The sequence below is a fragment of the Cervus elaphus genome, chromosome 28 (assembly GCF_910594005.1).
Source record: "Cervus elaphus chromosome 28, mCerEla1.1, whole genome shotgun sequence".
Taxonomy (NCBI): domain Eukaryota; kingdom Metazoa; phylum Chordata; class Mammalia; order Artiodactyla; family Cervidae; genus Cervus; species Cervus elaphus.
This window is the reverse complement of record NC_057842.1, coordinates 38,163,380-38,740,095: the sequence shown is the minus strand read 5'-3', so window position 1 is coordinate 38,740,095 and position 576,716 is coordinate 38,163,380. Positions and strand designations below refer to the sequence as shown.

Genomic DNA, 576,716 nt, shown 5'->3' with positions numbered 1-576,716 from the left:
CCCTATGCCTTGGAAACTGCGTTTTAAATTACACTGTTTCAAAGTAGGCACCATAAGTGTAAGAAAGTGGGACTAAAAGGGTAAATGTAAAGGCAAAAGAGAAAAACAAAAGCTTGATGACCTGATTAATCCAATTTTGGTGCCCATTATACAGTAGACATCTATAGTTCACACTACAGTTTTAAATAAAATCATAGTTTATAAAATATTAAGTACAGTATGATCCAATTTTAGTTTTACAAATCTATACTTACATGTACAGGAAAATATCTGAAAGAATTATACACTAAATAGATATTTTTGGTTATGGGATTATGTACATAATATCTTTTTTCAATTTTCAGAAGTATATAAATATATATATGTAAATATATACATAAATTATATACACATGGTGGTGGTGGTTTAGTTGCTAATTTGCGTCTGACTCTTTGCAACCCCATGGACGGTAGCCTACCAGGCTCCACTGTCCATGGGATTTCCCAGGCAAGAATACTGGAGCAGGTAGTCATTTACTTCTCCTGGGGATCTTCCTGACTCAGGGATCAAACTTGGGATTCCTGCATTGCAGGCTGATTCTTTACAGACTCAGCCACCAGGGAAGCCCTATATATATAGTTTTATAATATATATACTTAATCACATATACTACATTTTGTATGTATGCATATTATATATATATATATATAATGTCTATATTATATATACTATTATTACTAATAATAAAAATTATTTTTAGCTTAAAAATGTATTATTTCATTGTGACCCAAGAGGTTCCTAAGTTGAATCTGGAGAAATCTGACAATTCACTTCATTCATTCATTTATTTGAATATTTAAAACAATATATTTTGAGCATTTACCATACATTAGACCCTCTTACAGGGGCAACTTGGCAACTAAACCACCATCACCATACGTGTATAATTTATGTATATATTTACATATATATATTTACATACTTTTGAAAATTGAAGAAAAGATTAAATGTACACAATATGTCATATTACATATGACACTGACATATGACTGTTCCATTCTCAGACAACTAAAAGTCAAGTTCCAAATCTAAGGAATTCAGCTGTCTCCCAACACTGTCTAGATTATTTCAACAAATATTTGTTGAGTCACTCTGATGTACAGAATCTTGTGTTTGATCCTCAGAGGATGAAAACAAAATGGATTAGGGAGACATATGCAACCTTAGACTATAAAGTGCAATGAAACACTGAATGCGGGTGAATGATAAGACTGAACACATAAACAGTGCTCACCCTATTAAGACCCATTTTAAGCACTTCATGTGCGTAAACTCCTCACCTTATTAAGTAGTAAGCCTTATTAAGTAGGCCTGTTGTTATTACTCCCATGTTATGTATGAAGAAACAGGAGCTGAAAGAGATTAAGTGTCCTCTACAACATGGATCAGCTAGTAAATGGCGGAGCTTGATTGGAACCCAGGCAATCTGGCCCCAGCACCCACGCTCTAAGCCACTACCCAGCCAAGGTGCCGGTTTGGCAAAGACAAGGAAGGAGTACATTCCGGAACAGAGGAAAAGATGTTTAACACATCTGCAAGTAAACCTGTGGAAGGAATGTATCCAACAGTAGGCAAGGCTTTATAGAAAAGATACAAGCAGCACAATGAAGATACTTAAGTAGTGGGAATCTGGGAGCTTTGCCCTAAAAATTATGTATGGCTAAATCAAAGATCAAGGTAAAGATGAGAAACATCTGATGAAAGATTTTGAAGCAAGGTGGGCTGCAAATATAACAGAGAGAAAAGAAGTTTTTGCTCTGAAACATTTTTGCAGTGATCAAAGTTGAGAAAGCTCAGACCAGGAGACCAAGAAAAGATATCTAGGTGTGAGAGAACTAAGAATGGGAGGGTGCTGTCAGGGACACAAAAAGGCCAGAGTTCTGGATCCACTAAGTGAGAACAGCCAAGCATTTTAAGGGGGGCAGCCAACTATAGTAACTGAGTAAAGTGAAGAACTTTCTGTGGAAAACAACTTGGACTGTGTAGACTGACCTGTCAGGCAGCTGTTATGCAGCAGAGGCAGGAAGTCTGACGGAGGAGGAACTGGAGAGATGGACAGATGTTTGGATGGTGCTGCAGTCACCAAACCAGGAGAATGACACTGCGCAGTAAAGAAACGGTGCAAGGAAGAGAATGTGGACTCACACTGGAACCTCATTCCATAAATGGGGGAATGTCTCCAAAAGAGGAGTCAGGGAGTCAAGAAGGGAAAAACAAATAGAAGGAGAAAAAAATCAATGTCATGACAGTCCACATACAAAGAAAGACTATAGAGAGCTTTTAAAAAATCAATGCTTCATATTTGTTTTCACACATCTTCCATAAAATCTGAAATATGTCATTTCATTTTATTGTGATCTCAAACTACATGCATTGCCTATGTTAAAAGTGAGAAAAAGTTGAATTTTGACATAAATTGATTTTTTGAAAAAACTGTCACTGCAGTTATGTTAATCACAAAACAAAAGTATGACAGTAAATTATTCTTGGAGGTTTCTGAAGTCAAAATATGCAAATAACATGACTGATTTTTAGACTCATATGCTGATCTATTTATGAAACTGAACCCCACAGTCCAAAGGTATTAAACATTGAGCTCCAAGATAATTTCTGCTCTGTGGAAATACCAAGCAGTAGAATTATTCTGATGCTTAACACACTCCAGTTCTCACCTGTACAAGTGGCTTCTTAGGAATAAATGTGACTGGGGAGCAAATACCTAATGCGAAGCATCCCCTGTACTCTTTGGGAACACAAAGAGCCATCACATTCAGGATAAGATAAAACAGAATCCTTTGGGGATAGTGATCTCATGGTCAAGCATCAGAAAAATTAGTTACTTCTTAAGAAACTTTTTATTTTTTAAAAAGCCTTACCCAACAAGAAAAGGCAGCAGGGAAGAAATCGTTTCACAGGTACAAACTTCTGCTACATGTAATAGTCTGTAGTCTTTTCCTATCTTTAGGATTATCACAGATAAACAAAAACGGTATCAAACTTTTAGTTGTTCCAAAGAGGGATCTTTCCTCCCTGCAGCAGTCTACTTACTGATCATCTATAAACAAGTCTGTAAAAGTGTTTATAAAAGGAAAGGAAGGTGTATTGACTCTCCTCTGGCACAGTTTCATTTCAAAAGATGCTGGTGACCCAGCAAACATCATCAACTATCCCTTTAACATCCCCCAACAGACACCACAACCCTTTCACTCCTGAGAGACCATATACTCTGTAGCCTCTGTTCTGTAGGATTTTGGATGTCTGCTAAGTTGTTGTTTGTTACAAAGCATGCTTTTGCTATGACAGATGCCCCCGACTCCTCTCGGCTGAGCTCACAGAATCACAGCTGTGTTGTACCACAAGTACAGTGTTGTCAAATCTTCACTTTGTTTAATTATTCAAGTTCGTTCTACCACAGAATTAAACTGCCTGGGGATATTATGGAATTTCAGCACAAACAACACACATGACCCTATAGATGCTATCCCTTGCCAAGTATCTACACAGACCCCACTGCTCCCTGGCAGCACACCCCCTAACAACCAGAAGCAAAGCTAGATGGAGCAGTTTAATCCAAAGACAGTTTACCTCCTTGCTGTATCACAGTCCTTCATGCTGGGAGCCCTTGCTTGTTCAAGGCCAGTATAAATCAGAAACTCAGCCTGGAAGTGGTTACCTCCCCAGAACTCAAGTTCTGGCCAGTTTATGAATACTACTTCAAGGCTGTAGTTCCCTGAATTTAATAGAATCGTCAGGATCAATTTCACCCTCTGAACTTTACTTTTGCTTTACTTACTTCTGCCCAAAGTACTTTAAAAAGCATAAAGAAGTGTTTATCTGCAGAACAGGCATTGCCCAGTACTCCAGTGGGATTATGACAAGGCTAACTTGGAATGCTTATTTTCTTTCATCCCATAAAATTTTTAAAAACTAGAATATTAGGAGAGGAAATAGGCTTTAGAGATTATCTAGTTAGAGCTGCTCATTTTGTGAAGAGGAAGTGGTAGAGTGACTTGTCAAGTATCTCAGAGCCAGAAGGAGTAGACCTCCTGTTGTGTCCCAATCCAGGGCTCTGCCACCAAAAGAAGGCCCTTCTCTACTCTGCTATCCTCCTTCCTTTCTCTGCACTTCAGCGGGGGTGAGTGTCTCTCTCTTGAAGACAGAAAGGACAGCTGCTGTCTCTTTGCTGTGTTATGGTGTAAACTGGAGGCTGGTCAAGCACAAGGAGGAGGGGCAACTCTGAGGACGTATTTATAGGGAAGAGGGCCTCCCAATCCCCACAACATCCTGGTGCCTCGGTGTCTACGGGCTAAGAAATCAGTGCATAGAAAGGGACTCTTCTTGGTCACCATGTAACTAGGAACGCAGCTGCACTGGCGGCCGCACAAGTCTCCAGGGGCGACCAGGCATCAGTCCAGCACCTCTGAGAACTGGGGGAGCCGGGGGAGCTGACTTCTTCCCTCCACGCTTGGAAGATGCATGGCTTGAGCTCTCCTAGGCTGGGAGGGGAGAAGCAGATTAAGAAGCTACAAAAGCTGAAACCAAAAGTGCCCCTTCTCGAGGCTCAGTAATCATTTCTCAGCGCTGGATGAATTATTGAGGAAACATGGGGGCGGGGGGTGGGCAGATGTTTGCTATAATGGACTTTTGACATTTCAAGGATTAGTAGATTTATCTAAGTGGGGTTTTTTTTCCCGTCTTACTTAGAGAAACATAGATTTCTGATAATTTTAAGGAACCTGAGAAGTCAGCAAGTACAAAATACTAATTAACTGAGGGATCCAAACTGTAACTGGCTGAAAGCCTTTCAAGTTATTTTATATTTAAATCAAATAAAAATTTTACCTTGGTAACTTGCACTAATAAAACATTTCCTAAGAGACAGAAAGCTGGAGACTGTTTCCTGAGAATTTCACTGCTCTGGGCCTTTCACATTTACATGCTTTCTTTGTACCTCAATTGCAGGCACTGGGAGCACAGAGTTCCCTATGACCACATGGATTTTAAGAAAATTCTAAAATTAATAAAATTAAGTAGGATTCACAAAATGCCTACTACGTGCCAGGTAGACAACAAAAGCAAGTAGGACTTGGTCCTGCCATCAAGGAGCTTATAACAAAGACAAGTAGCTAGACAACTATCTCATCTACATTTACTTCCTAACCCTTGACCTCCCTCCTAAGCTCCAGTCCTGAGCTTCGAACAAGCTGCTTAACTCCCATGATCTCTGCATCCACACAGTCTAATCGTTTCTCAAGCTGAAATGTCTAGAGCTGAATGCATTATTTTCCCTCTAAAATTATTTTCTGATTTTTATAAATTTTTATAAATGGTATGACTGTTTTCAAACACAAGACTTTGTAGTTAGCTTTTATTCCAGCCTTGTCCTTATCCTCGATCACAGTTGTCCTGTTGATCCCTGCTTCACACTCTGTGGAGCCCACTCTCCTTCTCTAATCTCACTGCCTCATGCCTTTACATCTGTGCCCAGGCGCTCACATACTCTCACGCACTCCTGCACTCATAACTAACTCGTCTAATTCCCCTGGTTCCAGGTGGTCTCACTACCTTGGATACCACTACCTGAGGAATCTTTCTAAAACACCTCTCTGATCTTTTCAAAAGGAAAAGATCACTTGCTTAAAAATATCTGAGTAGTAGCCTTTGCTCTCAGAAGAATCTGATTGCCTAAGCTTGGCAACTGCAACATCCTATCCCCTATGGGCTACTGTCTATCACGTCCCCCGACTCCCCAAAGATGTATGGTTTCCATACATGGGTCAGTTGTTAATGCCCTTCCTCTACTTGGACTGCCTTCACCCCATCTCTGACTGTTTCCACCTTAACTTCTTCCAACTATCTTTCTCTGCTCATCAATTTACCTTCTCTTAATTCCCTGAGCATTTATTAATATTGCATGTAGCACCATATCCCCATATAACATCATATATTGTTTTATACTATTTCTGTTTTTCTATGTTTCCCATTACGTATTTATCTGTGAAGCACAAGGGGATGTAGCAGGCAGTTTAGGTGTTTAATTATACATAAGAATTATGTATTGGAAAGAAACGTGTATGCAAATAACATTAATATGTATCATTACATGGTAAGTACTATATTAAAGTTAGAAAGCAGAAAACCAGAGCAAAGAAAGATTATCTGCAACTGAGAGTATCAGAAAAAAAACTCATGGAGCATTAGACCTGAACCCCCAAAATAGGATTGCATTCTATGGTGTCTCAGACATACTGGGTTCTCCAAGAATATGTGCTGACTGAGTAACTATGAATTAACTAACTAATGAATAATGAAAATGAACACAAAAAACAAGGTAATTTATCAAACTGTTGTTGTTGTTTAGTCACTAAGCTGTGTCCAACTCTTTGCAACTCCATGGACGTGTAGGCCGCCAAGCTCCTCTGTCCATGGGATTTCCCAGGCAAGAATACTAGAGTGGGTTGCCATTTCCTTCTCCACAGAGATCTTCCCAGCCTAGGGATCAAGCCCGCGTCTCCTACATTAGCAGGTGGGTGGCTCAGAGGGTAAAGTGTCTGCCTGCAGGGCAGGAGACCTGGGTTCGATCCTTGGGTCAGGAAGATCCCCTGGAGAAGGAAATGGCAACGCACTCCGGCACTCTTGCCTATCTCACGGATGGAGAAACCTGGTGCAGGCTACAGTTCACGGGGTCACAAAGAATAAGACACGGCTGAGGGACTTCACTTTCGCTTACTTTCTTTACCACTGAGTCACCTGGGAATATCACCCGCTATGTCAATGACAAAGATTAGAAAAGTTTACATAAACGACTCATGAGCAGTTATCTATCCAACAGACACTCCATCCCCTTGTGTTTCCTTAATCTTTAAGTTTGCCCAGATCTTGCATCATGATCTACTAGAGGTGTGTGACATAGTTGTGTCATTCCAGAAATGGGCAGTATCTGAGAGCCCATGGAGTGATAGATACAGACATGCCTTTCCAGTGCCTGTAATTCTACACTGCTCCAGGAAATCGCTTCACTCCAGGGGGAGGAAAACACTCTAGCCTTAGCCTTTATGAGAGCAGGAGGCCTTGAGAGCGGCTACGCAGACACACCATTTGTTCTATTGATAATAAGCCCCATCTAGATACTTTTCATGTTACAGTTGGAGAAATAAAGGTTTCAAACATAAGGGAATTGCCCAAAGTCACAGAGAACACCAGCAGCAAGCAAACATAGCAGCAAAGGGCTGGGATCTCCTGCCCCGAGTCCGGTGGGTCATGGCACCTCCAATTAGGAATACTTACAGCAGCCAGAACTAGTCCCAGGGCTTCCTTTGATAGTGGGACCTTTTGACGACCCCAGTCTCTTTAACTATTAACTGTATCAACTCTTCCACCCGCTATGTACTAAGCTTCCCACCCCCACAGGCACTGACATTACAGGTGCCTAAAGAGGAGGTTATAAATATTAATCAAGAGAGTGAAGTTCATGCCTGAGAATGTTATGACAGTCAAAGTAACACATAAGACAGAAATTACTTCCACTGAATAGGGAGACATCTTTCCACTGCGTGAAGCCTCTGCCTGCAAGGTAATTTCCTGTAGAGGCTGCAGTGTGAAGGAAGAGAGTAGAAAAGCAAACCTATATGGTTCTTTATAATGAATACCTTGATGAAGTCTTCTGAAAGTAAATAAAGTCCCTGTAAAACACTACGAAATTTCTTTGAAAATAGCCCATAAATTGGCTATAAAGTTTACTTCAGCCTGAAAGCCAGGCCATGAATATAATTAGGACTCACTAAAAGAATCCAGACCAAGGGTGAGGACGGGTCTAAGTACCGCGCAGTGTGAAGGGAAGAGTGGTCAGGTAGGAATGTTAATTGCCTCTCAAACAGACCCCTAAGGAGATTCTGCAGGCCCTCTCCATTCTTTCGGGGGGTGAGGCCCAGCGATGGGGAAGAGAAGTTAACCATAAAATTTCACTGCTAGACTAAGTCCCTGGCTCTGTACAGTCGCAAGCAGTTATGATTATTCCCAGACCTGGGATATTTCTTGTCAGTGAGCCTAAAGAAATAGGAAAGGTACAGAGAGCAGTTCCAAAAATCCTTGAATTTGTGTAAATCCAGTAGTTAAGAATTTAAAATAATTATGTTGGCTCCTCTTAATGGTATTTCCTTAAGGCAAGTTCATATTAATAGCTCATGTTTCTATAGCTTTTAAGCATTTACAAATGATTTTTACCTATATTACCTCATCTGAACCTCCCATCAAGTAAGTAAGGTATTATACTGTGTGAAAGTACAGGCTTAAGGAATGTTGATCTCTCACTTAAAAATCTTTGGGAACAGGCTTGTCTCTGGGGCTATACACTGAATGCGTGGAAAGTCTCTAAGTTCTGTTGGAAAACCATGTCTGTGCAGAGTGAAATAAAAGACATAAGGTGATATTTATTTACACATACGGACATATATGCATACATACATATATATGCATAATTTCATTATATGTGTGTATATAAAAGTTTCTTACAGTAAAATGGATATAGAAACTGTTAATATTTAGGATCCAGAAAAATTTGTGAAATTCAGTAAACATGTAAGTGTAATATGGAAATAACTGAATATATATTAACAGTCTGCAGAAATGAAACAGACAGAAAATGAATTCACTAAGTTGTTAATGAGAGTATCATTTATATACATATTTTTCCTTAAAAAAAAATCTTCAGACTTTTCATTGAATGAGAGCATGAGATATATATATATATGTGTGTGTATATATATATGTGGTATGGCTTAAACTTATAGAGATGACTACTAACTACTTTTATTTGTACTTTGTTGCATTAAATGATCAATGGGGCACCCCCAGGGACTCCTGGGTACAGCTTGGAGACAAGGCTACCAAAAGAACTAAGTGCAAAACCCACCTTTCTTACTAGTTAACTGATTCTCAGTTATATTCTTAACATGTATAGGCATCAGTCTACACCTATGAAATGAGGATAATGATCTAATACTTCTCCAAGAGGCTTGAAATATTTTTTTAAAAGCAATATATGTGAATGTACTTTGTAAAATGAAAAGCAATATAGAAATGTTAGTGGATTTTATTTTCCTTCTTAAATTCAGAAGAATTTAAAACTGGTATAAATTTTATATGCCTTATAAATTGATAACTGTTTTGTTTCTTTTTTAAGTTTTGCAGACTTAGCTTGCGGCAAATACTGCATGCGAATGTAGTAATTTTTGAAGCCAAAGACAGCTGTGCTCACTGTTACAACCTCTTAACAAACACGTAGAATAATTTCTACGGTAACTGGCTGAGATCAATTTCAAAATGATCACAAACTTCTCTAAGCCCTCTATGCAAGCCCCTTTTGCCGTCTCTGCCATCAAGAAGGGAGAATCTGGGCTTCGCTGTGTGATCTGCTTTGGCCAATGGGATATTAGAAAACATGACACAACGGACACTTGAAAAAGGCTCACCGGGGTGTTTGTTCTTTTCCTGCTAGGATCTTATGAACAAGTCCAGAACGGATAGCCTGCTGGATGATGCCACGTGGAGAAAGGCCTCAGGCATTTCAATCATCCCACATCATCCAGCCAAGTCTCTGCCATGTGAGTGAGGCCATCCTAAACCTTCCAACCTTCATCAGGCCAGCCCACCAAAACAGGGGAAGGAATAAATGTTGTTTTCTTAAACAAGTAGACTTTAGAATGGTTTTTTATGTAGCAAAAGATAACTGATGCCTTTGCCTAAAATGGTTGCCATAGCTACAGAAATTTCTAGAAACTTCTCTTCAGTGACTTGTTCAAGGAATAATTATTCCTATGCTCAAAATACCTCCAAGACTTTAAAACACTGTATTTGCGAGCAGTTATCATTTTAATTGAAAAAAATCACTCAACTAATGGAACCAAGTGTGTCAGTGTTCGTTGCTCAGTCGTGTTCAACTCTGCGACCCACAGACTGTAGATCACCAGGCTCCTCTGTCCATGGAGTTCTCCATGCAAGAACACTGCAGTGGGTTGCCATTCCCTTCTCTAGGGGATCTTCCTGACCCAGGGAGCCAACCCAGGTCTTCTGCAAAGCAGGCAGATTCTTTACTGACTGAGCCATTGGGACCAAGCAAATCCTTTAAAGGATTTAAATCCTTCAGAATCCCTAAAGACTACCCAGGAAGTAAACAATAATTTGATTAAGTTTTTTAAAACCAACTGCAATACAGGGGAACAAAGTCTTAAGGAAAGGAGTGCTTGGTGTGCTTCCACCTTCAGCTTCTGTGCCTTTCACAGAAATTCCAACAGGCTATTTTGGGACAGAGCATCTAGAGGTTCACAACCTCTGTGGTCTGTAGGAGGCACAATGAGGAGGCTCCAGGGAAGAATATACCATTTTCAGTGGAAAACAAGTGGAGGTTACCAGCTATGATGACTTTATACTTTGGGTCTGGATTTGCTGCACCTTTCTTTATGTTAATAGTAAGACACCAACTGCTTAAAAAATAATCCACAAGGCAGATATGAAGAGCATTTTAAGAGGTGCAATCTCTTTGAAAAAAGGATCAATCTCTTGAACTCAGCATCCTAGACGTTTATAAATAAACTTACAGCATAAATCCTTAAAAAAATAAAACCAATTGCAAAAATGTTATCAGAGACCCCCTGACATTTCTTTGACTATACCCTGACACTGACATTTTACATCACCCTCTTTGCCCACTCCTCACCTCCCTGTGCCCCTCGAACAGCAAAGTTCTGAGGAGCTCCCTCTAGCCTGTCTAGATATTCTTATTCTTGAATTGTGGGTGATCTTGACTAATATACATTAGTGAATGTAAGTAAGAAATCCTTTTCAACAAAACAAAGCCTAAAGTATCTATAATCAGATCATATTCAGAATTATACCACAAAGTTGTAAGATTTTCTGAATAAATAAACATGCCCGGCAACACAATAAACATGCCCCAGTGAAAACTCCGTGAAAAACCAAGAAGAAATATAACAAATCATGGAATCAACAAAATAAAAAGGAATGTGGAAATATGGTTATGTTAGGATATCAAGTCTAGAGCAGTAGACTGAAAACGAACTGTTTTCTAAAGATGGTATAATTTAGATTACACTGAAAAGAGACACATGGTGGGACTTTTTAATCACACACATAACCCCCCAAAAAAAGTCTGTAAGTCACCTCCACAAAATAAAAAACAGGGAATAGATAAAGGTAGTAAAAGACTGAGGGAAAGAAAAAAGCATTAGTCACTCAGTTGTGTCCGACTCTGCAATCCCATGGACTAAAGCTCACCAGACTCCTCTGTTCATGGAATTCTCCAGGCATTCTACTGGATTGGGTAGACATTCCTTTCTCCAGGGGATCTTCCCAACCCAGAGATCGAACCCAGGTCTCCCACAATGCAGGCAGATTCTTTATATGTCTAAGCTACCAGGGAAACCACATGATACATAATTTCAACTGGACATGGAGATATAATGTAATGAAATAATGATACATAGTTATAACAGTACAGACTATTCCCCTTACCCAAATTAGTAACCATCAAAAATCAAATTTATTTTGATTAAGTCTCAAGAAAATGAGCTGAATAACATTAATCAGATTGTAATGGTAATTAATAACCAAAGACCCATAATTGTAATATATGTCAATATTGTCAATGCAGTTTTATTGTACTCTATGAAACTGTATACATTATTACATTATCCTAAAGCTTCATATCAAAAGTAACTCTATAATAACTGGACTACTGTATATTTAGCCAGTATTTATTCAGCACCTACTATGTGTAAATCAACCATTATAAGGAGTTTCTTTGTACAATTTGGGTTCCAAACATTTATTTCCATCCAATTATTTTGAAGTTGGACCAGTGCTATAAACGGTAAGCAGTTTCTCAAACCAGTTCACAGATGTTCATTTATCCCCTTACATACACTTAATTCTTGTTAGTACACAAGCTACCAGACAATGCATGACAGCATTTCAGTAGAATAAGAAATGCTGTGTTACATACTCAGGTCTCACCTCTTCCCACAACTCAAACCACATCAAGCTATCAAAGCTGTCATGAATATGCCACAATATAACACCTCCATCACTTTTGCACAGGCTATTTCTTTTACCTAAAATGCCACTTCCAACCACCAATCCTCTCTTAAACACACACATATACACACACATAACTGCCTTGCAATCTTCAAAACATACTTCAAGGCTAAACTCAAATATCATGCTGCCACTATGAAGCCTTAATGGTTCCCCAAAGCTTAGTTAGACCACTATCTTAACCATTTTTTATAAACATGTATAAAATCATTCCATTATAGCCTCTAAAAAACTTACCAATAATTTATATGTTTATGCATTTGTTTTCCACTAGACTGTAAGCTTTCCAACACATTCTATATGTTATTCTCCTTTATATTCTCAAGGTTCAGCACAATACCTGGAAGTTAAGGGGTACATAATAAATGGTGACTAAAGAATAAACAGATGAATAATGGAAAGAAAACTGAAAAAGGATCAGTATGTCAAAATTATCTTTTTTTGTTCTGCCACCAACTACCTAAGCAACCTAAGAGCAATAAGCCCTCTGAATCCAGTTTCTTCTTCTGTTAAATAAGAGGGTTGGATTCAATCATCTAAAGATGTCTCAAATAGCAGCAATAAAAAAGAAATTATTTGTGCTCCTCCTAAATGTGAGACACTGGCTCAGTGTTTTACTCACAATAGCACTAATCTTTACAACACTCCTACAAAGTGGGTACTATTTATACCCATTTTGTAGATAAGAAAACCAAAACTCAGTTTAAGTAACTTACGGCTCCCCGCAGATAAAAACAATACTGTTAGGATTCATGCCCAGGTCTGTCTGGTCCCAAAGCCCATATGACACTAGTAATAAGAGTATGTTGGTATCTTGTAGGCATGCTGTTAAGTGTTAAGATTATCTACCCACTTTTGTGTACAAGTGGAGAATTAGCTATCTACTTGTGTATACAAGATTTCCACGTAGAAATGATGGTAAGTCAGCCATTCTGTTCCGGGCTGCTAGTGCATAAACCACACCAGTTATCACTGAAATCCACTTGAGATCCTGGCAATCAACTCTTCCCTACACCAAATTGAAGCTCACAGGATTTTCTCAATTCCCAGCCAGATAAAATGTTTGCTAATATGCTTTATGGATGGGAAAACCTCATTAAAATGTTGATGTCATCAAATAAGTTGGGTATCTGTTTATTCTCTCTGTAGTAGAGAGAAAATATCCACCACTGAACTCCAGACAGAATAAATGTCCAGATAACAGGACTTCCTCATGTACATGTATATGAAAGTTATTAGTTACACTGGGTCATTCTTTACTTTTCGGGAACAAAACAAAGCCAAAGATATATGTCTTAAGATCAGGAAATAGGACTTTTTCATATCTTATTATCAGCATACAATGAGTTTAATGTGTAATTAGGTATTTACATCTAAGAATACTTTGACTTTATGTTCATAAAATTTGTCCCCAATTCTCTTTAAAACATACAAAATATCTATTCAGTGTATTTTTTCATTTGCTTTCCATAATAACATGGGGTGGAAATTTTTGGAAAAATAACTACCAACATCTCTTCAAAAATCCTGTCTGGTAATGGGGATTATGGGAAACTTTCACTTTATATAGTATTAATTTCAGGCATTAATTTAATTTCTACAAAGATCAGGTATTGGTTTTGTAATTAGAAAAAGCAGATAGATAATCACAACCTTTAATAACAGCCTAAACACATTTTTACTACATAAATCTTACTAGAAAAAATATGCATGATAAACCCAAATGTTTAGATTATTTTTGCCCCCAAATGACTTAACAACTCTTAGCATTAGAAGATAAAGTCTGTTCAGATGTGCAGAGTATTATCTAATATCTGGCCTTGAATGAGTATCTAGGGACTGACAACATCTCACCAGAATGCCATGTAGTATTGAATCACAAAATGCCTTCAATTTAAAATCACCTCAAAAGCATACTCAAACATTTGGCATTAACAGTATTATGAGTCCATGAGGGAAATGCTCTAATCCTTCAATGTAAAGACTCCAGGTCATGTTCTTCATTTAAGCCTGCATCACCTCTTAATCTTGACAGCAAAATCCTCACCAAAATTTTGGCAAGCACACAGGGAATGATGCTGCCAAACAGGCATCATTGTTGATCAGTCTGGTTTCCTCTCTGCTGAAACATGAAGCTATCTAACAAAAATTGCTTGATGTAAATCACAAACAGATTTTCTCAGAATTTGGTTCTTTTGTTTAATAGCAGAAGGGAGAAAAATTACCCTATTGTTACCTCTGTCTGCTAGCCAATACTGTATATCAGATGTTGGCGAACTATGGCATGTGGGTCAAATTTGGCTATCCCCACCCCCCGCCTGTTTTTATATAGCCAACAAAATGTCTTTTGAATTGTTGCATTAAAAATCAAAAGAACAATGTTTCAGGACATATGAAAATTATATAGAATTCAAATTTCAGTGTCTATAAAGTAAATGTTATTGGGACACAGCCCACTCATTTGTTTAAGTATTATCTATGGCTGCTCTTGTGTGACAACAAAGTTGGTCCTCGATAATGGGTTCAACAGAAACAGAATCTCTCATAAATTCATATCAACCTGAACCCTCACAATGCATCTAATGAGGAAATAGGGTCTTAGTAGACGAAATTAAGATGAAGTCATATTAGAATAGCTCGCTCGTGCAGAGACCCTAAATCAGCGACTTGTGTCCTTATTAGAAGAAAAGACACAGAGATACACGGAAGGAATCTTGTGGAGACAGAAGCTGAGACTGGAGTGAGGCATTTACTAGCCCAGGAACACCAACGATCGCCAGCAATCACCAGAAACTCGAAAAGAGGCACAGTTTCTTCCTCAGGGCTTCCAAAACCATGAGAGAATTAATTTCTGTTGTTTTCAAACACGAACAGAAATGAATTTCTGTTGTTTAGTTGTATGTTCAGTGGCAGCTTAGGAAACTAATATATCAGAACCTTTTCATAAAAAAGTTGCTGACTCTTGGTATAGAAGATTGTGCTCTGGAAGAAAACTCCCACAGGGTAAGTTACCACAGGCCAACCAGCGAGGGCAATACTAGGCTTAGAAAGAGCACAAGAGCACTTAGAGACAGCAGGGCAATCAGGAGAGAGGCAGTTCTCACCACACATGCTCATATTTAACTTACAGTTTTTCTTAACCTCACAGAAGTCATCTCAATTTCATCTATAGATCACACACTATCATATCACATTGCATGAATTTCAATAATGGTACTTCAACTTAAAAGTTCATGAGCACCTCATGGGTTCTATTTTCTGTGAATATAACAAGAAGTCAATGCTTTAGTGAGTGCGGTTAGTGATCAATGATAGAGGGGAGGGGTTGGTTAGCTAATTCTCACTAAAGAATGATCCACTATCTGGTGCAGTGAGAATGCCATCACTTCCAGGTTCTAGGAGGCTCCATTGTCATCACAGAAAAGTCTCATAGCAGCACTTTAAAATCTTTAAACTCAGAAGCACTAAATAAATATGTATTGACTGATTTATTGAATATCCATCTTTATTTTTTCCAGGATACCTTAACTAATTTATTTTACTATATTTTCTTTTCAATGCATAACAAATGATGTGTAATAAGAAACTATGTCTATATAAGTAAGAAAGCTGTTTTGATATACACAGTTCAATCAAATGCTAAGGAATAAGAGAATATTGTGTCAAAATTTAACTGGTAATATTCTTTCAATCTTAATGGTACATAAAATAATGGTTTGGTTTATAATGAGTAGCATCTTAGATTCAATGAATGAAGGTAAAAACAATTCCCTAGCTTGTTACAAGACATAAATGAGACAGTGTATGGAAGAACACCTGGCATGCAGCAATCATCCAACATATACTAACTGAACCTCATTCAGAATTAAATCTCATTAGAATTAGTCAGAGACTCTTAGAGATAGAAGTGACCTCAAAGGTCATTCTCCTGGAATGATTATTTTCTTCTGCCAGTTGCACTGGTGCCAAATGTGTCCACACAACACATTGAGAAGTTTCTCAAATGGAGACATCACATGACAGCAATCCCTTGGTCACATCTGCTTGGGGCAGAGTCCGGAACAACTACTAAACAGGACAACCATCAATCTCCATGCTGGTGCGAACCTGGTGCTAGAGCTTGGTCCAACAGACATACTCTACGGGTAGTGACTGACCTGCCAGAAGGTTCCCTGACTTGGGGCATTTGAGATGCACAAACTTAACCAACAGTAGAGTGGAAAGAAATCCTGGGGACCCACCAGACAATAAAAGCTATGAGCAAGAAGAACTGCAAGAAAGCAGTACCTGACAGAAAACCTGAATAAATATTTTTCCAAAGAAGATATGTAAACAGCCAATGGGCATCTGAAAAGATGCTGAATACCACCAACCATTAGAGAAATGCAAATCAAAAACCACAGCGAGATATCACCCCATGCTTGTCAGAATGGACACCATAAAATGACCACAAACAACAAGTGCTCACAAGGATGTGGAGAAAGGGAATCCCTGTATACTGTTAGTGAGAAGGCAAATTGGTACAGCCCCACGGAAAAGAGCATGAAGGCTCCTCAAAAAATTGAAAATAGGCAACCATACAACCAGCAGTCCCAACCCTGGGCATATATCTGAAGAAAAAGAAAGTGCTAATTCAAAAAGATACATGCACCCCATGCCCACAGCAGCATTATCCACAACAGCAAAGACATGGAGCAACCCAAGAATGCATCAACAGGTGAATGGGTAACGAAGATGCGGTATACAAACACACACACACACACACACACACACACACACACATGCATGCCTAATGGAATATCACTCAGCCATAAAAAAGAATGAATTCTGCATCTGCAACAACATAGATGGACCTGGAGGGTACCACACCCAGTGAAATGTATCAGACAGAGTAAGAATAATACACTATTACCTATATGTGGAATCCAAAGAAATAAAACAAATGAATGAATATAATAAAACAGAAACAGTCTGACAGATACACAGAACAAACTGGTCACCAGTGGGGAGAGAGAAGCAAGATGGGGAAGATACAGGATTAAGAAGCACAAACTACTATTATAAACCAAATAAGCTACAAGAATATATTATACAGCACAGAGAATATAGCCAATATTTTATAGTAACTTTCAATGGAATATCCATTTCCATTAATTGGTAATGTCTATTTTTCCAGTGGTCATGTATGGATGTGAGAGTTGGACTATAAAGAAAGCTGAGTGCTGAAGAATTGATGCTTTTGAACTGTGGTGTTGGAGAAGACCCTTGAGAGTCCCTTGGGACTGCAAGGAGATCCAACCAGTCCATCCTAAAGGAGATCACTCCTGAGTGTTCATTGGAAGGACTGATGTTGAAGCTGAAACTCCAATCCTTTGGCCACCTCATGCGAAGAGCTGACTCATCTGAAAAAACCCTGATGTTGGAAAAAATTGAGGGCAGGAGGGGAAAGGGATGACAGAGGATGAGATGGTTGGATGGCATCACCGACTCAATGGACATGGGTTTGGGTGAACTCCGTGAGTTGGTGATGGACAGGGAGGACTGGCGTGCTGCGGTTCATGGGGTCGCAAAGAGTCGGACACGACTGAGCGACTGAACTGAACTGAATAGAAGATTCATGTTTCTAGTGAACTTCTATCATATTTGATTACATTAAACTCCATTGCTGGTGCTCTACTGGGTATAAAAATACAGCATGAGGATAATAAAACGCTTCTGCAGTAGAATAATAAAACGCTTCTTTCTCAATAATCTCAATTTTTGTGTAACTTTAATTTCTTCAACTCAAGACTAAATTTGTATTCTCTGGGCCTAATTATTCAAATAAAGGATGAAACATAACTAGTGAGAGAAAGAAGAAACATAGTGTATAATTTTAATATAAAAATATCCATGATGATGGTTATACAAGTCTGGGAACTCTGTGCTAAGGATACGAAACAACTCACAAGGAAACTTACATTTCAGCTAAGAAGCAAATTATAATTTGTCTTGCATGCTAGAGAACTTCAAAGACTTTGCTGATTCTTACACCAACCACCATGATTTTTCAAGTGGAGCTGAAGGTTCAAATTTGGTTTGATGAACCCCTTGCTTCTTGGCTAGGAAAGAAACAAAATTGCCAACCAGGCAAGTTACATAGGCAAAGCTCCCTTCCAAATGTTCTTCAGGAGAGAAAACATGGGTCAGCCAACAAAGCATCAATTCTTTAGTGAAAAGCTGGGACACTGGTATCCTGAGAGAGCTATCTGCAACTGCTGTCTATCAGGTATCAGGTAATAAGTGTTCTCATTCCATGTGTGGTTGCCTCATGAAAGAGTGGAGGTTTGCCTGATTGAGCTTGAGGGTTTCATATGAACAGCAATGAGAACAAAGAACACATAGGAGAGATATTGAAGCTGACACACAATTATTGTAAACATTTTCACTTTCAAAATGAAATACTTCATTTTTAAAAATAATAAATTTCCTGCCAAGAGTACCTAGATTAAAGATACCAAAACAGCATAAATGGCATTTAATGTACTGGATCACCTTCTGCACCATGACTTCCCATTATCAATTTCACCAGAGAAGACCCACAGAACCAAAAGCAGGAGTCATAATATTTTGTGAGACCCCTGTATAGTGATATAAGGATTTCACTAAAATGCAATACTTATTTAAGTCCCATAATTTACTCGTAGGACACTCCCTTGGCTTCTGTACAACAGGTATTATGGAAGGTTCGTAACTGGCTCATTATTAAGGTAAGAGTAACCCCGTTGCAAAACAAGCATGTCAGAATCCTTCTCACAGATGGCTTCAAGAAGATACCCAAATCTTCTCCAGTATGTGATGACTGTCTCCAAAAGGACTAGAAATTCAGGTACTTCTAAGTCAAGACAAACCATATTTTTTCTATTTTGTGATCTTCACTTCTTCAACTGGCCTCCAATCTGGGCAACCTGGTTCCTCTCATCTTTGATTCTTTCAGACAAGGTCTTTCTAACCTTTCTGTATTTAGAACAACTCATATTTATATTATCTACTAAATCTGTTTTTGGGCTTCCCTGGTGGCTCGATCGGTAAAAAATCTGCTTACAATGCAGGAGACCCGCCTAAATGCCGGAGACCTAGGTTCAACCTCTGGATCAGGAAGATTCTTTGGAGAAGGATATGGCAACCCACTCCAATCCTTGCCTGAAGAATTCCATGGACAGAGGAGCCTGGTGGGCTACAGTCCATGGGTTCGCAAGAATCAGACACAATTAAGCGACTAAGCCACCACCAAATCTGTTTTTGACTGGATCAACATTTAAATGTTCTGACTACACTACACCCTTCAAATTTTTACTGTTATATTTGTTCTAATATAACAGGCATAACTGCATTTTACTTGCAGTCCTGTGTTTAAAAATAGGGAAAAATGATACAAAGATAGTTAAATCTTTCAGAGTTCTTCTTTTTATGATATGGAATTAGTATACACATCTGCTTATTCTAGAGAAAGTGCTGGAGATCTTTGTATAATGAAGGGACACAAACAATGCCTCAGGCTTGCTTCTTGACTAGCCACCTGTAGAAACTGTTAGGATGCAACATTAAGTCAGAATCTACTTCCATATAAGTTTTTGATAAGAGATCCCTAGTATCATATTTATTTATTGAAATTTGCAGATTTATTCTAGTGTCAAAGCACTTGATGATAGAGTCACACTGTACCAATAATTGCTAAAACTCCACCTTTTTGTCAAGTGTTGATGGTGATCAAACAATTCTGTGTTGCAACAACACTAAATGCAAGACAAATGCTAAGCTTAATTATAGTGTCTCTCAATTTTATGAATGTGATGACATTTTATAGTTTTATTCTGTATGTGAAGTTTGAGACAAATATTTAAGAAGTTTTGCTGAGGTTTCACTTATGTGAGGCCTTTAAAGCAATATTAGGTTAAAAATAAATTCCAAACTTCTCTCAACCTAAGTATTACTTGAATTTGAGAAATTTTAAACTTATAAGAGTCTACTGTTCCAATTTCTTAAGATTCAGAGATTTATGAGCTTATGCTGTATTTCCTTCAATTAGATGCATTATTCAACATGAAGGTAGGTTTAAAAACAAAGAAAGATAGCACCAAGAATGGGCATGAAGAAGAAGCTGCCTTATGGTGGGGTAACACCAGTCAGAAGACTTGGATTCTAATCTTTATTCTGTTATTAACTAGTTGAACTTAGGCAAATATTCTGTTACTAACTAGCTGAACTTAGGCAAATATTAACTAGTTGAATTTAAGCAAATTGGAAGGAAATACAGGAGAATACATGTGTATTTTTAAGGCAACAAAGTCCTTTCTAAACAAGACAGAAAACCCAGAAGACATAAGGGAGAAAAACAACATAAAAAGTTATAAGAGAAGACAGACGGTAAGAAAATATTTGCTATGTAGAGAACAAAAGTCTCCTTCAAATCAATAACAAACAATCCACTATAATAAGGTAAAAGAATAATGAGCAAAAGAAAAAGTGATCAAAGAATATGAAAAGTGACTAATCTTATGAGCAATTTCTCATTATATAAGAAAAAAATCAAACAACTGGTCTTAAGCAGTTTTGACAATGGAATGGGGAAACAGGCATTTTTATCACTATACTTCTGAAAACAAACAACTGAAACATTTTCATAGGTCAATTTGGCAACATCTACTAATATGTTCCTGGAGAAGGAAATGGCAACCCACTCCAGTATTCTTGCCTGGAAAATCCCATGGACTGAGGACCCTGGTAGGCTACAGTCCATGGGGTCACAAAGAGTCGGACACGACTGAGCGACTTCACTTCACTTCACTAATATGTTAAAGATTATGACAACTAATCATAACCTTTGATAAACAATATTAATTCTATTAATTAATTAATACAGAAATACTTACAGATGTGGACAAATCTATATATATATATTTTAATGTTGCTCAGTCATGTCCAACTCTTTGCGACCCCAAGGACTGTAGCCTGCCAGGCATCTCTGTCCATGGAATTCTCCAGGCAAGAATACTGGAATGGGTAGCCATTCCCTTCTCCAGGGGATCTTCCTGACCCGGGAATCGAACCTGGGTCTTCTGCATTGCAGGCAGATTCTTTACCATCTGATCCACCAGGGAAGCCAATGATATTATAGAGACAAATTTAAAACAACTTAAATATTCACAAATAGAATGACTAAATACATTTTAATACTTCCATATGAACTATGAAACACAATGCCTCTTGAAAAGAATGAGGTTTTTCTATATGGACTCTTAAGGGCATTCTTGAAGATATGAAGTTTTAAAAAGTCACATAATAGAACAGATTATAGAAAATAATTTCATTCATTCCATTTGTAAAACTCATGTAAATATTGGTCTGTGTGCATGAAAATGAATAGGAAAAAACTCAAAAAGAAATATTACAAGCAACTAACAGAGAGTAAAGGAATTCCTAAGAGAAGGAAAAGTGAAAGGGAATTTTTTTCAGTTACTTTATATTCTCCTATCCCATTTTAAAAATTGCAATATGAACGTATACCTTTTCTCATTAAAAATTTTTATGGAAAAAAACAGAATTAGCAATGTGTAATATTTTTATTAACATAGCTCCCACCTTATACAGAACTATTTGGTCAGGTAATAGACTGGCAGAGTTACAAAGTCTTAAGTCTAGAGCTATGTTTTGTTACTGACTCATTTCTTTTCCTTATTTTTCATATTTATCTAAATAGCTCTAGTTTTTATAAAGGTCAGGCTAATACAAAAGCACTGAAAATTTTATAAGAGTAAAATGTTGAACTGTGAGTCTGCTTATACCCGTTCTTTTCAATGAATATATTAATACAGTTGGCTCTCAAGTATTCTGCTTCATTGACTATGCTAAAGCCTTTGACTGTGTGAATCACAACAAACTGGAAAATTCTTAAAGAGATGGGAATACTAAACCACCTTGCCTGACTTCTGAAAAACCTGTATGCAGATCTAGAAACAACAGTTAGAACTGGACATGGAACAACTGACTGGTTCCAAGTTGGGAAAGGAGTACATTAAGGCTGTATATTGCCACCCTGCTTTCTTAACTTATATGCAGAGTACATCATATGAAATGCTAGGTTGAATGAATCACAAGCTGGAATCAAGACTGCCAAGAAAAATATCAACAACCTCAGATATGCAGATGATATCACTCTTAACAGCAGAAAGAAAAGAGGAACTAAAGAGTCTTGATGAAGATGAAAGACAGAGTCGAAAGAATGGCTTAAAACACAACATTCAAAAAACTAAGATTATGGCATCCAGTCCCATCAATTCATGGCAAATAGATGAGGAAAACTGGAAACAGTGGCAGATTTTATTTTCTTGGGCTCCAAAATCTCTGTAGATAATAACTGCAGCCATGAAATTAAAAGAGGCTTGCTCCTTGGAAGAAAAGCTATGACCAACCTAGACAAATATTAAAAAGCAGAGACATCACCTTGCTGACAAATGTCCGTATATTCAAAGCTATGGTTTTTACAGTAGTCATGTTCAAATGTGAGAGCTGAACTTCATAAAGGTTGAGTGCTGAAGAACTGATGCTTTCGAACTACAGGGCTGGAGAAGACTCGAGAGTCCCTTGGACTGCAAGGAGATCAAACCAATCAATCCTAAAGGAAATCAACACTGAATATTCATTGGAAGGGCTGATGCTGAAGCAGAAGCTGAAGCTCCAATACTTTGGCTACCTGATGGGAAAAACCAACACACTGGAAAAGATCCTAATGATGGGAAAGACTGAGGGCAGGAGGAGAAGGGGATGACAGAGGATGAGATGGTTGGATGATATCATCGACTCGACGGACGTAAGTCTGAGCAAACTCTAGAAGATAGTGATGGACAGGGAAGCCTGGCGTGCTGCAGTCCATGGGGTTGCAACACAACTTAGCAACTGAACAACAATGACAGTTGGCTCTCAGGTATTCATGTGCATTCCCCATCCATGAATTTAACCAACCAGGGATCACATATGAAGTTGAAGATCTGCAGTTGGCTGAGTCCACAGATGAGGAATCCTCAGATACAGGAGGGCAGACTGTGGAACTTCAGCTTCAAGGGATTTTGATATCCAAGGCTGGTCCTGGATACAAACCCAGGCATGTACTAAGGGAGGACTATATACACAAATCCAACCTTTAAAGCTGTCCTTGGATATAGGCATGATCTATTAATAAAAGCCTGTAATTTTCCCATGAGGATGCAATAACTCCGGAGAGCTACCACTGCCACATGATGCTCTGGGGCAGTGATGCTCTGGGGCAGACATCAACTCTGAATCACATGACACTGGGGGCTCTGCATAGCAAGAACACAATTTGAACCTGATGTCCAATCTTCCATGAAGTTCTAAAGTTCTTGCTCTGTAAGGGAAAGAGCATTTTTAAACTCAGTTTGTAGGCCCCTGGAGCACTTTTGCTGCTTATTTTGGGAGTGATCTAAGCAAAATCACATTAAGCTTTCCATGCCTCGGTATCTATCCTATTGTTGAAATGATACCAGTGCTTGTCTCACAGAGCCTGGACCCAAAGCTAATTTTATGTGATTGTAAAATTCTTAACTGCTACACCAGAGAGAATGTATGATGCTTCCTACCTCCTGGTATACATGTTTCAGATTTTGAAATCATGATGATGATGATAATCATAGCAAAGACCATAGTTTCTTATAAATTATCTCTTTTTAATATTTTCTCAAAAATGGAGGAAAAAGCAAAAACTGCAGAAATTAAATTTGCATATGGATAACAACATACTGCCAAGAAAATCCCAGGACATAAACAAATTATTAAGATATTGCTGATAACAAGATATTTAATTAGCACTAAGGGAAAAAAGAGAGAGAGAGAACCTGAAGAAACCCATTACTGTACCTGTACTTTCTATGAGAAGGGTGGGATTTAAAAAAATCTAATGCAAATTTTTCAAATTGCTGTTTATTCTGGCATCTCTCTGCTGTCTCTCCCAGCTAAGTCTCAGATAAAGAGATGTCCCAGAGAACAGGGCAAAAAGCTGACTTACATTAAACAGCGCTGGTTTGCAGGTTATTTCAGGAAAAGTTCAGATTAAGATAGTTATAAAAAAAAAAGAAAAATGTGGAGATACAGTATTTGCCTAATCATGTAAAAGTATAAATGCTAGTTAAAATTAATATTAATTGAGAAATAAATCTCACCTCCCTCATGAGAGCAGCCGAACTGCTGGAAGAAAAAGACAACTACCAATTCTATTGCCTTCCAGAACCTTCTCTATTCTCTGAAGTCAGCTTCTCTCAGAATTCCTTCAGGAATTCTGCACAAGGGAAAAGTGAAGATATGGGTTCACTGCAAGTCCTTACTTAAAAAAGTTCTTACTGACAGCTCTGTGATTCCCCCTTATTTCAAGATGAAAAAGAATCCCCACATTTACCATGTATCTCGTACTAAGTCCCAGACTATTACATGTACTATCTCAGTAAATTCCTCTTATCTCCTGCCTATTTTCATTCCCATGCAAACAGAAAACCTCTTACACAGTACAACTTAAAACAACAATAATACATAAACAACTCTTTCAGTTCAGTCGCTCAGTTGTGTCTGACTCTTTGCGACCCCATGAATCCCAGCACACCAGGCCTCCCTGTCCATCACCAGCTCCCGGAGTCTACCCAAACCCATGTCCATTGAGTCGGTGATGCCATCCAACCATCTCATCCTCTGTCATCCCCTTCCCTTCCTGCCCTCAATTTTTTCCAGCATCAGGGTCTTTTCAAATGAGTCAGCTCTTTGCATGAGGTGGCCAAAGGATTGGAATTTCAGCTTCAACATCAGTTCTTCCAGTGAACACCCAGGACTGATCTCCTTTACGATGGACTGGTTGGATCTCCTTGCAGTCCAAGGGACTCTCAAGAGTCTTCTCCAAAACCACAGTGCAAAAGCATCAATTCTTCAGCACTCAGCTTTCTTTATAGTCCAACTCTCACATCCATACATGACCACTGGAAAAACCACAGCATTGACTAGACAGACCTTTGTTGGCAAAGTAATGTCTCTGCTTTTTAATATGCTGTCTAGGTTGGTCATAACTTTTCTTCCAAGGAGTAAGCGTCTTTTAATTCCATGGTTGCAGTCTCCATCTGCAGTGATTTTGGAGCCCAAAAAAATAAAGTCAGCCACTGTTTCCACAGTTTCTCCATCTATTTGCTATGAAGTGATGAGACCAGATACCATGATCTTTGTTTTCTGAATGTTGGGCTTTAAGCCAACTTTTTCACTCTCCTCTTTCACTTTCATCAAGAGGCTCTTTAGTTCTTCTTCACTTTCTGCCATGATGGTGGTGTCCTTTGCATATCTGAGGTTATTGATATTTCTCCCAGAAATCTTGATTCCAGCTTGTGCTTCATCCAGCCAAGTGTTTCTCGTGATGTACTCTGCATATAAGTTAAATAAGCAGGGTGACAATATACAGCCTTGATGTAGTCCATTTCCTATCTGGAACCAGTCTGTTGTTCCAACCAGTCTGTTGTTCCAACAACTCTTTAAGTTACAAATTTTTATCCCTATCTTGCAAAGGGCTCAGAGAACCTGTCAACTGTTGAAGGTCATTACATAGCTACCAATTGATTGCACCTGAAACTGAACCCATGTCCTGAAATACAGCATTTCCATTATACCACAGCGAGTTCACCCCAAGAGTGGCATACTGTCTGAAGACAAGTATTAATTTTAGAGACAACCAAAATATATTAAGAAAAGGTGGCAAGAATACACAGACGAACTGTACAAAAAAGATCTATACAACCCAGTCACAATAGTGTGATCACTCACACTCACCGAGAGCCAGACATCCTGGAATGTGAAGTCAAGTGGGCCTCAGGAATCTCACTACAAACAAAGCTAGTGGAGATGATGGAATTCCACTTGAGCTATTTCAAATCCTAAAAGATGATGCTGTGAAAGTGCTGCACTCAATATGTCAGCAAATTTGGAAAACTCAGCAGTGGCCACAGGACTGGAAAAGGCCAGTTTTCATTCCAATCCCAAAGAAAGGCAATGCCAAAGAATGCTCAAACTACCGCACAATTGCACTCATCTCACACGCTAGTATAGTAATGCTCAAAATTCTCCAAGCCAGATTTCAGCAATATGTGAACCGTGAACTTCCAGATGTTCAACCTGGTTTTAGAAAAGGCAGAGGAATCAGAGATTAAATTGCCAACATCCGCTGGATCATCAAAAAAGCAAAAGAGTTCCAAAAAGACATCTATTTCTGCTTTATTGACTATGCCAAAGCCTTTGACTGTGTGGATCACAATAAACTATGGAAAATTCTTAAAGAGATGGGAATAACAGACCACCAGACCTGCCTCTTGAGAAATCTGTATGCAGGTAAGGAAGCAACAGTTAGAAGTGGACATGGAACAACAGAGTGGTTCCAAATAGGAAAAGGAGTAAGTCAAGGCTGTGTATTGTCACCCTGCTGATTTAATTTATATGCAGAGTAAGTACATCATGAAAAACGCTGGGCTGGATGAAGCACAAGCTGGAATCAAGATTTCTGGGAGAAATATCAGTAACCTCAGATATGCAAAGGACACCACCCTTATGGCAGAAAGTGAAGAAGAACTAAAGAGCCTCTTGATGAAAGTGAAAGAGGAGAGTGAAAAAGTTGGCTTTAAGCTCAACATTTAGAAAACTAAGATCATGGCATCTGGTCCCATCACTTCATGGCAATTAGATGGGGAAACAGTGGAAAAAGTGGCTGACTTTATTTTTTTGGGCTCCAAAATCACTGCAGATGGTGAATGCAGCCAAGAAATTAAAAGACACTTACTCCTTGGAAGGAAAGTTATGACCAACCTAGACAGCATATTAAAAAGCAGAGACATTACTTTGTCAACAAAGGTCCATCTAGTCAAGGTTATGGTTTTTCCAGTGGTCATGTATGGATGTGAGAGTTGGACTATAAAGAAAGCTGAGTGCTGAAGAATGGATCTTTTGAACTGTGGTTTTGGAGAAGACTCTTGAGAGTCCCTTGGACTGCAAGGAGATCCAACCAGTCCATCCTAAAGGAGATCAGTCCTGGGTGTTCACTGGAAGAACTGATGTTGAAGCTGAAATTCCAATCCTTTGGCCACCTCATGCAAAGAGCTGACTCATTTGAAAAAACCCTGATGCTGGAAAAAATTGAGGGCAGGAAGGGAAGGGGATGACAGAGGATGAGATGGTTGGATGGCATCACCGACTCAATGGACATGGGTTTGGGTAGACTCCGGGAGCTGGTGATGGACAGGGAGGCCTGGTGTGCTGGGATTCATGGGGTTGCAAAGAGTCGGACATGACTGAGCGACTGAACCGAATTGAACTAAAGAAAGCACAATGAATAAAATTATACTTTAAAAGTTAATTGAACACATTTTCATGTACCTAGAATGTGTTTGTATTATTAAAGTGAGTGATCAAAGTGGGTAATACAATTTATAATAATATTAACTATCATCATAAAACACAATTATAAAGTATTGAAGCAGTTTCTTGTGTGGTTCATTAGGCCCAACCAAAGAGGAGTGTTCCCCAAATTGATCTGAAGATTGGCATTTGTCTGATGGGTGTTCTGATAAAGTGATCATTTCAAAGGATAGTTGCTTGTTTCTATAAGTGTGGATAGAGTGGCAATGGAAATCAATGTTCTCGACTTCCTATTTTACCCCATGCATTGTCACACACTATAATAGTTACATGTGATATATAATTCAAATATAAATCTGTGATGTAACATATATATTTATACAGTGGCATGATCTACATCTTAATGTATTTCATGGAGTCATTCTAAAGACTCATTAAGGACTTAAAAAAAGAATTAAGTTGAAAAATACAGACATAATAATATGTTTACCTATCTGGTGTCAAATAATTTTTCACTGTTTTCTCCCATTAAATTGAATGAATCAAATTATTATCAAAAAACAGATGTCTAAAATATAATCATTGTTTTTTGTTTATTATAAGATACTCTCAAGACACCACATTATAACAACATGAATTTTGTCAACTCAAAATTGCACATATTTTTTTTGCCATCTAAAAAATGAAAAGAATACAAATAGAATATAGGGAGAGAAAAGACAGCTTTTAGAATGGGAGAAAATAATAGTAAATGAAGCAATTGACAGAGAATTAATCTCAAAAATATATACGCAGCTCCTGCAGCTCAATTCCAGAAAAATAAACGACCTAATCAAAAAATGGGCCAAAGAACTAAACAGACATTTCTCCAAAGAAGACACACTGATGATAACAAACATGAAAAGATGCTCAACATCACTCATTATCAGAGAAATGCAAATCAAAACCACAGTGAGGTACCATCTCACACCAGTCAGAATGGCTACTATCAAAAAGCTTACAAACAATAAATGCTGGAGAGGGTAGAAAAAAAGGAACCCTCTTACACTGCTGGTGGGAATGCAAACTAGTACAGCCACTATGGAGAAGTGTGGAGATTCCTTAAAAAACTGGAAATAGAATTGCCATACGACCCAGCAACCCCACTGCTGGGCATACACACCAAGGAAACCAGATCTGAAAGAGACATGTGTACCCCGATGTTCATTGCAGCACTGTTTACAAAAGCCAGGACATAGAAGCAACCTAGATGTCCATTGGCAGATGAATGGATAAGAAAGCTCTGGTATGTATACACAATGGAATATTACTCAGCCACTAAAAAGACTGCATTTGAATCAGTTCTAATGAGGTGGATGAAACTGGAGCCTATTATACAGAGTGAAATAAGTCAGAAAGAAAAACATTAATACAGTATACTAACACATATATATGGAATTTAGAAAGATGGTAACGATGACCCTATATGCAAGACAGCAAAAGAGACACAGATGTAAAGAACAGTCTTTTGGACTCTGTGGGAGAAGGCGAGGGTGGGATGATTTGAGAGAATAGCATTGAAACATGTATATTATCATATGTGAAACAGATCGCCACTCCAGGTTGGATGCATGAGGCAGGGTGCTCAGGGCCGGTGCACTGGGATGACCCCGAGGGATGGGATGGGGAGAGAGGTGAGAGGGGGTTCAGGATGGGGAACACATGTACACCCATGGCTGATTCATGTCAATGTATGGCAAAAACCACTACAATATTGTAAAGTAATTAGCCTCCAATGAAAATAAATTAATTAATTTTAAAAAAAGAATACAGGGAGAATTATTACCTGTTTTAGTCAATTAATGGACATTGTGTAGTTTAAATTCACTAAAAGTACTTAGGACATTTAAAAAACAATGCATTAAAAAAAAAAAAAAAAGATCCAGCCAAGGAAATTAAGTGTCAGTGTGAGAAAAAGAAATGTTACAGATGTAAAAAATTTTTTCATGAAGAAGGAAAAACTGTTGTTGTCCACAAAATCAGAAGGCAAAGTCTATGATTTTTTTTAGCTGCTGTTTTCTCTTCTCTCTCTCTTAGAGGGACATTTTGCCCCTTCTGGTGTAACTGTTCTTGTGGTTGGGTCAAATGTATGAGACTAGAAAAGGGCATGAGAAGTTCAAAGTCAGGACTCTCTTCATCAAAAAGAGAGATCAGTCTACCATTCCCTTGAATTCTGCTCCTTTTTCACCCCTAAAAAGAGAAGCCAATGGAGAACTGCTTCCTAAATTGATTTAAATTATGAGATACCTTAAAGAAGTTCTTCAACCTTCTCTCCACAAAGAATATTTAATGGGGCTCTGCTAAAAACTCATAATTACTAGTTCTTTGCCAGAAGGCAGATGAAACAATTACAGAGAAGAGTTTAATAAATTGGCTCTCAAACTATCCTCTGCCTAGAGATTTGCAGCAGATTATAAAGTATTTTGGAAGTCATGCAGGGAGGCTTAGATCCTGGGTAACTGAAAGTTTTTGATCAATGGAGGTAGAAGGAGTTTTTAATTCTAATTGGTAGTAGACTACTTTGGTCATACTGAATCTTGAAGAAGGTCTTACATATGGTTCTATTCTTAGCCTGGAAAGTGAAGGAGAGGAATGAGTCAAAAATGTCTTTGTGGAATAGACTGCCCTACAAAGGGGAGAAACCAGCAATGAGGAAATTTAGGCAGATGCATTAAAAATCTTGGCTTCAGTTTTATCACGTATTGAGAAAATATGAAAGATGTTTGAAAGGAAAAGAAAATCAACATAACTGAGAAAGATGATCTATGGAGTATTCTGAGTTTCAATAAATTAGACAATGAAAATCCCAGTACTTTCCTTGTTACTGAATTATTTTTATATCTTAAAGTCTAATGAATAGTAATTTTAAAGCGAGAATAGTCACCATAGGAAAACTGTGTCCAAAATGTGAAAGAAAGATAGTAGAGATGGAGAGAGAAGTTTATGGGCTGACCAAAAACGTAATAGCTTCAGGTTTTGTTTTAGATGGTTAGTTTGTTTCAGGTTTTTTTTTAACTTTTTATTTTGTATTGTGGTATAGCCAGTTACAATGTTGTGATAACTTCAGGTGAACAGGAAAGGGACTCAGCCATACATACATACATACATAACATACATACATAACATGGAACCAGTAGTTTTAGTTTTTAATTCTAATTGGTAGTATACTACTTTGGTCATACTGAATCTTGAAGAAGGTCTTACATATGGTTCTATTCTTATCCTGGAAAGTGAAGGAGAGGAATGAGTCAAAAATGTCTTCAAGAAAACTACAGAAATCCTTTCATAATGTGATGCTGGTTTAGGTGGGAACATGATAACCTGAGTTTTAGGGAGTGGTGAGAAATACCCACAGCAATGCCCAGATCAATAATGATATAGCAGAAAATACAGATCTGGAATGTGGGGTAGCAGTTAGGACAGGAATTTCTGATTTTAACATCACTAGCATAGAAGTAATATTTGAAGCGATAAGAATAAAACTCAAAATCAATTGAAATGTGGCATGACTCTATTTTTATTAAGTTATTAAGGTGGAATGGGAGTAGAAAAATGCTACCCAAGGGCAGAGACAGCAAGAAGGGCCATTGAGACAGTCCCTGCCTGTCCCAGCCGACCACAAGATACTGGCTGCTGTGAGCAGCCATTAAGTAGGACTTCAGGCAAATTATACAGCTCTCTTATAACTGGAAATTAACTGATGCCTGAATTTACTGTGAGTATTAAATGAAATATATGTAATACTGCTTTACATTTTAAAACCTACTGTACAACCAAAGAGGCTTCCCAGGTGACACAATGGTAAAGAATCTGCCTGCCAATGCAGGAGACACAGGACACATAGGATCCCTGGGTCAGGAAGATTCCCTGGAGGAGGAAATGGCAACCCATTCCAGTATTCTCGCCTGGAAAATTCCATGGACAGAGGAGCCTGGTGGGGGGCCACAGTCCATGGGATCGCAAACAGTCAGACATGACTGAGAGACGCAGCACATACAACCAAAATGTACATCAAATTTCAACTGCAGACTTAATGGAAGAATACCCCATTCTTATCACCCCTACATTCTCTGTTGCAATTTTCTTCCTTCCCAGAAATGCTCACAGTCTTCCCACAGTGGTGCTGTGAAGGTCTGCACCTTCTCATCTTTGGTCTCAGCTCCCAGACACATCTCATATCTTGATTTCCTTCCCAACAGTAACTTCCTCTCTTAAGTTCTACACTCTATTTTACCTACACTCCAATGGCTTCACTCTGCCCTCAGCCAGACTCACATTTTTGTCTCCAGAAAAGATAAAGGTAAGTTCTGAGTGCAACTTAACCATGTTTTAATTTAATTATACCAATATCTACTCTGCAATAACTATATTATGGATAAAGTTTCTCAGGATGGTGCCAGGTTCAAGAATCTGATCTGTCAGATTCGGAGTGTGTGTGTTTGTGTGTGTGTGTGTGATTTTTTGAATACTAACTCTCATTTTATACCCAGCCCTAAGTATTTCTCTCACAATGCATAAATGAACTTGAATGCCTTTTGGTTAATTTTTAGTGTCTCTTGGGCATTTTTATAACTTCCAGGAGAACTGGAAACATCCCATAAAATTCTAACTCTAAGACAGCACAGTATCCAGGGAAACAGTGCCAGAAGCTTTGGAACCACCAAGAGCTGGATTCACAACCCAATCCAGCCCAGAACACTTATAAGCAGCAAAAATTTGAGCATATTACATAACCTCTGAGGATTTAGTGAGCTATCATAGGCAAAGTACTATTATCCAGCGCCTGGTGTCAAGTAGAAGCTGAATAAATACCAGTTGAGCAAATGAACGTCAGCATCCCTCCCAACCATTCCATCACAAAGTCCAACAGAGCACTGAAGACACGGACATGTCCATTACATGGAAGGGGTCTTACAGGGTCTGGTTTAGCGGTAGCTTAACAAAACTTGTCAATTTATTGATTGCAACAAGTGATTTCTAAAGGTTAACATATCATTTTTTAAAGATGTCATTATTATTTGTAATAAAAATATTTAATATAATTTTATAATTTAATTTCTTGAGCCATAGAATAGTTTAAGTATCTCATTCTAGCCAGGGGTTTAATCTACTTTTTAATATCGGAAAGTATTTATGTCTTTAAAATAACAATGAAAAACTAACCTCTACATGGTTCCTATGCTATCACACTGAAGAGTCAACTTTTTTCCATGTGAATTTTCTACTGTCCCTTCTGGCTAACTAGTTAATTAGATAACTCTGTAAGACTAGGAACCTGATCCTTTTAATGTTAACTTTGATTACTTTTCTTTATTTACTTGCCTGTTTATCTCTCCCTTCTAACTCAGGTCTTTCAAAAGCTGACATGGAAAGTTTTCAGCCTGTCCCTTGGAGGATAAATACTGCAACTTCTAGGAAATGCTACTGGAGATAAGCTTTGATTCAAAATTTCTAGCAAAAACTTCTTTCTTTAATATTTTGTTTTCTTCCCCTTTTTTTGTTTTAAATCTTTCTATCACCTAGAATGTATCTTATCCTTTGGTAAGTTTTTCAAATATAAAAAATCTTGCTAAGTTAATCAACATGCCTGAAGAGCAGTAATCAGAAACACACGCAAGCTTCCAGGGGTTTTGTAGTAATCATCTTAGTATCTGGAGGGGATCTAACATTCCAGAAACTTCATTCCTTTTGTAGGTGTGTTAATCCTTGAGTCTTCAGATCAGATAACCAGTAACGCTGATATTTCCCAACCATGAAAGAATTTATTTGAGTGTTATTGGATAGTTAATAAAGAACACTAAAGCAAAGTTTAAAGTTTCAGTACATGGTACCTATTAAAAAATTAATGAAGCCCCTACTGTGAGATTCTACTGTGCTATTACTATCATTTGAAATTTTGTTAGATTCCTAAAATCAGATCGCCCACAACAGACAATGGTAAACACAGTACTTGAATTTCACTTTCCAAATCTTACTGAACATCAATTTCCAAATCTGTAAAACGGGGATAATTATTCAAGTCCATAGGTCTGCTGTAAGGGTGAGATAGAAGCCTAGCACAAGCTCACACAGTACAGTACCTGGCGCCTAGTAGGTTCTCTTCCCTACTCCATTCTGTTTATACATATCTGTACAAAACCATGCATGATTAACTGAAACAGAGCTGTATAAAAGCAGTCAGTTTAACCTAGATTTTTGTGCAGATACAGATGGTATAGGCATACAATCAGTAGCAGCACTAGTCACAATGGCCAAGACATGGAAACAACATAAATGTCCATCAACAGATGAATGGATAATGATGTGGTACATATATACAATGGAATACTATTCAACCATAAAAAGAATGAAATAATGTCATTTGCAGCAACATGGATGCGTCTAGAAAATATCATACTAAGTCAGTCAGAAAGACAAATACCACATGATATCACTTACATGCGTAATCTAAAATATGACACAAATGAACCTATCTATGAAACAGAAACAGAATCAGGGACACAGAGAATAGACTTGTGTTTTCCCAGGGGGTGGCTAGGTTGGACAGGGTTGCATTGTGAATTTGACATTAGCAGATGCAAACGGGTATATATAGAATGGATAAACAACAAGGTGCTACACTATACAGCACAGGAAACTATATTCAATATCCTGTGATAAACCATACAAAAAAGAATATGAAAAAGACTGTGTGTGTGTGCGTGTATGTGTGTGTGTGTGTGTATAACAGACTCACTTTGCTGTACAGCAGTTAAGTGACACAAAATTGTAAATCAACTACACTTTTAAAAAATTGGGTATAAGCTAGGAAAGTGAATAGCTGGTAATCTTAAAGAGGATTGTAATAAATATGACTATTCAGTTAAGAGTTTATATGAGGGCTTCCCTGGTGGCTCAGTGGTAAAGAATGCCAATGCAGGAGACAGAGGTTTGATCCCTGATCTAGGAAGATCCCACATGCCGCAGAGCAGCTAAGCCTGTGTGCCACAATTATTGAGACTGCGCTCTCGAGTGCAGGAGTGTCGACTACTGAAACCCACACGCCCTAGAGCCTATGCTCTGCAATAAAAGAAGCCACCACAATGAGAAGCCCACTCACCACAACTAGAGTAGCCTCTGCTCGTTGCAACTAGGGAAAGTCTGCATGCAGCAACAAAGACCGAGCACAGCCAAAATTAAATAATTTTTTTTTAAAGAGTTTATACCAAGAGAGAAACTCTGGTATACTGAGTAATCATCATCGGGATTTATCAACATCAAATGGGCACTCATTATTGCTTTAAAATCTTACTATACCCAAAAGTCTCAATCCTGTGCTTCCCAGTTACTATTTCCTACCTTCTGTAATATAATCAAACTCAAAACTTCTCTTCTTCACCCTTAGCTGATGCATTTCAAAGGCAAGTAGAAACCATCAGAAGGAAACTCTCTCATCTTCCTGGGAGTCAGTCTTGACCATCCTCTTCTTTCCCTGTCACAGGAAAGGAGCAGAGTCTTTCAAAATTCAGTCTCAGCATGTGCCCTACATCTCCATCCCCTCCTGCATTCTTAGGGGCCTCATTCCATTCATTATTCCTTTTCAATGTTATATCGGTTACATTTCCCTTTTACTGGATTAATTTTCAGAGCAGTCAACTTTGCTCTATTATCTTCCATCCAAGACAACCCAAATCCAAACAAAAAATATTCTATCATCCCTTTTCAGCTCCTGCCCTGTCTATCTACACCCTCTACCCAGTCAAACTTCATAAAAAAGGGACTATTTATATTGTCATCTTCTTTACCTCCCATTGACTCTTCAACATACTAAATCTGGATTCCACTTTCAACATAAGATAAAAACTGCTCTGCAGCCCGTAACTAGTAACTTCTATATTCTGCATACAGAATACTGTTCTGTAACCAGCAAAAACCAATGGAAACTTTTCAGTCTTTATTTGACTTCTCAACAGCATGTGACAAAACTAACCACTCCCTGAGACACTGTCTTCACTGATTTTCAAGACCCCACACTCTTCTGGTTTTCTGTCTCCTCCTTAGAGGTTCCTTCTCAGTCTTCTTTGCCAGCTAGCCGCCTTTTCTACCCAGCCTCACTCTTTTTTTGTTTTTACTGCTCAATGATTTTTTTTTAATTACTTTGTTATTGTTATATTATGCTATGCTTTATTAAGGTATAATTGACAAATATCTACCCAGCCTCTTAAGGCAGAAGGTATTTGGGGTGTGCTTCTGCACTCTCTTGGTGTACTTTCTTGACTTGGCTTCAGAAAGTATTTACATATGGAATGATCACATATCTCTATTTACATTCCAAACCAAACTCTGAGCTCCAGACTCTTACATCTGCACATTTAATTCTTCCACTAGGATATTTTACAGGCATCCAAAAACATGTCCAAACCAATCTCTTGACCTTCCCCCCAAATCCATTTGAACTCTTCCCTCCTCAGGGGCTTTCCTTCATGTGAACACAACCGTCCACCTCTTTACCAGGCTAAAACCTACTTATACTTTAGGCTTCCTCTTTAGGTTTCCTACTTTAAAGTGGCCTTCTTAAAACCTCTTAACTAAACTAAACTATCTTATAGAACCCAAATTTCCCTTCAGGGCACATGTGATTATTTATAATTACTTACCTATTTGTGATCTTTTTATTCAATTTTTACTTCTCTTGTTAGGTTAAAAGCACCTTATCAATTCCCTCACTTCTTCAAATCTGCTCAAAGTTTATCTTCTCAGTGAGCAAGGCCTTTCCTGCCCTCCTATATAGAATTTCAACCCTGCACTCACATCTCCCTTACTTTGTTCCAGACCCACCCCCTTCCCAGTACTTAATGTACTGCTAGTACTCCATATAATCTGCTTGTTATTGTTCAGTTGCTAAGTCATGTCCAACTCTTTGCAACATCATGGACTGCGGCACATCAGGCTCCCCTGTCCTTCACTACCTCCCAGTTTGCTCACTGATGCCACCCAACAATGTTGGTGATGACATCCAACAATCTCATCCTGTCTCCCTCGTCTCTTCCTGCCCTCAGTCTTTCCCAGCATTAGGGTCTTTTCCAATGAGTCAGCTCTTCCCATCAGGTGACCAGAGAATTGGAGCTTCAGCCTCAGTCCTTCCAATGAATATTCAAGTTGATTTCTTTTAGGATTGACTGGTTTGATCTCCTTGCTGTCCAAGGGACTCTCAAGAGTACTTTATAGCATCACAGTTCGAAGGTATCAATTCTTCAGTGCCCAGCCTTATGATCCAACTGTCACATCTGTACACGACTACTGTAAAAAAAAACCTAGCTTTGACTGTGTAGACTTTTGTTGGCAAAGTGATGTCTCTGCTTTTTAGTAACACTGTCTAGGGTTGTCATAGCTTTTCTTCCAAGGAGCAAGTGTCTTTTAATTTCATGACTGCAGTCACCATCTGCAGTGATTTTGAAGTCCAAGAAAATCAAATGTGTCACTGTTTCCACTTTTCCCCCCATCTATTTGCCATGAAGTGATAGGACAGGCTGCCATGATCTTAGTTTTTTGAATGCTGAGTATCAACCTAGCTTTTTCACTCTTCTCTTTCACTGGAGAAGGGAATGGCAAACCATTCCAGTATTCTTGCTTCAAGAACCCAATGAACAGTATGAAAAGGTAAAAAAGATAAACTGCTTACTTATATTTGTTAAATTTTGTTTTTCTCCCTAGTCTAAAATGTAAGCTCCATAAAGATTTCTTGTCTCTTTTGTTCACTGATATGTTTCACATGCCTAGCACGTGATAGGAACTCAAAAAATACCTATTGAATGAATGAGAGGCTGTGTCTGCTTTGCTCCATGCTATACTCCAAACTAATCAACTTATGTGGAATTAAAGTTCAGATAATATAAAATCTAAGATGAAAAACAGAGCATAACACTATAAATACAGTGGGATCTTGTATTTTCTGAATGAATGAATGTTGAATGAATGCTGAATGAATGTCAAATGAAAAAGGTATAATTTGTAATCTAGAAAGTGGCCCTCATCTATTTTATTTTTTTTTAACCACACATAATCCCATCCTTTGTTCTCTTTCTTCATATTCTAAGAAGTTTTAAGAGATAATAATGTGAAGTGGAAGTTACAAGTGAGGACAGACATGTTCATCCTCTTCCCTGGTGTCGGGTGTCAGCTGATGTCTAGCACCTACCAGGTACTCAGCAGGAGCTGAATTAAGTAATTTGGGAATGAAGCAGCAGCCTACCAATAAATCTGTGCCATCAAAAGAAGGTAAGCACCAGAAGTAGTGGAAGAAGCTGGAGACTTGTAATCATCAAGATGGTGAGCTCTATTCCTGGTTCTACCAACTGACAATATCTGGGACTGTTTCTTCATCTGCTAAGAGAAGAGATGAAACTAGATAATCCACTTCCTCTAAGGCAGACTATCTACTAAAATGCAAGCTCCTTGGGAATTCCTTGGCTGGCGGTACAGAGTCAGACTATAAAGAAGGCTGAGTGCCAAAGGATTAATGCTTTCGGACTGTGGTGCTGGGGAAGACTCTTCAAAGTCTCCTGGACAGCAAGAAGATCAAACCAGTCAATCCTAAAGGAAATAAACCCTGAATATTCATTGGAAGGACTGATGCTGAAGCTGAAGCTCTGATACTTTGGCCACCTGATGTGAAGAACTGACTCACTGGAAAAGACCCTGATGCTGGGAAAGATTGAGGGCAGGAGGAGAAGTGGCCTACAGAGGATGAGATGCTTGGATGGCATCACCAGACACAATGGACATGAGTCTGAGCAAACTCAGGGAAATAGTGAAGGACAGGGAAGCCTGGCATTCCGCAGTCCATAGGCTCCCAAAGAGTCGGAAATGATTTAGCAACTTAACAACAACAAAACCAGTGGTTAGGGCTCTGCCCTTCCACTATGGGGACCAAGGAAGCAAGGGTTCAATACGTTGTGAGGAACTAAGAACCTGCAAGCAGCGGAGGGTGAGGGGTAGGTGGTGGGGGGACGGCGTGGGAAGTGAGCACCTTGAGGCCAGGAACTCCGTCTCTCTTGTTCACTGATGGGAAAACAAGGCCTACAATCAGTATGTGCAGCATACAGTAGTCCCTCAAGAATCTGTGGAACCATCTTTAAAAATTCCTTCTACTGATAACATAAGGGAAAAAAATAACTTTCAGATATCTTAAATAAAGCATTCTTCTAGAGAAAACTATATACAGATCGTTAACATCTTAGAAATCCTAGTGTGTGGTTTAAAAATGCAAATAAGAATTTGTACTCCTGGTGAGTTGGTTACCAGTTTTACATTTTCACTCTGACCACTTGGGTTCCTTAGTCTTATTTATATAAATTATCTTTTTTTTTTTTTTACTTAGAGGTGGATTTGAAACATTTAGCTCTGGGTGTGTGAACACCGAACTCCTGAGGAACTGTGTACTTACATTGTACAACTTCCTACCGGTTTCAGTCTTGTTTGGCAGTCCTTCCCAGCCATTATGTAGTTTCCGAGACAGAGCGACCTCTTCCCATTTCCCAGCCCTTCCTTCCTCACCAGTCCTCCGCCTTCACCCCCTCGAGCATTCCGGGCTTCCCCCCACCCCCACCCCCCGTCTGGCCCGACGCCGGGGGAGTCTGAGGAGACCCTGGCGCAGCCCTCAGCAACCGCCACCTCCGGCAGCGTCCCGCAAACTGCCTCCCCCTGCCAGTTACAAGGGTCTGCGGCTTTCCAACCTGCGCTAAAAATGCGCTTTCCTATTTAAAGAAAACGTTTTTCTACACTAAACTACCCGACTGCTCTCGGCGAGGGAATCTACGTGTTTACACTTGTTTTCTAGCCCCGATGCAGCTGAGGGAATTGATTGGCTCCGTCGCGCTCGCGACGCTCGGGGTCCCCCCACGCCCCGCCCGGGCCCCGCCCCCTCGCGCGGCCATCTGCTTCGCTGTCTGTCTCCCTGTCTCTCGCTCTGCATCTCTTTCCCTTCTACCACCTCCCTGCCCACCCTCTCGCTGGCTCCGCCCCTTCCCCCTCCCCCCGCCCTGGGCTCCGAATCTTCCCCGGCCGTTGTCAAGGAGACAGGCTGATACTAGGCAAATAGGCATTCGAGAAAGAAAAGGGGGGAAAGCTACAAGGCAGCCTGGTAACAAAGGAGCAATAAAAGCAGCCCCCAAATGGAGGGCTAAGAACACGTCTGGAAAAAATCCGACAGCTAGCTAGCAATCACCCCAAGTTTAACCAGGAGGGGGATGCAGAAGAAAGGGGCATGATTCACGTTGGGGGTGGGTGGATATCAACGGTTTAAAAGAGCTATTGAGAATCGCCTGGATGGTGGTTTTTGAATCAACCAGTTTGCTTTTCGAGTTGGAACTCCGCTATTACAAGGGATTCGTATCCATCGCGGCGGCTGGGGTCCTGGGCCAGGCCAGCGGGCTCCCTTAAGGGTGATAACATGTTTGGCAAGATACACCTCGACGGAAACGCCTTAACGTCGGCTCTAGGGAGTATGACTTCGTGATGGAATAATGATGCATCTGAAGAAGTGGACAGAAGACTAAGCTTGTAAAGATCTGCAACTTGGTGACTTTCAAAGCAATACTTGAACAAAGAGTTATTGGCTTGAACCAACCGTCTTTTTCACTCTAGAGTGTGACCCATTTCCCTACAATGAGCAGAAAAATAAAACTGTTTGAGAATTCAGAGCCAGCACCAGGAGAAATGAACCATTCTTTCGACTGCTTCTCACCTCCATAAACGAAAGATCATTCTTTTCAGGATCACTAAATGTAAACGAAAAAAGGTAGTCTGATTTGGACACGAGTGAAAACTTTGGGAGCAAAAATGTAGGTGGTAGGAGAATGCTTTAAGAATATGTATAAGTGTATGTATCCTTGATTTTTGCCCCTACCTTCTCCCCCTCCATTATTTAAATTAGCGCGCTGTCTTTCACGCACAAGTAGCGTCTGGTATTTCTGCGACAAGAGGTGCAGTTGGAGATACCCTGGGTTTCCTTATAGAAGCTTTTTCTCTAACCCAAGTTAGGCTTGGAGCGTTCAGGGATCTTCTTGCTATTTCTCAATATGTAATTTCTCCTTAGAAATTGTAATAATCAATCCAGTTGTTCAGAATTTCATTGCTGCTGCCTCCCTTCCTTCTAGGAGCCCACTCGCTTGCTTGCACATTCACACACGTTCAGAAAGAGTCCATCTGATCCTGGCAGTAGACTGAAAAAGATTCATAGCGACGCGAATCTCATCCCAACTGTAAATATGGATTCGCACACTCTAGACTGTGTCTCATTTCACCGTAGAGGAAAACCGTCATTTCATACAGTGATAAAATGCAAGCCTTTTCGACCTTTTGTTCATGATTCTCACTTTATATTGGTGTGTGTGTGTGTTGGGGGGGGGGGATCACTAATAGGGGTTGGGGGAGGGGCGAGGGTTGTTGAGCGCAGAGGCCAATCTCGAAATATTTTATTTCATGTCAGTGTGGGATAGAGAAGGGAGTGTGGCTTCGTCTGCTTGCTGGTTTTGCATTTTCCACATCTGGCCTACAGACCTAATTCTAACTCGCGATCTCTTTTGATGAAATTCGATCTTCTTGGTTTAAATACCTTTCGATTTGGGGCGATTTCACATTTGCAACAGTTGGAAGAACAAACCCTGTGCAAGATCTGTGAAACCTATATAGAATAGACACAGAAAACATGCTGCACCCAAATCTCAACCATTGTCTTAAAAACTTGCGTACATACACACACATACACATAAACACACGGAAAGATGGGGGAGGGGAGGGAGTGGAAGGAGACAGACAGGGTTATAGACCGACTACAGCCAAAGCGAGTCAAGTTAACGCTTTCTCCGCCCTCATCCACAAGTACCCTCCCCCCGCGTTAATTAATTACAAACAAAGCAAGCCAATCCAGTACTGCATTATTATTTTCAAGCAGAGGGAGGCGAAAGGCATGTATTTTTTAATTGATTTATTTATTTGGAGGACATTAATTCTCGGTCTGAGGCGATTTTCAAACCGTTTGCAAAGCGCGGCTCCATTGTTCGCCGGGCGCGCAGGCCCCGCCCCCTGCTTTGTGTGCGGCGCGCGGATTGGCCGGCGAGCGCGGGGGCCGCGTCAGCGCCCGCGAGCCCATTCATCTGTGCACTTGGGCGTTGGACCCCGCATCTTATTAGCAACCAGGGAGATTTCTCCATTTTCCTCTTGTCTACAGTGCGGCTACAAATCTGGGATTTTTTTATTACTTCTTTTTTTTAAAAAACTACACTTGGGCTCCTTTTTTTGTGCTCGACTTTTCCACCCTTTTCCCCTCCCTCCTGCGCTGCTGCTTTTTGATCTCTACGACTAAAATTTTTTTATCCGGCGTGTATTTAATCGGTTCTGTTCTGTCCTCTTCACCACCCCCACTCCCCCCTCCCTCCGGTGTGTGTGCTGCTGCTGCCGCCGCTGCTGCTGCCGCTGCTGCTGCCGCTTGCCCCGTCGTTACACCAACCCGAAGCTCTTTGTTCCCCCCTTGGATCTGTTGAGTTTCTTTGTTGAAGAAGCCAGCATGGGTGCCCAGTTCTCCAAGACCGCGGCGAAGGGAGAAGCCACCACGGAGAGGCCCGGGGAGGCGGCTGTGGCCTCGTCGCCTTCTAAAGCGAATGGGCAGGTAAATTCTACCTGTGGTTCTGGTCGTTTATTTGGTGTCTTTCTCTAGTCCCGGCGCTTCCCCTTCCCTCCTTGGTCATGCCCGAGGCGCATTCGGCGGAGAGAAGCGTGGCCAGATTCCAGCCCGAAAGTTGAATGGAAAGCGATAGCCAAATTGTCAATTTCTCATAGGTGGGGTCTCCCCTGACTCCCAAAGTAATGGTTCCCAGAGAATCCTGGCGAATTCTTGTGTAGACGGGAGGAAAGAAGTGATAAATCGTTTAAAATGGCGTGTTTGGAGCTTGGCAGAACCTTACTAGCTAGGTGCTACCCCACACCCCCACCCCCAACCAGGTTGCATTTGTGCTTGGTGGGCACAAAGGTGTTTGGGTGGCTCTCGTGTTTGTTGTCGAGACTGGGTCGCCTTCAGGATTTCTGAACTGGTGTGATTGTGTTGCGGGGGTGGGGGGGAGCGCAGTAGGGATGGCGGTGAAGAAAGGCTGAGGAGGGAAGGAGAGCTGTCTTATTGTATACCGAGGTGGCGTGACCTGGGTTCTTGGAAAGGTTGCTGGCTGGCTGGAGGTGGGCAGGTTTCACTACCTTTCGATGGGCTTTTCTCACTGTTCTAAGTCTTTATTCGTAGTTGTCTGTGGAATTACACACCCATCTGACTTTTAAATGGTCTCCCTAGGGTGGGAAGACTGTGGGTCCTTGAAGAACCTGTCCAGATGGTCAACAGGAGGCAGTTCGTGTGTTTCAGTCGAGATTGTTGGTGTGCGTGGCGCCTGGACCACTGCGGGGGCTGCCCCGGCGCTGCCCGAACCCAGGCAGATGGCCACAGTTGGGTGGGCGCGAGAGGTCGGCCAAGGGTGGCTGCTTCACAAACACCGGGCAACCACCACGCCTCTTTTCCTAGAGCAGAGGCCGTGTTGCTTCGCCTGCCCTAACCTAATAGGAAAGGCAGGCTCTGCCAAGAGGCTTTGAACCCGTTAAAAATGCAAAATAAGCCGCCGGGGCGCGCCCGGGCTTCGCAGAATCATAGGCAAAGGTGGGCGTGGAAGCAGAGACAAGACCTCTGAAATAATGGTTTTCCCCCTGTCTCGTTGGTTTTATGCCGACCAGGATGCCACCTGAGCTTTGTTTGCGGACTCTGGGCTGCGCTATCCGGGCTCGGGGGCGCCTCGGCCAGCGGGCAGGGCCCGTCCGGGCAGGGCGGGGTGGCCCGGCGGCCCCGCCCCTCCGCGCCTGCCTGCGCCAAGCTCGGCTGGTGGAGGCGCAGCGCCCCCTGCCGACCCAGGTCTTTGGGCGTAGAGCCTTTGCGCGCGCAGTCCAGGCGCTTCGGGCTGGAACGCTGGGATCCCCCCTGGGAGTTCTTGGTGTTTTCAAGAGGCCTTTATTAGGGAGAAAGGGGAACGTGTAACCTAGGCACAGATCACTGGCTCTGGTTCTGTGTCTCCTTCCAACGGGCGTTTGGTGTATCATTTATTACATGACTCTTATCCTAAAGCCCGTGAGGCGAAGGTTGGAATGGGTTACCCTTTGCTTTCCACGTTCAGACTCGGCCCTCTTAAGGCCTCGGAATTTGTTGCTTGGTCGAGGCCCCCGCAGTGCCTTTAGGCACCCCAAACACCACTGCCCTCAGGTCTTCGAGGAACTCTCGTCTGGGCATCCAACCCCGCCTCCCCACAAGGGAGAGGATCCGCAAAACCTGAGGGGCCCGGAGGGACGGTGGACCCTCCCGGTCCAGAAGTGGGGGCGGGGATGACAGGCTCGGGCCCCCTCAGTGACCTCCCGCTTTCTCTGCCCCACAGGAAAATGGCCACGTGAAGGTAAACGGCGACGCTTCTCCCGCGGCCGCCGAGCCAGGCGCCAAGGAGGAGCTGCAGGCCAACGGCAGCGCCCCGGCTGCCGACAAGGAGGAGCCCGCGGCCGCCGGGAGCGGGGCGGCGTCGCCCGCCGCGGCCGAGAAGGATGAGCCGGCCGCTGCTGCCCCCGACGCCGGGGCCAGCCCCGCGGAGAAGGAAGCCCCCGTGGAGGGCGAGGCCGCCGAGCCCGGCTCACCCACGGCCGCCGAGGGGGAGGCCGCCTCTGCCGCCTCCTCGACGTCTTCGCCGAAGGCTGAGGACGGGGCCACGCCCTCGCCCAGCAACGAGACCCCGAAAAAAAAAAAGAAGCGCTTTTCCTTCAAAAAGTCTTTCAAGCTGAGCGGCTTCTCCTTCAAGAAGAACAAGAAGGAGGCAGGAGAGGGCGGTGAGGCCGAAGGGGCCGCCGGCGCCTCCGCCGAAGGCGGCAAGGACGAGGCCTCTGGGGGCGCCGCTGCGGCCGCCGGCGAGGCGGGTGCGGCCCCCGGGGAGCCGGCAGCGGCGCCGGGCGAGGAGGCGGCCGCGGGCGAGGAGGGGGCGGCGGGGGGCGACCCGCAGGAGGCCAAGCCCGAGGAGGCTGCCGTCGCGCCCGAGAAGCCGCCCGCCAGCGAGGAGGCGAAGGCAGTCGAGGAGCCCAGCAAGGCCGAGGAGAAGGCAGAAGAGGCCGGGGCCAGCGCGGCCGGCTGCGAGGCGCCCTCGGCCGCCGGGCCCGGCGTGCCCCCAGAGCAGGAGGCGGCCCCCGCGGAGGAGGCGGCGGCCGCCCCGGCGTCGTCAGCCTGCGCAGCCCCCTCACAGGAGGCCCAGCCCGAGTGCAGTCCAGAAGCGCCCCCAGCGGAGGCAGCCGAGTAAAAGGGCAAGATTTTTTGAGATAATCGAAGAACTTTTCTCCCCCCGGTTTGTTTGTTGGAGTGGTGCCAGGTACTGGTTTTGGAGAACTTGTCTACAACCAGGGATTGATTTTAAAGATGTCTTTTTTTATTTTACTTTTTTTTAAACAACAAATTTTGTTTTTAACCCACTCCCCACAGATCCCATCTCAGATCATTCTGTTACCACCATTCCAACAGGTCGAGGAGAGCTTAAATACCTTCCTCTGCCTTGTCTCTTTTATTTTTATTTTTTGCATCAGTATTAATGTTTTTTGCATACTTTGCATCTTTATTCAAAATTGTAAACTTTCTTTGTCAATCTATGGACATGCCCATATATGAAGGAGATGGGTGGGTCAAAAAGGGATATCAGATGAAGTGATAGGGTCCACCATGGAGAAATTTAAGTGGTGCATAGCATTGCCAAGATAATGTACCACTAGAAATGATAGTGTAAAGGCTTAGTCTTTTTTTTTTTTTTAAGAAAAGTTATTACGATGTATTTTGTGAGGCAGGTTTACAACACTACAAGTCTTGACTAAGAAGGAAAGAAAAAAAAAAAACACCGATACCCAGATTTTTAAAAAGATCATAGTCTTAGGAGTTCATTTAAACCATAGGAACTTTTCACTTATCTCATGTTAGCTGTACCAGTCAGTGATTAAGTAGAACTACAAGTTGTATAGGCTTTATTGTTTATTGCTGGTTTATGACCTTAATAAAGTGTAATTATGTATTACCAGCAGGGTGTTTTTAACTGTGACTATTGTATAAAAACAAATCTTGATATCCAGAAGCACATGAAGTTTGCAACTTTCCACCCTGCCCATTTTTGTAAAACTGCAGTCATCTTGGACCTTTTAAACACAAATTTTAAACTCAACCAAGCTGTGATAAGTGGAATGGTTACTGTTTATACTGTGGTATGTTTTTGATTACAGCAGACAATGCTTTCTTTTCCAGTCGTCTTTGAGAATAAGGAAAAAATCTTCAGATGCAATGGTTTTGTGTAGCATCTTGTCTATCATGTTTTGTAAATACTGGAGAAGCTTTGACCAATTTGACTTAGAGATGGAATGTAACTTTGCTTACAAAAATTGCTATTAAACTCCTGCTTAAGGTGTTCTAATTTTCTGTGAGCACACTAAAAGCGAAAAATAAATGTGAATAAAATGTACAAATTTGTTGTGTTTCTTTATGTTCTGATAAAATACTGAGACTTTGAGGTCCTGGTTTCATTTTGAAAAAGATCTTGCATGCCATCAAGAGTAAATTTTCTTGTGGTTTTTAATCTGAAGTTTTTCAAACTTGGAAATTTATAATCATTAGTATCAGATTCCGTACAGGAATATCTTACAACATTCCATGTTAAATCTGTTAACATTTATCTGCATTTAGTTTTCTTTAAAAATTGAAGTTATTTTTATTGTAGTTATATATAACATGTCAGGATGAATCATTTAAAACAAAAGTGGTATGAACTGAAGACTATTTAAATGTCTTATGTGAAAATGTCATAAAACTACATTTTTTTTGTCATGCAGATCCCAAAACAAATTTATACTGAGAATATATTCAATTCAAACTGGAGGTGGGTCATGAGAAGTGACTGGAAGTGTTTTAAAAACTGATGGTGTATTACCTGCCAATGTAATTGCTTAGTGCTTGGCTAATTTCCAAGTTATAGCTTAGAGTATGCATTATACTTTAGGAGAACAAGCTTAATGTAAAGAAGTAATGGTGATGAATGGACGATACTGTTGGTTTATGGGCCTTTGTACTTGCCTCAGTTCAATAGTTGCAAGCATTTTTTTTTTTTTTAATGAAAATAGTGTGTTAGTATCTTGTTATTCAAAGGAAAAGATAGAGAATAAAATTTCTTTGTATAGTAATAATTTACTAGTTAACCTTCTTTGCTCTTTACCACCCCATAACTGGATTTATTTTCTTCACTGTACCTTAAACAACTGAATTTTAAGATAAATATGGGTATCAAATATTACTTCACTAAATGCAAAGAAAAGCATTTATGCATACCTGCTTTGCTGTTTTTGAGCAGTGTGCCTTGTAGGGTGAACCACATTGGTAATAACTGAATGCCAAATCTTAAACTTATTAGAAAAATAACAAATTAGTTTCTGATATGTGCTTTTAATTGGCATAGGGGATTATAAGTAATAGTTCATGACCTCTTTACCAACACCCTCCCCACTAATAAAATCAAATAACACTTGGAAGAGTGTGTACTTTCAGTTGGGGTTCCTTGATCTTGGAGGATGTTTAAAAGTTAAAAGTCAAATATGGTAACCAAAGGACTGCTTTATGGGGTCTTCTACCTTACCAACTTTTCCTCAAATACCTACTTGGACAAGTACAGCACTTGGTATGCGGTAGGACTCAGAAAAAAATGGATTTTAAAAAGTAACCCTGAGTAGTCAAAAATATGTAGCCAACTATATTGCTAGGTCTGTTTTTTTTTAACAGCTGGAGTTTAATAAGATGCTTACTTTGATTTTAATCATTGCCTAAAACACTTTGGGTGGTATCAATGGAGTGGTGGATTTTCCACCAAATGATTAAGTGAAATTTGACATATATCTTTTCATCCAAAGTTTTGTACATCACATTGTTTTCTAATGGAGAAATGTTAATATGGCTTTTTGTATTACTAAAATAGCTTTGAGATTAAGGAAAAATAAATAACTCTTGTACAGTTCAGTATTGTCTATTAAATCTGTATTGGCAGTGTGTATAATGGCATTTGCTATGGTTATAAAATAATTCCTCTGGATTATAATAATTATTTGATCCAATTCCTATTGCTTGTAAAATAAAGTTTTAACAGTTGATATAATCAAGCTTGCTAAAATAGGATTTTTTACAGACTTAACTATAAAATGCAAGTTTTAGAGAAAAATTTTACATCTTAAGTGTTGATGGTAAGTATAACTTATTCAGTTTAAGGAATTTAGAAGGTATGCTTGACATCATACTTAGGATATAAAATTATATCCATTGAAAGTGAGTTATAATGCTCACAAGTCAAAAAATGATAGAACTTAATGTAGTTGAGAAACAATTTATTTACATTTCCCCTTATATGAATATAAACAATAAAATTTGCAATTAAGGTTAAGGATTTGGAGGAAGGGTTCCTTTTTGCTTTTCTATATATCAGGTAGATCCAACTAGGAGGGGCACGTAGTTTAACATAGACCAATTAGCTTTGAAAATTAAAAAGTTGGTTAAGTAACAGGGCTATTAGTTTTATCTTTCCTTTAATCATTCATTGTGCAAATTGAGCATTTTTTCCCCCTGTCCACTTTCCAGCTATATGAAAGTGCTTAAACCAAGGTATAGCAAATAGGAATTTTAAAATGCTTTCAGTCTGTAAATGTGCCAGTCCCTGTTGGGGATTCAAGTTCTAGCACTCCTTTAAATTACACCCAACAATGCTATTTTAAAAATGGAAAATAAATACTTCTAAAAGGTGTGAATGTTAACCATATTTTATGTTCCTGAAAAAGTGATAAATTCTTGATCTTCAAATACTATCTATAGTTTTTCCTCTCAACTCATCAACATTTTAAAAACAAACCAAAACACATTCCACCATAGGATCTAGCAGCTGTATGTACATAAAATAATCACTTTAAAATTTTTAGAAACCCTGATAATCTCGGTTCTAGTGTTTTGGTGAAATTAGAATATAAGTCTTTAGTAGTGAGAAATGAGAGTATATTTGTCAACTACTTTTTTTCTCTCAGGGGAAAGATGAAAGGCAATAGTATTACTCATCACTTGGAATTTCAATAAATACATTTCAGTTGAATTTGTTAAGTTAGCATTACAGATTGTCTTCCCAACAAATGGCAAGTGTCTCTTAGGTTTGAAATATGTGTTAAGGACTGGATAAAATGCTAGAATTCTGTCCCTGGTTAAATTAGTGGGGATGCGAGAAGAGAAGGGATTTTTGATGAATTATAAATTGGAAGTCTAAGACTCAAAGCAAGTCTTAATTCAGATGATACATACCTGCATTTTGGAAAGCCCTAACCAATAAAATATAATTCTAGCCACAATGTCATTTTAAACTTTTTTAGTAACCATAATTATAAAAAATAAGAAACATTAAATTAATAATCTACATATCCAAAATATTTGCACATGTAATCAATACAAAAATTACTTAGTTGACTTGTTTTTCCGTTAATAACACTTTGAAATTCAGTAATTTAGACATGTCTCAATTTGGACCAGTCATTCCAAGTGTTCACTAGCCACATGTGGCTGCCATATTGGAGGGCACATGTCTGGAGAATCAGGGTGCGAGAGTCAATGATTAGAAATGTTTGGCTACAGACTATTTGCAAAGTGTAGCTTTGTAATTAATTGCATGAACTTCAAGGGCTTAGCTTTTGCATCAACACTGAAGTTTTTTCTAGATTTCAAACCATTTTAAGCAGTTAATATGGCTTCCCAGATGGTACTCGTGATAAAGAACCTGCATGCCAATGCACAATGCCACATAAGAAAAGTGGGTTTGATCCCTGGGTCAGGAAGATCCCCTGGAGGAGGAAATGGCAACCCACTCCAGTACTCTTGCCTGGAGAATCCTATGGACAGAGGAGCCTGGCAGGCTGCAGTCCATAGCATTGCAGAGCCAGACACAACTGATGTGACTTAGCAAACGCGCACATGGCATTGATATTACAAACGAACATGGTGAGATTTTTGAAAGGCCTTGTTATCAGCTGAATCATCCCTGCAAAATTCATGTTGAATATGACTTAGAATGTGACTTACTAGAGACAGAATCTTAAAGAGGTGATTAAGTTCAAATAAGGGTGTTAGGGTCAGCCCTAATTTAATGTGACTGATGTGCTTACAGGAAGAAAAAAATTGGACATGCAGAGAGATACCCAGAACACGTGTGTTTAGAGAAAAAGATCATGTGAGGACACAAGAAAAAGGTGACCATGAGCAAAACAAGGAGATTTGCAGATCTCCTTCAGAAGACTCCAGACCTGTCAGCACCTTGATTTTGGACTTCTAGTCTCCCGAACTGTGAGAAAATAAATGTCTACTGTTAAAGCCAACCCAGTCTACTATTTGTTATTGCAGCCCTAGCAAACTAATACAGGACTCCAGAGTAAGAATGGAAAGGCTGTCTGTCCTTAGGTCAGGATGTAAAGAATTCTACATGATTACTTTTTCTCTTCCTTCAAGAAAGAGAGACTAGTTTCTAGCTTGAGGTTTTTACTATTAATGTTGCCCTAGAAAAGAGAAACAACAGTTTAAAAATTAGAAAAATAGGTTATATCTCTATCTTAAATCTTCATTAATGAGTTAATAGGAAATATCTTGACATTCTGGAGTGCAAATTCAAGTGGGCCTTAAGAAGCACTGCTGTTAATAAAGCTAGTACATGTGATGAAATTCCAGCAGAATTATTCAAATCTCTAAAGGATGCTGCCATCAAGGTTTTACATTCATTATGTTAGCAAATCTGGAAGACCCAGCAGTGGTCACAGGACTGAAAAAGGCCAATCTTCACCCCAATTCCCAAGAAGGGTAGTACCAAAGAACGTGCTAGCCATTGGACAATTGTACTCATCTCCATGCTAGAAAGGTCATGCTTAAAATTTTCCATGCTAGGCTTCAGCATTACATGAATCAAGAACTTCCAGATGTCCAACCTGGGTTTAGAAAAGGAAAAGGAACTAGAGATCAAATTGCCAACATTCGCTGGATTATAGAGAAAGGAAGGGAATTTCTGAAAAACATCTATCTGTTTTATCGACTATGCTAAAGCCTTTGACTATGTGAATCATGACAGACTGTGAAAAGCTCTTAGAGTGACAGGAATACCAGACCATCTTATCTGTCTCCTGAGAAACCTGTATGCAGGTCAAGGAGCAACAGTTAGAACCCTGTATGGAACAACTGATTGGTTCAAGATCGAGAAAAGAGTATGACAGGGCTGTCTGCTGTCACCCTGTTTGTTTAACCTATACGCTGAGCACATCACAAGACATGCCAGGCTGGACAAGTTACAAGCTGGAATCAAGATAGGCAGGAAAAACATCAACAACCTTAGATATGCAGATGATCCCACTCTAATGGCAGAAAGCAAAGAGGGACTAAACAGCCTCTTGATGAGGGTGAAGGAGAAGAGTGAAAGAGCCAGCTTAAAACTAAATATTAAAAAAACTAAGATCACGACATCCGGCCCCATTACTGCATGGCAAATAGAAGGGTAAAAGGTGGAAGCAGTGACGGATTTCCTCTTCTTGGGCTCTAAAATTACTATGGATAGTGACTGCAGCCATGAAATCGGAAGATGATTGCTTCTTGGCAGGAAAGTGATGACAAACCTAGACAGTGTGTTGAAAAACAGAGATGTTACTTTGCCGACAAAGGTCTGTATATTCAAGGCTATGGTCTTCCCAACGGCCACATACAGTTTTGAAAGCTGGACCATAAAGAAGGCAGAATGTCAAAGAATTGATGCCATCAAACTGTGGTGCTGGAGAGGATTCTTGAGGGTTCCTTGGACAGCAGGGAGGTAAAACCAGTTAATCTTAAGGGATATCAATCCTGAATGTTCACTGGAAGAACTGATGCTGAAGTTGAAGCTCCAGTATTTTGGTCATCTGATGTGAATGGACGACTCATTGGAAAAGTCCCTGATTATGGGAAAGATTGAGGGCAGAAGGATAAGAGGGCATCACAGGATGTGCTGGCTGGACAGCATCACCAATGCAATGAACATGAATTTGGGCAAACTCCAGGAGATGGCAAGGGACAGGGAGGCCTGGCGTGCTGCAGTCCATGGGGTCACAAAGAGTCAGACACAACTGATCGACTGAATAAAAGCAACAGGAAGAATCTCTAAAACACAAATAGTTAAAAAAAAAAAAGATATCATCTAAGGACTACCCTGGTGGTTCAGTTGTTGGGAATCCTGCCAATGCAGGGGACATGGATTCAGTCTCCAGTCTAGAAATATTTCACATGCCAGAACTAAGCCCATGGGCTACTGATACTGAACCCGTGCTTTAGAGCCTGTGAGCCACAACTACTGAGCCTGTACTCCGCAACAAGAGAAGCCAACACAAGGAGAAGCCTGTGCAGAGCAACAAGAGAACAGCCCCCATTCTCCACAACTAGGGAAAGCCTGTACACAGCAGCAAAGACCCAGTGCAGCCATAAATAAATAACTAAAAGTTTAAAATATTGTCACCCATAAATAAATAAAATTAAAAATATTGTCAGCCATAAATAAAAAATGTCTAAAAATACCATGTAATGTTATGTCCGAATTTATCCATCTCTGTTTATTTTCCTTATAATTTATTTGTGCAAGAAACTGAGTTGTTTGTTCCATAATTTCCACAGTGTGAGTTTTGCCAACTGCACCTCTTATTGTCATTTAATATATTCCTTCATCTTTTCTGTATTTCTTGTATTTTCTGTAAATTGATCAATAGATCAAGAGGCTTGATCAGATTCAGGTTCAAAGGACCACGTCATAGGCAACGGTGTGTATGTCTATCAGAAGGCAACCTGCCTCATTGTTTCTCTTTTTGTGATTTTTGAAGTAATTTATCTTTGCTTAAATCCATTAATTAATTTAGAGTGATAAAATGGCATTATTCTTATTGTCTTTCCCTTTTCTACTATTTGAGCAGCTAATTATATAAAAGAAACTTTCCTTCATCAACCATTTGGTTGTCCTGAGGCACATTTCTTTATGGAAAGGCAGAATAAATGTTTGAAATTTTCCCTCTAATTACTGATTTTTCGAATAATGCTTTGGTTCCCTAATATCCTCCAAAGATGACCAATGATAGTATTTATTGTTTAGTATCATTATACGTTCATAGATTTAAACTTATTTGATATAAACAATGTAAATGATGCTCCAATGGACCATGGTAGATTATCTTTTAAAGTTATAGAACCAATAAATGAAATCAGTTTAAATTTTATTAAGATACTGGGGATTGTGCTTAAAAAATAAACGTAACTTGATATTTACTTTACTCAGACTAAATGGATTTACATATTTAAGTGTTGGAACATCCCTTACTAAATTTTAGTTGAGGTGTCATGTCAAGAAGGCTTCTGTTTATACAATTTCAAAGAAACAGGAGACATTGCAGTTTTTATCTTTTACCCAATAATTATTGCTGAGTAATCATTTTAAATGTCATCAAAATCTATCAACTTAACACCTTACTCCACGTAGTAAGAAAAATGTCTGGCATGAGGAGACTCAGCAGTCACTAGTCATAGAGACATACATGTTAGCACTTGATGAAGTGGTACACTAAATAGAACATATTGGTCAGTAGGCATTACTAATTTCCCTGGCAAAATACTAAAACTTCTGTGATGGAGTATGGGTCAATGAAATTGGCAATTTTTAAAGAAAAACTATACTCACTGTAGAGCCCAGAGGCTCTTATGGCAAGATTAATTGGTTGCTTTTATAAAGAAGTTTGAGAAAGTTGAATTTAAGTGACCATAAGGTAACATTCTCTTTTAAACAAACTACTACCTAGAGTTACTTATTTTAGTGCTTTTTAAAAATTGGCAAGCACTGGATGAGTCTATAGATAATTTAAAATATATAACATTTTTATAGATTAGAGAACACAGTGAAATTATAAAGAAAGAAAGCATATGGACTTGGTTAGGTCATGTTATAAAATATTGATTTTTAACTAGAAAAATTAATTATCTTAACAATGTTATTTTCCTTCCACCTCTGGGGCAATATATAGTTCAAGTATTGAAATACACTAGTACAAATAAATGTCTGATTTTCTTTGTATCATACATGTCTCGATATTTTAAAATCATAAACTATTGCTAGATATTTTGGAATGAGAATAAAAAAATTTTAATTATAATTTTAAAAACTATATTGGTACATACCTTCTAAATTTAAAATTCCATTTGATCCAAAAATGAAATGTATGAGCACTCCTATGATGTATTTATTTAAAACAAACACAGGACTCCCCTGGTGATCCAGTGGTTAAGGCTCAGCACTTTCTATACAGGGGGTGTGGGTTTGAGCCCTGATTGGGGAACTTAAGATCCCACATACTATACTCTGTGGCCAAAAAATAAAAGATATTAAAATAAACAAAAAATATACAAATACTAGCATTTGTTTTATTTTCAAGACTATAGTGAAAGTTGTCATTCATCTCTCTTAAGAAAATCTACATTTTTCAACATTCTTATATAAAGCATAATGATTCTTCATGCTTATTAATGTTTAGTGGATGAAGAACCAGTACAATTAATAAAAAAAAATACAGTCACAATAATAGAAAGTGAATAGTTCTTATGAAACATTTCTGCCATAACTTAAAACACAGAATAACATATTTATTGAGAAAATGAAGAGTTTTGATACTTTTTTGTTTAGATCAAGAGGACTCATTAAAACTAGCTGTTTGTAAAGCATGTGCTCAGTTATTTGGTCATGTCCAACTCTTTGCGGCCCCACAGACTATAGCCCACCAAGGTCCTCTGTCCAGGCAAGAATATTGGAGTGGGTTGCCACATCCTACTCCAAAAAGCATGCTTCCTCCCTAATTTCTTATTGACCTGTATACCAATTTTGTTATCAAAACTATATTTACAAGTTAGATATATATAATTCATACAGAAATTTATATATGTATACTAAATAATAAATAGCAAGCATACAAATATTTTATAAATCATAAATCTGAATGTGCTCACTACTATTAATATTAAACATTTTAAACAAAATTTCCCCTCTAGTTTTAATTTTTCACCCCCTTCATTTGCTACCTGGAGTCTTTGGAATATACTATTGTATCTTCTGAATCCTTCTTAAGATTATAGAGAACAATGATAGAATGAGGTTTAAGATTTGGTTAAAGGAAGATTTTTTTTTTGATCAGAAGTTGATTTCTCTGAAAATTCTTCGTATGATAATCTTTAATTTGGTTTTAACCATTGATTAGTCTTTCATAACAGGCAGTTATAATAACCATCATACAAATCTGGCCTACAATAAAGAAGAAATGGGCAGAATAAAGATTACTGACTTTCCTAGCTTTTGAGTTCTTTAGGTCCTATTCTTTGTGATCAATGTGGTCAAATTGTGTTATTTTATTTAGAAAATAATTTATTGATATTTTGTGTTAATTTATTTAGTAAATAATGTTATTGTGTAAAAAAGTTTAAGAATGAAGCATTATTAGGCACTTAGGTGCTGAAGTCATATGAAAACTTTTTGCAATATTAGGTATATTAATTTTCTGAGCCTCACTGTTCTTGTGTGTAAAATTGAGAATAAAAAGAATGCCAATTAGTAGGAAGGAATGCACCAACTCTAATGTCTGGCATTTAGGAGGTATTCATCAGTGTTCACTGTTCTCATGTATCTGAATTTTTGGTTTAATGTTGAATACCTCAGATATACTCTGCTGGCGCATGGCAGCTCTTTGCAACATGTTTTAGGATGTCCAAGATAAAGATATTAAAACAAAAGGAGAGTTTTCTACTTAAGTATTTATCTCATACTTCATTTCTTATTTTAGTAAACAACTGTTAAATACCTACTGTGGTCTAGTGAAAGGACTGGGATCTGGAAACATACAAGGGAATATACTGCATGCCTCAAATCTGTTCTGGTGGGAAAGTCACTCATCTTAAAACCAATACCAACACTACTACAAATCCATAATATGATTTCTTCTAAGTCAAAAATTCAATGATCTTACAGTCTTAATCACATAGACATTGAAACAAATTGAATATTATTTTAAAAAACTATTTAATATACCTTTTAAGTTTATATGTTGTTTATGTTTATATTTTTAATTTTACTAAATAAAAGTGTTAGTCACTCACTCATGTCTGACTCTTTGTGACCCCATGAACTGTAGCCCACCAGGCTCCTCTGTCTGGGGAATTCTCCAGACAAGGATGCTGGAGTGGGTTGCCATTTCCTTCTCCAGGGGATCTTCCTGACCCAGTGATTGAAGCCAGGTCTCCCGCACTGCAGGCAGACTCTACCAACTGAGCCACCAGGGAAACCCCAAATATAAAATATAGAAGATGCATATTCATTTTATCTATTATCAGATCACAAACCACCTGAAAACTCAGTGGTATATAACAACAATAATCTAAATTTTTTCTTTTCCAATAGCTTTTTTTGGTATATAACTGATAAATAATAAACCATCTATTTTTAAAGAGCAAAATTTGATATACACAAATATATACACACCTGTGAAACTCTTACCATATCCATGATGCCTATGATTCTGTGGGTCAGGGATGACAGCCAGCACAGCGGGGACAGCTTGTGAGTCTGATACATGATGTTTGTGGCCACAGCTGGGGTTTCTTGAATAGCTGGGAGCTGCTGGGATGGCTAGACTGAGGCCATATGTCTGGGATCTTCATTTTTCTTCTTGGCGTGTTTGCTGGGATTAGGAGGCCTAACACAGCTCCTTGACTACCAGTCTTGGTGCCCAGGCTGGGATGGCTGGACCAGCAAAGACTTAGCAGGTACTCTTCACCCATGGCTGGGTCAGTATCGTCAGGCTTCTTGCACAGCAACTGACTCCTCCCTGAGGTGAAGATCCAAGATACTCTCCAAGAGGCATGGCGTGGAAGCGGCCAGTCTTTTACAGCCTCGTCTCAGAAACTGGCACAACTCACTCCTGCTATTCTGTTTCAGATAAAACAGTCACAGAGTGTATCCAGACTCTAGGAAAGAAGGACATGGACACAACTTCTTGGTGGGAGAAGTGTCAAAGCAATTTTCTCCATCTTAAAGCACTAAATACCTGCTATAGACACAATATTCCTGAGTAAAAGATGACTCCAAACTGAGGTCATGAACAATGTCTTGTGGATGGTAAGAGCAGTGGTAGAGGAAGGAGGTGGAAGTCAAGTCAGAATTTCCATCAGCTCCTCAGTTCTCATTGCTCTTTGTTAAGCAGAGTTCTTCAAGGAACCTGGAGTTATGCCTTGATATATTATAAATGGGTATAAACACAAAAGTCATATAGTAAGCACCATTATTGTATATTATAGAAAATTATATCATTTAATGCTATATTTTAGCCACATTAATTAATGATATAATTAGCCTCATTAATTAGTTATAACCCAGGTCCAGTCATTGGGTGGGGACGATCCTCTGGAGAAGGGAATGTCAATCCACTTCAGTATTCTTGCCTGGAGAATTCCACAGACAGAGAAGCCTGGTGGGCTACAGTCCATGGGGTCGCAGAGTCAGACACAACTGAGCGACTAACATTTTCCCCCCTTTTATTGATATATTAGCCACATCAATGATCAAAATTCCAAAATCACCAGGACATAATTCAGTAAAACCATTTGAGATAGATATATCAGACTCTATTAGGTTGGTGCAAACGTAATTGTGATTTCAGAACATGAATTTTAAATCATTATAACTAGGCTCAAACATGTCCTTATTAATCAAAAGAGGAACCATTATAATCAACACATTTTTTGCCCATGAGAAATGGATTAGTTTATTTTTGTGGTGTAAAAATCTGTACTTTGGGATTCGACAAACTCTAAACATTTTCTGTCTCCTGCTGGTTATGGAAGCATTTTCCTTGCAAAAATTTGTCGAGATGCTTGAAGAAGTGGTAGAACTTTTTTTTGGTGCAAGTTTGGTTTTGGGAAGTGCTTTGAGGCTTCTTCTCTGTCTAACCACTGAGCTGGTTGTTGCTGGTTGCATATAAAATCCACTTTTTATTGTATGTCATAAAACAATCAAGAAATGGTTCATTGCTATTGCGTAGAATAAGAGAAAATGACACTTCGAAATGATGATTTTTTTTATTTTCTGTCAGCTCATGAGGCACCCACTTGTCGAGCTTTCTCATCTTTCCAATTTGCTTCAAATGCTGAATAACCATAGAATGGTTGAGGTTGAGTTCTTTGGCAATTTCTCATGTAGTTCTAAGAGGATCAGCTTCAATGATCCTCTCAGTTGATCTTGTCAGCTTCCTATGGCCAGCTACTATGCTTCTCATCTTCAAGGGTCTCATCTCCTTTGCAAAACTTCTTAAACCACCACTGTGTTGTACATTCATTAGCAGTTCCTGGGCCAAATGTGTTGTTGATGTTGCGAGTTGTCTCCGCTGCTTTATGACCCATTTTTAACTCAAATAAGAAAATTGTTTGAATTTGCTTTTTGTCTAACCTCATTTCCCTAGTCTAAAATAAATATAAAATACACAGCAAGTAATGTCATTAGCAAAAAAAAAAAAAAAAAAAAGAGAGAGAGAAATGCACATTAAAATATATTTAAGAATGTATTCCAATATCAAACGTCAAAGTTCAACAAAACCACAATTATTTTTGCAACCTAACATTTGTTATTTTCCTAGGGCATTACCCTATTGGGAATCTACTGAACTTCATAAGAATTCCACTTTTTTTTTCACTTGGCTGAGGCAGAGGTGGAGGGTGAGGGGTGGGGAGTATCACAGCTTGACAAATGGATCTGTTGTATTTTAAAAAATCTTACTAGAGGTAATTTCAAATAGACAACTTCATAATTTCTGAATAAATTATTGTTGTTTAGTTGCTAAATCATGTCTGACTCTTCGGGACCCCATGGATTGCAGCCCACCACCCAGGCTCCTCTGTCCATGGGATTTCTCAGGCAAGAATACTGCACTGGGTTGTCACTTCCTTCTCCAGGTTGATCTTCCAGACCCAGGAATCGAATCCAAGTCGCCTGCACTCAGGGGGTTTCCTGCATTGCAGGCAGATTCTTTATCACTGAGCCACCTGGGAAGCCCTTCTGAATAAATACAGTCTGCTATAGCGATAGCCATGTCATCAAGTCATCAAAGATAAAGATATATCTTTCTTACATGTTCAACCACTATGTGAAGTGTGTACAACTAACACAAAAAGCAGCAAAAAAAAAAAAGTTAAACCAATTAAACCTCTAAGGAGAATGTTTTTATTGTAGTCTTTTGAGAAACACAAGGAAAAGACAGTATATAATACAGTTTATCCATGGAAGAGAGGTACTTGATTCATTTAAGGGGAATTAAGTAAATGCATTAATCATTATTTGGCCATACTTAGAAAGAAAGAACTACTCTTGTCATCCTTCTGGGTTCCCCTCAACCACAGCTCATCACAAGTGATATCAGTGGTTTCTCAAATTTCTCATTATATCTTCATTCCTAAAACATTTCCTCTGCTGACCAAAACACACAGGAATGAAAAGAAGGAAGAAAGAATATTTTTGAATGCACATGTGCTTGCATACATTATATCAGAGCAATTACAAGGAACCATTAAAAATGTTAATCACTTGGAAGTCTAGAGTGGAGACCAGGTGGTAAAAAGTTTTGATAATTAGGTAAATTTGAAGGTGATTTGCAGGTGCAGAAGTGTCTGCTGAGGTAGAGAATTTAAGACCATGACATTCCTTGCAAGAATAGATGCAGCACCCAAAACAAGCAATAGAAGCATCACATTTCCCTTGTTTGAATATCTTACATATTGTTTATAGAATGTTTAAAACATATTTCACATCTTTTTTTAAGAGGTTTATATCAGGGTGTTTTTTTTCCTTACTTTTCTTAATTTCTCTATAAAGTTATACCGCTACCAAGGAGTTGGGAGATTATGTAACCAGGGTGAAGAACCATTAAAATTATTGTGATAAAGTACCTTCCTACCCACCATCATTCCAGACTTCTATTAGAGGTCTGTATCTGGACTTCACTGGTAGTACAGTGGATAAGAATCCACCTGCCAATGCATGGGACACAGGTTCAATACGTGGTCTGGGAAGATCCCACATACTACCGAGCAACTAAGCCCGTGTACCACAATTACTGAGCCCTTGCTTGAGAGCCTATGAGCCGCAACTATTGAAGCCCATGTGCCTAGAGCCTATGCTCTGCAACAAAAGAAGCCTTGACAATGAGCAGCCCATGCACCACAACTAGAGAGTAGCCCCTGCTTGCCACGACTAGAGATAACCCATGCAAAGCAATGAAGGCCTGGTGCAGCCAAAAATAAATAAATTTAAATAAATAAATATTTTTTTAAAAAAGAGGTCTGTGTGCAAGGTAATAAATAAGACTTTGGCATTTGAGGTATTAAGTTAATAATTAGCATCAAGAGAAAGAGCAGTTATACCTAATAGATAGGAAATACAGTCAGCCGTCCTGTATCTGTGGGTTTCACATCCTTAGATTCAACCAACCACAGATAGAAAATACTCAGAAAAAAATTCCAGGAAGTTACAAAAAGCAAAACTCGAATTGGCCTTATAGTCAACTATTTATGTAGCATTTACATTATATAAGTAACATAGAGATAAGTATATGGGAGGATGTGAGTAAGTTATAAGCCAATATTGTGACCCTTTATATAAGGGACTTAAGGATCTCAGGGATTTTGGTATCTTCAGTGGTCCTGGAACCTATCACCAAGGACATGGAGCAATACTGTATATCCAGATAAAAACGAGACTGAAGTATGCCTACATCACTGAGACTTGAGTCCTACAATATCCAATGTGCTTGTTCAAAATATAGCATCCAAGGACATCCTTGGCAGACCAGTGGTTAAGACTTAACTTTTCAATGCAGGGGGTGCAGGTGCAATCCTTGGTTGAGGAGCTAAGATGCCACATGCCTCAGGGCCATAAACAACAGAAGGAATATTATAATGAATTCAGTAAAGACTTTTAAAAAATGCATTATTTAAAATAATTTTTTTTTAAGTAGCATATTTGTTCTTTCTCAACAAACTCTGCCCAGATAATGTCAAAAAGAGTGGTTTTATCTGTGGAACTAGGGCTGGATGAAAATTTCTTTCATATGGTTATCAGTACTTACCAAGAGTCTCTTACAGATGAGCCATTGTGCTAGGCTTTTAGGACATATCCATAAAGAGTCAAGGTTCCTGCCCTTGAGGAGATCAAGAGCTACAAGGAAGACTTGTACATAGATTAGGAAATACAACAGAAAGCCATCTGGAAAACAAATTTAGATTCATGCTTTAGAGAAGATTTAAATGAAAGAAACAATTAAAATCAAAATATGAAGAAGAATCCAAGGAACAATTTCAAACTCTTAGAATGGGAAAGACCCCATTCTGATGATTTGACCCATTAAAAAAAAAGCTATACATAACAAGAGCTACTCTAAGCAAAGTCAAAAGAAAGAGGACAAATTGGGGAGAAAATATTTACAGCTTCTATTATAAATAAAGTATTAAATTCCCTGAAGAGTTTTTATAAATTAAAAAAAAATCCTAATAGAATCTGAGCAAAGGACATGGACCTTTCACTTAACATAAAATATAAATGGCTCTGAAATATATTAAAATATATTCAACTTCACTTAGAACTACAAATTAAAATTATACCATTTCCTATCTATTAGATTAGAAAAAATCAAAAAGTCTGATAACACAGTGTTATTGAGAGTTATGGGAGAATTTTCAAGTATTATTGCTACTGAGTCCAAGCTTGTACTACTTGCTGCATGACAGGCTAATCAATCGAGAGACAGGTTGTTGGAGCAAGGAATAGCGAGTCAGCCAGCAGACTGAGAAGATGGTAGACGAGAATTCCAAAGAACTTTTTTTCCCAGAGTTAGAGTTCAGGCTTCTTTTATATGAAAACTGAAAGTTTTAGTTTCTCAGTTGTGTCCGACTGCTTGCCACCCCATGGACTGTAGCCCACCAGTCTGCTCTGTCCACAGAATTCTCCAGGCAAGAATACTGGAGTGGTTTGCCATTCCCTTCTCCAGGGGATCTTCCCAACCCAGAAATCGATCCTGGGTCTCTCACACTGTGGACAGATTCTTTACCATCTGATCCAAAGGGAGTAGGCAAAGTCCTGGTTCTGGTCAGACTCTGGAGGGGATGTGCTAGTTTCGTCTTTACTACAGCCATTCCCAGGTGAGGCTGTCAGGATATTTGTTGTGAGCTACACAAAGGCATTTTAGCTTAATGTTCATTATCAGAGGGGCAGGTTTCCCAAAGAAGGGCCATCATGCATGTATAATTTGAGCTTAAAGGCAGCATCCCATTAGTGATTAACTTGTACCAGAATACAAAGTTTCTTTGCTATTACATTTTTGATAGAAGTGTAAGTCAGCAAAATCTCTGATCATAACAATTTATAATATCTATCAAAACTATAGACACATACTTCCTTGTATCCAGCAATTCTACTTTTAGGAATTCATCCCACAATTATATCCATACATATAAAATGACATATATACATTATTGTTAATTGTAGCATTGTTTGTAGTAGCAAAAAGGTAGAAGAGTAGAAACAATCTGAACGTCCATCAATAAATGTTGAGTAAAGTGGGGGTGTATATACATGATGGGATACTACGGCTTGTGGGTTATTTATTGCTATTCACAAACCACCCTAAAACATAGTGGCTTAAAACAATAACAATTATTGATTTCTTCTCAAAATTCGATGGGTGACCATGCTTAGCTGGGGAAGTTCTGTTCTATGTGATATGAGCTGGGGTTGCAGACATCTGGAGACTCAATGAGGCTGTACTGTCCAAAATGGCTCACTCAGATGGCTGGCAGTTGGTGCTGGTTGTTGGACTGAAAGTCAGCTTAGACTGTTGATCATAGTGTATTAGCATTAGCTTTTCTCCATGTGTCCTCTCCTTATGGCTTGGGCTTCTTCCAGCAAGACGGCTAGCTTCCAAGAGGGAGTGTGGCCAGGGCATAAAGCTGTAGCTCTCTTTAAAGGTCAGCCTTAGAAATTATCACTTCTACCTCATTCTATTGACAAAATGAGTGATAAGGCCAGGCCAGATTCAAAGCAAAGGAAATAGCCTCTTTCTCTTAAGTAAAAGTATGGCAAAGAACTTGTGGCCATCTTTAATCTACCAAAAAGAGAGAAAGCAATACTTTATATACTGATCCGGAATAATTTCTGGTATGCACTGTTAATTAATGGGTATATAACTGTGTATATAATATGATACTACTGTCAATATAAAAAGTGTGGATGAAGGAGAATACATAATTGTTTACATGCACCCAGGAACATCTTTAGAGAATACACAAGAAACTGGATAGCTAGACCCAGAGGAAGAATGTTCAGTGATTTCTCTTTTTACCTTTTGAATGTTTTATAATATGAAGGTATTATTTATTTTAAAATGTTAAACTATAAAAATGATAACATAATAATTATTACAGGCTACATTTCCTAAAGATATGTGATGAAACAATCAATAGTCAATTCAGAAAGAAATGGAAAATTTTATTTAAGCCAATCTGAGGATTATAACCCAGGAAACAGTCTTTCTGATAGCTCAAAGGACTATTCCAAAAAGGTAAGGGGAGAGGCCAGTATGTTCATGATTTTAGAGAAGGGGCAAATGCATGTAATCAATCACACATCTTGCTCCTTGTGAGGAATAGAGATCTTAGTTAATGACTTTAGAGCTTTTCTACATACAGGAAGATGCAAGAAACTGAGTTCACAAAGTTTTCTCCTGAAAATCTCTGACTATCTGAGGGCCAGTTTTGTCAGTTTTCCCAGAGCACAAAGTGCTCAGATCTTCACCCTGAATTCATTTCAGGGTGTATTGTAGGTCAGCATCTGCAGTGAATTCTTATAGAACTTGATAGTGGGCAACATTCTTATAATCCCCCCTTTTCAGCCTTAACTTAAATGAGGATTTGGGAGGCATTTCATGACCAACTTGTCCCACATTGCTCATTCCCAGGTCAGCTGAGGGATTCATTGACAGGTAATGTGCTATTACTGAACTAGGTTTTGGTAACAGTAGCCAAAAGCCTCTGGAATATTTGTCTTAACTTACTATGTCTGTTATGGTTCAGGAAATGTTTCTCTTTTGTTGCTTCTTCCCATATCTCAAGTTTCATTAACACGGTCATTGATCTCATAAAACTATATGCTTTGTCAATCATTTCAAGTTATCTAATCATCATTCATTTTATCAGCAGCTCAGTCACACATCTGGTAGTACAAGAAAACAATAATTTCATAAATAAGCAGAATACAAGTAATATAGGAAGTAATATTAATAAGGACATAAGTAAGAATTTAAGCTAAGAACTTCTGTTAGGTAAGGCCTAATATCTCCCCAGGTCATCTGACCTAGTCTGCTCTCTAGCAGTTGCTATCTTTAAGGGAAATAATATTTTGGCATTGTACATAAAATTCACCAAAAGTATATACATGCACGGGCTTCCCAGGTGGCACTAGTGGTAAAGAACCCACCTGCCAACGCAGGAGATATGAGACGTGGGGCTGATCCCTGTGTCAGGAAGATCTCTTGGAGGAGGACATGGCAACCCATTCCAGTATTCTTGCCTGGAGAATCCCATGGACAGAGGAGCCTGGTGGGCTGCAGTCTATAGGGTGGCAAAGAGTCAGACACGACTGAAGTGACTTAGCATACACGCATGCATCTGCATACACAAGGCAAGTAGTAGGTCATCATGACCCTTTACAGGATTGAGAAAAGAAGGTCACCTTTTAAGGAGTGGCAGGGCTGGCACCAGGAGGAGAAAATTTGATCTTCATGGTTGAGCAGGCATCTCTGCCATTGGACAGATCCAGTTTATGCATAATACAGATGCCCGATGGCAACCCACTCCAGTATTTTTGCCTGAAGAATCCCATGGACAGAGGAGCCTGGCCGGATACAGTCCATGGGGTCACAAAGAGTCAGACATGACTGAGTGACTGAGATGATGCATCCTAGAAGGGAGGAAGAAGGTCCAAAGGGCCAGATGTTTAAACTTTTCCTGTCTTGCCTTAAAATATGAATTGTTATCTTATTAGGTATATTTAATAGACAGCAGGAAATTTAAGATATATTCCTAAAAATCCATCATTTTCATAGTATTTATATTCATAACATTATTGGAGCTCAGAAAACAGAACTGACAGTTTGTACTGAGAAAGAATGATTCAGAGTAGCTTTTATGCTAGGGCTTGAAGGGTGAAAAGAGGCCTGAAAATATTCATAAATTATAGTGAGAAGAAATCGAGATGGGTCAATCCTAATGGTTTCTGTTTTTTATGTGAAAGAGGAGGCAAGGTCGTCCCTTGAATATGAGTTTTTCAGAACAAGAGGGAAGGCTTAGAGAGAATGAAAAAGTTCGGCAGCATTTCTGTAGGAAATGAGTAAGAGAAGCAAGAACAAGAAGATGAGCCAAGCCAAAAAATATCTGCGCTTGCAATCCTGCCATCAACAGCAATGAGATTTTTCTCCACTGACTCAGACACAGAGAAAACAAATAATGAACTGATCCACAGTTGACAATGGACGGGACAGGTATGGGAGAAAGACAAAAGAATATGGAAGAACCCTGGTGTGAGAGGTATAAAAGTGATGGGCCCTGCCATCCTAGACAGGAATTCAGTAGAAACGGGAGACAATGAGAAATGAGCAGATGGAAAGGACCCAGAATGGGAATAAGGGCAGTGAAGTTAGACAAGGAGAAGACAACTTGATTCTTGGTTTGAAGTCAAAGATTGCAAACACAGGATTATTCTGGGTGCAGGTACAATCCAAGGAATGACTGACTGGGGCTCAGCTTCTAGTGTTGGTTATTAGAAATGTATTGCCAAGGTTTTATTTGACTGATAAGCGTAAATTGGGTAAGTCCATTTACAACACTGAGGCATGGGTCAAATGACCGCATTTTTTATATTCAACTCTAAACACATGGTTTAACAACAGCTCCTACTTTTTGGTGACTTGCTAATATATTTACATGAAAAGACAGCACAATATACTACCTACACAGTATTCTGGCACCATGTTAGAAAACTTGGGAATCATAATTTACGGAGACACTACAGATATAACTTTTAAAGTGACAAATGATGATGGAAGAAAGTTAAACACATTCAAAAATGTTTAAAATGCAAAATTTTGAGTTAAACTGTAAAAACTTCTTAAGAGACGAGACCCTTTATTAACTCAGTATACTCTGACACCCCTTTTGAAACCTTGTTCCCCTCAAACTCTACCAATGTGTAGAACTATGCGGGTCAGTAGTAAGAGATAAATAGTACTTCTTGTTTAAGATACTGGTTGATAATTTTATTTGTATCTTTTGGGGAAATGGATCCCAGCTACAATAATAACCTCTACTCTCCCCACACCCCAGAAAGATGGGTGTATTCTTTCTTGTTCTATGTCTAAAGAACAAGGCTACTTCCCTGCTCAAATTCCAAATTTCTTAGGAAAACAGAAGCTGCAACTAAACCACACCAGTAACTTCCACTCACATGTCAGTTTAAAAACAACTTGGGAAAGGTCAGCCTATTCAACTTCCTTCTATTGTTGAGTTCACCCAGTTCCTGATTATATTACAGTGTGGTGGTGATTTTTAGAGGCGATTCCTTTATCTGTTTCAGCTTTCTAAGCAACCTAAATTAGCCAGGAGCGTTCTTTTCATCCTGAATACTACACGTCTTGGGAAAAGATTCTCTGTGATAAAAGCCATGATCTCCAGTGGCCTTTGCGAGAAGGTCTGTGGCACTTGAGTGGAAACACGTTCAAGAGATGAGGTAGAATGGGGTCTCGGAAAGCTCACCAGTGACACAAAGAGGCCACTAGCGTGCAGTGACTCTCAATTCAAAGGGCAAAGACACCCCTGGGCAGTTTAAACACTAACATTTTGACTTACTGAAAATATGGTTTTAGCCTTCAAACTATGGCTCCAGTTTGTTTAGGCTTTTATCATTTTGAAGTCCTTAGCTTTGCCCCAATTATCTGAAAATATACATTTGTGCCATGTAATGGTTGAATAAGAATGACGTATAGAAGATTGTTTCTGAAGAAGTTTTTTAGCCTATCTTATGGAAAATTCAGAACACTATATTTTGTTTATGTTGTAATTTTATCGATTTTCTTTTTTACTTTTCGCCTACCAATTCTAGTCTCTTTTCTATGCAATCTCTATATTTTAGTTCCCTTAAAAATGCTGCACAGACAATATTTCAGAGTTAAAATGAAATTCAATGTATTCAACACAAAAAAGGAATATCAAAGGCACCGTCTGCAAAACAGACAATCAAACAAAAAAACCAGGGTGGGAGCAGTCTGGGAGGAGCCAGCGCCAGGCTAGGCACACTTAGAACATCATTTCTTTTTTCACTGATGATGAGTGTGTTCTGTTAGCAAGCTTGTAATAACACTATAATAAACTTGTAAGAACACTGCTTACCAGAAGAGTGTTCTGAAGGCAATAAGTTACATGCATCGTCAGTGTTTAGAAATTTGGCTACCAAATAAGTAAGCTCAAAGTGGGGATGGGGAGTGGGGATCAGTGGTTAAGAGCAGGTTCTGCTCTGCTGAATTCTAATGACATGATCTGGGGTAACCTACTTAGCCTCTTCAGGTTTCTCACCTATAAAATAACAATAATGGAATTACCTCTTAGGGTTGTTGTGAGGATTAAATGAGGTAATAACATATGTAATAGTACAAAATTACAAACAGTGCCTGGTACGGAGCAAGCACTGAGATATCATGGGGAATTCTCTACTCAGTTTTTAAGTTAGGTTTGGTTTCCAGGCGAGTCCTTAAAATGGTGAAAGTTTTTTGTTTTTTTTTAAATATCCTTTTCTAGAGGTGAAAAAAATAAGACCAAAGAGTCTTGAATGCTGTGAAAGGATAGTGAAAGAGGAGAGTGATCATTAAGTATTTTGCTTATACCTATAAGGAAACAGGTTTAATTTATAGCGGGAAAGGCTAGGCTTCAAATTTGTAGACTTCCTGTACATTTCACTGTAAGATCTTGCTGAATTGGAAATTACAAAGCAAAGCTGCCTGACGTCATTTCACTTCATTTCAGTTCAGTTGCTCAGTCGTGTCCGACTCTTTGCAACCCCGTGAATCGCAGCACACCAGGCCTCCCTGTCCATCACCAACTCCCAGAGTCAACCCAAACCCACGCCCATTGAGTCGGTGATGCCATTCAGCCATCTCATCCTCTGTCGTCCCCTTCTCCTTCTGCCCTCAATCCCTACCAGCATCAAGGTCTTTTCCAATGAGTCAACTCTTCGCATGAGGTGGCCAAAGGATTGGAATTTCAGCTTCAGAATCAGTCCTTCCAATAAACACCCAGGACTGATCTCCTTCAGGATGGACTGGTTGGATCTCCTTGCAGTCCAAGGGATTCTCAAGAGTCTTCTCCAACACCACAGTTCAAAAGCATCAATTTTTCGGCACTCAGCTTTCTTCACAGTCCAACTCTCACATCCATACATGACCACTGGAAAAACCATAGCCTTGATCAGACGGACCTTTGTTGGCAAAGTAATGTCTCTGCTTTTTAATATGCTATCTAGGTTGGTCATAACTTTCCTTCCAAGGAGTAAGCGTCTTTGAATTTCATGGCTGCAATCACCATCTGCAGTGATTTTGGAGCCCCCAAAAATAAAGTCTGACACTGTTTCCACTGTCTCCCCATCTATTTCCCATGAAGTGATGGGACCAGATGCCATGATCTTAGTTTTCTGAATGTTGAGCTTTAAGCCAACTTTTTCACTCTCCTCTTTCACTTTCATCAAGAGGCTTTTTAGTTCCTCTTCACTATCTGCCATAAAGGTTGTGTCATCTGCATATCTGAGGTTATTGATATTTCTCCTGGCAATTTTGATTCCAGCTTGTGCTTCCTCCAGCCCAGTGTTTCTCGTGATGTACTCTGCATAGAAGTTAAATAAGCAGGGTGACAATATACAGCCTTGATGTACTCCTTTTCCTATTTGGAACCAGTCTGTTGTTCTATGCCCAGTTCTAACTGTTGCTTCCTGACCTGCATACAGGTTTCTCAAGAGGCAGGTCAGGTGGTCTGGTATTCCCATCTCTTTCAGAATATTCCACTGTTTATTGTGATCCACACAGTCAAAGGCTTTGGTGTAGTCAATAAAGCAGAAATTGATGTCATTTAACAAGGTATTAATAAACTTTGAAGCTTTTCTGGGTCCTTCTAATTGGATATGGAGTGTAGCAATTTGACATAAACATATTACTACCTATAGGAAAAGAACTGGATTCTGACACTATTAGGGCTGCTTAACAGGGTGAATCAGTACATCAAGGGAGTTCTATCAGCAATTCAGTATCTAAGCTCCCTCCAATGATATAGATAGGGAGGTTTGCTTTAGAGCAAAGTGTCTATGGTGATGTTTTAGGCCCAGTTATATTCCATTCAAATTATACTGGAAAGCAACAGTGTTAAACACCTAATAATCCATTTAATTTATTAACAATCTCACCTGAAATCTTTGTGTAGAAGATCTCCATGGCAAGCTATTTTTATTACATGTTTTTGGGTTTTGTGGAATCTGGAAAGCTTTAAAACATTAAAATTTTTAATATTTACTATTTCATTCTTTTACAGAAAATAGTACAAAACTTAAAACTATTTTCTAAACCAAATTTAGTCCAGAATATATGTTTGAAAGCATTGGTAAAAAAAAAAAAAATGATATTTTAAAAAGTAAATGTGAAGAAAATCTAGAAAAAAGTTGGAATACCACCTTGTCACAATGATTAAATTTTAGCTCAAAGGGGATTGAAAGATCATTTAATTTGCTCACCTATCTTCCTGTTACAGACAGACCGCCTTGTCGTTCAGTCACGATGTGAACAGTCTCCTTGAACTTGTATGACGCAGACCTGCATGGCCAAAGGAGTGCCCTGGTGACACATAAGAAAACAGAGGTGAAAGTACCTGCCCACAGTTCCGCAGAAGCTTGGTTTCTTACTGGCTTCTAGGACACTTTCCAAACTCTATAGTGTTGAGATGAAATGAGATCTACTAACTCTAAACTCGTATAATATATCAGGATACACCATTTGGTTAAAATCAACAGAGATAACAAAACTAATCTAAATCTTGACAAATTCATGCTTCACAAGGGACTGAACTTCTTGTAACAGTTGAAAAGTGCACCCACAGGAAGGAGATAGTACAGAGTACATTAGAGGGTACAACTGGGTTAAACCTATTTTTAAAAATGAGCAGTCCCCTCTGGGTAGAAGGCGGGCAGGGAATCACGTGGCAGAAGCCCAGGCCTGGGCCGCTTTGGCAGCGCAAAGCTCCCCTCAGCTGACAGGTGTGTGGTGCTTTCTGCGGTTTTCCATCTCATCATTTTAATTTTATGGGATCATAGTTTAGGTGGCCTCACAGAAGCAGAGATTCTTTGGAGATCCTGTAAAGTATAGACAAGAGAAGTCATTGAGGGAGAGTTGCAGGAGGCATTGGGGGAAATTGGATGAGTATGTAACCCAAGTAAGAATAAGACAAAGACATTCACTTCTGTACTGGAGGAAATGCATCGAACAGATGTTATGTCACTCGCATCCTTTGGACGTCAAAAGAGATAGAATCACATGTGAATAGACACTTTCAGTTTAATATATTTATATCCTGGTAAATGATTCAAACCACAGTCATTTGTGATTCAACCTTCTTATATTTACCCTTGGAGGATAGGAAGTATAACTTACTTCTTTGGTATTCCTTACAACATATAGCATATGAAGACAGAGGGGGAAAGACAGAGTTTTATTACATTTGTCCTAGGTTATTAAGGGAAAGGAAGGGAGAAAAAGATCTCTAGTTTTCTAGGTTGTTGTTCATTCTTGCAAATAAACTATGTATGAAACTTCTGATTCGTCAAAGCTAGTTAATTGGGTGTGAGCCTATATTTTCATTTACGGGCCACAAACACTCATTCTAAATCACAACCTACTCCAGCAGAAAAAAACAAAAAAACAAACAAAACAAAACAAGTCCCAAGGCTGGCTGGCACTGAAAGTGCTGGCAGACAGAAGTGGTAGTCTGTTGGCAATTTTGTAAGGTTTCCATGCTGATCACCATTTGGGCAGTGTCCGCAATCACTGATGAGGCATTCACACACTCACAGCTGCCCTGGGTGCAAGACAACATCTGCACAAAAACAGACAAGGATTATTTTGACAATTAAAAGAGCTGGTTACTGCTAATGCTATTGTCGTGGTTTACTACAAGAATTTCAATTAAATGAAAATCAAATGCGGTGCTCAGAGGCCATATGGTGCAGTGAGGGAAGGGGCCTCACTCCCACAGTCAAGGAGCCCCCCGTTCCTGCCCTGGCACTGCCAACGCCTCGCTGTGAAAGACAATGCTCGGCTGACACGTGCCCAGGCCTAAGCCAGGGTCTTTAGACTTGGAAAGAAAGGACCTGCTGCTTCAGGAACATGCAAAGAAACTGAGAAAAATAAAGCCCCTCTTAGAGAAGAACAGACATACCACAAAGAACAGAAAGGAAGGACCAGGCTCAAAGACAAAACTACTGAGGATGGTGCCAAGTAAGGTAATAATAATTCTTATTATTTAGTGCCTAGACTATGCCAGGCCCTTAAAAATGTTCTTCATATATTTACTGGAATTTGAAATGAGTAGATCACAATCCTTCTAAGCTTCATTCATGTACATCACTCAGCAGTTGCATTGCAATGCCAAGGGACCAAGTACCTTTCAAATATTATTTCTAACTTGTAAATCAAGCTTTAACCAGAAAGTATAGTTGTGTTAGCTGAAGAAGCTGAGATTGGAGAGGTTGAGTTCCCTGGGACCACACAGCTGGTGCATGGCGCTATTTCTTCTTCCCTGTGATGAGAGATTTGGGCAAAGCCTGCAGATGACTCAAACTGCCCGGGGTAACAGGGGCCTGGGAACTGGGGAGATTCCTGTCCTGCATTCGAGTCTAAGGTGTTCTCACTCCATGGCAAGCTGCTCTCTAGACTTTAAATGGCTCACAATGAGAAGAGGGCTAAAACAGGAAAGAAGAGAGGATGAAAAGCAGGACTCTGAGAGAAGAAAGGTAGTGAAGAAGGGAAAAGGTAGAAAGAGAAGTATAAGAAAGTGAGAAACAACAGGGAAAAGCTAAGTGGGATCAGCATAATAAAAGGGATCTGGATAAGGATTCTATTTTTTTCTGCAAATTAATAGAACACCTATTCCCTATGTTTTGACCTCAGATGCTGACCCTTGTTTGCTCCAGATGGGACAGCTGCTTCAAAGAGAGGCTTAGACTGGGAGCAAGTGACTTTGCCAAGTTGAGGAAAATAAAAATGGACAGACCACATGGCAGAAAGCACTTTTTTTTTAAAAAGAGACAGATCTACTCTACATTTATTTTGACAAGTTCATATCATATATCATATCAAGTTTATATCATAACATTATTATAACCTTGACACCAGATGTATTATAAAATTGCATGTAAAACAGGTGTTTAATCACAAGGGGGCCACAGAACAATTCTAGGACATTAAATTATTTGCAGAGAAGTGGGACGAGTGTGGTTGCGGTGACGGTGTGTGTCTGATTAACTTCTGTTTGCCACCAACAGTGTCAAATTCATCCATCTGCTCACAAAGACTTGCAAATGGGATAAGTGAATGTAGAATAATGATAATGTAGATAATGATTATGATAATAATAATAACAACTAATATTTAGGAAAGCCATTCTTTCTTAGCATAGTCTTCCCTAGTCACTGTACTTAAAATTGTACCCCTGACATTCTCTCCTCTCTCTCTATTTCTTCTTTTCAGCGGCACTTACCTTGTTATTTCCTGTCTCCCTTCAGAGAAGGTAAACTCTCTGGGGCTGAGGTTGCTGTTCTGGTCACTGCTGTCTCTCCAGGGCTGGGTTCGAGGCCTGCACATAACAGGACCTGGTAAGTATTAGTTGAATGTACGTGTGAACAAATCAGTGCAGTGTTTCAAGAAGTATACTTTTGCTTTAAATTATCATCTTACTTGATTGTCATATAATTCTAAGATAGGAAGTGAGTCTTCAGAGAGCTTGAGTGAGTTGCCCAAAGTCTCCCAGGTAGGAAGTATCAGGACAGAGCTTGAGCAAGGCGTCCTGATTCCAAAATCCTTAAACAACTACACTGTGGAATGATAGCACATGTACGCGTGTGTGTTTAATCCCTGCAGTTAGTTGTTAAGACTTTCTCATTTAAAACTCAGTTGTATTCAACCAAAAGATGATGACAAGACAAAATGGAACAGTTAAATGATATAAATAAATGTTTAGTTTTCTCCAGTTTCTGCTAAAATGGTAATTGCTTGTGGGAGTGAAAAAAAACCCATAAATTTCAACATCAGTGAAATTCTCCTTTCTTCACATTTTTTCATAATATGTTACACACATAAAAATCCAACTTAACCATTTTCCCTTAAACTAAATATGTAGGCATCATATTTTTTCAGAGTGCTATATAGCATGTCTTGCATCTTACATTATTAATCCTTGTTCATAGCACCCTTTAGAATAAGAGAATATTTGATTTTCATTTCCCATTCAGACCAACTACTTTCAGCTCTCTGCTCTTAACTTCTTTCAAAATCAGGAGACACTATAAATATGCCCACTTCGGATTCTGAGATGGTGTAGAGCATTCCTGGGCAACACACTGGAGACCTAGGAGTAGAGAAATGGAAACAGTGAAGTGCAAAATACAGCGTGGTTGAGTTATGATGGTGGTGTCAATAGGGTAGTTATTTAAGTTTTTCATTTTCCTTTCTTGTCTTTCAAGCTGAATTTAAATTTTCCATGTATGAATTTTGCCCTGAAATTAGAGGAAACATTAAGGCACCATTCAGAGCCAGGAGAACTGGATTCAAATCCTAGTTCTGCCACTGGCTTGCTCTGTGGCCTTGAACAAGTCAGGACTCATTTCCTCAGCTGCAAAGTAAAGAATTGTGCCAGACTGCTTCTGTGAATGTCGTAATTAGACAGAGCATGTGAAGGACTCTGCGAACTTGAAAGCACTTTACAAACGTTAACATTTCACTCGAGAAACTTTGATTACACACTGGATGGAGTAAGAAAGGAAAGTTAAAGTGACATTTTAAAAAATTTATTGCCTTATTCTATAATGCAGATACAGTACAATTCATATTTATGGCCATTTCAGTAAAAAGAAAAACTTATTTGTCAAAACTAATATACATAAAACAAAATAGACCTATTATATTATTTTCTCTATGGAAAAGTGAGATCTGAGTAGCAAGAAGTAATTTTTTTCTAGATATATTTCTTACTTATTTTTGTATTATACTTTCGTTGACTAGATAATGTATATCGCTCAAAAACTAGAAGTTCAAAAGTATATGCAACAAAAAGTATCCTTCCAGAATAGCATTGAAACAAGTATACTATCAAGGGTGAAACAGATCACCAGCCCAGGTTGGATGCATGAGACAAGTGCTCAGGGCTGGTGCACTGAGAAGACCCAGAGGGATGGGATGGAGAGGGAGATGGGATGGAGAGGGAGACGGGAGGGGGGTTCAGGATGGGGAATACATGTAAATCCATGGCTGATTCATGTCACTGTATGGCAAAAACCACTACAATATTATAAAGTAATTAGCCTCCAACTAATAAAAATAAATGGAAAAAAAAAGTATCCTTCCCATCTTTGTCCCCAAATTGTCCAGTTTCTACACCCATCCAATAGGTAACCTCTGCTTAAGTGTCTCATATGTCATTTTAGACTGTCTCTATGACTATGCAAGCTTTAGATTTTTTTTTTTTTTTTTTTTTTTGCAACAGCATGAGCTTCTTTTGGTTTAGGATGGGAGGAAAGATGATAGGAACTAACCCTTCTAGCAATGACATAACATTCCTTGGGAGGCATGTGCCTTAGTGTATCAGACAGGAGAGGGCTAGAGTTAGAGATCACAGAAAAACAAAGTGAAAGAAGAAAATGAAAAGGATAACAGGAAGAAGGCAGGAATATATTTTGTTTCTATCCAGGGAAAGGGTCCCAGTCCAGGGGTGCCAGGAAGTGACTGAGGGAAGTGCTCACCTGCAAAGAGGCTCCCATCTTAGCCCAAGCTGAGGCATTACACATCTTAGGCACCCTAAGCATGTGTCACATGGCTCACAGTGAAGGCCCAAGGTTAGGAGGGTGGTGTGAGCCTACTGGACCATGTTCATTCACCTGAGGGCCAGGAGAGCAAGTGCTGCTTCCGGCAGAAATTTTTCTTCTGGGTGGAACTCAGCAGTCCATCTGTGGCCTGAGACTGGAGAAAGGTTTATCAGTCAGTTCAGTTCAGTTCAGTCGCTCAGTCGTGTCCGACTCTTTGTGACCCCATGAGTCGCAGCACGCCAGGCCTCCCTGTCCATCACTAACTCCTGGAGTTTACTCAAACTCATGCCCATCGAGTCAGTGATGCCATCCAGCCATCTTATCCTCTGTCGTCCCCTTCTCCTCCTGCCCTCAACCCCTCACAGCATCAGGGTCTTTTCCAATGAGTCAACTCTTCACATAACGACCCCTAAATGAGAGGTTATATCTGCTACAGTTGCATTTTTGAGGAGCCTGCTGAGGGTGAACATGGAGGAGTGCAGAACAAGGGTGTTCAGGCTTCCATTTCCATCACTTTGCAGTGTGCAGTTGGAAACACTTGGCCTAATGAGTATCCTCTGAGGTCAGCCTTCAGCTAATTAACTTGGTCTTTGACATTCTGAGTTGACATACTTTGTCAGAAAATTCTTGGAATTTAGGAAGATTTGTTTATAAATGGTTGGCCTGATTTTTTTTTTTTTTTAACATTGTATTTTGTAAACACACACAAACTATCTCTTACAAAACAGCAGTGAATTGGAAGGCAGAATTGTGTCTGAGATGTGTGGTTCTTCCCATCAGCCCTCAGCTATTCCAAAATAACTCAAGAAATCTAGTTTGAATTTCAAAGACGTTTCTAAACCTATGTTTTTGCTTCATTTTGTTATTCTAAAAATTCTCTTAACTTTCCTTGATTTTTTCCTGTGTAATTGTTTTCATGTGCTTCTATTTCCTTAAATCTGCAAAGTAATACTCAGAAAGCTCTATGTAGTTGATCAGTCCCAGAAGAGCCACTCAACAGTAAATGCCTTAGAGTCGTGGCTTTGTGTTTTCTCTTCTTTTCTTTCTTCGTTAATTTTACGCTGAGCTTCACTGTGTGTCCTCACCAAAAAAAAAAACTGGATGAAGGGACAGATGCCATTGACATTCAACTTGTTTGTATCTATCAAAGCTATTTAAGGATTTAAATAATTAGTTCTATGAGTCAGACATATGCAGAAGAAGAAAGAAAAATACTAAAGGGTGTGCTACATAGTGAGAATTTAAAAGTTTATGATGTTTCAGCAAAACATAAAACTTGAACAAAACCTCAAATGTGATTCTTCCTTGTCTCTGAATTGTTGATCAAATACTCTATTCATGTGCAAAGTGATGTCAACATACAAAAGTCATTGCGGCATGATTTTTCTAGCAAAAGATTAGAAAAACTTAAACACCTCTAGGAGACTGTTTAACAAACTATGTATGGTACATCAGTAAAACAAAAGAGATTAGACGGTTGTAAAAAAACATAACAATGTCCAAATACATTGTTGAGAGAAAATTCCAGGTATCTACTATGCTCCAGATATTCTGCAGGGTCTTGAAGAAGTGAAGGAAAGGTTTTTGTGATCCAGAGGATGTCATGGTTTACTGAAGAGATGCAAAATCAGGGTGAGTGAGATATGAGAGTGATGCAATGGAAGGATTAATAACTTCTGAGGAAGGGGAAAAGGCTGGGTCACTGTCTTAGTCAGTGCAAGCTGCAATAACAAAAATACCATAGACTGCATGACTTAAAACAACAGAAATTGATATTTTCTTGGTTCTGCAGGCTGGGAAGTCAGAGCACCAGTGGATTGGGTTCTGGTGAGAGGCTTCTTAATGGTTTCCTCACTTGGTGGAGGGGAAAAAGAAAGCTTGCTGGCATCTCTTCTTATAGAAGTGCTAATCTCATTCGTGAGGGCTCTGCTCTCATGACCTAACTGCCTGTCAAAGATTCCACCTTCTCAGGAGCTAGAATTTCAACACAGGAATTTTGGAGGGACACAAACACTTGTCTACAAGGTTTCATGAAGCAGAGGACCCTTGAGTTGGATCTGGAAGAGTGAGAGGCACACCAGGTTGGCAAGGTGAGGAAGGACTTGGTCACAGAGGTGCTGAATGGCAGGTCTGGTAGATTTGTGGGCTGCAGGCGCACACATGGGTAGAGAGCATGGTGTTCATCTCTGCTGCCTCAAGGGTTCAAAGCTGCAGAGCAACGCCACAGGTGCCTGTAACCCCTGTCCTAGACCAGCTATGAAGGGTGGGATAGCTCATTCGTCTTAGGTTTTTTGCATTAATTTCTATTTTTTATAGAATTCCACTAAGATATTATTTTTACCCTGATTACTGCACTTTGGGGGTGCCTCATTAAATTTCGTGCAGAGGGGAGTGCCTCCTTCTCCTCACCCATCTTGCTCCAGGGTGTGTTTTACCTTAAGCTCTATACTTATGATTATGTAACAACAGGACTTGCTTCTCCTTAACAGGAGCCTTCTGACCAACCTTGTTATCTTAAGACTCAAGTTGTGGGAGTGGGTCTGGTAAGACCTTTCTATTGTTAGTAACCAATTGAAAAAGTATACAAAGCCCCACCCAAACTAGTGAGTGGGGCACTCTCTGCCCCCTTCTGGTGTCTATGTCAGAAGTTTTCTCTGTCCCTTTTTCACTGGAGTAAAACTCTGCTACACAAAAACTCTGAGTGATCAAGCCTTGTCTCTGGCCCTGGATTTAAATTCTCTCCTCCAAGGCCAGGAATCTGACACCATTGACTCTAAGCTATCAGCCCCTATCAGCCCCGCCTCTGAGACAGTCACTGGGCTGGGAGGCCCCCACTCCACACTGGCTGGGAACTTCCTCCTTCTAACCCCTTTTCCGTTCAGGCTACACTCAGTAATTGAGAGAGGGGTGCTATGGAGAGAAAAGCCAGCTAGGCTTGCCCACCTCATTCCCTGGAGGCTTCTAAGCTTACAGCAGGGCTTAGCCAAAGGAGGGGTAAAACCCTAAGTGTAAACTGTCATTGTTGTTCAGTCACTAAGCCTGTGATCCCAGGGACTGTACCATGCCTGGCTGTCCTGTCCTTCATCATCTCCCGTAGTTTGCTCAAACTCATGTCTATTGAATCAATGATGCCATCCAACCATCTCATCTTCTGTCATCCCCTTCTCCTCCTACCTTCAATCTTTCCCAGCATCAGGGTCTTTTCCAATGAGTTGACTCTTCGCATGAGGTGGCCAAAGTACTGGAGCTTCAGCATCAGTCCTTCCAATGAATAAATAAAAAGAAAAAGTCTGGATTTGTTTTTTCTTCTTTTCCTCTTTCTTTCTCTTCCCATGACCATGAGAAACCTGAACATTTTATTTATTGAAAGGAGGTTCTGCTTGTGTCTGAACGTATGTGAACTTCCAGAAAGACCTCAAGCTCAGCTGTGGGGAGTAGGCTGCCTGGACAGCTTCTCACTGCTGAGCTGACAGGCTCCACCTCAGCCTTCTAGCCTCTTCTCAGTGGTCCCATCAGGGACTAAGGCGGTGGCCAGGGACTTGATCATTTTCCACTCACCCCGACCACTTTAACAAGCAGTCTTTGCTGCTGCCGAGGTCTCAATGGCGGTGGAGAGACCTTTCAGACCTCTTTCCTGGTCTGACCACCTCGTTTCCATCTCCTCCCCCTGCTCACTCCGCTCCTGACCCACGGCCCCCTTGGTGTCCTCTAGCACCTCAGGGATGCTGTTATCTCCGTGCCTGGGACTCACTGTCCTCTGTGTGGCATTCTGTCCCCGGAGGTCTGCGTGTTGACAGAATCATAAGTCTCCTTAGCCAAGCCCTTTTCCAAGCTCTCTTTGTAAAAATGACTAATGTTCCCCCCTCCACCTGCCCACTCCTGCACTTCCTGCTCAGTCCTGTTTATTTTGTTCCTCAACACATACATCTCTAACTTCTATTATGTTGATCATCTTTGTCCGTTAGAATATAAGCTTTATGAAGGCAAGAACTTGCTCATTTTGCTTCTGGGCTTTCTGGTTCCCAGAGTGGGGCCTGGGGCAGTATAGGTATCCAGTGAACACCAGAACAGAAGTACTGCAAAGTACCTGAAGTTCAGATGTTCAGAAACACCAAAATTGATTATAAGTTAAACTTTCCATCAGGTATTTGTTATTATGTAAACACTCTTATAAGCCCCAGTTCTTCATAAACTCCGTGTTTATGGAATCACTCAACATAAATACTTGTATTAAACACACGGCTTGAGCACACAGCGTTTTGAGCCGCTTACGACACCGCCGCGTGGTAAGCCTTGGCTCCCCAGTCGGTAAGTAGCATTGTTTGCCTTGTATCTACAATCTCAGTTCAGAGGGTTTTCATTTCTCCATGGACACCAAATGTTCAAGTTGGCTCTAAAAACACTTTTGTTTATTTTCCTTCCAAATTAGTTAAACAACTGAGATGTTACAAGTTTTTCTTTCCTTCTCTCAGTTATCTAATGCTTTTCAAGAACATGACCCTCAAGGCAAGTACACATAAAATATTGTTATAAAGACTGCTGATTTGACTCATGAAATCTCATTGGCATTTCACTCAGAGGGTTGAAAACACTGTTGAAGGACTGTTGTGGCAGAATTCTTATTCTGTGGGTTGAATTCATCTGTCATTCACATTCTGATTCTAAGCACTCAAGAAAGTCATATAATAGTTTATATATTTTATATTAGATATATTATGTATTACATGCCATATGTGCATATATATTTAGATATATTATTCTGTATATCATATGATAGTTTAAAAAGTGTTTTATTATGGAAACTTTCAAATATATATAGAGTAGACAAAATAGTATAAGGAATGCCACAGAGGATGATGATGGTTGGATGGCATCATTGACTCAATGGACATGAGTTTGAGCAAACTCGGGAGATAGTGAAGGACAGGGAAGCCTGGCGTGCTGCAGTCCATGGGGTTGCAAAGAGTGAAACACAACTGAGCAACTGAACATCTACAACAATGTACTTGTCACCTAGCTTTCATAATTATCAACTCCTATTCCTATTTCAACATAATTGTCAACTCCATAATCCTATTTCATCTATACATTCATGTACTTTCTCTTCTCCAGATTATTTTCAAGAAAATTCCAAGTATCACATTATTTCATATGTAAATACTTTAAAAGACAAGGACTCTTATAAGATAATTATAAACCTTTAAACAAATTCCTGAAGACCAAAGGGAAATTATTGATGATTAAATTTTAACATTGGGAAAATCACAGCTTTACTGGATATTTTTGTTTGTTATCTATATTAAGTTTTTAAAAAATTGGACAAGCATCACTTTGGACAAACCATGTAATGTCTGACTGGAAGTGTCTAAACGGGTAATAATCATAACTTCCTTCTATGAAAATAAAAACATAGAAGCATCAGAGAAATATTTAAGCATCAGATTAAAATTTCTTTAATCTGATTTTATCTTAGGATGAAAATATATCTTACATTCCATGTATATATTCCTACTTCATTATGCACAGGCTTGAGAAGAGACATGGTAAAAGAAACAGCCACAACAAGTCTTCCTTGGCTCACTGCTATTTCCCTAGTTCTTACATATGCCATACGTCTGGCATATAGTAGACGCTCAATAGATACCTATTGAAAGAATAAATTACTTTAGCAATGTAAGTTAAGGATTGCATGTCATAGTTGAAACTCTTTAATAAAAAGTCCAAACCACTGGAGGGTGGCAGTATTGCTAAGTCTAACTGGATGTCTACTCCAGCAAACGCCAGCCTAGATGCTTTCCTCGCCTTTTTCCTCCTTTCTCTTTGTTCTCTCCTCTTTTTCCTTCCAGCAATTTCATATCATATAGCTCCTCATTTACATTGTCTTGGTCTTTGAAATCTTTAATATGTTGCCTGACTTGGTATTTCACAGTCATTTTCTTTTTAAAAAAATTTTTATGTATTTATTTTTGGCTGTGCCAGGTCTGTGTTGCTGATGAGAACTTTCCCTAGTTGTGGAGAGTGGGGGCTGCCCTCTGGCTGCAGCATGCAGGCTTCTCATTGCGGTGGCTTCTCTCGATGCAGAGCACAGGCTCACCAATTGTAGGGCATGGGCTTAGCTGCTTTGCGGCGTGTGGGATCCTTCCGGACCAGGGATAGAATCCGTGCCTCTTGCATTGGCAGGCAGACTTCTCACCACTGAGCCACCAGGGAAGGCCTTACATTCATTTTCTTATTTAAAAACAGTTGACAATAAAAAAAAGTTGAGAATAATAAGAAATTGTCACCGGTTTCTTCCTATCAAAAATGGAGGCAACAGTTTGATATAATTTTCTCTCAGAATAATGAATTGGGAATCCATGAACTTGAGCTGGCTAGTTACTATCCCTTCCTAACTGCTTATCCCGTGGACCCTGGGCTTGTTTAGTTAGCCCCCCCACAGCTGAGTAAATCAATTCTCTTTCTATATACATACCTATCCTAAGAATATTCTTAGTTCCTGCACTTGGGATATTTGTCGTGTCATGTGATTTCTTTCCTTGTGTTGCACAGACTCTAGTTGTGGCTCACGGGGCTTCAGTAGTTGCTCCATGGCATGTGGCAGCTTAGTTTCCCAACCAGGGATCAAACCCACATCCCCTGCATTGCAAGGCAGATTCTTAACCACTGGACCACCAGGAAAGTCTCCTCTTCTCCTTTTCAACCTCTAGCTATCCAATGACCCTCTGTAGTATAGCTTGGATACCAAAATACTGTTAAGTCTAAAAATAATGGAAATTCAGCCCAAGTCATTTAGTTGTCCCAATATCAGCATCTTCATAACTAATATTTTCTAGCAAATAGGATTTCTATTCATTCTTTAAATAATTCCCTTCCAGGCAGTGGTCTCACTTGTAAGATCTCCTCTTCTTTAATCTCCAGTCCTAACTGCTGCCAGTTGGTTTTTCTAACATGCACTTGACCATATCACCCTTTGGCTTAAAAAACCATCAGTGATTTTCCAGAACCCATTAAGCACAACCAAGATCTCCTGACATGGTACATACATTCACTTTCTTTTTGTTTTAATCTCCCCTTGTCACTGTTCATCTACTCTGCTTCTTGTGCCCTCATATCCCAGCTCTTGCACTTCTTAAAGTGTGCCTTCCCAGAGCCAAGGAAGTGATTCTTTGGAAGAAATCACCAGCTGCTAAAAGACACATTTGTGAGCCAAACTGCTGTCAGTAAGGTGAAGATCAAAATAAACATCTTTCTGAGAAGTCTTTTACATTATCAAAGTAATCTTAATGAATCGAATAACTACGATGGTGTGGTCAGTCACCCAGAGCTAGGTATTCTGGAGTGTGAAGTCAAGTGGGCCTTAAAAAGCACTGCTGTTAATAAAACAAGTGGATGTGATGGAATTCCAGTAGAGCTATTCAAAACCCTAAAGGATGATGATATCAAAGTGTTGCACTCAATATGTCCACAAATCTGAAAGACTCAGCAGTGGCCACAGGACTAGCAGAGGTCAATCCTCATCCCAGTTCCCAAGAAAGGTAGTACCAAAGAATGTGCTAACCATCAGACAATTGCATTCATTGCCCATGCTAGTAAGGTCATACTTAAAATCTTGTATACTAGGCTTCAGAATTATGTGAAGCAAGAACTTGCAGACATCAACTGGTAGAAAAGGCAAAGGAACCAGAGATCAAATTGCCAACATTTGCTGGATCATAGAGAAGGCAAGGGAATTCCAAAAAAACACCTATGTCTGTTTCATTGACTAAGCTAAGGCCTTTGTGTGGATCATGACAAACTTTGGAAAGCTCTTAAGGAGATAGGAATACCAGACCATCTTACCTGTCTCCTGAGAAACCTGTATGTGGGTCAAGAAGCAACAGTTAAAACCCTGCATGGAACAATGATTGGTTCAGGACTAAGAAGGCAGTACATCGGGGCTGTCTGCTGTCACCCTGTTTGTTTAACCTATATGCTGAGCACATCATGAGAAATGCCCAGCTGGACAAGTTACAAGCTGGAATCAAGATAGGCGGAGAAACATCAACAATCTCACATATGCAGATGATACCACTCTAATGGCAGAAAGTGAAGAGGAACTAAAGAGCCTCTTGATAAGGGTGAAGGAGGACAGTGAAAGAGCCAGCTTAAAAGTAAATATTAAAAAAATCTAAGATCATGACATCCAGCCCCATTACTGCATGGCAAATAGAAGGAGAAAAGGTGGAAGTAGTGACAGATTTCCTCTTCTTGGGCTCTAAAACTACTGTGGACAGTGACTGCAGCCACAAAATCAGAAGATGATTGCTTCTTGGCAGAAAAGTGATGACAAACCTAGACAGTGTGTGTTGAAAAAAGAGACATCACTTTGCCGACAAAGGTCTGTATAGTCAAGGCTATGGTCTTCCCAATGGTCACATACGGTTGTGAGAGATGGACTGTAAAGAAGGCAGAACGCCAAAGAATTGATGCCTTCAAGCTGTGGTGCTGGAGAAGACTCCTGAAAGTCCCTGGATAGCAAGGAAATCAAACCAATCAATCTTAAGAACTGATGCTGAAACTGAAACTCTAGTATTTTGGTCACCTGATGTGAACAGCCGACTCATTGGAAAAGTCCCTGATGCTGGGAAAGATTGAGGGCAGAAGGAGAAGAAGGCTGAGGATGAGATGGCTGGATGGCATCACCAATGCAATGAACATGAACTTGGGCAAAGTTAGGGAGATGGGTAGGGTCAGGGAGGCCTGGTGTGCTGCAGTCAATGGGGTCTCAAAGATTCAGACACGATTGGCTAACTTAACAACAATAATAACAACATAACATTTAAACACGCCATTTAGACATCAACAAAATGTTTTATGTATGACAACTTTCTGCTAACTTAACCTCTCAAGAAGTTGTTACATGCCATACTGTACACCCAGTGATCATTCTTTTTACTGCAGCAATTCCTCTTTCTTTCCACTTCCTCCATTGTCATTGGTGGTGTTACTTTACCTTGGGTTTCCCTTCAACCACAATGTTTCTTAGCCTCATCTCTAATCCTGGAGTCACTCTCTCACAGTAATTCTTTCCTTCACATACAATACTTTGATCTGTTCTCTTGCTACACACCTGACTCAAGTAATGGCCCTTTAGGCCCCACTGTAGATTAGTCAACCTTTTCTACATTGCATTCCTCCAGATTCTCCCATAGGGATTAAGAATAATCTTTCTCATGCCTATTTTTCATGACATCATCCCTCACTTAGAATTTATTTTTTATTTTTTAATTTTGTATTAGGGTATAGCCAATTAACAAAAAATATGATAGTTTTAGACAGACAGTCAAGGGACTAAAACATACATATACATGTATCTATTCTCCTCCAAACTCCCCTCCCATCCAGACTGCCACATAACTTCAAGCTGAGTTCCATGTGCCATACAGTAGGTCCTCGGTTATCCATTTTAAATATAGCACCTCACTGAGAAGTTTACCAACAGCTAACATTTAATCATTTCATGAATCCAAGTTGCTAACCTACTTCTTTAAATCAGAGCTCATAACCATTAGTTTAAGGTTCATACCAAACGCCACTTCCATTGCAACCCTTTGCTTAACTTGACAGAGGTCTCAGTTCTAGCCAGTTGGTTCCACTCATCCCTGCCCGTCACTCAACACCCAATCCTGCAATACCAAGCTCTCTGCTCCCTTCCAAACTCCCCCTGGCCTCTCTTCTCCACCTGTCTGTCCTTTTCTTTCATCAAACATTTCTCATACACCATCTTTCTTATAAAGTTTTCCCAAGGTACAACCATTTCAACAATCTCCTCAGCCCTGTGTCAATGCAGACATCAGAAATTGGCTCTGCTCAGTTTCAGAAAATCACGCATGACCACTATGAGTTTAGTGGGGAAATAAGACAGAATTTCAATTCCCAAACACTTTTGACAGAATCAAACATGCAGACTAGAATAGCACTCCAGAAGCTTGTTCTTGAGACTTCAGTTCCAGTATAATAATAATGCACAGCACTAAACATAGGTCAAATTGTATATTTATATTAAATAATAAAAATGTTTATTTTTCTGTTCTTTCTCTCTCCCTGTAGAGGACAAGGAATCTATATACTTTCCTTAAGTCTGTGTTCAGCTCCCTTCTGCTTTTGTCTAGGATGAGGTCTGCTGTTGAAGAGTTTATTTTCATTAGGGAGTTGAGTAGGTATATATACCTGGAGAGAGGAAAAGAGGGATTGATGGTGAGGTTCAGATTTACCAATAAATGAGACCAGGTAGCAAAAAGGAAATTCTACCATAATGCTTTTCTCAGCTCCCAAGTCTCCAGGATTAAAACCCTGTGATTCACTGCCTTTTCCCAAGCATGCAACATCAAGAATACCACAAGGGTTAGGATGAAGCTGACCAGAATGCTGGCTCCCAAAAAGATCTTCACTTTTTGCATTTCAGTCCTTTGTTGTTAACCAAAGTTGGCTAGAAGTTTCGGAGTCATGGTTACCCCTCTGCACAGCTGTTCTTTATTTTACTTTTTTTTATTACCACCATAGATTCAATCACAAGAGAAAAAGGAAGTTTATTATTTCAAATAGTTTCTTTAAATCTGAAAAACCAGGAAATAAGCCTGCAGTCATAAAAACATATAAATTCAATCATAGCACCTCAGTCAGGAAAAACATCAGGCCTCATGAGCCAAGCAGGCTTAGTCCCAGTCCCTGCTCAAACACCCCCATCAAACACTCCATCGTAACTATGATTTAAAACGAAACCAAGCTCAGTCACTTTTTTGTCCTGAGCACAGGAGTGGTGTTGGGCTGTGATGGGTTTCAACTGAGAGCAAAAATCCCTTCTCACATCTGAATCCCAGCAAGATGGCTGCAGAAGATCTCAGTTTTCAGACAGATGTTCTACCTGAAATAAAAAAAAGCAGGAAAATATTTTTGTTTCTAATAATATTGCTTGATTTTAATAATAAAGCTCTATGCTTAGATTTTTCTCCAGTAATATGAGAATGTCAGGGTAACTGACTTCCATTTCCCTGATATTAATGCTCCTAATTCTAATTTTCAGGTCAAAGCATTAAGAGTGAGAGCACATGGAGAGGACTGTCTCGTGGTTGCCAGTCTCCATCAGTCCTCACGGGAACACCATCATGTATCCAGGTGGAAACACATCATACATGTGTATGATAGAAACAGTGAAAAGTTAAAACGGGTCTCAAAATCTCCTTCCACCATACAAGCTCTAAGTATGTCACATGAAGTGACCTTTTCCTACAACATTAGAACACAACACTGCTGGTTGAGCCCAGATGAAGAGTCAGTCTTCTGTTGAAAGCTCAGTCCAAATAATCTGCTACTGAGACGACCAGAAGGCAGTTATCATCCCTTATTACTAATGGTTGAATTTGGGTAACTTAAATGGACATTTTACGAGATTCTAATGCAGTCAAATATAGGCATTTTTATTGTTGCAGCTGTTATACTTAAATAACCACAACAGTGAACTCTTCATTTCTCAGCTTCTTGTAAGCCAATCACAGGGCAATAGTTACAACTTCTTTAGACTATCTGCTTTAAGCACACAAACAAAAATAGAAAAGTTGCAGGGGAGAAAGAGGAATGTTTTATTATTACATTGGAGAGGGAAAAGCAGTCACATTTGACACGTTAAAACTGCATCTTTCTTATGCAGCTGTGTTAGATATGAATATATATGTAGAGATATATATATATATATTTCCATTTTATAAATAGATCTTAAATTGTCTTAAATTTCAGTTGTAACTTCTACCACTTTGAAAAAGCACTGCCTGGACCAACATCTATGCACCAAAGGCCTGTACCACAAATAGTTCACTGGATTCCCCATGAATCATTTCAGGGCATTCCATTTAAGACACATTCCTGGGACTTCCCTGGTGGTTCAGGCCTTAGGGCTCCCCACTTGCACTGCAGAGAATGCAGGTTCAATCCCTGGTGCGGGAATTAAGATCCTTCGAGCTGCATGATGCTGTAAAATAAAATAAAATACACGTTTCTACTGGTGTGAGAATCCAGTTGTGTCTAGTGACTCCTCACTGACCTCTAGGATGAATCTTCACCCGCTGATTGTTTCCAGACAAAAAGTTCAAGTGAGAGTATCAAGTGGGAAAAAAAAAAAATGTAAAGGAAAATGTTAAGACCAGCCAGCCCAGGTCAGGGCCCTCTCTGTGGCATGTGCCAGGAGCCTGCAGAGAAATGTCCTGTTGCATCTTAGACCCAGAAGCAGCCTGTACATTTCCCCAGGATATAAAATCATCTGATTATCTTTCAATTTGTTAATGTGGTGTATTACATTGATTGATTTGCAGATATTAAAGAATCCTTGCATTCTGGGATAAAGCCCACTTGGTCATGGTGTATGATTTTTTTAATATGTTGTTGGATTCTGTTTGCTAGAATTTTGTTAAGGATTTTTGCATCTATGTTCATCAGTGATATTGGCCTGTAGTTTTCTTTTTTTGTGGCATCTTTGTCAGGTTTTGGAATTAGGGTGATGGTGGCCTCATAGAATGAGTTTGGAAGTTTACCTTCCTCTGCAATTTTCTGGAAGAGTTTGAGTAAGATAGGTGTTAGCTCTTCTCTAAATTTTTGGTAGAATTCAGCTGTGAAGCCATCTGGTCCTGGGCTTTTGTTTGCTGGAAGATTTTTGATTACAGTTTCGATTTCCTTGCCTGTGATGGGTCTGTTAAGATCTTCTATTTCTTCCTGGTTCAGTTTTGGAAAGTTATACTTTTCTAAGAATTTGTCCATTTCATCCAAGTTGTCCATTTTATTGGCATAGAGCTGCTGGTAGTAGTCTCTTATGATCCTTTGTATTTCAGTGTTGTCTGTTGTGATCTCTCCATTTTCATTTCTAATTTTGTTAATTTGGTTCTTCTCTCTTTGTTTCTTAATGAGTCTTGCTAATGGTTTGTCAATTTTGTTTATTTTTTCAAAAAACCAGCTTTTAGCTTTGTTGATTTTTGCTATGGTCTCTTTAGTTTCTATTGCATTTATTTCTGCCCTAATTTTTAAGATTTCTTTCCTTCTGCTAACCCTGGGGTTCTTCATTTCTTCCTTCTCTAATTGCTTTAGGTGTAGAGTTAGGTTATTTATTTGGCTTTTTTCTTGTTTCTTGATGTAAGCCTGTAATGCTATGAACCTTCCCCTTAGCACTGCTTTTACAGTGTCCCATAGGTTTTGGGTTGTTGTGTTTTCATTTTCATTCATTTCTATACATATTTTGATTTCTTTTTTGATTTCTTCTATGATTTGTTGGTTATTCAGAAGCGTGTTATTTAGCCTCCATATGTTTGAATTTTTAACAATTTTCTTCCTGTAATTGAGATCTAATCTTACTGCACTGTGGTCAGAAAAGATGACTGGAATGATTTCAATTTTTTTGAATTTTCCTAGACCAGATTTATGGCCCAGGATGTGATCTATTCTGGAGAAGGTTCTGTGTGCACTTGAGAAAAAGGTGAAGTTGATTGTTTTGGGGTGAAATGTCCTATAGATATCAATTAGGTCTAGTTGGTCCATTGTGTCATTTAAGGTTTGTGTTTCCTTGTTAATTTTCTGTTTAGTTGATCTATCCATAGTTGTGAGTGGGGTATTAAAGTCTCCCACTATTATTGTGGCCACATCAATCAGAGCAGAAAAAGAAGTAAAAGGAATCCAGATAGGAAAAGAAGAAGTGAAACTCTCGCTGTTTGCAGATGACATGATCCTCTACATAGAAAACCCTAAAGACTCTTCCAGAAAATTACTAGAGCTAATCAATGAATATAGTAAAGTTGCAGGATATAAAATTAACACACAGAAATCCCTTGCATTCCTATATACTAACAATGAAAACACAGAAAGAGAAATTAAGGAAACAATACCATTCACCATTGCAACAAAAAGAATAAAATACTTAGGAGTATATCTACCTAAAGAATCAAAAGACCTATACATAGAAAACTATAAAACACTGATGAAAGAAATCAAAGAGGACACAAACAGATGGAGAAACATACCATGTTCATGGATTGGAAGAATCAATATTGTCAAAATGGCTATTCTACCCAAAGCAATCTATAGATTCAATGCAATCCCTATCAAGCTACCAACGGTATTTTTCACAGAACTAGAACAAATAATTTCACAATTTGTATGGAAATACAAAAAACCTCGAATAGCCAAAGTAATCTTGAGAAAGAAGAATGGAACTGGAGGAATCAACCTGCCTGACTTCAGACTCTACTACAAAGCCACAGTCATCAAGACAGTATGGTACTGGCACAAAGACAGAAATATAGATCAATGGAACAGAATAGAAAGCCCAGAGATAAATCCACGAACCTATGGACACCTTATCTTTGACAAAGGAGGCAAGGATATACAATGGAAAAAAGACAACCTCTTTAACAAGTGGTGCTGGGAAAACTGGTCAACCACTTGTAAAAGAATGAAACTAGAACACTTTCTAACACCATACACAAAAATAAACTCAAAATGGATTAAAGATCTAAATGTAAGAGCAGAAACTATAAAACTCCTAGAGGAGAACATAGGCAAAACACTCTCCGACATAAATCACAGCAAGATCCTCTACGACCCACCTCCCAGAATACTGGAAATAAAAGCAAAACTAAACAAATGGGACCTAATGAAACTTAAAAGCTTTTGCACTACAAAGGAAACTGTAAGTCAGGTGAAAAGACAGCCCTCAGATTGGGAGAAAATAATAGCAAATGAAGAAACAGACAAAGGATTAATCTCAAAAATATACAAGCAACTCCTAAAGCTCAATTCCAGAAAAATAAATGACCCAATCAAAAAATGGGCCAAAGAACTAAACAGACATTTCTCCAAAGAAGACATACAGATGGCTAACAAACACATGAAAAGATGCTCAACATCACTCATTATTAGAGAAATGCAAATCAAAACCACAATGAGGTACCATTACACGCCAGTCAGGATGGCTGCTATCCAAAAGTCTACAAGCAATAAATGCTGGAGAGGGTGTGGAGAAAAGGGAACCCTCTTACACTGTTGGTGGGAATGCAAACTAGTACAGCCACTATGGAAAACAGTGTGGAGATTTCTTAAAAAACTGGAAATAGAACTGCCATATGACCCAGCAATCCCACTTCTGGGCATACACACTGAGGAAACCAGATCTGAAAGAGACACGTGCACCCCAATGTTCATCACAGCACTGTTTATAATAGCCAGGACATGGAAGCAACCTAGATGCCCATCAGCAGATGAATGGATAAGGAAGCTCTGGTACATATACACCATGGAATATTACTCAGCCGTTAAAAAGAATTCATTTGAATCAGTCCTAATGAGATGGATGAAACTGGAGCCCATTATACAGAGTGAAGTAAGCCAGAAAGATAAAGAACATTACAGGATACTAACACATATATATGGAATTTAGAAAGATGGTAACGATAACCCTATATGCAAAACAGAAAAAGAGACACAGAAATACAGAACAGACTTTTGAACTCTGTGGGAGAAGGTGAGGGTGGGATGTTTCAAAAGAACAGCATGTATACTATCTATGGTGAAACAGATCACCAGCCCAGGTGGGATGCCTGAGACAAGTGCTCGGGCCTGGTGCACTGGGAAGACCCAGAGGAATCGGGTGGAGAGGGAGGTGGGAGGGGGGATCGGGATGGGGAGTACGTGTAAATCTATGGCTGATTCATATCAATGTATGACAAAACCCACTGAAATGTTGTGAAGTAATTAGCCTCCAACTAATAAAAAAAAATAAATAAATAAATAAAATCATCTGATTAATGTGGCCAGCTGCCCACGCCCTTTGCTTTGCCATCCAGGGTCCATTGTTGCACCAAGGTGTCCCCACGTTTCCCTCTACGTGACATGTGAGCTCACAGGGCTGGTGTGACTTGTCATAACCCAGAGTAGAGAGTGTCAGAAAAGATGGCACTTATCAGGTGAGAGCAGCTGGATCCACCGAAAAAGTCCTTAGGAGAGATTTTTTTTTTTTTTTTTAAATCTGAGCATTTGCTCTCCCCACCCCAACTTTTAAGTTAATGAATTCTGCCTACTTGGAGTTCTGGAAAACATGAACAGAACAAGTTAAGTCAAAAGAAAGGTACCACCTTTTGTAAAAGAGTGGGAAATACCACCCAAGAGTGAAGGAATCTCTAATTTGTTGAAAGACTGTGAGCCACTGACCTTTCTGGATTCTTGATCTATGCCCTCTTTTCTTTGCAATACCTAAACTCATTCTTTTTTTTTTTGGTACAGAATGCTGTGTGATGGGCCATGCTGATATTCTTTCATACACCAAAGCTCCTCAAGCTGTCTCCAGAAACACATGTTGAGCAAGACAGTCCATGAGAAAGTTCTTATTATCTATTGTTCACCCCAAAGTAACATCACTCAGGGAGTTGACGATCAAAGGCCGTAAAGGAAAAGTGCATACTGAAGAAGTGACTCCAAAACGTCAGTACGATCTATTGAGTGAAAGGCATTTTCCTGAAAAGGTAACTCATTGAATGCATCTAGGAATTTGCAAACGTATTCTGAGTGGATCACAAAAGTCCTCCTAGGAACTCTCATTACCTTCCAGTGTCCCCACCCCTCCTTCCTGGGGCAACTTCCCAGAAAAGTAACTCTTGGTGATGATCTTGTGTTAGTTTCGTAATGACCCTAAGGGACTTGGCCACTGCTCTGCAGGCAGGCTGGTTGCCCTACTATCCGTGAGGGCAGGCCACTCCTCCCCTACCCAAATCTGGAGCTCTGACTTAATTGCAGGTTTACACTATTGCCCCTCCCCCTCCTCCAAAACAAATGACCTCGCTCGGATCTTCTTATTTCCTGCACCGAAGGGGGTTGCCCATGAGCTTAGCTGCTGATTCCTTTGGAGTTGCCTAGCTGGCTTTTCATCCTTTTCTCTTGTGCATTTGTTTTCTCAGAATGAACACTTGTAGGGGCCCCGACTCCACTGATTGAATGACAGCAAACCGGCCAAGGCATTCTCTCTTCTGTTCCTAGAGAGTTAGGAAGTCTGGGAATGGGTTTGGCAAGAAGGTCCCTCATACACTCAACCCTATTGCTTCTAGTGCTGCCCACTTCTTTCCAGTCACAAGCGCAAAAACCTGCGTTTATTGCTCTCTGGGCAGCTTCAGAGTCTCCCACATCTCCCAGGCCAGAGGGTGTCCCCAGGAGCCTTGTTTCTGCAAGAGGGACCCAAAAGTTGTTGAAGAAGAGACCCAGGGATTCTGGGCCTAGGCTTCTCTTCCGATTGTCCCTGCTAGTTGAGTGGGCCTGCCAGCCCCCTCCTCTGAGCTTCAGCTTCCTTCCTGCCAATGCCTTTGTTTATCTGAAGTACCAAGTTTCCACTGGGAAGCCTGAAAGCGTGACCAGGGGTTCGAGACTTTTTCTTTTTTTTTTCTAACTATCTCATCTTCTTGACCAGAAGTCTTCCCAACTTCTTTTCTCTAACAATGTCATCTTCTTTCCTTCTCAAAGATAGCTGGATGCTTGTCTGTAACTACTTTTCTGGGAATGTTCGACTGTGCTGCAGAGACACAGGTAGCAGAGCAGAAGGACTAAAGGAGTCCGTGTGGGACCTGGGTGCTACTGTCCCTCCAGCCACAACTCCCCCAAACATGCCCAAACGGCTTCCTTTCAGGCTTTGCACACTTACGGCGCCCATGGCAAGTCTTTAACTTGTAAGTGAAATGATCTTTAAAGAAAGAAAGAGTTTCACAAAATAGATTAAAGACCTAAATGTGAGACTGGACACTACAAATCTCCTAGAGGAAAACATAGGCAGAACACTCTGACATAAATCATGGCAACATCTTTTTAGACCCATCTCCCAGGAAATTGGAAATAAAAACAAAAAGAAACAAATAGGACCTACTCAAACTCAAAAGTTTTTGCTCAGCAACGGAAACAATAAACAGAACAAAAGCACAACCCACAGATTGGGAGGAAATATTTGCAAATGATGTGACCCATAAGCGATTAGCTTGCAAAATATACAAACAGCTCATGATGCTTAACATCATCAAAACAAATAACCCACTCAAAAAATGGGCAGCAGACCTAAATAGACATTTCTCCAAAGAAGACACACAGATGGCCAATGGGCACATAAAAAGATGTTCAACTCCACTAATTAATCAAGAAATGCAAATAAAAACTACAAAGAGATATCACCTTACACCAGCCAGAATAAGTCATCAAAAAAACCCACAAACAATAAATTCTGGAGAGGGTGTGGAGAGAAGGGAACCTTCCTACACTATTGGTGGGAATGTAAATTCTTACAGCCACTATGGAGAGCAGTATGGAGGTTCCTTAAAAAGCTAAGAGCAGAGCTACCATATGACCCTGCAATCCCACTCCTGGATATATATCTAGAGAATAACCAAAAGGATAGGTGCACCCCAATGTTTGGGCAGCACTGTTTACAATAGCCAAGACATGGAAGCAACTTAATGTCCATCAACAGAGGAATGGATAAAGAAGATGTGGTTCATATATACAACGGAATATTATTCAGCCATTAAAAAGAATGAGATAACGCCATCAGAAGTAACATAGATGGACCTAGAGAATGTCATACTGAGAGAAGTAAGTCAGACAGAGAAGAATAAATAACTCATGAATTCACTTATATGTAAAATATAAAAAGAAATGATACAAATAAACTTACAAAATGGAAAGAGACTCACAGACTTAGAAAATAAACTTATGGTTGCCAGAGGGAAGGGATAATGAGGGCATTTGGGATGATCATGTACACACTGCTACATTTAAAATGGATAATCAACAAGGACATTTTGTATAGCACAGGGAACTCTGCTCAATGTTATGTAGCAGCCTGGATAGGAGTGGGGTTTGGGGGGAGAATGGATACATGTATATGTGTGGCTGAGTCCCTTTGCTGTTCAACTGAAAATATCACAGCATTGTTAATCAGCTATACCTCAATACAAAAGTTCAAAAACAAACAGAAAAGAAAAAAAAAGAGTTTCAAAGGGTGAACTAAAGGAAAGAACAGTACACTAAACACTTAGCCTAAAATAGGAGGGAAAAAGCAGCCGGTCCAAAGTTATTTGATGGATATTCTGTATCCTACCTGCTGTAACTTTATTTTTGCCCATGCCAAGTCTTAATTCAGCTTTCAGTTTTGTCTTAAGAAGGTCTTTAGGATTACAAAATCATTTCTCTATCCAACTCCTGTGACCCTCTCTTAAGCATCTGAGAATTTAAACATCCCTCCAGAGAGAGGATATCAGGAATTCCCAGCGTGCACTTTATATGACATCTAAATAATGACAGTAAATGAATGACAATATCTACAATATCCCATGTGAACTAGATTGGGCTTCCTCACAACATGGCAGCCTCAGGAAGGGAGGTTGCTTATATAGAAGTTGAAGGTAACAAGAGCATGTATTCCAACAGGCAAGTTAGAAATATCGTGACTGCCTTTTTTGAACTTGCCTTGGAACTTACATAGCATCACAGTCAGAAAAGCCAGTCCAGTCAGAAAAGCCAGTCCAGTCAGAAAAGCCAGTCCAGTTTTGGAGGGAGGAAACAATCCCCACCTCAAGATGGGATGAATGTAAAAGGATTTATGGATGTACTAAACAATATTGACTGACCCTCACTTTTGTCTTGCAATTAAGTTTTCATCACTCTGATCTTCTCCAGTTCTTCTGACTGGCCTATCTTCAGGCGATTTCCATATTGAAAATGTTGGCAGGTGAGGTAGCTGGTCTCCACAGATGGCCCCTTAACAACCACTCCTGCCAGTACAGTGCTCCTGCGCAGTCCCCTCCCACAGAGTCTGGACTGGCGCTGTGGAGGAAGTGATCCCATGTGACGTCCAAGAAGCCTTGCTGCTTCTACTAGGGTCTTTTGAAACGCCCATTCAGGGGAAAGTCAGCCACCATGCAAGAAATCTAATCTGAGACCACCATGCTGTGAGGAATCCTATGTGGTTCACATGGAGGAACTACATGAAGAGAACAAAATGCTTGGTGAGCCCCCTAGAGATTTCAGTCCTCTCAGCCTGGATGGCAGACACGTAAGTGAGGAAGTCATCTTGGATGTCCAGCCTGGTTGAGCATTCAAATGACTCCAGCCCAGCCACTATCTGACTGCAAACACACTTGAGACATCAAGCAAGAATTATCCAGCTGGGTTTAGACAATCCCCAGAATCTTGAGAGATAATAACAAATTGTTACTTAAAACCAATAATTGCGTGATGGCTTGATAGCAATAGAACACCAGGTTCTATCCATGCTGCCTCTGAATGTCTCCCCAGTCTGGTCCTCTTAGGCAGAACTTTGGCTTCAATATTTGCTAAGGCAAATCTTGCGGTCTGGTCAGAGCAAGGACTCTTACCTTTAGAGAAGTTGCTCTTGGATGTTACACTAGACATGCTCACAAGGAACCATAAAATAAAGGTCAATACTTCCCTGGTGGCACAGACAGTAAAGAATCTGCCTATAATGCAGGAGACCCGGGCTTGATCCCAGCGTTGGGAAGATCCCCTGGAGAAGAGAATGGATACCCACTCCAGTATTCTTGCCTGGAGAATTCTATAGACAGAGTAGCTTGGCAGCCTACAATCCATGGGGTTGCAAAGAGTTGGACATGACTAATCGACTGACACTTCCACTTTCACAGAGAAAAAGTGCCATGAGAACTTGGGAAAAAGAAAGGGTTAATCCAGCCTGAAACTGGTGGGTCTGAAGAGGAGGTGATATTGAATTGGATCTTGAATGCCAAGAAGGAATTGTGGCTTTGTTTTATAGAAATAGGGAATTACTATGGGTTTCTGAGCAGAAAGGTGTGTGATAAAAACCTAATTTCAGGAAAATTAGTCTGAGAGCAGTGTATACATACAATCAGTTGCATTTGGGAGATACTAGGCAGGAATGGTCTGTGATGGTGAGGAGGCCAATAAAAAAGTATTATGACCATCTGCGGAGAATAAGCTTGCACTTGGTGTGGTAGTAGGAAGAGGGTAAAACTAGTTTTAGGAGACATTCCAGAGGTTCATATGACCCTGAAACACTATATATTTCACACATGTATTAAATGTGAAATAGTAAAATTATGATACCAATTCTCCCATCCATGAAAAAAATGAAAACAAATAATTCTAAAACTTTCACTTTTGAATAAATGTCATATTTAAAAGAAACTACCTTTCAAAAAACAGTTTATGTTCTGGAAAAAAAGAGAAAGTAATTTATATCTGTAACTTTATGTGCCATCAGAGATTACCCTTTTGAACATTGCTAGAAAACATTTCTAATATATTCATATTGATTTACAATTTTTGTCACTTATCCATCCCTTTGGAATGTTAGCAATGAAAGAAGCTGCAAAAAAAGGAAAAAAAGAAAGAAAAATTCAGGGCAGCATCATTACTAATTTTAAAACCCACATTGGCAGCTGGTGGCACAATGTGGCTGCTCCAAACATTTTTTAAAGTATGAGCTCCCTCTAGTGGCCAAAATAGTCCTTATCACCTGATCAAATCTGTGCCACCCATTGATACGTAACTAATTTTAATGGTAAAAAAGTTTAACTTCTAGAACTGAATTTGTACTTTAAAATATTTCTTTGCCATGTTCTGAATAGGCTTAATAATATTCACAGTAAATTTAAACATCTACTATTATCGTTATGATTTGCAATTATCAGTTTTCAATAACGTGTTTATTGACTTTCAGATCCCACCAAAATGCAATTATCACCTAATTAATGTACAAGCTAATTTCCTATATATATTCCCAGGAAGTGGGGTCATCATTTGTCACTCTCGTAAACGTCCTCATTGATGAACCTATATCCTCTTAAAACTAGTTCAGTTTGAAACGATTCCAGAAATATACATTTCCCAACCAAATCCCATCATTCCTTGCAGGGAGGGATCACTCTGTTGGATTCCATTGAATCACTTCTCCCACTGAGGGACAGAGTCAGACAAAAGCGGGATTTGGAGGAGTTAGGGGAGTGAAATGAAAGACGAATACTGTCTACTGTGTCTGCTGTGTGTCAGGTGTTCGGTTTTATGCTTTACATCCACCATCTCATTTGAAGCCCTAGAGGGATGATATTTGGTTCCTCTACTATTTAACACAAATTTTCCAGACTCTTACAAGTCATAATAAGGCTTAGAAGAAAAGTAGCCGTCATCTCTGCATCTCTGAGTTAAGGGTATACAGAGCCAGGTGGGGAGACCAATAAGGATGCAGATGAGTGTCCTCACTGCGCAGGCAGAAACCCAGGCACTGGGGAACCTCAGGAGGGGCTCTTCAGCCCAACTGCAGAAGAGGAGGGTGGCAAGCAGCAGGGAGAGCTGCCTCCCTGCCCCTGTGGAGCAGGGGATATGAGTGGAGTCTTGAAGGATGCTGAGGAGTTGGGCCGGCAGAGGGACAGTACATGCAAAGGCCTGGAGTCAGAAGAGAACGTTAATACGGGTTGGCTGACACTTAGGGAAGCGGTGAATGGTTAACATTCCATTTTCAAGAGACCAAGTCGACACTCAGAGAAGTTAACAAAGAATCCTGCCAAGATAAAAGTGAGGCCTCGGTGATCACATAGCTGCGAGCTGTTCACCTCCACCTTATGTGTTGGGGGAACGTGACAGCCCTGATCAAGGTGATGCCAGGAGAAGCTGACGCCAACATAAGTAATTATGAGGCCAGCTCTGCAAACACCTCCCTCTTGGAAGCTAACAATGGCTGGAGTTGTGTGTCTGAAGCAACAGTGTGAACATCAGAAGTGATGTGGTAGCCAGTTATGATGAACGCAATACAGCTCGCTTTGGGAGGGAGCCTTGGGAATGGGTGGAGAGGGCTGCTTTCCCTTTTGAAAGCTGTCTGTCCAGCCTTAGATCCTGACCTTAAAATCCATCCCAGCTGCCCCATCCCAGCACTATGACTGTGGAACTGCGTCTTCTAGCCCGCTGAGACCTGAAGTGAACAGGAAACGCACATGTTGTGTGTAGTCAAAGGTACTCTTGAAAATACCTTAAATTATCCAAAAAGTGATCCACAGAAACATGGTTTTTAAATACAACCCAATGCAGTGAATTTTATAAACTCTGCAGTGGGAGATCCACAGAACTAAACTAGAAGCCTCTATGACATGTCTGGGTGTTCAAACCAATCTTCCTTTAAAGACATCTGAACAGACCCCTTGCTCTTGATTTTCATAATGCTTATTCCTCTCACATTGTCTTTAAAGCTACTTTGTTTTCTCCACTTGTATTGAGGTATAATTTACACATAATAAAATTAACCCATGTTATATGTATAGTTGATGAATGTTGAAATTGTACAGTCTTATAGTCACCACCATAAGATACTAATATAAAAACATGTCTGTCATCCTGGAAATTTTCCTTGTGTCCTTCCTTTGAAGTCAGCCCCCTCCTCCAAACTCTGGCCAGAGACAACCTCTGGTCTTTTTATTGCTATAGTTTTGCCATTTCTAGAATTCCATATAAGTAGAATCATAGAATATGTAGTTGTTTTATATACCTTCTTTCAGTTAGAATAAAGGTGTTGAGGTTTATCCACGTTGTCTGTGTGTATCAGCAGTTTGTTCCTCTTTTGTACTTAGTGTTGATTGCTGCCCAGATTCACAGGACAAATTAAAATTTCAAAGACTTCTCTGCAGTCGCTGAAAACACAAGGTATAATAGACCTCAATGGCCTTAACGAGGAGGCCTGAGATGAATTTATTTACTGGGCCGTGCAACGCCTACCCCAAATGCTGTTAGATTCACAGCTTGTAAGAGTCAGTGTGGATATAGATAACTGTTGGACATGACATCAGTAAGACATGTCAAAGTTATTCACCACTCTGAAGTTTTGTTAAATCTGTAAAGAAACGACACCTGTCTCACGACTGGTCGGGTATCTTGCTGTGCTCCCGAGAAGGCAGCTTCTGTTGACCTGAAAGAGCAGGTGAGAGAGGGGCAGTGCATCATTTTTCCTCTTTCCCTTAGCAGCTTGGCTGCCAGGATCACCGCCTGGGTCATCTGAGGGCTGACAGTGACATTGCTCTCCAGGAGGCGGGAGCACAGATGGATGAGGCCACCTCCAGGACTGGGGACTTCCTTGGAATGAAGTGGGTGGAGGTGAGCTAAGGAGGAACAGAGACTGAGGAGTGGGCCTAGGAGGAAGGGTAGGGTTTATTTGTGTAGAAATCATGGATGGTAAAGTCATTATTAATGATTCTAAGAGACAGCCAGAGAGAAACTACTGCAAGCAGACCACTCAGGACAACCCAGGACCTACGTTGTGGAGGGTGCCCTCCGCACGAACAGTGCATTTGTCAGTGGGAAACTTCATGCAAAGGTGCCAAAGCAATTCCTGAAAAGTACTATTTTATTTTGTGTTTAGAAAGATCTAGACAAGGATATTTGGCAATGACTATAGTAGGTATAATGCAGCCCATTGCGAGGCCTGGGTCTTAGCTCCCTGCAATAGTGTTTCTCAAGAAGACGTGAGCAATTTTCTCTCTGCTTCAGTGTTTATAGTTATTACAGAAGTATGGATAATAATAACTCGCACAGTACAGAACAGTGAAAGATGATCGCAAATTGTATACTGCTGTAATTCAAAGCCCAAGATTGGTAAAAATCCCAGTTCTGTAGCTTCTTACCTTTAAGGTGATGATCAAGTCACTTAATCACTTTGTGCCTCAATCTCCTGATCTGAAAAATGGAAATAATAATGATAATAATAATATTGATCTCTATAATGCTGTGGAGAAGAAACAATGTAAGCATATGACATGCTTAGGTTGATGCTTGGCAATAGGAACCTTTCAATAAACTATAGTTGCTGTGATTATCATTAATGTTGCTATTATTATTATTGTTGTTATAATGAGTCTAGCCTTATCTTCTACTTCTCATATTTTCTGTGTTAACAAATCCTTTAGTATAAAATCTAATCTCCTCCTTGACCTAGACCTTTTCATCTTGATTGAATACATGTACACCTGTTGGTCCCCAGTCTCATCATTATGCAATCCCAGACTTTTGACCAAGTGTATCCAAAGCAAGTAAGTTTACAGTAAATACATTTGTCATTTACATTATCAGATGGCATATTTTTCCCCGAGAATCCTGATATTAAAAACATAAAGCATTGCTAAAAGCATTAAATGAAATAAAGCTCAATATAGCTACACTAATCTGTGCTTTCTAAATTTACTGACAGAAGTGAAGAAAGTAGGCTGGCACGGCTTTTGTGCCATTTCTGTATCACACTAACCTAAATTCAAACAGTGTGTTTAGATAAAAATAATGTTCCCTCCAAGGGAGCTCCTGACTTTGCAGAGAAAAACACTTCTGTGAGGAACATTACTTACACAATGAGCACCTTGCTTCCTGGAGGAGAAACGCTGCAAGCACATCACCACCACATTCTCCAGAAGTAGATTCTCTGCTGTCCAGTCACCACCAAGGAGGGACAAATGGCACCAACAGCTTAGCACCACCAGGCACCTTTGTGGGGTCAGAAGTGGAAGGGTGCTTGTCCGATCAGGGCTGACCTCCTCTTGTGGCCAGGCTGATGAGATGGAGCGGCAGGAGGCAGGCGAGAAACCAGAACCACAGCTAACAGGTGGCTGGCCAGAGCTCCAGGGACAAAGGAACTGCCCTAGAACTTCGAAGAAAATAACCACCTGGGAGGATCTTCCCTAGATAGATAGAGGCTTGTTAAATTTATCCAGATGTTCAGTTCAGTTCAGTTGCTAAGTCGTGTCCGACTCTTTGCGACCCCATGAATCGCAGCACGCCAGGCCTCCCTGTCCACCACCAACTCCCGGAGTTTGCTCAAACTCATGCCCATCGAGTCGGTGATGCCATCCAGCCATCTCATCCTCTGTCGTCCCCTTCTCCTCCTGCCCCCAATCCCTCCCAGCATCAGAGTCTTTTCCAATGAGTCAACTCTTCACATGAGGTGGCCAAAGTATTGGAGTTTCAGCTTCAGCATCAGTCCTTCCAATGAACACCCAGGACTGATCTCCTTCAGGATGGACTGGTTGGATCTCCTTGCAGTCCAAGGGACTCTCAAGAGTCTTCTCCAACACCACAGTGCAAAAGCATCAATTTTTCGGCGCTCAGCTTTCTTCACATCCATATATGACCACTGGAAAAACCATAGCCTTGACCAGATGGACCTTTGTTGGCAAAGTAATGTCTCTACTTTTTAATATGCTATCTAGGTTGGTCACCACTTTCCTTCCAAGATGTTAGGGAAACTATAATTTTATTTTTCTCTTATTCAGAAACAACAACCAAGAAGAAAAGCAGGGACTTCCCTGGTGGTCCAGTGGCTAAGCCTGCACTCCCAATGCAGGGGGCCCAGGTTGGATCCCTGGTCAGGGAACTAGATCCCACATGCCATAACTAAGAGTTCAAACGCCGCAATAAAGATCAAAGATCTTGAGTGCTGCACCTAAGACCTGGCACAGCCAAATACCTAAAAAAAAATTTTTTTTAAAGAAAGAAAAGAAGTGTTCTTAAGAAGTATATTTTATCAATTATAACATTAGAAAACATACTTCTTTCCTAAATTTACATTTACTTTCTTCCTAACTTACTTCCTCATTCCATATGCAACCTTGTGGACTTAAGGTGGTGATTCCTCAGGGTCAACTGTACACCTCCCTGTCAGTTCCCCCTGCTAGGTAGGAAGATATTTGAAGCCACATTTGTGTCTGCTTGATTTCTGGAGTGCATAGGCCAGCATCACACACTTTGTAGGTAACTGAGGAGATTCTGATTGGATTAATGCTTCATAAAATGAAACCATCAGCTCTGGTTTAAAAAACCATCATTCTTTTTTAAAGTTAATTTTTATTGGAGTATAGTTGGAGGAGGAAATGGCAACCCACTCTAGTATTCTTGCCTGGGAAATCCCATGGACAGAGAAGCCTGGCGGGCTGCAGTCCATTGGATCGCAAAGAGCTGGACATGGCTGAGTGACTGAACGGCAGCCGCAAGGGTGTGGCTGCTTTATAATGTTCTCACTTTCTGCGGCACAGCCAAGGGAGCCAGTCATGTGTCTCCGTATATCCCCTCCTTTTTTGTTATCATAACTCTCATTTCAATCCACTTACCTTTACACCAAGGTAAAGTTGGCAGAAATCTACGTAAAACTGGCAGAAACTAAATCTTACAATAAGCTAGAGTTGGCAATAATAGTCTCTACATGTATCCTGTGTTTTCAATCCCAGAGGATTTTAGAAAGAAATGTTACATTTTTTTCTTTTTAGTGGAAAAATGAAAATCATGAAAAATGAGTATAATTTATGTGGTGGTTTAGTCGCTAAGTTGTGCCTGAATCTTGCGACTCCATGGACTGTAGCCTGCCAGGCTCCTCTGTCCATGGGATTCTCCAGGCAAGAATAGTGGAGTGGGTCATTGTTTCCTTCTCCAAGTACAATTTATATAACAGTCAACAAGAAGTTAGTAAATAAATTATGGAAATTGATAAAATGGTATATACTATGTAGTCATTAAAATTATGATAGGGCTCTATATTTATTAACAATGCTATCCTTGGAAAAAAATTTTTATTAAAAAAAGCAGTTTAAAGTATGTATGATAGAATACCTGTTTTGATAAAAATACGTATGACTGTTAGTGGAAAAATATGTAAGAATGTATGTTTATAAGTAGGAAAATAATTTCCTCTCAGGTTGGCAGAGGGGAGGGACACCTTTTAAGTGATATGTATATATATATTTGGCTGATCTGCATAGCTTGCAGGATCTCAGTTCCCCAACCAGGATCCAACCTGTGCCTCCTGCATTGGGAGCGTAGAGTCTTGACCACTGGACCACCATGGAAGTCCCTAGATATTTGTTTCTATATTTTATATATTACTACATTTTCTGTTTTTAAAATAATGGAAAAGTATTACTTTATAGTCAAAACACTAGTTTAAAAGAATATGTAGTGTCGCTCTTAAAGAAAATATTTTTAAATGACTCAAAATCTCATCACCTATAACTATGTAAATACTTTTTTTATAGAATTTGTATTGGTTAGTTAATGTTTTGTTACAAACTACTTCAAAACTTAGTGCCTTAAAATGCTAATCTATTATTATAGCACCTGAGTCTGTTGGGCTGCTTGATCTAGACTAAGTTTGGCCAACGTTATGGACTGAATCGTGTCCTCCAAAACTTCATAGTTTGAAACGCTAACCCCTAGTACCTCAGAATGTGACTGTATTTGGAGTCAGTGCCGTTAAAGAATAAATCAAGTTAAAATTAGGTCATTATGGCAGGCCCTATTCCAATTCCATTGGTGGCCTAACAAGAAGAGGAGATTTGGACATAGACATACATAGAGATCACCATGTCACCTTGAAGACTCATCTAAAAGGCCAGAAGAGAGGCCGGAAGAAACCAACCCTACCAGCCCCTGATTGCAGACTTCCAGCCCCTAGAACTGTGGGAAAATAAGTTTACATTGTTCACACAGCCTGGTCTGTGGTACTTTGTTGTCACAGTCCTGAAAAGTAACATAGCAGATATGAGCTGGGCTCCAGGTACTAGGGAACTGGGAGCTCTGCTCTGGGCTGTTTGACAAATTGCCTGGGGCAACTCACTCTCTAAATTCCTACTTCTGGGACCTGTTGCTAGCCCTGGGCATGTCCTGCCCAGGGATAGGAGGAACACAAGAGATAAAACGGAAAAATCTTTTGAGGCCTAGTCTTGGAGCTAGCAAACTACTGACTGCTTCTATTAACCAAAGCAATTCAAATGACTAAGTCCAGGGTAGAGAATGAACTCAATCTAAATAATTAGAGGCATGCCTACTGTGCGACAGAATGGAAAAGAGATCCAGCAAAGTGTGAACAGGGAGGAGAGAAAGTAGGGGAGGAGCCACTAGGGCCAATGATGTTACTATCTTAGATGTCCACACAAGTTTATATTGCAAGTCTTACACCATATGTGCTTAGTCGCTCAGTCGTGTCCGACTCTTTGCTACCCCATGGACTGTAGCCCTCCAGGCTCCTCTGTTCATGGGGATTCTCCAGGCAAGAATACTGGAGTGGGTTGCCATGCCCTCTTCCAGGGGATCTTCCCAACCCAGGGATTGAACTGAAGTCTCCCGCATTGCAGGCTGGTTCTTTACCGTCTGAGCCACCACGGAAGCCCTGACACCATATGCTTACTATATGCTATATATATCTAATTTTACTTATATTTAATCTTCTTCCACCTTTTTAATAGGATTAATAATTTAAAATTTCACTGAATGCAAAATATATCACATTAAATTTTTTTTAATTTATAAAATTAAAAAAATTAAGAGTCAATAAAATTAACACATAAATGAACCAATATAAAAGTCAAATCCAAATGGAAAGCTAACAGCACAGTATAATTTTTCATGCATTGGGAGTACTCAATATACATTTGTTGAATAGAGTCTATATAAATTTATTTTGAATGTGAGAACTGTTGCTGAAACCACACTTTCAAAATGTGAGAACTGTCATTTGTTGAAACAAAAATAACAAAACAAAAAAATACATGCAAAGTACTGAGACAGTATTGACTGTAAAAGGTTACAATTTGGTATCCACCATCATCTTTCTAGTTAGAAACATGTGGGAGTATTTTATGGATTTAAAACTTTTTGATTCACTTGGATGGAAGGTTGGCTAAAAGTTAGCCATCTAAAAAAAAACTATGATTCTGTTTTTGCACTTCAAAAACACTTCTATGTTTATGTAAAAGGAATGCAAGAAAACATCAAGAATTTTGTTTTCTGAAGAGTGATAAACCTCATTTTCCTAAGAGGATCAAAAGATGAAAAATCTGTATTGAAGTTTCCTTCCTAAGAGAAAGTAAATCTTGGCTGCAAGTTCATTTTCCAAATCAGGAAGAATTTTTTCTTAGGATAGCATTGAACTTGAGAAGTAGAAAAAAAAATTTTTTCCAACAGTTAATTATTCTTATAATTTGGTTCTAAAAACATTACCATTATACATATTTTTAAAAAGATTTCAGTGTCTTATGTAATCAGTAATGCAGTCATTTAGAAAACATGTGGAAATTGCAGAGCTAAATAGCGGACATATATTTATTACATTTGGTACATGCCCATACTCCAGGGATAGCTAAATGTGTGTATAGTACTCCTTTGTCTCCTCTTAGAAACCCTTCCAGAGCTCTGTTATGAATTATATTGTGTAAATACGTCCACATTCAGTTTTGGGAGAGTTATTCCCAAGTCGGTTTCAAACTGAACACATGTTGCATCTGTTTTCTGTTTGTGAATACTCAATGCTTGGCACTTTAATTGGGATATTTTTCTTTGGAATGAAATAATTTCAAATATTTGCTTAATCAAAACATCAGTTTCCTTTTGCAGTTTCCATCCTGGATTGTTGGTAGGTTTCCCAGACCAGGTCTCCTGTGCGATGGAGAGGGACCCACCTCCCCTTGGTGGGGAGGGGAACAGAGGAGACAGCAGGCGACACCCAGACCACAGCTCGTCCCCCCAGCACGTCCATGCCTCTCCAGATCCCACCGGACCTGAGGGCTTGTCTTCAAGTACTCTGGAAGGGTTTAACTGTCTCATTTTCTTCTAATAATTTATCATCTTTTTTTCTCTGAAAATTTTAATGGGTGCAGAAAAATTTTCCCTTCCGCTAAAGTTCTATGAAGCCAATGGAACCTCAGCTCTCTCCTCTGCCAGATTCAATCAAAAGTTTTCTGGGACCTTGATTTTGGGGGCATATGTGTTTAAGAGAAATTAACCTGGTGGCAGGGTAGAGGGTGGGTTGAAGCAGAAAGAGGATGGAGGGCAGTAAGGCAAACCAGGAGGCTGTTGCTGCTTGTTCATAGGGAAGATGAAGTTAGGGCAGTAGGATGAAAGAAAACAGCCCGTGCTCCTGGGAAAACCACGGCCTTCAGAGTTAAAGAGGACTGGCTTTGAATCAGAGCCCAATCACTTACGAGCTCTGTGACCCCAAGCAAGATACCCAACCTCTCTAAACCTCAGTTTCTCTACTTAGAAAATGAATGTGAAATAACATATATAATTCTTGTGAGGACTAAATTATAGTTTTTAAAATGCCTAGTATATAATGTTAATGTATGATTTTTAAATAGACACAAGTGAAAGCTATTATGAAGGAAGAAACAAAGGCCAATGGATTGAATATAGGAAATGGAAAGAGGAATATATAGTCAAAGATCAGAAAGTGTCCAGCCAGTTGACACACATTTCTCTAATTTACTGACCACAGGACATCTTTTTCCCCCCACAAAATAATTAATTAGCCAATGAATTGATTAATTATGGAATAACAACAGTAAATAACTTACCTTAAATTAGGTACTAATAGTGGCAGAGACAAGACTCCAATTTTGATCTTTTGTGTCTCTTCTTCCTTTTCTTTACCTTCTCTTTCTGAAAAAAGATTGATTTGAAAAATTATTAGACAGGGCAGAGTCAAGGAAATTACCCACACCTCCAGGAGCCTTGAAGTGGATTGTCGGAGTCTGAGCAGACTGAATGGCACTGAGCAACTCTTGTGCTCCTCAAGGGGCTGACTGAGGCCACTCGGCACTCACCGGCCTGAGCTGGGCCGCTCTTTCCATTTCTCACATGTACGAGCTCTTTTCTGCCGCAGGACACCAGGCATGCTGGCCTTCTCTGTCGGGAGTCTGTAATACCCAACTCCTCACTAGGACACTTCCTATTCATTCTTTATTTATTTTTAAATTCAATTTAATTTTCATTTTATACGGAAGTATAGTTGATTTACAAAGTTGTTTCTTCCTTTTTTCTTTTTTTTGGCTGCTCTTCCTTGCCACATGCAGGCTCCTCTAGTTGTGGTACGAGGGCTTGGTTGCCCTGCAGCATGTGGCATCTTAGTTCCGTGGCTAGTGATCGAGCCTGCTTCCCCTGCCTTCGGAGGCAGGTTCTTCACCACTGGACCCCCAGGTAAGTCCCTCCCAATCATTCTTTAGCTCCCAACTGAAAAGTTACTGTCTTAGATAGATGTTCCTGAGAACCTCTATCCCTCACTTTCCAATCTAAATCAATTTCCTCATATTCTTTTTATGCCACACCTTTTTCTGTTGTATATAGCACTGACCACAATCATAACCACATAACTGTTTACTTGTTGGCTTATCTAATACTGCCTCTTTCATGAAACTAGAAGGTAGATTAGATTAGATTTAGGGCCAGTACTGTGAACGCTACAAGAAATATTTAGAAGAGAGACTAACAGAAACATGTACTTTTTTTTTTTTGGAGGCAAAATTCACCTAACATAGAATTGAGCATTTTAAAGCAAACAATTTAGCGGCATTTAGTGCATTTGCAATGTTGTACAACCATCACTTCTATCTAGTTCTAGAACATTTTCATCACCTCCAAAGGAAATTTCATACCCATTAAGCACTATACACATAATACAGACTAATATATAATTATATAATATATAACACACACACACACACACACACACATATATATATAAATTTGTCTGTAGTTTTTTCTTTGGTATCAGGGAAATACTAGTTTCAAAGAATGAGATAATGTGCTCCTTCCTCTTCTATTTTTCGGGAAGAGTTTGAGAAGTATTGGCATTAATTCTTCTTTAAATGTTTGGTGGAATTTGCCAGTGAAGTCATCTGGTCCTGGATTTTTCTTTGTAGGGAGGTTGGGTTGTTGTTGTTGAACCGATTCAATCCCCTTTATTTGCTATATCTATTGAGACTTTCTAAGTCAGATTTGATAATTTGTGTATTTCTAGGAATTTCTCTATACCTTCTAGTTTACTAAATTGTTGGCATATGATTCTTCATAGTATTCTCTTATAATCCTCTTTATTTCTGTAAGTTTGTTACCAATGTCTGCACTAACATTGTTGATTTTAGTTATTTATGCATTCTCTTTCTCTTAGTCAGCCGAGCTGCAACTGTCAGTTTTGTTGGCCTTTTCAAATTTGCTGAAATACATGAATCTACAAATACAAATCTAACAAGCTCAATGCTCTCCAAGGATTATGAGCATGAGGAGATCTATACCGAGACACAGTGTGTCTCACAGTTCAGCATTAAGGCTTTTACTTTCTCAGGGTGTCACTTCAGGTCTTCTGTTTCTGAGCCCAGAGCCAGTCTGGTCCAGCTTTTGTAGAGGGCAAACCTCTTCTGTTGGGGTGGAGGGCAGGGGTGCCTGTTGGGCTTCTCAGGCTAGGGATATCAAGCTGATCCTCTTGAAGACATCACAATCTTCCCATTTTCACTCTCATTCAGCTTTCAGTGATACTTCCCATTCTAAGCCTTTCTGGAGTTCACTGCTTCCTGACTTTTATCCTTGTAGGAGCTGGTTCCAGTCACCACTTTCCCTAACTTTTCAAAATGATCATTTTTCTTTTTCTGCTGTGGTATCCACTTCCATTCTCCTTTTGGACTTAGTTTTTGCTCCTTTTTATATATTATTGGGCTTTCCAGGTGGCACTAGTGATAAAGAATCCACATGCCAATGCAGGAGATATAAGAGATGTGGGTTCAATCCATAAGGCAAGAAATCCCTTGGAGGAGGACATGGCACCCTACTCCAGTATTCTTACTTGCTGAATCCCAAGGACAGAGGAGCCAGGCAGGCGACAGTCCATGGGGTTGCAGAGTGGGACATGATTGAGAATCTGAGAAGCAAAAAAATATATTAGTGGTTTTAAGAAGGACCAGAGACAATCTCCTATATATTTTACCTTTATATCTATCTGAAATTAATATTATTTCTATTTTATAAATGAGGAAACGGAGCCTCAGAGCTTGGGAAACTTGTCCAAGCCCACAAAAATAGTAAGTATTCATCTTTATACTACCTTATACAGCTTTACTAAGCATTAAGTAGTTACAGCTACTCCAATGTTACCTGGCTTCAGCAAGTGTTCTAAAACAAGTTTTGTTACTACTCCATTACAAAGAATAGCTTGTGCCAGGGTCCTTTGGGAAGAAGATCAAGCCAGTTATGAGTTTATCTCCCCTCAGTTCCAAATAGATTCTTTATTGCCTGCACCACAATACTAGAGTTGATTTTTAAATACTTCTCCTTTGCCAGCTGGCACAATGCCAAGCTGTCAATGAAAGGTCCTGGAGGAGAGCTTCTCTGGCCCCATCGTGTCCTTCCCCACAGGTTCTTGCTGCATGAATGGCTTCTCTGGGAAGTGGCTCCTGCATCACCAGTCAACTCTCTGGCACTTAGACCCATCACACAATGGACAGCAGCATCTCCCCACCACCTTAGAAGGAGAATTTCTAGCAACTGTTGGAGGGTGGATTTCCAGCAAGTTCCATCCATGCAATCCCCAGTGACTTCTCTGTGAGCCAGAGAGCCATAGATGTGTCCTCTCCAGAATCTGGGTCTCTGTCTTGGGTCAGGTGGTGGGCTCATCTTGGAACACTCTCAGGGACAATGGCCTCTCCTTATACCTGTTTTTACCTTTTTTCCCCTTCTTTAACAGTCTCCTTATTTTTCACTAGAGAATCCTTCATTACTCCAATCTTGTTATAATTAATAACTATATAAAACTTTTCATGTTCAAATTACATTGTGGCTTTTCTCTCATGGTTAGACTCTGGCACAAGCAATCTTTGGTCTCTGTAACATTTTTTTGGGGGGGAGAGGGGCATAAATTGTGACTTTTTAAAAAAAATTAGTTTGTCTGTGCTGGGTCTTCATTGCTGCACAGGCTTTTCTCTAGCTGAGGCAAGTGGGGGTTGCTCTCTAGCTGCGGAGCATGGGCTTCTGATCGAGGTGGCCTCTTCTGTCACGGAGCACAGGCTTAAGGGCACGCAGGTCTCAGTAACCGGCGCGTTGCATCTCCTGGGCTCTAGGTCACAGGCTCAATAGTTGAGGCGCACAGGCTTGCACTCCGCAGCACACGGGATCTCCCCAGGTCAGGGATCGAACCCACGTCTCCCGCATTGGCAGGCGGATTCTCTACCACCGAGCCACCAGGGAAGCCCTTGTTTTTGTGACTTTTATATTTTTCCAATAGTGATTTTTGGTTTAGTAAACTGATGTAAAATTTTAAAAAGTTAACCTCGATGGGTAAATGTTTAGGTATGAGGGAAAGACTGCTGTTAAAAAGAATTGCTAGTAAGTATATTATATTCAATAACCAATAAATACATTGCCTACCTATTATTTAAAAAGACATACTGTTAATTTTGGACTTGAAAGATCTTTCAGCCAGAGATGGCAAAAAGCATTTCATAGTTAATGCCCTCTCTGATTAACTGTAGTGGCTATCTGGGTTGAGGATTTTAAGGCCAGAAAACAAAGATCAACTTGTAATATCTACCCAAGTAAAAGAAGAGACATGATGGAAAAGCATGGTATTTGTCAGCTGTTACCTGACCAGTTTCACAGATTAGTAAACTGAGGCATAGCGATTTAAATGTCAAGGCTAAAGCAAAGCTCTTCAATAAATAACGTAAAGCTGGGGCTAACTCCACATTTGTGATTTCCAGTGCACTGCTCTCTACCTGCTGCTGCTCTAAGTGGTGACGGTGCTTTTAACAGGCCAAGTGAGAAGCACAAAAAAAGCTAGAGATGAGGCTGTTCACCGTTAAATAACTTTAGGATCTGTGATGCATATCTGAGAGTTCAGATTTATTGCCCATCATATTTAGAAACAGATCGGAGATAAAATGAACTTAAGATGTTTTCTAACTCTAGAAATGCGATGGCATTGAGTCATTAAGAAACCCCAATGCTTTACCATTTACTTAAAGATATCTCAGATGTTAATTTGAGATTTCCAAACAGATTTCCAAAATGTACTCACCATCTAAAAGGAATAGCACAGAAATTGCACCTAAGCCTAGTACATGTAAACATTATACAACTAAATATGTCTAAAAATAATATATTTTTTCAAATTCACCAAAAAGAGATTTGCAACTGATTCATGGGGAAGAGGATAGCTAGTAATAATTTGAACTTCAGATTGTAGAGAAAAGTCTTTTCCTGGAAGATCAGGTGGACCCTACGAAAATTAGAATTCAGCCCATTTCAGACCACTTCTGAAGGGCTGATGAGATGTAGGTCTTGCTTTCTTGTACCTGGAAGGCTGTTACCTACCAAAGCAACACACTAGGGTACCCTTAACACCTCAGTCCCACCTAGAAGTCAACCAGAGGTGACCCATGTTTGAACTTTCTGGCTAGAATACAGAATAAGGAGATTTTTGAAGTGATTCTCACCTAGGGACACAGTAAAAATGCAATTAAAAAAGGCAAAAGAAACACTTGTCTCTTAAGTCAAACAGTTTACTAGTTGCCAGAACACAGTGACCTTTTGTTGGTATTTATTTACTGAAAAACTTTACCTGCATATCAGACCGTATAGGAAGGTCACCCTTGAAATACTGATTTCTGAAGAAGCAAAAAAGATAACTAAGTTAAAGAATACATGAGAGAAGCCAGAAGCTTCTGATTTACCAATAGAATCAAAATTCATAACTTGAGAGATCAGTCTTAGATTTCGATCATTACTTTGTTGAACTCACTCTCAAACACATACCATTGGTTACAAGGTGGGCCTGGAAAAAAAAATTTACCAATCCAGGATTTTACTATTCATGTTATTTTAGAAATAAATGTACATGTACATATTTTATCAACATTTGGAGTAAACATTCTTAAGTAAAGAGCAAATAACAACTTAATCAAGTATTCAGTTCTCCTTTATAATTTATTCCACCAGGATTAACTAACATCCTAATCGTAACACTTCCAAGTTTCCTAATTTCAAAGATCAAAGAGGTTAGGTACTCAGTTTAGTAACAAATGCTGTGGAACTACTTCATATGCAGTCCAATGGCCCTGCATATGAACTTCACTATACTGAACTACAATTCTTAGAATCAAATTTCAATTCTCCTTTTCCATTGTGTATCTTGATGATTCCATTCCCAACCAAAATAGAAAACTACTCTGGCTCTGATATTCATTTGCATTCTACTTTTGACTAGAAAAGCCACAAATAACATTTACTACCAGATACACTCTACTGTTTTATGGACGTAAAGCTCAGGAATTAGTATTATAATTGTTCTACCTAAAGAAAAATCCCAATCAGTAAACTACACTGTAGCTTAATTCAAATGGTATTGAGTCCAACACTGCATTCAAAAGAATTTGTTAACGAGTGTTACTCAGCTTGTTCAATGGACCACCAAGCCACTACAGGAGAAAATGCACAAAAAAAATAGAAAAAATAAAAATTAAACAATGGAACATCTGCCATCTTGTGGCAAGTTGGAGAAAATGCAGCAACTGTTGAGAAGCTCCTTTATATTGTAACCCTTCTGAGGATTATTTCTTCATATTAACATTGCTACTCATGTAAACAGACAATAACAATTTAATAGTTTCATTTTTTCTGTAATCCATTCACAACCATTTGGCTTGACAGATTACCATCCAGTGAATTGCTTCTGATTTAGGGGGACACTAAGATCCCCCTAAATTTACCAAATGTTAATAGATTCCTTGCTCAAACTAGTTCTCAAAAGATTGTTTCCCTATCCACCATGGCCTACTATTTTACTAGTAGGCATCAAACCCAAACTCAAACACAAGGCTTACAGCAATTCGTTTGATGTCTAAATAACACTTGAAGATTTAAGACTTCCCTCACAATTCTGGTCCCATCTAACTCCATTTACCTGACATAACAACAGTAGTAGTTAACAGCATTAACTGTATCAACTCAATCTTCAACAACCTTAATGAGCTGAGGACTACTATTATTTTCCTCATTTTAAGTTAAGAAGCAATTAAGACACAGAGGTTAGTAACTTGCACAAGATTGTGAAGAAAAAAGGATCTTACACTATCAAAAGTTATTACTTGTGATAGCATACAAATTGAAGTTTTCACTTAAAACCTGGAAAATCCATGTCGTTTATATTATAATACAGTAAGAAATGTTATGAATCCTAGTATCAGGGAAGCTTCAGTAGTAATTTTACTGAAGCCACATCAATCAGAAGATGAAGGTAAATTACTCCACTCTAAGACCTTCAAATCATCTCCTATTGACAGAATGCTAGTAGCATTGTTATTATATTAACTACCTTATAGTACCCGTGGAATTTGGAAGCTTTCATCCATGCCAAAAGGAAATGAGAAAAATTGAAAATACAGCAGCATCTTCCCTCAGTAAAGAGCTTCTCCACCTCCCCACCTCCCTGCCGAGTTGAGGTCTGTTTTAAAGTGCCATTTTAAAAACTGAAATGATAGTGATTACCCCTATCAGGACCATGGTTCTCCCAGAAGACTTTGTTAGGACTTTTAGCCACAAGGCAAATCTTCCATTTCCAGGGAAGAAATGAAACCAAGATAGTCACTATTGTCCCAGAAACACTGAACTGCATGAATCTGCAAGTCATCACAAAAGATAATTTGAAAAAAAGGAAATGAAAGCTGTAAGGATGTGTAAAATTTCCACCCCTTTGACCAGATTGTTTACATTTTTAATTAAAAATTAAAGAAATACACATTAAAAAAATTGAATAAAAATTGATTACCTCAATAGATGCAGAAAATGCTTTTGATAAAATTAATCATCCAGCTAATCTGACTCTTCTTGTGGAAAGCATACAACTTCTTTTTATCCATTTGATTGCCCATTATCCCAATACCACTCAAGGAATAATCTCTTGCCTTCATCAATCTGAATTATTTTTTTAATTCAATATTGTTCCAAATGTATTAGGGTATTTATCTTGACATTTTATGATCTTTTTCACCATATGCCAGAACCATAGCTTCTTTATATTAATACTTTTATTTATAAGAATTTTTGTTACTGCTCGTGTAAATGGGACCTTACTTTTTCTGACAAATCTGGCTGTGTTTTTGTATATTACTAGTTGCTATTTTCTCTGTGTTAATGTTGTACCAAGTCACCTTGCTGAACTTTCATGTTTCATATTATTCTCTCGAGGCTTTAGCTTTATATAGACGCTTCTATTTGTAAATAGTAAAACAAAACCTAAGTGTAACCAAGGAGGCTCACTACACTACTGAAACAAATTTTTGGCATGACCTTAATACAGAGCAGTTAAAATGAGTTGTACTTGTTCAACAGGGTTAATCAAAATGTAAAGAAGCAAGTTACATAAGTACATGTGCAATACCATTGTGTGTTTCATGAACACTGTTATGTAACTATCTCATAAGTGAAGAACTGAATTTCATAATTCCTAAAATCACAAGGGTTTGAACGCTGACAGATATGCAGCAAGAATGAAAACAGGCATAAGGTATGGTTACTTCTGAAGAGTCGTAAGGGAATCAAATGACAAACTGGATAAAGAGGGCTTCGACCTCTTCTGTATAAATTTATTCAAAGAAAAACAGAGTTGAAACCAACATGGCAAAAGTGAAATATCTGTTAAAATACAGGTGAGAGAATGGCTGCTCATTACAAAAGTCCAGGTGCTTTTGTAAATGCTGAAGTTATTTATTAACAGGAGCTTTTAGAGAAATATTTTTGATTGATCTACTGTCCAAATTTTTACCTCAAAATAATCAATTTGGCCCAGCAAAAAGATTTCATTGATTTTGGCAAGTTTCTACAAGTTTTAGCTTTCTCCTTTGCATATCTTAGTAGCAGAAATTACCCCGTTTGTCTGCTTCCTACCATTAAAGTGTAAGCTGGGGAGCAGACATTTTCCCATTATGTTCAGTTGCATGCTCAAAGCCTTCAAGTGGGGAGACACTCAATAAATTAATGATAAATGACTTTTAAGTGTTTGTTTCCTTCGTTTGGAAGCCTGGGTGTAATAGTGGAACCTGGGTACCATGTATATGCAGTACAAGAACCAGGTTTTGTCTAAACAGCAGGTTTTATTTTAGCCTTGACATAAACACAGGAAAGTTTTGTTCAAACACACCATACAATTCTTTGTCTACTTGGTATATAGTAGGGGTTGGCAACAGAGTCCCACAGAGCTCAGTATGGAAACTACAGTTTCCTTTTCTGATTATAGATTTCTTCTTTCAACTCAGAATCTCGATTACCAGTTTTTGGGAATCTTTGGTTCAGCTCAAAGCTAATTCCTATATCTCAAATGCATAGCTTGTATCATTAATCTAAGAGATAAATTATGATTATGAGATATTAATCTTCACCAATATTGGCTGGTTAACCTATAGAGGACAAGATGGTAGAACTCCTATTAGAGTAAGAAATAATAATTACTGTAAACACAGTAATTTTCTGAAGAAACAGTTTATGGATGTCTTTGAAGTTGTAATCAGTATCTTTCACCTTTTGGGTATTCTATTTTTCTACAGAAACGGTCACGTTACTAGCCTATGAAATGAGACTCCATGTTGTAATAAACAGACAAAAGACAATCGAAGTACAATTTTTTAATAAAGATAATTACAAAAGATGGAAAAATCAGCTCAGAAAGGCCAATTACTTCTTTAATAGATCAGTTTTTTGACATAATAACACATCAATTTTAAATACTATCACGTAAAGCATGGTGGAGAAAAGAAATTTTGCTTCATAATTAGAAAACTCACAATAAAACTTGCCAAGAAAAACAAAAACAAAACAAAAAAAGCCATTTTGAAAATAAATACAGTCCATGCCAAAGTAGTATAAAATGAAGCCAGAAGTCTTCAAAAAGAAAAAACATTTTTCTTCCCAATACTTGCTCACTTTTTTATGGTTTCTCAAAGTGGTGAGACTCAAATTCAAGGATTGCTGAGCTGTTCTGATTTGGCTCTGTTAAAAGAGGCAATATGAAATATTAAAAACTGTACAATCTCAGTTTAAATGCAATGACCGATAGATCAGTCCTATGGTTCCCGTCAAGAAACATGTAAGCTGGTAGTGCCTTGAGTTTTTGGAGCACTCACCGCCGTGACCTTTTGAGTGATTTTACAACCTATTCCAAGTCATTCTATGAAGGCTAACACAAAATTACGTGTGGCCAAGCATCTACATGCTTTCTGACAATACAAAGCTCAATTATGGTCTTTTAAAAAATTATGTTATACTAGTCCAGTGATTCTTAAAATTTACCTGTCTTACAACACCAAAAAATCATGTATATAGAAATAAGAGCACCATGAAAGATGATGAGTGTCTATATAAAAGTTAATAGCAAAACAAGGCTTAGATAAAATATGTTCAAGAATATAAACTGATCTATTTTAATACATTCAGTTACAACACTATTACTAGCTTTTGTAATTTTTTAAGGCATGCTACATAAATGAAAACTGAGCAAGTAAATGAAATATAAGCTAATGGTTAAGATACATATATATTGCCTTACATACCATACAAAAATTCAGAGCATCTCATAACAACCTACTGATGATATTCCAGGTTCAGTTCAGTACTTCTCAAAGAATATATGTATACTCACCCCAACCCCAGTAAACATGCTCATTATTTTTATAGCATATAAAAATTACTAGAAAAAGAATACAGCTTACCCTTTGGTATCTGTTTTTTCACCACTATTATCCTTGGATTTATCTTCCTCCTTAACATCTAAAAACAAAAATTGGGAAGAGATTAATACCTATTTTGAAATATAAAATGTATATATTTTATTTTAAAATATATCTTACTTAAAATATAAAAAACTGCCATATACAATATTATGGTTCATGAAATCAACAACTAACTAAGCTTCTGAAGATGTAGTAAACAGAGGTTCAAGGTATCAATGCAACATCACAGTCCTGCCTTTGGGGACTCTCCCCTGTGGGATCACAGCATTACAGGCAGGATATGCACCATGAAGTTCAGCCAACAGACATGCGCGTAACACCACGGTAGATCAGGAAAGGCTATGACAAGTGACCTTTGAAAGGCATTCTGAAAAACACATCTCTTTTGAGTGGGAAAAGGGAAGTACCTTAACAGATGGAAAACTCAAAAAGGATTTGAGGCAAAAAGGAATTAGGTTGGAAGGAAAAACTGCAAGACCAACTTGGCTGGAGTTTTGTGACAAGAGGACAGAATCAGAGGAGGTCAGAGACCAAACAGAAGCTAAATTCTACTGCTTATATAACCAATAGGTTTTTTCCTTTTTTAATAATGGTTAGGCTAGTACCCTACTTTTCTAAACTTTTTATTTTGTATTGGGGCATAGCTGATTAACAATGTTGTGACAGTTTCAGATGAACTGTGAAGGGACTCGCCATAGATATACACGGCCATTCGATTTTAAACCCTCACTATGTAAGTATCAGAACTTTACCATTTTAATAAAAATTAAGAAAATAGTAAGAGTAACACTATCCACACAGGATCATTGAAACAAATTAGCCAAAATGTGCTAAATTTTTTCTTTAGATAAGCCAATGAACCAAAGTTGTAAGGCACTGATTATAATACAAACATATAGCAACATGTTTATTATGACATTTGTTTTGGCTTCTGGCTTAATTTTAGATATGTAAACAAAAGTGCCAAGTGGGGTTTGGGGAGGGATGAAGAGCAAAAAAATATTCCTAACTTCAGGTTCTGAACTATAGACTTTTAAGAATGCAAGATACTATAAGAAGAATTTCGTTATTAAACTAAAAAATTTAAGTATCAATTATTATCAGCAACAGAAGTATTTAGGAACTAAATACTGTGAGATTAATCCACCACCAGGCCATTAAAGCCAGATCAAAAGGCACTCTCATTTTCAGCTAAAACAGCAATGAAAGATAAGCACTCCAGTGCACCCACTTTCCCATTTGGAAGAAAAAGCATAGAAAGATAAAAATTTAAAAAGCAAGGATAAATGCCAGAAAGGAAGACAAACAAACAAACAAACAAAAAATCCAGAAAAGACAAACTGACAGAGAAAAGAAAGGTACTAGAAAAATCCTACAGCTAAGTTAAGTCCTTCTTACCTCAATCATAGCTGGAATTTCTGGATGTCAATCAGTACACAAGAGCAGACTGGAGCCATCATTGTAATACATCGGGAAGTTAAAATTATAAAATGACAGTATATATAGTGGAGTCAATCCACAAACAAAACAGAACTAGATGTGCAGACATGCTACAGATTCCTAACTCTCTAGTAAGTAAAAAAAGAACATGAGGGCCAGCTTACCCATGTAACTTCAATATGATAGAAGAAGGATGTTGTCCCAGTACCTCTGAATCTGTTTTCCACATAGCTACAGTGTCAAAATTAACAAGTCAACTAAAACCTGTGCTCATCACCATTACCTGCATATAGGTAGCAGGTATCCAGCAGGAAATGCACCAAGTACAAGAATTCAAGTATTTAAGATACTGCATTCTCTAGCCAAGAGCAGCTCAATCTAGCAGGGAGATATGTAAAGTTCCTAATGAGGTACTATAATATAATGTGTAAATAAAATGACTGAGGTATGTGTAAGTGCTCTGGAAAGTCAGATAAAAGAAAACACATTCTGAAAGCAAATTCAATGCCCTAAATCATCTATTTCTCAACAGAAAAACTGACACATTTGTCTCAACAGACAAGACACATTTTTAAAGTTAAGACATCAGAAAGTATTATCTCCTCCTAATCCAGCTCTCAAATCCCTTCCCATCTTTCCACAGCTTTTATGTTTCTTTCAAATAATAACAAAGTCTGTTCTCTGAGCCTTTTCAAAATGGTGAAACTGGTCTAAGGTTATATAATGTTAGTCTTCTTTTATGTTTTATTCTCATCACATAAACTTACAGGCAGTTACAAATTAACTTAGAATTTCAGCTCTGCTCATGGGCTACATATGGGTCTATAACCACTTTGTTCGCTCTCTTACTCAATCTAGATCACAGTAGAGTCGTTCAATATTTTAAGCCTATTTTGCCAAGAAGAGATAGTTTCCTGTATTATAAAAGCAAATGTGACTAACATTTAGAGAGCTTTAATTAAAAGTTTACTTACATGGGGGAAAAAAAAGTCACCTATTTATTTATTTAGCACACTCACCTATTTCTGATACTTGTGTATTTCAGGATCTCATAAAAATTACCTTGTTGCTCACTTTCAAAAACTTACAATTAAAACATCAAAAAATAAATCTGACCTGCTTTTTTGTCCTCTGTTTCCTTCTTGTCTTCTTCGATTCTAGCTTTTTTTGCTCCTTTCTTATGATCAGCCACATTTCTACGACCACCTTCTCCTTCATCCTCAGAATCTGAGAACTCTTCATCACAAGCTATTCGTTTGTCTGATGCTCGAACTGACACATTAAAAGATTTTTAATAAAATTTTGACAAAGGCAGTCATAGGTTTTACAAATGTTAAGTGCACTGCTCTATAGAAGAACTAGCCAGTCATATTTAAAAGTAAGGATAACAGATTTTAAGATTATAACTAAATGCATGGCTTGCTAAACATTAAAAATTTAGCTTTAATCTAGGAAGAAATAATTCAAAGGAATATGAAGAACATTAGTGGTTCTCATTAAAAAAAAAAAACAACTTTGGAGGAAAAAATATTGCTTTCGTGATAGGAAGTAGGAGTGGTATCTTTAAATAAAAAGTAACCTTTTATTACAGAGCTGAGAGGGGAAGAAGAGAAAATAAGAAATATCATTTACGTCAATTATGTTAGAATGTCTATACCATAATAGCATACTATTAGGCTAAAAGCCTATAAATCATATTAAGTGGAATTAGATTGTAGAATCAAACAGAAGGTGCTTAATGTTATTCAACTCACTCTACACATAAGTGGGTAATTTGCAGAAACTGAAATTGCTGACACTCAAATCAGGCTCTGAGACAAAGCAAATTAAATCTGCATAAGATTAAAAAAATGATGAAAACAAAGACAGTAATAACAGTGTACTCATGACAACAGGTGAGGTTCTTGGGCAACCAAAACCTCCAGTCTGTAGTGTTCTTTTAATAAAGCAGAAAAATGTAACAGAATACACATCAAAGGACTATCTTACTAGAAATTCTCTTGTCTGGATCTTCTCCATCTTCATCTCCACTATCTTCATGAACTGCATCTTCTGGAATAGCTTGCATCTGGACACCAGGTGCATGAGGCAACATGCGTAAATTTTCAAATAAACGCTGTCTAAATTACAACATGCATAGTTATTAGAAAAAAATGTTTTCTTTCAAGTTCTTAAAAGTTGCATCTTTTATCTAGCTTAACCTAAGAATTAAAATAGTAACATTTACTGGGTACTGATACTTTACCTATTATTAACCCGTAATTCTCAAAATTTACAAGGTAGATACTAAATTTCATCCCCCATTTCAAGGATGAGGAAATAAAAGCACAAAGGCAAATTAACTTGCCAAATGTCATGGAGCTAGTGTGTGGTAAGAGAGGGCACAAACCCAGGCCTGTGTACTAACAATGTCTCTCCAAACTCTATTTCTTAGAGAAAGGTCTATCAAATGTTTCAATGAAAATAAATTTCACTTTCATGTAAAGCAAGAAAATATATAACTTATAGTGTCTTTTTCAACAAAAAAATCCATTTTAATAGAAAATGGAAATATTTTTGAGCTATGAATCCTATTATACATTTTCCATTATTTTATAAAATTAAAGAAACCAAGTCTTAAGGTTTCAAATACTTTTGACAAAAGGGAATACCTTATGTATAAAGTTAAACTGACCTACTGCACATGACCTTCTAAAAGCTTCAAAAGTTACATTAATAATGTTAATCAAATCAAGTTGATGATGTCTTACTTTATCTTTTCCATATATTCTGGAGTGTTCTGGTTTGTCATGTTTGAAGGACTAATATGCAGTTTGAAGTCCGGTCCAAAATACTCAAAATAATCATTATATGGCAATTCTATTAAAAATAATGAAATAAAGTTACATATTAAAAGCTCAATCCATACATAAAATCCAGACTCAAGTTGTAAAACATTTCCAGAGAAAATATTTAAAAGTGAATACAAAATGAATTTAGTGACTGCTCTCCTATTTACATAGTTTTGGAATCAACTCTAATGACCTAACCATCTTTTTCTACATACAGACAGTTCATCCAATAAAGACATCATAATAAGAACACTTACCATTGGGAATCTCACAATCAAGGGCAACTGCAGTCTCATATGTCCAACACCGAGCAACGTTGCGGATTGTGTATCCACCTCCCCCAAGCATCAGTAATGGTAAATTGAAAGTTTTTACAACTTCTACACATTTAGCATGACCTAAGACAAAGAAGATTTGGGTAACAATATATTTACACACTGTAACAGCTGGAAAAGAAAAATTCAAAAAGAAAACAAAATTTTACTCAACCAAAATGGCTTTCCTAAATATTTAAAAAACAAATAATATATGAAAGTTTTAAGAAAATTTCTAGTCTAAAACTTTCATCAAACACCTTTTACACAATATACAAAACTTATTAAGACATAACTGGCTATGTTAACAAGCATCCTTGATGGAAAAGTCAAATATACAACTATATTAAGATTAAAATATAACACATTTTTATTAATGTGATATGAAGATACTATGTTCTTATAAGGTTACCTGGGGGGAAAAATAAGTGAGGTTACAATGAAACATTAAGTACAAGCTAATAGAAACTGATGTTTTGTTACCACTTGCCTCCACAGACATGAACAAAAAAATTATGTAAGAATACACAGGTTTAGTTATAGGTTATTTTAGATAGTGGTATTATGGACACTTTTCTTTTTTTTTAATAATATCTGGCAGTTTATTAAAAAATGGAGCATACTGAATAACAAACTATCTTACATCTTTAAGGAAGGAAAAACACTAAATTTGAAAAGACATCACCCACTGAATTTGGACACAACACCTCTATACTCAATTAACAGAAACACTTGTACAGTCCAGGTCTTTATTTTTACACCCTTCAGGCCATGAATTCATAGGGAATGGGCTCCAACAGTTCAGGTTCCTTCCCACTGGTCCTCACAAAGTGTGCTTCCCTGGGTAGGGCAGGCTGGCGCTTCAGCTGAACCCAAGTCCCTTTCTCTTTGGCTTCCTTCTTTTTCTGATCATTTTCCTTCACACATTTTAGGAAGCTATCTCGGCTCTTAAGAGTGCTTAATATGCTCGATACGCACATTAATTCTCTAAGAATCTTGACCTTGTTTGTTTACAATGATGCCAACAGCATGCTGGGTAACACTGTAGACTCTCCCAGTTTTGCCATGGTAACATTTGTGGGGCATTCCTTTTTGAACCGTACCCATTCCCTTGATATCTACAATATCACCCTTCTTGTAGATTCGCATGTATGTGGCCAAAGGAACAACTCCATGCTTTCTGAAAGGCCTAGAGAACATGTAGCGGGTGCCCCTCCTCTTTCCCTTTGTGTTGGTCATTTTGGCGAATTACTGGAAGATGGCAGTTCCGGCCGAAAAAAAGCCACTTTTTTTATATAAAATTATTACTATTAAAAACAACTTTAACAAATTTCTTTGTATAGAAATTTAAATATAAAGTAAACCTAACATAAAAACAAAATATTTCCTTTAGATGTCATAATTCAGTAATCATTATGAGTCACTAGTAATTTCTTATATTATCATCATTCAGGAACATAACTCAACCTTTAAAGCAAGAACAAAATCTTTCAATTACAGAAGAAACTGATACATGCTGAATATTTGGAAAAATCAAAATAAGTACAAAGAAAAAAACTACCTAAAATTCTATCATCTGAAGATGCTGCTGTTGTATTCAGTTGCTAAGTCATGTCCTATTCTTTGCAACTTCATGGACTGTAGCTCACCAGGCTCCCTGTCCATGGGATTTCCACGGCAAGAATACTGGAGTGGGTTGCCCTTTCCTACTCCAGGGAATCTTCCCAGTTTAAGGATCGAACCCATGAGTCTCCTGCATTGACAGGCAGATTCTTTACCACTGAACTACCAGTGAAGTCTCATCATCCAAAGACAGTTTTTTTAATATTCCCTTCCAATTCTTTCCAATTTTTAAAAGCTTAATGTTTTCTTCATGTAACTATACTGTGGGCATTTTCATGAAGTATTCTTCAACAGTCACATTATATGATCCACAATCCAATTTTTATTACTGCAATTACAAAAATGCATGCTTCTTATAATAGGGGAAAGCCATTTGGGTATTTTTAAAGATGAAACAAAAAATTAACTTAAAGACTTCTAAGTAAAGAAAGCTGGCTAAAAGAGGACACTGCCTTTTCTTTCATCTCAAAGCCTGACAAAAATGATTATAAAGGGATTTTTTTAAAGGCTAAAACTTATAAAAATGAAGAATGGAGAACATACAATGGTAATAATATAAATGAAGATAGAAAGGAGACTGACAAGAGGTAAACTGACTTTAGCAGACCTGAGAAATCTGAATTGAAGCTGGCACTGGAAAAAGCTTGGAATCAAGTTTAAGCTTTGGGATTGCAAATACCTTTATATGCTTTATACAACTTACATTCTATCAGTCAGTTGAAATATAATGTAGATTTATAGTAAGAGTAAATGTTGTACCTTGTAGTTATGAAAGCTATTACTTTTACATACAAAGGCATTAAGAACTTTCAAAAAGTTAAGACAAGAAAATTGACAGATTAATGCACATTTTGAGTACATTAGATAGATTTTAAGAAGATCATATCCATTTTTGAGGAAACAGATAATTTCAAATCATTCAACCTAACATAAGCAGAATAGATTGATTATATCATAATTCTAATGCTGCCTGGCACAGGAGCTATCCTAATATTAAATAAAATAGTCTCTAAAATCTAAATTTAGTTATTAATTTCCATTTAAGCCAATAGTAGTACTGGAAAAAGTTCTACCTGAGAATTCTTCACCTTTTATGAGAGAATTCAAGCAGAACATGAACTTGTTACCTAAAAGTTCACAAGGAAAACAACTCCAAAATCCTGTACAATATCCATGATTAATCACTACTAACCTACATACCATAAATTTTAAGAACTTAGAAAATAAATTTTCAGATTTACTCTTACACCCTAGCAGCTCATTCCATAATGGTGATCTTTACTTTGGTCTGGACCTCTATCACATTGATTTTAACACTTAAAAGCAAAGAATAGCTCACCATTCTAACAGATCTACAGAGGAAATTCACCCAAACAGGAACAGGTCAGAAGGCTGTTCTTCAAGAAGGTAAAACTGATAGAACACCTGATCCACCTTCATTTATTAATGAGTAAGGAGAAAACTAAGGAAATGACAAAATTGCACAGAAAAATAAGTTATGCAAAAGGAAAATTGAGTAAGCTGAACCATGCTTTAATGTTTTTGATGATGCCATAAACAATGACTACCATGACTAAAATTGTGGTCTAGACTTAAACTGCAAAAATGGGATACTCCAAGGGTAAATGCATGTGTTAGGGACAAAGTGGTGACTCCCTTCTCTTTCACAATGGAAACTGAATATACAAGGTTAAAATTAAGTTAAAAACAAGAACACAGCTTGCAGAATTCCCTGCTGGTCCAGTGGTTAGAACTCTTGGGCTTGCACTGCTGAGGGCCTGAGTTCAATCCCTGGTTGGGGAACTACGATCCCACAAGCTGCATGGCATGGCCAAAAAAAATTTAAGAAGCTTGCATATTGTCTTAAGAAAGGTAAGCACCAAAAGAATCAACCAAAAATGTTGAAAATTATGCTAAGTGTAATATGTGGAATCTAAAAATCAAATGAACAAATATAAATAAACAGAAATAGTTATAGAAAACAAGTAAGATAGTTGCCAGAGGGAGAGAAACAGATGAAGGAGATTAAAAGGTACAATATAAATGAGACACAGGTGTGAAATGTATAGTGTTGGGAATACAGTCAATAGCAAAATAATCTTTGCATGATGATTGATGACAACTAGACTTATCATGGTTATCATTTGGAAATGTACAGATTGTCAAATTACAATGCTGTGGACCAGAAACTAACTACTATAATGGTGCAGGTCAATTATACTTCAAAAACAAACAACAAACAAACTGACAGAAAAAGAGATCAGATTTGTGATTACCAGAGGTGGGGAGGGGATTAGATGAAGATAATCAAAAGATACAAACTTCTAAGTAAAAGATAAATAAGTATTAGGAATAAAATGTACAACATGATGCAGATAATTAACACCGTTGTATGGTATAAATGAAAGCTGTTAAAGACAGTAATTCTAAGAGTTCTCATCACACAGAAAAATATATACATTTTCAATCTATTTCTTTAATGTTTTAACTACAGGAGATGATGAATGTTCATTAAACCTTCTGTGTTAATTAATCATTTCAGGATGCTGAAATCATGCTGTTGAAGTCAAATTATAATGTGCACCTCAAGCTTACACACAGCTGCATGTCAACTACATCTTAATAAAACCAGAATAAATAAATAAACAAATACAAGTTTAAAAAAAAGAAGAAAATCACTGCCTTGGTTGGGACAACAACAAGTCTTATAAAACTGCTCACATAAAGAAATGTATATATAAATTTGACAAAATAAAAGACCTAATTTACTGAAACTAGATTAACTGTAATTATATAAATGAATTCGAAATACACACATACATATACCAAAAACCCACGAAAAATATAAAACACACATGGTTCCGTGTTAAGTAGCAGGTAAAAAAGTGACAATTTTTATGGGAAGTTCTTAGGAAGAGAAAAATTTTTTTTCTGGAGTATCACCCTTCAAATTGCTTACCTTTAACTGTCAGATTGAAGCAACCGAGCCTATCACCAGACAGCGAGTCTGCACCACACTGCAGAACCACAGCGCTAGGCTGATACATCTCCATCACTTTTGAAATAATCTACGTGCAAGGTAACAAATGTTAGTATCGCTAAAAAACATTTTAGAATGCCTTTTCATTTTTAAAAATAATAATACTTACAGGCTTAAATATCTGGCCATATGATTCATCATCTATACCATCTCTCATTGGAAAATTGACAGCATAGTATTTGCCTTTTCCTGCACCAATATCCTAAAATACATAGTGTAAGTAGATCTTAGAGAATGTATCATAATAAAAAGTTTGACATGTTTAATTATTAAAATATTTTTAAAAGATGAAAAGAGTAGGTAACAAACCCAATTCTGAATTCATCTTATAGGCTGAGAGAGGAAATAATACAGAATAAGTACATATTTCAACATTTATGGATATTTATAAAGCTGAAAAGAACCAATTCCAGTTAATCTGTAATGATTATTTTGGGGAGGAAAGAAATTTAACATAGTTAAGGGCAGTTTGAAATTAAATATTACATTAACTCAAGAAATTTGTTACAAACAAAATACACAAGACAAATTTACCAAACTGTAGGAAACACAACCTCTGAGCCAAGAACCCTACAGGACAGGCTTATCCTGCGTTGTCTCTAATGCAAAACCCTTCCTGGGGCTCACAGTCTGGCACGAGTTGATTAAGACTTGGAAGGCTTTCTTGAAGTTTTAACAGCTACAGACTAAAACACTGAAATCTGTCTTATTTAATGGGGCTTGAAATAAATTTTGTTTCTACTTGTTAAAAAAGTATCACTCAAGGCATTAATACTTCCCAAAAGCAGCAAAGGAGAAAAACTGAGTTCCAGTCACACACACACAAAACATATATACTTATTAACTACAATTTATGCACGTGTAAATCTATGTTTATGTACATGTGTACGTATGTACACACACCCACTATGAACAGCTGATCTTTGAACAACACTGGGGTATAGACACCAGCATAGTTGAAAACCTGAGTTTAACATTACAGTCTGTCCTCCATATTCACAGTTCTGCCTCTGTGGATTCAATTAACTGCGAGTTGTGTGGCCCTGAAGTCCTTACTTAGTGAAAAAAGTCCCACAGAAGTTCAAAACCTGTGCTGCTCAAGAGTCAACTGTATATTTTTAAAAGAGATGGTAGAGACATTTCTCATGTGTTTTAAATTACAATTGACCTGTTTTACACAACAAGGGTTTGAATGGTGGGTCCACTTTTATGCAGATTTTTTTTCCAATAAATGTATTAGAAAATTTTTCTGGAGATTTGAAACAGCATGAAAAACTTGCACATGAACTGCAGTATAGAAATATTTTTGAAAATAAAGAAAAAGGTATGTCATGAATGCATAAAATATATGTAGATATACATATACAAAATATGTTAATTGGCCATTTATGTTATCATGAAGGCTATTAGTATTTATGCTTTGGGGAGTCAGTCATATGCAGATTTTCAATTGCAGGAGAGTCAGCATCCCTGATCCCCTTGTTTTTCAAGGGTCAATTGTATGCCTCAATATATATGAACCTTTAGGATTACTAATACAAATACATGTTATTCCCTTTTTTCTCATGGAAGAATCTCAGCTTGAATCCATTTTTTAAAGAGCATAGTTTACCCTTCAATATTAGTTATTATGATCCAACTTTCAATGAAAAAGCATGAAATTACACACCCACTCCCACAATTTTTCTTAAGAGAATGTAAATTTTTATGTAACTAAATACAAACTAAACACATATGCACAAACTAAAATGCTGTAAATCCTGAGACTTCTACAGTAAAAAAACACAGTTGGAATATACACTGACACTAAGATTTCAGAATATAGCAAGGTGGTGAGCACTTCTCACTCGAGTTAAAGGCGAATTAAAAGCACTTCTCACTCACAGTACAGAACTGCGGCCCTTACTTGACCAAGTTTTATACCCTCCATAACTGCTACTTTATCACACCCTTGTTTTTTTTCTTCCATCTAGACTACTGATCTAATATGCAAGCATAGTTTTAACAATGATCTAAGCTCACAGTAGACTTCTTTTCTGATTTAGAATGAATTCTCAGGTAGAAAAGGTAATGTTTATTAAATTATACAATACTTGAGCTTCATGAAAGTCCAAATACAACAACACATACAATGTAGGAAACTGATTTTAGTTTCTGAAACTTGGGGATATCTTTTAATATCTAAAGGGAAAAGAAATGTGACATTTCATAGGAGTATAAAATCTTGAGAGGGAAAGAGATGTTGAAAGTCATTTTCAGTTTCTAAAACACACATTTTCCAGTATCTTCCAACAACTTCAAACAATTCTAAGTATACTGTCAGAAATTAAACAGAGTGAGTCTGCCATTTCTGAGATTAATTAAAATTATACTGCAAGACACTTATTACTTTAAGCTTTAATTAAAGCTGGGAAAGTTTTTGCTTAACATCGAAAAGCAATGGTTATACACAAACAAATTCTACTGGTTTAGAACGGTGGTTCTTGAATTTTAGTGTGCAGAATAGAATCATTCAGTTTCTGGAGCCTGAGAATATGTGCTACTAAGTTCTTAGGTATAACTGACTCTGCTAGTTTAAGGATCACTGGGAATCACTGGTCTGTAAGATAAAGCCAAGTGGGGAAAGGCACTGAAGAAGCTAACATGGCAAGAAAGAACTGAAAATAGAAATTATTTTAAAAGCCACATAATTTAAACTGAAATAAATGAAATAAATGACCCTCCTACCCACTTACAGGAAAAGAAAAGTTTCACCATCTGAACTCCTACTGAAAGAACACAACTTTATGATCAAATAATTAAATCATATATTTGAAGATTACTTTAAGCCCACAACTTTTGGTTGTTAAACTCTAACATAACAACATACCACACACTTAAAACTTACCTTAACAGAATAGTTTAGGACTAATGTTGAATGCCACGTTAAAAGAAATCTCCCATATAATACAGCTAAATTAAAAGCAGCTGTATAAATTTTTGAATAAACTTCAACGTGCTTATCGTTTGGTTCAAAAAACAAAACCTCTAGTGAAGCAAAAAGAAAAAAAAGGTGGGGCGGGGGGGACTTCAAAGCACTAAATGAAAGAAGATAACAGAAATATAATAGAAATAAATGTGCTTAATATAAACAGGCAGGCAGGATAAGCTATGATATTCTTTTTCTCCCTAAACTGCGAGGGAGTTGGCGGATAGAGATGAGGGGGGAGGGAGGGAAGCCTAAGGAAAAACAGAGATTAAAGTCTGAGTAGTTAAAGACCAATCATAAAAGGAGGGCAATACAAAAACCTGAAAAAGACTCAAGTCAATTATTTTATCCCACCAAGCTTTATATTCAATAGCAATATAGGCTACAATCAAGTAGGTTTTGAAGATTCAAACTTAACATCAAGAAAACTGCTTCATGCTTTGTGGATGTTCAAAAGTATTCATTCAACCAAAGAAAAAGCTCAGCAAAAGAAAGCCCTTAAAGTTATTGAATTTTTGCTGATAATCAGCAAAAAAGTGAATTACAACAACGTTAAGCACATAAAAATGACTTAATCCTTCATATAAGCTTCAAATTAATGATCCAGAGAAATATGAGTTCAGGTGTAAGATTACTAACCTCCTCTAGGTTCATCTCATAACATTTATTCAGACAGAATTCAATCTTACCCGTAAGTCTCCTGTTCCAGGAAAGTATTCCCCATATTTATGGAACGATACAGTCATTACACGATCTGTTGTATAAAAAGCCTCCTCAACACCATCACCATGATGGATATCAATATCAATATATAAGACTCTCTGATGATACCTGAAAACAAAGCCGTAAGTTTTCAAAAAGGTTTTAAGACAGGAAGACCTACCATGGATTCAGGAAACCTATTTTTGAGCTCCCGCATTCCAGAATGTTTAAGCCCCTTTCTTTTCTTTACTTATAGCCTAAGAGACCATTCAAAAAGACCATCCTCAAGTCAGAGTTTGAACCTCAGAGCTTATAAATTTCTTTACACCCTTTACATCTAGGTAAGAAAATGTATTTACTTTCTGAAATCTCTTATTCTGCTTTGAAAACATAGTGTATGTTTCTAAATATTTATAATTGAAGATTGCACCTTAGTTACAATTGCTACTGTAAAGCATCTCGCATCTCTCTGGTAAATCTTTAGTATTATAAAATAGGGTTTGACACAGTTCAAATGTGGACAATGGCTTCTGTACAATCTTTGAGAACATTTTTTTACATTTTTAAATGACTGAAAAATATAATCAAAACATTAATTTCATGATGTGACAATTATATGAAATTTAAATGTCAATGTCTATAAGTAAAGCGGTAATGAAACATGGCCACGCTTGTTTGTTCACTATTGTCTATGGCTTCTTTCTCGTTTCAGCTGAATGTCTGTGACAGAAACCACAAGCTTCCCATTATTTGACAGCGCTGCTTGGAGAACGACCAATCACAGCAGAATCCGAATGCCTTTTAAGAGTCACACGTATCATCATACTGGACATCTTATATTAGTGATGACTCATGTCAAAACAAGAAATGAAGAAAGTGAATGCCTCATATCATCCTTTCAAGGCACAAGGAAGTGATGATATTTATGGAATTAGATGGCATGGTACTATTATTCATTTTACAGTACTACCACAGCCATGTTAGAAGAATGTGATACATACAGGCTGACAAAACAAGACCAAGCCTTCACAAGAATATCCTCAACTCACAGGAAAGCAACATTCAGAAACTTAGAAAATAACATCTCATCATAGACTTTCTTTAAATAATAAAATAAAAATAGCGTGAATGGGCTTCCCTCATAGCCCAGTTTGTAAAGAATCCGCCTGCAATGTGAGAGACCTGGGTTCGATCCCGGGTTGGGAAGATCCCCTGGAGACGGAAACAGCTACCCACTCTGGTATTCTGGCCTGGAGAATTCCATGGACTATAGTCCATGGGGTTGCAAAGAGTTGAACATGACTGAGTGACTTTCATTTCACTTTCACATAGCGTGAACAAAGTGTCTGAATGGCTCAAAAGCTGTTTGCTGTTAATTAAATCAAGTTTGTACCAGTTGAAGAAATGTGTCCAGAGAAACCAAACTAAGCTTGTGAAGACTACCAGCATGTGGGCAAGAACTACTGCTCTGAGATGAAGACACAGGAACCAACACCAACAGTGAGTTAAAACAAGGCAAATGATTTCAAGTGGCTTTCCTTGGCTCTCTACTAGTCAAGTAACACAGCTCAGCTGTTTATTGAGTCAATACCAAATTTTAAGTGACTGAAAAATCAGCCTTTATAAATAGTATGCATGGAATAACTTCAGGCAAGAACATTTTCAATTTGAGAAAAATACCAATTTGTTACAATCTGAAGTAGAATTGGCTAAGACGTGTTATCTAATGAGAGTTTTAAAAAAAAAATCTAACTCTGTAAATCTCCCAAATCACAAATACCTCTATAGATCTTTCTCGCCAACTGGCAGTCAAGGAAAACTTTAAAACTGATTCCTTTAGCAATTTAGAGATAATTATATCCATTAATAGAGAACAAAACCCCACTCTAAGAGGGAGCGAGGCAGTGAACTGGGCACATTCAAAAGGTAAACAAATTTCAACACAGGTTTCAAATTTTTTTCTTGAAAAGTTAAAACTTACAAAATGTTAAAACACAAACTTCTAGGGTCACGTCATTTTTTCCAATAGTTTTTAAAACTACATCTCCAATCTAAACTGTCAAGCTACTTCTAATACTTTTAGAAAGGTACTTAATAAACTCTCAGACATTTATATGCACTTCTCATTCTTAATAATCCAAGAACTAGCCAAATTTTCTACATTTTTACAATGGTTTAGAATGAATCTGTACATGATTTATTAACTATTTTCAACCCATTGTTCATGTTTTAAAAAAGGCACAGGTTTTTATTATGAATTAAAACAGGAAAATTTTTACAGGAATTTTTACAAGAATTTTTTTGTAATGAATTTTTACAGGAAAAATGTCAAACACAATGATCTTACTTTAGTAATTCAAGGATGGCAAGCACAATATCATTAACATAACAGAATCCTGATGCTTCTGATTTCTTAGCATGATGCAATCCTCCAGCCCAGTTAACAGCCATGTCAGTTTGTTGTCGGTTTAACTTCACAGCACCAGCTAACAAATAAAGATAGGAGAAACTTTTAAATGTTCAAAATTAAAAGTTAGTGTAACTAGACAAAAGCCCTAGAGGAAAGAGGATGTCACGCATAAGCAAATGAGTATAAAATTGTAAAACGATCACTGTCAAGGGCACTAACAGCTTCTCTTCAGATAACTATTTTCCTGTAGCTGTGATCTGGTTAAGTAAGAGCACATAGTTGGAAAGCGGTAGCGACAATAGTAGCTAGAAGAAAGGGAGGAAAAAGAAGTCTCTTAAGTGAAAATGCAACTGAAGTAAAAAGCTGCAAATAAAGAAAGTTTGCGACATCATGATAACAAAACTGGGTGGGGGGGGGGGGGCGCCATTGAAAACAACAGTAACTAAACAGCTATAAACATACTATACACATACTACTTTTGTTATTAAAATCAGCCACTATTAAAGCTTGTTTCAAACAAATATCTCAAAAAATACACACAAGTTTAAATCAACTTTTAAATTTGACGAAATCAAGACACTTACCAACTGAGCCACCAGTTGAAAGCTGACAAAACTCAAAAAGTCCATCAAACACTGGACAGTCCTCTCCAACATTAACTGTGGAAGACGGATTTCATTAATTTCAATCCATTCTGTGAATTAATGAAAGCCTTTTCTTACAAAAACTATATCCTAAAAATAATGTTCGTTTGATGCAATCATAAGACATACATATTATAGTGGTAAAGTTTGCAATTTTATCCAAGGCAGTTAAAGTGCCTGAAATACCACCACCAATTCTTAACATGATTATTTGTGGAAAATATCTGCTTTTTAAACAAATAGCTATCAAAATAGAAGAGGTATTTGGTGTTATTTAGTTAAAATATGAGGTTAAGTTTCCTAGGCATTTCTCCTTAAATATACAACAGTAAATTAATCAAAATTCTAAAAAGTTTAAATTTAACTTCAATTGCTTTATGATTTACATTCTTTAAAACTCCTTTAAGTACATAGAACATCCATAACTTTAGAAATGTACTGATTACCAAAAAAATATAACAGTTGGTTGCCCACGTCCATGGTTAGTGTTAATCTTGAAAGATGTTAAGAATTAATTAAACTCATGACAGCCAAGATACAGATGAAAGAGATACTTAACGCACAAGGAGACAACACATGCGTATAGATATACAGCACATCACAACATATTTAGCTTCTTAGTATTGAGAGGATGAAATGGACATAGATCGAACAACCCATTCTCAGTTCTCCTCACCCCTCAATTTATATCCTCTTCAAGAAAAAGGGTCATTACTTTGTATAGCTTTGCACATCCTTAATTTATTTTAATGTATACATTTTAGCTTCCTGCTATTCAGATATGACCATTATCTTAATACAATTCAGTATTATGTAAATTTAAAACCAATCCTGTTAATTCATTTTACCTTAGGGCTAACTATGACTTAATCTAAGCCTAAATCCCCACTGAAAAAACAAGGGCAAATAATATTTATTAACATTTGTAATACAACATTTTATTGAATCAAATGAGATAATCAAAACGTACATCAAATTCTATGAATTTATAAGATGTCTAGCAACTATATTTAATTTAGTATTACTGAACAAACAATACTGTTTTCTTTTAACAAAATCATTACTGAAGTCTATCAATAAAAACATCAGAATGAACTCCAGTATCAAGCTTTAAAAGACATTGTTCTAGTCATTTTAGAAAGATATCTTGCACTCAATCTTCTTGCATTCAATCTCTAATAATAAAATATGTACAAAAGAGAACATTGTATAGAAGAGAATCGAAAGCTTCATTGATACAACAAAGGGAAATACAGATATACATACAATTGTTCCTTGGTATTAACAAGGTATTGTTTTTAGGACCCTGATGACACCAAACTCTGGGGATGCTCAAATCCCTTATACGGTATTTTCGTACAACCAATGGAACATCCTCCCATATATTTAAATCATCTCTGATTACTCATAATACTTAATACAATGATAGCTATATTAAGTTGAATTAAGTTGTATTAAGTTGAAAGTAGATAGTTGTAACGGAGAAGGCAATGGCAACCCACTCCAGTACTCTTGCCTGGAGAATCCCAGGGATGGGGGAGCCTGGTGGGCCGCCATCTATGGGGTTGCACAGAGTTGGACAAGACTGAAGTGACTTAGCAGCACCAGCAGATAGTTGTAAATGCAATGTAAACAGCTGCCTACAAGAGGCAAATTCAAGTTTTGCGTTTTGGAACTTTCTGGAATAGTCTGGATTAAAGCACACAAATAGAAGACAAGAAATATACACACCAGACTAAGGCCAAAGTACAGTCATGTTTTTAAAAGCAGGGGAGTGAGGTTTCCCTACCAACATCCACTATCTCAAAGTTAACACGGAACCAAAACAAAGAGCAAAGAACATCCAAATAGCTCTTTGGCAATTTGGCAGACCAATAAGCTTCAGGTAGGCTGTTTTTGTTTTTTTTTTAAAGCAGCTTTAATATTGTCATGTGGAGTTTTTAAAATCAATAAATAATTAAAATAATTAGATCAGGAAAATATCTAGATTTAGATAATTCTAATTACAAGTTCTTAAAGTACTTATTTATACTTATCACTACTAATATATACTTTTAACATAGAAACGTACATCTCTGCATCTGCTTGCTATACTCAGACATGTTATCTGGTCTTATTGAACGTAGAAATTTGATGTACTCATCACTGTGGTATTTTGTCATTTCTTCAGCAGTGGCTTTATGGGGCCTCTGTGAAGAAAAATAAATGTCAGAATTGTGGAATTACAACTGGTTAGATCAGGGTTACCAAACACAAAGTATACAATGTCCCCTACCACTACTCTCAAAAGAACTAGGTCTGCCGGAATAAAACAGATAAATTTTAAAGCAAATCCAAATTTATATATGTGTGTTTTAGAAAGCAGTAATCAATTTCAAAAACAATATTCCTTTAAAAAGGATTACACAGGTCTAACACCAACTATGAATTAATCATTCCTTTTCTTTTAGTCACTTCAGTCGTGGAAATGGGTCAATCTTTCTAAAGACAAACACATGTGCATAAACTCTACTTCCTAACATTTTCTACCATAAACCTTCTGCTCTATAGCCAGTAATTTCATCACTGACCATTAATTTTCAGGAAGGTTGAGACTCATCCAGGTAAAATGAGACTCATTCTCTATTAGTTCAAGATTTCTCTCCCTTTTCCTTTGACTATCCTAATCATCCTTGTTTCTAGGAAGTTCACTTCATTTATGACACCCTTCTTCCACAAGGCTTCCTGAATGCAAGTCCTATTCAACTCCTCTTCTCTAAATGTCTATAATCTCAAAGAAAGAAGCTTACATATATTGCCCAACAATGTTCACTGCTCCAAGCTGTCCTATTCTCCCCCAATAGACAGGAACTATTGCATCTTATATCTGTTTATCTACATTCTTTTCTTTTCTGCACAACAGACACTTTGCATGCTTACTAATACAGTGTTTCTTATGCCAACAAATATTTGTATGATTAATTTTCTACCTAATTCTTTTGTAATAGTCCCAGATCAACTCTTCAGCAGCATAGACAGGTCAGTAATTATCTTAACAAAAATATTTAGTATGCTAAATTGAGTTGGTCTCTAGTTATGGGATAACCTGGGGGAGGGAGATTGTTTTTTTTAAATGGTCGAAGGAAGAAGGGAAAAAGGAGGCCACAGCTCCCACACTGTCAAGTTCTCTCCGAAAATTGAAACAAAAAAGAGGACTTTCTGTTTCCTCCAGTCCTTCTCATCTGCTAAATGCCCTCCAAATTTGAAAACAAAGTTTCAAAGCAATGGTAAAAAACAAAGAAAACTGAATATTTACCAAAAGGTATACTCACATATATTTCCATTTTTCTATATAAGCCATAATTTAGCAGCAAGTTATGGGTCATGCGGATCCTATGAGGTTTCATGGGATGACCCTGTCCATAATAATAATTTCCAATATCACCTAAAAAAGGAAAGACAAAATGAACAATACAGACAAGAGAATCTTCATGAACTATTTATTGTTCACCATCAGATGTCATCTAAATAAGATAAGCTTTATTTAAAATATTAAATAATGATATTAAATTTTGCAACTCTCAAACTATTAGAAAACCAAGATACTATGCATGCTTCTACACACTGAGGACTCCATCAATACATTATGCTTGTTCAAACATTAAGGCAAGCAAGCTTTTCTGATTTTTAGTTTACCAGAAGTTTGGGATTAGCATAAATAAAATACTCTTTACTCAAGTTACAAAAAGGAGTTACTGTTCCTTAAAGTGACACCTGCTTTCAGTATTCCATGGCAAATTCAGATGTGTAAGGTAAATAAGGAGTTACACGAGTATGACTTAGAAGTTTTATAGCAAGTATTGCTTCTTAGATGATTCACTGGTGTCCTCAAATCCTGTATAGTTGGTATTACCACGGCTGGAATGTTTTATACATCCATATTGGTCAATAAGGAATTTTGGTAACTGAACCTGGGATCCTAAATGAAGTTTTGTTATGCCATACTTACTACATTTTTCAGGCTAATGAGAGTATTTTGCCTCATTCTTCATGATTAAAAAGTTATAATTCTTATCTTTTTATGCTATCTCATATTCCAGGTCTTAACGATTTACATATAAGATTTACTTTAAATAACACCAAAATCCCAGATTTTTGCATACCAAATTCCAATAAAATTAATACTTTTAGGTAGGTAAAGAGCCAGTGTTTCTATAATAAAAAGTGTTAAGGATGTCACTTAAATATACACGATTATTCTAATGCAATGGGCAATTTTTACAACAATGTTTATTAGACATTACTTTCAGTACTAATTCTAGTTTTTAAATAACCAAGTCTAAAATTTGAGCCAATCTGATTGCAATGGTTTGAACTCATCCTAAATATGGGTTCATATAATAAAAACTAGAGATAAAGAATGATCTTTACTCCCCTTCTAGATCAAAAATATCTTTCAAAATCTTGCCTAAATACACTTTTTCTGGTTTGTTTAATGAAAACTGGAATTCAAAAACTTCTGCTTCTCTCTTCCATATTTTTTAATAGTAGTCCAGGATGAACATTCACTTTTATAACATTATAACATACTTGTTTCTAATACTATTACTAACTGATTTTGTTGGTGCTGCATCTTTACTTAACTCTTCATCTTCAAAACAAGCTTTCCTCTGAAAACAATTCATATATACACATGGTCAACCTTTCTTAATCTGTGCCAACAATAAAGCTAAGATAATACAGACAAGTAGCAAAGCAGAGCTATGGGGACACGGTTCTGCATTTATCACAGTTCAGAGGCTATGAGAGTACAGGAAACTAACTTCCTAGCTGTAAAGCTCTGCTTTACATCATGACAATACACGTAAAGTTCCTTGAAAGCAGCCTGGTCTCAATGAATTCTTAGATATGGAAAGCCCACTAGATTTACAAAGTATCACGGGCCTAAGTTAATGCAAGGAAGGTTATTTCTAAGTTATCATCCCTACCAAAGGAGATAACAAGAATAAGAATAAAGATTCTTCAGCTTCCCAGGTGGTACAGTGGTAAAGAATCCACCTGTCAATGCAGGAGACGCAAGGGATGCAGGTTTGATCCCTGGGTCAGGAAGATCCCTTGGAGTAGGAAACGGCAACCCACTCCAGTATTCTTGCCTGAAAAATCCCATGGACAAAGGAGCCTGGTGGGTTACAGTCCATGGGATCACAAAGAGTTGGACACAATCGAGCAACTGAGCACACACAGTCTTCACATAACTTCCATCTTCTCTGTGTAAAACTTATCAAGATGAAATGTCTCTAGTATCTTAATATCAAATACTCTAGTTATGTACATACTGAGAATTCAATAAAAAGCTATCAACTAATCTAATAATTAAAAGATGCTTGCTCCTTGGAAGAAAAGTTATGACCAATCTAGACAGCCTATTAAAAAGCAGAGACATTACTTTGCCAACAAAGGTCTGTCGCGTCAAAGCTATGGTTTTTCTAATAGTCATATATGGATGTGAGAGCTGGACTATAAAGAAAGCTGAGTGCCAAAGAATTGATGCTTTTGAACTGCGGTGTTGGAAAAGACTCTTGAGAGTCCCTTGGACTGCAAGGAGATCTAACCAGTCCATCCAATAGAAAATCAGTCCCGAATATTCATTGGAAGGACTGATGTTGAAGCTGAAACTCCAACACTTGGGCCACCTGATGCGAAGAACTGACTCATTTGAAAAGATCCTGATGCTGGAAAAGATTGAAGGCGGGAGAAGGGGACGACAAGGATGAGATGGTCGGATGGCATCACCGACTCAACGGACATGAGTCTGAGTAAACTCCGGGAGTTGGTGATGAACAGGGAGGCCTGATATGCTGCAGTCCATGGGGTCGCAAAGAGTAGGACATGACTGAGCGACTGAACTAAACTGAACTAATAATGAGAAAGACAACAATAATCTACAGAAGGAAAGTATAGCTGCAATTTCTCAGCAAGAGTGCTTGAAAAAAAGATGTTAGCAGCAATTAGCATTTATTCAGAGCATCTGAGAAGGCACTGTTCTAAGCACTTCACGTGCATTATCTGTTAATCTTTTCAGCAACCCTATGATGTAGGTATTACTAATATTACTACTGTTCCTATTTTATTAAAGTGAAGATGGAGAGATGTAAACAAGTCAGGTGATATTGTGAAAGTCACATAGCTAGCAAGTAGAAGAGCTAGATTCAAACTTGGGCAGAGCAACTCTGCCAATCTTCTTAAGTAGTAGCTACTGGGAAAGTAATGGCATTTACAGTTACTGGAAAGAAATGGTAGGGGGAAGGCTGACAAGAAAAGGACATAAAATGGAATACAAACATTTAAAGAAAATGAACATAAAAAAAACTACCTATCTACCAACAGGGTCCTCAAATTTTATATGAATATACACAGCTTTCAACAAGTTTCTTGGCTATACTTTGGGGGCCCAGTTCTACCAAGAATATGCATCCTACGTAAATGACACAGGTCCACAAAGGCAGCCAAGCTACAGACAACTGCTGTTTAGTTTATGAAGAATTCTTCCAAAATGTAAGGGAGTACTAGAAGAACTGCTTAATCCCCTATCACAAAATTCTCTACATGGCTGCTTCGCAGACATCCACTTTTCCATAAAGATAAAATAGCTTTCCTTAGTTGCAAAAACCTATGGATTTCATTCACCTCATTTAAATGGTCAGTCACGTAATTTGGGGGCTTCCCAGGTGGTGCAGTAGCAACGCAGGAAACATGTGTTCAATCCCTGAGTCGGGACGATCTCCTAGACTAGGAAATGGCAACCGATCCCAATATTTTTGTCTGAAAAATTCCAAGGAAAGACGAGCCTGGCAGGTTACAGACCATGTGGTCACAAAGAGTCAGACACAACTGAGCAAGGACGCAATGTAATTTGGGCATTTAAAATGTTACCCTGATTTTCATTTTGCTTTACCAGTGAAATAAGTATTCAGAAAAATTAGCTTGAAGTGGTTCCTTGAATACAACAAACTTTGTCAATGTGAAGTAATTACCAAAAAGATTTAGATATTACCTGCAAAATTTTCAAAACTGCTCACTTTTCAAGAAGCTCCCAGAATAGGGCTTCCCTGGTGGCTCAGATGGTAAAGCGTCTGCCTACAATGCCGGAGACCCGGGTTCGATCCCTGGGTCGGAAGATCCCCTGGAGAAGGAAACTGCAACCCACTCCAGTATTCACACCTGGAAAATCCCATGGACCGAGGAGCCTGGTCAGCTACAGTTCCATGGGGTCACAAAGAGTCGGACACAACTGAGCGACTTCATTTCACTTCTACTAAGGTCTACAATCTCTTTTCTTTAAAGTTCTCCAGACTAGATATACTTGATTTTATAAATGTAATATGATGTATCTGCCATATATTATGTGACAACCTTAAGTCTGGGCCATATTCTGTAAGCAAACATTAATATTTCTGCAGCAAATGTGTAAATATCCAAAATAAGTGGATGATAAATAAGACGGCAAATATTAATTCAAGTTAAGCTTTTGATTCCAAATGAGTTGTAAGACTTTTTTTTCACTTTTCGGATAATTTTGGATTTCAAGACTATGAAATTAACCTTTATGCCTAAAGAAAAGTTGACTAAAACATGATTCAAGAAAAAACTATTTTTGTCTTCCACAGACTAGAGAGACCACTGGTGACTTTAACACACGGGCTACTTCTTGAAATACTCAGTCTCGGTTTCCATGATACCCCTTTCCTGGATTTCATACCACCCCACAGCCACTCCTACACCAACCTTGATTTATCAAGTCTCTTAAGTTCACTCATTCATCCAACACATCAACAGCCTACTGTGTGCCAGGCGGGTGCTTGAGTAAGTGAATCAACAGTGCTGCTCTAAACCCTCTTCTCTCAGGAATAAGGCACCTACCTGCTCAAAATTCAGAAATTTAGGAGCCATCTTTTATTTAGTGATCACCAAGTCCCAACTCCATTTCCAACCCAATCAACAGATTCTATCAGTTTTACTCCTAAAATCTCTCTTAAAAATGTCCATGTCTATCAGTTGCATTCATTACCTTGTATGTGGACCAATATATACTCAATTCTTATTTTCAGTCTTACATTCTATCACTCTTTCCCACCCTTTCTCCACTTTCCAGACACTTAAGAAAACTTCAGTGGCTTTCTGCTTCCTGAATAAAGTCCACATCTCTAACCACAAAGTCTTGGGTGGTCTGGCCCTTTACTACCTGGCCTAACCCTGTAGTTTCCTCATGTCTTCCCCTCAGCTGCCTCTCTGTTAACTGCACCAGGTCTTTCCTAACTATGCAGCCTTTGAAGTCTGCAGTGCCTTATGAAAGAAAACTCTTTTAAGGAGGCTGGCCCATTCTATGTCTTCAGGGGCTTCCCTTGTCTAAATTTACCCTACCAAGGTCCCCTCACTTACTATCTAACACAGTCCTACTTTTCCTTCTTAAAAACATTTTTAATTAAAAATATTTTTTTATATTGGAGTATAGTTGATTTACAATGTCGTGTTAGTTTCAAGTGTACGGAAAAGTGATTCAAGTATACTTATACATATATCCTTTTTCACACTCTTTTCCCATATAGGTTACTACAGGATATTGAGCAGAGTTCCCTGTGCCATATAGTACTACACAGATTATCTATTTTATATACAATAGTTTGTATATGTTAATCACAAACTCCTAATTTATCCCTCCCTCCCACCTTTCCCTTCTGGTAGCCATACATTTGTTTCCTAAGTCTGAATCTGTTTTTTGTACATAAATTCATTTATATTATCTTTTTAGGTTCCACATACAAACGGTATCATATTTGTCTTTCTCTGACTTACCTTTCACTTAGTATGATTATCTCTAAGTCCATCCATGTTGCTGCAAATGGCATTATTTCATTCTTTTTATGACTGAGTAATATTCCATTATTACTGTGTGTGTGTGTGTGCGCGCGCGCATCTTCTTTAACCACTCCTTTGTTGATGGACAGTTAGGCTGCTTCCATGTCTTGACGACAGTAAACAGTGCTGCAATAAACACTGGGGTACATGTATCTTTTCAAGTTAGTTTTCTCCAGATATATGCCTCTCTGCTCAATCATGTCTGACTTTTTGGGACCCTATTGACTATAGCCTGCCAGGCTCCTCTGTCCATGGGATTCTCCTGGCAAGAATACTGGACTGGGGTGTCATTTCCTCCTCTAGGGAATCTTCTTGAGATATATGCCTAGGAGTGGGGTTGCTGGATCATACGGTAGCTCCATTTTTAGATTTTTAAGGAAAACCTCGATACAGTTCTCCATAGTGGCTGTATCAATTTACATTTCAATCAACAGTGTAGGAGGGTTCCCTTTTTTCCACACCCTCTCCAGTATCTATTTCTAACATAGTCTTATATTTTCTTCTTAGGATTTCAATCTTTTGTCTACACAACACAGACTAAGGACCTTAACTCCATTTAATATGTCTGAACTCAAAATTGACATCACCCCAACACCTGAACTTTAAATCTGATCTCATCCACCTTTCAATGCTATTATCATTTCCAAAGAGATAATTAACCTTTCTCCCCAATTGCAACAGTTTCTTTAAGGATTTGTCAACACAAGCATTTAAAGTTTTTGTTAAGGGAAAGAAACAACTACTAATACTTTTTTTTTGGTAGCAGAGAAACCTTTTCTTTTTTTACACCAGCAGTGGCAATAAAAAATCTTTTTAGGTACCAGGTATTGCTCTCTCCTTGGCCATTAAAACTAGACTATGTAGAAAAGGATAGATGGTGAGCTGAGTCAGATACACAAACCTATTTTCATGGAGAAAATAAACAAAATGCCACTCACCCTGCCTGTCTGTAACTTGAGTGGCTGTGAGAATTAGAATATATAAAAGGGTTCCAGCTGTAAACGTATAAGGTATTTATCGTTTACTCACCAATAATGCAAAAAGCCCTGTATCTTTATCAAGGCTGGCAGAAGTATAGACAGCGGCAAAACAGATTTTATCCTCATGAAGTTTATATTACAGTAGGAAGAAAGAGAAAAATTAGGTGTAATTGATAGGGAGAAAAACAGTAACAGGGATTAAGGTAAAAGAGAAAAGCTTCTCTGTTAAGGTGAAAGCTGAAGGAAGTAAATGGGAAAACAAAAATCTTGGGGAAGAGAATTTAAGTATAAGAAAATCTCAGTCTTATGTTCTGCTATGTTTAAATAAATGATGTGCAATAAAACCACTGGTATTTATGAACTGCTGCTATAATTCAGTATCCAGATTTGCCTCCAAAGAAGAGATTACCTATTTTATGGATAATAATGTTTATACTATATCTAAGAACCCATGCAGATATAGTAAAGACTACCTAGCAAAGGCTTGGCCTTCCCTGGTGGCTCAGCGGTAAAGAATCTGCCTGCAATACAGGAGACCTGGGTTTGATCCCTGGGTGGGGAAGATCCCTTGGAGGAGGGCATGGCAACCCACTCCAATACTCCTGCCTAGAGAATCCCATGAACAGAGGAGTCTGGCAGGCTGCAGTCCATACGGTTGCACAGAGTCGGACATGGCTGAGCGGCTGGCTAAGCAACAGCAGCAAAAGGCTCTGGCATCACTGTTATAAATAAAATCTAAGGAAATCTGCCAATAGTTGACTGCCAAGCAGACTTCTTATAATGTGCTGCAGGAGACTCGGTGTATACCGGGAGACCTGATATTGGTAACTTTCATAGTCTATCTTTGTGCAGTGTTGAGTGCTTTTCTCTGAATCACTTTTCTCCAAATAGTATGATGAACCCTCTCAGAGAAGGGAAAAATACAACACAGAGCAATGCATATAATCATATAAACTGTGATATACAACCTTATTATTAATATATTCTATATACAATAAAACAGACACTAAAGGTAATTGGCCTTAAGCTAATTTAAAACAAACTACAGTTAACATTTCTTGACACAGTATTACTGATGTATGTATTTAATCAGAGCCTAACACAGCTTGGCTTGCTAATTAAAGTACAGAAATCACATCATTTTATTTTTTTCTCTTTTGCCATGAGGCATGTGGGATCTTAGTTCCCTGACCAGGGATTGAACCCATGCCCCTTGCAGGGAAAGCTCAAAACCGTGACCACTTGACAACCAGGGAATTCCTAGAAATCACATTATTTTAAAGCCAGAAGGGATATAACTAGATCGTCTTATAGATTATCAACAATCTTGCAGTATATACTAGATGATCAAGATTTAGGAAACGAGTCGTGAGTCAAAAGCTGCAAAAGTAAAAATTTCTCTTGTGCGTGTGGTTGCTTCAGTCATGCCCGACTCTTGGCGACTCTACGGACTGTGGCTTGCCAGCCTCCTCTGTCCATGGGGTTCTCCAGGCAAGAATACTAGAGTGGGCTGCTTTTGCTTTCTCCAGGGGATCTTCCCCACCCAGGGATCAAACCTGCATCTCCTGCGGCTCCTGCATTGCAGGCGGATTTTTTACCCATGAGCCAGTGGGGAAGCCCCAAACTTCTCTTACTTTCCCTCAAAGGTCTAAGGATATTCCATCCATCAATGCCTTGAAACTCTCATTCCAGTGATCTAAACGGTATGATACTGAGGACTGTAATGTGAACAGAGAAAAGAACGTATGTCTTTACAAGTCCCTTTCATTTGCTAGACATTCTGTGTCTAGCAACAGTAGGCCTAATGGTCCCAGTAAGCCTAAAGGTAGGATCCCTATGGTTCTACAGAATTTGCTATACCTCACTGCTTCCCTCTTGATCTTTCTTACTTCTACTTCCTTTACAACAAGTTAAAAACAGCTATTCTAGTTTCATAGATTATTGACACTGATACTATTATTTTTGACACTGATGTTGTTTAGTTGCCAAGTGGTGTCTGAGGGACCCCATGAACTGTAGCCTGCCAGGCTCCTCTGTCCACGGGACATCCCCCGGCAAGGAATACTGGATGTTTGTCTATCTTAGACTCAGTTCTCTGACACACAAACTCTTTCCTCACAATTAAAAAAAGAAAAAAACAAAACTACTATCACTGTCTTTATAAGCTGACAAAATAGGGTTTTTCTGGTGATGAAAATCTAAGCTTTTGGAATTAACTATGCACAGCTTAACATACTATCACCTACAAAGAATCAGCATGATACCTATTCAATTTAATAACCTGTGCAAAATATTTTATTAGCCCACCCCCACAAAAAGAACCCAAAGCATATTCCCAATGTAAGCAATTACATATTCCATTCTAAAAATTAGTCAAGGAACAGCCATAGACAAAAGACAGATAACCTAACCAGAGACATCTAAACACTCAATTATACACCTGCTGCTGGCCATCGGATGAAGCAGCTGAATGGTCCACTATAAAGTACTGACTAAGTCACAAAGATTACTCTTCCTATCAAGTCTGCATCCTGCCCTTGGGATCAATACTTGCTCCCATTCCCTCAATGAAGGCTCATTGTAAATGGGCCCAAGAAAAGAACAGCTGTTGATAAACTGCTATTTGAGTGTACCCTCTGGTTCTGCAGTTCAAGCCTGGTGGCAAGAAGTTTCAAGCAGCTCACTTCATCGGAGCCTATTACTGTCAAGAGCAACTAACAGCTGCAGGCAGAGTCTTAGCACCAGTTACCCTAACCTTTTAAAACCTTTCTTCTCTACCCCAACCAAGCCCTGCTAACACATCTCTAAACCTTAGAAACAATATCATTTAAAAAATTAACTTACACACATGGGTATTTACTTTTCAATTTGGTCATGGAACCCAAGTCAAGGCCAGTGACCCAAAATATGCACGAACTCTTAAAAAATTAACTCTAAGAAACTTCAGTAATTTACATTAAAATTAAAATCTACTCCCATCTCCACCCCTCCATGATGGCATAATTTCAAATCAATTTGTATCACATATACAGGCAGTCTTCTCAAAGAATACTTTAAAAACATGGCTATTGATATTTAATACTTAGATTTCTTCTGTAAGATTTTAGATTTTTCCACAAATGACACAGGTGGTTATTTTATATAAACAGGCATGAAAATTATTCATGCTTGCTAACTGAAGAGACATGATATGTCCATTTTAAAATTAAAGTCTAGATTTATTCTGACCTAGTCCTCTTAAGACCTTTCCATCAGTCTAAGATTTTATGGTTTATGATACACTGAATGTAGGAAACAGCTTCCAAAATTTTTATTACTTCACACAAATCAGATGGACTTTCAGGTCCCTGAACCTAGCTTCTTTGTTAAATTTTAGAATTTCTTCTCTGGAGAGTAACCTAACTAAACTATTTACCAAGTTAACGTCTTCGTGCAAACTATAAAAAAGGTAACCACTTCTTTTAGTGTAATTTAGACTAGCACAGGAAACGGGATTCAAAAAGACTTACTGCTCAAACTGCAAATGAGGTCAGAACCTCTAAAACGAAATTATTTGATTTTTATAATTTACTGCTCCATGAGCTCAAGCTTATCTGATTACTTAGTACTTTCTGCCCTACTCCTCAAAGTTTTCCAACACCAGGACTCCCACCACCTAGAAACAGTTTTCACAAGCCAGATGCCAAAGCTATCGGTCCTACACCTCCAAAGCAGGGTGTATTTCCTGATCGAACAAAGAGCAACAAAGAAGTGGGTGGTAACCGCCTCTCAGAGAGGCAAGCCAGCACCCATCGAGGCTGATCTACAACACAAGCAGCAACAGCGACAGCACGTTGCCCCACCACCGTCGCATTTCCCGTGAAGACTGACTACCTCAAACTCGAAAACCCTCATTTTTATTGAGGAAGTGAAGCCCTTTCATTTGAATGCTGAGAAAGTGGCGCTCAGAGAACCCGGCAAACAAAGGAGACGGATGGAGCCCACGCAAAAGAGGGGTGCGAACAAGCCTCGAGGCGGACGTGGGCCCCCACCCCCAGGGGCCACTCTCCAGCACCCAACCCGGTCGAGGGGTCCGGGGTGAGGCCGGCGGCAGAGAAAAGGAGACGCTCGGGCCAGCCGGGGACACAGAGAAGGGGAGAGGCGGGGAGGGGAGGGATGGGGGCTGGAGGGGCGGAGCTCTCGGGGCCGTGGGGCTTTGTGTGCAGTCTGGGCCGGGGTAGCTGTTTGGGCCCGCGGGGAGAAATCGGGTGCAGGCGGCCGGAGCAGGGGACCCCCAAAACCTCCCTCCCACGAGCGGCGGGACAGGCGCGAGGGAGGGCCGTCCCCTTCGCACCAGCACCAAGTCAGGGTAGGCCGGCGGCGGACCGCATTGCCGGAGCGAGAGAGGCCGGAGGGAAAAGTGGGGCGTCCGCTTAGCTCCCCGCGGAGGCTGCCGGACGGCGTCGGGTCGGGAATGGGTTAAGATGCTGCCAAACGTTGGTCCCTCCTCCTGACCCCTCAGCACCCGGCGCGACCACTCGCAACGGCGGCCGCAGAGCCGACGGGGCTCCGGGCCCGGCGCCACAGCCCTGGGCCGCCCACCCTCTCGTCTGCCCGGCGTCTCACCATCATAGTAGTAGCAGACTTTCTTCTTGCCGCCTCCTTGACTGTACGCCATGGGCTCCCGGGCCACCGCCGCCTCCGGCTCCTCCTCTTGCTGCTGCTGCTACTGCTGCCTCCGCGGCTCCGGCGGGGAGAGAAGAGGGCTGGGGCGAAGGTGGAGGGTGGCAGTCCCGTGGGGAAGGGCAGGCCGGAGGGAGGAGAGGAGGGGGGTGCCGGGAGGGCTGGGTACCGCCCGGCCGAAGGGCCGAGAGCGCGGACCAGGGGGCGGCAGCGGCGCCAACTCGCGACACTGGGGAGGGGGAGGGGGCCGCCAAACCACCTCCGGAGGCCGAGGGGAGGTGGGGCGCGTCCACTACAACTCCACGGGGGAGGAGGGGGCTAGAGGCTTCTTCAGTTTGGGAAAAGAGGCTTTCTTATGGTGAGCAACTTGCACAGGACGGCTACCCAACACAGTCGTAAAAGGATTTGTTTTAAAAAAGAGCAGGCTTTCGCTTTACGGAGCGATTAGGTAGGTAAAGGGAGCGTGGAGCCGGGTGAACGCTCCCCCCCTCGGATCTTCGCGCAGTGGTTGCGCCTATCCTGAGCCTGCGCAGTCGGCGCCTTCCCAACCGTAGCCCGGGCCGCCTGGACCCCCTCCGCGAAGTCCCACGCCGCTCCCCTCCCCCTCTGTCGCGAAGCTCTCGCCGGGCCGGACCACGTGCTCCTAGCCGGGCGCAGAGAGACCACTATCCCACCCCTTCGACCTTCTCGAACCCGCCCAGCTGCAACCCACGATCCCTGTACTGGGTCGTCGTACATTTCATTTATTTTTTTCATTTTCTGCTGATAATAGCTCGGAGGAGGTCCCCCCTGTTAAGGGGACCTATTGCAGACTTTAAAGAGCAAAGAGTACTGCCTGACTTTAAATAGGCAGTTATGGCATGCATTTATATGTTAGGGTTCTAAGTATTTGCATTTATGATGTATTTCATTGGTGTCTATAATAGATATGTGTTAACTCGATTGAGACTCCCAACAACTGGGAGTAAGCTGTGGTGTAAGTATTGTTTCTAGTTCTTCTTTATAAATGGAGAGATAAACGCACTTGGTTCTCTCCAAGGTTGATGGTCTGGGGTTTGATTTCAGCCTTTCTCCAAAGTCCACACATCCTAGCTACTCCCTTATGACTGCTTCTGCTGGCTGAGCACTGGAGGATTGCAGCATAAAGTTCAGAGAAAGGACTTTCAGAACTTTGGGAAGTTATAAATACCTTTGCCCCTGTATTCAACAAGTCATCAAACATGGAACCTTTACCTACTCTAAGCCACCCACCTTGTAGGTGACTGGGGTGGGGGTGGGGGGTGCTGACAGTTCATAGGTAAAATTCTTATTCCCAAAACTCATATTCCCTATAAACCATTAACCGTTTATAGGTGCAGACTCCGTCGCTCAGCCCAGTCTGACTATTTCCAATCCCGTGGACTGTGCTCCACCCACCCCCCCCCCCCCCCCGCCCCCCCCCCCCCCCAACTCCTCTGTCCATGGGATTTTCTGGGCAAGAAGATTGGAGCAGGTTGCCATTTCCTTTTCAAGGAGAATCTTCCTGATCCAGGGTTGGAACTCTGGTCTCCTACATTGGCAGGCGAATTCTTTACCATTGAGCCATCTGGGAAGCCCATTTACCATTTGTAGGTTTTCCCAAATACGCATTCTCTCCCATCGCTATCAAAAACAAACAAAAAAAGTCCTTAATGAAGCAGGAATCATTGGGAACCAGTACCAAAATTATCCTTTTTATTTTGCTATTAAATATTTGACTTCAAAATCTCCAGGTAGTTCATACTTAAAGCAGCAATTTTCCTGGACCTCACCCCCAAGAAATTTAGAAAAAATTAATCCAAGGTAGCCTCAATCCCCCTCTACCTAAGTCCATGTTTTTAGCAAGCACCCAGGTAAGGGAAACAGTTGGTACAAGAATCAGAGTGAGAAACTTTGACTTTAGAGGTTAAAAATTACACGATACTATTTTACAGCTTTTACGCTATCAAGCCCCAAATCAATTTGGTATATTCTGAAAACAAAATAAGTTAATTTAGTACAAACTAATATTTAACTTATGTGCAGAGTACATCATGAGAAACGCTGGGCTGGAAGAAGCATAAGCTGGACTCAAGATTGCCAGGAGAAATATCAATAACCTCAGATATGCAGATGACACCACCCTATGGCAGAAAGTGAAGAGGAACTAAAAAGCCTCTTGATGAGAGTGAAAGAGGAGAGTGAAAAAGTTGGTTTAAAGCTCAATATTCAGAAAACTAAGATCATGGCATCTGGTCCCATCACTTCATAGGAAATAGATGGGGAAACGGTGGAAACAGTGGCTGACTTTATTTTTTGGGGCTCCAAAGTCACTGCAGATGTTGATTGCAGCCATGAAATTAAAAGACGCTTACTCTTTAGAAGGAAAGTTATGACCAACCTAGACAACATATTAAAAAGCAAAGACATTACTTTGCCAACAAAGGTCCATCTAGTCAAGGCTATGGTTTTTCCAGTGGTCATGTATGGATGTTAGAGTTGGACTATAAAGAAAGCTGAGCACCGAAGAATTGATGCTTTTGCACTGTGGTGTTGGAGAAGACTCTTGACAGTCCCTTGGACTGCAAGGAGATCCAAGCAGTTCATCCTACAGGAGATCAGTCCTGGTTGTTCATTGGAAGGACTGATGCTGAAGCTGAAACTCCAGTACTTTGGCCACCTCATGTGAAGAGTTGACTCATTGGAAAAGACCCTGATGCTGGGAGGGATTGGGGACAGGAGGAGAAGGGGATGACAGAGGATGAGATGGCTGGCTGGCATTGCTGACTCAATGGACATGAGTTTGAGTAATCTCCGGGGGTTGGTGATGGACAGGGAGGCCTGGCGTGCTGCAATTCATGGGGTCGCAGAGTCTGACACGACTGAGCGACTGAACTAAACTGAACTGAATATTCTCAGAGCCAGGAGAGTGGAAACTGAAATGAGACTTTGTTTACTTCTGGAAGACTTCCTTGACTTGACTTCTTCCCGAACCTCCAGTCTGTTTTTTCTGCCCCTCACTTGGTGGTTGTGACTTGTACCCTTTTAGCTCAACACTCACCATATTACAGTTGTTTACAACTTCTCTGAACTTCTTATTAGAACAGTGTCATGAGAGGAGAGACTATGTTTGTCTTGCAGGTAAGTATATTTGTATGCATAAGTCATTCGATTGTCTGAATTGCCTCATCTGTAAGATGGGGCAGTATTACTTGGAGGGTAATTCCTCATATGAATATAGAGTACCTCAAATAAGAAATACAGAATAGATTTTTAAAAAATATTTGTTTATTTGGCTGCCTTGGGTCTTAGTTGTAACACACAGACTCAGTAGTTGTGGTGCTTGGGCTCAGTAGTCATGGTGCTCAGGCTCAGTAGTCGTGGTGTTTGGGCTTAGTTGCTCCATGGCATGTGGGATCTTCATTTCCCGACCAGAGATTGAACCTGTGTCCCCTGCACTTGCCCTGCACACAAGGCAGATTCTTAATCACTGGACCCCTAGGTAAGTCCCCAGAATAGTTTTTAAACAATGAAGAACTATGTGAATACGAGGGAGTATTAGGATTATTGTCATAATACTAGTAATAATTATTATCGTTGGCATCCATGGAACCTACCTTTGAACATGTGAAAAGAGCCTGGACATATATTTACACATTTTGATTGGCCTAGGAACTTGTTATATTAACTATTTTTTAATAATTTTATCTATTTTTAATTTTTAATTGATGTATAGTTGATTTACAATGTGTTAGTTTCTGGTGTACAGCAAAGTGTATACACATATATATGTATATACTTTTAAAGCTTATATATGTATACTTTTTAATTTTCCTTTTCATTTAGGCTGTTTAAGATATTAAATATAGTTCCCTGTGCTATACAGTAGGACTTTGTTGTTTATCTATTTTATATATAGTAATTTGTATCTGCTAATTCCAAACTCCCAATTTATCCCTGTCCCATCTTCTTTCCCCTTTAGTAACTGTAAGTTTGTATTCTATGTCTGTGAATCTGTTTCTGTTTTGTAAATAAGTTCATTGGTATCATATTTTAGATTCCACATATAAGTGATATATATAGTATTTGTCCTCTTTCAGTTTATTTCAGTTAGTATGATCATCTCTACATTCATCCATGTTGCTGCAAGTAGCATTATTTCACTTTCTTATGTCTCAGAAATACTCCATTGTGTGTGTGTGTGTGTGTGTGTGTGTGTGTGTGTGTATGTAGCACATCTCTTTATCCATTCATCTGCTGATGGGCATTTAGGTTGTTTCCATGTCTTGGCTATTGTAAATATTGCTGCAATGAATATTGGGGTACATGTATCTTTTCAAATTATGGTATTTCCAGATATATGCCCAGGAGTGGGCTTGCTGAATCATATGGCAAGTCTATTTTTAGTTTTTTTAAGGAATTCATACTGTTTTCCACAGTGGCTGCACCAATTTACATTCCCACCAACAGTGTGGGAGGATTCTGCTTTCTCCACACTCTCTCCAGCATTTGTTATTTGTAGACTTTTTAATGATGGCCATTCTGACCAGTGTGAGGTGATACCTCATTTTAGTTTTCATTTGCAATTCTCTAGTAGTTAACAATGTTGAGCATCTTTCCATGTGCCTATTGGCCATCTGTATGTCTTCAGAGAAATGTTTATTTAGGTCTTCTGCCTATTTTTTGATTGTTTGTTTTTTTTTTGTTATTGAGTTGTATGAGCTGTTTGTATATCTTGGAAATTAAGCCCTTGTTGGTTGCAGCCTTTGCAAATATTTTCTCCCAGTCTGTGTGTTGTCTTTTCACTTCATTTCCTTTGCTGTGCAAAAGCATATAAGTTTAATTAGGTCACATTTGTTTATTTTTGCTTTTATTTCTATTACCTTGGGAGACTGACCTAAGAAAATATTGCTACAGTTCATATCAGAGAATATTTTGCCTGTGTACTCTTCTAGGAGTTTTATATTGTTATGTCTTATATTTAAATATTTAAGCCATTTTGAGTTTACTTTTGTGTGTGGTTTGAGGAAGTGTTCTAACTTCATTAATTTATGTGTGGCTGTCCAGCTTTCCCAACACCACTTGCTGAAGAGAGTCTTTTCTCTGTTGTGTATATTCTTGCCACCTTTGTTGGAGATTACTTGACCACAGGTGTGTGGGTTTATTTTGGGCTCTCTATTCTGTTCCATTGATAACATATGTCTGTTTTTGTGCCAATACCATGCTGTTTTGATACTGTAGCTTTGTAGTATGTCTGAAGTTTGGGAAGGTTATTCCTCCAGCTTTATTCTTTTTCTTCAGGATTGCTTTGGCAATTCTGTTTATTTGTTTTTGTATTTTTTAAATGGTTCCATATAAATTTTAGGGTTTTTTTTCTAGCTCTGTGAAAAATGTCATTGGTAAGTTGATAGAGATCTCATTAAATCTGTAGATTGCTTTGGGTAGTATGGCCATTTTTTCAATATTAATTCTTCCAATTAATGGGGCTCCTACAGCAGACCTGGGCTGGGTCCTGCTTACATCCCCCAGTTGCAGCTTGGACCACGCTCCAGCCCCTTCAGTCTGTCTCCACACAGCCAACCCCAGTCTTTTCCTGGGTCTGTCCACTGAAGCCTGAGTTTTAGCATCCAGCTCCCATGGACACTAGCAGACATGCTCTTGGGCTGAGGAGTGTAGGAAGTGGCCAGGACCCTGTGTGCTGGTGTCTGTCTGTTTTGCCTGCTACAGTCTAGCTGCAGTGCTCTCCTCTAAGCCTCTGAGGCTCCTTTTCAGTCTGGTGACGGGGGTTTCAGGGTGAGAGAACCTTGCATCTTTCATAGCTCCCTTCCAGGGGTGCAGGCCCATCCTGATTGTTTGGTTTTTTTTTTCCCTTTCATCCTTCCTGGTTATGTAATGATCTAATGATCTTTCTTGCATTGGGTTGGATCTCTCAACCCAGTGATTTTGGTTGTATGAGATTTGCCAGAATTTAGTAGGTATTGCTGTTGTTCAGTCTCTGACTCTTTGTGACCACGTGGACTGTAGCCCACAAGGCTCCTCTGTCCTTCCCTATCTTCTAGAGTTTGCTCAAATTCATGTCCATTTAGTCAGTGATGCTCTCTAACCGTCTCATCCTCTGCCACCCCCTTCTCCTTTGGCCTTCAATCTTTCCCTGCATCAGGGTCTTTTCTAAAGAGAAAGTGTCTGCTCTTCACATCAGGTGGCCAAAGTATTGGAGCTTCAGCTTCAGTATCAGTTCTTCCAGTGAATATTCAGGGTTGATTTCCTTTAGGATTGACTGGTTTGATCTCATTGCAGTCCAGGAGACTTCCCCAATAGCTCAGCGGGTAAAGAATTCACTTGCAGTGCAGGAGACACAAGAGCCAAAGCTTGATTTCTGGGTCAGGAAAGATGCCCTGGAGGAAGAGATGGCAAACTGCTCCAGTATACCTGCCTGGAAAATTCCATGGACAGAGTCACAAAGGGTTGGACACAACTGAGCATATGGCACACATCCAGTAGGTATTATGTGAGAATTATTCCACAGAATTTTGATGTATTCATGGGAGGAGGTGAGCTCCATGTCTTTCTATTCTGCCATCTTGACCTCCACCCTATTATTTAATAATTTTAAATCAACAGAGCAAATTATTTTGCCCCTAGAAACTGGTATTAGAGAAGGAGTTTGGTCTACCAATAATTATGGCCATGACAATTATGTGCCTAAACATCCATAGTGAACTTTAGTTTGTTAAAGCTAAATCTGGAATCAGGTCATTGAAACCTATTGACAAGTTCATTTCCATATTCCAACTCCTTTCTCTCAAACCTTTTTACCATTAGAAAAAGGGGAGTTTTAGACAATAATCAGTAGAAGGAAACAAATTGAGTGCAGGGATAATTCACAGCATGCATTAATGAGGATTTTCCTTTTTTAAAACTGTTTTTCTTTATTTCCTGCTCTGTCTACATGGTCTTATGTTTTTTTTTCAGTCTTGAAGATGTTCGGTACTTTGAGATTCTTCAGTTGAATGATCTGTTAAACATAAATGGATTATTTAGAAACATGACTGTCTAGAAACTGATTGCCTCAACTTACACTGAAAATTAAACTCTGCTGTTAACTGCAGCAGATAGTTTAATTTTCGGTTACTATAAAATTATTCATATAAGCTTGTTTCTACCCTAAGGAAATTTAGATTGCTTAGTCTTGAATTCTATGTAGCAATTCCATAAGGTAATACAGAAGGTAATGTATGGTGACTTAAGAGTAGGATGTTGTCACAAACTGAAACAGCCTCAAGCTGTATTCTGATCTCCTTGTAATCTTGGCGCCTATTTTTACATAGTAGTATAAACTATAACTCATAAATCTAAATATTAGTACCAAATCAATGGATGCTATTTGAACTGTGTATTTGTGTAATAAAATTTAAAATCACTCATATTCATTAAAAATATGTTTTTGAGTTATAGCTTATCTACTAAATGATTCAGTTACATGAAACCTTTTGAGTCAGCTCTGTTAGCTTGTTGAGTATGACTTTGCCCATAACCCTCAAAACATAGTATTACTTTGATGCACTCCATCTACTTGTGCAAATTTTCTAGTAAAATTCTATACTCACAGTTTCTAAGGAAATCTGCCTGCTAGTATCACCTAATCACTCTGTATTTGTATCTTAATTCTTCCTCTCTCATATCTCAGTATGTTGAACTGATTGATATGTTTGGTACTAATTTCCTGGGAATTAAATGGCCCTCTGTTGTATTGCCTGCTAATGAGGAGCAATCGAGGAGGGGGTTTCAGGATGAAAAGTGGATGTAAAGACAGATGCCTGAGCAGTGTCCGGATTGTTGCAACTTTCCTCCAGGTGTGGGAACTTTCTCACCATGCTGGAGGCGCTGTCCATCTGTGCTCCTAGACTTCTGTTGGTTCCGCTGGGGAGCCCCAACAATTGTAAGCCACACTTCCTTTCAGGGGACACCCTGTTCACCCCCCGAACTGTCCTTCTTCTATGGAAGCCACACATTAATTTTTCCACTTCCAAGATCACAATAATGTGTACCCAGGGGTAGTCATAAGAGACTCAGATGATGATGGAGATCTCTCTGAAACACGGCCATCCTTAGTTACTTGGAAGGACTTCTCAGAGGGATAACTGACTCATTTAGTGCACTCTGTGATTGGTAATCCCAATGATGTGAGTCAATTACTTAGAAAAGGTGGTTAGAAATGTATCCCTAAATTTAGCTAAAGTGATCAGCAATGCTGCCCGAGCCTTAGAAAGTAGTCTTAACTCACTGGCCAGAGTTGTTAGAGAATTGCCATAGATGGCAGATTCTGAACTGTCCCTTAATTAACTAAGGGATTAATCCAGAAGCACCTGGATTAATGCCTCAGACCAAGTAGGGAGGTCAAATCGGAGCCGTGAGGAGAAAGCTGCTGGCTTTCTAAGGTTGACTTCAATGGTTTATGGGATTTCAGAAACCTGGGGGCATGATTGAGGTCAGCACTACAGATTGGCCTCACTCTGCTACCAGGCTGTTGGTGACAGTGCCTTAATTAAATGCTGTATGAGACAAATTGAATGACACCTTTGTCAGATTAATCAGAGTGGTCAACAGAATGTATCCAGATGAAAATTGCAGTTCTGCCAAGAACATGTAGGGTGGGTTGTGGAAAGAGGCAGGTCTGCCATGACCCTGAGTGTCCTTGCATGTCCTTGCTGAGCATACCAGATTGCGAGGCTTTTCCATCTCCCGAGACTGCTGAGCAGTTTCTGTAGCTGGTCACACAGACAACTGTAGGTCAAGGTCACCATAACATGACTATTGTGTGACTGCCTGCTCTCAGGGTAGGGGAGACTGGCTTGCCACTGCTTCTTTAAGAAGCCTGGACTCGGTCTTGAATTCCTCTTTTGCAGCAACCCACTCTTATGTACAGATGTCATCTGGGTCCATTACATATTCCCCTGTGGGGCTTGGGAGCAAGAGGAATGATGCAAGTATGTTGATGCTCATGCTGCTCGCTGTTCTGTGAGCAATAAAGTACTGTGTCTCTGATTCAGGAGTCTCTTGACTTCAGTTAGAGTCCATGAAACTGTGACAGCTTCATTTGTAAGCTTGAAAGAAGGGATAAAATCTCATGCTTCCCAATTCATAACCATATAACACCAAAACATTGTTAACAATGAGAAATATTCTCTTATACTGTGAACCTATAGATATTTTACATCCAACTGAAGATCAATATCTACATGGTATTTCCAAGTACAGGTGTACCTCATTTTACTGTGCTTTGCAGATACTGTTTTTTCTTTCTTTTTTTTTTTACAAATTGAAAGTTTGTGGCAACCCTGCATGAAGCAAGGTTGTTGTCATTATTTTTTTTTTCCCCGGATACCATTTGCTCACTTCATGTTTCTTTGACACATTTTGGTACTTCTTGCACTATTTTAAGCTCATTATTTATTGTTATATTTATTATTATGGTCTATGATCAGTGGTCTTTAATATTACTACTATGACTTGCAGAAGGCTCAGATAATGGTTAGCACCTTTTAGCAATAAGGTATTTTTAAGTCAAGGTATTTACATTGTTTCTTTAGAAATAATCCTATTTAATAGGTTACATCCTATTTAATCATGGCTGTCTAGAATCAAGCCAGCAGTGTCTCTGTTATCCCTATACTTCAGAACTACTTATAGCAGCCAATAAAGATTTCTGCTACTTCCAGTGGAAAATTATTAAGTCTATTCATAATAAACATTTATCAGAATTTAGCTTAACTCATCTTATTCAGTGAAACAAAGCTTTTCCATTATTTCCTTTATTATTCACTGCTTTCCACTCCGCTACTGTGTCCACTCATTGACTAGGTAGGGTTGAAACGGTTAATTGTTTACCTTTTATTTCTTCATTTAATTGTCATTCTACTAACGTTTTTTTTTAATATATATATATATTTTTAATTTTTTATTAGTTGGAGGCTAATTACTTCACAACATTTCAGTGGGTTTTGTCATACATTGATATGAATCAGCCATAGAGTTACACGCATTCCCCATCCCGATCCCCCCTCCCACCTCCCTCTCCATCCAATTCCTCTGGGTCTTCCCAGTGCACCAGGCCCGAGCACTTGTCTCATGCATCCCACCTGGGCTGGTGATCTGTTTCACCATAGATAATATACATGCTGTTCTTTCGAAACATCCCACCCTCACCTTCTCCCACAGAGTTCAAAAGTCTGTTCTGTATTTCTGTGTCTCTTTTTCTGTTTTGCATATAGGGTTATCGTTACCATCTTTCTAAATTCCATATATATGTGTTAGTATGCTGTAAAGTTCTTTATCTTTCTGGCTTACTTCACTCTGTATAATGGGCTCCAGTTTCATCCATCTCATTAGAACTGATTCAAATGAATTCTTTTTAACAGCTGAGTAATATTCCATGGTGTATATGTACCAGAGCTTCCTTATCCATTCATCTGCTGATGGGCATCTAGGTTGCTTCCATGTCCTGGCTATTATAAACAGTGCTGCGATGAACATTGGGGTGCACGTGTCTCTTTCAGATCTGGTTTCCTCAGTGTGTATGCCCAGAGGTGGGATTGCTGGGTCATATGGCAGTTCTATTTCCAGTTTTTTAAGAAATCTCCACACTGTTTTCCATAGTGGCTGTACTAGTTTGCATTCCCACCAACAGTGTAAGAGGGTTCCCTTTTCTCCACACCCTCTCCAGCATTTATTGACTTTTGGATAGCAGCCATCCTGACTGGCGTGTAATGGTACCTCATTGTGGTTTTGATTTGCATTTCTCTAATAATGAGTGATGTTGAGCATCTTTTCATGTGTTTGTTAGCCATCTGTATGTCTTCTTTGGAGAAATGTCTGTTTAGTTCTTTGGCCCATTTTTTGATTGGGTCATTTATTTTTCTGGAATTGAGCTTCAGGAGTTGCTTGTATATTTTTGAGATTAATCCTTTGTCTGTTTCTTCATTTGCTATTATTTTCTCCCAATCTGAGGGCTGTCTTTTCACCTTACTTATAGTTTCCTTTGTAGTGCAAAAGCTTTTAAGTTTCATTAGGTCCCATTTGTTTAGTTTTGCTTTTATTTCCAGTATTCTGGGAGGTGGGTCATAGAGGATCCTGCTGTGATTTATGTCGGAGAGTGTTTTGCCTACGTTCTCCTCTAGGAGTTTTATAGTTTCTGGTCTTACATTTAGATCTTTAATCCATTTTGAGTTTATTTTTGTGTATGGTGTTAGAAAGTGTTCTAGTTTCATTCTTTTACAAGTGGTTGACCAGTTTTCCCAGCACCACTTGTTAAAGAGGTTGTCTTTTTTCCATTGTATATCCTTGCCTCCTTTGTCAAAGATAAGGTGTCCATAGGTTCGTGGATTTATCTCTGGGCTTTCTATTCTGTTCCATTGATCTATATTTCTGTCTTTGTGCCAGTACCATACTGTCTTGATGACTGTGGCTTTGTAGTAGAGTCTGAAGTCAGGCAGGTTGATTCCTCCAGTTCCATTCTTCTTTCTCAAGATTACTTTGACTATTTGAGGTTTTTTGTATTTCCATACAAATTGTGAAATTATTTGTTCTAGTTCTGTGAAAAATACCGTTGGTAGCTTGATAGGGATTGCATTGAATCTATAGATTGCTTTGGGTAGAATAGCCATTTTGACAATATTGATTCTTCCAATCCATGAACACGGTATGTTTCTCCATCTGTTTGTGTCCTCTTTGATTTCTTTCATCAGTGTTTTATAGTTTTCTATGTATAGGTCTTTTGTTTCTTTAGGTAGATATACTCCTAAGTATTTTATTCTTTTTGTTGCAATGGTGAATGGTATTGTTTCCTTAATTTCTCTTTCTGTTTTTTCATTGTTAGTATATAGGAATGCAAGGGATTTCTGTGTGTTAATTTTATATCCTGCAACTTTACTATATTCATTGATTAGCTCTAGTAATTTTCTGGAAGAGTCTTTAGGGTTTTCTATGTAGAGGATCATGTCATCTGCAAACAGCGAGAGTTTCACTTCTTCTCTTCCTATCTGGATTCCTTTTACTTCTTTTTCTGCTCTGATTGCTGTGGCCAAAACTTCCAACACTATGTTGAATAGTAGTGGTGAGAGTGGGCACCCTTGTCTTGTTCCTGATTTCAGGGGAAATGCTTTCAATTTTTCACCATTGAGGGTGATGCTTGCTGTGGGTTTGTCATATATAGCTTTTATTATATTGAGGTATGTTCCTTCTATTCCTGCTTTCTGGAGAGTTTTAATCATAAATGAATGTTGAATTTTGTCAAAGGCTTTCTCTGCATCTATTGAGATAATCATATGGATTTTATCTTTCAATTTGTTACTGTGGTGTATTACATTGATTGATTTGCGGATATTAAAGAATCCTTGCATTCCTGGGATAAAGCCCACTTGGTCATGGTGTATGATTTTTTTAATATGTTGTTGGATTCTGTTTGCTAGAATTTTGTTAAGGATTTTTGCATCTATGTTCATCAGTGATATTGGCCTGTAGTTTTCTTTTTTTGTGGCATCTTTGTCTGGTTTTGGAATTAGGGTGATGGTGGCCTCATAGAATGAGTTTGGAAGCTTACCTTCCTCTGCAATTTTCTGGAAGAGTTTGAGTAAGATAGGTGTTAGCTCTTCTCTAAATTTTTGGTAGAATTCAGCTGTGAAGCCATCTGGTCCTGGGCTTTTGTTTGCTGGAAGATTTTTGATTACAGTTTTGATTTCCTTGCTTGTGATGGGTCTGTTAAGATCTTCTATTTCTTCCTGGTTCAGTTTTGGAAAGTTATACTTTTCTAAGAATTTGTCCATTTCATCCAAGTTGTCCATTTTATTGGCATAGAGCTGCTGGTAGTAGTCTCTTATGATCCTTTGTATTTCAGTGTTGTCTGTTGTGATCTCCCCATTTTCATTTCTAATTTTGTTAATTTGGTTCTTCTCTCTTTGTTTCTTAATGAGTCTTGCTAATGGTTTGTCAATTTTGTTTATTTTTTCAAAAAACCAGCTTTTAGCTTTGTTGATTTTTGCTATGGTCTCTTTAGTTTCTTTTGCATTTGTTTCTGCCCTAATTTTTAAGATTTCTTTCCTTCTGCTAACCCTGGGGTTCTTCATTTCTTCCTTCTCTAATTGCTTTAGGTGTAGAGTTAGGTTATTTATTTGACTTTTTTCTTGTTTCTTGATGTAAGCCTGTAATGCTATGAACCTTCCTCTTAGCACTGCTTTTACAGTGTCCCATAGGTTTTGGGTTGTTGTGTTTTCATTTTCATTCATTTCTATACATATTTTGATTTCTTTTTTGATTTCTTCTATGATTTGTTGGTTATTCAGAAGCGTGTTATTTAGCCTCCATATGTTTGAATTTTTAACAATTTTTTTCCTGTAATTGAGATCTAATCTTACTGCACTGTGGTCAGAAAAGATGACTGGAATGATTTCTACTAACGTTTTAAGGTGATAAGAAACACCTAAAATTGTCGATCCCCTAAAAGTTAATCTGCAAATTCAACTTTGGTATAATAAAATCATATTTTAAATCATTTAGAAAACAAATATTTTTTGGCCTCGTGGCAGCGGGGTCTTAGTTCCCCAACAAGGGATGGAACCTGTGAACCTTGAACTGGACGCATGGACTCTTAACCGGTGGACCGCCAAGGAAGTCCCTGGAAAACAATCCTGATGGAGTTTTCTGATTATAAAAGTGCTTGCCTTGGTATTTAGTTAGTGCCTAGCAAAATTCTAGTGAATTTTCTTTCCTTCCCTTTTCCTTCTTCCTCCCTCTTTCCTTTCCTTTTCCACTTCTTTCAGTACTATCTATACTCTCAATACTACCTTGCTAACAACATAGATATGATGCTGGAATGGTTTCTATAATGTGAATTTTTGTAGATTTTATGAATTTTGATTCCTAAAAATTTGGAATATATCCTACTGGGAAGAAAATGTTGAGCCTTATATGTAGTAAAATTATTCTATTTTTCAAATCAAAGAATGTTTTGATTGAAACTTTTCAATTTTCTGATTAATGTTCCCAGTTGAAATATTAGACAAAAGAACTGTGCTATTGATAACAGCGAGAACATAAAGGCCATGGGATGCACCGCGGTCCCCTCTTGGCAGTGCGGTCATCACTTGCCTCGTACACTGTTCATTATGATCTCTGAACAGGTGTTCTCATGCCCCGGTGTGCATAAAAATCCCCCGAGGAACTTACTGAAAATGCCAGTTCTTTGGCCCACTGCCTAAACTTCTGAATCAGAAACTCTGGAACAAGACCAGCGAATCTGCATTTTAGCAAACTCCTCAAAAACGATTCTGATATAGGTGACCCAAAATCCACACATTGGGAAACATCACCAATACTTGGTATCTCTTTTCCTGCTTGGATTATACAGTCCATGGAATTCTCCAGGACAGAATCCTGGAGTGTGTAGCCTTTCTGTTCTCCAGGGGATCTTCCCAACCCAAGGATTGAACTCAAGCCTCCCGCATAGCAGGCAGATTCCTTACCAGCTGAGCCACAAGGGAAGCCCTATTTTCCAGCAGCTCTTTGCAAGCCACTGAGACTTTTGGCCAAAGTTTTCTTATTGCAAATCGTTAAGTCTAAGTTAACTAGGTAAGGTAGTGGGGCTGACACCTTCCTGTTGCCACCATTATGAAACTAACGGGGTTACTTGCAAGTCACAGTTTATGTGTAAAATTTTATATAGAATTTGAGTTTTATAAGATAAAAATATACATAGACTGAATTTTAAAAAAATCACCTATCATCCATCTCTTTCCAGTTGAGATGTCCCTTGCTTACATTCTGTCATATATACTCCTCTACTTTTATTTATTTATTTTTTATTTATTTTTTTTATTAGTTGGAGGCTAATTACTTCACAACATTTCAGTGGGTTTTGTCATACATTGATATGAATCAGCCATAGATTTACACTCATTCCCCATCCCGATCCCCCCTCCCACCTCCCTCTCCACCTGCTCCCTCTGGGTCTTCCCAGTGCACCAGGCCCGAGCACTTGTCTCATGCATCCCACCTGGGCTGGTGATCTGTTTCACCATAGATAGTATACATGATGTTCTTTTGAAACTCTACTTTTAAATGCATCTGTATCTCTGTAAGCAAGTAAGAACATACCCTATAAAATAAAAAGAGAAGCTGAGTGTTTATATACTGCTTTATAATGCATACAGTTTTAAATTTGTCTTTATTTTCCTAATAATACAATAAGTTTCTGTATAAATAAATGCAAAACCATTTCATGAATAATATTTGTTTATGCAAACCTCTATTTAGATTTTTTAAAAACGTTTTCTTCAAATCTATAATGGATTTTTATGTTTTTGTCCAACATTTACCTTAAAAATCTTTTGATATATAGTTGTCTATGATTAGGGTCATTAGAATTAAATTATAAAACTATGGCTTTATGAAGGATAGGGGAAACTATAGCTCTGGTTTTTGTCTGCCTACCACCTTTTTCTTTCTTTCTTCTGGTTCTTACAGGAGAACTGCACCTTATAACATCCTACTCTGCCCTCCGACCCCCGCCTTGGATCACGATCCTGGAAGGGTTGTTAATCACCTTGCCTCCCTTCTCCCGTCCCAGGCATGTGCTTATGATCCCAGTTGGACCAGAGCATTCCTCCAGACATTGCTGATAAAGCAAATTGAGAGACTTATTTTATCTACTCTTGGATGTCTTCCCTGGCCTTAAGGAGAAGGCTGTTTGTACAAAGAGCAACTGAGAGAAATACAGAGGGAATTAGAAAATGATAGATGATTGATAGACAGGTAGATAGCTAGAGAGATGGATGGATAGATATCAGTAGATAGGAAAGATTTGAACCTCTGTATCTAGCCATGCCTAAAAGTTACAACTACCTCTGGACTCCCTAGTATTGTAGACCAATAAATTCTCATTTTTTTGCTTAAACTAAGTTGATTTGGATCTCTGTCACTTAAAACCATAACAGCCTTGATAATGCATGAAGAAAATTATTTAAATATCTATATATACATTTATTTCCTATCATCTGGCCCATTATTTTAAAACATAAAATTTCTGCTCTCAAGCTTGCATGATTTGTCACTAGCCTCTGCCCTGGTGCCTCAGATGGTAAAGAGTCTGCCTGCAGTGCGGGACACCTGGGTTCGATACCTGGGTCAGGAAGATCCCCTGAAGAAGGAAATGGCAACCCACTCCAATTCTTGCCTGGGAAATCCCATGGATGGAAGAGCCTGGTAGACTACAGTTCATGGGTTCACAAAAGAATCGGACACAACTGAGCTACTTCACTCTCTGTCTCCATCTGCCTATCTAAGCATCCAACTTTGCAGGAATACTGCACTTTAAGGAATGATGAATGTTTTAGAAGACTGAAAATTTGTATTGAACTAAAAAGTTTGCATGTTCTCACATATCAAAGTATTATTCTATGATATTCTTTTAAATGCTTCAGTGCAATGAAAATATGGTTTCAATTATCAAACTATAAATTACTCATAGCTTTTTAAGAACATATATTCTGTAAAAGACTGTTACATAACTCTGTTTGGCAGTTGCACTTTCTCCTTTTGTGCAGACTCATCTGGTTGTATTTTCACCATCTTCTCATAACATGTGTATCATTTTTGACACAATTGTTGTGCAGGAATGTATCAAGCTAAGGAAGAATGCTTGGCATCACTCTGTAAGCTCAGGATACAAATGCTGTTACATCTCTTATTCTTACACTTTGTAGTTTGAAAACTCACATTACCGTATTTAACAGGAAGCATAGTTTCCCCTCAATGTTTTTCCTCCCAGATTGTCCAAGAACTCGGAGAGATGACCAAGTTCAAAGATGATTCCTGGCAAATAGACAGCAGTGACGTCTGCAGTAGCTCTTTATTGCCACAAGGTGTCACAGAAGAGTTTGCCTGGCCTGACCACCCTCTGCTACAAAGCAGCACTTGCTGGTCCAAGCCCCTGTCTAGAATCCATGACATCCCTCTGTACTGTATTCCCATTTTCCAAAGATCAGCCAAAGTGCAACCATCCCATGAGCATCGCTGGATTCAGAGGATCTTTAGGAGCAAGTGTTGCTGGTGCCCAAGTCAGCCCTATCCCATGAAAACTTACCTCCTTTACTTTTAGGGGCTTAGGGAGAGCTATTTACTTTGACATAATTTTTAACTTTCAGAGTAAGTTGCAAGGATAGGACTAGAGAGTTCTGTACACTGCTTGCCATGTTTGCCAGTTATTCACATACACTTTTCCTTCCTGAAACATTTAAAAGTAGGTTAAAAACATTTCAGTATGATTTCCTGAGAACTAAGATATTCCCTAATATGGTCAGAGTAGATTTATAAGAATTAGGAGATTTAATATTTGTATAATACCATTATCTAACCCAGAGTCTATGTTAATATTTCCACAACTTTCCCAATAATATCTTTATAGCTATTTCCCCCTCCCCACCCAGTTTAAGAGCTAATCCAAGATCGTGTGTTGAGTGTAGCTGTGATGTCTCTTCAGTCCCCTCTAATCTGTAAGAGTTCCTCAGCCTTTCGTTGTGTTTCTTGATTTTCCCATTTTTTGAGGCGTACAGACCAACTAATTTGTAGAATGCCTTTCTCCTTGTGTTTATCTGATATTTCTCACTATTAGATTGAATTTTTTACAGAAATGCCACTGCAGTGATGTGTCCTTAGTACATTGCATTAGGAGACACATGATACCCATTTTCCTCATCATTGGTCATGTTAACTTTGATCACTAGGTTAAGATGGTGTCCACAGGTTTCTTCATTGTATAGTTTTTTTATTTTTCCTCTTGTAAATAGTAAGTTAGTTGAGGGGAGATACTTTGAGACTCTCCATGTGGTTGCTTAGTGTTTCTTAGAGCATAGTGGCTGAGTTCTATGAATGAACATGCTAGGATAACAAAATCAAAGAACATGACATTTTTGGTGATTGTGCATCACAAGTCATATAACTTCACTTCTACAGCACTTTCGTGGATGAAGTGGTTACAAAAGTGTACCCCAATTCAAGGCAAGGGGGTATAGAGCTCACTGCTTGATGGGTGGAATGTCAGGGCCACATTAGAGGAAACACTAGGGATTGAAAGTGTTGGCAGCCATTTTTGGAAAATGCTGTCTGCCGCACTGGGCCACACCTCTATGCCTACTCAGTCGAAGCCCTTTTCTCCCCCAGCTGTGACATCCCTTCCACTTTTTGTGCCCTGTCTGTTTAGTTGTCAGCCCCTGGAGACGCTCTTAAGATGGGAATTCTCGGGAGCTCTGTTCTTAGCATCCAGTGGGTTTGCTGGCGGCCCTGTCTTTTCTCGTGACTCTTGCTGCCATCCAACACAGATATCCAGGTGAAAGGTGGTACATCCCTGTAAGCCCGTCAGGCAACGAGGAGAATGCAGCCCCCCAAAAAAGATCCCCACCTTGCCCTCAGTCCCAGAACCACTTACAAGCAGTGGTTGACTGTAATCTCCTTAGTCTTCAGTTCCTCTTGGATGCCATTTTTATACTCTGGTCCTAGGATTTAGGCATTCTAACAATTGACTACTTCCACTCCTCTGCTCCAAGACTATCTAAGTTTCATGCTATGAGATTTCTAAGGCAGTGGAAACCTTTGGAGTCAGACTCTAGTCTCTATGTTCTACTCTTCAAATGGACTAAGACTTTTCAAATATCCTATTTGTAAGGCATTTAGTAGTTGTCAAGATGAGGAGCTGAAGGAAGTAATAATCTGCCTCAGTGACTTAGTCAAAACGTCTATTTTTAATTAGAGAGTATCATATGTATATGTATATTACAAATGGGCAAAATATCTAAACAGGCATTTCACCTATAAAGATATACAGATGTCAAGAACATAAAAAAATGTTCAATCTCATTAACCATTAAGGAAATGTACATCAAAATCACAATGAGCTACCACTGCACACCCATTAGAATGGCTAAAATGAAAAAGACTGTCTCTACCATGTTGCAAAGGTGTGGTGAGAATATAAAATGATAAGGTCACTTTGGAAAACAGTTTGGCAGTTTCTTTTAAAAGTTAAACTTTTTAACTTATTAAATTATCTATCATATTATCCAGCTATTCCACACCTAAATGTTTATCAAAGACCAGGCTTCCCCGGTGGCTCAGACAGTAAAGAATCCACTTGCAATGTGGGAGACCTGGGTTTGATCCCTGGGTTGGGATGATCCCCTGGAGGAGGGTGTGGCAACCGACTCCAGGATTCTTGCTTGGAGAATCCCCATGGACAGAAGAGCCTGCTGGGCCACAGTCTGTGGGGTTGCAAAGAGCGACTAAGCACACATTTATCAAAAAGAAATGAAAGAATATGCTCATACCAAGATTTGTGCATGAATGTTTATAACAGCTTCATTTTCGATAGCCCCAAACTTGAAACAACGTAAGTGTCCATTAACAAGTAAATGGATAAACAAATTGTAGGGCATCTATGCAAAGGAATACTATTCAATGTTAAAAAAGTAATGAACTATTGATATATTTGCGACCGCATGGACTGTAGCCTACCAGGCTCCTCTGTCCATGGGATTTTCCAGGCAAGAATACTGGAGTGGGTTGCCATTTCCTTCTCCAATCCATCACTATGAAACACCATGAATGGATTGCAAAATCATTACAATGAGTGAAAGAAGCCAGACAAAAATAAATGCATAGTGTATAATTCCAAGTATATAAAATTCTAGAAAATGCAAACTGATCTATAGTAACAGAAAGCAGATCAGTGGTTGCCTGGAGATGAAAGAAGCATTGGGGAGGAGCAGAAGACAGGGGAGGATTACAAAAGGGCAAAAGGAGACTTTTGGAAGTGATGGATAGGTTTCTCATTTTGATTATGATGATTTTGACTGGTTGAAATTCATCAGATTGTGTACTTCAAACATATGCAGTTTGTTGTTCGCCAGTTATATCTTTTAAGTGGAAAAGAAGCACGTACTCAAACGTATATACCTGTTACACTTGCTTGTAATAGGAACATGTTTCAATTCATGGCTGTGGGAGAAGAATGATGCTTTTAAGGGACTCCTATTCCCCTTATCGTTTGATCTTTCCAGGATGCCCATTGTGATGAATTTAAGAATACTGAGGGTGCTTCTTCCAGAAGGGCCGAAGCTACCATAGGAAATGAAGAAGTCTGATAGCTGGTGAAGCAGCCCCTTTGCTGCTGTTTCTACTATTCCTGCAATTGGGCCTGAAACTGAGTGGGGCTCTGTGGGTTCCCAGGCATGGAGGCTGTTCTGGCCCCATTTCTAGTAGGCAAGACCCCAGCCATGATGGCCTTCCAGAGTTCTAAGAGGTAGATTTAAACAGTTGCTAATCAAGGGAGGAGCAGCCAAGAAACTACCTGAGACAAGGTTAAATGGAGCAAAGAAGCTCATCGAGATCTGGAGACTGCTGGTACAGATTAAGGGCGGGCAAGCCCTGCCCACACCCTAATCTTGCCAGAGACCCCACCTTTGGCCCACTGTTATAAAAACCCTCATTAAATTTTGGGACACATAGTCCTTCAAGGCAGAAGAAGCCTGATGTGTCTCCCTTTAACTCCAGGCCAATAAAACTATCCTTTTCTGCTTCACTCAAAACTCCCGTCTCCAGGATTTGACTCGGCACCGGTGTACAGAGGCCGAGCTTTCAGCAACAGGTCCTTGAGTGCCCAGTGAGAAGAGGCTCTAGCATCAGCCACATACTGTACCCAGAACACTATACCAGTGAATAGATTCAAGGGATTAGATCTGGTAGACAGCGTGTCTGAAGAACTATGGACGGAGGTTTGTCACGTACAGGAGGCAGTGACCAAAACCATCCCCAAGAAAAAGAAATCCAAGAATGCAAAGTGGTTGTCTGAGGAGGGCTTACAAATAGCTGAGAAAAGAAGAGAAGTGAAAGGCAAGAGAGAAAGGGAAGGATATACCCAGCTGAATGTAGAGTTCCAGAGAATAGCAAGGAGAGATAAGAAAGCCTTATGTGGACAATGCAAAGAAATAGAGCAGACAGTAGAATGGGAAAGACTAGAGATCTCTTCAAGAAAATCAGAGATACCAAGGGAACATTTCATGCAATGATGGGCACAATAAAGGAGAGAAATGGCAAGGACCTAACAGAAACAGAAGAGATTAAGAAGAAGAGGTAGTAAGAATACACAGAAGAACTATACAAAAAAGATCTTAATGACCTGGATAACCATGATGGTGTGGTCACTCACCTAGAGTCAGACATCCTGGAGTGGGAAATGAAGTGGGCCTTATGAAGTATTACTACAAACAAAGCTAGTGGAGGTGATGGAGTTCCAGCTATTTCAAATCCTAAAAAATGATGCTATTAAAGTGCTGCACTCAATATACCAGCAAATTTGGAAAACTCATCAGTGCCCACAGGACTGGAAAAGTTAAGCTTTCATTCCAATCCCAAAGAAGGGCAATGCCAAAGAATGTTCAAACTACCACACAATTGCACTCATTTCACAATTGCTAGCAAGGTCATGCTCAAAATCCTTCAAGCTAGGCTTTGACAGTCCATGAATCGAGAACTTCCAGATGTACAAGCTGGATTTAGGCAAGGCAGAAAAACCAGAGATCAAATTGCCAACATACTCTGGATGATAGAGAAAGCAAGAGAATTCCAGAAAAAACATCTACTTCTGCTTTATTGACTATGCTAAAGCTTTTGACTGTGTGGCTCACAACAAACTATGGAAAATTCTTAAAGGGATGGGAATACCAGACCACCTTGCCTGTCTCCTGAGACATCAATACACATGTCAAGAAGCAACAATTAGAACCAGACATGGAACAACAGACTGGTTCAAAATTGAGAAAGGAGTTTGTCAAGGCTTTATGTTGTCACCCTGCTTATTTAACTTATACGCAGAGTACATAATGCAAAATGCCAGACTAGATGACTTACAAGCTGGAATCAAGATTTCCAGCAGAAATGTAAACAACCTCAGATATACCACTCTAATGGCAGAAAGTGAAGAGGAACCAAAGAGCCTCTTGATGAGATTGAAAGAGGAGAGTGGAAAAGCTGGCTTAAAACTCATCATTCAAAAAATGAAGATCATGACATCCAGTCCTATCACTTCATGGCAAATAGAGGGGGAAAACGTGGAAGCAGTGACAGATTTTACTTTCTTGGGCTCCAAAAGCACTGCGGACAGTGACTGCAGCCATGCAATTAAAACATGCTTGCTCCTTGGGAAGAAAGCTATGCCCAACCTAGAAAGCATATTAAAAAGCAGACATAACTTTGATGATAAAGGTCTGTTTAGTCAAAGCTTTGGTTTTTCCAGTAGTCATGTAATGATATGAGAGTTGGAGCATAAAGAAGATCGAGTGCCGAAGAATTGATGCTTTTGAACTGTGGTGCTGGAGAAGACTCTTGAGAGTCCTTTGGACTCCAAGGAGATCCAACCAGTCCATCCTAAAGAAAATCAACCCTGAACATTCATTGGAAGGACTGATACGGAAGCTCCAATACTTTGGCCACCTGATGTGAAGACTTACTGGAAATGATGCTTTTCCCTGATGCTGGGAAAGATTGAGGGCAGGAGGAGAAGGGGGAGACAGAGGATGAGATGGTTGGATGGCATCATTGACACAATGGACATGAGTTTGAGCAAACGCTGGGAGATAGTGAAGGACAGGTAAGCCTGGTGTGCTGCAGTCCATGGGTTGCAAAGAGTTGGACATGACTTAGTGTCTGAACAACAACAAATACCTGGGTCAGCTTACTCCCAACTGTGCATACAGTCTATTTCCTTTAACTCTATACAGATGATTTGCTCCATACAAATAGCTACAAATGCTGTGGCCTAAAAAAGCACTGCTGGTAATTGGTTCTTCCATATTAAATCATCCCATAAGAGAGCCCCAACCTAGATTTCCTTTCTCCTTCTAATGAAAACTGTCCATCTCTCTCCTTTTTTTGTTTGTTTTGTTCTGTTTTGAGGGAAGGATCTGACTATACAGTGTTTATTATTTTCTACAATCCTTAAATCCTATGTTTAGCATCTGTCACAGATTTCAGGTGACCTCAAACTATTCTGAAAACAATGGATGGTTTTACGCTTTGTCTCCCATTAAGCAATCCCATTAAGTCTCCTAAAATGAAGGCAATAAACTCAAATATAATGATGGCTTCATATGTAGGGACTGAAACTGTTATTAACTGTGCCCAAAGCCATTGGTCTGCTATAACATAACAGTTTTTCCTGCAAGAAGCATCACACATAGGAATTTGGAACTAGCCTTTGGGACTGGTAGGGAATCAGACCCTGTGGACCTTGAAGTGATGGGAATTCAGAGGTGCTCTTGAGGGAATCCCAGAACCCATCCTGTCCTGGTCACTCTTCTCCAAGGGAAGTTACTCTGTGGATGCTAAATTCAAAGCAATGAGTCAGGAGTGGAGTATAATGGATTAATAATTAATGGGTAAGTAGAGTCCAGTGGTCAGCAGCCAAAACTCTTCAGCTCCTTCTAATAGCAAAACCAAAAACAAACCAACAAACACAACAGGAGGAATTTGTAAGAAGGAGTTTGTCATTCTAGTGAGTCTGCTTGTGCTTTGGTGGACTGTTTCCGGATGGGCTGCTTCGAGTGACAGACAAGGAGAGGAATTGCAGGGCTGCAGATGGGTATTTGCTACTACTTGTCATCCAGACTTCCCTACCAGTGTAGAGACAGTGTGACCTCTGCTTCAAAAACTGCTTCGTTACTGTTCCAACCACTCTTCCCCTCTGGTACACACTCACCTGCAGCGGCAGGTGCAGGCGCTGAAACCTGTCTCCCATCCTCTGTCACGTGTGAAAGGCTTTGACATGGTGGCAGTTAAGGGGGTTTCAGGCGTTCCCAGGCTGCTCACTCCTTGGATGCATCTTCCATTTCTGCCGGTGCATTTAGAGGATGATGTCAGGCAGCAGCCTGAAGAAAAGTTGGGAGAGCAATGAACAGCTTAGGAAGATGCTCCACGTGCCTGTCCTGGCCTTTTGCTATCTGCAGTAGCTGTAAGCTTTTGACACTTTCAAGATGGTCAGAGGAAGTACAATATGGTCAGGGGCCATCAAGAGGGCAGAAGGTCCTTATGTCCTCACAGGCATTAAGTTCCATGAACTTAAGTTTTTCTACAGTGGATATGGAATTTCCATGACAGAGTTTCCCACAGGCACCCAAAGAAGCAGTTACACGGAAGGGTGGCACGTGGCTTACAGCAGTTTAAATTCTGAAATTATCCAGACTTTTGAAAGTGCATCAAATCCACCGAAAAACAGAAAAATCTAAATGAGGTGCAATGAATTAAACAGTCTGTTAGTTAGTAGTAACTTTTGTCATGGAAGGGTTAATGAAAATCTCAAAAGAACTCAAAACTCCAAATGTTAGCACTTGTGATTGTTTGTATTCTGTGGCCCATCATACTGATTGCTGAAGTTGTGTGTAATACTTTGCATTTCATGGTACAGTATTATTCTATAAATTATAGTGTTGAAAAATCTACAAAATAGAACCAGACACTGAATCAGTTAGATACTTGGGCTGAATATAATTGAAATCATCACTCAAAATGGCTTAAACAGTAAAAACATTTATTATCCCCCTAACAGAGAGTCTAGAATAGGACAGCTGCGGGTTGATTCAGCACCTCAGCCACTTTGTCAGAGACTAGGTTCCTTAGATCACTTTTTCTGTCATCACAGAGATGCCCCTTCCTGCAGCTGGCATCAACTTGGGTAATGGGCTTCCTTTTTCTCATTGAGTAGATGATAGAAAAGCACCTTGGGGTGTAAATCCCTCTTGCCAGTCTCCTTGGCCAACCTTGATTACAAGCCCACCCAGAACTGGTAACTGACCTTGGGAAAGATATGAATCTTGGTTTACAGTCTAGAATTTCTCATCTTGTGCTGAGAATGGATCAAGTGTAGAGATACTGATCCCTTTAGGCCTTAAAATTGTCATTTGTCCCTGTTCAGAAGCCACCATCACATCTGGCCAGTCCTCTCCAGCCAGACTGGCTTGTTCCCTTTAGCTGTGGTTCCAGACAGCACTCTCATTTTCCATGCTCATCACCTCATAAAAAAGGTGAAACAATCTAATACGTTTGTCCATTTCTGCATTGCAGATAGTATGCCTCTATGTGGATATCCTCATTTACTTCCACAATTTGGTATCTTAATAGAATATTTAGATATTTCATTGTTTAAGAATAGTTAATACGTGGAAAGTACTCACCCATGTCCAGCAATAGCTGTATTAATTCATTTAATCTTCACAATAGGTCCATGAGGAGGTACTGTTTTTATACTCATTTTACAGACAAGAAAATTTCGAAGTAGAGAAATTGTCCCATAAAACACAGCTAATAAGCATGGGAGCTTGTGATTGAACTCAAATAGCTGAATTCCTGATCCTTCTTCTTAGAGTTTGGGGGTGCTCTGGAAGAAACAGTGGTATAATCCAGTAGGTATTTGATTATGTCAATAACTTATGCTAAATAAATAAATAAAATTTTTTTATGACCCAGTGCACTAACACCAAAACAAAAGTTTCTTTCTAATAATTTTTTTATTTTTTTGGCTGCACTACACAGCATGTGAGAAACTTAGTTCCCAGACCAGAGATTGAACCCATACCCACTGTATTGGAAGCATGGAGTCTTAACCACTGGACAACCAGAGAAGTCCCAAAACAAAAAATCTTAAAGCAATACTTACTATTATTTTTTGGGGAGGGGGGAAGCCTTTGGCTAGTTCTGTTCCATTCTATTCCATGTTTCATTCTTGAAAAACTAGTTGTAACTTCCCAAATTAATTCTAGTCCCAATAATGGGTCATGACCCACAGCTTTAAAAACCCTGGTAATAAAATGAAATTGATTATAGTGATGACTTTAGATGCTCAGAAATCATTTTTGATCCATGGCTCTAGTTCTTCAGGAAAAGCAGGGAGCTGCAGGCAAAAGGGTAAACAGATAACTGTAGTTACAGTGCACATTAATCCCAAGGTTATGAGAGTCTTGAAGGGTTTTGAGTTGTGAGTGAATAGCTGGAGGTGAAGATCTGGGAGTTAGCAGCAAGTAGCTGAAAATCAATCAGAGCCATGATGATATCGCTGGGGAAGAATGTGCAGAGAAGAGATGAGGCCTGGAACAGAATTGTGAGAAGCACCCATAGTTGTAAGAAGAGACGAAGAGGTTCCTGCAGCAGCGGTGGGAGAAACGAGGACAGCTGCTCCCCAACTTTAGGGCAGAGAAGTCACTGGGAGGCCACTGCTGGCAGGAGCGGCATCCTCTAGCCCTTCCTACGTCCAGAGGTGGGTACTTGACTAGTTCTCACCAGTGGGATGAGGAAGCGTTTTATGGCACCTCCCAGATGGGCTTTTAAAAAGAATCCATGCTTCCCCTGCTCTCTTAGTCCTTCTCAGATAGGAAAGATTCTGCAGCTGTAGAGGTTGGCAGAGTCACAAGATGGAAGGAGCTTAGGTCTCTGAGCTACTCCACAGGGAAAGTTGTAGCCAACACAGAATGTCTGCATTAGACTGTTAACCTGGATGCGAGAAAACTAGCCACTGAAAATTTGGGGGTTATTTGTCTAAGCATTTGTCTCGTGTTACCATAATAGGTACGTAACTAGCTTTCTTACACTCTCAACGACCTTGCCTTAAATTCCATCTTTCACTATTCCCTCCAGGTCTATTTTTCATGTAATCTCTGGAAGACGTTGCTATTTCTCCCACAGTCCAAAAACATGGGGCTTAAACTCCTCGTTGTCTCTTTCGGACCACTTCACCTTTGGAATCAATGCCATTCAACTTTTCCTGGCCAGTGCTCAGTACACAGGGTTACTGTTGTCGTTGTTAAATAGTCTGCATGTGCTTAGGGAGAGGATTTGAAGATAAAAGAGAATATCAGCCCCGGGTCAGCATCTGTGGCAACCATAAGAAATATACGAAGGTATGTGCACATCAAATTCTCTGATTACCAAGAGGAAAACACTAATTTCCTCCCAGTCTGATTCCTCATATTAGATTCACTACTTCCCTCCCTATCCACTGATTGTCTAGCTCTGCCATTGCTACTGAGGGTGTGGGCAGCAGAGGGAGATGCAACATAAGACAACAGTGTTGAAATGCCTACCAGAAAGACAGAAAGCGTGAAGAGACGCTGTAGTTGACTTTTTAATGCTTACATAGCCAGGGTATAAGGCTCCAGTTTGCTTAGACCTCTCAATGACGTGTTAATTTAGTGATAATTCAGTTTAGAGCTTTGAAGAAAAAAAGAAAAAAACTGTATTTATATTTCTGAAAAATAGTCTTAGAATTCAATAGTCTTCTTGCATATCTCGAGTATTACCCTGTAACTGGTGATTTAAGGTCAGCACATTTTTGCAGTCTGTCTAAAAGAAATCACTTTTCCATTAAAAAAAAAACCATCTGTTTCTCTGCCACTTATTAGATTTATAGCTGATTCTTTCAAAGCTAACTTTCACCTTGACCTGCAGACAATAGCAGAATATGAATTTTGGAGGAAGGCAGTAGCACTGTCTTCTTTAGGCAAAGTCTGAGAATCCTACCAAGAAGAACTAAGAAATGTTGCCAATCTAATGCATATGGTTAAATTTACTCCTCCACAACCCTTTTCTTTTGATTTATTTCTCTAGGTTTACTGCTCTTGCCTTCAGTAGTTACTGTATCTTGTGCCACTCAAATCCTCCATCTGACTGCAAAAATGTGCATCGTAAAATGGTGCTTTTGTGCTGTGGTGAAGCCCATCTTCACAATGACACCCTGTGGCCCACTATGAAGCGATGGTTAGAATGGACGCCAATGAAGAACCACCAGGGCACAGCATTCCTGAGCGTCAGAACCCGTGTGGGAAATGGCAATGGATACAGCTGGCCTCTGGGAGAACAATTATTCCTTCCAGGTCAGGTTCAGGCCTTCTGACCAGTGGCTCCCAGGCAGGCTTGCCATAGCTTAGGCTCAATGATGGTCAGGATTATTTTATTTCTGAGAGAAGTAGGAATTGGATATTTGTCGTTACGTGAGCTTTTCTTTATTTCAAGAACAAAATAGCAACAAATATAAATAACTGTTGCAACAGCAAAGATGATAGTTCTTTCTAAGATGAGGATCATATCTATTTATTTTTATTTATTATTTATTTATTTATTTTTTTTTTCCAGTGGGTTTGTCATACATTGATATGAATCAGCCATGGATTTACATGTATTCCCAATCCCGATCCCCCCTCCCACCTCCCTCTCCACCCGATTCCTCTGGGTCTTCCCAGTGCACCAGGCCCGAGCACTTGTCTCATGCATCCCACCTGGGCTGGTGATCTGTTTCACCATAGATAGTATACATGCTGTTCTTTTGAAATATCCCACCCTCACATTCTCCCACAAAGTTCAAAAGTCTGTTCTGTATTTCTGTGTCTCTTTTTCTGTTTTGCATATAGGGTTATCGTTATCACCTTTCTAAATTCCATATATATGTGTTAGTATGCTGTAATGTTCTTTATCTTTCTGGCTTACTTCACTCTGTATAAGGGGCTCCAGCTTCATCCATCTCATTAGGACTGGTTCAAATGAATTCTTTTTAATGGCTGAGTAATATTCCATGGTGTATATGTACCACAGCTTCCTTATCCATTCGTCTGCTGATGGGCATCTAGGTTGCTTCCATGTCCTGGCTATTATAAACAGTGCTGCGATGAACATTGGGGTGCACGTGTCTCTTTCAGATCTGGTTTCCTCAGTGTGTATGCCCAGGAGTGGGATTGCTGGGTCATATGGCAGTTCTATTTCCAGTTTTTTAAGAAATCTCCACACTGTTTTCCATAGTGGCTGTACTAGTTTGCATTCCCACCAACAGTGTAAGAGGGTTCCCTTTTCTCCACACCCTCTCCAGCATTTATTGCTTGTAGACTTTTGGATAGTATTATTTATTTTTATATTTTTATAGTATGTAAGTTACAGGTTATAATTTAGTGATTCACAATATTTTGGAAAAATAGATATTTTTATATTTTTATATAAGTTACAGGTTATAATGGGCTTCCCTGGTAGCTCAGTTGGTAAAGAATCCACCTGTAGTACAGGAGACCCTGGTTCGATTCCTGGGTTGGGAAGATCCGATACCGGTCAGTCAAGAAGGGATAGGCTACCCACTCCAGTATTCTGGCCTGGAGAATTCCATGGACTATACAGTCCATGGAGTCTCTAAGAATCGGACACGACTGGGCAACTTTCACTCACTCACAGGTTATAATATAGTGATTCACAATATTTCGGGAAAAATTTGTGAAAATGAGAGTATAAGAAAAGAGCAAGAGGAAAGAAGCCCAAAAAGAGTCCACATAAGGACACAGAGACTTCTGGTCTGTAAGATTTTATTCCACTTACAGTTCTTAACAAAATACTGGCTATATTCTCTGTATTGTACAATTTATGAGGATCATATTTAGAATGCCCCAAATTAGGACACATTGCCTGATGAGATGTTAGAATATCAGAGCATGGAAGTGTCTTAGTTAAATAGTTCCTAAATAATTTAATTTCATGGGTAAATTTTTTAAAGGCTCAAAAGAAAGTCCAATCTCTAAGAGAAATAGTCCTACCACTCGCATAATTGTCATACTCTTTCTATTTTAAAGTCAGCGGTGCTGCACCCCAGCCAGGGATTTTTAAAGTGTGGTTCCTGGCACAGCTGGGGCTTCCCAGATGGCACAGTGGTAAGGAATCTGCCTGCCAATGCAGGAGACACAGGAGATGCAAGTTCGATTTCTGGGCTGGGAAGATTCCCTGATCTAGGAAATGGCAGCACACTCCAGCATTTTTGCCTGGAGAGTCCCATGGACAGAGCAGCTTGGCAGGCTGCAGTCCATCCGGCCACAAAGAGTTGAGTGAAGCTGAGCTCACACTCACTTGCACGTGGTAGAACAGCGTCAGAATCACCGTCAATGATGATTAAAAAAAAAAAAAAATCCCAGGCCCTGAGACTTTGGAGGTGGCACTGGGGATCTGAATTTGTTAGCAGTTGACCTGATTTTCCTACTCACCAGTGTCTGGGAAACCCTGCCCTCTGCTCTTTCAGTAAAGGCAACACTGGTTTTAAGAGTCCTGCTCCTCAGCTGTTGGCTGGAGAGACCCTCCTCCTTCCTTCTGGGAAGGAAGTGGGCTGAGGCCATTCTCAGCCCACTGCTGCTGATTGCTGGCTTCCTGCCTGCCAGGCTTTGCTCTCTGGTTACAGGTGGAGAAGAGGAGCTGTGGGCTCCTGTGGGCTCCACCCTTTCCCTCTCCAAGCACAGACCTGAAAAATAAGGGCACTGGTTTTTGCATCCTGCCCCTATCATATGTGGTTCATGACAAATGGACACAATCTATTAGGATTCCTGGACCAGCTTCCACTTTTCACCCTTTGATATGTATAGAACTGGTCATCATTTTTCATATATTTCAGCTCCACTTTTCCAGTATCTAGATAGAAAAAAGAAAATAGCAATAACAGTGATAGAATCTCATCCCCTCCAGAGAATTAGCGAGGAAATAAAAGAGGGAAGAAAGCAAATAGAAATGTTAGAATAGGGAGTATGTATGAAAAGTCAAACATGAGACAGGATAGCAGTTGGCAAGAGGGGAAAAGGTGGAGTAGAGGGCACATCCATTATCAGAGAAGCTGTTAAACTGAATCACATGCAAACTTTTCATCAGTGGGTTTGATAGTAGAAAAGACAAGAGTATTGGCAGATTCCAAAAAGGGACATGCCAAGACTATGGATAAATTTTAATGCAAATAGAAACGGATCACTTTCTATTGTCATGTCAGAGGTCACAAAGCTATAGGAAGTAGATGCTTCACTAGAAGAATATTCTTCATAGCATGTTTCAAAGATGACACAAATGTACTTCATTCTACATTACATGTTATATACAAAAATAAAATTAGAATGGAATCAGTTCTATACTCACAGCCTGACACCCTTAGAAACTTGAATCTTATGCCAACTTAGAGCAGAAAGCAAGATTGGAACATGAGAGTGTAAGAAAAGGGCATGAGGAAAGAAGCTCAGAGTCCACGTAAGGACACAGAGACTTCTGGTCTGTATGCATCCACACAGCTTAGTCCATAGTCTATGTTAATCACCATCTGTAAGTGGAGACCCCAGTCTGCGTGACTTGGTAGTAAAAATTCTTTTCGTTGGCAGCAGTTTTCATATTTTCTTTTTCTAGGAGTTGCATCTCTTTTCCTTCCTGTTACAGAGTGGAATGGAAGCCTACTAGCAGAGCATATCCATCCACACTCTTCTGACATAGCCTGAATTTCTCAGTTTATACTACCTTCCTTTCTGAGACTTACTTTTCATTGCATTCCAAAGACAAAAGACCCCTGGGGATGATCAGCAAAGACCCTAACAGGGTGGTAGGCAGTCTTCCAGGAAGCTTGCAGTTCAATCTCCACCAGCCACAAGGTGGTTCAAACAAAACACTTGGCCACCGTTGGACGTAGTTGGGGGCATATCTTTCTCCTCCTTTGTGTTTCATTGCCTGTTGTCACTCGAAGCACGTGAGCATGGCAGGATGACGACACTGTTGCCGGCTGTTCCTGCCAGCAGACAAGTTGGGTTTTGAGCCTAGATCCCCAATTTATGTCACTATCCATCCCTCTACCATTATCTCAGTTTTGCTGCCTGGAAGGGCAAGCAGTGTTTGCTAAGAAGGAGGTGGTTGTTACAACCCTGTGACTGTCACCTGGGGCCATTAGGAATTCATCCATCTGTCAAGCTCGCGGAAGGAAGGAACGTGAGTGCAAGCAGCATCAGAAGTGTGCCTTCTAACAGATGTTTGGATTGCCGAGTCTGTGAGGTGGTGTAGCATGGACCAGGGCGGTGTCAGTGCCACGTGAGGGTGGGGCTTTGTGTTTGCAGCTGTTTCAGCTGCAGGTTTGTTGCAACAGCTCCAGTAGCGTGGACTTTATTTTTTTAAAGGGAACTTAGCAATTTGTGGAATATTTCCAAAATTGAGCCCTTGGATAGTAGCTCAACTACAAAAGGGAAGTTTCACTGTGAGTTTTGTTTTGTAAGAAAGCACAGCAGCATCCATTTATTATTCCGCTCTATTTTAGGACTATTCTCTCTTTAGAGATTCATTTTTAGGTGTTGTGCTTTCTCTCTCTTCCTCGGGTGTGAGGGAAGATTTGCAGTACGCCCCCGTGAGACTTCTCAAAAATGATATATGAGATGTTCAGTCTTCTCATTCAAACAGTAACTGCCTGTAAAGCCAAGAAGTGGAGTGAGGGGGTGGGGCTGATGGTGACAGATTGATGAAGAGAAGGAGAAATGAATTTGGAAAGGGAGGGAGGAGCAAGCCGATGAAGAGTTGTAAAAACCAGAAAAGCAATTCTAAATTAGATTTAGAGATGGCAGAGTGACAAGGTGGAGTTTTCTATAGGGGGAAAGCTGCTAGGCTGCTGCATCTGAGACAGCCTGGCATTTCTGAAAAGTGAGATTTCAAGAAAAACTAGAAAAGAGTGATCATTTCATATGAGGCAGGGACTGATCAGAGAATCTGCAGAGGCAGGCTTAGGGCAGCTCCCATGGAGACAGTGGCTTGATTCTGGGTTGTGATTCTATCAAAACAGTTTGTTTGTTTATAGAGAGTTAATAGCACATTAGACATGTGAGTCACAGAGGCCTGACTACAGGAGCCTTTGCATGAATTTTGGATTTTGAAAGACTCTTCACTTGTACCTTACTATCTCTTAGGGCTTGTGTTACTTAGTCCCCGATGGCTCCTAAAAATTGCTTAGGAAGGAATAATTTCAATGAGACACCTCCTTCAAATCTCACTGCATCCCAATGTGTCCTTCCCCTTACTCAAACCTAGATGTATGTGTGTGTGTGTGTGTGTGTGTGTCTGTGTGTGTGTCCACAGTTGCTCAGTCATGCCCAACTCTTTTGCGACCCCAAGGACTGTGGCCCGCCAGGCTCCTCTGTGCATGGGATTCTCCAGGCAAGAATACTGGAGTGGGTTGCCATTTCCTCCTCCAGGGATCTTCCTGACCCAGGGATCGAACCCCCGTCTCCTGTGTCTCCTGCATTGGCAGGTGGTTTCCTTACCACCAGGGAAGCCCTAACCTAGATGTTTAAAGGAAAAGCAATTGGAAATCTCCTTTGGGACCTGACAGGGAACGCTGCTTCAGGTTCAGTGGCTTTCTGGCTTTCGTGGGGTCTGTCCTTTTGTCTCCGGGAGGAAACTGTTGGTGCACCTGACATCCCACCCACCAAACTCTGTTGTCCTCTGAAAAGTCTGACTGCCTTTGAATCTTATAGTGCCCAGGGCCAGAGAGCTAGACAAGCCTCATCTTCTCACCCAGCTCCAAGGTTTCTAGTGAGAACCAAAGGAAATAGGTATTCAAAGGTGATTTGTAAAGCAATATGAGCACAACCCACATACAGGTATGATCATAGCATTAGTCTTAAAAGTCTTACTCCATAGCTCCTTTTCTTGTTTTGTCTCTCTCTCATATATATGTATATATAATTGCATGAGCACATGAATGCTAGGTGAGCACATTTGCAAAGTTTGTGATACCTTATTCTAAAAATGTTCCTCCTATGTCACTGTAATATTTTTATAAGGTGCAGATTCCAATTATTACCATTATACTTTCACAAATGATGCTCAACTCTTCAATATAAACCAAAGTAAAGAGCAACACATATTGAACAGAACAGGAACTGGAGAGAGTGCTTTTATAATGAGCATCTTTTTTCATCAGGCTTGGCATTCTCAGAACAAATTGAATTCAGTGTCCCCATAAGGCTTAAAGATGAACTGTCTTATTTTTTAAGACAAAGATGAACTCAGTGTCAGGGTTCTTCAAGAATATGATTTCTATTTCTTTTATTATCATATATAGTACCTATCCATTGAAAAGCCAAAGGCATTTTACAAAATCTGACAGTGATCCTCACAATGTCCCTCTGGTTCCAGGAGGCTTCATTTTAAACAATAAATAATAAACTGCCCTTTATTTTGAAATGTCTTTACAGAATTTATTAACAAGAGTGGATAGTCATGATTTATGGATATCTAAGGGAGTTTATTTCATGGGAGTTAGCAAAGAGCCGACTCATTAGAAAAGACCCTGACGCTGGGAAAGACTGAAGGCAGGAGGAGAAGGGGACAACAGAGGATGAGATGGTTGAATGGCATCATCAGTTTGATGGACATGAGTTTGAGCAAGCTCTGGGAATTGGTGATGGACAGGGAAGCCTGGTGTGCTGCAGTCCCTGGGGTCGCAAAGAGTGGGACACAACTGATCTACTGAACAACAAGAACAACAATGACAATAAAGATGATAGATACCCATGGATCTAAATCTTTTAGAATTGAGTTGATACAAGAAACCAGTTGCATCAAGAACAACTCCAGGGACTTCCCTCATGGCCTGGTGGTTAAGAATCTGTCAATGCAGGGGACACAGGTTTGGTTTCTGGTCCAGGAAGATCCCATGTGCCAGGGGGAAACCAAGCCCATGTGCCACAACTACTGAACCCATGCTCTAGAGCTCGGGAGCCACAACTACTGAAGTTGGCACCCTTTTGAGCCCATGCTCTACAACAAGAGAAGCCCCAGCAATGAGAAGCCCCCTGCTCACCGGAACTAGAGGAAACCCAGATGCATCAATGAAGAGCCCTGTGTGCCACAACAAAGCATAATACAACCAAAAATAAATATAGAATAAAGTGAAATAGTGAAAAAAAGAACAACTTCAGTACATTTGAGAAGTATCTCTCATAATTGCTAACATTTACTTTTAAACTGAAAGAAGTGTAGAGTATGATTACATCACATAAAATAGATACGGAATTATTGTCCAATTTACTGAATCACTGAAGATCCGCAAACCTGATAGCAGCAGCTACCTACAGGAGTGTCTTCTGACTGAGTTCTCCTGATTTAGTCGTTCTACTAAAGATGCCAATCAGCGTATGAACTAGTTAGTGACTGGGCCTCCAAGCCAATCAGATGGTCTCTCTTGGGCATTTCAAGCAGGATGTTCCCAGAGAATAAAGTGTTAACAATGGAGAGAGAAAGTGAAAGGGAATGAGGTAGATCAAGGGTGAGATAAAACCATACATGAGCCATGGTTAGGAATGAGCACACACTCAAGACGGAGAAGAGAATTACAGACTAGAGAGTAAAGACGCCAGTTCATAGGAAAAGAAAGTAGAGAAGGCGTACGGGGAAATGTTGGTGCTCTGTAAGCTGTGGAGCACTGCAGCAAGGGTAGGACTAATCCCTAGGACTCCCAAGCTATCTCGGATTGAGACCGGCTCTTCAGTTTATTCTTCCTGCCACTTGAGCCTTGACGCTCTTCTGGCTCCTCTTTTGTTTTTTCCATTTATTTTTATTAGCTGGAGGCTAATTACTTTACAATACTCTAGTGGTTTTTGCCATATATTGACATGAATCAGCCATGGATTTACATGTGTTCCCCATCCCGATCCCCCCTCCCGCCTCCCTCCCCATCCCATCCCTCTGGGTCTTCCCAGTGCACCAGCCCTGAGCACTTGTCTCATGCATCCAACCTGGGCTGGTGATCTGTTTCACCCTTGATAGTATACTTGTTTCAATGCTGTTCTCTCAGAACATCCCACCCTCGGCTTCTCCTGCAGAGTCCAAAAGTCTGTTCTGTACATCTGTATCTCTTTTTCTGTTTTGCATATAGGGTTATTGTTACCATCTTTTTAAATTACATATATATGCGTTAGTATACTGTATTGGTCTTTATCTTTCTGGCTTACTTCACTCTGTATAATGGGCTCCAGTTTCATCCATCTTATTAGAACTGATTCAAATGAATTCTTTTTAACAGCTGAGTAATATTCCATGGTGTATATGTACCACAGCTTCCTTATCCATTCGTCTGCTGATGGGCATCTAGGTTGCTTCCATGTCCTGGCTATTATAAACAGTGCTGCGATGAACACTGAGGTACACGTGTCTCTTTCAGATCTGGTTTCCTCAGTGTGTATGCCCAGGAGTGGGATTGCTGGGTCATATGGCAGTTCTATTTCCAGTTTTTTAAGGAATCTCCACACTGTTCTCCATAGCGGCTGTACTAGTTTGCATTCCCACCAACAGTGTAAGAGGGTTCCCTTAAAATCCCATTTAGATATTCCTAATAACCAGACTCATTTTACTTAGCTTGAGTCTTTGTACCAAAAGGTTGCTTTGGACAGTGCTCCTCCTGTCTGATGTGGAGTATCAGATATATTCCTTACTCATTGTCCACTTTACCAGGGTATGAATGCAAGTCATGGTCATTCACTTAAATATATATATATATATATATTTGATTTATTATATATTTATATATATCAGATACTTAAATATATATATAAATCTTATATATTTACATTTAAATCTCTGAGGTCAAGTAAATTTTGTTGATAGAATTTAATTTATATACTCCTTGTTGACTGGTCTTTTTCTAGTAAGAAAAATAACAGGGTACCTATTATTACAACCCACTTAGATTAAGATATATATATATATAAAATTCTTCCCAGGATGTCTTCCAACAATCTGAGATCAATGTCTTCCCTGTAGATGATTCTTAAGGAGGCTAATTGTACCTTTAAGCTGCCAAGCAGGATAAGGTATCAGTCTAATAAAAAGGCACAAGGCTGGTTGTTGATGACATCTCAGTGCATTCTCTTTCTAGCCAACTGCTTTTGTCCCACCCAGTCATATTACCATCAGAACACTCAAAACACCTGACAGTTTATGCTCTGCTTTATTCTTCTTCTCAGACAGTACTTCTAGAATCACTGATTCCTTTGACCATCTAATGTTCAAGAGTCATGTAATCATCTTTCATCATCACTCTCTGACTTTGCTTAATATTCTTTTTAAAATTATTAAATATAGTTCTCACTATTGAAAAGTAAAAATGGATGGACTCAAAATGTTCATAATTTTCATTGTTTATTCTCCTTGGTACATGCTTAGTTGCTTCAGTTGTGTCTGACTCTTTGCGACCCTCGGGACTGTAGCCCGCCATAGGATTCTCCAGGCAAGAATATTGGAGTGGGCTGCCATTTCTTCCTCAAGGAGATCTTCCTGACCCAGGGATCAAACCCAGGTCTCTTATGTCTCCTGCGTTGGCAGGCCGGTTCTTTACCACTAGCCCTATTTAATAAATTACTACTAGCAGACGGTAATTATATCGGCTAGTAGTAATGTCTCTGATATCAAATAAGTCTCTGATATCACATAAGTATATTTTGTTGATATAATTTAATTTAAATACTCCTTGTTGGTTGGTCTTTTTCTTACAAGAAAAATAATAACAGGGTGCCTACTATTACATCCCACTTAGATTGAGTAATGCAAATATTTTACATATTCAAGAAATCCTGGTGGTGTCATGAGTTAATGATATGGAAAGAGAGTAATTTTTGAGCATATGGTCAGTGTAAAAGATAACTCTCAGACATAGCATAGACTAAGATCGAATGGCTTAATGTCTGTAAACAATTCTTTAGAGAGGACAGCATTCCTGAGTCATGAAGAGCTGACATCCTTTACCTTTCCTTGAGGAAGGGAATGGTTTAAGCATCAAAGATTTCTCATGTTCTATTCCACCAATGACTTTTAAAATTATTCTTAAAATTTCTTTAAAAATTACTTTAAAATAATTATTTAAATATCTAAAAGTTATTTTTCCTCCATGGATTCCTTTTTATAAGAGTCTTTCAAATATGTATATTTAGTTATTAATTTACTGAAAAGTTTTATTACTTCACTATATATTTAACGTTCAACATGAGCTTCTGATTTGCATGAGAGAACAATCCTTAATGTACTGACCTTATAGAATTTCAGTCAGTTTCAAAAAATTTAAAATTTTTAGCTAGTTTGTGCAAACTTTTCTCCTAGGATTTTTGAGGTACTGAATATAGCTAAGAATTTCCATCAGTACCTTCTGATATTTCTAGGTAACTGCAGGGGGAACACCTGTAGTCACCATTTCTGGTCTTTCAGGTTTCCCAGGGCAATCTCAATATCAAATATTCATGTCCACAATCAGGCCTGATTCGGGATTTTAATAATGTGGTTGTTCTATCTGTAAACAACTGATGTCCCCATCCTTCATCCTTGCTAAAGGAACCTTGGTTTGGTCAACTCTTTTCCAAGAAGCAAATGCTTCAGAGAAAGCCGACCCCAAGGAAGACTCATAATTCGTTTAGACCTATCTCTCATTTGTCTTTGTACTTACCGATTATAGTAATGTCATGTACATACCAATTATGGTTAGTACATGACAAAAGTCTGACCAATGAGAAGCTTAATAAGGAAGTTTTATGAAATGAGTTCTTTATTCCTTAAAAAAAAAAAAAAGGAAGGAAGCAAAGATGTTTCCCTTTTCCTTGTCCTATCTGTGGGGGTGCTGTGTGGTGATGTGATACCAGGGACTGCTGCAGTCATTTCATGACCATGGGGGAAGTGCTGAAACATTTGACAACTGACAGGTTGGAATGATGAAAAAAATCTTGGCCCTGTTAATTTATTAATCATCTTTTTAAACTTAACTCTAGAACTTCTCTATTTCTAGATTTCTCTTCATGTGATGTGACTTAAATCATTTTCAGCTACATTTTTTAAAAAGATATTTGTGTTCCTCGAGGCTGAAAGTAATTCAAGTTGTATTTCATATAAATAATTACAATTTAAAAATATTAACAATAAACAAATGTACTCATAGAATTTCAGAGTTGGGAGGACCTTTAAAGTTTATCTAGTTTGACCATCTGCATATATTATGCAAACTGAAAATCTGATGGCTAACCTATAATCACTGTTAGAGGATGTTGTAAGAAGTGGTTTGCACTGACATTCTGAAATTTGTACAATCACCTAAAAAGATAGTAGATTATCTATAAGAGGAGATCTGTTATAAACAGTTACAGTGATATGTGGCTATATGAATCACATATGAATTTGGAGATAGAACCTTTAAAGAGGTAATTAAAGCTAACTAAGGTCATAAGGATAAAGCCTTAATCCAATATGGCCTTTATTTTTATTAGAAGAGGAAGAGATTCCAGGTATGCACTCACAGAGGAAGGACTACATAAGGACACAGCAAAAAGGTGATCAAATACAAGCTAAGGAGAGAGGCCTCGAGAGACACCAAATCTGTCAACATCTTGATCTTGGTTTTCTAGCTTCCAGAACTGTGAGAAAATAAATTTCAATTGTTTAAGCACCTAGTCTGTGGTATATTATTATTGTAACCCTACAAACTGATACAAGATACAAAAAAAATTGCTTTAAACATGAGCAAATTTACCACTTCATATAATACAGAGAGTTTCAGATAAAAACATTTCCAGGTTGATTAATTAGAAACTCAGTAATGTGAACAAATTGTTGCTTCCTGACCTGCATACAGATTTCTCAAGAGGCAGGTCAGGTGGTCTGGTATTCCCATCTCTTTCAGAATTTTCCACAGTTTATTGTGTTCCATACAGTCAAAGGCTTTGGCATAGTCAATAAAGCAGAAATAGATGTTTTGGAACTCTCTTGCTTTTTCAATGATCCAGCAGATGTTCGCAATTTGATCTCTGGTTCCTCTGCCTTTTCTAAAGCCAACTTGAACATCTGGAAGTTCACGGTTCACGTATTGTAGAAGTCTGGCTTGGAGAATTTTGAGCATTACTTTACTAGCGTGTGAGATGAGTGCAATTGTGTGGTAGTCTGAGCATTATTTGGCCTTGCCTTTCTTTGGGTTGGAATGAAAACTGACCTTTTCCAGTCCTGTGGCCACTGCTGAGTTTTCCAAATTTGCTGGCATATTGAGTGCAGCACTTTCACAGCATTATCTTTTAGGATGTGAAATAGCTCAACTGGAATTCCATCACCTCCACTAGCTTTGTTCATGGTGATGCTTCCTAAGGTCCACTTGACTTCACGTTCCAGGATGTCCAGCTCTAAGTGAGTGATCACACCATCGTGATTATCTGGGTTGTGAAGATCCTTTTTGTATAGTTCTTCTGTGTATTCTTGCCACCTCTTCTTAATATCTTCTGCTTCTGTTAGGTCCCTACCATTTCTGTCCTTTATTGAGCCCATCTTTGCATGAAATGTTCCCTTGGTATCTCTGATTTTCTTGAAGAGATCTCTAGTCTTTCCCATTCTATTGTTTTCCTCTATCTCTTTGCACTGACCACTGAGGAAGGCTTTCTTATCTCTCCTTGCTAGGCTTTGGAACTCTGTGTTCAAATGGGTATATCTTTCCTTTTCTCCTTTGCTTTTTGCTTCTCTTCTTTTCACAGCTATTTGTAGGGCTTCCTCAGACAGCCATTTTGCTTCTTTGCATATCTTTTTCTTGGGGATGGTCTTGATCTCTGTCTCCTGTACAATGTCATGAACCTCCATCCATAGTTCATCAGGCACTCTGTGTATCAGATCTAGTCCCTTGAATCTATTTCTCACTTCCACTATGTAATCATAAGGGATTTCATTTAGTTCATACCTGAATGGTCTAGTGGTTTTCCTTACTTTCTTCAATTTAAGTCTGAATTTGGCAATAAGGAGTTCATGATCTGAGCCACAGTCAGCTCCCGGTCAGGAAGCAACAGTTAGAACTGGACATGGAACAACAGACTGGTTCCAAATAGGAAAAGGAGTGCATCAAGGCTGTATATTTTCATCCTGCTTATTTAACTCATATGCAGAGTACATCATGAGAAACGCTGGGCTGGATGAAGCACAAGCTGGAGTCAAGATTTCTGGGAGAAATATCAATAACCTCAGATATGCAGATGACACCACACTTATGGCAGAAAGTGAAGAAGAACTAAAGAGCCTCTTAATGAAAGTGAAAGAAGAGAGTGAAAAAGTTGGCTTAAAGCCCAACATTCAGAAAACTAAGATCATGGCATCTGGTCCCATCACCTTATGGCAAATAGATGGGGAAACAGTGGAAACTTTAATTTTTGGGCTCCAAAATCACTGCAGATGGTGACTGTAGCCATGAAATTAAAAGACACTTACTCCTTGGAAGGAAAGTTATGACCAACCTAGACAGCATGTTAAAAAGCAGAGACATTACTTTGTCAGCAAAGGTCCGTCTAGTCAAGGCAATGGTTTTTCCAGTGGTCGTGTATGGATGTGAGAGTTGGACTATAAAGAAAGCTGAGTGCAGAAGAATTGATGCTTTTGAACTGTGGTGTTGGAGAAGACTCTTGAGAGTCCCTTGGACTGCAAGGAGATCCAACCAGTCCATCCTAAAGAAGACCAGTCCTGAATGTTCATTGGAAGGACTGATGCTGAAGCTGAAACTCCAATCCTTTGGCCACCTGATGCAAAGAGCTGACTCATTTGAAAAAATCCTGATGCTGGGAATGATTGAAGGCAGGAGGAGAAGGGGACAACAGAGGATGAGATGGTTGGATGGCGTCACTGACTCAATGGAGATGGGTTGAGTGGACTCTGGGAGTTGGTGATGGACAGGGAGGCCTCGGGTGCTGTGGTTCATGGGGTCGCAAAGAGTCGGACACGACTGAGTGACTGAACTGAACTGAATGTGAAGAAGGACCCAGGCTCTTTTCATTTTCTTGTCCTGCCATCCTCGGCATATTGACTTTTAACCCCTAGATTTGTCGGCACACACAGATACAAGGGAGCTAACGCCCTGAGTGTTACCTCTGTACACAGCTGTATTAGAAGCAGATAAGCAGGCTTCTTCTCATGCAAACCTGTTTAAGAGTGAAAAAAACCTTTCCAGAAGCTCCACTCCACCCCACCCCTCAAAATCCTCTCCTCCTATCTTAGTCAAAATGGTATCATATGCTTTTACCTAAATCCCTTCAAGGGGATTGGGATTACTGTGATTGGTTTAGATCAATTGTTAGTCACTTTTGGGGACTGGAATGGGGCCTAGAACCCCTTGAATCAGTTACCCTCTGGCTATTGGTTAGCCAGGATCTGTGGGGTGGGGAGAAGGGATGAGTCTTGGATAGATCCCTCTCATGTGCTTATTCCTGTTTCTGCCCTGATCCAATTTACTAGCCTGGCATATCTTCTGATAAGTAAAACTGCCAGAGCAGGGAAGACAGGATTGCAAGTAACATCCCTGAAGGCTCCCCAGCTTTCTTTGACCTTATTCCACGCTTATTAAGCAGTATTCTCTTGATTAATTATGCTACCTAACTACCTTGATATCTGGTAGGAAGTGCCCTAGATAGCCAACTAACATAATTAGTACATTAGAGAGGTGTACCACATGTTATAAATTAATAACTTCATGTTCTGACCTCACATAGCAGTCCCGTGTGTGTAATTAGAGTAAATAATTTGTTCATCATTCATTCGGCACTTTCCTTATGCTGGGCACTACTCTAGGTGCTAGAGACTCAGAGTGAATAGGATGCAATTCCTACTCTGAGGGCTTGTCTCATTTTTAGGAGCTCACTCCCAAGGGAGTGACTATAACTATTATAGTCACCATTTAGGGAGTGTGTGTCAGGCATGGATTAAGTGCTTCCATGTTTTCACAGTCTTACTCCATATTGCCTTTCTGATCTTGTTTCCTGGAGTTTCTTATTTCTCACTCACTCTACTCCAGCCAATCTGATCCGTGAAATTTTTTTTAAAGACTTTTCTCTTTGGATGTGGATCATTTTTAAAGTCTTTACTGAATTTGTTACATTATTGTTTCTGTTTTATGTTTTGGTTTTTTGACTGTGAGGCACATGGGATCTTATTTCTTGACCAGGGATCAATCCTGCACCCCCTGCATTGGAAGGCATTGTCTTAACCACTCGACCACCAGGGAAGTCCTTCATAAAGCCTTGAAGCAACACTTGAACAATCCTTAACCTAGAATACTTACCCCCAGTTATTCTCTCATCCCCTTCAGATATTGACTCAAATGTTAAATTCACAGAGAAGTTTTCCTTCCAATCATTCTAAACTTTCAACTTCCCAATGCTTCCTGTCCCCTTCCCTTTCCCATATCCATGCATGTTGGACTTTCCTGATGGCTTAGAGTGTAAAAAAAATCTGCCAGCAATGCAGGAGACACAGGAGATTTGGGTTCAATCTCTGGGTTGGGAAGGTCCCCTGTTGGAGGAAAATGGCAATCCATTCCAGTATTCTTGATTGAAAAATCCCATGGACGGAGGAGCCTGGCAGGCTACAATCCAAAGGGTTGCAAAGAGTTGGACATGACTGAGTGACATAGTGCACCCAACACTATGAAATGTATTTCATATATTGCTTTTATCTATTGCCAGTCTTCCCCTACCAAACATAAGCTCCTTGAGGGCAGGGGATTTTGTCAGTATCCTTAATGACTACAGTAGTACCCAATACATGGTAGGATTCTCCATAAACATATATATTGCAGGAATGAATCATTGCCTGAAGTAGAGTTGTTATTTATACAAGTTGCTCTTGATTACAAAACTAGGAAGTGGTAGAACCAGGATTGAAATGCAAGTAGGGGATTGAAATGTGAGTAGGGGATTGAAATTAAAGTACACTTCTAAATTCCCCATATTCTTTGAGTTTCCAGATCTGCAAAGACAAGTACCAGACCCTGGACCATGGTAACCCTTGGAGACTTTATCTCCATGGAGATCTCATGGAGGTAGAAATCACATCAATAATTTGAAAAGGGAAAATTTAACATGAAGAACTGTTAATGTACAACAGGTAGTTAACTAAAAGGAGTGAAGAAGGACTCCAAGGGGTAAAGCAGCATCTATCTGTAGGCAGAAATAGAGTGGAAAAGAAAGAACTAAAAACTTAGAGGAAGCTCCTCTCTCAACCCCAGGCTGAACTTCAGAACCTCTGAGGAGAGGGTACATGTGGCCCATTGATGCTGGAGAACCTTGCTGGAAGGTGTAGGTTGACCACAGTGAGCCAAATCCACCAATTGCTGAGTGGAAAAGTCCCACCTGAAAAAGGAAAGTCCCGGCCTCTGGGTCTGGCGGAGAAGATTCTCTCTAGTGCCCTCTATTGGCAAAGCCTTAAGTAATCCGGCCAGCAGTGCAGATAATGTTCACAGGGACCCACCCCAGTATCACAAGGCAGGGCGAAGAAGAGTGGATCTGGAGCTGTGAGACAATCTGTTAATAACTGGCCCACCAAGTGTTTGATGCATATCTGCCCCTCCCGTTTCTCATCTCCACAGCACAAAAAGTCCACTGGCTTGTAGCCTACCTTAGGTATTCTTATATTTTCTTTCCACATGTGATTTGAGAAGTTTCTGTACTTTTTTTTGTCTGTCTGCTCAGGACTTTCATATATAACCAGATGGGGTGGCAGATGATTCAGCTGAAGAAAGCAATATTTTGGTTAATTTGGTCTATCGCTATTTTTTTCAAAGCTAATTCCTTCCCAGTGTTACTGTGTACAGACAGACAGTCCCCAACTGACTTATGGTCTGGTTTATGATTTTTCAACTTTACTTGGTTTGAAAGTGATATGCATTCAGTAGAAATCACACTTGGAACTGTGAATATTGACCTTTTACTGGGCTACTGATATGCATTATGATACTCTCTCTTGATGCTGGGCGGTGGCAATGAGCGGTGGCAATGGGAAGTGGCTCCTCGTGGTCCATGAGATCCTGAAGGTGAAGAGCCAATACACTTAAGGCCATTCTGTTCCCATAAAGCCATTCTGTTTTTCACTTTCTGTATGGTATTCAATAAATGACACGAGTTAGTCAACATTTTATCATAAAATAGATTTTGTGTTAGATGATTTAGCCCAAACTATAGGTTAATGTAAGTGTTCTGAGCACATTTAAGGTAGACTAGGCTAGGCTATAATGTTAGGTAGGTTAGATGTATTAACGTGTTCTTCTGGCTTACAATATTTTCTTTTTATTTTTTGACCACACCTCATGACCTTCAGAACTTTCCTAGCTAGGGATCAAAACTGCAGTGCAAGTGTGGACTCTTAACCATTGGATCACCAGGGAGCCCCTTAAAGTATTTTCAACTTATGATGGGTTTGATGGAGCTTAACCCCACTGTAGGTTGAGGAAGATCTGTAAGATCACAGAGTTACTGTCCCTGCTGTGTGCACACAATCTACCTTCAGTTTGATTTTCTAGGCTCTGGAATTTATGGCCAGTCCCTTGATATCCATGCGTCTCCTCCTGGGACATGCAGACTGCTTCCTTCTGTGCATGGACATAAGGGGATTTGTGCTGTCCTCCTGAATAAGTCTATGAAAAGCACCTGAAACTCTTATTATTATTTTAATAAGTATAAATTTATTAAAGATTCTCTTTTCCTATGTCTGCAGATCTTTTGCTTGAAAATTAGCAGCCACGTTTCTCCAATGTTCTGTGGTTTCAATCTTGCCAAGGGTAAGGATTCAAGATATCATTTTGAAGTCTGCTCCTTTAAAGGCAAAGCCATTTATAGTTTTGCTGCCTGAGCATAATTTTAACCTTTTTGAAAGCACCAGGGCTTATTTCAGGGGAGAGGTGAAGCACATTAAAGACAGTGGCTTCTCTCGTAGTCTGAACTGAACTATGGTTTGGGTCAGTTTTCTAATTGGTTTGGATTTTCAGTCCATTAAAGGAAAGCTCTGGTTACATTTTACAGCAGGTCACCAGGCAAAAATCTGCTTCATCTGCACAATGACTGTGGTTTTCTTTCATTTGCCTATGTCACTGGAAGGCACTTACTCCATGCTGGGCAGCAGAAGCATCCCAGGGAGTGCCCCATTCTCGTGACCACATCAAAGCACTTTATACACCATAGCGCCCTGAGGGAGGACACTCAGGTGCACTGGCTGAAGTTCACTTATCCATTTCATTTCAGCATAAGCCTTGGATCTTGCAAACAGCAGGGTGGTTTCTGCATTAAGAAATCTGCAGCTCTGGACCCCAGACCCCAGTGTGATGTGAATCTCCCAGAAATCTCTGGCCCATGCAGGGAAGTTCAGACCTCTCAACTTTAATAGCTAGCTGAAGAATAAGGAGGAAAATCATAGGAACACTGCAGTGCCCATTAGATGGAAAGCATGCTTGCTTGTGCCTGTGATTTGTTATCCAAAACAGTCTTAGAATGACCAAAAAGTGTGAGGGAGGGGAGAAAAATAATGAGGATTTTTAAAGTTAAATAATTCAAGACACTTGCTCCTTGGAAGAAAAGCTGTGACAAGCCTAGACAGTGTATTAAGAAGCAGAGACATCATTATGCTGACAAAGGTCTGTCTAGGCAAAGCTACAGTTTTTCTAGTAGTCACGTATGGATGTGAGAGTTAGACCATAAAGAAGGCTGAGTGCCAAAGAATTGATTCTTTCAAATTGTAATGCTGGAGAAGACCCTTGAGAGGCCCTTGGACCACAAGGAGATCAAATCAGTCAATCCTAAACGAAATTAACCCTGAATATTCATTGGAAGTACTGACACTGAAGCTGAAGCTCCAATACTTTGGCCACCTGATACAAAGAGCTGACTCACTGGAAAAGACCCTGATGCTGGGAAAGATTGAGGGTAAAAGGAGAAAGGGGTGGCAGATGATGAGATGGTTAGATAGCATGAGTTTGAGCAAACTCTGGGAGATGGTGAAGGACAGGGAAGCCTGGTGTGCTGCACCAAGGGGTCACCAAGAGTTGGACATGACTGACTGAACAACAACGGCAACCTCTGAGTCTGGGGTGTTAGTATGGCACCCTGAAAAATTTATTGTGTGCAGCAGTATCACAAAAAATAGCTATATTAAAAATCACTCCCAGCCTTCAAAATACATCATCCATAGCTAGAGCAAACTTCACTTGCCTTTCAGCCCTTTGTGAAGGGGATTTACCTAAATCCCTAAAAGAACAGTCAAGAAGCCAGTCTATCAGTGTTTTAAGATTTCAAAGCAAAAATACTGGTAATTTCTTGATCAAACTAAAGAGTACTAATGCTTTATGGACAAAAACATATAAAATTCATATATTTCCTTGACTAAAGTTCCTTACTAAACTGTGATCTTCTTGTGGGCAGGAACCATGCCCTATTTATGTTGGTGTCCTTAATGCCAGCACTGTACCCACCTGTGGTCAGCAATCAGTGAATGACTATGGAGAAAACAAAGAAGGAAGTGAAGGAAAGGAAAAAACAGGAAGGGAAATGTTAATCAGTTGTAGAGAATGCATGTAATTCAAAGAAAATACTTCAGAAAGAGGGAGAGATGATGGTGGAGCATTATCCTTTCAAGGCTGGAGCTACTTTTCTCTTTCTGCCACCCATAGGCTCCTTGCTTCTTTGGGGATATTTTTCTTGTCCTCCAACACATTTTAGGGGCTCCCATAGCCTTTTGTAGCTTTGTAGAATAATTTTTTACTGGAGTAAAGGGAGCAACGTGGGGCACTATTAAGTCTAGCCTGGGCTTCCTTGGTGGCTCAGCAGTAGAGAATCCACCTCCCATGCAGAAGACGCAGGAGAATGATCACTGGGTTGGGAAGATCCCCCGGAGAAGGAAGTGGCAATCCACTCCAGTATTCTTGCCAGGAGCATCTCATGGACAGAGGAGCCTGGCGGGCTACAGTCCGTGGGGTCGCAAAGAGTCGGACATGCCTGAAACGCCTGAGCGTGGGTTGCTCCTTACTGCCCATGCCCCTCAGTCGATTACAGTATGACCTGAGGAAAAGGCAGGCATCATTTTGTGGTTTAATCTCTCAGAGAATTAGCCTCATGAGGCACATGGGATAAATGTTTGCAAAGAAATGAAAGCCTTTCAGATTAAAAAAAAAAGCTTAGTAAGGGCAAAGTCTTATTAGAGACAATGCACTTGATGCACATTACTGGGAATGGGGTCTTTTGTGGGCAATGCAAATGATTTTATCTTAATAACATTTTCATGATGCTAATTTATAACATATTCTTAAAGCCTCAATTAAACATGAATGCGTTTCTTTGACTTTTATGTTTTAAAAGAAGCCCAGTTTTAAGAATGTAATTGATAATTAATTACACTGCCCTCTTCTTAGACCTGATAATAAAATACTCTGTACTTTTCCCCACACATATAAAATACAGCACTTGATTTCAGAATAATTTTTCTTAGACCATCTTTCAAAAGCAAATGATATTTATAGTGTAACCTTAAGTGTATAACATTAATTAGTTAAGATTTCCCATTAGGTGTGACTCTTCTTTGTGTGGCTTCAGAAAATAATAATAAATGAATTTTTAGGTGCTAAATGTCTGCATATTCTCCACAGCTGTTGTCTTCCTGGGTTATCTCTTGGTAAAGGACATTATCAGCCTTTCAGAGCCCACTCTGAAACCTGGGAGCCACTAATGACTCTTCTTTCCTTTTCTCATCCCTAATACTACTGATAATTCATATCCCCATCAATAAACTCCTCACTATGCATATTCTTATATTTGATTAAATTAAATCATGCACTATTTATCTAATATTTTATACCTTGTAAATAAAATTTCAGATGAGGTAAAATTGAGCAAAACAATAATTTTTCAAAATTGTTTTTAATAGTACAAAAGCAGTTTTATTACAAATTACAGAAATTTGTCCATGTACTTTTTGAGCCCTTATTATCAAACATCTTACTTTTAAAAAAGTCATTGCCACTGAACTTTTTAATTTAAAGATAACATGCAGGGAGAAAAGGCAGATCATGAGTGTCCAGCTTGATGAATTTTCACAAAGTGAACACAGGTGTGTACTGTGTAACTTGAATTAGGAGCAGAAAATAGAACATGACCAATGCCTCCAAAGCTCCCTTTATACCTTCTCCTGGTCACTATACCACCCCCACCATTGCCAAGAATAGCCACTAGCCTGACCTCTGACACCATAGTTGAGTTTTACTTGTTTTGAACTTTATATGACTGAAGTCAAATAGCATATCCTCCTTATGCCTGGCCTTTTGTGCTCAATAGGAAGTTGCTGAGATTGTAACAATATTGTTACTTAAACATCTTTCTACTTTTATAATGATTTATTTTTATAAATCATGTATTCACTCATGATATTCACTCATGAGGGTGAGTTTGGCTTAAATTAGATAACATAATCCATGAACCCACTTACTTAACTGGGTACATGTCCGCTACAATATAGACTTTAAAAGTACCTGAGGTGCGTGCTCTCACAGTGTTACTAAATTAAGTCGTTTAGAATTTAGTTGTGCCCTAGGCCTTGCCGAGGCGCTCTGCCTTGGCAGCAGAAAGTTCTTTTTTCATTCATCGGGGAGCAGGCAATAATAGCACAAATTTTATTCAGTGGCCATCTTGTTCACAGATATCTCTTCAAACTTTCTAAATCATCAACAATCCTTTTATCTACAGACTGAGTTCAAAAACTGGGCATTCAAGAAACTATATCATTTTGCTTTTAATTATATTTCCAGATTTATTTTTCATTATGTCTAGTACATGGATAAAAAACTGGGCATTCAAGAAACTATATCATTTTGCTTTTAATTATCTTTCCAGATTTATTTTTCATTATGTCTAGTACATGGATAATGCACTGTAGTCAAATAACACAGACCAGATGAATTCCAACTTCTATATCCCTGGATGCCTGCGTTCTTCTTCCTTATTCATCCAATTCTTCGAGTACTTTCAAGCTCACTTCATTTTCTGTGAAACTTCTCTTGACCTTTTCAGACCACTCTTACCTCTTCTTGTGGCATTTATTGTCCTGAGCACTCATTTGGTGCATAATTTACGCCCCTTTGTTATTTAAATACATGCTTTTGGGTTTTGTCTCCTCAGTAAATGTTTGATGATGTTGCAAATCTAGAGTAGTGAAAGCTGCTTCAAACTCTAGGAAATAAAAGAGTTACCACATCCATCAAAGAACCTACTTTCTTAAGAAGTCATTTATGCCCTTGAATAAAATCCTGACACCTAAATGGAGAGTCAGTACATTAAAAGGTCACTAACTCAGTTGCCTAGGAGCATTCCTATGACTGATAGAACTTTGGACCAAATTGGCCAGATCTTTTGTTCAGAGCCAAATGTATTTTTCTGTTTGTTTGTTTGTTTTTGGAGTTAAAAGTCTATGACAAGAAATACAGTGCATTTATTTTTATTCAGAAGTTCCTAGATATATACTTTTGTCTGCTCATCCCTTCTCCAGAGGGAGGTGTGGATGAGACATAGGCCCTGAATTACCAAGTTTCATATTGGATAGAATTTTCATTTCTCAGTCATGGTTCTTAATATCATATTGGAACATGTTTTAAGGCAAGTTGTAATCTATTATTTATATTTAATAAAAACGACTCCTTAGTTCATCACAATTTCACATGTAGGTTTCTGCCCCCGAACCTTCTAAGAATCTGAGGTGATAGAATCAGTGCTGGCAGGCCATTGCTAGCATTTCTCTGACTTTGCCCTTTATAGCTTTTACTGTGAGCGTGAAATGCTCTCACACCCTTTGAGGCAATCTAATTATGATGTTGACTTTTCCTTTTCTCCTCCTCAGCTCTTATATCTTCAAACGATAGCTCTTATTACTTCTGTTAGAGAGGGTGGCCATATTTTCCTGCAACCAGGTTCATTCTTCTTAATGAAGAGAAGCTTTGTCCATGAGTATTCCCAATTGGCTTCTAAAATTAAGCCTGGACTCTTATTTCAGGACAGAAGTTAAACTAGCCAGTCCACAGTTTTCTGAATCCAGAGCATCCCCAGGCCTTTTTCAGTTCAGTTCAGTCACTCAGTCGTGTCTGACTCTTTGCGACCCCATGAATCACAGCACGCCAGGCCTCCCTGTTCATCACCAACTCCCAGAGTCCACTCAAACTAATGTCCATTGAGTCGGTGATGCCATCCAGCCATCTCATCCTCTGTCGTCCCCTTCTCCTACTGCCCTCAATCTTTCCCAGCATCAGGGTCTTTTCAAATGAGTCAGCTCTTTGCATCAGGTGACCAAAGGATTGGAGTTTCAGCTTCAGCATCAGTCCTTCCAATGAACACCCAGGACTGATCTTCTTTAGGAAGGACTTGTTGGATCTCTTTGCAGTCCAAGGGACTCTCAAGAGTCTTCTCCAACACCACAGTGCAAAAGCATCAATTCTTTGGTGCTCAGCTTTCTTTATAGTCCCAACTCTCACATCCATACATGACTACTGGAAAAACCATAGCCTTGACTAGACGGACCTTTGTTGTAAAGTAATGTCTTTGCTTTTTAATATGCTGTCTAGGTTGGCCATAACTTTCCTTCCAAAGACTAAGCGTCTTTTAATTTCATGGCTGCAATCACCATCTGCAGTGATTTTGGAGCCCCCCAAAATAAAGTCAGCCACTGTTTCCACTGTTGCCCCATCTATTTGCCATGGAGTGATGGGACTGGATGCCATGATCTTAGTTTTCTGAATGTTGAGCTTTAAGCCAGCTTTTTCAGTCTCCTCTTTCACATTCATCAAGAGGCTGTTTAGTTCTTCTTCACTTTCTGCCATAAGTGTGGTGTCATCTGCATATCTGAGGTTATTGATATTTCTCCCAGAAATCTTGATTCCAGCTTGTGCTTCCTCCAGCCCAGCGTTTCTCATGATGTATTCTGTGTATAAGTTAAATGAGCAGGGTGACAATATACAGGCTTGACGTACTCCTTTCCTATTTGGAATCAGTCTGTTGTTCTGCATACAGTTCTAGCTGTTGCTTCCTGACCTGCTTACAGGTTTCTCAAGAGGCAGGTCAGGTGGTCTGGTATTCCTATCTCTTTCAGAATTTTCCACAGTTTATTGTGATCCACACAGTCAAAGGCTTTGGCATAGTCAATAAAGCAGAAATAGATGTTTTTCTGGAACTCTCTTGCTTTTTCAATGATCCAATGGATGTTGGCAATTTGATCTCTGGTTCCTCTGCCTTTTCTAAAATCAACTTGAACATCTGGAAGTTTATGGTTCAGGTATTGCAGAAGCCTAGCTTGGAGAATTTTGAGCATTACTTTACTAGCGTGTGAGATGAGTGCAATTGTGCAGTAGTCTGAGCATTATTTGGCCTTGCCTTTCTTTGGGATTGGAATGAAAACTGACCTTTTGCAGTCCTGTGGCCATTGCTGAGTTTTCCAAATTTGCTGGCATATTGAGTGCAGCACTTTCACAGCATCATCTTTTAGGATTTGAAATAGCTCAACTGGAATTTCATCACCTCCACTAGCTTTGTTTGTAGTGATGCTTCCTAAGGCCCACTTGACTTCACATTCCAGGATGTCTGGCTCTAGGTGAGTGATCACACTATCGTGATTATCTGGGTCATGAAGATCTTTTTTGTACAGTTCTTTTGCGTATTCTTGCCACCTCTTCTTAATATCTTCTGCTTTTGTTAGGTCCCTACCATTTCTGTCCTTTATTGAGCCCATCTTTACATGAAATGTTTGCTTTTTATTGTTACCTAATTTCACGTCCTCAAGAATTTCTCCTGAATTCTTGTCTTATATCATTCCAATTAAATCACCTTGGTGTTTAAGCGCTGTGCTAAGAATTTGGCCAATCAGCGCTTCTAAAAATAAGTTAGCACTAATTCTGACAACATTACTAGCAAATGTTGATGCTGCAATCTAGTTAATTCTTTTGTTTTATGAGCAAACGAGCCTTGGAAGGGACACAGAGATGGTTTACACTACCTGCTTGCAGGAGTTGATGCATTTCCGATCCTCTAAAGAGCACTTTGCAATAAAATCAGGCAGAGTGTGTTAAAAGTAGCTAGCTTGTTTACTTCTTTTGAGTTAAACTCTTTTTCTTTCTCATCTTTAGTGTAATGGTCCATCACCAAACTGGAGTTAAGTAGCATGCAGTGTGTTCACTGGCATTATCCTTCCATCTGCTTTTTGTCTGCTTTGGGCAAGTTTTCTCAAACAATTCAGCTTTGTCAGTTTCCACCTCATTTAAATACACTTAAAAAGCTGTGAATGACTGTCCTGAAAAGTTTTCCAAACTTCCAAATTCACCTGCCATTTAAAGATTCTTTTTTTCCCCTCATTTTACCTTTTGTAACCCTTCTTTCTACAAGGCCCTCTGAAAGTGTTAGCGGCTCAGTTGTGTCCGACTCTTTGTGACCCCAAGGGTTGTAGCCCAGGCTCCTCTGTCCATGGGATTCTCCAGGCAAGAATAGTGGAGTGGGTTGCCACTTCCTTCTGTAGGGGATCTTCCCAACCTAGGGATTCAGCCTGGGTCTCCTGCATTGCAGGTGGATTCCTTACTGTCTGAGCCACCAGGAGGGTTACCAGGGTCTATGCAATTATTTAAAAAAGAACTCCAGTAGCGCATGGCCCTCTACTTCTTTTAGATCTGCCTCATCTTCGGTCTTGTACATGACTAAAAGAAAAATCATTTACTTTCAAACATTTGTTTTTTGCCTAAGTTGTGAGTTTTCTTGATGTTATTTTCCACTATTTGTTTATGTGGGAAATATTTTTCTAACATTCTATTTTCTTGTAGCATATGAAAATAGAGTAAAAAAAGTATGAGTTTGGGGTAGCAAATATCCTGATTAACAGATAAATCTTGTCAGTTCTTTTCACCAGAATGGATGCAATCTTTAGACCTATAAACATTTTTCATGCTGAAAATATGTGAGGTGTGGGTCCAGGAAAGAAGTGTGTTTCTGATGAAAGAAAGAACCTCTGCATAAGCTATAGGATGGGCTTCCCTGGTGGCTCAGATGGTAAAGAATATGCCTGCAATGTTGGAGATCCAGGTTTGATCCCTGGGTTGGGAAGATCCCCTGGAGAAGGGAATGGCTACCCACTCCAGTATTCTTGCCTGAAGAATTCCATGGACAGAAGAACCTGGTAGTCAGTCTACAGTTTATGGATCGCAAAGAGTGGGACAGGACTGAGGACACGTTCTCTTTCAAACTATGGGATATATTAACAAAAAAGACACTGAAGATAACTATATATTCAGAACTGTGCTTGGCATTGTGGAGACATGATTTATATCGTTAGAATTGTGACTTAGCAGCAGCAGCAGCAGAATTGGAGTTAGAGGAACAAGACTTTGATGTAGACATTTAAATGACAATATAAGACAATAAATCACAAGGAACTACTGGGAAGGATTGACGAGAGTGGACTGTAAGTCATTGGGTGAGAATGGTCAGAGATGTCTCCATGAAACCATCCATCATTAGTCCTCTTTTTCCTGGGTGATACCCTGGTCCAGTAAAATCTCATGCCAGTTGACAATGGACACTACAGCAGTTTTGTGTGATGGGAAGATACATGTAGGCAAAGGGCAAGGAAGATCTCTTGGGTGGGACAGCAGTGGGAATGAGGTCTATTGTGAAGAAGCAGAAGATGTGGCAGATTCTGATGAGTACTATTGCTGTCAGCTGGAGTGGGACCTAATTTTAAAAAAAGCGCTTGGGGCTATGTCATGGAGGGCCTTGATTGGAAATCTAAGGAATTTGGAATTTATCTTTTGAATAATAAGAAATTATTGGATAAATCATTAGTCTCTTTGTACTTCAGTTTACTATAAAGTTCAAGAGGATAATAATAATTCCTATTGCATAGGTTTGTCGTGAGATGAATTAGTGCATGTAAAGTCTTTAAAACAGTGCTTGTCACATAATAAACCTTCAATCAACGTGAGTGACAATTATTTTAACTTATCATTAGTGGCATTATTATTATTGATCAGGAAGGAACATTATTAATATGCTTAATGGCAACCAATCCCCTCAGCATTGTACTAAAAATGTTTTTTTGGACAATCATTCCTGAACTTCATCGTTAAATCAGTAAATATAGTCTTATCTTTTTAAGATAAAGTTACACTAAATAAAATGGAAGATCTCTCTTCACCATGCATCATCAGTCCTCTTTCCTGGGTGACACTCTGGTCTAGTACAATCTCATGCCCTTCCCCATAGGACTAATGACACCAAGATAGAATAATTTTGCAGGATCACATTCAACTTATTTGAACCTTTGGTTTAATCCTGAAGAAAAAAGAGAAGCAGATGAGGTGTATTGAGATACTCCTGTCCCAGTCTGCTCTGTTATTCTATTCTATATCTCTATTTATATATCTAAAGAGGAAAAAAGTCTTTTCCTCACTCCATCTCTCCACTATGCCCTCTATTTCAATGCCCAAAACCCTTGTATAAAAGCATGAAGAATGAGATGGGTACAGAGGAACAGCCCTGGCCCTTGCACCAGGCATCCTCTTCATCTCTTGGTTCCTCTCATATTTACACTCATGCCAGGCTCTGGGTACATACCCACTCTCCTTTCTTTTTTTCATCTACTCCCTTAGTGAGTGCCAGGAGAGAATGAAGAGGGGAAAATGAGAGCACCCGAGAAAGAAGATTATAACTGGCAATAGGGGACAGAAAAGCAAGAACCGTGACGATAAGAGGAAACATTTGACATCAGATCTGGCTTCTGGGCTGCACACAGTTCTTTTGAGTTTCCTGTGTGTTCCTGAACAGGGAACACACAGGGAAAAATAACATCTTAAATTGATGCTGTAATTAAAAGTAATATATTTATTCCAAGACGTAAAATTAGTCTGTAACAGTAGAGAATAACTTAACCAATCAGTGATAGACAAAATGATTTTTCATAAGAGTGCCAGTATTTGAAATAAAATATATTGTTCAGTGGAGTCAATTCTGGTGTCTTTCTCCTGGTGAGACTGGTCACTCCTGATTGTGAACAACTGCCTTTGATCCTTTTAGGTAGATTGTGTAGAGGTCTAAATATGCCCTAAAAGTATTTCTTTTTTTGAATCATAAAATATATATATTTTTTCTGTAAGCTCTTTCTTCTTTCTATTTTAGAGAAAGTGTATTATTAATTAAAAAACATTTTTTTTCATTGTAACTTTACAGTGATGCTGCTTATGAAAAAGAACATGTTATGTGGTAAGAAGAAACAATAACTGAATCACAAAAATTACAACTATAAGAAATGTTGTGAATTTGTTGAAAACAATAGTCGAAATATTATTGGATACTCACCTTGAGGTTCATTGTACAAAATATTGACTTGATTAAAAAGGAATTAGCTTTATTGAGTTGGAATTACTTTAGGGAAAAGAAAGGAAAATGAGAGGAGAGCTTGGGGTGATGCCCAGTGTTTCTGGGTGGAAGACTTATTACCGGGTAAGGGGTGCTCTACTGTCTGCTTATCTAGGAAACTGTACAGTCAAGTCCCGCCTCACAGTGACATCTTATGTAGCTTAATGGCACTTTCTGACACCAAACTGAATCAGTGGCAGTGACCTCAAACACACATCAGTGTTCACACACTCACTGAAATCAAAGGGCTTTGACTTTACATGGAACATAATCTACTCTCTCTTTTTTTTTTTTTGGAACATAATCTACTCTCTTAAGAAATAAAACCATTTAAAATAAAAATGTTGCTCTATGAGAGATAGCATGAGATAATAGAATTTGGTGATTTGGAGGGTGAAGGTCACATAACCATAGCAGCTGTGTGGTCCCAGGGTAGGTTATTTAACCTTTCTGAGATCCTTTTATTCATCAGAAAAACAATTCCTATTTCAGAAAGTCACAATGAGGATTAATGAAACAATAGAACTACCGTGACAATCATGGCCTCTAGTAGACAGTGAGTCATAATCAGTAGTATGCTGCAGCTGGCCCTTATCAGTTAACAAGGACTGATTGATAAATTATCAGAAATTTTGAGATCCAGTTGTTCAACATGGTCATTGTTGAAAACTACATATACTTATATAAATATATTAAAAATAAATGTAACACACATATACTCATAACACCACTTTCTAATCAGTTCATTACATTTTATTATTATTTATATTCTGAGCCTATTTGACTCTATTGCATCTGTAGGATCAAAACACTATATGATGGTGTTTCACTGCACATTTCTTCCCAACCCTGAATTCAGCAACTACATGGTGATACCTTGAAACCATAGTGGGAATATTTGTACCTCAGATATTGGCAAATGATATAAATCAGAGCTTTTTTCCCCCCAGAAGAGAGGGGTTGTTAAACATTTACACCACTGGTAGGTAACAAAAAACATTAGTTTCTTTCCCTTTAATGTATGTAAATATGTAAATCATGTGTGGCACATAAAATGAGTTGGTGAAACATGAGACTTTTTGTTCCTGTTAGTTTCTTTTTTTTTTGGCCATGCCATGAGGCATGTGGGATCTTAGTTCCCCAAAAGTGAAAGTGGACTTGCGTTCACCTCTTTGTGACCTCATGGACTGTAGCCTGCTAGACTCCTCCGTCCATGGGATTCTCCAGGTAATCAAACCCCCACAACAGCGGAAGCATGGGGTCTTAACCACGGGACCACCAGGGAAGTCCCTCCACTGCTTTTAATTGGGTGTCAGCTGACTCTTAGAAGTTGCCTTAGATACAATCTCATTCAATTCCCTTGGTAGACCAGAGGCAAAGTGGCCCAGCCAAGGTCATGACTAACTAAGGACAACCCCAAAGACTTGTCTTGTGTCTAATCTTGATGATTTCCAAGTTTTCTCTCCTTCCTTCAAAGCTAGAGTAACATCCCACCTCCAGGCTCTGTGACTAACTGTGACATTGAGCAGGAGGAACTTAGGAGCACCAGCTTGACACCTGGAGTTTAGCCTCAACCCCACTTACTCCTTGTCCAGTTCTGTCCTGTGCTCCAGTTTAGGTAACTCAGCTTGGGCCATATTTTGGGGTCTCAGTTTTCTCCTCAGATTCCTGGCAGCTCTGCCAAGGGTATCTTACTTGCTCCCTCTGTTGGAGGGACCTTGAGCTTCTACAGTTAGGGCTCTGCCTTGTCCATGCCAGGCAACCTTCCTCTGTAAGGACAGAAAACCTGCCTGGAGCAGATCCTTGCTGCTTGCTTCTACCTAACATGAGTGGATCTGATTGCCTTTGCACCTGGATCCACCACTGCCAGACCTTTCCTGATATCACTGGTGTTAACTTTCATCCTCTGACAAGATCAAGGACATGTGACCCGTGGTCACAATATTGCATACTCAAGTTACTAGTGCCCACATTTGGCCTGTGGGGCTGGGCTTCCTCCTCTCAGACCCTGTCTCTGTGAGCAAGTTTGCCTCTAGGTCATGTACCCTCCTAGTCTCTGTTTTTCTGTAGTTGGCTGAACCAGGAGAGATCTGGTCACAAAATATGATAAAAGTATAGCTGCAAAGGGAAATTAACTCTACCAGACATTAAACATATTATAAAGCCTCTATACCTAAAACAGTACTGGCTCCTTGGAGAAGTAGGTCATTCCAGAACTGAGGCAAAGAAGATGCAAGATGAACCCATAACATCTTGTGATCTTATTTAGTGGGAAACACCAGCGTCTTTTTCACTAAAATGAAGTACAGGGACATTCCCAAACACCCAGACCACTTGGCCCTCTTGCTATACAAAGTATTCCAGATCAAAAATCCACAAACCAAGGCCCAGAGATTAAATCTGTCTGCCACCTGTTACTAACTGGAACACCTAAAGTTCAGTTGGAACACAGTCACTCCCACTTGTTTCCTTATTGTTTATGGCTGCTTTCCGGCAAAGTTGAGTACACACAGCCCCTTGTATTCATGGATGCAGATGCATGGATACAGGTTGGAGTACAACTGGTCCATGCCATTTTATATAAGGGACTTGAGCATCATTGGATTCTGGTCTCTGTGGGGATCCTGAAACCAATTCCCTGAAGATACCGAAGGACGACTGTAGTGGCAACAGAGACCATAGGGACCACATTGCCTAAAATATTTGCTACCATTTACTATCAACCCATTATAGAAAAAACTGTGCAGACACATGTTCTAGAACATGGAATGGGAAGCAAAACTTTCTCACTTTTTTTTTTTATGAAACAAGTTTGACACTGATACAAAAACCATTTAAAGATAGTACAAGGGAAGAATATTGAAGAACAGACTCACTCATGAACACTGATGCAAAATACTAAGTATAATACAGCAAACAAAGTATTTCTCTATAAGTTCATTGACATTGTTTTGAGCAGAACTTTAGTAATTTGGTCAAGTGCCACACATATGTATGTTATCGCTGCTGGTGGTGGTTTGGGGTTTTTGAGGTCACTGTGCTCAGTGTTGGGAATATGAACACAAACAAAGTCTAACTGATGCCTTCAATATGTTTATTGTCCATGGGGGAAATAAACACTGTAAATATTTTACTCAAAAGTGATGTTTATTTTCAGGGTATAAAGAGGGGTATAGAAGTAATCAGCAGGCCAAGGGGTTCAAGGAAATTAGCTGCATTATCGCGCACTGCACAGCGCACCACACGCCTATTGACCACATGAAGCCTGGTGCACATCTGCAATGAGTTGGAACCTTGGACTGGGCACTGCTCTGTTCCTCATGTCCAGTACTGAGTCTGGACTCTTGCTCACTCTCAATTCAGTTCAGTCGCTCAGTCATGTCTGACTCTTTGCGACCCCATGGACTGCAGCACACCAGGATTCCCTGTCTATTACCAACTCCCGGAGCTTGCTCAAATTCACATCCATCGAGTTGGTGATGCCTTCAAACCATCTCATCCTCTGTCGTCCCCTTCTCCTCCCGCCTTCAATCTTTCGTCTTTTCCAATGAATCATTTCTTTGCATCAGGTGGCCAAAGTATTGGAGCTTCAGCTTCAACATCAGTCCTTCCAATGAACACCCAGGACTTATCTCCTTTAGGATGGACTGGTTGGATCTCCTTGCAGTCCAAGGGACTCTCAAGAGTCTTCTCCAACATCACAGTTCAAAAGCATCAATTCTTCGGTGCTCAGCTTTCTTTATGGTCCAACTCTCACATCCATACATGACTACTGGAAAAACCGTAGCTTTGACTAGATAGACCTTTGTTGGTAAAGTAATGTCTCTGCTTTTTAATATGATGTCTAGGTTTGTCATAGCTTTTCTTCCAAGGAGCAGAAGTGAAGTGAAGTGACATTGCTCAATCATGTCCTACTCTTTGCGACCCCATGGACTGTAGCCTACCAGGATCCTCAGTCCATGGGGTTTTCCAGGCAAGAATACTTCAGTGGGTTGCCATTTCCTTCTCTAGGGGGTCTTCCCGACCCAGGGATCGAACCCGGGTCTCCTGCATTGTAAGCAGTTGCTTTACCATCTGAGCTACCAGGGAAGCCCTCCAAGGAGCAAGCATCTTTTAATTTCATGCCTGCAGTCACCACATGCAGTGATTTTAGAGCCCAAGAAAATAAAGTCTCTTGCTGTTTCCATTATTTCCCCATCTATTTGCCATGAAGTGATGGAACCAGATGCCATGATTTTAGTTTTTCGACTGTTGAGTATTAAGCCAGCTTTTTCACTCTCCTCTTTGACTTTCATCAAGAGTCTCTTTAATTCCTTTTCACTTTCTGCCATAAGGGTGGTGTCATTGGCATATCTGAGGTTGCAATCTTGATTCCAGCTGGTGCTTCATCAAAGCCTGGCATTTTGCATGATGTACTCTGCATATAGGAGAAGGCAATGGCACCCCACTCCAGTACTCTTGCCTGGAAAATCCCATGGACGGAGGAGCCTGGTGGGCTACAGTCCATGGGGTCGAGAAGAGTCGGACACAACTGAGCAACTTCACTTTCACTTTTCACTTTCATGCATTGGAGAAGGAAATGGCAACCCACTCCATTGTTCTTGCCTGGAGAATCCCAGGGACGGTGGAGCCTGGTGGGCTGCCATCTATGGGGTCACATAGAGTCGGACATGACTGAAGTGACTTAGTAGCAGCTGCAGCAACTCTGCATATAAGTTAAATAATCAAGGTGATAATAAACAGCTTTGACGTACTCCTTTCCCAATTTGGATCCAGTCTGTTGTTCCATGTCAGGTCCTAACCATTGCTTCTTGACCTGCATACAGATTTCTCAGGAGGCAGGTAAGGTGGCCTGGTATTCCCATCTCTTTAAGAATTTTCCAGTTTGTTGTGATCCATATAGTCAAAGTCTTTAGCATAGTCCCAATGAAGCAGAAGTTACTGTTTTTTCTGGAATTCTGTTGCTTTTTCTGTGATCCAACAGATGTTGGCAATTTGATCTCTGGTTCCTCTGCTTTTTCTAAATGCAGCTTGAACATCTAGAAGTTCTCAGTTCACATACTGTTGAAACCTAGCTTGGAGAATTTTGAGCATTATTTTGCTGGCGTGTGAGATGAATGCAGTTGTGTGGTAGTCTGAGCATTCTTTGGCATTGCCTTTCTTTGGGATTGGAATGAAAACTGACCTTTTGCAGTCCCGTGGCCACTGCTGAGTTTTCCACATTTCGCTCACTTCCTTCTGCACTGCTGTGCTTCTTGGGTCCAGTACAGAGCCTGGCACTCAACCACTATGGGTAGGCACTTTGCATGAGGCACTGTCAAGCTCCCTGTCCTCTGTACTCAACCTGCCCTCGGCTCCTCCGGGGTAGGTATCCTGTATTGTGTGCTGGTTCATTTCTTGTGCCAGGCAGTGAGCTTAAGATAACTGCTTTCCTTGTACATTGTTCATCGTGCCCACTTGTGAGGCTGACACGCAGCTCCTAGAGGGCGGGCATCCAGCATCGTGCACCCTCACGTTTCTGTGCCTGCCACTGGGCCTGAAATTGAGCCATGAAGGGTCAGTAAAGGCTACCCAGGTATATGCAGAACCACAGAGGATTCTGGGTAAAGGAAGTAGCATGAAAAAGGCAGGAATATAAGTGCTGAGATGTGGATTTACACCTTTTATTCCTGCTGCCTATTTTTTTCCTTCTGGTTTTTGACCAACCTTGGCAAACAGGTCATGGAGACACATTTCTGGCAACCTGCCAAGACCTATGCTTTCTGCTGGGCACCACGTGTTTGGGGCCTCCATCCCACTGATGCTAGAATGTGCGTCCTGCTAATTTGCAGTGAGATGAGTAACACCCAAGCAATTTTCTTGGAGATGACATGTTAGGCTCAAGAACAGGCAGAATGAGCAGCAACTTACTTGAATTCACATTTTCCTCTTATTCTACCTGGAGAGATTTTTGTTGTTGTTGTTATTTCATGGTTTTCTGATGAAAGATGTCTCAGGTGGGAAAATCTTCAGCAACTCTGAGAGTTTCAGAAACTTTCAAAGAGGAGGGAGGACATGCTTTGAAATCTGAGTTAAAACTCTTCTGTCTTCTGAATGCCCTTCACAGCCTTGGGTCTGGTCTTTTCGATTTGGCTTTTGAAGTTCTGTTATCTTTCAAGCTTAATTCCTCTTGGAGTGTGACCAACTTACTAGAGAAGCTACGTTTTTTCAAAAGGAATATTGAAACCAGAGCATTTCCATGGGAATATGGATTAGTGTTCCTGTACTTTTTCTCCCTGCTAGCATCTGCCCTTCTTGAAAGAGCATTTTCTTACAGACCTGTGGATTCTGGTATTGTTTCTCAACCAAACTGACAAGGATAAGCAAAGCGAACACGCTAAAGGGACGCCCCATCCATCCTGCTGATCATGTTGTGCATGAGCTCAGGTCCAAATATATGAGATTGTTGCCTCTCATAGTTCAAGGGACCTACCACCATTTTCTGAGATTTCGGGGGTATTGACAAAATATGTCAAAAAATAAGATACACCAGAGTTTTTCAGGAACAGCGGTCTAATCTCATTAGAAGGTAATGTCACCAGGCTAACTGTGACCTCTTCACCAGTGTGAGGCTTGGAGCCAATGGCCCTCCTTGCACCCATCATGACAGGCCCTCCACTAGATGAATGTATTTACGATTATCCATATGTGGTGGGCTCTGAGTGGTGTTGTGTGTCAGAAGGTATTTTCATAATGAATGTTCAAGATTCTTGATATTTAAATAAATAGTTACTTTTTTTTTTCATTTGAAAAAAAAATTTTAAATCATTTTCTGGGACCTTCAATGGGTCAGGAGGGGTTGATAACAATACTTGCTCTAAAGTTGCTTACAATGAGAAGAAATGTTAAACAAGGACACTGTTTTCTTAATGATACTGCATTTACTAAGACAATAATGTCAACATCTACATTTTAGAATAAAGAATTAATGGCTCCCCACCTGGGCTGCTTATCTGCAATATGGGGGGTAGGAATTGACATAAACCTTTCTTTTGAGTCACTGCCAGAATTACCTGTGTATACTGAAGTAAGCAGCCTGGAGGGTAGATGTTAACCATATTCCCATCGTGCCCTGACAGGTGTAACTCTATTGACAGGTGAATATTCAGGTCAAGCCTTTTCATGTATTTACAGCTGCTGCCTCTCCACTTGCTGAACTATCCAAATTCATTCATGCATCAATGTATGTTCCTAAAAGATATGCCTGTGTCTGTATGATATAACCAATCAATTGAGACATAGTAATCAGCTAGACTCATAGAATGACAATTTCAATTTGCAGGCACGTCCACTATTAGAGTAGAAGTAAGTGGATCATTCCACGGTCTGGTTATTTCATTTGGACATACAGAGCCGTCATCAAGTAATTAGCATTAATCATTCTTTAATTAATATCTAATAATGATTTCCTAAACGTCTCAAAGCAAATAAAAGTGGGTTTTCTCCTACTCTATGACCACAGAGTTACTTTATGTACCTAGATTCCTGTTTTTTTTCCAGTGTCTTTGTGGCCCCTGAACAGTTTACTTCTCTTTGAGTCCACTGTATTGTGTGCACATTCTCAGGCTAAGACGTGTTAACATGCAAAAGAAGTAACAGTCACTGTGGGAGAAGCTGAGGGTGGGATGTTCTGAGAGAATAGCATTGAAACAAGTATACTATCAAGGGTGAAACAGATCACCAGCCCAGGTTGGATACATAGACAAGTGTTCAGGGCTGGTGCACTGGGAAGATCCAGAGGGATCGGGTGGGGAGGGAGGTGGGAGGGGGGATCGGGATGGGGAACACATGTAAATCCATGGCTGATTCATGTCAATGTATGGCAAAAACCATACAATATTGTAAAGTAATTAGCCTCCAACTAATAAAAATAAATGAAAAAAAAAAGAAGAGTTAAATGCAATTTAAAATGACAAAAATGAGCTTACTTCTATAGCACTAGTGAATTAAGCTGTTCACCTTTACTCCCATGGTTTACTGTGATGAAAGTGGCAACTAGTTTATTGTTCCCATCATTGTTTTTGAAATTCAAAATTTTAATTCATGCTAAATTGTGTAAAATGTAACGGTTTAATAGAGAAAATGTAAGGATCCTTGTTATTGAGAGACCAGGACTCATATAAACAGAAGCTGACATCTGCTGCCTCACTGTCAGATATTATGAAGTACAAGAGAGAGAAGTAATTTCAACTGTCATGCTGGTTCCTGGCATGAAAAGGCCTTTGTAGTGGATCAAGCAAGCTCTTGGTTCTTAGCATTTGTATCTTAGAGTGCATGAGAAGTATAATGGGCATTCAGGAGTTCAGTAAAAGTCTGTACTGTGCACTACATTCACTGCTGGGGAACATGTCTGGATGTATGGTGGGCTGGCCACCAGAGATCTTTTTGAATAAAGGACCTCAGAATTTTCTGGCAGACATTCCATTCTAAGGGAAGTAAGAGACAGGCAGACAAGCTTAACCCAGTGGTAAAGTCTCCAGCGTCATAATGAAAGAATCATTTGTTCATTCAATCCACAAAGTGTTATTGAACACCTATCACAAGATGCTGAGTTTATCATAGTATCTGTTACCCAGATCTGGCTTCCACCCTAGTCTGGCCTTATGGAGAGAGTAGATTCTGAACACAGAGTGGAAAAGGATGTTTTTTTGATATCTCCATAGGATGACTTTGGAACTTTTTAAAAGGGAGTGTAATGTAAGGAGAGACTGGATTCCTCCTGACCCCCTGCCTCTCCCCCCCCACACCCATACACACATCACCACAGGTCTCTGGGGATGTGGAGGTGATAACAGTACCAGCTGGCGAGCCGCCGTGCCCAGCAGGATCAGCAGTGGGGCTGACAGTCAGCCACGTCTGACAGTGCCCTGGGGTGCTGGCTGGCTGTGTGTGAGCGGGGCTAAGGAGTTCTCAAGGACCCCGGAAAGCTCTGAGAACAAGTTGCAGGGGCTGGGGCCCATGGCGGCTATGAACCAGCCAAAGAGATGGAAAAAGAAGCAATTCCACATCAAGATTTGTTAAGTTTTTTCTCCAAATATTTCAAAGATATTGTCTGGAGGAGAAATTAGATTAAGTAACTTTTTTGAGGACAATCACATAGTAACCAGTTTGACGGATTTCAACAAACTCCATCCACATTAAGGGTCTGTGTGACTGGTCAGTCAGCTGGTCAGTCTGTGGGTCAGGTAACGCTCAGTGGATTGGCTGGTCCTTTTGCAATCTTTCCCATGAGGTGGGTGCAAGTGTAAAATGAAGCCTTGGGGTGTTCTATCATGATGGTTCTGGCCCTTCACCTCAAAAAACTTTTATTTTCAGTGATGTTTCCCAGAGAGACTTAACAATTCCATGCTCTCAGAGCTTGGGTGTGTGTACTTACTAATTTCAAATGATTTAACATTAGTACCTCAAACACAATTGATGCAGATAATAATACCAAGTTACACACATTGTTGTTAAATTTATCTTTAAGTTTAAAAATAATGAAAAATAACTCAGAATCTAGTGATAGGTGTTCAGTTAACGTTTGTGGATTGAATGAATCACTCTTTCATTATTAATATAATGTTATTATATAATTATTTTCATCACTAATATTTACTGTGCTCTCAGAAAAACGTGACACAATACCAAGATGGAAGACTTGTGATAACCAATCTGAAAAGTAATGTGATAATCACATGAGGATGAGACACTGTTATACAATTATCAAGAACCACATACATGCACGCACATAAACACACAGGTGTCCACATGCACAAGTACAAAATGGTGTCATGTATAATATTTCCCACGTGAGCACCATCAATATCCTTGAATTAGCAAGACAAATAGACATATATTTTTTTGACATTGAAACTTATACTGTATGTAGTGACACTTTAACTAGGCAAACTGTGTTCTTTTATGAAAATGTTTGTTTTCAGATTGGTTAATGTGCTTTTGAAATATTAATGTACTGAATTTTCCTTTCTTTATGTGTCTTCACTTTGACTGGACTGTGACTCCTTTGAAATGTAATTTTTTTAAGGCAGCAAATTTGACAGGTAATCACTAACAAAAGAATGGTTTTAATAGCCCCATAATGAACCGTTATCACTAGCCTCTTTCAACAGGCTTACAAATACAAATATATCCATACATATTACATGTGTAATAAGTGTATGTACATTTTAATTTTAAAGCTAATTCATATTTTTATACAGACTCAATACATGTTACTATTCAAAGTTGATTAAGTACAAGGGGGTTGAAATGCAGCCAAAAAGACAAGATTAGAAAGAGATTAGAAACAAATTTTAATTAGAAAATTGCTACCACAAATCTTTTTAGGAAGTAGGCAGACATAATTAATAAATAGAACCATTTAGAGACTTTTCTTGACAAGTGGCCCTGGGCTGGAACTCTGGAAGGCTGTATTCTAGTCACACCTCTAACTGGCTTTCCTAGTGACCTTTAGTAATTGATAGATCTTTCAGAAGCTAGGAACATATTAGGTGATCAATAAATGCCTCTGAATTTCATTAAGGTCAGAAGAAAGAATCTCAGGTCTTTGTTGTACCCACAGGAGAATTTTCAAGGTTGTTTGGATGAGTTCTTGGGACCAATCTAAAATGAGGCTCCTTGGGACTTCTTGGTGGTTCAGTGGTTAAGAATCTGCCTTCCAATGCTGAGGACTCGGCTTCAATCCCTGGTCAGGGAACTAAGATTCCACAAGCCGAGGGGGCAACTAAGCCTGTGAGCCTCAATCACTGAGCCTGCACGCCACAGGAATGTGCAGCAACTAAGAAAGTAAAGAAAAGAAAAAAGGCTCCTGGCTCTGAACTTTGAAAACTTCAGATATTCTGGATCCAGGCTAGATTTTGTGGACTTGTAAGAAGACAAAATGTTTTCTCTTTTCAGTGTGAACATCGCAATGTTAAAGATATTTTTAAATGCCGCATAATCTAGACCTTGCTGTAAACTTATCTGCAATTTACCATTAAATTGTTTCTTACCTGAAGGGTTTCAGTGGAGGTGTCTCAGAAGAAATGAGACTTGCTAGGTGTTTCTAGGACCATGGAATTGTCTCCTTGAGGGTCCCCCTGCCTGCATTCACTTTTGGGAATTTTCGGGGATCCTATGCTTCAGGACTTCTGCTTGCTCTGCTTTGATGAAATGCCCTTGGTGACTGTCGGCTATTGCCCCTGTGATGCTGGAGGAGGATGAGCTGGTCAAATACTCCAGCATTTGGTGAGCACTCTGTTTTCCCTGATTTCCTGCATTCATTTTCTAAGGCTATTATAACAACTTACCACAAACCTAGTGACTTAAAACGACAAAAACATATTCTCTCATATTTCTATCATATCAAAGTCCAGCGTAAGTTTCCCTGGGCTAAAATTAAGATGTTGCCATGGCTATGTCTTCTTCTGGAGACTCCACAGGAAACTGCTTCCTTGCCTTTTCCAGCTTCTTCAAGCTGCCTATATCCCTTGGCTTGTGGCTGCCTCCCTTCACCTTCAAAGCCAGCAGTGCAGGTCTCTCTGAAGGTCCCCAAAATCTAAACCCATTTTTCCATTATCAGCATTTCTCCAACTGTCCTCTTCTCTCTCTCTTCTACCTTTAAGGACCCCGTGGTTACACTGGGCCCATCCAGATAATCCAGGAAACTCTCCCCATCTCGAAGTCCTTTACTTCATTACATCTACAAAGTCCCTTTTGCCATATAAGGTAACATTTTCACAGATTCCTGAGATGAGGATGTACTAATACATATCTTTGGAAGGAGGGCATTATTCTGCCATCCTTCTTATTATCATTATGTTTCTTTAGGAATGGAGGAAGATAGATTTGTCTAGTGAATTGTTACTATAATTATTGTAATTTTCATCATGGCAAGATCATGGTTGAGAGGTGTGGTCTGTATTTGCAGAAATGGCCACAATCATCTCTTTCCTATAGCCACACTTTTGTGGCATCCCCTCCCATTCTGACTCATGGTTTGGCCATGTGACATGGTTTGGCCAATGAGAAATGACAAACAGGATGTAAACAGATCCTTGAAAGATGCTTGCACACTGGGATTTACCCTCTCTTGCTATTCTTTAAATAGCTCTTTGACTACCATGAAGATGTCCAAGTGAATCTATTGAGTAATGAGATACATGTGACCCAGGCACATTTGTCATCAAGCCAATAGCTAGCAGTGGCAAGTAGCACCAATCAATCAATAGCACAAGCCACCAACATTTAAGAGAGGTTACCTTAGACCATCCAGTCACCAGCTGAGCTGCTGGAAACCACAGGTGCATGAGGAAGCCCAGTAGTGTGGAGATAAGCTGGAGCAGACCAGGACTGCCCAGATACGCAATAGAATTGTGAGCTAATTAGGATGTTTTGGAGGTGGTCTGTTAGGTAACAGAAGTTAATTAATGCATGAGTGACAGGTAAAAAGCAAGCCAAAACCAAGAACAAGGTTGAATTGAAAGCAAATTCAGTTGCTAGAGAACTGTGGTGAAGAGTCTCTTAAGGACAAATCATAGACATAGAACTTTTGGGAGAGATCCTACCCATAGAAACAGCTGAACACATTGAGTCTAACCCCCTCCTTCCTCTCCACCTTCATGCCCTCAGCTCTGTTTCATTCACCGGCAAACACCCTGCTCCAATAATCATTTTCATCTGATGGTACAATGTTATCCTCAAAGAGCTTAACCATCCCCTAATCTGATGCTCCTGTTTTATTTAATAGAAAGCTCACGCCCAAAGGGATGAATTGACTTGCCTGTTTCACTTACATTTAGCTTATATTCTTTGTTTTCAATGAAACAAAGATATTTCTTAAACACTTCTGAAAGCTCAACAGTATCTTACTTGCAGGAGAATGGTGTGTTCCGTTTTCTTCTCCTTCCTGCATCTTCTGATGGATGGGTGAACCTACAGCCAGAAGCTCGGTGACAAAGAAAGAGTATGACTCTTCCACGGTCAGCATATCCAGGGAGACCTGTCTTTGAAAGAACACCTTTGCCTCCGTCCTGGAAAAAATGAGCCAGAGATGAAGGATGCCATCAGCATGGCCTTACCAAAGAAACAGACAGTTTTGCTAGTTGGTCTTAACGATTGTTCCCTGGTGCCATTAAAGAAAAGGTAATGCAAAGCAAAGCAAAGTTGTGTGCATTTAGAAGGGCTGAAGGTGAGCCAGCTCTTTGAAATGATGTTACTAATCTTCTGGGAGTGACTCACCTTCTTGGTGGACTGTTTTTAAAGGGGGATGGTGTGTATGTTTAGGAACAGTGAACTCTTTCACCAACAGCTCCCCGAGACCTGGTAGACTGATACGGTTTGCAAATTCAGAAGTGATGGAACTAGCTTGATAAGTACCACGCATGTGGCTGCCTCCTTGATATGATTGAAAGACTATTGCCTTTCGACCCAGCTGCCTTTAAATAACAGACAGTTGTTCTTGGAATACCAATCAAGTGCTCTCTATGGCAAATGCATATTGCTCTCAGTTCAGTTCTGCCTTTTCTCTGCCCCAATCCACTCCTAATCACCATGAAATAGCACTCTTATTCCTTAAAGCCACGATAAAATGTAATTGGAAAGAAATCTTTAAAAGAATGAAACATAAGGAAATTGTTTTTGTAAGATGTGTCATAAGGCGTCGTTTATTAGGACCTTAACAAATGATCTTTTTTTTTTTTTTTTTTTTTGGGGTGTGTAAATTTCATCCTTGCACTAGCTGTAAAAGAAAGGCTTGTTATAAAAATTGATAAACAGATGCTAGGAGGCCTGAGTAACCTACAATACTTAAGAGAACAGACTTTTGAAATACTTGGAAGTAACACCAAGTTAGGAAAAAAATATGCCAATTAAGAGGCTTTTATTTGTAAATCAAGTGCCGTTAGATATTTATTTATCAATGCATTGTTAGTATAGTTTGGCACTTTGGGGAAGTACCATGAATTTGCTTTAAAATATCCTATAATTTCACCTTGCTAGCCCAAATTGCTAAGATTTCTGCTGTATTTAGTTATTTTTAGGGAGAATCTTCTCAGCAAAGTTTTCTTTTTTGCTTAAGACTGTAGTCGGTTCTCCTAAGTAGAAAATGGCTGCTGAGTGTGCAAAAAAAATACAAAAGATTTCAGCAGGAAGACAGTACTTATGATCATTTGAAATTCTCATCCCTGGAAAATTCTCAAATTAGGCTTATGAAAGCAATCCAATTTAGTAGGCTGCTAATTGGACAGAGCACAATCTTACTGGCAGGGTTGGAACTTGGGCTGCACTTGTCCTTGGCTCTTACCTTCCCTTAGTAGCATCCCAGGAGTCCTCCACTGGTCCTGGAGCCTGTCCTCCAGGAGGGCCCTCATTCCAAGGGCAGGACCCAAAGCAGTGCTCTCATGAGGCTCCATCAGTTTTAGCATTCTGGCAAACTGGTCCATCGCCATAAAAGGTACCAAATCTAAGATCAGAGGGGTTTATGATGGGTTTACATGATTTGTTTTATCATAGATTAGCTAAAGACTCCGATGTCTTAGATTTTTTTTCTATACTACAGTGCAATGAGTAGAAAAAAATTAGTGCCTTCAGCAGCTGAGGGGGTTTGTAAGATGATTTTCAGGAATTTGATGTCTGTCTAAGGGTTTGCATGTCTCTTTTTCTCTCTGTTCTCTGGTCTCTCTCACTCCCTTGGGACTCTTGTTCCCTCTTGTACAATTATAATTGGAATTCCCTGGCTTCCAAAATGATGTAGTTTTAACTTTATAATCCAGCAGAGACTTCACCATTGTTTAAACAGTTTTTTTCCTCTTTGCAGTTTGAATTGTTTTACAAAACTGTATGGTGCCACCAAGCCTCCAGAAGAAATGCAAAGTTTTCATAATATAAAAGGAATAACTTATTAAAGAGAATCCTAGTGAATCTATTGTAATGAGCTGTAGATGTCCCTAGAGGTTGGTTGCCAGTTTGATGACAACAGGAAGCATTTTCTTAAACATGGAGGTTTGAAGCCTCCAGTGGAAATGTGCTCTTAAGTCATAGGATTTTTATTTCTACCTAGTTCAATCAGCAGTGGCTCTGGCTGTTTCTCTCTCTCTCTCTCTCTTTTTTTTTTTTTTACTGAAATGAAACCTGCCTCTAAAAACATCCTTCTAGGCCAAGTCTCCTGTTTTAGATCTCTGCGAGGAGGCTCCCAGGTTTAAAACAATTCTCAGTTATTTAACAACTGGAAATTGCAGCACTTTTTTTCCTGTGTGTGATGAAGAAATACTTGCTTCCTGAGCTAAAAACAACAAATTATAAAAGTCAGCTCAAGTCAAATAGAATCTTATAATCAACTCTGATATACACTGTCGGTAGCAGCACCAAAGCTGGGGACAAATTTGGACTATAAAAGATTGTCACTGAAAAATTTCTATTCCTTACTTTAAAAAATTTCTGTGAGTTCAGGAAAAGAATGCCATTTTCCTAATTTACTGGTGGAACACCTAGGCTGAGTTTTTGAAATATCAGTGTTCCAGTGGGGCATACTTTGACATACTGGTATAAAACTGTATGAACTATATAGTGCTCTGGGAAGAGTTATAATAAAATTAATGATAATGTGTGATTATCTGGAGTGTGGTATTAACACAGTTTATTCTGATGGTTAGCTGGGAGTTGAGGCATAGGGAAATCTGATGCTATGTTCCTTATATTTGATTTCATTCACTCCTTAAAGGAGAGTGACTGACATTCAGACACAAGACTCTCTTTTCAGAGTCACTGAACAGTGAGTGGGAAGCTGGACTGTCAGTGAGTGCTGGTGTCATGCCTATTCCATGCTGAGAAAACATCGCTGCTAATTGAAACGGCACAGATGATTACCAAGGCTGTGGCTTGAGAAAAGTGTATATCAACACTGACGGGGAAAGGGCTATTTATTTAGAAAAGTTCACCATCAAATTACTGGACAGGATGAACAATTCATGGAGCAAATCAACACTTAGTACAATCAAAAAGGAATCCATTGTAATTTACTAGGCACTGTCAATGTGAACAAAACTCCTTCAAATATCTTCCACTGGATAAGCAACCATGATTGTGAAAAATCCATCTCTTTCTCTCTCTCTTTTTTTGGTTGATACCTCTTTCCAAGGTTTTCTGCATTATATTTAAGCATAAGACAGGGTATCTGATGTTAGCAAGCATCCAACTTAGCATTAAATTCTCTGGATGGAAATCGGAGCCATATGTTTATGTTAGTAATAGCAACACTATGTAATTTGATCATTTTTGAGCAGGCTGATGTAGTTTTATGTTAAAGAGGGAGCTCTGAGAGTTTGTATTTATTTTTTGAAGCTTTGGCAGCTTTCAGTATAGAGGCTACACAAATTTTCTAATCTAATTTAATTTCTCTATTGGTCTGACTGGGTTCAAATAAAACTGTGATTCTTCCATGCTTTGATTATGTTAAAGTATTTCTTGTCTGTCTCCCAGCACCAGAAGCAATTTTTTTAATTGTTAAAAGTTGTAGCAGAGAAGCACTACTGCTCTTTGCGGTGGCTTTTATACTAGATTTCTGGATGGCTGAGATATTTTTTAAAATATAGTCAACCTCACTTCATAACTGCATTGTCATAAGGGTACAGAAACTCAATGGAGAAGGGCATCTTTCCAAGTGCTCTTGTGTGTACATAAACAGCTTTGACTTTGGGAGCCAGCAAGGGGCATGTAAGACAAATGAGTAAAAAAAATTGCACATAGAGTAATTTTAATCCATTCCATTTTTTAAATACCACAATAAATTTAATTTCCACAATAAATTAAATAGCCATATTCAGTTTACAAAATAGAATTACTTAGTGTGAAAGCAGTATTTACAACTATATACAATATGTACATGACTTTTCTCTTTGTTGACATAGAACATGGAAGCAAAAGGACTCAACTTTCCGACGTGTGATTGACATGCTACACGTGACACCATGGTCCATACGAGAAAACAATAGTGCAAAATCACCACGGGAACTTTGGAATGATGTCAATTTTATGAGCTAAGACATTCTTTTAAATAATAAGAAAATAGTATTTTCTGTTTTCATGGCATCAATTCAGCAACTGAATTAAAGAGTCAGCTTTCCCTTAGAAAAGTATGCATAACTGAATCCTCTACTTCCTGAAACTTCACAGCCATTGGTACATTTTCACATGTTCATCTTTTGGCTTAAATCTATGAAAATGGCAGGCGATAAATCCTGACTTGAAGGAAGACTAACTCTTTGAGAATAGCTGAAGTCACTTTTTCCCAGTACCACCACCTCTTCTTTTTGTAAATAGCATAAAAGATGCAACTATGTAGACTGCAAATTGGTGTTTTGTTTTGTTTTGATTTTGTAAATTTTCAGTAGAAAAAGAGCTGATCTTATATTTGGTCACACACTGCATATGTACAAGTATACATGGAAAAATGACGTGGACAGTTGTGTCTAGGAAAAGTGCATATTTTAATCTAGAAGAGACATTGTCTGTCTCCAGGCACAACACACAGTGTTGTATGACGTATTATTTTAGGGCCAGTTCAATGTCCTCCCAGTGATCTGGTAAAATTTTTGATTGAAAGGGTGAAAGAATTTGCGCAATTTGGTAATGACAGAGGGGTCCACCTCTGGATGAATGCGCCCCTTGCTGCCCGCCAGGCACTTGTTAAAGATAATGTTAAATCGCAAGCAGTAAAACCCTCTGGTAGCATTGAAATACAAATTGTATTGACTTATCCTTGGGGGAAGATTTAGGAACTTCTCCACAAGTTGAAGTTCTGGTAGGGGTTCCGTGATGAGGCGATCTCCATCAACAATGTGGAATTGCTCAATTGGAAAGTACTTCAACCACCTTTCCAGATGTTTGGTGTAGATGCTGGTTCTTACTGCCTTGTATTTCGTGTTCACTTCGCAGGTATTAGGGTCTATGGCCAGCTTCTCAAACTTGTAATAAGTTTTATTCTTTCTCTCCTTCCCCTCTAGCACCTGAGTGTAATCAGAAATAGCTCTTGTGGTTGGCTCCCTGACAATGATCAACAACTTGATGGATGAGTTCATCTTGTAAATCCTTTCCGGAACCTCCTCTGTGATAAAATACGCTGGACTCTTTTCAATTGTGATTTGCTGAGGGTAGGAAAAAGGCATCTTTTTCCTATACCACTCAATGCCCTTGGCATAATTATCATCATTGTCAAAAAAGTGGATTTCTTGAGAGGCTTTGACCACTGCGGGATGGAGGTTCAGCATCTCAAGCAGGGCCCTGGTGCCTCCTTTCCTCACTCCAATGATAATGGCCTTGGGAAGTTGCTGGACCAGGTCCTGAAGGTGTACCTGCTCCTTGGAAGAGTTGCCCTTCCGGAACTCGTGCAGCAGGCCACGCTTAAACTGTAGGGCGCGCAGGGGGAATTCAGCCTGGCCACGGGCTCCGAATCGGCCTTCGACGGGGCAGATGGGTTGTAGCCTGTAAGCAACAGAGAGACACTCTAAGGAGCTCATTGCAACTAACTTCTCATTTCTCTGGTTCTCCAGTCAGAGCAAGACTTTAAATGCATAAATAAAACCACTGTTCCCTGCCTGCTGCAATCTATAATCAACACATGTTTGGGAAATTTTATTTTAAGCAACCCTGTATTAAATGGAACACACATAATTGATGGGATATTTTTATTAGTGCTTCTTAGAATTTGTATTCACCAAGCACTTAATTGACTACAGCGTGTACTGACATTCACAATACAGGACAGACAAGTGACACCAACCATACTAATAGCCTTTTAACAGCTCACCAGTTAACATCATTTAGAAAATATGAAAGATGGAAGATGAGAATCGTCAGCTGGGGGGCTAAAGGGCAGCTAGGAGGCCACGTCCTGTGGGTTTCCTGTGGTATTATTTTATTACAGCTCAGCTGCCCTCAATGACTCTGAAAATCTTTGAGATAGACTCTGGAAAGAGGTCCCAGTTTCTGCCCTTGACTATTTGCGTCATCAACCTGCAAAATTCCAATCTTGGCACTTGCTGAGCTTTACATTCTATGAGAATTTCTGCCTTTGGCCCTGGGGACAGCTAGCAGAGTACATATTTCTTCTGCCTCTCTCTTTCTTTCTAAAAAGGTCAGGCTTGTGTTTTTACTTTGCTGAATGTAGGAGCAAATCCAATGCAATCAGCAAGTGCTGTATATCACCTATCACACCTGGGATCAGAAATCAACAAGTCCTTGGCAGCCCCAGAAACCTGAGGTCCTCATTGCCAAGTGCACTTGAATCAGGGACTCAAATTTGTGAAGGAAGGCAGGCATTGGATGAAGCCAGAAAAGAGGATTTCCACTTCAACATTGCCCTAAGCAAGGAACAACCACTGCTGCTTTTTTTCAGAGAGAAAGGTGTGGTAACAATCACAATATTAGACTGGAGTGGCTATTTAATTTGGTGTGGCCAATTTATATGGTTAGTAAATTGAATTTCCTTTTGGGGATAGTCTAGAATTGAACTGAAATTCATTATAATTTTCCTGAGTTTACTTGAGAAGGCATTTTCACTTTCTTATTAAAGGGTATAATGTTAGTCAAAATGGCTGTTAAACCAATTCCTCCAACTGAAGCTTCTTATTACCATAATAATTTGGAGTTGATGTCCTCCTCTCTGTAGGGCAATGAGGCTGTCTCTTGCTTTTCCCAAGAGACCCAACTGAATCTTTTTTATTTTCTGTAATGTTTACAATTAAAAGGAGAAGGGAGAAACCTTAAGGTTATACCAAGGCATTCTGCAGAACTGAGGGGAAGGGGCTTCACCTGTGCTGTTGAAGCAGCTCTCTGTTTTAATGCTTATGAACATATTTTATTTTTCAGTGAGTTTTTTTTATAATTTTATAAACAACTTTTGCTCATTGTGTAAAGCATGAACATATAGCACACTATTAAAAACATGGTTTATCAGCTAATATTTTAGAGAAAATGAATTTTGTTTTTATAGATCTGTTAATAGGGTTGATATGCTAGAGCTCTAAGTGGAAGATATAAAAGTAGCAATACATATATACTCAAAGTATGTGTTTAATTGTGACATTGATTGGGATGTTACAAATTCATGTTTTAGGTCTTGCTGGGCTCTAGTTGAGAATTAAATCCAAATTCCGTAAGCCATCCATTGCATGTAATAGATGGACTTTTCTCCCAGGCATCTTGAATGATGATGTCCTTGGGAGAAGTAAGGAAATGGTCAATTAAATGTTTCCCTGTAGGACTTGATTCTCTCACAGAACCCAGGTTGAGAGAGCCTGAAACACTCTCTGCCTTGTTTGAGCTGGAAAGAAATTTTCCTACATCTAGAAAAGGCCATTTTCCTTCTTTCCTTTATTTACCTTCTATCATGGGAGCTCATTCCCCACCGAATGATTGCTTTTTGGATTCCCTTATTCAAGATAAGAGAAGATATCATATTATTTCTGATTCCTAGAGAGCAGGCATGGACCCCAGACTGAAAAATCAGAAATTTTAGGATTGGAAAGGACAGTAGAAGTAACTGAGTTCAGCCTCTTACCAAGAGAGCAGGCTTTTCAGTTTCTAAGGATAAACTTATGTCAACATGTGCCAGTTTCTGCTCAGACTCGCAAGTGAGAGGTTTTGAGAAAGCAAAGCAATCCAAGTCCTTATAAAAGCTACCTCATTAGAGACTAGAGACCAGGTTAAAAATGAAAAGTTATCAACTACATAACTAACGTGCTAATGATCATTAGATCAATTATTAAAAGCAAATGATTAGAAAAAAATTAAAATATTAGGAAGAACTTGATATAAAAGTTCCATTATGGACACAGGACAATGGCACCCCGTCAAGGCTTTTCACTAACAACAAGCACTACTTTAGGAGTCAGTGATAAGCTCTGGGCTATATCATTTCCCATGGTTAGCAACTAGTGAATAGGAAGTTTACTCAGGAATTTTGAATTGAAAAACATCAAAGGGCTCATTTTATCAATCAAAATTAACACTGGCTGAAGGAAAAAACCATTATTATATTACTTGTTAAATATTTGTGTGATAAGATCTATAGGGAAGAAAAATTGTCAGGAAGATGTTTTTATTTTAATGCGTAGCTGCACTTTCATAGGGTTTCCTTTGTGGCTCAGCTGGTAAAGAATCTGCCTGCAATGCGGGAGACTTGGGTTCGATCCCTGGGTTGGGAAGATCCTCTGGAAAAGGGAAAGGCTACCCACTCCAGTATTCTGGTCTAGAGAAGTCCATGGGGTCGCAAAGAGTTGGACATGAAATGGGAACGGAATTGTCTTTTAAGTGCAAGAATTAATTTTAAAGGGCAAAGAAGGAAGCTTCACATTTCAGAAATTAACTTCTGTGTCCTTTCCAATCATTCCAGAAGTGGGACAATCCAGAAGCATTCAATGTGAAGTTAGCTGACATTGTCGGGACTTCCGCAGGTCTGGTGCCTTTCAATGTTGGCTTATTTAGAGCCAAACCCTAGCTCTATAAATTTCCTCTCCATGGATTTTCCATTGCTTTCTGGGAATTGAATTACTCTGAGTGACAGCCTCCTTGTCCAGTATGTTCAGTTCATAGAAACCAGAGCTAATTAACATAGTTAAAACGCCCCAAGCTTGCAGCCATCTTTCCAGGGCAATGGATTCCAAATTTGATGAGCTCCTTTACAGGCTCATACATAATTTTAACTCTCTTGGTAGCACATTAATTGTCCACTTATAAATATCAAGATGTAGATACATAAATACATCATCACTATTTTGCTATGGCCAGAGGTCAACATCCAGATGCACACAGAGCTCTAGTAAATGACATTTTTGCTGTACATGGCTTTACCCCTTCTCTGAAAACAAACACCAACACACACAGAGTACAAATGAATCCTGATGAACACCTTGGTTTGAGCAACTTGGATCTCTTTCTTTGAAAGGCTCAATAAATCAAAATCAATGCTGCAGAAAAATATGTTTCTTGGGAATGTTGAGAGAGGAAAACAAATGGATAGATTTAAAATTATGTCCTAAGGAAGTTTAAATCAAGAGACATGTGAAGTCACATGGGCATGAGTATGTGTTTAATCACCTACCTATCCAAGCTCCCAACTCTGGCGACTAGATACAGGAGACTTCCAACGGCAAGGCTTCCCAGCACCAGGAGCTTCTGTCTCAGCCACGCCTGCTGTTTGAATAGCATGGCCCTCCATCAACCTTCAGGACTCCTGCAGCCTGAGAGACGGGGATAGGAGGGGGCTCATCAGAAGTCATCTCCTACTGGCTCTGTGGACTGTCACAAAGCCCTGCAGGGGTGGGAATACAGGGATTGAGTGATGTCACACAAAGAACAGATGCCGCATCAACCTCAACAATGTTCATAGTACAACAGGTATTTTGGCAAAACTTACTTTCCTTCTCTTGGCCTGTGTTTTAAGATCAAAACTAAACTAGAGGCAAAATACTAACTAGAAGGACTTGCTGGGCAATTGTCAAAGTAAATTAAAATGCAAAAATCATTATATATATATATGCACATATATATATATATATATATATTTGTTGTTAATCATTCAAAAATATTGATAAAATGAGCAACTGAACAACCTGAGGTTGAGCAGCAGGGCAACCAGGGAACTGAAGCTTCTATTTTGGTATAGTGGGATGAATGTGGAAATTGGGATCCTCCCTCAGTAAGTTATCATTTGGGGCATAACAATGACATGTTTTACTGACATGGTTTTTTTTTTTTTTTTTTTTTAGTTGTGAAAGGAGGAAGAGAGTGAGATCAAAAGCTATGTCTTGGGACTTCCCTGGCAGTCCAGTCAGGACTCTGTGTTTCCAATGCAAGGGGTGCAGGTTTGATCCCTGGTTGGGAAACTGGGACCCCACAGGCTGAGTGGTACAGCCAAAATGTAAAAAAAAAAAAATTTAAGAAGCTATGTCTTTACTTACTGAGGTTATCAGTGGGAACTGTCAGGACCTCAAATATTTGGGGGCAGTGGCTCCAAGTAACTTGATGTTTCCTTCATTGCCTCTGCCCAGACCTGGGTTGGAGTGACAGATTCTAAAATCATGCTCAGACTAGAAGCCCCTGCTACGTGACCCCCTCACGGCTCTCAATGAATTTAAATATGGTTGGTCTTACAGGTCTTGCTCTAACACCAAGACAGGAGCTTACATGGAAGCTTTGTTTTCTTATATCTGAAACAGGGCTGGCTGAGGAGAGTAAGGCTTTATCAGTGCTGTTATTAAATTTTGGGGAAAAATTCAAGCTTCCAATTCAGGCTTTCTTATTAAAAATAAATCCAATTCCCTTTTCAAGATAAGATTGTTTGCTTCTCACTGAAACTCAAAATAGTAACCCCAGAAGAGGGCTACGGCAATGTGTCATGGTGAGAAACTGTTTTGCTGCAATAGTCTCTCTGTATTTGCTAAGTGAACATTTTCTTTGTGCAAAAGGATTATACCTGGATTGACTGCTTGATTTATTCATTCATCAAGAAATACTGAGCACTGATAGCCTTCCCAGCTTTTCTACCAGGTTTATGGGGAATTCCAAAAAAGATCTTGAATGAGTCTTGGCCCTTGGAAAATTAGTAATGTGATTAAGGAATCATGAAACACCTCACTCACAATAATGTATGAATAAATGTTGGGGAAAATGGAGGGAATGTTCAGGTATGTGCCTTTGAGGAAGTGCATGACGTGGTGAGGAGGCTGTAGGAGGGCATCCCAAGAGGGAGAGGGGAAAGAAACATTCATCCAACACACAGTCCACAAATATTTATTGGAAACAACTTATGAGCTACATTCTGCCCTGGGTGCCCGGGAGGCCGTGGCCAACATGGGAGGCGACAGTCTAGTGGAGAAGAGAGAAACCACACCAGTAAATGTAGGAGTCGCAAGTACCTTCAGACTGTAATAACAGAAGGAAAGGAAAAGTGCAGTGAGGAAGAACAACAGGGGGAAGCTACTTCAGTCCTTCCTAAAGAGGGGACTTGGCTTATACCTGGAGCATGAGGACAGAGGAGGGCAGGAGGGCAAGGAGGTGGGCTTCAGCCAGAGGACCCAGCATGCAGTGTGGAGGAAAAATAATGAGAAGGGAAGAAAGGTTGGTGTGGCTGGACACAGGAACTGAGGGGACAGGAGAAAGGGCTGAGGGCACAAGTGAAGAGGAGGTGTTCAGAAGGATCTTTGCAGGGCCTGGGTGAGCTCAGGGTTCTGGCTTTGCGTGGCCTGCCTTGTATGTTGGCAAAATGGGGAAGCAAAGGGGAAGAGCAGATGAGGTTTGATGAGACCTGCTATGTGACAAGAATATCGTCCAGGTGGTATTTCAGGAAATTGTCAGAAAAATCCTGTGAGGCAGATACAGCTATTTCCATTTCATAAACAGGAGAAGTGAAACACAGACAATTTTCTGTAACTTGCCTGTGATCACACAATGGACAGGCAATGTGGAGGCAAAGGCAGTAACTTATGTTGCATAACTCAGGGCTTCACTGAAAAAATCAGTTTTCTCTCTCTGGGTTGATGTCTGAAGCCCTCAGTTAAGTGGTTACCTGCTTTCAGCACAGGACTCTGATTCCTGTCAAAATGCAGATACTGCGGTAATATGTGGAACTGGGTGGTGGGAAGAAACCTGTGCTCAAGTCTCCTGGTTAAGTTCTCCCCTGAGGGAGACTCTAGTGGCTGCTCATATTCCCTGAACCTTTGTTCCTTCTCTATAAAATGAGAATTTCAGAAAAAAAACATCTATCTCTGTTCCATCAACTATGCTAAAGTCTTTCACTGTGTGGACATGACAAACTGTGGAAAGCTCTTAGAAAGATGGGAATACCAGACCAGCTTACCTGTCTCCTGAGAAATCTGTATGTGGGTCAAGAGGCAACAGTTAGAACCCTGTATGGAACAACTGATTGGTTCAAGATTGAGAAAGGAGCATGACACGGCTGTCTGCTGTCACCCTGTTTGTTTAACCTGTACTCTGAGCACATCAGGAGAAATGCCAGGCTGGATGAGTTACAAACTGGAATCAAGATAGGTGGGAGAAACATCAACCTCCGATATGTGGATGATACCACTCTAATGGCAAAAAGCGAAAAGGAGTTAAAGAGCCTCTTGATAAGGGTGAAGGAGGAGAGTGAAAGAGCTGTCTTAAGACTAAATACTAAAGAAAACCAAGTCATGGCGTCCAGCCCCATTACCGCATGGCAAACAGAAAGGGAAAAGGTGGAAGCGGTGACAGATTTTCTCTTCTTGGACTCCAAAATCACTGCGGATGGTGACGGCAGCCATGAGATCAGAAGACAACTCCTTCTTGGCAGGAAAGAGACGAAAAAACCTAGACTGTGTTGAAAAGCAGAGACATTACTCTGCTGACAAATGTCCATATAGTCAAGGCTATAGTCTTCCCAGTGGTCATGTATGGTTGTGGGAGCTGGACTGTAAAGAAGGTAGAACGCCAAAGAACTGATGCCTTCGAACTGTGGTGCTGGAGAAGACAGACTCCTGAGGGTCCCTTGGACAGCAAGGAGATCAAACCAGTCAGTCTTAAGGGAGATCAACCCTGAATCTTCACTGAAAGGACTGATGCTGAAGCTGAAGTTCCAGTATTTTGGTCATCTGATGTAAACAGACGACTCATTGAAAAAGCACCTAATGCTGGCAAAGACTGAGGACAGAAGGAGAAGAGGGCATCAGAGGATGAGATGGCTGGATGGCATCACTGATGCAATGAACATGAACTTGGGCAAACTCCGAGAGATGGTGAGGGACAGGGAGGCCTGGCCTGCTGCAGTCCGTGGGGTCGCAAAGAGTCAGACATGACTGGGCAAGCGAACAACAACAACAACAAAACGAGACCAGTTTCTAACTTCCCCACTCCTTAGGGCTATAATGAGAATGAAATAAGTTTTCTATAGGTGACATCACTACACAAAGGCCAGACTCACATAAGGGATTATGTGTCATTGTGCATGCGTGCATGTTAAGCCCCTTCAGTCATGTCTGACTCCTTGTGACCCTGTGGACTGTAGCCCACCAGGCTCCTCTGTCCATGGAATTACTGTGGAGTGGGTTGCCATGCCCTCTTCCAGGGATCGAATCTGTGCAGACCCAGGGATCGAATCTGCGTCTCCTGTGGCTCCTGCATTACAGGAGGATTCCTTACTGCTGAGCCACTGTGGAAGCCCATGTGTTATTGTAGCTTAGTGTAAACGAATTTACTGTGTGCTTACAAACAGTATGACAGGGTAAAAGCTATGAGATGGTTGAAGAGGGATGGCTACAAATGGGAGAGGTGAGAAAAGCAAAGGTGAAATGTGCTTGCCTGTGGCCTCAACAAAGGTCACCAGCCTCGCACAGAGGAGCAACTTGGAAGGAGTCTGGGGTCACTTGGCCTCCTCTGCTACCTAAGTGTAGCACCCATTGTTGTTGTTGTCTAGTTGATAAGTTGTGTCTGACTCTTTTGCAACCCCATGGACTGTAGCCCGCCAGGCTCCTCTGTCCATGGGATTTTCCAGGCAAGAATACTGGAGTGGGTTGCCATTTCCTTCTCCATCTGTTTTGTAATCACTCAGATTATGTGCTAAGAGTATCAGAGCAGCCTCAGAATAAACCATGTTCAAGAAAAACCAGATACTTAGTACATTTAACATTCAAGATGCCTCTGTGGTTTTCTATGACATCATGAAGTGCTCAAGCCTGTGCCATGATGGAGTCTTAAAAGCTGGGAGCTGCAGGTCTTGGTCCAGGAGTACAAGCCAGAGAGAAGATGTGCCACCTGATCCTTACAGACAATGCCATTAAACTGGGGAGAAGGTTAACTGCTTCTCCAATCCCCTAAGTCCCTTCCCTTTGGCTCTGTATGCCAGCTTAATGGATAGTTTAATAATCTTTCATCAGAGCATTCACACTGGTAATAGGCAATTTATATAAAATTAAAGTTTTAAAAAATTTATTATCTCTTTTTATTAAAAAAAAAAGTTAAAGACCTACAGTGACATTTAAGCACTCCTTTATCTGCAGTTTTCAATCTCCCGGTGTCTTTCATTTTGCATGCCAAGAACATCACAATTATAGTTTCTCCAGACTGCAAATGGTTTAATAGACATGGTATCTTAGCTGAACAAAGAAGAGTACCTAAATAACAGAGTATGTGGCCAGAAATGACAAATTGTAGAGACATCTGGCTGTTTCTCCAAAGCAGCACTAAGCAAAGAAGGAAATGATTCCCAAGCTCACACAAAGAAATAAGGGAATTCAAAAAAAGTAATAATAAAGATTCGCTCAAGTGGTGTTCAAAGGCTCGTAGACACAGTTACCGCAAGCCCCTGGTGCTAGTAAAAATGGTAACAAAAACAACAGCAGTAAAGTTCATTAAAAATGACTGAACTTATAGACTAGAATTATTTCAAGGAAATTTTAACTGTCTTTGGAGTATTAGTTCATTTATTCGGGGCAACAGCCTTATGGGGTGGACAGGAACCACATTTATTCTTTCTTTTTATTAAGTTGTATTTTTTTATTAATTCACTTTATTGGAGTATAATTGTTCCACAGTGTTGTGTTAGCTTCTGCTGTACAGCGAAGTTAATCAGCTCTGTTTGTGTGTATTCTGGTCACTGAGTTATGTCCGACTCTTTGCTACCCCATAGACTATAGCATGCCAGGCTTCTTTGTCCATGGGGTTCTCCAGGTAAGAATACTGGAGTGGATTGCCATTTCCCTCTCCAGGGGATCTTCTGGAATCAGGGATTGAACCCCTGTCTCCTGCATTGGCAGGCGGATTCTTTACCACTAAGTCACCAGGGATATGTATACACATATCCCCTCCCTCTTGAACTTCCTCCCACACCCCACCGCATCCCACCCGTCTAGGTCCTCTCAGAGCACCAGCGGAGCTCCCTAGGCTACACTTCCCACCAGCTACCTGTTCACACGTGGTCGTGTAGATACGTCCGTGCTACTCTCAGTTCTGCCCACCCTCTCCCCTTGCTGTGTCCTTAAGTCCAAGGAACAACATTTATTGAGCCCTAATCTCTGTGTTTCTTTCACATTTATTATCTCATGTAATACAACAGGCCTGTGAAGTATTATTCATTCTATTTTTTTCTGATGGAAACTGAGCAGAGAGATGAACAAATTATTTACCCAAGGGCATATGGCTGGTAAATACAGGAGGATTTAAATTCAAAATTCTCTGATCTCAAAGAACATGACCCCTTGATTGCAGTGTCTCTCCCTCAGCTTTGGATGCTCACCTGAGAGGCTCCTTTTTTTGCTTGGTTTTTTATTAAAATTTTCTTCCTGCTTTATTGAGATGTAATTGACATAGAGCATAGCATAAGTTTAAGGTGTACAACATAATGATTTGCCTGACATCCATCATGAAATGATTATCACAGTATATTTAGTGACCACCCATCATCTCACAGATACAAAATAAAAGAAAAACTATTTTTTCCTTGTGATGAGAATGCAACAACTTTCATATATAATGTACAACAGTATTAGTTACGTTTATCATGTTGTACACTATACCCCTAGTACTTATTTATGTTATAACTGGAAGTTTGTACCTTTTGACCCTCTTCATCCAATTCCTGCCCTTTACATACAACCCCTGCCTCTGGTACCACAAATCTGATCTCTCTTTCCGTGAGTTTGTGTGTATACTTATTTTTTGAAGCATAATTGACCTACAACACTATGTTGTTCCTAATGCACAACACAGTGACTTGATATTTCTATACATTTAGAAATGATCACCACTGGGAGACTCTTAATAAATGCTTGTTTACTGACTGATGAGAGCAGATAAATCCACTTTCAACTCACCCCAAATTTCCTTCCATTGTATCTTGAAGTAGAAGATGAGAAGGTGAAAACCAAAAGAGGCAAATGCTTTTATGAAGGGGTAAATAAAAAGGGCTACTTACGCGGCTTCAATCTAATAAAAGGAAGAAAAATATTAATAAATAATGATGATAAAGAAGGTAATATTTTTATAGTTTACAAAGTATTTTTCATATTCAGTAAACTGTTTATGATTAAAACCAACCAGAATCATAGGAACTCCACTTATTTTCCCAATAATTCAAAAACGGACTCTCCTTTTGAAAGATTTTATAGTAGATGATCCAAATAGCTGGTTCTGTCACTCAGTTCAGACTCTCATGTTCTGTTCTCTGTAAGATCTTGGTTAGATCTGTTTATTGTCCTCTCATTATCACCCTGTCTCATCTTTCCTCCCCCTGCTCTTCTCCACACAGCCCTACTCAGTGAATGAGTCCTCATCTGCCGACAGGATTGCCCAGCCCAGAAACCTTGAAATCCATCATCCTTGGCTCTGTCCCACCAGTAAATTCTATCTCTAAAGTACTATTAGGATCTACCTACTTCACACTGTCATCTGTGACTGCCTTGGCACAGGCCACACTCTCTCTCAGATTTTATAGGCTCCTAACTGGTCTCCCCACTATTAGTTTTGTTTCTGTCTCAATTTATTCTCCATATTGAAGACAGAACAGTCTTTCCAAACAGAAATTTGATCATATCACCTTCAGGCTTAATACTCTAATGGGTCCCTATTATCCACAGAGTTTTAAAGGCCGTTTACCTTTTCCACCACAATTCCTCACCAACATGACCTCTCCCCAGTATGGGCATGTGCAAACTTCAGCATACAGAACAGCTTGCAGTTCTTTTGAATAGATCATGGCCAGGTTTGCATCAGGGCCTTTCCACAGGAGGTTTGCATCAGGGCCTTTCCACAGGAGGTTTCCAGAGCCTGAAAATAGCAGCTGTGCCTCCTACCAGTGACCCCTCTATCGGATCTGGGGCACCAACCAACAGTGTCCCAGTAGGACAAGGATAGCCCCAGAGAACTTCTGTGGGGGGCACAGGAGTATGGAGAGTAATTAGAACACTGGCACGGCAAAATATTCAATAAGCATTAGCCACATATACTGATGCTGACTTCTCTCCAGGTCTTGGATCAATTCCTATCTTTTGGATCTTAGGCTCCTTGGGAAGGCTGGCTTACAGGTTCCTTCTATGTGTCACAACAGCATCCTTTATTTAATTCTATTGAAACCAAACTTTAATTGCTTGTGTATTGTGTGTCCCTCTAACCAGAATGTAACTTCCATGAGATGAATGACTGTGCCTTGTTCATTATTGTATCACCAGCACTTTAAGGGTCATTGATACTCTGCAAATAACTACTAAACAACTGAATCAGCTAGATGGAATGAACTCTGACTATCTTAACAGCTACGGTATCTAGATACCACATCTCTTTAAGTAGGTAATAGTAGTTTATCTTTGTATAGTGCTTTGCAGGTTCATATATGCTATATGCCTATAATAACCTAATTTCCCCCACTTTTTTATTTTGAAGAAGAGTTTTGAGTGCTTACAAATCCTTCATGTAGATTTACCAGTTGTTAAATTTTGACATTTGCTTTATCATTCCTTATAGAAACATGTATTATTTTTATCAAATCATTTGAGAGTAAGTGGCATATTATCAACATTTCAGGATGCTAGAAGATCCCCACCTGAATTCACACAAAGTCTTGTGATATAAGTGGGAGAGTGGGCATTCTTGGGTCTCAGGAAGTGAAATGATCTGCTCAAAGCCTCAAACTATTAAGCCTGGAGTTGCTAACTGCTAGTTTCGAGCTTTTTAATACTCTACAGCTCCACCTCCCTATTAAGTTCATTTACTGTTGAAAATGTTATAATAGAGTTTATTAGTAGAAATAGATATATCATTTATCTTTTCTTAAACATTCAACTTGTACATTCTGATGACTTAGGTATCAAAAAAAAAATTGGAAAAGTGGCAAATGAGAAAATTTTCTAAGGAGATTTCTAGTCCTGTCTCCTATTTTACTTTTCTTTTCTCAATTCTTTTAAAGAAATAAAAATGGAGAAAGTTCTTTTTATACAATATGTATAGTGGTGCCCACTGATGATGCCCACCCATTGGAGGGCTGGAGCTGGCTCACACTTTGCAAGCCAGTTGTTAAAGCCTTGATTAAGAACTACATCACAGAAATTCACAGTTAAAGAAATTAAGAAACAAAGGCAATAAATATAAAAAACATTATTTCCTAATTATTGTACTATTTTTACTATTACCTGTGCTCTTGAAGTTAAGTTTATTATACAGTGGAGATACTACTGTGCAATAGTATCTCTGTGCAATTAGGTCTCTTCCTAATTCCACACTTAGTGAATTCATGTGGATAGTTTAAACTTAGCCACGGAGAGAGGATTTACACAACTGATACTGACAAACACTACAGACCATCCCCTCTCCCCAAGAGCAGGTTGCACACTACTAATTATGTCCCATTCATTTTCCCTTTTATGAATTCATTAATCACATGTTTTCTGAGTACCCACTGAGTGTGTTGTATGCTGCCAAGAGCTGTCAGGGAAAAGGAGACTGTACCTATCCATCTCCTCCCCTTCCTTTTTTAGCCTTCTCTTCCATTCTCCTCCCTTTCTAAAGAGGCCTATATTCATTTGGAGGCCCCAGTAATCCCTTTTTTCTATTTTCACTTTTCTAGGTCTTTTCTCCTCAGCTTTCTGTGCCTCCTTCCAGTTTGTCTCTGCATCCGCTGCTATGTTCTTTAAATAACAGAGCTTAAGAAGAAAGAACGCAGTGCTGGTTCTCTTATCATTGATAACAAAAGTACAACTACACGTCTTCAAAAAACCTCCCAAGTATTTAATAAATCTGTAAAATAATTTATAATTGGTTTGCATGCAAGATGATTCTAAAAGCCTTCATTCTTGGGCAGGCTAACATTTTCTTAAATAATGGTATTATTAACGTGTTTATTTTCCTGGGCTCTAAAATCATCGCAGATGGTGACTGCAGCCATGAAATTAAAAGATGCTTGCTTCTTGGAAGAAAAGCTATGACCAACCTAGACAGCATATTAAAAAGCAGATACATTACTTTGCCAACAAAAGTCCATCTAGTCAAAGCTATGGTTTTTCCAGTAGTCATGTATGGATATGAGAGTTGGACCATAAAGAAAGCTGAGCGCCAAAGAATTGATGCTTTTGAACTGTGGTGTTGGAAAAGACTCTTGAGAGTCCCTTGGACTGCAAGGAGATCCAATCAGTCAATCCTAAAGGAAATCAGTCCTGAATATTCATTGGAAGGACTGATGCTGAAGCTGAAACTCCAGTACTTTGGTCACCTGCTGTGAAGAGCCAACTCATTAGAAAATCTGCTTGAATTAATTTTCTGCTGTCACTGTCTTGAAATTATTCTCTTTTTCTTGTCTTGAAATTCTTAATAATTTTTGAACAAGAAGTCTACTTTCATTTTGCAGTAGGTCCCACAAATTATGTGTACAGTCCTGCCACCAGACCCTCGGGCCTTCAGAGAATGGATTTCTTGTGTGTAAGCTGTGGCTCTTCACAGTGGTGCCTCCTTTTTCCAGGCACTTGGCTTTTAGAGAGACACTGTCTTAACACCATCACGTAGGAACACAGTCCTTCACATCTTGTTACAGCATTGGGATTCCACTTCCCTTTATTTCTCTCAGTTCTGTGGTCCTCCCTGAGGCCCATCTTTTTCTTGGGTACTCAACCCTGGGAATTGTGTCTTCCTTCAGAAACAAGGTAGCTATATACAAAGCCTTACAAGCCTAAGTACAATGTCCCTAGATTTAGTGTGTGACACACAAGAATAATGTGGTCACACACACACACACACACACACACACACACACACACGCGCGCGCTCCAGCAGAGGGAATCCATTACAACAGATAAGTGGGAGGAAATCCTGTGAAGTGAAAAGGGCAGTATTATCATCCTGATCATGCAGATGAGAAAACAGAGACCCAGAACTACAGAATCTGCTCTTATTGGCTGGCAAAAAATGTCTCCTCCCCTCGCTGCTCCCTTTAAAGTAAAACAAAACAGGAAGCTCAAACCATATTGCTCACCTGCTTTGTGATTTTTGGGTTAGTTACTTACCCTCCCTGTTCTTCTGATTTTTCCTCCCAAGAAACAAAGGGCTTGCAAAAGATGAGTTTAACAATCCCTTCTGGGTCTAAACTCATACACTAAGGGATTCCATCAGATTAGCAATAAATAAGTGATCTTATCATGAAACACTAACAAGTAAGGAAGTGAGGACAACTGCAGTGGTGGTGGTGGGGGGGTGGAATTAGTGCTTGAGGTAAATATCAGTGTTTAAGTTTCATTTTAAATAGTCTTGAACTCTTTCAAGATGGCTGCATCACATTCTACTGCCTATTACTGTGAAAAGTGATCCTCTCATTCAAGACATGAAATTTCTTTGAAAAGAAACTGACACTTAAGAAAGATTCTACTGATTAGCTTTCAATTTGCCAGACTGTCAGGGAGCCCACAGGAGTCACATTTTGGAAAAAATTAACCAAGGGCAGCTGAGGAAAATTGTTGTAAAGAATTCTCTTTTCTTCTATTAAAATGATCATGCAAGAGAGCTGTAATGAGAAAGAAACAATGAAGAGGGGCTCAAGAACAAGGGCATGGGAAGTGGTATCCTGCACGTGTCAAGTCGAATGTAGAGATGCCAGTGTAGATTAAGGGGAAAAGGAACACCATTTGTTAGATTAAGCAGAAAATGTATCAGTTAGTATACTCATAATTGCTCTATCAAATGGCTAAGGAAGCTATTTATCTGTTTCTTCAGTTAACCATGAAGGGTCAACATTAGAAATGAAAACGAAAAAAGTTGATAAATTATACAGAACTGTGGAGTTTATTATTGCTCCGTGCTGAGGGCTTATCCTCCTGGGAGTTATTGCAGGAGCAGCTTTGAGCAAATTCCAAAATTTCAAACGGGTCCTCCATTTCTTCCCTCCATTCAGCTTCTGATATCGTGCATACATAATTTATCACAGCAACCGTTATTGCTTTAGCTTGAGTAGTCCTCTGGCTCTCTGTCTACAGGAGGATACTCATTTTGCATTTGTAATTACTCAACTTAAAAGGAGCCAGTTGATTCTGTTTCTGTTTCAGGGGTCTCATTTAGTAGACTGATATTTTAAAGAGATAGGAATTGAATATTATTTTGGCATGAAATACCAATTACTCTTAATCTCAGTATCTCATTGGTATATGTAACTAATGTTTATAGAAGAAGGGTGGTGTTTTTTCCTTCCTAAAGTTTCTTTTTGCTTTATTAAATAGATGCTGGAGTTTAGAAAACTTGTCCTGCTGGCAAGTTCAGAAGCAGAATCTCTCCTTCTCTAATCATATATTTATACAGAAAAGTGTGAGTTGGGGAGGTAATAATAATACAGTGATTAAATGAAGATACATGGTTCAAGCAGATCTTTCCAGTAATTTAGTCTCAAGACATTAAAGAGGTCAAGTTAACTGAATAAGCCCTTCCCTCTGCCTTGTATATCAGTTTGATAGTGATCAGTCAATTTGATAGTAATCAGTTCTATTTGTCACACTCAGTAACAGTTTAGTGTATTTATTGCAAAATCAAGTATAGTATTAACTAACAGACAAAAAGTCAACTTTTAAATCCAATTTCTTACCTCACAAATTTTGTTTTATTTTTGGTAAGGATCAAGAAATGATATATATATATATATATATATATAAAATACCCCAATGCCACAAAAGTGAAGAATTAAACCTTTAGCAGACTGATGACACAGAAATGTGAATGCACAATCTCAAAGCTAAACTCAGAAGATTCAACATGTTTAACGTAAAATTTAGGTGAATTTATATAGGTACAACCTCCTAAAAACTTTAGAGAGAGATTTCCACTTCATCATGAAAACACAGTGTTCATAAGGTTACTATCTATTTGTGTAGCACTTTGCAGTTTTTAAAGCTCTAGTTTGAACATTATTTTATTGGATTTTTCACAGAAAAGATATAACTATTTTATTCTCTATTCTCTAAATGAGGAAGCAAGTGCCTGGTTGTTTAGTACTAGGTCCACTTAGCTAATGACTGGCAGAGTTCAAGATAGAATCTAGCTGTATTGACTTAAGTATTTGTGGGAAAATTCATCCTCTTTCTATGAAGATTTGGCATGCATTTTAGAACCAGGACTAGATGCTCAGTCATTAGTACAAATCTAGTCCTTGGGTGCTATAGACTTTGAGAGTTCCACAGTGATTTTTGTCAAAGTATAGAGCTTGGAAGAAAAAGAGGTCTAAAGTAATCTGGAATTAATAAGTGTTGATATCCTTTCTGTCTCTCTCTGGCTGAGTCATCCATTCTTCCCAGAAAAATATCCTGATAGGATGAGGAGGATGACAACACATTCATCAAGGACAGGAAAAGAGGAAATAAACCAATTAATTGAATAATTCTTGAGGATAACAATCATTATGCCAATTATGAACTTAGTACATTAACTTTAATCACCTCCTCCCAGTCATATGGACATTTTGAGTCAGGATATTCATTCTAATGGGATTCCCCGGCCCCTCCTAAGTTAGATTTTACTTTTGTTATTACTGCTTTATCAAACATTGCTTGTTTAGATTTGTGTTTATTTATCAATATCATCAAATTTCCATTAAATGAGACTGTTGAGGTTTTTTTGTTGCTGTTTTACTCATAGTTGTCTTATTTCCTTGCTTGTTCTGTGTTTCTTCACTCTGTATTGTTCATTTTCTAAGGAACCTTATTTAACCCAGAAAGACTGTTTTTTTTTTTTAAATAAAGCAATTTTACAAATATGTGCAGTACACATTTAACTATTAGACATCTAAGTTTGCTTTCAATTTTTCTCCATTATCAGGAATAATGCAATACACATCCCTGTATGTCTTCTACTACAAACAGACACTATCTGATCCAAACACAAACTGAGTAGTAAGGTGATCATCTCATAAAAAACATGATTTTTTAAATTGTATTTTAGTTGCTTTACCATGTTGTGTAGTTTCTGCTATACAGCAAAGTGGCAGTTATACATGTACATGACATTTATACATATACATATAGCTACTCTTTTTTAGATTTCCTTCCCATTTAGCAGGAAGCTTGGGTTTAAGCTGAGTCTTTCAAAGGAGTTACAGATTTTCTTCTGCTAGTTGCATGAAGGTACCATGATCCTCTGGGATAATGCTTGAGGTTTTTTGGACCACATCTGTAGCATGAATTAGAATGCCAAACTCAAGGTAGGACCAATTTGTGATTATGAATCCTCAGGGAATTTTGTCCTCTTACCCTGTGCCAGAATTGATTTCCTTGTGGAAATTAGGGTCTGTTTTTAATTCATTCTTACAATAACAGTATAGGCTTCTAGAGTACTATTTTTGTGAGTGTCTTTTATTAGATTTCTTGCACTGACCAGTTCCCATGCTTTTTCTCAAAGCTAAGCCCACATAATCATCAAAGTAAAAGCTAAAGTATTCTAAGGTATGGCAGAAATTCTGAGAGTTATTTTCACTTGGAACTTACTTCCTAATCATTCCTCATTTTATTTCATTTCTGGGCTCCACTGATTCCTTTCTTTCAAGTGGCTTCACAGATTAATATATACTTATAGAGACAGACATATAGTTCAGTTACTTCACCATACATTTTAGTTATTTCAGTAGAGAGTTAATAGAGGGAACTTATTTGACCACATAACCAGAAATGAAAGTCTCTTCTATTCTTTTTCCTTTAGACTCATATAAATTTCTTTCCTATCTAACTAGTCACTCAGCTAGGACAAAATTTGTCCTTTTATAGACAAAGGAATTTTCTTTGTTTCTTCTTGTAAAGTGGCAAAAGCTTCTTTCAACTTCCAAGAAAAAATGAAATAGTTCCATTTGAAATGTATTTTGATATGATAGGGCATAGTGGGTGTGGAAGAATTCTTCATTTCCCCCATGACCTTTGCCCCTGGTGTTCCTCCTGCAGTTATTTTATGTGACAGAGCAAAATGATTTTTCAGATTGTAATTAAGGTTGCTAATCAGTTGACCTTAAGATAAAGAGACCACCCAGGCAGGTCTAATCTAATCAGAGGAACTCTTTAAAAGCTGGGTATTTTCTCCAGCAGATAGCAGAAGGGATAATTAGAGAGGTTCCAAGCAAGAGAAGGATTTGACATACTGTCAAGAGCTTAAGGTGCAAGGACTTGGAGAGCAACTTCTGGGAACTGACAATGACCTCTGGCCAGAAACATGGGAACATCATTCCTACAACCACAAAGAACTAGATTCTGTCAACCACAGAATGTCCTTGAAAGCAGATTCTTCCCCAGAGTCTCTAGGTAAGAGTCCAGTCAAGCTGACAGCTTGATTTCAGTCTTGTGAGACTCTCCAGAGAGAATCCAGCTGAGGCCACCTGGACTTCTGACCTACAGAACTGTGAGCTAATAGTTAGGTTTGAGTGTTAGGTTGTGCTATTTGTAGTCATTTATTATGCAGCACTAGAAAACCAACAGAGGTATATTTCCCCACCATCTGTAAATTAAGGAAAACAAAAAATCAGTAGTGATTTCTCTCTGTAGCTTTCTTCTCATAGAATACTGAGTGCCAAATTGGGAAGGCTTGCCTTCAAGAGACAAATTGTACCTCTGACAATGTCAGCTCTTATGCGCAAACTTTGAACAGACAGGATAATACAAGAGTTTGCTATTGGCAAGAAAAGGTCAATTTAGTGAAATGTTGGATACTTTTCAGTGGAAAGGTAGATCATTATATCTCACACCAAGTCAGTACTCTGGGTTATAATGTACAAGCTACTATCTTCATATGGCTCTCTCAGAAGTCAACCCCTCTGTGTCTTTTTCTCAAGCTGAAGCCATGTTCCCCAATGTTCACCTCTCTAAGTGGGCCTCTTTTCCTGCTCTCTGCAACAAAGTGCAACACTGTTTATTTAACTAGGTGTTGACCTGCCCTTACCCCAATTTCTCCTTATTCACCTTCCAACTTCCTTTCTTATGATATGTCCATATAGACCCTAAATTTGGCCAATATCTAGTTTGCAAAACACACCAAATACCTTGCTAATTTCCTTCATGCCCATCCTTCTACTCATGATGTCCTTTCTTTATGTCCACTTGTAGAAACTGTGCTTATTCTTCAGTATTCAGTTCTGAGATAACTTCCTCCAAGAACATTTTCTAGATTCTTCCAGGCAGAATTGTATATTCCCTCTTCTGTGTTTCTAAAGCATTCAAAATCACGTTTTTCTCTCTGTTGTGTAAATGCCTGCTTTTCCAATAATGTTAAGTTACATTAACAACAACTGTTCACAGTTTTACATTTATAACTACCCACTCAAAGCCTGGAATAGTTCACTTGTAGATATTTGTGGAATTGAGATTTTAATCCGGTGAGATAAGCAAGATTATCAGTTGATAAAACAAATAGTTCTCCTTTTCCTTCTCCTCCTGTATGAACTGGCACATTGCACATTACTTTCTCCTTCAAATTGGATTGTGCAGACTTGGGATTTCTCTAAACTTCTGTAATACATGGCTTCCCTGGTGGCTCAGATGGTAAAGAATCTGACTACAATGTGAGAGACCTGGGTTCCATCCCTGGGTCAGGAAGATCCCCTGGAGGAAGAAATGGCAACCCACCCCAGTATTCTTGCCTGTAGAATTCTGGGGCCAGAGGAGCCTGGTGGGCTACAGTCCACAGGGTCGCAAAGAGTTGGACATGACTGAGCGACTAACACTTTCACACTTTCTATAATACATGAATCAACCAATACAGTCCATCCCCAATTATTTCAAAGCCCCAATTATTTCCATAGCATCATCTTCCTGTCTTGTGTCCATAATATCCTCACAATCTGATACACACCTACATAACAAAATGTCATTCTGCTGTCTAAAAATTGCCTTTATTGAACCACTCTCTACCTCAAAACCCAGCTGTCCACTGTGGACAGCAGTGTCTGTCCACAGCCTAAAGCTGCTCTGTCCGATATAGCAGTCAGTGGTCACTAGCCATTAGCACAGCATTGCTGAAAGTGTTAAATACCCACAGATTTGAAAGGTAGTATGAAAAAGAGAATGTAAACTATTTAATTAAAATGCTTTATATTGATTATATTGGTCATATGCTGAAAAGAAATGATATGTTGCCTATACTGGGTAAAAGGAAATATATCACAAAAATTAATTCACTTGTTTCTTTTTAACTTTTTAATGAGGCCACTTACATCTAAAATTATGTATTATGGCTTGCATTATACTCTAAAGACAGTGCTAGCCAAGGACATAAAGTCACAGCACCTGCATTTGGCATCGTGATTCACACTTGACTTCAATCTCCTTTAACAGCCTCATCTCTCATGTCTCACATGTGAAGTGTCCATCATGGTCGGTACTTTTTCAGAAATTCTATTCTTAGTCTTTTGCTCTGCCCTTACTATTTCTTATATGACCATCTCTCCTTCCATGTTGCTTCTCAAAATCCTATCCCTTCCTCCAGTTCATGTTAGCTCCACAGCCTATAAGAAACATTCTCTGATCGCATCAACTGAAAGCATTTTTTTCCTAAAGAAAGGATTCTGATGTGTAATTATTTGTGAATGTCTTTTGTTTCTTCTATTACAAGTACTTAAAGGATAGGGACTATTTAATATATCTGCACATATAAAAACAATCTGCATATGCCTCCACAAGTAGCATGACTTTCCTCAAAGACTCTCAAAGTGTGCTGCATACATGAATAGAGTAATGCTATTTAGGAAATAAGTTATAGGTTAAATACATGTATATGTGTATATATATATTATAGATATTCAAATATTTGTATATATATTTCATATAACTATTTTATAATTTAATGACTAGGTAAAGATTAGCATGAAGATTTTCTGAGTCTTTGGATGAGAATAAAGAATGAAAATCTGCAGACAGAAAAATAGACGTCAGAACTGGAAGAGACTGGAGACAGCGCCATGCCCATTTCCCCTTTCTTGTAGGTGCAGGAGTCCTGGATGGGGAAGCTGAGTGATCCCTGCTAGATGGAAGCCCGGTGTGAAGTATACTCCTCTACCTCTTGTGCTCAGGGCAGGACCTGCTGCTTCCGGGGTCAATAAACATTGGCCCAGTGAATATGACCAATGCAAAGCACACCCAGGGAACTCAAGCTACACAACATATCTTGTGATTTGCAGAGTAGTATGATTTTTACTCTGCCATGCAGAAAGAGGAAGGAAATGTGGGAAACAAGGGGGAACTATCTTTGAAATATTCTTATTAGCTAACTGTGAAGTTATTCATTCAATAGTTTTCCTGGCAATGGCATCTAGGCATATGTGGATATACAAGAGTAAATTACACTTTTCCCTCATGTTCAGGTAAACTCCCTCCAAGTTGGTTAGCGTTTATTTATCTTGTGACCCTTTACCTGGGCAGAGGAGAGTACGAGCTTTCAGCAATTTTCAAAATAGCAGTGATGGATTTCATTGATTCCCCCTTCTGTCTTCCCCCTTCCTTCTTGTTCTGGTCTCTTTTGTACATATATCTGTTGCTTGATATTTTACAGAGTACTTCTCCCCCATATATAACATCATAAAATCCTCAAAGCAAATTTACTAGGTATTATGATTTGCAATGTAACACTTAGGGAAGTGAACTAAAACTGGCCACACATCATACCAGGAGTGTAACAGCTGAATGTTTTCTATATTATTTCCAAATATTATGCTTGCTTCTATTATTTCCCATTATCATTTGTGAATAAGAGCACACATTCATTATACCTGGGATAAGAGGTATTATTTGTGGCCAGTGAACAGAGGGAAGCCATCAACCTCATGATTTTAGCCTCACCAGCTAATGTTTTATTCTTCAGAATATTCTCTTCAAAACACAATTTTGGGGGTTTAGTATATGTGGAAAGAAAACAGCTTTTCTTTTTAAATAGTTTTATCCAATATAACAACAACTAAACCATTATTAAAATGGCTCCCCCAAAACTTGATATTGGGGTTGCTCCTGCTTCATTTCTGAAACTCCAGGGATGAGGAGAGAGCAACTGACCTTTTCCTGGGAATTCTGTACAGCTGAAATCCTCCCGACTCCTGATAAAGATTAGGAGACTTAGAAAAGCTTGAAGACTTCTAAATATGAGATTTAGGCATTAATGATTTTTTAAAAAGTTGAAAAGAATGCAGGCTATGATTTAAAATAGAAAAGATGAGTAGAGCAAAATTAATAAATCTTAATTGAGGTTGTTTACACAGGAGATCTATGCATCTCATGCATTTTCCATCTGTGTAAGGCAATTTGCTTGTTATTTAGATGTGATTGACACAATTTGACAATGTGGCTTATTAGTATACTTTGTGACTAATTGTATGTAAAACGCCAACAATATTTTCCCCACCTCTATTTTAGCAAGGGGACTTATTTTGAAACAATAGGTGAATATCTCCAAAATTCTCTCCCTCCCCTCTTTTCTTCTTTTCTGTTCTTATCTTGAACCTACTAATGAAAACACAATTTAGAACATTACACATTTTGGGAAAGCCTGTTGGTCACACATATTATTGTGGGTTTGCTATGTTTCACCCTTTAAGCTTGAGGAAACTTGAGGAAATGTCTACCATCCCCTTATGTTGCTGCCTTGTTCCTCCAATCACCCCTGCTTCCTTTTTGGGTATAACGGGTAGATAGAAAAAACTGCCAATGAAATGAAGCAGTTTTAAAATATGTAGACTTGTGTTATGAAATCCTTGTGTTAAAAATTAGTGTTTCTTAATAGAAAGAACCTAATAAATGAACAAGAAGAGAATCATAATGAAGTCATCCAGCTAATTAACATGGATGGGACTAACAGAGCTGCAGCTAAAACTCACAACAAAACTGCCTTAGTGGAATTTTGTTGAATCATAGTCTCCTGTTTCTTCAATATCCACATGTCTAGCTATTTCAAGAATGTTTATATCAAACTTTCATTGTAAGTGCTAATACTGAGTTATTTAGGAGAAACAAGTGAGAAATACTCTTCTCTGCATGTGGGAAAAGTATTGCTTTCATTTCAGGGGCCTAATTATAACACTGCTTTCTATCTTAGTCTTTATTTAGTTTTCAGTTCTTTTGAGATTAGGTAGTTTTTAACAATGAAACAAGCAGTGCTCCAGTGTCTAATTAAGACTTTCTAGTAGGATTAATAAATCATGTCCTATTAGTGTTCTGGAACTAGAGGTGTTAATCTTCACCTTGGTCTTCTAATCTTGAGATAAGTTTGTGGATCAAGTATTGAAGGGTGTTGAGCAAACAGTTTATTTAAAGCCATTGAGTCTTCAGATGATAGTCTCAAACTGTTGATTCAAGTGGATTTCTTTATATAAACGCTTAGATGTGTCTTTTCAAATGTATGAAGCAATGGTCTGGAATGACCATCAGAGGAAACCACCATCTTGGCCTTCCCTGACAAAGAAAGTAGAAAACATCTTTGCTTTCTGTCTGAATTACCTTTGTTTCTATGACAGATTTTTTTTTTTTTCTTTTTTCATGCTGGGGAAGAAGCAATGAGACCAGAGCACAGCCACCAGAGAGAACTTTTATCAATTTTCTGGTAAAGATTTGCAGGAGGTTGTGCCATGCACATTTGCTGGCAATGTTCTCTGAGAGAAGTGGACTCAGTTTCACAAAGACATGGCAGGTTGTAAAACCATTCAGTTCCGATTTCTTTCTCAGTTAAAAACACCCTGGAATTTTCTCTTTGGAAATTTTAAAAATGACACGATTCAATAGCCTACTCCCCAAAAGATTAGTCATGAAGAAATTAAAAGCCAGAGTCATCTCTTAAATCCACTATTACAGCTTTATAAAATTAAAGAGCTGGTCAGATAATCTCTTAGGCCCTTCCATTTTTGAAATTCACACACTCTTACTTGAGTGGTATCCATGCCTTGCTCCAGGAAGCCAAGCTGTTGTTATTTTTTGGTTTTGCATGCCTATGCATCACACCTAGTAGACTGCTCAAGAAATATTTACTGAAGAAATGCATGAAATGGGGCCTTGAAATGCACTGTAACAGAGCTTCCCTAGTGGCTCAGATTGGTAAAGAATCTGCCTGCAATGTAGGAGACCCAGGTTCGATCCCTGGGTTGGGAAGATCCCCTGGAGAAGGGAATGCCAACCCACTCCAGTATTCTTGCCTGGAGAATTCCATGGACAGAGGAGCCTGGTGGGCTACAGTCCATGGGGTCACAGAGAGTCGGACACAACTGAGAGACTAACACTTTCACTTTCACGCATCACACCTAGTGGGCACTCAAGAAAATTTGTTGAAGAAATGAATGAAGTAGGACCTTGAAATGTACTGTAATAGGAAGTGCCAGCTGAGTTTATGAGGGGATCAGCAATGGGAAGACTTTCCCCAAGGAACTCATGATATCATTGGGGCAGTTAGTTTACATAACCTAAAATTTGATGAGGGTGAAAGAGGTGGGTGAAAAAGCTGGCTTAAAATTCTACATTCAAAAATGGCATCCAGTCCCATAACTTCATGGCAAATAGATGGGGAAACAGTGGAAACAGTGGTGGACTTTATTTTCTCAGGCTCCAAAATCACTGCGGATGGTGACTGCAGCCATGAAATTAAAAGACGCTTGCTCCTTGGAAGAAAAGCTATGACAAACCTAGACAGTGTATTAAAAAGAAGGGATATTACTTTGACGACAAGTGTATAGTCAAAGCTACGGTTTTTCCAGTAGTCATGTATGGATGTGAGAGTTGGACCATAAAGAAGCCTGAGTGCCAAAGAATTGATGTTTTGAATTGTGATGCTGGAGAAGACTGTTGAGAGTCCCTTGGACTGCAAGGATATCAAACCAGTCAATCTTAAAGGAGATCAACCCTGAATATTCATTGGAAGGACTGATGCTGAAAATGAAGCTCGAATAATTTGGCCACCTGATGCGAAGAGCTGACTCATTGGAAAAGACCCTGATGCTGGGAAAGACTGGGTGTAGGAGGAGAAGGGGGTGACAGAGAGTGAGATGGTTGGATGGTATCACCAATTCTATGAACATTTGTTTGAGCAAACTCCAGGAGACAGCGAAGGACAGGGAAGCCTGATGTGCTGTAGTCTATGAGGTCACAAAGAGTGAGACATGACTTACTGACTAAACAACAAACTGAAACTGTGCAAACCCACAGAATTTTTTGTGATCAGTGCACAACAGAGACTGAGGCAGACTCTACAGATCACAAGAGCTTAGAGAAGGTCATGCAGCTCTCAGGGATGACTGGATAGCCATTTTAGTTTTGGCAGATGGAAAAATAAAAATCATGATAAAAGTCAATAAATATGTGTCTACTTGTGAGATGTCAGGCATTTCATATGTATGTAATCATATTTAATCCTTATGACACCATGAGGTTGATACCATTATCCACATTTTATAGATCAGGCTGGGGCAATGTCAATAACTGGTCCACAGTCACACAGCCAACAAATGGTAGAAGAGGAATTTGAACCCAAGACTGACTGGCTTTAAAGACCACGATCCTTCACAATCCTCCACCTGTATCTAGCTCCCTGGATCAAAGTCCACTGCGTCATGGGAGAACCAAGGTCTCAGGCAGAGTGCTGTCTTTCTTATCAAGCTCTTCTCTCATCACACAGGTGAACATGCACCTGCTGGTCCGTTTTGATTACCCACCCGTCCCTATAATGGCTGAGCAGATCCTCACACATGACCTCTCTTGCCCTCTGGGGTTTTGTTTTCTTGGATGCTTTCTGTCTGCCCTTCTCTGCTTATCTCACCCCTTGATATTTATATTTGTTGAGGCTAAGCAACCAAACCTGGCTCTACGGATTGGTTTTAACTTCTGGGATGTGATAACATTAGTGCTCATTACACCCACCTTCTTCCAGCCTTCTGGCTCTGCCTTCTCTTCTATCTTCTGAATCTTGTTACAGGTTTGTTTATCTTTCTCCTCTTCTGTTTTATATATATATAGAATCTGGCTTTCTTTTCATTCTTTTCCTGGGTTCTCCATCCTTCAGTGTCTGTTCGTTGTGACTTAGGGCATGCATGATGATGACAAGGGGCATGGATAATCCAAGTACAATATGAGCAGAGGTGAGGAAACAGACACAAAGCTTGCCTTGTGTAGGAACCTTGTGTAGGAGGGAATTAGTGGAGAAGGAAAATATGGTTTGTACTAAAGAATGGAAGTGAGATTGAATGGAATATATATGAGCTGATAGATCTTCTAAAAAGCATGATGTGGGTGTGTATAGATGGTAGAATAGGAAATAGAGCAGCAGCGCAAAAGACTGAAAAAGTTAACTATTTGTTAAAAGCTGTTTATGTAGAAAAACATTTGACCTTGAATAGGACCAACAGAGTCAGGAGGAAATACTAGAGTTGAGGACAGTAGGCATTAGTGCCCTAATGCTGATTTATCCAGACATGAGGTACTGACAGCTTGCCCTGGAGTATAGGTTGTGTGAATGGAGAAAAAGGGGTGAGTAGAACAGGTATTTTGAAGAAAAGGTCATTAGGACTTGGAAAAAGGCTGGATATAATACATGATGTTTTAGGATTGTCTCTAGTTTTCAAAATTCTCTTTTTTTTTGGGGGGGGGGGGTGGTAGTGGTCAACAAGAGATGCTCAAGGGAAGGATTTAAAGCCAGTTCTAATATTTCCCTAAATATTTATGTCAAATGAAACCTCACAGTGGACAGGAAAGCAACTAGCAACAATCCATTGTTTTAATTGCATTGCCATTTAGTATGAAATATTCTTAGATTTTGCTCTTTTATAATTGGAATGATGAAAAGATTTCTCAGAGACATTTAAGACTCTGAAGAAGAAACTTTTATAAAAAAATTTATAATGTAACCTTTCTCGAATGGATAATGAAGATCAGAAAGAACTGAGCTCTTCCTTCCCCCTCCACCCCATAGTAGATATTTTCCAGACAAATATTCTAATAGTCCTAAGTTAGTGTGATAATGGTCCAAGTTACAATATAATGGAATCTCTTTGAATTGACAGTTGAAAGTAAGGATAACCAGAAGTTTCACGTTTTAAAACCTTATTAAAAGGCTCATGTAGTGGGCAGTTAGGGTAGCACTCATGATCCATGGCCCCTGATGTTCATACCTTTAGATAATTGCCTCCCCTTGAACATGGGTAAGACCTACGACTTGCATCTAACCCTTAGAATATGTCAGAGATGATGGGGTATCACTTCTGTGATTTTGTTACATTATATAAGACTGTGTCTTATAGCGAGCTTGCTTTAGATCTCTGTACTTGGCTTTGAAGGAGGAAGTTGCTATGGGCTCTCTGCTGAGAGAAACTGAATGCAGTCCACAGCGGCACAAACAAGGAGTCACACACGTTTCTGGCTGACACCTTGGTTGCAGCCTTATGGGACCCTGAGGGGAAGAGACTAGCTAAGCTGTGCCCAGGCTCCTGACCCAAAGGAATGATGAGGTAATACATGTGTGTTGTTTGAAGCTGCTAAAGTTTGTAGGAGTTTTTTACATGGCCTAGAAAACTAATGCAGTCCACTTTGTTCCTTGTTTCTTATTGGATCTACAAACCAGTGATTAGTTCTTCTGTCTTAGTGGTCACCATTCCAGAAGCCCAGGAGTCATTCTGGGCTTCTCCCCGGTCCTTACGCCCAGAGTCTAGCATCTAATCATTCTGTACATCCTGTGATCCTCACTCCTACCCAGTTCTCTTCCTCTATGCTTTACACCCTCCAAAGCACTAAGATTTAGGCTACATGACCCATGTCTTTCTGAAGAACCAGTACTGAAAGAACCACGTCTGAAAAAACCAATACTTTATGAAGAACCAGTAAAGGTTCTTCAGGGCTGAAGGCTGTGGGATGCTCACATGAGCTCCCTTTCAGAAAGAGGGAGGGAGGTGGTAGTATGGCCAAGAGCAGGGTGTAAATAACCAAAAAGACAAAACTGACGGGGTGCTGAGTTGAGGCAGCATGTGCCAGGGCCTCTTCTCAGACCTCAGTTAATTCCACCATCGCCCAGGGCATCAGTGGCCCAGAAATGACCTCACTGTACTGCAGAGGCACTTTTATGACTTGTTCCATTGCTCTCATCCTTTCCTGCCTGGACCAGATCTTCACTCTGATTTGAATCTTATTCTCCCTCAAATTTATCCTCTATTTTGTTCCTAGACTCACTCCTTAAAACCTAAATCTGCCTGTCTCGCCAGACTTTCCACTGGTGTTCAAGATGAATTCAAACCCCTTGGCATAGCTCCCAAAGCCTTCCATAGTCTGGCTGGCCCTGCTGCCTTCCTGGATATGTCTTCTATGTTCCTACCTCTTATTCAGTGTTTCAGTGATATTGACCGTTTACAGTAAAGGTTCCAAGGCAAAGTCATGCTATTTTCACCTCTACATTCCGATTTAATTTGTTCTCACTGTGAGGAATGCTCTCCTCCATCATTTCTTAAACTGATTTCACCTCATCCTTTTAGATTCTGTGGACATGCTGTAATCCCCCAGGAAGGCTTTTCTTACCTATTAAGTAGGATCATCCCAGGCCAGAATAGAGGCTTTGTGCGGATCTGGTTGGAAAAGCATCAGAACATCTGCAAATCACTCACTTGGCCCAAGGGGACATCATGCTTCAGCTATCACCAAATCTTTACTGTATTTAAAAGTAATGTTAGAAAGTTCTAAACATGTTATATGGCTATCCCAGTGATAGTGCAGTCTCTGCATTGCACATGTCTTCCTTTGGCTAAATGGAAGTAGAATACAGATAATGCTTCTGTACTAAAATAGTATTAAAACTAATATCTATTTGGGTAGATGTATATTTTTACCATTTAATATAAAAATTTTGTTCCCCATGAAAATGTTTTACATGGTCAGTCTTCAGATGGTTTCTGGGATGACTGGAAAGGTCACAAGATAAGAAAGAATGAGAAAAGATTTTAGTAATTGGACATTTGAATAACTGGAGATAAGAATTATTATGATTATATTTTTGATGTCAGAAACATACTCAACATTTGTGGAACATGAAAGGAAATCTACTAGTTTTTAAAAACTGAGAGAAAAAATTCAACAAAATATGTTTAAGTACCAAAACTGGTCCAAGTAATTAGTAAAACAAAACAAAGGAAACAACTAATTTTATTCTTTAGTTTGTGAATTTATTAGAAATACAGGTGCCACTAGGGGGCTCCCTAATATTCCAAAATTGTTGGGAGACCTGAGTATCATAGCAGGGTAATAGAATTATGAATAAAAATGCTCTGTAATTTAAAGTATATTCCTTAGTAACTTAACATTTGCATGTTTGCATAAAGCCTGAAAATGGAACTTTATTATTTTAAGGTATGCTAGAGTTAAAAATGTATTTATGATAAATAATTTAGAAATGCAAATGTAAATATGCACCTGATAGAGAGAGGCATAATGTGCTTCACTGAACTCAATTTCTTTGGTGTAATAAAAGGGGAAAAAAGAACTTCATTTAGTTTTATGATTACTTTTCTTTCTGAGTAATAAAAGTGAAAATATTGAAACATTTTTTAATCACTTGAATTATTCTATCATATCAGTAGTTCATTATTTACTGATATGAAGTAAATATACCTCTGTAGACATAGACATATAGGAATTGTATATTAGATTGCTTTACTCTATGCAACAGAATATACAGAATAAAATTTTAAGTTGTGAATACTAATATACTACCTGTTAAAGAAATCTATGAAAGGCTTGGTCCTGTGTAGATATACTTAAGAGAAAAGGTATCTTTTATTATATATTAGGATATATTTGATTTATTGTTCCCAGGCATATAAAATGCCAAAATTATTTAAAAATTTCTTCCCAGTAACATTAAATTATAATTATGATACAAAGCATTATTGCTAGAAAAGTAGATATTTAGCATCCTTTATATAGTATATAGGATTCATGTTTGTTTCCACACACTTTCAGATATGTTCCAGTTATGAAGGATTGCATTACATTATTTCTTACTTGTTTCTATCCTCATCAAATGTTGTGGCATCGATATCTGAAAATTCCACAGAACTATCCTTGCAGTGTGTTTTGTGCTCTGGAAAATATCCTTTGAAGTAACCAGAAGTGTTTTATGGGGTAGTGTGGGAGATGGAAAAGGGAAGAAAAATTATCCCTAGTTTCCTTTCTTTTTCTTTTTATCATAGTATACATTCTCATTCTTATCTGTTTCCCACTTCAGGCTTTTAATTCTTCACTAAAATTTGAAATATAGATTGTAAACTAACTTCATCTCCAATGAACAAAAAAGAAGAGCAGCAACAAAATTTTGTGGGCTGTCAAATAATTCATTCTTATTTTGAGGTTCATACATGTGCAGTTTTTTTCTATTTCTTTCCTACAAACAAAAGACAAATGCGTAACTTCTGTACAACATTTACTTGTCTGCCACTTTTGCTAGTCTAGGAAAAGCAGGACAGGCTGTGAAAGGAAAGGACAGGAATTAAATATTAACATATACTTTCTGACTCAGATTTTTACTAAGCAAGTGAAGAGCATACTAAAATATTCAAGGTAGTAGATAAAGTTACTATAATCTTAACCTGGAAGGTTTGGGTTGTGACAATTCTTGCACTAAAACTTTTTCCTTGAAACTTAACAACCACACAAAACTCTACAATTTGATAACTTAAGTCAAAAATCAGATCAATTAATTTGTTAAATGCATACCTTTAGACACATATTTGAAAATTCTGGATGACTGCTAAATCAGGAAACATAAGCAAATGTATAATGATTTGTTGTTATTATATTACATATAGATTATAAATTAATATTATCCATGTTTCCAGACTTTATGGCTACTCTCAAATCATTTCATTTCATTGTCTTAAGTATACATATATTTGAAAATGATATTTATATGCTTGAGCATGAGAGAAATGCCTCTAGGAATTACTTAATGAATGTATATATTAAGCAGCTGAATAAACCATGAGAAGAAAAGAGAAGCATTTTTCATTCTGAATAATATTTTCTGAGTTGATTTGAGCTTATCCTAGAATAAATAACTGTGTAAATTCATTGGGGGGTATGTATTTTTTTTTTTATTTCAGGGTGAAAAGTGGCTAAGTAATTCAATGTCATAGCTCTGGCTAACTCACCTAGCATTTAAATATATATACATATATATTTAATATATATTTGCATACACAATATATGTTTGCATACACAGGAAGCTAGGCTTCCTTGATAGCTCAGGTGGTAAAGAATCCATCTGCATTGTGGGAGACCTGGGTTTGATCCCTGGGTTGGAAAGATCCCCTGGAGAAGGAAAAGGCTACCCACTCTAGTATTCTGACTTGGATAATTCCATGGACTGTATAGTCTATGGGGTTGCAAAAAGTTGGATACAACTGAGCGACTTTCACTTTTACATGCATCTGTGTATATTTATGTATATATGTGTGTTTATAGATTTTTTTTCCCCTTAAACTTCATGCATTGCTGATAACACAATGAACTATAATGCATGATCTCTGACTTTACTAAACTTACTATCCTGTTGGAGATACTTAATCAACATGTATCCTAAGATAAGTAACAATACAAGCCAACAATACAAGGAATGGCAGTTGGCAGAACAGTCAAGAGCTGGTCTAGAACCATCACAGGCAAACATCTCTGGGTCTGCACTGGTTTCCCAGGCTGCCAGAAAGGGTGCTCTTGTAACCTCCTCAGGGAAACTCTGGAGGATCAGCCATAAGCTCTGAGACCTATAGATCAGCTTTTGCTATACATTCCTAAATTTTAATGCAGTACAGAATTATCGCATCATAATTATTTCCATTTCCTTAAGGTATATTTCAGATCATTGTCTTCTTATTTAATCTCAAGGGCAAAGTAGTATAGATTATAAGGGCAAAGTATAGATTAAAAATCTAGAATATCTCAAAGGTCATTGAGTAATCAACAAAAAGCTAATCAACTTGAAATGTGGAGTTTTTATCATGTGCCTGTGCCTAACGCCAACGAATCAAGCTAAGTGGATTTAGCTCTCTAAACTACCATGGAGGGAATGACCCTTTCGCTTATTAGTTTATTAGGGATTTCTCTAATCCCAATAAATGATTCCAAATAATCCACCTATATTGGCAGGTGACGACCTCTCTCCTTTTCCATACTAATTTTCCATTCTAATTGTCCAATATTAAAGTTCATCCCTTATTCCAGCTGAATCGTGAAGTGCAGCCTTACTTAGGCAGCTGAAAACCCCACAGGTTTGACCCAAAGCTTTATGATTGCTATGACTGTTGGCCTTTTCTTAAATTGTTCATCAATATTTACAAGCACTCTGGCCTATGAATAAAGCACAACTCACAAAATTACTGCTAAGATGGGAAAATGTGGCTAGTCTCCTACAGGCTGAAGAAGAAAGGCCCCAACTTTGTGGTTTATATTCTAATGTATTTCACCTTCTATATTACGTTATGGTTATCTTTGAATAGGATTTTCTAAAAATAAACATCTTTCTGAAATCATTTTTCCTGAACACATGGGCTGGAAATTTCTAGCCTATGTGTATGTGTGTGTTATGACCCATATATGGCAGGCCAGTTGGTAGGTAGGTGGCATGGATCTACTTCTTTCCACATACAAATCCCTCTTAAACTTAATATTCTTTTTCATTTTATTCCTGGATATAGAGACTCTGGGCCATTTTTTTCCCCCAGCAGAGATTGCAGATGATGGACTAGCATCCTACCACACCTCTTAAAGAGGAAGATTTGATGTCTGGACATGTGTAGTCTTGTGGAAAGGAACCTTATTTCACTCATAGACAAGAGCAGTAGTATGGCTAGCAGTATTTCCCCAGAGATGGTCTGACTTAAAAAAAAATCGATATCAACTCTTGACACATTTTCATTTACATCAACGCATGGCTTTCAGTCAGGGCACAAATCAATAGGCAGCTTTTAACACTGCCCAACTCTTTATTCCTATCAGGCTCAGGCAGGCCATTTGCTGTTAACGTACCATGTTTCTTGGGGAGGAAGTTTAACTGTTTTTCCTGTGACTAATCACAACAGCCTAAACGGTAGCATTAATCACATGACACTTCTTCATCACCGCTTACGGCCAATTGACTTTTTACTTAGTGAAAGCGTTTGAAGAAGGCGATAGTTGTTCTAAGGGGGTCAAGAGTCAATGGGAGAAAGAAATATTTAATTTCAAAACATATACAGTGTATGATTCTAAAGTTGACATCATGCCAGACAGTCATTACAGGCCTTATCACTTTGTAGGTAAGGTCTCCCAGACAAGAAGGAAAATAAGATTTGTTTAAATTTAAAGTGCTAGCTAAGAGTCATAGCACTTGGATTGAAAACAGTTAATCTGTGCCTTTCTATAAACAAAATCACATTCAGGGTTACTAGCAACTGGCCAAAAGTGTTTTCTCTACGTTTTGAAAGTGAATTCTTTTTCTTTCTTTTCTTTAAGTTGTCATGAAAATTCAGTAAGGTCTGGTGCCATGTGAGAGTGGCAACCTCTGCAGCATTTTGCAGTCTCAATTAAGTGTAATATTTACTTTATTTACTGCAGTTATTCAGATTTTTAAATAATGATCATATTCTCATATTATTTAGAAACCACAAAGAGGTTACTAAGCTGAATAAACAGAGATTTACAAAAGTTGACAACTTAGTTATCTAGGGCAATTCCAAAGCACAAAAGTAACATTTTTAAAATACATGGAAAGCTAACCTCCTATATTATATTGCATTACATTTTATCTTATCCACAAACAGCAAGATTATCTTTTAAGAGCAGTGCCCCCTGAGACACTAGTCTCCTCAGTTACTCCTTAAGAAAAAGATTATGTGGTAAAATTAACTTGACGAATGATGCACATGGAGTCCCCATCTTGGTGATTTTGTGTCTCTGGGTGTATCAAAAGGATACAAAAATAACATCAGTAAAGAAGACTATGTATTTACTATAGCATCTCCTCCTCTGCCTAATCATTCTGATGTATGTCATTGAACTCCTGACTTAGGAATAGTTGCACACAGTCCATTCTACCTTAGGACTTTGGCATTCTGGAACATAGACCGGTTCTAGAATCTCTACTTTCAGTGCTTAAGTGGGAGCAAATCTGTAGGTCTGGAGGCTCCTGTTGCTGTTCATCTCTCCATCACCAACCTTCAGAGCAAGAGAAGTGGTATTCCAGATGTTTTGGACATGACCGTGATAGGTCCCATCTGCCTTAGGTGCCTAGGAAGAATCTTGCAGTGATGGAGGAGGGGGCAGATCTGGGAAACTTGAAAAGTGGTAATAAACCTTGATGTCAGTAATTATACCCTAGGAAGCAAGAGTGAGGCACTCTGGTCTGAAGGGATTTACATGGTCTTTGTTTCTCCTTTTAGAATGCTCAATTTATTGGATTGAATGCTTATGCCAAAAAGTCACACAATATAGCCTTGTTTCAAACACTATCATTAAAATTATATCATAATGCCAACATGTCAAGCTACAGCTCTGACTGTATAAGAAATTTAAAATCTGGCTTCACAAACATGCATTTCAGAAAAGTCCCCCTTCCTCAACTGCAGCATGTGCCAGTGTGTATTTGCCCTGGTAAACAGAAGCTACTGGACCAAGACAGGTTTTTAAAGCCCCAAACGCATGTTTTTCTTGGGACTCCATAGTTCCAGGTGACTTTAGTTATTGTAAAGGCATTTCATAATAAAATTCCAAGTCCTCTAAAGTTAAAAAGCAGTAGTGCACGTTTTGGGAGAAGAGTGATTATATCTGAAAAAGGATAAAATAATTGCCAAAACCTTTGATGTCTTCCATTTCTGACTCTGTTCAGTTTCAACTACTTGCCTGAATTTTAAGGCACTCTTCTTTAGCAATATTTACTGAAGAATGATATAGAGAACTTTAAAGAATTTTAATAAGTATACATTTAATATGTATTGCAATTATATAAGAATCACTTCAGCCTCTGATTTTATGAATATTACTTTTAGGATGAGATTTCAGTACACACAAAAGAAAAAAACGTGAGCTAATTTGTTGAAAAAATATTAAGTAAATAATAGTATAGGTGGTAAGATATGGGAAAACTAATGGAACTGACTACTAATGGTTGAACTTTGAGAACCACAGCTCTTAAGAGTTCAGCTAACTTTGGAAAACAGTCAGCAATTCCTTACTTGTTGACTGACTATATTCATAACATCTTATCTAGCACTCTAATTTTCAAAGCACTCCTACATATTGTATCTCATTTGATACCTAAAATGATCCTGAGATCCAAAAGGGAAAAGTATTGACTTTCATTTTGAAAGTGTTTAAACCACCGGGATTTTTATAAGCTATAAAAATCCTATGACACGCAAGTGACAGAGCTTGGAATTGAACTCATTTCCTCTGCTACCTAGACTGTGTGGTATAGATAAAAATACCAACAGCTAGGGGACTATGTGCATTCAGATTTCCCAAAAGACCTTTCATACCTCTTGACTAATTATAGGTTAAAGTTGTATTTCCAGAGAGACAAATCCACATTTTCTAAGAATCAGTATGTGTTTATATCAGTGGTACTTTGTACCCCTGTTCAGGTCCCCAGCAGCCATCTTGTTCTTTGTATTTTTTTCAAATCTATTCAGTTTTGAGGTTTTCCACGACCAGCCCTAGTTTCCTAGGCTCTCTTGGACCTTGCAGAATCCTACACTTAACCTCATCTCAAAAACTACTTTTGGCACCACATGGGCATAGCTGATTTTATTCTGGCACTTCACTAGGTTTTGTTCAGCTATCTGTTAGGCATGAAATATGCAGGTGGTGGTCTTAAAAAGTTAATGCAGCTTCCTGAAGGCTGATCTGATTTTTTTTTTTACTTCTCCTTAGAAAGTTTTAAATAAATAGTATATGGGACAAAACGCAAAGGAAAAGAAGAATACCTTTGGTTCAGGTTACCCAAAGACTTAAGTGTATGTCATAAGACTCCTTCTTGTGGCTTGAATATCATGCTCCTCAATTCAGGCTTAATTAAAACTTCAGTTTTGGACACCCTTTATCCATTCACTTAAAACCTGGATAGATTTTGGAGCAAGTACTTGTGCTCAGGAATACCACTTATCTTTGCATTTCCTAAGAGCACTTTCAAAGCTCTATGGAAAAAGGGGAAAAAAAAGATTGTGATGATGACCTGGTGAATTTTTTTTTGTGGCCTCAGTGAAGAATAAACCACTCTCATAGCTCATTATGTGGCTCTTTATGTTGAGGCCAATGATTTTCATTTTGAGGTCAACAAAATAATGACGAATGAAAACTTTTACTTAGCAAAGGGGAAAATACATTAGGAAAAAGAAAGCAGACCCCCAAAAGTCAATGGATAGCTTTAGGAGAGTTGACAAAGCCACAAAATTTCTCAAATGTCCTCCTAAATTTTAAGCCAAATAAATTTTAGTAAAATTTTAACTAAAGCTTGTCTTAGACAGTACCCTACTTTAGGTTAGTTACCACATAGAAGAGTCGTACTGTTTGGTACTGTGAAGTATGACTTTTAACCTCCTTGAGGGATTCATAATTAATCCATTTGTTCTGTAGTATACAAAGGGCAGCATCATTTTCTGAACAAAATTTATATTTGCTGTATCTTTGCTATTATGATATAATATTGCTTATATTTTTTATTCATATTCATTCGATCAGGAAATGGAACCACAATAACATACTACCCCTGTGGAGAAATATTGCTGTCAGCTTAGAAACAATTTTCAAGAATTAAATTTGGTGAAGAGTGTGGACCCATTGGTTTGATCATTATTGTTCTGATTTTGCTTAGGATGAACTCTATACATTTGTTATAATCGCTAGCTGATCAGCTTTTGACACAAATAGCTCAGGCAGTTTGCTATGTCAACAAATGTTTCTACACAGTATAGCACACACTCTTTCATTATCTGGACACATTTCATGCAAAACAAGTAGAATATTTTGATGAAATATTCCTTTTTGTCTCACAAAACTAAATTAGTGAGGTCAAATTAACAGTTCATGGAAGATAAAGTTTCATTAAATAGGTTGCACACATGTTATTTTACAATGGACTTGATTCCTTCTGACATTAGCAAAATTTACATTGATTAACCAGTAAGCTGTAATGTTGCTTTCGATCCAAACAGAATGAATCAATTTTACTTAACATTAAATTTTCTTGACTTTGGGGTGTTTAGGGTAAGTAGATATTACATTGCTTGTGGGAAAACACTACACTTGTAATTAAGCTAAGGAGATAATTTCAAGAAAAGATGAAAATAGGGCAAAGTTTTAAGGATAATGGGATTCCCAGAAATGCAAGAACTCTCTCTACTTGAATGAAACAAATTACATTATCATTCATCATATGACTAATCTAAGAGTAGCCATCTCTCTGTTAAAATAGACCTATCGAATAAAATGATAAAACACCATCAGTTAGTAGAGGGATAACAAATTAAGAAATACTATTAAGAACTCTTGTGTTGAGCTAGCATTCCTTAAATTCTCTTTCAATTGAATAAACAACAAAAATAAAAAGACTTAAATGAAAGACATGTATTCCTCACCACTCATTATATGTTGTATTTGTATTTTCTATAAATAACAGCACAGAGTAAAACTAATATATTAGATAGATATCCATACTTTTTAACATATCATCTAGAACTCCCTTTATATATGCAGTACATAAAAGTGATGTCCTGGGATTTCCCTGGTTGTCCAGTGGTTAAGACTTTGTGCTCTCATTGCAAGGGGCACATCCCTGGTCAGGAACTAGGATCCTGCCTGCCACATGGCATGCCCCCCTCCAATGAATAAGTAAATAAATAAATAAAATAAATAAAATAAAATAAAATAAAAAATAAATAAATAAAAAATATTAAAAATGATGTCCTGACTTGTGATGGCTACAGGTAAAATGACTGCCTGGAAGTGGTGTCCAAATAATACAGGAGAATATTCAGGATGGAGTAAACATTTCTCTTTTGACAAAAATTCCTTGCTAGTCAGACTTGCAGTTTATGCCTGAATACAACTGAAGCTTACAGAAGAATTCAGTTGTTCATGGTAATGACAAAATGTCAAATACAATGTAAAAACTGTAAATCAAGATAAGGTTCTGAGAAACTATACAATCATTTATTTCTAGAAAATAATAAGGGAAAACTACTTAACATTATTTCTGTTGGAGAAAAGTTACCAAGTAAGATATAAATTCTATAAGGTTATGCGTTTTACCAAATCTTAGTCTCTGTTAGTCGTGTTAAAATAAGACCAGCAGATGGCATATTAAAAATAATTCTATTAAACACATCCTAGAAATTGTACAAAAATACTTGTGTTAGCAATTATATTGAGAGGTAATGAGAAGCAAACATAGGTTATAATCTTCCCTAATGTTCAAATTACTGACTAAAATTGAGTACTGAATTAAGAAGGAAATGTTATATTTTCCTAGTTTTTTTTTTTTTTCTTCTTCCCATGAATTTCAATTCCTGCCTTTTTGAGAAGAAAAATGGAAAAACATTTAAAAAATGCATCACAACCAAATGAGGTTTATCCCAAGAATTATAGATTGGTTTAACATTTGAAAATCAAATAATATAACTACATATTAATAGACTAAAAAAGAAAACACATATGATTACCTCAGTAGATGCTATAAAGGCATTTTGAAAAACTCCAATGTCTGTTTCTGATGCAAACTCTCAGCAAATAAGGAATTGAAGGGAATTTTCTCAACCTGATAAAGTTTATCTATGAAAAATCTTCAGCTAACATTATACTTTATGATGAAATATTTAATGCTTTCTCCTTACCCCCAACTCAAGAACAAGACAAGGATGTCTGTCTTCACCATTTCTATTCATCATTGTATAGGAATCTGGCCATTCCAATTAGGCAAGAAAAGAAGAGACAGATTGAAAAGGTAGAGGTAAAACTGTCTTTTTTTGCAGATGACATGATTATCTGCAGAGGAAGATTGATGGAATTTATAAAAAGGCTACTAGAATAAGTGAATTTAGGTTGCAGAACACAAGTTCAACTTATAAAAATCCACTGTATTTCTTTATACTAGCAATGATCAATAAAAAATTCAATGCCATTACAATACCAAACTCATGGAATATTTAGAAAATAAACTTGACAAAAGATATGCAAACCTATATACCAAAATTATAATGCAGAAGAAAATTAAAGTGGACTCAGTAACAAATGGGGAGGTATACCTTGTTCACAGTGGAAAACCCAATATTGTGAAGCTTCCAATTCTCCTTAAATTGATTTATGAATTCAACCTAATCCCAAACAAAATCTCAGTATGCTTTGTTTGGGTAGAAATTTCCAAGGGAATTCTAAAATTTATACCAAAATTCACAATGCTTACAGTAACCAAAGCAAATGTGAAAAATAAGAACCAAGTTGGAGGATTAATATTACCTGATTTCAAGGCTCATCCTAGGGCTATGTTAATTCAGTGTGGCATTGGTATAAGGATGGGCAAATAGATCAATAGAACAGAAGAGTCTGGAAATAAACCCACATGTATATGGACAACTGCTTTTTGACAAAGGTACAAAGCAATTTCCTGGACAAAATAATCATTTTTTCAGTAAGTAAAAAAAAAATCATTTTTCAGCTGGAACAACTGGATATCTATATTCAAAAAAGAACTTGGCTCCATATCTTGCACCATATACAATTACTAACTTAAAATGGATCTCAGACCTAATGTACAATCTAAAATTACAAAATTTACAGAAGAAAACATATGAGAAAATCTTTGGGTTCCTATACAGAATTCTAGAAAATGAATTCTAATCTATAGTGACAGAAAGCAGATCAGCATTTGCTGAGGGAGGAGTAGTGAAATGGAGTGGTCAGGAGGGTGATAGACATACAGATACACAGGAAGCTATAGACATGCATACACAGGAAAGACAGGCTGGTACTCAGTCTGGGTCTAATCAAGAGAAGCAAAGAGCACAGTAATTCAGACAGAGTTTAATGCACAGAATTATTAATTATACCAGCAGGTTGGAATAACCAAGAGTAGGCTAGTAAGAGGTTAGGGAGGGCTCTATAGCAACAGTGAGGTACAGCAGCTATCTCTATTCGCTTCTCTATCTCTTGGCTCCGATCAAGCGCGTATCACTGCAAATGCTGAGACAGAGCATCTGAGTGAAGCCCACTGCCACCTCCCCTCCTCCAGGTTGAGACACGGACCTTCTTGGAAAGGGCGCAGCTTTGGCTCACTGGATAACAAAGCGAGTTGCTACAGTGGAGTGCTGGTGCAGCTTGCCAGAGCTCCATCGTGTACAGTGCCGGGGATCTCTTCCCCAGAAACGTCTCACTGCAGGACTCAGCTATGAAAGTGCTGGAGGGAGCGCTGGGGGAAGCTTCTGGCCACGCGGCTGTTAGGCACTGTGGAAGGCTGGCCTTGCACGTGCTGTAGAAGCCTGCCCACAGCATGCAACAGAACAGAGAAGCAAACCCTTTTCCCTCTGTGACACCTCTCCAGCGTCCTCTACTGACAGTTCATTTTCATCTAGCAGGCAATGCATTTGCAGCTGAGAGGTAACTGGCACAAAGGGATCACAAAGACACAGGAGGAGATATATATATATATATTTTTTTTTTGGGGGGGGGTGGCGGTGCACGCTGGGTATATTCACTTTCTTGACTGTGATGTTGTTGTTGTTTTAGTAGCTAAGTCCTGTCTGACTCTTTGGTGACCCCATAGACTGCATCCCATTAGGCTCCTCTGTCCATGGAATTCTCCAGCAAGAATACTGGAGTGGGTTGCCATTTCCTTCTTCAGAGGATCTTCCCGACCCAGGGGTCAAACCCAGGTCTCCTGCATTGGTAGGCGGACTCTTTACTGCTGAGCTACCAGGGAAGCCCCTTCACAGGTATAGGCATACACTGAAACATCTAATTGTACACTTAAAATGTGTGGTTTATTATATGTCAATTATACTTCATTAAAGCTACTAATCATGTATACTGTATTCCTGTACCTGTCTCCTAAGTGAACTGGTCCTTTTATCTATTAGATGTTTAAGTGGAAGACGTCTGTCTGTCTGTATGTAAATGTTACTTTCTCACACCAAGAGATGAAATTGCTGATCATTAAGGGCTCCTTCTTTGACTCAGAGTGGAATCCTCTAGAGGCTGTACCTATAGATCCACTCTGACTCCTGTTCAGGAGCCAGTTTTGATGGAGGAAGCTCACCTCCACCTGCCTGTCTAGGGGAACCGGGGATTAAATGTATGTGTGTATGTTAGTTACTCAGTTGTGTCCAATTCTTTGCGATCCCATGGATTGAAGCCCATCAGGCTCCTCTGTCCATGGAATTCTCCAGGCAAGAATACTGGAGTGGGTAGTCATTCCCTTCTCCAGGGGATCTTCCCGACCCAGGGATCAGACCCAGGTATCAAACCTGGGTCTCCTGCATCGCAAGGCAGAGTTTTTACTGTCTGAGCCACGAGGGAAGTCCAGGGATTAAATAGACTTCCCTGGAAAAAATCCAGGGCCAGCCTTAATTGTGACTTGGTTCAAATGGGCATCAACTCTCCCACTGTGGTATACCTCTCTTCCCCTCCCTGTCATCCAGGTCTTGATTCCTCGTTTTACTGGATATCTCTGGACCTTTGGCTCCCTTGTCTCTGAGGAAAGCATCCAAGGCTGCAGCTGATTCAGTAATTTTGATAATACATTGGGTTAGAGCTGCGTGTGCTGCCTTTGCAGTCTTAGACAGTTCTGACTGCTCTTCCTCTCACCCCCAGTCTCTTGTATGTTAAAGAGAAATCTGGCATTAACTTAACTGTACTTAGTGAATACTGTGTACAGGTTTTCTGTTAGTTATTAAGGCTACAACAGTGAACAATACATAGGATTCTAAGCCCTCATGATGTTTACATTTTAGTAGGAATTATAGAAAGCATAAGCAAAAATTTCTCTCAACACGCAATGTCTTTCATCAAGCCAGAATTATTATCAGCTTCTTGAGGGCAGGGACTTGGAAACAGTATGCTATAGTGATACCATTTACATGTGTACCCACACACACATATAGAACATTTACTGTGTTACATAATGACCTCTTGCTAGCTAAGTGCTTATTGGATAGCTGGGTTGTTTTTCCACTAGACTACTTTAATATTTACTACTCTAAAAGTAAATACAATTGTTTATGAAACCTGACACTGTGGCCTAGAGTCTATACATTGCTTTTTCCCCTGCCCTGTCACACAGACATCACTAAGTAATCTCAAGCTGGTGGTTGGAGGGCTGAGACAGGGTGGGAGTTGAGGCACGCATCAGTTATTCACTGAATCAATAAACATGCCTTTGAGCCTGGCTCTGTGCCCAGGGCCAGGATGGTTTTGTAGGATTTAATTTGTCCTTATGGACGTTAAATTGTAAAATGTTAAGACTAGTCAACAGAGACAATTTGACTTGGGAACAATGGTACTAACCCCAGGTCAGAGGGAAGCCAGAAATGAGCAGTGTGGGGGTCTTGGGGTCAAACAAATCTCTATGGAAAAAGCTGGACTTCATAGGATGTTCAGAAAATTGAAAAGCTGCAGGAAAGGAGGAAGGGTGGGTGGATATGAGAGAATGAAAAAAGGGCATGAGTTAGGATGAGACGTGAGCCTATTAGAAGTGTCGTGAAAATAATCACGCTTTTTTAAAACTGAAACTTGTATTTGTATATTCCATAATGTACTGGTATCTGTGATTTTAGTAATATATTTAAAAGATGCATGATGTTTACTAGTTCCTAACTAGCTAAACAGTCAAAAACTTGTTTCTAAACTCTCTCCAAAGGCACAAGGTGAGTCTTTATTTTCTAATAATATGATTGCAGTAATTACATTTAATTAATTATTGAACTCAGAACACATAATGTACCATTCCATTTATTCTCTAATTTTATCCAGTAGATTTCTCATCCAACTCATATTCACCCTCCAATTACAGAGAACATGCAGACCTGGCCTCTTGTTTTCACTAAGCTGTCATTTTATAATGCTTTAGAAAAAAATTATATGCATAGACCTGGAAGAAAATAATATTTTAACAATGTGACATGGAAGCTGTGCACTCCTCAGACAATTTTGTACTGATTTCGACAGAGCAGAACTAATTCAATGCTTTCTGGGCACAGTACACTAGAAAGAATCTTTCAATGAACACTGCAATGAGATGACCCATATTTGTATTGCAAAATAAAGCATGAAACAGTTTTAAGTTCAAAATAGAAATATCCTTAGCAAATTAGGTACAAAATGTTCCCTAGGTACCATAGAAGACATCCCAAATAACACTGCGAACTTTAGTGGGGGCAGTTACACATAATTTTCTAAGTCATTTACTAGCCCCTGAATAGACTGGATATCCTCCCCACACAGAACATATGTCTTCTGGGTCCTGATTCCCTGGGTGATAGAAATCCATGTCCATGCACATCTCTCCTCAACCTCACCCAGCTCAGGCTGGAGGAAGGCCTTCCTCCAGACAGGTCAAGGGACCAGGAACAGAATGGCAAACTTTTCAAAATGGATACATTGCACTCATTCTTAAAACAAACAAACAAAAGACCCTGGAACCATACTATCTCTGTGAGGTCAACAGTAGGTATCTGACTTACTTTGGAGGAAAATGACTTGTTATTAGTTTGTGTTCTTCAGTTTCAAAACTCTTAAATCTTGCTATTTCCAGTAACTCCAAGCCTCTGAAACCCCATTTAAAAATCTCCTGACCTCTAACCATCACCTCCTATTCTTCTACTGATTCTAGTCTTCTTACTCCAGAAACTTCCTGAACTTACTGAGATCCATCATTACCAGAAATTACAATTTTGAGTCCTTCTTACCATCCTTCTCACACTCTCACTCTATACTTACAGTTTGGATTCTATGGTTCAGCTCTATAACTATTCCTTGAAAACACTCAAGTTTCTCACCACCTCCCTTTTATTCATTATACTTCACCTGTCAAAAATCCAACCATGGAGTATGTGATAGACTGAATTGTGTTTCCCTCATACAAAATTCATGCTTTGAAGTTCTGATCCCAATATGACTATATTGGAGACAGTGCCTATAAGGAGGTAATTAAGGATAAATGTGGTCATAAGGGTGGGGCCCTGAACCCACAGATCAGTGTTTTTATAAGAAACATCAAAGCTCCCTACCTTCTACTCCTCTCTGTTGCTTTCTCTCTTTTTCTCTGAATCTGCCACATGAAAACACAGTGAGAAGGCAGTTATTTGTAAGCCAGGAAGATTGTTCTCACCAGAAACTGACCATGCTGGCACCCTGACCTCAGACTTTCAGCTTCCAGCACTGTGAGAAGTAAATTTCTGTTGTTTAAGCCATTCAGTCTATGGTTCTTTATAATGGCAGCCTAAACAGACTGATACAGTGTTAGGCGGAATAATGGCTCCTCAAAGATGTCTACAACCTAATTCCTGAAGGTGTGAATATGTTAGAGTGTATGGCAAAGTTGCAGATGGAATGAATGCTGCTAATAGTGGGACTTGAGATGGAGGCTCATCCTGCATTATCTGGGTGGGCATACCGAGGCAGAGAGGGAGAAGCAAAGAGTTGGGAGCATGAGAAACTGACCCGCTGGATGCTGGCTTTAAAGATGGAAGGAAGCAGTGCGCCAAGAAATGTACTCTAGAAGCTGGAAAAGGCAAAGAAAATGGGTTCTCCCCTGGAGTCTCCAGAAGGCATGCAGTCTTGTGGACATCTCAAGTTTATCCCAATGAGACCCATTTTTGACCCATTTTGATCCATTTTTGTACCTCAAGCAAAATAAGATAATAATTTTGTGTTTTTTGTGGTATGTTGGAGCAGCAATTGCAAAGTAATACCCACAGTTAAACCCAATGATCTACATACTGCTGGCCGGCACCCGCAGAGCTGATCACTGGAACAATTACGCAACCTTGCTAACTGGCCTCCCTTCAAATATGATGACAAATCAAATTGACCTCTTGATATTTCCAGTCAATCTTAGCACAGTCTCTCTTTTACAAATTCACTTTCTCACTTTCAAGGTGATTATCTCTCACCTTAGCTTTCCTCAGAGCTTGACACCGCCTTCCCTCAGTCTACTCTCAGCTAGTGCAGACCGCCCGTCCTGCCTCCTGAGAGACCTGCGTGCGGGTCAGGGAGCCACGGGGAGAGCGGGACATGGACAACAGACTGGTTCCCAAGGGGAAAGGAGTACGTCAAGGCTGTATATTGTCACCCTGCTCATTTAACTCATATGCAGAGTACATCATGAGAAACGCTGGGCTGGAGGAAGCACAAGCTGGAATCAAGATTGCCGGGAGAAAAATCAATAACCTCAGATATGCAGATGACAGCACCTTTATGGCAGAAAGTGAAGAGGAACTAAAGAGCCTCTTGATAAAAGTGAAAGAGGAGAGTGAAAAAGTTGGCTTAAAGCTCAACATTCAGAAAACTAAGATCATGGCATCTCGTCCCATCACTTCATGGGAAATAGATGGGGAGACAGTGGAAACAGTGTCAGACTTTATTTTTTTGGGCTCCAAAATCACTGCGGATGGTGACTGCAGCCATGAAATTAAAAGATGCTTACTCCTTGGAAGGAAAGTTATGAACAACCTAGAAGCATTAAAAAGCAGAGACATTACTTTCCCAACAAAGGTCCGTCTGGTCAAGGCTATGGTTTTTCCAGTGGTCATGTATGGATGTAAGAGTTGGACTATAAAGAAAACTGAGTGCTGAAGAATTGATGCTTTTGAACTGTGGTGTTGGAGAAGACTCTCGAGAGTCCTTTGGACTGCAAGGAGATCCAACCAGTCCATCCTAAAGGAGATCAGTCCTGGGTGTTCATTGGAAGGACTGATGCTGAAGCTGAAACTCCAGTACTTTGGCCACCTCATGCGAAGAGTTGACTCATTGGAAAAGACCCTGATGCTGGGAGGGATTGGGGGCAGGAGGAGAAGGGGACGACAGAGGATGAGATGGCTGGATGGCATCACCGACTCGATGGGCATGAGTTTGAGTAAACTCTGGGAGTTGGTGATGGACAGCGAGGCCTGGCGTGCTGCGATTCATGGGGTCGCAAAGAGTCGGACACGGCTGAGCAACTGAACTGAACTGAGTGCTTATTTCTTCATAGAAAACTGATTACAGTTAGGGTAATACAGCATCTTCCCACCATTTCTCTAATCTGCTTTCATTGCTATTGCAACTCAATGCATATGCATCCTGCCTTCCACATGTAGTGGATGAACTGTCTGTGAGCCAATCTCTAATTAGCCAAAACTAATCTCTTCTACTGAGCCCTAGATCCCTTCCCTCTTAACTTTTCAGGGACCACCCTAATGGCAAGAGCATTAACTCAGCTCAGGAACAACATGTAGAAGTCTTAATTGCACTTTTTTTTCATTCACATGCTACTTCCAAATGTACAAGTAATTTTTGTATGTCCCGAGTCCAGTGACTTCTCTCATTTCTACTGTTAAGGATCAGTCCAGTTTCCCCTTCATCACTCACCTGGATGTAGGATATAACATCCCTGTCTTCACTTTCTACTACTTACAGACTTAAGGATTGTTTTCGAAAGTGAAGCTTAGATTTAACTACTTCCTGACTTACCGTCTTCAAAAATGTCTCCACTTCAAAAGTAAAAATTCCAGGCTCTACTATAGGCTATAAAAATGTATATCATTGGACATGTCTACTTTTCCATCTCACTTTCTACAACTCCTCTTTCTGTTTACTTTAGTCATGCTGACCTTCTTCTCCTCTCTTTTGTCTTCTGTTTCACAAAGTAAACATTCTGATCCTACTTCAGGGCCTTTGCTTTTGCTTGAATTGATCTTCCTCCACTTCATTGATTGGATAACTGTCTTCTCTTTATTGATGTCTCAATTCAGATGTCACCTCTTTTAATAAGGCTTCAATGGCCCTATCCAATCAAACCTAAGGTTGTTATGTTACATTGCTGGTAAAAAGAAAAAAAACCTTTCTTTATAGCATGTATCAGTACCTAAACTCATTCATTCCATTATTCACTTATTGTCTGCATGGCTCCATCAGAATGGAGTCTGCATATACTCTTTCAATGAAGTTTTATGACTAATTCTTACATACTAAATTCCACTACAGAGTCAACTTGGTGGAAGGAAGATTTGGGCAAGCCAATGTCTTTTTCATGTGATCATTTACTTGTCCTTGGAAGTAGTATGAAAATAGCATCCCTGAGACTTGCGATAGTTCTGGCCAAAGTTGGCATTATTAGAAAACAGTCCAGGCAGTGGCAGCACCCACCTTTATCCTGTTGATTCTGGGACTGGGTTGATGACAATAACATGTATCTCAAATAAACAACTTATGCCTGGAGGCACCTGTATTTTAATTTTTGTTCTCCCACTGCAGTGGTGAACGGTTTGGGGCTGTCTCTGCATTTTTTGCTTATGCATTAGTTTGACTTCTCAGATTAGAATGGAATAATCTTGATGGTAGAAACAATGTATAGTTCTTTAAATCACTATAGTACCAAGGACATAGCAGGTTCTCTATAAATCGTTTGACCCATTGATGGATTTTCTATGGAGTTAGGAAAGTTACTTACCTTCCTGGGACTTTCCTTTCCTCCATGCCTAACAACAATGTTCACATTCTACCTTATCCATCATGCTGTTATGTTAGCCATGAGCCGAGGAATAATCATTCCCCTTTCTGATTTACAAAATAGAATGTTACTGAACTTTCTTTGATGGTAATGACATAAACTCTTAAAAGCTTTTCAGTAGAGGCTTAGCTGTTGAAGATCCAGTGAGACCATTCAAAGGCTTAACTGTTGAAGATGCAATGAAACTCCATAATAAATTGATCTCCTATATCATGGGCTGCACAAACAGCAATGTTGTAAACTTTCAATGTATCATTTGGCATTGTATAAAGTTACACGTTTTCTTACTTAGAAGATTGCTTTTTAAAAATCTGATTGTGTGAAGGTAATAAGTCTATTTTGTTGTGATACATGTGTTTTTCTGACTGGTACAATATTCGTGCTTTGATTTTTGCTTTTCTTGACTGAATCAATCATAGTATAATATATAAATTAGTGGTTAACATTAAGGGGATGGCAAAAACTTTAGGGAGGAAGCTAAATTTAAAACTATAAGAGACAGTTCTTTTTGTTGCTGGTTTAAAACAATAAAAGTATTCAGTGTGTACAGAAAAAAATAAAATAAAATTCTATTAATTAGCTCTTTCATTGTAATTTAGCTCTGCCCTAGGAAAATATACTCTTTTTGTGTTAAAAGATTATGTGAAAACAAAGATCATTCATTTATGCAGCCAATCATCTTTGCTATTACCTTGTAAGCTTTGTAAATGTGAGGACGGTGTCTATACGGTTCCATTTGTTGCTCCAGTTAGTCACAGTGACTGTCTGAAAGTCAAATGCATAAATGCGGTGTATAATGTGAGATCTCATAATTACCCATTGACAGGCTTCCCCGATGACTCAGGCAGTAAAGAATCTGCCTGCAATGTGGGAAACCTGGGTTCGAGCCCTGGGTTGCGAAGATCCCCTGGAGAAGGGAATGGCAACCCACACCAGTATTCTTGCTGGAGAATCCCATGAACAGAGGAGCCTGGTGGGCTAGAGCCCATGGGGTCACATAAAGAGTCAAATACGACTGAGCAACAAACATTTACACCAACTTGTTTAAGGATTCCATGCCTTCCTAAATATTTATTTCTCTCACACATGAAAAATACATGAAAATAACACATGAATATTAGAATGATAAAATGTATAATCATTTCCCTGAAGACAGTCACTTACAGACACATTCAAAACAAGGAATAATGGCATTTACTTGAAGATGGGGATGAAGTATGTGCAATAAGTGTGTATAACATGAAACTGGCAATTGTAGAACCCCTCAGTTGAATCACACTATTCTCATAAAAAGCTTAACCAATTCACTATTAGCTGAGACTGGTTCTGCTGTTAAGAAAAGAATAATAACATCATGATAGCAAAGATAAAATGTTAACCTCTTATGGGACAGGAAAGTGAGGTAGAGACACCAGGAAGAATCCACTGACTCTAAAATCCTGTTCTTCCCCTTATAGCACAATCCTTTTATAAATGCAAAAACCATAGTGGAACTGTTGTGATCTTTCCCCACATTATTTCAAAAGTTCAAAGAGATGCTCAATCAAATCAGATGTTGAACTATTCAAAGGTAGTTATCTCTCCTTTTATACTTTGTTTGAAATTCTGTTTAGCCTTGAAGCAGGCTTCTGTGATCGAAGGTGGTAAATGATAGATAGAGTTCAACAGAGTTCTGTGGTGAAGGGTAAGTATTTTAGTGTATCCGTGACCTGATCCAAAGGCTATTTCTAGCAGTTTGTCATTTAGTACAGAGAAGGTTAGTGAGGTCATGTTGATATATGATCTTTTATGCTCTGAACTTATCACTGCAGTTGAACCAGCCCTACAATTCTCATTAACAATGAGCCACTATTTTTTGATACTAAAGAATAAAATAAAATAACTGCTTTACTTTATTCTCCAAACTAAAATATAAAGAAAACTCAAAGCTTAAAGTTTGAAGCATTTAGCTGGAGAAATTTAGGGCATCTTTACTTTTACCCACAGAAGTAAAAATAGCTTTAGTATTCTCAGAAGAAAACCAAATAGTATCACATTGATGGAATTGCCAGTGAGAAGTGTCTGAACATTAACATCACCATGATAAATATTTAGTTCTAGCAGAGAATGAGATTACCTAAAAAAACATTCTAGCATCCTAGCACACATTCCAAAAGGAATAGAATTTTCTAAAGAAAGAAAATGCCGAAGGTAGGAAAGCACTGTGGGATGGGAAAACAGCAGCAGCCTAGGAATTAGGACATGAGTTCTAGTCTCTGATTTGCCCATGGATGAGCTAAATGATACGCAGCAAAGACCAAAACCTCTCTTGGTTGTTTCTTGCTTGGATTTCACTGACAATGTGTTTGAATGTTTCCAAGTCGGCTGACAGACCTACCAAGTTCCTTAACCCAGCTGCACCACAGACCTTTCTAATTTGGTCAGATCCATCACTGGTTCCAACAGTATTAAGCACAGAGTTGAAATTTCTTAGCAAGCTGTTCAGGTCTTTCAGGGTTGAACATTTGTTCACCTCTCTAGCCCATCTTACCCTACTTCCCTCCTCCTCTGCCATCCTCTTACCATGCAGAGCTACTTAAACTTCTGCTCTGATAGCCACAGCTCCATTTCCGCCCCCACTGACCCAACCAACTCTCCCATCATGAGGTTAACGAACTGCTTACTTCAACTTAATGGCTGCCTCTTTCAAGCAGTTTTATTGACCTTTCCTTCTGGGTTTGGTACCATCCATTGTTTTCTTATTTTCTCTTTATCTGTTTTCTTATTTTCTTCCACTTTCACTATCCATTAGACTAAAACTTCTTGGCAAATAGTAGTAAATGAATGCATAATGAATGAATGAAAATCAACTCTCCTTATTTCTATTTTTTAAGGGGAAGATGGAGCTGAGTCATTGGCTAATACCATCATTGAGAAATAAAGTCATCATTTTTACTGGAAATTAAAAATATCTCCCCTCTCATTCTGGTTGAATGCTCTGGTAGAGAAAAAATGATTAGTTAACCAAACTAATGTTAATTCATCAAAATATTAAGATTAATCTTAATATTAAGGAATATTGTAATTGGCTTTAAATGATAAGTTCTTCCCCACTTGTTCAATAAATCCCCCCCTTTTCCTACCCTTTCTTAGTTCCACCTGATTATGGTTTATAGATGGGTGTCACCTATCTCTGCCAAAAGCACAGAGGCAGCCTGGAACAATGGAATAAAAGATTAATTCCATATAGAATCAGAAAATCTGGGTTTGAGCTTATATATTCTTATGGTGACTTTGGGCAATGGACGGAATCTTTTGGGCTTCATTCTCCTTTTCTGTAATATAGGATGGTGCCCATCTCACAGAGTGGTTAAGATAAGGCTCAAGTAAGATTATATGTGCTATGAAAGCACTTCGCAAACAATTAAATGCCAAATAAACACATCATCACTCTAAACCTAAAGCACAGCATTACTTATAACCAGGTCTCCAGTCTAACTTTTTCCTAGCGATAATATATTTGGCAAAAGAGGACTAACTTGAATTTTATCTCCTCTGACAAGTGGTTAGGATTGAAACTAGAAAAAAAACGCCTGAAGAAAGGAGGAATATCAGTACATTCATTAGCCCAGATATAAACCACAACACAGATCCCTGCCTCTGCTACTTGGAATTCAGAAAGTGACATCTCTGCCCTATAGAACTATGCCTGGTCTTAGATGTTTCTCTCTCTGGCCAGACAGTTACCTCTCCGATGGGGAACTGCTGGCAAGAATGGGAATTCAGAGCACATTGAATGTCTCTACAGTGTCTCATATTCTGAAAATGCCTTTGCAATCAATTCTATATATTATGCCTCACAAAGACCTAGAGGAGTATGTTAATATTATCCTTGGACTAGAAAAGGAAGACAGCTAGCAATTAAGTGATTTGCCTCAGGTCATAGAGGGAATTAATGCTGACATTAACATTCACAGGGCCTTCCCTCTGTGGCAAGGAGAACTCTTTTACTCCTCTAGTTGTGGTTTCAGTATTATGACCAGACTTAACCTGTCTTCAAGGCAGATGACCTTTAGGTACTGTTGAAGGTCTAAGAAGGCAAGTATACACTTTGTGCTGACTTAGCCATGCCCATACATCAAAAGAGGTAGGCACAATTTTCAGTGGAAAAAATGATATAGAGAAAGAAGTTGATTTATAGTTAGGCAGGACATACAGAAAAAAAACAGGAGTGCAAATTTGTGTTTTGTCTTAAGAGTTTGATGTTCTTTCTAGCAGACTGTTCTCAAACAGTTGATTTCTTAAGGATGCGAGTTAACTGTATTAAAAACAATCTGAATATAAATAATAAAGAAATTGTATGGGACTATTACCACTATTTACTATTATCTTGACCACTGGTTCCTGTTTTTTATATCTTTCTACCAATTCATTTTGGTTATGCATCCTATCCCACCTGTGGAACCTCATATTTACTTTCATATTTTAAAATTTCAAGTTCGCTTACCTTATTAACCATACACTAAAGTGAAAGACAGAAAGGTAGAAAGTTATATATCTCAGGCATTAATCTCTTTACCAGTAATTTCTAGTTCTTTTAGACAGAGGGTAGGAGGGTACTGACCCATTCCCTTTTAAGACAGGATGATATAAAGCTTACCCTGGTCATTGAAATATGAGCAGAAATGACACATGCTGCTTTAAAGTGAAAGCTTTAAGAGTTAGTGTGAGATGTGTCACAGATCTTTCTCTTTTTGCTACAGTAGCTATTGTTCCAGGTAGTGTCTTGTCTGTTTGCCTGGTAATAAACTGAGGCCCAATGGAAGAGAGGAGTGCCAACCCATGGTAAGCATGTATCTTGAGAGAGAAAAAAATTCATTTTAAACCACTTAGATTTGTGGGTTGTTTATAAATAAAGCATAATATATACTGTCCTAACTGATACAGTTCACCTTGTTCAAAAGGAACACATTCACTGAAGGGAATGAGAGATTATCAAGGAATAGGAAAGGATGTCCACACACTAAAGTGAAAAGTAGAATGCGTTGTCTCTGAGGGAAGGCAAATGGAGGAGTAGAGAAGTGACCTTATCTGGATGTATCAGTCAAATGCCTTCCTAACAGGTGGTAAAACTGGCATGGTGGTCAGACCACCACTGGGAGGCTTTACCCATTTCAACATGTCAAAAAGTTTGTTCTGTAGAGAGCCCAGAAATAAATTCATGGACCTATGGCCAATTAATCTACAACAAAGGAGGCAGGCATATACAATGGAGAAAAGACGGTCTCTTTAACAAATAATGCTGGGAAAGCTGGACAACTATACGTAAAACAATGAAATTAGAACATTCCCTCCGACCACATACAACAACAAACTCAAAATGGTTTTGAGTTTACATGGTTTAAAAGTAAGACATGAAACTAGCAAACTAGAAGAGGACGTAGGCAAAACACTCTTTGACATAAATCATAGTAATATTTGCTTGAATCAGTTTTCCAAGGCAAAAGAAATACAAGGAAAAATAAACAAATGGGGCCTAAATAAACTTAAAAGCTTTTATACAGCAAAGGAAACCATCACAAAACAAACAAAAAAAGTTACTGAGTGGAGAAAATATTTGCAAATGGTGCAACCAACAAGGAGTCAATACACAAAATATACAAAAACAGCTCACATAACTCAACAGCAAGAAAACAAACAACCCAATCAAAAAAGAGGCAGAAGACTTGAATAGACTTTTTTTCGAAGAAGTTACACAGATGGCTATCAGGCAAATGAAAAGATGTTCAACACTGCTAATTATTAGAGAAATGCAAATCAAAACCACAGTGAGGTACTTATCACTCACCTGTCAGAATGGCTATCATCAAAAAGTCTACAAAGAGCACATGTTGTAGAGGATGCAGAGAAAAAATAACTCCCTACACTGTTGGTGGGAATGTAAATTGGTGCCGCCACTGTGGAAAACAGTATGGAGGTTCCTTAAAAAACTAAAAATAGAACTACCATATGATCTAGCAATTCCACTCCTGGGAATATATGCAGGAAAAACAAAAATCTTAATTCAAAAGGTTTCGTGCATCCTAGTGTTCATTACAGTACCGTTTACAAAAGCCAACACATGGAAGCAACCCAAGTGCCCATTCACAAATGATTGGATTAAGACAAATATAATGGAATATTACCCAGCCATGAAAACGATAAGATATTGCCATTTGCAGCAATGTGGATGGACCTAGAGAATATTACGCTTAGTGAGATAAAGTCAGACGTGTGTGTGTGTGCTTGCCAAGTTCCTTCCGTCATGGCCAACTCTTTGTGATCCCATGGACTGTGGCCCACCAGGCTCCTCTGTCCATGGGGGTTCTCCAGGCAAGGATACTGGAGTGGGTTGCCATGCCCTCCTCCAGGGGATTTTCCCATCCCAGGGATAAAATTCGCATCTCCCGAGGCTCCTGTATTGCAGGCAGATGCTTTTCTGCTGAGCCACTGGGGAAGCCCATAATGTCAGACAGAGAAAGACAAATACTGTATGATATCACTCACATGTGGAGTCTACAAAATAATACAAGTGGATCTACACAAAATCGAAACAGACTCACAGACATAGAAAAGAAACTTATGGTTACCAAAAGGGAAAGGTATGGGGGAGAGAGCCAAATGAGGGGTGTGGGATTAACAGAAACAAACTGCTATACATAAAGCGCTTCCCTGGTGGCTCAGACGGTAAACAGTCTGCCTGGAATGCAGGCGACCCAGGGTCACTCCCTGGGTCAGGAAGATCCCCTGGGGAAGGAAATGGCAGCACTGCAGTATTTCTGCCTGGAGAATGTAATGGACAGAGGAGCCTGACATGCTACAGTCCATGGGGTCACTAAGAGTTGGACATGACTGAGTGACTAACATACACCCACTATACATAAAATAAATACGTAACAAGGATTTACTGTATAATACAGGGATTTATACTCAATATCTTGTATCAACCTATAATGGAATACAATTGGCAAAAAAAAAAAAAAAAACTACAACGGAATTACTATGTTGTACACCTGAAACTAATACAACATTGTAAGTCAACTGTACTTCTATAAGAAAATTTGTTGTGATAAAATGGCAGAATCTGACAAATTCTTGACTTATCCAGAAAATAAAATGACCTTTCAAAAGCAACATTCTGGTTTTTCAAAAGCTGAAGAGGCAGAGAGAAATGTAAATTAGAATTAAATTGTCTCACTAAGAATTGCTTAAGGTAAAGGAAGTAATGGAAAATGTGGGGAAAAAAATAGCAATGAAAATAGGAAACACTGGACGTGGAAATATACTCCGGCTTCTAGAAAAGTGAATACAAAAGATTTAGAGAAATTTTGATAACAAAATCAAAATTTAAGAGGAATCAGAAATCTGGCATAAGCTAGAATATTATATTCCAATAAGGTCACAATCCTGAGTAGGAACCCTCAGTCCTTGCAGAATATTATATTACTCCATTAATTAATTCAACAAATGTTTATTGAGCAACTACTAGGAGAGAGGAATTGTGTTAAAATGTTGAGAGTCAAAAGAGAATATAGTTCTGCTCTCAATGAGCTTACAGTATAGTGAAATAAGAGATAACAAACAAGCCCCCAGCTAGCATTTATTACATACTTAGTATTTGTTAGTGATTACGACAGGGACTTAACATCATTTTTTCCCTAATTTTTATAAATCTGCTGCATAGGGGTTATTATCCTTTTAAACAAGAGACCCTGAAGCTCAGGGAGATACAATAATTTGGCTGTACATTTAAAAAATAAAAATGGTTGACTAGAATAGGACTTGAAATAAACTTTCTGTGATTTCAGTATGTGTATTCTTTCAACCATGTTTTGATGCCTTTCATACCTAACTTTAAAATTATGTGATACCTTCTTTACATTTTTGAAATGTTAATTTGTGTGTGTGTGTGCGCTATAAGTAGACAATGGATTCATTTCACAGGGAAAAAACTACCTTTTGATGTGATTACATTTAAATCTCTTTTTTCTTTTTTTTTTTGTAGTTCAACTGGAAGATTATTTTAGAAACTGATGGCACATTAATGATTTATAAGCCATATCTTAAAAATCTTTCTAGTAAGTCACATGCAAACTACTAAATTGCTTTTCAGGAAAGAGTCTAGGAGTCAAATTTAACACAGGAAAAGGAATACTCTTAGATCTAAAATAACAAAATGTTCTTTAAAGAGATCAGCAATGATTAAGCTGGTTTTATAAATTTATAGCTGAGGGTAGAAACTTTCTTCTTTCAGGAGCATTTAGTTCTTTTTCTTCAGGATTTGAATTCCAAGAATTCAACAGGAAAGTTTCTCACAGTGTCCCGCCTGAGAAATCCCAGTAATGGACATCTATAATTGGAGGAAGACTTGGCATCTGAGACTAGAGCTCACCATTTACTACAATCCAAACAGCTAAACTGATTTTAGCATTCTGGAAGAAAAGCTGCACCTATGGTGCTGAATTGCTTCCCTATGAGTCTTGAGCCAAATATTAATGTAAATTTGAAAGGAAACAAAAAGCATTCAAACTCTAATGTACCTTGGGCTTATAAACTGGAATTCAGTCACTTTAAATTAAGTTGGATTTCTGGAAGGAAAACTGCTCTTATTTTTGTATTACTGCTCTGACCTACAATTTATGTATCGCATAACAGTGTTCTAAGTTTTCAGCTACAACACAAACAGAAAGCTCTGTATTAGAGGCTTCTGTGGTAACGCTCACTCCAGCAAACACAGACACACACCCGAGTGGGCTGCCGCTAAGGTCTTACAAAGACATGATCCGTTTCACTCAGATACCTTTCTGTAATCTGTGCATCAAGAACAATTTACTGTTGGTTCTTTTACTTTTTTGTTTCCTTATTTTGATTTAAAAAGTAATACATGTTCATTACAGAAAAATTAAGAGTTCCAGGTAAGCAAAAAAAAAAAAAAAATATATATATATATATAATTTAATTATGAAACAAAAACTATTGGTAACATCTTGGCTTATATCTTTCTAAACTATTTTCTTTGTAAATAAACTAAATTTTCTTCCTATAAAAGTGCAATACTAGTTACTTATTACCTTATTTTTTTCACTTAATAACATGTTAACATGTTAAAGAAGATTTACAAATAATTTTAAATAGCTGTATAGTATTAGTGTGGGCTTCCCTGGTAGCTCAGTGGTAAAGAATCTGCCTGCCAGTGCAGGAGACACGGGTTTCATCCTTGAGTCAGGAAGATACCCTGCAGAAGGAAATGGCTACCCACTCCAGTATTCTTGCTTGGTAAATTCCATGCACAGAGAAGTCTGGAGGGCTACAGTCTGCTACTGCTGCTAAGTCACTTCAGTCGTGTCCGACTCTGTGCGACCCCATCCCTGGGATTCTCCAGGCAAGAACACTGGAGTGGGTTGCCATTTCCTTCTCCAGGGCTACAGTCTACGTGGTTGCAAAAAGTCCAACATGACCTCGCTGCTAAACAACAATAGTATTAGTACATGGTTATTTCACTTTTTTAAAATAAACCAAGCACTATATTTGAATATTTAGGCTATCTCCAATATTTGGTTTAATTATAGTAGCATTCCTTAAAGATATCTGTCACCATCTTTGGAAAGAAACCGAATGCTTATTTTTAAAAAGTTATTATTTACCTGTGAAAGCATTGGTTACTCAGCTGGGTCGACTCTTTGTGACCCCATTTACCTGTATATTTGTTTGTTTTCAGTAAATGTTAAAAATAACATTTTGAAGGTGGAAAATAAGAAGTCAGCTGGCAAAAAAAAAAAAAAAGTTTGCTAACTTTAAATCTTAGTTCTGAAAGCTTATCCTATCTTCTTCTCAGTTGGGATCTAGTCTTGGGCCCAGCCTGGGGACTAGATGCCAAGGCTGGCTGCTTTCTCTGTCCTTGTTTCCCTTCTTAAAGACGTGAGGGTTCTCCCCTGGACCAGTCCGGCCACCAGCCCCTATCCGCAAGGATGAGCCCAGTTTGTGCAATGCTAAAAGAAGGGTCCAGCTGGGATCCTCTGCCACCCTCCTTAGCTAGCCTTGCTACCGACAGTTTCCAGAACGTCTCACCGGCCCTTAGAATCGTGCCTTGGTCGCTTCAGTCTTGTCTGATTCTCTGAGACCCCATGGGCTGTAGCCCATCAGGCTCCTCTGTCCATGGGATACTCCAGGCAAGAATACTGGAGTGGGTTGCTGTGCCCTCTTCCAAGGATCTTCCCAAACCCAGGGATTGAATCTACATCTCTTATGTCTGCTGTATCGTTAGGCGGGTTCTTTACTATCAGTGCCACCTGGAAAGCCCCATCTGGAGCCTTCAGGAGTCACTTTAGCAGGATCCAGGCCATCCTGACCTTTGGGGTTGTGCTTAAACATTTCACCATTTCACAAAAACTTTCTGTCATACATCACACATTTAGAGAGCCCCTGCCTTTGGGAAGATTGTCTGGGTCTGGGACATAGCTGTGAACAATGCAATCTCCAACTTTATAAAGTGGGTTTATGGTTCACAAGTCCTGGGGAGGGTATTCTGAGGAGCGAGAGAGAAAGCATGCATTTATTAAATCCAGTTGAAAAAAGTCTCTGAGATTTTTCAGTAGGATGGTAGCTTATGTTTAGTTTTCAATATGATGGTCAATCATATTTAGTATGAAATGACTGTGGCATTAGATATTTGTAATGTCTTTAGCTCTATGTGCTTGATTTTCATTATTTTCCCTTTTAAACTCATGATAATCTTTGTTAACATGAGCTTGGAAGGAAAAGAAAATCACCTAGGATATTTAAATTACACTTTTGTTAACATGTTATAAGAATATTATCATACGTACCATCAGGTGGGCCTCCACCACCTACACATTTTCCACTTTTGCAGGCGTGTGTTGAACAATAAGGTGTGGGTCACAGAAGTAAAGAAACAGGGATGACTCACAGGTTATAATCTTATCATCATTCACACAAGATTGTAACATCTGATTCACTGAACTCTCAATGTGAGGATATCTAATTTTAGAAACTGAGTCATTAAGCAAGTGAAAACACTTTTTCCCTATTTCAGTGTCAAGTGGTTTTGTACAGAATTTTTAATTTTTTTGACACTGCCCATACTCACAATTATAAATTGGAAGAGATCTCAGAAACATTCTAGCCTAAGACTTTAATGATAGAGATGAGAAAACTGAGCTAAAGTCAAGTGAGTTGATGTTCCTTCAATGTAGAGTTTTGAATAACCAAAAGCAATGAAAGATTTAAAAGTGAAAAGATTTAAAAAAGTGAATAGAACAAGGTTTATACCCAAGGGAAATTTTTTTTCAAAAGGTGTCAAGAAGAGGAAAATAAAAATCAATTAATAGTTGTCTAATTATCAAATCCAAAATTTTGAAACTGACATTAAAATTTCATTTTTTGTTTCTAACTAGCACAAGTTCTCCTCTCCAACTAAATTAATTTTTGAGCACAATTAACATTTTACCACCAGCATATAGGTGCATTACACCATTTGGCGTGCTAATGTATGGCTTTGACCTTCCTCACACATAGCTCAGAAATCCAACCCTCATTTCTCTAGAGAAATAGGTCTTTTCTTGGTCATGGACCCTTACTCACATGTAATTTGTAAGGAACACATTTACTTCCAAATACAAATTTTTCCTTTGGAAGTTCAGTAACTTTTTGCATTTGTTGATATTTGGTGTCCCCCAAACCTTTTTTTCCTCTCCTCAAGATTTTACAACCATGTGAACCAGTAGGATGCACCAGGGAGAATTTGCTGCTCCCTGGATTTCCATTTTCAAGCATTATGGAAGGATAGCAGCTGCCTCCCTTCTTATCTTTACTGTGGTCACCACCACATCCACTTTCTGAAGTGGAGGTGAACCCTGGCTGTGTCCCTAGCAGTTTCCTCTCAGGAAGAGGGAACCTGCCATGAAAAGCTGCCTCTTCTGGCTTCAAGTCGCCCCTGGAAGGCTCTCTGAACTCCCCAGCTTTGAGTTTTCCAATTGCTGTCCCTGCTTTTTTGTTCAGCTCTCTGACTGACTTTGCCACTGAGGACCTAATACTTTATACTCTGTCCTTGTTGATGGTGCAACTAGGGCTGGCCACCTCTGACGGTCCCAGCTCCAGAGACCCCAGCACAGTGACAGCTGCCTCCAGCTGGGGGGAAGGAGAAACCCAGAGTGCAGGTGACATCAAGGATGCTGGCTGGGCCAGGCTGAAAGCTCTGGTTGTTGAGTCATCAATTTCACTTCTCTCAGTCTCTAGTCCTTATTCTTCCATCACTTCAACTAATCTTACCCAGTCGCTGCGCCCACACACACACAAGACTAATATAATGAAGTCTGGGTTAATGAGTTTTGAAAATATTCTGGCTTATATTTTTCCACTACTATGGCTCAGTTGTTTGGTAACCAGAACTGTTCAAAATCAGCTGTCCCCTCTTTTTTTAAGTCTAGTGGTACTTGCTGATGAAAACTAAATCCTGATAATGGGGGAGAAACAACACAAAGTATTTAACTGTATTATCCTTCTTTTTTGGTACATTTGATGGCTCCTATCCAAAGTCTACAAGCAATAAATGCTGGAGAGGGTGTGGAGAAAAGGGAACCCTCTTACACTGTTGGTGGGAATGCAAACTAGTACTGCCGCTATGGAGAACAGTGTGGAGATTCCTTAAAAAACTGGAAATAGAACTGCCATATGACCCAGCAATCCCACTCCTGGGCATACATACCGAGGAAACCAGATCTGAAAGAGACACGTGCACCCCAATGTTCATCACAGCACTGTTTATAATAGCCAGGACATGGAAGCAACCTAGATGCCCATCAGCAGACGAATGGATAAGGAAGCTATGGTACATATACACAATGGAATGTTACTTAAACATTAAAAAGAATTCATTTGAATCAGTTCTAATGAGATGGATCAAACTGGAGCCCATTATACAGAGTGAAGCAAGCCAGAAAGATAAAGACCAATACAGTATACTAATGCATATATATGGAATTTAAAAAGATGGTAATGATGACCCTATATGCGAGACAGCAAAAGAGACACAGATGTAAAGAACAGACTTTTGGACTCTGTGGGAGAAGGCGAAGGTGGGATGTTCTGAGAGAATAGCATTGAAACAAGTATGCTATCAAGGGTGAAATAGAGCACCAGCCCAGGTTGGATGCATGAGACAAGTGCTCAGGGCTGGTCCACTGGGAAGACCCAGAGGGATGGGATGGGGAGGGAGGTGGGAGGAGGGATCGGGATGGGGAACACATGTAAATCCGTGGCTGATTCATGTCAATGTATGGCAAAAACCACTACAATATTGTAAAGTAATTAGCCTCCAACTAATAAAAATAAATGCAAAAAATAAATATATAAAAAGAGACAATGGAATTGAAATGTATCTCCTCCTTCAGAAGTTAAAGGGTCCATATTATTAACAATCAACTATTGATTTTCAGATTTACATTGTTTTGAATCATTTTGCATATGTCTCTCTAGAAAATTGCTCGATGGTAGTATGGAAAATGTCCTATAAAATGAGCAAGGAAGATGCAATATTTCAAAACATGTTCTTCGGGGTGATTCCAGTTGTGTGGCAAGAAGCAATTTGCTAGGTTGGCTACTTTTGCTAGAATTTTCTCAAGAGAGGCAGCCAGGATATAAGATTATATATCTGAGATTGGCACTTAACTCTGTCGGGAGAAAGTAAATAAAATGTAATTGATTTTTCTCTGGAAAATGTGATATTCTACTGAAATTTTTAAAATGTAACAATGAATTAAATTACTTTATTTTCTTTCCCTTTAAAAATACAAAACACACACACACACAAAATAAAAATAAAAAAAAATAAAAATACAAAACACTGCTGAAGTTGAAATATATTCAGAAAGAATTAGTATTTTAGCTTTTCTAGTACCACATATCAAGAGCAAGCTAATGGGTGCCCCTCAACTGAGAACAGTATATACAACTTGAAAAATTTATGTCTTTCAATAGAAAGGCCCTTCTTAATGCACACAGTTTTAAAGGTGCATTCTAAAGGTCATTTAAAAGTGAGAAGATTAAATTTTAGGACGATGTATCAAAAATAGATTTAAACATAAAATTTGATTTGGATTCAGCAAAAAGCTACATTCCAGAAAACCAGTTTTCTACCATTTCATGAAACTGGTTAAGATTAAAAGGCACTGTCTGTCTGGCATCATCTACCAAAGGTGATTCTCAAGAAACTGATTATTAGGTAGAATTTTATTTCAATAATGGAACCTTATACTACATATTCCCATTTAAGGTACTAACACAATAAACAGCAGAAATGGGACCCTAAATTGAGCTTCTTCTGATTAATCGATTCCCACAGTGCAGAGAGAGTACTTTGTGGATGCAAGGCTGAAATGACTGCACAGCCTCAAATATATCAACTTGATGACTACATGACTTTCCTTTCCTGCTGACTCCTTGTCAATACACCATAGCCTACTTGGCATTGTTTGATATACTAAAATGCAGAAATAGGCAAATAACGCAGTTTTCTTTTGAAATAAAAGACATGCAGCATGGAAGCTGACAGGCACTGTTACAAAGAACTAGGAGACAGAGTCCTTGGAGAAATTTCAGAAAATACCTATAGGAGACCATTAAAACAACAAAGCTCTGAGGTAAAATTCTACCTAAGAAACTTTAATCAAAGAACAGCTTGGATCTTATATTCTTGTTCTTTCTTCACCACGATTAATATCATTAGTTCCTTAGGGCATTTAGTAATAAACAACATTTCCAGAACACTCCCTGGATACACCAAGAAAAAAGTGCCAGATACACATTCTGGACAAGCAAAGAATTTAGTGTAGAGGGAGATGTTTTTAAAAAAAAAGTAAGAAGAAAATAAAACAGAGAGCCTTTATAAGTTTTTCATAATGAGTCACTCATAAATAGTAATTCAGGTCAGCCCCAGACAAACAGGCAAAATTTCCATTTCACTCCTTTTTCCAGCTACTTCTGTTGGGAGTGTCCCTATCTCTCATCCCTCCTGTTCTGGTCCTATTAGAAGAGGGTCATGTAAGGCGTAGTATACTATAGTGATTAAAGGCACTTTTATACAGCTAGGCAGATTTGGGATTAAAATACAAATTTCTCTAGCTACTTGCTATGTAAATTTGGGGAAGTCATCCAAGCATTCTGGGGCTCGTTTATTCATCTGTCATATGAGGCTGACAATATCCATCTCCCAGGATTATTCTGAGAATTCAGTGAGGTATCTCCTGACTGCAGGAGACTGGCAGAGAGTCAGAGATGTAGCACAGGTTAAATGAAGGGCCACAGCTTTTATTATCAGGAACTGATTTCTACTGGGTGAACATGATGTAAATGAAACTCATCCCTCGGACATTCCATTTTAAGAGATTTCTAGAGAACTGAAGGACCTGCAGGGATCAAAGACACCAATTTACTTCAGGAATTTCAGGCACCCTGCTAGGCTGGTGGGTCAGTTAACCTTTGTGATGGGAGGCTTCCTTGCTCTACCTTCAATTAAACAGAGAGGCAGCAGTGAGCACTGAACCCAGGCCAGAAGAACTGGGTTCAAACGACAGCTCTGCCACTTGGCAACCTTGGGCACATCACTACTTAATCCTTCATGGCTCAGTCTTTCACTTCGGTAAGGTAAGGATAATGATAAATCACAGGGTTATTATGAGGACAATATGACACAAGGCATGAAAATAAGTGCTGTCAATGATCAGTGCTATACAACTGTAAATTATTACCACAGTCCATTCCTTGTCCTTGGCAAGGAACATGCCCTGAGAGTGACAGAAATGTCTTACCATTGAGAGACACAATAACCTGGCTGGCTAACAATGAACCAGAGGAAAAAAAGGATGGATGGAAGAAAGGTTGATTCTAGCATTTATTTGGTTAGCAGCATTTGAAAACCATCAAAATTATTGGGAAACACTATGATATAAGCAACTAAATGGGTCATTCTCAAAGCAACATGCTAAGTGAAAAAATCCAGGCACACAAGTGTACACAGGCAGATGAATAGATAACAAACTGCAATATATACATACAATAAGTTATCATTCAGTCATAAAAGGGAAGGATATTCTGACACATTATGTGGCTGAACCTAGAGGACATTGTGTGTGTGCATGTGTGTGCTCAGTCGTGTCTGACTCTTTGCGACCCCATGGACTGTAGCCCGCCAGGCTCCTCCGTCCATGGAATTTTCCAGGCAAGAGAACTGGAGTGGGTTGTCATTTCCTTCTTCAGGGGATTGAACCCTTGTCTCGTCTCTTGTGTCTCCTTCATTGGCAAGTGGATTCTTTACCACTGCACCACCTGGAAAGCCTAGAGGACATTATGATAAGTCAGATAAGCCAGTCACATGGCAAATATATGATTCCAGTTACAGGAGGTACCTAGATTCCATTTATATGTGGCACCTAAATTTACAGAAACTGAAAGTAGCATGGCAGCTTCCAGGGACTAGGAAGAGGAGAGAATGAGGAGTTAGTGTTTAATGGGTACAGAGTTTTAGCTGGGAAAGATGAGAAAGTTCTAGAGGTGGATGGTGGTGATGGCTGTACAACAATGTGAATGTACCTAATGCCACGAAACTGCACAATTAAAAGTAGTGAAGATGGTAAATTTTATGTCATGTGTATTTTAAATATCATAGTAAAAAACAAAAAGAAGCCAGGCACAAATAGTACATATTATATAACTCAATTTGTGGAAAATTCTAGGACAGACAAAACTGATCCATAGTAATAGAAACAGATCAATGGTTGCAAAAACACAGGAGATGGCTTTCTGGGGTGAAGGAAATGTGCTTTATCCTGAATGAGGTAATAGATATTGAAATGAAACATTTTCAAAACTCTGTATACTTACTGTGGGTTCATTTTATTATGTAAATTGTATTTCATTGTTATTAATTTTATGTGTCAACTTTAATAGGCTGTGATCTACACAGTCAAAGGCTTTGGCGTGGTCAATAAAGCAGAAGTAGATGTTTTTCTGGAGCTCTCTTGCTTTTTTGATGATTGAACGGATGTTGGCAATTTGATCTCTGGTTCCTCTACCTTTTCTAAATACAGCTTGAACATCTGGAAGTTCACGGTTCATGTACTGTTGAAGCCTGGCTTGGAGAATTTTGACCATTACTTGGCTAGCATGCGAGATGAGTGCAACTGTGTGGTAGTCTGAACATTCTTTGGTATTGCCTTTCTTTAGGATTGGAATGAAAACGGACCTTTTCTAGTCCTGTGGCCACTGCTGAGTTTTCTAAACTGGCATATTGAGTGCAGCACTTTCACAGCATCATCTTTTAGGATTTGAAATAGCTCAACTGGAATTCCATCACCTCCACTAGCTTTGTTCATAGTGATGCTTCCTAAGGCCCACTTGACTTCACATTCCAGGATGTCTGGCTTTAGGTGAGTGATCACGCCACTGTTGTTATCTGCGTGATGAAGATCTTTTTCGTATTGTTCTTCTGTGTATTCTTGCCACTTCTTCTTAAATATATTCTGCTTCTGTTAGGTCCGTACCATTTCTGTCCTTTATTGTGCCAGAAATGGTAAATTCTTAAAGAGATGGGAATACCAGACCACCTTACCTGCCTCTTGAGAAATATATATGCAAGTCAAGAAGCAACAGTTATAACTGGACATGGAACAACAGACTGGTTCCAAATAGGAAAAGGAGTATGTCAAGGCTGAATATCGTCACTCTGCTTATCTAACTTATATGCAGAGTATATCATATGAAACACTGGGCTGGATGAAGCACAAGCTGGCAACAAGATTACTGGGAGAAATATCAATAACCTCAGATATGCAGATGACACCACCCTTATGGCAGAAAGTGAAGAAGAAACTAAAGAGCCTCTTGATGAAAGTGAAAGAGGAGAGTGAAAAACTTGCCTTAAAACTCAACATTCAAAAAACTAAGATCATGGTATGCGGTCCCATCACTTCATGGCAAATAGATGGGGAAACAATGGAAACAGTGGCTGACTTTATTTTCTTGGGCTCCAAAATCACTGCAGATGGTGACTGCAGCCATGAAATTAAAAGATGCTTGCTCCTTGGGAAAAAAGCTATGGCAAACTTAGACAGCATATTAAAGAGCAGAGACATTACTTTGCCAACAAAGGTGTGTCTAGTCAAAGCTATGGTTTTTCCAGTAGTCATGTATGAATGTGAGAGTTGGACTACACAGAAAGCTGAATGCTGATGCTTCTGAACTGTGGTGTTGGAGAAGACTCTTGTGAGTCCCTTGGACTGCAAGGAGATCCAACCAGTCCATCCTAAAGGAAATCAGTCCTGAATATTCATTGGAAGGGCTGATGCTGAAGTTGATACTCCAATACTTTGGCCACCTGATGAGAAGAACTGACTCATTTGAAAAGACCCTGATGCTGGAAAAGATTGAAGGCAGGAGGAGAAGGGGAAGTGAGAGGAGGAGATAGTTGGATGGCATCACCGACTTAATGGACATGAACCTGAGCAAGCTTCAGGAGTTGGTGATGGACAGGGAATCCTGGCATGCTGCAGTCCATGGGGTCACAAAGAGTCAGACATGACTAAGTGACTGAAATGAACTGAATAGGCTATGGCACAGCTGTTCATGCAAACATCAGTCTAGATGATGTTGTGAAGCTATTTTCTTAGATGTGATTAACATTCAAATTAGTAGACTTCAAGTAAAGCAAATTGTCCAATAACGTGGTGGACCTCATGCAGTCAGTTGAATGCCTGAAGAGAAAAGACTGAAGTTCCTAGAAGAGGAAGGAATTCTGCCTCCAGACTGCATTTTGATCAAGACTGCAACATCTGTTCTTGCTGCAAGTTCCAGCCTGCCCTGCAGACTTCAACTTGCTAGCCCCCACAACTGTGTGAGTGAATTCCTTAAAATAAATTTCTCTCTATACACCTACCACCTATTGGCTCTGTTTCTCTAGAGAACCTTGACCAAAACACAAATAAAGTTGACTTAAAAGAAAAAAGGTTACCTAGGATTCTCTGTAAGAAAATAAATTTTTAGATTTATAGTTATAAAATATTGGCTACATTCCCTGTGTGGTACATTATATCCTTGTAGCTTATTTTATCCACAATAGTTTATACTTCTTAATTGCCCTCTACTGTCACACCCATGCCATCTTCCCAGATAATGCTTGTGGTGAAGAATCCACCTGCCCATGTAGGAGATACAAGAGACATGGGTTCAATCCCTGGGTCAGGAAGAGCTCCTGGAGGAAAAAATGGCAACCCACTCCAGTATTCTTGCCTGGAGAATCCCATGGATGGAGGAGCCTGGAGGGCTACAGTCCACAGGGTTGCAAAGAATCAGACATGACTGAGCAATTGAACACACACACACACACACACCCTTGTCCCTCCCTCCTTTCCTCTCCCCACTGGTAACCACTACAGTTTGTTCTCTATATCTGTGACTCTGCTTCTTTTTTGTTACATTCACTAGTTTGATGTATTTGAGCCTCTGTAGCATTGAATACAGAGGAGGCAATAGCACCGCACTCCAGTACTCTTGCCTGGAAAACCCCATAGATGGAGGAGCCTGGTAGACGGTGGTCCATGTGGTCGCTAAGAGTCGGTCACGACTGAGCGATTTCACTCTCACTTTTCACTTTCACACATTGGAGAAGGAAATGGCAACCCACTCCAGTGTTCTTGCCTGGAGAATCCCAGGGATGGGGAAGCCTGGTGGGCTGCCGTCTATGGGGTCGCACAGAGTCGGACACAACTGAAGTGACTTAGCAGCAGCATTGAATAGCTCTTCTAGATAATTCTGATACCACACCTCCCGCCCCTCCAGGTTGAGCACTGGAAATATTCTTCAATCACATCTTAATATAGCTAAATAATGTTTTAAGAATTTAAAAAACACATCAAGTTTTGTGTGCATGCCTTTTTATTCCATGTTTCTTAGTATTATATATAAATAGCAAAATATTTTTCAAAGGGGGCAAAATTTTAACCCCTCTGCCCCACAAAATGGGATAGAGGAACATAGTGCAACCCTGTGAATACTTCAAATTTTGGTTATCATTCATCTAATAAATGGTGACCAAGTGCTTATATTATGTCAGGTACTATTCCAAGGGCTCCAGATACATGGAGAGATGAACAAGCCAGACCAAATCCCTGCCCCCATGGAGTTTGCACTCCAGTAGGGGGAACCTTAAAGAGAAGCCAATTATGCCTGTGCTCCCAATATAGGTTTTCACGAAAAATAAAAACTGCTCCATAGTCAATATACTAAACTGCCAGGAGATTAAATAATAACAAGAAAGAAACCTGTAGATCACAAACTTGCATTTTTATCACACCATTTAACTGAAAAGGACCAAACCAAGACTGTAGCAGCACCCTGAATGATTAATACAACTGCTGGGGAGTAAAAAGTGCAGGAAAATAGAGTAAGCAATTAGCTCCAGTCTGATGTGAATGTCAGTGAGTGAATCTGGGCACTTTATAGCTCCCAAGCATTGCTCTTTCAACCCTTGGTTGCTACAAATATTAGGTACTCACATTACATTCTGCAATGAAGAAAAACTGCTGCTAAGACCTTGTCATTGTAGAAAAGGCTGTTGAGAAATTCTTTTTGTCTATAATGAGCAAGGCCGACTCCAGGAAAAGAAAAAGCCAAGTTTCTGACTTGATTCTTTTTCATTTATCATACATTTATTAAACTGAGATTGTAACAGTATTTACCGCATAGATTTTGTGAGGGCAAATGAGAATATAAATCCGTTAGTACAATGTCTGGACACAGCAAGCTCTTGGTAAATGTTAACTATCATCATTGGTATATTGGTCTCATTGCTGGCAAGGCAGTCCTCCAGGAGCTGGAGATGTAGACAGCTGCGACAAGCCCCCTGCAACAAGAATCTTAGCATCTAGCAGAGGAAGAAGTGTTCTAATTGCTATTGTAGGGATCAGTGATGTCACTGAAAAAGAAGTTCTCTGGCAGGGAGCGAAGGGACGTGGGAGAGTTAGGTGAGCCTCACAGGAGGATGTTTCGCCAGTGTCGGCTTTTGATGTAGTTGCAATTGTGCAAAGGCAGTTTTAGGAAAAAAATTTTTTTTTCTGTGATTTGTGTAAAAAGTGGTTGTGATAACAGTGATTGATTAGCAAAGATTCTGTATGAAATTCAAGTGTACAGGGTCATTTTCACTGATGCTACTAAAGGTTCACAGTATTATATTTGAAGTTTAGGCTATTATAGAATTAAAGCTGGGTGTAAAGAGTGTGATGTTTTGGGATAGAGAGTCAGACAAGTTTGAGCTGCAAAGAACATTTAGAAACCACAGGGTCAACACTCTCATTTTGCTAATGAGAAAGTTGAGGGTGCACAAAGGTTAGTTCTCAGTGGAAAAATGTATACAGGAAACAATCCACACCTGTTTGTTCTGTGCTATTAATAGGGTAGCCACTGATCACACATGGCTCTTTAAATTTAAAATAATCACAGCCTTTTAATTCTCTTCCTGTATCTTGCCCCTCCCTCCTTTCCTCTCCCCATTGCTAACCACTAGTTTGTTTTCTACATATAATCTGTATCTGTTTTGTTATTTACATTCATTTATTTTTTAGGTTCCATTTATAAGGAATAACATAGAGTATTTGTCGTTCTCTGCCTGACTTATTTCACTAAGCATAACAGTCCCTAGGTCCATTCACACTGTCACAAATGACAGAATTTCATTATTTTTAAGTCTGAGTATATTCAGTTGCATATGTACCCCACACCTGCTTTGTTTATCACCTGTTGACGGATGTCTAGTTGCCTCCATGCCTTCCTAGTGTAAATAGCACTCTTACCAATACTGGAGGAACACCCATCTTTTTAAATTAGTGTTTTAGTTTTCTTTGGATATATACCCCAGCAGTGGAATTGCTGGATCATATGAGAGATACAAACTACTATGCACAAAGTAAATAACAAGGATATGTTCTATAGCACAGGGAAATTAAGCCATTATCTTGTAATATCTTTAAATGGCATATAATCTATAAAAATATTGAATTACTATGTTGTGTACCTGAAACTAATATGTATTGTAAACCAACTATACTTCAATAAAAATGAGTAAAATAAAATTATCATGAACATTTAAAATTAAGAATTCAGTTCCTCAGATCAACTAAGGACATTTCATGTGCTCAATGTAACTAGAAGTTCCATATCACATATGTAGATTTTCATCACCCTAAAGTGTTCTACTGGACAGCATTGGGGTAGTTTTATGAAGTGAGAGAGGAAGGTAACTTTCAGTTATTATTAAAAGCATTTCACAAGGAAAAAAGAGCTTATTTCACATTATGACCAAATTTTCCAAATGCATTTCTAAAATTACCTATGTAATTGCTAGCCTATAGAAAAATCTACCTCAGCACACAAATGTTTCACAGGAAAAATTGGGCAATGTTACCAGAGAATGCATGACTCTACAGATGCATCAAATTTGGATGTATAATTTTGGAAATGGGGTGGAAACTACTGTAATGTTCCAATTGTCATACATTTCAGGAGCAATCTAATGCAAATATCTACTACATAGATTGTCAAAGAGAAGTAGGTAAAGGCAATTTAAGTAGACCATATTTGAGGAGAGAATTCAAAAAATAGGAAACAAAATAGCAAATAAAAGTTCTGTTCTTAAAATGTTGCAAAAGTAAACTATAAAAAAAGTTAGCTACTTTCCCTATATATCCAGGAAGCAAAAAAATTTAAAGTAGTCTCCCTCCTTTGACAATAATTTTTCAACTATAAAAATACAGAGTAATATATCCGCTCTTAAAAGACAGTTTTAAAAGAGTGTGTCGAGGGAGGAGCCAAGATGGCGGAGGAGTAGGACGGGGAAACCACTTTCTCTCCTACAAATTCATCAAAAGAATAACTGAATGCAGAGCAAACTTCACAAAACAACTTCTGATCGCTAGCTGAGGTCATCAGGCGCCCAGAAAAGCAGCCCATTGTCTTAGAAAGGAGATTTTTACGATTTTTTTAATTAGGAAAAAAATTTTTCTTTCTTTCTTTCTTTTTTTTTTCCTTCTTTTTTTTTCCTTTTTCTCTTCTATTTTCTATTTTTCTTTTTCTCTTATTTCTTTTAAAGTCCTCTAGTACTCCTCTACTACTCTTTAATTTTCATTTTCAATACACTATAACCTTACAAAAAAAAAAAAAAGAGAAGCCCTATTCCAGACACAGCAATCTAAACAAGATGAAAAGGCAAAGAAATACCCAACAGGTAAAGGAACATGAAAAATGCCCACCAAGTCAAACAAAAGAGGAGGAGATAGGGAATCTACCTGAAAAAGAATTTAGAATAATGATAATAAAAATGATCCAAAATCTTGAAAACAAAATGGAGCTACAGATAAATAGCCTGGAGACAAAGATTGAAAAGATGCAAGAAATGTTTAATAAAGACCTAGAAGAAATAAAAAAGAGTCAATTAAAAATGAATAATGCAATGAATGAGATCAAAAACACTCTGGAGGGAACCAAGAGTAGAATAACGGAGACAGAAGACAGGATAAGTGAGGTAGAAGATAAAATGGTAGAAATAAATGAAGCAGAGAGGAAAAAAGAAAAAAGGATCAAAAGAAATGAGGATAACCTCAGGGACCTCTGGGACAATGTGAAACGCCCCAACATTCGAATCATAGGAGTCCCAGAAGAAGAAGACAAAAAGAAAGGCCATGAGAAAACACTCGAGGAGATAATAGCTGAAAACTTCCCTAAAATGGGGAAGGAAATAGCCACCCAAGTCCAAGAAACCCAGAGAGGCCCAAACAGGATAAACCCAAGGTGAAACACCCCAAGACACATATTAATCAAATTAACAAAGATCAAACACAAAGAACAAATACTAAAAGCAGCAAGGGAGAAACAACAAATAACACACAAAGGGATTCCCATAAGGATAACAACTGATCTATCAATAGAAACCCTCCAGGCCAGAAGGGAATGGCAGGACATACTGAAAGTAATGAAAGAAAATAACCTACAACCTAGATTACTGTACCCAGCAAGGATCTCATTCAGATATGAAGGAGAATTCAAAAGCTTTACAGACAAGCAAAACCTGAGAGAATTCAGCACCACCAAACCAGCTCTTCAACAAATGCTAAAGGATCTTCTCTAGATGGGAAATGCAGAAAGGCTGTATAAACGTGAACCCAAAACAACAAAGTAAATGGCAACGGGACCACACCTATCAATAATTACCTTAAATGTAAATGGGTTGAATGCCCCAACCAAAAGACAAAGATTGGCTGAATGGATACAAAAACAAGACCCCTATATATGCTGTATACAAGAGACCCACCTCAAAGCAAGAGACACATACAGACTAAAAGTGAAGGGCTGGAAAAAAATATTTCACGCAAACGGAGACCAAAAGAAAGCAGGAGTCGCAATACTCATATCAGATAAAATAGACTTTCAAATCAACGATGTGAAAAGAGACAAAGAAGGACACTACATAATGATCAAAGGATCAATCCAAGAAGAAGATACAACAATTATAAATATATATGCACCCAACATAGGAGCACCGCAATATGTACGGCAAATGCTAACGAGTATGAAAGAGGAAATTAATAGTAACACAATAATAGTGGGAGACTTTAATACCCCACTCACAACTATGGATAGATCAACTAAACAGAAAATTAACAAGGAAACACAAACCTTAAATGACACAATGGACCAGCTAGACCTAATTGATATCTATAGGACATTTCACCCCAAAACAATCAACTTCACCTTTTTCTCAAGTGCACACGGAAGCTTCTCCAGAACAGATCACATCCTGGGCCATAAATCTGGTCTAGGAAAATTCAAAAAAATTGAAATCATTCCAGCCATCTTTTCTGACCACAGTGCAGTAAGATTAGATCTCAATTACAGGAAGAAAATTGTTAAAAATTCAAACATATGGAGGCTAAATAACACGCTTCTGAATAACCAACAAATCATAGAAGAAATCAAAAAAGAAATCAAAATATGTATAGAAATGAATGAAAATGAATACACAACAACCCAAAACCTATGGGACACTGTAAAAGCAGTGCTAAGGGGAAGGTTCATAGCATTACAGGCTTACATCAAGAAACAAGAAAAAAGCCAAATAAATAACCTAACTCTACACCTAAAGCAATTAGAGAAGGAAGAAATGAAGAACCCCAGGGTTAGCAGAAGGAAAGAAATCTTAAAAATCAGGGCAGAAATAAATGCAAAAGAAACTAAAGAGACCATAGCAAAAATCAACAAAGCTAAAAGCTGGTTTTTTGAAAAAATAAACAAAATTGACAAACCATTAGCAAGACTCATTAAGAAACAAAGAGAGAAGAACCAAATTAACAAAATTAGAAATGAAAATGGAGAGATCACAACAGACAACACTGAAATACAAAGGATCATAAGAGACTACTACCAGCAGCTCTATGCCAATAAAATGGACAACTTGGATGAAATGGACAAATTCTTAGAAAAGTATAACTTTCCAAAACTGAACCAGGAAGAAATAGAAGATCTTAACAGACCCATCACAAGCAAGGAAATCAAAACTGTAATCAAAAATCTTCCAGCAAACAAAAGCCCAGGACCAGATGGCTTCACAGCTGAATTCTACCAAAAATTTAGAGAAGAGCTAACACCTATCTTACTCAAACTCTTCCAGAAAATTGCAGAGGAAGGTAAACTTCCAAACTCATTCTATGAGGCCACCATCACCCTAATTCCAAAACCAGACAAAGATGCCACAAAAAAAGAAAACTACAGGCCAATATCACTGATGAACATAGATGCAAAAATCCTTAACAAAATTCTAGCAAACAGAATCCAACAACATATTAAAAAAATCATACACCATGACCAAGTGGGCTTTATCCCAGGAATGCAAGGATTCTTTAATATCTGCAAATCAATCAATATAATACACCACATTAACAAATTGAAAGATAAAAACCATATGATTATCTCAATAGATGCAGAGAAAGCCTTTGACAAAATTCAACATTCATTTATGATTAAAACTCTCCAGAAAGCAGAAATAGAAGGAACATACCTCAACATAATAAAAGCTATATATGACAAACCCACAGCAAGCATTACCCTCAATGGTGAAAAATTGAAAGTATTTCCCCTGAAATCAGGAACAAGACAAGGGTGCCCACTCTCACCACTACTACTCAACATAGTGTTGGAAGTTTTGGCCACAGCAATCAGAGCAGAAAAAGAAGTAAAAGGAATCCAGATAGGAAGAGAAGAAGTGAAACTCTCGCTGTTTACAGATGACATGATCCTCTACATAGAAAACCCTAAAGACTCTTCCAGAAAATTACTAGAGCTAATCAATGAATATAGTAAAGTTGCAGGATATAAAATTAACACACAGAAATCCCTTGCATTCCTATATACTAACAATGAAAAAACAGAAAGAGAAATTAAGGAAACAATACCGTTCACCATTGCAACAAAAAGAATAAAATACTTAGGAGTATATCTACCTAAAGAAACAAAAGACCTATACATAGAAAACTATAAAACACTGATGAAAGAAATCAAAGAGGACACAAACAGATGGAGAAACATACTGTGTTCATGGATTGGAAGAATCAATATTGTCAAAATGGCTATTCTACCCAAAGCAATCTATAGATTCAATGCAATCCCTATCAAGCTACCAATGGTATTTTTCACAGAACTAGAACAAATAATTTCACAATTTGTATGGAAATACAAAAAACCTCAAATAGCCAAGGTAATCTTGAGAAAGAAGAATGGAACTGGAGGAATCAACCTGCCTGACTTCAGACTCTACTACAAAGCCACAGTCATCAAGACAGTATGGTACTGGCACAAAGACAGAAATATAGATCAATGGAACAGAATAGAAAGCCCAGAGATAAATCCACGAACCTATGGACACCTTATCTTTGACAAAGGAGGCAAGGATATACAATGGAAAAAAGACAACCTCTTTAACAAGTGGTGCTGGGAAAACTGGTCAACCACTTGTAAAAGAATGAAACTAGGACACTTTCTAACACCATACACAAAAATAAACTCAAAATGGATTAAAGATCTAAATGTAAGACCAGAAACTATAAAACTCCTAGAGGAGAACATAGGCAAAACACTCTCCGACATAAATCACAGCAAGATCCTCTATGACCCACCTCCCAGAATATTGGAAATAAAAGCAAAACTAAACAAATGGGACCTAATGAAACTTAAAAGCTTTTGCACTACAAAGGAAACTATAAGTAAGGTGAAAAGACAGCCCTCAGATTGGGAGAAAATAATAGCAAATGAAGAAACAGACAAAGGATTAATCTCAAAAATATACAAGCAACTCCTAAAGCTCAATTCCAGAAAAATAAATGACCCAATCAAAAAATGGGCCAAAGAACTAAACAGACATTTCCCCAAAGTAGACATACAGATGGCTAACAAACACATGAAAAGATGCTCAACATCACTCATTATTAGAGAAATGCAAATCAAAACCACAATGAGGTACCATTACACGCCAGTCAGGATGGCTGCTATCCAAAAGTCTACAAGCAATAAATGCTGGAGAGGGTGTGGAGAAAAGGGAACCCTCTTACACTGTTGGTGGGAATGCAAACTAGTACAGCTGCTATGGAAAACAGTGTGGAGATTTCTTAAAAAAGTGGAAATAGAACTGCCATATGACCCAGCAATCCCACTTCTGGGCATACACACTGAGGAAACCAGATCTGAAAGAGACACGTGCACCCCAATGTTCATCGCAGCACTGTTTATAATAGCCAGGACATGGAAGCAACCTAGATGCCCATCAGCAGATGAATGGATAAGGAAGCTCTGGTACATATACACCATGGACTATTACTCAGCTGTTAAAAAGAATTCATTTGAACCAGTCCTAATGAGATGGATGAAGCTGGAGCCCCTTATACAGAGTGAAGTAAGCCAGAAAGATAAAGAACATTACAGCATACTAACACATATATATGGAATTTAGAAAGATGGTAACAATAACCCTATATGCAAAACAGAAAAAGAGACACAGAAATACAGAACAGACTTTTGAACTCTGTGGAAGAAGGCGAGGGTGGGATGTTTGGAAAGAACAGCATGTATATTATCTATGGTGAAACAGATCACCAGTCCAGGTGGGATGCATGAGATAAGTGCTCGGGCCTGGTGCACTGGGAAGACCCAGAGGAATCAGGTGGAGAGTGAGGTGGGAGGGGGGATCGGGATGGGGAATACGTGTAACTCTATGGCTGATTCATATCAATGTATGACAAAACCCACTGAAATGTTGTGAAGTAATTAGCCTCCAACTAATAAAAAAAAAAAAAAAGAGTGTGTTGTATGGAGGGAAAATGTTCTTAAACTTCTTAGGGACCACAGTTTTTATATAATGATTAGAAACTAGGGGGAGCTAAACTGAAATTGAAAACATATTTCTTTAGAAGTCTTTCAGGAAGCTGACTTTTTAGACTTGAATATTTTATTTTAAGATTTGTGTATATTGTCACCCTGCTTATTTAACTTATATGCCTGAGAAAAGCTGGGCTGGAAGAAGCACAAGCTGGAATTAAGATTGCCAGGAGAAATATCAATAACTTCAGATATGCAGATGACACCGCCCTTATGGCAGAAAGTGAAGAGGAACTAAAAAGCCTCTTGATGAAAGTGAAAGAGGAGAGTGAAAAAGTTGGCTTAAAGCTCAACACTCAGAAAACTAAGATGAGGGTATCTGGTCCCATCACTTCATGGGAAATAGATGGGGAGACAGTGGAAACAGTGTCAGACTTTATGTTTTTGGGCTCCAAAATCACTGCGGATGGTGACTGCAGCCATGAAATTAAAAGACACTTACTCCTTGGAAGTAAAGTTATGACCAACCTAGACAGCATATTAAAAAGCAGAGACATTACTTTGCCAACAAAGGTCCGTCTGGTCAAGGCTATGGTTTTTCCAGTGGTCATGTATGGATGTGAGAGTTAGACTGTGAAGAAAGCTGAGCACTGAAAAATTGATGCTTTTGAACTGTGGTGTTGGAGAAGACTCTTGTGAGTCCCTTGGACTGCAAGGAGATCCAACCAGTCCATCCTACAGGAGATCAGTCCCGGGTATTCACTGGAAGGACTGATGCTGAAGCTGAAACTCCAGTACTTTGGCCACCTCATGTGAAGAGTTGACTCATTGGAAAAGACCCTGATGCTGGGAGGGATTGGGGGCAGGAGGAGAAGGGGACGACAGAGAATGAGATGGCTGGATGGCGTCACCGACTCAATGGGCATGAGTTTGAGTAAACTCCGGGAGTTGGTGATGGACAGGGAGGCCTGGCGTGCTGTGATACATGGGGTCGCAAAGAGTCGGACACAACTGAGCGACTGAATTGAACTGAACTGAACCAAAATTCTTTATCAATTTACTTTCTATTCACATATACACATACATATGAACTATTTAAGTAAATTCCATGTTTAAGTGAAATTTCGTCCATAAGAAAAACGTTTGCCCCTTTTCTCTCTCTCTTTCTCTCTCTGACTATTATAGCTCCCCACCAGTGTTCGCCACCAGCTTGGCCTTAATCCTGTAGGTATTCAATATCCCAGTGCACCCACCCTCCCACTAAAGGCCAAGTGTGTGACTGTGGTATGGCTTCCATTTGGAAATTCCTTTCCCACTACAGTATAGTGTGTTTTATCCCTCATCTTAAATTTTCTATATTTTATTTTATAAGTATTTTGCATCCTAGGTCTGAAATTTCCTATTGCCTTTTTCAATAATCTCATAGATTATTGAATGATTCACTTTTTTAATAGTCTCATAGCTTATATCCTCAGGGAAGCATTCTCAGACACCAGTCTATTAACTGTTGCCAAAAGAGAGAATGGGGCTTCCCTGATCGTTCACTTGGTAAAGAATCTGGCTGCAATGCAGGAGACTCCGGTTGGATTCCTGGGTTGGGAAGATGCACTGGAGAAGGGATAGGTTACCCACTCCAGTATTCTTGGGCTTCCCTTGTGGCTCAGCTGGCAAATAGACCTCCTGCAATGTGGGAGACTTGGTTGGATCCCTGGGATGGGAAGATCCCCTGGAGAAGGGAAAGGCTACCCACTCCAGTATTCTGGCCTGGAGAAGTCCATGGACATGGGATTGCAAAGAGTCAGACCTGACCGAGCAACTTTCACTTTAAGGAGAGAATGAGAAAAATAAGGACCATGCAGTGACCATAATGTGCATGGCATGGTATAGACAGTTGATTTGTAAACAGTATATTTGCATGATATTATGAATTCCCAGTAAAACTTTGGAAAAGTACCCTTCTTTTTTTTTAAATCACGTTCTGCTGCAACAAATTAAAATTACATTTTATTTTCAAACATCCATATCAATTTTTGATGCTAATTTATTTATAGGGTTTACTGTTAAGTTTGCCATATCTTGTTATTTTATATAAATGTTGGAAATGAATAAAGATCACCCTCTCATTCTCACAGCAGCTGGCTAGCCAGCATAGTTAGATAGCTGTTCAAAATTCAGCCAAATACCAGCAGGGCAGGCATTTTCCAAAAATGTGCTAGTAGTTACAAACAGCTTTTTCCATGCTGTCCACCTGTAATATAAGAGCAACAGAAACAGCGCAGTTTTCACAGCCTGAAGCAATGGAGGTGGCCTGCCCTAATTTAAATGAAGTTCTGGCCAGGACAGTGGAGAAAGCAGACTTATGAATAGTTTCAGGTGCAGTAAATATTAAACAGCTCCTGCACCAAAGTACATGCGTATGCCTCCTGTGAACCAAGGCTGGGTGTAGTAGTTCTGAAAGATGGGCTAACCACTGGACCTTTGGGCCCTTGTCTCATTCACCACCTGAGGCAAAGACTCCCTTTCAGGCCACTCTGAATTTGGAGGACTTGACTTTTGACTTTCTTCTGGGAGATTTTCAGGGCTAGGTAGACTGTACCTTATGTGACATCCTCACTGTTCTCTTACCCACATTATGCTCTTGTCAACTGAATCTCCAACCAACCCTCCAGTTTCATCTCTCTCCCCTGAGCCCTTTCATTGTGCTTGCTCCCCAGTGGCCTCCTCCTCCTCCTTGTATCCCCATTTCTTATTCCGTTTCTCAGCCCCTCCTCTAGGGTCCTCTGGCCCTGCATCAAGACCTGCTCCTTCTGGATTATTCTTCCCACACAGATTGCATCATTTCCCATTCAGTCTTCTGCCCATCAGATTATGATGCTGGTTCTGGTCTCCATGGACCTGTCCATTCCTCCATCTTCCTCCCTCAGAGTCAGCTTCTCTGAACCTGCCCAAGCTCTGAGCCTAGATTCTTGGGGTTTTAGAAGTGGAGGAAACTTGAGAGCCTCTCTAGCCCAGGACTCCACTGTTCATCTGAAGACACTGAGGCCAAGTGAGAGGATGGGGTTGTCTGCAGAGGACAGTCCTTGCTCCTCTGTTCTATCCTGTATCCATGTGTTGTATGTGTAAACACAGGTACATTTTAACTAGGTTTCTGTCCATTTGGTGGTATTTTTGTAACTTAACCCAAGAAAATGATTCCAATGATAGAAATTTTAGGGTGGGAAGACAGGAGTGTCTATCTTAACAGGCCACCAGAAAATATATTTTAGAGCAATTATGTCATTCAAAATATATTGAGTACTTGTGGTATACTGGACATTGTCTTAAGCACCAAATAAACAAGATAAAGTACTTTGAGGAGCTCAATTCTAGTGGGGGCGAGGGGCACGCACACAGATAGTTATAACACACTGTGATAAAAGCAGAGCTAGAGATAGCAGAGGGCATCTCAGGGGCACTGAGGAAGTGAGTTGCGTGGCAAGGGGTGAAGGGAGTTTCAGTGGGATGATCATGAGGTGAATCTCAAGGATGCAAAGGAATCATGCAGGCTGAACGAAGGACAGAGAGAGGCTAGGCCAGGCAGAGGGAACAAGATGGGGATGTGAAGGACACCATGGAGAAGACAGAAGAAGAGAGAAATTAAAAACAGTTCAAGTTTGAAGATGCAGTGAATCAGGAAACTGTCACACCTTGAAGCCAGAATCTGGGTATATGCCGGGCTGTACATGCCAGGTTGACATGTATGACTGACATCAAATAGCAGCCGTCTACTGTGTGCTGGGCTCTGCATGAGGAAATTTACACTTAGACTTCGTGGAATCAGCATAAGCACATGAGGTGGGTGTTATTATTATTATCTGTTTACAAGTAAAGGAACCGAGGCCAGGAGAGGTTAAGTAACTTGCCCAAGGCTGCACTGCTGACCTGGATCCAAGCTCTGACCCAAGGGTCTTATGCAAACCCTGGATCACTTAGCCATCCCTTTCCCTCTCCCATACAGGGCTGTCTGGGTGGAGCCCAGTTTGGGAGGCCCCAAAAGTGGGAGGGAGGCCCAGGAAGGAGTTCTTCCCAGGCAGGCAGGTCCTCTGCATACAGCTGCAGGAAGGTAGGATCAGCAGAGAACAGGTCTTTGTTGCAGCTCCAGTCAGTGGCCTTTGGCCCTGGAAGCATGGCAGAATCATCAAGGAAATACCAGCCAGGGCTTCACTCCAGAGGTTCTTCTTTAACTGGGAACTGAGCAGTAGGTTTCGAAAGATCCTCAGGTGACTCTAACCAGCAGTCAGGGATATTGGAAACCGCTGCTTCTATGCAGGGCTTGGGGTGTGTCTCCTTACATATGCCCTGAACACATTTCCCTTTCTCCATATTCTCTGTCAATCTTTCTTTCCCTCCAATATCAAAATTTTTGCACCCATTCAGGTTCTCTTTAAGCTGACATCACAGTCACTGCATACCCCTCTGTTATCTGTGCTTACTCTCAGGTAAACCATCCTGGTGAAAAGATATCAAAGATATAAGGGCAAGAAAACTCAGAAACCCACAGGGAAGGGATCCTGTCCATGCATGAACTCAGTGACTGATGAGTTTCCTGTATAAGTGATGGTTAGGCTGCAGAAACAGGGCGGAAGGGGTGTGAGAGATAAGACCCATCTGGCCAAGGGGTAAAGACTGGGAGGGCGTCATGGGCTGTTTCTTCAGAGCCCCTGAGGAAACTTCTCTCATGTTTCTCCTATGCGCTGACTGCAAGCCTGTCTGCACCCCTCCTGTTCCTTCCATCATTTGCAGCATTATTCACAGGACTCAGATTCTAGACTGGATTGTGATTCAGATGCTATCCTGAGAGATAACCTATTCATTTGATTTTTTAAAAAATGTCAGAAAAGTTAAGCCAGGTAGGAAAATACATAAGTAAGCTGTGGAGAGGGACTGTGCCCCAGAGTCAGGGACAGCATGGCCAAAGCCCTTCTCGCACAGGGAAAAGTGTAGAAATGGATAGGATACTAAGGGCAGAAAGAAGCAGCAGGGTCTGTTAGGGAGGTAAGGGACCCAGAGCCTGGGCTGTCAGAGCCGGGCAGATGCCAGTACACCCCACCTGCTCTCACTCTCTCCCACCGCTCCTTGCTCACGCTGAGCATTACACACATCTGCCTACCTTCCTCACAGACTCTTTCCTTCGCCCTGCTCTTCCCCTGCTAGAATGATCTTCCCTGACCTCCCAGTGAAGTACCCCTTTACTTTCTTCATGCGTGCACCCTCGTGTGTGCTCAGTTGCTAAGTCCTGTCCAACTCTTTTCAAACCCATGGACTGTAGCCCACCAGGCTCCTCTGTCCATGTAATTCTCCAGGCAAGAATACTGGAGTGGGTTACCATTTTCTTTTCCAGGGGATCCTCCTGATCCAGGGATCAAACCCAAGCCATCTGCATCTCCTGCATTGGCAGGTGGGTTCTTTAACACTGAGCCATCTGGGTCTTTATTCAAATGCCGCCTTCTTCGTGAAGACTCCCCCAGACACCTTATTTATCACTTGAGCCAACACTGCATCCCCCTTCTCTGCTTTGTTTTTCTCCATATCAGTTCTTATACCATGGAGGCAGAGATATTTGTTCTTTGCTTTATTTCCAGCATCTAGAATAGAGACTGACACATAATAGATACTTGATGCATATTGAATGAATGAATGAATCTTACTTTGCCTTACAGTTGTTAGAATAATTGTCTGTCTAGCTCATTAGACTATCAGTCTCTAAGGACAGGAAATGCACTGCATTCCCCTTGTATCTCTCACAGCACCTCCTACACATAAGTTTACATATATCGTTATAATGAGGGCTTCCCAGGTGGTACATCGGTAAAGAAGCTGCCTGCCAGTGCAGGAGACCTGGGTTCAAACCCTGGGTTGGGAAGATCCCCTGGAGGAGGAAATGACAACCCAATCCAGTATTCTTGCCTGGGAAATTCCATGGACAGAGGAGTCTGGTGGGCTACAGTCCATGGGGTTATAAAAGAGTCAGACATGACCGAGCAACTGAGCATGCACACACGATTATTATAATGAACTGAATTAGGCATTACCTTGACATCCTTCAGCTTCTCCTGAAGGAGCCAGTTTATTTGGTTGGTGGCGACTGTCATGTACTGCCCTTATTTTATGGTTTTGGCACTGACTCACTTGAGAATACAATTCAAGAAATTTATGGCAATTTAAAAGCTTTGTTTAGTTCAAGAGGAGGTCAATACAGACAATTCCTCATTACATTTGCATAATCCTAGTACTTCCAATCATTCTGGACACCTTCAGAGAGGAAGGCATGGGGATGTTTTTCATACTGGGCTCAACATCTTTTTTCAGTTTGGTTCTTTTAATTATAATAGTTATAAAAATGATATTTATGGATTGCCAAAAGTCTTGGTGTTTTTATGAAGAATTACTTTTGGAAAGAACATCATTCTTCGATATTTTGCCTTCTTAATCTTATTCATTCAGAGAACATAATGTATTCTGCTGAGGAACTATCACCAAAGTATTTTTTCTTTTAAATAGGTATGTGAATATGACAATATAATGTATTGTAGCAATCTTATTTCAATGACTTTTTGGATAACGGCAGTATCCAAGTAGAAACCTGAGAATTATCTCTTCGTGAATAGGTTATCTGGGAAAGATATTTTGATGAAATATCTTAATGAAAACAATTCTCATTTCTCCCTTTCTTCTCACGTATCTCCTTCACAATTTTGAAGTAAAAAGTTAACAGTATGCTAGTTTTAACTCTTGGATACTAGGAAATCATCATATTGCATATGAGAAAGCCACTTGTTTCAGTTAAAGTGATGAAAGAAATACACACCTATGGATGATACACAGACAAGATCTGCTGTAGTTCGAGATCTAATATGTTTAGTATCTCACTGCTGAGGTGCCAACAACTGGGCTTTGGACTTGGTATTGCTCCATAAATATCTGCTAAATTGCTAGAGTAAGCAACTAATAAATTATTAAGTTGGGCATACAAAAGAGTGAGAGTAAAAACACTGGCAGGAAATGTTAGGACTTTTTCCAGGTGAGCACTCAGAATCTCCAAGCTCTGCCTCTCCTGTAGGCTGAGAGGATGCTCTAATGAAAGGAGAGGTGAGAGAGCTAAGTCCTTCTGTCCCGGCTCCTAATGAGGCAGGTACTGTCATCAAGTCACTCTGACTCTGCTCTCTGCTTGGCTTCTGTTCTTTGTCTACCTTTTATAGTCAATTCGTTTCTTCCTCTTTTATCTCCCCCATGTTTCCCACTCCTCGCTGTTAATGTCCCCTTTGGCATCCAGCATTACATCCTGCTGGTGACACTGACTAAAATGATAGTTGGATCTTTGAGGGAAAAAGCAGTTTTAGGCTTCTTTATATGTGCTTAGTCACTCAGTTGTGTCTGACTCTTTGCAAGCCAATAGACCGTAGTATGCCAGGTTCCTCTGTCCATGGAATTTTTCAGGCAAGAATACTAGACTGGGTTGCCATATCCTCTTCCGGGGTATCTTCCTGACCCAGTGATCGAACCCATGTCTCCTCTCCTGCATTGTAGGCAGATTCTTTACCTGCTGAGCTATCAGAGAAGCCCTGGACTTCTTTAATACCCCCAAATAATAAGGACAGAGTACAGATGCACTTAGCTACCATTTATTAAATTCCTCCTATGGGCCAGGTACTGTGCGAGATGCACTGCATATGTTATCTCTAATACTAAAAAGAGCAGTAGCATTTGTATAGATGAGAAAATAGAGGCTCAGAGAGCTGGGTATCTTGCCTAAAGTCACACCACTAGTAAGTGGAAGTAGCAGAATAAACACCCACATCTGATTCCTGAGCCCATTATATGTGCACATGTACACTCATTCATTCATTCGACAAGTACTTACTGAGTATTATAATGCAGAGTAGTTCCTAGGTATTGGGGCTAGGAGAGAGTCACCAGCTTCACGAAGTGAGAGGTATACTGGTTTTAACTACTGAATTTGAGCTTAAAAAAGAATATGCTCTTCACAAGTTCATTTTTCAGAGTTCCTTTGTTCTCCAAGAAAGGTGACTTGGCACAGTTAGAAGCAAGGTATTTGTGTTAATGAGATCTTGTCTGTAATTGCTGTTAGGGTTGCTGCTGCTTAAAATGATGGGATTTTGGGGAAGGCAGAAGGTCATGACATCAGGAGAAGTCAGGTGAGACTTAAAAATAGAAGCCAGAATCAGGAGAAACTGGACTGGAATGAGCAGGTAACCATTTAGGAACATCTTACATGTACTCGGGGGCTTCCCAGGTGGCTCAGAGGTAAAGAATTCACACGGCAATGCAGGAGACACGGGTTTGATCGCTGGGTCAGGAAGATCCCTGGAGAAGGAAACAGCAACCGACTTCAGAATTCTTGCTGGGATAATCTCATGGACAGAGCAGTTTGGCTGACTATAGTCCATGGGGTTGCAAAGAGTTGGGACGTGACTGAGTGACCAAGCATACTACATGTACTTTAACTTCTTTCTTAGCTAATTTATGAGATCAAATGACTGAAAATGCCACCCTTCAAAGCCCTTTGGGTATAACCCACCTATAGTGCTCTTCTGGTAAATGTACAGTGTGGGCTTAGTTGCTCAGTCATGTCCGACTCTTTGTAGCCTACCAGGCTCCTCTGTCCGTCGGGATTACCCAGGCAAGAACACTGGAGTGGGCTGCCATGCCCTCCTCCAGGAGATTGTCCCAACCCAGGTCTCCTGCATTGCAGGTGGGTTCTTTATTTTCTGAGCCACTAGGGAAGCCCATGAATGCTGGAGTGGGTAGCCTATCCCCTCTCCAGGGGATCTTCCTGACCCTGGAATCGAACTGGGGTCTCCTGCATTGCAGGAAGATTCTTTCCTAGCTGAGCTAAAGGAAACATTTCTGCAGACTCCACTCCTGGACTGCAGAGCCAGGCTGTGTGCACCACAGAAGTGGCAGCAGGGAGCGTGCTCTGCCAGGAGCAGCATCCTTCCGTTTTAGAGGAATATCTTTGCCATGTTGCCCAAATCTTGTCCCCACTCTTCTTTCATCTTTACTGCAATGATTTTGTTTCAGCTTTGTTTTCAACTATCTCTGAGCTTTGCTGTTGAACAGCGAGGCCATCTGGGATGCATTATCGTAATCGCGTAATCTCAGCCAGTCTCAGGCAAATACGGGTGAGGAGGCTGAAGCAAGTTGGAAAAGCAGCTGGAAGAGTCCACGATGAGCTCAGAATTTTAACTCATTCCAACAGCGTGGGGGATAAAGGGGAAAAAATGGTCAAGGAAGGCAGAGGAGGCCTCAGATATGTCCAAATAGTTCATTTATGCATTCACTGAACAGCCACTAAGTGCCAGTGGAAAATCATTTCACCTTTCTGGATCTTGGTTTCTTTTTTGGTAAAATGTGGGAAATAGACAAAACTTGAATTTTCCAAGTGATGAATACAGACTACTGGTTATGCTAGAGATGACTGTAATCCATACACAGGGACTTGGCATTAGATAACATTGAACAACCTGGGGTAAGAGTTATTTCCCTCTAATTCCTTTTTTAATCCTCCTGTTTATTCAAGGAGAAAAGTCTTAGTTTGATGCCACAATGTCTTTAATATCCCCAAACAATTTCAATTATGCAGCACAAGAAAACCCTGGCTATCAGTTTCAAAGGATTTTGTCCATATCTGGCTAGGATTTAATAACATGACTTTGCTTTGTCTGTATTTTTTATGGCTCACTTCAATTTATGGAAAGTGCACTGGTTTTCCATTTCAAATAGTGATGTAAAAGTTCCTTTTATAATAAATGCATTTAATATTAAAGAGTTTATTTAAACGATGTATTAAATAATTGTAAAAGTGATAGATGGGTCGGCTGAAATGAAGGTGGTGTGTGACTGGCTAGAATTTGTGATGTTTGAGATGCATTAGAACATCTCCAAGGTCGGCCTACCCTCACTTGTTACAATGTTCTAAGATTCATTTGTAAAACTGAAACTTTAGAAGGCATTGGATGTTACTGATTCCACTCCACTCTCACCATGGCTGAGCACCTGACCCAGGGCACTAGTAGCAAGTTCAGATCACTCCAAGGGCCTAGGGAAGAGCATCTTGGACAGAGGAGCTTTGAGAGGGCTACTCTGGGATTGAGTCACCAGGGAGAAGTGTAACTCATGTGAAAAAAAAAAAAAAAAACAAAGGCATATCTTCTATTTTACAAATGTGCAACAGACAAGGGTTTTGGAACCAGACAACTCTTTGCGTTTATCAGCAGTGTGGTTTTTGAGTAAGTTATTTAATGTCTCGGTTTCAATTTTCTCATTTGTAAAATCGAGAAAAATACCCACGTGGTTCTTATAAGGATTAAATAAGATAAGGTGAGCAAATCAAGTAATAAGTGGTAGCTATTATTTGTATGCATATGAGGACCAAAATGAGCTTTTGAAAATATATGCTATACATGATTCTAATATCAGAAGGACAAGGAAGTGGGTACCTGGCTTCACACCTTCATTAAAATGTACTCAACAACTTTACTGCTGGGAACCAGCATCTCTTCCTACCTCCCCAACCTCAGTGAATTTCTGTTTAACCAGCAATTGATGACAGAAACCTGGGATCATTCTAAATTGCTTCGCTTTTCTCCTTTTTCACTCAAGGATCCAAATGTAATCATAGCACTGTCATGGATGGCTAAAAACAGTCTGGTGTATTAACTGAACATTTTTATCATGTAAATATAGATACTAAACTTGTTCTTTGCAGCCTATCAGTAAATCAGTGATGAAGAAGTTATTTTTCAGATCTCAAAATTCCATGTAATATTTATAGCCTCTGAATATATTTAAAGCTAAGCATACCAAGGATAAGAAAAAGTTCCATAAGGGGAGAAATAAATATGCTAAATGTGTGCAGTATATCTGTCCTACGAGGCCCAAGCATGCTTCACGCAGTGCTGAGAGTTTGTGAGTGAGAGCTAAGCTGCATTTCCCTGGTTGTTCTTTTTAACTACAAAGGAAGGTGATAAATTATAAATGTACCCCGGCCGCCCAAGTCTGACGGTTTTAATTTTCATTTTAACAATATGTACAACACCAAATGCATGAAACTCAGCTGGAATATGACAAGGCAGCAGAGGATATTCGGAAGGTGAGACAGAGGAGGTGAGTCTGACCTTCCTGCCGGCTAGCTCTTGTCGGGTGATCACGGGTAGGGCAGCCAGGGTACTCAGCGCCTCACGCTCTGCCATCTCTGTGCTCGAAGACGCCTGTTCATCTGCTGCTTTGTACCCAGGCTCACCATGCCGATGACTGCCCGAGGATTCAATTGGTTCTTAGATCCTCACATAATCTGAATAAAATGAATACTTCCCTGCTTCACTTTTCATCCCACTTTTCCCCTTCATGCCCTTCATCTGGTCGTCAGTAACACACATGGTATTTCTTGGTTTCCACATTGTCTCTTCTTTTTCTCTCTTGCAAATGAGACCCCTATCCTTTAACGTTCCTGCACTGCCTTTCTCTCTCCATCATTCTTATGTATTAAGCATTTTGACTCGGAACATCATTGCCTAGTTATTTCAAATGTGACCATTTCCCTGCTTTGTATGGAGTCCTCAGAAGAGGACGTGGGAAACACGTCATTTTATAGACATTGTACAATTGGGATTAGGGTTTAAAAAGTCTCAGACAAGCCTCATTCAAACAGGAACTACAGTTTGGGTCTGGCAAACCAATGAAAGGAATTAGTAAAATGAAGTAGTATCGGAGAACGAATGCCATCAACCTTCTTTCTCTGTCTTTTTCATTAAAAACGAATTCCACAAGGAAACTCTGAATGTGGTCATGTGGCAGGCACCTGTGTCCTGGGAGATGAAGGCAGGCAGGAAGGAGGGGGTGGTAACTGTGAAGGTAGGTGGGGGAAATGTAAAACTTGTGAGCCAAACTGAATTTAAATGTGGCAATTTTGGAAATGTGACTGTCAAGATGAATAATTATATCACCAAAAAGCATGATAATCATTTTTGCCTTATAGGAAAATCACAGACTAGTAAATGCCATTACAGGAAAGTGTTCAGTATAATAAAACTATTTCGAAGTCTCAGAAGAAGGGCTAAAATAACCATGTTTAATTGATCTAGTCTTATAAACTCTATGCAAGGAATAATACCATGTCAGGCTTTCCTAGAAGTCTGTCTATCTATGGGAGGTAAGCAGGGGGATGGGACAAGTGCTCCACTGAAGGGAAACATTGCCTTTGGGCTCTTTTTAGGTAAAAGTTATTCTTCCATCTTACTTATCATTTCCTATTTCATTATCACAGATCCCTCACCTAAATATATTCACAGAGAAAATTTTTCAGGTTTTTTGAAGTAGGTGAGATACAAGATGGTGACTACAGGGGGCAGTATAGTGACTTAAAATGGTGTAGGTAACACGTGTGAGGTTACTAAGCTCTCTCTTCTCCCTTCACTAATCTCAAAGTACTTGTCACTCATTATCACACCTGCCTTATCATCATCACCCTTCCAACAAGGAGCTTATAGGAATTGCTTTTTACTAGGTCTGTGGCTTTGCATAAGTTACTTAACTAGTTTATGCCTTAGTTTCTTATCTCTAACATTGGCATAATAACAGTTCCGCCTTCATGCAACTGTTGTAAAAGTTAAATGAGTTGATATCCATAAAGAGCATAGAACAATACCCAGCACATCATAAGCAGTGCATAAATGTCTGGTGGAAAAATAGTGATTATCATTGTTAACAACACGCATGTTGTATTCAGTGAGAGATCACTGTCATTGCTCCATTCTTCTTTGAGATTTGTGTTACTCTGAGGTGCTCTGCTCATGGACATGGCAGAATAAGGGGTGATTAGGTACATAGTTCTGTTGCTATTTCAATACTAGGGTTTGGCAGGCAATGCAGACTCACTTGAGGCATTCCTAGGGGCAGTGTGCTCAGCACCTCCACTCCGTGCCTGAACTGACTGGCGGGTAACTGCTCCTGACAAGACTGATGATTTGAGTATCAGGAAAACTGCTGTTCTGTATTTTTAGGCTGAAGGACTTTTGTTCTGATTTGGACTATACCAAGGCAAGCATGCTGTGTTCCCAAACATTGGCAGGATGCAATTGGATAACCTAAGACCAATACATTTAATGAAATGATTACATTATTAACTGAATCCCCCACCAGTCATTGCTCACAGATTGAAATTTCACAAAATCAAAGACTGATGAAGGCTTTTGCTTACATCACAGAGAAAAGTCTGTTTCAGCCTTTGGACTATCTTTGATAAAATACAGGATGGTCTAGTTTAAAGAGTTAAAATTAAATTATATTAAGATTCCTACAGTCTAACCAAACATGCCCATTTAATGAGAGAAATGCTTGCTCAGAGATAGCTTTTACCCCATTATGTCTATAGGACAAAAGCAGAGAAACAGAAATTGACTGTGCCCAGAAAATTCACGGATCCTTTTAAACACGTTCTCACCTCTGCTAGGTGACAAATGCAAAGCCTCTGGCATCAGTAGATCTGGGCACTAAGTCCTGACACTCACTGGCTATGTGATCTGAACTGTTTCCGTTTCCTCATCTGTAAAGTGTTCAGTTGACATTTACTTAAAGTTGTACGGCTAGAATTAAATGAGCAAACTTTGTAGATCCTCTGAGAGTGCCTGGCATATAAGAGCTATTCTGTAGATGTCTGTGTCTCCCTGGCTCACTGCTCTGCTGTTACTTAGGACCCGAACAGCAGGAGCCATTAGCAGGTGAAGGCACACCTGTGTCCATAGAGCCTGAGCCCCTCAAATATGCTCGACTGATGCTCCTGGAAATCATACTCACTCGCCTACTTCTCCACCCCAGCTCCTCTATGCCTTGTTGGTTTTTGTCCCTGACTGGACCCTCACTTTTTAGTATTCCTCATGGTTTACCCTGAGACTCTTGGCTTTGAACCTGACCTCATATTTTTTTATACAGATTTTATTCTGGGTTTTGTCAATATTGCTTCAAGTTCCAGATTCAAGGTGTGGCTTTGTACTTCTACGTTGGTCCCCACAGCACATGCCAGTCCTTTCTCACACATGGCTCAAAGATTGCCTCACCAAAGCAAAACAAAACAACACCTTGTATAGATTTTCATCATCTTTTCAGAAACAGAGTTTCTTTATTACAGAAAATCTCTTCTCAAAACCTCTCAGTATGCTTCCAGTTTCATCTCAAGTTTCATCTGGAATGATTCCAGCAGTAAGCCTGGACTCTCTGGGTCCTGGTTTAAGGCAGAAGCTGGGTGGGATGGACCAGGGAAGTGAATCAGGAAGGGTGAGGGGCACCAAAGCCAACACATACAGCAGATGCAGAAGTAGGAGTTCAGTCTTGGCCATCAGGGGAATTGCTTGTGAGAAGGCATGCATGTGTGAGTGTGCTATGGGAAGGCTCTACCATGGAAGGAAAGGGGTTATCTGCCACCAATTCATGATCTTCTGCTCTGGGCTGGCTATATCTGACGGTAGAGTTGTATCCACCATGGCTGAATTTAACAAATTTGTGGAAAGTGACTTTAAAAGAGTTGTTACCATTGTGCCTCAATGCCTCCAAATTAATGGGCAGCTGAAAGGCAGATACATCTTCCTCAGGTTGCACTGAAGTGAATTGCTGCTATTGGAAATGGGCTAACAAAATGGTTCCAAAGCCTCATCATTTTTAACAGACAAAATTAGTCTGATCTGGAAATAAGATTGCCTTCAGCATTTCCATTAATATTTACAGAAAAAACCTGATCCCGTTGCTTCTGCTTCTACATGTGCCTTTTCTCTTTAAATGATAGATCTACATGAAACCGTCTGTGGTAGCCTTGTTCTGATGATTGATTACATAGACAGCAAAGTAGGATGCTGGAGAGGATCATCTGTGATTGCCATTAAAGGGGACTGGAGTTTTAAAACAAAGCAAGAAAGTAATCAGCTTTGTTTTTACGGCAGAGACTAGTCTAACCTGATTAAATTTTGAGAGACTCATTGCTAGGAAAGCAGAAGTCTGGCCCATAAAAGCCTGTGATCATCCAGTCTCAAATTAGGCCCCAAAGAAGGTATTCTTTCTATCTCACCTTGGATATGACTAAGGAGAATACTGGACAAAGAAGAACCTCCCAGAGGGCCTACTCAAGGGGACAGGTCCCCAGGTAGGGTAGGGAGTCCCAGAAATTCCTGATCATCAGAATTTTGGCACTGGAATCGATTTCCTTTGATTTCTTTTCTAAAGGAATGCTTTTATTGTAGCTGTCCTATTCCTCCACCAACATTATGTACTGAAGGAAGATGGGTAGAGCCAGACAAATTGACTGTTTACAGATGACAAAATGTAAACCATTTCACATTGGGAGCCATCTCTGCTCCTGATGGGAAAGGTGGTACACGACTATGTGCTGGATGCAAAGACTGGGTGGGACTTCAAGAGCTCCTGGGTATCTGGCCACCCAGAGGCACACACTTGGATGGGGACCACCACAGACTATGCGTCCAGCCTTCCTTGCCACTGGATGTGGTCATATGACTGAATTCTCACTAATAGCATATGAGCTGAGTGTTGTGTGCTACTTCCACATCATTTATTTAAAGGAAAATTGATTGCCCTTTATGTCTGCTCTTCCATTGGTGGGAGCACTGGCAGCTTCAACCATGATGAAGATGATGGAAAACAACATGGAAGGAACCTGGGTTTTGGAATAATCTAATGGAGCAAAACCACCCTTCTAACCTGAACTGATCTCTCCAAATAGTCAGGAAAGTGAGAAATGAACTTCTGTTATATGTAAGCATCTGTTGTTTGGGATCTCTTTGGTATAGCAAATATATCCTCCTTTATCCCAATGCATGAAATCAGGATTTCAGAATGATTCCATATATTTTATAAAAGAACAAATATATGCATCATCTCTAGAATAATTTGAAATTTCAGTTCCAATGATCACAAAGTCATTTTTCTAGATATTATAAACTCTTAGGTCAGCAGAAATTTTGAATCTGGGGTATATCACACCCTCTGAAATTATATGTAAAAAGTACAAAACACATGAAGTTTTTCATTTTTATCAGCTACTGAAAGATAGTCTTGAATGAATTAAAGTACTGTTATACCTAGTCAGGAAGATCCCCCGAAGAAGGAAATGGCAAACCACTCCAGTATTATTGCCTGGAAAATCCCATGGACTGTGGAGCCTGGTGGGCTATATTCCATGTGGTCTCAAAGAGTCAGACATGACTTAACGACTAAACAACAGGATGAACAAAAAATCTTGGTAATTCTGCGTCATCCAGTATCAAGAAGAAACTGATAGGCTGCCCTATGCTGGTGAGATGAACATGTTAGCTAAATGACAAATGACCATTTTTGCCAAGAGGATGCCCTGGTACTCTTGGCTTAGTGTTTAGACACGAGAATTTGTATTCAATAGGGAATAAGGAATGGATAATTATGTTTTTCTTGGCTGCCATGAAGTACTGTTGTTGAAAACTAGTCCTTTGCTCACTATTGCCACCTGAATAGAATTAATTTAACAACACTTCCAATCTGTTGAACTGTTTTGGATGTCCCGTGGAGAATGTTATAACATGCACACATATCTAGATGTCACACAGCCTAAGTCTACACAGCCATAAACATAAAACACCAACAAGAACCATCAGGCTCCAGTCTGACATAGTATGAAACAATGGTTGTTCAGGGTTTGCCTCTTAAAAATTTTTAAGATGGGCAATCTCTTAAGCAAACATATATAGACCTGGCTGTCCTTTTGACTAAGTACATCAAGGTAAGTATTTATTTCATATATAGGAAAATACACAAGTACAGAGCAGAGAATGTAGCAAGCTGTTGCAATTAGACATTAATATAGAGGACTGGAGGGGAAAGCCCTACTTCATTTTCATTCTTCAGAGATTTAGTGAAGAATATGAGGGTTCATAAATTATTTGGGTATGGTGGGAGAAGGTGAGGGGGACTGGATTCTGTAATTCACAATAGGTATTTTTTAAAAGGCTTAGATAAGGAGGTAAAACCTGACTGCAGGAGATATACTCAGTAGTTACAATAAAATCCTACAAGAAAGCATTGTTATTGATGGTCATATTTATTTATCCATTATAAGCATCAAGAAAAAACCCAGAAGGAACAGTCAAGGTGTTTTCTGTGAATTACATTGGAAAACTTGTGTTTTGGACATTTTAAAAACTCAAAGTGTTTTGCTTATTCTTGAAAGTGGGAATTCTAGTATAATGGGGAAGATAAACATCCTTAATAACTTTTCATCTCACATATTTTACTGCTTGTGTAAACCATTATTAAAAATCAGAAAACAACTATTCCCTTGCTCCTGTAAACTTTAAATGATCATTTTTCAAGTCATTCAAATGAAGACTAATTTTGATTGAATCAAACATCGAAAATGCTCCTGATGAGGCTTATAAACTCACCATACTAAATCAGGGTTTGGGGGTTTTGTTTATTCTGGGCAGCATGATTTGACTCACAGAATGGCTATCTGAGACCATGCAATAAAATCTTTTCTATAATGGGGTTCCACTGTACTGGCTTTAAGATCAAATGTCACTTTTCTTTGATCTTTGTTGCTCAGATGTTCTCATTATGTGCAAAAGAATTCAGCAGGTGTTCAATTGTTTATTCAGTAAAGGGGAAGGTGAGCTGGGATTAAATTGCTATGACATAGCGTTGTTTTAGCCCTGATGATTCTCACTGAATTTGGAATAATTGTGTTGCTCCAATAGCAATCTTGCTAAGTACAACAGGACATGGAAAAGCTTGGCTCAGAGACTAATGGACTGCAGCTACCATCTGTGGGATTGAAACTAAATGCCTCTAAAAGAAATACTCATAAATGTAACTAGCCATCTTGTTGATTAGCTTTCTGGTGGACAGAATTCCAGTTGCCTAAATGAACCAGCACAAGCTCTCTCTGGAAGCCAATAGGCAGACAAATAACCATTTGCTTTTGAATAAGCATTTGCCCAATAAATTCCAATATCCTCAAAACTCCTCTGAAAGAAGACACTTACAATCAAATTATATAAAATGTAGAAAATTATATCAACACTTTGCAAACTGTAAATTAAAGTATGAAAACATAAGTTCTTGTGCCAGTTTTGATAAGGTCGTTCTTTTCCAACTCAACGACATTCCGCTCTCCTCTTGTCTCCTATTCTGTGTCTGAGTTAATTGTAAATTGGAGTTCCCATTTATGCTCCTTGATTTATTCAAAAGATAATGTTAGTCTTAATTTTCAATATTAGCACACATTTCTTTTTCTATTTTTAAAGAAAAAGAACCCATCTTTGCAAGCTCACAATTGTGTTTGCCTCAGTGTACTCAAATATCCACAGCACACACCACTCTTAGGCTTCATTAACTATTATTAACACACCTGCATTCTAAATGTCCTTACTTGTGACTCCAGAATTTTAAAGTTTTTCAGGACATAATTCACTAAAATTCAGTTGGAGATGAGACTTTAGATAATTAAAAATAATTCTGTAATTATATGAGCTAAGCAAGAATTGGTATATATAAAGAATTTGAAACTCCCAAACAACTTTACAGATTGACTTTTCTCATTTTCTCAGAATTTCATCTCACAGGGTAAGAAAATCCAGAGGCCCCATGGATTTTGCTAAGAGCTTGTCAGATGACGGGGTGCGCCCTAGTTCGGTTCTCTGCCTCTTTTTCCTGTGGCCTAACCTTCCAGACGCAGGCACCAGTCAGGGCCCACCTCAGCTGGAAGGGATGCAGGGTCACAGGATTGGCATCATGTAACTTTTGCTACCTTGTCTTGATTTATTGGATCTCAATTTTGCTAACTGAATTTGCCTTAAGACCTGGTTAATAATTTCCACACTCTTAGTTTGCCCGCGTTAGTCCTAGTCTCCTCCAAATCCTCTGGTCCCTCTTGACCCTACAAAGAGTTGAAGTCTTAATCCCAGCGAATGGTTGAGGCCCTACACATGTACTTGAATATTCCCAGTCTCTCTGTTTAACTTGTCCATCAAAACACCCCTTTATCACCCCATGTCTGTGTTAGTGGCAACATGATTGCTGCCATTCAGAGTGGCCTCTGTTGTTTAGTCGACACTTCCTCAGAGAACTTACAGCTGATACGTGGCCTCTTGTATGTCCTGTGCTGGTGAGGTGTGCGAGACCCTGACACCGAGTCTGCTCTGCCTTAGCATAGCTAACAGAATAATGCTCAACAATCCCCTATTAAGTGATAAGAGGTTGGATTATTTATGTATTCTATTGGAGTTCTGTTATACCTCCTAATTTTCCAAATGTTGTCTCTGTATCTTCATTTATATTCTTTTCCTTCTGGCCTCTCTTTAAGGGCAGGAATTGCCTGATGCCCACTTTCATATTCATGTTTTCAATGAGGCAGACCCCAATCACACCATATTGATGGAGATATCAAGCTTTGGTCCTGAACTAACATATTTTGTGTTACCTCACTCTAGTTAACTCTTCTGGACTCAGAAGTGGCAGTATGGTAAGACTATGACACTAGTACAAAAATGTAAGGAATTTTCATCCCTGTTTCTTCTATTTTAAGTTCCTGGTATCATCTTTTTGCCTTCCTTTTTCTCCTATTAGATCCAGGACTCACCCGGAAAGCCACAATCACTTTATTAATAGCTACTACCTCATATAACAATTCTGCTGGCTGGGAAAGATCAGGTCCATTTTGGATGGAAATCCATGACTCAGAAAGGTCAAGATTATTTTACCTTCAGATTTTTGCTGTACAGGTCCCTTCAAGTGGGCAAGAGTGAGCAGGAAGGAATTACCTAGGAGACTCAAGTGGATTGAATGCACATGGGGTCAGGAGGGGGTTCAGTGAGGAGCACAGAGGATGACAGTAGGTTTTATTTCCTAGGTCAGGCAAGTGGGCAGAAGCAGAAGAAAATTCAGCTGCTGGAGACTTGGTTCCTGAACTTCAGGGTGTTAATAAATGGCAGTGGGTGAGGGAGCAGAGATGGAAAAATCTGCGAGTGAAAGGCTATATGCCAGGAGTGGTTCATCTCATGGTGAGCGCTGATCTTTTGCAGTGAGACCAGAGAAATCGGTGATCTTTTATTGCAGCCTGCCCTGGGGAAGGAGAGGGGAGTGGCAGCTTGCTTATTTTCTGATCCTGCTCTCCTTGGCTTCAAGACAAATCATCCAACTGAATCTATTTATTAACAGAAAGGAAACCTAAAAGAGGAGTAAACTCATAAAACTTGGGTTGGACATTATTAAAGCAATATTTACTCTAAATGTGATTTGCTTATTAGATTTGAATAAAGTTCTTACATGGCCTATAGGACCTATGACGTCAGACCATCTGCCCTATTACCATGTTTGTCTGATTCAGTAGCTCCCTAGCCATTCTCCATTCCCCTAACCTATTCAGTTTGGTCACCTGGCCTCCTGGCCTGGAAGAAGGCAGAGGTAGGAACACACAAACGCTTGACAAGTCCCTGACTCTGGGTTTGCTGGTCAGGCTTCCTCTTCCTGAGATGCAGTGCATCTCAGGGTTTGCTCCCTGTGGTTTCTATCAACCTTTAACTCATCTAAAGCATCTTCCCTGACTGTCTTCCATCACATGTCTTCTCTGACGATCCCTCTCCTCCCATCCCCTTGGCACTCCCTTTCTACTTGACTTTGCCTTCTGTTTCACAACTCTCCTTGTTATACATGTGTTTATCGTCTACCTTCTTCATCCTCAACTCCCACCTAGAATGTCAGCTCCAGGAAGGCAGGCCATCTGCCATCTGGTTTGTGTACTACCTTTGACCCAGCACACAGGAGAGCCCTATATGTATAAGTAGTAGGTGCTCAAGAAGTATTTGTTAGGACTTTCCTGGTAGTCTGGTGGCTAAGACTGTGCTCCGAATGCAGAGGGCCCAGGTTCAATCCCTGGTCAGGGACCTAGATTTCACATAATGCAACTAAGAACTGGAGTAGCCAAATAACTAATAAAAATAAAATAAACTTTCTTTCTTTTTTTTTTTTTATTTAATTTTTTTTATTGAGGTAATAGTGATACCAGCTTATACAACCTCATACAAGCTTCATGTGTGACATTATATTTTGACTTCTGTATACACTATAGTGTTTGTATTTTTTTTTTTTAAGAAGCATTTGTTGAACAACTTTATGCTAATTATTTTGTGGAATAATATCTCATGCTTAACATGAATGTGTTTGACTCAATTAAATATCCTGTTTGATTATGGTACTAAATTTTAATATATCTCTTTATCTCTTAATAAAATATCTCTCTTCTTCCTCACTTTTAAGCGGTCTACAGAGATAAGTGAAAAAGTTGGCTTAAAGCTCAACACTCAGAAAACTAAGATCATGGCATCCAGTCCCATCATTTCATGGCAAATAGATGGGGAAACAGTGGAAACAGTGGCTGACTTTATTTTTCTGGGCTCCAAAATCACTGCAGATGGTGATTGCAGCCATGAAATTAAAAGACACTTACTCCTTGGAAGGAAAGTAATGACCAACCTAGACAGAATATTAAAAAGCAGAGACATCACTTTGTCAACAAAGGTCTGTCTAGTCTAGGCTATGGTTTTTCCAGTGGTCATGTATGGATGTGAGAGTTGGACTACAAAGAAAGCTGAGCACCGAAGAATTGATGTTTTTGAACTGTGGTATTGGAAAAGACTCATGAGAGTCCCTTGGACTGCAAGGAGATCCAACCAGTCCATCCTAAAGAAGATCAGTCCTGGGTGTTCTTTGGAAGGACTGATGTTGAAGCTGAAATTCCAATCCTTTGGCCACCTGATGCGAAGAGCTGACTCATTTGAAAAGACCCTGATGCTGGGAAAGATTGAGGGCAGGAGGAGAAGGGGATGATGAGATGGTTGGAAGACATCACTGACTCAATGGATGTGGATTTGGGTGGACTCCAGTAGTTGGTGATGGACAGGGAGGCCTGGCGTGCTGTGGTTCACGGGGTCACAAAGAGTCGGACACGACTGAATGAGTGAACTAAACAAAAATAAGTAATAAAATATAAATAGACATATAGAATAAAGGAAAAGAAAGAATATTGAAAGAAAGGAGAAAAAAGAAAAGGGAAGCCTGTGTTAGAACACAATATTAGTTTTCTGTTCTCCATTCATAACTTGGAAAGAAAGCAAAAAGCCAAAAAAACCAAAACCAAAAACTAACAAAGCAAGCACATCACTCTTTATTTCCATTATGTCATTGTGGAAAAACCTGGGATTGAACCCAGGTCTTGTTATTTATTAGTTGTGTACTTGGACAAACTACTTAATTTCTCAAGTGCTGAATTTTCCTTTCAGTAAAGTGAATATAATTGGAGTGTCAACCTCAGGGCTCTGCTGGAGATAAAGTGAGAACAGAATGCTCCATGCCCAGAGCAGGGGTGCTCACTCAGGAGGTGGAAGATGAGGGTGAGGGGTACCCTGCATAGCCCTGCCACAGACTAACAGCTCCACAGAGCAAACAGATCCTCAGCTCTGCTCTTGAACACTGAAGCAACCGTGGGAACATGCCCTGTCCATGAAAGGAGCCATACTATCCACCTACATGACTTTACATATTTTTAAAAGGAAAAATTCCCCAAACATGATTCTTTTCAAATCACTTTTTAAAAAATTTATTTATTTTTTCCATTTATTTTTATTAGTTGGAGGCTAATTACTTTACAATATTGTAGTGGTTTTTGCCATACATTGACATGAATCAGCCATGGATTTACATGTGTTCCCCATTCTGATCCCCTTTCCCTCCCCATCACTTTTAAACACAAATCTCACACATTAAACTGGGCTTGCACCTGATGCAAAATGTGAGGATAAACACACCCCACACTTATAGATGAATTGGAAGCAGTGCTTTCACACAGCCTTCCTACACACTCCAAAACTAATTTGCTATGCTTCAACCTTGGTTCCCCAACAGGAGCTGCTGGTGGAAATGAAAGAGTTGTCTGGGTGGATGATACTGTAAATAACAGCCACCAGGAAAAAAATCCTGAGGAAAATTAATTTTCAACAGTGGAACAGGGCAGGGGAAACAGAACTTGTTTCTCTGGCTTACGATTTATAACAAGTGTCCTCTTAACTCACAACAATGAATCACTGAATTTTCCTCCAAGGAGTTTATTCTCTCTCCGAGATTGACTCTGCATATATGTAAATGAAAGGACATGGATCACAGCCCTGTCACTGCAAAGGGGCTTGCATAACTCAATGAAGCTATGAGCCATGCTGTGCATAAGATGGATGGGTCATAGTGGAGAGTTCTGACAAAACGTGGTTCCACTGGAGGGGTGAATGGCAAACGACTCCAGTATTCTTGTCTGGAGAACTCCATGATCAGAATGAAAAGGCAAAAAGATATGACACTAAAGGATGAGTCCCCCATGTCAGTATGTGTCCAATATTCTACTGGGGTAGAGCAGGGGACAATTACTAATAGCTCCAGCAAGAATGAAGCTACTAGGCCAAAGCAGAAACCACGCTCAGTTGTGAATGTGTCTGGTGGTGAAAGTAAAGTTCAATGCTAAAAAGAATAATACTGCATAGAAACCTGGACTGTTAGGTCCATGAATCAAGCAGGACCTTGGCATGGTCAAGCAGGAGATGGTAAGAGTGAACAGTGACATCTTAGGAAGCAGTGAGCTATGGACGGGAATGGGTGAATTTAATTCAGATGACCATTATATCTACTACTGTGGGCAAGAATCCCTTAGAAGAAATGTAGTCTTCTTGGTCAAAAACAGAGTTGAAATGCAGTACTTGAGTGCAATCTCAAAAACAACCGAACGATCTCAGTTCATTTCCAAGGCAAACCATTCAACATCACAGCAATCCAAGTCTATGCCCCAACCACTGATGCTGAAGAAGCTGAAGTTGAACAGTTCTATGAAGACCTACAAGACTTCTAGGACTAACACCCCCAAAAGATGTCCTTTTCTTCATAGGTGATTGGAATGAAAAAGTAGGAAGTCAAGAGATACCTGGAGTAACAGCAAAGTTTGGCCTTGGAGTACAAAATGAAGCAAGGCAAAGGCTAACAGAGTTTTGTCAAGAGAACACACTGACAATACACTGGTCATAGCAAACACCCTTTTCCAACAACACAAGAGACAACTTTATACATGGACATGGCCAAATGGTCAATACCGAAATCAGATTGATCATATTCTCTGCAGCCAAAGATGGAGAAGCTCTGTATAGTCAGCAAAAACAATACTTGGAGCTGACTGTGGCTCAGATCATCAGCTCCTTATTGCAAAATTCAGGCATAAATTGAAGTAGGGAAAACCACTAGGCCATTCAGGTATGACCTAAATCAAATCCCTTATGATTATACACTGGAGGTGATAAATAGATTCAAGAGATTGGATCTGGTAGACAGACAGCCTGAAGAACTATGGACAGAGGTTTGCAACACCGTATAGGAGTCAGTGGCCAAACTACCTCAAAGAAAAAGAAATGCAAGAAGGCAAATGTGGTTGTCTGAGAAGGCTTTACACATAGCTAAGGAAAGAAAAGAGAAAAAGCAGGGGAGAAAGAGAAAAATATACCTATCTGAGTGCAGAGTTCCAGAGAATAGAAAGAAGAGAAAAGAAGACCTTATTAAGTGAACAGTGCAAAGAAGTAATAATAGAAATAATAGAAATGGGAAAATAATAGAATGGAAAAAACTAGAGATCTATTTAAGAAAATCAGAGATATCAAGGGAATATTTTATGCAAGTATGGGCAGAATAGAGGACAGAAATGGTAAGTGTCTAACAGGAGTAGAAGACGTTAAAAAGAGGTGGCAAGAATACAAAGAAGAACTATACAAAAAAGGTCTTAATGACCTGGATAATTATGATGGTGTGGTCACTCACCTAGAGCCATACATCCTGGAGTGTCAAGTCAAGTGGGCCTTAGGAAGCATCACTATGAACAAAGCTAGTGGAGGGGATGGAATTCCAGCTAAGCTATTTCAAATCCTAAAAGACGCTGTGAAAGTGCTGCACTCAATATGCCAGGAAATTTGGAAAAATCAGCAGAAGGACAGTACTGAAGAATGTACAAATTATCATATAATCATGCTCATTTAGCACGCTAGTAAGGTTTTGCTCAAAATCCTTCAAGCTGGGCTTCAGCAGTACATGAATCAAGAATTTCCAGGTGTCCAAGCCATGTTTAGAAAAGACAGAGGAACCAGAGATCAAATTGCCAACATCTGTTGGATCATAGAGAAAGCAAAGGAATTCCAGAAAAACATATGCTTCATTGACCACGTTAAAGCCTTTGATTGTGTGGATTAAAACAAACTGTGGAAAATTCTTAAAGAGATGGGAATACCAGGCCATCTTACTTGTTTCTTGAGAAACCTGTATGCAGGTCAAGTAGCAATAGTTAGAACTGGGCATGGAACAGTGGACTGGTTCAAAATTGAGAAAGGAGTTTGTCAAGGCTCTATACTGTCACTCTGCTTATTTAACTTATATTCAGAATACATAATGTGAAATGCTGGGCTGGGATGAATCACAAGCTGGAATCAAGATTGCTGGCAGAAATATCAACAACTTCAGATACACAGATGATACCATCCTAATGTCAGAAAGCAGGAGGAACTTAAAGAGCCTCTTGATGAGGGTGAAAGAGAAGAATGAAAAGCTGGCTTAAAACTCAGCATTCAAAAAACTAAGATCATGGTATCCAGTCCCATCACTTCCTGACAAATAGATGAGGAAAAATTGGAAGCAGTGACAGAATTTATTTTCTTGGGTTCCAAAATCACTGCAGACCATGACTGCAGCCATGAAATTAAAAGACACTTGCTCCTTGGAAGAAAAGCCATGACCAACCTAGATAGCGTGTAACAAAGCAGAGATATCACTTTGCCAACAAAGGTCCATATAGTCAAAGCTATGGTTTTCTCTGTCATGTACAGATGTGAGAGTTGGACCATAAAGAAGTTTGAGCACCCAAGAATTGATGCTTCTGAACTGTGATGGTGGAGACTCTTGAGAGTTCCTTGGACTGCAAGGGGATCAAACCAGTCAATCCTAAAGGAAATTAACCCCAAATATTCATTGGAAGGACTGATGCTGAAGCTGAAGCTCCAATAATTTGGCCACCTGATGTGAAGAGCTGACTCATTGGAAAAGACCCTGATGCTGGGAAAAATTGAAGCCAAAAGGAGAAGCGGGTGGCAGAGGATGAGATGGTTAGATAGTATCACTGACTCAATAGACATGAATCTGAGCAAACTCTGAGAGATAGTGAAGGATAGGGAAGCTTGGTGTGGTACAGTACATGGGGTTGCAAGAGTCAGATACGACTTAGTGGCTGAACAACAACAAAGGACAGGAAGCTTCCTTGTTATTGGAATTCCTCTTTGCTCTTTTTCCACCTGCTATCCTTTCCAACATTGACAAAAAAGTCTCCAAAAGGAATTTCTCTAAAAGGAATGTCCTCCTTCACCCCATTCCTGTTTCTTGAGAATTCTTAGCTGAGTTCCATCAAGAGGTGAGTTTCTAACAATTTGATTAATATATTTATCTATATTCTTCTAAAGAACATTTTTATGATTCAAAGTTATATATTACACCAGTTATGAAAACCCATTTTGGAAAAATAAAGCATGATTAAAGTGGTAGGTATTTTGTAGTTATTGTATTTAAGTTTTAAATATGTATTTAACAGATCTCAGAGTAATTACCTTACTAACTTAGTTATATAACATGCTATTTAGTCATCACATTTACCTCAAATGTCATTAAATCTTTGTTATGTTTCCATTTATTATTTGCAATTCAACTTGCTCAAAGACAACCTCTTCTTAGTGAAGTTTCCACAAATTTTCTTGTCACCTGATCTAGTGGTTACATGTCTCAATATCCAGCTCATTCCACACTTGGCAGCACCTGCCAGCACTGGCCATTCATTCTTTTCTTCCAAGAGCATTTTATCCCATTGGCCATCACGATAACCACAATCTACATTTTCCTACCACCTCTGTGGCCATTCCCTCTCAGAGTTGTTTAAGGTGCCTCTTCTTCCAACTATATCATAACTATGCCTTTTCCTCAGGGCACTGTTTTAGGTCTCATCTGCTCACCCTCAACTCTGCTTAAGCAACCTGTTCTATGTACACGGCTGCTGCAATAAGCATGCTATTTACATCTTCATCTAAGATTTTTCTCCTGAATACATGTTATTTATTCAACACGTACTGGTCTGCACCTTAGATAACACAGGCACTTCAAACCAAACAAGCCCCCCTGGAATGCATCCATCTTCCACTTCCACCTCCTCTTCCTCCTGTTTTCTTCCTTCAGGAATTACTATGACTGTCCATCCCATTGTCTATGCCAGGACTATGGGTGCCATCCTAGATGTGAGCTACTTTCTATCCGTCCTCCTCTCCCCATCTTCACTGTTGAGACCTAAATCTAGATTGCTGGTGCCTCCACCCTTTTTACTGTCCCAACCTCCTATCTTGTCTTCCTGCCTCCTGTCTTGTTCACACCTAATCCAGTCTTCACTCTGCACCAACAATGGTCTTTCTAATATACAAATCTGATCAAGATACTCACATTTAAAACCATTCAATTGTTGCTGTTCAGTTGCTCAGTCATGTCTGACTCTGTGACCCCATGGGCTGCAGCACACCAGGCTTCCCTATCCTTCACATCTTCTGGAGATTGTCCAAACTCATGTCCATTGAATCAGTGATGCCATCCAACCATCTCATCCTCTGTCATCCTCTTCTCCTCCTGCCTTCTATCTTTCCCAGAATCAGGGTCTTTTCCAATAAGAAAAGATAGCTTTCCCAACTGATAGCTCAGTTGGTAAAGAATCCACCTGCAATGCAGGAGACCCTAGTTCGATTCCTGGGTTGGAAAGATGTGCTGGAAAAGGGATAGGCTACCCACTCCAGGATTCTTGGGCTTCCCTTGTGGCTCAGCTGGTAAAGAATCCACTTGCAATGTGGGAGACCTGGGTTATATCCCTGGGTTGGGAAGATCCCCTGGAGAAGGCAAAGGTTATCCACTCCAATATTTTGGCCTGAAGAATTCCATGGACTGTATAGTTGATGGGGTTGCAAAGAGTCAGATATGACTGAGCAACTTTCACTTTCACTTTTGCATCAGGTGGCCAAGTATTGGAGTATGAGTCTGCTCTTCGTATCAGGTGGTCTTAATGGATTGGCCCTTCCTTGCCTTTTTAGCCTCACCTTTTTCTTCTAGACACATTTCATTTTCTTGTCCTCATACCTAGCCTGCTAAATTTTAGTCTTCCTGAAAAATCTTCCAGTCTGCTCATGTTGTTTCCTCTGCCAGTATGCCCTAGCTCCTGTACATTCCCTACCTTCCCTTAGCTGGTTAACTCTTATGCATTTGTCAATTGTTAGCTGAGCTGTCACTTATTCCATGAAGTCTTCCTGGAGTGAAGGGCCCCTTCTCTGGAATCCATCGTGTCTGGACATCCCCCTTCATGCCTAGTCCCACCACACATTCACTATGTAAGGACTTGCAAGCAGATCAGCTCTGTATGCCCAGGGCAGTGTCTGGACTGATGACGGTGAATTAGTCAGGTCTTGCATAGTACACAGCACACAGTAGATACTCAATACACATTTGTGGAAGAAGAATAAAATCTGTCAGGTTCTGATTGACTTTATAGCATATCTGCCTATACACAAAGTATGAACAATGGAATCTTCACTATTTTAGACAGAGGTTGGAAGAATACCCATCTTAAAATTAAAAAGACAACAATAACACCACCTGGTATTTATTGGGTATCACGTGCAGGCACTGTGTGAAGTGTTTCACACATGCTACATTACTTGTTCTTACAGTGATCCATGAGACAAGGTTTATTATTTCTCCACATTGCAGATGCAGAAAATAAGACTAAGGGAGATTAATAATTTGGCCAAATTCAGTTGGCAGAACCAGGATTCTATGAAACCCCCAAAGTCCTCCTCCCTTCCAAAACCCAGTTCAACAAAATGAACGTGTTCAACAAAAATGTATTGAATACTTGTTTTGTGTAAAATAGCAAAAGAGATGTATACCTACAATCTCTGATTTACTCCAGTGAAAATAACCAGGAATATTGAAGGGAGAGACTGTTTTGCATTTAGCTAGTTATTACCATTAGCCTGGCAAAAAGTATTGTGTTACATGAAAAAATATGATTGAGTAAACCAGAAAACTTTCCAGCTCTTCTATAGCAATTAGTGTAATCTCATTATTTAGCATAAAATGTGAATGCTCAGGTTCATTAACAGTCAAATCCAGATGCAAATGCAAATAGAGAAATAAAATGAAAAACCAAATAGCAAATTCTCATGATTTGCCTTTTGTTGAAATTGATGCCAGTGCTCGCCACTGTAAACAAGTACTGAGTTACAGAATTCTTGGCCTGAAAGAAATGTAGAAATTATTCGCTCCAATTCTCTCCAATTATTTTTAAGCTTGGGGTCCAAAGGAAAATAACAAGTGTAAGAGATTATCAGCACTCTGGTTGACAGTACCTATGAAGTCTGGACCAATACCTATCTTGAGATGCAGCTATTCAACTTCTAAGATAGTTTTAACAGAAATGCTTTCACTTTTCACCAAGTGATAAATATGTTAATGTTCATACAAGCATTTTTTGGCAATCATCCTAAACTGTAATCAATCTAGTGATCAATGTAGGCTGGGTAAATAAAATATGGTATATTTAAATGAAGAAATACACCACGTGGCAGTGATAATGAAGTACAACTACATATAACCAAATGGATGAATCTTGAAAACATTATACTGAGCAAAAGATGCTGTAATTTTATCATGATTTTATTTATATAAAGTTCAAAAGAGAGCCTAGTATAATCCAAGATGTCACAATTCAGAAGAATGGTTATTGGAGCTGGGGTGGGAGGTGGTAGATGGAAGGAGACATGGGGTTTGCTGGAATGCTGGTGACTTTTGTCTTTTGATTTGAGAACTGTTACACAGACCTGCTCACTTTGTGACCAAGCATTGAGCTGTATACTTATTAGTGTGCATTTTTCCATACTTCAATACAATTATACTCCCTGGAATAATGAAACTTTAGCACTCCTGCTATCAGACTCTACGTTATCAAGAAATTCTCTAGCACACTCAGAAAAATTTATGGAATGTTATAACTCTTAATTCTGCTTAAACTAACATTTGTTTCAGTCATATCAACAAAAATAAATACCTCAATATTGAAAAGTTTGCTAAAGAAACAAATGTGTTTGATGAGATATAAAAAATACTATTTCGTTTGGCAAGCATTTGTGGGATTGGAGGTAGCAAATGTAAAGCTTCCAAAGTGTTACCAAATTTGTTTATAAGCTCAGTTTACTCAAGACTCAGAATTTGTGGAGTTGTATTTTTTAAACTGTAGGAATAAAAATAATTGTAACAGAAATAAAGAATCCATTTCTCAAATGTTGCTCTGGTTCTGTCCCAACTGCACATAGTTTACAATGCCGGGCGTAACAAGGATCCCCAAATATTTGCTATATGAATAAAAGTAGAGCACAGTGAGTACTCTTTAGAATACATCTAATCAATCTTTGTCATATAGAGGCAAAATGAGTATTTTTTTAATACCTGGTAAATAGGAAATAACCTATACTTCTTTATAATTTTACTAGACAATAATAGAGAAGAATGACTGAAAAAAACTCAATTAAGTACTAATTAATATTATTTACAAAGTACCTGTAAATGATTTATGAAACTACAACTCATTTAGGATAAAAACTTTCTTGCTAAAGAAAAACTTGGAACTTTTTAGAACCATAGAAAAACAAAGAAAAAAATCCACCTCCCCACCCACTACATTTAGAGAAAAAATTGAGACAGCAGTATTACTCTCCCTGAGAGTAATCATACATTAAACTGGTGTCAAGAAAACCTTAGAAAATATTAGCTTTCAGGGAAAAACACTTACAATTTATATTTTCTACTTTTAAGTAATATATTCTTACTATGACTCTAAAATCTGCCTAAACCACCATTAACATTTTAAAAGAAAGTTCTCTACTTCTTACCAAACAGAAATAAATAATGCCTGACAACAGCATTAGGGAACATAAACATAAAATTACCTGTTATTAAAAACTGAACACATTTTTCTCAAAGAAATATATTACTCAGCTGTAAAATAGTATGTTTGCCATTCACACTAATGTTTCAACATTATGGTTCAATCTTCTAAAAAGCTGACATGGAAAATAATGGCGTAATAAACTAATTCATCATAATGTGCAAAAGAAACCACTGGAATAAATTGTAATAACCTTTCAAAAACTAGCAGCTTTTAAAAGTATTAATTTCTACTCCAGATAATTGGAAAGGACACCTGGGTGGGTAGGCAATATTTTTTATGGGATTGCTCTGTCAGGAGCTCAGATTGTCTCTGGACTCAGCAATGATCATTTAGCACTAAATGACAGTGAATCTCGCAAATAGGTCTTCCTAGATGGTGTTTGTCATAAATTACCAAACTCAACTCCCCTCAAGGTCAGCCATATGAGAGGACAGGTATCAAACGGCCTTCGCTAGGACCTAGCATGGTCCTCGGGTTTCTCATAAATGGACAATAGTAGTGTTGGCTGCCATAAAATCAACTTAATGGACTGACAACATAAATTACCATCAAACTTTGACAACATCCGTCTCTAGAAAACAACTGGAGAATGCTTTTATAACAAAGCTGAGGAAAATGGATAACAATATGTTTTGTTCTATACTAGATCATAAATATTCTTAACAATGCTAAGTGGGGAATGACTTAATATTAGAACCCACAATAAGTTTTACTTGATGCACTAAAAACAGTGTCTAAGTAATATTAAAATGACACTTGCTTTTTGAAGTAATTGATATATATATAATGCAACAGTGTGTGTGTGTCTGTATCTGTGTGTCTGTGTCTGTGTGTATTCATTCTAGGGAAGAATGTTGCATTTGCTTGGCACTGGGTTTTTTTATTAAACATAAACAACTGAAAAAAAATATTGATTTCTTTCTAGTTTCATTTTACCTACATAGTCCACTGAATCCACAGGAAAGATAGATTTTTCTGTTCTCACATCACCTTGGATGAATCATTTGAACTTACTTTCACTATGGCTTGATTTTTCCATTTGTACAGTAAAATAATTATTATACAAAAACATTTTGAAGACAGTGGAATTAATCCTTAGAGGAGGCACCAAATAAACCCCAAATTACTAGAGAATCATATTGATAATTTATTAAAACAATGTACTCTAGACAATCAATTCACTGTTTTAGAAGTCACTTTGGTAGAAAATTAGCTAAACTAATAAACTGGAACTTTGGAGATAAATTAAATATCATTGATTTGCTAAATTTTCTTTCATCATCTAATTTTTACCTCCATTCTGTAACTGTGGCTATTATTATGATGATGATGATGCATAGTTTGAACTATTCTCTCAGGTATTTTTACAATTTTATTTACTATCTCTTAGAAAGCAGGACTTCACTGTAGATTTTGCTCAAGGAAATGCTACACTGAGTAAAAGCAAGATCTTCCTTGAATCCAATGACATCTTAGATCGTGAATATTGTATGTAATATACAATGAATTTTATGTACTTAATAAAAGTTCCCAAACAGAACTTGAAGTTAATTTTGTGCCTTTGTCTCCCATATCTAGCCATCTCCTTTTATGTTGTTATTTTTTGCATGATCTCTTCCATTTATTTCTCTCCTTCTAGTCCCACTGTCATTCTGTCCAGAATCTCATCACCTAAGACCTGAATTATTGTAGTAGTTTCTTTACTCTTGTTCTTTCCACCAATCCTGCCAAATTAATCTTTTGTAAGGCACTATTTTAATTACATCATTCCCCAGCTCAAAATTTTTCAATGACTCCCCATTCCCTAGAGGCCAAAGGCCAGTGTCTTCAGTTAGAATAGAAGACTTTTGGGTATCAGGCCTCACCTCCTTTTCCAAACTCATCTTTTCCAGTTTCCCTGCACAAACCTTCAGAATAATAAAGGTATTTGCTGGCTGGGCACCTCCATCACAAGCACCTGCCCAGCCAACGCCATCCATCCTCCCTCCCTAGCCAGTAGCTTTCCTTCAGAAAGGTTTTTTTTTTTTCACTTGAACCCATAGTCAGCACCTCAAGCCATGAAACTGAACCATTCATTCTTTGGTGTTTAATATGACTTATTTCACTGTTGCAATATTACTTAACCTCAGTTTTGATGCTTAATAGTAATCATGTCTTTTCTCTCTGATTCCTTCATAAAGCTCTTTCAGGGTAGGGGGCATTAGAGTTCTTATTATCTGCTAATCTCCCTAGCACAAACTTATAAAAATAGTTGGCAACCAATAGACATTTGTTTAACAAGTGAATGTACAATACTGTTCTAGGCTTCTTATAAGATTAGGATGAAAGCTATTCAGTAGTGTAACTTGTAGTATTCCAGCATACCAACTTATGTAAATGAGGCAGTTTCCCTGAATTTATTAGATGTTTCAATTCTTCAGTTCTTAGTGAAATTCTAGATTATAAAATATAAGCTGGACACATGAGATATTTAATGTTAACTCTGACTTTAATATAAACATGAGCACTATTAGAATAAACACAGACTAGTGCATAGTCATTGAATTAGTACTAATTTTCTCGAGATCTCTTACTAACAGAAGCTCAGTAACTTCCAAACAAAAATAAAATTGCTCAAAGAATAAATTCAGAGGAAAAAGATAAATGCAGCAGCCCATAACCTCAAATACAAATCAGACATATATTGTAGTTCATAATAGTCTGTAGAAAACATGAAAGTGAAAGTCGCTCAGTTGTCTCCAACTCTTTGTGACTCCATGGATTATTCAGTCCATGGACTTCTCTAGGCCAGAATACTGGAGTGGGTAGTCTTTCCATGCTCCAGGGGATTTCCCAACCCAGGGATCAAACCCAGGTCTCCCACATTGCAGGCAGATTCTTTACCAGCTGAGCCACAAGGGAAACCCACAAGGGAAGTCTATAGAAAGATCATGGGTTTTGGAACTTGACAAGACCTGAGTTGGCAGCTTGGTTCTGCTACTTAGCAGGGGTGCTATCTTGAGTCAGTAATTCAATGTCTTGAACCTCAAATTTCTCACAAAGCAAATGGGAATATTAAAATTCAATTTATTTGAAATAAAAGGAACCCAAATTGGAAAGGAACTGTAAAGGAAAGGAAAACTGTCACTGTTTGCAGATGATATAATAGTATGTATAGAAAATCCTAAAGATGCCACAAAAAAGCCATCAGAACTAATACATGAATTCAGTAAAATGGCATGATATAAATTAATATACAGAATTTTTTTGCATTTTTACACATTAAAATGAACTACCAGAAAGAGAAATTAAGAAAACAATCCCATTTACAATTGCATCAAAAAGCATAAAACATCTAGGAATAAATCTAACCAAAGAGCTAAAAGACTTGTACTCTGAAAGCTACAAGAAAATGGTCAAAGAAGTTGAAGACAACACAAACAGAAAGGTACACCATGTTTATGGACTAAAAGAATTAATATTGTTAAAATCACCATACTCCCCAAGGCCATCTATAGATTAAATGCAATCCCTATCAAAGTACTAAGGCATTTTTCACAGAACTAGAACAAATAATCATAAATTTTGTATGGAAACACAAAAGACTCCAAAAAATCAAAGCAATCTTGAGAAAGAATAATAAAGCTGGCGGTTTCATGTGCCCTAATTTCAAACTATACTACAAAGCTACTATAATCAAAGTAGTGTAGTGCTGGCACAAAAAGATGCATAGATCAATGGAACAGAATAGAGAGCCCAGAAATAAGTCCATACTTATGCAGTCAATCGATTTTGACAAAGGAGGCAAGAATAAACAATGGAGAAAAGATAGCCTCTTCAATAAATGGCATTGGGAGAACTGAATGGCTGCATGAAAGAATCAAACTGGACAACTTTCTCATACTATACACAAAAATAAACTCAAAATAAGTTAAAAACTTAAATGCAAGCACTGAAAACATAAAACTCCTAGAGAAAAACATAGGGAGTACCCTCTTTGACACTGGTTTTAAAAATATCTTTTTTTAGATTATTTTCCCTAAGGCAAGGGCAACAAAAGCCAAAATAAACAAACAAGACCATATCAAACTACAAACCTTTCACACAGTGAAGGAAACTATCAAAGTGAAAAGGCATCCTACTGAATGGGAGAAGATATTTGCAAATGATACATTTGATAAGAGGTTAATATCCAAAATATACAAAGAAATTATACAACAAAAATAAAAAAAAACCCAATTGAAAAATGAGCAGAGAACCCAGATAGACATTTTTCTAAAGAAGACATACAGATGACCAACAGACACATGAAAAGATGCTCAATATCACTAAACATCAAGAAAATGCAAATTAAAACCATCGAGATACCACTTCACACCTGCCAGTATGGTTATTACCAAAAAAGACAACACATATTAAGTGTTGCTGAGGATGTGGAAAAAAGGAAACACTTGTTCTCTGTCGGTGGGAATGTAAATTGGTGCAGCCACTATGGAAAAGAGTATGGAGGTTCCTCAGAAAACTAAAAACAGAACTGCTATATGACCTAGCAGTTTTACTTCTGGATATTTACCTGAAGAAAACAAAAACACTAATTTGAAAAAATATATGCACACCAATATTCATGGCAGCATTATTTCCAACAGCCAAATATGGAAGTAACTTAAGTATCCATCAACAGATGAATGAATAAAGATGCTTCATAGACACACACACACACAGACACACACACACACACACACACAATGGAATATCACCCAGCAATTAAAAAAAGAAGAAATCTTGCTATTTGTGATAACATGGGTTGATCTGGAGGGTTTTATGGTAAAGTAAAATAAGCCAGCAGAGAAAGACAATTACCATAAGATTTTACTTATACATGGAATCTAAAAAAACAAAACAAACAAGCACAACAAAACAAAATGAAAGCAGATTCTTAGATACACCCATTGGGTTGCCAGAATGCAAGGTGATAGAAGTGGGTAAAACAGATGAAGAGGATTAAGAGTTATATACCTCCAGTTAATACATAAGCTATGTGGATATAATATACAGCATAAGGAATGTGGTCAATAATGATAGTTTTGGGGACAGATGGTTACTAGACTTACTGTGGTGATCATTTCATAATATTTGCAGGTGTCAAATCACCGCATAGTAAGCCTGAAGTTAATATAACATTGTATTTCAACTACATTTGAACTAAAAAAAAAACTTCAAAAATATCCACTTAGTTTGAAAAATCTGAGATGATTGAACTCTTTTGAGTTGGTTATTAGGATGATGAATTTAAAGTTCCTAGGGCACATAGCCCAATACTTGGCACATCAATAAATGGTAGCTATTATTATTGTCTTCAGAATTTTCTTTTTAATTACCTCTGATCTATTATGGAGTCAACTGGCTTCCCTAACAGGAGTCTAAAAGATTTGAGCTTGCATTTACTAGTTTATTAATCTCTTTATCAACTTCTCTGAACTTTCAATTATATAAGGATATATGGTGAAAAAAAAAGTCCTTGAAAGGATATTCTGAAGACTGAGAGTAATCTATTTTAAAGTGTCTAGCATAGAGTAGGCCCTCTATGAATGGAAGGTAATATAATTCAGATGAGTCTCCTCTGAATGAGTACCATCCTACTATGTATTGAGGAACCCATGTGTATGAATATTTTTTTAAGTAATGGAGGTAGCAAAACTTTTCTCTGTTATATTCTGGTACTCTTCAGAAAAACATAATTTGGAATTATGAGAAATTGTTTTTAAAATAATATTCTTATGGTGACTTATAGTTTATGAAATACTTTTATAACTTAAGACCTTAAAAATATTCCCCAAATTAGCAATTTGTTGCTATATTATTGAAATCATTATCTTTACCCATTCTATCATCAAGATGCTTAACAATTAACAATAATGCTAAGCTGCAAATATTAAGGATATTACAGAAAAGTTCAATATGTTATCATCATAGGCCTAGAGTTTTAGTAATACTTGACAGTTGATACTGGCCAGACGAAACTGAATAGTTTCTAAACTGAAAGGTATCATCATAGCTTTTTCATATCAGCAATAATCCTGGAAGTCTCCTCTAGGTAGGCTTTCACAAAAGACAACTTACGAAAGTGGTTTATTAATTTCCTTTGACTTCTTGAATACTATTCAAAGTATCAGCTAGGTTAGCTGTTCTGCATTTTAACCTGTTAAAATGTAATAAAAAAAAAACTGGCAGATGCTTTTGGGAACATAGCATATAAACAAAAGAATAGAAAATAATGTGGGCAACTTTCTTAAATCTAAATAAATGTATTATGTGAGATTAATGACTTGTTGTCTGAACTCAGCAGGCATGCAATTAAATGTTCAGAAATGGAAGGCACCTCAGTCTTCTAAGACTGAGCTGTTTCTATTATCATAATAACTGAAGCACATGTTTAATAACTCATCAAATACATTTACTTCCTTAAACATCTTCAAGGTCAAAACCAGACATCAGGTACAACTTGAGTACCATTAATTCCTCTGATAATCTTTTGAAGGGATTGTTTCAAGAAGCGGCAGACAGGATCCCATTGAGGCCTGTAGGATGCTTTAGGTACTTTGGGAGCTGGGCACTTACTTTTTGAAGCTTCCATTTTAAGGACAGTATTACTCTTAATCCTCCAAAGAAGAAGCTTGCCACAGAGCCACTAGAAATCAGACTGTTGCATATGGATGTCTAGTTCTTAGTTTAGTGATTATGGCCATTATATCTACATTTTAGGACATGATAACTGCCACTTGGAGGGCTTCTCTGGTGGCTCAGTGATAAAGAAACTTCTGCTAATGCAGGAGACATGGGTTCAATACCTGGATTGGGAAGAGCTCCTTGAAAAGGAAATGGCAACCCACTCCAGTATCCTTGCCTGGGAAATCCTATACACAGAGGAGCCTCATGCAACACATGAGGTTGCAAAAGAGTTGGATATGACTTAGAACTAAAACAACAATTGCCACTTGGTAACTGGTAACTGAACAGCATTGGGTCAGCATTGGTACCGGAGCCATCTTTTCTAAATCTGCTCCCAGAGTCCCTCCACACGCATGGTTATTTCTTCATGCTTGGTCTTTGCTTCCTTTCAGTGTTTTTACCTTCCTCCCATCACCCACTAGAAATTTCAAATCATTTGGGGATTTCTCCACTGTTTCAGTGTTTATCTTTACCAGATCTGTAACTATATGTCTATAATGTCAGTGATCATTTCAAATATTTTGATCCTCCTAACAGTGTCATGGGATGAGCAAACCGAGGCATGAAGAGGTTTTTATGACGTGTCTGAGATTTGGTGTCAAAACATAGTCCCTGCCTCATAAGGGCTCTGAACTGAGCCCTTGCTTCACCACCATTACTACACTATCATTTGCTAGGTTCATCAGTCTTGTGTTGGAAATTCTTCCTTGCCAGCTGTGTGATTTTTACAATATGTTAAACTCTCTGAACTTGAGCTTTCTTGTCAGCAGGGTGACAAGATTCAACTTAACCAAGGAGTCATCAATCATCCACCACATCCTAGCACAGAGCTAAGTGCTATAGCACAAATGAAGTAACAGCCGCCAAGGAATTTTGGCAGTGAGAAGAACAAGATTTTTGATAATTTCCTAGAAAATAGAGAGATTCCAAGAGGGGCTAGTCTGCCAAGTTTAACAGAGCTCTGTGTAAATTCTCCAAAATAATTTCAATTAGAATAAAACAATTTTAAAATTCACAAATTTTATAGTTTACTCTTAAGTAGCACATTCCACCAAACCCCAAAGTGTTATTTTTGAAGACAATGATACCATATCCAACCTACATTATTACATGGGGTGAGGGAGGGACCATGGAAGAGCCAGTTTTATAGGGAATCTAGAGATGAAAAGTTAAAAAAATGTGTTAGATGTTTCTGCTTTGTTTCATCATTTGAATCATCTAAATTGTAAAACATCCTAGAGTAGGAATAGCCACTTCACATTTTCTCCATCTTTCTTCTTCAGTGTCTTGGACTAGACAAACTTGTTGAGTAGAATGTGGCTTAAACTATAAGAATAGAGAAGAATAAATTTCATATTATCAATATGAACTAGTCACCAGGCACCTGTGTGAAACAGGTGGAAAGTAAAAACAGCCAGGGTTTAGGATCTAACACTTGGTTCTCATTAAACCTCTTCTCTCAATTTTAGGTAGTAACCTGACTGCTAAGGATCACAAGGTTTCCAGTTTTTAGAATATGAATTATGCCATCTATCTGCTAGTATTATTGAGAGATTAAATGAGATGAACTATTATTGTATATACTAATAAATAAGTAATGCTTTTTTGAGTGTTTGACATGTATTAGACACTATTCTAAGATTTTCTTTATTAGGTCATTGAAACTTTACAACTTAAGGAGATGGGTATATTACTATTATTTCTATTTTGGAGATGAGAAAATGAAGCCATAGAAAGTTTTTTTTTTTTTTTTTAATCTTGCCAAGGTCACACAGTGAGGATTTGGCTGAGTAGGAACTCAAGCTCAGGCAGCCTGGGCTCTTGACTACTCCTTTTTGTCACCTTACTCCATCACAGGATGTGAGAGTTGGACTGTCAAGAAAGCTGAGCACCAAAAAATTGAGGCTTTTGAACTGTGGTGTTGGAGAAGACTCTTGAGAGTCCCTCAGACTGCAGGGAGATCCAACCAGTCCATCCTAAAGGAGATCAGTCCTGGATGTTCACTGGAAGGACTGATGCTGAAGCTGAAACTCCAATACTTTGGCCACCTCATGCGAAGAGTTGACTCATTGGAAAGGACCCTGATGCTGGGAGGGATTGGGGGCAGGAGGAGAAGGGGACGACAGAGGATGAAATAGCATCACCGACTCGATGGGCATGAGTTTGAGTAAACCCCGGGAGTTGGTGATGGATAGGGAGGCCTGGCGTGCTGCGATTCATGGGGTCGCAGAGTTAGACATGACTGAGCAACTGAACTGAACTGAACTCCATCACAGTAGCTCTCTATAAGTCCATTTCCCCTAGTCCTGGTTGCTGGTACAAAATGCAACAGATTTTGCCTCTCCAGAAATAAACAGCTACACTGAGGACAGAGGATAATTACATGAAGAAAGAAACAGCAATACATGATACAAGTTGTATGCCAGAGGAGAGGTATGACTTCTAGGTCTACAGGTGTTTGAATGGAAGGAAATAATTGCAATGGGGAATCATCAAGATGTTCCCATGTAGGTAAGAGTTGACTTAGGTCCTAGAAAACAGAATTAAAACCAGCAGAGAGGATCTGGGGGAAGTTATTTCAGATAGTGGGATAGCAAAGACAAAGGCCTTTTGTGCTCAGGAACCAAGGCTCAGTGTCAGTGAGAAGGAAGGTTTCTATATGGGAACGCTGAGAATACAGAATCAGGAGGCAGCTGAAAGTCATTTTGTAGAATGTTTTAAAAGCCTAGAGAGGAGAAAGGACCTCCCGCTGAAGAGCCACCCTGCTTTTCTGAGTGGCTGAGTGCATATATGTGAACATCCAAGCCCTGCCAAGTAGTACTTTTAAAAGGCTGATGAGACAGCAGGTGTATAACATGGATGGGAAAGCTAGCCAACGGATTGTAGGAGCAAGCAGAAGCCCTGGGTATACATACCTACATTCAGATGCTTCCAGTTACTCCAGCGATGATTATCTGGCGGGTGGATATTCCATGGCCTCTCCACACCTACTGCTGTGCTTTTGGCCTGTCCCTCACTCTGTTAGTACCTGAGGGTAGAGACAGAGGCAGAGTGATCTTCCAGTTAATCTTTTTTCTCTCTCTGCTCCTTAGCTATGGTTAAAAACTTGGTGTTGGAAGAAGCATATTAGGTATGATCAGAACATTTCATTTTTTAAAAACAGTACTTCCAGTGTTTTTATTAAATGATTTACTGATGAAGAATGGAGCTTGTATTTGAGTCTGACCCTGGAATATGCAATTGCTAGTTCTCTTTGATCAGAGATGGACTTGTAAATTGGGGGCTACCCACATGTACTTTCACTTAATGTTCTTGTTTCTGATCTGGCTGCTTTGGATTTAGGTTGAGGGTGGTTAAATGTACTCTTTTAAAAAATGTTATATATTGTATATCTCAACTGATCTTTTTACAACCATATGATGATTAGGCATCAATCATTCTTACCATTGCTGCTACTTGAATATATTAAGCAATTGCTGCTTCTTCCTAAGCTGGATATATTGATAGATTACCAGGAGACTTGAGTAGACATGCAGAGTACATGTTGGCTCTAAAGTGTTGTATTGGAAAAATGAGAAAAGAAAGTGATGGGAAAATGAAAAAGATTGCAATGAAACAGACTTGTGATACCAAACTCCTCTTTAAAAAGCAATAGTTCATTGTCATTTCAGGCTATTATTGAGAATCAGTATGAAGTCTAAATAGATTGTAGGAGCCCAGTCCTAATACATCATTATCACTAATATGTATTTGGTAATAGTAGACATAGATTATTTCAGTCCAAAATAGCCAGAATATCCATCTTTTACGTGAGTCCATTGGATGCAAATATACTTAGAGTGCAAAGCACACACACATACAGCCCTCTTTCAAGGAAAGGAGACTTTAAAATTTTATTTATTTATTTATTTATTTTTTGACTTTAAAATTTTATATACTTGGCTAGTAACCAGCTACCAAATCTACTCTAGTTCTCTGATTAACACGCTTTCATACATTATTTCCAGTTTTCTACCTGAATCCTTGTCAATGTTTCCCTTCACAATCCCAATATCACCCAAATAGTTCTGGAGAAACCAGAAAGTGAGTAGAAGAAAGTTCATTCAGCTATTTAAGGACATGGCACACATCACTAGTATCCATTTATTAGCAAAAAAGCAAAAAACCAAAACTGGCTTCATTGCTCATGAGAAATTCTTAGTATGTTCAAACACCTGCTGAGATCTTAATATAAAACAAAACAAAACCTCAACTACTCTGCTTCTAAATTTGTTTGATAAACCAGATTTTTAAAGTTCCCAAATAAACAGAAATCATTATAATTATGAATAATTAACATGCTAAACTCAAGAGGGCACTCAACATTCGTTACACTGTAGAGTTCGTCCCCTAAGGGAAGCACCTTCAATTAGCTCAGTTTTCACAATGGAAGAAAAATGAGACAATCAGTAATTGCAGGTACTTAGTACAAGGAACAAAATGAGCTAACTTGCATTTAAATCACCCTGTCTCAGTCAGTAAAGGCCCTGCTCTCTTTTAGATTCTTAACATTTGTACTAATTCCAGAACACAGAAAAGCAATAGATAATAGGAAAAACATACTGCCTTCAAAGATGTAAGTGGATGCACTTCAGCTTTATCAGTTATTCTAACTGAGTAGGTGAAAGAAGAAGGCAAGATATAACAATAAATTAATTTAAAAGAGAATCTTGTAGATTTTTTTTTTGGCTGCACTGCACGGCATGTAGGATCCTAGTTTCCCAACCAGGGATCGAACCTATGTGCACTACATTGGAAGTGCAGAGTCTTAACCACTGGACCACTAGGGAAGTCCTAAAAGATGTTTTCCAAAATATATCAATATATTTATTCACTCAATTTACAAACATTTATTAAGCACTTACCATGTATCAGGGTAAATGTGCTAAATGATAGTTATATTGTACTGAAAGAACCAGCCAATGTGGAGAAAAGGGAACCCTAAACTGTTGGTGGAATGTAAACTGAACAGCCATTATGGAAAACATTAGGGAGGCTCCCCCAAAAAACTAAAAATAGAACTTCCACATGATCCAGCAGTTCCATTACTGGATATATAAATGAAGAAGACAAAAATGCTAATTTGGAAAGATATATGCACCCTAATGTTTATAGCAGCATTATATATTTATAGTAGCCAGGATACAAAAGCAATCTAAGTGTTCACCAGCAGACGGATGGATAAAGAAGATGTGGTACACACACACACACACACACACACACACACACACACACAATGAAACATTACTCAACCACAAAAAAGAATGAAAATTTGCCATTTGCAATAACATGGATTGACCTAGCAGTCGATCCATGCTTAGTGAAATAAGTGAGACAGAGAAAGATAAATACTGTGTGATATCACTTATATGTGGAATATAAATAAATAAAATGAATGAATATAGCAAAGCAGACACAGACTTATGGATATAGAAAACTAGTGGTTACTAGTGGGAAAGGGTCAAGAAGGGGGTAGATTAAGAGGTGCAAATTACTAGGTATAAAATAAATGGTACAAGGATACATTGTACAGCACAGAGAATATAGCCAATATTTTATTATAACCTTAAATGGAGTATGATCTATAAAAATATTGAATCACTATGTTATATTCCTGAAACTAATATAATATTATAAAGTATTAGTTGCTCAGCTGTGTTTGACTCTTTGCGACCCCATGGACTGTAGCCTGCCATGCTCCTCAGTCCATGGGATTTTCCAGGTAAGAATACTGGAGTGGGTTGCCATTTCCTTCTCCAATAATATTATAAATCAACTATAATTAAAGGAAAAATAAAGACTGAAATGTAAGAAAAAGAATCAGCTAATGATTTGTTTAAATATACATTTTTATATACAAATTTGATTATATCAATATATATTTGTATATTTTGTATATATTTGTGTATTGTATATATTTGTATATTCTTACAAATATAAAGTTTGAAGTATAAATATTTACAAACTGAAGCTATTCAAAGTGTTATTCCTCACATCCAACTGCAATGGAAATTGTTATATACCATTTTAATTAAAAATTAAATCACAACATTATTTAAATTTGCTTCATCAGAGTTTCATCTATAAAAATGGTAAAAAAACAAACACCAAAATATATCCATTTTCTTTTTCAGTAATAAATTTTACTACAATTATCAGGGATTTTCTTAGGCATTTATAGAACTAAAATATAAGTCAAGTTGAAAATGGTTTAGCAAACAGTAGCTATACTTTTGCACGTAAATATACATTTTTGCTCTGATTCAATATCAAATTGACAACCTTGACCCAAGAAAGGGTTATCTTTTATTAGCAGCCACTTTGGGGAGAAATATTTTATCTTCCACTGAAGTAGAGGAAAGAATTCATTAAAAATGTGATGCAAGTGGTTTTAGAGTGATAAATCTCAAGTTACCAATTCCATTTTTAGTGATTAGTTGCCCAAGTCTTGTATTAATTAAAATGGTTATTCTAAATGCTTATATTTAATGTAAACATAATTAGCTAAACCTCAGTGTTACTGCCTCATCTATTTTGAAATTAATTTATAAAATAGCTCAAAAAGTGCTGTAAGATTTTGATACAAAAGAAATCAGAATCAGTCTGCATCTTTTGTTGGTTTCAGTTGTGAAGCCATAGTGAGCCACTTATATTAGGTATGACTGAGGGGGTCTCTGGCATGGCTAACAAGTAGAATCAAATATTAATATGCCATTGATGTTTCTTTTATATATATGACATATAATTAACTTCCTAAGCAAAAATACATCAGTTGTTCCCAATATTAATATATTCTCATACCAATATATGCAGACTTTTCTAATATTTTATTAAAACCTGGGCCTTCTGCTCTCCAATGAATGCTTATAGTTGGGGGAATCTGTTTCTACAATTCTCTAACATTAGTTCAAGCCATCTGCATCCTTCTCCCTCACCCTGACCTTTTAGGAATTTAATTCAGAGCAGGCTATAAAATCTGACTCAGCTTACACATCAAATAAAATTGTATAGAATATTTCTCATCTTTTCACACTAATACTATTATGTGGCGTTCCAATATTCCTTCAAGTTAAACTGTATCTCAATTACCTCAACTGGCATCTGCTTCTATTTCTTTCAGTCCTTCTCTCTGGTTCCCTAAACAATGAATAATAGATATTATTACTCAAGAGCTAGATTTGGGTGCATCTCTGCAAAGAATGTAGGTAACATGCAAAAAACATCTATCCTGTTTAGATAAGATAATATGAGATTGTGATCAGAGACAATTATGTATTGATTTACCATTTACCATTTCAACTATCAACCATTATCTTAACTCTGAACATCCTCAGAGGTTCAAAGGATTAGAACCGTCTCAAAGTAATCACAATGGAGAGGGACAATTTGAGGACCAGGAAGATATTAACACATCTGCTTTGTTCATCTTGCTCAAACCTTTAAACACCATCTGTTTCCCATTATTTTCTGGCTACCATCTTCCCATAGGCTAAAAGATTTTTAAATGACTGGGGGAAAAAAACTTGAGAAACTAGTTTGAGATTTTAATTCGGTATTTCATCTGCCAGACAGTGAAATGCAGTTTGCTGCAGCAAGTGTTCCTAATAGATAAGGGAATTGTTGCTTCACATATAATTACACTGAGTCTAACGGTAGACATAGCCAACCATATCATCTTTATACTATTAGAAGTGCTAGTAATTCTGAAAAGAATCCATTTTGAGGAGGGTCAGAGCTACTTTTATTTTACTTCAAACCAGGGTTATCATGGAATAAAACTGATAGTTTTGGGGGAACAATTTTTGGAATATAAAAAAAAAAGTATTAAAGAGTAAATGAAGCTGACTGTTGTGACTGGCAGTAAGTTCAAGCATTTTGTGTTCTTTTGTGTTTGCTTTGGAATGTTAAACAGGTTGGGTTCTTTTAAAAAGAAAACATTTTATTCAGAACATTTCCCATGAAAGCCCTCTTTGACAAAGTGTCATTTTTTGATATATTAGTACATGTCTGCCCACATTTTATATTCAAAAAAGGCAAGCACTGTTTTAACAACTTTTGACAAGCATGGGGAATTAAACTTCCATGGAATTGACTCTCAGAGTAACACTAGAGACTGTTATATTTTCTATTTTTGTACTTCTTCTTGAAAGGACACAACACTTTTAGTTATATAAATGTATGGTTGAAAAAAGTGCAAAGTAATTAAAGATGAGCAATTAGAAAGGAAAACTTCAATTCATCAATAAAATGCTTTAAGCATAGAATACTGAAATTTTTTGAGAAACAGAGCTACAGATATAGTAATCCAGTGAAATAAAAGTAGCAGGAGAGAAGTTAAAGAATTTTCTGGAAAACTAGCCAGGAAACTTCAAGAAATTTAACTACTTCTTCATTGCTACTGCTACTGCTAAGTCACTTCAGTCGTGTCCGACTCTGTGCGACCCCATCCCTGGGATTCTCCAGGCAAAAACACTGGAGTGGGTTGCCATTTCCTTCTCCAACGCATAAAAGTGAAAGGTGAAAGTGAAGTCGCTCAGTCATGTCCGACTCTCCACCACCCCATGGACTGCAGCCCACCAGGCTCCTCCGTCCATGGGATTTTCCAGGCAAGAGTACTGGAGTGGGGTGCCATTGCCTTCTCCATACTTCTTCATAGTTATCTACTAAATTATAAATTTCAAAGCCAAATAATCCTGTATTTTTTTTTTTTTTGAAATGCAGGCTCTGCCTATTGCAATCTCACTTGGATACCCAGAGGTACCTCCAGTCAGCAAACTGCCTCCCATCCTGTGTCCCTCTGACTGTGACCCCAGGGCAGGGTCCTGGCTGCTCTCCAAGCTCATCTGTCTCTACTCCACTGTACCCTTGCTCATTCATTCATCCAGGGATTTTTCCAGTTCCTTGACTACGTGAGGTTCTTTATCCTCTGCCTAGATCACTATCACAATCACTTTGATTAATGTCTCCTCTTCTTTTCAATCTCAGCTTGGATGTCACTTCCCTCAGGAAGATCTCTCTGACTGTTCTCTCCCAAGATGTCCTTTCCCTAGAGCCTGTAGAACCTGTTCTCTCCAATCCAAGTCCCTGTCATACAGATGCTGTTGTCTCTTTATTTGCAGACTGTAAGCACCATGAAGCTTATTTACTGTAATCTATCTTATGTCTATCTTATTTACCAGTAAATCTCTACTTAGACAAGTGCTTGGAATATTCTCAATGCTCTCAAACACTTTGTTAAACAGATTAGTGAATAATTTGAGTGAAAAGTTCACATATAAGCAATGATTTTTTTCCTTTTGGTGGTAATACAAACTATTAAATATAACCACTTTTACCAAAATATATTAACTCATTTCAGTTGATATATCTTAATGTTATTGTTTCCATTGATTATTTGATTTAGCTGGGACAAGTTTCACATTTTAGTTCAAGATTTTCTCATATTACCTTTCCCTATTATGAAAGTGCAAGGTGGATAATAGCCATTGAAGGATATTAAGTTCTGAAATGCCATTTTTGGGTTTCAGTTTACTATACAGACTTCTAATGATAAAATGGTAGACTGAAAAGGGGGAGAAAAGATTTATGAAGATTAATGTAAAATATCTGAAAAAGGTGAAGGTCTTGCTTTTCTGTTGCTCTGTTAGTATAATCTTTAACTGGAAATAAAAGAAGAAAATTTGAGACCAGTACCCATTAGTGAGTCAGCAAAGTGGAGATGGAGAAGAGGACATCTTCTGGACATTGTTATTAGATATTAAGAGCTGTAAAAACAAACATACTCTTGAAAGGCCTTAAATTTAATGACAGAGCTGTGGATAACTAAATTATGATTATGACAAATTCAGGGAATTGGTTCAGAGTTCTCCTCAGCCAAAATTCAAATAAGCAATCAAAGTGATATTGTATTAGTTGACCTTCTCAGACACTTCTGAAATAACTGCTGCTGCTGCTAAGTCACTTCAGTCGTGTCTGACTCTGTGCGACCCCATAGACGTCAGCCCACCAGGCTCCCCCATCCCTGGGATTCTTCAGGCAAGAACACTGGAGTGGGTTGCCATTTCCTTCTCCAATGCGTGAAAGTGAAAAGTGAAAGTGAAGTCGCTCAATCGTGTCCAACTTTTAGTGACCCCATGGACCGCAGCCTACCAGGCTCCTCCATCCATGGGATTTTCCAGGCAAGAGTACTGGAGTGGGGTGCCATTGCCTTCTCCATCTGAAATACAGGAGGCATTTATTAAGAATACTCAGAACAACAGCAAGACAGAACTGCTTCCATATTTCATAAACCACTTTATGAAGTGGGAGGGTGGGTGAAGTTGGGTTGGGGAGGGTGGATATGGGGGGAAGGATACAGAAGAAAGACAAGGAGCTACTTGGAAAGATATAAGTGGAACTCTTCTTTTAAAAATTGCCATAGCAGGACTTTCCTTAAGTCAAGATTAAAAATGTGATGAGCCTATGGAATGTTATTGTCTGCAGAAAAAGTAATATAAAAATGATTTTTGTTTCCACATAAATTACTTAACACAGCTGCCACTGGTTTTACAGATTAATGCTGGTACTGATAGGCCATCATGTATAAGAGATTCTTTTCTCTGAATTTTTTATTCTTCAGCCTTCAGTGTTTCTTCACCTCTTTATTAAACTCTTATTCTAAGACTTATAATGAAATATATTGAAGTAGTTTGCCAGAAACACACATGGAGTTGTTCCTACTGGCTCTCTTCTGTGCTTCCTGGGGCCATAATGTAGATGGTGGCAGAAAAAAATCTTAAAAACAGTAATAATGATAAATAAATTAAAACACAGTGTATGTAGTCTCCATCAAAGAAATACGTTTGTTTTACAGAACTGTATTTTTACCTCAAAGACTGTTCACTCCATCCTTACTTCATTCCAAAATGCTTCTTTATAGCAATTCTTATTTCAAAAGGGTGCTTCAAATTGATTCTGAGGAATTTATGCTCTTCATGCTGTTTTCTGGCACTATGCTTTTTTATCAGATCAGCAGAAACAATGTGAAAACACCTGCCACAGTAATTTCAAATGTCTATCATCTACAAAATTATACATAAAAGATCTTTGGTTGCAATGTGGTCCTTGAATGAAGAACTTTTTAAAGAAAGACCAACAAATGCTGTTGAAAATATAAATGGATATGTTGCAAGAAAAAGACACTTGTAGCATTTGTGGGAACAGATTTTTAATCAGAACCAAGAGAACATTTCTGAAAGAGCCAGTCTTGCTTTTCACAAGAGTTTTGCATTCACACAGACTGTTAACATACACGCTTGCCACCTTCAACTAAAGCTAAAGGGCTGTAGCTAGAAATGGAGTTGTATGGGCATTTAGTGGATGCCTACCCAGGGTAAATGAAAAAACATCTACATTCCCATCCCATGCCACCTCCCAAAACAAAGGAACATATAATTGTTGAACATTTATAAGTTTTTAAAAAGGCACAGAGGAAGGCTCTGGGTTATAAATTTATTTTTATGTCCTACATACCTATCTGCTCTATGGTCTTAACTTAGATGCTAGTCACTCTCAAGAACTGGTATGGATCCTGAGGACTCCCTTGTGCACCCAGAGTTGAGAATCCTGCTCTAAAGCTTCTTCTGCTCAGTGACTTAGTGACAAACTCCCTTCCCATTTCTTGTTTCAGTCACCTGTGCTCATCTACGTGTATCTCACAACCAAGGAGGCATTTCACTAGGGCTTGAAAGTTATGCTATATTTTCCTACCGATTTCCCCTGCTGTCCTTAGAACTGGAATGTGATTCTATTATAGTTTGAATGTGAAGTTCACATTCAGATTCAAGGAAGTATGTATCAAAATAATGTTTGCAGTTATTATCTAAAAGAATACACTTCAAATAGCCCTTTTGAATAGGGTTGCAATTTTATAGGAAATAGAATGGCATAAAAAGAAACAGAAAAACATATCCTTTTATTCTTTTAAGTTGAGTGTATTTCAGACTTAAACCTGTGGGATCATAATGACACAGTATTATAACCACTCCAGATGTCTGACATTTTTAAGGAGTGTATATAACATTCAGGTGGGGCTCAAACGGGAGCTAAGCATCCAGGCTACTGTTTTGTAAAACAGCGTGTTGTATGGTCGCGTAGCTAAAGGTAGCAATATTCAACCCTCAAAAGGCAATAAAGAACACTCTGAAATGTACCTTATTTCTAAACTATGGTGGCACATTATAGCTCTCTTTGTCAGCACTTTATTGGTTTCACAGGAATAAAAACAAACACTGAAGTCTTTACTCCGAAATCCATTTTTAGAATTTATCTTACTAACAAAGGAGTTAGTCCTGTGAGAGGTGTTCTAGTTTGTAATAGAAGAATTACTCTTGGTAAAGCTTTTTGCTCTTTGAAAGGCTGCATTTATTTGACATTCTTAATTTAAAAGCAACAAACTGTAAAATCATGCTTTTCCATGATCCACATGATAAACCAAAAGAAGGAAATATACTGAAGTAAGTAGTTTTCTGTATCTGGGCAAAACTGATGCATTTATGCATTTCTATAGGAAGGAAAAAAGAAACCCTAAACTTTGTTTAACATGAAAAAAAATTTTGGAATAAGTCCAGTTTGCTTTCAGCATTGTTTCTAGAGGTTATTTATTTACCACAACTGCATATTATTGACATTTTGCCAAAACAGTTAACTCTTACTTTTTCCTTTCTTTTATTTAAGCATACAACAATAGGCAGCTGATACCAGTGCTGCTTTTAGCTGTTTTGATTTTGGATTGTATATGCATGAACTCAGGTTACCTCAAAATAATAAATGAAAATAAGGTATATTTCCAAAGCAACAAAAGCACAACATATTTTGTTACACTGTTACTGCAGAAATGTGTCCAGGAGAATGGATGTTTAGATGTGAAAAACAGTTTATGAATCATAACCAAGTCCATTTACAGATCAGCCCTGACAATGGATGATAAAATGACAACCACAACAGATAACATGGCAAATGGCCCCCAATCCAAACAAAATCTACTCTGCAATTATTTATGTAGCAAGAGTCCAGTCATTTTTGTTGCCTTCAGAATCAAGGGCGGGGGAGATGAACGGTAACTGGAAAAGTGAGAACATCTCCCACTCCCGACCCTAGGAGGTTACCAGATTGTCCTAAACAGATGTCCACAAATACTAAGAAATGGAGCTGGTGACAGGAAGGGACCCCTTTAAAAGGGTATTGCTGTGAAGCTTCAACTTCCCAATTTAAGATATGTTTTCCTTTTTTCAGGGTAAAATATTTTCAACACAAGATTCAGGAAAATCAATTAAACATTACGGGACAATGGATAGATTAAGGTATACTTCTTTTTAGGATAAGAAAGCTGTCTTTATAGTCTGTCTCTCTAGAGGAAAGAGATGAAGAAAAGCAAGGCTCTTAGAGAATAAGAGTAATGGAAAATGCTATGTCAAACAAGAGTCCTCCATGCATGCTTAAAAAATGAGTAAAATTTACCATATATGTGACAAGCTACTTGACAGCATACTTTAAAAAACAGCAACATATATTTAGCCATTCCCAAGGACTGTGTGAGTTGCCCAGAACAAGACCTTTTTGGATATGGGACATGGTTGGGGACTTAGGAGTCTACCAACCCCAGGATCTTGTCTTGACTTAAGACTCCTAAGTCTCTCTAGGATGTAAGCTTCATGAAGGTAGATTTTGTTTTGTTTTTGTTTTGCTCACTGCTTTACCTCCAGCACCTGTAATAGAGCCTGGCAGATAGTAAGTCGGCAATTAATATTTGGGGCTTGAAAAATGAACGTAGACTAGTTCAGACTCCAACTTCTCTGACTTTGGTTACTATACATGGTTACAGTTCTCTGAGATGTTAATGTGCCTATTGTTGTTTAGTCACTCAGTAGTGTCTGACTCTTTTGTGACACTGTGCCAAATACTAATGTTGACCTGAAACTAATAGGCTGCAACAAAGATGGGTTTATTCAGGATCAGCAGAAAATTGCAACTCAGGGTCTGCAACCATCGCAAGTCACATACAAGTTCTCCCGACAGCACGGGAACGAGAATGCTCATACAAAGAAGAAAAGGAAGTTGGGAGGGCTGAGTCCTTGTCAGAAAAGGAGATTTGCTTCTTCCTGTGGCTCTGCTATGGTTGCAAGGCATGAGAGCACCCCCTCTGATCTCCCAACTCTGTTCAATTGAGGTCTCTCCTCTGTCCATGGGATTCTCCAGGCAAGAATACTGGAGTGGTTGCCATCCCCTCCTTCAGGATATCTTCCCGACCCAGGGATTGAACCCACATCTCCTGCAGTGCAGGCGGATTCTTTACCCACTGAGCCCACCTGGACGGCCATTTATTATTATTTTACAGTACTCATTTTTCCCTATGGCTATGTGATAAAGCATTATTATCTCCACTTCAGGATTAGTTCTGAAGTACCAGAATTAAAATGTGGTAGTTAAGTAACCTTAAACTCTTTCACCATGTAGAAGGTAGAGAAAAAAGTTGCCTTAGTTTAAGTCCCAAATCTAAACTCTTCCTTACTATGCTAAATCCTGGTTCAGTCTTATTTAGTTGATGACTGCTCCATCTATTGTCTCAGTCTTGTCTTTATTCTGATCCCTGGTCTCACCCAAATTCTGCTCTAACTCTAGTCTTGGGGTATGTACTGCACCTAATGTGAACTTCTCCATAGCACTCCAGTGTCTCCATTTCATCTGGGTGGTACTTCTTAGCTTTGGCAGCCATAACAAAATGCCATAGATTGTTGGCTTTAACTACAGAAATTTATTTTCTTACAGTTCTGGATGCTACAAGTTTGAGATCATAGTGCCAGCACAGTCAAGCTCTGGTGAGATCTCTCTTCCTGACTTGCAGATGTCTACCTTCTTACTGTGTGCTCATATGGACTTTTTAGGGTACCTGCACCTGGGGAGAGACCTCTCTCTTTCTCTTCTTACAAAGCCACTAATCCTATTGGATTAGGACCCCACCCTTATGATCTTACTTAACCTTTGTGCTAAGTTGCTTCAGTTATGTCTGACTCTCTGCAACCCTATAGACTGTAACCCAGGAGGCTCCTCTGTCCAAGGGATTCTCCAAGGAAGAATACTGGAGTGGGTTGCCATGTCCTCCTCCAGATATTCCCGACCTAGGGATTGAACCCACATCTCTTATGTCTCCGGCATTGGCAGGAGAGTTCTTTACCACTAACGCCACCTGGGAAATCCTCATTTAACCTTATTAACTCCTAAAAAGCCTTATCTTCAAACACAGTCACACTGGATGCTGGGGCTGCAAAATATGAATTATAGGGGAACACAATTCAGTCACTCTTTCTATCTGGGACCTGAAAACATGGTGAACTTCACAAAACATACATTTAAAAATTATTGTTGTTCAAAATCTATCAAACCATAGATACCTCTTGATTATCCAAGGGAAATTTTATAAGTAGCATGTGGCCTAATACAGTTTCCAGTGGTCATCACACCTATGTGCTTCTTTCTTTTTCCAATATGTAATTTTGAGAATCTTTGTTCTGAGTGGACAGTGACCAGAGGGTCAACATGACTCAATTATTCCTTAAGATACTGTAAATATTTCTTGGAACTTTCCAGTTGGATCTTAGTACCAGAAATCATATTCTGAGCTAGTTATTACAAAGCTTTCCTACTACAGGGGAAAAAATGAAGCCTATGACAATCTCTTTTTAGTTACATTGGCCTTGTTTTCTGAACTTGCATTAAGCTTCTATTGGGATGGCAGTGAACCTTGAGTAAGAGTACAAGTACATGGGATCTTGAAATGCACCAAAACCCCAAAACGCTGATGTAGCTCTGACCACTGTGGACCTGACAAAACATCAGAAAGCCCTGGTGCAGCAGTGTGAGCATCCCGTCTTGACAAAAATAGACCTCCTGACTTACAAATGTCCTTCCTTCAGGGAACTCAGGGAAGCGTGTGTGTGTGTGTGTGTGTGTGAGACAGAGAGAGAGAGATATAAACACTGTCTTGAATTGCAAAGTTCCTCTGGAAGAAAGATATTTGTTTCTGTGTTTCATTAGCATAATCACATTTTAAGACAGAATAGTGGGTTTAACATATGATTAAAAAGACACTTGCTCCTTGGAGGGAAAGCTATGACAAACCCAGACAGCATATTAAAAAACAGAGACATCACTCTGCTGACAAATGTTCATATAGTCAAAGCTATGGTTTTTCTAATAGTTATGTATGGATGTGAAAGTCAGACCATAAAGAAGGCTGAGTGCTGAAGAGCTGATGTTTTCAAATTGTGGTGCTGGAGAAGACTCTTGAGAGTCCCTTGCACAGCAAGAAGATCAAACCAGTCAATCCTAAAGGAAAGCAACTCTGAATATTTGTTGGAAGGACTGATACTGAAGATGAAGTTCCAATATATTGGCCACCTGATGCAAAGAGCTGACTAATTGGAAAAAGACCCTGAGGCTGGGAAAGATTGAAGGCAAAAGGAGCAGGGGATGACAGAGGATGAGATGGTTGGATGGCATCACTGACTCAGTGGACATGAATTTGAGCAAACTCTGGGAGACAGTGGAGGATAGAGGAGCCTGCAATCCATGGGGGTTGCAAAGAGTTGGACATGACTTAGAGACTGAACAACAACAAGAAAAAAACTATTAAAATGTGTCCACTGTAAATGCAAAGCGATTACTTAAAACAGAATAAGAATGTAAATCATACATATTGCAATATTTATAGGCATTTCTTAGAAATATTGTAACAAGTTATCACCACTAGATTTTTACATAATTAATTATGAAACTAACAGAAACTATTTATTTTTTAAAGAAGAGATTAATCACCCTTAAGTTGCTATCAGGTACTAAATTTAAACAATAATGGAAAATTCAAATAGAAAAAATAGTATTTTTTGCAACATTTTCCTTCATTATTGAACAAATAAAATAAAGTCTTCAGTTTTTCAGTAATTTTGTGATAATTTAGTTTGATTTCAGTTTAGTTTGATTTCAGTTGCTCAAAAGATCAAGCTATATATTTCTCTAAAATTGTGGTGAAGAGTTACAGGTAAGGAACTTGGAGATCTGATTTCTTGCTTAGGCTCTAGCATAAAATATCTGTGACACTTTGGGCAGACTACTGAACCTCCTGAGTTTTCTTGACTACAAAAGGAGAGGATAAGAATACATGAGCCCTGAAGTCCTTACAGGTCCTCCCAGTCTGTGATTCCAGGTGGTTATTCATATTACTAAAGCCAATAGCATTAGTCCCCATGAACTGATTAAACAGTAAAGGTTATTCCAGGAGATCAAATTGCCAACATCTGTTGGATCATCAAAAAAGCAAGAGAGTTCCAGAAAAACATCTATTTTTGCTTTATTGACTATGCCAAAGCCTTTGACTGTGTGGATCACCACAATCTATGGAAAATTCTGAAAAGAGATGGGAATACCAGACCACCTGACCTGCCTCTTGAGAAATCTGTATGCAGGTCAGGAAAAACAGTTAGAACTGGACATGGAACAACAGAGTGGTTCCAAACAGGAAAAGCAGTACGTCAAGGCTGTATATTGTCACCCTGCTCATTTAACTTATATGCAGAGTACATCGTGAAAAACGCTGGGCTGGAGGAAGCACAAGCTGGAATCAAGATTGCCAGGAGAAATATCAATAACCTCAGATATGCAGATGACACCACCCTTATGGCAGAAAGTGAAGAGAAACTAAAAAGCCTCTTGATGAAAGTGAGAGAGGAAAGTGAAAAAGTTGGCTTAAAAACTATGCCAGGTGAATGCTGGTCCTCATGTGGTCACCGTGGCCCATCCTGTCATTAAACACAAGGCTCCCACTGGCATCCTATGGTTAGTTATCTCAGCCCCAAAAAGAAGCCACTTTTGAGGGCTCCTTACTCTTTGAAGTTTATTTGTTTGCTTGCCAAGTTGCCATCTACCACAGAAGGTGCCAACATGTCACTCTCTCATGGAAAATTTACTTGATTCCCCTGCTACACTAAGCCAGCACTCTTTTCATATGGGTTTACATGAAATTAAACAGGAAATTTCAATCACAACATTTAACACAATTGGCAGTTAGCTACATATCTATGTAATTGTGTCACATCTATCTTCTTCTTTAGGGTGTAAACTCCAAGACAACTAAGACTAAAAAAAGTATTTTCTTTTTTATTCAGGTTTTATTTTGTTCAAGAGAACAAAAGAATGTATCTTAAAGAGACAGTGCTGTAGGGCTGAGTAGGCAAAGCAGCAGCTACCTGCCCACTCCAGCACCATTTTCAGCTCCCTAGAAGCAACAACTTTCAACTTTTCTAACTGAATATTTTGGCATTTTTACCATTTTTAAAAATATTTATATCATGCCTGTATTACCTTTGCTTGAATTTTTGACTTTAGGCATTGAATATTAATTTTCCTTTTGGAAGAGAAGGCTTTATTTAGGTCTCTTTTGAGTGAGTGATAGTGTGTCTGACTCTTTGTGACTCCATGGACTGTAGGCCGCCAGGTGTTTTGTCGGTGGAATTCTCCAGGAAAGAATACTGGAGTGAATTGCCATTTCCCTCTCCATAGTTCTCTTTTACTTCCTCACTATTTTTATAACATAAACTTTTCTGTCATCCCATTCTCTCAATAAAGTTAGATCAATACTGATTATTATGACTATCATTAATACATAATATTACATAGTGCCATTCTCAGCTGAGTCATGTAGTATACTATGAGTGTGTCCCTTTTTGCACAAATTCTTACTCCCACTGAGTTAATAATTATCTTGTTCAATTTTCAGCACTCTATCCTTCAAAGGTGTCTTGAGAAAGAGTAATGTAAGTTAGAATATTTCTGATACTATTCTGATACTTTTTCTAATCTGTGAAATTCTCATTTTTGCTCTGGAACTAGGTCTTTCCATTGTCCTAAGAGTTGTAAAATCTCCTAATGAATGTAGTTTTATTTTTATTCATTGTATTTGGCACTTGGTGGTCCCCATAGTTGGGAAACTCATATTCTTTAATTCTGAGAATATTCCTTTGATATTTTTCACCTCCATTAAAAATTTTTCTCATACTAGGGAATTCTTATTGTTCAGAAAAAGAATCCTTACAAGAAATTTTTAAAAAATCTTCTATTTTCCATCTTTTCACCTTTTTGCTCTACTTGCTGGGATAATGTTTCAACTTTCTCGTCCAAATTTTTTATTTAGTTTTTCATTTCTCCTATTATAATATTAATTTCTAGGCATTTTTTTTCCTTTGGCTCTCTAGATACACCTGTTTTATAAAGCATACTCTTCTAGTTCCACTAAGACAAAATCTTGCCTTATGTGTTCATATAGACTGTGTTTCCTAAAAATATTACTTTCCAGTTTTGGTCTATAGGTCAAATTAAATGTCTGCCTTAAACATGTGTTGATCTTTTGTCTACTTATACTTATGAATAAGGAGCTTGTGAGCATGCAAGAAACGGGTCATTGTACTCTTTACTCCAGGGTGATCTGGCCAGGCAGTTTCCCTAAGGAATCCCTGAACTTTGTATCATTTGGATCTTCATTTCTGGATTGATCAAATTCCCCAAAGACTTTCTGAATATCTTCCCTGAAAGATTCTGATTGTCAAGATTCTTAGAGTCCAATGAGGAAGAAGCTGTGAAGCTCAACATTTCACATGTAAACTCACTTAAACCCATTATTTTTCGTGTGATACTTCTTTCTTATCCCCAATGTTCCCAAGTTCACTAACTCTGCTTGCCTTAATTATGGAGTAAAATGTCAGTCTCCCAGCTATATGGGTGAATGAGGGGATCTAGAGGGTATCTAATTGCTCTTAATCAATCTTCTTTTTAGGCTCATGTTTTCTCTCCAAATCCAGGGATAAACAGTGAGGTCAATACTTGAACATTTTGGGAATGCTTTGGTGGAAAATGGTATCGCTTCTAAAGTTTGCCCCCTACTGGTTTTAAGACTCACCATTTGGGGTTTGTTAAATGGGTTTCCATGTCTACATCTGCTCGCTAGTTTAAGTGACTTGTTGCTATTTTCTCTTATCCCATGTTTTTGTCTTATAAGTGTGTGCCTTTAAAACAGTCCATTTTCAGTCATTTCATTAGGGGTTCAGATGATAGTTAATGTACCTGTGCACCATGGCATCCTCATCAGACAGCATGTGCATCCTTCTCATGTAAATAAGCCTTTTCCAGTTGAGCAAATTCTCTGGATCAGTCCTATACAGATGTCTCCGAATATTCTAAGATCTTAAATGTTCTTTGCCATCTTAATGTAAAACCATGTATGAAGCTCTTTGGTCTTTTAGAATATAGCTGTTGTGAAGATATCTTTTTGGAGCGTATGTACTATCTAGACTAGAGCTGAATACTAGTTGCCAGCAATGACAAAGAACTTCTCTGTAGCTAATATTACCATCTGTCCTGTTTTCCACTAAACGTGTATATTAATTGTTTGAATAGATTCTTAGAGGGTGAAGGTCACTTTATTGCTACCCTTTGAGTATAAGGTCATCTTGAATAACTTCAAACTGCAGCTGTGACCCAAGACAAAATGCCTTCAACTGCGGACAAATGCTATTGGTCCAGATTTAATGTTGGCCTAATAACATTAAATATAGAAAATATAGGACAAAGGAAAATACCAAGAACTCACAAAAGAAGCCCGTTGCATATACCCTGATATTTTCTTCCTCTTAAAGTATTTCAAAATGTATATTCAACGTACTTGTGTGTCCTCTCTTTTGCTTCATCTCCCAAAATTATTCTCAATCACAAGGTGATAATCATCATAAAATAAAACTGTACTTAAAATTGATCATTATTGTCACTCAATCCTGCCTTATTAACACAGAATGCTATACATATGAAAATAGGCTCCTTGTTTCATTAGAGAGATAACTTAAACAGGCTGCTTACAAGCTGTATGTATTTTATGTTGAACTAAATGCTGTGTTATAGACAGAGAAAAATGACATGAGAATCAAATTCTATGAGAGTTAGTCTTGAGACAAGCAGTTTCTAGGCTCTGAAAGTAAAGCAATGGGTGCTGACTAAATGGAAGAGGCTTTGTCTTTATATTTGTGGTGGCCCTAGGCTGAGTGAGGAGAACCCTCAGCATGCAGCCCGTGTCACCAAATACTCACACACTCAATGCCGTGCAGTGTCAGAAGCTGGGGCATCACAGTTACCCTGAGATGTTTCTGGATGTCTATTTTCTGAGGAAAATCTTGGCTCTGTCCACTGTGGTCCCCCTGGATCATCTCTACTCTATGTACCAGTGACTATTCTTGAGGCATTCATCCTGATTAGACTCCTTAATTTCCGTGAACAAAATTTAACTCTATTTTCATTTGGTCACTTATAAAACATATGTATCTTGACAACATATGCACTTAAACTTCAGATTCTTCTGAAGGTTCTAGCCTTTAACTCTCTTGGCCAATTCTTCCTCAAGGCAAAAAGTGGTCTATAATTTTCAAAACCTTATAGAAACAGATATCTGTTCTACAAGAGAGAAAAGTTTTACTGGTACTAAATTCAAAATTAAATCTGCCATGTGATCTTTAGGTAAGACAAAAAATGATGAATATTAAATAATATGATGTATATTATTTTGGATAAGGGTTTTAACTCAGAGAAATATGTTTCACAGGGTTATTTTTGTATCACTGTAAGTGGAGGCACAGTATTATAACAATTTTTGAAGGCATTTTTGTTGATCTAATGTAGGCACATAGATTTCTAAATAACTTGATGATGATCACTGCAAGTATTCATAAGGTGCTCATGTGCCAACACTGTTCTAAGCATTTTATTTAGATGAACTCACTTAATCCTCCTCATCACCCTAAGAGATAGACATGTATCATGACCCCATTTTTACAGATGTGGAAACTATCTCACAGAGAGGTTAATATATTGCCCAGTATCACTCTGTTAAGGAACAATAACACAAGCCTGTCTATTTATGGTACATTCTACATTTTTTGGCCTATCTATTTTTTGCTTTCATATCATTTCTTTCCTTTCTTGGACTTTTGAAGTAGTTGTATAATGATAAATACAAAACTGAACTCCGAGACCCTACTATTCCTACTATTTTATAATCTTAAAGTGTCAATTAAAAGAGCAACACACAGCAGCAAAATTTTCGAAAATTTAGGAGACTGCCTGCAATCTGAGGGAGAGTTGCGTGCGGATTATTCAGCTAGAGACTTCAGAATTATGTAATTTGGGAAATATTGGTATCAGGTCACAGTTTTTACCATAGAGTTATAAAGAGAAATAAATCATTTCAACATCAATAAATCATATGTGTTACCACAATTTCTCTTAAAGAAGTTCTATCATGAACTTCTTTGCTATATAACAACATTATTTTTCTTCATAGTTTCCATACAAGGCTATTATTGTCTTGTTTTTTTCCTCCTCTTTTAAAAGGTTTAACTTGATAGCAGCATGAATGTGCTTTTCTTCTTTTTTTTATTTTCAGATTTTATCATGCTAACATCACAGCAGTCTTTATGGAACAGTACTAACTGGTTAAGACCCTGTGTGCCCATTCACGGAATATATTAAATCAGCAAGCTCCCATTACTTATTGATGTGTGGGACATGGAAAACAAAAACTATCTACTTCCCACTTTCACCATATTTGATGGGGGAATATGCATACAAATGATGATAATTTAATACAGTAATGGCTAAAGGAGAAATTGGGTTCCCAGGTGGTGCTAATGGTAAAGAACTTGCCTGCCAGTGCAGGATGTGGATTTGATCCCTGAGTTGGGAAGCTCTCCTGAAGGAAGCCATGGCAACCCGTTCCAGTATTCTTGCCTGGAGAATCCCATAGACAGAGGGGCCTGGCGGGTTAGGGTTGCACAGAGTCGGACATGACTGAAGCGACTTAGCATATATGCAAAGGGGAAATATATATATATATATATACATATACAGTGAGATTGTGGTGTATGTGTATGTGTGATAAGTCTTCATAGATGAAGTAGCAAGTCACAAAATGAACCTGATGAGCAAAGGGACAGGGGACAGCCTTGTGGGACACAAAGAATTTGGTGTATTGGGGGATGTGATGGATGAAATACAAGCATATGTGTGAAGTAATGTCACATGGAGCTTAAGAGGGTAGACTCACATCACTACTAAACTGGTCCCCTGGCAGTGATCTTGGATAACTTCCTTATTAACTTCTCTGTGTTATAATTTCCTTATTCAAATAATAGGGAAAATAATAGTACCTACCTAAACTGTAGGGTTTTTGAGAGTTAAATAAAATAGTATTGTAAAGCCTTTAGTATAACGTAAAGAAATAGAGGAAAAAAATAGAATGGGAAAGACTAGAGATCTCTTCAAGAAAATTAGAGACACCAAGGGAACATTTCATGCAAAGATGGGTTCGATAAAGGACAGAAATGGCATGGACCTAACAGAAGCAGAAGATATTAAAAAGAGGTGGCAAGAATACACAGAAGAACTATACAAAAAAGATCTTCGTGACCCAGATAATCATGATGGTGTGATCACTCACACTCACCTAGAGCCAGACATCCTGGAATGTGAAGTCAAGTGGGCCTTAGGAAGCATCACTATGAACAAAGCTAGAGGAGGTGATGGAATTCCAGTTGAACTATTTCAAATCCTAAAAGATGATGCTGTGAAAGTGCTGCACTCAATATGCCAGCAAATTTGGAAAACTCAGCAGTGGCCACAGGACTGGAAAAGGTCAGTTTTCATTCCAATCCCTAAGAAAGGCAATGCCAAAGAATGCTCAAACAACCGCACAATTGCACTCATCTCACATGCTAGTAAAGTAATGCTCAAAATTCTCCAAGCCAGGCTTCAGCAATATGTGAACTGTGAACTTCCAGATGTCCAAGCTGGTTTTAGAAAAGGCAAAGGAACCAGAGATCAAATTGCCAAAATCCGCTGGATCATCAAAAAAGCAAAAGAATTTCAGAAAAACACCTAATTCTGCTTTATTGACTAAGCCAAAGCCTTCAACTGTGTGGATCACAATAAACTGTGGAAAATTCTGAAAGAGATGGGAACACCAGACCACCTGACCTGCCTCTTGAGAAACCTGTATGCAGGAGGCAACAGTTAGAACTGGACATGGAACAACAGACTGGTTCCAAACAGGAAAAGGAGTACGTCAAGGCTGTATATTGTCACCCTGCTCATTTAACTTATATGCAGAGTACCTCATGAGAAACGCTGGGCTGGAGGAAGCACAAGCTGGAATCAAGATTGCCGGGAGAAATATCAATAACCTCAGATATGCAGATGACACCACACTTATGGAAGAAAGTGAAGAAGAACTCAAGAGCCTGTTGATGAAAGTGAAAGAGGAGAGTGAAAAAGTTAGCTTAAAGCTCAACATTCAGAAAACGAAGATCATGGCATCTGGTCCCATCACTTCATGGCAAATAGATGGGGAAATGGTGGCTGACTTTAATTTTTTGGGCTCCAAAATCAATGCAGATGGTTACTGGAGCCATGAAGTTAAAAGATACTTACTCCTTGGAAGGAAAGTTATGACCATCCTAGACAGCATATTAAAAAGCAGAGATATTACTTTGTTAAGAAAGGTCCATCTAATCAAGGATATGGTTTTTCCAGTGGTCATGTATGGATGTGAGAGTTGGACCATAAAGAAAGTTGACCGCAGAAGAATTGATGCGTTTGAACTGTGGTGTTGGAGAAGACTCTTGAGAGTCCCTTGGACTGCAAGGAGATCCAACCGGTTCAACCTAAAGGAGATCAGTCCTGGGTGTTCATTGGAAGGACTGATGTTGAAGCTGAAACTCCAATCCTTTGGCCACCTGATGCAAAGAGCTGACTCATTTGAAAAGACCCTGATGCTGGGAAAGATTGAGGGCAGGAGGAGAAGGGGGCGACAGAGGATGAGATGGTTGGATGGCATCACCGCCTCAATGGACATGGGTTTGGGTGACTCCGGGAGTTGGTGATGCACAGGGAGGTCTGGCGTGCTGCAGTTCATGGGTTGCAAAGAGTCGGACACGACTAAGTGACTGAACCGATACAGATACTGATAGTGCCTGGCACATAAGCATTCAATAAATGTTAACTATCATTATTACCCCAAAGAGACAACTCATTCTTAAGTAATCAATACTACTTTAATGGTGAAATGTCCTCCAAACGTGTCTTCACATTAAGAGTAACTTTAGATCATGCTTATAGATCTCTTTGGTCTAAAGTAATTTCTTCTATAAATCAGAAGGCTGTTTCTGGAAGGCAGCATCCCACCTCCAGTGTTCTCAGTGGTGTCTGAATAGCTGTTTTATATCTAAGCATTTTGATCTCCTAACTTGAAAATTCATTTGACATATAGGAACAAAAATTAAAGGGACAATACCCATGCTGCCACTAGATACGTTAACTACATATTTTAGAAGGGTTATGTTTTTTTAAAGGTATATAAGGTTTATCTTTTGTGGGGAAGATGAATGATATTGAGAGGAATAGGTTCACATTTGAGCTTGGATAACTCAGAAATCAACTCTAACATTATTTTTATTTATTATTATTATTATTTTTAAGTCTTTACTTAATTTGCTACCATATTGTTTCTGGTGTTTATGTTCTGGTGTTTTGACTGCAAGGCATGTGGGATCTTAGCTCACTGACCAGGGATTGAACCTGTGCTCCCAGCACTGGAAGGTGAAGTTTTAACCATCGGACTGCCAGGGAAGTCCCTCAACATTCTAATTTTAATTGAATTTGACTTCGACATATTTACTCTTCCATTGGCTGAATTTGGACATTTGAATGGAAGAAAGACTTGAATACACTCATTTTCTAAACGCTGGCTCCTAGCTGAATGCTGTTAAGTGAGTACAATCACTGCAATGGATACTATAGAAAGCTTAAAGGAAAGTCAGAAGGACACACAGTCTTTACATTTACATCCCACATCCCCCCACTTCCCATGTGAGAGTTTAAGTCATTATTAACCTCAAAGAGCCACTAAGGAATGGTTGTCTGAATGACATGGCAGGTTTAGGTGAACTTATTTCTCTTGGGCAGAAATTCCGCAGGACTGACCAAGTTCCACAGTTAGGAGATGTTTCTGAGTTCCCTAGATCAGGCCAATTTGTTCTTAGGAACTCCTCTGTTTGCTTGTGAATTGGGGTGGAGGTGGTATAACAAAAAGAGTATAAAGATCTTTCCCAATCAGTCTTTCCACTAAATGAGAGAATAAGACATTATATCCCTTAAGTAACTTCTTTCAGCTTATTATTTCTTGTCTTTACTCTTTACTTTAAAATGTCACATGAAAATGCACTGCCCAAATCCAATGGCAAAGCCTAAGAGGGAGGAAGTGGCCCTTTCAAAAAATTTCCTCTCTTCCTAGACTAAAGCTCAAATACTAGCATCTTTCCCAGCACCTTTTTGCCAGACTGGGGTTCTACAAAGAGACACCTCAAATTCCTAGGGAGTTGAGTGTCAGTCTATAAAATGAAAGTCCCTGGATATGGATTCCAGAATGTGCAATGACAACATGCTACTATATGTTTTGGAGTTGTTGACTTGCTTAATGGTGTATTGAAATACACATTTATTTATTTTTTTTAGAAGGGAGTTCGTATCATTACAAAGGAGAGACTAAATTCCTGGCAATTTTTTAAATGAAAAATTGAGATTAAACAAGAGATGGGGAGAGGACTAATTGGAAAAAAAGTTCCTCTGAAGAGTGAAGGAGTAAAGGTACAAGGTTCTTTTATTGGTGGTCGTTGCTTTGAAAGGACAAGATCAGTTTAGCTGCAGGATGGAGATAGCAGGAACGTTGCAGAACTACAACCAGCTAGCCAAAACCAGCCATTTTTGGTTGAAAGGAAAAGTGACCTACCCTAGTTCATGGAACAATCAGGGTTAATGGAGAAAGGCAGGGGGTAGGTTTAAGGTGCAATTAGCACCTTCCTTCCCTCACATCAGCAGTGCTGCTACAGCAGGTGACTGGGTTGGCTGTGTGAAGAAATTTGGGATGGCAATGTAAGTGCACAAAATTCAATGAGCAATTAAGTAAATTAAAGAAATAATTGGGCTTATTTGGAAGCATTCTATACTTATTGTGGACTTTGCTTTGTAAATCACACAGATTTAGAAATAAACTTAGGAGGAATTAGAGATTGATGAAAATACCTTCAACTTAGTAAGTTTTGTTTAAAAGAAAGTAAGTGTGTGAATGAGGTAATTATGGGTTGTACACTAAATTCTCATGATGGCCTATGCCTGAGGACAGCCAACCACCAGTCTATGATATACACCCACACTCTCATTTCCCAGGAGCAGTTACCCAGATGTTTAATGCCCTCAAGCAGTGAATTGGCCTTTAAAAGGATGAGTTTAGAATAGCAAACATTTTACAGACTTAAAATATCGTATATGATTTCAAATAGATACCTACATGCTTCCAAGATTAGGGTAACTGTCCAGAAATAGAAATGAAGGAATAGTGAAAGGGGTAAAAGTATTAAAATCATAAAATATTCATACCACTGTTACCAAAGTAATAAAATGGGAATATAGAAAGTTTATATTTTAGCCAATATTATAAATAGGAACACAAAAATAGCATATCATGAACCAAAATTAACAGGGGAAAATAGCAACAAACTAAAAATTCAAGTGCAAAAGTGACTTAAGTTTTGGTGACCATGGCCATAAAGGACGCAAGCACAGGTTAAGGTATTAGAACAAAATAAAAGCACTCAGTTTCTGGTATTGGTCAGATCTTCATTAGGTCTGCACAGCATTTTCCAGTGCATGAGGTAGTCCTAGGAGACACTCCATTTAAAAAGTTCTAATATTTTGGTCACCTAATGCAAAGAGTTGACCCACTGGAAAAGACCCTGATGCTGAGAAAGATTGAGGGCAAAAGGAGAAGGGGCAACAGAGGATGAGATGGTTGGATGGCATCACTGACTCAATGGATATGAGTTTGAGCAAGCTCTGGGAGTTGGTGATGGACAGGGAGGCCTGACATGCTGCAGTTCATGGGGTTGCAAAGAGTTGGACATGACTTAGAGACTGAACAACAACAACATGATCAAACACATTTGAGAAATGCTGCAAACACATTTCTCCTTTGAAATTTCATAATGCACACAAGTAAATCAAAAGCCTTTAGAAGTCCTATTTGTAAAGAAATGATCTTTATTTGACACCCAGAGCTCACCACCATAAAAGGACAAATAAAAATTAACCCAATACACTATTCCCCCGCTGTTGACAATTAGGGAAAATATCCCCCTATTTCCCACCTCCAACTTCTTTTACCTAGAGCATTTACTTTAGAAAATTTATTGTAAACATTTTTTCTTATCTTTAAAATGTATATATGTCCGTTTGAAAACTAGATAGGCCTTTTGTTGGCTTTATGACCCATGGGTCTAGGAGTCATTCTTTTGAAAAGCAAAAACCAAGGAAGACAGTGTCCCTCTCTCCCTCTTCTATGAGAGGGTAGGAGCCTAACTTCAGGGGTTGCCTTGCTCCAATTTGCAAAGCCAGCTCTTGTCATAAAGATATGAGGTATATTTTTCTTTTGGATAAAGCCTATAAGCTAACACCAGTAGGCACTCCAATTACTAGGAAAGTTAGGATAAACTACATATGACAAACGATGCTGTCAGTCCTGTTACTTGTGGACTAGTTATTGTGTCTATAATGGGTTGTATCTGCTTGCCTATACGAGGGAATGCAATTTCTTTCTGTCTTTGCAGTCTCTTATTAGACTATGTATGATGCACATCACATTTACATTTAATGCTTATTCAGTAATAAAAGTATTTTCTCTTTCTATTGCTTTTGTGGAGAGGATATTTGTATTGGTATAAGATTTTGTTTTAATTAATTTTCCCCAACACCATACATGCCTGAGCTATCATCTCCTACCACCTTCATTCTTTTATGAATGCCAATGAAAAATGTGCACATTTTGGGAATCAATGATTTACAGTATTCCACTTAAAGTTTTATAAAATGACTCCACATATCTTAAGGTCTCAATTATCTTAAGAATGAAGATTAAGAAAGTTTGCATGAAACAGAGACAGAGAACTTAATTTTCCTTAGACACCCAGCAATCTTTCTCATCTGGGTTTCCTTACCCAAACCATACAACACAAAGGGACAATTTCTCAACTCTTTCAAGCATGCTACATAATCTATGCCATTCTAGAAACCTAGGAGAACAGGATTTATTACACAAAAACTTTTAAGTCAAGAAGGCTTAATTCTCTGAAATTCCAGTTGAGGAAGGCTGGCTAATCTTCACCTCCTCTCAGAGCTGAGCAAACTACATGTGATGACTTTTCCTTAGACTTCAGATTCATGAAGGCAATTTCTGGCTCAACATTTGCATTTAAATGTCTGATAAACATCTCAGCTCAATACATCTAGTACTAAATTTGATCTTTCATCATAATGCTGCTCTTTGAAATATCTCCTCTATCTCAATTCTATTCTCCAAGTTTTCAAGTAAAAGAAAATCTTGGAGTCATTCTTGACTCCTTTTTCTTCATCTATACTAAAGAAATTTTGTTGGGTCTACCATCTCAATATGTCTAGAAATAACCACTCCTCACCACAACTATTGCCACCACCCAGGACTGAGACATCACCATCTCTTATCTGTTTATCACAATAGCTTTTTACTATTCTGTGTACATTGCTCTCTCCCATCTGGTCATTCTCAGCATGGCAGCCAGGTTGGCCTTGTCAATCGTTATGTCTCTGACCTCATTCCAGCACATTCTCTCCTTGTTGTTCTAACATGTTAGGCATCTCACCTTAGGGTCTCTGTGATGGCTCTTCCCTCTGTCTCGAATATTCTCCCATAGGGTCACATTCTTCACTTCAAGTCTTTACCCAAATGTCACCTTCTTAGTGAGTCTATTTTGACCATACTGGTTAAAATTGCAAACCATACCCCAATCTTTGATGCTCCTGATCCCTCTTAACTTGCTGTCCCCCTCCCCCATAATATGTAGTTCCTTCTGCTATACTAGGTAATTTACTATCTTTTATGGTTATTGATATTTTCTGACTCTCCTCTCTGCCCTCCAAAATATAAGAGGTATCAAGGTGTGTATCTTTGCATTCCACACACTTGGAGAGATCCTGGCACACAGCAAGTAGACAATGAACACTTGAACAAATTAATCAAATGGTGTCTAAAACCAGCAGCAGGTATGATTAAGATTTGAAGCATAGGAAAAAAATTATAACAAGCTGGTTCTCAGGATCATGCATAGGTTAATGATCAAGGTCACAAAATTCTCTAGTAGGAAATCATAAGCCTAGAGTACATTTCTAAACAGTCTAACACAGTGAGGGGGAAGCTGGCCTGGAGGCAGAGTAATGAAGCTGACTTTGGCAAATTCAGATGGCTCTACTGTTTCATAAATTTTTTAGGCAATGGAAGAAAGAAAACTCAAGGGCTATGCTTTTCTTATAAAGTAAATCTAAGAGTAATCTACTAATTAGGAGCTTAATTATCGCTCCATAAATGAAAATGAAAACTGGAGTCATAAGTCACTCCTGACAAAGTGGTGTTGCAAATAATCTAAATTTTGATATTACTCTTAGGCTCACGGGTGGTAACTTCAATGTCTTAACAAAAAACTGAAGGAAGAGTTGAGGTGTGGTCAATTGTCTCACTTTGTAATCAGCTGGTGGTTGGTTGGCCAATTGAAAGGTTGGCTAAGGAGGGAATCTGACAAGTAATACACACTATATACATTTCATTTTAACCTAAAATATATGAATCATCTTTCTAAGAAGGATCAAGTCCTTTTCTTTGAGTATAGGTCTGTTGGTTGGTGTTTATTTTCTTCCTTGCTAAGTCATGCCCACATTTCATCTCTTCAAATTTCATTTCTTTAAAGTAAAATTTTAAAGATACTTGTGAAGAATTTTGACTGAAGACATCTCTTGATTTATTTTTTAAACTTAAAGATTTCGTATTATAATTCATATTTATGCAATTAGTCTTTTTATGATTCTAAAAGTATATTCTGAAGTAATTTCATGGGTAATTTTGTATTTTAGGAATAGATACATTTTATTTTTAATCTTTCTAGATTTAATTTTTTTCTGCAATCTTTTACAATGGTCTTGTCCAAGCCCACTTTGACAGAATTTTTTTGCAACTTACCAAGTCTTTCCAAAAAATTTGGCTATATTTTCACAGAATCTACTCTTGAATTTCACATTTATAGTCCTAAGTTTACTAAATATTTGATTAAAGTGTGTAACTATATAAAATACAATTACCACAGACAGTTTTGGGGTAAACACTACTAGTTATTGATAAATACACAAAACAACTGGTGGACATATAAATGCAAAGTGTCCTAGGGAGTACCATACTCCACATGCCTTGAGCCACATTCAGAGCATTCTATAGAGGACATGGAGCACTGGTGTTTGGATTTGATAAGCAATAATCAATTCTCTGACTATCTGATACCAACTATAATTTAACTGAATTTTGACAGTTAACTACCCAGAGTTATCACAGACATTGCCTTTCCCCTCCCCAAATTAAGGGCTCAGTTTAACAAAATTGTCTTTACTTTAGATGCTAGTCTCAAGTCCCAGTTCCCCAGACTATCCATATTTCTGTCATCCCTGGCTATAAAGGACCTTTTATATTAAGTATCACTTCACTCCAGGTTCAATATTCACTAGAGTGACTCACAGAACTCAGGAAAACACTATACTTACATTTATCAGATTATTATAAAGGATACAACTTGGACCTAACAGAAGCAGAAGATATTAAAGAAGTGTCAAGATAACCACGATGGAGTGATCATTTACCTAGAGCCAGATATTCTGGAGTGCAAAGTCAAGTGGGAAGCATTACTATGAACAAAGCTAGTGGAGGTGATGGAATTCCAGTTGAGCTATTTCACATCCTGAAAGATGATGCTGTAAAAGTGCTGCACTCAATATGCTAGCAAATCTGGAAAACTCAGCAGTGGCCACAGGACTGGAAAAGGTCAGTTTTCATTCTAATCCCAAAGAAAGTCAAGCCCAAAGAATGTTCAAACTATGGCACAATTGCACTCATTTCAAGTGCTATCTAGGTAATGCTCAAAATCCTTCAAGCTAGGCTTCAACAGTACATGAACCAAGAACTTCCAGATGTCCAAGCTGGATTTAGAAAAGGCAGAGGAACCAGAGATCAAATTGTCAACATCTGCTGGGTCATAGAGAAAGCAAGGGAATTCCAGAAAAACATCTATTTCTGCTTCATTGACTATGCTAAAGCCTTTGACTGTGTGGATAACAACAAACTGTGGAAAATTCTGAAAGAGATGGAAATACCAGACCACCTTACCTGACTCCTGAGAAATCTGTATGCAGGTCAAGAAGCAACAGTTAGAACTAGACATAGAACAACGGACTGGTTCAAAATTGGGAAAGGAGTACATTAATCTGTATATTGTCACCCTGCTTATTTAACTTATATGCAGAGCACATCATGAGAAATGCCAGGCTGGATGAAGCACTAGCTGGAATCAAGATTGCCAAGAGAAATATCAATAAACTCAGATATGTAGATGACACCACCCTAATGACAGAAAGTTTAGAGGAACTAAAGAGCAGCTAGATGAAGGTAAAAGAGGAGAGTGAAAAGGCTGGCTTAAAACTCAACATTCAGAAAACTAAGATCATGGCAACTGGTCCCACCACTTCATGGCAAATAGATGGGAAACAATGGAAACAGTGACAGACTTTATTCTCCTGGGCTCCAAAATCACTGGGGATGGTGACTGCAGCCATGAAATTAAAAGATGCTTGCTGCTTGGAAGAAAAGCTGTGACCAACCTAGACAGCATATTAAAAATCAGAGACATCAATTTGCCAACTAAGGTCTGTCTAGTCAAGGCTTTGGTTTCTCCAGTAGTCATGTGTGGATGTGAGAGTTGGACCACAAAGAAGGCAGAGCACCAAAGAATTGATGCTTTCAAACTGGTACTGGAGAAAACACTTGAGAGTCCTTTGGACAGCAAAGAGATCAAACCAGTCAATCCTAAAGGAAATCAGTCCTGAATATTCATTGGAAGGACTGATGCTGAAGCTGAAGTGCCAATTCTTTGGCCACCTGATGTGAAGAGCTGACTCATTGGAAATGACTCTGATGCTAGAAAATATTGAAGGCAAGAGGAGAAGAGGACAACAGAGGATGAAATGGTTGGACGGCATTACTGATTCAATGGACATGAGTTTGAGCAAACTCCAGGAGGTGGTGAAGGAAAGGGAAGCCTGGAGTGCTGCAGTCCATGTGGCCACAAAACGTCAGACATGCCTGAGTGATTGAACAACAACAACAACTTAGAAACAGTAGAACAGAAGAGATGCATAGACAGGGTAAGGTACGAGGGGTGGTGAGGTGGTACAGACCTTCCATGCCCTCTCTCTCTGGTATGCCATTCTCCCAGCACATCACTGTGGTCATCAACCCAGAAGCTCTCTTAAGCTCATTATTTCAGAGTTTTAAATTGAAGATTCATACAATTTAATACAATTTAATCAAAGGCACACTTGATTAAATTATTGGCCACTGGTAATTGGACTTCTCTCCAGCCCCTCTCCATTCCTAGACATTGAAGAATGGGGCTGAAAGTTCTAGCCTTCCAATCATTTGGTTGGTTTTTCCAAGCCCCTCTGCCCTCGTAAGTCATCTCATTAGCAGACAGTGAGACATTCCTATCAGTCAGGAAATAGCAAAGGTTTTATCAGCTTTGGTCAGAATGGGAGTGGAGGGAGCAACGACCAAATTTATTTTTTTTATTATATCACAAATGGTTATAGTATATAGTGAGCATATATGTTTATTTCTTTTCCCTTCTGGACTATGTACTCCTCGAGGGCAGTCTTTTACCCATTTCTCTTTTTTCCTCCTGATGCACAAAGTGGATACTCAAAAAGTTTTAGTAAGGTAGTGACTTCCTGAATGGAGTACACAAATTGCATTTTAGCAGTGTATAATATTGCACAGTAATAAAAAAAAAGGATACAATGAGATTTCAGCAGAAATGAAACCATCATAGTCAATTATAATAATTCCTATGACAAAATTCTTATTAACTAAATATTACCATGTGTAAACCCTGATACCTGGCACCAGTATGGCCAACTACTCACTATATATGACAGAACAAGTCACAAAGACTCTAGTTCTGAATATTCTCAGCTGCAAAACACAGGAAAAATAATGCCCTCTTTTATCACATAGCAGCGTTGTGAGAGTTAAACAAAATAAGGTACTAAAGTGGTTATAAATTTAAAATATTAGTCGAGTAAGAGTAATTGAAGTTTTATTAAACAATGTTAACAAACACAGTCTGACTTCTGAACAGCAAAAGAGTATTAATGGAAATGCATAGAAAAAAACATTAGCTACAAAGTTTATTTACTCCTGAAAAATGCTGAAAAGCATTTTATACATAGCTCAGTCTGAACTTCCAACTCATCAAGTTTGAGAAAGGTGCAACATAAAAATAAAAGGGATTTTGTGAAGTATGTTACACATTACCTAGTCTTCACTCCACTTTGGGTCTGGTGCTATAATCAATGGGGAATTTTCCTGTATAAAGTCTGGAGGATATAGTATATCACATTCAGCCCTTTCCAATAAGGTTATTGATTGCTATTCAATTCATGTTTCCCTTAAGTTTGGGCAAGATTATAGAATTTATTCTCCTACACAGTGGCCAGCCAAGTAAATCACATTGCATATTTCCAATGTCACAAATTTATCTCACCTGGCATCAGTGGGTTTATTTCTTTGTCCCTCAGAGTATCTTAAAATTTAGCTGTATGAGCCTCTTTTTTTTTTTTTAATAATTCTCCAATTTCATGTTATTGTTTCTCTCTTAATATTTTCCTAACAAAAAGTGCTAAAAACATAAAATGTCAACAAGAAAACTAGAGGCAATGTGATAAATACTATGGGTGAGACATCTTTCCTTGTAGACCAAAGGTACGGGTTGATATTTAAATAAAAACAATACTATCTTTGCCACAAGGTCTCCAAACAGTTCATTAGAAATATACAAGTACAGAGAACTGCATCAGAGCAGCCTCATGGGCCTCTCCAGAGGACAGTAACATGAACATGGCTCACTCCTCCTGCTTATTGCCAAAAATTCTGAGTAAGAATCCAAATACCTGAGATTTGTCAGGTGATGCTGAACTATAATTCAGTGGCTTTCATCAATTTTTTACTGACTTTTGTAGGCAGCGGTAAGAAAAAAGACCCCATCACTCATCTACATCACTTGTTTCCACTTCCAAATGGGAAAAAATCTTTGTGATAACAATATTATACCATATCATATTATATGATACTACTATTATACTATATTATACCTTTAGAAACTTTAGTATAAATATAATCTTCTATACTGTATATGCTATGCGGTTCCATTTTACACTATACAGTACTGTGCAACTTCTGAAGGAAAGTTTGACATATATGTACTTTAGCAATAAGTTGAATGAATAATCCATCTTTGATCCACAATATATAACATGTCTTAAAGTATAGTTCAGTTCAGTCACTCAGTCGTGTCTGACTCTTTGCGATCCCATGGACTGCAGCACTCCAGGCTTCCCTGTCCATCACCAATTCCCGGAGCTTGCTCAAACTCATGTCCATTGAGTCGGTGATGCCATCCAACCATCTCATCCTCTGTCATCCCCGTCTCCTCCCACCTTCAATCCTTCCCAGCATCAGGGTCTTTTCCAATGAGTCAGTTCTTCGCATCAGGTGGCCAAAGTATTGGAGTTTCAGCTTCAACATCAGTCCTTCCAATGAATATTCAGAACTGATTTCCTTTAGGATTGACTGGTTTGATCTACTTGCAGTCCCAGAGACTCTCAAGAGGCTTCTCCAACACCACAGTTCAAAGGCATCAATTCTTTGGTGCTCAGCTTTCTTTATTGTCAAACTCTCACATCCGTACATGAGTACTGGAAAAATCATAGCTTTGACTAGACAGACCTTTCTTGGCAAAGTAATGTCTGCTTTTTAATATGCTGTCTAGGTTTGTCATAGCTTTTCTTACAAAGAGCAAGTGTCTTTTAATTTTATGGCTGCAGTCACCATCCCCAGTGATTTTGGAGCCCAAGAAAATAAAGTCTCTCACTGTTTCCATTGTTTCTCCACCTATTTGTCATGAAGTGATGGGACCACATGCCATGATCTTAGTTTTTTGAATGTTGAGTTTTAAGCCAAGTTTTTCACTCTGCTCTTTCACTTTCATCAAGAGGCTCTTTAGTTCTTCTTCGCTTTCTGCCATAGAGTGGCAGTTATTCATCTGAAGTTATTCATATTTCTCCTGGCAATCTTGATACCAGTTTATGCTTTATCCAGCTTGGCATTTCACATGATGTACTCTGGATATAAGTTAAATAAGCCAGGTGACAATACACAACCTTGATGTACTCCTTTCCCTATTTGGAACCAGTCTGTTGTTCCATGTACAATTCTAACTGTTGCTTCTTAAACTGCATACAGATTTCTCAGGAGTCAGGTAAGGTGGTCTGGTATTCCTATCTCTTGAACAATTTTCCAGTTTGGTGTTATCCACACAGTCAAATGCTTTGGTGTAGTCAACAAAACAGAAGTAGATGTTTTTCTAGAACTCTCTTGCTTTTTCAATGATCCAATAGATGTTGGCAAGTTGATTTCTGGTTCCTCTACCTTTTCTAAAACCAGCTTGAACATCTGGAAGTTCATGGTTCACGGACTGTTGAAGCCTGACTTGGAGAATTTTGAGCATTAATATGCTTGCAGGTGATATGAGTGTGATTGTGTGGTAGTGTGAACATTCTTTGGCATTGCCTGTCTTTGGGATTGAAATGAAAACTGACCTTTTCCAGTCCCGTGGCCACTGATGAGTTTTCCAAATTTGCTGGCATATTGAGTGCAGCACTTTCACAGCATCATCTTTTAGGATTTGAAATAGCTCAACTGGAATTTCATCACCTCCTCTAGCTTTGTTCGTAGTGATGCTTCCTAAGGTCCACTTGACTTCACATTCCAGGATGTCTGGCTCTAGGTGAGTGATCATGACATCATGGTTTTCTGGGTCATGAAGATCTTTTCTGTATAGTTTTTCTGTGTATTCTTGCCACCTCTTTTTAACATCTTCTGCTTCTGTTAGGTCCATACCATTTCTGTCCTTTATTGTGCCCATCTTTGCATGAAATGTTCCCTTGGTATCTCTAATTTTCTTGAAGAGATCTCTAGTCTTTCCCATTATATTGTTTTCTTCTATTTCTTTGCATTGATCACTGAGGAAGGCTTGCTTATCTCTCCTTGCTATTTTTTGGAACTCTGCATTCAAATGTGTATATCTTTCCTTTTCTCCTTTGCCTTTAGCTTCTCTTCTTTTCTCAGCTATTTGTAAGCCCTCCTCACACAACCATTTTGCCTTTTTGCATTTCTTTTTCTTGGGGATGGTCTTGATCACTGCCTCTTGTACAATGTCACAAACCTCTGTCCATAGTTCTTCAGGCACTCTGCCTATCAGATCTAATGCCTTGAATCTATTTGAATCTAATCCCTTGAAACTACACTATAAAGTATAGTTACTGTACGTTATAGGCCAAAAATACTTTAATAAAAGATGGTTTAGCTAACTTCAGCATTAATTAGCCCATAATAAGCAAAATTAATTTAACAATGAATTAAAGCTAACAGTAATATATAATAAGGAATAGCAGCAACTGAAAACCCTGACCAACTGAAAACTACACTGCTGAGGCATCAATAACATTTTCTCTCAAAAACTGGGGAAATTCCAAGGCTGTGCATATGTTTGCAGGAGGCTTCTGAGTGTGGTCCAATGGTCAGTTCTTGATGAATTCTGACAATCATTAATTTTAGGTCATGAATAGCAAGTTTTAAAAATATTAATAACTATTAGTAATTAATGGCAAAAGTGTTTTTCAGCAGGGATGCTGTTCATATTTTGGGCTGGAAACATTTTAATCATGGGCACTGGGCACTCTTCTAGTCAATTATTGTCTCTCACTCCTCAGTATACTAAATGTCAATGGCATCATTCAGTCTCTGTGATAATCAAAAAGATCAAGGCCAAACACTTGCTAGTGCAGGGAGGGTGGTGTTGAGAATCATAGGGCTTGTAAAAACTCAAGAAATGATCGGTGCAAGCTAGGCTGCCTCCCACCAGGAAGAGCTCTCAAATTGCCTGGGTGACTCTGAATCTGACCACTCCACACTTTATCAAGGTAAGAACAGATATGTTTCTTAGCTTTGGATTGTAGGAAATAAACAGCTTAACCTCCTTTACTTATTCTGTGACTCCAGATGAATTTTTCCTAATTTCTCTGAGCTTTAGCTTTCTCAGTTTTGAGAATGGGCCAATAATGCCTGTTTTAACCACTTTATACAGTTTTATGTGAAGTGCTTTGTAAATTGTAAATCACAATGCAAAAAGATATATATATTTTTTTATTTTTAAAGATCAGAGATTGCTGTGGACTATATGTTCAATTTTCAACTATGGTGGTTACACAGCTACATTATAAGTTCAATAAATATTCCTGGGCAGTGAATGCAATGGCTCTAGCTAAGGGCAAATAGGGAGGATAAGGTTAAAATCCCTAAGTGATCAGAGCAATTACTGGAGCCTGTAATTAATGGCAGACGGTAGCTCAGTAAGAGTAAGTCGGGTTGTGGGTAGGAGGGTCAGTGGGCTGTACAGATGTTCAGAATCACTTCACTATTGCCAAATTAAAATGTATAATGTTCTTTCCTATTTTCTGTATTTTCAGTGAGACCACACATTCTCCACAGTCAATACAGTTCAGTCAAGCAGTCTTATTAAACATATGCTAAATTTTGGTACTGTTTTTGCTTTGAGAATTGTTTATATATTTTAAAGCTTCAAAAATATATATTTCCAGTTCCCCTTTTATTACTGGAAAAAAAAAAAAAACTTGTCTATCTTCTGTTTTTTAGCCTTCTTTTCAAACACACTTTCCCTAAGTATAATTTTCAAGATACTTTCTCCTTCTGACCCAATTTTCTCCCTTTTAAAAGGCTTCCTCTTCCTACATTTTCCCATACTGTATTTGCTCTGCTTTTCTATGGAGTAGTGTTATTCATTTTGCCAACTCACTAAGTAGTCCTAGAATAAATAATTTGATATTCAAATTCTGGATATTCATTTTAATAAAAAGAAAGCTGTTAAGTGGAAGATGAAAATTACTTGTTCCTATTCAATCTTTATTCTGAAATAAAATTTTATAGTAGGAACTGGCATTAGGTTGGTTGAAGATAGAAATCATCTATATCAATTGATGAATATAACTTCAAAATATCCTGGGTGATTGACTAGAAGTCAGGAGGAGAAAGGGGAGGGCAAGAGGAAAAGATGGAAGGGAGAGGGATGGAGAGAAAGTAGATGAATGCAGATGACAAATGCAGATGAATGACTGTGCATGTTGGTGAGCAGAGGCATAAAGTTCAAGTTTTTCTCCTTTTAAGGGATTGTAGAGAGAAAATTCTCTAGTAATAGCATAAAGGGAACTTTCAATGTATCTTTAACATCCACAAAAGGCTAACATTATCATTCTAATAGCATTTTACATCAGGTCCAGGTTGTTCACAGTCTCTGATTTTCTGGCAAAAGCCAAGGTGGAAAAATAGATACATCATCCGTGACAAATATGTAAATATTTTATTGTGAATGAATCAGATGAAATAAAATGGAAAATTTGCTAAAATGTTTAGATAAAATATTCATTAGTAGTAGTAATTACAATCTGAAATTAGGAAATAAAAGTTCCATACAGGCAGAAGTGATTTTGTAGCTTCATTCATTTATGTGCCCCTCTAGGTATATTCCACATTTTCATTGCATAATTTGAAAGCAAAAGCCTGTTGTAGTCTTGGACCTCAATTACAAGAACAAAAAAACATTAAAAAAATCTGTGATCACAATTCATGTCTTAAGGGATTTTAGCTTATTTTCTCCATTATAGCAGCTGCTCTGGTTTCAGAGAAAATGATAGACAAGAAAACCATTAGCACTTCTCCAGCTTAGGCAGTAGTAACGTGAATATCAACTAATGTAACAGGAACTGGCTTATGTGGGGCTGCATTAAATGGCTTACTGTAAAAGTTAAACTGTGTTTCACTACATTTTCAAAAGGCAAACAGACCTCTGATGTATTGCTAAGAACACGTGCTGTGCTCTGTGAAGGTTTGGGCCACTTTTATTCAGTTCTGATTGAGGCTTAGGAGGCACCAAGAGCTGTGCCTTTCAGAGCCACCAGACACCATGGTTACTCAGAACAGCCACTTTTAGGTAGTACTCCCTCAGTACTCACAGTGATAGGTTTTTGACAAATCAGGGGCCACTTGCTACCTGCCAGGCATCTCAGTTATAGTTATAATAAAACTCTGACTTAAATTGTGCAAGGCTTACGCACCAGAGTCATCCACCCTTTTCTCCTTGTTCGGCTGTATGCCTATCTATACTCCATACCCATGGCAGCCTTCAGGTATGGAAGACAGTTTTCCAGACTTTCACTCTATCCTACTATACCTGGTCTCCTTCCGGCTAAACATTCTTACCTCCTTCAGGGTACTCCTTCTGTTACAGCTCTAGGGGCCCGACTCTGAACACACTTTTTCTCTGTTCCAGCTACAAGGCAGCTCTGAAAACCTAATGCGATGTTTTGGGTCTGACTGTGCCTGTGTTCAGCATAGTATAAAAAAGGCCATCATCCTCTTTGTTCTGGAGATGTTATTACAAATCAAATCTAAGGTCATATCAGGTTTTTTTTAGCCAATTACATTACATCTCTAACTCATAATTAAATGAATGCCCAGAATCTTTCATGTGTGTTTCTTTCAAGTTCCTCTCAATGGACTTCTAAAAGTTTTGACTGGAGGATGGGACTTTACTTTTGCTACCATTTCATTTTTCTTTTCTGTTTCATTTTATTTCCCCAGACTTGTTCCAGTGTTATAGCCAGTACAGATCTTTCTGAGTCTTGGTTCTAACTTCCATGCTATGAGTTATCCCTCAGTTTCATGTCTTCTGCAAATTTGATTTCTAGGATGCCATTGATTTCCTGGAAATCATTCTAGAAATGCCTCTATAATGGTAAAATTAAAAATAAAATTATACAAATATTTTATGCATTGTCTGCATAATCTTCCTTTCTATTAACTTTAGGATTTTTTATGAGTCTCATGAATAAACTTCCTACATATATGCCATATTCCATTAAAATAAAGACTTCATTTACTAAGACGAGTGGGATTATATATGTCAGAAAAAAGTGTTAAAATTTTTTCACTAATTAATTCCCGGGTTATAAAAAAGGACCAAAAAATTATTTCCATTTATGACACTAACTGGTACAGAGAAGACTTGGCATAACAGACTGAGCTAGAAGAATCAAATAAAATTCCAAATATTAATAGATTCAATTCTCAGAGCCTTTGGAATTGTCTAAAGACCATGTAAGTTGGTTGCTAATTTCTAAAACATAAGGAATGAGAAAAAAATAAACTCAAGTGCCATGTGCACATGTTATGTGTCCCACATCGTTTTGCAGCCTTAAGGGAAACATGCTTCTCTGGTGGCTCAGTGGTAAAGAATTCACCTGCCAATGCAGAAGACACACTTTTGGTACCCAGGTCACGAAGATCACCTGGAGAAGGAAATGACAATCTACTCTAGTATACTTGCCTGGGAAATCCCATGGACAGAGGAGCCTGGTGGGCTATAGTCTATGGGGGCTGCAAAGATTTGGACATGACCTAGTGACTGAACAACAACAAAGGGAAACTGATATAAAGACATATTGTCGAAAAAAAAAAAAAGAAAAAAAAAGACATATTGTCACACTTTGCAGTGATTTTGTGAGAACTGGCAACCAGAATGTGTTATTTCAGACATGGCTGTGCATATCGCCTGTAATTGACTCTCACTGATCTCTGATTAATAGGGTTTGTGTTAATGGAGTCTCTGCTTGTTAGCAGGTTAAGTGTTTGCTTACTGGGACTTAGCAGGAGTTAGACTGGGAGTTAAAAAATCTCCCCTCCAGAAGACATAGACAGAGCTTCTTCTGGCAAAGGGACTGAGAAGCCCCAGGGATTTGACTTTGAAGGCCAGTGGGATTTGATTGCACGACTTACACAGGACTGGGGAAACAGACTCTTGGAGGGCACAAACAGAACCTTGTGTGCACCAGGACCCAGGAGAAAGGAGCAGTGACCCCACAAGAGAAAGAGCCAGACTTGCCTGTGAGTGTCCAGGAGACTCCAGCACAGGCGTGGGCCAACAGTGGCCTGCACTGAATACAACAGTCCTGAGAGCTGCAGCATGCTGGCAGAAGTCCTTTTGATGGGGATTGCCATTACCAGGCAATAGTTTGGCCTGGGAGGGAACAGAGCCCCATCATCAACAGAAAATTGGATTAAAGATTTACTGAGCATGGCCCTGCATATCAGAGCAAGACTCAGATTCCACCACAGCCAGTCCCTTGCATCAGGAAATGTCCACAAGCCTCTTATCTTTCAGAGAGTCGATAGAATGAAAACCACAATAATAGAAAACTAACCGAACTGATCACATGGATCACAGCCTTGTCTAACTCAATGAAACTATGGACCATGCCACGTAGGACCAACCAAGATGGGTGGGTCATGGTAGAGAGTTATGACAAAACATGGTCCACTGGAGAAGGGAAGAGCAAACACTTTAGTATTCTTGCCTTGAGAACTTCATGAACACTATGGCAAGGCAAAAAGATATGACACTGAAAGATGAACTCCCCAGGGTCAGTAGGTGCCCAATATGCTACTGGAGAAGAGTGGAGAAACAGCTCTAGAAATAATGAAGTTCAGTTCAGATCAGTAGCTCAGTAGTGTCCAACTCTTTGTGATCCCATGTACTGCAGCACACCAGCCTTCCCTGTCCATCACCCACTCTCAGAGTTTGCACAAACTCATGCCATCAAGTTGGTAATACCATCCAACCATCTCATTCTCCGTCATCCCCTTCTCCTCTCACCTTCAATCTTTCCCAGTACCAGGGTCTTTCCCAATGAGTCAGTTCCTTGCATCAGGTGGCCAAAGTATTGAAGCTTCAGCTTCGGCATCAGTCCTTCCAATGAATATTCAGGACTAATTTCCTCTAGGATGGACTGGTTGGATCTCCTTGCAGTCCAAGGGACTCTCAAGAGTCTTCTCCAACACCACAGTTCAAAAGCATAAATTCTTTGGGGCTCAGCTTTCTTTATTGTCAAACTCTCACATCACTACATGAATACTCGAAAAACCATAGCTTTGACTAGACAGACCTTTGTTGGTAAAGTAATGTCTCTGCTTTTTAATATGCTGTCTAGGTTTGTCATAGCTTTTCTTCCAAGGAGGAAGTGACTTTTAATTTCATGACTGCAGTGACTTTTAATTTCATGACTGCAGTGACCATCCCCAGTGATTTTGGAGCCCAAGAAAATAAAGTTTGCCACTGTTTCCATTGTTTCACCATCTATTTGCCATGGAGTGATGGGACTGCATGCCATGATCTTAGTTTTTTGAATGTTGAGTTTTAAGCCAGATTTTTCACTCCCCTCTTTCACCTTCATCAAGACGCTCTTTAGTTCCTCTTCACTTTCTTCCATAAGGGTTGTGTCATTTGCATATCTGAGGTTATTAATGTCTCTCCTGGAAATCTTGATTCTAGCTTTTGCTTCACCCAGCCCAGCATTTTGCATGATGTGCTCTGCATATAAGTTAAATAAGCAGGGTGACAATATACAGCCTTGATGTACTCCTTTCCCAATTTGAAACCAGAAAACTAATCGAACTGATCACATGGACCACAGCCTTATCTAACTCATTGGAACTATGAGCCATACCTGTGTAGGGACACCCAAGACAGATGGGACATGGTGGAGAGTTCTGACAAAATGTGGCCTACTGGAGATGGAAATGGAAAACCACTTCAGTATTCTTGCTTAAGAATCCCATGAACAGTATGAAAAGGCAAAAAGATAGGACACTGAAAGATGAACTCCCCAGGACAGTAGGTGCCCAATATACTACTGGAGAAGAGTGGAGAAATAACTCCAGAAAGAATGAAGAGATGAGGCCAAAGCCACAACACCCAGTTGTGGATATGACTGGTGATGGATGTAAAGTCTGATACTGTAAAGAGCAATAATGCATAGGAACCTGGAATGTTAGGTCCATGAATCAAGGTAAATTAGAAGTGGTCAAATAGGAGATGGCAAGAGTGAACATCAACATTTTAGGAATCAATGAATTAAAATGGACTGGAATGGGTAAATTTATTTCAGATGACCATTATATCTACTACTGCAGGCAAGAATCCCTTAGAAGAAACGGAGTAGCCCTCATAGTCAACAAAAGAGTCTGAAATGCATTACTTGGGTGCAGTCTCAAAAATGGCAGAATGACCTCTGTTCGTTTCCAAGGCAAACCATTCAATATCACAGTAATCCAAGTCTATGCCCTGACCAGTAATGATGAAGAAGCTGAAGTTGAATGGTTCTATGAAGACCTACAAGACCTTCTAGAACTAACACCCAAAAAAGATGTTCTTTTCATTATAGGGGACTAGAATGCAAAAGTAGGAAGTCAAGAGATGCCTGGAGTAATAGGCAAATTTGGCGTTGGAGTACAAAATGAAGCAGGGCAAAGGCTAACAGAGTTTTGCCAAGAGAACACACTGGTCATAGCAAACACCCTCTTCCAACAACACAAGAAATAATGAAGAGACTGAGCCAAAGTGAAAAACAACACCTAGTTGTTGATGTGACTGGTGATGGAAGTAAAGTCCAATGCTGTAAAGAGCAATAGTGCATAGGAACCTGAAATGTTAGGTACATGAGCCAAGGTAAATTGGAAGTGATCAAGCAGGAGATGGTAAGAGTGAACATCGACATTTCAGGAATCAGTGAACTAAAATGAACTGGACTGGGCAAATTTAATTCAGATTACCATTACATCTACTACTGAGGGCAAGAATTCCTTAGAAGAAATGGAGTAGCCCTCACAGTCAACAAGAGTCTGAAATGCAATACTTGGGTGCAATCTCAAAAATGACATAATGATCTCTGTTCATTTCTAAGGCAAACCATTCAATATCAAATGAGGACAGGCTAGGCCTTCTGCAGTTGTAGTCATGGTCTCAGTAGATATTACAAACTCCTGATATATTTTTTCTTGGGGAGTTCCTGCCATTAAATTAGGATATTCAGGGATACATGGTGATGTTGATGTTTTATGGCTCTTTTCTCATTTACTGTTCCAGAGTAATGAGCATCGCTCTAATTTATCACTCTTCTTGAACTCAAAAAGCAAGACATCAACATTCATATTCTATAAGTTCTTGTAGGAAAAACCATAGGTCAGTGGAAACGCGTCAGTGGCAGTTTATTATTTCCTGCTAACAAGTACATTAACTGGATCAAAAATGCTTTTACACATAGAGAAATTCCAATATTATTTAACATTTTAATAGTCTTCCAATTAAATTAGACATGTTTACCTTTTCAATTTCATCAGAGAAATATATTTTATCTCTACCCAAACATCAAACTGAAGCAGTTAACTAAATATATTGCCATGTGTTTCTAACACCCTTAACTTGCTCCCACAGTAGGTCAGTGTAGCCTTCATTCTAGGTAATATATTGTTACTTTTAGGTATTTATCTCCTGGCTTGCAGATTCAAACTTTTTCTGCAGCTTCCTCTCTTCATAAAGTTCCAATTTTGGATATCTCCTCTGTACACCTATTCCTAGATATCTCAATAGAAGACACAATTCCAGCTTTAAACTACTTAGAGATTCATAGAGAATAAATTCAAACAGGGACATCTTGTTGCATAAAACAGACAGATCAAACCCTTGCCTAGCATTCAAAATCATTTACAATTTTATCTCTATCACCTTCCAATCCATCTCTGTCCCTCATTTAGCCTTAGTTCACATATGGTGAACTCAAGCAAATCAAATTGCTTGTGAATCTTTTTCCGTGTTCCATACACCTTCCTGCCTCTCTCTTTGCCTATAAGCTAAATCCCAAATTCTTCCTCATGAATCATAATGCCCTTCATTTTACTTACTGTTCTTTTTCAGAAGGGTCCTCCATTTTCCTGGTTTCATGCCTTTCAGTTCAGTTCAGTTGCTTAGTCAGTCGTGTCCGACTCCTTGCGACTCCATGAACCACAGCACACCAGGCCTCCCTGTCCATTACCAACTCCCAGAGTTTACCCAAACTCATGTCCATTAAGTCAGTGAAGCCATCCAACCATCTCCTCCTCTGTCATCCCCTTCTCCTCAATCTTTCCCAGCATCAGGGTCTTTTCAAATGAGTCAGCTCTTCGTATCAGGTGGCCAAAGGATTGGAGTTTCAGCTTCAACATCAGTCCTTCCAACGAACACCCAGGACTGATCTCCTTTAGGATGGACTGGTTGGATCTCCTTGCAGTCCAAGGGACTCTCAAGAGTCTTCTCCAACACCACAGTTCAAAAGCATTAATTCTTCAGTGCTCAGCTTTCTTTACAGTCCAACTCTCACATCCATAGATGACGACTGGAAAAACCATAGCCTTGACTAGATGGACCTTTGTTGGCAAAGTAATGTCTCTGCTTTTTAGTATGCTGTCTAGGTTGGTCATAATTTTCCTTCCAAGGAGTAAGTGTCTTTTAATTTCATGGCTGCAGTCACCATCTGCAGTGATTTTGGAGTCCCCCAAAAGAAAGTCAGCCACTGCTTCCACTGTTTCCCCTCTATCTGCTATGAAGTGATGGGACCAGATGCCATGATCTTCATGTTCTGAATGTTGAGCTTTCAGCTAACTTTTTCACCCTCATCTTTCACTTTCATCAAGAGGCTCTTTAGTTCTTCTTCACTTTCTGCCATAAGCGTGCTATCATCTGCATATTTGAGGTTATTGATATTTCTCCCAGCAACCTTGATTCATGTCTTTATCCACCGTATTTTCTCTTCCTCGAAATGTCCCTTATTTTATTGACTGTCCAGCTGATACTTTATGAAGCTTTACCTTATCTCATCAATTAGAAGTAGATGATTTTTTTTTTCCTAGTTTGAACATCTAAATGTGTTCAGTTGTGCCTTCATTACAGGATTTGTCATTTTTTAAACTTTTAATTTGAAATGAATTTAGGCTTATAGAAATGTTGCAAGGAGTTCCCATTATACCCTTGAATCAAATAATAGACTCTTAAATATAAGTGTCTCATATAACCATAGCACAATTTTCAAAATGAAAGAGTTAACATTGGGACATTACTTATAACTAAACTGGAGAGTTTATTTGGATTTCACCAGTTTTCCAGTAAGGTATATTTCTGGTCCAAGATCCAATTCAGGATCCCACACTGCACTGTGGTAATGCTTTGTTGGTCTCCTCCAAACAGTGACAATGTCTGAGCTTTTCCTTATTTTTCATGACCTTGATAATTCACCTAATAATATCATTACAGATGTACATGCTTATTTCCTTTGCTACAAGTTTCTTGAAATTTTTTTCACTGAGACACGTTTTTATTCCCAACAGTGTCTAGCACATGACAGAAGCTCAATAATTAATACTTAACTACATGTCAGAAGTAATTAGAAAAGATAGTTACAAAATTGGCATAATTAAAAACTGAGCTGTGTGCCATATCCTCTTTCAGTTACAAAAGTTAGAGAGCAAGAGCGTAAAATTGTAGGACAAAAGACGATCTTTGCAGATACTAACACTATATCTGAGTCCATTATCTGAGCCCTCCCCGAGCAGAAATCATCAAAGCTCCCAGCCTGTGAGCTGATCAGAGTACAGGGATACTTAGTGACAGCAGGAAAGGCAGACACAGCCTCACACCAGGACTGAGCATGACTGTTGGATCTCGATACCAGTAGACTTCCTCTGTCCTGTGGTAGGGGTGGGTCCTCGCACAGACCACTAAGCTAAAATAACTACTCCCTCCCTCTTACACCTTGGTTTCTATTCAATAGCTTCCTGTTAAGAAATTCAGGATAGAGAACTCTAGTCTTCTTGCCTGGGGCCCTGAGCCCCAGCTGGTTCTGTTTTTTTTTTTTATTTTTTTTTTTATTTTTTTGAATCAGCCATGGATTTACATGTATTCCCAATCCCGATCCCCCCTCCCACCTCCCTCTCCACCCGATTCCTGGTTCTGTTTTTGAATGTCCCTACAAGTGGCTGACCAGTGTGTCTGATGTCTCACACCATGACGCGAGCACTCATCTACTCTCCGATATCCATTTGCCTTAATTTCCCCATTGCTATGACATGTTTGGCCCTATTGAATCCCACTCCTTTTCCAGGAAGCCAGGAGAAAGCTCAGCTGACAGGTCCATGACTTTTACATGCTATCACACCCACTGGTTATCTTCCTTAGCCAAGGGAGTTTCATTCTCTTTTTCTAACAGCACCTCTTGCTAAGTTTCAGCACACTGCAGAATTGTGCCCATTCAGCTTGTGACTCAGATGTTCTTAGCTATTTCACTTTGTTTCTAATCTCAAATTACTATGATATCCACATAAACTATACTTCCTCATTACTACTGTAGAGGCTGACTCTGTTTTTCCCCTCCTGCTAAACTTGTCAGCGTTGCCTTGCTGAAGAATCCGTCTTCTGGGGCCACAGAAGATTTGCTTTGTTTTGTGGGGACTGCAATTACTGGCATCTGAAAGAAGGCATTCTTAAATTTCAATTCCATACTGCATCTTTCACAAAGACTGAGAAATACCATTTGACAGGTTCAAGAGAAATTGAACTGATGTCTGTTGGGTTTTAACTGGAGCACTGCTGAATAATTTTTCATTTTCTTTTGGAAGGCATTATCACAAAGAGAAAACATGCCTAGTAGGGTCCCACAGAGGTGTTTTGACATTAGGCTTAATAAAGCATAAAGAACTCATTAATAAATAATGTTCTGCTAGGTTAACAAATAAAGGTGAATGCAGTGGCTAGGCCCCAGAGTAAATCAAATCATGCATGCAGGCATGCAACTTATTAACCTGCAGCAGTCTCTTCAAACGTCTGGCAGAGCCCAGTGCCACAATGCACAAGTGAACCCAGCACGTTACAAATGCAGGCACTTTTGGTGACGACACAAACTGTTATTCTTTTTCATACTCCATGGGTCTGAAAAAGTAAACAGACCTTCACTGATGATGATCAGGAGGCAATCCAATGACACATTTTATCTCTGCAAGAAGGAAGCTTCCACCATCAACATGGTGGAACACTTGACACAATTTCACCTTCTCATCTCATAGCCTTTGTTTCTTTATCTAAGCCAGCTGACAGAAGAGAATTAGAGAATGAATTAAAGTACACAAACAAGCTAGTCTCTTCAGCCAAAATGGTTACTGATGAACTTTTTAGTTTGACACAGAAAACCTTGAGTAGTGTCCAGAAACATCCTCTCTTCATTTCTTTCTTTTTTTTTTAAATGAATGTTCAGTGTTCCTGAAGAGTCCTTTCCTAGATTCAGAAGGTTGTATGGTTTTAGCTGGAGAGTGATTTCATGGCCTCCCAGAGTGGGTATAAGCTCTCGGAGTGGTAGCGGGTGGGAGGGAAGCTTTGCTACTTCGGGCAGTTGTATTTTTCTTTTGGGTCTGTGGTGCTTAAGGCAGCTGCTGCTTCAAGGAAGCTCTCTGAATGATTAAAAGCTACGGACAGCTGGGTGTCAGTTAAGCACCACTCACTCTCGCTGCTCAACAATCTGGAGGGGTAGAACCTCCTGCCCCACATGCTTCTGACTGCCCACCTTCTCCATTCTCTAAAGGGTTTAGGGAAAGCTAACCACCAAGCAATCAAATGAAAACATTTCTAGGCGCTGTTTTGATGAAAGAACTTGTTGGGTGGGTTCAATTTCAACTCAAAGCCTCACCAACCATGCCCATATGCATAAATGTACACATTTTGCCACACCCTTTATGTGTTTATGATGACAAAGCCATTAGGTTGTCATTTAAATCCTGTCCCAAGCTACAGATTTAAAGGCAATCATTATCCCGAGAATGAAAGCATTCCATTAAACACTCTTACCTGACGATTTTTGCAATTCCTGTGTAGTTATGTATATGTATATGCCATACGTACACACGGTTATATAATTATATATAGTTTCTTCACTTTCAAGTTAATGGAAACAATGAAAATGAAGGAACAATCAGGAACATCAATGAAGGAACAACAATGAAGGAACATCAAAGTGATGCATGAAAAGATTTCATTTTTGAGAAAACAAGAGAGGCCATGTGGAATAGTAGCAATGTGAGTAGTCTATAATTATTGAACCTTACAAAGCATTTTATGTGATTCATTTCCTTTAATTCCAATAGCCCTAAGATGTTGACAGTGTTACCATCTGTATTTTACATATCAGAAAGTTGAGACAGTGAGTTGACAGTGTCCAAGATCACACAGTAAGCAGCAGAATAGGGATCTGAACTTGGGCAGTATGATTCCAGAATTCACCTTCTTAAGTGTTATTCTCTACCACCCCTGTTATGTTATCAGGAAATCCAGTCATGGACAGCTCTACCACTAAACTAAAAAAAAATGGGACTTCCTTTTTTCCTCATATTACAATGAATTGGACATGGCTTAGTAACTGAACAACAACAACAACAAAATGAGTTTAGAATTAGCCTAAATATTTGTTACCTTCCTGTGTGATTTTAATAAACATTCAGTTATGTACGTATAGATGGTCCGCAACTTATGATTTTTTGACTTTACAATGGTGCAACAGTAATATGCACTCAGTAGAAACTATGCTTTGAATTTCGATCTTTTCTGGGGCTAGCAATAAGAGGATACTACTCTCTTTTGATGCCAGGCAGAGGCAGTGAGCTCCTGGTCAGCAACATAAGCACAATGGTAAACAACTGATGCACTAACAACCATCCTGTACCTAAACAACCATTCTGCTTTTCACTTTCAGTATAGTACTCAACACATTACATGAAACATTCAACACTTTGTTATAAAATAGACTTTGTGTTAGATGATTTTCTCCAGCTATAAGCTAAAGTAAATATTCTGAGCACATTTAAGGTAAGTGAGGCTAAGCTATGACGTGTGGTAGGTCAGGTGTCTGAAACACATGTCCTACTTAGAATAATTTTAACTTAAAATGGGTTAATGGGGACGTAAACTCATCAAGTTAAGATCTGTACTTAGGTGATTTTGCTTGCCATGGTGATAGTTCTCAATCGCAAATTACATAATAAAATTGAAATAATCCAGTTTGTTACCTGAACAACTAAGCAGTTCCAGTTTCAGTAACAAATATCCTTGATATTTAGCCAAACATATATTGGTATAAAAACATTTCTTCATAAAGTAAACAATACCTCAGTGTTGAAAATTTTGGTTCTTTTGGAAAGAACAAAACTTGGTTGAAAGGCCCCTACGTTTCCTAGGAGATACAAAATTTTGAAGGAAAGATGTTATTTCCTGACAAGCTAGGATCAAGCTGGGATTTAGACAGTCTATGGTGAGAAAATGGGAAATGCAATGCCATGATTTGGTCTAACATTAGGCTGTATCATTTGATCTCTGTTAAGAGTCAAGCACCTAACTTTCCTATGTACAGAGTACAGATCATTAGGAAATATGTTCTGCTGTCAACACAAAACAAATAAATGCTCTTGTACTTTTTTGTTTAAGCTTCTGTATGCACTGAATTTGTTTATATATGAAATATAAAAAGAATTTATAATGGCAATGTCAATAAATATAAAAATTTTTTATTTATTATTAACTCTGGTATCATCTGACTTCTTATGCCTCTGTGCTTTACTTGTCCAAATAGATTAAAAGTTCTTTGTGGGAAGAAACTGCATTTGGCATTTTTTTGTTACCATTTTGAAAACAATTCTACTTCCTATGGTATGATTTATTATGCAACTCCAAACTCTAGACAAAAATGTATAAAATGCAAATACTTATTCACAATAAATGTGGTGCCCCAAGGCACTATTTCTAGCTTATATTAATTTGGGTGCTATATTACCTGACACTGTCTGTCAAACCATATCCCCAATCACATTACCTTTATTCTTACTAATTAACATAATGTGTGAAAAGACAGTGAAAGGCAAAGGTATGTTCGATTTCCTCAGCCCAGGAGGCGAATGAAGGTTGTTGGACCCATAGGTTTACATAGAAGGGGAGTCTGGCCCACTAATTCCCTTGGCTATCAGAGACCAATTCATCCATAAAGTGATTAAAAATGGAAAAAAGTAATGCACTTTTGGAAAAAGAATATGCAAAAAATGTTTCTGCTTTCTAAACCATAAATATTTATGGGAGGGGGGTGAGGAAAAGAGAAATTTCCAAGGATATTACTAGGGGTTTCTGACAAAATGAACTCAATCAATCAGTTATTTTCATAGTTTCTTTTTCCATTAGTAATCTGAAGTATATTAGCTGTGTATTTTCTTAAACATCCTTTAAAAATTATTGTTAAAAATAAGAAACAATCTAAAATTCCTAATGCTAGAATACTAATAATGTCATCACATTAATAAGGACTGGATGTAGTTTTAAATTATAATTTTCAATTAATTTTTACTGATTATAGAATACTATAATTGAACTGTGTCATGGATATTGGAACAGGTAGAAGATCCAAGTTTTAGCTTGGTACTCTTATAGGATTTACAACTGTACAAAAGCAGAAGTAAAAACTGGATGAATTTTCTTCATTCACTATCAGACAAAACCATTAAAATGTTGCTAAGTTCACAAAGTACTCATTAAGTCTTTTGGACCCTGGTTATTTACAGCTGTTTTCCATAATCATTCTCATCAATCATTTAGAGTCATGTACCTAATGCTATATATCCTTTTTAATATACTTAAAATTTAAATTATGTTGGTTTTATAAATGTTATGCCTGGAAATACATGTGAACATTCTATTCTGTGCAATGAGAAACACCAATTTTATCATTATATAAAGCCATGGTCATATCCTTCATTTCAAGCAAATTTAGAATTCATTTACAAGAACAAAATGTATAGCAGTTTAAGATGTATTATAATGCTGAAACTAAAAACTGTCTCAGAAAATTAATTGATATTGCTTTAATTGTTTAATTTTTTTGCATATGAAATTCCCTAGGCTTAGCAGACAGGGTTTTTCATACTTTGCTTTGTGTTTTGAATATATTGCCTCTCTGCTCTATTAAATCTACTGGCATTATTTTCCAGTGAGTTACATAATTTTCCCTTATGAGGATTCAGAGAATTCTCACATGACTCTGCATCATTTTCTAAAGACTGAACAACCCAGGGCCCAGATATTACTTAAGCTGTTTTCTAAACTCAGCACTTTACTATATATGACTGTCTCCTTCCACAATTTATTGAAAAATAATAATGTCATATTACACTTTTGCCATATATAGTGATTAATAGGTAAGTAATTTTGTGACTCATAAATCATTTAATTTATAAAGGAAAAAAAGTCTTAAAAATCCTTCTAAAAAAAAAAGTTAACTTTTGATAGAGCTGAAGTGAAGTGAAGTGAAGTGAAGTCGCTCAGTAGTGTCCGACTCTTTGCAACCCCATGGACGGTAGCCTACCAGGCTCTGCAGTCCATAGGATTTTCCAGAATAGGTTACCAAATAACAGGCCATTTCTGGAGTCTAGGCATACTCACTAATCAGATGACTTCATGAAATTCAAAGATATGATAAACTCCCCTTAATTCAAAGGAAGTGAAGTGAAAGTCGCTCAGCTGTGTCCAACTCTTTGTGACCCCATGGACTATAAACTCCCTGGAATTCTCCAGGTCAGAATACCGGAGTGGGTATCCTTTCCCTTCTCCAGGAGATCTTCCCAACCCAGGGATTGAATCCAGGTCTCCCCCATTGCAGACAGATTCTTTACCAGCTGAACCACAAGGGAAGCCCTAATTTAAAGGAAACAGTATTTTAATAATAAGCATTGAGAAATCTCAGGTAAAGGGATTTATCAAAAAAACTTATGGATTGGAATTTTTAAAGAACAGATTCCTGTACTAGTTCTACTATTAATGGGCTTCCTAGAGCTACATACACCATCTAACCTGGACAAATCACTTATCCTCTTTGGGACACAGTTTTCACACCTGTAAAATAAAGGCAGTTGGACTAGAATTTCTGGGATCACTTCCAGATCAAACAGACTTTGATTCTATAGCTCTGGCAGCTAGTGATGTACATGGTTATCAACATGAAAATAATTCTTACAATGGCATCGCAAAATGAACTAAACTAGAAATGACTAATGAGTTTTTAAAAAGAATATGTACTCAAATCTGGAGTTCAGTCCTTATTTTTCTGGGAATCAAGAAAGAATCTAAAGTGTCCAAAACTAGATACTTTCAAAATCCAGATTAATCCAGAAATTAATACCATTTTCTAACTTCACATTTGAGTCTTCTTGAACTAATTAGGCACTGTGTAACAGTACTGATGAATATGGTTATACTAATACTATAATTAAAAGTTACTCTATGAATTATAAATTATCAGAACAAAAGAAAGAAATTTAAAGTAACATTTTATTCATTATTTGACCTTTTTGGAAATTCCACTGCATCCTTTGGAGAAAACTTTTTAATTAGACTACTTATGATAAAACCAAGCTCTAAAGCTAAAAGTTAATAAACACTTGCAGTTGAATACTTTGGGCACTCTAAAGTGGGTATCTTAAGTATGAATGTCAATGTATAGAAGCTTATTGGTATACAAAAAAAAATGTGAGCAGTGTTCACTTGATAATGGACCCCATCCTCCAACCCACTCTAGTATTCTTGTCTGGAGAATTCCATGGACATGACTGAGCGACTAACACACACCACCTTCCAAGTCCACATATTCTGGTCTTAAGACAATAAAAATGAACACAGGAAAACACTTGCCAGAAGAGCTGGTATAAACAGTACTGGATCTGATCCCACTCCTATTATATTATTCCCTCCTCTTTTTACCTTTAGTCTATGTTTTCTTTCTTTTATACCTAGTCATCATCTATGAATCTACATAATTCACTTGTTATAATTATTTTTTATAGTCTACATGTTGTAAGAGAAGGCCATATTTTGCTCATTGATGCATCTTAAGTCCTAGGATGGCCTGGTACTCACTAATTATTACCAAATATTTGTTGAATGAATGAAGAAATAGTTTGTAGTAGAATAAAATGCATCTAGACATGGGTCTTGATTTTCAGCTAAAATCACAGTGCTACACATAAAAAAACCCCATCAAGACAATACAGCTGATAAAGTTCATATTGGACTTGGCTGGACATTTACTTTTTCTGCTATAAAAAAATCAGTCACTGAATCTGGCAGTGTTGAGCAGGCACGATGAAAATGTAGCTGTCATTGGATGGTGCACATGTACCTTACTCACTAAAGAAAAGCAATTAATGAAAGAGCAAAGTGAACTCCCTGAGTATCTGTATGAAGTTAGAAGAGCTCATGGTTGTCAAGTAGTGACTCTGACACCCATCAAATCTATTTGACTTAATCCAACTTGATAAAACTGCCATCTAGAATTTTCATATTCGAAAGATGAGGCCAATATCTTAGTAACCTACATTACAATAATGTGGTTTACATAATTTACTTTGAATTTATTCCAGATATGATTATTCTAATACTAGCAGAAAAAAGATTCTAATAGAGCAATCTTTACTTTCTCAAAGTAAGGAAATTTTGAGCCATATGGTTGAAGTAGAAGCCGAGTGAGAAAGAAATTAAATTGGAGACAACGTATGCAAATTAGAAAAATTGTGCCATCTAGAAAAAAATGCTACTCTAAAATATAATAGCTTATTAAAATTTTTTTTGAATATTTTTCTCCTTTTGTTTTAATAGGACTGTCACATGCTGGCATACACATGGCATTTCTTTACAATTTTAGGTCAGAAAAAATAAGCTTTTTTCCCGTCATAATTTTTCATGCTCTACAAAGTTTGCCATCACAAACCACTATTGCATTTATTATAAATAGGTATTACAGTAGGAAAGCAATTCAACTGTATTCCATTTCACTGTGAAGCTAAGTGGCTTTGCAATATAACTAAGTTGAGTTAATGGGACTATGCTTAAAGGATGTGTTAACCTGGAACTGAAGTTACCTAGTTGTTTCTACTCAACTTAGGAGTCTGGAAAATGCAGCCAAGAAACCTGCTGTGAGCAGGATAGGAAAATTATTATAATCTACATTCCTAAATTGAATGAGAATTTTTGCTCAGCAGAAACCTCTTGACTGCAAAAACTCTGAAGTTATACCCTGCTGTTAAGAATACCTGTTGGGGTGGGGGGAATTCAAACATCCCACTTTTCTTCAAATCAAACAAGTATAATGTATACATTTACAGTCTTAGTGAAAGCTATCTTTCTTTTCACAAAGAGAAGCAACTTGCAACACTTTTTGTTGAAAATGAATAAAATGGTAGATAATCAAGTACTTAATTCTTGGTTAATAGGTAGCTTTAATTATCTTTGATATCAAAACTTTCTCTTGAAAATAAATTTCAGTATACATGTTTTACATTATAATATAGAAGGTGACATTCTTTCATTTTAGTCCAGCACCTAAAATATGGACTGTTGATATTTCTTGGGATATTTTTAGAAGTTTGTCTGCTGAACAAACTCTTATTGTAGCCCTTGCTTAAAGTCATTATTTACTCCTAATTGTATGTCTTTATTATGTATTACTTTGCCACAAAAGTTCCGTCTGGTCAAGTCTATGGTTTTTCCAGTGGTCATGTATGGATGTGAGAGTTGGACTGTGAAGAAAGCTGAGTGCTGAAAAATTGATGCTTTTAAACTGTGGTGTTGGAGAAGACTCTTGAGAGTCCCTTGGACTGCAAGGACATCCAACCAGTCCATCCTAAAGGAGATCGGTCCTGGGTGTTCATTGGAAGGACTGATGCTGAAGCTGAAGTGCCAGTTCTTTGGCCACCTTCTGCGAAGAGTTGACTCATTGGAAAAGACCCTGATCCTGGGAGGGATTGGGGGCAGGAGGAGAAGGGGACGACAGAGGATGAGATGGCTGGATGGCATCACCAACTCGATGGACATGAGTTTGAGTCAACTCTGGGAGTTTGTGATGGACAGGGAGACCTGGCATGCTGCGATTCATGGGGTTGCAAAGAGTCGGACACGACTGAGCGACTGAACTGAACTGAGCTGATTATGTATTACACATCAGCATTCACAGAAAGCTTCTCTTTAGTTTTAGTTAATACCTTTCACCCTAAACATCACTGTTTCTGATATTAAGATTCTACTTCCTAATTTATTTAGATTGTATTTGTCTAGTACACCTTAAAATTTTTTTTAGTATCATTTTAATGGACTAGATAAACAGTTGGATATGTGTACTGGGTTGTGAGGCAATTTCTATTTTTACACAATCCAGTGTCAAAAAGACTTGAAATCTACTGATATAGACAGATAGACTGTGATATCCTACGTATTTCATTGAAGCAAAAATCCCATTAGCCACAATTGTTTTCAAACAATTAGAAACATGCCATCAGAAAAGTATCAAACATCAGGGGAAATAGAAGTTTGAATTGAATATCCAAAGGGTAATTGTGAAAGTGAAGAGAAAATGTTATTTTTATAAATCTTAAAGTAGTAAGTGCCAACAACTACCATATTGGTAGACTGACCATAAAGCTCTGAAAGGAGATTCCTTATGGAATTTGCAGGGTTCTGTATAGTGTGGTGAAGTGTGACTCATTTCAATACCCAGCACCAGCAATTGATATTGCGTGACTCTGCTAACTTCACCTTTCCATCTGCTCCCTGTTGTATTATAGTAAAAATCCAATTTATCGTTAACACATAGGGTCAGTCTCCAGGCCCTTGTTTTCTTCATTATCCCCTCTAACCAGTTAGAGTTCAAGTTTTGGTAATTCTTCCTTCAAAAGATGTACTGCATCTGTCTTTCTCTTTCCACTTCCCTTCTCACTGCTTGTCCAGACTATTGCTTTAACAGCCTGTCCATCCCCTTTACTCTATCTACTCCACCTATCCTTTCACATTCTAATTTTTGAAAAACTTTGCTTTTGTTGTATCCTGCTATCTGTATAGACAGAATTTGGCTCTGCACTGTGATCCAGTCTGAAAATATTTTGTTAAAAAAAAAATCCACGTGTTTCTTTCCATTTATCAATATGAAAGATAGGACAACCTATGTTGTCATAATATTTTCAAGCTTCTATCAAAGATTTTAAAGTCTTAAAAGACTTTCAATTTATGATGTTTCCTTTGCTTAGTATACGCATGTAATTTCTTAAGAATACTTATTAGAGTACACATTTTCCTCTAATTTATAACTATAGAAAAAGCAGCATTTCTCCTCTCATTCTTTGCCACCTAAAGTTGAGTGTTAATATGACTTTTCTTAATGTCTTTTTTCTAGCTTATATTTTTATGACTTGATTTGTCAGCTTTAAAGAGTATCTACTGATTCATAGATATTGCAAATAAAGCAGTCAACTAACTTTATGCACCAATTCCTTTCTGCTGTGTCCTTATAATTTTGTCAGTTACTTTAGTTCTATATGATATTATAGTTTTTTGCTCTATTTTGTGTCACCCTAAACTCCGTATTTGTTTTAGAATTAAATGCATTCCATGCTCACAAGCAGTCCTTCTACAGCAGTGTCTATAGTCATCTCTTGGTTTGATGGAGTTTGTCCTTTAATAGTTGCTTCAAGAAGGGCTCAACAATATTTGCTGAATTCTACTATGTCCAGAATATGTGCCTCTAACTTTTACACCTTGAAGCCAGTTTTGCAGATCATAAAATCCTTGGTAGCCCTTTTCTTTTCCTGTAATGATGGTGAATTCACGATCTCTCAAGGCACCCTATTTCACTGTTGAATATCTCAATTGTTACTAGGTGGGTTTCACTTTGTTGTTAAGTTTTGCCAAAATTGATTTCTTTGTAAATTTCTAACAGAGTAACCTACAACTTATTCTACATAGACTCTCCCAATTTCTCTCTTTTCCAGAATAAAAGTAACAAGTCTTTGTAGGAAAGTTCTCCAGAGTACCTTTTCAGTTCAGTTCAGTTCAGTTGCTCTGTCATGTCCGACTCTTTGCGACGCCATGAATTGCAGCACACCAGGCCTCCCTGTCCCAGACCTAATAATCTGTTTACTAACTTAGCTCAAGTCATTGCATTTTCCTTGCCTTCTCTGTGCCTTCCTCATCATGCTCGTGCTCAGTCACTTAGTCGTGTCCAGCTCTTTGCAACCTCATGGGCTGTAACCCTCCAGGCTCTTCTGTCCATGGGATTTTCCAGGCAAGAATACTGGAGTGGGTTGCCATTTCCTCCTCCATGGGTTCTTCCTGACTGAGGGATTGAACTCACGTCTCCTGTGTCTCCTGCCTTGGCAGACAGCTTTTTTATCACTGACTCATCTAGGAAGCTGCATCTTCCCCATAACACTCTTTTGAAGCAAGTCAGACTTATTTTAGAGCGACTACTGGGATCATCTGGTACAAAGGCATCACTTCAGGAAGAAAAAACAGGCCCAGGGAGAGGTAAAGATATTTTCCCAAGGTCAGTCCACTACCAGGAAACTGAGTCTGACTTTGAATCCTAGTGATCCCCAAGCAAACATTCTTCACATTTCATGAGTCTTTCAAAAATACAATGATCAGTTTTCATGTGTGTGGTGAGAACATTTAAGATATCTCCTCTTACTTAGGTGAGGTGATGAATGTGCTAACTAACCTTATCATGGTAATCATGGTATCATGGTAACTGTATTATATAAAAGTATCAAATCATCACATTGTGCATCTTAAGCTTACACAATGTTATATGTCAATTACATTTCTATACAGCTGGAAAAAATACAATGATCAAAAATATTTCATAAGATATGAAATGATAATTATAAGCAGACATTAGGTAATTTCCCTTATGTGGCAGGACATATTTCATTTCTTATTCTAACTATGCATGAAATGACACAATATACAGAATAGCTATATTGGAGAATTTAGAGTAGGTTTGCTGTTCATTTACATAAATTTTCACTTTCATTTCTGTTTCTTGAAACTGACAAACTTCAGATAAATGCAGATTTCATTTTCCTACTGTAAACTCTCTAAACCATCATTTTGAAATTAAATTACACAGCTTATGCTTAAAACATAAGGGCCAGATTCTATCTTCAAATATACCACCCACTCTCTAACAGCAGAATTTGGCCCTAAAAACCCATTAACAAATATTGTCATTAAACTAAAGAGCTAATTACTTTGGATTCAAACAGAATGAACAAAATCATAGGCCAACTGCAGCTGGTAGTAATAATAGTAAGACTAACCGTATGTTACACTGGAGATTTAAAGAACAAAGACATATTAACACTAATGTAACCAAATATATAAAATTATCTTCCAAATGGAGCAAGCTATTATAGTTAGAAAATTCTTGAAAACAAATTGGAATTACATGATACAGAAATAGGGACTATTTTAAGAAATTCATGTCATAATTCAAAAATTTCAGTGTTTAGTGAGAAGAAAAACTTGAGAAATTTATCTTCTGCAATATTCCACAAAGTAAGAATTACATCTAAAATTCATTTTGACCTAATTGGAAGTAAATATTCTCACATTCAAATCAGCTTAATACTACAAGATGCAAGCACCTTGTTTAAAGGTTATTTTAGAGAACCGTTAGCAGGGCTATCTTACAGTTCTGTAAAAGTGAACTTCCCAGATAACTAAATATTCTCTCAGACCTTAAAAATATGCTAAAATTACTGTAGTATGATATACTTTAGAAAAAGTTTTATAAATCCTGAGGAGCAATAAAAATCAACCATAATTTCATCAATTGATCATAACCATGAATAATGTTATGATGCAGATCATTTCAATTTTCTTCCTATGCATTGTAGTATTTCTTAATAAAAATGAGAACCACATTACAACATGGTTTATAATTTGTTGTTTCCATTTACAATATGAGTATTTTGTCACATTAATAACTTCACTTTTGCTACATAAATTTAAATGACCTTCCAATTTCTTAAACTGAGAATAATAAACACATTTTAATTATCCTGGACATCTCACAAATATCATTACTACACTGTTTCATAATAACACTAATACTCCCCAGAGATTCTTACATATTTGAATCTCCTTTCTCCTATACCGAATGGTCTCAGATGGCTCTACTGTTCTAAAGCTCAATGCCTCTTTCAGTTCTTTTTCCCTCTCAATATCAGACTTCCAGGTACAGATAGGCCAGCCTGAAATAAACCTAAGTTTGCTACTTTCATTTCTAGATTAATGTCATGGTAGATTATCTACTGATAACTAAAATAATTCATGATTTCAAGTTGAATTATAAGTACCCAGGTACTTTCTTCGCTTCTTCAAACTTCATTTTCTCATACAAGAAATAAATATTGCAAAATATTGGCTAGTTTCTCCTTGTTAATAAGTCATACCTGACCAGACTGATGTTTACTCTTCTTTTGTATTAAGCTTTTTACCAGTAAATTTGGCAGTACATGAAGGGACTAGGCTAGAAGATCTCAATGCTCCATTTTTGCTCTAAAACTTTATGCTTCTCTAAAGTTTCTGTAATTTACTCTTATTGCATATTTTACTTCACGAGTATGGAGGTTGTTTCACTAAGATTCCCTAAAACTACATTGTAAGTTTTCTTTACGGAGTCACAATTTAAGATAAATACACCAATGATAATGAATGTGGCTCATTTGAAGACATAATTCCATTCTTTCTCCACAAAAGGGTGAAAGAATAGTTTCTATTTTTTTGAAACAGAAGTATTATAGAAGATCTACACTAAAAACTTCATGAAATCTTATTGGAGACTCTGTTGACCTTAAACTTATGTACTACATATTTAAGAATTTTTATCATCTTGTTTACTACAAATTTTAGAACTTTATCATCAGATGGCAATCTTATTATTGAGGACAGTTCTGACAGCAAATGTACATGAAAATTCATCATTATAGTTAAAACAATTCTGCAAATCTTTTGTTTTAGTTACTTTAAGTATTACTTTATTTCATTTTATTATTAAAAAAATTTTATTGAAGTATATATAGTTAATTCACAATGTTGTGTCAGCTTTTGGTGTGTAGTGAGATGATTCAGTTTTATATATATATTTTAAACTTTTATGTTGCTTTATTTTATGCATATGACTATACTAATTTTCTTTGAGTGATATTAATAAATAACATGCATAGCTAACTTGAGTTATAGGGGCACACTTTTTTTGATTAAAGTTTATTCTTGCCTTTTGATATTTTATGGACAAGAAAATCTATACAATATGAATAAGTTCACACAAAGACTAACAGAAAATAGCAGTAAGTCTGAAATTCAATGGATTTTGATTAAAAACTTCATTCTTCACTATAAAAATATCATACTGAATCTTTAAAAAATCATCACAATTTAAGGTCTGAATATGTCCATACCAATCACTTCTTTTACTGAAATAAAAAGCAAATCTTTTATAAACTTAAAATTGCAAGTAATAAAGATGAAGTTGCTAAATGAAATACAGAAACAGAAATAAAGTGATATGCAGTAAACATACATGTACCCTGTTATAAATACAGCAAATACTTTTAAGGTTTAAGCCGCAGAGGAAAAAAGAGTAACTAAAGGCATATTACGCAGATCTGTTCTTTTGAATTCTAAGGCTGAGTTTTCAAAATGAAGAGAAAAAGACAAACCCTCAAAAAAAGAAAAGAAAGAAATATTTAGCCAGCCTCAGCAGTGGTTCATTATTATCATCTAGATATTTCTTAGAATTAGATCCATAAACATCTGAATAAACCAAAACATTACGTGGAACAGAGAAACAGCTGAAGAGAGCAATGCCAGGACTGTCACTCTAAAGGAGAGATAGGAACATCTGGGAATTAGCACATCATACTAAATTGGAAAAAAAAAAAAAAAAAGAATATTAGAAAGGATTAATAATTCAATTTGGGGGGGGGGTCAAAAAAGGAATACTAATTTAGCACTAATTTAAAGTATGCTTTCCTTGTTTCCAGTAGGAAACAAGCCATATAAAATCCCTTTTAATGTAGTTTGAAAATTAGAAGTACATTGTTTTAAATGCTAATTTCTCTGTTTCTTAAAGGTCTAAGATCCATCTTCATCAGGATCATCTGAGAGTGAGTAGCTGTAAAAAATGCAAATTGCTGGACCATAGTGAATCTTTCTGTGAAATATGCCCAGGAATCAGCATTTTAAAAACTTTCTTCTCCCCTCATTTAACTCTAATGCATATTAAAATTTGAGAACCACTGTATGCCATGTTTTTTTGTGTGAAACTGATTTCAGATATCAAGATAACCACTGTGCCATACTTGTATTTATATTTATATGATGTATAAAACTTTCAAACTTTGTATTTTATTTCTTTTTTTTGCTGTAGAACTATACATAACTAGCTATTTTTCCTTATATTCAATTATTTCCTTTACTTTTGTATATTTTTAAAAAATAGATTTAATTTGCACTTTTTGATGTAATTAAGATTTACATAAGAATGTGAGTTACTTCCAAAGTTCTCTTACCTTCAAATCCTTATGCTTATTTGGTAAGTTCTGAACATATACGATGAAAATTTTCAAGAATATATGCAGTGGATCCTCTGTTTAATTTCCGAGTGTATCAAGGCTGGCTAAGGAGACTCCTGAGGTGGACGCCAGAAACGCCATTGAGAAGGGGAGACAACACCGAAGCCTCTGGGTTCCTGATAATCTCTGAACAGAATAGAAAAACAAGTAGTTGGTCACCTGAAATTCATGGAGAATCTGCTATGGAGAAGGTTATTTTCAGTAAACTAGCAGTGTTACTAAATTTAAACTTGGCCGGGGTTTGCTGCTCCCTGATTTAGCACAGTTGTCATTTAAAATTTCATGTCATTGTGAAGTCAGAATTGCATGATGCTCTTGCCTGCAGAGGATTCTGGTTGAATTCATACTGCTTTAATTGACTATTTTTCTAAATACTGCATCAAGTGATATAATTACTAATTTATGATATGCAGGTGCTACATTTTGGTGCTGAATTTTCTTTCTAAGTCAAGGTTGATGAGGCCTTTTTAAAATATATTCTTTTGCGAGACTCTATCACACCTCATAAAAGATAAGACATGATACATTCACTAAATCCCTATGGAATCATTTAGTACTTTTGCTATATTTTACTACACATGGATAATGCTTCCCAAGATAATTCCACATAAATAAAAATAACATCCTTTGTAGTCAATATATGTTGCCTACTTAGGGAAGCCAAAATTCCAGCTTCTTTACTGCATGAGTTAAACAGATGATAGTAGTAGCTAATGGAAAAAGAGAATGAAAGATCCATTTTTGAAACTGGAAATTAATTATGCAGATATTGTCCCAAAGGGTAGAGGAGGCATCATGTATGGAGAAATACAAAGTCAAATACAAGATAAGAGTGTAATACATATGTAAGCACAGAGCACACTGTAGAATGATGGGTTTTCATGGTAGAATTACTGTTTGGTCACCCAGAAAACATTCCCAACTTTCTTGCTATGATTTACAAAATAGAGAACAAAAAATCAAATGTTCATTCTGGTCTCCCTTACTGCTAAGAGTGGTCATGTGACCCCGTTCTGGCCCATGAACTGTAAGAAGTACACTGGGAAAGAAAACCAGGCAGTAATTTGCTTTATTGATAAATAGAAAGATTTCTGTTCCTCTGCTCTTTACCACACAGTTGCTTGCCTTGAATGAGGGCACAATACTTGGAGACAGAGCAGTCATCTGGTCACAATGTTATAAAACATAGGAAAATCCAGAGAAATACAAAGATATCAGCCCTGTTACTGACAAGCAGCTGAACCAACACTACTAACTTCTTCCTTTGAAATTGTACTTGTTTAAACCACTGGGTGTTCTGTTGCTTACTAACACTCATTGTAAGTTGACAAAATGCTATAAAAAACATTTGCTAAGCAAGCATGTAATCTGTAAGTTCTCATTCAGTGGAGTGAAGGGCAGGTTTCATTCTGAGTTTGGAACTTGCCTTCTTGGAAAGTTGTGCGTGTGGGGCGTAATAGGTCACAGTTCAGTTCAGCTCAGTCACTCAGTTGAGTCCGACTCTTTGCGACCCCAATCACGGCACGTCAGGCCTCCCTGTCCATCACAAACTCCCGGAGTCCACCCAAACTCATGCCCATTGAGTTGGTGATGCCATCCAGCCATCTCATCCTCTGTCGTCCCCTTCTCCTCCTGCCCCCAATCGTTCCCAGCATCAGGGTATTTTCCAATGAGTCAACTCTTCGCATGAGGTGGCCAGAGTATTGGAGTTTCGGCTTCAACATCAGTCCTTCCAATGAATATTCAGGACTGATTTCCTTTAGGATGGACTGGTTGGATTTCCTTGCAGTCCAAGGGACTCTCAAGAGTCTTCTCCAACACCACAGTTCAAAAGCATCAATTCTTTGGCACTCAGCTTTCTTCACCGTCCAACTCTCACATCCATACATGATCACTGGAAAAACCATAGCCTTGACTAGACAGACCTTTGTTGGCAAAGTAATGTCTCTGTTTTTAAATATGCTATCTATGTTGGTCATAACTTTCCTTCCAAGGAGTAAGTGTCTTTTAATTTCATGGCTGAAATCACCATCTGTACTGATTTTGGAGTCCAAGAAAATAAAGTCTGACACTGTTCCCACTGTTTCCCATCTATTTCCCATGAAGTGATAGGACCAGATGCCATGATCTTAGTTTTCTGAATGTTGAGCTTTAAGCCAACTTTTTCACTCTCTTCTTTCACTTTCATCAAGAGGCTTTTTAGTTCCTCTTCATTTTCTGCCATAAGTGTGGTGTCATCTGCATATCTGAGGTTATTGATATTTCTCCTGGCAATCTTGATTCCAGCTTGTGCTTCTTCCAGCCCAGCATTTCTCATGATGTACTCTGCATATAAGTTAAATAAGCAGGGTGACAATATACAGCCTTGACATACTCCTTTACCTATTTGGAACCAGTCTGTTCTTCCATGTCCAGTTCTAACTATTGCTTCCTGACCTGAATGTAGGTTTCTTAAGAGGCAAGTCAGGTGGTCTGGTATTCCCATCTCTTTCAGAATTTTCCACAGCTTATTGTGATCCACACAGTCAAAGGCTTTGGTGTAGTCAATAAAGCAGAAATAGATGTTTTTCTGGAATTCTCTTGCTTTTTCTAGAAGAACAGGTGCTTGGAGCTGGTGCACTGGGATGACCCAGAACGATGGGATGAGGAGGGATGTGGGAGGGGGGTTCAGGATGGGGGACACATGTACACCCATGGCAGATTCATGTCAATGTATGACAAAACCACTACAATATTGTAAAGTAATTAGCCTCCAATTAAAATAAATAAATTTATTTAAAAAAAAGAAAGAAAAAAAAGCCTAGCTCAGAGCTAAGACTAAAAGAAAAGGGTCAAGTATTATGGTCAAAGAAAGGATTCCATTTTTGCCTCTGTGCCAAAGTTATCACCTTATTCGCAATCTCAGTGGAAGATTTTGAAGTTGCACCATAAAGTTTATTCTTACTATCTTGCTAAGTCCTATGGATTCTTCATCTGAAATACTGTCATATCCATTACTTCATTACTGTCTTCCTTTCATCAACATTTTTACTTAATCACAGTTTGGGTTTTCACTTTATCTTTCCTAAAGTATTGCTGTAGGCTCTTTTAACAAATTTCTTTTTTTTTTTTTTAAACATTGCCATATGTACTATAGTTGCCTCAAGACTTAATTTTTTGAAATAATTTCATTGGATCTTGCTTCAGTTCAAAATACAAGAACTCTTTTTGGTATGTTAAATTAAGAATAAGGTCTTTAACTTGGTATTTAAGACTTCTTACAATGTAACACCTAGGCTTCCTATCCCCCTTTCCTAATACTTTGAGTAGTTTAGTGAGAGGATTTATCTTCACTCCAGAGGTATACCTGGATTAGTTAAAAATAATCTGTGTATCTCAACCTCTACCTACAATGTTAGGGATAAGCATACAATCTTAATAGTTCAATGATCTCCATTCTGGGGTTTTCATTGCCTTATTATGCAAAAACAAACAAGATTTTTTCTTGTTGGACATGAGCATATGAACATATAGCATCTGGAAATACTAGCAATCATCTTGGGATCATTAGAGGAGAACTTTACAGAACTTAAGTAAACACCAAAAAAATTACTGGAAAAAAAAAGAATCTGAGCTCTGATCTTGGTGTATCACCCATGGACAGACCCCTGCTTGCAGGTAGAATACCCTGAAACATTCAGTTATGTGTGAATTTATAGGTTTCTTTTTTTTTTTTTTTTTTTGGATTAAGCCAGTTTGAGTTGGTATTTATCTTACTTGTAACCAAAATCTTTATAATCTATTTATTTGTATTTTTATTTTGTTCCTGCCATTTCATTCATTTCTCTCTCTACGTCTTTTCATGATCCAGCCCTCTTTCCCATGAAATGTTGCCAGAATTTTCTAATTCATAGTGAGAGAATCCTAATCTAAATTATCTTATTTTCCATTGTAGATGTTGATAAGAGAGCTCATCAAAGTGTATAATGCTATCATTTGATGAAGACTCAAATCTTTAGTTTAACATTTTCTTCTATTGCCAGACTTTTATTTCTAACTGAATATTTGACATCTCAACCTAAATGTCTTGTAGGCTCCTCAAACTGAATTTTTCCATAAGTGGATTCATAAAAACTTCCTCTCAAATACACCTTTTCTCCAGTGTTTTCTATTTTTGTAAACAGCACCATAAGCCATCAATTAAGCCAAAAAGCCTGGCCTTCAACCTTTAAACAAGGAATCAGAGTAGATTAAATTCTTGTTTTCCCCCTAGTCTCTGATTATCATATTCTTTTGATTTTATTTCTTAATACTTTTTTCAAAATCTATCTACTTTGTCTCCTTTTTCTATCTTCCTCTTTCCTTTTTGGGCTTCCCTGGTGGCTCAGCTGGTAAAGAATCTGTCTGCAATGAGGGAGACCAGGGTTCAGTCTCTGGGTTAGGAAGATCCCCTGGAGAAGGGAAAGGCTACCCACTCCAGTATTCTGGCCTGGAGAATTCCATGGACTATTCCATGGGGTTGCAAAGAGTCAGACATGACTAAGAGTTTGGGACTTCCCTATAGCTCAAATGGTAAAGAATCTGCCTGCAATGCAGGAGACCTGGGTTTGATCCCTGGGTCAGGAAGATCCCGTGGAGAAGGAAATAACAACCCTTTCCTTTTCTCCTCTAGTACCACCACCACCACCACCGCCACCTCTAAGACTGCATCTATAGCCTGGAACAGTGCATGACTTTTTTCTGTCTCTCATCTTCTATTTTTAAATTCTCCACTAAATTCTCCTCATGGTGTTTGGGTGATTTAAAAAAACAAAACATAGACACAACCAGTCATGTCAACCCTCCATTGAAAAGCCTTCAATGCCTTCTCACTTTTCTTAGGATAAAGAATAAGCACTTATATCACTCAGTCCCTGCTTCTTTATCCTCATCTCCCTAGAGGAAAGCAACCATTTTTGTCACAATTATCCTCATTTTTAAAATACCCTGCATTTAGCAGAATGCCTAGCACATTCTCAGAACTCAATAAATAGTTGTTGAATGAATGTTCTTGCAATAACTCGAACCATGAACCACTTGTGTTATTATTTTTTCCTGTGTGTTATTATTTGAATTACTTATAAGTAACCTGAAGGCAAAGAAATGCCTTATTTCTTTGTACTATACAGAAGAACAGTACGTAACTTAGTAGGGGTTCAGAGGCATTCACTTGTATTGATACTGATATTTCTTCTACTCTGATTCCCTCTTAAAAGGATAAGATTTAAAAATGGACAAGGGGAAATATATTATTTTCCTGTCAAAAGTGGAAGTAAAAAAGAGGGAACTTGTTTCTGGATCCAAATTCTATACAATCTGTATAGATTAGTTACAAAGGAACTGTTTTTCTGAATGACACAGAAAACCTTCAGATAAGTCCTAAATAACATAAACAAACACTCAAACATGATGTTTTATACTTTTACTGTTATGGTCTCAAATATTTTATATTTATCTTTAGATATCTTTTACCTTTGAAAAATATAAGCAAAAACTTCAATAATTTTTAACAGATAATTTACAGCTAAAGTCTTTTTTGAGCCAAGACTAGTTATTTTGGAAAATGGTTATCCCAAGTACAAATTAATTCCTAGTTATTGGATATTTACCTGAAAGGGGCAAAAAAGAACTGTAGATATCCCAAGGTAAGGATGAAATGTTAACCTATGTTATATACTGATATTACCTAAATAGATTTCTTTTTTTTTTCATTTATTTTTATTAGTTGGAGGCTAATTACTTTACAATATTGTAGTGGGTTTTGTCCTACATTGACATGAATCAGCCATGGTTTTACATGTATTCCCCATCCCGATCCCCCCTCCCACCTCCCTCTCTACCCGCTCCCTCTGGGTCTTCCCAGTGAACCAGGCCCAAGCACTTGTCTCATGCATCCAACCTGGGCTGGTGATCCGTTTCACCCTAGATAATATACATGTGTCGATGCTGTTCTTTTGAAACATCCCACCCTAAATGAGAGATTTCTTAGAGTAATCTAAAATAAGAACACGCACAAGAGTCTAAAGGTAAAGAAACAGTGGGGCTGTAAGCATTTAATTAAACAAGAGGACACAGGTACATGTTTCTCAAAGACTTCTGACTGTGCAGCTGTGGCCAGATAATGCTTCTAAGTTTAAAAATGGTAGACAGAAGGGAGAGGAACCAGAGGAGAAGAGGGCAGGAAATAAGAGTAGATAATGCAAATTTTGTTGCATGAATAAAATTCTTGAGCAAGCTTAAACTTCTGCTTCTTAAAAACTAGTTGAAATCTGCCTACGGCATATTTATACAAGAGGTAATTGCCTTTGAGCTTCTATAAGTTTGTTGTTCAGTTATAAATATTTTCAGGTTTTCTCAGAGTATTGACTATGTTAGGGAGTCTAAATTTTTTTTTTTGAAAAAGGGAAGGAGAAAGTCAAAAAAGAAACCCTCTTGCACAAATTGCATCTTAAGCATGACTACAAATAATTGTTTTAAAGATCAGAGAGGAGACTATTTTACAATTTTTACCCAAGATATTAAAAAATATTTTAAGAAACTAGTGATTCATGATTTAATATTCAACTGCTTTTCAAGGAAAATTCTACCAGGATAAAGTCATGATTTCTTTCCTCTGGTAACTTAAACTCCAAGGGATAGGCTGAAGTGGCACTGTTTATTTTGCTTCTCTTTATATAAATAAAAAATAAGCAGAACTGCATGAAGAAAGGACTTTACACTCTGCCTCTTTATACATGCTTCTTTTCTGTGTAATGGAAAAAGTGATTTTCAAGTATATGATATTTCTCTGGCTAAACTTTTCTGTTTTGTTAACTTCTGTTTCTAATGGCAACATGGGGTTAGTCCTTTTGCATGAAAATTGACATATGTTCCATAATTATAGTACAAAACTTTTTGTCTTTCTTTAAAAATTGACTCCTTTAAGAGTATGAGATTGCCAATGGATGTCATAGCTATCTCTAACGCAAGTAATGACATTTTAGAAAACACATGGAGTAAAGAGTTTAAGAGAGCTAAAAAAGAATATAGGCTTGCCTATTTATATATATTTCATGTATGTTTTTCTCTCAATATTGCATTGAAATATAAAAAGTTTTGTTACTCTACCTCAGGCTCAAAGATCTAGAGTACCAAATAACAGTACCTACTAGTAAAGAGTAAAATTCTCACTTATAATTTTGAAAACTTCCTAAGGAAATGAGGAAATACCATATGATGAGAATTAAGTAAAAGTTACTTGTGACTTATGATTATCCCTAGATGACCGACGTTCTGTGATTATCTCAGTAAAAGAGTGACAGGGAGTTTGGGAACTCCCAATAGTCCACTAAGGGGAAATAATGTTATTACCAGGAGACAGGACTGGAAAGGGACTGAAGAAGCTAAAACTGTATCGTTAACAGGGAGAGAATGGGTAGAGAGAGCAGTAGTTAAAGTTTTATTCTCTCTTTTTAAGAGGATCCATATCCCACAAAATAATCCTTGCACAGAACCCTAGGGTTCTATGAAACATGGATTGATCACCACTAGCTTTGAGAATGAAGAGAAAATCTAGGACTCATGGGCTGCCAGTGTAGATCGAGATCCTTTGTTCTCCTGGAAACTGGAAGTCACATCTTCAGCAGATTCCTCACACTTCCCTTGGGTCTACTTGGCACATCCCTTACAACCACCCACATTTATTCATGAGCTCCCCCAGGGACTGCTAGGTCAGAAAGAGGGGCTAGACAAAAAGGACAGCAACATTCTGGACACAGTAGGGGAGTGGTTCTCCATTTGTGAACTGATCACCTCAATCAGGTGCTTCATGTCCTTGTGATTCTGACCAGGATGAGACCTCCTGCTTGAGTCAAATTCTTACACTGGTAATACAGGGACTCATATTCTGAGCACAGTAAATTCCATCAGGGCAATGTGACCCTTCTTATGGACCTCCATCGGGCCAGCTCCTTCTAATACACTGATCTTTCTTTACTCTGTGGTTCTGACATGGGCATTTCTGCAGGCTTTTAACAAAAACAATCATTAAAACACCGGTTATTCATGAATTTCTCTATTCTGTGCACTATGGATACAATTCATACACAATTCACATAAGGTAACAACCATGTGTAGGCATAGACACAGTTCAATTATCTAATTAGGTAAATAAGTCTTTAGTGGAGACTTGTAATAGGCTAAAAAAACTATGTGAATGTATATAGTTCTGCTTATAAATCGTATAATCTATTTAGGTGTCTTAAAAATTTCAGTGTTTATTCTTTACTCTCAAGTACTTTAAATTGTGTTTATTTGTTTTTGATTAATGAGAGTTGAAGAAATTATGCCTTCAATATTCTGCCCATCTAGAATGTCTGGCTTACAGTGGATGCTTAATGCATGATGATGATCACTACACACAAAATTTTGCATCAGTGCAACACAGAAAAATGTTTCTAGCCTTTATCTACTATCGTTTTCATTTATTTCTGGCAGTGGCAACATAGAAGATTTGCATTACTTCTGAGCATAGGCATGATGCATTTAGATATGCTTTCCCGTCCCAGCACAAGATAAAATATATGCCATATGACAATTGGTACTGCAATTTTATGCTGAATTGAAATATTTTAGACTTTGATGAGTTCAACAGATATACACACACAGAAAAGATAGATGTCAAAAGAACAGGAAAATGTTTAACTATCTCTATCTTCAACACTGCAAACTGGGCCCATGTTATCAGTGCTGTTTTCTCAGACTGTTTCTCAGGAAGTGAGCTACACCTACTCTTATATGTATGATGACTTTAAAAATGGCTCTACATATGCTAAAGTGATTGAAGATATCTTTTTGACTTATATGAAATGAAAGTTACAAATATGGTTCAAAAACTCTTCACAACAATCAAAGACTAACTTATTTTTGATAGAAGCCAAGGAAGCCAACAGTACCAAGAAATGTAGGAAATTCATGTGTTTATCCAGCATGGTGGGGTTCTGCCCTCATGCCCATCATGCATTGGAGAAGAAAATGGCAACCCACTCCAGTGTTCTTGCCTGGAGAATCCCAGGGATGGGGGAGCCTGGTGGGCTGCCGCCTATGGGGTCGCACAGAGCCGGACACGACTGAAGCGACTTAGCAGCAGCAGCAGCAGCAGCCATTTGATAGAAAAATTTGAGAAGCATGATTTCTTCTGCTAGTTTTGTTACTGAGCCCAAGCTCACTCTGCTCACTGCACCACAGGCCAATAAACTGGGAAACGAATTGTTGGGGCAACGAATAAAGACTTTAATCAGCTGGCAGACTGAGAAGATAGCAGACTAGCATCTCAAAAAACCATCTCCCAGAAATAGACACAAACACATAGAGAACAAATGTATTGACACCAGTGAGCAAAGGTGGGTAGTAGGATGAATTGGGATATTGGGATTGACATATATACACTATTGATACTATGTATAAAATAGACAACTAATGAGAACCTACTGTATAGCTCAGAAAATCCCACTCAATGTTCTGTGGAGACCTAAATGGGAAGGAAATCCAAAAAAAGGGGGGTATATGTATAAATATAGCTGATTTGCTTTGCTGTAGAGCAGAAACTAACACGGTTTTGTAAAGCAACTATGTGCTGCGCTAAGTCCCTGAAGTCGCGTCAGACTCTCTGCAACACTATGGGCTGCAAACGCCAGGCTCCTCTGTCCATGGGCTTCTCCCCACAAGAATACTGGAGTGGGTTGTCCTGCCCTCCTCCAGGAGATCTTCCCAATCCAGGGATCGAACCCATGTCTCTAAAACTCTTTTGCACTGGCAGGTGGATCTTTACCATTAATGCCGTCTGTAAAGCAACTAATCAAATAAAGATTAATTTTTAAATTCATCCTTCAGTCTGAATTCAGGATCCTTTTAATACAAAGGAAGGGGAGAGAGAGGAGAAGGCCCTGCTGTGATGATAACAAATGGCTGAGCAGGACTGCTAATGTGCAGTGCTCGGTCAGGTCCAACTCTGCAACCCCATGGACGGTAGCTCTGCTCTCCATGGGATTTCCCAGGCAAGAAGACTGGACTGGGTAGCGGTTTCCTTCTCCAGGGGATCTTCTTGACCCAGAGATCGAACCTGCATCTCCTGTGTCTCCAGCACCTCCCACACTGGCAGGCAGATTCTTTACCACTGAGTCCCTGGGAAGGCCAGGACTGCTAATGGTTGCTCCCTAACCTTGCAACCTTGCTCACTAACAGTCACTAGCTTGGTGGACGGACACCCCTGCCCTACCCCGCCCCCTCCCCCCCCACCCTGATGCCGAGCAATAGCTGAGCAGACAATGCTAACAGTTGCTCTAACCTTGTTCACTAACTGTCACTTGTTTGGGGGAGGGGCCTATTACGATGCCGACCAATGGCTGAGCGGGATTGCTAACGGTCGCTAGGAGACAGTTGCTCGCTAACGGTTGCTTGCTTGGGGGAGGGGCCTGGTCACTTGCTAACAGCTGTGTGCCTGCCATGCCCCTGTTATGATTTTATCAGGGGAAAGTTCAAATGAGTCAAGACTAACAAAAGATATTAGTACTACATTGTTATGGAAATTGCTCTGGATTGGGGTTAGGTAATGTGATTTCTAATCCAGGCTCTAAAAGGTCTGAAATATTATATTTCATTTCTTTCTGACAGGTTTTTATTTTGTCTATCCATATGAAAAGAACTGGACTAAAGGAATTGTTTGAAAACCTTGGCTGCATTTTAGAGTAGGCAGGGTTTAAGAAAATACCCATCCCCAGGTTCTTTCTGTTAGCAAAGATGTTGGTTCAATTGGTCTGGAGAAGATGGAGCCTCAGGAGATCTCCAGGTGATTGTAATACTCAACCTGAACTGAGAATCATTGACTGCATGTCCTCTGAACACTTAGACTGCCTAAAAGTCTATGATTCCAAAATTTCTGGGAAAAGTTCCTCTCTCTCTCTCCCTCCTCCCTCTCCCCCCTACCCCACAGCCAAAGCTTGTTCATTAATCTGGACTCCCATTTCTGGTCACTAGAGAGGTCGAGATTTTCCACTAACAAATGAAAACTGTTGTATCCTGCATGCAAGTCAGATGAAGTATTAATTCACATGAAAGGCAGGTAGAAGAAAGGGAAGCAGCAAAACCAAATATAAGTGCTGTCAGCATAGAAGCTTTCTAAGAGCAACAGTATACCTGCACATCAACATTTAATAAAAGTGTTGCTAAGGTACTTCTTTACATAGAGAATTTTAGAATTATAAGTTTTAAGCAATTCCTCTACTTTAAACATATCTTAACTTTAAAATGATAATTCTGATAGTGGGAACACCATAGAAATGTTGCTGCTGCTGCTGCTAAGTCGCTTCAGTCATGTCCGACTCTGTGCGACCCCATAGACGGCAGCCCACCAGGCTCCCCCATCCCTGGGATTCTCCAGGCAAGAACACTGGAGTGGGTTTCCATTTCCTTCTCCAATGCATGAAAGTGAAAAGGGAAAGTGAAGTCGCTCAGTCGTGTCCAACCCGTAGTGACCCCATGGACTACAGCCTACCAGGCTCCTCCGTCCATGGGATTTTCCAGGCAAGAGTACTGGAGTGGGGTGCCATTGCCTTCTCCAATAGAAATGTTGAGAGTTTGTCTAACGAAAGGAGACCAATCTTTTTCAGTGAAGATGCTTGATGATTATTTATTGAATGAGTGAAATTCTCCCACATCCTAAATATAGACCTATGTTTATCTGATGACTGGAAAAGAACTTCCCTAGTAAAATGTTAATGGGTTTTGCTTTGCTAAAGGAAGATTCAGAGTATCTCTGACCTTAATCTTATATTGAAACTGAGATAGGGTTTCCTTAGGAGAGAGGGATATAGCATAAGTAATAAGCATATTAAGGTTAGACCTCCATCGCCATTCTTGTACTTCTCTGTTCAGGCCACACTTAAGAGGCTGAAGCCATGGTTTGAAAATAGGAGTTGAGAACTGTGGCCCTATTTTTCCACTTATATTTAGGCCTGGCCTCTCTTTCTGCAGTTGGTGGGACTCCTAGCCCTTGAAATATGACACAGAGACAGAGTGCTAATGGCTATATCCAAAAGGCTGTCCAATTCATAGATCCTTCTTTCTGCTTGAAGGAACTTGCTTCCAGAAAAAGGGAGACCCACAGTCACTACAATTTCTTAATGTTAAATAGATAACATTCATTCACTTGTTCGTCTAATAAAGATTTATAGTATGCCTTCTTTGTTTTAAGCCATGGGGGTATAAAGATTCTTAGGTAATTTGTGAGGACACAATATACTCACTGACTTCAGCTTAAACTGTTTTAAGTCAGTTCTCATGTTATTGCTTGACTCTTCAATTTATTTTTAATCTCCATCTGAAAATATCTTAATAAAAGGAAATGACTCAAAGTATTTTACTATGAGAAGCAAGAATGTCAAATGTGTGTGTGTGTGTGTGTTTGTGTGTTGGGGGAGGAAGAGCAGAAAGGAGATATTTGGTGGATATCCACTGGTGCTGGAAAATATTATTTGAAATGCCTGAAATGATCTTTTGTCACTAAACACAAGACCAATGTTGCTGTTCTGATTTAAATCCTTCATGAGAAACTGGAGTAGATGCGCAAATATATTTTTGTAATTTAATGTGTAAAAATGCCCACCATGTAATCTGGACTCTCTTCGCTATGTAATTATAGTCATTTTCTAAAGTGTCTTGTATGAAAACACAGAACCATAACTGCAGTTTTTAGTAATATCTTGTAAAAACAGCATCTCAGAGCTTAAAATCCAGTATGTTTTTCTCTACCTAAACTGTTTGCTGTTTGGAGGCGAGTACCAATCACACAAGTTATGAAAGTCAAAAAAGCTCTGGGTTCTCTGAGAGCATAATCCAAGTGCCAGCACTGGGACCTGCCATGTTGCCAGAGGAACAAGGAAGCACAAGGGCATTTCCCCAAAGTGGTTTTGATATCAAGGAGTTACACAATCAAAGCAATGAATCACCAAAGAAAAGGCATGCAATAAGCAGAACAGGATTTAAAAAGAGAAAGGAAATCACAGGGTGATTCACAGCATTTAAAAGAAACCTTTTTCCGTTTTATAAGCTATGCCTACATATTTAAAGAAATATCAGGTTTTTTATTTTTTAGACTACAAAGAAAATATCTTATCTCCCTAGTCTTGTCAAGACCCTTATCTGCAATTTCAATGGACAATAATTGCTTTCTAAAAACCACCCTTTTTGATAAATCTCGCTTAGACAGTTTAGTGCAGAGAAGGCAAAACTTTCTTTTAGGCACTTACAAGCTTAATCAGGTAAAAAAGAGATAAAGACTATTGTTTCCTTTTTTCTTATTTTCTCCATTCTCTGCTTTTATTATTCTTTGTACTACTTCTGAAGCAACATTCTTTTATTTACTATTATTATGCATTCTCTTACAACCACCTTTTTTTTTTTTAGCAGATAAACACTGAATAACTCAACTTTTCTGTTCAACATTTCTATCATGAAGGATCTTGGGCTCTTATCAGGTAAAGTTATAATGTGAAAATTTATCCACCTGGTAATAAGATCTCAGATAATGTCCCTTTACTATATTGATTCTGGAAAAAAAAAACACACACCTTTGTTGCCAGACTTTGGAGTACAGTGATAGCTCTTCATAAGAGATTTGGAAAAGGCATGTTGAAATATCTCTAACCAAACTAGGCTAGAGAGGTTGTATGGAAATGTGTAATAGAAAACTATTACCATAAGGAATGGAGTTGGTACACTGGTGTATGACAAGATCTGAGAAATGTAAACTAAAATATGAGCTTCTCAGAAAGATATATAATGCCTCACTGTTTAAATCTCCTTTCTCTCAAAATTGTAAGATCTATGGGGCAGGTGTCATATCCTCAGCACTAAGTTCAATATATAGTCTTTAACTTCATTGTCTAATATGGTAGCTACTGGTCACCTGTGGCTTTTTATCTTCTCAAAAGTAGCTACCAGAAAAAATTTAAATCCATCTATGACTCACAACATATTTCTATTAAGCAGCACTTGTCTAAAGAATTCAACATTATGTGTTAAGTGAACAAGTGAATGAATGAATGAATAAGTGAAAGGTGCTTGCATCTAGAGCTGACACTACCAGAAGAAACCATACTTAACTTTTAATAGGATGATACTCAAGAATAATAGATCAACGACTATAGTAGACTCTATCAGTGTTCCCAATTCTTTACCTCTTCCTAGATCCATGCTCATTGTCATGTGCCTTGTAGTTTGTCCTAATAAGAATGGGTAGGTAATCTCTTTCCTTACTCCTTTTCTTTGGGTTTGTTCATGGGACTTTTTGGGCTATGAAACATTAAAGAGCCCAATTTGACCAAAGGCCTGAACAATGCTTGCGCTATTGAGTTCGCTCTCCAGCACTTCTGCTACTGTCTTGAGAACATGGGCAGGAAGCAGAAGGATGGGAGACATGCAGAACTAAGCTGCCTCTGTGGACTCAGCCTGATCCCCAGCTGATCCCCAGTCACATGAGTAAACAGCTGAGATCATCATGTACCCAACCCAGTGCAGCCTAAATTAGCCAATCCCAAATGACCAACAAATCATGAGCCAGACACATGCTTATTATTACATGCTGCTGAGAATTTGTGCTTGTTTGTTGTCCAGCTTCTTCTGAGATAACTGATACAAACGTGTAGTTTTCAGAGCTGGGCTTTCATTTTTTACTGAGAGAATTCACAGTAGGAATCATGCAGGCACACTTGAAAATACCTCTCTTGCTAACTTCTTAGACAAAATATTTTTGCTATGATGACATGTATGAGAACTAGGGCAGAGATTCTAGCAGAAGCTGGACAAAGTCATCTTAGAAGTATAAGTCACTGATTATCATGGGGAGTTCTAAGGCAAGCAGCAGCAGGGCTGCTAAACTTAAAAGGAATGGAGTAGCAGAGCATGATTCTTATTTTTCCAAGCAGGTGTTGGATTTGTTAAAAAGGTCCTTCTTATGAAGGTCTCCAGTTTGTTATTGTTGTTGGGGAAAAGCTGTTACTATATACACACTCTCAGCTTTGTCCTATGCCTCTGCTTGGTGAAGATGGTACTGGCTTTGTCCACTAGAGTCAGCCCCTGATCTACCCTCAGCATGTTCCCGTGAGGTTTCTCCTACTGCCTTGTGGTGGATTCTTTGGACTTTTGTGATGGCACATAAGAATGTTGAGAATGAAAGAGAACTGGGATTGTGGGTAGAAAGGTAAGAGGGTAAGAGGAGAATAGTGTCCTTTGTTAAAAGACAGAAAAGTTACAGAAGATCAGGGGTGGTAGAGTGTTTTGTGAAGGACTTTTAAATACGACTCAGAGAAAGTGAGGGTATAAAGGATCATGGATAGAAAAGGAAAGGAGATTTTAACAAACATTCCTACCAGTTTAGTTAAGTTCTCCTCACATGATTTAAAACATGTAGGTAGAAAATAATTACATGTTTTTTTAATAAGACCACCTCTCTGAGACCAGCTTCTGTGGGTCACAGCTTCTGCCAGTGATGATCTTGTACAAAAAGTTAGTATGAAATAAAGTCATAATGTGGTGAAGAGAAAGGAAGAAAACATAGGACTTACTATATCACTTACTAGTTGCATATCTGGACAGTTACTGAACCATTCCAAGGCTCATTGACTTGATTTATACCATGGATAAAACTACATATGTCATAGGTTTTTCCCAGGCTTAAGTAAGACAGTGAATATCAGAATGTCTAGCACATCACTTAGACATTTACAAACATTAGTTGAAATGTTGGGGCACAGTATTTTCTTTACAAAATTCAAAGTTTGGTCTGTAGTCACTATAAAAGTTGACCTATATCCCCTAGCTATGCTCCAAGGTTAGTAGCAGCTAACTGCTCAAGCAATTAGTAATTGAAAAAGAGCTGTTTTTGTTACAAGTTCCTTTTGTGGAAGGAGAAAGAAGCTATGCTCCTTACCAGCCATGATGGATTAGCAACTTCCCAAAGTGGCATGAATGCACATGCTGGGAAACTCAACAAAGTGATCATTACGGAGACATCTTTTAAATTAAATATTTGAAAGAGCACTTTACATGCCATTCCATCACTATCCTAAGTTACTTTGAGAGAAGGAAGTAGAGGTATACTCATGATCAAAATAATGTCCTATATTATTTTCAGTAGTGAAATTTGGAAACATATGTTGTTTACTACATGGGAATCAACTGTGATCTGATAGAATTCTAGTTCTTTACTAGCGATGCAACCAGTGAATCACAAGGTGGGATCTAGGTTTTAGAGTCTATTCAGAATAGAAAAGCTATATAGAGCTGTATAGAAAAGGCATTGGCAATCTATGTTTTGAGATTACAATACAAAATTGCTAGCTGATGCTTGTAAGCAGCAACTTGCCCAACGGCTGCAAGGAATGAATATTAGAATAAAATTAGATTCAGAAGACAAATATGCTTTTATGGAGACTGCAAAACACCAAAATAGCATCATGCTTCTGAATTTACAAAATGAGGGTTTAGGTCGAACCCACAGCTTTGAGACAGGGATGAATTAGAAAAATCCACCTGGTTCTTATGTAGATGTAAATAAGGCTCACCATGAAATGGCAAGTCAGGTCATCATCAACAATAATGTCTTGGTATGCAGCCTGCCTGCCAGCATAGAGTGTTACCTCAGAGCCCCGCAGGTGAGACGAATAGATGGTACCAGGGCAACTGAGCAGATGTGGTTTGGCGAGCTGATGGGGGGGATAGCTACAGACTGTGAGGATAAACACAGTCTTGCAAGGACACTGAAGCACAATTTCAGAGTACACCACGGAGAGTAATGGACTGCTGGGAAGCAACACTTGATAGACTGCTCCGACAAATAGCAATCAGGGAGCAAAGAGCAGATGCTCAGAATCCTAGGCTCTGGCCACATCACTAAAAGCCCACATCATAGACAGACAAGGTAATCACTGTACGCATAGGTGTCCAAACGAGGTTAGCCACAGTAGAGCCCAATCTGGAAAATACTACGTGTTTTTACTCATCTAAGGTAGGAGTTTGTGGAAAGGACCCAGCAAAGATATTTCAGTCAAATCTCATAAACTCCTAGAAGATGCAGCTTAAATGATGACATATCACATATCTTCAGGCTTTGTATGCAGGCAAATAGAATAGGATTTTTACAAACTGATCTAGCCTGGGGATTCTCAGTGGCTATAACCAGTGTGCAGCATGATACATGTGCTGTATTATATCCTCTGTTAATAAAAAATCTTAATATAACTTTGAGAAAGAGGACTTGTCCAGCATCTGATTATTTTCAAGATTACTGGCAAAGAGAAACATGTCACAGAACAATATTCCATGAACTAAATTACCTGGTGTGTGTGAGGCGGGGGCGGGGGTGGAATTACTAAAAACGTGCAGGCAGGGCTGAGTCACACAAGTTTTGAATTTGTCAGATATCTCTGCTTAAGTCACAGTGTTTTTTTTGGGGGGGATGGTGAAAAGTGATAGATACAGATGAAGCTTGTAAACCATCAAGCACTGTACACACATACTGCAAACCTTAAAGTACAATCAAGAGAATTTCAGCAACAGTGTTCCAAGCAGACCTATTATGGTTTGCTCTTCTACTCATCTCAGCTTTAAGAGACAATAGCACAGTTTGTCTGCTAGCCTGTTATGCTAAGGCAAGTAAAGAGCTTTCATGATAGTTTAAGCACTGTTTTTATAGCAGTGCTTCTATTAAGAGAAAAAAGGAACCAACTCTTATCCTCTTGTTGTCTCAATAGTCCTAAGAAAGTCACCTTCCCACTAAAAATCAAGTTTTACATTGGCTAGTTTGCTTGGATTTTACACAACTTCTGAACGTAAGGCTGGGGACTATTAACCAATTTGTAGTTACTGAAAAGGACCTAGGTTGTGTTCTGTTCTGCTTGTGTAGCAGCGGCATTTTCAAAGAGAGAGGATTTCTTTTTTAGCCTGTTATCTTATCTATACAGAACCCTCTTCCCCCCCAAAATACCCTCCCAAACCAACAACAATTTGAATTAAAAAGTAAAATCTAATCTATCACAACTTGGTTTCATTTATTGTGGTAATGGGAGTAAGAACAATAATAGTAGTTTAAACAAAAAACTCTTCTAATTTTCTTTTAAAAGCAGAGTTCTTAACAGAAATTAAGTAATTTTCATCCATCTCTTTCTTAATTTTTTTTTTCTTAGCCTTCATCTTGGAATTGATAATTCACTCAACTGTGGGTTATTGTTTCTCATCTTTCCAAGAACCTTTCTGTGGGGAACTCTCTACATTTGGTAGTCTTGTTGCAACACAGTAGTTCTAAAGCTTTAATGAATTTAACACAAAGGACCATGAGGAGAGGGCTCTAATTTTCTAGCAGTGTCAGTTTGAATTGGGGGTACCACCAGTTGGGCAATAAGAGTTAACCCAAAGGCCACTGATACGTTAGGCTGTTTTCTACATGTTCTTTAGTGATGAAAACAAGAAAACTATGTATTTTCATGAGAAATAAGAGTGATAAACCAAGAAGGAGAGATGAACTTAAGAAAAGTAGAAAATAAATTGAGGTCTGAGTCTTATCAAAGAAACAAGGATGACTGACAAATGTGATTTTTCAAGAAAGAACTGGGCTTCTATAGTTTGTAATCCACAAATTTGTTGACTCCAAAATATCAGGACATGTTTTATAAAGAAGTTGCTGACTCATGTTTAAAAGTTTGATAGTTTAAATTAATTTAAGAAACTCCTTGGGGTTAAGCATTTTGTTTTCTAGTCAGAATTCAATTTCCCCAGTGCCCTTGAAAATTGATATATTTCATACTGGCATTTCTATCCTTTATTTCATATTATATTTTTTCCTGTTATGTATACTGGATAGATCAGTCTTGGTGAGCATAAACAACATTGAACAGAATTGTTGTTCAGTCACTAAGTTGTGTCCTACCCTTCGCAACTCCATGGACTGCAGCACTCCAGACTTCCCTGTCCTTCACTATCTCCTGGAGTTTGAGCAGAGTTAGAAACTTTACTTTTTATTGTTTTTTTTAACTGAATTTAAAAGATAAACTAGTTTTTTTTTCATTAAACAATAATATATGAAATATGAACTATGGTCTCCACCAATTATATATTCATATATATGTAGATGGTGATCCTTTTTGGAACAACAGTGAATAGTTGAAAGAGCAGCTAACATTTGACTAAAATACAATATTATAAAGATTGCTATAAAAACTATGCATCTTTAAATAAGAAGCAAGCACTAACAGTTTGCTCCAGAAAGTTCTGTTAGGTTCAAGATTCACCCAGGAAATAATTCAGATACTTACCAAACAGTCTGAGGAAAACCATACAAATTCTCCTTTTACAAAGAAAATGACTAAAATCTGATTTAGACAACTGAATAATTCTCAAAAGAGTGGCAAATTTGTAGGTGAATAAAAGTATCAATAATTAAAATGAAACTTATTAAGACAATGCTCACCTTCCACAGTTTCAACATGTATAAATTTCAGTACTGTGCAAAGTTAACACTGTAATATATTATCAGCTCCCAATGCAGAGTTTTCAGGCTGAAGTTATTGTTTATTCAATCTTCTATCTATGCTGATTTGTTTTTATGTTTTTTTCTTGTGTGTATATGCTATCTGAGAAGAACATCTGTGATACTTTTGGTGGTCCCTGATGATAACAAGGTTGCTACCTAGCTTTTTAGAGTCTGGTCAAGGCTTGACCATTTAATCAATGAAATAGGTGAAATAATTTTCCTGTGATTTCCTTTCCTTTCTCCCTTCTTAAGAAATGTATCACATAACAAAGAAATCAACTTCTAGAAATTCATTGCCTTGTGTTTATACTCTTTATAAATATTCTTTTAGTGCAAACATGCTAATCAATAATTAGCTTTTTAGACCCTGGGGAACCTCTTACATGTTTTCTTTTATCAACTATCTATTACTTGTACTTTCATTGTATCAACAAATGTCTTTTACTTTATTTAATCATGCATTCAAAGTTACATGAATAATTTGAGTGGCAAATGAGATACAGAGCAGACCTCCTTGGCATTCTTTAGCTCCATACCTCAAAGCTCCTTTCTGGTGGTGGTGGGGGTTATGCCCCTCCTCAGAACTGAAGGATTCATTTCTCCAATGTTCAAGAGCCCTGAGTGTAGGCAGTTCACTGCTGCATCCCTCCCCAGGCATCATGCTTGGTGGAGGAAACTGCCTTACTCACCGTGTGCCTTCTCCCCAGGGGCAGTCTATATCCAGTGATTAGTCAACATGGGATACAAAGGCTGGGATTCTTGCCACAGCTTAAGACAATTCTGAGGTCCCATTAAGGTTGTAAGCTCCCATGATAACCTGGGGTCTCTGCTGTAAAAGCTCACAGGTGACTTTCTCCCTCTGTCCAATCTTGCTTCCCTCAGTTCCTTATAGCTGCTATTCCCAAACACTTCCCCAAATTCTATGTATACACATTTCCCTTGGAATGTGTTTCCAGGGAAGTCAGAGGAGAATGTGGCATCAAATAAAAATCAAAGATAACTAATATAAAAGTAGATCAGTATGAATCTGAAGTATATCCAGTACTGAAGTGTTAGTTGTTCATTTGTGTCCGAATCTTCATGACCCCATGGACTATAGCCGGCCAGGCTTCTCTGTCCATGGAATTCTCCAGGCAGGAATACTGGAGTGGTTTGCCATTCCCTTCTCCAGGGGCTCTTCTTGACCAGGGATTGAACCCAGGTCTCCAGCAGTGCAGGCAGATTCTTTACCAACTGTCACTAGAAGGTCAAAGTATTTCTAATCGTTATCTATTTTTATGTATCCTTACTGATTCTTATCACTAAATTTTAAGTGAAGAAATATTATATAATACCAGCTTCCACAAAAATTTATGATTCAAATATTACTTATTGTTTCAGGCTGAATTTTAGGAAATGTTTTGAATTCCCTAAATGTTTCTCAACAAACATTTATTTTAAGGACAAAATTTTTATAGACCAAACACATCATTACAATGAAATGGGATGGAAGTAGAATGAATATAAATAAATACAATGTTAAGAGTTTAATCCTTTCAGAGCTAACAATAAAATCTTATATATTTTCCAATTTTACATTTAATTGACTAGAATACGAAGGAGATAAAATTCAGCAGAGAAAGAGTAGAATTCACCAAGTACATGACCATAAGAAAAATATTGCTAACTTTTGTATGAAGTAAGGGACACTTTATCTTCTCTTGTGGTGGTTTGACTTTTTGTTACTTTAAAGTTAATTTTCAAAGTATAGGATATAACTTCAGTCCAGGTAAGCAAGTGGATTACTGGAAGGACAACGATATTACTGTCTACATTATTGGATCTCACCTGCAGACCCACTCTGTTAAGAACTTCATTTGCTTAGTCATGACCCTAAAGTTGACTATTTGAAAATACTAGAAAAGTAGACATCTTCCTTAAGTGTTTTGAGTGAGTAAATGGAGCAGGGAATGAAAAGAATGTCTATGAAAGGGCTGACTAATAGCAAAATATCAGGAGCATGAGAAAGGAGCCTGTGAAATGGAATCTGCAGCAATAAGACTCGTGTTCCAAGAAATGCCTCTGTGTTTCCACTCAGTTAGCACTGGGGAGGCCCTATGGCAGTAGGGATATGTCTAAAAAGTATAAAACATAGGTAATTTTGCCACTGCAGTCGCATTGATGTGGGGGAGTGGTTTTAAACCTGCCTTTCAGCAGCAAAGCACTCTCTTTAAATAAAATCTTACAAAGAAGCCCAGTATGTAAAACAGAAGAAACAGGACTAGTCTGAAGTCAAGATCAGCACTTGTGATGCAGAGGCCCTCACACTCCAGAGACACAGCTAGAGAACTCCTGGGACTCCAGGGAGAGGAGGGTAAAGATCAACTGGAGTAATGACAAGCTCTCAACTGTGAGCACTTTGGTGTTTACAATTTTTGTTGCTTTCCAGCATTTATTTTTCCACTTTCCCATCCTATCTGGTACCTCAGAATTCACAGCATGTATTTTGGATAGACTTGAAACCATTCTTAACTCTGGGAGTGGCCCCCAATTGACTTAAATCAGTCAGCATATCCAATCTCCAAGCTACACTAATAGAATTAATAGATGTATTCAGGGTTGAATACATGATCCATCTCAGGTAATGAGAGCTGCAAGAATTGGTTCCAAGTTGGTCTTTCTTTTTCTATGTTAAGAGCAAAGTGGCAGGGGGTGTGTTGTCGGGGGGGAGGCTTCCCAGGTGGCACTAGTGGTAAGGAACCTGCCTGCTAAAGCAGGAGACATAAAGGACTCGGATTCAATCCCTGGGTCAGGAAGATCACTCCCCTGGAGAAGGGCATGGCAACCCACTCCAGTAATCTCACCTAGAGAATCATATATACAGAGGAGCCCCCCGGGTGGGCCAGAGTCCACAGTTGCAAAGAGTTGGGCACAACTTAACACACACACACCCAGGAGCAAAGTGGACTCTCTTTTGTGCTAGATGTGTACCTGAAAGCACATAACCCCAGGAGCTGCTGAGTCGTTGTGTTGTGATAGTAATGGAAGAGGATTGCAAAATGGCGCCAACACTGAAGAAGTGGTCCTGAGAACAATGGGGAAAAGAGTCATCCTCTCAGATGCCTCTGAGCTACTGGTCAAGAGTTGCCTGAAGCCAGCCAGACTTCTCAGCTACGTGACAAAAAATTTCCTTTAAACTTTAAAACAACTGGGGTTTCTGTTGTAACGGGGAAGGATCATAACTAGTATCTATTTCATCTCAACACCTAGAAGAGTCCTAGCACACAGTGAATAGCTCAGCAAATATTTGTTGACTGAATGAGTCATGGGTTTTAATTCCCATCTTGGCTCTAACTGATACTTCAACTCCTTCAGATCTTCTTCCTTTATTTGTAAAATAAGAAGGATTTCTCAGATTGTTCTTGAAAACATATTATGCTCTAACACTGTGAGTCTCACTATGCCTTCGTGCAGATTCTTGCTTGTGTATCTGCTTCTCAGACAATCTGCAAAGGTTTCAGAGTTAATACACTGAATCAGTTTCATACAAGTTTAGCTCTCTGAGGATTTTTATTAGCCCGTGGGTTAAGGTGGTTTCATTCCTCCCTCCACTGACTGTCCAATTGTGAAATTACAGTGACCCGCAGAAGAGAATCTGTACACACGGGAGGACTGAGGAAGTAGAATTCATGGGAATCAAAGCAGGGCTATCACTATTTGCTTACGGTATCCTGAACAGCTGTGAAGGGAGATGAGTATAAATTCTAGATGATTACAAGAGAAAATTGTATTATTGAGGATAATTGCAGGGATGCCTATAATTCCTAATCAAGATTTTAGAATGCTAGGGGCCTGTGAACAGAATATGTTGAGAAACGGAAAGGAATGCTTTCTTTTGTAAAAATGCAATCTACCTATAATCTCACTCCAACTTAAAGTTGATCTTGACTGCGGTTGAGGACAAAGCACCATCATCTTTGGAGCTTCAGAAGATAGGATGGGTGGGTGAAGAATCTCTGTCCTTTCTTTATAAACTTTCATATTTTAGATTGGTTTCCATCAAAGTTGCAACCCAGAGCAGATTCAATAGAAATATAATGCAAGTGAGCCACATATGCAATTTAAAATTTTCCAGTAGAAACATAAAAAAACAGAAAAAAAGGTGAAATTAATTTTAATAATATATTTTATTTAATCCACTATATCTAAACTATTATCATTTCAATAGATGCTCAATGTAAAAAGCTATTAATGAGAAGTTTTATGTATATTTTTTGGTACTAAATCTTAGAAATCTGAAATTGTACATTTCAATCTGGTTTAGTTGCATTTCAAGTGCTCAACAGCCACATATACTTTGTATCGATCAACAATGATTTCAGCAATAGCTGCTTCCTCCCAGGTTTTTGTTTTCTTTCTTTTGGGGCTGGGTAGGGTAGGCAGAAATGGCAACCCACTCCAGTGTTCTTGTCTGGAGAGTCCCAGGGAGGGGGGAGCCTGGTGGGCTGCCATCTATGGGGTCGCACAGAGTCGGTCACGACTGAAGCGACTTAGCAGCAGCAGCAGGGTAGGCAGATCTTAAGTGCACACACTATCAAACAGTGTAGTTTAAATCTGAGGGGCCATCATGTCTTGTCTTATGACAGGCAGAAGTTTAAGATGGCCCAGCACTGGGGATGGGGGAGGGAGTAACAGGGAAGAAGAGTGGGGAGGGCTGTGGGCTTGTGGTAACATGTCTAAACTTGCACGTCAGGTCCAGAAGTTTACATGTGATGCTCAACACAATTAGAAGCCTCCAGAAATGTTTATACAGGAAGATGATGTGATTTAATTAGTGTTTTAGGTCTTCAGCCAGTCTATTTGCCTTCTGTCTATTGAATGTGTAGTGAGACAGTATTTCAGATAGAAATCTATTTTTTTCTCCTTGTCATTCTTTTTCCTTTTCTTCATTTAAGCAGACAGCAGACCCTTTGCTCATTGCCTCAGGCAAGAAATATGGTAAGGTGAAAAATAGAAATGTTTTCTCTGGCTTTTCTGATCCAAAATTGCCTTAGGGCAATTTAGAGACTGTGTGAGGTAGGTAATAGGAAGAGAATGTAGAGGTCCAGGGAAACTGTTTTAGAAATAAACACAAAGCTAGAAGGGCAGTCCTCTTGGCAAGGAGGAGAATGGCTAGAGTAAAGAGAAGAGGGACAGAGAAGAAGCAAAAGGGAGCAGAGAGGGTTTGAGCTTCTTTCTTGGAAAACAGGTACCCTTTGAAAGTCTACCCAGAGAGGAGGCAATGGTACAGGAAGAAAATTAGTATGTTCTACAAGGAGACAGATGAGGCCACAGACAATCGGGAAAAGAGTTCGGTACCCAAGCGTGGCCAGAGTGGAGCAGAACAATGCAGCCTGCGGCGGTGGATGCCTCATGGCCACCAGCGAGGACCAAGGACCAGGTTCTCATCTGCCTCTGCCCTACAGGATGACGCGACAATTCAGAAGACCCCCAAACTTCCAAATGAGTGTTTATACTTTTTACCATCCTAGCAGTTTCAATATGGTTTCAGAACAGAGTTCGATTGGGCTCTGGAGAATCATGTACTCATAAGGATCATGCACATTTGAGTGTGCACAATTGTGACTGAGATTCAGATAGAAAGGGTGCTAGGCTGAGGGAACAGCCCAGGGAGAAGGCTACCGTAGGTCAAGTTAAAGATGTTGAGTGCGGCAGCTGCCCTTCCAGAGAGAGAAGCAGATGGTGTCAAGCGCTGTTTAGAAGGCAGAATTGGCAGTGTTTGCTGAATACAGGCAATGGGCTGAGGAGGGGGAGGAATCCAGGCATATCTTAAGTTTTTGACCTAGGAAAACAGAGAAAAATTTGAAAACATCTACATTTCAGAAATACTTACAAACTACTAGGTACTATTCTAAGCTTTGGAAAAATACTATAATTCATCTTATCCATTTAATAGCCCTGTGACTATTATTATCACCCCAATTTCCAGATGAGGACTTCAAGGCTCAGAGAACTGAAGTCACTTACTCAAAGTCATAGCTGAGATGGAATAGAGGCAGGATTTCAACCGAGTCTGGCTCATATATCTCTACTACTATCAGGTAACAGGCTAAACAAAACTCAGGAATTTATTGAAACTAACAGGAAACTTGCTCCTTGAAAGAAGAGCTATGACAAACCCAGATGATATATTAAAAAGCAGAGACATTACTTTGCCAAGAGAGGTCCATATAGTCAAAGCGATGGTTTTTCCAGTAGTCATGTATGGATGTGAGAGTTGGCCCACAAAGAAGGTGAGCGCCGAAGAACTGATGCTTTCAAATTGTGGTGCTAGAGAAGACTCTTGAGAGTCCCTTTGACTGCAAGGAGATCAAACCAGTCAATCCTAAAGGAAATCAACTCTGAATATTCATTGGAAGGATTGATGCTAAAGCTGAAGCTCCAATACTTTGGCCTCCTGATGGAAGAGCTGACTCACTGGAGAAGACTGATGCTGGGAAAGACTGAGGGCAGGAGAAGAGGGCAACAGAGGATGAGGTGTTGGTTGGTATCACCAACTTAATGAACATGAGCTTGAGCAAACTCTGGGACGCAGTGAAGGACAGGGAAGCCTGCAGTCCTGTAGTCCATGGGGTCCCAAAGAGTTGGACACAACTTAGCAACTGAAAAACAACAATAATGGGAAACTTATAGAAATAACCTGGTTGAGGCAAGCCTGTGTTTTTTTTTTTTTTTTAATCAAGGTCCTGGATTCTCAGTACCTTCTGTCTCTATGTTGTGTCTGTCTTTAACCCCTTTATTTGTATATGTCTTATATGTGTATCTCCATAATAAGTTATTATGGACTTCAAACCCAAATACAAATGTTCTTGAATCCATCTTCCAATAAATTCAACAACTGAGCCATGAAATGCAGAGGCTCCCAACTGCCTTTCCTTATTCACAAATAAAAGATGGTGCGTGAGGTAACTTCTTTCAGCCTTGTGTGCCCTCCTTTGATTTGACCCTGAGGAAAATACATGAAAATTCTGCTCCTGTTTCAGCTCTTGAAGACTCAGGATTCCCTGATGGGATTCTGTGTACCAACTAGTTCTCATAGACATTTGAATTTAGATTAAAAAACGTTTCCATTTAAAGTACTAACTCCACACCATCAGAAGCAGGGTAATAAACACTAGTGGGGCAGCCCAATGCTGTGTAAGACTTTGGGCAATGGAGGAGATGCAAGGCAAGAAAGGAAGATGAGGAAGGCACTGCAGCTGTGGCCCAGGGCATGGTGGTGAGCTGACTGTCCTTAGGCTTTACCAGTGGGGGACACCTGGGGGCCGGGCACCCCTTCATAGTGCCTCCTTCCCCAGTTGAAGCCCTTTACACCCAGTCCCCTTGCCTAGTTCTCAATCCTTGCCAATCGGCAATTTCCCCCTAATTTAAAAACTGGTGGCTCCCCTGACCTCTTGCTATATTCCTTTAACTGCTGGACTTCCCCAATTTTGATATTCCTAGTTCTGATATGTTCTACCAAGGCTGACTTCCATTTGATAAGGTTCTTTGGCTCCAACTGCCACTTGGTTATTTAAAATTAAAGAGACAATAAGGATAGTAAGATATGAGTTCTGAAGTGGAGATGTAGGAAACAAATATTTATAGTGAGGCTTTGGACAAGGAAAGTCTTAATGGCTTAGATTATCATCTGGAGATAATAAAAGTATTTTCTTACTTTGTAATCCATGTAAATACCACATCACTGTGTTAATGTTAGCTATTAATATTGTTGTTATTGTTGATTTGAACCTTCAGACTAGCCTTGGTTTTCTCAGGTCTTCCTTAATACCCTTTGTAGATGAACTATTATATGCTATTAACCAATTAGTAACCACCAATGATTAGGAATCTAATTAGGATTAGATTATCATAGCCAGTAAAAACATATGCAATTAATCATTTCACAGAGGATTTGGGGGAAGAAGTTTTTGTGTTTATAATTTGTGATATCATTGCCTTTCCATCAATCTCTGTTTCTATATACTATATTTAATAAATATTTATATAATTCTTTTAATACTCATGTGACATCATGTCAGTGACTTTTTATGAATATCCATCATGTCTGTCCTAGACTAGATTACACAAAACAGAACTGCCTCTTGGTGTTAATGCATCTCTCGGTATTTTGTGCCAACCCACATCATCTGGTTTTGTACATGGCAGAAATTCAATTAAAATTTGTTGACTGACTGGTTCTTTTAAGTAAGAGAGAGGACATGCATACCACACACTGTGAAATGGGTAGTCTTTTACAACATTTAGTTGTTCTTCTGCCAACATAGCACATGGTTAAGGTTTTGAACACTCGAGTTAAAAAAGCATTGCGCTACTTCAATATCTTTATTTATTGAAAAGGATATCATTAAAATTTTTTGACATTTTTTGCTGGAATCACTAAACATAGAGATCTAGATTTAGATAAGATACAGAACAGATGTAGATACAGACATAGATATATGTCTGAGGGATGATTTAGAGCATCAGTCTGAATGCACATGCTTCTCCAAACATCTCAGAAAGCAAGCCAAAATTCCTATTTAACAAAAGCAACTGATGGTAATAGAATTAAGTTAATAAACTGTTTTCATTTTTTAAGAGTGGAACTTCTTATTTAGACTTCACTTTTGCTAGTGATATGTCAAGATAAAAATCCAAAAATCAGTTGTCAACAAGAGGAATTATTACACATTTAAGAACACAGCCTAATTAGTAGTCCAAAGCACCACATATAGGTAAATTATGACAATTCATGTAACAAAAATAACTAACGTGTATTGAGTTGTATTTTTATACTAAGAACTTTAATAACTTTAATATCACAACACAAAGCTTTTATCATTAAAAAAACAGAGGAAATTGCAAAGTTGAGTATAATTTGGCCACAAACTTAACATCATCTATTCAAATATATCAGACTATATACAATTTCAATTAATGTAACTGTAATGAAAAACTTATGAATGTTTTAGATCTTTTGAAACTAATGTTTAACACACATTTTCCCCAGAGATAAGTATTATAAAAATTACTGTGCAAAAATTATGAAATGATTAAAATTTTTCTGTTTACTTAAAAGAAATATGCCTAAGATAATTATAATTGTAAGGCATTTTCTTAAAATTCTTTCAAGTTGTTCATTGAATAGTAAGATACTAGTTTAAAGATACTATATCTATAGCCAGATAGTAAAAGGTACTAGCAGGGTTTTAATGGAAAAAGATATTATAACTAGAATGTGTAGGGTTCTTTGGCAAGTATAGGGAAAGTCAGTTCAGTCATATAGTCATGTCTGACTCTGTGACCCCATGGACTGCAGCACGCCAGGCTTCCATGTCTAAAGAAAAGACTATATTATTTCAGTAGCTATAGCCATTATTGTCATTTCCAGAATTTAGAGTAATCTAAGTGATAAGACTCTACATTATTTTAATCTGAAGGTAAAAACGTACTCTGAGTCATGTCCCACGCTAATTGGTGGGTTGGCCCCCAGGAACAAAATCACGTTACTATTTTAGATGGCTCACTCTGGATGCAGTGAGAGATGGAGCTGAGAAAGCAAAGGATGCCACACGGCCATTGTTATGATGAGGCTAACAACAGTAACAGTAGGGACCTGAGCAATTCAGCAGAGTCGACTCTTATTCAAGTGATTGGTCAGTAAATGGAATGAGGGAGACAGCCAAAAACAGGATAAAAGGAAGGCTATTTTTTTAGGATAAAAAAGTTCAGTTATTGGGAAAGGAGATTGCTGAGAAGAAACAACTATGGATAAAGAAGAGGGGGCTAACTGATGGGATGCTGCCACAGGAAGTTGAGGGACCTGGTGCAATCATAAAAGTTGAAGAATTAACAGCAGGCAGAAGAGTGAGCATCTCTAGTTTACCAGCAGGCAGGAAGGTAATTTTAAATGACTGACAGGGAAGCTGGTTGAGTATATGCTTCTATTTTTAAGTATGGTGTGAGTAACTAGAGAGTGATAATAGTCAGTCTATATGGACAGGACTGAAGTTGACCTTTGTAATAACTTGCAGAGAAAGCAAGAAGAAGGAAGTAGAATTTGATAATATTTATTTTAAACAGAGCATGGAAAACATACATGTATGTCTTAACAACATTTTTTTCCAAATCTATTTACAATATATTCTATTGTTATAATCATAAATGCAAATGCTCAGTATTTGTTAATATACTTACATTAGATATGTCTTCCAACACTTACTTTTTGGAACACTCAAGAGAACCAAGCTTCCCACTTCCCTTTCCCAATGTGCTCATTGTTGTCAAAACCCTGCAGGAGAGTTTCTGCCTCCATATTCACTCAACTGACTTGAGGATCCCAATATAGGCATGATGCTAAAATGACAAAGTTTCTGACCTCATGGAACTTACTGTTTACTGGACTCCCTCTTCTCAATAGCCCCATCTTTGCATAATTCCTCTGCTATTAACAGAAAAATAGGTATTGCTTTCAATGAAATTCCAAGTGGGTGTCATGTATTACAGATTCCTATAAGAAGCCAAAGCAGCAAAATTTCTCTATTCTACATCCTCCTATTTTGCAGACTATTTCTATAAATATTTAGGCCACAGATAGCCTAAAGAATGTTTTCATGAGATGTGATCTACAAATCAAAGTATAACATTTTTTTCTAAGACTCATTTTATTTTCTCTTTTATCTAAGTAACACTGTCATCGTGTCTTTTAAAAATGTTTTGTTTTGTAACATGTATTTTGATTAAGTTGTACCAACATAGTTCCGCTCACTTTTAAAAGAAAAGAATTAAAATACTGCAAATATATTAAATTTTCAATAATATTGTTTATATCTCTATACCTTAAAGTGACTGAAATAGCAAAACAGCAATGTTCCTTAACAATAAAGATAAATGTCAAAGGAATGTAAAAACTCAATGACTTGGATTGCATGAGAGACTATCAACTACTATGTCACTGTTTTTTCAGTTACTCAGTTGTATCCAATTCCTTTGCGACCTCATAGACTGTATTCTGCCAGGCTCCTCTGTCCATGGGATTTCCCAGGCAAGAATACTGGAGGAAGTTGCCATTTCCTTCTCCAGGGGATCTTCCCCACCCAGTGACTGAACCCACATCTCCTGCATTGCAGGTGGATTCTTTGCTGCTAAACCACTGGGGAAGCCCTACGAATTTATTATATTCTTAGATTAATTGATAATGATTCAGTAATCTCTTCTTGTTGAATAACTTTGTGTGAAAGAAATGCTGAATAATTTTGTGTGAAAGAAATGCTATCAAAAATACCTTTCTCCCTTAGAAATATAATAAATAAAAATAAAGCTTTTTTGATAATTGAAGATTTTGCTATCCCTATGAGTAGAAACCAGAATATTATTAGTAGCATTCTTGAAAATATAGACAGTATAGGAGATCTAAATAAACACATAGCAGTATTATATCAGGTTGCTATTATTTCCATTAAATTCCTTATATAAGTTGGCTTTCGTTTAATTGTCATCAGTGTAGGTCTGGAAACCAGGGGAGGAGGAATTGACCATCTCTGTTGGATTCTCGGTAACTGAAATTTTTACAAAATATTCAAACAATGAAATTATTTTTTCTAGTAGACAACATTTAATAACTAAAATTTTCTTTTAGGGCCCTGAGAATGTCAGACATACTTTTTAGTAAAATACTTCAAGATCTTCATTAACTACTTTCATTCAGACAATTATAACCTCCATCTTAATATTCAAAAACAGATAAAAAGACTTGGGAAAAAAAGATTTTCAATATGCTTTGAACTCTTATTTTATACACTATCTTTCCTCATTAAATTTGGGGGGAAAAAATTCTTCTTAGCTAGTTAAACAGTGAATTATCCAATTCTCCAGATAAGAAAAAAGCTATTTGAACTTCTAACATATCTCCCAATCTTCAAAGCTTTTAAATTTGTTATTTTCAGGTAGCTTTCTGCCAACCTTGTTTTAGATGAAATCTCATTTCTTTTAAAGTTTCTATCGCTAGTTTCTAACTGAAAAAAAAAAAAAAATGCCAAAAGCTTGCTAATAAAACCTGAAAATTAGCTTGTGTTTAGGTGTTTCTGAACAACTATGTCGGTAGCACCCTGATCACCCTAGGGAAGGACGAACGAGTGTGGGGTCCAGAATCCCTCATCTCTCAAAACCTGGTCATAAGGGAAAACGGATTCAGAGAGGGATTCATCCCCATAACATTGCCATCAAGTGTCAACAGTAATTAACTAAGTGAAGTAAGCCAGACAAAGATGAATATTGCATGGTACTACTTATATGTGGGATCTTTTAAAAAAAAAAAGTCAGACTTACGGAAACAGAAAGTAAAACTGTGGTTGCTAGGGGCTTGGGGGTGGGGTAAAGAAGGAGAGGTTGTGAAAGGATACAAATTTTCCTCCATAAGATAAATAAAGTCTGAGTATCTGGCATAAAACATGGTGATTAAAGTTGATAATGCTGTATTGTGTAATTGAAATTTGCTGATAGCAGAGCTTAAATGTTCCCACTCCACCCCCCTCCAAAAGATATCTATATGAGGTGATGGATATGTTAATTAAATAGATCAGCAGAATCCTTTCACAATGTATACCACAACATCACAATATATACTTTAAATATCTCACAATTTTATAAAGCTATTGAGGTATAATTTTTCAAAAATGGTAATTAAGAACAGAAAAAGAACACCCATATTCATTTGAAGGAAGACAGCTTTTTATAATTAAGGAGATAAAAGCTAATAACATGGTATAGTGAAAGAATTTGAAATACATAAAGTATGAAGAAAAATATGAAGTGTTACAATTATAACAGCCTGAAAGACTTACTATCACCCTTGCACTGGGTCTCTTTCCAAACTATTTTCTAGGTATGTCTAAACAAAATTTTTTTAAAAAGATCATAATATGAATGTTATTATGAAAACTGACTTTTTACTTAATATAGTATTGCTTTTGTTCTAAAAATAAAAATAGAGCCACATCATTATATGTATGACAACCTCATATATAGATAACACATAATTTATTTAACTCATTCCTTATTGACTGACATTTAGATTGCTTCTGGACCTTTGCTTTTATAAACTCTAAAAACACTGTCTGCATATCATGCAGTTATAGAACTATTTCAGGATGCATTTCTGGAAGTAGTAATGTTGTATCAAAAGGCATGTATAATCATTTTTATACATATTTATAAATTATACTTTGAGTATACCATATTATTCTCCCTTCAGTGTTACATAGGAACGTTTCTTCAATCTTACTCATTATAAAAAATATTATAATTCATCTTCATATTGCCCAGTGGAATAAATTTTATCATTTGTAATTATTATTACTTTTTATTATATTGTATTACTAGTGAGGCTGACGATATTTTCATGTGTTTGTAGCAATTTTCATCTTTCCTTTCTTCTCAGATTCCTAATGTGGAATTTCTGTTTCCTTCTTTTTCCTATAGATATGAAAGAGTTTTTCATATTCATTCCATTCAATAGATGTGTATTTATCAGATATTCACTGAAAAGCCTGGGCTGGTGTTGTAAATCTGAGTTTCAGCCAATGGGAAACATTTCAAGTCCAGTAACAGATGTGGTCACCTATGGGGAGTGTTCAGAAAACAAGGATAAATGGATCTAGGACAAAATCCAGGGAAAACGTCTCACTGAGAACTTGGGAGAAGAAGAAAAGTCAGTAAAGGATACAAAACAAGAACTGTTTACATAAGGTTGAAAGAATGCCAAAAGGATATGGTGTCACAACAAGAGAAGAGAATATATGAAAATAGAGAAAGGGTTCAGTTCAGTTCAGTCAGTCAGTCATGTACGACTCTTTGTGACTCCATGAACTGTAGCACACCAGGCTTCCCTGTCCATCACAAATTTCCAGAGCTTGCTCAAACTCATGTCCATCAAGTCAGTGATGCCATCCAACCATCTCATCCTCTGTCGTCCCCTTTTCCTCCTGCCTTCAATCTTCTCCAGCACCAGGGTCTTTTCCAATGAGTCAGTTCTTCGCATCAGGTGGCCAAAGTATGGAGCTTCAGCTTCAGCATCAGTCCTTCCAAAGAATATCCAATGAGAAAGGGTTGGTGATGTGTAATTTTGCTAACAGGCCTAAAAATGTCCATAGGGTTTGGCTGCTTTGAAGTCACTGGTGATCTTAATATCAAAACAGTTCTACTAGAAAGCAGGGGTGGTAATGGTGCAGAAGCCAAACTGGAGTCGGCTAATGAGTCAAACGGATTCCAAACAGCAGATGTGGCATGCATAAACACTTCTTTCAAGTAGCTTGGCTGTCAGAGAGGAGCAGAAACATAGGGTAGTTGCCAGAGAAGGTCTGGGTCATGTATGAATGTATCAGTTCACTTTGATGGATATGATTCAATAGAGGAGCAGCTGCACTGCAGGAGAATGATGGGAAAACCAAAGGAGATAACTTTTTAAGAAATCAAGAGTCAATTGGTTGTAACAAAGGACTGACTCTTCTGGAATATCTCTGACCAATGTCACCAATGTCCATCAGTCCAAATCTCATGACCCGTTTTCAATTCTCCTTTTATTAAATACAGTTAACACCACTGGCTACTTATTCTGTCTACTCCTTGACTTCCATGACATCCCTCTCTTCTGATTCTCTTCTGTCCTTTCTGAATGTATCTTCTAACCTTTGGGACAGGGGAGTATATCTCTTCTTTGCCCACTCAGTCTTGGTATATTTCAGGATTCCATCTCTTGTTCATTCTTCTTCTCATTATACATGTGTCCCAAGGTGATCGCTTTCAGTCTTACGGATAATATATAATTTATATGTCATTGGCAGGCCCCTTGCAACCTAGTTTCAATCCAATTGCTTGAGAGACACCTTTACCCAACTGTCCCGTGGGTACTGAAAACTCAAGAAACCCAACTGAACTCACCACTCTAAGATTGGCTTTCTATCTTCTATTCTCTCAGTTAATGACCTTGTCAATTACCAACTGTCATATCCAGAAGCCCTGGTCATATTCTACTTCTTCTCCCTCCCTACTCATATGCCAGGCTTAACCATATTTCATTGCTAACTTGAAGAAATCATTACAGAGGAAAGGGCTGAAAATAAAGGAGATGTGATCTTCTTTTTGAAGAAAGAAGCAAGGTTACCCATTTAGACACGATTGAGAAATACGTGCTGTGCTGGCTGGAGGTGACTGAAGGTTTGATATTCTCATGGAGAACTAAAAAGAGAGCTGGGTAGGAAAACATAACAGGAATGCCAATGTTGATACCACGTTGGAGCCAGTGAGGAGGAAGGCTACTTATTGGTATCCTGACATTAATAACAAAATTGAAAACTGAGTATTCTCATCTGGTAGTTTCTAAGGTATACTGGAAACTTTCTGATATGTACATTGAGGACAGGTTACAGGTGAATCTTTGGGCTCTACCTTATTGCTGAGATTGTTAGTTTCAAAGGCAGAAAGCCAGCTCAGAGGTGGGTAGCATCAGCAATGTCTGTAGGGAAAGCCAATAGTTTAATGTCTGGGTATCAGTGAGTTTACTTGCCTGAAATATCCCTTCTCTCATGCTTGCTGATGCTCTAAATTTGCCTAAAGGAAAAATGGTTGAATTCAGAGATAAGGCTTAAAAATTAGGGAGCATTTCATAAGAACTTGAACTTAACAAAAGTTTAAAAATTGGTTTTTGAAAATAAATGGTGTCAGATATCTTCTCACTTTTAAGTGGTGAAGCAGTAGTTAACTATATATAAGTCAAGTCTCTTTGTGAGAGAAGCAAGAAAAACAATTATGGATTACCATTTTTAATTTTTAAACGCAACATGTGGGCTTCTTTTCTAAAAATTCTCAGAAGTGCATCAAATTATAAGGAATAGAAAACAACATTGATACTTATCATGAAGGTTTGAGAACAATAATTTGCCAGTATTCACGTCAGTATTTTTCTGTATCACAGACATGTCACCAAGAACCTTTTGATAGGTGACAAGTACGAGCTCTTTTCAAAGAAAATGTTTGCTCTAATTTTTGTTTGATCGAAAGTAACCAAAGGATACACAAAAAAATCTCCATTTGAAATTACTGAAGTAACTGGCCAAGTTGAGCTTCCTGTCTATATCCAGTACTCAAATATTAGTTCAAAGTTCAAATATGTTAGGGAAAAATAATTTCAATTGAAAAATAATTTCAATTGAATAATTGTCAATAATTGTCAATACAAGATGTATTTTTTGGTACCTGTCATTCTCATATTTGCAGACAACAGTGGCTCCCACTTTTTACTGCATGCTTTTTGTCTTACCTCTAAACATGTAGTAAAGAATCTGCCTGCTAACACAAGACATACAGGAGATGTGGGTTCGATCCCTGGGCCAGGAAGATCTGCTGGAGGAGGGAATGGCAACCCACTCCAGTACTCTTGCCTGGAGAATCCCATGGACAGAGGAGTCTGGCAGGCTACAGTCAGTGGGGTGGCAAAGAGTCAGATGTGACTTAATGACTGAGCACAGGCTCAAAGCACGTCATGTGTGTCTCGACACAAAATCTCAGATGTGGCAAATGTGACAAGAAGCATGGAAAAACTCAAATCACTAAAAAGTTTTTGGTAGATAATTTAATAACTATAAAAATGGATGTTAAAAAAAATGAGTCAGTATGATGACGCTATTTTGCAATTAAAAATCTTATTATTAGGATATTGAGAAGAGTTTTCATTCACCCTGGCTTCCGGGTGGGGTTCTAGGCCTTCTTTTTTCATTTATTTTTATTAGTTGGAGGCATATTACTTTACAATATTGTAGTGATTTTTGCCATACACTGACATGAATCAGCCATGGATTTACATGTGTTCCCCATCCCGATCCCCCCTCCTACCTCCCTCCCCACCCGATCCCTCTGGGTCTTCCCAGTGCACCAGCCCTGAACACTTGCCTCATGCATCCAACCTGGGCTGGTGATCTGTTTCACCCTTGATAGTATACTTGTTTCATGTTATTCTCTCAGAACATCCCACCCTCGGCTTCTCCCACAGAGTCCAAAAGTCTGTTCTGTACATCTGTGTCTCTTTTTCTCTTTTGCATATAGGGTTATCATTACCATCTTTTTAAATTCCATATATATGCCTTAGTATACTGTATTGGTCTTTATCTTTCTGGCTTACTTCACTCTGTATAATGGGCTCCAGTTTCATCCATCTCATTAGAACTGATTCAAATGAATTCTTTTTAATGGCTGAGTAATATTCCATTGTGTATATGTACCATTGCTTCCTTATCCGTTTGTCTGCTGATGGGCATCTAGGTTGCTTCCATGTCCTGGCTATTATAAACAGTGCTGTGATGAACACTGGGGTGCACGTGTCTCTTTCAGATCTGGTTTCCTCGGTTTGTATGCCCAGGAGTGGGATTGCTGAATTATATGGCAGTTCTATTTCCAGTTTTTTAAGGAATCTCCACACTGTTCTCCATAGTGGCTGTACTAGATTGCATCCCCACCAACAGTGTAAGAGGGTTCCCTTTTCTCTACACCCTCTCCAGCATTTATTGCTTGTGGACTTTTGGATAGCTGCCATCTTGACTGGCGTGTAATGGTACCTCATTGTGGTTTTGATTTGCATTTTTCTGATAATGAGTGATGTTGAGCATCTTTTCATGTGTTTGTTAGCCATCTGTATGTCTTCTTTGGAGAAATGTCTGTTTAGTTCTTTGGCCCATTTTTTGATTGGGTCATTTATTTTTTTGGAATTGAGCTGCAGGAGTTGCTTATATATTTTTGAGATTAATTCTTTGTCTGTTGCTTCATTTGCTATTATTTTCTCCCATTCTGAGGGCTGTCTTTTCACCTTGCTTATAGTTTCCTTTGCTGTGCAAAAGCTTTCAAGTTTCATTAGGTCCCATTTGTTTATTTTTGCTTTTATTTCCAATATTCTGGGAGGTGGGTCATAGAGGATCCTGCTGTGATTTATGTCGGAGAGTGTTTTGCCTATGTTTTCCTCTAGGAGTTTTATAGTTTCTGGTCTTACATTTAGATCTTTAATCCATTTTGAGTTTATTTTTGTGTATGGTGTTAGAAAGTGGTTCTAGGCCTTGATGTGAGGGATGGTGAAGCAGACACCAGATCTCACAGGACAAAGCAGAGATATAGATTCAGAGAAGACAAGGGAGAGTCCCTCTTCTTAGAATCAGGGTAGCAGATATACTTCTAGCTTCTGGACATGAGCTATTTACTTATTTATTTAGTTTTATAAGGCAGGGGTTTGATCAAAGGAACAACTTGCTAGATCCAGGGAACAAGATGGACCAACCAAAAAGCCAATTAGGCCAGGCCACTTAGACTTTAGAATTCCCCAGTGCCTGGGAGACAGAGCCATGAGGAACAGAAGCCAGGTAGAACATGCAGTTTCTTTTTTGTACAATATCCACGTCACTATACTCTTTCACAAGTTCCAGGTCATAGCTTTCAGAAAATGTGGCTTTCTTGGACATCTTTCCTGGGAAAATTTGTGTTTCTGCACTTCCTTCCTCTAGTTCTCATGATACAAGTTTCTATGAACACATTTATGGAATAGAGAAAAACATATCAATTTATACAACTTTTTCTATGTCCCTGGGTACAGATACAGAGTATTAAGTTTATAACTACATATGGGTCCTGAGCTTTCCACTGGGCAGTCAATCATAAACGTCCATTTTCCTCAATCACAGTCACTCTGATTGGTCCAGGGAACCTCTCTTTCCTGATTCCTTGACCTTGTGTGTTCCCTTGGTACAGACACTCACACCTATCCTGAGTTCTTGGGTAGCCTTCAATTCCACCATGCACGTAGCCTTCCACTCCTCTACAATCCAGGTGTGTGGCTCACTCAACTCTCTAAAGGAGGATATGACACAGAATATATTCTAATTCTTGGAGTAAGAAGTACTAACAGATAAAATTATAAGAGAGACGCTTAATCAGATCTGTCCCAGTTTCTAAGAAAAAATTGCTCTGGTTCTCATGACTTAGAGGAACAGAAAATAAATAGGAAGCATGGAAACAGTATACATTCCCTGAGCACTTCCCTAATATATTTATAAACAACAGTTAAAACTGTTTCTTTAACACTTCTCATTCTAACTCAACTATATGGGTAGCTGAGACATGAAAAGATATGTCTGAAACAGTATGAAATCTGCTCTGACCAATTCTCATTTTACATTTCTCAAAGCAAGAACTATGGGGAACTTAAAGAGAGTTGCTTGCCAAAGGGTAATTTGGAAATGAGGACTTGAGCCATGTTATGCAATCAGTCACTTCTTTGGGCAACAAGTACTGAAGGGCAGTGGTTAAAAACTTGGAGGTGTGGTAAGGAATATTTTATTATCCACTATTAACACTTTAACTCAGATAAGGAGGGAGTAGGGCATTAAGGGTGGTGTGAGTTTTAATGAGTAAGAGAAACTAAGCTGGTGCTTAAGGTAGTGTGTGGTCTGGATGAGGTCCCACACCAGTGACAGACCTGACCACAGAAGTTCAGTTCAGTTCAGTTCAGTCACTCAGTCATGTCTGACTCTTTGCGACCCCATGGACTGCAGTACGCCAGGCCTCCCTGTTCATCACCAACTCCTGGAGCTTACTCAAACTCATGTCCATTGAGTCACTGATGCCATCCAACCATCTCATCCTCTGTCACCCCTTCTCCTCCTGCCTTCAATCTTTCCCAGCATCAGGGTCTTTTCCAGTGAGTCAGTTATTCCCATCAGGTGGCCAAAGTATTGGAGTTTCAGCTTCAGCATCAGTCCTTCCAATGAATATTCAGGACTGATCTCCTTCAGGATGGACTGGTTGGATCTCCTTGCAGTCCAAGGGACTCTCAAGAGTCTTCTCCAACACCACAGTTCAAAAGCATCAATTTTTCGGCACTCAGTTTTCTTTATAGCCCAACTCTCACATCCATATGTGACTACTGGAAAAACCATAGCCTGAACTAGATGGACCTTTGTTGGCAAAGTAATGTCTCTGCTTTTTAAGATGCTGTCTAGGTTGGTCATAACTTTTCTTCCAAGGAGTAGACCACAGTAGGTCACAGAAAATGCTAAAGAGGAGGTGGTGGGACTCTGAAGATGCCCCTCAGGCCTCACTCCAGTTCTCCAATGTCTCAAGTTGCAGAACTTATGGTCTAAGAGTTAAGAATTTTATGGGCTATAAGACACTATCTTTCGACATTTAACAGTTTATGATCCTAAAATTTCATTAGCTGCTCTTCCTAAACTTTTACCTAATGTATAAACCAGTCACACTTTTGAAAGGAAGCATGGTGTCACCCAAATCTTGTGAGAAAAGAGTTACCTTCTTATTTGATAGGTGAAAATAGACTCACAGAGATAGCCATTTTACCTAGTACCTCAGAACTCCATGCAACAAAGCTCTAAAGTCTAATCCCAAAGCCCATGCGCTTTCTATCATATCATGATACTGTTATGAAAAACTCACCACATATATCACCCACAAAAGAAAGACATTTCAAAGGGGACATAGATGGCTTTAGAGAAGTACATGAGCATTCTGAAATTAAACCAAATCTGAGTGGTTGTGCGATTTTTTGGGAAGGGACAATTTATAATTTTCATCAAATTCTCAAAGGGTTAAGCCATAAAATTTGAAGAACCACGGCACTCAGTGTATTTAGAAACTAACAGCCATATTCTCCTTCAGTCCCACCATATGGCATGCTGAGTTTATTCCCGATATACTCAATTTCCTCCAGAGATAGGAGCAAGGTTGGAAACCTTAGAAAGAAGAAGGAGATTAAATAATAATGAAATATACAAGAGTCCATTTAGCTATGTGTGCTGTTTGGCAGCTGCCCATATAATTTCTGGTTATCAGTACACCCCAGGGGCTATTGCAGGTTCATTAATATACTTTTAGGCTAGAAGATCCTTTGAGATCATAGAGTCCAATGCCCTTAGTTTATAGATGATAAAACCAAGACCTAGAGGGCTAGAGTGACTCACAGATTGTCATATATCCTTTCACTGGCATGATAATGGACTTAATATTTACCCAGCAATCAGTCACTTTTGGCCATCATCTGTGCCTCCATGGTTAGCCGAAGGAAGGAGAAAACACTGGGCTCATATTCAAACTGCCTCTTCCAGTTCTAATATTGATCTAGCATAACTAGATACTATTTAGTTTTTGAGTTCTAATCAGATTTGTACGGTGACACCACAGCCGTCTGGCACCAGTACGGTCTGCAGATGATGTCAGGAAAAGTTGACATGAGGCTGAGGATTCTTGTAATCCAAATTAGTAAACCAGAAAAAAGAAGATGCACGTCTTGATTGCAGCTTAATGCGGCAGACTGTGCCAATTTTGCTAATAAAAGCCAAGTTATAATGATAAAATCAGTAATTTAATTAGTTTGTTGGAAATGAAAATATTCTATCTACACTATTATTTGAATGCATTATGATTCTATTGATTTTCTTCTCAGTAAAAATGTAAGAAGAAACTTTTTTTTCAAAAGTCCGTTTTAAAATCTTTGTGTTAAGAAAAAACTGCTAAAATAAATTGCAGTTTTAGACTGCACTATAAATTTCATATTGGTTCCATTTGATGTATGCTCCTGGTCATTGAATATGCTCCATTGGTACTGAAATAAATTAGATATTTGAAATAAAAAGGCCACAGAAATATTCATTTAAATTAAATAGGCAAGAGGCCGCTGTATAGCAGACAGTTCTCGAAAGTTCAAGGAAGTTCTATTCACTGTGAACCTGGGCAAATCATTGGCCTTTCTAGACCTTTGCATTTCTTCCTACAAACACTGAATTCTGTGTTATTTTTAAAGCTTACTCCAACTCTATAAAGTTTTACGTCTATGATTTTATCATACTATTTTATCCCTAGATATGAAGTCAAGAAACCATGCAAACAGCATTTAAATTAGGCTACTAAAAATGAATTGTAATAATTACCAAAGATCACAAAGAAAGTGGAGATTGAAATAATTAAATCAATGTATTTTGGTTGAGGTCCTGTATTTAAACAAAAAAAGTTTCATAAAACAGTTTATTATTAGATTCTGATTCTAGAATCCTAGAACCAGAAGGAACTCTTAGAGGCCATCACTTAATACAATTCATGATAGAAATTTCCTCTAAAATATCACAAAGACATAGTGTTTATCCTTCGTTTGTAATAATTAGCAATGACCAAAACATCAAGTTGGATGATGTATAAAAATTAATCACGGTATGTGCAACATGAAGGTATTGGTGAAAGAACTGCTCCCTGAAAGAGCAGTTTCCGGGAGCAATAGGGTGAAAGACTGATGGAACGCAGCCCATCAGAGGCGAGAAGAGGAACCAGAGCTGGAGTACTGATGATTGTTTAGAGAAGTTCTGCTCTAAAGGGGAGCAGAAAAACTGGGGTGCAGCTGGAGGGGAAGGCAGGGCAAAGAAAAAGTCAAATTAAAGATGGGAGAAATAATAGGTTTGCGCACTGTGGGAATGATCTTGTAGAGAAGGGTAATTCTGATGATATGGAGTGAAGAGGAGAAACTGGTAGAGCAGTGTTCATGATTAAGTACAGGGGAAGGTGGTCCAGTGACCCAACAAGAGCATGGGTGGGTCACCTCAATAATGTGGGCACAGAGGCTAGGGCCAGGTGGTTCTGTTGATGGACTCTTCAGAAGTTCTCTTTTGATCGCTATTGCTTAAATGAAATAAGAAAGAAAGAGATCAGTTCAGAGACAAAAAAGAGGATGTGTGGAGGTCCAAGAAGAGAGGGTGATGGATGAATGACGGACATATAACACAGCTGCTGGGCAGTGCTAATGACCCCTTTCAGTTAATGGTCATGAACTGAAAGTGAGGGCATTATCATGGTATATGTTTTTCTCTAGAAATGTTAGATTGCAAGGGATCCTGCATAGACAGAGGGTTGGATTTAGTTACCAATGGAATTGAGGGTATAAGTCAAGGAGTAATTTTGATGAAGAACCACATAATTAAGCTGACAGGAGGGAATTAAAGAGGTGATGGGGTGAAGGCAGTGAGAAGGTGGTGGGATCAATGGATTGTAGGTTCCTTGGCATTGCCTGAATTGGAGTAATAATAAATAATAAAGGGAGCAAAATGGGAAGTAGTAGCTGGGGATGCAAATGGGATTAGGAAAGGAATGCAATTGTTGGCAATTCGAAGGTCAGACTAAGACCTCAGGGGTGGTCGTGGCAAAGTAAGGGCAAGATAAACTCAGATATTTTCTTCTGCAGAAGCTTCCCCTGAATTCACCTTTCCTTTCCTCTTGGCTTTGAAGTCTCATCATACTTCATCTGCAATTGTTTGTGACTCAACTCTACTTTGTATTGTTATTCAATAGGTACATTTTAGAGTACAAGCTCCTTGAAGTTTGGGAATGTGCCAGTTATCTTCAAGTCCCTTAGCATCTAATGATTCCCTGACTGCACAACTACATGCAATAAAAGCATAATATATATATTTGTTAAATGAACAGACATATAAGTAAACAACAACAGTAGCAGCTAACACTGTCTCTCTGTGCCAAGCATTCTCCTACATGCTTTATATAATGTTACTAAACTTTAACACCCTCCTGCAGATACATGATGCTTATAATACATGTACAGTAACTGTGAGAAGAGAAGGATTTAACTGACTCACATGATAAGACTGTAGTCAGGGGATGTGCATCAATGCATGTGACAGGCAGGGGGCTTCCGGCTGAAGGTCAGGGATTTTATAGAGTAGGGTAGGCAAATGAAATGAAAAGACGCTTGCTCCTTGGAAGGAAAGCAATGACAAACCTAGACAATGTATTAAAAAGCAGAGACATTACTTTGCCTACAAAGGTCCATATAGTCAAAGCTATGGTTTTTCCAGTAGTCATGTTCTGATGTGAGAGCTGGACAATAAAAAAGGCTGAGCACCGAAGAATTGATGCTTTGGAACTGTGGTGCTGGAGAAGACTCTTGAGAGTCCCTTGGACTGCAAGGAGATCCAACCAGTCAGTCCTAAAGGAAATCAACCCTGAATATTCATTGGAAGTTCTGATGCTGAGGCTGAAGCTCCAATACTTTGGCCACTTGATGTAAAGAGCCAACTCATTGGAAAAGACCCTGATGCTGGGAAAGATTGAAGGCAGGAGGCGAAGGGGCGACAGAGGATGAGATGGTTGGATGGCATCACTGAGTCAATGGATATTAGTTTGAGCTGGGAGATAGTGAAGGACAGGGCGTGCAGTCCATGGGGTGGCAAAGATTCAGACACGACTGAGAGACTGAACAACAAAGTGCCAGCAAACTTTTTCTATTAAAAGGCCAGAGAGTAAATATAATTTTAGTGGCCATATGGTCTCTGTAGCAACTAGTCAACTCTGCCATTGTAGAATGAAATCAGCCACAGACAATCCATAAAGGAACAAGGGTGGCTATGTTCCCATAAAACTTTACTTACAAATACTGAAATTTGAATATCACATAGCTATCATGTGTCACAATATATCCTTCTTTGGATGTTTTTCAACCATTTAAAAGTGTAAATGGTCCCAGGCAGTACAAAAACTAGTGACAGGTCTTTGACCCAAAGGCTATATATACAGTTTGCTGACTTCTGGGACAGAGAAAAGCCCTCACGGTTTTGGCTTAGGCAGCAGTTTTCAGCGTTGATAGAAACTCAGGTTGGTCATTGTTCTTGTTCTCATGCCTCTCGCCCTAGGGTTTTTGATATAATCCCATAACCATCTGAAAAGTATTTCCTGAAAACTCTTTGTTAGCTCATCAAAATTCACAAGGTTGGTAGATGCCAAAAAGAAAGAAAAGGTAACAAATACAGAAGACAAGTTTGGGAAACTGAAGACTCTATCATGTCTATGTTAGTTCTTTTACAAAAGCAAAGACTAGAGAAATTAAGTGACTTTTTCAACTAACAGAGCTGGGTGAGAACTGTGGACTTATCTGGTCCTCATTCCCTTGGCCACCCTACAATGCAATGCTAAGTCATGCTAAGGATTAATTAATGCCTTGCTCTGAATATGCTCATAACACTTCATCTGCCATGCACACAGAATGTTCTGTATGTATTTATCATTTGAATAAATTAACTCACATTTAAATATTGGCATGGTGAGAGAGTAAGTGTTCAGTGCCATCTTAATTAGTGGGGTAACTTAGGGTTTTATGCAAGGCAAGGGTACTCTACCAACCAGCTATTAAAAAGCAAAAAGCACTCTTTCTGAACTAGTACAAATTCCATTTGAGTAAATTATCCCATGATCTGCCATAGCTAAATCTCCAAAAGTTGTGACAATAGAGAGAAGAAGAAAACAAAACAAAACCAAACCCAAATCTCCGACAGGTGAAAATTTCCAGGTGAAATACATTAAATGACCTCAGCCCTGCATTTTCAAGTTTCCTCTCCATAGCCCAAATTTCATAAAACACAGGGCAATTCCTACAGCTAAGATTGGAGTCTAATGGGCACAAAAAGGCCTATTTTCCAAACACATGCATGTGTTCCCTCTTTTCTACTTGATCCACTTGACTCACCTTTGATGAAGTACTTGCTGTCTCCTGTATCCCTCTGTTTATATAAGGACATAATGAAATGGAATGATGTTTGAAGAATGGGGTTATTTTAGACACTGTTGGAAGACATTATGATCCTTTGGCTGCATGAGGACAACTCTCTAGCTAAAGAAGGGAACGGTGCATCTGGCAAAGAATGAACACCATCAGACCCATGTTAGCTTTACCAGGCTGACTCTCCTTTACATTAAAGGAAAATCTGTAATCAGAATGCTTTTGGCATTGTGTTTTAAAATGAAGCAGAAAGATATAAAGAAATCCAGAAGAGTCATAGTTTTTCAACTGAAAGTTTCAAATATTAGGAGAATCGCTTTTACCCCTAATAAGATTGATACATTATTAAAGTTTATTTTCTAAAAAATCTTAATTCTCTTTCATTCTATTCAGTGGTGGCTCTCCTGGGTTATTACAGTATCAACAGGGTATTAACTGCCAATGATGGATAAGTAATAAACCATGCTGGATAAAAGAACATTAATTACATTTCTTTTGCTTCTTCACAACAGGAAATATGAAGTTGCTTATAAGAGCAGCTAAATAAACAGTAACAATAATTTTAACATAATAAAACTCTGTTGTATAAATGCAAGTCTTAGTTTTTTCCCCTTCTCTTTTTTCATGTTGCAAATTTATCACTTGCATCTGCTGAATAAACAGATACATTTCTGGGTTATGATGTTTGTTACACAAAACATTTCATAGGCAAAGGAAAGCAGGGAACAGTTCCTGATAAAGGAATTCATTCTAAACAACTCCATGCCTTAGTACACACATAGATATTTCAATGACTTCAGGAAATGCCATATGCAGATATTCAAGGATGTATTAAAAGGTTTAGTTCCAGAGATGTATTCCTATATCCCTTGCTGAGCAGAAATGCTTTCATTAAAGGCTGCCTTGTCTAGGTTATAGTTTTAATTATAAAGGAAAAAACGATGACTGACTTTGTTTTACTCTGATATTTTAAAATATATTTTAAAATTCCCCAAACATGAAAAGGTCACCCTAATTATCCCTGATGAGAGAGGACCATGGCTCTCATTTCTTACTTTTGGTAAAGGCCACCTGGGATGGGCTTCTGGGGGTTTGGTTAGTGTGAGAAACAATAGATGATTAAGCACAGCCACCCATGAGTGACAGCTGCTTCCTGACATTTGGGTTGAGTCATGAGGGAAGAAACCCAAAAGGGACAAGGGAGCAGGTTTACACGTGCTCCTCAATTATTCTTATGAGATTTATATAGCTCCATAAATGAACACCATGCTATAATAAAAAAATACATCAAAATCAATTGAAATTCTTTTAATTCTTTTACCTCTTGAATTTGAGTGTAGGCCATTTAAAATGTTATTCTTTTTTCTTGTCATTATTACTAATTTCTCTGCCTGGAGGGTGGCATTTTTTGTATAATCTTGCTTGCAGATTTACCAGTCTTATAGGAACTGAGTCCAGATGAACAGAAAAATTCTCCCCAATTAACAGTAAAATAAAATGCAATAAAATGAAAACTGAGATGAATTTAAGAACTTGGGAGGAATGTCAGGCCTTTTTCATTCACTAAAAAAGCAGTGATATTTCAGTATTCTTTAAAAATCCAATAAAGTGTGAGACTATAAACTCTTATTACAAATCTCCAAGGTTTTAATTGTTCATCAGTGTATTCAGATTCCTTGAATACCAATTTCCACTAGAAGCTGAAGGCTGGTGGCTGGGAGAGTAGAGAAGAAAGTACATGCTTGAGGTTGAGGTAGAGATGAAATGAACAGGGAGTGATAAGAACCTCTAAGTGAATTTACATGAAAAAAGACCAAGTCTAGGGAAACACATTTTTTTCTTCGCATAAAATTTCATGCACACATGCTGATCTCAAAAGATTCCTTTTGAAAACAGATGGAAATGCGTTCTCCACAGTAAATGACAGAGTGCAGCTAACAAGATCAGGTTATCAGTAATTCACCGCTCAGGAAAAACTCCAAAGCTTAGTAAAGAATCAAGCATGACAACAATAATATGCTATTTTCATTCTGCTTCTACTTTATTGCATCAATTCCATTTGGAGAAATAGGCACTGCACTATAGGTTTGCTGATCAATACTGGAGAACTTTAATGACAATAAATCATCTATTTAAAAGTTAAGAATTAGGCAAAGAAACCTGAAACTATGTAAGGATATTAAAACTTCAGGATTATTCCTTGATCATATTTCTTCACAAGAAAAATCAGTACCTTCTGTCAATGTTTAGATGTGTGTGCTTGGGTGTTTATCAGCGTTGAACTAAAGCAAGAATGTATATGCAAATGATCCTGAAATGTGAAAGTACTGCTTAAGGGAATGTCTTGTAAATTGTGCTTGTTCTTAGCATAGGATAAGAGGCATGAAGAGCAGCAAACTGCACTGTTGGCTTCTGCAGTGGAAGTCTATTTCAACTTTAACTTGTTTTTTTCTGTTTAGGGAAAAATAGGTGGAATCTGTGCTCGGTATGTTTTACAAAGTTGGGAATGTAGATTATGCAGTGATGAAGTATAACAAAGCTGTGCCATATTTTTATTGCAATTGCAGTGAGATTTAAATGATGAAAACACCAACAAAGGGTGCTCTCCATTCTGGAAGCATCCACATTTGTATTGGCTCCTGAAGACTGTCCTCATCTCAGTGCTTCCTGAGAATGCCCTTGTTATAGTCAGGACATGGTCCAGTATGGTGGGATTTACCTCAAAGGGATGGGGCAGGGCAGGAGAATCAGACAGAGGGGCTGTCTTCTGCAGGTGGCCATGGTCTGCTGGGTGGAAGAGGCTTTCAGAAGCTGGGAGAGAGTTTGGACGCACTGGCTCTAGTTTGCTGATCCAGTCAACAAATACTTACTGAGAAACTATTATGTAGCAGACACTAGGGCAAGTAATAGGAACACTATGGTAAATAAGCCCTGGTCCCTAGCCTCAGATAGCATAGGGAACAGCAAGGAAAGAATTCCTACAAAGAACAGGAAAGGGAAGGAACTTATAATCCAGAATGATAAACAGGACCAAAGCATAAGTCCATGGCCTGGGAAGCAGAGAAGGATCCACAAAGGCAGCCAAACCAGCCCAGGAGGGCTTCTCAGAGAAACACTATCTACGTGAACCCTGAAGAGAGGGAGGTTTTCCAGGACAGGGATGCTTGCGGTTATGTGTGTGGGTTACAGAGACAGAGTACAGATACAGAGACAGAGAGAGGATCAGGAAGATGTTGGTAAAAGTATTCCACGTAGAGGGGAAAAAAAAATCATGAAGAACATGGGAAGGTGAAAGCCGTTCAGGGTGACTGGAGCATGGAGGGGAAAGTTGAGGTGACTCAGGCCAACGTCAACTTAGGAAGGGCCTTTTCAGGCCAGATTTAGGATTCTTCACTTGTTCCTGAGGACAATAGGATGCTATATTTCAGGACACAGGTGATCATATAGGCCAACATTTGGCAGCCAATGGAGTTAAAAAAGACTTAAAAGGGACATGGTGAGCTGAGTCTGAAAGGACACTCTGGGCTATATTATAGAGCCTTTCAATCCTTTCAATAGATAAAATAAGAATTCTGGCCACAGGCTGAAATTTGGGAGGTAGACTCCCCTCCCATCAGGCAGTGGGGAGGGAACCCAGGACATACCACTGGGAAGGGGGATCAGAGCCAGTTATCCAAATCCAGTTAATAAAATGGGACTCAAAATCAGACTTGCCCCAATCACATAGTTGATTATAGCTGAGTCTTCTGAATATTGAATTATGAAATTATTTCCAAAATTTTCTGTCTTCCACGAGGCAAATGGTGTCTCTAAAGTTTATTTCATTACAGTGACATTCAGCAAGTTCAAAAGTATGATATTTTTGAAGGCAGAAAAAATATTACACTCATCTCTTTCGTTTTGGATGAGCCTTCAGAGATTCAACTTCCATTTATATGCCTTTGAAGATAATCTGACCTGCTTATTCACAATTTACCATTAAACCAAAGTAGGGCACTTTCAGCTATAGACAGAGCCTTTAAGAATCATAAAAACTAGTAAGTAATGAAGTCATAAACCCTCTCATCATCATCAGGCTAACAATGCAATCTGTAAATGTGAGAGCGTCGGTCAATGGGTTTGTGGTTACACATGGAAGCCACTCATTCTACTTCTTTAAGGCAATAGTCTAATAAGTTTGGCAAAGTTCTTGTTAGGAACAGATTTTGAGCATGAAAATGAGAGTTCAGGTATCATTTAATTGGGAATGTAGAGTAAGAAATGTACTCTGGGATATGTCTGACTATTTCCCTAATAACACATCACACCTTTGTCTCAGTGGTCCCTTCCAAAATATCTCAGTGTTTCACATATTTTATCTTACTGCATCTTTAGTCAGCTGGGCTTCCCTGGTGGCTCAGATGGTAAAGAATCTTCCTGCAACGTGAGAGACCCATGTTCAATCCCTGGGTCAGAAAGATCCTCTGGAGAAGGGAATGGCAACCCACTCCAGTATTCTTGCCTGCAGAATCCCATGGACAGAGGAGCCTGGTGGGCTACAGTCCATGAGTTGGCAAAGAGTCAGACACGACTGACCAACAAAGCAGCATGTTTAGTCAGCAGTACAACATATATGGGTGCTAATAAGGGTAACACGACCCCTTAATTAAAAGCACATGATTTTAAATGAGTTAGACTTTATGAAGTATGCCAGTGTAGCCTTACAATGTTAGCTCTAACTCTTGGAATGATGGTTCTGTATAAGACAGTTTTATCATGAAAGTTTTAAAAGCTTGTCCTGAATGTAATAGAATTCCTTTGAAAGGCCAGAGACGCTTTTTGGCCAGCTTTTAAAGAGACTGATAAAAATAAACTTCTTTTCTCCCTGGAGCAGCAGCCTTCAGATTCCTTGCCTTCCGTGTCTATTTTCCCATCCCCTGCGGCCACCTGGAACACAGCTCACTGGCTACACTGATGTTCTGGATGTCGGGGTGGGAGAGGAATCAAATGTGAAAAGAGAGTAAGCTTTTAACTCAGAAGTCAGTAAAGGGAAGGGGAAGTAGAAGATACTGTGGTTACCCTCTTTTTCCACTGTCTTCAGCCTAGGCATGCTGTGAAGTCCCCGAGGGAACACCACAACATGTTTTAGCTTTTCACAGTCTGGCGAAGCCTCCAGGAATACACTGAATTGTTTATTTCAGATACACCCTTTGCTGCATTCAGGCCCCAAAACAAGCGTGACAGTTAGCCTCCTTGCTGAAGACGTTGGGAGATGGCAGGAAATTACAAATAGGAAGTGCATCAGAGGGGAAAAACCAGCACCTTCTACAAAAAATCAAGGTGCTGGGGAAACTTGGCACTTGGATCGACAAAAATCAAGTAAGATTTTTGAACACTTGAAAGGAGTAAATTGAAGTCGTAGTTTAAATTTGCTATGGATGGAATGTACATACAGAAATAATCTTTAAGACAACATTCAGAAACTGTATGAATACATATATCTATTAAATACACATAATAGTTTGAACCCCTTAAGCACCTTGTGTGGAGACATTAAGTGAGGAAATATTTTTCTTTCTAAAATGACTGGCATATTGATGTAAAAAAATTCCCATCTTCTTGTTTATTTTGAAAGCTACCTTTCAAAAATGTAATATGCTGCCACTGGCATCTTTGAACTCACTATTCCATTTTTCAAGCAGTCTCAGAGTTGAATCCTGCATTCTTGCCATATGCCAAGGGTTAGGCCATTAATATGTAAAAGAAGCTGGTATCCAGAGAATTGACTTTATAATTGGAGAACACCAAAATAAACCTAACACTTCTCTAACAATGCTGCACCCCAGCATCCCTGTTCTCTTAGGCTATTAGGCCATGTCCAGTTTTCTCGGTCTGTTGGAGGATACAGCTGCCTCCATGTGCCAGGGAAGCTTTAATTATGGGGACTTTTCCTCCCACTGGAAAGCCTCTTCCTGCGGTTTGAAAGTTTGAATTATTCAAGCCCATGTTAATACACTGTACTGAATGCTCTGTTTGGCCCACTGAGGTGCACCTGGAACTGTTCTGTTTCCACAGATTCGCTTTCTTTCTTTGCCTCTCTCTCCATCTCCCTCCCTCCTGTTCCTATCTTTTCTCATCCCCTTCGATCCTATTATTAAAGGCAAGAACCAAGGAACACTGAGCACAGAGAGACCCATGGAATTTGGCACAGCTAATCTCATAGACTATTCATGTGCAATCACAAGAAAAATAATCTCTCAACTAAAAATCCCTCAAGTATAAAGCTTTATTTCCTAAACCTTTTTTTTTTTTTTTACATAAAGTAATACAACTTCTATACTTTGGTACCCAGAATTTCAGGACTTTTAAATCTATTTCTCCCAAATCCAAGCTGTTAATTTGCTCCTAAAGTAGTATCAACAGGAAAATTATTAATCTTTCCTATTTAAGCTACACAGAGCTGATACAGATAAATCCTGTTTTAATACTAAATTCCAGATTTCAGTCTTTTTTTTTTTTTTTCAGTTTTTAGGCTTTGTTTAAGATATCAACCCTAATTTTCCTTTTCTAATTGCTAGTCTAGTTTTGAGTTGTCACTGTGACTTCTTTAGAACCAAAGTCATCGTCAAGATAATATGTGGTATCCTTGGCTTAAGGGTTACTATGATTTCTAGACTTGGTTTGACATTCACCACCTGCAAGGCCTCTCAGAGGCTTAGTTTTCTCATCTACAAGGTAGGAATAACAATACAAACACTATCTAGAACCTGAGAAAAATCAAACAGGATTATATTCAGGAAAGTTTCTTTTCAAAATTTTAAAGTAATATATAAACTAAGATGCCTTTGATATTATTATTTTTAATGTCACAAAAGAAGCATCATCTTTGGTTTATACTCCAACACATTCATTTAAATTAAAATGTTTTGGAAGTGTTTCTTCTATATCCAGTTACAAAAAGAAAGTACTGAGATCACAATGCAGACTGTGGGGTTCTCTTCCTTTCCTACACGTTGACTATGTTATTTCAGAGGGAAAGAAAAAGGTAGGGAAGAAAAACGTATTTCCTGCAAACCCCTAAAGAGCTGTCCAAGTCTTCTAGCTAATAAACTAGAGAAGTTGTGAAAGTCATTGCCTATATTGAGAAATGCTCTTGAAAACTGTTTCGGGGTATCAAAAAATAACGTATCTCCTAAAAGAACCTCAAATCTTTTTCAGCAGCGGGTAGAGTATTTAGGCAAAAAATACAGACAGAAAGAACTTCTTTAAAATAACACTGCATGTATCTCTGGGATTGGAAAAACTGATGAAGGACTCAGCCAAGTCTACCAGCTAGAGGTTATTTCTATCTCTGCACAGATCTAATCATTGGATGGTAACTATATATCTGCCTTGTCATTGACCAAGAATCTGGTCTTAAGCATTCAGTGTCAAGAAAAACAAAACAAAGGTGATAATCAAGTGACTTTAAAAGTGATAATAAAATGGCTCTGGGTTCATATATCATTATTTAGAAAATAAAATATTTGAGCCACTGTCTAGGAAGAACTTAAAAGTCATTAAAGAATTTTAAAGTTTAGTACCAAATATATATTGGCTTCATTTTTCACATTAACAATGTATTCTTCATTGACAAACCCATTCACAGTGCACAGACCTGAAGGCTTTGTACTACGTTGAACCACTATTTTACAGAGGCAGTATTTTTGGTGCTAACTGCAAAGTTGTCACAAGTCATATATTTTTAAAGTGTTTTTTTTTCTTTCTTTAAATGTGTCCTTTTTTACACTGAGAAACCAGTTGTGAAATCAGTCACTTTTGAAGAATTTTGCTGTGAATTAGGAAGCCAGCCTGAGACGGAAGATCTAGTCTTAGTCACAACTTGGACCTGGAAAAATCTGTGATAATTTTTACAGTGGGTTTCCTAACTACATGCCAGAAAGCACTGAATCTCTCAGCTTCTAAAAGCCTGGGTCTATGAATATAGGAGCTAGGGGAAAAAAGGGCTAAAACTCCTTTACATTCATTGTTACAAATCTTTAGAATATTTTCCATAATAATTTGTGGGAAGTAAAATTACTACAAGCTAAGAGTTTATAGCCAGAATGAATGTATGCTGTAGAGCTAAAAAGTATATCCTCAATCTGTCTTTTTGCAATACACACACATACACATACACACATATATGTATATATGTCAGTGTATATGAATACCTGAATATACATACACATATATGTATATTATTGTATATTCAGATCAGAGTAGAACAGTATATTTTAGAGAAAAAGATACTAAATTTGATAAAATTAAATTGGGGGGAGGAAGAGAAAGAAAATATCCATAAGACTAAAATTCAAATTGGTCGGTCTGTAGCTCATTAATCTATATACATTATTATATGACTCATTCTCTAAAGTGCAAGAATATTCTTCTTGCACACCATTTTTATACATAGTTAGTTTTACAAAGTAAGATATATTGTCGAGTAAAGATCTGAATGATTATTGAAGTATATCTTATTATATTGATTAATTTGTTTAATAAAGTAAAAAGAAGAAAATAGACATATTTATGCTTTAGTGGGAAAAGCCTTCATTTTCTTCCCAATTAGATATATAATTGTCAGTTTTTATTCTTTCTTTTTATGAACTAACCTTGAATTAACAAGCAGTGACTTACTAAATTCTTTTTCCTTCAAGCATATAATTTTGCTTTTCACATTTTTTTGTGATCCACTTTTGTTTAAAGTAACTTTAAAAACTTAAAAAGTTTTAATGAGTGATAAAAAGTCTGTCTTTTTTTTCCATTTATTTTTATTAGTTGGAGGCTAATTACTTTACAATATTGTAGTGGTTTTTGCCATACATTGACATGAATTAGCCATGGATTTACATGTGTTACCCATCCCGATCCCCTCTCCTGCCTCCCTCCCCACCCCATCCCTCTGGGTCTTCCTAGTGCACCAGGCCCTTGGACTCTGTGGGAGAAGGCAAGGGTGGGATGTTTTGAGAGAACAGCATCGAAACAAGTATATTATTAAGGGTGAAAAAGTCTGTCTTAATATTTATTATTATAAATAATATTTTGAGATGAAAAGCTACTTACATTTTTGTCTGCTAACCTTACTTCTGTGGAACTGTTAAGATCTTAATAACTCAGTAACATTCCAATTTTAATCCATTAAGAAGAACGAAATAAAAGCTAAAGTCGTGTAGAGTAGTATCTGCTTAGAAGACTTAAAGATGGCTGGAGTTGTGTTTAAAAATTTCTAATATAAATTATTAGAGTATTAGCCTTTTATTCTCTTATTTAAAATAATTTAACCTTTATTCATGGCAATTGTAGACAATCTAGAAAATACAAACAATTATAAAGAAGAAATAAAAATTACTTGTAAGCCAAATTATCCAAGGTAAGCATTATTAATATTATGCATTAATAATAACAGTATCATTTTAACAATATTGAGTACTTACTCTGTACTGATCTCTGTTCTCTATTATATATAAATAATTTAGACAGATAATATAAATAATCTTTAATGTAAGAACCCACTATCTCCATTGTGAAAATGAGGAAATTAAGGCACAGAGATGTTTAGTAATTTGCTCTAGGTTTCAAAGATCACATATTTAATAAGGTGAGAAGCTTGGATTTGAAACTGAACCCTCTGAATTATGCCAAATACTGTGGTCATAACCACAACTCTACCACCAAAGCCTTTCCTTTGTGTATATAATATAAAAAGGAACTGTAGTTTATATTTTTTCTATAATGTTTTTATCCATGTAACAGACGATGAATCTCTTCTCACACCATTCAATGATTCTCCTACCATAACACTTGAAAAAGAAGCTCTTTGACAAGTAAGAAATCTTGTAGTATGGCCATTTCTAGCATGGTATGATTCAAGAAATCTAAACAAAGAACATTGACTATTTTCTAACGTGTATTCAAATCAAGCAAAAAACACCCTCTTTAGGCAAACAGAAATAACCATAGCAGAACTGACCAATGATCTGATCAGTCCAATATCCTATTTCTAAAAACATCCAATGCTGGCTATTTTAGTAGAAGACATAAAATTCCCCATAAAGTACCTAATTGTGTGATACACTGCAGTAAGATGAAATTTTCCCCTTTGCCCAGTTTCTCATCTTCTACCTAAAAGCTTCAGAGGGAATAATCCTTGAAATTTTATCCTACTGAAACTAGTAACATGTGAAGATGCTATTTTAACACAAACACATACACTCACATATGTACTATTAATGTGAAGAAATGAGTTACTCCTGATCTATTAAGAAAGTCAGAAATTACCATAGCTATTTCCATAAATAAATAACACATAGATTACACATAATTAATCTGCTACAATTATAAGAAAATATTGTGAGGTAATGTACAACACCAGCAAAAGCAACAGGTAAAGAGCATTTGATAAAATGGTTTTTCCTCTATTAACAATGTATTGTAAAATATACTCTTTAAGGGAGGTAAAATATACTCTTTAAGGGAGGTAACCAAAGGGCGATTATTGAGTGGCAAAATTCATTGTGTGTGTTTCTCCATAGTGCAAATCAGAAAATCAATGCAATCATACATTTTATTATATTTTATATATACTGCTAATATATATATTATATATTATATATATATATAACGTTTGGAATTTAATGTAGTTCTAAAAATATCACTAAGTATATTTGTCTGGTAGTCAGGCTGACAGGTACATTTTAAAGACAGCTTGAAAAAAAATTCTTCTCTGAAATCTTGCCTTTCTCGAATGAAAGAGGACTTAAAAGGCTGATATCTTCCATTTCCTGACTCTTGGAACACTTGCCCTTAGACCCCAGAGCTGCCATGCAGAGACAGACAGACAGATATAGAGACATACAGATATAGAAACATAGATATATGACATAAGAACAAAAGCATTGTGAGTTTGACTAAATAGTTATGTTCGGCTGGACAGATTACTAGAGGTTTCATGGAGGAGAAGGTATTTACACTATGACAAACCTAGATAGCATATTAAAAAGTAGAGTCATTACTTTGCCAACAAGGGTCTGTATAGTCAAAGCTGTGGTTTTTCCAGTAGTCATGTATGGATGTGAGAGTTGGACCATAAAGAAGGCTGAGAGCCAAAAAATTGATGTTTTTGAACTGTGGTGTTGGAGAAGCCTCTTGAGTCCCTTGGACTGCAAGGAGATCAAACTAGTCAATCACAAAGGAAATCAATCCTGAATATTCATTAGAAGGACTGATGCTGAAGGTCCAATACTTTGGCCACCTGATGTGAAGAGCCAACTCATTAGAAAAGGCCCTGATACTGGGAAAGATGAAGGCAGGAGGAGAAGGGGATGACAGAGGATGAGATGGTTGGATGGCATCACTGACTTGATGGACATAAGTCTGAGCAAGCTCCAGAAGATGGTGAAGGACAGGGAAGCCTGGCATGCTATAGTCCATAGGGTCACAAAGAGCTGGATATGACTGAGTGACTGAACAACTATCCCCATTGTTCCAGAATCTCTTACCTGTGTCTATTGTAGCCATCCTCCAAAACAACCAGGATGTTAGATGTAATCTGTACTAAAAAGTTAAATAAAATATTTCAATCCAATGGTGATGGGGACCATTGCCCCATAACCTTGAGGCTTTTCCCCGACCTAGTCAGCTACTAACTGATCATCCCTTCTTCCCACAATAGTATGATCCTTAGTTCCCTAAACAGATTGTGCTTTTTGAATTTTGTATTCCAAATTCCTGGGACAGAGAAGACATTCAAAATATCCTTATTGGAACAGTGCCCGACACAGAGTAGGTCCTCAGTAAATGCTGGGTGGTGGAATATTTAAAGGGTTGAATGAATATATTTAATCATTGACTGAGTTTCTCTTTTTAATGTCACTTTATACATTTCAGTATGGAATATACATATTTTAAAATCTATTTCATAGAACTACCATAATACAGCATTGTAGTTTTTACACTAAAAATATACTTCCTAAAGACAATTCAGTCACCAGTTTAAAAAAATCACACATGTTGGATACTGACCAGTATTATTTATAAATTCTCTTTTGGGTAGGAAAAGCAATACTGCAGCTGCTTCCAAATCAGCAAAATGTACAGCCAGTAAGTCCAAGAAATACGAAGACATTTTATGTTCTACAAGAACAGAAACTGTAGATATTTTTATTTTTAAATTAAAGACATAAAATGGAAAGACACTGCATCAATTGTCTTCCTCCTTATTATTTTTAAGTCCCCCCACCCCCAGCCAGTAAGCCAGCCCTGATGGACCTAATTTACCAAACATTCTCCCTTGCTTAGTATCTTGTTCCCATTTTAGGTAGGATGCAGAGAAACAACTCCAGAAGGCTGGTTTCCTTACAACTCTGCAGATGCTAAAGTGAAAGTGAGAGTCACTCAGTCATGTCCGACTCTTTGTGACCCCATGGACTATACAGTCCATGGCATTCTCCAGGCCAGAATACTGGAATGGGTAGCTTTTCCCTTCTCCAGGGGATCTTCCCAACCCAGGGATTGAACCCAGGTCTCCTGCATTGCAGGCGGATTCTTTACCAGCTGAGCCACAAGGGCAGATGGTAAGACCTCAAGTCAATCCTAACCTGTGTTTCAGTTTGTTAGCTGAGGACATTAATACTTGTAATGGTATCTCCTTCTTGGGAAGACTCTGAAAACAATACTTTCTAGAACTCACCAGCTAAATTCCTTTCCAAACATGTTCTGCAAATACAAATTTTATACTTTGTATCATCACCTAAATGATGAACAGAATTGAAGTTAGAAAGAGCAAGCAAGATATACTTTCAGTTTTTCAAAATATCTTTATGAACTTTGAAATCAAATAGTTTACATTCAAGTAACTCTCTTGACTGAAATTCTTAATGAAGCAAAAATGTACCATGGGTAACACAGTAGTGAGTTCCTCAAATAGAAAACAAAAGTAATACCTTTTTTTATAACAACAATTACATAAGCTGTGAAGAGCCAAGAAGTTTACATCATCAACTTATTACATAAGTTCTCTGTCCTTGATAGTCACTGAAATGCAGCACAATTATAGATGGCGTTTTTTTCTGTAAGTTTCTTACTTGTGGACTGTTTGAAATGATCAAATAAATATAGAGAAATTATACTCCAATTAAAAAAAATTAATAAATTTTAACTGTCATTACATTTTTAGATTCTAATTAACATGCCAAAGACGACTTCCGAAAGACCTAATAACACAATATGAATCAGCGGTTAAAAGTGTGCCCTGCTTTAAACTTGATGGCTGTTGTTCTCAATAGCATAAGCAGAAGAAGACAAAGGATCCAACCCATTGTTTGTTCTTGGAGTTTCAGAATCATCAGTAGTCAGTTAGATTTAAAGGGAGAATTCAGAGCTTCTTTAAAGATAGAATGGTAAAAAGAGTAACTAGAAGACCCGTTCTGAAATTTCTTCTATAAATTATGCCCCTCTGATTGAGATCAAACTAAAATTGGACTCCTGACAGAGAAGATCACACAGAAAGAGGCAATGCCAAAGGGATTTTAGTTTCTTCAAGGTTGTTTAATTCCAGTCTCCTGTTGCTCACCAGCTTTGTCCTAGGAGAATTCACATTACTATGAACACGTTTTTCAAAGTGATTTGAATACCAGATGGTATATCAGAGTTGATGCTAAATTTTTCTTTTGAAATAGCCTCATTGGGAATGCACTTTGATTTCTAAAATTACAACTTAACAATTAATAGGTGCCATTTGTATTGGTACTGTCATAGTAGCCTAAAAAAGAAAAAAAAAGAGAGAGAGTTTTGTTTTGTTTTGTTTTAACAAGAGCTGTGTGACTCATTTCTTTAATCTTTTTTTTTTTTTTTTTTTTTTTTAATGAGAAGCCATTAATCCTCATGGAGAAAAACTGTCAAGACTATGTTTAAATAATTATCTAAAAAATTATTCCCACTGTCCCTCCCACTGATTATATTATCAAGCAGCAAGTGAAAAATGAGAAAAAAATTAAGGAATTAGAACCTAATTGTGTCTTATTTTGAAGAGTCAGATACACTCAAGTCTCTCTCCAGGTGCAACTCTTTCTGTCCACTGTCAAATGGGCTCTCCTCCTCCACCCACTGTCCAAGGCAAGGCTGACTGATAACGCTTCTCTCTGGAGATGAAACAAGTCTCAACAAAGCTGGGTTCAGCCCCACCTGCCCTGCCACTCAGCACTTCAATATAATGGTTGGGAAATGTATGATTTCAGAGATCTCTTCTTTGGAGCAAGCAGCAGGTTGATTCAAACAGATACACAATTGTATAATTTTGTGGGAGGGAGCCATGCAACCTCTGAAGAGAGCTTTGCACACTGCCACTGAGGCAGCACACCTAAGGACTTAAAGGGTAATTGCACTAAGCATTTATGCAGCTGCAAGTTAGTGGGTGGAATGGAAAGAACAGGGAAGTAAGTCAAGTCAGTCATTCATTGGACAGATATTTATGAGGTCTGGTGTTGGGCCCATTTCCCCACTGGATGGGAGTGCTGGATTTGCAGATAAAGGCAGTGTGTGGATAAGGTGGATACTGATTTCTTTATGGCATTTAATAAACCTTACATAATGTCCTAAGGACAGGATGAAGAAAGGTGGGCTGCCTAGTAGGAAGATTGATAGAAATGTTTGATAAATGTCTGGTGTCACCAAGAATGAGATCTGTAATATCAGCCCCAGGCAGCTCAAAGTTCAGCTCTTTTTTTTATTCAACATTTGTTATCAGTGACTTCAGTGAATATACAAAGAGCCTCTTGATCGATTTAGCATAAAGTTCTGGGCTCTGGGTTTGAAACTGCTTTGACATTTACAAACCCAGGATTTAAATTCTGCAAGCTTCTGTTTCTTCACATGTTAAAAGAGAATAACAGTCCTGATATCATAGAATTGCTCTGAGAATGAAGAGAGAAAAGCTAGCACTAAATGCACACCGAGTACCTCCAGGTATGTCCTAAGGAACGAATCTGCACAGGACACACTCAAGAAGCCTAGTTAATGTGGCTTCCAGCAAGATCAAGATTGAAAAGTGACCCTTTAAAGGGGGTTTCCAGGTGGCACTAGTGGTAAAGAACCTGTGTGCCAATGCAGGAGATGTGGGTTCAATCCCTGAGCTGGAAGATCCCCTAGAGGAGGGCATGGCAACCCACTCCAGTATTCTTGCCTGGAGAATTCCACTGACAGAGGAGCCTGGCGGGCTATGGTCCATAGGGTCACAGAGTCGGATGCAACTGAAGTGACTTAGCACACAAAAGGAATAAAGCCGTTGTTTACAAGTTTCATGAAGGCCAGCTCATCTTGTTTAGTAGTATATCCTCAGCATTGACTACAGAGCTTAGTAGATTCACAAAAGTTCACTGAGTGAATGATGTATATGGCCCTAATTGAGGTGCAAGGTCATTTTTATAAAGTATTGGGGTTACATACATGAGAAAGCATAGTCCTTGTTCAAGCTGTTCATGGTCTGGTGAGGAGAGAGACAGGTCCATGAACAATCACAGCGTGCCAAGCGCTAAGAGAGACAGCTGGAGTGGGGCTCCAAAAGCATCCCGGAGAGGCTCTTAACTGACTTCTGGGGAAGAACGAGCCACAGGTAGGAGGTGGAGTGGCATCTCTGAGATACATGCAGAGCAGCCCAATGAAGATAGCATAGAGAAGGGGGAAGAGGGCTTCAGGCAGAAGTGGTCTAGGGTTCGGATGTGAGAGAGTTCCAAGTGTCTAGGAAACAGAAATGAGCTCTCTAGGGCTACAGCTGAGAATTTAAGGTGGAAAATGGCTTTAGCTGAGGTTGGAGAAGTCTCAAGTTGTGAAGAGCCTCATACCCTAAACTAAGGAGTCTGAAAAGTATTTGCTAGACAAAGGAGACTCCCTGAAGGCAAGAATAATGGTTGATTCTCATTTCAGAAAGCTCACCCTCACTAACTGACAACATGGATTGGACATAAAGACCAATCAGGAGATGGGTATAGTAAAACAGGCGGGAAATGAGGAGGTACCAAATGAAAACAGTTTATGGGGAAACTGAACTGCAGAAGTTAGAAAAGAGATCCGGATTGGTGACATTTTTGTGACTCATTGGAATATGGGCCATAAAACATAACATATAGAACTACTTAGTAATTATGTGTAATATGTAAAAAGATGAAGGATGCTACCTTAGAAAATCACTCCAGCCTTCAAAAGGTGAACTCTTGAAGGAGCTGGAGGTGAAGCAGTCAGAACCAGGAAGAAAAGAAGGAGAAAGAAGTTTTAGGCCCATAAAAGAGGAAAGAGTCTTCAGGAATCAATAGGATTAGATGCTGCAGAAAGACCATTATATGCAGGATTTGGTGCTCAGGAGATCATCAATAACATCATAGAGGCAGATTTAAGACCAAAGGAGAAACTAGTCTGTGACACTTTCTGGAGTGAACTAAAAGTGAGGAAGCAAGAAAAATAAAGGCAGACATCTCTATCAAGAAACTTGACATTAAATCAAGGACAGATTGTAAGCGATGGAAAAGAGCTAGATGGCAGTCTTCAAGGGGAGCAGGCTTTTACTGGGTCTCAATAGCATATCACAGAGAAACAACTGAAGGAGAGGCAGTTGCAGGAAGTTTTGAATCTAAAGATGTGACAAATTTTGCTTGTGTCCAGGAGACAGCATTAGAGGAAAGAGAGCTGATACATGGAAGGCAACACGGAAAAAACAGCAGAATTAGAGTTAGCCAACAATGCAATGCTTTTATTTCACTAGATTACAAATTTCTAGTCTTTAGGCAGAGCCTCATTACATGTTTGGCCAGACTGAAGAGTAGGCATTCTGACTGTAAGTAGAAAGTTGGATTAAATGGTTTTAGAGGTGTCCCTTTGAACTCCTAAAACTAATCTTGCTAAGTGTGAAGTCATAAACTTCTTCATCACATCTAATCTATTTAAAGAGATGTACTTTCTTCATCAATACTTTTAGTATTAAGCAGTATTAAGTCACTGATTATGTTTCAGTAATATTGACTGAAATATATAAAAGGGGCTTTTGAAAATCTTTACAAATATCATTTGTCTGATTCTTCTATTTATCTTTCTTTTTCTCTCAATTTTAACTAATACCTGAAGGTGAGCATGTCTGTGTATTTGAGGATTACAGTTCTCTTATTGGATAGAGAAGCTTAATCCCACAGATAATTATTTACATTCTAATGGTGAACACAGATAATTATGTACATACTATCTTATAAGGTACTAGAGTCTCGTTTTCCAAACCCAAGTACCTGGAATCAGAACTAATTACAACCAAGAACAAGATTTTATTCTGAGGGAGTTGTGTACCCAGTCACACTTCATTCTCTCATTCCCTCTATTCTTTTCACACACACACGCATATACTTAAGGGAATAGGTAAATGTAAGGGAATAGGTAAAATGTATTAACAGAAGAGGAATGGAGAAATGGAAATGCTTTTCCAATGCCCCTTAATTAAATCTGATAATGTTTTTATTATTCAATAAAATTTTATCTAAAAAGTAATAATAAATGAGTTCTTAAGTGAAAGTGAATCTATGGCGAACACAATGTCAGGCTCAGAATAAATCCTCAAAAACTTAAGTTCCCTTCTCCAAAAAGAGATTAAGTACTTGATTTAAGACAAAAGGAATTTTGCCAAATGTGGAGAACAACTGCATTGACTATTATCATTTTTAATATTGCTACATTTGTAGACATATCAGGTAGGCAGAACGTCTCCTAAAGTAGAAACACACATTCAAGGCCATATATAGGAAGCTGATATATCTAGCTATTGCTGCATCAGACATCAAACTATTATAGAATAAGGTCATCTTTAGCCTGTAGCCACTTATACCCGAATATCTGAGATAACCATGTTGAGAAAAGTAGTGGAAGAGCATGGAAAATATATAGTAGGAAAGGAACTACTTAGGACTCATGTATGAGCAACTACTTCCTATTCTTAAGGACAGTGCCCCTTGAAAGTGAAGTGAAAGTGAAGTTACTCGGCCATGTCCGACTCTTTGCAACCCCATGGACTGTAGCCCACCAGGTTCCTCCATCCAGGCAAGAGTACTGGAGTGGGTTGCCATTTCCTTCTCCAGAGGATCTTCCTGACCCAGGGATCGAACCCAGGTTTCCCACATTGCAGGCAGGTGCTTTACCGTCCGAGCTACCAGGGAAGCCCTATAAACTAGGACTACTGTGACAAAGCTGAAATGATTGCCCAGGGGCTGCCAGACCATGCCAAGTGACTTCTTCACAGTTTGCACAATCTTCAGACCTGCACCAAGTGGCAAATAAGATTGTCTAAAGTGGAAGGGAGTTTAATTATTTGAACAGTCCCATGTGCATGTCTCACAAGCTTCTATTACAATTCAAAGTTGCTTCTATTGTGAATCTATGCTGCAAGTAACTAACCACTCAGAATGAGCCCTAAAATCAGCAGCACCAGTGAGCCAGTCACATATTTTTCATGTGGCTGCCACTCTGCTCAGCACATAAAATACACTCACAAAATTTAAATTTCTTATACATAGTTTTTTGAGAGTAAAACTAAAAGTAGTTCATCTAACTTTTCATAATCTACTCTGTTACATTAACATCTTTACCCAGCAGAGCCTGTTATGTTTCACTCAATTGTTAGTAAATATGTTGTTGTTCAGTCACTCAGTGGCATCTGACTCTTTGTGACCCCATGGACTGCAGCATGCCAGGCTTCTCTGACCTTCACTATCTCCCAGAGTTTGCTTAAACTCATCTCCATTGAGTCGATGATTTCATCCAACCACCTCATCCTCTGTTGTCCCCTTCTCCTCCTGCCCTCAGTCTTTCCCAGCATCAGGGTCTTTTCCAATGCGTTGGCTCTTCATGTCTGGTGGCTGAAGTATTGGAGCTTCAGCTTCAGCATCAGTCCTTCCAGCACTGAAGGACTGATTTCCTTTAGGAGTGACTGGTTTGATCTCCTTGTTGTCCAAGGGACTCTCAAGAGTCTTCTCCAGCACCACAGTTCAAAAGTAAATATGGGTCCATGTCAAATATACTTCATTCCACTAAGTAATAACACTTACAGAATGACACCTCATGGAGGAAGTCAGACATCCTGCAACAGATTCAATGAGAATTTTACAGTATTTTTATATCTGTCTTTATCCTAAAGAAAAAAGAAAAACCCTTAATATGCCTATATGTTGAAATGTATACCCACGTAATATATTGCTTTTAAATTCAGAATTGAAATATATTCATACATTTCTAATCAACACAATGATGAGTGTAATCCATAGAAAGAAATATAAATACATTCATATCAAATGAATAACAAGGAACTTCTAAAACTCACAGGGGCTTCTCTGGTGGCTCAGACGGTAAAGAATCTACCTGCAATGCAGGAAACCCAGGTTTGATCCCTAGGTCGGGAAGAACCTCTGAAGAAGGAAATGGCAACCCACTCCAGTATTCTTGCCTGGAGAATTCCATTGGCAGAGGTCCCTGGCAGGCTACCATCCATGGTGATCACAAAGAATTGGGCATGACTGAACAACTTTCACTTCACTTCATTTCTAAAATTTACATATATATTACTAAAGATTTTTTTTTCACTGTAACAGTTTATCTTTATCACAATGAAAGTCTACTTGCATGTTGCTCATAAAAGTATGTAGGGAGAAGATACAAATACATATTGAATACAATCACCTCTGTTGAAGTGAAGTGCAGAGTCAACAGCAAGAACCTGTGACCCATAGGCATTACCAGGTAGAAAGAACCAAAAAGAAAGATACTCAAGAGGATAAGGCAGTGCAAATAAACTTTCTCTGTTACAAGTAAATGCAGGCTGAAGCATGAAATTTTATAATCTAAACTTTAGAACTGAAAGGGATTGTATAGATCATTCCTATGGCAAGGGTGGCAACTTCCATATTGTCGCAGCACCAGGACGTCCCCACTCCACACTCTCCCAAATATGGCAAATCTTTGGTTTCCTAATATCTCCACTTGGAGCTTGGTTCCTTGATTTGAACTCAATTTCAGGAACACGGACACTCTTCCTTAGATCTTATCATCCATCCCCTGGAGGGGTTGGACACACGGCTGAACCCTTTGCTACTTCATGAGTTTCTCTTTAGAATAGGATTGGTTTCCCATGACCATCAAACAGCCCTGTCATATGCCATCATCATCAATTAAATATACCTGCCAAGGATCGAACCATGGAATATTACTCAGCCATTAAAAAGAATTCATTTGAATCAGTTCTAATGAGATGGATGAAACTGGAGCCCATTATACAGAGTGAAGTAAGCCAGAAAGATAAAGACCAATACAGTATACTAACGCATATATATGGAAGTTAGAAAGATGGTAACGATGACCCTATATGCAAAACAGAAAGAGAGACACAGATGTACAGAAAAGACTTTTGGACTCTGTGGGAGAAGGCGAGGGTGGGATGTTTCGAGAGAACAGCATAGAAACATGTATATTATCAAGGGTGAAACAGATCACCAGCCCAGGTTGGATGCATGAGAAAAGTGCTCGGGGCTGGTGCACTGGGAAGACCCAGAGGGATCAGGTGGAGAGGGAGGTGGGAGGGGGGATCGGGATGGGGAATACATGTAAATCCATGGCTGATTCATGTCAATGTATGGCAAAAACCACTGCAATATTGTAAAGTAATTAGCCTCCAACTAATAAAAATAAATGGAAAAAAAAAAATATATATATATACACCTGCCAAGTTTAGAGGAATGAAAGGGCAACCAAGGGCTTTAAAGAAGCTTTTTAAGGATAAAATAGCCTTTTGGATAATTAAACGTTATTTCCAGTGTTAAAACTACAGCATGTATTCATTAGATCTTTGCTGCCTTTGAACATCACTGATGACTCACTACACTTGTTCAAGTAGTAGACCATACTATCTGCTCCTTTTCTCTCCAAGATTTGCAAATATTTGAAGTTACTAAGAAAGGTGTGGAATTATTCTTGCCATAGGGGCAGCCTACAAACTATACTTCAGGTATCTAGGAGGTATGCATTCAGTTTACATGCGATGATCCTTGATGCCCCTAAAGATATATTTTTAGGCTCAATTAGGTCAGGACAGAGACAGAAAACTCACTCACTTCAATCACTACAATCTTCAAAAAGGAGAATCAGGTAAGAATAATCTAGACTTACTGAAAGTCATAGAAAATTATTATTTCATGATTACTGGAACATAGCACATGTGAAATACTATGAGAAGGTTATGCTTAAGTTTATTAATGATAGAATTTACCAAATTTTATTTCTTCACTATAGCTATACCGAAGCACGTAAGAAAAATTAAACCATCAATCACCTACTACTTAAGTAAAACCAATGACAATAATTCAGATATATAGACGTGTGGTTAAAAGAAGCTAAGGCATCTGAAAAGCAATGTAGAATAATGAAAATTCCTTATAAAAAATTCTAGAGGGCAGGGATTTGGGGCACAATATCTATCTTGGAAGAAGAAAATGCCATTTTCGGGTAAGCTTCAACTACAACACCTGCCAGGAATTATTGAACAAAAGTAATTTTCCACCCATCTCTCTTATCTTTTTCTTTCCTATAGGATTCTTAGAGGGCATTTTTAGTCCTTCAATCTTTATAACTTAGTGTAATCATTTTATGTCTATATTATTTGCAGTTTAAATATATTATTCCAATCCTTTCTCAATTAAGAGTAAAAATGTTACAAGCTGAGTATGGATCAACATACTATTATTGTTTTTATTTAGGTCTGCCTATAGTTAAAATGCTCTTAGCTTATTTTATATAACATAAACTTGTGTAGCTATTACTGATGAATTCTTGAGAACAATTTGGCTCCTGGAGATTCAGTGCTCTAAATCACTCAAGAAAGTTTAATTTGTTTAAACTGAGATCAACTCAATAAGGCTTTTTAAAATGCATCACTTTCTCAAATTTGTTTTAAAAAATTGGCAGGGTGAATGGACTTTCTGCATTGAGGAGTTAGCAGGTTTCACCAATTCTGGCCTCAGTTGAATTAAAGTTTTCAGCTCTAGCTTTTATAAAATTTTTAACAAAAATGGGTTATGAGGCTTTTACTAAAAGAATTTCAGGATGCCCAAAGATATTTTTAGTTATTCCAACATAAATAAGATGATTAATGCATACTTATCCCAGATACTTGTCTTTTTCCCCACAAACAAAAACCCTACCATGTTCTATCTTCACTGGTTTTTTATTGATTTAAACAAGAATTCTCAATTGGAATTTTTGTGAACTTTAGGAAATCTGAAAACCTTCAAAATTGCATGAAAAATTTAGCATATTGTACTTATATATTTTTCTGGGCAGAGGAATCATGGCTTTCATCTGATTTTAAAAGTTTTCTTTTCTTTCTTTTTTATTTCAACATGTTAAGGACCACTGCTTTGAGAAAGCACAAGAAGTTCTGTCCGGAGAAGAAAGTACTTAGAGAAAACAATTTCTCTTGTAGGGGACTTTCTCATCTTTGTCCTTATCAGGGCACATCACATGTTACCGAGGAACAAACATCCTAAAGAATCTAGAAAAATATACCAGCTGTAAATTTGGATGTATGAAGCTGTAGTTTTACCATAACACTGACTGCCTAAGATAATTTTTAAGATACAAATAATAATGCAGGCAATTATTTCTAAAATACCCACAAAAGTAATCTAACAGCTTTAACTATTGATTCTGTACCCATCTTTTAAGAATCAGGATGTGGTTCTCCATACTAAGGCTTCAGGAAGGCAAAGATAATAAATTTTATTATAAAAATATGGATGTCATTGAGGGAGAGTTCATAAAACCACAGGAATGATGGGCTGCAGTAGCAGTGTGATTCTACGTGAACCTTAGAGCAGAGAAGAAATAAATCATTCAGAACTCAGTCATTGATTTCATATGCACTGTCATTTCCCTGTAACTGATACACATGTCTCTGGAAGAAATACAAGATGTCAGAAGTATTTCGGAGTGACCTATACTCAACTAGCAATTACTAAAAGGTCAGTAAGCAGAAAGAACTACATCAACTCCTGCTATTTATATGGAAGCAATTAGAAATAGAACAAAAGAATTAATGACTCCTTATCATATGGTGTCATATAGTAAGGCTTCATGATGTTTTCTTAAATGTCTACTTTAATGTAAACATAATTTTCTTAAGCATACTAGTCACACACAAACTTAAGGCTATTAAAAAAAACTTTCCATGTGTTTAAAGGGCTACACAGAAATAAAGCACAAAGAGCTGGGGGCTCTCACAAAGTTCTGTGTTTTATATATTAAATGCTGTGAGTCTAGAATTTTTGCTTTTATTTTTCATATAAATTCTTAATGCCTCTACACTATACATTTACATAAAATAAAAGCTCCCTCTAGTGGCTAAAAAGCACTCTTTTAACTTTAGTTTAGATTTGAATAGCTTCCCTCACTCCAGCCTAATGATATTAACAATTATCAATCTCTTAGGTCTCAGATTCTTTAGTTTATATAGGTGATATCTATCACTATTTACCACATTAGGGATCAAAGGTGATGTTAAAAATTATTAATTCATTTAAAAATACCAATAATAAACCTATTACATGTTAACACAAATAACATTTTATAAAGAAAATAAATGCACTTTCCAAAAAATTACAAAAAGGGATTTACTGGTTTACATTTTTGCAAATCTCTTTAATGCCTAACTGAAAACTCCTGAATTCTCATAAATGCCTCTGCATTAAATATGCTCCAATATGTTGTTTTGTTGTAACATACATATCAAGTTCCACATAGATGTTTGTTGGAAAAGACTAATTCAGAAGCATTTTCAGATAATCATGGTTATTTTTCTTTAATACTACACCAACACTTGACAAGTAATATTTTCTTGAAGTTTGGCTGCATTGTAGAATCAAACTGTATCAGTGAACTTTTGTACTCTTATCATATCAAAATAGTTCCATCTGTCACTTTGAATGGATCTTTTCACCAAGGATAAATTTTAACCCTAGTCACTTGGAAAACATTAAAATCTTCTGAACTCTACGTATCTTCCAAATGTTGACACATTTCACTATCAAAAAAATCTACCACCCATCTAATTCAAAAAGTCTTTACCTATTGTGAAGCTCTCACAATAATAGGGGTGTATACATGTTTTCTAGTACTTCTATTTTGAAAGCTACAATTTTATCACTGCCAAAAAAAGATTGTCAGTTGTTCTTGAAATGACAGCCTACCTTGCTCACTTTTGAGAAAAAGTCTGTGAAATATCCAGGAATGAATAACTGCAGTTTGTCCACCATTCTTTCAAGTAAAAATGTTCCATGAAAAATGTGGCTAGTTTATTCAGCAACTCACACAATCCACATGAGCTTTTTCTCAAGACAACCTTTATACTCTGATATGCAGAAGTGCTTAATGCATACTTACCATTTCATCACATGGCCTACTTAAAATATCATATTCAATAGTTGAGATTTCATATAATTAATTAATTTTTACTGCTTTATCAAGGCCATTCTTAAGGAAAGCTGCACCTTCCTCCCCCTTCCCCTCTCTTCCAAATGTGAGTGTGTGGCAGAGGAGAATATAATCAGTTTGGTGGTGCTGCTGTGATTTGTGCTAAGGTTTCAGAAGTGTTTCTCACCATTGATTGTTGCACCATTCATATAATGAAAAGGACAAAAAAAACCCCCAAAAACCTTCATATTATTATGTGAATCGTTTTGATTTCACAGACTCCTTGACAGCGATTCAGGGATCACAGGAGTCCATAGATTACATCTTGAGAACCAGAGTTTATATGATACAGTGGACTGTAATGTTGAAAAGGAAAGAGCAGCTGGTTGGCTTCTTAAATTAGTAGAAATAGACAGCTTAGGATGTCCAAGTGACCCACTCAAGGCCACACAGTTCCTGTGCAATTTGCATTGCATTCTGTCTCCATGAAAGTACCTTAAATTTTGAGACTGTACACATTTTTAAAACAATTATGACTATTAAAAATGTTCAAGAAAGTCCTCCTTTCTTCTTTAAGGGTCTAAATTTTCTTTAATATTTTTATTTTGGTTTATTCAGGGACTGTTTAAGACAAAACTTTTCATGAATAGTATTGATATACAGATTATTCAAAAGTAAAGAGTTTATCATGAGATTATAAACAGTATAAATTTCAACCTAGAATACATCTCAGGACCAATTTTGTATTACAACATTACTGAGAGATGTTGGTGCTTTAGTGCCTGATATTGTTTATAATAATTTTTCAACAGAATGTTTCAACAGCTGTATTCTAGCTGCAAATTGTTATCCATCAATATGATAATAGACTAAAAATATTCTCATCATTCCACAGGTTAGGAAAAAAAGAAAACACATACAATGTTCCTTTAGTTACAGATATAGTTGCTATGGGCTTTCCAAGTAGCTTAGTGATAAAGAATCTGCCTGCTCATGCAGGAGCCACAAGGGATACGGGATCAGTCCCTGGGTCAGGAAGGTCCCCTGGAGGAGGAAATGGCAACCCACTCCAGTATTCTTGCCTGGAAAATCCCAGGGACAGAGGAGCCTGGTGGGCTACAAAGTCAGAAGTCCATGGGGCCACAAAGAGTCAGAAGACAAGACTGAGTGAGCATGAATGCACATAGTTGCTATAAAAATATCTATTATTTGAAAAACTCTATTTGGGTCTAGCAGTTAGGATTCCTAGGTTTCACCCGGGCGGCCCAGGTTTGACTCCCACTGTGGGAGTTCCAAACCTTTGGGCTTCCCCAATGGCTCAAGTGGTAAAGAATCCACCTGCAATGCAGGAGACACAGGAGACGTGGGTTCAATCAAGTAAATGCAACCCACTCCAGCATTCTTGCCTGGAAAATCCCATGGACAGAGGAGTCTGGCGGGCTACAGAGTTGGACTCAACTGAGCATGCACACATGCATTTGGGTACCCAAATACAATAAAATGGTATTAAATGCTTTATAATCCAGGAACCCGGTGAGTTTAATAGATATCTCAGTTATCAAGAAAATAAAAGCTCTAAATTTAAGGAAAACACATTATGACATAAGATCACTTCTTTGGTGATTCTTCATTTCAATATCTCCTATTTCTCTTAAAACTCTGTTCTGATCACAATAGTACAGGTGATAGCAGCAACCAGAGGAGACTCATGGGGAAATACACATAACTGCAGTAGTAAGAACAACATGAACTTCGCTTTACTTTCCTGTCAGGCAAGAACTCCCAAGTCATTTGTGAACATGTGGACTGGGCTTCCTTTATCGTTGCTAGAGAAGGTTCAAAGTCACATGCTGTCAAACTACAGTTTCCTGACTTTGTGAACATGGAGAGGAAATTTCAAACTTTAATTTTGTTGTTGTTGTTCAGCCACCAAATAGTGTCTGTCTCTTTGTGACCGCATGGACTGCAGCAAGACAGACGCCTCTATTTTCCACCCTCTGCCAGAGTTTGCTCAAATTCATGTCCATTGATCCAGTGATGCTATCTAACTATCTCATCTGCTGCCACTCGGTTTTCCTTTTGACTTCAATTTTTTCCAACATCAGGGTCTTTTCCAATGAGCTGGCTCTTCAGATCAGGTGGCCAAAGTATTGGAGCTTCAGCAACAGTACTTCCAATGAATATTCAGGGTTGACTTCCTTTAGGAAACTTTGATTCTTAAAGCCTTATTATACTATGTTCCATGAGATTACCTAGGGTAGATCTACAAGGACATCCTCTGAGTCATAACTCATTCTACCAGTGGTTGAATAATGTAAAAATAATTTCTCTTTCTTTTATGAGACCAACACAGGATGCTGCATTTGAAATATGTGTACCACAAGTACCCTTACCTTTTTTTTCACATAGTACTCTGCTAAATTACAAAGAGATTGCTACGAACTATGATAAAACTCTTTTTTATAAATGTCTAAGAATTTCATTATATTAAATTTTAATATAGAAACTAGGATAAAAATTGGATTCATTGATGCTGGTCTAAAATAAGTTTTTGGAGAATAGTGATAAAAAGTAACTTTGGTAATGAATCCTGTGTAAAGCAATGCATAACATATGCAATTTCTACTTTGTAAAGGTAAGGGGTGGAAAGAATTTGCATTTAAATTTAAAAAGCAGATGGATTGGCATTTACTAGTGAGATGTAATTTGCTTCCTTTTAATAGACAATGAAATACTGATAGCAACATATCCAAGAAAATTCAGAATACTATTTTAATTAATACCAATGTGAAGTGAATTCAAATTTAACTTCAAAGATATCCATATTGACCATTTTCAAATTGGTTTTGAATAAAACGATTACGGGTTTGAGTTCAGTTCAGTTGCTCAGTCGCGTCTGACTCTTTGCGACCCCATGAATCACAGCATGCCAGGCCTCCCTATCCATCACCAACTCCAGGAGTTTACTGAAACTTATGTCCATCAAGTCGGTGATGCCATCCAGTCACCTCATCCTCTGTTGTCCCCGTCTCCTCTTACCCCCAATCCCTCCCAGCATCAGGGTCTTTTCCAATGAGTCAACTCTTCGCATCAGGTGGCCAAAGTATTGGAGTTTCAACATCAGCATCAGTCCTTCCAGTGAACACCCAGGACTGATCTCCTTTAGGATGGACTGGTTGGATCTCCTTGCTGTCCAAGGGACTCTCAAGAGTCTTCTCCAACACCACAGTTCAAAAGCATCAATTCTTTGGTGCTCAGCTTTCTTCACTGTCCAATTCTCACATCCATACATGACCACTGGGAAAACCACAGCCTTGACTAGACAGACCTTTGTTGGCAAAGTAATGTCTCTGCTTTTTAATATGCTGTCTACGTTGGTCATAATTTTCCTTCCAAGGAGTAAGCATCTTTTAATTTCACAGTTGCAATCACCATCTGCAGTGGTTTTGGAGCCCCCAAAAATAAAGTCAGCCACTGTTTCCACTGTTTCCCCATCTATTTCCCATGAAGTGATGGGACCAGATGCCATGATCTTCATTTTCTGAATACTGAGCTTTAAGCCAACTTTTTCACTCTCCTCTTTCACTTTCATCAAGAGGCTTTTTAGTTCCTCTTCACTTTCTGCCATAAGGGTGGTGTCATCTGCATAGCTGAAGTTATTGATATTTCTCCCAGCAATCTTGATTCCAGCTTGTGCTTCTTCTAGCCCAGCATTTCTCATGATGTACTCTGCATATAAGTTAAATAAGCAGGGTGACAATATACAGCCTTGACGTACTCCTTTTCCTATTTGGAACCAGTCTGTTGTTCCATGTCCAGTTCTAACTGTTGCTTCCTGACCTGCATACAGGTTTCTCAAGAGGCAAGTCAGGTGGTCTGGTATTCCCATCTCTTTCAGAATTTTCCACAGTTTATTTTGATCCACACAGCCAAAGGCTTTGGTGTAGTCAATAAAGCAGAAATAGATGTTTTTCTGGAACTCTCTTGCTTTGTTGATGATCCAGTGGATGTTGGCAATTTGATTTCTGGTTCCTCTGCCTTTTCTGAAACCAGCTTGAACATCTGGAAGTTCACGGTTCATGTATTGCTGAAGCCTGGCTTGGAGAATTTTGAGCATTACTTTACTAGTGTGTGAGATGAGTACAATTATGCGGTAGTTTCAGCATTCTTTGCAATTGCCTTTCTTTGTGATTGGAATGAAAACTGACCTTTTCCAGTCCTGTGGCCACTGCTGAGTTTTCCAAATTTGCTGGCAGATTGAGTGCAGCACTTTCACAGCATCATCTTTCAGAATTTGAAATAGCTCAACTGGAATTCCATCACATCCACTAGCTTTGTTTGTACTGATGCTTTCTAAGGCCCACTTGACTTCACATCCAGGATGTCTGGCTCTAGGTGAGTGATCACACCATCGTGATTATCTGGGTCGTGAAGATCTTTTTTGTACAGTTCTTCTGTGTATTCTTGCCACCTCTTCTTAATATCTTCTGTTTCTGTTAAGTCCATACCATTTCTGTCCTTTACTGAATCCATCTTTGCATGAAATGTTCCTTTGGTATCTCTAATTTCCTTGAAGAGATCTCTAGTCTTTCCCATTCTATTGTTTTCCTCTATTTCTTTGCATTGATCGCTGAGGAAGGCTTTCTTATCTCTCCTTGCTATTCTTTGGAACTCTGCTTTCAAATGGGAATATCTTTCCTTTTTTCCTTTGCTTTTTGCTTCTCTTCTTTTCATAGCTATTTGTAAGGCCTCCTCAGACAGCCATTTTGCCTTTTTGCATTTCTTTTCCATGGGGATGGTCTTGATCCCTGTCTCCTGTACAATGTCTTGAACCTCTGTCCATAGTTCATCAGGCTCTCTGTCTATCAGATCTAGTCCCTTAAATCTATTTCTCACTTCCACTGTATAGTCATAAGGTATTTGAGTCAGGTCATACCTGAATGGTCTAGTGGTTTTCCCTACTTTCTTCAATTTAAGTCTGAATTTGGCAATAAGGAGTTCATGATCTGAGCCACAGTCAGCTCCCGGTCTTGTTTTTGCTGACTGTATTGAGCTTCTCCATCTTTGGCTGCAAAGATACATATCCAAGAAAATTTAGAATACTATTTTAATTAATACCAATGTGAAGTGAATTCAAATTTAACTTCAAAGATATCCTTATTAACCATTTTCAAATTGGTTTTGAATAAAATGATATGGGGTTTAGAGTATGATAATATATATATAATATTACTCTAATTATAGTTATTAGTCAATGTGCAGTATTAAGACTCATTTTAGTCAAAAATTTAGTGAGTTGAGTCATATAACAAATGTTTAAAAATGATTGCTTTAGAAAGCAGATAAGAATATATTAATTTGGAAAGGAACTTTTTATACACTGACATTGCTTACTGAGAGGAAATGAGTATTCTTTATTTCAAGAATAATGTAGAAAAAAATATCATAATAAAAGCCTATTAAAATTTTTAAGTTGAAAATTTATATACTAACAAGCATGTCTTAAGAGTACACTGAATTAAAAAAAAAATCTCTTTGAAGCAGAAGTCTTTTAGACTTAGTATTCTTGTCCTTGTTTAACTCCCATAGCAGGAGATAGCCCAGTTTCACACCAATTAGATGGCTCAATGAATATCTGAGTGTAAGTATAGGAAGTTATAGCTCTCTCCCTGTTGACTAGAGTAGCTCAGTGCAACATCTCAGAGGTTCCAAATTGCCCCAGCACACAGTTCCATGTGGAGGCAAGACCCAGGGAAGAAGTGAGTGAACAGAAAGGTTGGTGAGGTGAGCCTCCTGCTAGTCATCTGCATCCCAACAAAACCTTAAACTGTATGTAGAGATATTCCTGCTCCCTGGGAACTGGAACACAGCTGTCCTTGATAACTGGGTGTTCTCGGGGTCAAGCAGGTTGAAACAAGAAAAGGATGATCTTCCCTTCAGATGAGGAATCATATTAACAAGCATCCAGGAAGCCAAAATGAGAATCAATCCCACAAAGCATATTGGTCCGTAAAGTGTCACGCTAACCTGGGATGTGGTTAACATGGAATGCAGAGTCCCACTTTAGAGATTCAGATTTAGGAAAGATAAGGCCATGGAAGGTTTCCCAGGTGGCTCAGTGGTAAAGAATCCACAGTCCAATGCAGGAGACCCAGGTTTGATCCCTGGATCAGAAGATACCCTAGAGAAGGAAATGGAAACCCACTCCAATATCCTTGCCTGGGAAATCCCAGGGACAGAGAAACCTGGTGTGCTATAGGCCATGGGGTTGCAAAAGAGTCGGACACAACTTAGTGACTAAACAATAACAAGGCCAAGGAAGCTGGCTTTGTACCAGCAATCTAGGGGACGCCACTGAAAGTGGTTTCTTTGGCCACACTAAAGAAACCCTTTTACAGAGTATGTATGAGTACCAGAGGACATGAAGTTCCGAAAAGGGTGATATGTTTCAAATAACTGAAACTTGTAATACACTTAAAATACAAATAGAGTTGTCCAAGATACAGATTTAAGTAATAGTAAGTGAAAACTTCTTACTATTTGGATGACTTGTCAATAAAACATACCTATACACCCCCTCTAAAATATCACCCAGTGTAATAAATTAAACAGTAATGTCAGGTTGAAAATATTAACTGAGCTTTTTGTGTTAAACACTTTTATTTTTTTAATAAGAAGACTAAAACATTGAAAGACATAATACTACATTTACCTTTGGGCCAAGATTATTTCATATTTTGAGCAGAAAGTTATTTGCACTAAATATTACCTGCCAGGGCTCTTCTCCAATTTTTATTTCATAAATATAAAATATATCTAAAGAAAAAGGTCTTTATTTATACTTGAACATGCCTTTCAGTAAGTTCTCAAGGGTAACAGGCATAGAACAAGACTTATGAGTCAATAGAAGACAGCAGTGAACTTGTTCCCTCTCATATATGACAATTAGACAAGAAAGCAGTGATAGAATGGTGGTGAAAAAATATTAGTCTTAGTGCTTATAGACTTAGATTCCAATGCAAACTAACATTCTTACATCTAAAATATCTTTCAAGTTTTAAATTCACAGGAAGATGGCAACCTCCTCCAGGGAATTCAGCACAACATTCTTATAGCTAATCAATGAATGACAAATCTGCCTTTACTATATACCAATAATGAGAGAGAAGCAGTTGTACCAAAAAAAGTTTGGGACTCTTAGATTTTTTTTTTTCCTGAAAGATAAATAATTAAGCTTACCTGTAAGTTACTTAATGACTCTAGAGTAAGGAACTCTTCCTAAAATGACAGTTTAGGCTTTCAAATTTGGTTGTATTATAAAAGACAACAACCTTTGACATTCCTTTTATAGAAAAGACCATCATATTTAATCACCAGTTTTTTCTCCTCCTTAGACACCCAGGAAAAGTATTTTTTCCCCAGCCTGCTTCCATCTAAGTAGGGCCCTGTACACAATAAACATTTGCTGCATATATGTTTATTTAATGATATGATTATATTCCCCACAGTTTTCAATCGTAGGAATGTTTGGTACATTTTTCATGTATTTCCACAAATATAAACTCACTTAAAGCCTTAAAATGCCCTTGAAAGTTTGGCAACATTCTGGTTCACTTCCAGATTGTAAAGGTTCCAATAGGTTGAATTATTCTGATACAGCCAAAGTCATCAAGACTAAATGCTCAGACTTAAGAATAAATACATTAAATAAACAAAGAAACAGAACTCCCAATTCTATTCTTTAAAGCAAACACTGCCATTTAGAAGATAGTAGAGGCAGATTTCTCACTGCAAGATAAGAATGCAAAATTTTACACACCAGGCTGTTGTTAATCACAGCACGGTCATATGATAAAAACAAAAAACAAAACAATAAAAACATTCATATGTTTATTTTGAGGGAAGTGGTTAACCAAGGTGTATAACTTTCAAATAATAAAATCCTATAAAATTCTAACATTCATTTACTAAGACATAAAGAGACCTACAATGTATTAAGGAAAACAGTGATTTCTTGACTATGTTTCCATTTTGATCTTTGTGATTATGTATTTGGGAGAACATACACCAATATGTTAAGAGTGGTAACTTCTGAATGGAAGAATTATGATTTATTTAAATTACTCTTTAGGATTTTTTATAATTACCCATTTTTCAGAAATAAACTTATGTTTCTATTAAAACATTAAAAACAAAACTATAAATTATTTTTCTATGATCAAAACTAAATAAATTATTATATAAATGATTTACTAGGTATTTCATTATTTAAGTCATTGTACTTTCAATTTGGCATTCTGCTTTGAAAGTTTATAGTGTTTTAATTTTGCAACCTGAGTAATGTCCTCCATTAACATATAATCTGCTACTTTTATATTTACTTTTTCAATGAGATAGAGTTCTACATAGAATATTCTTGTCTTTTCCTCCCTCTAGCTGAATTTGGGCCAAACTAGTATTCAGATTAATACTAAATGCCTAAGAATATTTGGATTTCTTGTTAATATATTTGCAAACTAATGCTATCTAATGGAATCTCTGCCAAAATCCAAAAATAATGAAGTCTCAAATGTTTCAAAGAACACTAATGTAAACTATTTAAAAATGAGAAACAAATGCTTATTTGAGGTTTCAACAATGTGCTGAAACAACTGGATAGCTAAATGGAAAAAAAAAAAAATGAACCTTGATCTTTACCTCACACCATATGCAAACATATTTAGAATTTAGGTCTAAATTTAAAATATAAAATATTTATAAATTTAAAAGCTAAAATTATGAAACTTCTACAATAAAACATAGAATATGACCATTGAGGTAGGTAAGTATTGTTTAGATTGACACAATACATACAAAACTAAGAAAATAAAATAAATAAATTGGACTTTATCCAAAACTTTACCAAAAGTTTATCAGAACTTCTGGTCTTCAAAAGATATCATTTAGAAAATAAAAGGGCAAGCCACAGATTGAAAAAATATATTTCTGTACATGCAACAACAAATTACATGTACATGATGCAAATTACATGTACATGTAGTACATGATGCAAAGAACTGACTCATTGGAAAAGACCCTGATGCTAGGAAAGACTGAAGGCAGAAGAAGAGGATGACAGGATGAGATGGTTGGATGGCATCACCAACTTGATGGACATGAGTTTGAGCAAGCTTCAGGAGTTAGAGATGGACAGGGAAGCCTGGCGTGCTGCAGTCCATGGGGTTGCAGAGTCAGACACAACTGACTGACTGAACTAAACTGAACTGAACTGAACAACAAACACCTGTATCTAGAAGCAAAAAAAAAAAAAAAAATTCTTAAAACTGAGTAATAAGAAAATCAACACACTTAAAAATGACTAGTTTATCAAAGATATAGCCAACAGACACATGAAAAGATGTTCAACATTAATCATCAAGGAAATTAAATTTAAAACCACAGTGAGAGACCACTTGACAGTCATTAGCAGGGCAAACACAAAACAAAAAAGACAAAAAACAGGCAATGCTAACTCTTGATGGGAATGTGATAGAACCACGTGAAACTCTCACATGTTTCTGACGGGAGTGCAATCATGCTGGAAAACAGTTTGGCAGCCTTAAAAAAAGTTAAACATACATAACATCTGATAATTCCAATACCAGGTATTTATTTACACATGAAATATAAAAACGTCCACAAAAAGACTTAAAAAGAATGTTCATAACATTTTTATTCATAATAATCCTAAACCGGAAACAACCCAAATGTCCAAAATAGATGACTGGATAAACAATTGTGATATATTCATACAATGGAAGAGTGTGTGCTTGCTCAGTTGTGTCTAATTCTTTGTGACCCTATGGAATTGTAGCCCATTGGGTTCCTCTGTTCATGGGATTCCCCAGGCAACAATACTGAAGACAATGGAATATTACTCAGCAATAAATAGGAATAAGCTAACAATACTCACAACAACCTGGGTAATTTTTTCAAATTATGTAGAGCCAACACAGATTGTACAATATCACTTATATGAAGTTTTAGAACAGGCACCACTAATCAATAGTGATAGAAATCAAATCAATAGTTTACAAAGTAGAAAGTGACAGGAATTATCTGCAAACGTTCATGGAACTTCCTAGGGAGATGGAAAAGATGCTCAATATCCTCATTGTGGCGGTGATTAAATAGATACACAGATTTGTCAGAGCCCACTAAATACACACTTAATAATGAATGCATCTTACTGTATGTGAATTATGTATCAATCAAGTAATTTAAAATAGATGCTGGGCTATGGGGATTAGAAATAAGAAAATTCCCTAGATTAGTGGTTCACAACCTTTACCTTGCATTAGAATCCCATGGAAGCCTTTGAAATATTTTGTTGGATTTTTACCCCCAAGTTTCTGATTCAGCATGTCAGGGGTGATGCCCTGGGAATATGCATTTTTATCAAGTTCTCAGGTGATGCTGATGTTGCAGGTCAAGAGAGCACAGTTTGACAACCACTGCCTTTAGAGGTAGACAGAACTAATTCCTGTTTTGACATTAGATAGGTCAATTCAGCAAGCTACCCTTGTTGCAGTAAGATATAGAGCAAGTTTGCAAGCTTATGTCCATACATATGCCTTTCAATTTAATGGGAATAACAGTATTTTGAGTAATTTCCTGGAAAAAAAAAAGTGAGCTTTCTATTTGCTTTCATGGGCCCAAGGAGTCCTTGGAGATTCACAGAAACAGTTGGCAAATCCTCTGAAATTCAATACAAATTTTTGTGTGTATGCTCTTTTTTTTTTTCTGTAGAGAAAGGGCCAAGTTTTCAGCAAATTTTCAAGTGAATATGATCAAAAGAGATTAAGAAGAACTAAAGTAATTCTGTGAGTATCCTTTTCATTTTTAATTTTAATATACATGTGTTTTCTTCAAAGATAAACAGAAGATGAATGCTTACAAATTCATTTTTTTAAATTTGTGTTGAGCACTAAGAAGTTTTACATTAAGACTTGGCATAGATTTATATAGGTCACTAACTGTGAAGAGAAATGAATAAGAATTCCACATTGAATCTTCTGAGAGTTTTAAGATTTTCTAGAAATGTAATTTTTTTCAAGAAAGGTTAAAATTAAGATAGTATTAATGCTATTATACCTCTAACTTTCCCCACTACTTCTGGTTCCAAAGTAATTAAAACTATAAATATTAATGTAAAATTAATAACTACACTATGTGGCTTGGGGAACATATGAACAATAGAGCATTTGTGGCTATAAAAACATTTTTATTTGTGCATATAAATTCTCATGTATAGAATATGTGAGCATGTTTAGCTTTCATATTTTACCATCATGTATAAGCATTTTAATGGAATTGCACACATAAAATTAGAATATGGCACATTTCTCTGTTCATTGGCCACTACAACTCCCTTTTACAAATATGAAAGAGGTATATTTTCAATTTTATGCTTTATCTGATCTGTATCCTAGATATATATCTAGGGGGTCATTTTAGTTTCTTAAAGAGGGTACCAGAAACCTTTTGTCCCATTCAGTTATTTTCATAAAATAGAAAACAACTGCAAATAACTGAAGAGCTTAACCATCAACAGATTTACTAAATATACTTAGTATTAGTATTTCATAATAAACATCAAAGGATTCTACAAATATGTGATCCACTGACGGTTTTGTGACTTAGAGGTACGTAGAAAACAATTTGACTGCAAAATCTTATGACTACTACTAATTCTTTCATGCCTTGTTTTATGAATAGGTCTTTTATTTTTCTGCATGCTATCCAACAGGTCATAGACTTAGGTATGTCTGTAGTCTAGATAATATATGACTCTAAACTCTTTAGGAGATTCAAAAAATAAATTTTTCTCTTAACAAAACTTTTTTTTCTCTTCCAATTTTAAATCCTTGTATAAAATCACCTTGCAGAATAATATCCCTTTCTCCCTCTTCCTGTCTGAGCTGTTGCTAACAGCTTTTAATTTGGGAAGTCTATCTCTGAGTTTTCTGCGCCTCACTGATTTCAGCTCAATTGTTTCTCTAGCTAGCAGAGCATTTCATTTCTCCTGAAGGTCACCACAGGCTGCCAAGGCTTTGAAAATATACCATCTTTTCATTCATGTTGCAATCTAACCCTGCAGTGCCATTAAGAGAAATGGAAGCAGGCATGTGACTTTTTCTATCAACAATCATTGAACTTATTATTATATAAAGTGAATCAGGCCATCGGAGAACAAGGATCTTCCATAATTCCACCTTTTCTCAAGACGACAGAAATTATTTTTTGTATTTTAGTAGTTTGCCTCTGTACATATAATTATTGGTATAAATTATACCATAATGTCATCTGCTTTTGGAAGTAACTCTTCCAACCATGTCGCTACCAGTTGCAATAAACCAATGATGCAGGAAGCAGTCCTGTTCTAAGGACACTCATAAAACGAACACACATTGGCCATCTGTTGGAGAAGGGATGGCATTAAATGTAATGTGGGCCTGGAACACATCCAGTATTGTTTATTCTGTCACATATCAGATGAGCACTGAAATCAAACTGATGATTTTTTAATTCCAAGGGGGCAAAAAATAGACAGCAGAGTAGGGAGAAGATTCCAGATATATCCCAAAGTATTGAAGTGACAACTTGATTCAAAAAGAAAAAAAAAAAAAAAACCTAATAAAGGCAGATGATCTCAGAGGAAGAATAATCCACATTATACATGCCAAATACTTACATTATTGGGCCAACGGAAATTCTCCATAAATATTACTTGAGTGTTCTGTAGTTAGGCTGCTTGAAAAAAATAAAGTTTTCTAGATGGGCCAGTTCATTGAATTATCAGCACAAATTTTTCTTTCTAGGATTTAAAGATAATAAATTTTTTCTATATTTTAGGTAAGATAAAATGTTTTTAGATTATCTTATATGTTCATGTTTTATATTAGACTATAAGAAAGAGATGATACTGTGATAGAGTTGTTTGGGTTTTTGTTGTTTCTTTAAGTTCTAAGGCAATGAAATTGTTGCATAGCAATTACATTATATTAGCTACTTTGGGAAGTAAAACCCAATTTTCCTTATAAATGAAAATTATTCTACTGTGTTTTAATGGGAAACTCACTGAAGTTTGATTCAGAAAGCTGACTTAATATCTGAAATTTTCTAATTATTAGTGAGATGACTTTGTGCCAGTAATTTTCCTGATTCTCAGTTTCTTTAAAATTGAAGAATGTCAAATGTGGAATTTATGTCCAAATATCTCTGTAAAAGCTAATACATCATGAGAATGTAAATAATTTTCTTCTCATTTTTGTAAACTCTATAGGTCCATCTTGGGGCAAATGCCCTTAGGATCTGTCACGTTCTCATCTAGAAGTACCCTCTTCTCCCCCAGGTTAACTTCTCTTCCTGCATTACTCACAAGGGCAAACTTCAACACGCTTGAGGTACACAGAAGCATGCAGTCTCCCTTAAGAATGAAAGTACGAACAGAAATGCAAAGGAATTCTGTAACAGTCATAAAATCACAATAAGAAAAATATTCTTTCTTTAGGTTTTGGGCATTATCTATGGGTATGATATATGATTTGTATATTACCATGTGAATTATTCCAATTTTAATGGGAAAGATGTCATGCATCCATCTGTTCACTTAACAGATATTCGTTGAGTACCTCTAGAGGTAGACTGGGCATCTACTTAGTTGGGAACAAAAGTGACATGGTGCGTGTTCTCAGAGAACTTGTTTAAATTGGGGGGTAACACCAACACAGGTAAAATATTCACTAACTGCCCTCAGAGCTATGAAGGAGCTGAGGAGTAATGATGGTGACCATGGGTGGGCTGAAGCATGTGGAGAAGTCAGGGGCTGACTTTAGATAGAGTGGCTAGTGATCTGAGTTCCATATCAGTGAAACATATTAAAACACGCACACACCAAAAAGATATTTTCAGGAAATCAGATGTCCTTATTAATGTCACTGTTAATGCACGTACTTGAATTAGAATACTTTATTAGATTGAGTTTTTCTCCACTTGTAAGTCTGAACTATCAGCTCTTACACATATAACTGGCGAGAGTTAAGCCCACTGCCGTGCAAGCAGATGCCATCCAAGCTCTCCTCCCCTGACCTGCCAAGGCTCATTAATCTCCACCATTTAACAGCTCACCATTCATGGTTCCCCATCCTGGGGAGTGAACTACATGCTGTCCACTTCATGGCTGGCCCATAATACAAGGTGAACAATTAGGAAAACTGCATGGTTTATACTAGTCAAAAGCATACTATATATTTTTTCCAAAATCTCTTATTAACTATGCTATAACTCAACTTCAATCTCTTCCTCACTGATCTCTTCCTCATCACTGGATTGGTCAAATTTTTATTTTTCCTCCATCTCTCACCTATTCCCAGGGATCTCTCACACTCCTTAAACAGAGTTTAAAGAAATAATTGATAATAAAAAACTAGCCTGGGCAAATTACAACAGTAAAATACAGGTCATAGGTTCAGCCCACTGAGGCTCTGCACACCATTATTCCCTGTTTCTATATTCAAATTCTTTCTCTTGAATTGCTTTTCCTGTAGCTTTTATATCATTAACTGAATCCTATTCCATTTCCCTCCTGTAGGTTACACCCTAAGCTTAGAGCATTCAGCATCTTGGCTACTAATAAGAGCTCTGGCGTCAGCAGCCCTGGGTTCAAATGCCCACTTGACCTTTTATTACTTGTGGGACCCCGAGCAAGTAAATGAACCACTTGGGGAAATAGAAGCACTTACCTCATCAAGTTGTTATGGGGAATTAACTATTATGTAAATCACTCAGCACCATGCTTGGACCCAGCAAGTGCTCAATACCTATTAGCTCTTACAAATCCACAATCTTTTCCCAAGAATGGCTAAAACATCACTTTTATCAGCTCCTATCAGCCCAAAGAAAAACAATATTTAGGTATTTCTTATTACCTTGGCAGGCTTTTGTTTTGGTTTGCTATAATTGTTTGCAGGAAAAAAAAAAAAAAGCTAAACCAATAACCATCCACAGTATATATTTTAAATATGCATCTAACTTCATGTTTAGGTGGATTCTTTTAAATGTGATCCTTGTATGTGTCTGAAGATGTTATATACTCCAAGCTCACAGAGAAACTGAGAACTCAATCTGTTTAATTTTCTTAAACGTAATATATTTCTTTAGGATTATTTAATTTGCATGCACCATTATGCAACACTTGTGATTTAGATCAATTCTTCTCCTTTGGGTTCAAAAACATTACTGCTGGGAGTGATTCCACAGACAAATATAGCTTAAGAGGATGATCTGCATCTTCAAGTTTTCTCTAAATTTGACTCATATGTAGTATAGCCTCTGGTCACCAGCTGTCATTGCTGGTTCAAAGCTTATCCATAGCTATGACCATGTTGATGCTTTGTGAAGGCCCCTTCAAAAGACTTAGTTAAAAAACAACATCCTTTTCTCATTTTTTATTCTATTTTTTTTTTCTCTTTGGGTACTCTGAATATAATGTGGGAAAGCTTACTGTTAATTTTCTGGAGAATGTACACCTTGCTTATTTCATTTTTTCTTTTGACTGACTAGTATTCCATTTTATATGTACAACTTAATTTACTTCATCAGTTCTTGTTGAGGACATTTAAGTTTTTCCCAAGTTTTTGCTATTATGAACATACTTCAGTTCCTTTGTATGTGTGTAAGTACATCTTAAGTCCCTAATTCTTTTTTCCTCCCCAACGGCTCTACCTTATCCTAATCAAGTTTACAGTCTCTCTCTCTCACCCTTCTTCATAATAATAGATACCACATTAAATTCAATCAATTCTTTATTGCATCCAATCTTTTATCAGAGAGGAAGAAATGGTAATGATAATAATAATAATAATAATTAATAGAACTTGTTCTTAAATACACATAAGGCAGTACCTAGAAAAACATAAAAACTGGTGGTGATAGGATGGTACTTTTTAGGTGACTGCATTGTTCATGGGATTTTACATGCATTATCTTTAATTCTCACAATTATGTTTTATTATGCCCATTTTTCAGATAAGGAGATTGAGGTTCAGGTCAAATTTGGAATTTGATCAAAGTTATAAAGTTAAGTACATAGGCCAGGCTAGGTACCTGGATTCTCTGATCCTAAAACCCCTATTCTGCTCTCAAATCTACAATGTCTCTCTAACGCATCACAATAGATGTAGTGCTGACTCAGTATCTCCGGAATCCTTCTGAATCTACTCAGGGTTGACTATTATTTCACTAGTTCAGGTAGAGTACCGAAATAGCCTTCTATGGAGTTTTCCTTTCTTCTGTTATTTCCCTCGAATTTCTCCTGCTCACCACTCTTGGATAACCTCACTCCAGTACTAATTCAATTACATCATAAGCTTTCTCTTTCAACTTCCTCACCATCTGGACCCATTTGCATTTCCCACACTGACATCTCTACTGTTTTGGTTGTAATCTCAGGATGGAGGGACTCTCTAAGAAGGTATATGTGAAATGAGGAAGGAGGCAGGGAGGTGTTGATTGGGTAAAGCTCCCAGCTCCTTATCCTCACCTTAAACAGAGCAGCTTTATTTTTACCTGCTCTAAGTATGGGCAGTGCAGTGCTAAGTCACTTCAGTCTTGCCCAGCTCTTTGTGACCCCATGGACTGTAGCCCGCCAGGCTCCTCTGTCCTTAGGATTCTCCAGGCAAGAATACTGGAGTGGGCTGCCATTTCCTTCTCCAGGGGATCTTCCCAACCCAGGGATCGGACCCATGGGGCAGGGCATATGATATTTTATTTGGGGGAGAAAAAAAAAACTCATAACATTCTAAAAACAAAAATAAGAAACCATGAATACTGTAGAAACATCAGGCCCACAGGACAGGAGGGTTTTTGCCTCTTGTTCACCACTGTCATGTCAGCACTTAGAATGGTAGAAAACACTAGAAAACAATAAATATTTGTTGAAAGAATAGATAGATGAATGGATTTAATTAATTTTGGTTTCACTGATATTCTAACTGAAACTTCAGTTAGTCAATGGCTTGCTGTAAGTTTCTTCTTTTTTTTCCCACATGTGGAACCCACCACTCCCACCCAGGAGCACTGTGAAGATTAAAAATGTAAAGTACGCAGCATAATAACTGAAACATTCTAATCTTTGGGTTTATTGATCTTTCTATATCAAAAATTATTTGTTTCATAAATCTAGCTCCACCTAGAATTTCTTGTTCCCTTGTCCTTTAAAATTTTTCCTCATCAGAGCCACTAATGGCTTTTCCCAGAGTCTTTCTCAATTAACCGAGAATCTGACTATTTATCTAATTGGCATTTGTCTGTTTCCCATGGTAATGGAAGGTGGAGAAAAATAAGGCGAGTCTGGTATTTGACCACTAAATAATTTAATAACATGTTGACTTGATAGAACATTCATTCAGATTAATTATTAAAATCAGAACAAACAGAAAAGCAACTTTTTTCTTATATTCAGTATGGAATTTACTTTTCCCTATGCCATTTAGATTAGTATAACTTTTGTCATTTATACAGTACTTGGCATTAGTAGTATACAGAGTTTTCCCTGGTAGCATGTTCAATTCTGGTTAGCAGTATTAACTACAAGTAATAGAACTGTGAGCTATTTCAAGATTTCTGTCCCCAAAGTCAGTGGAGGAAAGCACTCTATGCTTGCAAATATTACTTCCCATGCAACTGAAAAATAGAAGTGCTCTTAAAGGAGTAACGTAATGCATCTTTGGGAATGTGTATCTATTTCAATTTGTTTTATTTTAACCCCGAAAATGAATAAATCTATGGTAGTCAACTGGCTTCAAAGCAACTTAACCTTAACGTTAAGAGCATGCTAAAAATACTGTCTGCACAACCTTCCCTAATCAAGTTTGAAAGAGACAGATGGGCCTGCTTTTCCCTTGCACTGTGTTTACAGTTACAATCTACATTTGCTCACATAACACATTAAAAAAAATCAGCTGCAGACTGACATCAGAGAAAGTGATCCCAAATTCTAAATATATACTCTAAATTCAAAAAGGCAACAGTGCGGTGTGTAAATTCCCTTTTGATAATGACTAAAATCCATTTTAGCAAAAGTAATAAATGTGAAGAAACCTACTTGTGAAGGACAAGAATTCTGGAGGTCATCTCTGTAGAAGCTGCTAAAACAGCCCTTGAGAAAATTTCTTGCAGTGTAATTCCTGCCCTACCATCTATACTTCCCAACTCTGAAGGTTTCTCTGACTAGAAAGATTAGATACACCACTATTTTGAGATACAATGAGCATTCATATGTAATATCATAGACATTATTCAACTTCCCAAACACTTGCTGCTCCTCTCTGGGAGAGAACTGTATTTTCTTGCCTCAGTGATGTCAGACTTGGCCACAGGAACATGGTTTCATTAATAAAATAGATACAGGTGACTTGTGTCACTTCCAGAGAGAAGTTTTTCCAGCTAGTATGCCTTCCACAGTGATGTCTCTTCTCTGTACCTTAAGATCAGCAATGTTCCCCATAGATGCTGCGACGGGTCTCCTTGGGGCAGAGCCCTCCAAAGTGCAAAGGCCACGTGGTGGGAGGCAGACATGAGTCTTTGAGGTGTGAAACCATTGAGATGGGATCTTTAGCACAACCTAGCCCATTCCTAACACACTTGATAAGAAGTCATACACTAGAATGAAGGGAAACTCTTTTACCTAGAAGGCACAAAATAATAAATCAGGATTGTAATGGCATTAGAGAAAAATAACATTTGTAAACAACCTGATATATATTTAATGATATGTAAAATTATCAAGGTATTAAGGACTCATGTATGGATGACTATTAAACTTGTGCAGGGAGATACAGGTAAAATTCATTAATCTGTTGGTGAATATTAATAGTACAGTATAACAAATTTTATGCTCAGAAAAACCTACAATGGGTATTATGACTGGTAGCAGGAGTTATGAATTTATGGAATCAGAAAGTTAGGAGTTCAGTTCCCATCTTCACCTCTTCCTAACTTTTCAGCTTTGAGCAATTTAACTTAAGTTGCAATTCCTCATCTATAAAAGTTGAATATGGAACCTACCTCATCAGGTTATTATGAAAATAACACAGTGCATGTTAGGGTCTAATACAGTATGTGGCATTCGGGGACCACTCTGTCAATGCAAATCTTATTATTTCTATATATTTAACTTACACTTTTCCTTCTCAATGAATGAATAGCTAAAGTATACAAAGTTATCCAAGGGTATAAAGCTATGGTGCCTGGAGTGGGTTAGGGAGTACTGGTTTCAGACTTTGGGATCCTAACTTGGGACAAGGTTTTCTGAAGAAAAAGATAGTTTTAACTTTAGGGCCAAAGAAATCTATAAGGTTGTTGTCGAGGGATGCTGAGTCAGAAAGCAAAGCTTAACAATGATCCTGAGACGTCTCCAGCAGGAACACTTAAGGTGGGAAGGTCATGGAGAGGGGGTGGAGGCAGAACTGACTTCTTGGTATCTAGTCTTAACTCCTGAGAGTGTGAGATTCAAGGGGAGGAAAAAATGAAGGAATCTGTATGAGATAAACACAATTTAACAGAAGAGTTACTTTGCATTGCTATAGCCATTATTGCACATCAAATGTAACTGCGTGAAAATGCTTCCCCATTCTCATTCCCTTTTAGGCAACAGGGCTGCCATGTCTCATGGGCACCCAAAAAAACTGGAAAGTTTCTAAGATTCTGCATCATGTGAAGAGAGTTACACCTGTGTTCCCCTGAATATCTTCTGAAAACTCATTTCAAACTTATCCCTGGAGGGACTAGTCGTTTCTGACATGGGCAGGTTTATGGTTTCAGCTCATCACTTTTATTCATCATTTATACATGGCTTTTGACATTCAATCACTGTACAATGGAACAAAATTCTTGGACCTAAAACATTTTGATGCAGCATTAGTTTGCATCTGACTGACTCCAAATTTTAAAAAATGAACACCCTTCCCCCCAAATTATTTAATCATTATGTAGGCTAGGATTTATTCTCTTGAGTTTTTTTTGCAGATATTTGCCATTAAAATAAATTCTCTTAAAAATAACAGGGTATTTTCATGGTAAACTACATCTTTGTGCACTTTAGCTATCACTTGTTAGTTACTGACTTGTTTTTAAATCCTTTGCTTTCTCCAACCACGATGCATGAAGTCTAGCAGTAACCTCTTCATACTGTGATGTTCTGAAAGAAGACTTTTAGCCAACAAAGTTAAGCACATTTAGATGGACCAGGAACGGGACTGCAGACTCTAGCAAATCCCCATTATAGCTTCCTTTCACTTACACCAGTCTATGGAATTGCCACTCTTATGCTTTCTAGTGATTCCAATTGCTGATAATATGGCTCACTCAACTTAAGGGACATTAAAGCATAAGACAACTTCAGTCATAAGGCTAGTCAGTGAAATACTGTCAAACTAGGAAATGATAGTTATACATGCAGAAGATATTATCCTGGGGTCCAGGCTAATAATCTGAGAAAGAAACATTTAAACAAAGATTTTTAAAAAACTCTTTGGATTGCATTACAGTAGGAAATGAACTGTGACTATTTCAGCCTAATCTCCCACTTTCTGAATAAGCTGACTGCTAGGCTTAGCCGTTGCAGATGATTTATGCTTTCTCTGTAGTAGGAATTCCTCTGTATTTAGCTTAGGGCAGAGACCTAAGTGGTTTCTACAGGTCACCTTGATGGGGTTAGTTATCTAGGCATAATTGATCAAGGGTTAAAATGAGAATGTATTTAAACCACAAAGTGGCCTAGGTTTTATGGCAAAGGCTGCTCCAGTTTAAAAGTGTGTATTACAGACAAATGTTAACAAAAATTAGGTAACTGGTTCAAAAACATGGTGGGATAGAAACATGATGAAAGTATTGTTCCTTTGTTAACATAAGTTGAACTGGGGGATAGTTTCATTAAAAGTTTGTAGAGAAGGAAGGCAGAGTCTAGATATAGCTCTTGTGTATGTGAAACACACGTATAGATTAACAGAGGTGTCTCAAGGAGTTTTGCTACATCCAAAGATTCAACTGTCAATCCTAAGATTCAATCCTAAGATTCTATATAGTCAGCAAAAACAAGACCAGGAGCTGACTGTGGCTCGGATCATGAACTCCCTATTGCCAAATTCAGACTTAAGTTGAAGAAAGTAGGGAAAACCACTAGACCATTCAGGTATGACCTAAATCAAATCCCTTATGACTATACAGTGGAAGTGAGAAATAGATTTAAGGGACTAGACCTGATAGACAGAGAGCCTGATGAACTATGGACTGAGGTTCAAGACATTGTACAGGAGACAGGGATCAAGATCATCCCCATGGAAAAGAAATGCAAAAAGGCAAAATGGCTGTCTGAGGAGGCCTTACAAACAGCTGTGAAAAGAAGAGAAGCAAAAAGCAAAGGAAAAAAGGAAAGATATTCCCATTTGAATGCAGAGTTCCAAAGAATAGCAAGGAGAGATAAGAAAGGCTTCCTCAGCAATCAATGCAAAGAAATAGAGGAAAACAAAAGAATGGGAAAGACTAGAGATCTCTTCAAGAAAATTAGAGATATCAAGGGAAAATTTCAGGCAAAGATGGGTTTGATAAAGGACAGAAATGGTATGGACCTAACAGAAACAGAAGATATTAAGAAGAGGTGGCAAGAAACACACAGAAGAACTGTACAAAAAAGATCTTCACGACCCAGATAATCACGATGGTGTGATCACTCACCTAGAGCCAGACACCCTGGAATGTGAAGTCAAGTGGGCCTTAGAAAGCATCAGTACAAACAAAGCTAGTGGATGTGATGGAATTCCAGTTGAGCTATTTCAAATTCTGAAAGATGATGCTGTGAAAGTGCTGCACTCAATATGCCAACAAATTTGGAAAACTCAGCAGTGGCCACAGGACTGGAAAAGATCAATTTTCATTCCAATCCCAAAGAAAGGCAATCCCAAAGAATGCTCAAACTACTGCACAATTGCACTCGTCTCACAAGCTAGTAAAGTAATGCTCAAAATACTCCAAGCCAGGCTTCAGCAATACGTGAACCGAGAACTTCCAGATGTTCAAGCTGGTTTCAGAAAAGGCAGAGGAACCAGAGATCAAATTGCCAATATCCACTGGATCATTGAAAAAGCAAGAGAGTTCCAGAAAAACATCTATTTCTGCTTTATTGACTACACCAAAGCCTTCAACTGTGTGGATCACAATAAACTATGGAAAATTCTTCAAGAGATGGGAATACCAGACCACCTGACCTGCCTCTTGAGAAACCTGTATGCGGGTCAGGAAGCAACAGTTAGAACTGGACATGGAACAACAGACTGATTCCAAATAGGGAAAGGAGTATGTCAAGGCTGTACATTGTCACCCTGCTTATTTAACTTATATGCAGAGTACATCATGATAAACCCTGGGCTGGAAGAAGCACAAGCTGGAATCAAGATTGCTGGGAGAAATATCAATAACCTCAACTATGCAAATGACACCACCCTTATGGCAGAGAGTGAAGAGGAACTAAAAAGTCTCTTGATGAAAGTGAAAGAGAGTGAAAAAGTTGGCTTAAAGCTTAACATTTAGAAAACGAAGATCATGGCATCTAGTCCCATCACCTCATAGGAAATAGATGGGGAGACAGTGGAAACAGTGGCTGACTTTATTTTTGGGGGCTCCAAAACCACTGCAGATGGTGATTGCAACTGTGAAATTAAAAGATGCTTACTCCTTGGAAGGAAAGTTATGACCAACCTAGATAGCATATTAAAAAGCAGAGACATTACTTTGCCAACAAAGGTCTGTCTGGTCAAGACTATGGTTTTTCCAGTGGTCACGTATGGATGTGAGAGTTGGACTGTGAAGAAAGCTGAGTGCAAGAATTGATGCTTTTGAACTGTGGTGTTGGAGAAGACTCTTGAGAGTCCCTTGGACTGCAAGAAGGTCCAGCCAGTCCATCCTAAAGGAGATCAGTCCTGGGTGTTCACTGGACGGACTGATGCTGAAGCTGAAACTCCAGTACTTTGGCCACCTCATGTGAAGAGTTGACTCATCAGAAAAGACCCTGATGCTGGGAGGGATTGGGGGCAGGAGGAGAAGGGGACGACAGAGGATGAGATGGCTGGATGGCATCACCGACTCGATGGGCCTGTTTTTGAGTAAACTCTGGGAGTTGGTGATGGACAGGGAGGCCTGGCGTGCTGCGACTCATGGGGTCGCAAAGAGTCGGACACAACTCAGCGACTGAACTGAACTGAACTAAGATTCAACTTAATATTTTTGACTGCCAAAGTAGTGTTTCTTTGACCTAATGTTAAGGCATGTTTCAAAACAAAAAGAAAAGAAAAGAAAAAGAAAAAACAAACAAACCTACTCAGCTTTTTGCAAGTATATGTAGCCCCTGTAAGCTTTGCTCAAATTATTTTCCATTTGGAGCTTCTAGACTGAGTTCAAGGTTTACTTCCTCCTGGAAGTACTTTCTTACTCCTTTCCCTCCCAATTCTCTTCTCTGTTCCTCTACTCTTCTTCTTTAATAATTCATATAACTATGATTTCATTCAACAAGTATTTATTGAGCACTTTCTATATATATGCCAGGCAATATTTTAGCATATGTAGGGTATATTGGTAAACAAAAATTCTTGCTTTCAGTAGATTTCACATTCTAGTGGTGGGAGGTGAGAAGTGGAAACAAATGAATCCTTTATTTAATTGTAATGCAAAAGTTTACTTTCTCACCGGACTCTTTGAAGCCAGAGGACTGTGTTTTGCTCATCTCTGTATACACAGTAGGCCTTCAACAAGTATTTATCTAATGACTGAAAATGGAATTCTGAGCAATGACAATATTGAATCAAAGACATTCTTAAAAGAGAATATTTGAGCCTTTATTCCTCAGTACTAATTTATGAACTAGCACAGTAATTAGAGCAGTTGCGTGGCAGAGTTTCCAATTTTACAGATCTAATTTTGGAAAGTTTTATAGCTGAAACATTGAGTTGTCAAACATATCCAATTTCAATGATCACAATACTTCTTTTTAGTCAATGTCCTTGAATCCTATAAAATGTTTCCAGTGAAGAATTGTCTATTGTTGGTTGGTTTCTAAAGCACAAAAATAAAACTCTATTAAATACCAATATATTATAAGACTCAGTAGGATTTTAAATTTAGTGAAGCTTCGTCCTTTAATATTCAAAATAACTCTAATGGTTTTAACTGAATAACTGCTTAGATATTTATATTTAGTATCCATATGAATGCTGTTTCTTAGAATTTACTTTTTTTAAAATCTCCCTAAAATACAGATAAGCTCCTGAATTTTTTTCCTAAACCCCCTTGTTAGAATGACCAGTGTTTGAGAAAGAAGATGGTACACTGCCCAGTTTGGGGTCATGAACATAGTTGAAGGTCATATTATAATTGTAGATAACGATAAGTACCAAACTTATGTGTTGGTCACATCCTTTGTGAAATCTCTGTTGTTTACCTTGCTCTGACCTAGGAAGGCCCCTTGTTCTTTAGCTTATGTCCACTAGAGGGTGAGTGGGAGAGAGGAAAAAAACCAAAAAACAAAAGAAGTTTAGCAAGTCTGCTGAACAGTTTCATGATGGAAATTTTTTTGAGGATCAATTTAGGATTTCTTTATTCATATTCATCTTGCTTCTTATTGCCATGGATACATAAGTTGATTTTTATGAATACAGCATTTATAAGTGGCAAGTTACAAGATGGCAGTATCTTATACTGAGTCTATTTTTACAACTCAAAAAATAAATGCTGTCCAGATAACTTAAAGCAGCACCCTGAAACCACACTAAGCTTTCTTGGTGAAAACAACTTCCAGACATGCAACATCATAATTTTTGATTCATGTTTTTAGACCTCCAATAACTATTTTTAAATTGGGTTCTATGAGTGTGAGGAAATACATTAGGTTCTTGGACTATCATTCTACTGATAATGCCCCAATAAGCTTATCTGTTTATATATCTCGAGTGAAACCCTGAAGTATTGAAAATAGCAAACGTCATGTAAGTCAAGGACTGCCAGTTTGAGCGTTCTTCACAGCCCTTCTTAAAGTTAGTAGCAGCTCTCTCCTCTGCAGATTGACGATGTTAGGAAGGTGGTAATGTTGCTCAAAATACTGACCACCTATTGTGATTTTGGAGTCCCACCGGAGCTGTGTATAGGGTAAAGTACAAAAAAAAGGAAAGAAGGAAGAAAGAGAGGAAGGGAGGAGAGGGAAGGGGGAGGCAGGGAGGGAGGGAGAGAGGGAGAGCAAGAGTGTCAATATAACCAGAAATTACTAATTTACATGGGTTAATTGTGTTTCTGTCTCTGACACCCAAACACCTCCATAACCTCTACCCTGATTGCCCCACAAACACACACAAACAGATACACAAAAAATGACACACAATTCCACACTGGGGGCCAATGTTTGGCACTGGACTATTTCTTATTCTTTGTACAATCTGCCTGTTAAAAAACCCACTTTTATAGTTACTGTTTTTCTTTCTTTTTGTAACCATAGACACTCCCACGTAGCATAAGCTCAATTCCAGCCAAATTCTGTGTGTTTTTAAATAAAGAAAACAGGTCTTCTAGTTCTGTGTTAGCAAAGTCACCTCTTTTACTGCCAGTGCTAATGCTAAACATGTAATAATACTTTATTGTCATGAGCAGGAATCTGCTTTGCTAATTAAATGCAGCTGTCAGTAATTACTACTTGTCAGGGTAATCTATTTTAGGGAGCTCTACTTTAAATGATAAAAGATGGGTCTGATATTGAGAGGGTGGGGTAGGCAAGGTGACTGCCTACTTCCTCAAATCAGGAACTCACTCTTTTATAATGAATGAGTAACTTTCCTGTGAAGACATTAACTAGATTATTCTGTATTTTCTGGTGCAAGAGTGAAAAACTTGGTAGTTAGTCAGTTTTTTTTTTTTTTAATATCTCTAATCTAAACGTCACCACCTTTGTCCCACCACCAAGTACTATGACTTTCACAGAGTTAAAAATGCATCATGATGGTAATCTATAAGAAAAGCATCAACAGGGGAGTTACTATAATCTCTACCATCAAATATTGAGCTTGGTATAAATGTACCTTCCAATTCACACTAACTGGATTCAACACAGGGGAAGATCACTGTGAAAAGGTTGGCAGGGGGAGATGGGGGTAGTAACAGTTTCCTGTAAGCATTTTTTCACTGATATTCAACCAGGTTTTCTCCCAGGAAATGTTTAGACTTCAGGTTAGGTCTTTGAAATTTGCAAACAAACAAAAAAAAAGCACTGCGTTCATTTGTAATTTTCATTTATCTTAACTGATTCTGAAATGAACCTCAAACCCTTTAAAGCTTTACATCTGCAGGACTAAAAGCAATGTCAGGACAAGGGTAATGGCAGCCTGACTTACTCCATGGGAGAGGTGCTGGGGCCACCACAGATGCTGGCATTGTGTCCGGGGTCCAAGGGGAGCAGACCTTTGGCCCTCACCTCCCCTTACTTCCCCTTGACATTTAAAATGAATGTGGTGGCAGGGGGGCAGGGAAGCCGGGGTCTCAAGGAGTGAAGTGATGGAGTGGTGGAAGGATCAATGGGGAAAAGTACGTGCAGCAGGGAGTCTGAGGGAGGCTTGGCACACAAGTGGCTTTACCCCACACAGCCTGAGAGACTTATCACACCCCTCACAGCATCCTGACTGCCTCATCCTTCTTCTCCCACCATCTGTTTTACATCCAACACTCCAATAGTCCTCATGTTGCTGGATAATTAATTATCTTGTTATAGGTCCCAACAAATTTGGCAACTACTCTTCTGAATACAGCACATTTTTTCAATAGAATTAATAATTTGTTCATCCCAGGTGAAAAAAAAAAAAAAGCTATCCAGATGGGAATATATTAATAATAAAAAAGTAGAAATACTTTAATGTATTTTTGAAATACAGCAGGCAAAAGACACTAACTTGTATTCCTTTTCCTAGAACTCTTCTTTTGGGTAAGAGATGCAAGGTCCAATGGAAATGGTATAAATTCTCCCTTTCCATGAAATAAATGTTAACCTCCTTTACTGAGAAAATGTGTTATTCCAGATAGTTCTAAAAAACCAAAATATTAAAAATTCTGACTGATCAGCATCTCAGAACACATAGCATAGTCACTGAGATCCTTAAAAAGAATGCAAAGGAAAAAATCAATAAGACAAACATGGATAGGTGCGGGACCTCTCAAAGTTTCTGACTTTTATGGGCTCCTACAACCACAATTTCACTGCATCTTTGGTAGCCTGTCATGTGCCAAACTCGTGTTTCCTAGTGGCTCAGATGGTAAAGAATCCACCTGCAATGCAGGAGACCCAGGTTTGATCCCAGGGTCAAGAAGATCCCTTTGAGAAGGGGATGGTAACCCACTCCAATATTCTTGCCTGGAGAATCTCATGGTGAGGAGCCTGGTGGGCTACAGTCCATGGAGCAGCAAACAGCTGAACACAACTGAAGCAACTTAGCACCCATGCATGCATGTGCCAAACTCAGTCTTCTGACTCAGTTAGGTGATGCTCCTGGACGACAACAGGTGCTCGTGAATAGCTGCCTGGATGCAGGAGTGACGACCTAGAACTACGGTCATGATATTGTTTCCTGCTGCTCACCCCAGCTGCTCGAAGCTGGCAAGTGATACTTGGTGGCAAGTGTTTAGACATCAGGGACAAAGAGGCATCCTATGCACCTGTGGTCTGGTGATGACTGAGGTGGGCAGAACATAGACCTTGTTTCCTCATATGAGCATCCAGAGGGCAACACACAAAGATGTCCAGTTCCTTCCTCTGCCCTATACTCTCTCCCACGTCAGGGTCCCTTTTGCCAGCTTAGGTTATAAAACACACTTGCTTCTCTTCTCGAACAACAGAAGTGTCCTTCTCCTCAGGCCTACTTTAAATATCAAAAGAGTCCTGGCACAAAGACTATGTATATGTGGAGGGCTGTACTAGATGTACAGCTACCAGAATGTCTACACCAGCTTTGTGTTGGGCGAGGGATGACGGTGCAGGCCAGGCACTGGTGGAGGTTGGGAGGAGTATGTATATACGTGCATTCAGTTCAGTCCAGTTCAGTCGCTCAGTCGTGTCCGACTCTTTGCGACCCCATGAATCGCAGCACGCCAGGCCTCCCTGTCTGTCACCAGCTCCCGGAGTTTACTCAAACTCATGCCCATCGAGTCGGTGATGCCATCCAGCCATCTCATCCTCTGTCGTCCCCTTCTCCTCCTGCCCCCAATACCTCCCAGCATACATTAGGGGGCCATTAACAAATAAACAAATAATTCTATAGACTATGATCTGTACTATACATAATAAAGGAGCAGAAAACTATCCCATCCTAGCTCAGGTAGGGGTGAGTAAGTTGCAAAGGAGAGGAGTAAGAAAACAAGAGAAGTGGTAAGGAAGACAAGAAGTTAGACAAGCAGAGAACCCTCTTAGCAAAGGGGCTGGTATGTGCAAAGTCATGGACTTGTGAGCTATTCTTTGCTTCAGTTCAGTTCAGTTGCTCAGTCGTGTCCAACTCTTTGTGACCCCATGGACTACAGCACGTCAGGCCTCCCTGTCCATCACCAACTCCTGGAGTTTACTCAAACTCACGTCCATTGAGTCGGTGATGCCATACAACCATCTCATCCTCTGTCGTCCCCTTCTCCTCCTGCCTTCAATCTTTCCCAGCATGAAGGTCTTTTCAAATGAGTCAGTTCTTCGCATCAGGTGACCAAAGTATTGGAGTTTCAGCTTCAGCATCAGTCCTTCCAATGAATATTCAGGACTGATTTCCTTTAGGATTGACTGGTTGCATCTCCTTGCAGTACAAGGGACTCTCAAGCGTCTTCTCCAACACCACAGTTCAGAAGCATCAATTCTTCAGCGGTCAGCTTTCTTTATAGTCAAATTCTCACATCCATACATGACTACTGGAAAAACCATAGCTTTGACTACTTGGACCTTTGTTGGCAAAGTAATGTCTCTGCTTTTTAATATGCTGTCTATGTTGGTCATAACTTTTCTTCCAAGGAGCAAACGTCTTTTAATTTCATGGCTGCAATCACCATCTGCAGTGGTTTTGGAGCCCAAGAAAATAAATTCTGTCACTGTTTCCACTGTTTCCCCATCTATTTGCCATAAAATGATGGGACCAGATGCCATGATCTTAGTTTTCTGAATGTTGAGCTTTAAACCAACTTTTTCACTCTCCTCTTTCACTTTCATCAAGAGGCTTTTTAGTTCCTCTTCACTTTCTGCCATAAGGGTGGTGTCATCTGCATATCTGAAGTTATTGATATTTCTCCCAGAAATCTTGATTCCAGCCTGTGCTTCTTCCAGCCCAGCATTTCTCATGATGTACTCTGCATATAAGTTAAATAAGCAGGGTGAGAATATACAGCCTTGATGTACTCCTTTCCCAATTTGGAACCAGTCTGTTCCAGTTTGTTCCATGTCCAGTTCTAACCATTGCTTCCTGACCTGCATATAGGTTTCTCAAGAGGCAGGTCAGGTGGTCTGGTAGTCCCATCTCTTTAAGAATTTTCTAGAGCTTGTTGTGATCCACATAGTCAAAGGCTTTGGGACAGTCAATAAAGCAGAAGTAGATGTTTTCTGGAACTCTCTTGCTTTTTCGATGATCCAATGGGTGTTGGCAATTTGATCTCTGGTTACTCTGCCTTTTCTAAATCCAGCTTGAACATCTGCAAGTTCATGGTTCACATATTGTTGAAGACTGGCTTGGAGAATTTTGAGGATTACTTTACTAGCTTGTGAGATGAGTGCAATTGTGTGGTAGTTTGAGCATTCTTTGGCATTGCCTTTCTTTGGGATTGGAATGAAAACTGACCTTTTCCAGTCCTGTGGCCACTGCTGAGTTTTCCAGTTTGCTGGCATATTGAGTGCAGCACTTTCACAGCATCATCTGTGCCTGAAGAACTATGGACGGAGGTTTGTGACATTGTATAGGAGGCAGATATCAAGACCATCCCCAAGAAAAAGAAATGCAAAAGGACAAAATGGTTGTCTGAGGAGGCCTTACAAATAGCTGTGAAAAGAAGAGAAGCTAAAGGCAAAGGAGAAAAGGAAAGATATACATATTTGAATGCAGAGTTCCAAAGAATAGCAAGGAGAGATAAGAAAGCCTTCCTCAGTGATCAATGCAAAGAAATACAGGACAACAATAGAATGGGAAGACTAAAGATCTCTTCAAGAAAATTAGAGATACCAAGGGAAGAGTTCATGCAAAGGTGGCCACAATAAAGGACAGAAATAGTATGGACCTAACAGAAGCAGAAGATATTAAGAAGAGGTGGGAAGAATACACAGAAAAACTACACAAAAAAGATCTTCATAACCCAGATAACCACGATGGCATGATCACTCACCTGGAGCCAGACATCCTGGAATGCAAAGCCAAGTGGGTCTTAGGAAGCATCACTGAACAAAGCTAGTGGAGGTGATGGATTTCCAGTTGAGCTATTTCAAATCCTAAAAGATTCTTTGTTTGGAATTGCTCACTTGCAGAGACATAGCACGTGATAGGAGATGAGTTCCAGGCTGGGCCATTGAAACAGTAAGGGCTTTGAAGGTTGAGCTAGCCTGAACTTTATCCTGCTGACAAAGGATGCTACAGCCTATAAAGCAGGGGAATTACATCATTAGGTTTGCATTGAGAAAAGAATTTTAGAAGCACCGAGGAAGATGGAGATATAAAGCTAATAAGGAAGCTAGTAATTCAGGTGAGAAATTCTTATGGCCTCAACTAAAGCAGTTGAATTGGGGCTGGTAGGTAGGTAGATGTTCAAAAGGCCAGACTGTCATGTCTAGGTGACAGACTAGAGGAAGATAAGGAAAAATACAAGATGATCTCAAGTTACCTGTGTTGCTACTGTGATTTTTTTCTGTTTTCTCACTTTTCTTGATGGCACTGCCAGTACAGAAGAGCAAAATAACAAAGTATTCAAGAAGAGGTAACATTAAGAAAGTAATGGTGTATGAAAATCCGTGAACTCTTGATCTCACTGTTGGTAAGTACAGAGCTGTGTGTCTGTTATACAAAAGATGCAAGTATTTGCAGAACTCAGAAATTCCAAAACTAAATGCTGCCAAGTAACCTTTGACTATCTAGTCATCCATTTCAGAGTATATGGTGTATGAGAATAGGATAAATACCTGATTAAGAAAAGTAATTCTGTCTATAGGCAATCAAGCAATAATAATTATAGCTAATATTTATTAAAACGTTATGGTGTGCCAGATCAGGACAATAGGCAATCATGTCCTTCCTTTTAAAGAGTCATATCAGGGCTACATGGGTACTGCATATGTAGGCTAGATTTAGGAATGAAGGATTGTAAATATACCTGAATAAACATAAAATGAAACTGACTACTCCCACTGGTTACCAAGGCACCTACTGGCCTTTCACCTCCTCACATCTCCCTTATCTGCCCTGTTTTCTGCCTCTGCCTTCCTCCTTCTATCCTTCCTTCTGTGGATCCCTCAGTGGTCTGCTCTCCAGGTTCTGGATTCCTGAAGGAAGAATCTCTGAGTCTACCCCATTAAACCATGTCCCAAGTACCATGGAGAAAAAGGGGACAAACCCTGCCCACTTGAGGGGGCCCATGAAACAGTCCTCAGGCCTTCTCCAGCTACTCTCAGGAGGGAGTAATCCTTCAGGAACCCCAGGGCTCCCTGTGGTGAGCCTTCTGCTTCTCCAAGCTTCCTAGGGCTCTTTAGTCCCATTCTATTTCATTCAGCTCAGAAAGAAGTGAGGTAGTTAAAAAGTTCAGGTCACAGGCAGCTGACTCACCAGATGTAGAAATTCTACTAGCATGCACTGGTGATCCGCTACCACTGCATGGGAAGCATAAATGCAACTATGTAGCAGGATCTTGGCGATCAATTTAAATCTACTGAAAAAAGATCCAATAGTTTACAAAAAATTAATCTAGTTTCATTCTTTGCTCTCGTGTCCACTGTACATACATAGGAGAATAGTGTGATATACATACACAGGAAAATAGGGTGATAAGACAAAGTCAGGAAATTAACCTTTATCGAAGATAAATCCCTCTTTTGTTGCAGGGAAAACACAAGGAAATAGGAAGGCATGGGTTTCTAGGCCCAGAAATACAGGGATGGTGTGTAGGGGCTAATTGCTACTCAGACGTCTGTTGGTGCGGCTAAGTGTGGGCTCTAGGCCAGATGGCATGGGTTCAGGTTATGGCTCCACCCCTCTAGCTAGAGGACATCTCTGGGCCTCAGTTTCCTCATCTGTGAAATGGAACTACTAATGACACATATTCCATTGAATGCATTGTGGGAAAGTAATGTGTTAAGACCTGTACAAAGCCTGGTACATCAGTAAATGTCAATTAGCTATTATCATCTATTATTTCTACAGAGAAAAAGAGGTAAATAAGTATATCCATTAGGACAAAATAAATGGAGGAATAAATGGAAACTTTATAAACTGAGGATAGCCAACTGGCTACTGGAATTAATGAGTTATAGAAAAAAAAAATCTAAGAATAAAATTAAACTTTTACATTGAGTTACTCAAATTTAATCATTAGAGTTAGGAAATAGCTTTTTTACTTTACTTTAATAGCTTTTTTACTTTAATCCATGAAAATGGTACAAAAGTATAAAAAAGAAAGAAATCTGTGTGCATCCTAATACTTCAACTCATAAGGTATAAACAGATAAATATAAACAGTTGCTTTTAGTAAACCTTTCGCTCTTCCTCATTTACTATATTTGTATAAGAGGATATATCTTCCAAAGAATTGTGTGAGCATACATAGCTGGACCTTGCAAAAAAAATATTGTGAAGTAGCTATCCTAAAAGCTTCCTCTCCATTTCTGTGCTTTATATCCAGTAACGCTTAAGTCTGAAACACTTATTTCTTCTATTCATATCCTTTTCTCAACTATAAGAGTATCCACAGAACCTATGCTTTGCAATGGAGAACAGCCAATTCAGTACACACATACACACAGACACACACACACACACACATAGACAGACTGATAGATAGATAAAGAGAGAACCATGTACCCATTATGTTTAACCACTGCTGATGATGTTACAGTAATTTTAAGATGATGATCATAACAGTGACATCAGTTACGACTTCCTGAATCTTCACTGTACATGACACTATATGCAAGGCATTTTCCATATATTATCAAATCTAGATATAGAGAAATCTAGAATGCTATTTCCATAACCATATAACAGATCAGATTACTAGGAACTAGAAAGGTTAGGTAATATGTCCAAGATCCCACAGTCAACAAGCCGTGAAACAGGGACTCTAATTCAGCCAGGTCTGCCTGACTCCAGTACTGTACTTATACTGTGATAAACACCTTATTTATCTTAAGCACATTCAGAATTACTGTGATTTTTTTTATTGACTTGATTTAGCTATGGCAAAGAGCATTACAGTGACATTTTAATACATTTCTAAATAGTTCCCTAAACTATACTCAAATAGTAAGATTGTTAATATTTATGATAAGAGAGTTGTGCTACTCCATTAGCACTGTAAAGATTCTATTACTTAATATTAATTATGTCTTATCTGCCCTTTAAAAATAAAAGGTATAATTAGAGGCAGTTTTCCTTTTGTCAACTTCTAAATTTAAACATTTTAATCAATTTATCATTTTACTTTCCTTCCCCACCCTCTTCCTTTATCTCAGGTCACTCAATCTTATAAAGATTGTTATTCCAGGGTCTCATAGATGATAATGCCCTGAGGTCACCATGACAAAGAAAAAAGTCTATATAATATTAAATCACAATCTTAAAACTATGCAATTATAAAGATATGTAAAGTTTCTGGACTATCAACTTCTAGAAAATCCTTCATTAGTTCATGCAGTAAACATTAATTGATTGGATGCTTACTGTACGACACATGGGTCAGAGCAGAATAAGTCTCATTTCACACCTTCACATTAAACTCTGTTCCTTTGGCAAGTACCATATAAGAACACATAACACTGACCTCTATGCAAAAAGTCCATATTATAAGGATATTATGGGAAACATAAAACATTCAGTATCACAACCTCTGAGCTATTAAAACTACTTAAATATGGCATCAGTTCTTAAGTTACCTAATTTTAAAAAGTAGTTGAACCTAAGAAAATTATTGAGTCCATTAAAAACTGCATTAAGCTATAGCACCGCTCTAGCATTGCCCTAGTTCAGGTTATTTCTGCTTTTCATGCCAATCGCCTTCCTTATGAATTCCTTAAGAATTCACTCTAACTTGAAAACCGTCATAAATCTCAGTTGCTAGAATGCATTTGCTTTACAACTTAACGTGGCCCCCCTTTGGTTCCCTGTTTAAGAAAACTGAAACAAACAAACAAACAAACAAACAAACTTATCCGTTCAGAAGCAGCAGTACAGCAGAGTGGACTGCCTGGCCCGCATACCAGCTCTGCCATTTAGTAGCTGTGGGGCTTTAGCCATCTATTTAGGCTTGCTGAGCCTCACTTTCCTCACCTGCTAAATGACGATAATAATAAAAAGAAAAACCTGCTTTATCTACTTATTGTCTCTCTGGGGAGAGCAGGGCGGCTACCAGAATTGAGTTACATTATCAAAGTTCTTTGGACAGTGTCAAGCACATACTAAAGATTATGATATGGTTTTTTAAATAACTTGTTCAAAAAAGTTTAGTACCCTCCCAATTTTTAACATCAAGACTAGTTGAGCATTTAATAAGTTCCATTTTCCAGCTAATGCTGACTTCACAAACCACTTATGCCACCAAGAGGACTCTTCCTATTGTTCAAAGTTATTAGACAAGGGATTTCAAGGTGGCTCAGAGGGTAAAGCATCTGCTTGAAATGCGGAAGACCTGGGTTCAATCCCCAGGGCAGGAAGATCCCCGTAGAAGGAAATGGCAACCCACTCCAGTACTCTTGCCTGGAAAAATTCCATGGATGGAAGAGCCCGACAGGCTACAGTCCATGGGATCGCAAAGAGTCGCACATGACTGAGCGACTTCACTTGTCACTTGTCCAGTGGTTAAGACTTCCCCTTAATGCAGGGGGTTGTGGGTTCAATTCCTGGTTGTGGAGCTAAGATCCCACATGCCTCCTGACCAAAACACCAAAACACATAAAACAGAGGCAACATTAACAAATTCAATAAAGACTTTAAAAATGGTCCACATCAAAAAAATCTTTAAAAAAGAGTTTTTAGACAAAGTGTAGATACATACCTAAATATAAATAAATCCATAAATATAAAGATGTCTTTTATATGTATACATGTACACATGTATATATATATGTGTGTGTGTGTGTAACTTACCTACTTCCCACACAATATATGGGTAAAATGGCCAAAGTCAAACAAACTCTGTAACCATCTCTTAATATTGACAGAGTTTTCTTTCACAAAACTTTTCAAGAAGAGGAAAAATAACCCATTGTACCAAATGTGAATTAAGACATGATAATGGAACTTGAATTTGAGATTTAGAGAGGTTCATTTATCCTGTCTATACATTATATGGATCTTATACATTATAAGATTCTCCAGACAGAATCTTTTACTTCTACTTTTGATAAATGTTAGCTGCTCTGAAATGGTTTTCAGTTAGATCAGTGATTTTCAAATGCAGGTCATAATAGTTTCCTTTAATTACACTCCTGCTACAAAGGTTAGGATAACATCATGACCCCCAGAAACAAATATCTGTTCCAGAGTGAACAAAATTTGTCAACAGTTGAATTGGATTTCAGGGGGAGGAAAAAGTTACACTTTTGCTGGTTTTAAAGAATCTGTATTAAACTCACAGAAAAATTACAATGCAATGTAGGATTTTCTCAATAGTAACAATTTAGGTCATAGTGAAATTAGTGAAATAAATCATAGGTTATTTTGGTTTTAAGGTTCCCCTCCCCAGCAAATCCTAGAGAAGGAAACAGCTAACCACTCCAGTATTCTGGCCTGGAGAATTCCATGGACTGTATAGTCCATGGAGTTACAAAGAGTCGGACGGGACTAAGCAACTGTCACTGCCCCAGTGAAAAAGGACAGAACTTGAATGAAGATAAATCTGAGGTTTGAATAATAATTTCTTTACCTGACCTGTTCTCTCTTTTCAAACTATTCACCTTTACTTAAAACAAAAAAAACCCTATAATTCCATTACCAATCAATAACTCATTTAATTGCAATAATCTCAGAATATGAAATATTTGAATAAGTACTAAAAAGAAATTTAAAAAATCATGCACAAATAAAATATGCAAGTGTTCACATAATTTCAATGGCATAATAGTGTTACTGCTCATACCCAGAGATTTTAGTATCAATTTTAGCAAGTGTCCCTTTTACTAAGGGATTGCTATCTCATTTTACTAGGAAGTTACCTTGAGAGTTACTTCATTCATGAATGAGCATCTCTAAAATAAAAGACTACCTCACCAGACCTCCCACAAGAGCCAGAATTCTTCTCAACTAAAATTTCCATAACACATTTCCCTCTTTCTAATGGACCCTGAATAACCATTTTTCTTATCTGCTCTTGTACATATAATTGTACTCATAAGAGATGTTACTGTTTCTGAGAATATAAAAATAAAAGGATGAGAAAAGGAGCATAAAATTTGTTGCATCCTCTGAATTCAGGTTTGCTTTCTCAATGCAACAGGAACATTTGCATTTACTTATAAATGAATACTAATGACATATGCAGATCCAGCACTGCTCCACAGAAATCACAGGGAAAGCTAGAGTGGTGCACGGATAGTTCTATTTCTCCAAAGTATTCAGACAAAGAGTGACAGGATTAAAGTCAACATCAATTCTCTGAAGTTGAGTCATAGCTAAATGACACAGTGTGTTAAGAATAATGTTGGGATTTACGGTGAAAGCAAAGCTGGCTAGTGAACATCGTATATGATTTTTGAGTCAACAACTCATGATTGACCACCTACTTTGGGCAAAATGCTGCTTCCTTAAGTAAGTCACTGTTCTACTGTTCTTTTTACACAGCGTAGGAGTAAGCACCCTGCTTCCACTGAAAACTCTTCCGTGTTATTTAAAATAACACTCAGCTCAGCTTTGTTCGTGTACTCCTGCGCTCAGTAAATACTTTTTGAATGAGTGAAAATTCAGTGAGTAAGAAGATTATTCATTCAAAAACATCTGCGTATGCCTGCAAAATGGTAAGAACAATGATGCAAGCATAGTCTACTCTCTGTGGGCAGCACCTTCTCATAAAGAAGTCAAAGGGAGTGATTTCCACATTAGAATGTAAGCATGAGGTCTGGCTTAACCTAGAAACCATGATCCTAGTACTTTTGCAAAACTCTGAAGAGTATGCTGGTAATTTCCCATATAATCTGCTTTAGGCATCCATTTGAAAACATTACATTATTGATGATGTTTCTAAATATGTTATGAATCCAGGAAAGAGTATTTTTAAATAACCCAGAGTAATCTAGAAGGGGCCAGAGCAGTTTGCTGTTGTTGTTCACTGTTAAGACCCCCTGCATGGGAGGCAGTTAGTTTTAAGCCACAGTTTCTTTCCCATCATTATGTTTCTTATAATGTTTTCCTCTGTCTTCATCAGTTCACTAGGGAATGACTCCATATTCCTAAAGAAACCTACCCTGCTGCTCAATCACTTGGAGATAAGTAGCATTGCTTTCATTTCTCCTTTTAAAAGCTTCACCAGGAAGAACCACTATGGCAACTTAAAAAAAAACCTGCTACAACATAATTGATGCCAATAAAAACATTCAAATAGTTTTGATATTCAACTTTGTAATCCCTTTCATTATTTTCAACTTTTTCTTGGAATAGAAGCTGAATATACTTGAAATAAATTGTACTGTGGAAACATTTATCTAAAGCCCTGAAATATGTCAAAACTACTGAGCAAAAAAAGCTTTCAGAAGCACCAGCTTTAAATTACGTCTAGCAAATCAGTTTAGAAAAGAGCACCGTTAAAGAACGCCCACCCACTCTTGCTCCCACCCCCAACCCGACCCTGCTCGCTATTTATCCGACTAAAGTTTACATAAATCAGAGAAGAGTTACAGTGCAATTAAATGTATCCACAAAGTAATATGATATAAAGCACTTTGCAAATATTAAACCTCTCCTTACGGGATCAATGTTTTCCATGAAGAAGCTGGTATGCGGAGAGGGAGAGGAAGGGAAGAAGAGAGAGAGAGAAAGAGAGTCCGACCCACCGGGGAGTACTAAGGAGACCGGGATCTGAGCGGCAGCTCCCTTGGGTGGGCACCCATAAGCACTCAAAGAGGGAAGCCAGAGAGCGGAGTCCGCCAAGGCGAAGTGATTCCGGAGTTGCGACAGGGGTTTGCTCGCTGTGCATCTGGAACCGTCAGGTAGAGGCAACCGCAGGGGGCTGGGCGCTCCTTCCCCCTCCCCTAAACGCAGGCGGTCGCCCAAGTCCCAGAAGTGGAAGTCTCTGCGCTTCAGTCAGTAGCCACAGCGACCTCGCGCACTTTTTAGTAACAACGGTATGCCCACCCACTCCATTGCATCCACCTCCTGAATGTGTGTGCGCGCGGGCGCGCGTGTGTGTCGGGGGTGGGTGGGAAGGGCTGCGTCAACTGGGGCTGCCCTGGGGCGGGGACCGGTACTTTGAGGGGTGGGGGCCTGCGGGGCGGAGAACGCACCCCACCCGCAAGTTCGCAGAGCCTTTGCCTGCCCGCTGCTTGCCCGCTCCTCCCGCCTGGCGGCCCCGAACTCGCCCAGAGCCGTCTCGCGCTCCAAGCGACAGCCCACAGCCACTCCAGGAAGTGACTGTGCGGGCCCCCAAACTCTGCTGAAGGCAGTTAACGCGGGTCCTCCCTCCCTCGCAGAGAACCCAGAGCGCTGCGCCCAGCTCAAGGAGACAGACAGACTGACACCAGTGACTGTCAATTTACCCCGAGAATCATCCCTGCCGTTTTCCATCTGGCACTCGTTTAACCCCAAGCCCCAGAGAACGTCTCAAAAGTCTCCTCCAGGCAGTGCCCAAGACAACCGCGCCCCACAAAGCGCTTTGGCTGGCATCACAGCAGGTCACCCCGTGGCGACCTCCTCCCTTCCCATTCCCCACTAATCTACGAACCTTCAGCCCCCAGAGCCCCTCCCTGGGGCGAGGCGGGCAGCAAGCCCTGCTCACCAAGGTCTCCGGCGGCGGCGGCGCGGGCGAGCGTCCGGGGCGCAGGGACCAGCGGCGAGTCGCGCCGGGCCACCGGGCGTCTCCTGCAGTCCCGGCGGCAGTTGGTCCAGTAGTTTCGGACGCCCGGGGCTTTGGCTGCACCGAGAGCCAGTCTGCTTGAATGGGAGCGAGCGAGCGGGGCAGTGCGTGCGCGCGTGAGTAAGAGGCGGGCGGGTCCTACACGCCGGCGGCTGCGAGGTCCGGGGCGGGGAGCCGGGAAGGGGAGGAGGCGGGCGAGAAGTAGTGGAGTTTAGGGCGCGTTTCCTGCACTTCCCGGAGAGGCAGGAGGCAGGTACGACAGGGCGCGCTCCAGCGGCGCGGGCACAGCAGGGGCAGCCGCGGGAGCCGGAGTCCGCGCAGAGCCGGGGCCCGCAGACGCTCTGCGGGCGGAGGTGAGCATCCTCCTCTCCCCACGCCTTCACCGGCGCGGCCCTGGACTCTGAGCGCCGAGCGAAGAGCCTCCTGCGTCCGCGGTGACAGGTCCTCGGGCAGCCTGCTTCCTCCCGATCTGCCTAAAAGAGCGACAGTCAGTGCGGCTGGGATCTTCCCTTCCCGGGTCTCGGAGCCGCCGGGGCCAAGCTGTGTGGGCGCCCGGCTCCCCGCGGCTGCTGTTGTCAGGCCGCCGCCCGGCCCCCGGCGGCTGCCTCCGGGAGACGTGCCCAGCTGTGTGCGCGCGTGTGTGTGTGTCTAAGCGAATGTCTTCCCCTTCATCACTCAGGCACGCGGGAGGGATCGGGTCCCCGGCGACCAGCTGCAGAGTGGCTGCCAGTCCACACCCTCTCGGCTGTCTCCCCACCCACCGCGCCCTTACTCCGCCTCGCCTTCTCCCTCCTCCCCTGCTCCTCCTTCAGCTGCCGCTCCCGAGCTCCCCAAGGCCGGGAAGAAACCGCAGCGAAAAGGGCGGAGGAGAAGGGTGGGGAAGGAAGCGCAGGTGTCTTCTGCCGGGAGCTGGGCGCAGGCACGGGAGCCGCCCGCTGCAGGCAGAGGGCAGGGCCGAACGCGGAGAAGGGGGAGGAGAGGATTTACCCCGAGGCCCCAGTCCTGCCCTGAGCCACCGCGTGTCCCGCCCAGGCGCTGGAGCCGTGGGCCAGGAGCGCGCTGGGGAGGCAGAGTGGGCGCTCAGGGCTCCCCGGCACAGCTTGGGGAACCCCCGAAAGTGACCAGGGTGGCAGAACCCGGGGACACAGAAGTCTCTGAGGAGCTGAGACCGGTTTCTCCGGGGTTAGAGGGACCTAGACCTGGAGCTTGGGCACACAGCTGTCCGGGGAACTGGAGTGTGGCTTCCCGCAGGCCAGGCGGGAGAGCTGGGGGCTGTGCGAGGTCGGGCGGCTGCGGCAGCGGCGGATCTCAGACTGCTGTGTGCCTCCCGAGTCACAGGGGGCGATCACCGCCTAGCTGGGAAGCGGAGAGCAGGGCTCTGCCTTTTTCCCGGTTCCAAATCCCGAACCGAGAGGCACACTAGCCTTCCCAATTCAGTCAGCGTCCCTCCTATCCCTTGCTCCCAGCAGAGCAGTGGGCAGGGGAGTCCACCTGCTGTTTGCTGTGCTCTCTACCTGGTTGAAAAAAATCCCATCTCATCGGAAACTGATGTGTTTGTTTCTTTTCTAACTCCAGTCCCCTCCCTCATCATCTAGCCCCACCCAACCAACATTTCCCAGAAAACTAATATCTTTCTCATGGACAAAGTTTTCCCCTCTGGAGTTTCATTAAAAAGCAAACAAAAAAAAATTTGTTTTTTCTTTTTTTTCTCTCGAGGTAGTAGTTCTCTTATTAATTCCATACTACAAATGGAGTACACGGAAAAGTCCCTTAGGCCGGGAATCACAGCGTTGTTGCTTAGAAGGGCTGGTCTATTTAAAAGTAAAAGTCACAGAATGCAGAATCGAGTCAACCTGGGATCCTGGAGAGAGCTAGTCCATTTAATTAGAGGTCTGTTAGAATGATCACTAGCAACAACACTAGAAAGAATTGTGGTGCTTCCTCCAGGATCTATTCTTTTTTATTATGGTAATTTCACTTAGTTAATTTAGGCAATCTGAAAATGAAAGATTGGATGCAATTCACAAGGCACAATATTTCTAGATTCTCATTGCAACTGCCACCGCACCACCTTCCCCACACCCACTCTCTCCACTTCCCAAGGTGGTGAACTCAGATCTCAAACTGCACTTTTTCAATTTCAGGATAATACAGCTTGAAGGACAAAGCTGTTGAATTCCAGAAAGAGATAACTTAAACGTAAGTAAACTTATTTACCAACTACTCAGACAAAATCATAAGCTCAGCAGCAACAGCAAAATGTATATTGTTTAATATATTGAGCAGGAGGAAAGATGGCTGTTTGCCAGAGATGTGATCCATTAACCTCTTTAGCTCATTGTTGGCAACAATAGCATACAATCACATTCTTATGTTTGAAAGACAAGCGATTGTTTTTCCCCCATCTCAAAATCACAATGGCACATTATAGTTTAAAAGAAACCTCAAACAATAAAAGTAATAAGAAAGGAAGAAACACAGTTTGCTTTTTTCTGAACAAATGTTGCTGTTCTGTTTTTCTTGAGGGGAAAAATGCTGATAAGCAATAAAGTCTACAAAGGCATGACAATAGATTTTGAAGAATGCATCGCTCTGTCTATCAGTCTTTTCAATTAGTCAACTTTATTTAAAATGTTTATTTAAATTATCTTTTTATTGGTATTCATTCTTTCTTTTGTGCCAGGAAGATTGCTGAGGAGGACAATGGGGTGAGATGAATCTGGTTTCTCAAAATTCTGTCTTGCTTCAGGTTTATGTCTGGCAGGAAAGGAACAACGAGCAGCCTGTGCTTTCTCAGCAATCCTACCTTCTCCTCAGAGAACCCTCAGCTCTGTAGCTGACGGACTAAGAGATTGTCACAGTGATTTTGCCTAGCTTGTGCAAGATCATACCTGGGGCTGGGAGCAGGTACAATGCCAGAAACTATGAAGGAATGCTCTGGAAAAAAGATTCTACCTAGCCTCTGGTTGGAGGATTAGATCAGGGTATGTAACCTTCTCTATGTGATGCTCTTCTGCTCCTCAAATAATAGTAGAAACATGTTAGACCTGTGTGAAATTAAATGAATAAAACTAAACACCAGATAAAGAGGCACAGCAAACAAATCTTTTTAAAATGCAGTTTTGAAAATGGTTGCAGATTCATTGGTTTGATTTACTCACCAAAGCCAAATAAAGTGCACAGTAATGAAAACATTTGGTCAATTAGAGTGTTCATTTGGTGAAGAATTTTTTGTTTTTTTCTGAGCATCATCACACGCTCTTGTCTCATAAAGATGCAACCATTAAATATTGTTCAGCTTACAGTTTCAAATAGAGGCCATCCTCTCAGAAACGTATACACATTTGTCATTATTAGGGGATATTTGGTTTGTTTTCCAGCTATATCTTTTCTTTTTTAAATGAGCCAATCCCTGACATTTAGATTCAGTTGATTACGTAAACATTTATTGAAAAGGAGCTCTTTGTGCCAATCACTGAAAACCAAAAGATGAATAAAAGAAGCCTCTGCTCTCATAGGCTGATTCAGTAATAACTAGGATTATCAGGTATTTGTTGGTCAGTCACCCAGTCACGTCCAACTCCTTGTGACTCCGCGGACTGCAGCACACCAGGCCTCCCTGTCCCTCACCATCTCCCAAAGTTTGCCCAAGGTCATGTCTGTTGCATCGGTGCAGTCTTAGGTGCAGTCTTAGATCTTTTGTTGTTGTTGTTCACTCAGGTGTGTCCAACTCTTTGTGACCCCATGGACTGCAGCACTCCAGGCTTCCTTGTCCTTTACCATCTTCCAGGACTTGCTCAAACTCATGTCCATTGAGTCAATGATGCCATCTAACCATCTCATCCTCTGTCTTCCCCTTCTCCTCCTGTCTTCTTTCTTTCCCAGCATCAGGGTCTTTACTAATGAGTCTTCACATTAAGTGGCCAAAGTATTGGAAAAATACTTTGTACAAAGTATTGGCCAAGGCTTTTCGCATCAGGTAGCCAAAATATTGGAGGTTCAGCTTTAGCATCAGTCCTTCCAATGAATATTCAGGACCGATTTCCTTTAGAATTAACCGGTTGGATCTCCTTGTAGTCCAAGGGACTCTCAAGAGTCTTCTCCAACACCACAATTCAAACACATCAATTCTTCGGTGCTCAGCCTTCTTTATGGTCAAACTCTCACATCCATACATGACTACTGGAAAAACCGTAGCTTTGACTAGATGGACATTGATCTGTAAAGTAATGTCTCTGCTTTTTAATATGCTGTCAAGGTTTGTCATAGTTTTTCTTCCAACGAGCAAGCGTCTTTTAATTTCATGGCTGAAGTCACCATCTACAGTGATTTTGGAGCCCAAGAAAATAAAGTCTCTCCCTGTTTCCATTGTTTCCCCATCTGTTTGTCATGAAATGATGGGACCGGATGCCGTGATTTTCATTTTTTGAATGTTGAGTTTTAAGCCAGCTTTTTCACTCTCCTTTTTCACCTTCATCAAGAGACTCTTTAATTCCTCTTTACTTTCTGCCATAAAGGTGGTGTCATTTGCATATCTAAGGTTATTGATGTTTCTCCAAGCAATCTTGATTCCAGCTTGTTCTTCATCCACATCTCCATGCTACATCACTGTATTTGAATGTCTCTTGTATGAAAATTCTGGCTTTCTATTATGTTAGGAAATGTTTAGCACAGTCAGAGGCCTAAAAGTATAAGGCCACAGCTGATTATATGGGAACTATATCTTATTCAAGAAATGGGTCCATAGATCTGATGTTAGAAATAATGAGAAAAAAAAAAAAAGAAACAATGAGGATTTAACTCTCTCTAGGTCCAGACCAGTGCTGGCTAATAGAAGTATCATGCAAAGCATAAATGTGAGCTACATGTACAATTTTAAATATTCTATAGTTCATTTAAAAAGTAGAACAAACCAAGTAAAATTTAATAATTTTGTTTAACCTAATATATCTGATATTATAACTTTGACATATGATCAATATATAATTATTAGTGAAATATTTTACATTTTACATTATTTTTTACACTGTGATGGGAAGAATTGCTCCCACACCCTAATTCTTAGAACCTGTAAATATGTTCCATTACCTGGTAAAATGGACTTGGCAGATGTAATTAAATGTACAGACCTTAAAATGGGGAGATTATCCTGGATTGTGTTAAGTGGGCTCAACCTAATCACATAAGTTCTTAAAAGTAGAGCATTTGCTCAGGGGCTGAGTGGAAGAGATGTGGTACAAAGAGAATTTAGAGAGATTCAAAGCCAGGGTCAGTGGGACAAGGAGTGAAGGTGACCTTTAGGAGCTTAGTGAGCTACTAGCTGACAGCCAGAAAGGAAACAAAACCCTTGCCCTGTAGCCACAAAATACTGAATTTAGCCAACAACCTGAGTGATCTCGGAAGCAGTCATCTGCAGAACCCCTAGAGAAGAATGCAGTGCTACTGACACCTTGATTTTGTCCTTAGGAGACTGAGCAGAGGGCTCAGGTGAGCCATCTGCACCAGGACTTCTGGACTATAGGACTGTGTGATAGTAAATGAATGTTTTAAGTCATTAAATTTATTATAATTTTTATAGTAGCTCATACATGTACTGAGTCTTAAAATCTGGTGTGTATTGCACACTTCCAGTCAGATGCGTGATCAGTCGTTTCTGACTCTGAGACCCCATTAACTGTAGCCTATCAGACTTCTCTGTCCATGGGATTTTCCAGGCAAGAACACTGGAGTGGGTTGCCATTTCCTACTCCAGGGGATCTTCCTGACTCAGGGATCGAAACTGCGTCTCCTGTGTTGGCAGGCAGATTCTTTACTACTGTGCCACCAGGGAAGCCCCCATTGTAAGCATACAGCTCATCTCAATTTGGACTATTCACATCTCAAGTGTTCAGTAGCCACAAGTAGCTAATGGTGATTGTATTGTACAGTGCAACTCTAGACCAACAGGAGTAAGATGTGTAGAGAGTGCTAGATCTGTAAGCTAAATATGTCACCATCTGGAGAGAGAAGGGGAGAAGGCAATGGCGACCCACTCCAGTACTCTTGCCTGGGAAATCCCATGGACATGGAGCCTGGTGGGCTACAGTCCATGGGGTCGCGAAGAGTTGGACACGACTGAGTGACTTCACTTTCACTTTTCACTTTCATGCATTGGAGAAGGACATGGCAACCCACTCCAGTGTTCTTGCCTGGAGAATCCCAGGGATGGAGGAGCCTGGTGGGCTGCCGTCTATGGGGTCGCACAGAGTCAGACACAACTGACGTGACTTAGCAGCAGCAGCAGCAGGAGAGAGAAGATGTACAAGGAAAGGAGGAAACTAGCAAGACCTCTCGTGATCCCCCATCCTTGCCCCATGTGAATGGGGTAATCTCACTTATACATAACACAGGCCAAATCTTATGAGTGAGACTGTCAGAATTCACTGCATTCCTATATTTTTGCTTTTACTACCTTGAGGCTACTAATAAAGTCTTTTGAATACTCCATTTTTGTTTCAGTTAAGTTTTGAAGCAGTCAACAGAAGAGTTGTTGCTTCCACTTGACTTAATACTTAAGGTAAAGCATCATTTAGTTCCTGTAGTGGGGTGGGAGACAGTAGTCAAGGATACTCATGAAAGTGTCCTAGGAGAAGAGGAATTATGTGGATTGATTTAACAGTCCTAGGAAGGTGGTTCTTTCCTACCAGAGAAACTGTTTTCAATATCAATCTTTAGAGGCCTATATGTTATTTTTATTAAGAAAGGCAGCATGTTTTCTAATTCAAATGGCATTCCATGTTTAGCTTTGTGCAATCATCATTTATTATCTTCCTTAATAAATAAGAATATAAATTCTTACCCTATGAAATCTAGAGCAGGAACTAACCACTGTAATCTGGGACAATTTTAGGATGGTTTTGGCACACAGCTGTAGACCTGGACCAGCTTTAAAAATGGAACATAGACCATGAGCGAGTAGAAGTGGGGGGGCGGAGGGCTCCAGACTGCCGGGAGCAGTGGGGGTACCAATGCAAAGACCAGAAAGTGACTGGTGAGTTGACTGGCTGATTAAAAGGTCCTTTGACTATACCAAAAATCTTTTGTAAGGAAAGCTATAGCTAATGTTAAAGAGGGAAAGGTTAATTAGCTCTAGATCTGCTCTGTTCAATGTGGTGGCCAAGTGCATTGGAAAAGACCCTGATGCTGGGAAAGACTGAGGTGAAGGGGGTAACAGAGGATGAGATGGTTGGACGGCATCATCGACTCAGAGGACCTGAATTTGAGCAAACTCCGGGAGATAGTGAAGGACAGGGTAACCTGGCATGTCGCCAGGCTTGCAAAGAGTCAGACATGACTGAGCAACTGAACAATGAAAGCAAAGTGCATGTGGCCATGAAGCTGTTGAAATGTGATTGGTCTGTGAGTATAAAATAAATATTGAATTTCAAAGTCTCAGTGCCAAAAACAACAACAAAAAGAGCTTGTAAATATTTTATTAATAATTTTACATTAATTGTTGAAATGATAACCTTTTAGATACATAGGGTTACATAATTTATGTTATTAAATTACTTTTACCATTGAAAAAGCTTTTTAGATAGAGCTTCTAGAAGATTTTAAATTACATATGTAGCTTGCATTTTACTTCTACTGGCCATCATTGCTGTAGACTAAGTGCTTCTCATACTTTAATGTATATATGAATCACTGTGGAATCTTGTTAAAATGCACTTTAGAAACTCCCAGGTAAACTGCTGCCATGGTTCTTGGGTCACACTTTGAATATCACAATAATGTTTTACAGTTTCACCTGCAATATAGAACCATTTAAGAATTTTTTTTAAAAATCATAATGACCAGATTGCTGTACCCCAAATTAATTAAAGGGATCTCTGAAGTTCTGAGCTGAAGATAAATATTTGTTATAGCTCTCTAGCAGGTGATTTTAACATATTGCACAATTGAGAACCACTGTTTTAGAAGCTCTTGAATAGAGGTGAACTAATTTAAACTTTATTTTGTAGAAAATGGAGAAGTTTATGTATCAAGTGCAATTAATTTGTCACTGGCAAATATTCATTTATTTATTAATTACCCTATGTAAATCATGGTGACTTACAGTCTGCCTTCTAGAAGCTTAAAAACTAGTTACAGAGATAAGATACTTACTTAAATAATGGCAAAATAACATAACATAGTTTCAGCATGACTGATACATATATTAAGGTTTATAAGATTCCAGAAAAGGAAGAGTTAGTCTTGGGTGGGATAACTAGTAAATCTTCCTGGTAGAATGGATGTATGAGAAAGACCTGATACAGGGGTTCTCAAACTATAGAATGCATCAGAATCTTCTCGGTAACCAGGGCAAAACCACTATTGTCATGAAACACTGCTAATATCACCCCTCACACCATGAATGAATTATACAACCATTCCTGCATCTGTGTTCCAAAAATTCAAATTCAGAGTCCCCAGTGGGAGGCTGACTAGCTGAGCCCAGATCACATGCTCCAGCCTAGGCTACTAGGAGCCACTGACTATGCACAACTTCTCACCAGCTCTGCACACAAAGGAACTTTTTTCAAAAGCAGGAATGCAGATGCAAGGCTGCTCAGCCTGCCTCCAAACTCCTCACCCTACCCTTGTCAAAATCAGACCAAAATGAAACACAACCAAAGAACCCCAAAACAACCAGTTCAGGAAACAAAATGTCTACCACAGGTAGTATGAATCAAAACATTGACATGTGAGTTAGGGGGGTGGGATGGGGTGGAGGGGTTGCAGCTTGATTTTGCACAAAAAGCAAAGCTAATTTTAGATTGTCAGGTTTGAGATTATGATGTTTAATCCCAAGTAGAGATGCTCATTTAGTCTGGGGAATGAGGCAAAGGCTGGAGAAGGTTGCCTAGGTGTCATCTGTGTAGAGGTAAAAGTAGAGAACAAGTGTGAGCTTCAGGAGGCTGAATGTAGAAGGGGAAACTATGGACAGATTCTCTTATAATAGCCTCATACTTCTGGGGCTAAAAAAACAGTACAGAAGGGGTATTGCATTAGTTCTCAATAGGTTAATACCAGCTCAGATTAGAAAAGTTAAATAAGAATTTCTATTGTAGTAGTTCTCAGAGTTTTTAATATGCTAATTTGTATTATGAAGCTCTGATTAGACTGCTCTTCCAAATATCATTTGACTATGGAATTTTCTTGAAAAATGAGTGCTATATTAAAGACATTTTGGGAAACAATGGGCTAGAATTATTTAGATCCAAAAATAGATCCAAAAAAAAAGACAGAAAGAGACTTAGAGAAATGTCCAGGGGAGAGACAGTAGTCCAGAATTCAGATTATTCTGACAGTTCAGATGTTTATTATTTCACTGTTTCAAGAGATGGGTTTAATAGTAGGGAAATTAATAGCACTGAATTCTGTATTACCCCCATGTCTCCCAAATGCACAGTGCTTGGTAAATGGAGGCACACTAAGTATTTGTTGAGTGAATCAATAAAAAGAGAATATTTAAGAAAAGTCCTTTAACTTGTCAATATGAAAGTCACAAGTAACCTCCAAAAATGGTTTCAGAATATTGGTGAGGTGGGTTGGAGGAGGCATCCACCTGTGAAGGATTTCTCTGGCAGAGATTAAATTGTCTCTGCCATCATCTTTCTCTCTCTCTTTTTTTTTTTTTGGTAATATAACAAGAGTAGCCATATAATTTATCACTTGAACTAGGACACCTGAGAAAAAGAAAGGGGGAACTATTAATAATCATGCCAGGACAATACACATAAAATAGACTTTCAGACAAACTGGGACAAATGGTCATCCTAAAAATAACTCCTGATTTTTAGTTGAACACTTGACTGTTAAAAATAGAGACTGCCTTGTCCAACCTCTCTTGTCTATATGGGTAGCAGTGTGACTAAAATGTTACTTGATCACAGTGGTTAATTTTCCCCCCAAATTTTTACAGAGGTGCCTATATCTTGACCAATTTGGCTTCTCACTTATCAAAGAATATGGTAGAAGATGTTTTCAGAAGTTGGCACATGAAATGTATCTTTATTGAAGTATAGTTGATATACAAAGTTGTGTTGGTTTCTGGTATATAGCAAAGTGATTCAGTTTTATATATATATATATATATGATATATGTAATATAATATTATATATGTTATATATTATCTGAAAGGTGCTTTTCAGATTCTTTTCCATTATAGGTTACTTTTAGGTATATATATTATAGTTTCCTATGCTACACAGTCGGTCATTATTGTTTATCTCTTTTATATATAGTAGAGTGTATCTGTTAATCCCAAACTCCCAATTTATCCCCTCCCCCAGCCCTCTGCCTTCCCCTTTGGTAACCATAAAATTGTTTTCTTTGTATCTTTAATGGGTCTCTTTCTCCTTCTTGCTGGCTGGAATCTGTTTATACTGGTTAGAGCTTTCACACCATCTTGAATCCTCCTGTGTTATTTTGGAGTTTTCTGTTCATTTGGTTGAACCCAATCCCGATAGATAAGACCTTATACCAAAGTTGCCTAAAACTAATATAATGTGAGCCACAAATGCAAGCACATATGTAGTATTACATGTTCTAGTAGCCATTTAAAAATGTAAAAAGGAATAGGTGAAATTAATTTTAATAATGTATTTAAATAATTGTGTCCAAAATATTATCTTTTGAATATGTAATCAGTATAGAAAATATTAATGGTTATGTTTATTAACATGTAAAAATGTTAATGCTTATGTTTCACATCAAATCTTAAAAATCCCATGTATGTTTTCACTTACGTGCTCATTAGTCGCTCATTCGTGTCTGACTCCTTGCAACCCCATGGACTGTAGTCAGTCAGGCTCCTCTTATTCATGGAATTCTCCAGTTAAGAATACTGGAGCGGGTTGCCATGCTCTTCTCCAGGGGATCTTCCTGACCCAGGGATCAAACCTGGGTCTCCCTCATTGCAGGCAAATCCTTTACCATCTGAGCCACTAGGGATAGCACATCTCAATTTAGATTAACCGCATTTAAAGTGCTCAAAGCCACATGTGACCACCATATGGGGCAACACAGTTTTATATCATGAATAGCCTCCTCTCACCCTTATATTTTCCATCTCGCCCTCTCCTCTTGCTTTTCTTTAATAGATAAACATAGATAAAACTCTGAATCTTCTACTACCACAACAACAAAACAATAAAACCCTGTTTCATTTCTTACTTCCCAGAAGTGATTTCTCTATTGTTTTTCTTCCCTTCACAACTCTATTTAATTGAAGTTGCAATCAGGTAACTCTGTTCTTGGAATGATGACAGAATGATATCCTTCAGGATACCATTTGATAAATTGGGTCTCTGTGTGGTGATCAACATAAGCAATCCATTTTTAGAATGATCCTCTAGCAAATTGAGCCCCTAGCTATCAGGACTTGTTAATATCAGGACCAAAACCCACTCTGTGTTGTCATCAGTTACCACAAGGAATCGGTTAAATAATTTTTTGTGCAAATGATTTGAGGAGAATCACTTCTAGTAAAGTCAATGTTACCCCTCTAATGATGACAGTCTTCCCTTCTTAGAGACCTATGTTGAAAAGTAGGAGAGAATAGAGGACTATTAGAGCTAGCCACTTGGGAATTGAACCTAAACTGGATACTCCCTGCAAGGGTTATGGATGTGCGCATTGACTGTCATGTGTAGGATGATAGAAAAGTGACTTTCAGTAGCTGGGCTTTATAGAGTATAGCATAGCCTCAGTTTTCCAGTGTAATGTTCAAGCACCAAGAATGGTGTCAGATACAAAAGGAAAAAAATCGTGTATCTCATAAGAAAGAAATTGTGACATTTGAGCATTTTGAGTGAGTTAAGAAGAGCCAAAGACATGAAGGTTATAGCAAATGAACTGTGATTGATTAATTTTCCACCAGGAGGGAAAACATCTTTTGACTTGATGGTAATGTATATAAAAGGTCAGTCTTTACATGTAGGAGACAGTAAGCTCACACAACATGACAGGGATCTAACAAGATAAGAAATAAAAGAGGAAGAGAGAAGGGGAAAGCAAACAATAGATTGTATATGGACTCCAAGTGGTGGTAACCAAGACAGAAGCAGTAGCAAACGGGCTTCCCCTGGTGGCTCAGATGGCAAATAATCCACCTGCAATGCAGGAGACCTGGGTTTGATCCATGAGTTGGGAAGATCCCCTGGAGAAGGGAATGGCAACCCATTCCAGTATTCTTGCCTGGAGAATTCCATAGACAGAGGAATCTGGTGAGCTACAGTCCATGGGGTTGCAGAGTTGGATGCAACTGAGCAACTTTCACTTTTAGTAGCAAAGGAGGCTGACAAATGTCATCAGCTCTTGTGGGCAATGGAAAGAGTGATGCAGTAATGGAGTAGCCCAGTGGGGGTCAGGGTGCCATGTGTACTTAAATCTTTACCCATTTAATATTTCTGGGGAAAAAAGTCTCTTATGCCAACTGTAATCTTTTTTTTTTTATTTTGTTAACTCACTTCACTGTGGTTGTCTAATCTGTACCAGAGGTTTACATTCTCTCAATGACTTAGATAAAGTTGGTGGATGCTATGAATGATGCTGTCAAACTTAAGGCCTAAACCCATAGACCATTGGTCAAGAAACACAAAGTAAGAAGAAAGAGAAAGAAAAAAACTATCATAAATATTTTAGTTATCCAGAAGTCATTTATCTAGCCTCTTAACTATGCATAATCTAGCTAAGAACAAAGAAGTAATCAAAAATACATCTGAAAATCTAGATAGATTGTGCCAAGACCACACAGTAACCTTCATGGAATTTACTCATTGAAAACTACCCAGGCTCCGGAAGCATAGCACCACTTTCTCTTGTCTTAACTATGCCAGACTTCGCTACTCCAGCCCACTGGTCAGCTACTACTGTGCCATCAGGGTCAAGCAGTCGGCTTGAATACCATTTGTCATCCTTTCCTTATGTTGTTATTAAGAATACTTTATTCATATTGCTAAATAAGTCTGACAAGCATGGTTGGTATTTTCTATGCTGATTGCAAACCAGAACAACAAAATCAGGTAGAAGAAGGCAATTGCCAAAGAAGTGACAGGTAACTTTGAGGTTGGGAAAGAAACATTGTGAAAGCCCAAGAACTTCATCTCATAGTGAAAAGCGGGTGGTCGATTCCATGTCTGAGTGAGTGTATGTCGTTTGGCAGGAAGTGGCTGGTCTTTGGCATAAGACAAGTCCAGGTGCTAGTTATAGCTCTTCTGCTGGTAGCTATGTGATCCTGGGCAGGTATTTGTGTTATCTGAGCCTCGGGGTTTTAATTTCTAAAATAGAAATACTAATGTTACCTTCTTATTCAATTATTATGAAGGTTAAATATATAAGAAACAACAGGTTTGAGGGACTTATCTTTTTCCTCCCTTTGGTATCAGAGGTGAATAGGTTCTTGGGTTATCACTGAATTTTATAACTTCAGATGGTGCTTATTAAACTCAGGCTACGTTGTAGATTGTATAACCCATCCTACTACGTACTGGGAAATAGAGTTACATGAAAAACAGTCCATGCCATCAAGGAACTGAGAGTTACCTGGGGTGAAAGACAGTAAAACACAAGTTAAATGGTGAATAAAGTGATTGAACACAAAGGTGCACCAATAGAATCAGGAACAAGTAATTGCTGTTCTTCAGTCCCTAAGTTGTGTCTGATTCTTTGCAATCCCATGGACTGCAGCATGCCAGGCTTCCCTGTCCTTCACTATCTCCTGGAGTTTGCTCAAACTCATGTCCATTGAGTCCGTGATGTCATCTAACATTTCATCCTCTGTCACCCCCTTCTCCTCCTGCCCTCAATCCTTCCCAGCATCAGGGTCTTTTCCAATGAGTCAGCTCTTCACATCAGATGGCCAAAGTATTGGAGCTTCAGCTTCAGCATTACTCCCTCTAGTGAATATTCAGGGTTGTTTCCTTTAGGATTGACTGGTTTGATCTCCTTGCTGTCCAAGGGACTTTCAAGAGTCTTCTCCAGCACCACAGTTCGAAAACAAGTAATTGAGTACTAGTGGAAGCATGGGGTGGATGACAATGATTTACTGGGGGGAGGCATCATATATATAGTGACGGCAGTCCTGAATCATTAAGGAAACAAAAATTGTGTTTAGTAAGCTATGTTTAAAGGAACAGGATATGAATAATCTTGTTTTGAAAATTTTCCGTTTAAAATGATTAGAGCTAAAAAAATTAATTTCCATGGTTTAGTTTGGTAGAAAACTCATTAACTTCTAGAAGAACATCTTATCCTTTGGTCTGTCAAATAAACGAGGCATTGCTAAAATGGCAGATGAGAAAGGCAAAAGAGAGGAAAAAGGAAAGGGAAAAAAGAATGAGAAAGCAGCAGAAATATCATGCTGTCAGAGCTACTTCCTGAGTATCAGTTTTTTCTAAGTACATTCTTCTTGATGTTTCATTTCTTCTTCACAGATGAAATTCGTCCAGTTTGCAAAACAAGTATTGTTCCTTGCTTGACAGATGACGAAGCTGAAAACGTAAGAAGCTATTTCTTGTCCTAATTCTCATATTGAGTAAGTCACACATCTAGAAAGAAGAATTCACATTCTCTGCTTAAGGCACAAAAAATGTAAAGAAGGTTACCCACATAAAAATGTATGGTTCTAAAGAATTTTATTATAAAGATAAACTTTTAAAGCCAGGAAGCAAATATCCAGGAATTGATATGGGCGCAAAAATACTCTACGTAGAGAATAAATACTGAGCGTGATGGCTTCACTACAACTTCACCTCTTCTTTCCCTTTTCTGTCCTTCTTCCCCTCCTCCTTTTTCCAAACAGATGGAGGCAAGTGTGAGAAATACAAAAAAAGAAGGGAACAGAGGGAAAAGAAGAAAACAGAAATTGACAAAGAGAAGGCAGAAGAGAACAGAGGAGATTAGTGTGTAGGGACGTCTTAGTCATGAACATATAATATGCCTCTGGTAGATTTAAAATTTAGAAAAAAGAACATATTAAAGATTTTGTTTTAAAGTTTCTCCTGAAAAAAATCAAGGTCAGAGAAGGAATGTCTGTCAAGGAGTTTAGATGATGTTTTTGCTGCAGTGAAATGAATAGGCTGTTTAGACAGAACCAAAAGCTTTCCCTGTGGTCCCGGAGCGGTCCTCTCTGGCTTCAGCTCTGTGGTCTGACACTCTCTATTACTCAAGGGCATGGATTGGCTAAGCATGCCCCCTCCCACCAAGTGGCTGTAAATATAAGCCAGGGCCACTGCTGCTGCAGGGAGGTGAAAAGAGATGAAGTGTTGATCATGTTCCTTAGGCATTTTCAGGACACAGATCTGCATCTGTAGAGCAGAGTGATCAAGAGGTGGGCTTGATTCCAACACCAGTGTCATCCTTATTATTGTAACCTCTTGGAATGCCACTTTCTTCTCTGCCGGGGCATAATCATAGAACGCATCTTGCAGATGATTGTGAATGTTAGAGGCGATAGTTCACGTGAAGTACTTAATACAGGGATTGTCTGTAGAAACTTCACAGTAAATATTAGCCTTTTGTGGCAAGCTGTCTTTCTCCCTCTCAAAAATTAACATTGTTTTTCTTGTGTTGTTTTAGTGAGTTCTCCAACCTATAATTATCATTTTTTAAAAAATGAAAAATAGGCCTAAATTAAAACTGCAATTCATCATTTCCTATTGTTCAGCACAAGAAATTTGCCTCCTAAAAATAAGTGACAAAAAACTGGTGGTGTTTGAAATACCTGTTTAAAAGTCTTAAGTGACTAGGACACTTCCTGGCTTCTTCTATTAGCACGGGAAGGATTACTCCATGAATCAAGGACTGTAAATTTATATCATTTACATCTTCAGTTCTTTAAACAGTTTCCACAAATTAAAAATAACATAATTTTGAAAATTTATGTTTATTATAATTTTTGTATGTAGTCCCATAAATGTGAACACTTTAAACCTCATTCATTGAGAATAATGAGGGGAAATAGTGAGAAATCTGGCCTCAGAAAATATTTGGGAAGACATGGAGTTGTAGTAATCTCAAGGAAAGTTAATATTTTAAGCTAAGATATAAGTGGTTATGAATAAGTAATAACACTAAGTTTGTAAAAACTCTACTTCTCAAAAATCCTTGATTGTTTCATACTGCATTGTAAGTATAAGATACTTTGGTAACATAATAAATTGAATTAGTAGAACCAAAAATAAATGACTTAAAAAAAAACCCTAGATTTTTCCAGGTTATAAACAAGATTCTAAGAAATTCTTTGAAGAAAGAATAGTATTTCTTAATATTAATTACCTATAATTTAGCTGGTTAGCTATAAAAATGAGACTAGTAAAGTGTGAATTAATGGGGTTTTATTGCATGATACGTGTTAAAGCAACATACTCATAAAATAAACAATCTAATTATCTTTTCTTATATCATAGCTTTCAAACACCTAGGGCTTTGGTCTCATTTATCTTTAGTTGTTCATGGACAGAATTCTATCAAGGGAATGCCAGGAGTGTAAAGCTATTAACTCTTTCCACTGAAGCTGGAGGTCAAGAAATATCTAGTGTGAAGTGCTGATTTCCTAGCATAATTTAAGAGCCTCAGGCTGCCTAAATTTAAACCCTGCTCCCCCTTTATAGGCTCTGTGACAGTTGGGAACTTACTTTAGTGAATTTGTGAAACAAAGATGGTTATGAAATTTCTCTCATAGGGTTAATGAAAAATGAACATTTAACAGTGCTTGGTATACCGTGAACTGTCATACATTACACTGTCACTATAGCTTACCCAGTGGAAGTTTACCCACCCTTAACCTCATAGCAACAAGTTAATCTAGTTCTAATTTAGATGATTAATTCAAATGTACTTATACTTTGCCACAACATTTAATGGTTTGTGTATATCTCACCCAGGAGGTGATTTTTTAAAGTTGTTCTTTGTGTAAATGCATTGTAAAAATGCATTTTAAAAACTCCTTAGAAAAAAAACATCTACTAAGATTCAGGTACTGTAGGGTTAAGATTTCACTTCAGAGATTGCTTTCTGAGGATAGAACAAGCACTGGATGACTTTCATGAACTTACTTTTTGTTCTTCATTTTATGACAGCTGAAATATCCCAGGAGAGCTCTTGAATCTGCCCCTCTTTTTGCCAGCCATCCCCCTGCCCACTGGTTCAAGCCCCAAAGCCTTGGTTTCTCCTTGGTTCCTCTCCTTGACTTCATATCCCATTTCCATTCTATCACAAGAACTATAGATGTTGCTTCTAAAACATGTCTTAGCTCCATTTGCTTCTCTGCAGGATTATCATTGCCTCCCAGTCTCCCTCTACCTCTTGGCTGAACTATTTGCAGCAGCTTCCTAAATGGTATGCTTGCTTTTTACTCTTTTACTCATAAGATTCATTCTCCACTGACAGCCCAAGCTGATCTTGGGAATCATCCATCCATGCTTGGTATTATTCTTACTTAAAATCCATTTTCCATTGAGATCCCAGGCTGATCCTGGTAAAACATGTATCTAACCATGATGCTTCTCTTATTAAAATCCTTCCAGGGGCTTCTCAGCATCCTTAGAATCAAATCTGGGATACAAAGCTTGACTCTGGAATACAAAGCATTGTATGCTCTAACCACCCCTGCCTTTCTGACCTCTTGTCCTACCCTTTCTTTGTCATCACCGTGCCTCAGACACATTGGCCTTCTTCTTGTTTCTTGAATGTGCCAAGCTTGTCATCTTAGAACATTTTTTACTAGCTGTGACCTGGCGGAGAATGCTTACTTCCAAACTTCTCATGACTGGCTCCTTCTTGTCTTTCAGATTTCAGGCTAAATGTCACTTTTTGGGAGATGTTCTCTTCTCCCATCCAGCTGAAAGTCTCTGCCTAGTCACTCTCATTCACTTACTGCTCAATTGTCTCTGCATATTTTCAGCTTTGTTCCCACTAAAACATAAGCTTCAGCAGACAAGGGACAACTTTCCATTCAGTTCTTAAGTACCACCTAGTATAATTTCATGCCACACCCAGGAGAGTGTAAGGACATGATTTCCTCATAAGGAAAGCAGTATAATTAACTACTTCTTCCAGGACTATATTACCTAACCATCGTTTCTACACTACCATGTGTTTTATCTCCCTTCTTTCAATTTTCTTTTTCTTGCCTCATATCGATGTCTTCAGCAAAATTATCTCTTCATTCACATAACAACCTGGGCAAGTATCATTCCCTCCTTGTTTTTTAAGTGAGAAAGCTGAGGTTCAAAGAGGCCATACCACACATGGGTGACTGGCTGGCGATCTGAACCCAGGCCAGGTATTTCCAAAGATGGAGGATTTTTTCCTTGCCTGGAGAGAGTGTTCCAATCATTATAGGGTCTCACATTTCCCACAGTGACCATTAGTGAACTGATCAAATGGTTCCCAAACATGGCTGCCCTATGTCATTTGGGAATTTCTCCTTAGACTTGCAGAATAGGAAGCTGGGTTAGAGTTTAAGAATCTGTATTTTAAAAAAAAAAAAAAAAAGAATCTGTATTTTTGAGGAGCTGTCCAGATTTAGGTAGCCACTGAGTTAGATTAAAAAGAATAGGTTGGGGAATGTTAAATACATGTTATTCCGAGAAGGCCTTTAAATATCAGCTGAGATTAGTTTATCTAATAAGGTTAGCTGAGTCTCAGACATGAAAAGATGGGGATTGGAAATCTTCAAACCTTTGCTTGTGGAGGAGGGATAGCATGTGCTATTTGTTAGGAAAAGAGCCACAAAGCATGAGATGGGGTCTGGTCTTGGGTGTGGAGGGTAACCTAAGGAAAGTAGTGGGTATAGAAGAACCTATTTTCAGTGGTTTAAGGCCCTCCGATAAAGCCCAGTTAGATAATTGAGCTTTTTCAACTGTCCAAGTTTCCTGAAGTCTTTTGCATATGTCATTCAACATGTTTTTGAGCCATTAAAAATATATTCAAAATAAAGTGGCCAAGAAGGGCATTTTATAGGAGTATTAGGTTATGTAAGTTATCAGAAATAGCTTTATAAGTTTCTCCATGTTAGTCCCCAAATACTGAGATGTTTGTTTTCATGATCTAATCATAATATAATGAAAGGAAACAACACATTTGAAGTGCTTTTCCTATTGGATAACATGTAGTTTTGTCGAATCTATATATATTAGTAAAATGCTCCTCACCACGTGTCTTGTTAACATTGAGTCCTATCTAATAGAAGAGATAAATGGCCTCCTGAGGCTTAGAAACCATGGAAAGTCACATCTGGAAGCTTTCACCTGGCTGACCTATTCGTGGAAAAGGTCAATTTAGTGCAGAAGGGCATTTAAATAATCAGTTCTGCTGGAGAGAATTGAGCAGATGTCAGGGGAGAAACGGGTTCATCCTTTCACACCCTTCCACTTGCTGAGCCCATGGCTTTAACTGGTCTCAGGTGGCCTTGGCCCACAGCAGCTTGAAGCAGGGTTTCGGTGCCTGGCCAGAGATTGAGGTCAGGCCAAGGCAGTAAGCTTGAAGCAGGGTTTCGGTGCCTGGCCAGAGATTGAGGTCAGGCCAAGGCAGTAAGCACTGAAGCCTATCCACTGGGTGACTGTGCCAGTGACAAGGCCCTGACCCTTTAGGTTTTCAGAAGAGAATTCCCACAAAGATGGAAAATAGTGAAAAAAGTAAGGTATTTATTAGGAGGAAAAAGAGTACTGTATATGCCGGTAGACTCAAGAGATAGAGTCATGCCCTCATGGTAGTCTGAATTTCTTCTTCTGGGTTTCCTTTGACCAGTCATTTTGGTTTGCCTGGTTCTGAGACTATATTTGGTATATCTCAGGAACCTCCCATGTGTGCATGTACATCTCTTAGCCTCATTGGATTCCAGCGAAGGGGACTATGGGTAGATGGATATTACTCCCCTTTCCACTTACAAGGAACTTTTTATTTGGGAAGGTCTCCTTGACTTTGAGAATGAGGAATATGTGGTCTTTTATCTCTGATCTGGCCAGGGCTTAGCCTCTCCAATTACCCTGCTGTTACAGAGTTTCTGTCCATAGGAGATGCACTCCATCTGCTCATCCCAGAGCCTATCCATCTCCTGCTCATAACCAAAGGACCACAATTCTGCCTTTGGGAACATTATTAGGAGGCTACTTTTATCTCCTTTTGTTACTAGTGCATATTAGAAATTCAAGTATTCCTGTATTTCCTATATTAATGCAGTATCCAAATAAAGACTGAGAGCATTTCATTTTATTACAACCTGAAGCACTATTCTAGGAGTGGTTTTTAGGGCTTCCCAGGTGGTTCAGATGGTAAAGTATCTGCAATGCTGGAGACCCAAGTTCAATCCCTGGGTCAGGAAGATCCCCTGGAGAAGGGAATGTCAACCCACTCCAGTATCCTTGCTTGAAGAATGCCATGAACAGAGGAACCTGTCAGGCAACTGTCCATGGGATTGCAAAGAATCAGACACGATTTAGTGACTGACACTTTCACTTTATTGTCTGTACAAATATTCTGATATTGTCTTTTATAGTTCAGTTAGCTTTATTTGTTGAACTTTCTTCAACATTTGGTTGTCATGAAAAAAACAAAAACAAAACAAAACCTTTTTTTAGTCTTCCCAAATTTGAGTCAGAGACATTTCCAGGAAATCCATCTGAAAGGAGAGGCATGTTAGAGTCAGGTTATAAGGGATACAATTTTGATCTCAATACTGTAAGTCTCCAAGAGTAGCTCTAATATACTCTTCTAAAATGCAAGAAGTAAGGTGTGGTCTTTTACAATATTTGGAAGTTTCAAAATGCCTATTCTGGGTGAAAGACTTGTTGGACTAGACTGAAATGCTGTTTTTTTAGCTAGACCAAGAAAGACTCCACTCAGAGTTGGTTTCTAACCTTTAATGCCCAGTGAAATATATACGCTGAACCTAAGTTTTAGGAACTACTGTCTAGTTCATCAAATGCAGATGTTGGTAATGTCTGAAAAATATGTTTAGCTATTTAAAAAAAAAACAAACTTCTTTAAAAAGCTCACTACTTTATCTTTTAGCTTTCCTGTTTCTCTGTTCAATTTTATTAATTTATTAAATTTTTAAAGAAACTTGTTTTTCCAGCCCTGGCTCACGGCTTGTAGGATCTTAGTTCCCAGAGTGTGCATGTGTGTGTTGGTCACTCAGTCATGTCTGACTCTTTCCTACCCCATGGGCTTTAGCCCACCAGGCTCCTCTGTCCTTGGACTTCTCCAGGCAAGAATACTGGAGTGGGTTGCCATTTCCTTCTCCAGGAGATCTTCCCAACCCAGGGATCGAACTCTGGTCTCCTGCATTGCAGTCAGATTCTTTACCATCTGAGCTACCTGGGAAGCCCCTTAGTATCCAACTAGGGATCAAACCTGGCTCCTAGCAGTGGAAGTGCTGAGTCCTAACCACTGAACCACCAAGGAATTGCCTCTATTCAATTTTAAATGGCCTAATGAGAAAGGCAGTATTTACTCAGATAACGCAGAGATTTGCCCTCTGATGTTTCTGGACCCCAGATCCTCTAAATTTCTAGCTTACCTGCTGAAGGCTGACCTTTCACATCACCTCATCCTGAAGAGACAAATTCATAATAATTTCCCTTTCATTGCAAGCAAAACATCAGTATCTCCAGAATAGTCTACACCTTCAAAAGAGAAAAGTTGGGAATCTTTGAGATTATTATGTATATTTATTTTATATTTAACTAAGGTGCTTTTTAAAAGGATTCAAATATATACTTTAGATTTTTAATAAAGGTTTATGTGGAGCTTCAATATTTAGTCTAACATGTTTAAGTTTTAATGACTCATGTCAAAACAAAATTACCCATTAGCCAAATGCCAAACAAGTTTGACATGGAGATGAGTCAGATCAGGGCCATTTGGGCTCCAGACTGCAAAGTGCTGTTAAGTCTTCCAGCATTTATGCGTGCCTTTTCTTCACAGGGCCCCTCTCTCAGCAATTCAGACCATCAGGCTAAGGGGATTCACACTAGAAATATGGAGAACACTCCATTTCTGTTCATTTGTCATGGCTGAATTGGCATAACAAATGATGACAAATAAGGTTTTTTCATCCACACACAAGTTACCATCACATTTTCAATGGCTTTTACTAGAGTGTCAAGAATACCAAGTTTAATTACACAAAAGCTGGTGGAGGCATGGACTGTGAATCCAATGCAAGGAATAGAAGAGAGACTGCTGAACATCAACTTTTATGCCTACATAGGATGTTAGAACCGACATAAATATACACATGGAACAAGATATTACAGATTACAAATATTGTAGGGAAATTTACTTCTTCAGGTCAGTGTTGTGTTTATCTGGAAAACTTGATAGATTGAAAGAAAAACAACTACTAAACATTATTCCATCACTGAAACTCTAAATACATGTGAAATGTGAATGTTGCAAGATGTCTTTAACCTAATTTCAAGAAGTGCATAGGCTTTGATCATGCTTTTTAATAGACTGTCATTAGCTAAAAAGAGAAGAGCCCATTATAGCATTGTCTGCTGGGTAGTAAAATCCTTATGTATAGAATCAACTTGATAAAATGTGGCCCCAAAACGTAATTATTATCACTAGACAACCATTTAGAGTTACTTGATATCTATTATATACCAATAAATCTAAATGGAGGTGGATCACAAGCACATAAAGGATTTTCCTTTGCAGCCCACACTTAATATATTTTCCTTATCTTACTTGATTGATTATAACATAATTCTCTGTATAGTTTCACCTCCCGGAAATAAAAAACCTTAATATTGATAATATAAAATGAGCCATCTTGCCAAGTGTTTCGGTACTGGGAAAATACAACTTGTTGTGTCTAAATATTAATGGTGTGCATGTGTGCTAAGTTGTTTCAAGAAGAATAATGGAGTGGGTTGCCATGCCCTCCTCCAGGGGATCTTTCTGACCCAGGGATTGTCTCCTGCATTGGCAGGCAGGTTCTTTACCACTAATGCCACCTGGGAAGCCCATTTAATTAATGGCGTGCCTAACTACATATTGATTTTTTCCTCATACACCTATGAAATTAAGTTTTTTTAAATAACGAGTGCTTTATCTCAATTTTTTAAGGATATAAGAGTGTAATGACTATATGGCAGATATAAATAATGATAAAAGCAATTTGCTACCACAAAAATTACCTTAGCAAACAACTGGATGAATGTGTAAGACTGAACATTAGAGAAATATGCCAAGAAATCCCAAATCCTGATATTCTGATGTTCACTGTACTTTGCAGTTGCTGAGTAGTGCTGAAGCAGGAGGGAAGCCATAATACCTCCCACCTGCCCAGAGGTTTAGATGATCCTTTATGTGTTAATTTATTGGGAAACTGCATGGAATAGACTACTCTCCCTTCTGAACGTCTATTGTAATTTCATTAAAGAAGATCAAAAACAAAATTGTGTTCTTACTATCTGCTTATTGAAATGCAAATACCATCTTTAGGTACTAGATAAATACTATATATCATTTTTTAGGTGTATTTTGGATTAACTATTGATAGTTATAAGTATTAGCTATGTAAAATATATTTAAATATAAATATAAACTTGTTTAACACTTGCTATGTACCAGGCACTTTGTAGAAGCTAGGAATGTAAAGAGGCACACATAGGACTGAATTTTTGGATGCACAAAAAAATACACTATGTGCTTATGGAGTTTACAGTATTATTGGGGAAGACAAGAAAACAATTGGAAATATGATTATGTATAAGCAACTTGGTACATTGTTTGGAATAGACTATAAGAGGAGGTGAACACAGAAGTGGAGGGCAGTGTGGTGTAACACTAGAGGAAGCAGTGGTGAGGTTAATGATGATTCTAGTCCTAAAGAGCTCTTCTGGAATCAATATATGTCTGAATGTTACAACTTTGAATATGCTTTGGCTTGTGTCATCATAATATGAACAAAGAGTCAAATAAATGCTAAGAGTTTGAATTCTGTTGAAAATCAACTCTGTAATTATCCTTTAATTTTTATTTTTACAGATCTGGGGTGAGAAACCTTCCCCCAACTATATCTTTCCTTGCTTTTCCCCCAGGAATGCATCTAATATTTCTTTCCACATTTCCGGTTGGGTCAATTTCTCAAAATTCAGAAAAATCTTGGATTTTGGAAGGAAAGAGCAGTAATATCATATATAAAAAGTCTTAAAAGATAATTTTATGGTGAAGTAAGAACAATTAGTTTTAAGAAATTTTGATTTAATCATAGATATTTATTATTTTGTGTATGTGTGTTTGGGAAGTGTCATTCCAAAGCCATGATCTCACACACCTCAAGGGGGTGACTAGACAAAGGAAAAATTAATATTCTGGCAAAGGAAGGTAATGACTAGTGATCACTAAAGAAGCAACTCACTTCCTGAGGAAAATACAGTTGTTTTAATTAGATTGGAATGATACAACTCCAAATATGCTTTCTCTCACATCATTACAATTGTGGCAATAACATTTAGATTTTTAATATAAAGTCTTATATTCCCCTTGAAACTTTCTTCAACTCCTACATGATTCAGTTAATTTTTTAACCTAAAATTAAATGTCCTCATTTTTTCTCATGGAAGTATACACTCTTGGCCTCAAGTTGGTAAGTTATTTGCTTTAATATTCATGATTCAGCAGGGTATTTTATGGCTTGCAAGAGTTGCAGCTTAAGTGCATATCTTCTGTACATACGGAGGTCAGAAATAATTTGCTTCATGATATAGGAATTAAAATCAATACTCTTACTTCCTTAAGAAAACAAACATAACATAATGTAAATGAGAAATGAGTAAATTATTAATAGATGGGCTTATCTAAAATATAATTCAAGCTAAGCAAGGTCAACCCAGAGAACTGAGTTTTAAGAAACACTGCAAGTTACAGGAAGCCTGAGGAGGATAGATATATCATCACAGGTTTGTCTTTAGAAAGTTGCTTTCCTCTAGGGTTTTTAAGCCATATTACAAACACTCTGTTACCCGCCCTTGTGAATAAGTCTGTGGTGTGAAGATGCTCAGCTTGAGGATGAGAAAATGGAGAGCAGAGAAGTCTTGCCAGACCTGGAAGTCTTGCAAACGGTACTTGGGGGGACTCCCAGGATTCTCATCAGCACTTAACTAGCTGTCAAGCTAGGGGAGGTCCCACTGGATGCTGTTGTCAGGATCGGTCCAGCTTCCTGATGTTCACTTCCAATGCCTTTCTATTTTCTCTCTGCTCAGGACTGAGGCAAATCCTATACTCCAGAATAATCCCCTCCTTTCTCTCTCTGCTTGATATATTTCCACCTATTGAAGACATGGTGAGTCCAAGGAAAGGGCATTTTCTTCTTTATCGTTAGAGAACAGAATTTATCAGCTGCCATCTTTTGGATCCCGCTCTAGCTTATGATTTCTACACAGGGTCTGGGTTTTGTTTCTGTTCCCCAAGTCAAGAAGGGGTATTTTCATGTATCTGGAAAAGTATTCCTTCTAGAATGAGGAAGGCCACATGAGAACCTGAACCCCTTGAAAGATGGACAGATATACAGCTTGTGGACAGCAAAGTCAGACTCATTTTTTGCTTCTGGGTTTCTTACCTTCTATTCCATGTCATTTACTTACATTTGTAGGATCGTTTCCCCTATCCTCAGGCATTGCTTCCATAGAAATTCATTTATTTATTTATTGACACAAAATCTGTACTTGAACTTTCATGTCAATGTTGGGGATGATTGATATACACAAAGCAAGTCCTTATCTTAAAACCCTTATAGTTTAATAGGACAGAATTATACAAATGAATTTTAATAAATCAAAGTAAAATAGTGTATAATTAACATGTGTTCAAAGTACTATGGAAGCACAGAAGAGGGTATGATTATTGCTAACTGGTGGGAGACAATGTTGTATGCAGAATTTTGTCAATGGAGAGATTACTAGTGTTGCTGCCTTTTTAACCTTCCTGTTATTTAATGCTGAGGTGATTTTCTTAGTAGACAAACAGGCAATTCTTAAGATGGAAGTAAGGATGTTCTGCCTGAGTAAGTACATGGTCCCCAAGATCCCTATTTGCTTTCAGTTGGATGTAATACTTTCCAAAAAGCCTCTACTGGTTGACCAATGGAGATAAGGTTAAAGCAAATTAACAGAATAAAATTGGAAGCTCTGTAGGTCTGGTTACTGAGAATAGGATAATAGGTTTTTTATCTTTTATACTCAGCCCCTACCATGGAAGATGGTTGTTGAATTTATATATTATATATATATATATATACATATATATATGTATATATATATTCTTCATTCTAATGAAAAATATTTCATAACATGATGTTGTTTGCAATAGTATCCTTCAAGCAGGCTGTCAGAAGGCATTTCATTGCTCTTTGATCATTACAAGTCAAATAGATATCTAGCAGAGACCTCACAGCCTCACCTACAGACCAGAGTCAGTTGAAGTTCAGGACAGTCATTTGAACCTAGGACATTAGTATGTATCTGAGAAAAGAGACTAAAACAGCACAAAAAGGAAAGCCTTGTTCAAAGACATCATGTGGGCGCAAAAGGTGGGAGATTGTTTATCATAATGACTTATTTGACCACAAGGGAAAACATGAGTTAGAATGACATTATTTTCATCACATTTTTCCCCTGAGGAATTCAAGAAACTGCCCCAGTCTTACGTAATGGGAGGCAATTCTCTTCACATTATTTTGCTTTGATCCTGACCCTGGTAGATAGTAGTAATAAAAAATTCCCAAAGATGACTAACTTATTCTCGTCTCAAAAATTATCCTCCCCCAGATCCTGTGAACTCATGAATACTCAAAGACCAGCTTATTTGATCTTACCCCCATACTTATCTGTTCATTTCTCATCAAGCTGGTCTCCTTATTCCACCCCCTCAAAACTCCATCTCCCCAGTTGTGAACACTCTCCTGGACCTACCCTTTTTGTTGAAGGAACTGTTCTTTCCTTCCTCATATTTAAGCACATATCTCAACTTTTGATTACTTCTTCAACTTGAGAGGTGAGAAACTGAAATGCAACATGAAACATCTGGTGGGATGCAAAGGGGCATAATTCCTGCTCTGCCTCTGTCACCAGATGATAGTGTGTACTTGAAGGACTGTTTTACTTCCCAGGCTTCAGTTTCCTCATGTATCAATATCAAAGGGGAAACTAAACAGTATATAATATGTAAGACATATCCTGGTATGAACAACAATATGATTACACAAATGTTTATCAAGAGGAGTGGTACCAAGTTCTAACATGTCGTGTAATGGTGGCTACAAAGTCAAGAAGGAGTTGGCCTTCTCATAGCTGTAACTGTCACTCATATACTTCTGTATTTATGTAGACACATATGTTTAATACCATATATTTATTGTGCACATGTATTTAAATGTGGCTACTTTTCTAAAATATTGATAAAAGCATGCTATTAGTATATTTGTCATTATTAGTATATTTGTCATTATTGTTCTAGTGTCTTAGATTATAGTCTTTGTTATTAATGGGAGAGCAGTGGAACAGTCAGGAGACTTACATTCTAGACTCTGCACTTCTTGAATTTCATGGTTTTGAGCATGTCACACAGAGTTATTGGGCCTCAATTTCATTTATTTGTCTTTCTGTACCTTCTGATGGAGCTGGAGATTTTTCCTCTTTTCTGAATGATCCTTGATGTTGTAGGGTAGTTCTAAGATTTCTCTTCAGTTTTTAACACATCAGGAAGTTCCAAATTCTCAAACCCTTATCACTCAAGTGTAATGGTGAGAAAACTGTTCCCTCTCCATTGAGTGATTTGTTAGTGGGAAAAATTGACTGGAATTTACATGTCACACGTGTCAAAACACGGATGCTCTTAGAATACCCTTTAGAATAATAAATATAAATGGAAAATGAGAGAAAACGCTAAAGAAGATATCTTTCCTAACAATAGCTTTCTTATTGATTTAGAAGGTTTTGGTGTCATGTGTCTTTTTTTTTTTTAAGACAGGAAGAATGAGTCTTGGAAAAGAGAGAAGAAAATCATTATGAAAAATCAGCCCAGGCATAGAAGTCAATTCAGACAGAGCTTGGGAGTGCTGCTAAAATGAGGTATCGGCTTTTTAGTTTGCTCTTTCTCTTCATCAGAGTAAGGAGAGTTTTGTCTTGATTGCATGGCTTCCAAAGAGGGGCCTGGGTGGTTTATGCAGTACAGTAGATGATGACAGATAACACTCTTAGTTCAAGGCCTTAGGGATGGCAATGTGCGTAGAAGGATTTTTCCAGGGAGATTTGCTTTTGCCCACTAATTGTGGTCATATATTTTATGGCTTTGGGAATACCATGGCCACTAGTATAAGTCCCAGTGCTCCAAGAAGCAGTGTTTGTGTCTGATTCAGCAGAAGCTGTTGCTGTATTTCTGAAACTTCTGTTGATAAAAATCATTCATGTCATTAATTTTCACTTCCAATCCTATATTTTCTTGCCACATCCTGCATAATATGTTTATAGTTGCTACTATTGATGATAGACACCTTTTAAAACACTCTCTAATTTTTCAACCTTACTTTTTTATGTTGTCCTTTTATCTAGCTACAACTCTTCCTCGGTAGCACCAGTAAACACCTTCTCTGTCAACTCTTTAAATGTCAACGTTGTTTGGGACTTTTGTCTTTGGTACTCCTTGCTTCTCCTTCAACATGTTTTATTTAGGGGCTCTTATCCACTTCAATGGTATTCAGCCACCATCAAAAACCTTTAAAATGACAAACTGAATCAATTCAACCACCCATATTCTCTGTCCCTACACCAGAGCTACAATCATTAGAGAAAATTAAAGAAAGAAGCAGTTGGTGCTCCACCATATTTGTGGTCTCTAGACTGATCCAGGCCATCAACACTGCCTGGTTGTTTTTTTTTTTTTTATTTTCTATAGACATTGCCCTTTATTAATCTCTGTAAGAGCAATTTTTAAATCTTCTACACCTATTGGCAGATGACCTCACATCTTATTTCACAGTTTTGAAATTGAAACCATCAGCCATACTAGGTATCAAGAAGGAGAGGCTGGTCCATGGTATTAAATGTTGCACAGAGGTCAAAGAAGATAAGTACTCAACTGTGGATTTAGAAATAAGGCCATCATTGTTTACTTCTGTTAAGACTTTCAACAGAGGAGTTGGGGAAAATTACAGTGTTTCAGTGATCAAAACCAACAGGAGCATGGAAGGGATCATGGTGTTTCCCAAAACCTTTTAACAAAAGTGTTACTATAAAGGGGAGGAAAGAGATAGGGTAATAATAGTTGGATGGTCATTTTATAGTGGAATCCAGAGAGTGATTTTAAGAGATTAAAGAAAATCATCATCTTTTAATCCTAATGGGAAAGGGCCCATTAAAAGCAAGAGTTTCATAATAATCCCTTTGCTCTGGGAATCTTTTTCTGCTCATCTGTCCATGTGTTCCTAGAGAAATAGGAAGGATGATGCTCACATGTCTGGCTTACGTGACTCATTGAATAGGTCTGCCTTTCAGTCAGTGATGTGCAGTAAAAATGAATTACTAGAAGCATGCTCATGCAGTTAGATGTTGCTGCTTTGACAAACTGCTATGAAATTTTTCAAACCCTTGCTCTGAGTTTTTGTACTTATTTCATGGACCAGTTCAGATAATCCCCAGACCATCGCTGGTCCATGGTTCATGCTCTCAATTGCACTGATCTAGAGAGTACATAGGGATTAGCAATGTGAAGGACGGCGGTACATTTCATTTTGGACATGGGGAAGCTGAATCCCTTGTTAGGCATCTAAACAGAGATTTCCAATAGGTAACCGGGTGGAGTATATGATGTGTGCTTCAGAGAAAAGTTAAGGAACCCATAGAGTAACTTGACGTCTATTCACTGTAGAATGGAAAACTAACATGTGGAGTATCCGTATCATGGCAAACTATTAAAGAATAAAGAATGAGGATATGAGTGTCCCAATACCAAGAGCTCCACCTGGGACAGTCAGCGCCCCATCTCTCCCAGGCCACCGGGGCCTCCCTCCCCTGCCTCTATCTGTGCCCCTCATCCCCCACTCCCTGAAGCCCAGCTTAAACTTCCCCTTTCTCCCCACACCAATGGGCCTCAGGGAGGGATGGCTGTCCCAGCCCACTTCTGATATTTCACTTGTGAAATTTCTCTAAGCCAAGATACCAGCCTGCTGTCCTGCTGCTTCATGCCCATCTCCATCAACTACATACAAAAGGGATGTGAAGTAATTGATAGCAAATAACACCACCAGCCCCCCAAAAAGGAAAAGAGCTCCAACATAGGTTATTAAGTCAAGACAAATGAAATAGGCTACAATATGACAAAATCATGTTTGTATGTCGTACATATATTTATAAGATACACTGAAAACTTCTTGAATAATATGCAACTGTTAACAGTAGTTACTTTTAGGGAGGAAGGTAGAGTTCTTGGGGTATATAACACATTAGATCCATACATTATTTTTCAAAGTTAACTTCCATATTATTCTTTTATAAATTTTTTTGCAGTTATGTATTATTTAGGTAATTACAGCATCAGTAAAAGTTCTTGTATGTAATGCCATATATTGCTTTAAAAATAAATAGAAATATAAAAGCAATCAGTAGCTTGCTACAGTTTAGTTTTGTAGTAATTGTGTAATTAAGGAAAGCAATGACAGAGTAGGTAGGAGCTCTTTACCAGCACATATTCACAGAGAAGGAAATGGCAACCCACTCCACTATTCTTGCCTAGAGAATTCCATGGACAGAGTAGACTTCGGTCCATACAGTCTACTCTGCTCACAATGAGTCTGACATGACTGAGTATCTAACACAACACACACACACACACACACACACACACACACACACGCGCGCGCGCGCACAGTCAACAGGGTCAAGCCCAACTCTGCCACTGACATGCTGTGTGGTCCCGGATAAGCTTCTGAACCTCCCAGCCTCAGTTTCCTCGTTGTATGTACCTTGTGTTATTATTGTGAGGGTTTATTTTAACTATTTATTATTTTAATTATTTACTGAACTATTTTGTCACATGATAATGCAAGTAGTATGTTTGGCTCAGAGCTCGGCAAATACGCAAATTTGTAAGTATTATTTATATCCATCTCAAGCCTTTTATTGTTAGACTGTTCATATACGTAGAATTACATAACATATGAAACAGAAAGGTCTCACCACCTTTTTCTCTCCACTATGGATTTATATTAGAGTAGCAAAATGCCAGAACTAGAATATCTTTGCTTCCATTTTGTTTATTTGTGTGTGTTTGCAGTGCCTCTGTGGAGTACATGCTAGTCAGGTCTTGAGAAAGAACACAGAATTGGGAGCCTGAGTTTCAGATTCTGAGTCTGTTATTATTAGTTGTGTGGTTTTGGGCAGATAATCTGTCTGAAACTCAATGTCCTTACCTGTAAAATGGGGCTGATGTACTGTCCCTCTTTGCACTGTTGTAATGATTGATGGATATAATATCAATATATCGAAAGACTCTTGTAGAACAGATGCTCTATAAATATTACTTTTAATTCCCTTCTCTGAAAAAAACGGGGATTTAAAAAAATGAGTGTTTGAAAATCTTACTCTATATGTCTTCATGATTAAATGGAAACAACATCCCAAATATACTTACAAATTATTTTTCAAAACTCTGGAAGCTTCTTCCAGAGTTCTCATATCATATAACCGATTAGGCAAATATTTCTATCCCATCCCCTCAACTTATTCAAGATACCTTGAAATATTTTATTCCTGACCTCTTCTATTGAGAAAAGAAAGAACTTGACAGAAAGAGTGCGTTTTAGAAGTTCTTCTTGAATGATAATGGGAGAAATATATGGTGTGTGGAGAGGTGGGGAGAGTCCCACATAATGAATCATACGTAGAAAGCGCAACAGAGAATTCAGTACCATGCTTCTAAAACCTCAGTAGTGCTTACTGTAAGTGATATTTTTGTGGCCTTTTCTTTGCACAGATATTTGTCATTCTGTAGTTGATTTAGAAGGAGATTCATGGAAAGTCATAATTATTTAAAGAAGGGAACAGGCAAAGTGTTCTTTTGCCATGTCTATAAATCTTTCCCTATGCTTTGCTGAGAACTCTGCTCCGGCTGTCTGCTTTAAGCATGTAACAGAAGTATATCATAATGTCAGGAGTTGTCAGACCCTCAGAACTCTCCATAATGTGAGATCACAAGCAGAGACGATTTCATTGTAGTATTTCTGACTACAAAGTATAAATACCATTCAGCTGGCACATTGATATCACATCAGGGAGGTTATTTTTTTCTCTGTCCTTATCCTTTAAGTTTGTCAAGGTATTTAAATCTGTAAAGTTAGATAAAGCTAGAATAGGAAAATTAAAATTCAGTATAGAATAACAATGTCACAAGAAAAACATATTTTTGAAAGGAACCATAAAAAGAGAAGTTAAATAAAGATTACAAAGACATTGAAAAAGGTGCTACATGCATTTCAATTATGTTTTCATTACTTCTCTCCAGAGGACAAAAACATTTCTCAGAACAATTTAAAACAGTAGATAGACAAAAAACTAACTCAAACACAAGATTTAAAAATCTCATTGAGAGACTTGAGAGGATATTTCTTTCTCATGATGATATTACCAACTGGGAGAATTTTACTAATTCTTCAGTGTGTTTATCTACCTCACTATGGCTCCCTTGACAGCTATTGTTTTTTAAATGGAAAAAATTTTAACGCATGCATAAACTCAGATGTGAAAAATGAGCTTACAGATATTTTACTTTTTGATGTGATTATGTGGTTGCAGTACATGTGCTTTTAAAATTTTGCCATATAAGAAATATGGACTCAACCATTAAAAAAAAAAAAAGAAATATAGAAAGGAAGATAGAGATGCATTATTGTCTTTGTAGAAATACCTTACTAAATTCTCCATGGTCCTTCCAGGTTAACCTTAATTTCTTGTTAGGGATTCGCACACAACCACCTGATTTTCCCCACAGAATCAGTATTTTCTGTCCCTGAGGAAGGAGCTTTGTTAGCAGATATGCTACATGAAAATTACATGTTGTGCTCAGAGAGAAGATACTATACTTCTGTTCTATTTTATTACTGACTGTCTCCTCTCTGGAAAACAAACATGCCTGCCGAAGCCTGGAACTGAGTCTCTCCCCCCAGGATGTGTTGGAAGCCTGCCTTTCATATCTGCGGTCCATGGTTCTGATCAAAGATTCAGCACCATTGCTATCATAGACCATTTGCTTGATCTCCTATATGCCAAAGCAAATCTCATTTTAAATGCCTGGAGATAAATTAAGTTTTCAGTAGACATGGGGCAAATATATTGCTGTTTTTAGTTGTTGTGTCCAACTTTTTGCAACCCCATGGACTGTAACCCACCAGGCTCCTCTGTCCCCATGAGATTTTCCAGGCAAGAATACTGCAGTGGGTTGCCATTTTCTACTTCTGGGGATCTTCCTGACCCAGGAATCAAACCCACATCTTCCTGCATTGGCAGGCAGGTTCTGTACTACTGAGCCACGAGGGAAGCCTGTGGGACAAACATATTGGTTGATAAATGAAAACATCCTCCAATAAGGTGAAAATCAGACTTTAATATATGTTTTTGATTATTTGAATTTTTTTTCATAGTTTACTTACATCAGAAACCCTTGTAAGTTGTCTTGCTCTCACATGTTTCCCCAAAATTATGATCTTAGTGAATTCTGCTCTGTCCCTTTATTTGTTGTTTCCTACTTTTCTGATAACATCTCTTTCAATTAGGGTAAAATCTGGTCAGAGTGAGGAAGTTATGATGGATTTCTCCCTCTCAGTTAGACTTACTCAAATCTCATCCTAAGATCTCCTTTGGATTTCTCCCTCTCAGTTAGACTTACTCAAATCTCATCCTAAGATCTCCTTTGGATTTCTCCCTCTCAGTTAGACTTACTCAAATCTCATCCTAAGATCTCCTTTTCTCACTTTATCCACTCTTCCCAGGCAATCCCACCCATCTCCGTGCCTTCAATGTCTTGTCTGTTTTTAACTTCAGCCCAGAGCTGTCTTCTGAGCTCCAGACCAGTGTGTTCAGTAGCCTATTTGGTATCTCCACCTGGACATCTTCAAGTCATTTACAATTCTACCCATCCCAATGGAAATGATCATTATCACGTTCCCACCACAAGCAAAATAAAAATGAGATGTTTTTCTAGCATTGCTGTTTTGAAGATAAGCAAGCTGGAAACCCGAATCATCCTTGAAGACTTGCTTTTTTCATACACCACATCCAATCAATCCATCACCTGGTCCTGCTGGTTTTACCTTCTGTGTCTCTTAAGCCAACAACTTCTCTGTTTTCATTCCCACCATCCTAAATCAAGCAGCCATCATCTTCACCTGGAGAACTGTAAAAGCCTCCAAAAACCTTCTACTTTCATACTTTAAAATCTGGGTTGCACTATACTATATTTTATGCTACTGCCAGCTTTTAAAAATAAAATATAACTTTCCATGACAATCCCTTGTTTAAACAACTGATTGGTTTCTCATGAATTTAGGTTTTAGACCAATATATTTAACATGGCCTTTCTGCATGGTCTCCTGCCTCCTGCTCTCTGTGCAGTGGCATTTATTATGATACATTCCTTCCTCCTTGCTTCTTAGGCTTATCCCTTCTTCTTCAACACCCCTACTCCACCACCATGCACATCAGCGTCCTGTTAACTCCTACTCCTTATTCAGATTTCAAGAAACTCATTAATTCCTTAAGGACGTTGTGTTGTGTCGTCCTTTTTAGGTCAACGCCCTCCTATAACTCCCAGAGAACCACTGCACTTTCCTTTCTCAGTACCAATCACATTTTACATTTACTTACGTGGATATTTTATAGACAGCTTCAATACTGGATAATAAACTTCACATGGGCAGGAACTGCGTCTGTTTTTCCTAAATATTATATCTTTGATACTTAACATTAGTGACGAATGCTGAACTTAGGAGTGATTCAGAGTTCTGCTTGTTTATGTTAAGGTCCAGTGTAGTGTGTCTTAATTGATGAGACTGGTTTTCTGCTTCTGTTCCTTTAGCATCCTTCATCCCTCTCTTCCTCTTTTGCATTTTTATACATCTGTGGATTGTCCTTGCTGAATGAAAGGTGCTTTCTTTATATGGACAAGAAAAACATTGTTATTCTTATTCTTTATCATTTGGACTTCGCTTTGAGAACCCAGACCAATCTTTCAGGACAACACTAACAGATAGGTTACAGTGCGTTCATGTGTCATTTTTGCATCTCATTCTCAAGGCTGTACTTTGTCATCAGCCATCTGCTTCTAAGATAGGTCTCCATGTTCTCTAAGGATCTGAACTCCATCTGTTAGAACTTCCCGAGTATTTTGTTCACCTGACCAATTTAGCCTTGCTCTTTTCCCTGGCCTGATAATTATGGTAACCACGGCTCTTGGTAAACTAACTGACTCTCAGGTTTCACTGTTTCCCTAAGTCGGCTGACCTCCCCTCAGGTCTCAAGGACACTCTTTGTCTTGGTTTCCAGCCCTAAGGTGGGTATTTATCTTGCATCTATTGTTTTAGAAACAAAGGATGAGCAGTTTGAAGCAAGTGTCAGTAAAAATACTGAACCTATGAAGTAATGCATTTCATTTTTTTGGTCATTTGCTGTTGCCCTTTCAAAAATTTTGCCTACTTTGCCTTTCAGCCGCAACAAGAAAGGGGCAAAATGACAATATTTAATATCTGTAAATTGCAGTTTAAAATTAAAATGCTCCTCTTCCAAGAGAAAATTCCTTTTCAGTACTTTTAAATCCTTTGGCATTTTGCGCCCACTGTGTGTGGATTGCATAAGCATAAGAAAATTGTTCCATGAGCTATGCAGTAGGTCAGATGGCCCCTGCAAGCCTTTTTTTGTGGTTACTTACAACAAGATTTTAAAGGTGGATGTGTCTTTCTCATTAGTGCAAAGAAATATCTCTACAAAGGAAAAAAATAGCTATTATTTTAAAAATCAGAAATTTCTGAGAAAAGAGTTTACTATTTGCTTCTAGTAATTTCATCAGGCAGCTGGAAGAACCTGTTATGTGCTGAGTACCATCCCAGTGCTGTAGGATCTTTAAAGATATGCAAGTCACAGTCCTTACACTCAACAGCATTTTCTGAGTAGAGAAATATAGAGCAATATGGTAGAGAGTGAAACAAAGCTAATTACACACAAAGAATTCTGAGCTCAAAAAAGGCTAAAATAATTTACTATGTTCTTTGTTTTAAAAAGAAAGAGAAGTGGACACAAAGAACTTGGGTCTAGTTCAAGCTTCTCCAGAACTAGATTTGTAGCCCTTTTTGTCACTGTCTTTCATCTTGTGTGCTGTAGGGAAAAGTTCATGTTCTCTATCTACTACTGCCGGGAGAGATCTTTCTGAGTCCTATTTTTGATATCTAAATATTGCCTTGAAAGGAAAATTGGCACTGGTGATACAATTAAGGAAAAAATAGACCAAAGTCCAGCTCAACTCAAAGTGTCCTCTGTGGATAGAGTCAGCATCACCTTACAGAAGCGTCTTAGAAATGCAAGTTCTCAGGCTCTACCCAGACCTGAATTGCAACTTCTGTTTAGCACTTAACTTGTTAAAGTTTGAAAAGGGAATCTCTAGAGTGTTCCATGTAGAGCGATGGTCCTGAAAATTAAACTCACGTGAGAATCTGGATGGAGGACTTGCTAAAGCACAGTTGTTGGGCTTCAGCCTCAGAGTTTTTATTCAGCAAGGTCTGAGGTGATAACAGAGAATTTGCAGGTTTCCAGGTGATGCCGATGCTATGGACCTGGAGGCTATATACTGTGAGAACCACTGGTCAAAACAGTGATTCTCAGTTCTGGTTGCACATCAAAATCTCCTGGGCAGCGTCTTCTTTTTTAGAAGATGGAGGAAATCTGAGTTTCATTTATTTATTTTTGGCTGTGGCTGGGTCTCTGTTGATGCACAGGCTTTTCTCTAGTTGTAGAGAGTGAGGGCTACTCTCTAGTTGTGGTAGCCAGACCTCTCATTGCAGTGGCTTCTTTTGTTGGGAGCATGAGCTCTAGGGTGCGTGGGCTTCAGTTGTTCCTCCCAGCCTCTAGAGCGTGGGCTCAGTAGTTGTGGTATACAGGCTTAGTCGCTCCAAGGCATGTGGGATCTTCCTGGATCAGGGGTCAAACCCATATCTCCTGCGTTGGCTGGTGCATGCTTTATCACTGAGCCACCAGAGAAGCACCTGGGCAGCTTTTTAAAAACTTCCAGGCCTATGCCTCATCTCCCGATAACTGGTTTTGGGTGAAGCCCAGTCATTTTATTGAAAACCTCCTCATGAGTCTGATGTGTAATTGGGATCAGCAACTATTTTCTAGAAGATGAGAAGCGCTTCTGTATTTTCTGTGATTAACATGGGATCCCAAGAATCGAACACTTTCCTAAGCAACTCCAGGAGACTGTGTCCACATAGACTTCTGCATGATCCAGGCCAGAGTTGTTCAGTGATAAGGGGCCACCAGAACTTGTCACCATTCTCAGATCTGTATTTTCTGGCTATGTGGCTTTGGGCAGGTTACAACCTCTCTGAGCTTTAGTACTAGAATCTGCTAGATGGGAACAGTAATTTTAACCATTGCAGACCATTTTGGGGAGAGTTAAATAAAGTATCAAATCATTTGATCTTAATAGGAATTTGATAGTTGCTAGCTGATACTGTTTGGGTAGTTCACTGTTTTTCCTGCATGAGAGCTGAGATAAGCATATAATATTACTAAAGTAATACCATTAATTTTCCCAAATCTGAAAGATTTTGAAAGGATATCCAATAATAAAGTTATAGTGAATGAATCTGGTGGCAGACATAACTCCTGAAGAGGCTCAAGCAAGGGAGTTTTGCTTTTAATATACAGTTTATCACTCTTACCATCATTGCTTGAAATTTGTTCAACATGCACAGTGTTTATTCAGCACCAAGGCAAGAATGCGTTTAGCAAATGATTTATTTTATGGTGATACACAGTTTGCTATTGATAATTCCTAATAAATCTCTCTCAGTATTCATGTGGTCAAGGTCAGTGACAGATGTCAACCAACTGACCATTTCCCTGCTTACTTTGGGCACACTACATGTTTTGTTGGAAAACTTATAATTTTTCTAACGCTGAATGTTCAGGTATACACCAACTGCTTTAGCCAAATGCTTTGGCGGGCCATTTGGGGTTAGTCAGTGAGAGTTCATGACTATGAACTCTATGCAAATGACTATGCAAATCTAAATACATATTCTTAGAACTTGAGTGCTTGGGGAACACTAGCCTAGCTCCCATCTTTCACAAATGAGGGACCAGGGTGACCTGCCAGAGGTGAATCATTTATCTTTTCCCAGAAACAGTCTAGGAGCCATGTTCTCCTAGACATACAATTTTCTCTTTATGTTATTGTCATTGTATTGACACATTCTTGAGTTGACCAAGTTTCTGTCATATCTGTAAGATGTTATTTTTCAATATGGTGATAAGCCTTTTCTGCAATAAAGAGGTCACGAGGTACGTGACACAAGGTGTGTGTGTGTGTGTGTGTATCCATGTAACTTGTTTTGGGTATCTCTGAGACTATATATTTGTGCTTATAGAGAAAGTTTGAGCCTGTGTGTGTCTAAGTGCCTGGGACGAACTATGTGTGGTTCTGAGTATGTATGAGACATTTGGTGTATGAGAATGAGTGTGTGTGTGTGCATGTGAGTGTAGGTGTGTGTGTACAAATGGGAGAAGGAAGGGTCCTGATTCCATATTCTCTGCGATATGTATTGTGCTTCTCAACAGCCACAGCCTCACCAACTGTTCTTTCCAGTATCTGGGCTAATAGAAAGTCTGCCACATTTATGACTGCATATTGTTCAAGCTGAAAAATTTCCCCCTTTACCTAGAATATTTTTGGTATCAAAGACTCTTTAGTCACTTGTAGACTTAACACTCTTTAAAAATAAAACCTTTATTTCTTTTCTGAGTGCTGAGATGTAGTCTCTTTTGGTGCTAAATGAAAAACTGAGTTTGGAAGAAAGATATACCAAAAAAAGAAATGTTATGATAGCAGTAGGATGACTTACTAAAGCTGTTTTGAATTGCATTAGATACTATTTTATTCTGCTCCAAGTGTGAAAAAAAATTAGAAGCTCATGTTTACTGATTTAGAAATAAAAATCACAGCAGCTAAGTTTTGGAAGGGCTTGCATAGCTCCCCTAAGTTCTCCTGGATCTCAATTTCTTTCTTCTCTAAAATGAAAAGGTTTAGGTTATTTTTCATGCCTCTTTTTTCTATCCCCAATCACAATTTAGAATTTATTTCCTGATTTTCATTTGGAACAGCCTGGACAGCCAGACCTGCCTGACAGGGGATGTGTTATTTTTCTGGGTCTTAAAATGAAACAACTAAACTCATTATTATGCAATAATTTAGAAAGGCAGAATACAGTATGCATGACACTTCAGAAAGGCATTTACTTATCTAGATGTAAAAATATCACTTATTTAGTATAGAGTCATACAACTGGAACTTGGAAAAGGTCATTTTTATAGACAGAAGAATTGTTCTTTTATGAGAGATGATGCCTTGCAATTTAAGGAAGCTTCCTCAAAACTTGGTGTCTGAGGCATCAGTAACAAAGTTCTTGACATCACTAAGTAGAATATACCTGTCAAGATATTCCAAGAAAAGGCTAAAGAGTAAAAACTTGAACAAATTGTTGAAACTTTGAAATGAACTTTCAAAGTTTGAAAGTTGAAACTTTACTAAGTAAACACATGTCTAAGTTGATAATTAGTATGTTTTCAGTTTATTCAAATTTTATACCTATATTCTTACTCAGTGCTTAGCCAGAGGGGAAAAAAATCTACCATTTTTCCCCATAAAGCTTATTTTATATTTACATCATTGATTTATTTTAAATTTGTTGTTTGTGCTTAGTTGCTTAGTTGTATTCAGTTCTTTGAGGCCGCATGGACTGCAGCATGCCAGGCCTCCTTGCCCCTCTCTGTCTCCCGGAGTTTGCCCAAGTTCATGTCCACTGAGTTGGAATTCCATCCAACCATCTCATCCTCTCCTGCCCTCTTCTCCTTTTGCCTTCGGTCTTTCCCAGCATTATGGTCTTTTCCAATGAGTCAACTATTTTTAAATTTATGTATATTTGTTACTCAATTTTGTCAACATGTGTAATAACATTGTTTGAGTTTATGAGTGGAGAGATGATAACATTTCAGTCCATAATTGCCCACAAATAGGTGAAATCTATGTTGTAATTATAGTCTATAGGAAATAAAATGTTTCTATCTTTAAGGAAAAGCTTATTGAAGAAATGGGAGGGAAAGTGCTGAGTTAAAACTCAAAGACAAAAGAAAAAAAAAAAAGCAAACAGGTGGAAAAACAAACCTAAGCATTTCCCCCAAACACCCTTCCTACAACACTCATCCAAACTGCTTGTGTTTCTTGCAGACCAGTGACCACAATGCATAGAAACTGCCTAGTAGTGATAAAGGCGCAATGATCCTTTCCTCCAGGTCAGGGGCCAGCAAGTGTTTTCTTTTTTTCTTCAGATTTCATAGCATTTCATTTTATTTAAATTCATTTATTTTTAATTGGAGGATAATTGCTTTACATCACAGTGTTGGTTTCTGCCGTGTATCAGCATGAATCAGCCTTAGGTATACGTATATGTCCCTTCTCTCTGGAACCTCCGTCCTATGTTCCACCCCATCCCACCCCTCTGGGTCGTCACAGAGCACCGAGTTAGAGCTCCTCGCATCATACAGCACATTTCCCCTGGCTATCTAACTTTACGTATGGTTATGTCTGTGTTCTAATGCTGCTCTCTCAGCTCACCCCACCTTCTCCTTACCTGCCTGGTCCACATGTCTGTTCTCTATGCTGCATCTCCATTACACATGGATGGACAAAGTGGTACACACAATGGAATATAACTCAGCCATTAAAGGCACACATTTGACTTAGTTCTAATAAGGTGGATGAACCTAGAGCCTGTCATAGAGAGTGGAGTAAGTCAGAAAGTATAAAATATCATACATTAACGCATATATGTGGAAGCTAGAAAGATGGTACTGATAAACCTATCTGCAGGGCAGCAATGGAGTCAAAGACACTGAGAGCAGACAAATGTTTGCTTAAAGGGACACGTAATAAATGTTTTAGAATTTTCAGTTTAAGAGGCAAAATCAAGGATACTGTGTAGGTACTTCTATAGCCGTTTAAGAATGTAAAAGGTGTTATAGCTTGTGAGCCTTACAAAAACAGATGGTAGGCTAATTAACCTTATATTAAGGAATTCGAAATTGAAAATTCTATCCTATATCAACTATACAATCAATGTTTTATAAGACTTAAATAGGCTAGGATAGACCTTTAAAATGTTTAAATGTCTTTTTTTCCTCAACAATATTGCCACTCACAATTAAAGGTATTATCTTTAAGTAAGAAAAGAACTCTCAGCCTTAAACTTCAAGAAAAATTCCCCACGGGAAATCTCCATTGTCTTAACTCAGAATCAGTGAGGTACAAATGAAAAGTTGAACACAGCTAATAATAGACAATATAAATAACATTAGTAAGAATGGTAGAGATTGATCAGAGGATTTAATATTAATACTTCAAAATTTGATCCTCCACTATGAGATATCTTTAATGTTATATAATATTAGGAATTGATGTAATTTTAAAAGTTTCAGGCAAGATAATAAACATTTAATAATCAATGTAAAAGTGTATGAAATATTTAGATATTGAGATACACACTATTGGAGGGAGATTAATATATTTTCACGCAAAGAAATATATTCTCTTCAAGATTGGAACATATGGGAAGCAAAGACAGTCTTGGCCCATCTTTTTCTGTGCTTTTATCCTTGAAGAAACAGAACTTAGCAATATTTTTCTCCATTGGCATTTATAGAATTATGTAGTTTGTCTTAATTAAGGAAATGAAAAGGAACTCGATATTTTTGTGTGAATCCACGTAGGTGTTAAAATATATAAACAAGACAGGAAAAGATGATAACACAAGAAAAACACAATCTTTTCAAGAAAATTGGAAGCTATAAAACATCATATGTCATAATTTTGGGTGGAATATGATGTGCCAAGCTACTGAGATTTTTTAAAAGTCAGCCATCAACTCATTAACCAGTGTCTGCAAGCAGATGTTGGCTTATGCTGTGGTGCTATTTGGTGTATTCAGGGAAGTGGAGATAGATATCAGCTTTTCAAATACAAAGTAGCTAGCTAATATAAAAAATGATTTATTTTCTCAAATCTTACTTGTCACATTATGTTACATTAGATGATGAAACAGAACGTTAATTGTATAATGAAACAGGGCTACTAAAATGTAAGGGAAAACACACTTTTTCAGCTTAGATACATACCATCATTTTAAACATGGGTTGCCATTCTGAAATGATGGTAGAACTTTTTCATGCCACTAGCTGCTTGTGAATTAGAACAATGTGAAAGTTAAATAAGTTTGAATTTTTTTTTTTTAAAATAAAACAACAAAAAAGCAAAAGGCTCCAATTGATACTTTGCTATTTTAAACAGAGATGAGACTGTTGGTAATGCAGAATGACTCAGTACTTGGCTTTTTTTTTTTTTTGGCCAACTAAAGTGCTCAGGGTCCCTTGTTAATATGAGTACCCCAACTTTTGGGTTGCTGGTGCGTCTCAATACTGTGTGTGGTTCTTTTGAAAAGGTGCATACAGATGAGCTTCTAGACTTCTTTAAAGTCTTTGTAGTGTAGTGTATTTCACAAGGTGGAATGTAATACAGATATTTGTGGAGTAGATAGACTGCATATTTGATATATTTTGGTAAGAATGAACATATAATTTCAAGGTGAGAAAATTTATAAGTAAAAATAACTCAATACAAAAAAAAATAATGTGGACACACACAAAGATAGATCACTGGTAAAATCACTTTTTGTTTTTAATAGGATTTGTATTTATTCTCTGCTGTTGAAACATTCTTATGTATACACTGAATGATTTTTAAAGTATTTCAACACACCCCACAATTAAATCATCAGCATCACTTAATCTAAAAAAAACTCTAGGTTGGCTAAGACTAATGATTCCATGAAGATAATTGTTTATCTTCTGTTAAAAATCTTTTCCAGAAGAGGAATCTCACAAACTTGTTTAGGTTAAGTTCTCACTTTTCTTAGCCTTTGGTTGCTGTGTGTTTCCTGGGAAGCTGTGTCTATGAGGCTGCAGTTACATGCTGGGCTTTATTAGGGATCCTTCTTTGGATCAATGACTAGAGAAGAGAAGAGAAAGCAAGAAAGAGAAAGAGACAGGAAGAAGGGGGAGGAGAGGAGAGAGAAAATGGGTTGGGAGTGAGAATGAAGACAGAGTAGGAAGGGGCAGGGAGGGGAGGAAGCAGGACTGGGCAGAGAGAGAAGCTGGAGCCGTGGTTCTGTCTCAATAACAGACTTATTCCATACATCAGGGAGGGTGCTGGATCTTTACACTGTGTACTATACATATACTCTGCTAACAGTTTACACTGTAAACTGTATGCTATACTATATATTCCTGACACTACACCATATTTTATTTTCTATTCTATACAGTACATATTATATGTATATATTAATATGCTATATACTATTCCATATTCTACCCTAATTCTCTCTCTATATATACTATACTAATCACTTTATTCTATATACTATATTAAAATATAATATATATAATATTTAATAGTTTATACTTCATAGTTACACGTAGTTTGTACTGTATGTTATACTTTATAATGTACATCAGTCATTGGATACTGCTGTCCTAGGAAAAAAGACTTTAGTCTTTAGTTCAGGGCACTTTCTTTAGTTCAGGACACTTTCTAAGGTCAGGTTCTGAAGAAGATTGACAGCTAAGGACACCTCTTCTAGCAGATGAGATAGTAAGTACTGAAATCCTGAAGGAGGATATAGCTGCTCATCACAGCATCCACTACAGTTTTAAAATGAGGAAGATTAAGTTCTAATTTAAATTACTGCTATAAAATAATTTCTATTTTTAAATATGAGAGTACTGAGCAGCTACTTTTTACTGTACAGACTATAGTTCAATTATGATGCAGAATAAGTTTGCTAATGTAACTGAAGGCCAGATGAACAATTCCAGTCTGCTCTTTTCTAAGCTTTAAAAGCATTTCTCTTGTGTTCCCTTCAATACATTGGTTAAACCTAGGACAAAATTTATTGATTTTGTATGATGTTGCAGAAATTATACCAAGAGGACACACTACATAACACTGCATGGAAGATACTGTTAAAATGTTAACTACTTGGAGGTGGCCAGCTATTCAATAGCACAATTATTTTTTAATTTCATAGTAACCTGTGGGCAAAGATACTTGTATGCACATTTTGGGATCATGAAGTATGATCCCAGGCTATCTAATCTGAAGAGACAGGGACTAGGTATTTAAGGAACAATAGAAAAATTCATTTATTTTACTTGAATTAAAGAAAGAAAAGAAAAGTACAAGACAGTGTAAAAAGCAATGAGATGTACAGGAGCAACTGTTCTTTGTGGGACATGCAAGCCCAGTGACCTCCATCAATTGATCAAGGGACATTTTGTAGAAACCAGATGAAGCAAGGGTGTTTTGTTGACACCTTCATTCATGAGACTATTGAGAAATTACTGCTTCAACACCAGAATGCTTCCCTGAATACAGAGGAAACCACATCATGAGGATTTTTAGTCAATTCTGTGATGGAGACATGGCTTTCCCTTTTTTTTTTTTTTTTTGTGACTACTTTGATAAGACTGACTGGAAATATGAGAGTCTGAATTGTATAAAGTTTTCAGAAAAATAGTCAATTCCAAAAAATTGGAAAAAATGTTTCAGATTTCAGGATACCTTAGAGACCCTAGGGATAAACATGACCTTCAAAGTCTGCCCATATGAGATGCATTAAAAGTTGCACTTTTAAGGAACCCAGGAAAGTTTTTCCTCATCCATATTTTCAATAAATACATAAAGTGATGCCTTTTGTATTACAAATCAATGATCCAAACCATTCCTTCGAAGGGCAGGTACTGTTAGGAAACCTTCTATGAGCAGAAATGGATAAACCAGAATTCTAAAAGATGATCCATCCACCAAGTTATGGGTTGTTTTATTGCAAGGAAGTAAAAGAGGCTCTAAATCTGGTTAGATGAATAAATGCCCCTTAAAAATGATACCTTCAAAAAGACTAGACAACAAGTCATAGCTTAAAGATACAACAGTACTATAGTTTGCTGGTCATTGAACTTGTTGTGATTTATTATTTTTTCCAGTGTGAGATAAGAAAATGAGACATTGGTAAGGACTTGTAGAGGTTATGCTTTTCACTCTTCTTCCTGCAGAATAGTCTCAGAGTGTTCAGTTAAGACTTCTCTTATTCTCTAGGCAGAAATAAAATGACTGAACTTTTATAGAAAGGTTGCCCTCCAAATAATACTTCCAGCCAAGATTGCAAGTTCCATAAATCTTGTGCAAGAGTATGAACTGATCCTTTACCAGTACCAGGATTACCTATGCCCAGTGGTAGCAGGCATTTTTAATCCAACATTTTCTTCATCTTTGTCTTTCATTATTTTATTTACTTTATATACATAAATGAATGCCCACATGTAAGAGATAGTTATTTTTAAAGCTGTGTTATGCCAAAATGGCAAATCAGCAATGTGATTTCTAGAATTATAAATGAATACTGGAACTATAAATAGATCCTGACTTTGGGCCCATATCCTATAGAACATACAGATTCTTCCTCCCTACTTATTTATATTTCTGAGAAAATAAGCAGCATTCTTAGGCATTCTGTAATAAAGAATTGAAATTTCTCTTTTACCTTTATTGTCTAGTCTTTGACTAGCCTCAGGTCATAGAATCTGAGAACTGAAATAAATTATTAGGTTTTCAGTTGACTTAGACTGAAGAAAGAATCTATTTGTACATTTTTGCAAGATTTTTAAATATATAACATCTGCTGTCTTAGCTGTAGATGATTTAATTTTTAACACGTGCTTCCAACCTTTAATTTTCTGTAAAGCAGCCACATCAATTATTAATTTATCTATATTTCCTCAAAGCGAGTCAGACTTAAGATCCTTCATAAATATTTAAGAATATTGCTGCAAAATAAACAGAAACTTTTACTGAACTTTTGATTGCAAGTTTGAGAACCAACTATTGCAAAAGTAAGACAAACATGTTAAAGATTCCAGAGAATTGAGAAGAGCAGACCCTGAAAGAACATGGGGGCCAGTTTTCTACCATAATCCTCATTGTCTCAGTTTTTACAATGTGAATCTTATTGACTGCACATTTAACTCATGGAATTAATGGGTGTGACCAAATTTAATTCACGCTTGACTCATGATAGCACTTAATTTCTGATAGCTCACTTTTTCTCTTTCTTCCACATACATTGCCATATATCCTATACACTCTTTATCGTTGATATTGACCAATTTACTGAACGAATGACTATATGAGTGTATAAAAATAGCCTACATATAATTAAAATAATAATAGCTCTAACTTCCCTTTCTTACTGTCATTAGCAAGGCTTCTGAGATAGATGGTGTTATGTGTTGAATTGTGTCCTTTCCCCTAACCTCTCATGAGATATGTTGATATTCTAGTCTCTGGTACCTCTGAATGTGACCTTATTTGATAATAGGATCTTTGCAGATGTAATCAAGTTAAGATGAGGTCATACTGAATTAGGATGGGCTCTAATGCAATATGACTAGTGGTCCTTATAAGAAGAGAAGAACTACATAGAAATATACACAGGGAGAATGCCATGTGATAACAGATGTGGGGATTAGAGTGATGCATATAAAAGCCAAAGAATATCCTTGTGGGCAACACTAGAAGCTAAAGGATGACTCTGGCTCTTGTCTAGAGGTTTCAGAGAAAGCATAGCCCCACTGTGCTAGGGAAATTAAAATGGACGAAGTCTTGTTCAAGCCTCAGAAGCAGGAGAGCAAGCCTCTAACCAGCTTCTGACCCGCCAGGACATTGCCAGGATTCTGTGCCTGTCTGCAAATCAGACAGCACTTTAGATCAGAAAGGGAAAGACACTTGGAATTCTTGAGCTCCTGAGGGTCTGGCCAACCCCCTGGGGTCTAATGAAATCCTATGACTCAGAAGGTGAAACAGAATTTTAAAAGGTTAAAGTAAAACCAGAGCTGCATTTTTGCATACAAACTGATGATGATGATATCAGTTTGTGGCCTGGGATTATAAACAGGAGTCCCCAGAATTGACGTTTGAAGTCTCATCCATGGAGATGCACTGCCTGGGACCTTTTCCCAGCTTGGACTCCAGATTGCTGTTAACAAAGGACTTCCCAGAACAGTGTTTAAGTCTGGATGTTGATCAGCCCAATTTGGTGATGTATATGCTGTTACTCTTCTCTGTTGTTAATACTTCTCTTTTCTTTTAATGATTGTGTACTGAAGTTAAGTTAAATAATCCTTAATTTAGCATTGAAATTGTTTATTTGTGTATAATGAATGGTTTCTTCTATTAACAAATCCTTCAAACCTGAAACAAAAGTAAGACTTGGCGGCAAAACACACTGACACCTTGGTTTTAGATTTTTAGCCTCAGAACTGAATTCAGGTCAGTAAACAAGATATTGTTACATTCCTAAAAGGATCTCCCTCTATACTCCTTTATTATAGCCAACTCACTTCCCCCAGGGAAACTCCTACCTGATAATTGTTAGCTTCTCCTTATAGTTCCATCATCTATGTAATCATATTACAAACAACATGGTTTAATTTTTGGACTGATAAACCTTCAAGTAAGAGTATATTCAGATTAGTGCTTCCCAGGTGGCACTGGTGGTAACGAACCTGTCTGCTAATGCAGGAGGTGTAAGAGATGTGGGTTCTATCCCCAGGTCAGGAAGATCCCTTGAAGAGGGCATGACAGCCCACTCCAATATTCTTGTCTGGAGAATCTCTTGGACAGAGAAGCCTGGCGGGCTACCGTCCATAGTATCACAAAGAATCAGATATGACTAAAGTGATTTAGCACACATGCATATTCAGATTAACCTACCTGATGAAAATGAATTTTAGAGATCTTAGACACATTCAGAGTTACTGATACATAAAAATTAAAGCCAACTCTCTGTAAAATCATATTTAAAATAGGTATATTCATTCATTTGATTTACTCATTGAACACTTACTGAGGACGTCAATGAACTTTTCTTGTTGTTTAGTTGCTTAGTCCTGTCCGACTCTTTGAGACCCCATGGACTACAGCACACTAGGCTTTCCTGTCCTTCACCATCTCCTGGAGCTTGCTCAAACTCATGTCCATTAGGTCAGTGACTCCATCCAAACATCTCCTCCCCTTCTCCTTCTGCCTTCAATCTTTCCCAACGTCAGGGTCTTTTCAAATGAGTCAGCTTTTCCCATCAGGTGGCCAAAGTACTGAAGTTTCAGCTTCAGCATCAGTCCTTCAATGAATATTCAGGATTGATTTCCTTTAGTATTAACTTGTTTGACCTTTTTGATCTTCTTGCAGTCCAAGAGATTCTCAAGAGTCTTCAACACCACAGTTCAAAAAGCATCAATTAAAAAAAAAAAAGCATCAATTCTTTGACACTCAGCCTTCTTTATGGTCCAACTCTCACATCCATACATGACTACTGGAAAAATCATATCTTTGATTAGATGGACCTTTGTCAGCAAAGTAATGACTCTGCTTTTTAATATGCTGTCTAGGTTGGTAAAGCGTCTCTTAATATCATGGCTGCAGTCACCATCTGCAGTGATTTTGGAGCCCAAGAAAATAAAGTCTGTCACTGTTTCCATTGTTTCCCCATCTATTTGCCATGAACTGAAGGGACAGGATGCCTTGACCTTAGTTTTTTGAAGGTTGAGTTTTAAGCCAGTTTTTTTACTCTCCTCTTTCACTTTCATTAAGAGGCTGTTTAGTTACTCTTCACTTTCTGCCATAATGATGGTGTCATCTGCATATCTGAGGTTATTGATATTTCTCCGAGTAATCTTGATTCCAGCTTGTGCTTCATCCAGCCTGGCGTTTCAAAGATGTATTTTGCATATAAGTTAAATAAGCAGGGTTACAATATACAGCATTGACATACTTCTTTCCCAATTTGGAACCAGTCTGTTGTTCCATGTCCAGTTCTAACTGTTGCTCTTGACCTACATACAGATTTCACAGGAGTAGTTAAAGTGATCTGCTATTCCCATCTCTTGAAGAATTTTCCACAGTTTGTTGTGATCTGTACAGTCAAAGGCTTTGGCATAGTCAATAAAGCAGGAGTAGATGATTTTCTGGAACTGTTTTACTTTTTCCATTATCCAACAGATGTTGGCAATTTGATCTCTGGTTCCTCTGCCTTTTCTAAATCCAGCTTGTACATCTGGAAGTTCATGGTTCATGTACTGTTGAAGCCTGGCTTGGAGAATTTTGAACATTCCTTTGCTAAAGTGTGAGATGAGTGCAATTGTGCGGTAGTTTGGCATTGCCTTTCTTTGTGATTAGAATGAAGACTGACCTTTTCCAGTCCTGTGGCCACTGCCGAGTTTTCCAAATTTGCTGACATATTGAGTGCAGCACTTTCACAGCATCATCTTTTAGGGTTTGAAATAGTTCAGCTGGAATTCCATCACCTTCAATAGCTTTGCTTGTAGTGATGCTTCTTAAGGCTCTCGTGACTTCACATTCCAGGATGTCTGGCTCTAGGTGAGTGATCATACCATCGTGGTTATCTGGGTCATGAAGATCTTTTCTGTATAGTTCTTCTGTGTATTCTTACCACTTCTTCTTAATATATTCTTCTTCTGTTAGATCCATACTATTTTTGTCCTTTATTGTGCCCCTCTTTGCATGAAATGTTCCCTTGGTATCTCTAATTTTCTTGAAGAGCTATCTAGACTTTCCTATTCTATTATTTTCCTCTATTTCTTTGCATTGATCACTGAGGAAGGCTTTCTTATCTCTCCTTGCTATTCTTTGGAACTCTGCATTCAAATGGGAATATCTTTCCTTTTTTCCTTTGTTTTTTGCTTCTCTTCTTTTCACAGCTATTTGTAAGGCCTCCTCAGACAGCCATTTTGCCTTTTTGCATTTCTTTTCCATGGGGATGGTCTTGATCCCTGTCTCCTGTACAATGTCTTGAACCTCTGTCCATAGTTCATCAGGCTCTCTGTCTATCAGATCTAGTCCCTTAAATCTATTTCTCACTTCCACTGTATAGTCATAAGGGATTTGATTTAGGTCATACCTGAATGGTCTAGTGGTTTTCCCTACTTCCTTCAACTTAAGTCTGAATTTGGCAATAAGGAGTTCATGATCTGAGCCACAGTCAACTTCTGGTCTTGTTTTTGCTGACTATATAGAACTCCCATCTTTGGCTGCAAAGAATATAATCAATCTGATTTTGGTATTGACCATCTGGGATGTCCATGTATAGATTCTTCTCCTGTGTTGTTGGAAGAGGGTGTTTGCTGTGACCAGTGCATTCTCTTGGCAAAATTGTTAGCCTTTGCCCTGCTTCTTTTGTACTCCAAGATCAAGTTTGCCTGTTACTCCAGGTATCTCTTGACTTCCTACTTTTGCATTCCAGTCCCCTATGATGAAAAGGACATCTCTTTTGGGTGTTAATTATAGAATATCCTGTAGGTCTTCATAGTACAGTTCAACTTTAGCTCCTTTGGCATTACTGGTTGGAGCATAGGCTTGGATTACTATGATATTGAATGGCTTGCCTTGGAAACGAACAGAGATCATTCTGTCGTTTTTGAGATTACACCCAAGTACTGTGTTTCGGACTCTTCCGTCCCTTTTGTGATTCTTTTGTGCTTCTTTTGTGATCACAATTCTTTTGTGATTCTCCTGAAAGAGCAGCACAGTTTAAGCCTCTGCAGCTGACTTCTGTTTGCAGCAAGATTCTAGGGTCTCCACCACTACAGTGTATCCTGTGGGGCTGCTTCTCAAACTTCACGGTGCTCCAGGATCACCCAGGATCACACACTCCAGGGTGTTTATTCAACATGTATATTTTGAGGCTGCTCCCCACACCTGCTGACTCTGGTTCCTCTGCCTTTTCTAAATTCAGCTTGAACATCTGCAAGTTCACGATTCATATACTGTTGAAATCTGGCTTGGAGAATTTTGAGCATTACTTTGCTAGTGTGTGAGATGAGTGAAATTGTGTGGTAGTTTGAACATTCTTTCACATTGCCTTTCTTTGGTATTGAAATGAGAACTGACCTTTTCCAGTCCTGTGGCCACTGCTGAGTTTTCCAAATTTGCTGGCATATTGAGTGCAGTGCTTTCACAACATCATCTTTTAGGATTTGAAATAGCTCAGTTGGAATTCCATCACCTCCACTAGCTTTATTCATAGTGATACTTCCTAAGGGCCACTTGACTTCATATTCCAAGATGTCTGGCTCTAGGTGAGTAATAGCACCATGATGTCATCTCTGGGTCATTAAGATCTTTTTGTATAGTTCTTCTCTGTCTTCTTGCCAGCTCTTCTTAATATCTTCTGCTCTGTTAATTCCTTACTGTTTCTGTCCTTTATTGTGCCCATCTTTGCATGAACTATTCCTTGGTGTCTCTAATTTTCTTGAAGAGATCTCTAGTCTTACTCATTCTATTGTTTTCCTTTATTTCTTTGCATTATTCACTTAGGAAGTCTTTTCTATCTCTCCTTGCTATTCTTTGGAACTCTGCGTTCAGATGAGTGTATCTTCCCTTTTCTCGTTTGCCTTTTGCTTCTCTTCTTTTCTCAGTTCTTTGTAAGGCCTTCTCAGACAACCATTTTGACTTTCTTTTTCTTGCAGATGGTTTTGATCACTGCCTCCTGTATACTGTTATTAACCTCCGTCCATAGTTCTTCAGGCACTCTATCACATCTAATCCCTTAAATCTATTTGTCACTTCCACTGTATAATCATAAGGGATTTGTTTATGTCATACCTGAATGGCCTAGTGGTTTTCTCTAATTTCTTAAATTTAAGCCTGAATTTGCAATAAGGAGTTTGTGATCTGAGTCACAGTCAGTTCCTGGTCTTGTTTTTGTTGACTGCATAGAGCTTCTCCATCTTTGACTGCAGACTATAATCAATCTGATTTTGGAATTGACCGTCTTGTGATGTCCATGTGTAGAGCCTTCTCTTGTGTTGTTGAAAGAGGGTGTTTGCTATGACCAGTGTGTTCTCTTGGCAAAACTCTGTTAGCCTTTGCCTTGCTTTATTTTGTACTCTGAGGCCAAACTTGCCTGCTGCTTCAGGTAGCTCTTGACTTCCTACTTTTACATTCCAGCCCCCTATGATGAAAAGGACAATTTTTTTGGTGTTAGTTCTAGAAGGTCTTGTAGGTCATCATAGAACCATTCAACTTCAGCTTCTTCCGCATCAGTGGTTGGGGCATAGACTTGGATTACTGTGATGTTGAATGGTTTGTCTTGGAAACAAACAGAAATCGTTTTGTCATTTTTGAGATTGTACCCAAGTACTGCATTTCAGTCTCCTTTTTTGACTATGAGGCCTACTCCATTTCTTCCAAGGGATTCTTGGCCACAGTAGTAGACATAATGGTCATCTGAATTAAATTCACCCATTCTCTTCCATTTTAGTTCACTGATTCCTAAAATGCCAATGTTAACTCTTGCCATCTCCTGTTTGATCACTTCCAATTTACCTTGATTCATGGACCTAATTGGAGAAGGAAATGGCACCCACTCCAGTATTCTTGCCTGGAGAATCCCATGGACAAAGGAGCCTGATGGGCTATGGGGTCACATGGGGTCACAAAGAGTTGAAAACGGCTGAGCAACTAACACACACACACACACACGGACCTAATACTCCAGTTCAATATCTTTCTGTATAGCTTTGAACTTTACTTCCACCACCAGACACATCCACAACTGGGCATTGTTTCTGCTTTGACTTAACCTCTTCATTCCTTCTGGAGCTATTTCTCCAGCAGCTTATTGGGCACCTACTGACCTGGAGAGTTCATGTGTCATATCTTTTGCCTTTTTGTAACCCTTATGATTATACAGTGGAAGTGAGAAGTATATATAAAGGACTAGATCTGAAGAGTGCCTGATAAACTGTGGCCGCGGTTCATGACATTGTACAGGAGACAGGGATCAAGACCATCCCCAAGCAAAAGAAATGCATAAAAGTAAAATGGCTGTCTGAGGAGGCCTTACAAATAGCTGTGAAAAGAAGAGAAGTGAAAAGCAAAGGAGAAAAGGAAAGATATACCCATTTGAATGCAGAGTTCCAAAGAATAGCAAGGAGAGATAAGAAAGCCTTCCTCGGCAATCAGTGCAAAGGATTAGAGGAAAACAATAGAGTAGGAAAGACTAGAGATCTCTTCAAGAAAATTAGAGATACCAAGGGAACATTTCATGCAAAGATGGGCTCAATAAAGAACAGAAATGGTATGGAACTAACAGAAGCAGAAAATATTAAGAAGAGGTGGCAAGAATACACAGAAGAACTGTACAAAAAGGATCTTCACAACCCAGATAATCACGATGGTGTGATCACTCACCTAGAGCCAGACATCCTGGAATGTGAAGTCTAGTGGGCCTTAGGAAGTATCACTACGAACAAACTAGTGGAGGTGATGGAATTCCAGTTGAGCTACTTCAAATCCTGAATGATGATGATGTGAAAGTGCTGCACTCAATATGCCAGCAAATATGGAAAACTCAGCAGTGGCCACAGGACGGGAAAGGTCAGTTTTCATTCCAATCCCAAAGAAAGGCAATGCCAAAGAATGCTCAAATTACCACACAATTGCACTCATCTCACATGCTAGTAAAGTAATGCTCAAAATTCTCCAAGCCAGGCTTCAGCAATACGTGAACTGTGAACTTCCAGATGTTCAAGCTGGATTTAGAAAAGGCAGAGAAACCAGAGATCAAATTGCCAACATCCGCTGTATTATCAAAAAAGCAAGAGAGTTCCAGAAAAACATCTATCTCTGCTTTATTGACTATGCTAAAGCCTTTGACTGTGTGGATCTCAATAAACTGTGGAAAATTCTGAAAGAGATGGGAATACCAGACCGCCTGACCTGCCTCTTGAGAAACCTGTATGCAGGTCAGGAAGCAACAGTTAGAACTGGACATGGAACAACAGGCTGGTTCCAAATAGGAAAAGGAGTACATCAAGGCTGTATATTGTCACCCTGCTTATTTAACTTATATGCAGAGTACATCATGATAAACCCTGGGCTGGATGAAGCACAAGCTGGAATCAAGATTGCAGGGAGAAATATCAATAACCTCAGCTATGCAGATGACACCACCCTTATGGCAGAAAGTGAAGAAGAACTAAAGAGCCTCTTGATGAAAGTGAAAGAGAAGAGTGAAAATGTTGGCTTAAAGCTCAACATTCAGAAAACTAAGATCATGGCATCCCGTCCCATCACTTTATGGCAAATGGTGAAACAGGGGAAACAGTGGAAACAGTGGCTGACTTTATTTTTCTGGGCTCCAAAATCATTGCAGATGGTGATTGCAGCCATGAAATTTAAAGATACCTACTCCTTAGAAGGAAAGTTATGACCAACCTAGAAAGCATATTAAAAAGCAGAGACATTACTTTGCTAACGGTCCGTCTAGTCAAGGCTATGGTTTTTCCAGTAGTCATGTATGGATGTGAGAGTTGGACTGTGAAGAAAGCTGAGCATAGAAGAACTGATTCTTTTGAACTGTGGTGTTGGAGAAGACTCTTGAGAGTCCCTTGGACAGCAAGGAGATCCAACCAGTCCATCCTAAAGGAGATCAGTCCTGGGTGTTCATTGGAAAGACTGATGTTGAAGCTGAAACTCCAGTTCTTTGGCCACCTGATGCAAAGAGCTGACTCATTTGAAAAGACCTTGATGTTTGTAAAGATTGAAGGCAGCAGGAGAAGGGGACGCCAGAGGATGAGATGGTTAGATGGCATCAGCGAGTCAATGGACATGAGTTTGAGTCAACTCTGGGAGTTAGTGATGGAAAGGAAGGCCCGGCATGCTGTGGTTCATGGGGTTGCAAAGAGTCAGACACGACTGAGTGACTGAACTGAACTGAACTGATCTTTCAGGAATTTCTAGAATATAGATTAAAAGTAATGTCAATAATTTCATTTTAACCAGTAAAATTAATTTTTTCATAGTCATACTTAGTTGTTGCATCCACACAGATGCACGTGGTGAGAGTTTGCAAGATTTAGTAGTATTCTTTCTGATGAAGAATCCGCCTGCAATGCTGGAGACCTGGGTTCGATCTCTGGGTTCAGAAGATCCCCTGGAGACAGAAAAGGCTACCCACTCCAGTTCTGGTCTAACGAATTCCATGGACTGTATAGTCCATGGGGTGGCAGAGTCAGACATGACTGAGCAACTTTAACTTTCACTTTGTAATATAGAAAACTTGATCCATATAGTGGATTTTACTAATTTATAGATTAATTTTATTGATTCACATAAACATGATTTTATAGTTTCAGAGCTGCTACACATTTTAATTTTTATTAAGTCACTAGGTTTATCTAGATGTTTCTATTCATTGAACTTGCTCTCTTTGTGTACATGAATTCCTTTTGGTTATCTTCATGTATATTTGTTGTTAATAGAAGGTAAATAAATCTTTGTTTTAATTTCATGGGCTGTGTACTATATATACTGAAGCATTACAATGTGCTATACTATATATGAGGAGGTAAAGCAATTCAAAGCAGTTTAATTAAACACTGAAATGTTTGTGCATAGAATCCATCAGATCTTTTAGAAGACACCAGAGCATAAGTATTTTCTGCCTTTTGAGGAGCTCATGGTCCCCAGGAGAAAAGAATGGATTGGCTAATGATTATAATATAATAATGCATCTGTAACCCAGAAAATTTTTAAGTGCATTTTGTAGTCCAGAGAAGAAATCAATGAAATTCACCTAGAGACTAAGAAATTGGTTCATATAGAGAATGACATATAAAAAGCCATTCTTGTATTTTGAAGATCAGAAGTCTGTAGACAGGAAATAACAGAGTCAAAGGACAAAAATGTATGGCCTGTATTGGAATTTTTAATGCCAGGAAGTACACCTAGATAACATTTATCTGTAAATATAACTTATCATTATTATTACCTTAAACCAACCTTTATTTTTTTTCATTTATTTTTATTAGTTGGAGGCTAATTACCTTATAATATTGTAGTGGTTTTTGTCATACATTGACATGAATCAGCCATGGATTAAGCCAACCTTTAATTGCTCTTGGAAAGTCACCAACTTGATTATTATTTAGTTAACAGTAAATATCACAGACCAATGTAATTTGGTTTACTGTCTCACTATCATAGGTATTAATTATTTCTAAATCCAGAATCCCTGGTACTGCCATTACCAATTGCAAATTATTTCTTGAAACCATAATTAAAAGGGTAATAAAAAGTACAGTAATTTTTAAGGATTTCATTTCTCAATTTTTAATATGAGATCTAAATTGAATGCCTTTCTTACAGTTTAGGATAGGCCAATATATGTTAAAATCTTTGGTGCAATGCAATTATCAAATTTTTTAAAAATTGCTCTTAAAACTGTTAAAGGCTTTGAATCTTGACCTTGCTATTGCTTCAATTAGCATTTCTCAAACATAGGCCAGTGAACCTTCATAAAATGTATTATCATAGTTTGGAGGCCATTTAGTTTTCTAGGATTTTTAAAAATTTTAAAGGGTCATGAAATGGAAATTTTAAAAAAATCACTATTTATAGATTAAAATATTCTTTTATAAAATGTTACTTAAAAACTTAATTGTAACAAAATTAGTACATTAAAGATTATAAGTAATTATGTAATCAGTTATCTACATCCCCTAAAGTTTTTAAGTTCTGGGTAGCTTGTAAGGAAAGGGTTTTCATATCATGTACTATACATACCTAAGTATAAAGTAGCTGTAACTGTAGGGAAGTCATACGTCTTTTATATTTAGCTTGTTTTCAGATATGCTTTTTTTTTTTTAATGTGCCTCTTCTTTCTTCATGGATTCTAGTCCCTTTAAAAAATTCTTTAACTGCTTTATGTTATTTTTCAATAGTTTGATTGAATTCCTGAAAGTGTTAATGTTCCTGTTTATTTTGTTCCTTGACTCTTCTTTATGATAAGTAGGGGGCTACCTTTATGGCTCATTTGGTAAAGAATTTGCCTGCAATGCAGGAAACCAGGATTCAATCTCTGGGTCAGGAACATCCCCTGGAGAAGGGTATGACTACCTACTCCAATATTCTTGCCTGGAGAATTCCAGGAACAGAGAAGTCTGGCTGTCCATAGTTCATGGGGTCCCAAAGAGTTGGACATGACTGAGTGACTAACACTTTTATCTTCTCATATGATAAGCGATTTTTAAATTATGTGCCCATTCTTTTTTTTTCCCCTGAGTTGCAGAAATTTTCTTAGGTAGCAGTTTCTCAGAAGCTTTGTGTGTTTCCTCAGTTTGCACTAGCTTTCATGTTAGTTTTTCAACTTGATATTCTCATGCAACCCTAATAGTACAAATGCAAATGTCACACCCAGGATAGCACAGGCCTAAGGTCTGAATGTCTCCTATTAGACTCTATCTACATGTTATCCCCACTCCTTGCCTTCTTTTGCTCATCTCTGGTAGAGATGAACTTTCCTTGTGGATTCCCTAAACTAATGGCTATTTTCAGTATCAGTCAGATGCAGCCTTTCCATATTTTTGGATTTTTATGCAGGGTCTTACATCTAGCATTCTACCTTGCACAAGTTCAAGGTTATTCCATTCCCATGTGAGTGGTGTACTTCCTCCAGCCAGTGTCAAAGTCTTTTTGATCTGCTGCAACATTAGCTTATGTGTTTATTCTGGCTTTGACTCACTTCTTCACTTATAAAAAAACTTCTAGTATTTATTTCAAGCAGAACAATGTTTTAAATATCTTAGTATGCTTCATACTGTCCATATTATTGTTGCCAACAGCTGAGAAAGAGCAAAGGGAGGGTGTATTTTTTAAGTTGCTAAATTTCTCTAAATAGAATTTGATATTTTGGGTGAAGGTACAGAACAATTTGGGGATGACCTTGTCAGAGAAGGTTTTAAAATGTAAGTAACTGAGAGGTATTTAGTAAAGGATAATGGTGAAAGGATGGAGGTAGATGTAACTTTTCTGGTAAGAGTAGATAATTAAGGAACAAGACAGAAGAAAGAGCCTTGGGGACATTTGGGCATGTAAGAACCAGTAGAGAAAGAAGTGTTGGTGAGGGAGATGGAGCAGCCAGAGATTGAAGTAAGAGACTCAGGAAACTATTATCACCAAAACCTCAGGAGGATGGGATTTCAAGAAAAAAGTAGGATATATAACAATGTTCAGGAGCATTACTGGGAAAAGCTCATTGAATTTGCATTTCAGATAGTTATTAGCAGTCTTCCTCACTTCAATTCACAGCAGTGCTGTCCTTTCAGCTGCTCAACCAAAAAATATGAAGCCATCCTTGATTTATGGAGATCTCGCTCACAAAACACATATCCATTTCATTAGGAAATTTTATCTGCTTGGGTTTCAATATGTATTTGTACTTGGACTACTTCTTACCACTACTCTAAAATGCAAACTGAATATCACCCCCAATTCCAACAGTTCCAATACTGGTTACCCTGCTCTTTTATCTTCCCACAGGACTTCTTACCTCCAGCACACTAGAAAGTTTCTTCATTTATTACAATTGCTTGCTGTCTGTCTCCTCTCACTAGAATATGAATCCCATGAGGGCAGGATTCAATCCTCTTCTGTGTTCCAAGGGTTTAGAGCTGGCACATAGTAGTCACTAAATAAATGATGAAAGAACAAATTGTAGTTTTATTATGTATTTAACTAAAACTTGATTTGAGTTTATGATTGGAGCTGTGTGTTTTAAGTCTATAAACCAAATTCAATTCTAGAATGAATCCAAGTAGTATTTCAGTAAAAATAATCTTTGATCCTGTTACAATTCTGTGCTCAAGAATTGCTGCATTCATCATATCCCAGAAGTTACAGTCCACACACTACTACTATAAACAATTTTCATCTCATACTCTAATTAACTTAAATACTTTAACCAAACTTTTATTAATAAATTATGATTAAAATATTCACAGAAATTAATAGTTTATTTAGCCTTACTTCTAAGTGCTTATCCAGTAAACAAAGAATACCAAAGAAGTGCATATATTCAAGTACTCACAACATGTTCTTTGGGCAGGCTCATTCAGCACACATTGTTGAATATATGTAAATATTTAAATGATAAGGTTGGGACATGAATATACAGTGTTTCATTGATGCAAAAGGTAAGTTTGTCCCATTATATCAGCAATTCATATAGAATCTCTTTGTCATAAAACATTTAAAATATTATATTTTGCCTGACAGATTCTAATAAGAACTTTTAGCTTCTCTTTGACTGGAAGTTAAGAAATTGACCTCACAGTTTCTTCCTTTCTTCCTTCCTTTTATTACTTCTTGTTTTCCTTATGGTTGGCCTTACTCACCACCCCACATCTTTATTCATTGACTGAGAGTCAATGCTTACTCTAGAAATGAGCAAATGAAATGACAATGAACCAATATGCTTAACTTGTCCTGCAGAGTTCTCCGCACATTTTGGCTTATATTGTCTTCTACATAAGATCATGTCTCTTAGATGATTGTAATTGTGCTGACTTCCTACCAAGTAGTGTAATTCTCAACTCTTTCCTCTTATACCTTTCTTACACACCTAGTAATTGAGTCCACATCCATTTTCTAATCATCAGATCTGATACTCATTTGCAGTTCCTTCATCATTCATATGATTTGTCTGTTGGACTCAGGGGTCTACTTATTTTCTATTACTTGGCCACTTGAACCTCAGTAATAGAGACTTCAAAGGCTGTGTGAGCTATGGCTTTTCTTATGATTTGCACATGCTAAGCTTACTGGTGTATTAACATCACACCTGGGAGGCACAAACAAATGAAAACAAGATCTGGACATTACTGTTGATGCAAGTTAATAGAGAGTGGAAATCCACCAGCTGAGTAATATAAAAGCAGCTCTTACTCTGCTCATTTAGGTATTGAATCAAGAAAACACTGAAGTCTAATTTTCCTTTTTCGTTGCAAGTTTTACCATTGTTTAAAGCTCTACAACTCAATCTTGAAAAATATTGAATATTACAGTTGATTTTCAAAATTTAAAAGAAAAATATAGACTCTTTTTCTGGAGTCTGAAGATGGCCAGAAAAAGCCCTATGCCTTACTTTCTCCTCCCTTCCCTTTCCCTTTTTCTCTCTCCTCACTCCCTTTTGTTCTTTCTTCACTATTCCTTTTTCCTTGCTTATTTTTTAATTCCCTGTTCCCCAAAATATTTATATGAATGAAGAAAACTATATTCCACTTTGGTAATTTTGCATTTTGTAATTTTAATTGGATCTTTTCTCCATGAAAATTTTAGAGTGAATTTATCTTGGGGGATGAAAGTGTTCCACTTCTTGAAATAAAGGAAAGTTTAACAACATAAGCATATATGACATTTTTAACTGCTATCAGTATAAGTTTGGCTATAGTGATAAACAAATATAGTTAAGATAACAATAAGCTAAAATCTATAGTTAACATAGTAACTTATTTTAAAAGACATATGGATAGCTAATAAGTATATGAAAAGATGCTCAACATTACTAATTATCAGAGAAATACAAACCAAAACCACATTGAGACATCACCTCACACTTCTCAGAATGTCCGTTATCAAAAAGACAACAAATAACAAGTATTGGTGAGGATATGGAGGAAAGGGAATCCTAGTACACTATTGGTGGGAATGTAAATTGTGCACCCATTATGGAACATAGTATGGAGATTCATCAAAAATTTTTTAAAAAAGAAGTATTATATGATCCATCAATTCCACTTCTGAGATTTAAAGAAAATGAAAACACTAACTCAGAAAGCTATCTCAACCTCAGTATTTATTGCAGCATTATTCACAGTACCCAGGATAATGGAAGCAATCTAAGTGTCCATTGATGGGTGAATGAATAAAGAAAAAATACATAAATGGAATATTATTGTCATGAAAAAGAATGAAATCTTGCCATTTGTGACAACATGAATGTATCTTTAGAGCATTATGCTAAGTGAAATAAGTCAGAGAAAGGCAAATACCAAATGACCTCACTGAAATATATAATCTAAAAAAACAAACACACACACAGACAGATACAGAGAACAGATTGGTTGTTGCCCGAGGCAGAGGGTGGGAAGAGAGTGAAGAGGATCTCTGAAGTCGCTCAGTCGTGTCTGACTCTTTGCGACCCCATGGACTGTAGCCTAATAGGCTCCTCAGTCCATGGAATTTTCCAGGCAAGAGTACTGGAGTGGGTTGCCATTTCCTTCTCCAGGGGATCTTCCTAAAAAGGTACAAACTTCCAGTTGTAAAACAAGTAAGTCATGGGATGTAATGTACAGCATGATACTTATAGTTAATAATACTATATTGCATATTTGAAAGTTGCTAAGAGAGTGACTTTTAAAAGTTCTCATTACAAGAAAAAAAATTTGTAACTATATATGGTGATGGAAGTTAACTAGACTAATTGTGGTGATAATTTTGCAATATAAACAAATATTGAATCATTTTGTTGTACACCGGAATCTAATATAATGTTATGTGTCAATTATGTTTCAATTAAAATAAAACATAGTAGCTTATAAAATTCACTTTCATTTTTATGAAAAATAAAAATTAAATGGAACAATAGATCTTTGTATGCATACAATAGAGTAAGAAGAACACATTTGAAAACATTTTCAAAGTATAAATACAGAAAACACTTGTGAAATTTAATATAATTTTGTGATAGTTTTATAGAATTACTCTACTCTTCCAAGTATGGTGTTGATGTTTTAGAAAGCTGATAAATTCATTAATGATTGCCAGTTATCTTATTTAATTAAGCCAGAATGATTCCAAATTTATTTCTTTTTCATTGTGTGATTTTTTTCATAGTTTTAAATAGTGACCTTCTATCAAACAACAACTAAAAATCCCAAAGAATATATTTTCATTGAAAAATCTTTTCCTATTCTCTGTGCCCTTTCTTCATATCTTGCTTGCTGATAGTGGAATAGAAGTGGATTGGGAAGCTGAAAACTAATTTTTGGAAATTTGTATCATATTGAAAATCAAATTAATGAACATAGGTGACTCCAGATTATACCAGAGTTTCTGCAGTTCCCCAGTAAGTTACTCCTTAATCTAGAAAAGGTCTTTTTTATGAGATAATAGTTATAAATCTACAAACCTGGATAGTTGTTTGAACTTGCTCTCTCTTTTGTCATATGAGAATTATACAGAACAAAGGGGAAAAAGTAACATGGCAAGGTCGCCAGTCTAATAACTTGTCCATGTGCAAATATTTGCTGATGAATTCAAAGGAAAGGTAGACTTGACCTTTAACATGAAGCTCTAATTGAAACCAAGTCAGAAACAAAACCCAATGTTGTATCATCTGTATTATTTTATTCATCAATATCTATGTAAATCTATTAAATATAATGCTTCAAGCCTTAAGTAGCTTATAATTTAGTCACCTGTATTATCTCTATTTTATTATCATAATATCTGTATCTCTTATAATGTTTAGGTATTGAAAATAATATATCTTAAGTGATGCTTATAAGCTATATATGTCTGAAATAAAGGCAAGCAAATTGCAGAAACAGAAAGTATATTTTAGGAAGTATATGGGATTAAAATGGTACACAAAATAATGTGTTTTATAAAAATTTTCGCTTTCTTGTATCTTATTGCTTTAATGTAGCTCTGTTTATATTTTTCTTTGTGACTTATAAAAAATAAATAGTATGTTTTCTGTTTTCCCACTTAATTGCCCCTATAGGCTTTGTTACAAAGCATAATCTTACAGAAACAAAACTTCAGGCTTTTTCTAATTTCTTTTTATTCTCCCTCTGTGTAAATCCAAGTTGCAACCCAGTAAATAGTATAAATTATTTTTTTTTCTGGACTTCTTTTGGTACATTCACTAAATGGTATATTTAACAACCCATTGTTATTTGCACAATATATTTTGTTAATCAAAGATTTTACTGGTTGTATTTCCCAACTGAATCTTTAATTGTTTTTCTTGTAAAACTCCAGTCTCAATTTTCCCTGTGAAAGTGATAATTATGCCTAGGAATAAAGTACTTTTGCTAGGCTGCTTGGAGAAGTATGCAGTGGTTGTGACTGTCTCTATATCCCCGTTTTAAACTTTTCACACTTCTTTGACATCAACTCTCTTCTTGGAATAAGAAAGAAATGTGGAAAAGCTAGTTCAGTTCAGTCACTCAGTTGTGTCTGACTCTTTGCAATCCCATGGAAGGCAGCACGCAAGGCTTCCCTGTCCATCACCAGCTCCTGGAGTTTACTCAAACTCATGTCCATCGAGTCAGTGATGCCATCCAACCATTTCATCCTCTGTTATCCCCCTTTCCTGCTGCCTTCTATCTTTCCCAGCATGAGGATCTTTTCTAAGGAGTCAGTTCTTCACATCAGGTGTCCAAACTATTGGAGCTTCAGCTTCAGCATTAGTCCTTTCAATGAACATTCATGACTGATTTCCTTTAGGATGGACTGGTTGGATCTCCTTGCAGTCCAAGGGGCTCTCACGAGTCTTCTCCAACACCACAGTTCAAAGCATCAGTTCAAAGCATTCAGTTTTATTTATGGCCCAACTCTCACATCCATACGTGACAACTAGAAAAACCATATCTTTGACTAGATGAAAGTTTAGGTGTCCCTGACAGTTCAGTTGGTAAAGAATCTGCCTGCAATGCAGGAGAAAGGATAGGCTACCTACTCCAGTATCCTTGGGCTTCCCTTGTGGTTCAGCTGGTAAAGAATCTGTCTGCAATGTGGGAGAATGGGTTCGATCCGTGGCTTGGGAAGATCCCCTGGAGAAGGGAACGACTACCCACTCCAGTATTCTGGCCTGGAGAATTCCATGGACTGTGTAGTCCATGGGGTCACAAAGAGTTGACATAACTGAGTGACTTTCACTTCACTTGACTAGATGGACCTTTGTTGGTAAAGCAATGTCTCTGCTTTTTAGTATTCCGTCTAGGTTTGTCATACTTTTCTTCCAAGGGAAAAGTTAAGTTGCTGTTTAATCAACAGCAAAAAAAAAAAAAAAAAAAAAATCATTTTGTAAAACAAACTTGATCAGTCAGTTCAGTCTCTCAGTCATGTCTGACTCTTTGCGACCCTGTGGACTGCAGCACACCAGTAGGAGGGATGGTAGGAGGGGTGAAATCGCATTTGTAATCAAACCCGATACCCACCAGAGATGCTCGGAAGGCTCATACAAAACCTTGTGCACACCAGGAGACTCTACAGAGACTGAACCAACCTGCCTTTGAGTGTTTGAGCATCTTCTGTTGAGGTACACATCAGCAGTGGCCTGTCACAGGGGCGGGGGCTCTGGGTGCAGCAGACCTGGGTGTGGCATAAGCCCTCTTGGAGGAGGTGGCCATTAACCCCACCACAGAGCTGCCAGAACTTATACAGGACTGGGGAAACAGACTCTTGGAGGGCACAAACAAAACCCTGTGGGCATCAGGACCCAGGAGAAGGGAGCAGTGACCCCACACGAGACTGACCCAGACTTGCCTGTGAGTGTCCAGGAGTCCCTGGCGGAGACGGAGGTTGGCAGTGGCCTGCTGCAGGGACAGAGGATCTGAGTGTGGCAGTGCATGCATGGGACCTTTTGAAGGAGGTCGCCATTTTCTTCATTACCTCCACCATAGTTTTGGTCTCAGGTCAAACAACAGAGAGGGAACACAGCCCTGCCCAGCAACAGGAAATTGGATTAAAGATTTACTGAGCATGGCCCCGCCCCTCAGAACAAGACCCAGTTTCCCCCACAGTCAGTCTCTCCCATCAGGAAGCTTCCACAAGCCTCTTATCCTTATTCCTCAGAGGGCAAACAGAATGAAAACCACAATCACAGAAAACTAATCAAACTGATCACATGGACCACAGCCTTGTCTAACTCAATGAAACTACGAGCCATGCCGTGAAGGGTCACCCAAGACGGATGGGTCATGGTGGAGAGTTCTGACAAAATGTGGTCTACTGGAGAAGAGAATGGCAAAGCACTTCAGTATTCTTGCCTTGAGAACCCCATGAACAGTATGGAAAGGCAAAACAAGCTTTATAAATGTATATAAACATAGTAGCACTTCTATCATTTTTAGCTTGAGTAATGTCTGTAAGAAAAGCATAAGTTATTCAGTCATGCAATCACCCTTCTACGGAGAGCACCGTTAGGTGGACATGAATACGACACAAGCAGGAGCTCTGCCTTCCAGGAGCCCCCAATCTAGCTGGGGTCTCTGAGACACCCAGACCATTATAAAACAACTGAGAAACGGCATTGATGACAGAAAAATATTCCAGCTGTGGGGTGACTGTACTTGTTTGGGTGTCAAATCTCAGAAAAAATTGCATGAAGTTTGTAACATGTTGGCATCTGTGTGAAGACAGTTGGCTAGGAGAGAAGGGTGAAGAGAAGCATTCAGTCACAAAAAGCTGAGGACACACAGGTTTGCTGCAAGGCAGTTTGTACATGGCTCCTTCCAATGGGAACGCCATCAGAGGTGGCACAGGAGAGTAAATGGACCAGTTAAACAAGGTAAAAAAGATGTATGAATTGAACCAGATATCATGTCAATCATTTAATCTCTTTGTTCCTCCATTATTGCCATCTTTATTATAAACTCTAACACAGGGCCAATTAACTGCAGGAATTCAGCTGGAAAATTCCAACAATACTTAGCTACTAAGTTGAATTTTTAGGGCTGCTTGACTACTGGATTCTTTAACATCTTTGTTGTCCACCTCCTTCTTCCTACCCTTCGCCACCAAATAGCCAGCTTACTACACATTTCACTATGTATTCCCTTCTAAAGGACTAAAGTTGTCTATGACTTCAGTAAACTTTGTCCCTCAGTTACTTAAAAACAGTTTCATCTTAACCACAAAGGACAAGATGCTCAAATCGTGAAATAAATTTTCTTTGCTGTACTTATTTTGGATTGAAAGAGGCATTAGTAAGAGCCTTGTCCTTCAAAATCATTAACCCAACATTTTAGAGCTTCCTAGTCTTTTTGTCTGTCCTTGGAAAAAGCCATTTTAAATGCAGAAACAATAGAAAATTTGTCCTAAAATAATCCAGAAGGAATCTACAGAAAGAGTTATTTAGTTAAAGAAAATCAGAAGAAATAGTGTTAATCAAATCACAGTTCATTCATGAACTGTTCAAAAGGAATCTTTTTTTTTTAACCAAAAAGCCAAGTTTCACTGAAAATCCCTTTAGTTCTTAACTTTCCTACTATGAAAGGTGCCCTTTCTTCCTCTAACTATACAATTCATGGAGAGTAAGCTCACAGAATATAGGAGAGAGATTTTAAAAGATGAATACTTACAGGTAGCTTAGTTGTGAGAAGGTAGGGAATTTATGAAGGCAAAGTTGATAATCTGATAATCTGCTAATGTACTGCTTTGATACAACTTGTGATCCTATTATATCCTACCATGTGTGAATCCATCACAGTCTTATCCTAGCCTCAAGGTTGGCTGTAGGACATATGCTTTGAGCTAATGTCACACAGGCAACCAGCTATTTCTCACTGTGGCTCCCCCATTCACACCTTGCAGAGAGCTTATTTACAGCACCACTCCTGAGTGGATTGGCTTATCATTAAATATTTGCTGAAAATAATGTCCAGATTTTGCTTTATGTCATCATGTACTAGAAAATTCCATACTTAACAGGTGGAATAGCTGGAGAGTGGAATCAATATCTAGATACAGGAATAGAAATTAAAATGGATTTTAGCTTTAGATCATAGTATATTGAGATAACTTTCATTCCAAGGTTTTGCAATTGAATGCAGTTATTATAAGCATATTGAAGAAAAAAAATGTGCCTGGGCTTTTATGTTTGTTTTTGTCCTGGAAAAAATTGAAAAATAACTGATTTACCATTTTCTTCCCTTTTGGTAAAAGAAAGAGCTTCAGAGTTGAAGTGACTTTTCAAAGGAATTATGTAGGGCTGTTCTAATGGCGACGGTGTGGTACAATCAGTTTTACTTGAAGAAGGGCCCTCTGGGCTGCAGGGTAACTAGCTTAATAGCTTTTCAAGAGGACAAATCTGATACAAGACCTTAAAATGCACTTTAGGTATTTAAGTATTAAACGGGCACCTAGCGGGAGCTCCTGTGGATGAAGACACATTGCAAATATGGGTAGCTCTGACCTGCTGCACTCCCACCCGCACAGAGTTTGCCCTGCTTGCCAACCAGTTTGGGTTTGTGAATTGGCAGTTCTTCCTCGGTATTCTCAAGTCCAGGGTACTCTGTATAAAAGCTAGCTGCCTTGGAAATACATCTGCTTTCTCTTT

The 576,716-nt window shown here is 38.5% G+C and overlaps 3 protein-coding genes, 1 long non-coding RNA gene and 1 pseudogene across 9 annotated transcripts; 2 read left to right on the top strand and 3 right to left on the bottom strand.

Annotated features, from left to right (window-relative positions):
• Positions 1-41,736: 41,736 nt before the first annotated feature.
• Positions 41,737-46,148, top strand: MARCKS (myristoylated alanine rich protein kinase C substrate). The gene is made up of 2 exons (XM_043889887.1): positions 41,737-42,262; positions 44,052-46,148. The coding sequence occupies exons 1-2, from the start codon at positions 42,161-42,163 to the stop codon at positions 44,949-44,951; spliced, it is 1,002 nt and encodes a 333-aa protein (XP_043745822.1). The 5' UTR covers positions 41,737-42,160; the 3' UTR covers positions 44,952-46,148.
• A 69,305-nt stretch (positions 46,149-115,453) lies between these two features.
• On the bottom strand, positions 115,454-147,370 carry HDAC2 (histone deacetylase 2). Its single transcript, XM_043890040.1, has 14 exons — positions 147,025-147,370; positions 135,856-135,968; positions 134,616-134,733; positions 132,485-132,559; positions 131,838-131,976; positions 129,478-129,619; positions 125,930-126,022; positions 125,740-125,848; positions 121,101-121,241; positions 120,763-120,871; positions 120,002-120,132; positions 119,129-119,284; positions 116,552-116,609; positions 115,454-115,832 (listed from the first exon to the last, which is right to left on the bottom strand). The coding sequence occupies exons 1-14, from the start codon at positions 147,074-147,076 to the stop codon at positions 115,802-115,804; spliced, it is 1,467 nt and encodes a 488-aa protein (XP_043745975.1). The 5' UTR covers positions 147,077-147,370; the 3' UTR covers positions 115,454-115,801.
• On the bottom strand, positions 121,250-125,732 carry LOC122685351 (annotated as a pseudogene).
• A 72,540-nt stretch (positions 147,371-219,910) lies between the features above and the next one.
• HS3ST5 (heparan sulfate-glucosamine 3-sulfotransferase 5) lies at positions 219,911-509,837 on the bottom strand. Of its 6 annotated transcripts, XM_043890408.1 has the most exons (6): positions 509,023-509,837; positions 400,007-400,195; positions 339,111-339,223; positions 232,019-232,130; positions 225,274-225,412; positions 219,911-221,654 (listed from the first exon to the last, which is right to left on the bottom strand). In XM_043890408.1, the coding sequence occupies exons 5-6, from the start codon at positions 225,378-225,380 to the stop codon at positions 220,724-220,726; spliced, it is 1,038 nt and encodes a 345-aa protein (XP_043746343.1). In that variant the 5' UTR covers positions 225,381-225,412; positions 232,019-232,130; positions 339,111-339,223; positions 400,007-400,195; positions 509,023-509,837; the 3' UTR covers positions 219,911-220,723. The 6 variants fall into 6 exon arrangements, with proteins under 6 accessions (XP_043746343.1, XP_043746339.1, XP_043746344.1 ...); XM_043890404.1 differs by lacking the exon at positions 232,019-232,130; XM_043890409.1 differs by lacking the exon at positions 232,019-232,130 and having other exon boundaries at positions 339,115-339,223.
• On the top strand, positions 509,363-537,190 carry LOC122685530. The gene is made up of 4 exons (XR_006338426.1): positions 509,363-509,453; positions 511,245-511,299; positions 523,564-523,628; positions 537,113-537,190. It is a non-coding gene; the product is annotated as an uncharacterized LOC122685530 (long non-coding RNA).
• The last annotated feature ends 39,526 nt before the right edge of the window (positions 537,191-576,716 follow it).

Excerpts from the sequence above, each read along its gene's own strand:
- MARCKS (XM_043889887.1), top strand. The coding sequence starts at position 42,161 with ATGGGTGCCCAGTTCTCCAAGACCGCGGCGAAGGGAGAAGCCACCACG. Across the intron at positions 42,263-44,051 it reads CTTCTAAAGCGAATGGGCAG|GAAAATGGCCACGTGAAGGT; the intron begins GTAAATTCTACC and ends TCTGCCCCACAG.
- HDAC2 (XM_043890040.1), bottom strand. The coding sequence starts at position 147,076 with ATGGCGTACAGTCAAGGAGGCGGCAAGAAGAAAGTCTGCTACTACTAT. Across the intron at positions 126,023-129,477 it reads CTGGAACAGGAGACTTACGG|GATATTGGTGCAGGAAAAGG; the intron begins GTAAGATTGAAT and ends TATGTATTTTAG. Across the intron at positions 125,849-125,929 it reads ATGGCCAGATATTTAAGCCT|ATTATTTCAAAAGTGATGGA; the intron begins GTAAGTATTATT and ends CCTTGCACGTAG.
- HS3ST5 (XM_043890408.1), bottom strand. The coding sequence starts at position 225,380 with ATGCTATTCAAACAGCAGGCGTGGCTGAGACAGAAGCTCCTGGTGCTG. Across the intron at positions 221,655-225,273 it reads AGAGTTGGGAGCTTGGATAG|GCTACAACCCATCTGCCCCG; the intron begins GTAGGTGATTAA and ends TGTTGCTTACAG.